The 576,716-nt window shown below is 34.6% G+C and overlaps 8 protein-coding genes, 1 long non-coding RNA gene and 3 pseudogenes across 14 annotated transcripts in view; 5 read left to right on the top strand and 7 right to left on the bottom strand.

Moving 5' to 3' along the window:
- LOC125829213 (ATP synthase subunit d, mitochondrial) overlaps window positions 1-3,692 on the top strand; it is a 7,267-nt gene extending 3,575 nt beyond the window's left edge. The window contains exons 2-5 of the mRNA XM_049508457.1: window positions 41-122; window positions 2,488-2,552; window positions 3,091-3,177; window positions 3,269-3,692. Coding sequence (XP_049364414.1) covers window positions 41-122; window positions 2,488-2,552; window positions 3,091-3,177; window positions 3,269-3,370 — 336 coding nt within the window. The 3' untranslated portion in view covers window positions 3,371-3,692. The remainder of the gene's footprint in view (window positions 1-40; window positions 123-2,487; window positions 2,553-3,090; window positions 3,178-3,268) is intronic.
- An 84-nt stretch (window positions 3,693-3,776) lies between these two features.
- LOC125829228 (uncharacterized) lies at window positions 3,777-5,002 on the bottom strand (annotated as a pseudogene).
- Window positions 5,003-59,032: 54,030 nt separating this feature from the next.
- LOC125829227 (uncharacterized) lies at window positions 59,033-60,061 on the bottom strand (annotated as a pseudogene).
- Window positions 60,062-62,671: 2,610 nt separating this feature from the next.
- On the bottom strand, window positions 62,672-63,716 carry LOC125829223 (proline-rich protein 4-like). Its single transcript, XM_049508471.1, has 2 exons — window positions 63,484-63,716; window positions 62,672-63,222 (listed from the first exon to the last, which is right to left on the bottom strand). Exons 1-2 carry the CDS (start codon window positions 63,644-63,646, stop codon window positions 62,699-62,701), a joined length of 687 nt encoding a protein of 228 aa, XP_049364428.1. The 5' UTR covers window positions 63,647-63,716; the 3' UTR covers window positions 62,672-62,698.
- A 5,954-nt stretch (window positions 63,717-69,670) lies between these two features.
- LOC125829214 (F-box/FBD/LRR-repeat protein At1g13570-like) lies at window positions 69,671-71,124 on the bottom strand. The gene is made up of 3 exons (XM_049508458.1): window positions 70,294-71,124; window positions 70,043-70,198; window positions 69,671-69,961 (listed from the first exon to the last, which is right to left on the bottom strand). The coding sequence occupies exons 1-3, from the start codon at window positions 71,122-71,124 to the stop codon at window positions 69,671-69,673; spliced, it is 1,278 nt and encodes a 425-aa protein (XP_049364415.1).
- Window positions 71,125-96,574: 25,450 nt separating this feature from the next.
- LOC125829211 (E3 ubiquitin-protein ligase RSL1-like) lies at window positions 96,575-103,910 on the bottom strand. Its single transcript, XM_049508456.1, has 3 exons — window positions 103,132-103,910; window positions 99,324-100,075; window positions 96,575-96,876 (listed from the first exon to the last, which is right to left on the bottom strand). Exons 1-3 carry the CDS (start codon window positions 103,843-103,845, stop codon window positions 96,762-96,764), a joined length of 1,581 nt encoding a protein of 526 aa, XP_049364413.1. The 5' UTR covers window positions 103,846-103,910; the 3' UTR covers window positions 96,575-96,761.
- Window positions 103,911-118,189: 14,279 nt separating this feature from the next.
- LOC125829219 (elongation factor 1-alpha) lies at window positions 118,190-487,735 on the top strand. 2 transcript variants are annotated; one of them, XM_049508462.1, is made up of 4 exons: window positions 118,190-118,250; window positions 119,117-119,595; window positions 119,676-120,013; window positions 486,884-487,735. In XM_049508462.1, exons 2-4 carry the CDS (start codon window positions 119,134-119,136, stop codon window positions 487,428-487,430), a joined length of 1,347 nt encoding a protein of 448 aa, XP_049364419.1. In that variant the 5' UTR covers window positions 118,190-118,250; window positions 119,117-119,133; the 3' UTR covers window positions 487,431-487,735. The 2 variants fall into 2 exon arrangements, with proteins under 2 accessions (XP_049364419.1, XP_049364420.1); XM_049508463.1 differs by lacking the exons at window positions 118,190-118,250; window positions 119,676-120,013 and adding an exon at window positions 486,156-486,462 and having other exon boundaries at window positions 119,117-119,288; window positions 486,546-487,735.
- On the bottom strand, window positions 131,385-379,674 carry LOC125829220 (elongation factor 1-alpha). 5 transcript variants are annotated; one of them, XM_049508465.1, is made up of 3 exons: window positions 379,212-379,673; window positions 378,251-379,138; window positions 131,385-131,683 (listed from the first exon to the last, which is right to left on the bottom strand). In XM_049508465.1, exons 1-2 carry the CDS (start codon window positions 379,671-379,673, stop codon window positions 378,254-378,256), a joined length of 1,347 nt encoding a protein of 448 aa, XP_049364422.1. In that variant the 3' UTR covers window positions 131,385-131,683; window positions 378,251-378,253. The 5 variants fall into 5 exon arrangements, with proteins under 5 accessions (XP_049364422.1, XP_049364423.1, XP_049364425.1 ...); XM_049508466.1 differs by lacking the exons at window positions 131,385-131,683; window positions 378,251-379,138 and adding exons at window positions 131,684-132,595; window positions 132,676-133,015 and having other exon boundaries at window positions 379,552-379,674; XM_049508468.1 differs by lacking the exon at window positions 131,385-131,683 and adding an exon at window positions 131,684-131,895 and having other exon boundaries at window positions 378,439-379,138.
- On the bottom strand, window positions 281,276-283,324 carry LOC125829218 (3-ketoacyl-CoA synthase 12-like; annotated as a pseudogene).
- On the top strand, window positions 334,225-334,932 carry LOC125829221 (MADS-box protein AGL24-like). The gene has a single exon (XM_049508470.1). It carries the CDS (start codon window positions 334,225-334,227, stop codon window positions 334,930-334,932), a length of 708 nt encoding a protein of 235 aa, XP_049364427.1.
- Window positions 357,782-358,045, top strand: LOC125829222 (uncharacterized). The gene is made up of 2 exons (XR_007443084.1): window positions 357,782-357,844; window positions 357,935-358,045. It is a non-coding gene; the product is annotated as an uncharacterized LOC125829222 (long non-coding RNA).
- A 9,316-nt stretch (window positions 487,736-497,051) lies between the features above and the next one.
- LOC125829226 (uncharacterized) lies at window positions 497,052-504,665 on the top strand. Its single transcript, XM_049508475.1, has 4 exons — window positions 497,052-499,033; window positions 499,089-499,380; window positions 504,243-504,326; window positions 504,444-504,665. The coding sequence occupies exons 1-4, from the start codon at window positions 497,052-497,054 to the stop codon at window positions 504,663-504,665; spliced, it is 2,580 nt and encodes an 859-aa protein (XP_049364432.1).
- Window positions 504,666-576,716: the final 72,051 nt, after the last annotated feature.

Here is a 576,716-nt window from a genome sequence, read left to right as displayed (position 1 = left end):
GCTCTAACACTAGAGTGTTCTTCGCTTCTATATCAAGCAGGAACCTGAACCTATCAACTGGGAGTATTACAGAAAAGGAATCGGTTCTCGCTTGGTAGACATGTACAAAGAGGCCTATGACAGTATGTGCAGTTTCAGATTTTCTTTTTCTGTTTGGAATATTTTTTTTTTTACTTTATTAGCATGCTCTCGTGGTACCTTTAATGTTATTTATCTTGTAGTACCTTGAATTTTACATCTCTTGGGTCTCAGAATTTGACTTCAAACTCTTGGCCATAAAACTACAAAACTACTAAGCAGAGTAGTGGTCCTTGTAAGATTTCTCAGGTGTAGGATTTCGTGATATAGTTTTCTATGTAGGTGAACTGTGTGATTAAATGTGAAAAGTCTGAAGCTTTCTTCACATTTTTAGTGGCTTATTTCATGAAGTACAGTTACCTTCCTTCAAAAAATGTGTGAGTTTCATTTTGTTAGTGGCTTAATTCATGAGTTCCATGTGCCTGAGTGAGATATTTATCAGTCGATGCATCTACTGTAATATGCACATTGGATGTACAATATGTACCGCCCTAATTCAGTTTAAAATATCTGAAATTTTTGACTTTCATATTTTCTGAATCCTTTCCTTGAGATCACTTTTTGAACAATGTCTCTGTGGCTCTGCCTGAGATTGTTGGACTTTATTGTACTCCTGTCCCATTTATGTCACACACTTCATTTTAGTAAACGAATAACACATTTCTGTATCTAAAAAATAATTTACTTACACTTCCCATTATACCTCTAACAAAATTATTTATACCACAAAAATGTCTGAGGAAATATTTTAGACCACAAGTTCTGTAAGTATGTCTGTCTTTCTTGAACTCTCTGCCTAATCAAATACCATCACATAACATTGGGATAGAGGTAGTAGCAATTACTACATGCATGGTCTTGATTGGGGATGAAATGCTTCTCTATCGAGCTTGTTTTGCATCAAATATGTAGTTTTAGACAAATCATTTATTGTTTGATTGATGAACATTTCAAATGAACCTGGCCTAAGTTTGTGTCTTCAGCCACATTGCAAGAAGTTGTCTTCTACAAGTAGCTATCTATTGAACTTGGAGTCGAGTTTCGAGAAAATTTATCTATCTGTCTCTCTTATTGTCAAGTCTGCAAGATGCTTTATCTAAGGATACAGTGCCAACTTTGTGAGAAATGGATTCTGTCCGTCTTTATACTCTTTGCAAAGATAATAGAAAATTCTGGTTTTATTAGTGCATGAGTTGGTCGTCGGTGGAGTCACTATACTGTATGAGCTTGAGCTGGGCATAATTAAGAACTGAAAAAAATGTATGAAATGGCTCTGGGGATGCCTAATTATACATAAGAGTGACAACTTTCTTAAGGGCAAATCGTCGTTTAGTTGTGAGTGTGTTTGTGTGGTGACTATAAATCATCTCATTAAGAATAAATAAATTCTTTAAAGTTATATGCCACTAAGCTAGCATTTGCAAGAGCTCTTGGATAAGGTTTTAAGCGATTATCTTCAAATATTTGTGATGCCCAAAAAAGTCTGTTGGAGTTAATAATGCTGGTCTCCTTGTTGATGAGAAGTTCCTTCACAAGATAAGCGTGGGACCTTTTTCACTCTGGGAAATTGATTCTTAGGTTCTTTGAAAAATGGTTGAGTTTACAGCTTGCAAAATAACGTAGCAGCACAATCTTCTGTCAAGCTAATGTTTTGCAATGGGAAATTCTTATGTTTGATCTACTTCTCAGAGGGAAATTCTTTCATTATTTCTGGTGTTTGACCAGTTTCACGGAATTTTTAGCTGGAAGAAAGCGTTCATATACTTGTATGTGGAATGAGTCTGTGCGCTGACTCATTAAGTGCCTTAAAGTTACCCCTAGTTTAGACTGGAAGTAGAGAACAGTCAATTGCAATTTGCATTCTCCTCTTCTCCTGCCTCTTAATCAAAATTCTTGCTAGATATCTTTTCTGTTTATGATGTGCTTGATTAGTAACACCTTATTGTGGATAGACAAAGTTTCCTGTTGTCTTGCGGCAACAATTGATGTCAATTCATCATATCTGAAATAATACTCATATCTTACACTAATTTCTTCACTTACCTAGCTTATTATAATTTTAAAAGTAAATATCGACTTAGAATTTGCTGAGTGCAACTTCTAAACATTTTTCAACATAGTCCTCTATTACTCTTGATTTGCTGCTCAAATTCCCGCCATATTTTCACTGAATAAGTAAAAGGTTCAACGGTTGCACTAAGTTTGAATAGAACTACTGGTCTCATAGGTCAGTTGAAATTTCATTTTGAAGTCTGTGCGTCTCGTATTTTAGCTATACAAGGCTCTGCCACTATCGGAGTAACAGAGCTAGCTCACACCATGTATATATTTCAAACGCCAGTGATGTTTGTTGGCTTTTTGCAACTGTTTCAACTGTCTTGTGTAGATTCTTAACAATATTTCTTTCAGGCATTGAGATCCCCAAGTTTGTGGATACGGTGACTCCTCAATATAAACCCAAATTTGACGCCTTGGTAAGTGGAAAAACAATAATCGCCATCCTTACCTTTCTTTGCATGAGTTTTGTTTTTTTTCTACCTACTTGTTATTGGTATAGTCATAGCTATAATAATTAGTTGAAAATTGATATAGGGAATTCTCAATTGCTCAAATCCTACAAACTGTCCTTGTGTTTTAGTGTTGTTGCCACAGAAAGGAATTCACCTTTTGGCATAAAAATAGGTAAAATTTATCGGAGCAAAATGAAAATGATTAAACAAAAAAATACATGAAGTACATATTTCAATTGAATCATTTTATCAAAAATTATTTTCCCTAACAGAAATAAAGTTGAGATACTCTCCTTTGTTGTCAGTGGAATTGTTAGAATACCAGTTACAATATGTACCTGCTTGAACCCAAATTGACATGTCAATGGCGATTCGAAGATAATGCCAAATCATTACCCCCTTTGTGTACCTTCTTTTCAGAAGTTTCGATTAACACAAGAATAGCATGGCCAAATTTGCATATTTTTTGGTTTATTCTTTCTAATTGTTACAATAATTGTAGTTGGTGGAGCTGAAAGAAGCGGAGCAGAAATCTCTGAAGGAATCTGAAAGATTAGAAAAAGAAGTTGTAGACGTGCAAGAGTTGAAGGTCTTCATATCACCTTATTTCTCCATGTATATATATGTATTCTTATCAGTTATCCTTTTATCTAACTGTGTGGGTTTGTTTTTACGAACAGAAAAAACTTAGTACAATGACAGCTGAAGAATACTTTGAGAAGCATCCTGAGCTGAAGAAGAAGTTTGATGATGAAATTCGAAATGATTACTGGGGCTATTAGCAGGTTTTTTGGGTGAAGTTAGGATGGATGATCCAAGTTGATCCATGGTTAGGAATAAAAGAAAAAGTAGTAGTAGTTGGCTTGTTTTCAAATGTTAACTAGAGTGAATCTCATCACTTGGACATCCTAATATGGCCTTGCGTTTGGGAGGCAAAAGAGATGTTTGAGTGGTATAAATTCCATCAATTCTCTTTTTGCAATTTCACTAGGCTTTAAAGATGCAACCCCAATCTTTTTACTAGCTCACTGAAACAAATTTAAAGAAACCATGATCCAGACTGGCTAGTGTTTCTTTCTCAATATAATGGCAATTGGGCAACACGACTTCTACTGCATCAACATTCATCTCTATCTTTTTATCTTCAAATACAAAATCAAAGTTTTACCCAAACATCATCGTCTCTCATCAAACATGTATAAAGACAACTTTTGCTTTACGTGATGCACGCTTAAATTCAACAATTCTACTTAGTATTCGAGATTCTTCCAAGAGAATCTGGAGATTGATTGACATTCTCACCAACTTCGGAGACTTGGCTAACAGAAGCTTGATAATTTGCATCTCCTGCATACTGTCATTAACATCTTTTAGCTTAACTACTGTTAGGTGTTGGAATTCCACATTCTGAAAAGCTTCCACTTCAAGACAATCTAGAACTGGCGTAGTGTGATCAACATTGAGCTTCATCTAAGAAAGACATCAAAACTCAACTACGTAACCTTATTTGATGATTTGAGTATAAAAAGAAGAAAAGAGAAATAAAAAGAGAACCTGAATTTCCAGATATTGTAAAAATGGGAAGCTTCTTATCAAGCAAAGAGCAGACAAAATCCCATTCGTGTCAAGACGAATACACATGCAAACACTTTTCACACACAACATATCAACGGGAAGCTTTATTGGCCTGTAGAAAGGACCTAGGAAAAACAAGCCAAAAATCAGGATGACTCCAAGGCCAAAATGCAATAGAATGAGTTATTAAGCAACATTTACCACGTAATCCAAGACGCTTTTTCCAGTCCTTACGATAATGCTGGAGAGAAAGCTCTGCCAAACGAGGGACACATTTTCAAGCAGATAGTTGCGATATCACCCTTGAATTTCAATGATGTCGCTGAACGTATCTGAGATCATTAGCACCAATTGCTCAAGCGACGGGCAATGAGAGATGAAACTTTCAAGCACAGATCTAGGCTAATTAAACTAACAAATCCTTGGAAGTTTGGTGGAGGAAGTAATAAACAGTTTTGGGGAAACAGATGAGTTAAAGTCAAACATTTGAAAAATGAACAAGGCAAATCGAATTGTTTGGAAAGTCTAAGAACAAGATGTTGAATGGTAGTCTCGAGAGAGGAAATGTAATAATCTGCTAATACAAGGGTAGCTTTCCGAATACTGTATGCAAAGGGTAAACTTTGTAATTGATCCATCATGGCGGGTGATAATTTCTTGGATAGCGGCTCTAAGGATCTGAGGTTTCCACGAATGAAGCGTCAGGTATGGAGTTCTACACCAATGTGTTGTCCATCCCTGGACAAAAAACTTGTGCAGAACGCATCTCGAAAAGTAAGAATCTCATCAATTACATCATCAGGAAGATTGCTGGGTACATCCTTCTCTTGATCCATCATCATTTGTCTGTAAAACATAAACAATGATGAAAACAAAAAACAAGTATCTCCAACAAAATCACATTGTCAAAAAAATGAATAAAATTAGTGTTCCAAGAATTCATGAACCAAAACGACAAGTAAACGAATAATTTACCGGTAAAACATAAAAAGGGACTCAAAAGAAAAATCTCTTCACATGGTCAAATTAGCCACCTAAGCCAAGAATTTATCAGTGGCTGCTCAAGCTAAATAGAAGCCTAAAGTCAAAAATAAATTGGAGGCCTAAATTTTAATTTTTTTTTTATATCTGAAATTCAAGTTATTTATTATTTTTTTAATAAAAAAAGTTTTATTTTTTTATGGCTTAAACTATATATATCAATTTTTTTTTAATCTTGTGATCTTAAACATATCATATAAAAGTTAAATTTAAAAATTGATCCATAAAAAAGAAACATTCTTTAATGTTTCAAACTAAAAAAACGACAAATATAGTATATATTTTTTTTGTTAAAAAAGTCTTATAATAATTTTTTTATTACTAAAAAATTAGGCTTTACGATTTTGGGGCTAAGACATATGCCTCATTTTAAAAGGCCAATAGCCACCCCCGGAATTGATGAACACTTGTTAAAATGAAATTACTCAAAGAAACGAAAGAGAAAACGATGGATTTTAAGCTTTAAGCTTATGAAGCCACAACTATAATCTAATTAAAATCAGTCAGGTAATCGAAGAAAATCCAAGATTCATACAAAAATAAGCTTTAATCACAACATCCAAACTATAAACCCAATTTATTTCAAATCAGTGAAAATGATGAGAGAAAGAAATGATAGAAAATCAAAGCGAAAAACTATGGATAAAACTTACATTTTCAGAGGAAATTATGAAGCCGCAACTATAATCAAATTAAAATCAATCATCTAATCCAAGATTTTCAAGCTTTAATCACAACACCCAAAATTGGCTAACAACTAATTTCAACACCAAAATAAAATTAGTGAAAAACGAAAGGGAATACGATCGACAAACTTACTTTTTCAGAGGAAATTAGCTTCTTCTTCTTCTTTGTTTCTTGATCGTAAGTTTTCGGCTAATTACTCTTCCTTTGAGTTACCCAAGCAGAAGAGATATATTTTGAGAAAATGATCAAAATAATTTTAATATATTGGGGTTGCTTTATTTTGGTCCTTAATACATTTTAGGTGATTGAAATAGTTTTTTATGTATGACAAAATATGTTCAATTTATTCGTTTACCCTAAACTTAACCATTTACCCCAAAAATTGTTAAATATAACGATGGGGCCCACATAACTTATAAAATCCACTATTTTTACCATTTTTATTAGCTCAAAAAAAGAGTTTCATGAATTCTTAAACATCATTTTCTCTAACATCTAACCACATAATTATTGTAATAGTGTGAGCTACACATGTTATGTTATGTATTATCTGTTGGAAGGTGCTGAGAGAAGCTAAGATAGACCCTCCAATCCAGACATTGTACTTCCATTCAGGAGGCGCCACAACCTTGATTTTCATGCTGCTGGGAGCAAGAGCGGTAATTTCCTTGTTCATACGATTAGCAATACCAAGAAACATTGTTGTTCCACCACTGAGGACAATTACAAAATAATTTTGTAATTGTGTGGTTAGATATTAGAGAAAATTGTGTTTTAAAATTCATGAAACTCTTTCTTTGAGCTAAAAAAATTGGTAAAAATGGTGGATTTTGTAAGTTATGGAGGCCCCACCGTTATATCTAACAGTTTTTGGGGGTAAAATGTTAAGTTTAGGGTAAAAGACTAAATTGAACACATTTTGTCATACATGAAAGACTATTTCAATCACCTAAAATATATTAAAGACCAAAATAAAGCAACCCCAATACATCAAGGATCATTTTGATCATTTTCTCGAAATATTTCTCTTAAGTTGCTTTTAATTTAGGCAAAAAGGTCTGGTAGACCCTTGTACTTGTGTCGGATTGTAAACTGGACCCTTCTACTTACAATTTTGTCAAATGAACACTTAAACTCAATAAAACACAATATTTTAAATACCTTTGACCATTGACCAAATTTATGCGGCAATAAAATTATTGAGTTGGAAAAATCCGTGAGATACACACTGATTAAGAGCGTGACTTTTCATTGAAATTACACAAATAATCAGAAAAAAAATTAGAAAAAGGAAAAACCAAAATATCCCCTTCGTCTTCTCTTATTCTGTGGGAAAAAATTAGGTCACAGCCGCCCATAATTTCCACCATTTTTTTTTTGTAATCTCATCCATTTTAAAAGAAAGTACTTATCCTTCAAACATCCCACAACAAACATACAGATTGAAAAGAAAGCTCAAATCATAAATGGATTATTATGAAATAAAAAAGAAACAAATGCTCAAATTCAATTTTTGTTTGAATAGTTCTTTGTGCTGATTTATTTGTTTTCAAATAAAAAACGGGTTACATGATTTGAGCTTTTAATTTGAAGATTTAAATTGAAAACTTCTCTCTAAAATTGAAAGCTCAAATCACAAGACTATACAGACTGAATCGAGAAATTTGATACTCGACTTCAGATCGAGACGACTAAGTCGAATAACTCGATCTCGTAGCTTGAGTTGAATTTTGGAGTGCTCTGGGAAGAAAAAATCATGGATCGCTTTGCAAGCATTGGGTCATACAAAGGAGAATACAGAGCAATTGGGTCAAGAGGAGGAATCTGTCTTTTCTAGAAAATTGCCAAACGGGAACACCCAATTCTCAAGCTATCATAGTTGCTGGTGAATTTTGAATTTTTGTGCTTCAGAAAGTTTCTGGGTAAGAAAGATGGAGACGGCGGCTGGGGGTGACCTAAGAGAGGAAAAGAAATAACTTTTTTTTACTATTATTTATCTTTTAATGTTTGACGTGTCATTAAAAATGACATGGATTTCAGGTGTAATTTGGTTGTATTGCACGCATCTTGCTCAAATGAAAAAAGGGTTTAAAATATTGTATTTTATTGAGTTTAAGTGTTCACTTGACAAAATCGTAAGTAGAAGGGTCCAATTTACAATCTGATACAAGTACAAGGGTTCAACAGGCCATTTAGCCTTTAATTTATACTACTCATTTTTAGTTTATTTTTCCATATTTTCATTTTTAGTCCATACAAAAAAGTTTATTTCTTTACATTTTTAGTAACTAACTCTCTAATTTTAACTTTTCACCCTAAAATTAGATGACATTTTAATATATTTAAGATATTTTTAATTTACGACCACTGAAAATTCAAAAAAATTCTTTATTTGTTTAAATATTATATGAAATTAAAATAAATCAAACAAATTTAAATGAAGAAAATAACATTTTATAACATCTTATCAACACACAACTCTAATTAAATAATTAGTTTAACTTTAGGATAAAATTCCCAAGTTACATTCTCTTAACTTTAGGATAAAAATCTTGAGCTTAAATGTATTGATTAGCATTTTTAATCTTAAAATGGGGAATTATAAAAGTGTTTAATGGAGAATTTTGAAATATAAATGAAAGGGTTCAATTACGTATATCTAGTGAAATGATTTGAAATTATTATGGTAAAAATAATTCAAATTAATTATTTGAATTATTTTCATAATAGAGAGTCTTGGTAATTAATCCTATCGTGCTCATATTTAAATAGAACTCAAAATCAAATTAGGGGAAAGGGAGAAAGTAACATGTGTTTTTCTTGTTCCAAAGGAACACCGTGTGTTTCTTCTCCTTTTTGGGGTGAGAAGAAATCTCTATAAGTATGAGTTCTTCCAACTTAGAAAAATCATAAGCTTTTTATATGATACTTGCCCACACAAGTATATTGAGAGTTCGGGTGTGAACTTTGAATCACTATATAAGATTGCAGAGCTGATGTCTCACTTGCTTCAAGCTTTCTGCTCGCGCTTCGAAAGGTAATTCTTGAATTAAATTTCAACAAGTTTATGTGTTCTATCATAATTATGTGTTCTAACATAAACATATGTGTACATATGTTTCCCAACACCATCATCCACAATCAATTTCTGTCATTGTCACTAATGTTGTTGATATTAGCAGTGCTACAAATCACACCAATCTCATTTTTAAATTTAGTCCAATCTATTCGATGTTTCTCCCACTAAAGGAGGACAAGAAATTTGGATTTGTGAGTAAAATTATTTATGGTGAAACTCAATTTTTTTCCTAATTTTGTTTAACATGTAAATATATTAATGTAATTTAATAATAATAATAATAAAATCACATGTATTAAGCACAATTAACTTCAATTAAATATAAGAAATTCATCGAGAGAAGAAATTAAATTTGATTTTAAAAAAAAATCCAACGAACTCTATTTTTTCTGACAGTAATTCATAGGAATTTATTAATTTTTTTGATAAAATTCTATTCTTACTCCTATATCAGTTGATAATGAGTGAGCAAAGGATCCTTGTATAATTAATAAAAGGAGGAGAGGAAGGCGGTGTGAAGGATAGTTAGGGTGGGGATGCGTTTGTTAACACCTCAAAATCTAGTAGGCTAAGCTAGGGATAAGTGAGAGGGCAAGAGCCAAGGAGGGAAGCTTGGGCAGCCTTCACCAAGCACTGTCCACCTCCTACGACCACCATGACGACTCGTTGTGGGGACCACGACTCATTTTGATGGCTGTGGTGAGCTAGGTAGTGAGCTCCCAAGCTGCCCCAAAATAGGACCCTCCCCACGAGCCACTAGATGGCTCGTGAACGAGCCGTGGTCGGGGTCGGGGTCGTGGTCTTGACTTAATTTTTGAGAGTTGAGGGGTGGCAAGTGAAGCCACTGGTCAAGGGACCATGGGCACCACTACGGGTCGTGTGACCCTTGACGGGCTATGGTGCCTCTCATGGTAGTGAGTCGACAATTATCAGTTCATGGATTTTTGGGTCTTTTCCGATTTTAAGTAAACCAAAGCTATGTCATTTTACCCAAGACTAGGACCCCTATATAAGTGATTTTAACCCAAAACTCACCCATTAAGGTCATTATTTCCAAACCCAAAAGAAAATCAAAGTTCTTCCTCCCTAAAATATTTCTCTCTCTAGAAATTTGAAGAAGAAGAAAGGATTCAAGCTAGGATCAAGGTCAATCCTCAATTCCTCCATTGAATTTAAGCATTGTGCTTTGAGGTATGATAGTTTTCATCCATGGATTCCTTCCATCCATGGAGTTCCCCATTCCTCTATTTCAAAGTTAGAATTTCCCAATTAAGTTAGGATTTTCTTCAATTATCACGGGTTCTCTTCAATGTTGATTTAAATGATTGAATTATGATCTCTTATGCATGAATTGATGAAATACTATGATTTTATGATGATTTCCCCATGAACGCAAGTAACCCCCATGATTTCAAGTTATGAATCATGCGATGTGGGATTGTGATTGTAAAGGAAGAGTTTTATGAAATTAAGCTTGCATTACTAGTTTTACATGAATTTATGATGAAATCCATATCTAATCCATATTTTCTAAGTATTCATGATTGAAAGTGAGTTTTGAACCTCAAGAGGTAAATTATGGACTTATGCATTTTCTTATGAAATCTATGCAAATGTTTTAAGGATGCTTTGAGAGTAAAGTATCAAAGATGATGATCATGATGTGTTATTGAAATGATTTTTCTCATATACACATAAGAGTAAGATGTGAAAGGTTTTTTCACATAATAAGGATTCTTAGGTTGAAAGACTTTCTCACCTAATTGAATCAAATAGTAAGAGCTATCCTAATGAAACTAGCTTGGATTGGTTATCCTAGGGTACCTTTCCATGAATAACAAGGTCAAGTAAGAAATAACTATTCCATGGGATTTAGCTTAGCACCGAGAGGATATTGAGATGGAAGCTCTCCCGAGTAGAGGCTGGGTTTCTAGTAGCAATCTCCTTATCCCTTACCTATGTGCCCCTATAGGATGATTGTCTAAAGTAGACATTAGCTAGTGTATCCACTTAAGCTAGAAGTTCATGGTTCTACCTTGGCAAGTAGGACAACCCTTTTCGGTATGGGAGATACTGGGTCATGTTATAGCTCACATGGTCTCTATGTCGGTTAAGGCTAATTCCCCACATTAATAATGAACTAAGGTTACTTCAAGAATTATCACATATGAGTTCAAAGGTTTTAAAGATGATGTTAGCTTGCGTTGACCTTGGTTTTATGACTTATGTTTTCTAACTCTCTTATATCATGTTTTAGCTTGGTCAATTGCATGTCATGAAATGAAATGTCCTTTTTAGCATGATTTAAATGTTTTATGCATGACTATCATACTTGTACATTGTTTGTACTAACGCATACTCTTGCCTATATTTCCCCAAATATAGGGTCCGACAGTCAGGTTTCTGAGTTTCATGGCTAGTGGTTGAGTTCGAGATTTCTGAGTTTTGGTGAGTCCTCTTGCTTTGAGCATGGACTTCCATTGTTTTAGTTCCTTTTATTGTATTTTCACTTTTGGACATGATGTATGGACTAGTCCTAATATTATTCTATTGTATTAAATGACTATGATGAGACAAGTGCTTTATTGGACTATTGTTTTACTCTTATTGTTCTATTTCTTATGTTATGAGAGAGTGACTTGTATGGGATCCTTGGGGGTTCTATACGCCATGTTACATCTAGGGGGTACCTCTGGTCATGAAAAACCTGGTAATCAGAGCACAAGGTTTAGAATGGTCCTAAGATGTCTCATAAGCCACGTCTAGTAGAGTCTTGTTCATAAGTGTGAATCGCGCCATATTTATGAATGAAAGTCTACAAGATGATTATAAACTCCACTTCTTTCATTACTCTAAAGTCGTGTGATAGAGTTTAACTTTATAAGGTCTCTCTCCTAATCCTTACCCTATATCTTCAGGATATGGCTACCCGAAGAGCTTATGCTAGAAGGAATGTGAGGGAGAATGAGGAACAAGAAGCTCCTCACCAAGCTCCTCAAGTTCTGGTTGATGCTTTGGCTGAGCAAGTGTCCAATGCAGAGTTTAGGGCTGCTTTCCAAGTGTTGTCTCAAACGGTGACGGCCCAAGCAAATAGGGAGGTTGCGGTTCCTGTGAATCCAAATGTGGGTACGACAGCTTCATGAGTGAGGGACTTCACAAGGATGAATCCTTCGGAGTTTCATGGTTCCAAAGTTGAGGAAGATCCTCAAGAATTTATTGATGAGGTCTATAAGGTTTTAATGATCAAGGGAGTTACGCCGGTAGAAAAAGGGGAGTTGGCCGCTTATCAACTAAAGGGAGTGGCTCAAATATGGTATAATCAATGGAAGGAAGGGAGACTAGAAGATACGGGTCCTCTTGATTGGGAGAAGTTCAAAACCACCTTTATTGATAAGTTCTTTCCCCTAGATATGAGGGAAGCCAAGGTGATTGAGTTCACTAACCTCCGGTAAGGGAGTATGCTCTAAAGTTCACTCAATTGTCGAAATATGCTCCAACAATGGTTGCGGATTTAAGGGCTAGAATGAATAAGTTTATTTCAGGGGTGTCCAAAATGGTAGTTAAAGAGTGTCGAACCGCCATGTTCATTCATGACATGGACATCTCTCATCTCATGGAGGATGCACAACAAACTGAGGAGGAAAAACTTAGGGAAAAGTCTAGAGAGGTAAAGAGGGCTAAGACTGGTGATGGTAATCTCATGCAAGGTCAGATGGACAATGTCGTCCTAGATTCCGACAAAAGTTTTCCAGCCGAGATTCTTCTAATTCTCGTCCAAAGTTCAACCAAGATATTGTGTCTGACCCTAAGACTCAAGAAGGTAATGGTAGTGGATCTTCATTGTCTATGTCTACTTGTACTAAGTGTGTAAGGAAGCATTATGGTAAGTGCCTAGCCGGCACAAATGGTTGTTATGGTTGCGGAAAAAGTGGTCACAAAATAAGGGATTTCCCGGTGATTACAGATAAAGGGAAAGAGGGCAAGCAAGCTACTCCTAGTGGTTCGGGTTCACATGCTCCTAAGCAAAACCACTTTTATGCTCTTCAGGCTAGAGGTGAACAAGAGAGTTCTCCGGATGTGGTTACCAGTATGTTGAAAGTTTTCCAATTAGATGTATATGCTTTACTTGATCCCGGTGCTACTTTGTCTTTTGTGACGCCATATGCGTCAATGAGATTTGATGTGCTCGTTAATGTGTTGTTAGAACCTTTTTCTATCTCTACTCCTGTTGGAGATTCTATTATGGCTAAGAGGGTCTATAGAAAGTGTCCAATTTCCTTGTCCCATAGAATTACTCTTGTTGACTTGGTAGAGCTTAATATGTTAGATTTTGTGTTACCTTGGGTATGGATTGGCTGCACTCATGTTATGCTTCTATTGATTGTAGAACTCTTGTAGTCAAGTTTCAGTTTCCAAATGAGCCTGTCCTAGAGCGGAAGGAGAGAAATTCTGTGCTTATGGGTAAGTTTTTTTCTTATCTTAAAGCTAGAAAGATCATTTCTAAAGGTTGCTTTCACCATCTAGTAAGGGTGAGGGATGTAGATTTTGAAACCCCTTATCTTGAGTCGGCTCCCGTTGTAAATGAGTTTTCGGAAGTGTTCCCAAATGACTTACCCAGTATTCCTCCCGAGCGGGAAATAGACTTCGGTATCGACCTTCTCCCAGATATGCAACTTATCTCTATTCCTCCTTATCGTATGGCTTCGACAGAACTTCAGAAGTTGAAAGAACAGTTGAAAGATCTATTAGACAAGGGTTTCATCCGACCGAGTATCTCTCTATGGGGTGCTCCAATTTTGTTCGTTAGAAAGAAGGATGGTTCTCTTCGTATGTGTATTGAGTATCATCAGTTGAACAAGATGACTATTAAGAAAAGTATCCTCTTCCGAGGATAGATGATTGTTTCTCTAAGATTGATCTTCGATTAGGTTATCACCAATTGAGGGTGAGAGAAGATGACATTCCGAAGACGGCTTTTTGAACTCGGTATGATCATTATGAGTTCCTAGTAATGTCGTTTGATTTGACTAATGCTCCGGCAACGTTTATGGACTTGTTGAATAAAATGTTTAGGCAATACCTTGACATATTTATTATTGTGTTCATTGATGATATTTTGATCTACTCAAGGAGTGAGGACAAGCATATTGATTATTTGAGGATCGTGTTGCAGATTCTTAAGGACCAACAACTTTTTGTAAAGTTTAGCAAATGTGAATTTTGGTTAAGGTCCGTAGCTTTCCTCGGTCATATTGTCTCAAGTAAGGGTATTGAGGTAGATCTTAATAAGAAGGATGCGGTCAAGACCTGGACTAGACCTCTAACTCCTTTGGATATTAGAAGTTTCTTGGGTTTGGCCGGTTATTATAGAAGGTTTGTTGAGGGGTTTTCTTGTATCGCCTCTCCTTTGATGACTTTGTCTCAAAAGAAGGCAAAGTTTATATGGATCGAAGGGTGTGAGCAGAAAGGGACGAATGGTTTTGTGTTTTATTGTGATACTTCAAGAATTGGGTTAGGGTGTGTGCTTATGCAAAATGGGAAAATGATTGCCTATGACTCAAGGCAACTTAAAGTTCATGACAAGAATTATCCTGCCTATGACCTTGAATTAGTGGCAGTCGAGAGGACCCAATATACCCTGCCAGAGGTATAGAGACATGACTATCATGATCACTAAAATGTAATGCCCATAGAGGGGACTTATAAACCTACAGGGGCACGTAGTTCTGGGACTATGAGAGTGATTGACCCTAGTCCAACTCGGTATTAAGTCTACTCCTAACTGATTATGTAAATAACACATTATGACTGAATTTATGTAATACTGGATACCTCAAAATACTGACATGCTAACTGAAAATGCAACATTAATGTACTGATAATGAAACATTCATAATTGGAGCATGTATAACTGAATAAACTGACCTAGCATGTGTAATTCATGAACTAAACGAATCTACACAACTAGGGTTCTAAATTTCATGCAAGAACTTAAGCAACAACATGATAATCTAATTTGGATCATTCTAACAGCTAAAACCCAACAATTTCTAACATTCAAGAAACCCTAGGTCTAGATAATATCAAGGGAATCAAGATTCTGACTGAAATCTAGGGACCTAATGGGCGAAAGGAACCCACTAGTGAAATCCCACGTACCTGGTGACTAAATTCACTAAAAAATCTTTCGATTTCGGGGCTGGAACTGATGAAAACCTGCTGCATTTTCTAGAGGGGCTACTCAACTTTTCTCTCTATTTTGCTCTAAGTTTCGCTTGATTTTGGTGAATGATTGATTAGGTTAGGTTCTAATTTAGTTTCTAGGCTAAAACTGACCAATACCAGGTAGTTTAGGTGTCCAACGCATAGGGGAAAAGACCAAAACAACCCTACTTAAAAATCTGACGCAACTGACCACAACCCCTCTGACGGACCGTCAAAGGGACCACAGACCATGGAGCTGGTCGTGGTCCTTGGTCCAGTAGCTGTTGGTTCTGGGGTTACCCTCTATGGTCCACTTCAGAGACCGTGTGAAGGATCATAGACCGTGAAGGTCACCATGTTCCTTCACTTGGGCTAGGGGCCTACTGACATGGCTTCACGGGAGCCACCACGACCTGTCATCAAGACCACTGCCCGTGAAGGGCCCCGTGGTCTGGTGACTAAGTTTGGTGGGGTTCTTCCTGGTGTACACGAGCCTCCCCATGGCTCGTTGGGTGGTCCACGGCCCGTGAAGGGTCCCGTGGTCCACCTCTTTTGGAAGGGCATAAGCCAAATGCAAGTTAACAGACCGTGGTTCATTTCACGGTCCGTGAACCCTGTCGTGGTTCACATATTCTAGTGTTTTTCTGCTGCACTTTCTAAGTTTGGTTTATGAGGTGTTACAATATCTCCCCCTTGGGAACATTTGTCCTCGAATGAAGTCTAAAATATCTGGATAGGGAGGGAAAGAGCTGCAAACCCTACCACTAAGTACTAGAAACTGATTTCTGACTGAACTAATTTCCTGGGACATACAAATACGCTGAAAATGCAAGTACAAACTGAAGGAACAAGATGCTAATACTGAAGGTACGCATGAATGACTAAAAAACTGGAGAGGAACTATTACCTCAAGCTGGAGTGGAATCGACTGGAAAGAGATGAAGATACTTGGCCTTTATGGCTGCTTCTGCTTTCCCAAGTAGCTCCCTCTACGAACTGACTCCTCCACAAAACCTTAACTGAAGTGACTTCCTTGTTTCTCAACCTTCTAATATGACGATCAAGAATCTCAACTGGCACATCCTCATAAGTGAGGCTATCCTTCATAGCCACACTCTCTAAAGGTACTATGGATGCTGGATCACCCACACACTTCTTCAACAACGAAATGTGAAAGGCTGGATGCACTGCTGCTAGTTCTGCTGGTAGCTCTAACTTATAAGCCACTTTACCAATTCTTTTCAAGATCTTGTAAGGGCCTACATATCTAGGATTGAGCTTCCTTTTCTTTCCAAATCTCATCACCCCTTTATAGGTGATACTTTCACGAAAACCCAATCAACAACTTGGAACTCTAAGTCCCTTCTCCTTAGGTATGCATAGGACTTCTGGCTACTCTGGGTTGTCTTAAGTCTATCTCTGATGAGATGCACTTTTTCTATAGCATCATGAACCGAATTTGGACCTATCAAGGCTGCTTCACTTACTTCAAACCAACCAACTGGAGATCTGCATCTACGTACATATAATGCCTCATAAGGGGCCATTTGAATGCTGGAATAGTAACTGTTATTATAGGCGAACTCTATAAGAGGAAGATGATCATCCCAACTACCCTTGAAGTCGATCACACAAGCTCTCAACATGTCCTCTAAGGTCGGAATGGTACGCTCTGCCTGACTATCCGCATGTGGATGAAATGTTGTGCTAAGATTAACCTGAGTACCAAGATCTTTCTTAAATGACTTCCAGAAATGAGAGGTAAACTGAGGACCTATATCTGAGATGATAGACAAAGGAACCCTATGCAACCTGACTATCTCATTAATGTAAAGCTTGGAGTAGTCCTCTGCCGAATATGTAGTCTTGAAAGCCAAAAAGCACGCAGACTTAGTAACTCTGTCAACTATCACCCAAATGGAGTCATGCTGCCTGCGAGTGCAAGGTAAACCTGTAATGAAGTCCATGTTGATCACTTCCCATTTCTATGTAGGAATGTTGATCTCTTGAGTCATACCTCCTGGTTTCTGATGTTCTACCTTCACCTGCTAACAATTGGGGCACTTAGCCATAAAATATGCTATATCCTTTTTTATGCCATTCCACCAAAAAACTTCCCGTAGATCACGGTACATCTTAGTCGCACCTGGATGAATAGAATACCTAGAACTATGGGCTTCTGTAAGGATCTGTTGTCTCAACTCACCCACCTTAGGAACACATAAATGACCCTGATAGCGAAGCACACCATTTCCCCCTTGGGAGAAAACCTCAAATCTCTGCTGATGAACTGCACCATTCAGTTGAAGCAATATAGGATCATTGTCTTGTTTTTCCTTAACCTCCGCTACTAATGAAGATTCTGACCCATTCTGAACTTTTACACCACCATCTGATATGCTCATAAAGCGAACTCCCAAGCAAGCAAACATGTGGACATCCTTTGCTAGTTCCTTTCTTTCTTCCTCAACATGTGCTACACTACTTATATATAGTTTTCTAAGAGCATATGCTACTACATTGGCCTTACTAAGATGGTAATGCTCACTCATATCATAATCCTTGAGGAACTCAAGTCATCTCCTCTGGCGAAGATTCAACTCTTTCTAGGTGAACACATACTCAAAGCTCTTATGGTCTGTGAACACATCTACATGAACACCATACAAGTAATGTCTCCAAATCTTAAGTGCAAATACCACTGCTGCAAGCTCGAGGTCATGAGTTGAATAATTTTTCTCATGCATATTTAGATGTCTAGAAGCATAAGCTATTACCTTACCTCGCTGCATCAACACACAACCTAGGCCGACTCTTGATGTATCACAATAGATCACATAACCGTCTGAACCCTCTGTTAAAGTCAAACCAGGAGTTGTAGTCAACTTAGTTTTCAATTTTTTAAGCTCTTCTCACACTCATCTGACCACTGAAACTTAACTTTTTTCTGAGTCAACTTAGTCAATAGGGAAGTTATGGATGAAAATCCTTCCACGAACCTTCTGTAATAACCAACCAAACCTAAAAAGCTTCTGATATCTGTAGGAGAGGTAGGTCTGGGACATTGTTTCACTGCCTCTATTTTCTGAGAATCCACTCGGATCCCTTCGCTAGACACTATATAGCCAAGGAAAGCAACTGATTGTAACCAAAACTCACATTTGCTAGACTTAGCAAACAACTGGCGATCTTTGAGAGTTTGTAGGGCAACCCTCAAATGAGTCACATGTTCTTCCTCATTCCTAGAGTAAATGAGGATATCATCAATGAAAACGATATCAAACATGTCCAAATACTACTTGAACGCCATGTTCATCAATCCATGAAAGCTGCATGAGCATTGGTTAGTCCAAATGACATAACTACAAATTTATAATGTCCATACTGAGTTCTGAAGGCTGTTTTTGGGATGTCACTATCTCTGACTTTGAGCTGATGATAACCGAATCTGAGGTCTATCTTTGAAAAATGACTAGCACCCTGAAGTTGGTCAAACAAGTCATCAATCCTGGGGATGGGATACTTATTCTTGATTGTGACTTTTTTCAACTGCCGATAGTAAATGCACATCTTGAGAGAACCGTCTTTCTTTTTCACGAACAACACTGGTGCACCATATGGGTAAATACTAGGTCTGATGAAACCCTTATCTAGAAGGTCTTTCAACTGCTCTTTCAATTCCTTAAGCTCAGCTGGAGCAATTATGTAAGGAGGAATAAAAATAGGCTGGGTATCTAGAAAAGATCAATTCCGAAGTCAATTTCCCTTTCGGGAGGAACTCCAAGAAGATCTTCTGGAAACACTTCTGGGAACTCATTAACTACTGGAACTGACTCAAAAGTTGGGGTTTTAGAGCTTGAATCCTTAACCCAAACTAGATGATAGATATACCCCTTGGAAATCATCTTTCTGGCCTTAAGGTAAGAAATGAATCGACCCATAGGCGCTCCATTCTAAGATTGGTTCGTCTGGAAACTGGAAACGAACGATCTTAATTCTACAATCGACTTGGCATAACTGTAATGTAACCAATCCATGCCTAGAATGATATCAAAGTTTACCATTTCTAACTCTACAAGATCTGTTGAGGTGACTTTCTGAGAGACTGTGACAGGGCAGTTTCTGTATACCCGTTTAGCTATAACTGGGTCACCAACTGGGGTAGAGACTGAAAAGGGTTCTGAGAGAGTTTCTGGACTAACATCGAATTTGACTGCTATATAAAAAGTTACAAAGGACAGAGTAGCCCCTGGATCTAACAAGGCTTAAACATCTAAGTTAAAAGACTCGTAACGTACCAGTGACCACATAAGGAGAATCTTCCTGATCCTGGCGAGCCTAAAGAGCATACAACCTGTTCTGGCGTTGACCGCCACCTATACCAGATGAGTTACCCTGCCGAGTCAAGCAACGTGTTGGCACTGCTGAAGTTATAGACTGAGCTCTACCATTATTACCTCATTGACCCTGTTTAGAAAAAGGACAATCCCTCAATTTGTGACCAGACTAACCACACTAAAATCATCCTTGCTTTCCTTCGAGACACTCGCTCGGATGGTTCTTACCACATTTTGGACAAGTTGGTTAGGTTCTAGTACCTTAAACACTCCCCTGAGACTTAGAGCCTGATGCCTTACCTTTCTGATTCTTTCAGAATCTGGAGAATGGAGCACTAGCTGATGAAGGTGCTGGGGCTGAAGACTTTTGCTGAACCTGCGAGCGATTTTCACCACTCAATTTCTGTTGAGAATACTCATAGTTTCCTGTCTTTGCCTTTTTGTTCTCCTTAGCACGTTCCCTAAGCTTATCTCCCTCAACCTACTGAGCATGAGTCATGATCCTAGAGATGTTCATATTTTCTAGCAACATAGCGTTTCTACACTCTGTTTTCACTAACTCGAATACCCCATATAGAAACTTGTTCGTTTGAGCCTTGGAATCAGAAACCAAGTGAGGAGCATACCTGGAGAGTTTGGTGAACTTGAGTTTGTACTCTTGGACTGACATGCTACCTTGCCTCAAATTCATGAACTCCTGAGCTTTTGTCTCCCTCAACTCTCGTGGTAAGAACATGTCCAGAAAAGTCTCATTGAAACACTCCCAAGTGATAGGAGCCACATCCGTACCCCTATTTTCCTTCCATTGAGTAAACCAAATGTGAGCCACATCCTTAAACTGGTAAGATGCCAACTCAACCCTATCATTCCCAGTTACTTGCATCACTCCAAATATCTACTTGACCTTATCTATAAAGTTTTGGGGATCTTCTCCAACTTGCAACCCTAAAAATTCAGGCAGATTCATCCTAACAAAATCATGAACCATGGCTGCCACTGATCCACCACTAGCATTTGCAAGAGATGGAACCTGCTGATTGTTCTAGTTAGTCACACTCTGAGCCAAAAGTTGGATAGCTTTTCAAAACTGTGCATTCGAAACTTCTTGATTTGGGACCAGAGGAGTTGCGTTAGCGTTGCTGACATTCACATTCCTTTGGTAAGCTCTAGGAGGAGGCATGATTTGAAACGCATAACAATGAGTTAGAAGGTAGTTCATACCCACACATGATAAGAATAGCAAGAAAGTGAAGTTTTTCTTAAACACTTCGTAGCCTCTCTCTCATTAGATGTGGTGCACTTCACACCCATGAAATGGACTCTACTTAGTACGACTTTTCTGACATCCTAGGATACTTAAACCTAATGCTCTGATACTAAGTTTGTCATGCCCCGAAGTTACCCCCAGGGCGTAAACACGGGACCTAGGATCATGAGTGACCCCAAGCTAACCCTGAGCTGACATATCACAAGCACACTTAAAAGAAATACTGAGCGGAAGCTAAATCATGAAATAACTGAAATGATGAGGAATACCCAATATTGTCCGTATAAACAGAAAATATGAGTTTTAATAAATAACTAAAGTATCAGACTCGAATCTAAAGTTGAATCTAACTATGTCTGAAATAAGCCTCTAGCTAACTAGAGATGATGAGACATGTTCCCAGCTAACTCTAGCAAAACTGAAACTAAAAGACTGAAAATGGAAAGATAATATGTCAATTGTCCTCGAAAAATGAGGACTCACAACTGATGTTGTTGAGCTGGAGATTGGGCACAGATCTATGCGTGATTTGACTATTGAGGACCTGAACCTACATCACGGGAAGATGTAGCGCAGAGTATGCGTCAGTACTTGAAAGGTACTGAGCATGCAAGATAGAATAAAGCTGAACAATATACATAACTGAACAAAGCATATGACTGAGCAATAATATAAGATGAGCATGATATGATACTGAAAACACTAGACATGAACTAACTGAATGCAATGACCAAATTTATACATGTTGAAACTGAATACTGAACTATATCTGATAACCTGGTCAATGCAATAGAATGTGACTGTGGGAGCTACTAATAACCGACATAAAACCACGTGAGCTAAATATGGAGTCCGATGTATACGCCCCATCGAGAGGACCCAATATACCCTGCAAGAGGTATAGAGGCATGATTGGCGTGATCACTAAAATGCCCACAGAGGGGACTTATCCACCTATGGGGGCACGTAGTTCTGGGACTATGAGGGTGACTGACCTTAGTCCAACTCGATATTAAGTCTACTCCCAACTAATTATGTAAATAACACATTATGACTAAATTTCGGTAATACTGGATACCTCAAAATACTGGCATGCTAACTGGAAATGCAACATTAATGTACTGATAATGAAACATTCGTTATTGGAGCATGTATAATTGAATAAACTGACATAGCATGAGTAATTCATGAACTAAATGAATCTACACAACTAGGGTTCTGAATTTCATTCAAGAACTTAAGCAATAACATGATAATCTGATTTGGATCATTCTAACAGCTAAAACCCAACAATTTTTAACATTCAAGAAACCCTAGGTCTGGATAATATCAAGGAAATCAAGATTCTGACTGAAATCTAGGGACCTAATAGGCGATAGGAACCAACTAATGAAATCCCACATACCTGGTCACTAAGTTTGGTGGGGTTCTGCATGGAATACACGAGCCTCCCCACGGCTCGTGTGGTGGTCCATGGCCCGTGAAGGGTCACGTGATCCACCTCTTTTGGGAGGGCATGAGCCACGGGCAGGTCAATAAACCGTGGTTCCTTGCACGGTCCGTGAACCCTACCGTGGTTCACAGATTCTGGTGATTTTGTACTTCCTTTTCTAAGTTTGGTTTCCGAGGTGTTACAGTCGGCAAAAGTCATATGTCAATGTGAGAAGAAGGGATCTTGAGTTTGATGTTCATGGTTGGACTTACTTGAAAATCTCACACCATGAAGGGTGTAATGAGGTTCGGTTAGAAAGGGAAGCTTAGTCCCTGATATGTAAGACCATATCCTATTTTGAGACGTGTTGGTAAGGTTGCTTATGAGCTAGATTTGCCAAATGAGTTGGCATCAGTGCATTTGGTTTTCCATGTCTCCATGTTGAAGAAATGCATTAGTGATCCGACATCCATAGTTTCCTTAGAAGGGTTTGGAGTTGATGAGAGTCTCTCTTATGAGGAGGTTCCAATTGAGATTTTAGACAGGCAAGTCAAGAAGTTGAGAAACAAAGAAGTCGCTTTCGTGAAAGTTTTGTAGAGGAATCGATTGGTTGAGGGTGCTACTTCGGAGGCCGAGGCAGATATGATGTCTCAATATCCTCTTTTTTTCCCTTTCTACTCCTACTCTAGCTTAAGGTAATGTGTTCCTCTTGGTTTGACCTTTGTTTTGGGAGTTATGTGTTTTTATGTGTTTTCATGATTTCCTTATGTTATGCATGTTCATGAAAAAATGTGTTTTGAAAGAAAATGAGTTTACATGCTTGATTTTCCTCATGTTATTATGCATTGAGTATGAGTTTCCTATAGACTTCATGAGTTGAATTGATGAACATGCTTTAGCTATGCTTTTTTAGAGTGAATTGCTTATGGGATCCATGAGATTGTGTTGAGCATGTTATTAGCTTAGAGAAGGTAGTACCTCTTTGAACATGAGAAATTTTGAATATTCATGCATATTGGGTTGTTAGATGTAGTTCCTACTTTCTTTTGATACATTTGAGTTTGTTTAGCTTGGAGTTGATGTTTCCTCCTTATTTATGTGCATTGCATGCATAATGGGCTGATAGAGTTAGTTTAACCCCTCTTATGATGTTTTGAGAACGTCCTATCCTGGAGTCGATAGTTCCTCTTTGGTTTCATTCATTGCATTGATAGGTTGGGCTGTTGGTTCCACTCCTAAGCTTTTAGAACTAGTTTGAATCTCATTCAATGATGAATGGTCCCAAGGGGGAGATATTGTAACACCCCGTAGTCTCAAGACCTAAATAGCAGCTTTCCAGATGTTGCAGGTGCCAGACCACGCCGACCACCCACAGCCTGTGGATTAGACCATAGACCGTAGGTGTGGTCCGTGGTTGGCATGCCCAAGTAAAATCTTTGGGTCTAGAACCATGTCCTGACCAATGGACCGTTGGTCAGACCATGGTCCGTGGTTCAAAGTCCCAGAAGTCAGGTTGCTGAACCCAAGTAATCTCATGAGATCCTCCATCTCACTATCAATATCCACTCGGTGCTAAGCATAAATTCCCACGGAAGAGTCTTGGGCATGATAGTGAGATGGAGGATCTCATGAGATTACTTGGGTTCAGCAACCTGACTTCTGGGACTTCGAACCACGGACTATGGTCTGACCAACGGTCGCACATAGGCCGGATTTCCAAAGTAATCTCATGAGATGGAAACTCCCCCGTAGTAGAGGCCAGGTTTCTAGAAGCAATATCCTTATCCCATAATTATGTGCCTGATGCATATCGTGACCAACGACACTAACCTACAGTACGAGTGTCTACGATCAACGATAATATAGTAACCCAACCAAGGGTTGGGGTCGTGTCCCAAGGGAGTGGTTTTGAGAATTAGTAAAAAAATAAAATTTAGTTCTAACTAGTCGCAACTTAAGACATTAGCGATTAAAAACATTGTAAATTAAAAGGGGTGACACAAAAATGTCAAATATGAATTGGGGGTTTTGTCACAAGTAGTAAAAACAACAAAAAAATAACAAGAAGATCAAGTATGGGGACAAGTTCTTGGGGTGTGACCGCAATACAAGTTGAGATAAATCGTTGGGTACATGCTTTCGATAGGAAATTTGCAAGATAACAGTGACTAGGCTAAGCTTTAGATGGAAATAAGTTCCCTTTGGGACAACTTACCCCGTATCAAATGTGTTCCTCTTGGACACCCGTTTACCGCATGAAGGCTAGCCTACGCCTTACCCCACTCACTCTCTCGAGCTGAATGTTAGGATATGGGACTAGGGCCCCTCTCGAGCTGAACCTCATGTCGACCCACTCCTTAGGCCATCAGTCTAGCAATCTTGGTTTCGCGACCTCCCTCTCGGGCAAGCGGAAAACACATGGGTGGTTTTGTATTCAACTACAAACCCATTAAATTAAACCACAACCACTAGGTGAAATCACTATTAAAATACATCTATCGTATCAACAAGCAAGACCCAACAACAATATCAACACATATTTGCTAAATCACACCCCAAGAATGGGGGTTTTTAGCCACACATCAAGAAATAACAAAATACACCTAAAATGATACTAAAATCAAATGGGTATAAGGAATTAAACCTTGATTTAAGCAAAGGAAGAAGAATGGAGAAGACCCATTTCCAACTTGGGGAAGATGAAATCCTTCTTTCTTCAAGTCTCCCAAAAACCCTCTCCAAACTTGAAAGAAAATATCCCAAAAAGTACTAATAAGCCATTTTAGAAAATCTATCCACTACCACAAATATATTATCATGTCCTCTTTTAGTCCTAGGAAGTCCCAACACAAAATCCATAGAAATTTCCATCCACTGACCATTAGGAGTAGGAAGAGGAATATACTTACCTTGGGGCCTAGTCGTGAATTTGGCTTGCTTGCATTCTAGACATTGTCCAAAAATCCTCTCCACATCATGCTTCATCTTGGGCCAAAAGAACTGCTCCTTAAGAATATCAAGTGTTTTTGGTACCCCAAAGTGTCCCATCAAACCACCACTATGAGCCTCCTTGACAAATAACTCTCTCCATGAGCTCATGGGCACACATGCTCGGCCATCTTTGAACAAAAAACCATCAACCAATTGGTACCTATCAACTCGCTTCCCTGACTAAGATTATCAACGTATCTTTGAAGTCGGAATCCATAGAATAGAATCCCTTTAAGCTTTCAAACCCCATCATTCTAGAAACCAAGGTATTGACCAATATAAACCTTATTGATAGAGCATCCGCTACCACATTCTATTTGCCTTGCTTGTAGTTGATCAATTATGGAAAGGTTTCAATGAATTCAACCCACTTAGCATGTCGCTGGTTCAACTTGGATTACCCCTTGAGATGCTTCAAGGACTCATGATCGGCCTTTATCACGAACTCTTTGTGCCACAAGTAGTGTTGCCAATGAGCCAACACTCGCACAAGTGCATACAAATTCCTTGTTATAAGTTGAGTACTTGAGCACAACTCCCTTTAACTTTTCACTAAAGAAAGCTAATGGTTTTCCTTTTTGCATCAACACACCACCTATACCAACACCTGAAGCATCACATTCAATTTCAAAGGCCTTATCAAAGTTGGGTAGTTGGAGCAAGGGTGCAGAACTCAACATCAATTTCAAGGCTTGAAAAGACTTCTCCTGCTCCTCACCCCATACTAAAGGTACGTCTTTCTTGATCAGTTCGGTCAAAGGAGCAACAATTGAACTAAATCCCTTCACAAATCGCCGATAAAAACTTGCTAACCCATGAAAACTTCTTACCTTGGTTGCACTGGTTAGGGTCGGCCAAGTCTTGATGGACTCCACCTTCTCTTCATCGACCTCAATCCCATTTGCACTAACCACAAAACCCAAAAACACAACTTTATCAACACAAAATGAACATTTCTTGAAATTAGCAAAGAGACGCTCTCGTAGTAGGACATCAAACACTTGTTTCAAATGGGATACATGTTCTTCCATTGTCTTACTATACACAAGTATATCATCAAAATACACCACAACAAACTTGTTGATGAAAGGTTTGAGAACATGGTTCATCAATCTTATGAAAGTGCTTAGGGCATTTGTCAATCCAAATGGCATCACAAGCCATTCATACAACCCAAACTTTGTCTTAAAGGCCGTCTTCCACTCATCACCCAGTTTCATACGAATTTGATGATACCCACTTCGAAGGTCAATCTTGGAGAAAACAATAGAACCACATAGCTCATCAAGCATATCATCAAGTCGAGGAATGGGATGTCGATACTTCACTGTGATCTTATTTATGGCTCTACAATCAATACACATTCTCCAAATGCCATCCTTCTTGGGAACAAGAATTACCGGTATGGCACAAGGACTTAGGCTTTCTTTGATCAACCCCTTCTCAAGAAGCTCTTCCACTTGTCTTGATAGCTCTTTGGTTTCTGCTGGGTTACTCCTATAAGCTGGACGATTGGGGATTTGTGAACCCGATATAAAATCTATTTGGTGCTCGATTCCCCCTAAGGGTGGTAATCCAGTGGGCATCTCATCTGGAAATAGCTTATCATAGCCCTGCAAAAGAGAATAAATAATTCTAGGCAAAGTGCTAGTAACTTGGTTAGCATGTAACAAAAGGTTGGTGTTGACAAGGCACACTAGAAAGCAGTCCTCATCCACACACTTTAAACACTTCCTTGGCTTTGCTATCATGCACATGTTCTTCTTATTTTTAGCCAAGGAACACCCCTCATTTGGAACGATAGTGGAACTTTCGCCTTCACCTTTTGCCTCCTCGATTTTTATTCTCTCCCGAAGCTCCCTCATAGCCCGATAGTCCTCACTCTCTTGATATAGAGTGAGAGGTGCAAGCACATACTTTTTACCTTCAATCACAAAAGTGTATTTGTTGGATCTCCCTTGGTGCATAACATCTCTATCAAATTGCCAAAGTCTCTCCAACAATAGGTGACATGCCAACATGGGAACCACATCACAAACCAATTCTTTATTGTAATTTCCCACACTAAATTGAATACTTGCTTGTTTGAGGACCTTCATCTCTCCACTCTCATTGAGCCATTGTAGCGTATAAGGATTGGGATGCTTGTTGGTTTGTATTTTCATACGCTCCACCAAGGAACTACTCACCACATTGGTGCAACTTCCGTTATCAATGATTAAAGAACACACTTTATCTTAGATTTTGCACCTAGCATGAAATAGATTCTCCCTTTGGTCAAGTTCTTCTTTTGCAAGGGCACTCATAACTCTTCTCACAACACATGAAAGATTGACATTCATGTTCAAGTCTTCATCATTATCAAGCAACGACTTTCCCTTCTCCATGAAGCAAGAAAAATTCACCCTCTTATCTAACCTTTCTTCTTTATCCCCTGAAGCGCCTTCCTCTCTTTCACCCCTATCTCCCTCTCCTTCATTTTTTTTCTCCACCCTCATCTTCATCTTCAGTCTTATATCCATCACGAAGAGTGAAAATTGTTCTCCTATTTGGACACTCACTAGCAACATGTCCCCTCCCTTGGCATCTAAAGCATTGAATTGTAGAGGGTCGAGGAAAGTTAGGTTTAACAAAGTTACCTCCTTGTGCTTGCTCACTTGCCTTGGATTTGTAATCAAGCTTGACTTGGGCAGCTTGACCTCCACCTTTAGGTTTCTCCCTAGAGGATGTCGTCTTCCAATTATCTATACCTTTGCTCCATGTGGAAGTTAAAGAACTTTTGGCCTTGTATGACTTTTCTTCTTTCAAATCTGCTTCTACCTTTGAGGCATCATGGAAAGCCGCTTCAAGAGTCTCATAGTGCTTAAGCTTCAAGGGCTTCAAGATATCATACCTCAAGTTCGCCACGAATCGTATTACCGTACATTCCATATTCTCTTCAATTTTAGACTTCATCCGCAAGTTCTCAAACTCATCATAATAATCTTCCACACTTTTGGTACCTTGCCTCAACATGTACACCTTCTTGAGCACCTCTTGGTAGTAGTTTGGAGTCAAGTATCTCAACTCCATAAGTGCAATCAACTTTTGCCAAGTTGGTAACTTGTAGCTATGATGGCTCTCCCTTTCCCTCTTCTTAGACTCTCACCAAGTTGATGCGTACCCCTCAAATTGCGTGAGAGCATAGTTCGCCTTTAGAGTTTCTGAGATATTATTTGTGAGAAAGATCCGCTCACTTTGAATCTTCCATTCCAAGAACTCATCGGGGTCACTACTTCCTTTAAACCTTGGAAGTGTGACCTTGATAGTGTTCAAGCCCCTATCTTGATGATCATTCCTCTCCCTAAACCTATTTCCTCTATTTCCAATCCTATCGCCTCTATGTCCCATTCTATCTCCTTTATTCCCATAATCTTGATCTCTCATGCCTCAGTCCCACCCCAAGTTCCGAGGTCGTACTCCTTCCCCTTGTACTTTATTTCCATCCCTACCCCCCATGCTCCCAAGACTCATCATTATTGAACTCCTCATAAATTTCATCATAGAGAGGATTTTGGTATTGGTAGTCTTGGTAGGGCATTTGTGGTGCATTTTGTGGATGTGATGTGTAGGGTTCAAAAAAAGATGCATTTGAATAATTTCGAAATGGTGTTTGGTATTGGACTTGGTAGGCCACAAAATGAAGATTCTCCTATGGCGGGTGATAGGGTTGTAGATTTGGATGTGGCGTAGGCTGTCTTAGGTGGTTTGGAGGGTTGGGAGTTTGGAAAGTGGGGCGTTGGCAGTTTCGGGTTCGGCTTTGTGGAGGAGAACATAGATTATGAGCTTGTCCCGGAGCAAGGGTGGTGGAATGCACCGATGCCCTCCTTATCTCCTCATATTCGAGTTGAATTGCTTTCCTTCTATTCTCATTTTCCACCCGTACCAACCTTTCCTCCATACCTCCCATCCTTCCATTCATTTCCGCTACTTGCTTAGAGATGTTGGCGAGAACCTCCATGATGTTCTCCGAGCCCTCCCCAATTGGACTTGTATTAGACATGATACCTATAAAACTCAACAAACGAGGTTAGTAGAAAAGCCTCACGTCACTCGTATGTAGCTCTCAACTCACTTTTTATGGTGTCGTCTCAAAATTGATAGTGAACTAGCTCCGTTCAATCAACTCAAGATCACCTATCCTTTGTGATGGAGTGGATTCTTGTGACTCTCTGAAAGAAGGACGGCCCAAAAAAAAACTAACGGGCTTGAATCAAGAAGGTTATCAACGAATTAAGAAGAGAAAAGTAGAATAAAAAAGCACCAAAAGATTCGGACTCAAAATAAACCAAGTAACAAAAGTAGAAGAATTACTTGTTGTTACTTAATTTGAAGGATCAAAGAAATGATTTGATGATTAAAAACTAGTTAACAAGTAATCAAAGATGTTAATTAATTGTTAAATAGTCGAAAAATATAAGAAAAATGAGTTTAGACGAAGAAGAAGTGAATTTGAACACTTAGAAAAATGTAAGCCTCAAAGAAGTTCATCACTTGTAAGACTTTGATTGGATGATTTGATGATTAAAACTAGTTAACAAGTAACTAAAGATGTTAATTAATTGTTAAATAGTTGAGGAATTGAAGGGAAAAATGGTTGAAAAAGAATCACGAAGTTTGGACAATTAGAAAAAATTCTAGGCCAAAAAACTTCCATACTTGGAATATTTTTGGGGTCTTAAGAAAAACCTGCAGGTTTTGGTCTCTGAAACTGACGCACACGCACCTCAGGTGCGACTGGGCGTCGCTGGCAGGTTGCCTGCTGATGCAATGTCGTGTGGCAAATGGCATCTGATGTGGCTGCTGATGTGTCGATCCACGTGGATTTTTTTATTATTTTTTTTCAAAATTCCACTAATGGACCCCAAAAAAACACATTTGACCAACTTTGACTTGAAAAGTTGAATCAGATGTACTTTCTTCTTACTTCTTTTTTAGGAACAACTTGAAGACACCAAGAATACATAGAACACCAAAAACACACACTAAACCCAATACACTACTCGAAATTGGCTCAAAATTTAGGATTTTATTCCCTTCAACTAAGAGAACAAATCCCACTAATTATTAACCTCCAATTTCTCCTCAATCAAAAGACCACTTTCAAAATTTGAAAAGTTTGAAAAGCTTGAAACCCTTCAATGATAACTTCACTTCTACAACTCCAAATTGAACAAAATTTGAAACCTAGACTCAAAAAACACTAGGGAACAAGGATCTAGTGTCAAAAACAACAAATCAAAACAAAAAGATTTTTTTTTTGACAATTTTTTTGGACTCTTTTTAAAAAAAAACTAAGACTAGATTTGTAAGAACAAATCTAAACCTAGGCTCTTGATACCAAATGATAAAGATCAAACAAGGAAAGGAGCAAAAAAAATAAAGGATATGTGGATTAATACTCAAGCTATTGAAATTATGGGCAACAAGGGACTAAAACCCTCACCTCCCAATTGACTTCAACAACCAAAATTCAACCCAAGGAAGAATAATCAAATGAAACTAAGAATCACAAAGGGGTAACACTTTGATTAATCAAACCCAAGAAGTTAACTAGCAATCCCAAGAGTTCACCCTAATTACTCACTAAGAAGATACTACAATTTGAGAGTCAATATTCAATATAGTCTAAGTCTTTCAAAATAAAAGAGACTACTATTTATACTAATAAAATAAACAAGACACTTCTTTGACAATTTTACCCTTAATGCGGTAAGGGCCTTGTTTGGTTGTCTTATTTTGTGAATTTTTGAAAATAAAATAAAAACGACACTTATTTGACAATTTTATCCTTAATGAGATAAGGGCCTTGTTTGGTTGCCTTCTTTTGTTAGTTCTTGAATTCATGAAATGGCCATTTGCACACATGGCCTCTTTCCTTCTTCCTCCTCATTTTTGATGTACCTTACACACATTGTATGTCCTTCTTTGATGACCTTCAAGCTCCTCTAATGCTTTCCTTTTCATGAACATTGCTTGTAGGCCATGGAGATCCTTTGCTTGTCTTTGTGTGAATGGTCTTGAGGGGTACATGCCACTCATGTTAGTGTCATCCATGCTGCCCATGTTATCAACAAGAGTCTAGACTTTCGCTTTACTTTTATAAAATGATTTAGACTTGGACTATTGATTTACTCTTATTGTTCTATTTCTTATGTTATGAGGACTAAGTGGCTTGTATGGAGTCCTTCGGGGTTCTATACACCATGTTACATCTAGGGGATAGGATACCCCTGGGTCGTGACACCATCGCACCAAAATGGTAAGACATCAGGTTAAAGTCTGGATGCACATAATGAAAAAAATGTTTGAGGATAAGACGATGGATTCAAGTTCTATCACACCAAGAGGGTAAGACATTAATTTGATTTTTGATGCACCATGATGATAAGGTATTGGGTTCGAGTCACATAGAATTATGGCCTAACACACCTTATATGGGTAAGATATTGAGTTTGAGTCTCAATGTACCATAATGATGATAAAATAATGACTAAGACAAAAATAATATATTTTTGATGAAAAGATTTGAAATTTGTCTCATTGAATTTGCTCCATTATCAGTAACGAATGTGGTAGCAATATATGATAAGTTTGAAATTCGCCTAATTGCTCCATTCTATCATACGAATGTGGTTGCACTAAACAATAAGTCTGAAAGATGACAAGTTATTAAATGTATAAATAAGGGCGTGAAAGAATAGAATTATAATAGTCATTATTGTGGAAATTATGAAAGAAAGAACACTATGGGTTATCCAGCTAGTCCTTAAAAATGCGAAGGTAATTATTATCATCTCAAAATGGTCTTTCAAAGGTTGAAAGTAGTCATTGTGATTTGTTATGAAAGGTCATTTGACACTCAATTTTTGCGGACCTAATCTAGTAAATTTTATAAATCCTCCATCAAAATAAAAGAATATAAAGTGATGGTGCACTTTATCTTTCAAAGTGATGTTGAGGTGGATCATGTAAATATGTCAAATATAAAGGTATGACATGTATAAATGGTTATGGTCAACTCATGAAGAGATTGTGACTTGTAATAAGCATCGTGAATGTTTGCCAATTCTTGAAAGTGAATATGTCAAAATATGAAAAAAAATATATGAATAAGAACATATTCATGTATGGTTGGAAATATGCTACAACTCTCCTCTACGGGAGGTTTGAGAGAAATAAATAAATTTTATTTAGCAGGAATGGTCAAAGGTTGTGTACGCTTATACGTCATAAATATTATGGTATGTTTATTAAAAACTACCGAAAGGACAAAGATAAAGATGTAATTATTGCCTATAATGGATGTGGCCATGACCAAAATAATATTATTGTGTGGCAATATAAATTTGTAATTGATTGTGTACCTATGGTACAACAAAAGTAAAGCAAGAAACCTGTCTTGCTTGTAATAATTTTGACCATGACAATAATGACGTAATTTCCTCCTTGAAGGAGATGCTCACCATACGAATGGTGTCATGGAATATGTGATAGTACACAAAATTAATTGTAAGCTCTAACGAGTTGTGTTATTATCGAAGAATAATGAGGTTGTAGTAAGTCTCAAAAGAAACTCTTTAAGTTTCAGATGAATTGAAAAAAAATATTATATTGAGACAATAAATTATGAAAAGATTTAATATTACTACAACTGGAGCAGGTTATAAATATTTATGTAAAAAATTACCCATTTTTGCCACTTGTTTGTTGCACACAAACATGGGCATGCTAATGGAGTCACATGCAAAGTAAACTATCAGTGTACTGAAATAAAGATCAGTTGGCATGACTGGTTGACCATTCTGGTTTAAATGTGAGCAAAAGTAGTTGAGAAGTGTGGTTATATATTAAAGAAATAAAAGATTCTTCAAGAATTCTCTTGTGCTGCTTATTCTTATGATAAAATGATCATTGTACCAGCTAAGGTTGGGATTGTATCCCCTGAGGTTTTGGAACGTATAACAAATAAAGGTGAATATGGGTTGGTTCTCCTGCCATGTTGACCATCTGCAATTATATGATTTTGATAATTACATTTATGCGATAGTCACATGTGCTTTGATATCAACTTACAAATTGATTTTAAAGGTCGTTTACTCGAATTTTTAGATCAAGAGAACGTTAAATATTGATAATGCTGGTTGGTTTAGAAGAAATTGTATGTCTCAAATTATAGCTAAACCATTAGTTATGAGAACAAATCTCCAAAAAAGAAATTTGGTATGAGATGAATTTATTTAACATGTAGCAACACTTGTACGCATCAAGCCAACAAAAGTCCCCTATCAAAATTGGTTCAAGGTCAGGAACCAAATAATATTCATCTAAAACAGTGTGTGTGCGGTTATGATTTAATTACTCCACCATGCACAAAGATTAATTCCCAAATGATGTTGGGATGAATGTTAGATTTTCTAACATTAGGGGGAGAGATGATTGATAGTGAAGTAACATGGCGAATGCTTACTTGAGGTATACTAGTGGTGGGAACTCATATATTTCTCTTTTTGTGAAGTAACATGGCGGATGTTTACATGTTACATAATTAGGCATTGTGAAATAATATAATCTATTGAAAGTAGCTATTTAACTAAATATTGACCATAATTTAAATATTTTAATAGTATATAACTAAATAATAAACTTTAGCTAATTCTTATATATCACATTCATAGGTTCTTCATTAAATATTAACATCTTCGAAAAAATAGAAGAACTACTATATGGCTAGTGGAATCAAAAACATATTTCTTATAATTGTGGATATAATCTCTATCGTAACTGATATAGGATTATCCGACAAAGAGGAATTTTGGCTAGGAATTCGACTTATCTAAAAATTAGATTTGTTATGTTTACAGACTATTTCTTTTTACATAAATTTCCTTTAGCCAGGTTCAAATATAAGTGAAAAAATTCAGATATTAAAAATGAGTAATGGATGATTGGTTAACCATTCAAATTTTTTTTCCTGAAATGATTTAGTGTGAAAAGAAATTCATACATACATTAAAAATAAGTAATGGAGAGTTATCCATTCAAACTTTTTCCTAAAATGATTTTGTAGACAATGTTTCATCTTTAATCTTTGAATATCGTGTTAATTGATGAGTTTGGAATTTCGACACATTTAGGATTTAATATTCATAGTTTTATTATCCTTATTGTCTATCGTATGCTCTAAAATGATGTTTAAGTACTAAATTGCAGTTGTGAAGGCATAAGAGCAAGACAAGGACATTACCGGGTGAAAAGGAGCAGAAAAGCTGACGATCACAAACAACTCGATGATGAAAATGGCATTTCGGTGAACCGCCGAATGGATCGAAGACAAGGATCATGATCACCTAAAGTTACAGAAGTTGAATGGTTAAGAGGCAAGTAAGCAAGGTAATGAAGAAAGATACTTGGCACATCGCCGACCTGCTTGTCGATGCTCGACTAATTCCGCCAATTGGTCCAAAAGCTGAAAATCTGGAAGAGTATAAATGCAATTTTTTAAAATGATGAAACGGAGTTTTGAAATTTTGAGCGAATGTTCTGAGTGTTTGAGAGTTCTTACTTTGAGTTTTTTTTATCCCAAACACTGTTTTTAGAGTTTTTTAGCAGAATTTTAAATTGGGTTTTGATTGTCAGTTAATTTCAAACATTGTGAAGACTCAAATTTTGTTACCCAGCTGATAGAGAACATAGTTGGTAATATTTTCTGCTTTTCATAATATGTGGCTAACCCCCATTCTTGGGGGTGTGATTATATGAATAATTGTCTCAATCAGTTTGTGGGTATTAATAATTACTGATTTAATTAATGTTTTGAAGTGGGTTTGATTGATAACCGAGTTTTAATTCATGAATTGTAGTTTCAAATACAGTTCTAGCCTAGTGTTCTATGCTTGCTTGAGAAAGAGGTTTTGGAATTGAAGTTATCAATTGATGATTATGGTGATTGGGTTGTTGTCGATTCAGCTTGAGAAAGTGAGTCTTAATTCGATCCTACCAATCTAGATCTAGAGAGTAGATTAATTGAGGTTTTGAGTTGTTCATAATTGTTATGCTTGTCAAGGTTAGAGAGAACTCGCCTGAATCGTGATAGTTGATCGAGAGATAACTATTACATCTAGAGTCTAGCCTACCCACTAAGATTCAACGGTTTTCAGTAATAGTAATCACCCATATAGAAAAATTGGCAATTAATTGATCGAATCCCTAAGGATCAGTCTCTACTTGATTACTCCTATGTTTTCATAGTTGATAATTGACAAATCTAATCCCCTCATTTGACAATAGTTGTTAACCCCTGCAACTTATGTTCCTTGTTTCGATAAATTCTATTCCTACAACCAATTAGAACACATTTTTCACTTCGTAATTGAATTCTCTACCGTATCTCTCCCTGTGGGATCGACCTCAACTCTTCGTTGGGTTTATACTAGATTGCGATCGCCTACACTTAGAATTGGATGAAGTGTAGTTGAGCGTTATAAAAAATGGTGCCTCTGCCAGGAGTGGTGTCTAGAATTCTTTTAGTGAAGTTTAGATGTGATATAATCATGCTTGTAGTTGCATCGACTTACTTTGTTTGTGTGTTTTGTTGTCTTCTTATCAACAGATGACGAGATGAGTGTGAACGGAAGCAACGCTAGCCAACTTGGACATCAAGATGACATCGATAACTTGAATGATATCAATGAATCTCAATTGGGTCATGTAGGTGCTATTTGTTTCCCTCTGGTCGTGGGAAATATGTATTCCATATGACTAGCACGATGTTACAGCAATTGCAAATGAAGGGTTTATTCGGAGGGCTGGCTCATGAGGATCCCAAGACCATATTCGGAATTTTGTGGATGTGTGTGGTCCATTTTCATTCAAGAACATCTCACAAGAGTCAATCCGGCTTTGGTTGTTTCCTTTTTCTTTGATGAGGGAAGAAAAAAAGTGGCTAGTTGACCTACCAAGGGATTCAATTACGTCTTGGGAAGAGCTTACCGAGGTGTTCTACGTAAGATTTTATCCTCCTTCGAAGATGATGGCATTGAGAGATAATATTCAGGGCTTCAAACGTTTGGATGGTGAACCAATCCATGAGACATAGCTGAGGTTTCAGAAGCAGTTACTCCAATGAACAACTCATGGATTCCCGAACAACATGTTGTTACAACATTTCTATCGGAGTCTAGATTCAATCAACAAGGGTATGGTTGACCAGCTTGTCCAAGAGGAATTATGCAGCAACCTTTCGACATGGCATCGAATCTTCTTGATGGGATGACGAAGATAAACCGTGTTTGGTATACTAGGGAAGATCTAGTGTCTCTTATGACCTTCAGGATGAAAAAGACCAAGAGCGGGATGAAAACATGGCTAAAATGATAACCCAAATGGATCTTTTGTCAAAACATGTCATGGGTAGTGGCTTTAAGGCTGTGAACGCATTTGGAGTTAGCAGAGTAAATCCCGATGATGCACACTTTGAAGCCTTGTACAATAAAGAAGTACACTTTCTAGCAAATCAAGGAGGAGGTTTCCACCAAAATTATCCAAGGCTAGGCGGGAACCAAGGTTGGAATAGAGAACGCGATAAAGGTTGGAAGGACCGTGATAGGGAGTGGTGTGACCGTGGTACAAACTGGAGGGAGCAAGACGGTGACAAAGAGAGATATGTACCTCCCCATGAACGTCAAAAGCCAAAAGAGCAGGGCTGACCTAGAAAATTTCCGCACTGAAGATATGTTTGTACGCATTCTCAATAAACTGGAAGGGTCGGACAAAGTGCTCAAGGAAATGAAAAGGACGTCTTAACTCTGAACCAGATGGTTACTTCTCACTCGGTGTCTATTAAACAATTGGAAACACAAATGGGTCAAATCTTGACTCATGTGAACCCAAGGCCAAAAGGAGGATTATCGAGTGATACCATGGCTAACCCAAAGAATAAATCGTGAAAGCGTATCCACGTCGTGCCACAACATTAAGTAAGGCGCTTCTTAGTAGGCAACCCAAGTTTCTTAGATTTTATTATTAATTTTTGAATAACGGGTGTTAGATGTGCAGGTTGAAAATTTGATATTTTGGGAAGAGGAGCATTTAGGCGAGCCTAGGTACCAGATCGATGACTCACCGAAGAGGTCGGTGAGCCCAATTCGGATTGCCATTCGAAAATACTAATTAGCTGGAGGTTCTGTAAAACTTGATGGACAAAAGAGCCATTTGGTGCATCGTTGAATGGTCGGCGACATAAGTATGTGTCGCCAAATGGCACGCAAACTGAAGGGTCAAAAGTCCTAAACTGTTTTTACATTCAAAAACTCCCTTCATTTCCTATTTTCCAACTTTTGCACTTTCACAACCATAATTTAGATTTTTATTCTTGTTCTTATGTGTGAGATCAATTGCTCGGGGGGAGATTTGGTGCATTTTGCTTCAATTCTTTAGCCTAGCATTCACCTGCTCAATTTTGAGGTTGGTTATCCGAACCCAGTCTTTAACTTTCTAGTAGTTTCCAAATGCATGATCATTTCCCTTTTGATTTATATGCGTAATAATTATTATTTGATTGTTTATTGTTAGTATGTGGGCTTGTCATATTTTGTTTATGCGAATTTTGGCCCATAACTGTAGTATCCCGCCTATGTGAACGATAACATTATGGGTTTGTGTTGATTAAATATTGGGTCTGGTATGGGTGTAGCGAGTAACCCCAATTTCTCTAATTGACTGATTTTTCCCAATAATAGAGCGGGTGACGTCATTCTTAAGGGCAAAGACGTCGATTGGGAAATTTTAGATAAATCGGAGGAAGTCTGAGTACCCCAAAGTCATTAATTCTATGGGTTTGGGTTTAATTTCATAGAATAGGTGTTTAATTTTAGTATCGTGGGCTGGGGTTAGAAATTGAAGGTCGGAGTCAAAATTTGGCACGAAGAACCTTTCGTCAAGCTTAGTCGAGCTCGCCGAATGGTTTGGCGGTTTGCCCAACAACCCCTCGATCACTTTTTTATCCTTCAAAATTGTTGAAAGGATTCTGTAACATTCGGTGATACTCTCTCGATGACTCACCAAATGTCTGTTAGACCATCTTTCTGCGCCCCAAATTTTAGAAATTATTCTATAACTTTCAGCGAGCTACTTCTAGTTCACCGAATAGTGTCGGTGATTCACTGAAAAGCCCTGGACATCGCCGACCTGTGTTGAACTCTGAGAATTTTTGTTTTGGAACATTTGGCGAGCCTGATCTGGTTAGCCGAATGGGTTCGACGAGTCGCCGAATAAGTCGACGAGCTTTCCTGCATTTTTTTAGTTGCTGATTTTTCATATTGTTTCTAACATATTAGTCTATTTGATGTTGTTTTGCAGGTATAGCTAGACCTAAAGTTGCGGGTAGAAATCAACCACCTCGAAAGCGTGCACAGGGTATAGTGATCAACGAGGGTGCTGCACCTTCCCATAGTACACAGCCTAAACCTCATCTAACAAGGGAAAGGCAAGGGTAAGGGGCATGTGCAACTAAGTCTAGCTGAGAAGAGCTCTGACAACATGGGTATCTGTGCCACCCACCTCACCACATCAAAGTCCGATAGTGATGGAAATTTGGAGGGGATAGATCAACGATCTCTATGTCTAAGTTGGAGGATAAGCATACTCTCTATACTAGGAGAGCAGAGCTACGCTTCAAATCATTGCATGATCCACCCAGGATCCCAGTGCCTTCTACGCCTCCTCCGCCTCCAGCCTAGATTGTCGAGCAAGTAGCTCCGATGCCATCAGTTCAGGCACCTCCACCCCGGTCGTTGAACAGACTGAAGGCCGAGGGTTTTAGGACCATTCTTGAGGAAAAGAGATTGTCTACAGATAGAGTAGTTGATAGGTATCTAGAAGTTTGGAACACTATCAGGTTCCACAAATTTGAGATCTTCACCAAGCCTCGAGGCTCCTACATTCCTTCCTGGGTCCGAGAATTCTATGTGGAGTGTGGCAAGCTAGTGCCTAAGGGGTAGAAGAAGGCCATCTCGTTCAATCCGGTCGATCATGTGGTGGTGTGGGGTAGGAAAGTTAAATACAGTGGCACAGATATCAATAAGATGCTTGGATGCACAATCAATGTAATCCACTTCTTGGTGGATCAGATAAAGAAGAAGACCCTCGATAGTTTGAAGGGTTGGTTAGCATCTTTGATTTCCGACATCACACCGTTGTGGATTGAGGTAGGTCTCCCTATAGAGAAAAAGGATCTAAATGTGGCTGCCAGATATTAGTTCGGGTTCATCATCAACACCTTGATGCCATTACAAAATGAGTCTATTCTCAGGCATCCAAAGGCTGCATTGTTGGGATGTATCATGGACCAGGAGAGACTTAATCTCGATCTGATTATTGAGCAGGAGATGGCCATGAGGGCCAAGTAGAGTCAAACTTATCTCCCATTTCCGGTGTTGATCACGAAGTTGTGTAGATGTGCTCGGGTGCCTTTGATTGAGAAGACGGATGTGGAAGTGACTCCCACTTCCTCTACTGACATATGGAGGATAGAGGACAACTACACGAGAGATGAGGTTGAGAAGAAGAGAGTTGCACCGGTGGATGCTTCCCCGGTGGTTGATTTGGAGATGTTTTCGACATAGGCAGTCCTTCCTACTTAGGCCAAAAGCCTAAGTTGGGGGTGTGGTGGAAAAAAGGGAAAGTCAAGATGTTTGAGAAATTTTCCCTTGAAGGATCATGTTGAAAAAGATAGAACCCCTCCATGTTGGTTGGAAAATACGAGAAAGCGTACAGGTAGAATCATGCATGTGTTTATCTTTGAGAGTGTGAGAGTTGATTTTGATTCCGAAATTCTAGAAATTTGATGAGTTTTGTGTGAGCAATGGAATCATCGTTGGTGTGAGGGCATTTAAATGTCTTTGTTGAGCTTGAACTTGCATTTGAAACAAGCATTGTGATCTTGAGTTCTATTTGATGATGACTAGTCAGTTTGAAACTTAAAGTGCACACTTGGCCATTGCATGGGTAGTTTGAACCTCTTATGTGCATTCATGTTGAGTTTTGAGAAGCACTATTTGTAGACATCCTTGTTGAATTTATTGATATTGTGTTTTACTTGAGGACAAGCAAAAGTTTAAGTTTGGGGTATTGATAAGTTTGGGATTTCGACTCATTTAGGACTTAATATTCATAGTTTTATTCTCCTCATTACCTATATTATGCTCTAAATTGATGTTTAAGTGTTAATTTGCAGCTATGCAGTCATAAGAGCAAGGCAAGGACATTACCGGCCGAAAATGAGCGGAAAAGCTGAAGATAAGAAAATTCGACGATCGCCGAGTGGTTTTTCAACTCGCCAAAAGTTACAGTATGCTAGCCCGGGGGAAAATCCAACTCAGTGATGGAAATGGCATTTCGGTGAATCACCGAATATACCGGCGACAAGGATCCTAATCGCCTAAAGATACAGAAGTTGAATGGCGAAGAGTCAAGTCAGCAAGGCAATGAAGAGAGACACTGAGAACATCGCCGACCTGCTCTACTAATTCCGTCGATTGGCCCAAAAGCTGGAAATCTAGAAGAGTATAAATGTAATTTTTTAAATGATAAAAAGGAGTTACGAAATTTTGAGCGAATGTTGTGAGTGTTTGAGAGTTCTGACTTTGAGTTTTTTATCCCAAACACTGTTTTTAGAGTTTTTGAGTAGACTTTTAAGTTGGGTTTTGATTGTAATTTAATTTCAAGCATTGCGAAGACTCGAATTTTGTTACCCAGCTAATGGAGAACATAGTTGGTAATATTTTCCCGTTTTTCATAATGTGTGGCTAAAACCCCCATTCTTGGGGGTGTAATTACGCGATTAATTGTCTCAATTAGTTTATGGGTGTTAGTAATTACCAATTTAACTGTTGTTTTGAAGTTGGATTGATTGATAACTGAGTTTTAATTCATGAATTGTAGTTGCAAATACAGTTCTAGCCTAGTGTTCTGTGCTTGCTTGAGAAAAAGGTTTTAGAATTAAAGTTATCAATTGATGATTGTAGTGATTGGGTTGTTGGGGATTCAACTTGAGAAAGTGAGTCTTAATTTGATCCTACCAATCTAGCTCGAAAGAGTAGACTAATTGAGGTTTTGGGTTGTTCATAATTGTTATGCTTGTCGAGGTTCGAGAGAGCTCGCCTGAATCGTGATAGTTGATCGAGAGATAACTATTACATCTAGAGTCTAGCCTACCAACTAAGATTCAACAGTTTTCAATAATTAGTAATCACCCGTATAGAAAAATATGGCAATTAATCGAACACATCCCCAAGGATCACTCTCTACTTGATTACTCCCCTGTTTTCATAGTTGTTAATTGACAAATCTAATCCCCCCCATTTGACACTAGTTGTAAATGCCAGCAACTTATCTTCCTTGTTTCGATAAATTATATTCCTACAACCGATTAGAACACATCTTTCACTTCATAATTGAATTCTCTACCGTATCACTCCCTGTAGGATAGACCCCAACTTTTCGTTGGGTTTATTAAACTTAGAATTGGATTAAGTGTAGTTGAGCGTTATCATTAATTACATGAAGCTAAAAGTAGTATTATGAAATAAAGAATTAAAAAAAGTAAAAATATAAATAAAATCTTTTTTCTATTTTCAAAGTGTATTTTAATACTCCCTCTGTTTCAAAAAGAGTGGCCTAGACTTGGCATGGAGTTTAAGAAAATAAAGAAGACTTTTGAATCTTCTGGTCCTAAATTAAAGTTATGTCAAATGTACAAAATTGCCCTTTAATCTTGTGGCCTTAACATGTCATGTGGAAAGATGAAATTAAAATGTTACAAAAAAAAAACAAGAGGTCATTCTTTTTTAAACAAACTAAAAAGGAAAGGGGGTCATTCTTTTTTAAACGGAGGAAGTATATGTATAATGAGTTAATAATTTGTTAGTCAGTCAACTATCGCCAAATTTGTTAACTTTAGTCTACCACTTGGCAACTTGTGAAGCTTCTACCCTTACTTAATATACAAAACTTGCAGTTTTAATAAATTCCTCATTTTTCTTGGGCGGATCTTTCTTTAAAATACAGTTTCTTTTCTCTCCTTAAATTCATTGGATTTGTAGAAAGTGGGTACTATTTTTCCTTCTCTTTCGATTTTAGTATAAATTCATTTTCTCTCTCGGTGTAGTAACATGGAAGATGCTTACTTGAGGTACACCAACGGTGGGCAACAGGCAGTGGCGCCGTCGGCTCTTACTCCTCTCGTCGCGAAACGCCAATGAATATGGTATCTAAATCAACTTTCTATGTGTATAAATAATTTAAGATTTATTTATATATTTTTTTCTCAATTGGATGGAATTGGAGAAATTAGGGTTTATTCATTTATTTCTTCAATTAAAAACTTAATTTTTATGACTTGTAGAAACTAGGGCGTTTACTCATATACTTTTTCCGTTGTTCTTATTTTAGATGTATGAAATGTAATTATTTTTTAATTGTTCTTATTTTATATTATAAAATTTGGATTCCGAGTTCAGAGAAGCTCATCTTTACGCCAGTTGGGAAACATTATCATGCATTTTAATATTTGCATTTGCTAGATTTTTTTAGATATTATGATAAATGCAACTTGACTCTTCAAGAGTAAACAAGTCATCCACATGTTTATGAGTCTTAGCTATTGCTATGGCTCACATGTTAGTTACATGTTTCCTTAGAGAGGTGTGTTTCTTCATAAGAAGAAATAAGCTAAAATAAAAAAATATGAGCTAAGAATTGATTGTTATGTAAACATTTTATTGATCTTGACTGGGAACATGAGATATATACAAAAAGAGAGTTGAGAATAATGCTTCTTAAGTCCACTTAACAGGATTAAAATTGGAAACACCAATTATAGCGCCAAGAATTGTAGCAAGCACAACTCCACCTGCAGAAATGCTGAGCAAAAAGTTCCTAAGGGATGCTGATATTTGGTTATCTCAAGTTGATGCTGATATTCGGTGCACGTAAATTAGCTTAATTTTACTATTCTTTTCTTGTTTGTTTTTGCTCACTAAATCATATTTGTTTGTGCTCATTTTCCCAATTTTAGAAGCTCCAAGTGCTCCTGTCTATTATGAAAGGGGAATGATGAGGTCATTGCCAAAAAGTGTTATTGATCCCTAGGTCTTAATTAATGGGTGTGATTATGTCGAGGTCTTTGTCGGCGAGTGTAATTATGTTGAGGTCTTTGCCGGCAAATGTGAATATGTCGAGGTCTTTGTTGGTGGGTGTGATTGATGTTGAGGTCTTTGCTGACAAGTGTGATTAAAGTTGAGGTCTTTATCGGTGAGTCTTATTGATGTCTAGGTCATTGCGAAAAGTATTGTGTTGATGTCGAGTTCGTTGTCGATGAGTATTGTGTTGATGTCGAGTTCGTTGTCGGTGAGTATTGTGTTGATGTCGAGGTTGTTGCCATTAAGTATTGTGTTGATGCCGAGGTCGTTGCCGAAGATTATTGTGTTGATGTCAGGTATTTGTCGATGAGTACTTGGACTATGGGTGTTCCCCATGAGTCTCGATTGATATTTGTGCATGATAATCTTGATATTCTTGTTTGGTATACTTGATTGTTGTGCTTGATGATCTTGATTCGTGTGATTGATGATTTGCTATTTGTAATTGATGAACTGTAATTGTTGGACTTTGATTATGGAAACTTGTGAACTGTGCTACTAAATTGTTGGGTTGGGTTGATTTCTATGCAGGTTGTAGTTGAGGTGTTTCGGTTAGGATGAAAAGAGTACTCGTATACTATCTTAGTTTTACTTATTTTAGAAGGTTGCTTGCTGAGTACCGTGTTGTTTGGTATTCACTGCTTGCTTCTACACTTGTGTAGGTTGTAAGTTTGGACCCTTGTGATCTTCTTCTTCATCTATTTCCGAGGCTTTCAAAGGACTTTGAGAGGTAGTTGCTTGTCATCGCGGTGAAACCTCTTGTTTATTACTTTATGTTTTGTTCTATTCAAGAAACAGAGACATTGAAACTTGTAATTATATTTCAATTTTGTATTTTATACATTAGTGGTTTGTATACACGACAATCAGGTTTTGGGGTTTTGCTAGAATGACTAATGTAACACCTCTGATTCGAGAAGATGGAAAAATAAATCTTTCCAGGATCTGGTGTCAAAACCAACGGAAGCCACCAATGAACCTTGTGTTAGACCACGGACCGTAAGTGGGGTCCCTTGGTTCAATCCCAGACTTAGGGAAAATTTAGGATCTAAAAATGATACTTACGGCCGTGGTCCACGGTCCATTGATGGACTCACGGGTCGTAAGTTGGTTCCGTCATTGGTGTCCAAAGTTCGATGGTCTTTGACCCCACCCACGGTCGACTAGTACAGTCTATGGTTGGACCTACACACTGTAGGTCAGGCCATAGGTGAAGGTCAACAGCTATTTAGAGGAAAATAGTTGTTGGATCAACTTCAAACGGTCATATCTTTTAGCACAAAATGAATATGGTAGCTCACGATCTATCAAATTAAAGATAATTGAATCCTCTTTCCAACGTCACCAAGTTTGCTAAAACCCAAACTCGGAGTAAAAATTTATGCTCGTTTTAGTGAAGCCCTGTTAGGCAGACCATGAACCACGACCCCAGTTAACGGCCGGTAGTTCAAATGACGGTCCGCCAGTCCCACTGTGGATGGCCTTCGTCAGCTTTTAAGTCAGGGTCATTTTGGTATTTTTCCTATGCATTGGGGCCCTTAAACTACGTCGTTTAATGATTAAACTACGTCGTTTTATCAGTCTAAGCCTAATAAACTAGTTAGACATACCCAGAACCCTCATTCTCCAAATATCATCCAACTTAGAGCGAAAAAAGGAGAAACAGGCGACGCATTCTTTAAAGAACAGGCACTAGCATTCTTCGAAGTTCAGCTCCAAAATCCAAAGGAGTTCTCCGTAGATTTCGTCACCAGGCATGTGGAATTTCACTAGTGGATTCCTTTCATCCACTAGGTCCCTAGAATTCAGTCAATTTCTTGATTATACATAGCTTCTTTAGACCAAGGGTTTGTAAAATCTTGAGAATTTATTGTGATTTCAGCTGCTATAGAATCCATAGTCTAAATAACATGTTTTCTTGGAAACATTGCTTAATTCCTTGTATAAAACTCATAACCCTAGTTTGTGTAAATTCTCTTAGTTCATAAATTATACTTACTAGGTCAGTTAAACAGAAAATCATGCCCCATATTTCGAATGTCACATTCTCAGTATATAAATATTGCATTCTCAGTTAGCATGTCAGTATTTTGAACTATGCAGTATTTTTGCATTTTAGCTTCATATGTATGCAGTTGGGAGTAGACTTAGCACCGAGTTGGACTAGGGTTCAGTGTACCCTCATAGTCCCAGAACTACAGGCCCGCGTAGGATTATAAGTCTCATCTGTTGGGTATCAATATTAGTGATCACGCCAAAGTCATGCCTTTATACCCCTGGCAAGGTATATTCGGCCCTCTCATTGGGGCGTATACATTGGACTCCATGTTTAGCTCACGTAGTTTATGTCGGTTAATAGTAGCTTCCACAGTCAGACTCTTAGTGCATTGACCAGGTTTTCAACAGTTACTTCAGTATACAACTCAGCATGTTATCTTCATGATTAGTACTTGGTTATTGCATCCAGTTCAGTTTTCAGTTATACTTTAGTACATATCTATATCCTTGTTCAGATTATATCATTGCATAGTTATGCATTGTTCAGCTTATATACTTTGTTCACCTTAGCATATCTATATCTTGCATGCTAATACATTCCAAGTATTGACGCATACTTTGCGCTACATCCTTTCATGATGTAGGTTCAGGTACTCAGCATCCAGATCACACTTAGATCGATTCTCGGTCCGCATTCAACAGCTTCAGTGGTGAGTCCTCATATTCCAAGGACAATAGACATGTTTTCATTTTAGTCTTTACTTTTAGTTTTCAGCTTTTGTTAGAGTTAGCTAGGGGCATGTCCCATCAACTCAATTCAATTAGGGGATTTTTAGACATAGTAGTATATCCAACTTGAGTTGTTAAGTGGTTGTTTCAGTTATCACTAAACTCTTATGGTTTCATAGTTACACTCAGAGTATTTGGGTTTTGTCCCCACACCACATATTTATTGATTTAGCTTCTACATAGTTCATGTTTTACTTAGTTATTTTTAGTATGCTTGTGATATACCAGAATCAAGGTTAGCTTGGGGTCACTCATGATCCTAGGTCATGTGTTACGCCAAGGGGATAGCCTTGGGGCGTGACAACTAAGTTTTTCCGTTTTATTGTTTATACCATTTTTCTTCCGCTCTTTTTGATAACGCTCAAATTATTCTAAAAAAATTTAGAGAGTAAGCGCTCGTTAAAAATAAAATACCCAACAAGAGAGTCAGGGTCGAATCCCACAAGAATTGATATAATGTGATGAATTTAATTAGGAAATTAAGAATGCAAACCGATTCATTGTAGCAATTAGAGATGGTGTGCAGATGATTCCTCTAAATTTACGTAAAGAGTTTTGGTATCAATTATCACAATTAAATTTAAAATAGGGATTCAAATGAGTAAGATACGAAAAGAGTTTTGGTATCAATTATCACACTTAGGGGGGGTGATAGGACTCCCGTTAATTTAAAAGTATGTGGTTGAAAATCCGAATATAGATTGGGAGGGGGGAGATTTTGGCCATTTTCTCCCACACAATCTATATCAATCAATTTTTCACAATCACTCATCGAAACCAACAATTCTCACATCAATTATATAGAGAAATGAATCAATCAACTTGAAACTCAATTTCAAAATGGAGGTTTGAATCCAGAAAATAATACTTGAAAATGATGTTTAAGGCTTTAGTAACTCGTTAGTAATAACCATTTCGGAAAAAGGATCAAAACCACTTCAAAATCACCATTTTAGATCAAAACTCAAGTTTTTGCAAAACCTTGTCATTTTTCAAATCAAATCCCAATATGTTAGAATCTATAAATAATCAAAGGGAAATAAAGTTTTAGGATCATAAAAGCTTACTTAAATGATTTTGCACAAGAAATCCTTTTGAAAATCGGCATAAAAAAATTTCCAAACTCAAGAATGAAAAATGAGACTTAAGTCCTGAAATTTCCAGACCAAAAACCCTCTATGATGTCGCTTAAGCGAACATAGGCGTACTATTTTTTTTATAATTCGATATTTAGAAGTAATTTTGGATTGAGGTTAACACAGTCTCCCATATATAAATAAGTTCTCATTTTTAGTGAATTATTCATTTAGCTGCGCCAATAAGAGAAGATGGAGAGTTTTCTAATCTCTCCTTAGATTCATCGGACTTATAGAAAGTGAAGTAACATGGTGAATGCTTATTGGAGGTATACCAGTGGTTGGCACTCATATATTTCTCTCTTTGTGATGTAACATGGAAGATGTTTACATGTTACATAATTAGCATTGTGAAATAACATAATCTCTTGAAAGTTTCTATTTAACCAACTCTTAACCCATAATTTCAATATTTTAATAGTATATAACAAATGAATAATAAACTTAAACTCATTTTTATATATCTCATTCATAGATTCTTTATAAGAAAATTATCATCTTCGGAAAATAGAAGAACTACTATAAAACTAGTGTAATCAAAAACATTTTTCTTTTAATAATTGTGGATATAATCTCTATCGTAGCAAATATAGGAATAACCAGTAAAAGATGAGTTTTTGCTACGAATATAACTTATTTAAAAAATAGATTGTCACGTTTCTATTTCTTTTTACATAAATTTCCTTTAGCCAGATTCAAATTAATAAAAATAGTTAAAAATAGTTCAGATATTAGAATGAGTAATGGATGGTTGGTTAACCATTCAAATTTTTTCCTGAAATGATTTAGTGTGAAAAAAATTCATACAAACATTAAAACTAAGTAATGAAGAGTTATTCATTCAAACGTTTACCTAAAATGATTTTGTGGACAATATTTTATCTTTAATCTTTGAATATCGTGTTAATAACAAGAATCTAAAAGTACTAATATGAAATAAAAAATAAATTTAAAAAGTAAAAATATAAAGAAAATCTTTTGTCTATTTTTAAAGTGTATTTTAATATGTACAATTAGTTAATAATTTGTTAATGAGTCAACTATTGCCAATTTTGTTAATTTTAGGCTGCCACCTGGCAACTTGTGATGCTTCTACCCTTACTTAATAGAGAAGACATTCATTTTTAAAAAAATTCTTCGTTTTGTTTGGGAAGATCCTAAATTCATTGGATTTGTAGAAAGTGGGTTATACTTTTCCTTCTCTTTCAAATTTAGCAAAAAATCATTTTCTCTCTCAGTGAAGTAATATGATGGATGCTTACTGGAGGTACTCTAGTGGTGGACAACAGGCAGCAGTGCCGCCGACTCTTACTCCTCTCGTCGCGAAACGTCCCCGCAATAAATATGGTATCTTAATCAACTCTTTATGTGTTTAACTAATTTAAGGTTTCAGCATATCTTTTGATCAATTGGATGGATTTGTAGAAATTAGAGTTTATTCATCTATTTTTTCAGTTAAAAACTTAATTTTTATGACTTGTTAAAACTAGGGTTTATTAATATACTTTTACAGTGAAAAACTTAATTGTTATGGCTTTTAGATACTAGGGTTTATTCATTCAGTCAAAAATTTAATTTTATGGCTTGTTGAAACTAGGGTTTATTCATTTACTTTTTCAATTAAAAATTTAATTTTTATGTTTTTTTTTTTGTGGTTGTGATATTGTTATGGTAGGAATTGAGAATACTCACAAAGAATGTCTTGTATACTCATCAAGAATGTCTTTGGTATTACAGAAGAAAGTGGAGAAAATAAAAAAAGTTGTAGTATATGTTTGTAGTCCCCCTAAATAGGGCAATGTGATTTTTTTTTGGCTTAATACTTAAGTTATTTTTGTGGTCTTTATACATTAAATGAACTTTTTTTTTGTAAGGGCTTATTTACTAGTAGTGAACCTATAATATACCATTGAGGTTGACAGTTAGTGTAAAACTAGCTAAAAGGGGGATATGATTCCATCACAATGTCACCTGGATGTGAGCAAGGGTTCCTGCATCATAAAAAATTGACACCGTTTCCCGATGTGGTGCAAGATAGGAAATGATTTCGACCATCATGGACAGATGATGATAAAAGGTGATAATCCAAGAGAGTTTGAATTTGGGATAGGTAGTTTGAACTAGTATTCAAGGGAGCAAGAAGCGGAAAAAATAACAAGGTCGTGCTTCACTTTGAGTGAAGCGAAGTGCTTGCTTCACCAAAGTGAAGCACATTTTTTAAAGAAAGAAAGACTAGCACACTTTTAAATACCAACCAAATACTAACGACAATATATATAAGCAAATGTTCAATTTAAATACTAACGTACGTATCAAAAAATTCTTCACAATAGAAGAAAAAATCAATATTAAAATATAAACTTTAGCAATTCTTCTTTGACAAGCAGTTATTCTTCCTTCCTGATAATATACAACTCTCTCATTCTAACACTTCAGTTTTATTACTTGTTGCATCACGGGAAAAGCAGAAGTTCTCTATTGCAAAATGAAAAATTATGTTACAACCAAGGGTGGATCTAGGAGGTTGCCAGGGTATTCACCCGAACCCCCACGATAAAAAACTGCACTATACATTTAAGGTATTTTTTATGGATTTATATAGATTTTGAATCACCTAAACACAATATTGAAGGCTGCCTCAATGGTTTAGGGGTTCAAAATCTATCTTGAGCTTCCAAGTTCAAATTTCCTGCACTATATTTTTATTTTTCAAACTCCTTTAGTAAAAATTTTGTATCCGACACTAATTACAATTCATGTATTTTCATGAGAATGATACTTGCAGTAGGTTAACAACTTTAACTTTATTGCACTAAATTTCAAGCAAAATAATTCAATTATTATATAATATAATTTTAGTATAAAATTTATGTCAACTATTACCATCACTTATGAGTACAACCCAAGTTTTACAAAGTTAACTATCTACCTAAGTTAGATACTAAAAAAATCTATTTTTTTGCAGCATTACAGTAATTATGAAAAAAGTAATTAAAAATATGCAAAAAAAATTCAAAAAGAAAGAGATAAAGTCAAAATCAAGAAAAGTACTAAAATGATTACTAAGTTCACAATTATATATATAGGAATTCTTTTAATACATATAAAAAACCTTTTCCAAAATTCTGTCCAATGATGTATGTGCAGTTATCTTTTCTAATAAGTTTTTTGTCCAATTTATTTGATTGAGTGAGAAAATTAGATAAGATAAGGATAAGAAGTTGTGTAATCTAACAAATATTGTGGCATTTCAGTACATTTAACATATCTTCAACTTAACATCATAAGATTCAAAAGTCATGTTTAGTCATGAGACAATCAAATTGAAATGGAGCGATCGGGAGTAACTAATTAACAATACGTAGCCGATGTTTTAAAACAGAACTAAATGAATTAGCGAGTAGCCACCCCTAATGAACAATAGTGATGCATACCTAATTAACTTGTTTAGGATTGATGTGTAGTACGTAGTTGATGTATGTATGAGTATATGAATAAATGATTTGAAGTTGCAACTCTGCATGACTACAAGTTTCTTTAAAAAAGTTTATTTAGGGTAAAGATTGTTTCAAGTTTCAGGTTTGGTTGATGCTGATATTTGTTGCACTTTTTCTTTTGTTTGTTTGTTTGTGCTCATGACTAAATCATAGTATTTGTTTGTGCTGATTTTCCCCTTTTTAGTAGCTCCAAGTGGTCCTGGCTATTATGAAAGGGGAATGATGAGAGACAAAGATTCTATGGAAGCATCTTATGAGTGCTACCTCCGTAATGGGGTACTTTAATTTTATTTGCTTTTGAGGTTGGTTCCGTAATAGTAGTGTATAGGTCTAATATAGTGGTAAATTAAAATTTGCAGCAAATTTCGTCCATGCATAGTGAAATTATGGGGATCCAACCCGGACCCGTTAGCCTTTAGAAGCATGAATATTGTTGGAATGGTAGGTGGCAAACCAGAAGCTACCCTTCCTCCGGATGCTAGCAGTACATTGTTTGTAGAGGGTTTGCCTGCAGATTGTACAAGAAGAGATATAGGTGTCACGTATCCTTTTCTTGTGTGGAAATTAGCTTATTGTTTTATGGTCCATTCTAGTTTTTCCCTTTACTTAGTTTTTTCAGATATATTCCGCATCTTTTGGAGGTTACAAAGAAGTTAAGCTGGTACCAAAAGGATCAAGACATGTCAGTTTCACATCGTCTACAATTCAGCATTATTTTGGATTCACTGTTAATTATGCAGGCCGGAGCCAATCCCTTGAATATTCTTTGCTTTGTTGATTTCACGAGTCTGCGCGCTTCATGCAGCTGCTGCAATGGTTGTCTTACAAGGTGAGCTTGACACTCTCTTTTTTCTACCTCATTATTGAGTGCTGGTTTTGGAGAATCCTCTTAGTTACTATGTGGAGAATACCCATTCATTTCATCTTATTTAGTGGTATGTTTAAATTTTGGCCTTCTGGCAATTAAACTTTTATACAAGTTGAAGGACATCTGGAAGGTGCTCTCTTGCGCAGCTCGCCTCTATATGTATGTGCCTTTGATGTGTGAATGGGAGGCTTTTTGATTGTCTGATTGCTGTCGTTTAGGTCTGGAGACCTTTTTAAAGGTTGATGGGACCAATCCTTGCTAGAATTTGTTGATGAGGGCGCGGCCCCTGCCAATTCTAATTTAGTCTTTTCTTTCTCTGTCCCCCCCCCCCCCCCCCATTTATGTAAGGTATAATATAAGATTAAATAGTTTTTTTGTAAAAAGAGATATCATTTTATAGTTAGATTGAAACAAAAGATCTATCTCATAAAATGATAGAGGAAGTATAAATGCCAATTCAAACTAGAATTTATCTATAAATTTCGATAATAAAAATAGAGGGCAACATAAATACTTAATAGAAAAAAATACGTAACTAATGATGACTTTAAAAGGATCTCTATATTATATTTATGCTTTGAGTGAGTTCATAACTCATAATTTAAGAAACATCAAGTAATGTGATGATAAATATGAAGTTCCTTCATCCTTAATAAAAGGTCTTGAATTTTAAAAATTATGAATAAAGAAATTTTTAGTAAAAATTAGTTTCTCTTTTAAGGATCACTGTGTTTCTAATACTAAGACAATAAAAAATTACTCATCTGTTGGGGATTAATAAGGTAAAGCATAATATAGACATGTACTTAAAATGTGAGGAGAAATGTCTATAGCTCAAAGTTGAAAAGAGAGCTTTATAAATGAATTTCACATCTAAATTAATGGCAAAACAAGGTTAAGGGATAGAGTTATCTAAGTCAATCGTCTTAGTAAAAAAGTTATATTCCATAGTTAAAATAAAAGTGAATTATTTTAATGTTATATACAAGTTGAATTCACAATTTTTAAACAATCTTATTTAGTACTCCTATAATGGGTCTCGCTTTCGCGACCAGGGTTTCGCTTCTGCGATCCTCGCGATCGTGAAGCACACCAGGTCTGGAGACCTTTTTAAAGGTTGATGGAACAATCCTTACTAGAATTTGCTGATGATGGGCCTGCATTTGCGCGGCCCCTGCCAATTCTAGTTTAATCTTATCTTTGGGCTCAACTGGCTGCTGATTCAAATGATACCTCTCTGGCCCAACGTAATTGAACACATATTCTAATCTGCTATATGATTGCTAAGACGCTTTAACTGAACCATCACTCTGATACTTGGGTGCAAAGCTATAAATGCCTATTGTACCTGTTTAGTCATATTATTGTGAAAATAGGAGGGAAAAAGTAGTTTTTGTTTTCAAAATAAAAAATGATATTTGAAAATTATTGTCAACATTAATGGTGGGCATTGGTATTGTAAATCAATTACCATAGTTTGTTCATCTTCGATTAACATATATTCATATAATAAAGTATTATGATTTGGACGATTCAAAAAAGGTCTCAATTGTATCATACTGAAAATTTTTATTGTGGTTGAGGCATAACCAACAATAGTTGTGTGAGGACACCCTTTCCTTTTGACAAGTGTTTTTGTGGGCCCTTTTCTTGTTGTCACACTCTCTCTCTCTTTCACTTCCATTTTCTCAAAATTTAGTCTTTTCTTTATCTACATTTTTTTTCCTTTGCAAAATCTTTTTTCTATTTTATCTTTGCACCCTTTTTTAATCAATGTTTCTATAGTTTTTTTAAGTCCTACCTCTTCGTGCAAAAAAGTATATTCATACTACTATTATTTTATGCTTTCACAAATTTATTTGGTTGACTCTTTTTTTCAACACACAAGAGAAAAAATAAATCTATAAAAGTTTTGTTTCTGTAATGACCCGGATTGTCATTTTTAGAAATTTACATAAAATTACCGTTTTTACCCCTCTCAATAGTTGACTCGAGTAATTTTTGATTAGTCGGTGAAGTTGATTTGGAAATTTTGAACTATTCGTTTAACTTAAGTTAATTAATCGATAGTTAGTGGGTTAAAGTGGTCATTTATTAAAGACTCTATACCACTTGACCATGGGTTAAAATGAATTAAATTATTTGGGGTTTAATATTTGAGTCATAACTGAAAAAGGAAAAGAAGAAAAGGGCGTAGGGTTTCGGCATCGTGAGTTCGATCTGCCTCAGGTACTGCATCAAGTGCTCTGCATGCTCTTCATTAATTTCTACATATGTATATGTGTGGAAATAATAAAATATTAGGTAGGAAAAGGAGGATTTGCTTCATAAGTTTGTAGATAAGAAACAGTGTTAATATTATTGTTATTATTATTATATTTCTTTTCGTTTGTTGTCAATTTATGGGGATGAAGGGAGTTGAACTGTTAGGAGTATATATATAAAATTATTTTTCATACATGCCATCTCCAGTTTCAAGTAGTAAGTTGAATTCTCACTAAATGAGTTAGATTATTACTCTATATATGTTAAGGCCTAATTGATTTCTTGGGGAAAGAATAATGTCATTGTTGTACACTTGGTGGGTTTTGAAAATTGTGAGGATAAAGTTAAGATTACATATTATAAATTTAGGAACCTGCAGGTGACATATTAATGTCTTTATTTTGTCGATTCCCACCACTGGTTTCATAACCAGTGGTTCCGAAAATTGGTAATTCTTATGTTATTATCACATTGTATATTTAATTTTGATATATTAAAATAGGTCATTAAACATTAGGTATATCGTATTTTTGTGAATGTCATTAGATTTACGATAATTGAAGGAATTGGAAGAATTGACAAGTTAATGGGCATCAAGACTTGAGAACTTAATTATAAATTTGGGTAAACTTTTGGGTTTAGGCTAAACCTATAGTGACATGAGTGTTGTTAGTTTCGGAATCTTATTGTGACTATGTACTTGAATAGATTGCATTGATTTGGAAGCTCAACGAAAAGGGAAGGCTCAAGTTCCAGAGTGATTGTTCGATTATTTGAGGCAAGTGGATTTCTAAACCCTTGTTAAGCGTATGGAATTCGTGTATTTCCTTGTGGTGTATGTTTGGGAGTAATGTGATCAATTGTTTGTGTAATGTGTTGAGAATTGTTTGAAAGACTTGTTGCATCATCGTTGAAGTTGTGATTTGTGCAATGTTATGAAAATGGTCATCTCCTTATTATTTGTGTGAACATGTCATTTGCATTGTTCTGAGACGTGGTTGTGACAAGTGTTATGTGCATTAAGAAAGAATAAGAAATTAAGGAGGATGTACCATTTCGAGGGACGTATCGCGCGCCGCGATGGATACTATATTTCGAGGGACGTGTCGCGCGCCGCGACTGATATTATATTTCGAGGGACGTATCGCGCGCCGCGATGGATGCATGGACAGATATGTCCCCCATGGGTCCCGGACTGAGAGACAGCGGGTGTGTATCATTAGGTCAGACATGCATCACTATACTTGACATTGTATTTCATTGCATTGCACCTTTTTATTATTGATGAACTTGATCTTGTGTGTTACTGATCTTGTGAGTGCCTTTCTGTGAAATTTGTTATTGAGAATATATGATCTGTTAGAGTGCTGTTGTTGAGCTGTATGCTTTGTAAACTGTGAATTGTTAGGTTGGGTTGGTTTTATGCAGGTTGTAGTTATGGAGGTTAGGATGGGGTGTAAGGAGTACCCGTATTCTGTACCCTTAGCTTGTGTTTAGAGGTTTGCTTGTTGAGTACCGTGTGGTTTGGTACTCACCCCTTGCTTCTACAATCTTTTGTAGGTTACGAGCCCGGATCTTCGTGATACCTTCCATTCTCTTCGTTTCCGAGGCTTTCTGTGGAGATCTGAGAGGTAGCTATTGTCATCTCAGCGAGCCTCCTTACTCCTGTTTATGATTTTGTTTTTACTTGAAAGACAACATCATTTGAGACTTGCGTATTTTATTTCAATTCTAGTAGTTACATTAGAGGCTTGTGCACGTGACAACCAGGTTTTGGGGATTGAATTAAGTTGACTTGTTTTCGTAATAGTAATTGTTATTGAACTTTGCTTTATTTCCGCACTTTATAGAAATGATTGGGTTTTAGGCTGACTTGTCTTGGTGGGATACGACGAGTGCCATCACATCCATTTTTGGGTCGTGACAGTTTCACATTTTAAAACGCTTAACATAAAGAAAATTTAAAAAGAAAATCTTGAACAAGAAACACAAAAAATTAATATTAGCAATAATTATTGGATACATGCCACGGAAGTAGAGAATTTAACAACTATGAAAAAGAAAAGATAATTGAGTGCTTGATATCATTAATACATTATCATTAATATAAAGCATTCAAATACATTAAGTGGTTATAGAATAAACAAAAATAAAACATATTTGATAATTAAGAATTGTGTGGTTAAAACAGAAAATCTCAAAAAATAAATTAATGACTAAAATTTAAATAATTAAAATTAAATTATGGATTTAAATGTAATAAATAATACCGATTGAATTTTAGTATCTCAATTGATTGATTATATGAATTTTTACTTTTTTGTGAGAGTTCAATTTATTTATTTTAGTTTCACTATCTTCAATCTCTTCGAATTTATTTTTAAAAAATTAATTTAATTTCATCTGACATATTACTTTAATTTTCCACCAAATAAATGATATATATATATATATTTATCCGTGGGTGAGTTCCAAAGTTTCTTTCTATTAAAATAAAATTACACTAAGAGTTGACAAGCAAAAAAAGAAAATGCAAGTAAGAAAGAAAAAAGTAAAAGAAAAAATTAAAATTGAAAGAGAAAAAGTAAGAAAATGAAACAAGTACAATATGGCCCCACAATATACAAATGGCAGCCCAAAAAGGTCAACACAACTGACACTATGTGCGCCTCACACAGAATAAAAATTTTCGTATCATACTAACACATTAGAAATATATATTTAAAAGAAAGTACAAACAACTCTTTTTATTACTCGATTACATTTAAAATACATTTCAATTAAAAATAGAGTCGTCAAAGTTTTAACTTCTAAACATTTAGTTTCTACTAATATTAGGTTTGTATATTTGTTAGTATTTCAATAATATATAACTTATTTAAGAAACATCAAGGAATGTGGCAATACATATGAAGTTCCTTCATCCTTAATAAAAGATCTTAAATTTTAAAAATTATGAAATAAAGAAATTTTTAGTTAACACAATTTCTCTCTTAAGGATCACTGAGTTTCTAATACTAAAACAATAAAAAATTACGTATGTGATGGGGATTAATAAGGTAAAGCATAATATATACATTACTTAAAATGTGAGAGGAGAAATACCTATAACTCAAAGTTGAAAAGAGAGCTTTATAAATGATTTTCACATTTAAATTAATCGATCAATGAGCCTACCCAATGGCAAAACTAGGTTAAGAGATAGAGTTATCAAGTGAATCCTCTTAGTACAAAAGAGATTGCATAGTTAGAATAAAAGTGAATTATTTTAATGTTATATACAAGTTGAATTCACAATTATAAATAATCTTTTTTCAGTACTCATATAATGGGTCTCGCTTTCGCGATCAGGGTCTTGCTTCTACGATCTTCGCGATCGCGAAGCACCTTTTGCTAAAGCGAAGCACACCAGAATCAAAAAAATCAGCAAGCTCTTAAAACATTGAAAGGACCTCGGGATTCGTTCGAAATTTCGTAAACACAAACCACATATGTAAATCAATTATACTCGATGTTTTGGACTCAATGGAACCGTCAAAACACGAATCTGAGGTCTGCTTGATCTGACATTTTTGAAAACCACAAAAAATTAACTCAACGTCTAAAAAGGTTAAAACAAGCTTGGGACCTCTCAATAATCAACCAAGATCTCACCTAGGCCTAAAATCATCCCCCGAGTCCAATGGAGCTCTCAAAATTCCGTTCCGAATAGCCGAACCCTGAATGTTGACCAAAGTCAACCCAAAGGCTAAAATTTTTACAATTTCACAACTTAGGACCTCAAATCCTCAAAAAGACACCGAATCTGAAATGGACAACTCCCACAAATCAAATTCCACATTCCAGAATTATTGGAATCGACGGAATTTCATTTCAACACTCGAAATCTCAAAAGATACCAAAAACCAATTTTAAGTTACTTAAGCCTTTCAAACTCAAAATTTACCAAATTCTCAACTCTTTACTCAAAGCTTGGAAACCAACTTTCAAAACTCAATCATAGAAGACTCAGGGTTAATATCGAAAGGACAAAGTGGTAAATTATATGGAAAAATAAAAAATGACCAACCAAGTCATTACATTACTAAGTACAAGGTTTAGTTAAGTTGTCTATGAAACAAAATCTAATTTCTCAATACAAATATAATTATTGATAGACAAATTATAATAACAACACTTGGATTACAAGTAGAAGACAAGTAACTACGGATTAAGATAAGAATGGGGCAGAGAAGTTTAGACTCTAGAAAGAAGATGGGAGAAAGAGATAATTTCTTCACAATACGCATAATCCTCCAAAACCGTAGATGACAACCATTAAACTCTACTCAGCCTGGATCCCAAGCCAATCTAGTATTGGGCCGTCTAGTTCTTGGGCCTCTTTGCGGTTTAGCTCCAGGCCCAACAGTTCGGCCAACCTCTGGGCCATCCTTGTTCACAATAATACTCCACGCCTCAAAAAGAACCTTGTCCTCGAGGTTCGAGTAAAGCATAAATTGTAGTAGAAACTGCTCAATATTGTTAATAGCAAAGTAATTCATATCAATTTCTTCACAAATTTTTTCAGTCATAATAATATAGCTATGAGAATCATCATCTTCCACCATTAAGAGCAATATGGATATATGTGAATTTGCACCCATAATAATTTGCACCAAACTTGATCAACCAAGCCTATCTACAATGATCACATAGTATGCATTTTCATCTTCAAGCTTAGACTCTTCTATTAAGCTGATATACTGCATCCCATATTCAAACTTTAAGAGATTTGCTTCCACCCTTTTTCTTCCATCCTTCTTTGTTGATAGTAAATGAAGCCAAAACATTACTATGTTGATGCCACTTTATTATGGCTGAATTAAGAATTCCCACCCAAAAACAAAGCATCATTAGATTATTGTATTCCTTGTACATGTAGTAAGTCAACTCATCTTCATAAAAACTGGTGCCCATCAACCAACACATCACAGTAATTAGATAAGCATATCCAAGGTAGCACCATGTCATTCCACACCCAAAGGATCTCAATTGAGGAATCATCTAATTTCTTCAAACAATGCACTTGTCTCTACGTTCTTATTAGAACTTGTTAGAATTTTGAACTCGGAACTGATTCTGGGATCCCATACATAGAGATTTGATGCAATTATCTGAACATGAACAATGAAGGTAGTCGCACCAAGATTTAACAATAGATTACCTTCATCATGTTCTTCTCCCCCATAAGAAAGATTTGATGCAATTCCCTGAACATGAACAATGAAGGTAGTCGCACCAAGGTTTAAAAATAGATTACCTTCATCAGGTTCTTCTCCACCATAAGATTTGCCAAACTACGCATCAGGTATCATTTCATCATTGGAAATTGCACCTTTCAAGGTCTCAATTTCATGAGTGTGTTGTTCATTAGATCCACTATCAAGATAAAATTGCATTAACATACCTCTCTGACAGTTTTCTCAACGGATATTCATTGAACAATACTGCAATACTTTTAGCTTTTTCACTAGCTATTTCATTTAGAGTGTCTGATTGCGTCTCAGCAAATACAATAAGGCAGTAGCCAGATAACTTTTCATCAAACACCTTAAGCACATCCATTTTTCTTTTTCATTCAGATTTCTCCTCATAGTTTTGAAGCATAGATGAATTGGTTATATTTCTCCACTAGTGAAGATTGGACAAGCTATCTTCTGGCAATTCGAGATGACATTTATGAAAATGAATTAGCACTTTCTCGGTAAAATATTTCCAATCTGCCAATTGTTTGTTCTGAAAGGACATTGATACCACTGTAAAGATATCCCATCGAGATAGTACGACGCGAGATCTAACTTGTGGTATTCTGTAATCTCATAGAACTTAAAGTAGCGTTCGGCCTGAGAAATCAATGACTTTGGATTCTCGCCACAAAATCGTTGAAATTCCACTGTTTCAGGTTTACTCGTAGAAAGGTTTCCAACCAACTCGCATATTATTGAACGAATTTCGGTGAGATCCTTCGACCAAGTATCCTTCACGACCTTAATTGAATCTTCGATTGTTCGATATATTTGGTCCTCCATTGAAGACCTCTGGATGAAAGCACCAATGAAACAATCCCGATTTCTCAATACAAATACTCAAACATTATATAATTATTGATAGACAAATTATAATAACAACACTTGAATTACAAGTAGAATCAAGTAACTACGGATTGTGATAAAAATGGGGATGAGACGTTTAGACTCTAGAAAGAAGATGAGAGAAAGAGACGGTTTCTTCACAATGCGCATAATCCTCCAAAACCGTAGATGACAACCATATAAACTCTACTCAGTCTGGATCCCAAGCCAATCTAGTATTGGGTTGTCTAGCTCTTAGGCCTCTTTGTGGTAGCCCCAGGCCCAACAGTTCGGCCAGCCTCTGGGCCATCCATGTTCACAACAGTCTAAGGGAAAAATAATCAAAATATATCACTTTTATCTTTTTACATGCAAACTTAATCTTTTTACTAGCACATTAAAAGGAAAAAATTTACAATGTGGGAGGCACAATCAATAATAATTGTGTGAGGCTCCATTCTTCTTTTGACACTTATATAATGGGGTTAATTTTCTTACGGTACATCTCATTCACCACTCCCCTCTTGCACCAACCCCTTTGTTTCTTTCATTTCTTACTAGTAAACTTAGTCGCACTTCACGCAATTACAAAAAAATCCTATTAGATCTACTAACTAATGTTTTCACTATATTTGAAAACTAAAAATATTTTTAAATATTGTTTTTTAAATCTCAATTTCATTTTGATTTTAAGTTTTATTACTTCATTTTATTGCTAACACTATGTTTTATATAAAAAAATTCTCTAACATTTCATCTCCTAATAAGGCTTGCCCTTACTTCCATAAAATAGAATGTAATATCAATTCTAATATTGCAAATCCTAAAAAAAAATTAAAAAGTAAATAAATAGTGTGTGTTTCCATTAGACCATTATTATGTTTTTCCCTACTCCATAATATAATATATAAAGGGAAAATCCTTTTGTGCAGAAAATTTGGCCAGAATTTGGCCATAATGGTATTTTATCTATGTTACTTTATCTTTTTGAACATTTTAACCCTTTTAACTTTAATACCTTTTAATTAAAAAATAAAAAAAAAGATAAGTTTATTTTAAAATAAAAAAGATATTATAAATTATTTAAATTTCTGGTCAAATTCTGGCAAACTTTTCTGGCCATTTAGCATTATCCATATTTAAAATAGAAAATTTTTAGATAATGTTATAAATCCATTGAACTAAGTGGATTGTCCATTGATTTTATTCATTAATTACTTGAATTCATGTATGTATATTTCCAAGGTGATATGAATCTTTAAGGATAACTATGTACCTACTTGTTTGGGCATTTAACATGATGACCTTTGGGGTGATATCTCAACCCTATAAATAGAGATATCATTCACCATTTGTATGACACTTGAATAAGAAGAAAAGTTCTCTTTTCTATATTTCTTGCCTTCTTCTCTTTATAATTTTATTATTCTAAGCTTGATTTTATAACACGTTATTAGCACGAATATGCTCTAATAATTGTAGTACTTCGCAAAAGAGTTGTACCTGAAACACTTGTGAGCAGGAACAAATTCTATTTATTTTTTCTTGTTACACATTTATATTTTCAAAAGTTCCTCTTATACTAATAATTTATTTTCGTAAATATGTGTTATTTGAAGAGGTAGAACATATTGCTTTGTTCTACTCTAACAATTTTATACATTGGTTAATGATTATACTAACAATTCTTTGTTTCAGAAAAGAATTGAAGAATAAAGAAGTAAATCTTCATGTTGATTTTCTAAGTGATAATTATGAGGAACTTATTAATATTTACAATTACTAGAGGTGAGGAAACTCTCAAAGTCTTATTTGACTAAATTTGCTTCTATAATTCTTTGATTTATTTTAAAGGCTCATGGTTGAGTTCTAATTGTTTTGACTTATATGATATTGATTGAAGAGTAAGACCATAAATTCACGTCCAATTGCACCAAAATGGTAAGACATTAGGTTAAAGTTCGGATGCACATAATGAAAAAATGTTTGAGGATAAGACGATGGATTCAAGTTCTATCACACCAAGAGGGTAAGACATCAATTTGAGTTTTGATGCACCATGATGATAAGGTATTGGTTCGAGTCACATAGAATTATCGCCTAACACGCCTTATATGGATAAGATATTGAGTTTGAGTCTCAATGTACCATAATGATGATAAAATAAAGACTAAAACAAAAATAATATATTTTTGATGAAAAGCCTTGAAATTTATCCCATTGAATTTGCTCCATTCTTTGTAACGATTGTGGTAGCAATATATGATAAGTTTGAAATCCGCCTAATTGCTCAATTCTATCATACGAATGTGGTTGCAGTGAATAATAAGTCTAAAAGATGACAAGTAATCAAGGGCGTGAAAGAATAGAATTATAATAGTTATCATTGTGGCAATTATGAAAGGAAGAACACTATGGGTTCTCCAAATAGTCCTTAAAATGTGAAGGTAATTATTATCATCTCAAAATGGTCTTTTTCAAAGGTTGAAAGTAATTATTGTGATTTGGTATGAAAGGTCACATTAAAAGGCACAACAACTAACTTCGAATCTTGAATCCACCTATATGTCTGTGCATTATTCTTTTAAAGCCCTCCTATGGGTGAGTAAGATAAGGTGGGAACAATGTTTTTTTGAAGATTGGAATCTCAGGGAATGGTTTTTTCAAGAGTGGAGGAATTGGAGGTAGAGGTGGCATAGTGTAGGTTGGAATTGGAGGTAGAGGTGGCTTTTTGATGGTTGGAATTGGAGGTAGAAATGGTTGTTTGTATAAGGGAAAAGGTGGGAATTTTGGAAATGGTGGAAACTTGAAGAATGGCCAGAGGAAAGCAGAGGTGCATAAGGTTGTTGAGAATTTTAGATTTTCAACTGGTTTCAATGTCTGTTGTTCATTGTTTTCTGAATTGGTGAATACAATCTTGGAGGCTTCTATGCCATTGTGTGTTGGACATGGTGCAGCTGATGCACTATGGAGTTGTGCAAAACAATCTTCCTTCAATTTCCCATCTTTCACCATCTCTTTAGGAAGTAACACCTCGAATTTTCCGTCTTTATCAAGTTTTCCCTCTCTTGTTTTGATTGCTCCATTTCCATTCCTGCAGTTGATGGTAACACGAAGCCCTGAAAGAAAGAATCGTTATAGTCAGAGGCAGATTCAGGATTTTAAACGAAGAATATAGGATCAATAGGGTTTTACGAGCCTCAAACTAGTGGTACCACTACACTTGGTTATAACCATTAAATAAAGACAGTCAGGTGCACAAAGCTTCCACTATGCACAGAGTTCAAGAAAGGTCTAGACCACATTGGGTCTATTGTACGCAACTTCTTTTCTTTTACATTTCTGCAATAGGTTGTTTTTTGGTTTTAACAATTACGTACCTTGAAAAGCATGAATGGTCTTTATGTTACTCTCTTTGCAATCAGCACATTCCCCAAATCCAATAACCTGAACTGTCTTGTCATCAGCATAGCAGAAGCTCACTGCAAATAATAACAAAGAAACAGAGAAGACTCTGCCAAAAAGGGACTCACGAAGCCCCATTGGGATCACTATGCTAAGGCAAATGAGCTCTTTTGCCAAAAATGTGAAGATAAGAAAAAATTGATGTGTTGAGTATGTTTGATTGAGATGCTAAAGGGTATATATAGTACAAAAAATGGTAACATTTTTTATTAGTTACACTTGCAACCAACACATAGTAAAGCACATTCACATGAACTTCTGACTTATGGAATGTTTAAAAGAGGTTTGTAGCTAGCAAAAGTTAAGAAAAAAAACTAATATGGGTGAGTTGTTAGATCAAAAATTATTAATTTCATTCAATGAAGTATCATCCAACTACAAACCTCATCTGTTTTCTATTTCTAAACCTACTTAGCGGTTCTCATTTATGTAAATTTTGCTAAAATTCAGAGTAATAAGTAATTACATGTGAACTTTTGACTACTTTTAGTTGAATTGCCATTTGGAGTGTTCAACAAACACTGTTAAATCAATTGTATTTGTAATTTGACATAGTTGGTTTGGTTTGATCTTTTCTCAAATAAAAACTGATCCAAACCAAACAAAATTGGCATTCTTTCTACTACTGTGCCTGATTTGCTTTTTGTGTGTGTGGAAGTAAATCCTTTGTCTCAATTTAACTATCTTACTTTTCTTTTTTAGTTTGTTTCAAAACCAGTATCTCTTTTTATATTTAATAAGTTTATCAATTCCAGCATTTTACATAGCTAGTTTAAAATCATAAAATCTAAAGTACTACATACATTTTTAATATAAGATAACAAGATTTAAAAGTCTCTCTTTATTTCTTAAAATGCGTGTTCAATCAAACTAAGACACTTAAATTGAAACGGATGGAGTATATAGTAAAGAGAAAAAGGCAGATATACCATTAAGAGCAATATCGATATATGTGAATTTGCACCCAGAATAATTTGCACCAGACTTGATCGACCAAGCTTATATACAATGATCACATAGTATGCATTTTCATCTTCAAACTTAGACTCTTCTATTAAGTTGATATACTGCATCCCATGTTCAAGCTTTAAGAGATTTGCTTCCACCCTTTTTCTTCCATCCTTCTTTATTAATAGTAGATGAAGCCAAAACATTACTATGTTGATGACACTTTATTATGGCAGAATTAAGAATTCACACCTAGAAACAAAGCATCATTAGATAATTGTATTCCTTGTACATGTAGTAAGTCAACTCATCTTCGTAATAACTTGTGCCCATCAACCAACACATCACGGTAATTAGATAAGCATATCCAAGGTAGCACCATGTCATCCCACACCCAAAGGATCTCAATTGAGAAATCATGTATTGTTCTTCAAGGAGAGTATGAAGGCCGTAAAGAGAAAACTTCAATATAAGATTCCACAATAGCCTGTAAGTCGCACGAGGAGTTATCATATTACCCCTGCTCGTAACATTCATTTTAACGCTGCTTAGATACTCCCAATCATACAATTTCACAAGTAAACAAAAAAAAATTCTAATTTCTTCAAACAATGCACTTGCCTCTACGTTCTTATTAGAACTTGTTAGAATTTGGAACTCGGAACTGATTCCGGGATCCCATACATAGAGATTTGATGCAATTATCTGAACATGAACAATGAAGGTAGTCGTTACAAGATTTAACAATAGATTACCTTCATCATGTTCTTCTCCCCCATAAGAGAGATTTGATGCAATTACCTGAACATGAACAACGAAGGTAGTCGCACCAAGGTTTAACAATAGATTACTTTCATCATGTTCTTCTCCCCCATGAGATTTGCCACACTCCGCATCAGGTATCATTTCGTCATCAGAAATTGCACCTTTCAAGGGCTCAATTTCATGAGTGTGTTGAGGTACTTCAAAAGCTTATGCAGTAGGAAGTTATGAAATGTTGGAGAAGGCTTTGAAATTTGTCTATAGTGTGGTGCTAAGGATGTATGGTATATGCACAAGTATTTACTTGATCTTAATTTGTTATTTTAGCATCTATATATAATGTATCATGCGTTCTTTCTCCTTCCTAGCTTTTATTATTATGATGCAAATTGCATTGTTCTAATGTCCTATGTGGCACAAATACGGGTTCCATGCTGGTACCGAATACCAAATGAGATACCCAAAAACTTTCTTTCAATATACCAAACATTCTTATTATATTTATCTTTTTAAAACAAAGTATTGTTCTATAAATCACTATGATAATATGATATTAGAAAATATAATTGGCACCATATTAATAAAATACGATTCAAATTTATAAAGAAGTGTCCATACATGTCTGTTAGAAAATGCCAGTGTCCCAAGGAGTCCAACTTTAAAGGCACAATCACCATAGAGATCATCAATAACATTTTTTTAGAACATATTGTCATTTACTGCGGATGCAAGAAACAACCAAATTGCTCAAAAGTGCAGTCCATATGGTTGATGCCATGAACTTAGCATTCCAACTCTCGATTCCTGAAGTCGGACAGTAGGCACCATGCAGGGAAGTATGACATGTCCAAGTTAGCTGGGCCGTCTTAATAAGATTGTGGGCCTCAAACGAAACTTAAGAGAGGAGCCCTAATATTTTATTTTTGTATAACTTACATAAATCTCATAGTGTAAGAAGTAAATTATATTTTATTCCTACTTTTTTTCTAATTATAATAATCCCTTAATTTTTACACAATCTGGATACATTAATGTTGATACATTATGTATCAAGCTGTTACGCTGAAAAAGGAAAAAAAATCAGAAAATCCAATTAAAATCCCATATATTACGATTACACGTTTTTTCTTATTGTGAATCAGTCATACACAAATCTTAACAGAACCAACAAATTCGAAAAAAAAATCAAATTTCTTCTCACTATTCATCTTTCTCCATGTTCATCAAAGAACCATTCAAATTAAATTCAAATTTGCCAAAAATTTGATAAGTTACATAATGAATAGTTGTTGGACAAACAATTTCTTTTGTGAGTCTCAAATTTAGAATTGCAGGAGATCATGAGATGAGAAAAACTTGAAAATTTGATATATAGTAGAAAAAAATCACGGGAAAGTGTTATTGACAATGGGATTCAGGCAAATTGTAACAGGCTAGCACAATTCAAAATTCAAAATTGTTCTTCCCATTCTTCCAAAAACTCTCAATTATTGAATCAAAATTGTCGATAAAAAATCGAGATACATTACATATTAAGACAACATTCTTCTTCCTATTCTTCCAAAAAAACTCTCAATTATCGACAACATTCTTCTTTCCATTCTTTCAAAAAACTCTCAATTTTTGAATCAAAATTTCGAGATACATTGGAGATCTGATACATCGTTGAAGTGAAGAAACAAAAGTCTGAATTTTCAATGTATCCGCTATGGATTAATACAACATACAAAAAAGCTGAAGAGATACATAGCTTCCATGGATCATCAATCCCTTTTATAATGTTGTGTGATTGTTTATTGAATTGTGTTTTCGAGATGTATAGATTTGTCAATACATTACTATTTATGTATCTTGTTTAAACTGATAAGTGTTGTATTTCTACTAGATACATTAGATAAGTAATTGTTGGCCATAACATGTTAGGTTTGAGATCGATACATTATTGTTTGGTAATTGCTATGTATCAGATACATTTAGTATAAATTTGAATTTACGTATCATACCTAACAAATTAGTGCATGATACATTATTATTTATGTATTTTATTTTGTTTGAGAAATACTATATTTTAAAATTTTAAAAAATACATTATACATGTAATTGTTCCAAAACATCTTCTTTTTTTGTGTCTCTGATACATAACACAAAATTTATGTATCAAATACATTTATATTGAACATGATAAACACTAATTGAAGATTCAACAACATTAGAGTTATGTATCAATAACTTAAATATGAACATGATACATTGCATAAAACAAAGGCTATGATCAGTGATAACACTAACAAAGATTAATTTAAGAATCATAAGAAACGAGATACATTAAAAATATGTATCTTTGGTAGTGATGACCGTGCAATGGTAGTTCCAACTTTTTTGGGCGTTTTTCAACAATAGATACATTAGAAGAAAATAAATATTTTTCAAGAAAAATTTTCAACTACGATATGCTTAACTAAAATTGCAAAGGTTTATTAAGATTTCAATGGGGCAGGGGGGGAGGTAATTTAAAAAAATTTAAGATGAAAAACTAAAAGAAATCGAAAACTGAAATGATAGAAAGAAATCTTCTCTTGAATAACTTGACATCATTAATTGGAAAGAGAAAAGATTTGAAATTCAAAAATGGATTAATGGATGTAATTATAGAGAGATTTATGGCATGAAAAAAGGAAGGAAAATCATGGGAATGAGATTTTAAATTAATGTATCCAGAAAAGGGGATGATGGGAGCAAAAGAAGGGATTTTTGATATTTTTAAAAATGGTAGGGAAAATAAGAAAATATATAATAAAGGGTGCGTAGTTAAGTAATTTTTCCTTTATTTTTTCATTATTTACTATTTTATAATTGATTTGTTTTAATAAGAGAAACAAGTCTGAAAAATACTCCAACTTTATGGAGGACCTTTTACCCCCTACACTATTTAATAGTGTATTTTAAAGGTATATATTTGCTCACGTAGACACATTACTATTTATAATGATGCAATATTTATGATGTCCACGTGGACACATATATACCTTTAAAATACACTATTAAATACTGCAAGGGGTAAAAGGTCATTTACAAATTTCGGTATTGTTACAACAATTTTAGTCAAAGTTTGGATATATTTCAAACCTTTTACCCTTTTAATAATTATTTTTCAATTGATAATACATATAGCTAATTCATTCAATCTCTCTTGAGACATTGTTGATCTTAAATAAGATTTAATCAATTTTAGTTTTGAAAAACTTCTTTCGGCTAAGGCAACTGTTACAGGAACATTACTTTATAAGCAATATGTGTATTTGAAAAAGAATCAAGTCTTTTTATTTGATTGAGTATTTTCATTAAATCATTATCTTCTACTTGTGTTGTTTCTCTTAACACTTTTAATTCAAAAAATAAATCTAAATAATTAATATCAGAATAACTATTACTTATGTGTTAAAAAAAGTTTAAGGTTAAGATAATGTTTTTAAAAAATCTCAGCATCTAGTGATCTCAATTTACCACTAAATAAGAAACCAAAAATACTTTCATATGCTTCAATTGGTTCAATTCTATTTTGAACTGAAAAAATAGATTGGTCTACTATTTTCATCAAACTGTTTCTTACAACATCCTGGTTCTATATTCATGTTATATGCAATTTCCTTACTATAAATCATAGCACTCATAGTACATTATTTTTTTTAAAAAAAATAACATTTATAAGTATTTTTTTTTAAAATGGGGCCCCTAAAAATATGCGGCCTGACTTTAGTGGCCTAGAGGTTGAAACCCCTTGCAAGTTAGCATACATGAACTAGGATCAAAGGGAAAGTCTAATCCAACTAAGAACAGCTCAAGCGAGTTTCAGGTTGGGAAGGCGGGCAGAAAAGGCAAACAATTCTGAGATGGTGAGCTGCGAAAGGCAAGAATCATGTTGAGGGACATAAGTTGAGAGCTTGCGGAAAGACAGAGGATTGGGAAGAGCAAGAGAGTTTAAGAGAAGAGTGCCACTTGTAGGCGAAGTTTCAGCTGCTAAAATGTCGAGCAATGAGGATTTTCGCGCACCAACAATGGCAAGAATCTTACAAGGATAAGCAGTGTCTTTCAAGAGATTAATTAATCGGTGGAGTTTGAGGAGAAGACATGAGTGATTTAATGTCTTTCAGGTCAGGACATTGTTTGCCCTTTTCCAAAAGAGAAATATAGAAAATGACTTTAACCAGGGAAATACATTTTGGCATTGTAAACAGGATAGATTTTCAAACATAAAAAAGTGAATAATGTAAGAGAAACTGTCCATAGGGATGATGTCTCAATATAATGGCAACTAAGCAAAACACAAGTTTTATACTGCATCAACATTCAGTTTGTTCTATCTCTTAATCTCAACATCCAACATGATGGTATTTATACTTGTTTAAGGAAAATTTCTGCTTTAGGTGATGCACACTCAAATTCTGCTAGCTTAGCAAGTGTTTTGACTATTGCAGATTTTCCCAAAAACCTATGGGGACTGATTACCATCCTCACTAGCGCCGGAGACATGGCTAACAAAAGCTTGATAAGTTGCATCTCCCGTATACTGACATTAGCTTCTCTTAGCTTGACTTCCCTTAGGTGTTTGAATATCACATATGGAAAAGCTTCCAATTCAAGACATTCTAGAGCCGGCATATTCTTCTTAAAATTGTGCTCCATCTAAGAAAGACATATCAAAACTCAACTACATAAGCTTATTGATGATTTGAGTAGGAAAAAAAGAAAAAAAAAAGAGAGAACCTGAATTTCCAGATATTGTAAAAATGGGAAGCTTCTTATCAAGGAAAGAGGACACAGAATCTCATCCCTGTCAAGATAAATACACATGCAAAGATGTTTGACACACATCAGATCAAACGGAAGCTTTTTCGGTATTTCTTGGCCTTTAGCAATGACCTAGGAAGAACAAGCAAAAAATAAGGATAACTCAAAGGGCAAATAATGTGTAACTACAGAAAATGAAATAGAATGAGTTATGAAGCAACATTTACCCCGTAATCCAAGTGAAGATACTCGAGATCGGAACAAGACTCAAAAAAATTTGATGTTAGAAAATTTGCAACATCAAACTCCTTCCAGTCCTTACGATAATACCTGAGAGAAAGTTTTGCCAAACGAGGGACACATTTAAAGCAGATAGTTTCCATATCGCCGGTGAAGTCACAAGATCTCAGCATTGGAGCATTAATTTCAATGATGTCGCTTAACGTATCTGAGATCTTTAGCACCAATTGCTCAAGCAACAAGCAATTAGAAATTAAACTTTCAAGCAACTTGGAAGAAATGGTAACCTCATGTAGTTCTAAGCTAATTAACCTATCAAATCCTTTGAAGTCTGGTGGTGGAAGTAACAAACAGTTTTGGAGAAACAGATGCCTCAAATTCAAACATGTGAAAAATGAAGGCGGCAATTTGAATTGTCTCGGAAGTCTAAGAACAAGATGCTGGATTCTGTTTCGAGAGAGGAAATATAATAAGTTGTCAATAGGAGGGTAGCTTTCCCAATACTGAATGCAAAGGGTAAACTTTGTAACTGGTCCGGAATGACGGGTGATAATGTTGTGGATAGTCGTTGTAAAGTTACTCGTAAGGTCCTTAGTAGCTCTTTTATCACCTGTGAGGTATTGTATATCCTTTTTAGGTTTCCAAAGGTCGGAATCAAGCGTCAGTTGTGGAAGTCTACACCAATGTTTTCTCCATTCCTTTGACAAAATGCTTGTGCAGACAGCATCTCGAAAAGGCAAACGCATAAGAATCTCATCAATTACATTATTAGGGACTTTGCTGAGAACATCAGGACAAGATTGCTTTGGATCCATCATAGAGCAAGATTTGTCTGTAAAACAAAAACAAGTATGAAAAGACAAAAGAGAAATCTCCAAGAAAATCAGTGTTCACACTATCTGATCCAACAATTCAAAAGTAAAACTCAGTGTTCACATTGTCAAATTATGAAGCCCCAACTGTAATCTAATCCAAGATTTTTACAAAAAAAAATAAAGCTTTAATCAGAACACCCAAAATTGGCTAACAACTAAAAATAAAGAGAAATGTACCTTAACACCAAAATGAAATTAGTGAATAAACCTAAAATTTCTTGACTGAATGCATTTCAACACCAAACAGAACACCCAAAATTAGCAAGCCTCACGAATTGATGAATAGAATCCAACAAGTAGTGAGATTTTTATAAAAATAAGCTTTAATCAGAAAACCCAAATTACTCACTTGAGAGAAAGAAATGATAGAACGAAAGAGAAAACCCAAATTACTGTTCACATTGTCATGAAGAATTGGCATGAAAACATCAAACGAAAGAGAAAACGATCGAACAAGGATGAAAAAAAATGAAGAATATGTTCACATTGTCATCTAATCCTAGAATTGGTGAACAGAAACAAGATGAAAATTCATGATTTATACAAAAAAAGAGCTTTAATCACAACACCCAAACTAGAAACTGAATGTATTTCAACATGAGAGAAAGAAATGATAGAAAAACGAAGGATTAGCTTACTTTTTCAGAGGAAATTAGCTTCTTCTTCTTTGTTTCTTGATTGTGCCTCAAGTCTTCAGCGGGATTACTCTTCAATTTAATTTTTTGTTCATTTAGTTCAAACCAAATTATTTATATACATTCATAATAATAATAATAATAATAATAATAATAATAATAATAATAAGAGTAAATTATTTAACAGAGGCGTATCCAGGATTTTGAGATGATGAGTGCACTATTACAAAAAGGTGGATCTAAGATATAAATTTGATTGATTTAACATTTAGGTTTTTATCACTAAAGATAATTAAAATTTTAAAATTATAGGTCCAAAGTTATTTTTACCTATCCAAACCACTTAGAGAGACATTACCCAATTTTAAAAAGGAAAATAAAACAAGATAACTAAAAGATTCAAATTTCTAACCTCACTTAGAGAGGTGCACCCAACATAATCGCACGGTATAATACTTTAAGTGTGGGTTCACATATCTATATTTAAATATTTTTAAAAAATATAATACTACTATATATGATTTCAGGAGGGGAGCATGGGTTCACGTGAACCCGGTGACCCCCTCCTGGATACGCCTCTGAGTAAATACATCAACCTCGCTCCAAACTTTGCAGTAAAATTTATTTTAACATTTTAACTTTAAATATATATTTTTTTACCCCTAATCTCATTTGAAGTGAATTTAATTCACCCTAAGATTATAATATCAGTCTCATAGTGAAAAGTGCATTTCACAGGCGTCATGTCGTGCCACATTAAAAATTATTCAAATTTTGAATTTTATTTTTTTTTATTTTTTTATTTCATTTTATTTATTCACAATTTTAGAAAGAAAAAAAAATAGGAAAAAGATTGTGGATTAATCTAAGATTTTAAAAAATATATAAAATCAAATTATATATATAGTCGATTCTCAAAATAATTCTCACAAAAAAATGCATTCAATCTTTAGATGGTGTAAAAAAAACCAAAAATATATAATTTGAGATGAAGAAATTGAAGATTTTTCATTAAAAAAATTATATTAAAAAGACTTCTTTAGCTATAGACATAGCCATGGAAATGAAGAGAAAGAAGAAGAAAGGAAGATCATCTTTAGTAGATCTCAACAAAGGAAAAATAATTAATAATAATAAGCCTTTTTTTGTTCATCGTTCTTCTCGCTGAAACTGTAATTTTGAGTCGAATTCTCCGTCACCGGAGTTTGAGGAAGAAGACGAAGATGAGGATGGGAGGAAACAAAAGAAAGTCAAACTCGTAGTTCATTTACCTCGGGAATCGAATTAGAACCAATATTTGGAGAATTTATCTTCTAATGTTGATTCAGAATTTGAATTGGGCGTTAATTACGAGGTGTCTGTTGAAACAAGGAAAATCAGCTTCGTTGATCATAGATCTGACGATGCCATTTTTCATCAGGGAGGTTTCGAAGAAACGCCATTTTTCAATGTATCGAACTTAAAATATGGTACAAAATTCTTAATTAATGAATATATACACAATTATTTAAAAGTATAGAAAATTAGTATAATGGTATGAATGTATTTCTAATAAGATAGTTTTTCAAAAAGAAAAAAATAGTACTAATATTATAAGGTATTAAAATTATAAAAGAATAAATAAAGCAATTAAAATTTAGTAAAAATTATATTGGACGAATTGAGTTATAATCTGCATTTTGAATCATTTCAGCCGAACTAAACTTCTAAGGAAACAACACAAATCACGCTACTTTAGGTCGTAATTACATCTAGTCACTAAAGTATAACAAATTACCTCCCGTACTTTTGTTTGTCAAATACATGTATCTGACGGGCTCAAATATATGTATCTGATGGGATCAAATACATGTATCTCGAATACATATGGTGGTCAAATTAGGTGTAATTTGTTCTAGATACTTTGTATCCAAACGTGATTTGCATGTGTAAGAGATACACTAACTCTATCTCTCACCTTTCTCCTATCTCTCACTTCTCTCTTATATCGTTCACCTCTCTCCCTATGTATTTGTATTTCAGTATGTATTTGAGTTTTACAAATTTTATATATATGTGTATCTAATATCAATTTTTGGTATTTGTGAATCCAAAAACAACTTCATCTAGTATATTTGATATCAATTCATCAGTAAATCTAATGTCAAATATTTAGTGTATTAGTGCATAGATACATGCATCTAGTATCAAAAATGTACTAATACATTAATCAATGTGTCCATGCATACACAAAGAGCCAGGGTCAGAGAGCGGAAAGAGAGAAGAAATAGGGGGAGAGAGAAGAAACGGGGGAGAAAGTGAGAGAAAAAAGGAGAGAGGTAGGAGGAGAGGGAGATAGGAAGATGATGAGAAATGAGTGATTATGTAATTAGTTTAGAGTATATGTAATTATTTTAAAATATAGGGAGATTTAGTAGATATGGTCGGAATGTTTGTATAATTAAGTAGGTTTCCCTAAAGTTTTTAACTCAACTAAATTCAGCTCAACTCTTCCATTGTCATCTATAAAAAATATGATGACACTAGCCAAACATAAATAGATATTTAAAAAACTACAATTTTCAAGAGAAAAAAATAATTTTAAAAACAAGCAATAGGTTATATCATGCCTATTGATATGAATTCATTTGTTTTGAATGAATGCATGTCCATAGCAAGTTTTGGATGATTTTATATTGATAATAATAAGGTTTGTTCTCATAAGAAGTTTTTGTAATTTTTTGTAGTAAGTATTTATTCTTGTAAATAAGAGTTTTCATGACCCACTTAATACACTTGAAAAAGAAGAAATATCTCTCTACAAGTTTCTTGTCTAGTTCTCTTCCTTTGCTTTATTTTATGGTAATTTTTTACATGTTATTAACCCGAGGCTCTAATTAAATACTTATATTTGCTAAGCTAAGTCATGTTAATGTATGTTCTTGTCACGATTTAAAAAATATACGGGATAGCACTCGTTTGCGGAAAGTAAGACAATAATAACATAACATCGGAAACCTTAGTCATTTTAATATGACCCAAAGCCTAATTTTCACGTGTATAAACCACTAGTATAATATACAAATTTGAAAGATAATACAAGTCTTAATGTCTTTGTTTCTCGAATAGAACAAAACATAAGGTAAGGAACAAGAGGACCCACCAGGATGACAAGCAACTACCTCTCAATGTATCCTCAGAAAGCCTAAGAAATAGATGAAAGGAAAAGGTCACACGGGACTGGTGAAACGACCCCAAAAATGCCCGAAAATGTGCTTCGGAAACACCTATAATTGTAATTTCCATATATCTCAAAATACGTGCATGATTTCGGAAATTTGACTTCATATTCTTATTCAGGGGGTCAAATTGAGTGGGAAATGGGTCTAACCCGAATTTTAGAGCAACCGTATCAAAATTCGAAAATCGCAAAAAATGTGATTTGGAGGGTCAACTTTAAAGGGGCATATCTATTAGCACACAAGGAACTGGAAGGGCCACAACCTATTAAATTAAAGATCTTTTAGTTAGCTTTCCAACGCACTTGGTTTCACCTCATTCCGAGTTAGGATGAGGGAGTTATGACCATTTTCGTAAAACCTATCTGTGCAGATTTGCAATTTCCAGTGAGCTTTTTTTTCTAGACGGGTTGGGGACGTTTTTAATAAATGTCCCATACTTAGTAAAAAATTTTAACTTCAAAAACACTCTCTAAGCCCTCTCCAAAATTCCACCAAGATCTTCAACCAAATTCAAACATCTCAAGCTCTAATTCCGGATTCAAGACTCAATCTCAAGCTTCAATTCTCCATTCCAATCTTCATCAAGGATTCTCCAAAGTTGAGGTATGTGGGTTTGATTGTGGAAACCTTCCTTTCCACAAGTCCAACCATTTATCCTCTATTTTTACTTCAAGTTTATGGGTCCTTATGGTTATTTATGAACTTTTGAAGTATGGAATTACTACTACACACCCTATTATGGTCTATTTTGCATATTATCATGAAATTGAATTATTATGTGATGTTTATGGTTTTCATGCTTCCATGATCAAATTATGAAGGTTGATTTATATATATGTATGTTGTTGGTGGGCTGATTTATATGGATTTTGGAATTGGTTGGACTTAGTACTCTTGAAATACATGATTTTATTTACATGAACAATAGCCCACCATGTGTTTGATAAAATGCCTACTTATAGAATTCTTAGGAAATGGAAGGTCCAATGTACGTCCTATGAGTCGGATGGTCATATAATCATTGAAATAATGATGAAATGGATACATGTATATGATTTTCTCTATATAAGTGTTGTGAGTTGACCAAGCCTAGCTCGGGGGTTGTAGGCCCGGGTAACCGTATCGAGGGGTTGGTACCTTGGTTGCCTAGTACGGGGGGTAGTAGGCCCGTATAACCACATCGAGGGCCCGTATAACCATACTTTTGCTATGTATAAGACTTTCCCTTTTTAGTTATGTTTTGACTATGAGGGTGAGCCCGGTAGTTTGTCTTGGCCCCCGCTAAGTACCCATGTTTAGAGGTGGTGTTGGACAAGTTGTGTATTATGCTTGAGCTTGACTCATCTATGGTATTTATGTATCATTCCTTTTTTTTCTCTTGCTCCCTTAGTCTCGATTTCCCCCTTGATTATGCTTATCGCTTATGGTCACTTTAATTACTTCCGCGACCAAGGATGTGTAATGATATGCTATGAGGCTTGTTTGGGGTTCCTTTGGGTTCCCCATTCGCCTGTCACGTCTAGGCTCTAGGCTTGGGTCGTGACAACTAGTCTCGAAACCTACACAAGTATAGAAATAAGGGGTGAGTACCAAATAACATGGTACTCAGCAAGCAACCTACTAAACAAGGCAAAACTAAGCTAGAATACGAGTATTCCTTTCATCCTAGCCGAACCACATCAACTACAACTGAAGAAGGAAATCAAACAGGTAGTTTAATGGATTAAATTGAATAAAATAATATATAATATATACGAAGTGCACTTGAGGAAATTAAGAATTTAATTGGGCGTAGAAGTGTGCCATGTGGCAATATTTGAAGAATTCCAATTTTGTGCGGCGGTTGGCGAAGCAATTTCATGCAGGAACCTAATTCTTTTTGGTTTTGAGTTCCTAATTTATTTTGGACTAGATTATTTTATTCAGGATTTCTACATCTATAAATAGTCCGCAAGAATAATTATTAAGGAGGGAGGATACAATGTAGAAAATAAATTTGGATTCAGGGTTTAATTATTCTGAATGTAAAGATACTAAGAGTTTAGTGATAACTAAAACAACCACTTAACAACTCAAGTTGAATCTTCTACTATGTCTGAAAAGCCTCTAACTGAGTTGACTTACTGGGACATGCCCCCAGCTAACTCGAACAAAATTGAAAACTGAAAGCAAAGACTAAAATGAAAGCATGTTTGTTGTCCTCGGAATATGAGGACTCAACACTGAAGTTGATGAATGCGGACTGAGAATCGATCTAAGTGTGATCTAGATGCTGAGTACCTGAACCTACATCATGAAAGGATGTAGCGTAGAGTATGTGTCAGTACTTGGAGTGTACTGAGCATGTAGGATATAGATATACTAAGTTGAACAAAATATATAAAAATATAACTGAAAAGCTAAGCTAAATGCAATGACCAAGTACTAATCATGAAGATGACATGTTAAACTGTATGCTGATATAAATGCTGAAAATCTGGTCAATGCACTAAGAGTCTGACTGTGGGAGCTATTATTAACCGACATAAACCACGTGAACTAAACGTGGAGTCCGATGTATACGCCCCATCGAGAGGACCCAATATACCTTGTCAGGGGTATAAAGGCATGATTGTGTCGTGATCACTAAATCTGATGCTCAATAGAGGGGACTTATAATCCTACGGGGGCACGTAGTTCTGGGCCTATGAGGGTACGATGAACCCCAGTCCAACTTGGTGCTAAGTCTACTCCTAACTGAATATGTATATGACTGAACTGTAACTGAAATACTCAATAGCTCAAAATACTAACATGCTTACTCTGTTGATTTCCCAATTATTTAGTGCCCTCTCAAGATGTATAAGTCTGGAAAATTAGTCTTCAGATCCTCTTCCCCAATCCATAGTTCATTCCAAAAACTTGCCTTTTCCCCATTACCAATTTTGTACTTCGGGTTGTTATTGAAAAAGTCCCACAATCTTCTAATTGTTTTTCACACTGAGCATCCAAAAGTACCAATGACCTCCTCAGTAATCCAGCTAGTCTGAAGCCTATATTTCTGTGAGATGAATCTCCTCCATAGTGTCATATCTTCACAACAAAATCTCCATAACCATTTCTTCAGTAAGTTTTAATTGGGTGGACCTAACTTCTTTATTCCCATTCCACGTTGTTATTTGCTATAGGTCACCGTATCCCATTTGACAAGATTGTACCCCTTCTTTTCCTTATTGCCTTGTCATAGGAAAAATCTTTTTGCCTTCTCTATGCTCCTTGGTAGGTGGTATAGACTCATCATATATGTAGGTTGTCCATCCGATTTTATAAGAGCCCATCTACCACCCAAAGACAAATATTGACTTTTCCATCTAGCTAGTTTCCTCTCACTTTTTTCATGAACCTCACCCTACACTTCTAGTTCCTTGTGTTTTGATCCAAGAGGCATTCCTAGATATTTAGTAAGAAGGTATTCCAGTTGAGACCCTAAATTCTCAGCTAGAAGCTGCATATTGTGCACATACTTACCTGGGTAAAGGAACTTTTTATGCAAGTTAACATAAAGTCCTGAAATTCCCTCAAAGATGGTTAGGATAGCTCTCAAATGCCTTATCTTTGTGACTTCTGCTTCACCAAATACTAGGGAATCGTCTGCATACAAGAGATGAGATATCTCCAAAGCATTGCCCATGTTTCTCTGTTGCTTTCCTAATCATGTAGTTTAGTCCCTCCATTTCTAAGATGAATAGAAATGGTGACATAGGATCACCTTGTCTCAACCCTCTCTATTATTGAAAGAAACCATTTGGATTGCCATTGATTATGAGTGAAAATTTCACAGTGGATATACAAAATTTGATCCAGTTAATCCATTTGTCTCCAAATCCCATATCTTTCAATACTTTGAGGAGGAAAGCCCAATTTACATGGTTGTAGGCCTTCTCTATGTCAAGATTGCATAACACTCCTGATATATTATGTTTCACCCTCGAATCCACCAACTCATTTGCTAGAAGAGTTGCATCCATTATCTATCTGCCCTTCAAGAAAGCCATTTGGTGTTCATCAACTAGGGTCCCCATAACTATCTTCAGTTTTTTAGTGACCACCTTAGCTATGATTTTATAAACTCCACTAATCAGACTTATTAGTCTGAAGTCTTTTAGCTCTTCAGCCACATGTTTCTTAGGGATAAGTGCTACAAAAGTAGTGTTGAAAGATTTCTCAAAAAACTCATTCTAGTGGAAATTGGTCGTCTTTTAAGGTTCCCAACATACCTTGAAGAAGTGCATTGTAAAGCTATCTAGGCCAAGGGCTTTGTCACCTTCGTATTGTTTGATAATACCCAATACCTCAGGTTCAGTAAATGGACTTTTCAACCACTCTTGGTCTTCCGGAGATATTCTGGGGCAATCAGCAATATCAAAAGTTGGCCTCCAACTTTCTAATTTAGAGTATAAATTCTTGTAGAACTCAATTATACTTACTTTGATTTGTTCTGGCTCTTTGATTTCCTCCTTTCTTACTAACAATTTATCACTAGCATTATATCTTTTGTGTGTTGTTGCCATCCTTTGAAAAAATAATTGTGTTATTATCTCCCTTTTAAGCCATAGAACTCTATATTTTTGTCTCCACCTAACTTCCTCATTTTTTGCTAACTTTTCCAGCTCAACCAAAACTATTGTTATAATCATAATTCATCTTCATTTAGAGTTCTTTTGTTCTGAGCCAAATCAATGTCAGCCAATTCAGCTAGTAAGTTGTTCTTTTTGGTGCTCAATTCTCCACAAACTAGATTACTCCATTCTCTGACTTTTTTTAGCAGTTTTAGCTTCTTGCTTAGTATAAAATCAGGGCATCCCTTCACTTCAAATTCACTACATCGCATCTGGACTTGTTCATGGAAACCATCTACTTCAAGCCACCAATTTTCAAAATAGGACAATGGTCAGAAGTCACTCTTGGCATAACCATTTGTTTAATGTTCTTAAAAGACTCTTCCCATTGTACTAAGTAGAATAATCAATCTAATCTAGAAGCATTGTGATGATTTGGTCCTCTAAACCAAGTGAAATCCCCTCCCCCCCACATATTTGAGGATCATGTAGTTCCATCTCATCTATCCACTTGGAAAAGTCACTCATTGCGTTAGTGATTCTATTACAGTGTCTCATTTCTGCCATAGTTTTGACAATGTTGAAGTCTCCACAAGTCACCCAAGGACCTTCACATAATACTCTCACTGCTTCCACTTCTTCCTAACATTACAGCGTCTCGCTTAATGTGAGGATCATACACAGCAGTGAGAAACCAACTTAAGGAATGTTCCACTGCTTCAAATTTATATGTGATAGAAAATTGTCTTATCTCAACTGGGTTGCCTTTCCACACCCTGTTATCCCACATAAATAAGACCTCTCCCCTCCCCACCCCTGCTTTAGTTCTGTCGGCTTCCATGTACCCATAACTCATCCACCTACTTGACCATAGTTATTTGGCAAAGCTATCCATTTTCCTGAAAGGAGTAAACACCTGCCTTCCACTTGAGCATAGCACTTTTAGCAATCATATATGCAACACTCAATTCTAGGATATATGCATTGACCAATTGTGCTGCCTCACTCTCTTCGCCTTATCGAGTTTCGAGCATATTTGTAGACACTAGTTCAACATCATAAATTTTTTGAATTCGCATACTATGTTTAGCATCCACAATTTTCAGTAGCTTTGAACTTTCCCCAGTTTCTTGAAATGGCTTATCCAGGCTATTGGCCATTCTATTTTGAGTTAATGGCTCATGTTGCATGTCGAACTCTTCTCTCAAATTGAGATTTGATGGTGGCTCAACCTTTTTCTCCATTGTCATCGCTTTCCAAGAGCTAAAGGCTTCGAGGAACTGCATGGCCAAAGTCTTAATATTGGTCATGTCATGCCCCGAGCCTACACCTGGGCGTGGCTGGCACTCGAAAACCATTGTTGGCCCCAAACGAACCCTTGCCATGGCTTACTTAACTCAGCGAAAGACTCTAAGCATGATTACAATGATCAAAAGAACTTTCTCAAATAGCTTAATAATATAACTTAGAATGTTAAAAGAATTAAATATTCAACTTGGCCAAAATGGCAACCCAAGTCTTAACATAAGATAAAATGAGAAGACTAAAGAACTAATAATTGACTGTCTATGAAGCCTCTAAACAACTGAGATGGATGTTGGGACAATCCCCACAACATCCTAATGAACTAAACTAGAAAGTAAATAAAGGAGTCCTCTGAATGCAAGGAGGCTCACCATAGACTCTGAGTGCTCAAGCTGGATCAACGAGGTGCTGGATGCTGATCCTGGTTACCTGCATCTGCATCATAAGAAGATGCAAGCCAACTGGCATCAGTACATTGAATGTACGAGTATTCGATTTGGAATGCTAAAATAAGATATATGCTTGAAAGGAATCTGAAGAAAACACTTACCTTGGCTCTTCTCAACTCATGAATAAACTTAACTCAGAATAAAGCAATGAAACACATGCATTATATGAAAAGCTTTATAAAACAGTAAAAGCAACTTAGTTCATTAAAGAAAATGCAATAACAAACTCAACTTTACTCATATACAAAGTAATATAGTTTAGGTGGGAGTTTCTCTAACCGACTACCACCATTATGAGCCTAAGTGGTAATACAACGTCTTTTGACACGCTGCCAGAACGGTCCTATACTTTGCCGTCATATAGAACCTACTTAAATTAGTGGATCCTCTAGCTTAACTTATGTGATCATCTAAAGAGTATGACCCATTAATACACATAATGGCTACATGGTTTATGGAGACTTGATATAATATGATCTCGCATCCCCATATCAGTGCTCAATACTACTCCCAAAAATATACTTAGCTCATATGTTTAAAAACATAACTCTTTCTTTAATTTGAGATAATTACTCAAAGCTTAGCCCAAAGGCTCTCTTGGAATTGATGTTCCCTTTTCTTGCTCAAATGTGAAAACATTTATAAATTTTTTGGGAATACTTAGTTCCCTAATAGCTTTTGAGAACTGAACTCAACTCTTTACTCTTTGCTTAACTTGAAAGCTTGAGTCTTAAAATGAATTTAAAACATTAATAAAGACTCTTGAAAACTTTAAGAAACTTTGCTTTGACTTACTTCTCAACTTCTAGACTTGACTCTTACCTTCTTTGACTTTGATCTTAACTTTCCTTAAATTGAATTATGGATTAAAGGTTTATGATCTCATATTTATGGATGATTTCATGATGTTTAGATGTACCTTAGAGTGTTAGAATCAACTAGGAAACATAGGTACATCACTTAGAAACTAGTACGAAAAGATAGGGGAAGAATGGGGTGAACTGGAGTCCTTGGCGCTCTGAGAGGCGTGGGAAGCCAGAGCACAAAATTCAGAGCTGAAGTTGTGGCGCTCTGGCTGGTGTGTCGCCCCAGAGCCCAAACTTCAAACTCTGATGTGGGGCGCTTTGAAAGGCGGGGCGCCCCAAGCCCTTACCCAGAAAACTCTGACTTTTCTCCTTCGTTTTTCATCTCTAAACCCTCTAAACTTCCATGGTTCTTTCACCAAACACTTAGGATCATTAGTACCCTCAATACCCAATAGATTTAACTCGAAAAACAACCATGATACACGAATCAAATCAACACTAGGCATTCAACAATCAACCAACAAGAATTCAACAATGTTCTTCAAGAACTTCACTTTCTTAACATACAAACAACTCCAATTTTGCTGAATTGAAACAAGTTTGGCGTGTGAGTGAACTAACCCAACACTATGTGATCTCACATACCTTGTAGGGATCGCCCCCGACGAATTCCACTCGCAAAGCTTGAACGTTCTTGGCAATTTCTTAATTTCTCTCCTCTTTTCCCTTCTTTCTTCTTCTCTTCAAGCCCTAGCGTAAATTCTAATTTTCTAAACTGATTAAAGTCTTGTTTTACCCCAAATAAAACCCTAAAAATGAAATAGGCAAATTAGGTAAGGAAAAGACTAAATTGCCCTTCAAAAATCCGGGTTAGACATTTTCTTATTCCAACGGCCCAAATTCCAAAGGATATAACTTACTCATACAAACTCGGAATTGTGCAAACTCAAAAGCGTTGGAAATATAATCCCAAGAGCTTTCCAACCATATCTGGAACTACACTTAAATCATCTTGAGCTAGGAATTATGGTCGTTTGAAGTTGACCTAAAACTCACTTTAACTTACTTAAAATTTTCTAGATTTCCTTATACTTTCCAAAAATGACTATTTCTAGATTTTAAACTTCTTTCTAGTTTTTTTCTAGTTGCGAGATATTACAGGTCAAGCCTTATGTTGCCCTTTCATTTAAATTAATGTGCCCCTCACGTGCTTTCCCCTTTGTTTGGGTTAATTTATTAAGCCCACTTTTATAATTGAGGCCCAAGTTAGTTGCTAGTCTTGGCCCACAATTATATTTGAAGACTTGAAACCCTCTGCACACATTTCTGCATTAGCACGTGACTGGCCAGCGTTAACTGACTTATCACTACTCAAAGTATTGTACACCTCATAACCCTTTGCATAATCATTGTTCCACTGGATAATATCCACCTGCATAGAGGTATTTTGGCTCTGTTCTTTTCCGGCAAACACCCTTGCCGGACTTTCAGTCCAACTTTGTAGAATATTGGAGATTTCGTCGTCGATCGTGACCTCTTTAGGTATTTTGGTGTCGTCTCCTTCAACCTTGATTCTTGCCCATTGGAGGTGGTTCTATAGCTGTGTTTTCTCCTCTATTTCGATCCAACCTCCACAAAAATCTCTGATGTCCTTGAAAATTCTTTGGGACCAAAACTGGAGGGTTAAACCTACGATCATGATCGATGTTGTGCTAGTTCTATTTGTCTCTTACAATGTGCAAATTGTCGGCCTCCACCATTAAAATAGCACTAGAGAGTTCTTCCAAATCCATTCGCCTTCAACTACTTGTTCGATCGTGATTGTGGAAGAGAACTAGAATAGGAAGTAGTCGTTTCGCATCTCGTAAATATTGAAGCCATGAATCTGCTTCCAAAGTTTATTTGCCCACCTTCTGATGCCCACTAGGATTGGGGCTTCACCTTTTCTGATCACGGATTTTCCCACTAGGATCTTCTTCTAAACATCACTGTAGGACTTAAATCCAACCGCAAAGTATATATTATTTTTCATCGAGTGTTAGCTATGGGGAGATGAGGAGAGAGAAATGAGAAGGAATAAGGATGGAAGGTAGATTCCAGTGATCAGAAGGATCACCGAAGGGAAGTAGAGAGAAGTATTGAGTTAGACCATCACCTCGATATTAGTGCCTAAGAGAAAAAAGCATTTTACCATAAAGGAAAGAAAACCCTACAAACTGAGAAGTTTCTACATCAAGATTTTTTTTATTTCTGTTCACAAAAGGCAAAGACCTATATAACAAGTAAATTTGTAAAACTATGTCATATAATGGCTAAGATGTACAACAAGTGAAACGAATATATCCATTATTAACCCACCGGAAGATGCCTAAAAGTTGGCATATCTTTTTACTTTGATACTTTAACTAAGGGTGTGTTTGGTACGAAGGAAAATATTTTTCCTAGAAAATATTTTTCTGGAAAACAAGTTGATTTTTGACTTATTTTCTCATGTTTGGTTGGTGAGTAGAAATAAAAGATTTTTAGTGTTTGATTGATGAATGAAAAATATTTTTGAGAAATATCTTTTATTTTTACTAGAGTAGAAAATAATTTTTGAAATTGAAAATATTTTTTAAAAACAAACTTAAATTTTTGTGAGGGGGGGGGGGGGGGGGGGTCAAGGGTTGGGGTGAAAAATTGAAATTTTGAAGTTGAAAATATTTTTTAAAAACAAACTTAAATTATTTTTTTTGGAGGGGAGGGGGGATCGAGGGTTGGGGTGAAAAAATAAAATTTTGAAGTTGAAAATATTTTTTAAAAACAAACTTAAAATTATTTTTTGGGGGTGGTGGGAGGGGTGGGGGTGGGGGCAAGGTAGGGGTGAAAAAATGAAATTTTGAAATTGAAAATATTTTTTAAAAACAAACTTAAATTTTTTTTTTGGGGGAGGGGGGTCGAGGGTAGGGGTGAAAAAATGAATTTTTGAAATTGAAAACATTTTTTAAAAACAAACTTAATTTTTTTAGGGGGTGGTGGGGGGCTGAGTAGGAGGTGGGTGGGTGGGGGTCAAGGGTAGTGTGAAAAAATGAAATTTTAAAGTTGAAAATGGGAGGGGGGGGAGGGGGGGAGGGGGGGGAGGTGGGGGGGTCGAGGGTAGGGTGAAAAAATGAAATTTTGAAGTTGAAAATATTTTCTAAAAACAAACTTAAAAAAAAAAATTGCGGTAGGGGTGGCGAGTAGGGGGTGGGTGGGTTAGGGGGGTGGCCGGGGAGGAGGGGGGTGATCGAGGATCAGGATGAAAAAATAAAAATTTGAAATTGAAAATATTTTTTAGAAACAAACTTAATTTTTTTTCTTTTTGAAGGGGGTTGGGGGGTTGATAGGCGGGCTAATTGGGGGGGGAGGGTAGTGGATGGAGGTAAAAAAATAAAAAAATTGAAATTAGAAATATCTTTTAAAAATAATTTTTAATAATTTTTTTGGGAGGGGGTGGGGTAGGGGTGAGGGTGGGGTAAAAAAATTGAATTTAAAAACAAGCTTTAAAATTATTATTTGGGGGGGGGGGGGGTGGTTGGGGGGCTGGTTTGAGGATAAGGACAAAATAAATTGATTTTTTCAACAAAAAAATAATTGTAATTTGAAGTTGGAAGAGAGTTTTGGAAAATGTTTTCCTTAAGTTTTGAAGGGAAGCCATTTTCCTTAAATTTGAGGAAAATGGATTGATTTGAAAAACATTTAATCCAACCAAACATGAGAAAATTGAAAAATATTTTTCGAAAAATATTTTCCTTCGTACCAAACACACCCTAAGTCTTGTACCAACTAAACAGCCTTTGTACCTACTAAACAACCCTTGTACCTACTGAACACTTACACAACTCAAATTTTGTGTTATTAGACACTTTTTGTTAATATGGCATGTTGAGTGTAATTCACTCGAAATCAGCGTGTGATCATTATTTCCTCCACCACATACCATCAACATGTCATCTTTATCACCATCACGTTGATGTTATTACAACTTTAATTTGAAAAAATCGTATATGATACTCACCATCACTATCACTTCTCCTCCTGCTACTTTAAATCCAACAATTGCAACTATTATTACATTTTCACCGAAAAACCACACTCACATTTTTCTCTATTTCCGCTTCAAGATAGAAATATATAAATTTATAATTACAAAACAATTGAATTTGAAGAAAAAATTAAGAGAAAAATGAAGAATTGAACGAACAATGACAACAACGATGATGGTTGACGTCTCGAGAAAGTTATTTATAAAAGGATCTACGATTTAAAACTAAAAGGTACTCAAATCTCCAGCCCAAAAAAAAAACAGAGTTTAATCTAATAAAAATAAAAAAAATAAAGGAAGAAGAAAGTGGGGTTTAAGGAACTTTACAATGGGTTCATTTTCTTATTTTACATGTCATTCTTCACTCCCCTCTTCCATCCACACCTCAGTTTTTTTCACATATAACTTATTGGAAGTGTGAAAAATACATCTAAACAAACAATTACTCATAGTTTGAGAAACGCATCTCAAGTAATATGTGATGATGTGTGTATTATACTTTCTCTTTTTAAAATTTAAAAAGAAAATTGTCATGTGAATTGCCACATAATTATATAATTAACATATGTACTTTATGCAAGAATTATTGTTATGACCTGTATCAAGAAGTTGTTTCCAAGTATAATTCTTCATGACAGGTTTTCTTCTACTCCATGGCTTTGCAATCTTCATCTTCAGACTATTTTTTTTTTTTGCTGCTCTTTGAAAGAGTACTTGTTTGCAATTATCAGAGATATTTACTATCTCCGTCCACTTTTAATTGTTATAATTTCCTTTTTTAGAGTCAAACGATAATAATATTGACTAACATGTTATGATATATTTTTTCATCATATTGATATGCAAAAAATTGGAATTTATAGTACTTTTCGTATAGTTTTTTAATATCTTAATTTTTGTTTAAAATATCAAAGTAATGTAATCTAATTTAACTTTGAAAATTAGTCAAATTGATTTTAGAAAAGCGCAACATGACAATCAAAAGTGGACAGAGAGAGTAAAACATTTGATGAGGGGACAATAGCTTGGGATTTGCAACGAAATGTGGATGAATAAAAATGAAGAACAAATTAAATTAGCTTATAAAAGAAGAAATTGAAGAATAAAATGGAGAGGGATGTTAATAGGAGGAGGGGGTTGAAAAAAATATGCAATAGAGGTGAAGAGATGAAGAAGAAGGCAGGAGTTTAGGGTTTGAAAAATATAAAAATTAAATAAAAAAATAATCATGTGGACGAAAATATCATAGATCAAACGCACCTAAGTGTGTATACGCACATTTGGTCCTATCAGCATTGAGTTATGTTTCTCAAACTAATGAGTGATAATTTAAATGTATTTTTCACACTCTCAATAGTTTAGATATAAAACTCAAAATAAATGAATAGTTTAGACGTGTTTTTGACATTTAACTATTTCATTATTCTTCTTACTCCACCAATATCTAACACCCAAATACACAATTAAACACTTATAGTTGATAAAAAAAACACTGACAAATACATTTTCTATAAAATTAAAATAAGGAAAACATGCTTAGAACAGTTAACAATAACAATAAAAATAAGCCTATCATTTAACATTTTTAATAGTTTCAAATTAACTCAAAAAAAAATTGATCTTCTCAATTACTAGCTTTTTTGAATAGTATCTGTAATGAACTCAAATTCAATGGTGACAGTAACTAGATTTTCAACTATATATATAAGGCTAAAGTTCAATTACAATTCTAGAAAGTAAATGGAATATATCAAAAGGCAAAAAGTCCAAATGGGAATGTAGAAAATTGAAAGTAAGAAGTTGGATTGACTGAAAAAGGAGACGAGGATAATAGACTCATAGAAACTGCTACGAGAGATATAGACTTTGCGTAAGCATGATCAAAATACGCATGACCCTTTCATTCCAATACTTAAAGCCTGGTTAGATTGGTTTTTGACATGTTTTTGTTATTTTGGCTTTTAAACAAGTACTTATAAGCACTTTTTAATTTTACCCAAATACTATAAAATTGACTAAAAGCTAGTTTAGCTTAAAAGCACCTAAAATAAGCCAAAACAAATAGGCTCTTAGTCCTATTTAAGTTGTTGCTATAGTTGCGCCAGGATCTTTTGGTCCTATTCCTACTTCTTGGCTCAATAGTTTCTATTGTGGCATCCCCAATAAGAACCTTGTCCTTGAGGTTCAAGAAAGGAACTAAAGAAGTGTCCAACGCAAGCTAGCAATTGGATCAACATTTGTTAGAAAATGCACTTGATGAATAATCATTTTTTCTCTGTGATTGCAAGGTTAGGAGAAGCTCCACCATCTGTTTCACAGCTAAACAAAACAGTATGTGCCAAGGGTGGCTCAATGCCTTCAAAAATGAGGCATTAGTCTTAGGCCCCAAAATCAAAGGGCCTAATTTTTTAGGAGTTAATATCTTAAAAGGTCACTCAACTTTGAGAATTTATCTAATAAAGTCATTAAACTTTATTTTATATCAATAAAATCACTCAACTTTAACATTTGTATCAATAAAATCATTTAACTAAATTTAGCCTTAATTATTAATTTAATAGGCTTAACACACTAAACCAATATTTTACCCGTGATATATCCCACTCAGGAGCCCTTATTTGTTGGTTATAATTTAAAGTCTTAAACCTAACCTAGCAGTGAATATTGAGAAGTTTGATAAACAAATTAGTTAGCGCTTTACACAGGAATTTTTTTTCCTTTTCGTAGTTATTTTTTATGCTATGTATACATTTATTAATGAAGTTTAATTACAAAATTTCCACTGCAAATGAGACGTGAAGCCATAATTATTAATGTATTCGCTTAATTTAATAGGATTACCACACTAAATCAACACTTTACCCGTGATATATATCCAACCCAGGAGACCTTTATTTGTTGCTTAATTAAATGCATAATAATTAAACTCCATTAATGTATACTTGGCATAAAAAAAACTATTTTGTGATATCAAAAAAAAAATCAATGATAAATTTAGTTAAGTGATTTTATTTATACAAAAGTTTAAGTTGAATGATTTTTTTGATAAAAAAGTGTAAGTTGAGTGATTTTATTGATACAAAACAAAGTTCAATGACTTTGCTAGATAAATTCTCAAAATTGAGTGACCTTTTGAGATATTAACTCAATTTTTTAGTAATAATAAAATTATTATAAGCATTTTTTAACAAAAAAAATGTACTATATTTTTTAACTTATTTGTCATTTTTTTAGTTTGTTTTGAAACATTAAATAATGCTTCTTTTTTATGGATCAATTTTTAAATTTAACTTTCACCTGATATGTTTAAGACCACAAGATTAAAAAATATTTTGGTATATATATATCTTTGATTTAAGACCATAAAAAAATTTTAAAAAAATTACTAAAAAGAAAGAAATAAGTTAAATCTCAGATATAAAAAAAATAATTAAAATTTAGGCCTTCAATTTATTTCTGACTTTAGGCCACTAATTAGCTTGAGTCGCCATTGTGTGTGCCAACAAGTACTATATTCATCCCTGCCAAGATAAATACACATGTGAAGATGTTTGATACACAGCCATATACAGGGAAGCTTTGTTGGTATTTCTTGGCCTGTAGTCAAAACAAGCCAAAAATCAGGATGACTAGCTCGGAGGCCAAATGAAGTACATGTAACTGCAGAAAATGCAATAAAATGAGTTATTAAGCAACATTTACCAAGTGAAGATGCTCCAGATCAGAACAAGACTCAAGAAAATTAAAAATTTACAACATCAGTCCTTACCATATATAATGCATGATCAGAGAAACAACTTTTGTTAAACTTTTAAGCAGATAGTTGCCATATCACCCTTCATCTCAGTATGGGAGCATTAATTTCAATGTTGACATCATTAGCACCGATGTGTTGTTGTAGAGAAATATGTATCTTCTTACTTTTAAATTTATACTTCCTTAATGAACAAGTTCCTTTTTTTTTTTAAAAAATGGTTATTTCTCATTTTGGCAACTTACGTACCACAACATTAAAATATATCTTTAACTTAAAATTATTAATTTTTATTTTTTAAATTTTTGTGTCAAGTTAAAATATCTCAACCAAATTAAAATGGAGGAAATGACATTTTATATCAACAACCAACGGGTCAAAATCGTTTACAACTCTAAACGTTGGTTTAAAAATCAAATTCATGAAAAATAATCAGTTTTCCTTCTTTATCATATGCAAAATCTATTTCCCTTGTCATTTTTAATCCTCTTTCATATAACAATATTTTTTTCATACTATATATATAACTATTATTCTTAATCTTTGTATTTATAGATTTTTATTTAAGTTAATTAATATTATAAGTAGATAATCTTTTTATAAGTTTGTTATAAAATCTAATGTTATTTTTTATGGTTATTATTTTAATATTATATACATTTAGGGGTCATTTGGTAGCTGGTTAGAATTATGCGGGTATTAGTAATATAAGGATTAGTTATGAGCAAATCTATGTATTATTTTATACAGGTATTAGTTATGTGTGGATGAGTTATTCATGTACGAGTTATTCCACCTTCTATCCCACGTAAAATAATGCATAGATGTCTCATGACTAATACATGTATTAGTTATACGAATTTTTAAATTGTCACCCAAACATTATATTAATTTTATAAATGAATAATTTATTTCCTATCTACTTATCAAACATCGTAAGTTATATAGAAAATAATAATGGAGAACTTGGATCTTATCCAGCTACCAAACGACCCCTAAGTTCATATGTATGAATGTATTATGTGCATACATGTTTAAGTTTCTCTTGTTTCTTAGGAGTAATACATTAACGTGCATTTAACTTGACCTCAGTTGGTATCTCTACTCTCCAAGTTATGGGTGTGCACACAAGTAGGCATTTAAACTTGTTTAAAGTTAAAAATTAGACACATGCATCCTACACATAACATAATGTGTCCTACAGGGCATAATACAAATCAGTTCGAGTGTATACTCTATCTAGAAGATGATTTATTTATTTATTTGTTGTAAATAGAGATAGTCCTAGATCAAAATATTAGAAATCAAAGCAAGGAAAGTAGCATTGATGGAACGGGGGATCGCACCTTCAGCTCACGCGTATTGTCATGTAGAACACGTGTGTCTATTGTTCAACTTTATATAAGTTTAAGTGTCTACTGTGCACACCCAAAATTGGAGAGGGTAGAAAAATGTTGAAGCCAAGAGAAAATTGCACGTTTACGTAATTATGCCTAATTCTTATTCTCTATTATCTATATAGATAAATGAATTTGGATGGTTATTAATAAAAATATATATAATTATAATTTAAAATTTATTTATAATATAAATAGATAATATTTTAAGAAATTGTTATGAAATATATTTTTTTTTATTAATTACATCAAAATATGTCTATGTTGTCACATTATGAATTTCTGTTAAAATTAATATCATTATCTTTTTATTTTGTGCATTTGTTTCATTATAGAACAATATTAAATTATATACTCGATCAATATTTTTTTTTCTTTTTTTTGGACGAAATTAATATTGTTTATATAGAAAATTTGTTAAATAGATTAAAAATTAAAAATATTATGATTTTAAAAGAAGTGTATAAAAAGAAGGGATAATGCATAAGTACCCCTTAAACTATGACTAGGGGTGTACATAGCCGGGTTTGTTCGGGTTTTTCAAATATAAAAGCAAACCATTTGTGTTGGATATTTAAGTTTATAACTCAAACCAAACTAATAAAACTCAATTTTTTTAACCTCGAATTTTTTTGGATTTTTTGAATTTTTTTTGGGGTTTTTTGGTAAAGTATTCATACAAACATATAATCAACTTGTGCTCCAAATATTTCATTAGTCCTAACAAAATACAACTACTAAGGTGTTTTTTAAGAAAATAACACAAAATATGAGATGAGTGATGACACCAAAATATGCAATAAAAAATGATAATCAAATCACATTAAATTAATATTGCAAATTAATAAAGTCATAATGAAAATGATCATAATTTGAATTTGAAGGAAAAATTACCTAAATACACAACTTATTTTACCATATTCTCTAAAATTACCTACCATTTGAAAATATTACAAAAATTCATATTCTCTCCTATTCTCGGATACATCACGTTACGCGATGTATTGATCGGATACATCACTTTACGTGATGTATTAGGATGTATGCGATATCGGGACATTAAGTGATGTATTCGAAACTGAGACGTGATGTATCGATATGTTGAGGGATGTATCCAAAATCGAGATGCGATGTATCGGGACATTTTGGGATGTATCCAAATTCTACCAAATTTAAGGGATTTTTGTAATTTAAAATATAGTGGGGATATGATGTAATTAGCTCTTAACACTATGTGATTTATGTAAAATTCTCTAATTTAAAAGTACTAAATGATACTAAAATAAGTCTAATAAGTATAAAAATACATGATTAAACATTAAAGAAAAATTAAAATTAGGTTATGGATTTTAAATGTCTAAATCAATGTAAAACTAAAGAACAAATATTCAACATTATTGTCATTCTGTGTTGAATTACTTTTTTTTAGCGTTACTATTGATTTGATTTTTATTTGAGCTTTCTTAGAGTTGTTTGGTTTTTTTTTCAATACCAAATCAATCAAGTCAAACCAACCGATTAGTCGGGGATTTTTTTGATTTGACTCAGTTTGCATTTCGGTTCGATTTTGTACACCTTTAACTATGACCAAAATTTGCGACACACCAAAACTTGACTAGGATCTTATTAACCCCCCCCCCCCCCCCCCAAAACTATTTTAAAATAGAATAAACACACACCCAAAAGGTGGCGTGGCATAGAGAGATGCACACTCTCTTGAAGGCAAGTGGAGACCGAAAAATTGGATACATATTTATTTTAATTGGTCTATTTACAATTAGTTAGTACACATAGTTATTGACATTAAAATTATATATATAATTATTTTCGTCTCTTCTTTATAGAATATTTATTTTAATTTCTTCCTCACTTTAATTTTTTTATTTTTTCTCTTGCATAAGTTTCTTATATTTTCACTTTTAGTTATTCTTAAAAAATTATGCATATTTTTTAAAATAAAATTAAAAAGTATCCTTTAATTTTTAATACTTTAATTTTTTTTTATGTTATATTCGATTTTTTGCACTTATTTTTATATCCGTTCAAAGACATTTGAATTAAATTTGAAATCAAATCAAAAGAAAAGAAAAAGCAAATAAAGAGAACAAATAAAATCAATATAAAAAGAGAGAGAAAAATAATGAATGAAGGTAAAAAAAAAAATGAAGAAAAAAAGTTTTAAAACATCGCAAAAGAAATTATGTGTATTAACTTAATTTAAATACAAGATAAAGAAAATAAGAAGATTTTAAAAAGAATTTTAAAAAAAAAGTGAAAAAAATAAAAAATACTTACACACGTGGCGGGCACGTGTTGTACAAACACAACCCACTTACCTGGTTGAAGGCGCCACGTTAGCACAAAAGGTGCATGAAAATAGAAAAAAAATGAATTTGGGGTAATAGGACCCTAATTTTTAATGTGTGTCGCTGAAATTTCGATCATAATTTAGAGGGTACTTATGCATTATCCAAAGTTGATAATGTAAGAATAAAATGGACATTTAAAAAAAGTCTATTAGGAAAAAGGAAAAGTATGATTATTTCTCAAAGTTGATAGGTAAATTTGATTTGTAAAGTAAAGTTCGAGGGGGTAAATGATTTTCACTTGGGGGTGATATAGAAGAGTCAATTGGCATGCTCTTAGACATCCTTTAATAGAAACCTATTGAATACCCTTTTTACTGAAAATTTGGACAAAAATCTTCATCAATTCAAGCGGTTTTAATATATTGTCACTATGGTACTGGAATTTACAAAACAACCTACGATTATAGATTTTTGGGAGAAGGTACAAGTACCCCCTAGACTATGACCAAAATTCCAGAGACACGTCTTAATTAAACTAAGGTCATATAACCCATCCACCCCCCGCAAACTCATTTTATATATAATATTGTACACCTTTTGGCTTATGTGGCACACTCTGTGACTCCACGCAGTTGAGGCGCGTGGAATATATTTGAATGTCACGTAAGTCAAAAATGTGTATAAAATTACAAAAAAAATTGAGTTTAGAGGGTAATAGGACTTTAGTTTAGTTAAGGTGTGTATCTGAGATTTGGGTCATAATGGGAGGTACTTCTACCTTTTCCCTAAGATTTTTTTTGTCAAAGTTGAATTTTTTGAATTTTCAATTAATTTAAATGCATATGTTCCTTGGATTTTAATTCTTTGTTGGTACGGTATAACTTGTTGTGAATTAATATATTAGTCTTTTTAATTTTTAATTAGCAAAATATATGCATTAATTGAGATGTTAAGTGCTTTGTTTTGGTTTATAGCATAAAATGTATAAAAAATAATAATTTTGTACAAACATCAAATATCAATATACATATATAAATAACATCTCACTAAAACAAGTATGAAACTTTTAGAAAAACATTGTATTTTTTATCACTATAAAAAGGAAGGTTTGATTGTATATCCGAATTTTACATCTTGTATATTTTGGACACCTTGCTCTTAGTGTTGGGTTATGAGGGGTGATTAGGGCGTCATGCGGAAGCTTACAATTACAAATAATATGGTTGATAAATCAGATAACAAAAAATTTATACTAAAAATCAAAATATTATTATATCAAAACTAATATAAAGAAAAACATTAAAACTTTAGAAAGAATAAATCTCCCCATAAACAAGACTCTTAAACAACTACATTGTGAATGTTACTGTTATTGTGTTAGAAGAAACAAACACACATATATATAAAGTCCTAAAACCTTTCCTACTAGAAAAGAACTAGCTACTCCAAAACTTTTTCCTAAAAGGAAAGAATAAACCAAATATGAAAGAATATTATATTTTCCTTTCAGGAAAAGTAAAAACATTTATGGTAATGTTTTGTCTTTTCTTTAAGGAAAAATAAATCTTAAATTATGGTAAGAAAATCAGGGCAAAACCCTAACAAATCTCCCCTTTTGGCTGAATTTTCTTGACAAAACTTGATCCGCCTTCTTCATATGCTTGATAATCTTGTTCTTCACAAAATCTTCATGTATCACTGCAGGTTACCATGATTTAAAAATTGATATGGGTTAAAAATTGGAGCCCTGTGTTAAAAGTTATAAGCAGGGTTGAAAGTGGAACTCATGCGTTAAAAGTGAGATACATGAGTTAAAAGTGGAGCCCAACATTAAAAATTGCAGGGGTTGAAAGTTGGAGCCCATGTATTAAAGCAAAGATGGGTTGAAAATTGATTTTGTTTTTAAGGATGAAGCAGTAGGATATTGTTGGAAATATATTTGAAATTTTTTTCTCCACATGTAGTAGCAAAAAAAAAATCTTCATTATCATCAAATTTGTTGCAAATTGATTTGAAACCACTTGAATCTTTCTTCAATCTTGTTGAACCATTGGATCATTGAGGGGTGATTAGGGCGTCATGCATTACAATTGCAAATAATATGGTTGATAAATCAGATATCAAAAAATTTATACTAAAAATCAAAATATTATTATATCAAAACTAACATAAAGAAAAACATTGAAACTTTAGAAAAAATAAATCTCTCCATAAACAAGATTCTTAAACGACTACATTGTGAATGTTATTGTTATAGTGTTAGAAGAAACAAACATAAATTTATAGAGTCCTAGAACCTTTCTTACTAGAAAAGAACTAGCTACTCCAAAACCTTTTCCTAAAAGGAAAGAATAAACCAAATATGAAAAAATATTATATTTCCTTTCAGGAAAAGTAAAAACATTTATGATAATGTTTTGTCTTTTCTTTAAGGAAAAATAAATTTTAAATTATGATAAGAAAATCAGAACAAAACCCTAACACTTAGATGCCTCATTTTTTGTGTTGTTAGTTGGTATTGGTTAATATTGTTAATTATATGATGTATTCCTCCTATTACTGTGATTGTGGAACCTTTACCTCTCAATGTACTTACCAACCTTGCTGAATGCTGATAATATAATTGATGATATTCCAGTGTATCTTATCAAAGAAATGAAAATATAACTAGTGCAAACTTCCACTTTTCACATGTTTGCAGTAGAGCCATTTAAATCTTGAAAATTGTTCAATACAATTTTCAAGGATTTGATATATAGGTTAATAAACCTGGAATTGCGAGCGAGGCGTAAAGTTGGTTGAGCCTGTTTAATCTCTCATAGGAAAAGGAGAAGTAGGGAGTTAAGGATTTGAGCTACAACTCAATACAAGCAAGTGTCATTTCATTTAGGACTAAAATTCAAACCATGGATGGACTAACACAGAATCCTCAAAACTATCACGAAACCAAATTTATATCTCCTATCTCCTACTATTAGCATGTATTAACAACAGCACTCACTACAGAGAGCCACCATCAAACAAATCTCCTCTGCAAAATCAATCACCCTCTCCTTGCTTGATGAATGATATTTCTCTCCGCCCATATTGGGCAACAGCATGTCGCTTTCTTGTTCTTCCACTCAGCTCCGCACGTGTAACAAAACTCGTGACCACATCTGGGGAAAAAAAAAAAAGCATTTGAGCTATTCACTCTTAAACTTTAGCTCTTACAACACAAATGAACGGTAAGTAAATGAAGTTCAGACACAAATTTACATGAAAAATGGTACCAGCTTATTTAACATAATTTCAGGCCATGAAACACCCCATATATACCCAACTCACTGCCCAAATAAAGAAAAGATAAAGGCAAGAGCATAGCTATCCAGATGTGATTTGTTTATAAAACAATTCTAATTCCCTTAGACTCGGTTAGAGATACATAGATCCTTTCATTTCACGAAATAAAAATACAAAGTTTCAAGAAATTTCAAACAACCCAAGGAGAAAAAGATCACCAAATTACCTCAGTATTTAACATCTTTTAGTTTCTGGTCCATCGGTGGGAATCAGTCCTAAAACCTTCCCCTCCTAGTTTTGACCTCATTTAGCAATTATATTCATAATTCATAATTACATGGTTTCTGGGACTTGGGAGGGACTAAATGTCTGGATCACCAACTGATATTTCCTATTTATACTTTTCTCTGTACAAGTTTGTTTGCTTACTGCTCGATTCTTCACAATTAAGAAGTAGAGCACAAGTCCTCAACATTGGAAGACAGAGACCGCATCACATACACTTTAAGCAAAGATCAAAGGCTGTGGAAGTACTAAAGCAGAGAGAACAGATGCTCCATCATCTAAAGGGACATAGCATTCAGGTCCTTTCTGTCACCTTTTCGGTCTTTAATGAGGTTCATAAGCCTTCATTTGATACCTTCCAGATCTTTTTTAAACATGAGTGGTGTTTGGATCAACTTGCGCAAGAAACGACTAATTCCCTGAGCACCTAGTGTCTCTCACCAACACACAGATGGGGAAGAATCCATCTACAGATTTTTGCATGTGACAGGATTTAAACTCCAATCTCCTATGGTCCATTCCAACTTCATTGACTGCTAGGGCACACCCTTAGGTGCAATGATGCTTTCCACATACCTTTAGATCAATAAGTATTTAAGGCCTTCCTAAAATGCAACAAAACAAAGATTATACAGATGAAAGATGCTAGTCATGCCAGTTTGAGTGACTGTTAAGTTTTCCGCTCTCTTCTCCTTTTAGTAGTTGATAAAATTATTCCAACACACACCACCCTTACCAGCATCATATTCTTACTCCGATATCATTCCTATACCTTGATGACAATATATTTACTTTCCCAGACTCCCTCAAGACACTTGAAGTTGAAGGTTGCCACTTTAAAAAGCTTTACCTTCCAGTAGATCCAGCCAAAAATAGAAGTGCTCATACCAAATCACTATAGCTCTCTTCTACAAAATGGGCTGAGTCTACAACGGTCCAATCCGAAAATGAAACTACAGAAATTGCCTTAGCAAGCTGGTCACTGACAACAAACAGCGCCACCAACATAATTGAGGCAGTCCATCTTTCATAGCAGAGGATACAAGAAGGATTTTGGCAAAAGAAACGGTTTCTTTGTCAAAATAAAACCGATATGCAGCATGACACGCTAATTGTACTGTCAACTTAAAAAACTATCCCTATTTAGCGCACCTCCTTAAAACAGATGTTTTTTCCATTCTCAATTGGCAATGGTTAAAATCACCAAATACAAAAATGAGAAGAACTTGCAAAATATTTAAAAGTTCTGTCATGAAAAGCAGAGCCCTGTTTTTTCATAACATCAAAACGATCTTGTATCTGACTTGTAACTCCCGCCATTTCAACACGACAACTTCACCCAAAATTATGACCAAGTCAGAATGGAGTAATAGAGCAAAAACTTCCAATGAAAGAATTGGCGACATTTTTCCGTTTTTTTTTATTCTTTGTAAACATATATATCCTCCTTTTACTGTCAAACAATAAATTTCATGATTTTCACTAGGAATTTCATCAACATCTTCAATATATGACGTTTTGATTCGACTAAGCAACTTGATAGGAAATACAAGCCACACGTTTTGCATGGCTTATGACAACCTGGTGCTAATTTAAGCTACAAAGAACAACATTCTTATCATCAGCTTATAGTTTATTGGCTTAAAGCAGCACTAGTTAGTCAGGTAGGAAATTCTTAAAATGTTGTCAGATGATTACCAATTAAGTCAGACAAGCTTAATCAGAAAGGTGCACTTACGACACAAAAATATGTATCTTCTGAGTAGGTTCCTACCAATCATTAACAGTATCTCAACCTAAATATACAAGGAAAACAACAGCAGTGCATGCTACAAATTACCTTCTTTAGATAATTACTTATATTTTTCCTTTCAAAAGAGAACACTAGAGAATGAACTATTAGCCATGCTTGTAGGTTGCAACATCTAAAGTTCTTGTAAACCATTCCAAAAAGTCATCACTTCCCTATAACCTAATGGAGTTGATGTAACTCCAACATGCACAACAGGGACGTAAGAAGGAAGGAGAAGTAAAGGACCTGCAGTTAATATGATAGCAGCCTTCCGCAAGGGACACCATATGGTTGCACTTAGCACACTGACGCCAACAACACTGTGTAGCAAGAGACTTGAGCTTTGCGTCGTCTACGCAATTGTAAGGGTTTAGTCTTCTATAGTCAAAGCAGGTCATGTTTTCATGCCAAGGAACTTTGCAATTGATACAGAATATGTGGCAACATTTCATGCATGTTCTGGCCCCAGTTTGGGAAGAAATTTGGACCTCGGCTTTTGACATTAACGTGGAACACTGCGGATTGGGGCAGTAAATCTTTTCTGTGATAGGAATTGTAGTTTCTTTTACACGTTCACTCATCAAATCATATATTTTGGGTGTCAAGAACTTTTTGCAGTCATCTATTTTCAACTCTGATTTGCATCCATCATGAGGACATTTCGGCAGCATTCCTTGAAGGAGCTTAACTTCCACATGTTTATTCATGCAGGAAAAGCAATAATAATGCAGGCAACCATTAATTAGAAACATATGATCCATATCAGTGTCCTGCAGACAAATAGCACAACTCTCGGTGATGCTCTTTCTCTTTCGAGTAGAATCTGATGGTTGCTTGACCTGAGAGGCTATCGCATCAGTAGCAAGTTTAATTGCAAAATTGACAGTGTTTGGTGCCACAACAAATGTTATAGAATCTGCAAATTTTCTTAAACCAGCAGTTGCCTGTTCAACAAGTGCAGCAATATTTTCCTTCCTAGGATGCACCTTGCCCCTAACCTGCAAAAACATAGATCAATCATAGTGATAAACCTAAGATGGGATTTATACAATATAAATAAACACTACAGGTTCAAAGTGACAAAATAGTATTTGCCTCGACATGCACCAAGTGTTCTTCGGTAAGTACAGGGATAGAAGAATATACACTCTAATATATGCTATCCTCCAATATAAAATTTGACAGACACTAGAATATATTATCAATTATTAAAACAATGCACTTGTGGGTCAAAGAAGTTATTATGAATGAGCTAAATTGTTCTTCCCTAGTCCCTTTTTCTAATTCGAAGGGCTAATATTCTCTAAAAAAAGAAATTTAAAAACAAAGAACTTTTTTTCCTTCTTTTTTTTGCCCCCAAGGCCTAGCTCGAGTGGCAAAAAGGTGGAGGATTTGTGGCTTAGGTCGCAGGTTCATGCCCCACACCATGCAAAGCGAAGTCCGGTATTTAAGTGGAGAAGGGTAGAGGGACGGGCCCATTATCCACCGAGTTTAGAAGGTTGTGATTGGTCCAAAGGATGGGTCACAAATGAATTTCTCGTTTATCAAAAATAAAAAGAACCTTTTTTCTTTTCTTTTTTTTTCGGAACAAATTCACTCACACAAACCTATTTGCATCTACTTGTACCCTAATTATAAATTCTTATGACAATATAGGAAACATCTAAAAACTGTTCTAGCTTTAGTGTTTGGACTTTTATATGGTATTGGAAAATACTCTTCTCGTGAGCCAGCTTTTGGAGTCATTAAACATGGCATCATAAGTCAGACATATCATATTGAATTGTCCACTCTCCAAATGTAGCCTAGGCATTAAATGAGATGAGGAGAATTTGGTCTTTTAATACTCCCATTGTCCATCTTTACTTGTCCACTATACTATTGGGATGTCCAACAATACTTGTCCAGTTTATAAAATCAATGAATAATTTACCATGTTGCGTCTATTTTACACTAGCTACTAAATATTATATCAATTTTTCAATGTTTAGATGACTTATATTTAATATGAGTGATTTGGTAAAATTACTCTATTATTTACTGCTCCTTGTAACAATTCAATAGTGGACAAATATTATTGGACAGAGAAACTATGATCTTGGGCAATTAATGTGCTCCTTGTAACAATTCAATAGTGGACAAGTATTATTGGACAGAGAAACTAGGATCTTGGGCAATTAATGAGCTAGCTTTTGGGATTGGGCAGCATCGGAATATCTAATTAGTCTGTTAGAATAGGAATATGTTTATACAATCCTATTAGAATATGAATAGGTTTATACAATCCTATTAGAATATGAATAGGTTTATACAATCCTATTAGAATAAAAATAGGTTTATACAATCCTATTAGAATAAAAATAGGTTTATACAATCCTATTAGAATAGGAATAGGAATAGAAATAGAAATAGGAATACTAACTAGTATCCTACTTGGTAAAGGATTGTATTCTAGGATCTATAAATAAGGTCTCAATGTAATAATGTAAACAACAACAATTCAATAATATTCTTTTCTTATATTTCTCACATGGTATCGGAGCTTCTACGATCTTGGTAAACAATCAAAGTGCTTCCCCTGCCCGCGGGCGGCTATTACTCATATATGCTGCCCGTCTGGCCAACAATTATGTTAGCAAAAGTTGGGTCACCGTGTATCTTTCCGGTGATTATTTTCTCATATTTGATTTATGTAAGCACCGTGCCATCATTCCGGTGACTACTTTCTTATATCTAACTTGTAGCACCGTGCCATCTTTTCGGTGACTACTTTTTCATATTTAATTTGTGTAGCACTGTGACATCATTCCAGTGACTACTTTTTCATATATAATTTTTGTAGCACCGTTCCATCCTTCCGGTGACTACCTTTTTTTTGCATATTTGATTTGCGTAGCACCGTGCATCTTTTCGGACTACTTTTCATATTTAATTTGTGTAGTATCGTGGATTTTTCCGAACTATTTTCTCATATCTGAGTCGCATAGCATTATGTGTCTTTTTAGTGACTCCTCAGATTTGATTTGCATAGTTCCATTCGTCTTTTCGGTGACTCCTCAAATCTGATTTGCGTAGGGTTGTGCCATCATTCCAACCCTACCCGTATAATTTTTCTTTTTCAGTAGGGTCGTGTCATCATTCCGACCCTACCTATATTATTTCTCTTTTTCAATGGGGTCGTTCCATCAATTCGAACTATCCTATATAATTTCTATCTTCTAGTGACATCATTCCAACCTACCCATATAATTTTATTTCTTAGATTGTAACCACTTTTAGCCATCAAATCTAATACTCCGGCATATGAGCATGTTTAGGCCAATTTTTCGGTGACTTTCTTGTTTAATATTGACTCGTCTATTGATTCCAACATGATCCATACACTTTATACTAGATTTTGAGCACTTCCGGCGACCGTTGCATTGTGATGAAGTCTATATGGAGCAACCACCTAATTTTGTTGCTCAGGGGGAGTTTAGTAGCCTTGTATTTGATTACGTAAGTCACTCTATGGTCTGAAACAGTCTTTACAAGCTTGGTTTGGGAAGTTCAACACTGTAATTTTATTACTCTGTGTTTTATCAGCATTATGCATCAAATTCAATATTTCTAGAGATGACCAAGCACAATGAGATTGATTGTCAATTTTGTAAAGTCGTGTGATCAACTTGCAGATATCTCACCAATCCCCTCATCGGTCCTTGTGTTAACTACATTTGTAACAAGTTAGGTACATGAATTGTATGCATTAGCTTGAGGGGGAGTGTTAGAATAGGAATATGTTTATACAATCCTATTAGAATATGAATAGGTTTATACAATCCTATTAGAATAAAAATAGGTTTATACAATCCTATTAGAATAGGAATAGGAATAGAATTAGATATAGGAATACTAACTAGTATCCTACTTGGTAAAGGATTGTATTCTAGGGTCTATAAATAGGGTCTCAATGTAATAATGTAAACAACAACAATTCAATAATATTTTTTTCCTATATTTCTCACATAGTCAAAGAAGACAAACAACATTGTAGTAGTTCAAGGAGTCTCACATATTGGAAGATTGTTTGACTATCCAAGAAGAAATTAACCCTTTTCAAACCCAGCATTGTAGCAACATCAAGTCCTTCAATCAGTGCTTTCAGCTCTACAATTTCATCAGTCAAGACGACTTCAGCACTTGCAATCAAACCCTTACTCACTTCAAACACCAATATACCACTCGGGTCACAAACAGCAACTCCAATCCCAGCGACTTGTTTTTCCCCAACTCCATCCGTCTCTTCAACATCTTCACCCATCAAACCCTTAACATAAACCCTAAAACACTCCCCATTTTGCATCGCCACCCCTCCCTTGGACGAACCTTCACCATAAGGCCTCTGTAAATGATCCCCAGTCTTCTTCCACTGATACTCCGGAACCCTCTGTATCTCGCGTGCAAATGCCTGATCGTGAATTCGACGGTTGAGGTCGTCTTCAATTTTCTTCATCTCCGACTCAGCCTTTTTACAATCATGGACTTGCTGTTCGTACTTTAACAATTCCTCAGCGAAAAGATGTGAAACAGTGTTGTTGGGGATGACGTCTTCATCGTAAAAAATGAGTCTGGAACTGGAAGCGGCATTTTTTGGGAGAGAGTTGATCATAGCCTCTTCCATTTGGAGTTGAAAGGCAAAGAGGAGATCGTCTTCAGCGGCTTGAGCAGCAGCAATTTCACGGCGTTGTTCATCCAGTAGGGCGGGGAGATCGTCGTTAACTTCCATAACTTTTTGGGCGTTCAGAGCTTTTGGGAACTGAGATAAATGGCAATCGGTTCTTCACCTTCTGCTTTGTTCTTCACTATTGAATTTATTGGGGAATGAGGAAAAAAGAGAGGATGAAACTTGAAAGGAGTCTTGGGAGTGTCCTTTTCTCACTATAGTTTGTTCGGAAAAGGCCAAAAATATCCTTCAATTGTTTGAAGTAGCCTATTATTTTTTTTATTGGATTAAAAATATTTATTTGTCCATGTTTTATCCTTAAAATTTATAGCTTTTTATTATATTTGTTATGTTGTTAAATGTGGATTGTCCATTTGATTTCTTCAAGAATTAATTGAATTCATAATTTCAAGGTGATATGAACCTTGGTGGATAACTATGTATAATTTCAAGGTGACCTTTGGTTATGATATCTCAACACTATAAATAGAGATATCATTCACCATTTGGATGACACACTTGAATAAAAAAAAAAATCATCTTCTTCATCTCCATATCTTGTCTTCTTTTCTTTATATTATATCATTATGAGCTTATATTTTAAATCACGTTATCAGCACGAATGTTTTACCACAGAGAAATAACCTTAAGGTAATTTGGTCAAGAGATTGGTTATGAAATCCTCCAATCCTCACGATTAACTTTGGAACTTGGGTCAATGAAATGAACCGGAGTGTTTGAGTATTTATATGCACTTTGTTATCTGATATGTTTTCTTTAAATACCCATTTTATTGTTGGTTGGTTGGTGTGTCTCAGAATTTCATATAAATATTAGGGCCCGTTTGGCCATGCAAACATGATATGATATCATAATATGAAATTATGAGATATAATTGAAATTTTGTTTGGACATGCGATATAAAATTTTGATGTTGTATATTCTCATAAATATAAGAATCTCATAAGTTGTAAAACTATTAAAATAGCCCTAATTGTTTATTCAATCTTACCAAGTAAACAAAAATTTATAAAATCGCATAATATATATTTCATTGTTATTTGTTCTCCACTTAAGTAATTGTTTCATCTAACTTTAATTCATCAAACTTTAATTCAATAAAAAAAATTGAACATAAATTGTAGTGTACTAGTGTTTAGTGTTACTCAACAATCGGTTGGTGTGAGTTAAAGTAACTATATGTTGGTGAGAATAATAAATTTTAAAAAATAATGATGTCATTATAAATTTTATTTACATATAAAATAAATGGTTAGTAGATATAAATGTGGGGTTGTTTTAACAAAATATAAACTTGTTGATCAAATTTTATATTAAAAATATCTCAAATCATGATACGAAATTCTCATATCATGGTTTTTTGAGAATATGAAATCACATCTCATGATATGGAATCATGAGATGGAATCAGCGTTAAATCGCATGTCCAAACGCTGATTCCATCTCACGATACCATATCGTAATATGGTATCGCATGGTCAAACGCCTACTTAGGGCCCATTTGGCCACATGATAAGAAATCATGAGATGAAATTGAAGTTTTGTTTGGACATGCGATATGGAATTTTGTGTTGTATATTTTCTTATAAACATAAAAATTTCATAAGTTGTAAAACTATTAAAATAGCCCAAATTGTTTATTCAATCTTATCAAATAAATAAAAAAATTATAAAATCACATAATAAATTATTACAAAGTTATTTGTTCTCCACTTAAGTAATTGTTTCATCTAACTTTAATTTAATTAAAAAAAATTGAACATAAATTGTAGTGTACTAGTCTTTAATACAATCTGCTCACATAGTACGGACAATTTTCTCACGTTAAACTTGCATTTCTCGATCATGTGACCGAGAAGACGAACCAACGTTGTTACTTTGAGCCATTTATTGGTCAATATCATCTGCAACTATATTTTCATGTTCATAGACCATAAATATTTCATCAGTGCTTTGGTATTCTCGCAAATAATTATGTAACACTGCACAAGCTAGGACACAATTGTGTATCAATATAATAATGGTTCATGTCTTGTTTCATTACTCCTATTTTTTCAAGCTCGAAAAGTTCGTTCAATCACATTGCACAGAGATGAATACCTATATTTAAACAGTTTTTTGGCATTTTGAGGCTCTCTTTCACTTCCTCGGTAATCTTGCAAATGATAGCATAGTCCTTTGTATGGAGCTAAAAATTCTTTTGTGTTTCGGAAACCAGCATCAACAACATAGTATTTATCTACCAACAAACATTTTATAAAGAATTACTAAAAGCATATGTGACGTAAATGAGACAACTTTGTGTAAATAAATAATATTTATTCTAAGGATGTAATTTAAAGTTACCATGTGTCGAAAATGGAAATTGTGACGTTGGTTCAACAAGTGCATTCTCAAGTACTTTACTATGTGCAGTACCTTCCCAACCAGCAACAACAAAGGTAAATCACATATCAAAATCACAAGCACATAAGACTATATGTTGGTGAGAATAATAAATTTTATGTCGGTGAGAATAATAAATTTTAAAAAGTAATGATGTGATTATAAATTTTATTTACATATGAAATAAATGGTTAGTAGATATAAATGTGAGGTTGTTTTAACAAAATATAAACTCGTGAAATAATTTTTGTATTAAAATATCTCAAATCATGATATGAAATTTCCATATAATTCCATATCAAGGTTTTTGGAGAATTTGGAATCACATTTCATGATATGGAATCAACGTAAAATCGCATGTCTAAACGTTAATTCCATCTCACCGATATCATATCGTGATATGGTGTTGTGAGATGGAATCAGCGTTTGGACATGCAATTTTATGCTGATTCCATATCATTAGAGGTGATACCATATTCTCCAAAACCCATGATATGGAATTATATGGTGATTCCATATCATGATTTGAGATATTTTAATACAATAATTGATCCATGAGCTTATATTTTGTTAAAACAACCCCACATTTATATCTACTAACCATTTGTTTCATATGTAAATAAAATTTATAATCACATCATTACTTTTTAAAATTTATTATTCTCACCAATATAAAATTTATTATTACTTTAAATTTGGTGAATATAATGATAAAGTAAAAATTCATTTGGTGAATATAAATAAGAACGAAGGGAGTAATACTTTTTGATTTTTCATAATTAAAAAAACGTCTTAATCTTATGACTAAGCATAATATTGATAAAAGACAATTTTCATTGGCGGTGCCGCACTTTCTTAATCTTAGTATTTGCAAAATGTTCGTTCACATGACTGAAGAATATCAAGTCCAATGGATTGAGGACTTGGGAAAAATTTGATCAATTAGTTATTAATATTTAGTCAAGTGGACTAGTTATAATTTTTTTGATTAAATTTTATTAGAAGTGTTTTTGACTCAAACTTGTGATAACTTTTTTAAAATTTCGTTATTCTATAATATTTAACTATTGATTTTTCTTGTAAATAGTTAGAAGTCAGTGATGTTTGTTAATTTTTATGTTACTTCTAAGTTAATATTTACTCACTAATGTATGTTTTTTTTCTACTTTATAGGTTATTTGTAAGGGCCCGTTTCGCCATAGATTTCCCAAATAATATTTGGCGAAAAAATTGGCAAATAATGTTTGTCCATACAATTTGCCATTATTTTGCAATTTTTTTTGGCAAATATCCCAAATTTCCAAATACTAGTTTTTTTTAGTATTTGGGTCAAATCTCATTATTTGGGATCTTTTGAAAATTGAAATGTTACCCCAAACTTTTAGCTTTTACAAAAACACCTTCTATAGTAGTTGTTTGTGTTGTATTACATAATTTTTCACGTGAACACCAAAGTAGTGATGAAATATTCAGTGAATATAAATGATGATATGGTTGTTGATGAAAATGATGAACAATCGGCTCAGGGTAACAAAGTCATGTGATTTGTCTACTTCACGATGTATGACACTCACTCCAAACTACCACATTGCTCTAGTGTCATGGACACTATTTGCTATTATTGCAACGAAGATTCAATTGACTTGTAATACAAATATGGTTAGTTTTGATAATTTTTAAAACTTATGGGTATAAATCATATTTTTCTAATAAAGTGAAATATATTTCCCAAATACTATAGTCAAACACATGGTGAAATTTCACCCAAAATTTCACCCAAATAATATTTGCCAAGAATATTTAGAAATCTATGGTCAAACGCTAGCTAAGAGTAGTTGAGAGATATGAGCATATCAAGTACAATTTATGTTCAATTTTTTTAATTAAATTAAAGTTAGATGAAACAATTACTTAAGTGGAGAACAAATAACTTTGTAATAATTTATTATGCGATTGTATAATTTTGTTTATTTGATAAGATTGAATAAACAATTGGGGCTGTTTTAATAGTTTTACAACTTATGAAATTTTTATGTTTATGAGAAAATATACAACACAAAAATTTCATATCGCATGTCCAAACAAACCTTCAATTTCATCTCATGATTCCATATCATGATACCATATCATGATTCCATATCATGATATCATATCGCATGGCCAAACGGGCCCTTAGTATATAGTGTTTTATTTATTATAAATTATTTAAAGCAATTATTCTTTGTCACTACTATTTTATTATGATTATCAATACATAAAATTTACCGTGCAATAATTCTTTAAGTGGAATATCTTATATTAGAACATATAGTTTACAAATTATATTTTGTATATATCTTCTTCATATATGTATTTTAAGGACTTGGGGGTGAGTCTTAATGTAATTTGGCTTATTATGCTATTAGTTGAGGATGAGACGGTGAATTCAAGTCTCATTGCACCAAAGAGTAAGACATATTATTATTACTTGTATGTGTTTGTATTGTGGATCCTTCTACTTAACTCCTTACCAATTAAACCCTTAAACTTAATCAAAAGATGATTTTTAAACCCTTTCTATCATGTGTGTAGCCCACTCTCCCTTAAATAAATGACATGCCAAATTCATGTCACATAAATTAATAACACGGCATAGTTATCTTCATTAATTATTTTTAAAAATTATTAATCGAAATATGAAATAAAAGGTAAAATAATTCTTTAAAGTAAATTCTTATTTCTCTCACCTTTCTCCAACTTCCGTCCACCTCTCCCGACCAACAACCACCATCACCACCACCACTTACACCCTCATAGTCTCTTTTTCTTCCATTTAAACTTGTCTTCATACAAAAAAAGAGAGGATTTCTTTCATTTAAACCGCTCTTCATACAGAAAAGAGGGACATTAAAAATGAAAGTCTTGAAAAGAAAGTCTTAAATCTTAAAATAGATCTAAATTAATCTTCCTTTGTTTCCTTTTCTTTTCCTTCCTTTGTAAGCCTTTTGTATTTGAAAATTTTACTCTTTAATGATGGTATTTGATGAAACTATAATGGAAATTTAAAAAATGAAAAAAAAGAATTGGGTCTACTAATGAGGTAGGGGTGACTGAAAAAGGGAGTTGAGGCAAAGATGGAGTGGGGGATAGTTGAAGCCTGAAAGAGGGGGTTGGGGATGACTGGAAAATGGGGTTAGGGCAGATATGGGAGGTGAGGGATGGCTGAAAAGGGGGATTGGGGTGGCGGGTGGGCTGAAAAGGAAGGTTGGAGCGGGGATAGGGGTGGGGGATGACTGAAGAAGAAAAGGTGAGGGGAAGAAGAAGACTTTTTTAAAAAAAAAATAGTATTTTATATTTTTAAAATTTAAATATGTTCTTCACTTGCCTTTACATGCGTGTGTTACACTCTCTCGTCAACTCATTCATTTTAATGCCACATAAGCATGATCAATATTCAGAAGGGTTTGATATATTGTGTTTAATGAGTTTAAGCGCTCAATTGATAAATGGTTAAATAGAAAGGTCCAAAATACAAACGCATACAAGTATAGGGATCCATCAAATCATTTAGCCTTATTATTATTATCAGTATAATATTCTTACTATTATTATTATTATTATTATTATTATTATTATTATTATAATAAAAATAATAATAATAAGAATAATAATAATAATAATAATAATAATTTACTAGTATACGCACCAACGCGTTTCACAACTATTATTAATTATAATTGTTATTTTTAATTATTTTTGATTGTGATATCTTGTTCGAACATGTTAATTTATATATCTTACCAAAGTTCAACTATCATATTGTTCTTCAATGAAATGTACTCCTCTCCATACTCCTGTACCCATAACTAATTCTATATGAACGATGACAACGAATCATCTGATTATCAAATAACTTTTGTGTTTTATATTTTTTTAATTATTTTATTCACTATATATAATATTTATTTAATTCTTTTAATTTTTTTAAGTTTTCTGCTATAATCTTCTTTGTTTCAAAACTAATTGAAAAATTTAAGTTAAATAATTCAGATGTTTGCAAATTTAATTGCTACTTCTCTTGAAATAGAATAGATAAAAGAATGTAATGTAGTGATATTGTACAAAGATGAAAGTTGATACTACACAAAGTCATCTTTCTTCTTAATAGAAAGTCAACAAATGGTAGAATATGTAATGACTATGAAGAGAACACCTTAAATAATTTTTAAAAAATCTAAACAAAGGGTATTGGGTTACCATTTGCTCAAGTTTCTTATCTTCATCTAAAATTCTTGAAATGTCGAATTAAATAAATAGATCTTAGTAAAAAAATACATAAAATAATATAAACACTTATTTTAATAAAATAATAATATAAAAATTCTAACAAAATTTAACCTTTTAGAAAGGTAAATTGCTCGACTAAACTTCTCAACAAAAGATATTTTTTATTTTTTATTTCCATGATAAAAAAAATATTTATTTTTATTAAAAAAAACAATGAACAAAATGAAAAATATTGCTTACCTCAATTCAAATCAGTATGTAATAGCAATAAAACCAATTATGTAAATTACTATAAAGAGAACACCTCAAATAAGAAAATTTTCCATCTAAACAAAAGCTATTGGGTTATTTGTTGTTCAATCTTCTTATCTTCTTCTCAATAAAAGGATAAAAGAAATCATCTACGTAATTGAATGTGTATTATTTAAAAAAAAACAACGAACAAAATCAGAATAAAAAATAATACTTACTTCAATTTAAATTTGTATATAGTATCAAAAAAATTAGCCTCTACCACAATCGTCATTAATTTCATATAATAAGTGAAAATATTAAAACAAAAGGAGTTTCTAGAAAATAAAGAATATGAAGAATGCAGTAAATAAATTTATTAATAAAAAAGAAAATAGAAGTAAGCTTAACAGTATATATCATTGAAAGATTGTGTATGAAAGAGGTTAAGAAACTCGAACTCTATTCCCACTCAAATTTCATTTAACTTCAAATTCAAATATTGCATTTTTTTAGAAAAATTTATATTATTTTTTATTATCCTTGATTTTAAATACAATGCTTATTTTTCTCATAGGATATATATCTAAATTGAAAGAAATATTTAGAATTAATGAGATTTATTTTATAATATCTGAAAATGATAAATTTATAAAATAGTAAAAATTCATTTAGAACTCTCTTGTACCTACAAATTTCTATTTTTAAGCTAATGAAAATAAGATATCCCCCTTTTTCCTTCTTTACTTTAACCTTTTGTTTATTTGTTATTATTATTTTTAATTATTATTATTAATAAAAAATGAAAATTACACCCCCCACTCCCCCCAAAAAAAAAAAAAACCCCACCACAACCACCACTCCTTTTTTCTCATTATTTATCTTCTTTCCTTTTCCTTCTTTTTTGGTTTGTTTGTTATTTTTTTTTGTATTTTTATTCTAATTATTATTATTATTATTATTATTATTACTATTTTTTTAAATTATTGCTACTATTATTGTTATTACTATTACTATTGTTATTATTCTTACTACTATTATTATTGCTATTAATTTATTATTATTATTACTAGTAAAAGTGGTTTTATATTTGTATATTTTAATTTAATATTTAAATTAAATACATTTACATTTGTTTTACAATATCTGTAAATGATTAGTTTGTCAAATAATAGAGTTCATTTAAAATTCTTCAGCCATATGTTTCTATTTTTAAGCTTATCGGAATTTTTTGTTTTGTTTGAAAGACTAATATTTTAAAAAATTTAACAATTGCCAAGTGATTTTTAATTAGCTTGTTGGCTTAACCACATTGTAAACCACTCTCATTTATTATATATACTAGATATGAGACCCCGTGCCAGCACGGGGCCCAATATATGTTACTGTTTCTGTTTTAATTTATGTGGTACATATGAAATTTGAAATTAATCAATTTTTTAGTATGTTTTTATATATTTTAAGTTGCTAATTATTTGTATTTAGAGTATGTTTTACGTAAATATATTAGAAATCACAATAATTAACAAGTTAATATAAAAAAAAAACTTATAAAAAATTCATTGACTTTTGAAATTTCATTTGTATCACATAAATCAGGACCGAGTAATATATATGAAAATTACATAAAACGTACTATAACTCACAATAATTAGCAACTTAAAATATCTATATATCTATATTTCTCCCAATTTATGCGGTATAGATGAAATTTTGAAAGTTAACAAAAACTTTTTATATGTTTTGAAATATTTTAAGCTATTAATTATTATGATTTATAATACTTTTTACATAAAAAAATTATTTATATAAAGTATAAAAGAAAAAATTTGGAAAAAGGAAACATAAATGTCAGCAGGAGTCCAATCTATGTTAATTTCTATGTTTTAATTATTGTAATACCGATTGAATTTGGAGAGCCAACTAAAAATTTTGAAAGGATTTTTTTTATAAATTTTAAGTTGTTAATTATTATAATTTATAATATTTTTATTAATTTTAAACCAATATATGTTTTTCTCTGTCTCAATTACATGAGACATATGGAATTTGGAGAGTAAACAAAAATTTTAAAATATGTTAAGTTGTTAATTATTATATCTTATAGTACTATTACGTGATTTTCAAATAAAATATGTATTTTTTAATTTCAATTTATATGTCATTGATATAATTACATATATTAAGTAATGAAGAATGAATGTGTAAATTATGTGACACCTATGAATTTTGGAGTGTAAATCAAATTAGTTATATGATTTTAAAAAAAAAAGCGGTTAATTATTACAATTCATAATACTTTTTATATATTTTTTAAATGATATATATATATATATATCTTTATGATATTGATATTAGTATTATAATAAATTAAATTTTATTATTTTAAATTTATGATCTGAATTGTTAGCCTATGGCACATTATAAAATGTTCCAAAGTAGATATCAGATTTACAAAAATGTCGATGCCAGCTAAAGTAATAAAATAACATCTAAGGGCATGAACCTATATAAGTATATATAAAGTTGAATATTGACAATTTGATGTGGCATCTCTCTATGACCAGTATTTGTATTCATATTTTTTTCCTTTTTTTGACATTTTATCTTTGTTTTGTATTTTTTATTTGTATTTAAAAAAAAAGTATTTATGTCATACCCGATTAATTATGCCCTTTATAACATCCATTACACGAATATAGATTTAAGTAAATGAAAATGGACGATGAAAAGATAAAAACTATTCATTTTTTATAACTGTTTATAATTATTTAGCCTATAAAATAAAAACAAAATAGTTGAGCATTTGTAACAAATAAGAACAAATTTCTTCACTTTGGTTCTTCTTCTTCTGACGATAATGATCAATATATGGTATCAACTTTTGTCGCTAAGATGTCCATCAAATTTCTAGGTCATGTGATTTTTTTAACAAAAGAGAAAGAGAGAATATCTCATTATTCTTGTGAAGACATTGATGTAAAGAAAGAGATTATGTAACAAAAAATTCTTTTCAAAATAAAAGACATTTTGAAAAAATGTTTATTCCTCCTACAAGGAGAGAAAATTCATTGTGATTGAGAAATTTATAAGAAGTCTGATTAGTGTTTCAAAGGGTAAGAAAAATTATTTGGAGAAAAAATCATTCTATTTATGGAATTCGTATCAAATTAGGAGGAGAACAAGCAAAAATTTATTTTGTGACTTGAAAAGAGAGAAAATTAGATATTATTTCTTTCAACCTCATTATTCTTCTAATTTCTTTCTTCTTTTATTTTGTCTTGATTTTTTGTATCTTTAATTAAAGTTTTTTTTTCTTATTTATCTTTAATTAAAGTTTATATATATTTTCTTAAAAAAGAATTTAAAAAGATGATCATATTTAGTTCCTTTCCTCATCAATGCTATTAATCTCATAATTAGTGTTATTTATATTATTTTCTTAATTTTTTTTTTCTTTCATTTAATTATTTATTTGAAGAAATTAGTTATTATAACTTTATAAGAATTACACATGTATTTTTACATAATTGATTTGTTATTTTTAAAATTTTTGGATCATTCTTCATCTTAAAGTTTCTATCTATATGTAATAATAAAGCTAAAATAGAAAATGTGGGGTGACACCTTCTTAGCAATAGATACTTATTTATTCTGATCAATGTTTCTGACATTTTTTGTTATTTTTTCCTTAAAATAATTGTTGCCTCGATTTTTAGTTTTATTTTTGTAGCATTTTCTAATTTTAAAAGACTGAAAAATTTATATTGAAAATTTACAAAATATAAAAAATAATTTATTTAACTCCTATCATCATCAATATTATTATTAATTTGTTTTACTTCTTTTCTTAATCTTCATTTCATCATTAATGTAATTTATATCATTTTCTTAGATATATATATATATATATATATATATATATATATATTTATATATATATTTGTGACATTTCTTAGAAGTTAGGATTACTATTTCTATAATTTTAAAATTTTTTGAATTCTTTTGTCATACTAAATACAACATGTTTTATTATAATTACATTTAATATATTAATCAATATGTTGTACGAATGAAAAGAAAATTATCATTTCACAAAAACAAAGGTTAAAATATAATTTATTATGATTAAGGAAAGATAAAATTATTATTCCAATATCCATAAGCATATATAATACATTAAAAATTAATTGAAAAGCTGTAAATGGAAAAGGAATCACCATTTAAGGAATCATTATTTTTAATTTTTTGGATCATTTCTTCATGTAAAAGTTTCTATCCATACGTAACAATAAAGTTAAAATAGAAAATGTAGTGACACCATTCTTACTAATAGATAGTTACTTATTTTTATTTTTTATTTTTGACAATTTTGGTTATATTTTCTTTAAAATAATTATTGCGTCGATATTTTTTTTAAGCTTTATTTTTAATTTTAAAAGATTGGAAATTTTATGTTAAAAATTTTAATAATAGAAAAAATGATTTATTTAACTTTTATCATCATCAATACTACTAATTTTTTTGACGTTTTTTCTTAATCTTCATCTTATCATTAATGTTATTTATATAATTTTGTTTAATCACTTATTTTTTCTTTTTTAACTCTTTTATATATATAAAGTTGGATAGGTAAATGATGATGTGACATTTCTTAGAAGTTAAGATTACTATTTATCTAATTTCTCCAATTTTTGAGTTCTTTTGTCATACTAAATACAATATGTTTTATTATAATTACATTCAATATAGTAAACAACATGTTCTAGGAATTAAAACAAAATTATCATTTCAGAAAAATAAATGTTAAATTATAATTTTATTATGATTAAGGGAAAATAAAGATATTATTTCAATATCCCATAAGCACATTCAATACATTAGAAATTAATTGGATATAACTGTAAATGGAAAATGAATCATGATTTAAGGAAAATAAATGTTTGCAATACCATAATAATTAAGGAGAGAGTAAGATATTATTTTAATATCCTAATTCGGAACTTTTAATCTACTACTCAATTAAAAATAGAATGCATTTAATAACATCAAAAAGTTATTAGTTTAATATTTTTTCTCATTGTACTAATTCAATTGAATCAAACTTAATTTTAAAGATAAAATAACAGCTTCATTTTAATTGTTGTCAATATATTTGAAAAAATTATTGTGAAAAGGCTTTTCTTGCACCTTATTTTAATTTTCATATACTATTATTATTTTTTCTGTCATTTTTCAATGAATTTTATTTCAATTTAAAATTTAATGTTTATTCTTAAAACTCTGACGGTACAAATGAAGGTGGAGTAAAATATAATAAATGATGATTCTTTTACTAAATAAGAAGATATAACGAAATTGAAAGGGTGACCTTTTTTTTTTTTTTTGTAAATGGATAGGAAATTCTATTAAGGTATTTTTATGTCATTATTCAATATATTTTTAATATAAATTTCATTTGTTGATGCATTTGTTTAGTACTCCCTCTGTCCCTAATTACTTGTTTACATTTCCTTTTATAGTTGTCTCTAATTACTTGTTCATTTTGACAAATCAAGAAAGAATATTTTTTTACCTATTATACCCTCAATTAAATGACCAATTACTTTGAAAATTGCAGAACTTTTCATCTACTTCATAATTAATAGGGGTAAAATGATAAACTGACTATGTCATTAATTGATTTCTTAATAAATGCGTAAATTTAAAAGTGGAGAAGTAATTAGGGACAGAGAGAGTATTACAGTCTTATTTGACATTATGAGATATTTCTTAGACATTTAAGGAGAATGGTAGACCGAAATATATATTATATATTAAAGGATGAACTTCATGCAATGGAAGAATTTGTTATTAGCAAATATATTTTAACTTATTTGATAAAAAATATATTCTTCCTCATTTAATAGATGTAAAATTTGTGAAGCTTTATTTTTTTTCACAATCTTCATATTATTAAGACAAATAATAATATTATGATTAAACAACAAAGTAAATATAAATTTTAAAAAAAATATTTAATTTAAATGATCGCGCGAAGTGCGGCCAAGTTCTCTAATTTAAAACAAAAAAGTAAAATTTAAATGGGTCTACTATAGAATTCCTAGAAATCCAACTTGAAAAATTATGCTAAAAATGGAAAATAAAAAGTGAAATAAATTTAATTGAGAGTTATCCTTCGTCTGTCCCATTTTATGTGAGACTTTTTATTTTTCGAGAATCAAATAGTTTAAGTTTAACCATAAATTTGCGTATGATATCTTCATTTTTTTTTAAAAAATTTGGACAAATTAGATAAATAGTAATGTTAGCTTCTAAGAAATGTGACATCATCATTTACATATCCAACTTTTATATATATAAAAAAGGAGTTAAAAAAGAAAAAATAAGTGACTTAAGAAAATTATATAAATAACATTAATGATGAGATGAAGATTAAGAAAAAACGTCAAATAAATTAGTTGTATTGATGATGATAAAAGTTAAATAAATCATTTTTTATATTATTTAAATTTTTAACATAAAATTTCCAATGTTTTAAAATTAAAAATAAATGTTAAAAATTTAAAAAAAAAATGGAGGCAATAATTATTTTATTAAAGAAAAATATGTGTAGAAAAAGTAGAAGTAGATGAAGCCAAATGAGTAATAATAATAATTCTAATAAGGACTAATGAGTAATAATAATAATTCTAATAAGGACTAATGAGTAATAACAATAATTGCAATGTTAGTCCTTTGTGTTAGTCCTTCTATTAATGTACAATTGTTTTTGCACATTGAACAACTAATTAATGCAGTGAAAAGTTAATGTACAAAATTGTATGCATGTTGTACAAGAGTATTAATTCAATGTTGGTCCTTTCCAACTCTCACTTCTAAATAAGAGTAATATAATATATATATATATATTACTACTTCTGTTGTTATTATTATTATTAGTATTTATTTTTTTATATTTTTATCTTTTAATTTAATAGATAAATTAAATATTTTTAAATTTAGTTTATATCATTTTAAAAGGATAAGTAATGAAATAGTAAGAATTCATTTAGAATTCTTTTGCATGTGGGTTTCTATTTGTAAACTATTTTTTTAACGGAAAATCTAATGTATTTTCGAATTTAAATATATATATTTTTCTCTAGGTATGTCTCTCCTTTCTTTTTCGGTTATCCTTTTTTTAAAATCTTTATTATTACTATTGTAATAATTATTATAATTATTATTACTATAGTTATATCTTTATATTCTAAATTAACATTAAATCAAAGGTATTTAAATATATTTTATAACATCAAAAAAGATAATTTTATAAAATAGTAAAAATTAATTTAGAGTTCTACTGTCTGCAAATTTCTATTTTAAAAAATGATTTAATTTTTAAAGAGAAAAAATGTAAGGGGCATTTACGTAAAGAGACTTAAGAGCAGCACTGAGTGAACCCTAATTCTCATCGCTGAGACTATAAAATACCCATTATCCCAACTTCGCAAACCCTTCATCACTTTTGCTGTGATTCCTCTTCAGCTGTGCCGCATATCGCCTAATTTCTCTTCTCTAAGGTTACATCTCTACCAATTTCTCTAATCTCGATTCATTTTTGTTATGCTTGATCTGTTCTTGTTCTGTCACTTCATCTGTGAATCAATTGTTATACATGTTTTCCTAATTGGCTTGATGATTTTTAGTGTCTTCCTGTTAGATCATACATTTATCGAAAACGTTTTGGTATTAACTAGATTGACTTTTTTTGTATTGCGAATATCTGTTATTGTTTGATTTGTGTACAGTATTTACTCAGCCGATTTGTGTTTGAACTTGGATATAACCATTTCTGTGTATGTAAATACAGATCTGTAAATGTTTGTAATGAATTTTTCATATGAACATAACATATGTTTAAAAACTGTTAGATATTTTTTTCTCTCCCGTCCTAAATGTTGAAATGATTCAGTTTTTGTACAACTTTTAAATTAGTCCTTAAATGTATTTTTTTTGGTATTTTCAACATTGCAGTTGCTACTTTTTGTGCTAACTTGAAAGATTTATATAATATGGATAGAGTTTTTGAGTTCCTACCCTCTGAAGGAGCTGTAGCTGTAGTTGTTTACCAGCTTCAATCTTTTTGTAACCCTGAGTCATGTACACATGCAGAGGTTACTAAAAATTAATTCAATTAATAATCCTTTTTGCTATTTAGGTTTTCAACAAGTACTTTGATATTGCTTTATTGAACTAAAAATATAGTCCTGAATTAGTGGCTAGTGTGAAAGGCATAGTTCATTGTTTTAGTTGCAAGTCTTCACAAATTAATTGGTTAAGCTATGATGGGTTTTACTTTTCAGGTTTAAATGTTGAATGTGCTGAATTTACGAATATTTTTCATGGTTTTTGAAATAGTTTTTTATCTATGTTGTGTATAATGCAGTTTCTTAGTCTCTCAAGATGGGTAAAGAGAAGATTCACATCAGCATTGTGGTCATTGGCCACGTCGACTCTGGAAAGTCGACTACCACTGGTCACTTGATCTACAAGCTTGGTGGAATTGACAAGCGTGTTATTGAGAGGTTCGAGAAGGAAGCTGCTGAGATGAACAAGAGGTCATTCAAGTATGCCTGGGTGCTTGACAAACTTAAGGCCGAACGTGAGCGTGGTATCACCATTGATATTGCTTTGTGGAAGTTTGAGACCACTAAGTACTACTGCACTGTGATTGATGCCCCCGGACACAGAGACTTTATCAAGAACATGATCACTGGTACCTCCCAGGCTGACTGTGCTGTTCTCATTATTGACTCCACCACTGGTGGTTTTGAAGCTGGTATCTCTAAAGATGGTCAGACACGTGAACATGCATTGCTTGCTTTCACCCTTGGTGTCAAGCAAATGATCTGCTGCTGTAACAAGGTTTGCTTTTATTCATAGATGGAATTAATTGTTAATTTAAGCTGTATATGTCATGCTAATTCTGTTATTATTTTTTATAGATGGATGCTACCACCCCCAAGTACTCCAAGGCTAGGTATGATGAAATTGTGAAGGAAGTTTCTTCCTACCTCAAGAAGGTCGGTTACAACCCTGACAAAATCCCCTTTGTCCCTATCTCTGGTTTTGAAGGAGATAACATGATTGAGAGGTCTACCAACCTCGACTGGTACAAGGGACCAACCCTCCTTGACGCTCTTGACCAGATTAATGAGCCCAAGAGGCCATCAGACAAACCCCTCCGTCTTCCACTTCAGGATGTTTACAAGATTGGTGGTATTGGAACTGTACCTGTTGGTCGTGTTGAGACTGGTGTGATCAAGCCTGGTATGGTTGTGACCTTTGGCCCTACTGGTTTGACAACTGAAGTCAAGTCTGTAGAGATGCACCATGAAGCTCTCCAGGAGGCACTCCCCGGTGACAATGTTGGGTTCAATGTTAAGAATGTTGCTGTTAAGGATCTCAAGCGTGGTTTTGTTGCATCAAACTCCAAGGATGACCCAGCCAAGGGGGCAGCCAGCTTCACTGCCCAGGTCATCATCATGAACCATCCTGGCCAGATTGGAAACGGATATGCTCCAGTGCTCGACTGTCACACTTCCCACATTGCTGTCAAGTTTGCTGAGATCTTGACCAAGATTGACAGGCGTTCAGGTAAGGAACTTGAGAAGGAGCCTAAGTTCTTGAAGAACGGTGATGCTGGTATGGTTAAGATGATTCCCACCAAGCCCATGGTTGTTGAGACCTTTGCTGAATATCCACCATTGGGTCGTTTTGCTGTGAGGGACATGAGGCAAACTGTTGCTGTCGGTGTTGTCAAGAATGTTGACAAGAAGGACCCAACTGGTGCCAAAGTGACCAAGGCTGCCCAGAAGAAGGGAAAGTGAACAGTGCAGTGTGATGCTAGTGTTTCCAATGCTATTTATTTTCATCGAGTGTGCTATCTAGACTCTGTTTTATTTAGTTCTGCTTTAGTTTGGTCTTTGATTTGCTTATTAGGTTCTAGTTCTCTGCCTTGTATGTCAAGTACTCATTCTCAGAACTGGGTACTTGATAGGCGGTGGCGAGCATGATTTTGAGTCTGTTTTCTTTTGCTTTTGTTGAGGTGCCATGGTTTGTTTTCCATGGTGGCTCAGGATTTTTGTTGTTGGTGTTTGCCTAAATTTGAGATCCAAGTTTTCTACTCATTGCTTTTTTTGCATCATTTTATAATTTTCTTTTGCCGAAGGTGGTGATTTGATTTTAATAGTGCAGTTGTATAAAGGTGGGATCAAATTCAGCCTTTAGGATTTGTAGAGGTGAATGATTTTGTACATGGTAATTCGAAATGGTGAATTGAGGTGAGGTAGAGTAGATTGAACTTGCACCAATAGCGGCACTTTGGCGCTGTAGATTGATTGAGATGGCAGCCAGTTTAATATGTATCATCATTAGAATGTATTGATTGTGTATGATGTGTTTTCATTCTTAATTCAATTTAACCATGTTTTTCAGAGAACTTGCTATGAGCATTTGCTACTTGTAACCTGTAGAGTCAACTTAACTTGGAAATTTATACTCTGACGATACTTATATGTAAATTGAGTCTCTCCGTTTGATCAGTCAGACGATGAAACAAAGTATAGCTCAGTTACCTATTTTCTTTCACTTAATTTTTCTCAGAGTTGATATGTTTTGAATATCAACTTACATTACAGCCTAATTTCTTGATGAATATTTGTTAGTTATTAAAAAGCATTCTGGGAAATTTGTGTATTTTGTCATATTTAAAAACGTCACATGAGGTGCATTCTTTGTGGTGGTGGCAAGAAAGGAGAGTCTTGACACTTATTTATTTAAAATATAATAAAAAGCATAAATCTATAGAAAAAAAAAACGGATATCAGCATCTGAATTTAGCATATTCCTAAGAAATACTAGAAGCAAAGAAAGGTGGGAGCGATGATCTAATTGGATCTTTTCCTCACTTCTGTGTTTTGTAAAGTGTTATTATATTGATAAATAAAAGAATGTAATACCATATTTTCTCTTATTATATAAGAGACGGTTAGTGCTGAAGTTGACGTGCCTGCTTCAGCGTCTTTTTGAAAAAAAAATATTAAAAATTATTTATTTTATTCTACTTTAATTTAATACGGTTTAAAAATTTATTTCTTTTATTCTATTTTAATTTAATCAATGTATATTTTTTCCCCAAAAAATAAAAAAATATTTCTTTTGTTCTACTTTTCAAAAAAATTAAAAATTTATTTCTTTTGTTCTACTTTAATTTAATTAGTGTATAATTTTTTCGAAATTATGGAATCCGTTTTAACTATGACTTTTAGTTTTAAATTCAAGACTTCACGCTGAAGCAGACACGTAAATTTAAAAAAAAAATAGTATTCCTTTTGTTCTACTTTAATATAATTAGTGTATAATTTTTTCGAATGTATGGAATCCGTTTTAGCTATGACTTTTAGTTTTAAATTCATATTCTATAGTTATTGCTTTATTATTTTGAATATCGGTAATATTTATTTATATCTTGTAACTACTTTGAGTAAAAAATTAACGGTCAACGACGAAAAATACTTTAATTATAAACATCTTAATGAACCTCTTCACAATAAATTTGCGCAAACAAAAAGTAAGTAATCAAGCATATTAAATTTATTCAACTTTCTAAATTCTACATATATACATAAATTAAAATAAAAAGATACGATGATGTTGGACCCGTGCTAGCACGGGCACCTATATCTAGTGGTAATATAACATCTGGTTAGTTATACTGCCTGAGTTTTTTCATAATTAGACATATTTCACTATTATATATAGACTATTATTATTTATATTTTAAAAATATTTCATATTTTACCATTTATTAAGATTTTTTTTAATCATATATCTATATCTATATCTATAGCTATAGCTATAGCTATATCTATATCTATATCTATATCTATACTACCTTAAAAACATGAACTCCCTAACTTGAATGTTAAATTACAATAATGCCTCTAACTTAAAAACACATCTCCAACATATAAATTTTTAAAAGGTTGTGACTTTTCGATAAATTGAGACATTTTTACATGGCTGTGACTTTTCTGATAAGTTGTGACATTTCCAAAAGGTTGTGATTTTTCTAAAAGGTTGTGACTTTCAGATGAGCTGTGACTTTTCCAAGGAGTTGTGACTTATTCGATAAGTTTTAATTTTTCCAAAGGATTGTCGCTTTTCCAAAGGGTCATGACTTGCACAATAATCACCTAACCATACTACCATCTGTTGACTATAAATAGAGGGATTTCCTCTCATTTTCAACCACCAAAGTTTTCTGATCTTATAATCTTCTTCTTGTTTTTGCAATTTAATATTTTTCGTGTGATTTATTATCGTCGAGTAAGTTTGAAGATCAATGGAATTTGAGGTACAACTATTTTGATGAAGTAAATCATTCTATCCTAAAAAGGTATATTTTAGAACCTTGAGTACTTGAGGTAAATAATTTTTGGTGCTACAATATATATATATATTTTTTTTTGCATAATGTATATAGTAGTATGTAATGTTCCGATATAAGAAGCTAATGTAGAGGTAGTCTAAATTTATTTGTTTTTGTTAACAATTTGTCTTGCAATGCAAATATATGCTTCTGAATATATTTTTTTAAAATTATTGAACTTCTCACGAGTCAGAAATTTTTCACAAGTCATTTTGTTGTGCTCAAGACATAAGAATGATTTTATTTACAATGCTATTTATGTGGTTGAAATTGTCAAAAGTTTTCTTCAAAATAGTTACTACTATATAAACATTTCCCTTTCATTTTATTTATTTACTTTTTCTTTTTTTAAATATTTATGTATTTAAATTGAAGAAAAATTCATATGATTTATAATGACGCCGGGTTGAAGGGTGTATTAGTTTATTTTTTATTTAGTTGCTAATTTTTATGCGATAAATATTTTATTAGATGCCAATCTTTATATATAGGTATATATTTGGGTATGTATTTGTAATTAAATTATAGTATTATATATGTCACGAAAGTATCATCAAGTTAATATGGAATTAACGTGCAACGCACGAGAACCTTAAAAACATGAACTCTCTAACTTGAATGTTAAATTACAATAATGCCCCTAACTTAAAACAAACATTTATATCTATTTGAATATCATATATTTTTTTGAACTTTTTCTCAAGGTCCGATAAGTAGTGCACTATAGGGAAGGGAGAAGAAAGTATATTTAAGAGGTGTAACTAGTAACTAAGTGATTTTAAGAATGTTTTTTTTTTTTTTTTTTTTTTTTTACATATTACAATTAATTTTAAAATGAGAAAAAATTCAAAAAGAGAAGGGAAAATATAAATTTAATTGGAGGTCATAGAGAAATGTCAGATCACCTTATTTAGATCTAACTTTATATTATAAATAGTTATATGTGTTTCATATGTTGATTTGACAACTTTCAGTAGTAATCAAAAGAAAGTTTACATCCACTATACAAAAGAACTTATACTTTATTATTCCATTTACAATTATTTATTTTTAATTTTTTAATTTAATCATATTGACATTATTTTTAAAAATAGTGTAGTACATGGTTTGATATTCGTGTGCAACGCACATGTATCAAAACTAGTTGAGAAAAATACATCTAGATACACGTGTTTTGGCTACCAGCTACAGTAAAATAGGGAATGATGCAAGCGAGATTTGTTATGTATCCGAAATACCTGCAAATCACACTAGATATATGTATCTATATGTATATAGTGTGAGTCGCAAGTATCTAGGATACTAGAGTCCAGATACATAGGAGAGTCGCGAGTAAGATGACAGGGAGGTGAGCAAAATTTGTTATGTATCCTAAATACATGCGAATCCACTTGAATATAAGTAAGTAAAACAAATTATACTTAATTTTGACCTCATGTATCTAGACGTATCTGGACACACTAAAATTTGGTTAGATTCCTAATATTACAAACCAAAATATGTCTAAGTAATTAGCTCCTAAACTAGTGGAATTTAGGTAAGTTTCCTTTTTTAACCGATTCAAAGTACAAGGTAAAGTTTTGGGCCATTTTAATTCAATTTCAATTCACAATTATTTGGCCCAAGATTTTCCCCCAAAATCCAGACAAAAATGGCCCCAGTTTCGGCCAAAATTGCTCCAAATCCAATCCCAAATCAGCCACAACTAATCCAATTCGTCAATCCATGTGATACAGTTGTAAATGAGAAGGAATATGTGAAATTTTCTCTGTGTATTTTATTGATCACTGTTCAATTCAATTTATACTAGTAGGAGAAAGGAAATGCAGCTATATTCTATACAGGTGCCACTATAGTATAGGCTAAATTCTAACAAACTTGTAGAAAGCAGAATATTCCTATATTTGTACACGTATTCCTTTGACACATATTGTTTGGGTAAATCACATAAATATGCTATATTAAAAAAATATTTACCATCTATGACAATATAATTTTTCTAACTAAATATAACAATTTTTTGGAATTAAGAAATGTACTCACTTGCCTCTTTCTCGGCCGTTTTTCCTCTTCCTCTTTTTTTTTTTTTTTTGTTCTTCTTCTCCATCTTTCTTTCTCAATCATTATTATCTTCCTTCTCTTCTTTCTTTTTTTTCTTTTTTTTTAAAGATTCTTCTTCTTTCAAATTTTCATTTAAATAACAAATCAATTTTTCATATTTCATTATTTTTACCCAAAAAATACGACGAAAAAAGAAATGGAAAGATGAAAATTTGTACAAAATCATGTTTTCAAGCAGGAATTTCAAATCTCTAAAATTACAACAACAAGAGTTCACCATTGATGGTCATTATAAAGTTCAAATTTTGAATTCATTATTTGTATTTTATGAATTTGTGATTAGTTTGGATAGGTTGTTCCTACAAATTATTGAAAATGTCGTTTGGAATTTATATTTCAATTTTAAGAGGTTTTGGTTAAGTTTATAATTGTTTTTAGGAGAAATATTATATTGAAACTCGAAAAAGGTAAAGTTTATGAAACTGTATCGCAATTGTATTAAAGTTGTATTAGATATGTTTCATAATTGTATTAAAATTGTATTAAAATCATGAACAATACATTTATAATACATATTACAAACTTCACTCTTTTTTAGTGATATCAACCAAAATAATTTAAGCAACACACTTTTAATACATTTATAATATAGAACAATACATTTGTAATACATATTGCAAACGTCGCTCTTTTTCATAGTGATACAAATCAAAATAATTTATAAGATATATATAATACATGTTTTATTCATGAGTAGTACATTTATAATACATAGTGCACACTTCACTCCTTTCTTAGTGATACCAACAAGAATAATTTAGGTAACACATTAATAATACCTTTATAAGACTTCCACATTATATTTTAATACATATTGCAACCGTCACTACTCATTTTCTTAGTGATAAATAAAAATTATTTATAATACACATATAATATAAATTTTATTCATGAGCAATCCATTTATAATACATATTGCATACATCATTCATTTTCTTAGTGATACAAATCAAATAATTTCTAAGACACGTATAATATAAGGTTTATTCATGAACAATACATTTCTAATACATATTGCAAACTTTACTCTCTTCTTAGTGATACCAACCAAATGATTAATACATGCACACTACATTTTTAATACATATTGCTAACATCACTCATGTTCTTAGTGATACAAACCAAAATAATTTATAAGACACATATAATACATGTTTTATTTATGAATAATACAAGCTTAATTCAGTCTATAGATTATTGTCTTGTCTTTCGTTAGTTACGTTTTTTATTTATTATTAATTTTCTCTTCTAATTCAACCTTAATATTGTGTAATACACTTTTAATGCAAATTTAATTCATTTTGTAGTTTATTATTTGTTGCTATTAGATTACTTGTTTAATTCATTATTGATATAAGTTTAATTCACTCTATAGGTCATTGTTTGGTGTTTCATTGGTTACATTTTTTATCCATGCTTAATTCTCTCTTTTAATTCAACTTTAATATTTGTGTAATACACTTTTAATACAAGTTAATTCATTTTACAGCTTATTGGTTGATTTGTTATGATTAAATTACTTGTTTAATTCATTATTGATACAAGTTTTATTCAGTTTACAAATCACAGAATGCTCTTTCGTTTGCTACATTTTGCATGCGTGTTTAATTCACTTCTAATTCAACTTTAATATGTGTAATACATTTTTAATTCAAGTTTAATTCATTTGGCAGTTTATTATGTTTCTTCATTTGTTACGATTAGATTACTTGTCTGCTCTTTAGTTTGGATAGGTTGTTCCTACAAATAATTGAAAATATCATTTGGAGTTTATATCTCAATTTTAAGAGGGTTTGGTTAAGTTTAAAATTGATTTTAGGAGAAATATTAGATTGAAGCTCGAAAAGGATGAAGTTTACGGAACTATATTGCGTTTGTATTAAAGTTATATTAGATATGTTTCATAATTGTATTAAAATTGTATTAAAATCATGAATAATAATCCTACATTTATAATACATATTGCAAACTTCACTCCCTTTTTAATGATATGAACTAAAGTAATTTAGGTAACACACTTATAATACATGCACATTACATTTTTAATACATATTGCAACATCACTCACGTTCTTAGTGATACAAATCAAAAATAATTTATAAGACATATATAATACATGTTTTATTCATGAATAATATAAGTTTAATTCAGTTTATAGATCGTTGTCTTGTCTTTCGTTAGTTACGTTTTTCATTCATTCTTAATTCTCTCTTCTAATTCAACTTTAATATTATGCAATACAATTTTAAAGCAAATTTAATTTATTTACTTATTTAATATTAGTGTAATACACTTTTAAATACAATTTTAATTGATTTTGCAATTTATTGGTTGATTTTTTACGTTTAATTACTTGTGAAATTCATTGTTGATACAATTTCATTCAGTTTATAGATCATATAATGCTCTTTCGTTTGCTACATTTTGCATTCATATTAATTCTCTTCTAATTCAACTTTAATATGTGTGGAACACATTTTTAATTCAAGTTTAATTCATTTTGCAATTTATTATGTCTCTTCATTTGTTACGATTAGATTACTTATTTAATTAATTAATTATTAATACAAATTTATTTAGTCTATGAATCATTGACTACACTATGAAAGAAAATAGAGAGAGAGAAAGAGAAAAAAAAAACAAGAGAAAGAGAGGGAGAAAGTGCAACAAAAAGGAAAAAAGAAAGAAAAAGCAATAGAAAGAAACCAAGAGAGAAAAAGCAGCAGCACAAAAGAAAACAAAGGAAAAAGAACAATATAAAGAAAAAAAGGGAGAAAGAGCGAGAAAAAGAGATAAAAACTAAAAAGACGAGAGAGAAAAAGGAGAAAGAGGCAAAAGAGTAAGACAAATCTAATAAAATATATATTATTGTTATATATTGCTATAAATGGTAATAATTAAAGAGTATACTTAAAATAAGTAATTATTTTTTAAAAAGGATCCACTCAAGTAATTAATTCATCAACTGGACCCAATCAACTGGACCCAATTAGTTGCATTTTTCAATTGAGCCCAAACGTTCTTTGTCCATTTCATAATTTGAATTAATTGAGCGTGATATCCCAACACCCCCCTCAAGTAGGAGGGTGGTGAAGCAATCCCCAACTTGTCTAGAAAGGATCGATGAACTGGCCCAGAAAGGGATTTGTGAACACATCAGCTGATTGAGCAAATGAGGGGACAAAATTTAAAGAATGAGCCTGAAAAGGTATTGTTGCCGCACAAAATGACAATCCAGACCCACATGTTTGGTGCGTTCTTGGAACACCGGATTTTTGGCGATGTGTATGGCTGCCTTGCTATCTGAGTGAAGAGGAATAGGGAGAGGAGAAGGAACACCAAGATCATCAAGCAAGCGAACTGTAACACCTCGCTATTTGAAAGAAATAGAAAGAGTTAGAATTAGAAAGAGTCATTTTTGGAAAGAATGAAAAATCTGGAAAATTGATTAAGTTATGTTAAGTTTGAGTTTTGTCTCAACTTCAAACGACCATAATTCCTATCTCAGGATGAGTTAGGTGTGCTACAAGATACCGTAGGAAATATCTTTGAATTATCTTTCCAACGCCGCCGAGTTTGCTCAATTCTGAGTTCGTATGAGTGAGATATGTCCATTTGAAGTTGAGTTGTCTAGTTAAGGAAAGTTTAATCTGGATTTTTGAAAGGGTAGTTTGGTGTTTTCCTTACCCAATTAAATAATTTCGTTTTTGGTAATTACTTAGGGGTCTAAACTGAAGTTGGTCAGTTTACGCTTTTGAAATTTGAGTTAGGGTTTTGAGAGAAGAGAAAAGAAGAGGAGAAATGAGAAGAGAAGGCAAGAATCGTCAAATTCTCGAAGCTAAGATCGTGAATTTCGTCAAGGGGTGATACTACGAGGTATGTGAGATCACATAGCGTTGGGTTAGTTCACCCACAGGCCAATCATGATTCAATTCAGCGAAGTTGTGTAGTTTTGAAAGCAAATATTACGAGTTCTTGATGATAATTCGTTTGAAATCTGTGGCTTGTTGTTGTTGAAGTTTCTTGAGTTTGATTCATGCAATTAGGTGTGATTTCGAGTAGAATCTTACATATATTGAAGATATAGTCGATTCTAAGTGTTTGGGGAAAGAACCAAGTGAATTTAGAGATTTAGAGTTGAAAAACGAAGAAGAAAGTTCGGAGTTTTTTGGGCAGGGTCCTGAGGCGTCGCTCCAGCCAGAGCGCCCCAACCCAGTCCTTGAAATTCATCCTCTGGCGCCTCGCGTCACTCAGAGCGCCAGGGACGCCAGTTCTTCCACCTTTTCCCACTTCTTTCCGTACTAATTCCTTAGCAACGTACCTAAGTTTTCTAGTTGATTTCTCCACTCTAAGGTACGTCTAAACATCATGAAATCATCATTAACATGAGATCATGAGCCTTGAATCCATACTTCAATTCAAGGAAAGTTAAGAGTTAAGTCAAGAGAAGTTCATAGAGTTTTCCAAAAGTCTTTTACAAATGTTTTAACTTTGTTTTAAGGCATGAGTTTTGAGTTGAGTAAAGAGTAAGAGTAAAGTTCCATTTCTTCAAAAGATTATACGAAAACTAAGTATTCCCAAGAGTTGAAATGTTTTCACATTTAAACTAGAAAGGAAACACCGCTTTCCAAGAGAGCCTTTGAGCTAGTTTTTGAGTAATTATCTCAAACCATAGAAAGAGTTTTTGTTATTAAAACATATGAGCTGGGTATATTTTGGGAGTAGTATTGTGCACCGATATGGAGACGCGAATTCATAATAACTCAAGTCTCCATAAACCATATAGCCATCATGGGTAGAAAGGATCATACTTTTTAGATGATTCCTTAGTGCTTTTTAGCATAAACTAGTGGATCCACTTAGTTGAGGCGTTCTATATCACGGCAAAATATATGACAGTTCTGGCAGTGTGGGCGAGACGCTGTATCATCACTTAGGCTCATAGTGGTGGTTGTCAGTTAGAGAAACTCCCATAGTATTATATTACTTTATATGTAACTGAGTTGCTATTGTAGTTCTTTAATACATTGAGTTGTCACCTATTGTTTTAAATGCTTTGTATAAACTGCACTATTATTGTTGTTTTTACCCTGCATTTGAGTTGAGTTATTCATGAGTTGAGTAAAGCCAAGGTAATTGTTTTTTTCAGATTCCTTTCAAGCTTATGTCATGTTTAGTTTTTTCCTTGCATACTCATACATTCAATGTACTGATGCCATTTGGCCTACATCGTTTTAAAATGCAGACACAGGTAACTAGGATCAACATCCAGAGCCTCGTTGATCCAGTTGAGCACTCAGAGTCAGTTGGTTATTTTTCAAGATATTAGATTTTGCTTTTATGTTTTAACTCTAGGATGCCTTTTTATACTTCAAAGCACGATCCCTGATTTTTGTACGAAACTCTCGTGCGGAGTGTTACTTGTCTTTTGATTTGTTATGACTCTGTCACTCGCACTAATATTTCTTCCAGATGCATCCATGTCTTACCCTCACTATTCTTTAAATATTGTTCAGGTGCTAGATATACAGGTGTAAGTAATAGTTATTACTCCAAATAAAAATGTTCTCTCACTAGCTCGTCTCATTCAATAATAACACATTTTCAATTATTCCATTACTTTTCCCTCTATCTCTCAATATTCGTAGTTTAACCTCTCTTTTTATTTTTATATCTATTATCACTTTTCCTTTACTTGGTATAAATTTAATGAGATCTTACATTTTGGTCTATCAACTGATCCCAATAAGGGTACCTCAATATATATACATTTTTGACATGAATTGCAGGATTTACTAGTTGCACAACGATTTCAAAAATATTAGATCACAAAAACAGGCACTTTAAAAATATCATTAGATCAAGGTGCTAATACTTTAGAACAATTCTCTAGTGGAGAAGATAAATGTGAAACTATGGATATTCGGGGTTAGAGAGAAGGTGGTGGCATTGCTCATTTCTTTCAAATTTTGATTCACTTAGTCGATTTTTCTTCAGTGTGCATAGGTTTGATTCTCAGAGATTGTTCAAAAAGAGAAGGCTATTGAAGCAATTTAACGAGTCACTCACTGCATGGCAAACAAGGAGACTAATATTGCAAAGAAAATATTCTCAAATTTCACAGTAAATTAAATAAGTTTAGTAGTGACTGATTAAAAGCTCATCATAAAATAAAACCAGGTAAAGAAATAACCACCAGAGAGCTATTGTCATTGCCCATCAAGCAACTTGGACAGGACCAAATTGCTCAATTACTCCACTGTCCACATAAGAGGCTAGAGAACCATGACAAAAGCTTCTGTAGCCATACCCAAAACTGGTAAAATGTTGTCCAAAACAAAATTGTAAAAAACTTGTGCAAATAAACAAAACTAGTTCATCCATGCTCATCAAATGCACCTCCTCACCAGCATCAAACTGCAGTGTTCACTTTCCCTTCTTCTGGGCAGCCTTGGTGACCTTGGCACCAGTTGGGTCCTTCTTGTCAACGTTCTTGACAACACCGACAGCAACAGTTTGCCTCATGTCTCTCACAGCAAAACGACCCAATGGTGGGTACTCAGCAAAGGTCTCAACAACCATAGGCTTGGTGGGAATCATCTTAACCATACCTGCATCACCATTCTTCAAGAACTTAGGCTCCTTTTCAAGTTCCTTACCTGAGCGCCTGTCAATCTTGGTCAAGATCTCAGCAAACTTGACAGCAATGTGGGAAGTGTGGCAGTCGAGCACTGGTGCATATCCGTTTCCAATCTGGCCAGGATGGTTCATGATGATGACCTGGGCAGTGAAGCTGGCTGCCCCCTTAGCTGGGTCATCCTTGGAGTTTGAGGCAACAAAACCACGTTTTAGATCCTTAACAGCAACATTCTTAACGTTGAACCCAACATTGTCACCAGGGAGTGCCTCCTGGAGAGCTTCGTGGTGCATCTCTACAGACTTGACTTCAGTTGTCAAACCAGTAGGGCCAAAGGTCACAACCATACCAGGCTTGATCACACCAGTCTCTACACGACCAACAGGGACAGTTCCAATACCACCAATCTTGTAAACATCCTGAAGTGGAAGACGGAGGGGTTTGTCTGATGGCCTCTTGGGTTCATTAATCTGGTCAAGAGCATCAAGGAGGGTTGGGCCCTTGTACCAGTCGAGATTGGTAGACCTCTCAATCATGTTATCTCCTTCAAAACCAGAGATGGGGACGAATGGGATTTTGTCAGGGTTGTAACCGACCTTCTTGAGGTAGGAAGAAACTTCCTTCACGATTTCATCATACCTAGCCTTGGAGTACTTGGGGGTGGTAGCATCCATCTATAAAAAATAATAACAGAATTAGCATGACATGTACAGCTTAAATTAACAATTAATTCCATCTATGAATAAAAGCAAACCTTGTTACAGCAGCAAATCATTTGCTTGACACCAAGGGTAAAAGCAAGCAATGCATGTTCACGTGTCTGACCATCTTTAGAGATACCAGCTTCAAAACCACCAGTGGTGGAGTCAATAATGAGGACAGCACAGTCAGCCTGGGAGGTACCAGTGATCATGTTCTTGATAAAGTCCCTGTGTCCAGGGGCATCAATCACAGTGCAGTAGTACTTAGTGGTCTCAAACTTCCACAAAGCAATATCAATGGTGATACCACGCTCACGTTCGGCCTTAAGTTTGTCAAGCACCCAGGCATACTTGAATGACCTCTTGTTCATCTCAGCAGCTTCCTTCTCAAACCTCTCAATAACACGCTTGTCAATACCACCAAGCTTGTAGATCAAGTGACCCGTGGTAGTCGACTTTCCAGAGTCGACGTGGCCAATGACCACAATACTGATGTGAATCTTTTCCTTACCCATGATGCTTTAGAATCTAAAGATCAGCAGACAACAGAAAACCAAGAATTAATTTTATGACACCAAAAATAATTTCTAAAAACTCTGGGCAAATTGTTCTACTTGAAACTTAGATCTGACATAGAAGATCCAGTAATATGTACTTAATTCTTTCATTTATGAATAGAATTGCCGAATGATGTATCATGGAAAATCAATCAAAAAATCGTATTTTAAAAAATTCTGAGCATGTATTGTTGATATCGAAATGATATGAAGCAACATTAAGAAAAGATTTTTGATAGTCCAGTCCATAACAAGTAATATTAAGCAAATTAGTTCGTTGACAAGCTAAAAGCAGATTTCTCCATCACAGCAAACACACTAACATCTATCTATAGAGAATTCATTCACCAAAACATGCAAATAGTTGTGGATTTACTATATCACGAAGATCTGAACTAAAAACCAAATCGACCAAGAAAAAACAAGCATATCTAATAAACTGAAACCAAATTTACATTCAAAAACTATTACAAGATAAATAAATAAATAAATTTAGATCGAACCTTTTGAAGATGAAGAAAAGAGGGAGCTTCGCTAATCCAGTGGCTGCGCAAAACAAATAAGCGAAGCGTTTAGGGTTTTACAAATGCAGAGACTGATACTTATAGCCGAGGAAGCAAATGCTCCATTAAGGCTTTTTGGGAATCCACTGCATGCATTTACTTAAATCTCCTTACTCTTTCTCCAATTATAACCACGTTTAGGTTTGTTCAAGGGCTATAGTTGTAAATCCCTAAATTAGGAAAATATAAAACAAAAATTATTTCTTTTCTAGACAGTTTCAACATGTTAATTTATGGGTATTAAATAAAAAGTTTTAGGGATCGTTTGGTAGAGTGTATTAGAAAATATAATGCATGCATTTGGTGTGTGTATTAGTAGTATCTTGTTTGATATATTTTTTCATGCCATGTATAACTAATGTTTGCATTAGTTATACACTCTATTGTGTATTACTAATATCAAGTAATTCTAAGTATTAGTAATACATAACATTTTAACACTTGCATTAGATTAAATAATTACAAAACTATCCTCAAAGCTCTTTTAAAACATTTCATAGCATTTTCTCACAACTCTAGAATCTTTTCATATATTTTTATTTTTATATTTATTTGTTTTTCAGTGTTTTAAAATTTGTTGGTGTCTTAATAGGTTTTTTTTTGGAGGATTTGATTTCATTTTATTTAATAAAAGGGTCTGCCCCACTATTCATCCAAAAAAAAAACTACTGCTTTTGTAAGGTTCCAAGAACTATTGCGTCACCTGAGATTCCTTTTGAGCTTGTAGAAGTTTTTAATGGTTGATAAGTTCCATTTTAATAGGCTACCTCTTAAGTATCTTTTTTTAAAATCTAATTTCAATATGGTTTAATCAATTTTTTTTACTATTGTGGCGATAAATTTGATAAAAAAAATTATTTGTCAATTTTTCACAAAAATATTTTGACGCAATAGTATAACTATGTAATATTATTTTTGAAAAAAAAGAAGAAGAAGAGTTAATAATGTTTTAGCAAAGAAATTTTATTTTGATGTTTTAGCAAAGAACTTTTTACAAAGGAAGTGTAAAAATAAATAAAGTGTGAAGGGTATTTTTGTAAACATATATTTTAAAATGTAAATTATGCAAGATTTGTTATTTCTAATACATCAAACCAAACAATGTATAAGAAATAATGCTTGCATAACTAATACAAGCATTACTAATGCAAGCATTACTAATGCATCCTATTTTGGATTATTCTTATACACTTTGTCAAACGACCCCTTAAGGTTATTACAGTCTTTAAAAAGTTTGTAAAATAAAGTTGCTTAACAAAGTTGTCCTTTATGCTCTGTTAATTGAACTCCATCAAGAGCTCTAAAAAAACCCATCCTTTACTATTTAATTACACAACATACCCCTATACTTTTATTGAAGTTGAAGATATGATGGGTACTATATTCTCTAAAATTTCCTACCATTTGAAAAAATTATAAAAATTCCTCTATTTTAAAATCAAATTCCTCTATTTTTCTAAGAAATCTCAGAAATCATTCAAAAGATTTTCAACCTTTGTCGAAGTGAATTCAACTAATTTGCGATTGTTTCCATTAAGGAAGAAAATTCTGAAATAATCGATTGGGATTTCGAAGTGAATTTGATTGATTTTGTTGAACTTCGAGATTATCGGTGAAATACAAAAACAGTCAGGTATTCATTAATTGCTGATTCTTTAATTTATTTGGAAGTGATTCGAAAATGGCTAGTGAAAAGTGATTAAAAAATGGATCTGGATCGTATTTTTTATGTTGGATCTTCACTTGAATATCTTCATAAGTTACTATCCGAATATTAGATTTAAAGGTTAGACGGTCACTGAGGTGTTCAATTTGGGAGTTTCGGGTCAATACCTCATCCAAGACACTTTGTTGGACGGCATCAATAATTGTAGTCATCTCTTCAATACATTTTTTAATTGTAATCTGTTTGGGATACAAACAGTGAATGATTAAATTGTTTTGATTTTTTTTATGTTGAATGTTTGGAATACAAAATAATTTGGAATCCTATTTAGTAGATGTTCTACAAATTAGACATTGAATATAATATATTTTTGGAATGCATAACAGATAAGAAAATACATTTTTTGTCATGAAATACAATTCTTTTTTGAAATACAATTTTTGATTGTTACTATGATTGTAAATTTGTATGTTTTGATGATTGGAATACAAATATTGTGGAATTTTAAGAAAGAATATACGTTTTGAAAAATATACAAACCAATGTTGTAACTTTTCTAAATGAACACAAGTTTATATTAGTATATGGATACAAATATGCTTCTTAAATAATTGCAAATCCATTTGGTATACCTATTCGAATGAATACAAACTAATAAAGAAAATACAAATGCCATTATAAAAACCCAAACATGAAAACCATAATGAATACAAATGCACATATCATACATATTGGAATTGTAACACCTCAGTCTTAGAAAGAGCCAAATTTAGAAAGAGCTATATTAGAAAGAGCTAAATTGAGATTGATACAAGTTACGCTTCAATTATTAGTTTTGGGTCAACTTCAAATGACCATAACTTTCAACACAAGATGAGTTAGGTGGCCCATTAAGCATAAAATCCAAGGTCGTTGAGTCATCTTTCCAATGCCACGGAATTTGCTAAATTTCGAGTTCAGATGAAGGAGATATGCCCGTTTGAGTGCAATCTGTCTAGTTAAGGCAATACATCCGTTTTAAGGAGTTTGGTCTTTTCCTTACCCCACTAGGCCTACACATTTTTTTCACTCTTTTAGGGGTCTATACTGATTGGAATCAGTTTTAGTCATTCCAAAAGAGCTTAGAGTTTGTTTAGAGAGAAGTTCAAGGGGAGAAAAGAAAAACGTCCAAGATTCTTGCAAGCTTTGAGGATTTTTGCCAAGAACTTGATTCTTTCAAGGAATGTATGTTTTCATAGTGATGGGTTTGTTCACCCTCACGCCAATCATGAGTTTCTTTTATGAATTCGTCCATGAGATTGAGTATATTGAGAATCTTGTTGAGTTCTTGAGGTTTTGTGTTTCATTCTTTAATAATGGAGTTTTGTTGAGTCCTTCATGTGAGGGTCTTGCGAATGAGTGTTGCTCTTGGTGGGTTTTGAGTGGATTTCGTTGTAATTATGTTGGGTTTAAGAATCCAAATGAGTTTGGGAGGAAATCGTTCGATTCTAGATGAGTTAGGCCTTGAATTGAGTAAGAAAAATTCGTCGGATTTTTCTAGGCAAAAGGTGAGCGGCACGCCACTGAGGCGCAAGATAGCTAGCGCCCTGCGCCTGCAATGCACCAGAAGTAGGCTTCAGAAGTGTAGGGGTTGGCACCCTGCGCTAGAAATATACCAGGGTGGTCTGCCTTCATCTCTTTTCCGTCTTTCATTTTGTCTAAGTTCTTTCAAATCGTGTCTTCGCTCTCTTCTTAAGTATCACTATCTAAAACTTCATTAATTATTAAGAGATCCTATATATCTTAATCATAACTCTTGAATTCACATTTCTAATTTCAAGGTAGAGTTAAGAGTAAAGTTCGAGAGAGTCCTTTGGGTCTGTCACGCCCTGAGCCTACACCCTGGGTGGGACTGGCACTCGAGAACCATTGCTGGCCCTAACCGAACCCTTGACCTGACTACTTATTGAGCGGAATACTTACTCATTAAGAAAAATACTTTTAAAAGTAAACTAAACTGCTCAATAAACACTTAGAATGTATCAAGATAACATTCACTGGTCAAAATGACAACTCAAGTCTCAACCATTAAAATAGGAAATAGAAACTCAAGAACAAACATCTGACTGTCTATGAAGACTCTAAACTACTGAGATGGATATCAGGACAAGACCCACGATATCCTAATGAACTATCTAATACTGAAAGCAATAAAAAGGGATCCTCCGGAAGCAAGGAGGCTCACCACAAGACTCTGAGTGCTCAACTGGATCAACGATACGCTGGATGATGATCCTGGTTACCTGTGTCTGCATCATAAGAAGATGCAGGCCAAATAACATCAGTACATTGAATGTACGAGTATACGAGGGGAATTCTAAAACAAGACATAAGCTTGAAAGGAACTGAAGAACTCACCTGACTCAACTCAACTCAACTTAAATGAACTCATTTTAATATAAGGCAGTTTAAAACAGGTGCAATATAAAGAAAAGCTGTTTAAAACATGGATGCCAACTTTGTGTATTTTGGAAATACAATAATACTATGTATGTATGCAAAGATACAAATATAACTCTGAAATGTATGTAAAAAATACAATTAAACTGTGTATATAAGAATACAATTATTTCTGTGGGAGATATTCTAACCGACCACCATTACTTAAGAGCTATTGTGATGATACAACGTTTTGCCTCACGCTACCAGGGCCGTCCCATACCTTGCCGAGGGTATAGAACTTGAACTACTTAATCTTAGTACAACCTTTCACCCTCAGACAGATGGTCAGGCTGAGCGCACAATTTTGACGCTCGATGATATGTGACGGGGGTGCGTGCTAGACTTCAAGGGAAGTTGGGATGAACACTTGCCTCTTATTGAGTTCGCATACAATAATAGTTCCAGCACCGGGATGACACCTTATGAGGCTTTTTATGGGTGAAAATGTAGATCCCCCATTAGATGGTTCGAGGTCAGTGAGTCAGGGTTCAGGGTTGATTCGACCCGATTTAGTACAACAGACAGTGGAGCAGATCAAGCTCATACGGGAGAGGTTGCTAACAGCTTAAAGCCGACAAAAGTCATACTCAGATGTGCGACGAAGGGACTTAGAGTTTTGTGTTGATGACTGGGTATTCTGAAAAGTCTCGCCTATGAAGGGGGCTATGAGATTTGGCAAAAAAGGCAAGCTTAGTCCAAGATTCATTGGGCCATACCAGATCTTTCGGAGGGTATGACGAGTGTCTTATGAGTTAGAATTGCCTTCGGGGCTAGAATCTGTTCATCCAGTTTCCATGTATCTATGCTACGGAAGTGCGTAGGAGACCCTTATCGGGTTGTCCTAGTTGAGGATGTTCAGATCACAGTGGAGTTGTCCTACGAGAAAACTCCAGTTGCCATATTAGATCGACAAGTCCGTAAATCTAGGACCAAAGAGGTGGCTTCAGTTAAAGTATTGTGGAGAAACAAGAATAGAGAAGAGGTGACTTGGGAAGCTGAGGATGGCATGAGGTCTAAATATCCTCATTTGTTTCATACCCTAGAGTGATGACATATCAATTTATATTGGTGCAGTGAGGTAAGATACCTATTTGATTTTTTTTTATATTGTTGCTTATTATTATTATTGTTGTTGTCGTTGTATATTTGCTCGCACTGTTATTGCGGAGCTATAATGGTAAGCAATTTATGTCATCATGCTTAGCAAAGTATTGTGGGTTAGACTTTTTGCATTTTAGGTTCCTGGATAGTAACTATGCCAAATGATACTCTGCCTAAATTTTGGAAACACCTAAGGACTTAACCGCGTGACTTAGATTTGTTTTTCATTCGAGGACAATGTTTCTAAGGAAGGAAGGATGTAATACCTTGACTTTTCAAAATGTCTAAATTAACTCGTATCTTCATGGAAAGATAAGGAGGGTGAGTAATAAATTAAGAATGATGTCGTATTTCATATTTTAAGTGTTCAAGGGTTGTATCTCAAGTTTTGAAGTTTGGTAAGTGGCAAAATAAAAGTTGGCGAAAGTTATCGTAAGTTCCTTTTTAAAGATGTCTCTAAAACTTGGGTCAAATGTCTTAGATGTTTTCTCCCAATATTTAAAGAGTTAGAAGGCCTATCACCCATTAAATCGAAGTCCTATGAGTCTAGTTTGCAACGCATAAAACCCCGTATCCAACCGACATCAGAGTAAAAGGTTATGAGGGTTTTACTACGGACCGCTGGGGCAGAATCTGGGTCGGGTAGAAGATGTGGTATGTCGGCTTACTCAACATTTTAATCAATGAAAACATTTCTTTTCACTTCCAAACTAGTAAAAGAAGCTTAAGAGATGGTTCCTATGGTGTTCTTGCATGATGAAGGTTGGTTTTTGACGATTTCTACCATTAAAGGTTGCCCCTGTGCCTAGAAACACGATCTCTGCACGTGGCAATCATTTTTCCCTCCTATTAGCTGCGTTTGGAGCTAGTTTTTGAAGATATAAATTTGTAGTTATTGGTGTTTCTTCAAGGTTTACACTTGGTTAACTAAGGTAATCATCTCGGGATCCTTTTATGGTTGTTTTTATGAATTTCTACGGACGTTTTGACAAGTTGGAGCAATATGGAAAATCTGCCGATTTAAGATTAATTATGAACTGATTATAGGTGCATTTCAGCTGTGTATATATAGTGATTGTGAAGCTTAGGACATAAGGAACAACTTTCGTGAAGGAACTATGGTCTTTCAAGCGTTCATTGGAAAGGTATGTTAAGGCTATTCCCTACTTACGACATGCTTCCTTAAAGCTTAGGAGCAATGTAATTGGGTTGTTATCCTTGTTACACTTGTAGCCATTATTGTTGATTGTTGGCTACTCGAGTTGATATAATCATCCCTTGTCGGGATTCTTATTCAGTTAGTAGTGTCCCTATGTTGGACACGATTTAGATGTTATTTGTATAGGTTGCTTATAACTAAATTACTCACTTTTAGCGATTGGATTGTTATTGTTACCCTTGGGGCTATTGTGGTTAGATGCAAGAATGTGATCTATGCCTTGAAGGGCTATGTTCTGCCTACAGAGCTATATGGATGCCTAAAAGGGCTATGAGTTGCCTACAGGGCTATATTGATGCCTAGAAGGGCTATGCGTTGCCTATAGGGCTATATTGACGCCTAAGATGGCTATGTGCTTCCTACAGGGTTATGTTGTTGCCTAAGAGGGCAATGAGTTATCTATAAGCTATGTTGATGCCTAAGAAAGCTATGTGCTGCCTACGGGGCTATATTAATGCCTAAGAGGGCTATGTGGCTGCCTACGGGGCTAGGGGACTAGGGGTATATAGGCTGATTGGCACCTTCCGGGCTTATGGGGGCCTGAGTAGGTGGTCTTGTGTGTTGTTTGTACCTGCCGAGCTTTGGGGGCTTGGTTAGGTTGTTGTTTTATTATTTTTGATAAGTTTAGATTTAGGAGCAGTTCAGTACACTTATCTTATCCTTGATTTATTTATCAGATTATTCCAGTAGATCAAGATACCTCCTCATAGTCTATTGCCTTTCATACTCTGTACATTATTTCCTACTGACTCCCCATTGCCTGGGGGCGCTATATTCATGCATACAGGTCCTGACATATGATCGAGTAGACCTCCTCAACATCAGGATTGACTTTTTTCCGGTTGGCTGCCCATTTCCTTCGGAGCTGCCAGAGTTGGGAGGTTTGTTACCTTTTGTTGTATATATCTTTATGGGTAGGCTGTCGCCCTGTCTCGCTAATCTTTACTACTCTTAGAGGCTTGCAGACTAATGTGTGGGTGTATAACTACGTTATGGCCATACGGTCCTAGGTTGTTGGTTTGCTGAAGCTTGTCAGCTGTTTGATGTATTGTATTGATATATACCTGTTTTTAGTTTTGGTATAGATATTATGGTGTCCTCGATAGCCCAATCATGACTTCTGTGCTAGTTGGCTATTTATTTATATGATCTCCTGGGAGTAGCTATTTTTTTTATAGATAAGTTGACAGTGGCCTTGCCGGCTGAGGGCTTTGTTTTAAGCCGAGATATACTTATTTGTTTTCTTGATTGCATGTGGCTGCCATGCACTTGTAGAAAATGGTTCAGCAGGGTCGGATCGGGCCTGAGTTTTAGCATTAGGAGCCAGTTGCTCCCCTCGAGTTTGGGGCGTGACATTAGGTGTGCTGCAGACATATATAATTTGATTGTTAGAGATGGTATATCAATGTATAATGATGTTTGCATAAAAGTTGAAACTAGATGTCATTTTATTTTTAAATGTCAAGTTAAGTCTAGACGTAGAGATTTTGAAAATCGTTGTCGTGAATTTAATCTTCCACCTAGAAAAATTCCAAAATTAGTGTGTACTAGATGGAATTCTTTATATGAAATGCTTGAAGTCGCTTATGAATATAGGAAACCTTTAGAAATGGTTTGGAATGCTCATAATTTAAATATGACATATAGACTTGATGATAATGATTGGGATGACATAAAAGAACTTATAGAATTCTTAAATGTTTTTTATTTAACTACAAAAAAATATCTGCACTTTATTATCCAACTATTTGCTCTATTTTACCTAATATTTGTGTTATTTCTAGTATATTTTATAAATTCAAAAATAAACCAAGATTTGAATAATCTGTTCAGAAAATGATTGAAAAATTAAAAAAATATTTTATTCCTATTCCTCAAATTTATTTAACTGCTTGTTTGTTAAACCCACATTACAAAGATGAAGGTGCATTACGAATGGTTGATAAAATATATTTTAATTTGGGTATTGATAGTGAAGATGATGAAACAACTAGTTGTCACGATGTTAAAGATAGTATAAAAATTGAAGCTAGAAAATTGTATGACTTGTATAATTCTAATAGAATGAATGTAGTACGTAATGAAGAGCTTCAAAGTTCTAGGAGTAGATATAATGAAGATGATCTTGATGATATGATAGATTGTTATCTTGAACTTTCTCATAATGATAAAAATGATTTTGATGCATATATTAATCAAAATACCGAACCTACTAGTACTGATTTTCTAGAATTGTGGAGCAATCGCGGCCAGGGATTTCCAAAACTTCAACCGGTTGCTCGAGATGTGTTAGCTATTCAAGCATCTTCAGTAGCTTCGGAAGGCGCTTTTAGTGCGACAAGATTTCAAATTGGAGAGCATAGATATTCATTAGCAGCAGATAGCTTGGAGATATCGATACTATTTAGAGATTGGATTAATGGCGAGAGAAGGAGTTATGGTCGTCCACCTTTACCGACCAAATTTGAAAATGACGTTGATGAAATAATGCTAGATTTTAGTGACGACGTCATTGATGCAATGGAGGAACTATCTAATCAACCAATTCCGGAGCATGTTACTAGAGAAATGTTAAATGATTTAAAAAAAGATTTCCTTGGTAGCATGAATTATTAAATTCAAATGTCTATTAGTATGAGTATAATAATTTGAGGTCTAATTCAAACAGAACCCTTCCTAGAAGGTGGCTGTGTATATTAGATTTTTTAATACTCTACTAATATTTTGTAACTCAACTTGTACTATTTAATTAATATTAATAAAAGTATAGGCTATTCTCCTTAATTTTTTTTATTATTGTCTTAAATTTAAATTTTCAAACTTTTAAAGTGTGAAATTTTAACTTTTATATAGTTTTAAAGTTTGAATTTAAAATTTTAAACTTATATAGTTTTATAGTTTTAAAGTTTAAATTTAAATTTTCAAACTTTTAAAGGGTGAAATTTAAACTTTTATAGTTTTATAGTTTTAAAGTTTGAATTTAAATTTTCAAACTTTTAAAGGGTGAAATTTAAACTTTTATAGTTTTAAAGTTTGAATTTAAATTTTTACACTTTTAAAGTGTGAAATTTAAACTTTTATAGTTTTATAGTTTTAAAGTTTGAATTTAAATTCTCAAACTTTTAAAGTGTGAAATTAAATTTTTTATACTTTTAAAGTTTGTATTTAAAACTTTAAAAGTTTAAAAGTATAAATTTTTAACTTTAAAATTATAAAAGTTTTAATATTATTTGAGTAATGTTCCTAATTTTTTTAATTTTAATAATTAATATTTTTTAATTATAGCCATTGGTACCCGGTTTTCGGTCCGGTCCGTTACCGTTCCGGGATGGGTATACATATTTTTTTCGGAATTACCGATTCCGGTTTGGGTCCGTCCCGTGGTGCCCAGTTCGTTTCGGTTCCGATCCATCCCGATCCGAAAGTCCCGGTTCTGGTCCCATTGCCACGCTTTCCAAGATAACCTTCACTAGCCAAAAATGGCAATTGAAGTCTCAAGCATTAAAACAGGAAATAAAAACTCAAGAACAAACATCTGACTGTCTATGAAGCCTCTAAACAATTGAGATGGATGTGATAGGTTTGTTCACCCTTACGCCAATCATGAGTTTCTTTTATGAATCTGTCCATGAGATTGAGTATATTGAGAATCTTGTTGAGTTCTTGAGGTTTTGTGTTTCATTCTTTAATAATGGAGTTTTGTTGAGTCCTTTATATGAGGGTCTTGCAAATGAGTGTTGTTCTTGGTGGGTTTTGAGTGGATTTCTTTGTAATTATGTTGGGTTTAAGAATCCAAATGAGTTTGGGAGGAAATTGTTCGATTCCAAATGAGTTAGGCCTTGGATTGAGTAAGAAAAATTCGTCAAATTTTTCTAGGCAAAGAGTTTGCAGCACGCCACTGAGGGGCCAAGATGGCTAGCGCCCCGTGCCTACAATGCGCCAGAAATAGGTTTCAAAAGTGTAGGGGTTGGCACCCTGCGCCAGAAATGCACCAAGGTCGCCTGCCTCCATCTCTCTTCCGTCTTTCATTCTGTCTAAGTTCTTTCAAATTGTGTCTTCGGTCTCTTTTTAAGTATCACTATCTAAAACTTCATTAATTATTGAAAGATCCTATATATCTTAATCATAATTCTTGAATTCACATTTCCAATTGCAAAGTAGATTTAAGAGTAAAGTTTGAGAGTGTCCTTTGGGTCTGTCACGTACCGAGCCTATAGCCTGGGCAGGACTGGAACTCGAGAACCATTGCTGGCCCCAAGCGAACCCTTGGCCTGACTACTTACTCAGGGAAAGACTTACTCATTAAGAAAAATACCTTTAAAAGTAAACTGAACTGCTCAATAAATACTTAGAATGTATCAAGATAACATTCACTGAGCAAAATTTGCAACTCAAGTCTCAACCATTAAAACAAGAAATAAAAACTCAAGAACAAACATCTGACTGTCTATGAAGCCTCTAACTACTGAGATGGATGTCGAGACAAGACCTACGACATCCTAATGAACTATCTAATACTGAAAGCAATAAAAAGGGATCCTCCAGAAAGAAAAGAGGCTCACCACAAGACTTTGAGTTCTCAACTGGATCAACGATGCATTGGATGCTGATCCTGGTTACCTGTGTCTGCATCATAAGAAGATACAAGCCAAATAGCATTAGTATTTTGAATGTACGAGTATGCGAAAGGAATTCTAAAACAAGACATAAGCTTGAAAGGAACTGAAGAACTTACCTGGCTAAACTCAACTCAACTTAAATGAATTCATTTCAATATAAGGTAGTTTAAAACATGTGTAATATAAAGAAAACCTGTTTAAAACATGGATGTCAAATCTGTGTATTTTGGAAATACAATAATACTCTGTATGTATGCAAAGCTACAAATATAACTCTAAAATGTATGTAAAAAATATAATTAAATTGTGTATATAAGAATACAATTACTTCTATGGGAGTTTCTCTAACCGACAACCATCATTTAAGAGCTATTGTGATGATACAACATTTTGCCTCGCGCTGCCAGGGCCGTCCCATACCTTGCCGAGGGTATAGAACCTAAACTACTAAGTGGATCCACTAGTTTATGCTAAAATCACTAAATGAATCATCGAAAAAGTATGACCCTTTTCTACCCATGATGGATACATGGTTTATGGAGGCTGTGAATTGTTTTAACTCTCCCCCATATCGGTGCTCAATACTCCTCCCAAAATGTGATACTAGCTCTTATGTTTAAAAACATACTTCTTTCTGTGATTTGAGATAATTGCTCAAAAACTTAGCTCAAAGGCTGTCTTGGAAATCAAAGTTTCCTCTCTTGCTTATTTGTGAAAGCGTTTACTCTTTTCTGAAAAAGCTCAAAGTTTGGAAATCAAGGTTTCCTTTTCTTGTTTAAATGTGAAAATATTTTAAACTCTTTGGGAATACATAGTCCCCATATACTTTTGAAGAAATGAACTTCAATATTTACTCCTTACTCTTTACCCAACTTGAACTTTAAGTCTTAAAACAAAGTTAAAAGCATTTGCAAAAGACTTCTTGAAAGGACTCGAAGAACTTCCTAGACTTGGCTCTTAACTTTCCTTGAATTTGAATTTATGGGTTCAAGTTTACGATTCATGTTTTTGGATGATTTCTAGATGTTTAGAAGTCATTCAGAGTAGTTAGAATCAATAGGAAGCGTTAGTATACTTTAGAAGGACTTAAATGGGCTAAACGATGAAAAAACGGGTGGGACAGACGACCTGGGCGTGTCCCTGGCACGCCGCGCCAGCCCCTTAGTTACTTGGGCTCGTTTCAAGATCCCTGCAGGCGTGCCGCCCCAGCCTCTCTGGCACAGATGGGGCGCGTCGCGCCAGACCCTCTCCAGGTGAATCTGACGAATTTTTCTTCTCGATTTCATACCATAATTTGATTAAACCCAATTTCTTTTCTCAATATCTTCTTAGATTCAGATACCCATAACAAGTACATTAGAATCTAACTCGAAACAACTCTTAACATTGCTAAAACATCTCAAGAAAACCCATCAGTCTCATATAAGTTCAAGAATGAAAACAATTCAAGAACACAACCCAAGAACATCAAATTCTCAATCTTTTTGGACGACAAACACACTGAATTAAACATGTTTGGCGCGTGGGTGAACTAACCCAATGCTATGTGATCTCACATACCTCGTAGGATTGAATCCTTGGCGAAATCCACAATCAAACTTGAACATTCTTGACGAATCTTGCCTTTTCTCCTTCTTTCTCCTCTTTTATCCTTTTTCCATGCCCTAGCGTAGATTTCCAATTTTCTAAACTGACCAAATTCTGATTTGACCCCAATTAAACTCCTAAAAATGGATTAAAATAATTGGGTAAGGAAAAGACTAAAATACCCTTCCAAAATCCGGTTTTAGACTTTCCTTATTTGAACAACCCAACTTCAAATGGTCATATCTCACTCATACAAACTCGGAATCGCGCAAACTCGGTGGCGTTGGAAAGATTATTCCAAGATATTTCCTAAGAAATCTGGAAACACACCAAAATCATGATGAGCTATAAGTTATGTTCATTTGAATTTTGCCAAAAATCCAACTTAACATACTTAACTAATTGTCCAGATTTTTATATTCTTTCCAAATAAAACACAAGCTATTTGTAATAAATGTAAAAATAAAATGAGTCATAAAACTGTAGGAAAACAGGGTGGGACGGGACATTTAAGTAATCATTTCATGTCATGTTGTAAAAATGAAATTTTGCATGCTGAAGCGGTAGCCAAAGCTAAAAAGAATGGTACCACCCTTCCTGAAAATGTAGGAGTAGGGGGCTCTAATATGGTCCAAACACAATTAAATTTTTCTAATGTTTTTGGCTCTAGTATAAAACGGTCATTTAGTAGAGAAAAATATCTTGAAAAATTAGCTAAAATGATTGTTGTTATGGGTTTGCCATTTAGTTTTGCTGAAAATTCCAATTTTATTCATTTTATTCAAATTGTGTATAATCCACAGAAATACAATTAAAAAGGCTATCTTTGATTATCAAGCTCAACATTTTCAATATCTTTGTTGTTTATTTTATTATAATAATTGTAAAATAGCTATTACTTCTGATATGGGCCGTAGTGTAAATGGTAATGATTATTTCACTATGACTGCACATTGGATTGATGAAAATTGGACTTTGCAAAAAGAATTTCAGGTTATAAATGTTGTGAAATGCATAAAACCGACAGTTATATAGCTCAAACAATTATAGATGTTTTTTCAAAACTATGGAATTTGTGATAAAATAAGTAGTGTCCCCTTAGATAATGCTTGTAATAATAGATCTGCTGTTGAAATACTAAAACCGTCTCTTTGCCCTATTTATATTGATGGTTTTCATATTAGGGGTAACACCCCAACTTTTTAAAACGTCTAAATTAACTCGTATCTTTGCGGAAAGACAAGGAGGGTGAGTTATAAATTAAGAATGATGTCGTATGTCATATTTTAAGTGTTCAAGGGTTGTATCTCAAGTTTTGAAGTTAGGTAAGTGGCAAAATAAAAGTTGGCGAAAGTTATTGTAAGTTCCTTTTTAAAGATTTCTCTAAAATTTGTGTCAAATGTCTTAGATGTTTTCTTCCAATATATAAAGAGGTAGAAGGCCTATCACTCATTAAATCGAAGGCCTATGAGTCTAGTTTGCAACGAACAAAACCCCATATCCAACCGACATCGTAGTAAAAAGTTATGAGGGTTTTACTACGGACTGACGGAGCAGAATCCGGGTCGGCTAAAAAATGTGGTATGTCGGCTTACTCAACGTTTTAAGCCATTAAACCATTTATTTTCACTTCCAAACCAGAAAGAAAGCTTAAGAGATGGTTCCTATGGAGTTTTTGCATGATGAAGGTTGGTTTTTGACGATTTCTACCATTAAAGGTTTCCCCCGTGCCTAGAAACGCGATCTCTACAGGTGGCAATCATTTTTTCCTCCTATTAGATGCTTTTTGAGCTAGTCTTTGAAGATATAAATTTGTAGTTATTGGTGTTCTTCAAGGTTTACACTTGGTTAACTAAGGTAATCATATCGTGACCCTTTTATGGTTGTTTTTATGAATTTCTACGGACGTTTCGATAAGTTGGGGCCGATTTAAGATTAATTCTGAACTGTTTATAGATGCATTTTAGCTGTGTATATATAGTGATTGTGAAGCTTAGGACATAAGGAACAACTTTCGTGAAGGAACTACGGTCTTTTGAGTGTTCATTGGAAAGGTATGTTAAGGCTATTCCTTACTTACGACATGTTTCCTTAAAGATTAGGAGCAATGTAATTGGGTTGTTATCCTCGTTACACTTGTAGCCATTATTGTTGATTGTTGGCTGCTCGAGTTGATATAATCCTCCCTTGTCGGGATTCTTATTCAGTTAGTAGTGTCCCTATGTTGGACACGACTTAGAGGCTCTTTGTATAGGTTTCTTATAACTAAATTACTCGCTTTTAGCGATTGTATTGTTATTGTTACCCTTGGAGCTATTGTGGTTAGCTGCAGGAATGTGATCTATGCCTAGAAGGGCCATGTTCTGCCTACAAGGCTATATGGATGCCTAAAAGGGATATTTGTTGCCTACGGGGCTATACTGATGCCTAGAAGGGCTATGAGTTGCCTATAGGGCTATATTGACGCCTAAGAATGCTATGTGCTTCCTACAGGGCCATGTTGTTGCCTAAGAGGGCTATGAGTTATCTATAAGCTATGTTGATGCCTAAAAAAGCTATGTGCTTCCTACGAGGCTATATTAATGCCTAAAAGGGCTATGTGGCTTCCTACAGGGCTATGGGACTACCGATAGGGGTATATAGGTTGATTGGCACCTTCCGGGCTTATGGGGGCCTGAGTAGGTGGTCTTGTGTGTTGTTTCTACCTGCCGAGCTTATGGGGGCTTGGTTTTAAGTTTAGATTTAGGAGCAAGTCAGTACACTTATCTTATCCTTGATTTATTTATCTGATTATTCCAGTATATTAGGATACCTCTTTATAGTCTATTGCCTTTCATACTCTGCACATTATTTCCTACTGACGCCCCATTGCCTGGGGCACTGCATTCATGCATGCAGGTCCTGACAGACGACCGAGTAGACCTCCTCAGCAGCATGATTGGCTTTTATCCGGTTGGCTGCCCCTTTCCTCCGGAGCTGCCAGAGTTGGGAGGTTTGTTACTTTTTGTTGTATATATCTTTATGGGTAGGCTGGGGCCCTGTCCCGCTAATCTTTACTACTCTTAGAGTCTTGCAGACTAGTGTATGGGGTGTATAGTTATGTTATGACCATACTTACCTAGGTTGTTGGTTTGCTGATGCTTGTGAGCTGTTTGATGTATTGTATTGATATATACATGCTTTTAGTTTTGGTATAGATATCATGGTGTCCTCGACGGCCCAATCAGGACTTCTGTGCTAGTTGATTGTTTATTTTTATGATCTCCTGGGAGTAGTTGTTTTTTTATAGATCAGTTGACTGGGGCCTTGCTGGCCGAGGGCTTAGTTTTAAACCGAGATATACTTGATTATTTTCTTGATTGCGTGTGGTTGCCATGCACTTGTAGCAAATGGTTCAGCAGGGTCGGCTCGGGCCTGAGTTTTGGCATTATGAGCCAGTTTTGCCCCTCGAGTTTGGGGCGTGACAAGCTTCATATCAGAGCAACGTCGTATCCTAGGGAGTCTACAATTCGTGTCTAGTAGAGTCTTGTTTATAAATGTGTTGTGCACCAAATTCGATAAGCAAGAAGCTACCGGGTATGTTAGAATGACTATCCTTCTTTTACTCACCTCGTGCTATAGATATGTGTCTTAAGGGTTGAGGTTTCTGGCTTATAATTGATCCTTGTATGCAGATAGATGACTGACACCAGACAGACCACAACTGGCCAGGGGCTAGATACAACTGCATGCGAGGGTAACAACAAGGTACCACAAGTGGAGGTATCCCATTGTGAGACCTAGGGGGAGACATCTTCTTAGCCCACTATAGCTTCTCCACGGCTTCATAAGCCTTCGAGGGCTACATGACTTCCGGCTCCACCAACAGTTCTACCTCTAGTTCCTCCTATTCCATCTGATCAGGATTTCAAGAGTGTAGTATGTATGTTAGCACAGTTAGTAGCTGCACAGTGCCAACCAGTTGCGCTAGATGTTGCCGGACCTTCTAAAGGACCCGTAAGTTCAAGAGTTTGTGAATTTCTTGCCTTGAATCCTCCACAGTTTACAGGGACATATCACAGAAAAGACCCTCAACACTTTATTGATCAGCTTCATTGGATCTTTAGAGTCATGCATGCCTTAGCGGCCGAGTCAGTTGAGTTAGCAGCATTTCGATTGCGTGATGTTGTAGTATTGTGGTACGAGAGTTGGGAGAGATCTAGGGGAAAAGATGCATCCCTACCCACTTGGGATAGCTTTACAGAAGCTTTCATAGATCACTATTTGCCTTGAGAGATTAGGGATGGCCGGGTGGACCAGTTTCTGAACCTCTGACAGGGTAGCATGAGTGTTCGAGAGTACGGGCAGAGATTTGATTCATTGGCTATATATGTACCAACATTTGTTGATACGATGCATGATAGGGTGCGTAGATTTGTGGAAGTGCTCGACTCAGAGTATATCGACACTTGTTCTACTACTGCACTAAATGATAATATGGATATCTCGCGAATTTTGGCCTTTGCACAAGGCATAGAGGATCGCTGACATTTACAGTATATGAGTGAAAGGGTCGAGAGAGAGAGACAGAAGAGGGCTAGGCCCGCTGGTTCGTAGGGAGAGTTTCAGGGTGGTCCCAGACCCCGATATTCTATTAGGCCACCTAGACCACCACCACAACAGTTCTAGGGTAGTAGATTTGATCTTCAGGGATAGTCAGGCCCAGGTGAGGGTTCACAAACATCAAGCTCTCAACAACAGAGGGGTTCAGGCTAGGCTAGGATAGCCCTGCCGCGTTATGCTACCTGCGGTAGGATGCATTTCGAGAGGTGCAGACAGGGTTCCATAGGTTGTTATTCTTGTGGACAGGAGGGGCATGGGTGGAGAAATTGCCCGACCATAGGTCAGGGTGGTATAGGTCAGTCGGCCAGGTCAGTAGTAGGTTCCTCCTCATCATCACAGTCTACGGGGCGTGTACCCCAAACTTCAGCATGTAGAGGTAGAGGCGGAGGCATAGAGGGAGCATCTAGTTCTGGTAGTGGACAGAACCGTACATATTCAATAGTCGCCCGACAGGACTTAGAGTCATCACCAGATGTTGTGATAGGTACATTGATTGTTTGCTCCCATTGTGCTTATGCTTTGATAGATCCTGGATCTACTCTGTCTTATGTTACTCCATTTATTGCGGGGAGGTTATGTATAGTATCAGAGTCATTAGATTGACCCTTTATTGTATCTACACCAGTTGGTGAGTCTATTGTTACCAGGAGAGTCTATCTAGGTTGCACGGTAGAAATTATTGATCGTCAGACCTCTGTAGATCTCGTAGAGTTAGAGATGGTCAATTTCGACGTCATTATGGGTATGGACTGGTTAGCATCTTGTTATGCTAATATTGAGTGCCAGACAAATATTGTTAGATTTCACTTTTCAGGAGAGGTAGTTCGGGAATGGACAGGCGATACAACAACACCAAACGGTATATTTATTTCCTATCTTAAGGCGAAGAGGATGATTACTAAAGGTTGTATTTATCATCTTGTTCACGTTCATGATATAGATGCAGAACCACCGACTCTTCAGTCTATTCCGTTAGTTAATGAGTTTCTAGATGTATTTCCAGAAGAGCTCCCTGGTATCCCTCCAGAACGGGAAATTGATTTTGCTATCGATATGCTACCAAGTACACAACCCATATCTATCTCTCCTTATAGAATGGCTCCTGCTGAGCTAATGGAGTTGAAGGATCAGCTGAAAGACTTGTTGGATAAAAGCTTTATTAGTCCTAGTGCTTCACCATGGGGTGCGCCAGTGTTGTTCGTAAGGAAGAAAGATGGCTCACTAAGAATGTGTATCGATTACCGAGAGCTGAATAAGGCAACTATAAAGAATAAGTATCCCCTTCCGAGGATAGATGACTTGTTTGATCAGTTATTCGGGAGAAAGACATTCCAAAGGCAGATTTTAGAACCAGATATGGACCCTTTGAGTTCTTGGTAATGTCTTTTGGATTAACTAATGCCTCAACATTATTCATTGACCTGATGAATAGTATATTCAGGCCGTATCTAGACTTGTTTGTGATTGTATTTATTGATGATATTTTGGTGTATTCACGTTCAAAAGATGAGCATGCAAATCATCTGCGAGCAGTCCTTCAGGTTCTTCGAGACCGAGAACTTTATGCAAATTTTTCTAAGTGTGAGTTTTGGTTGGACCTTGTAGCTTTCTTAGGCCATATTTTATCAGATGCAGACATTGCAGTTGATACATAAAATATTGAGGTCGTAAAGACTTGGCCTAGACCCATGACTCCGATTGAGGTTCGTAGTTTCTTAGGGTTAGCTGGGTACTACAAAAGGTTTGTAGAGGGGTTTTCTTCAATTTCAGCCCCATTAACGAAGTTGACTCAAAAAGCAGCTAAGTTCCAGTGGACTGAGGCTTGGGAGCGTAGTTTCCAGGAGCTGAAGGACATGTTGACATCAGCACCAGTTCCTGCATTGCCAGAGGGCTCAGAAGCTATACGGTGTATTGTGATGCTTCTGGTGTTGTGTTGGGATGTGTTCTAATACAACATGGTAAGGTTATTGCATATGCTTCAAGGCAGCTGAGAAAACATGAGAAGAACTATCCGACCCATGATTTAGAGTTGGCTGCAGTTGTGCATGCATTAAGGATCTGAAGACACTATTTGTATGGCATTCATGTTGACATCTTCACAGATCATAAAAGCCTTCAATATATCTTTAGACAGAAGGAGTTAAATCTGTGACAACGTCGATGGCTTGAGTTAATAAAAAGACTCGACGTGGACATTTTATATCATCCAGGAAAGGCGAATGTGGTAGCTGATGCCCTCAGTCGATGATCTATGGGTAGTTTAGCATATTTAAGTGTTGAGAAGCATGAGTTAGCTCGAGAGCTTCATCAGTTAGCTAGCTTGGGAGTCAGTTTGTTAGAGGCAAAATATAGTGGGGCAACAATTCAGGACACAGCCGTATCATCTCTAGTTGTAGAAGTAAAATCACGGCAATAAGATGATCCTAGCTTAGAGCAGCTCAGGGCCAAGGCTCAGAATCAATAGACTTTAGCATTTGATATAGCAGGAGATGGAGTCCTTAGATACAATAGTCGATTGTGTGTTCCGAATGTTGCAGGGCTTCCACATCGAATTATGGAAGAGGCACATCATTCCTGTTATTCTATTCACCCTGATTCAACGTAGATGTACCATGATATTAAGAAGATCTATTGGTGGCACAAAATGAAGAAAGATGTTGCTGAGTTTGTGGCACACTGTCCTAATTGCCAACAAGTGAAGGTTGAGCACCAAAACCCGCTGGGCTAGTTTAGGAGATAGCCATTCCTTTGTGGAAGTGGGAAATAATTAATATGAATTTTATTACAGGGTTACCTGGATCGCGTCGCAAGTTTGACTCTATTTGGGTAATTGTTGATAGACTAACAAAATCAGCCTACTTCTTACATGTTAGGGCTACTTTTACGGCCGAAGACTATGCATGGCTCTATATTAGGGAGATTATTAGGCTACACAGTGTCCCAATATCTATTATCTCTGATAGAGGAGCATAATTCGCCGCCAACTTCTGGAAGTCCTTCCAGAAAGGACTGGGGACACAAGTTAATCTTAGTACAACCTTTCACCCTCAGACAGATGGTCAGGCTGAGCGCACAATTTTGACGCTCGATGATATGTGACGGGGGTGCGTGCTAGACTTCAAGGGAAGTTGGGATGAACACTTGCCTCTTATTGAGTTCGCATACAATAATAGTTCCAGCACCGGGATGACACCTTATGAGGCTTTTTATGGGTGAAAATGTAGATCCCCCATTAGATGGTTCGAGGTCAGTGAGTCAGGGTTCAGGGTTGATTCGACCCGATTTAGTACAACAGACAGTGGAGCAGATCAAGCTCATACGGGAGAGGTTGCTAACAGCTTAAAGCCGACAAAAGTCATACTCAGATGTGCGACGAAGGGACTTAGAGTTTTGTGTTGATGACTGGGTATTCTGAAAAGTCTCGCCTATGAAGGGGGCTATGAGATTTGGCAAAAAAGGCAAGCTTAGTCCAAGATTCATTGGGCCATACCAGATCTTTCGGAGGGTATGACGAGTGTCTTATGAGTTAGAATTGCCTTCGGGGCTAGAATCTGTTCATCCAGTTTCCATGTATCTATGCTACGGAAGTGCGTAGGAGACCCTTATCGGGTTGTCCTAGTTGAGGATGTTCAGATCACAGTGGAGTTGTCCTACGAGAAAACTCCAGTTGCCATATTAGATCGACAAGTCCGTAAATCTAGGATCAAAGAGGTGGCTTCAGTTAAAGTATTGTGGAGAAACAAGAATAGAGAAGAGGTGACTTGGGAAGCTGAGGATGGCATGAGGTCTAAATATCCTCATTTGTTTCATACCCTAGAGTGATGACATATCAATTTATATTGGTGCAGTGAGGTAAGATACCTATTTGATTTTTTTTTATATTGTTGCTTATTATTATTATTGTTGTTGTCGTTGTATATTTGCTCGCACTGTTATTGCGGAGCTATAATGGTAAGCAATTTATGTCATCATGCTTAGCAAAGTATTGTGGGTTAGACTTTTTGCATTTTAGGTTCCTGGATAGTAACTATGCCAAAGGATACTCTGCCTAAATTTTGGAAACACCTAAGGACTTAACCGCGTGACTTAGATTTGTTTTTCATTCGAGGACAATGTTTCTAAGGAAGGAAGGATGTAATACCTTGACTTTTCAAAATGTCTAAATTAACTCGTATCTTCATGGAAAGATAAGGAGGGTGAGTAATAAATTAAGAATGATGTCGTATTTCATATTTTAAGTGTTCAAGGGTTGTATCTCAAGTTTTGAAGTTTGGTAAGTGGCAAAATAAAAGTTGGCGAAAGTTATCGTAAGTTCCTTTTTAAAGATGTCTCTAAAACTTGGGTCAAATGTCTTAGATGTTTTCTCCCAATATTTAAAGAGTTAGAAGGCCTATCACCCATTAAATCGAAGTCCTATGAGTCTAGTTTGCAACGCATAAAACCCCGTATCCAACCGACATCAGAGTAAAAGGTTATGAGGGTTTTACTACGGACCGCTGGGGCAGAATCTGGGTCGGGTAGAAGATGTGGTATGTCGGCTTACTCAACATTTTAATCAATGAAAACATTTCTTTTCACTTCCAAACTAGTAAAAGAAGCTTAAGAGATGGTTCCTATGGTGTTCTTGCATGATGAAGGTTGGTTTTTGACGATTTCTACCATTAAAGGTTGCCCCTGTGCCTAGAAACACGATCTCTGCACGTGGCAATCATTTTTCCCTCCTATTAGCTGCGTTTGGAGCTAGTTTTTGAAGATATAAATTTGTAGTTATTGGTGTTTCTTCAAGGTTTACACTTGGTTAACTAAGGTAATCATCTCGGGATCCTTTTATGGTTGTTTTTATGAATTTCTACGGACGTTTTGACAAGTTGGAGCAATATGGAAAATCTGCCGATATAAGATTAATTATGAACTGATTATAGGTGCATTTCAGCTGTGTATATATAGTGATTGTGAAGCTTAGGACATAAGGAACAACTTTCGTGAAGGAACTATGGTCTTTCAAGCGTTCATTGGAAAGGTATGTTAAGGCTATTCCCTACTTACGACATGCTTCCTTAAAGCTTAGGAGCAATGTAATTGGGTTGTTATCCTTGTTACACTTGTAGCCATTATTGTTGATTGTTGGCTACTCGAGTTGATATAATCATCCCTTGTCGGGATTCTTATTCAGTTAGTAGTGTCCCTATGTTGGACACGATTTAGATGTTATTTGTATAGGTTGCTTATAACTAAATTACTCACTTTTAGCGATTGGATTGTTATTGTTACCCTTGGGGCTATTGTGGTTAGATGCAAGAATGTGATCTATGCCTTGAAGGGCTATGTTCTGCCTACAGAGCTATATGGATGCCTAAAAGGGCTATGAGTTGCCTACAGGGCTATATTGATGCCTAGAAGGGCTATGCGTTGCCTATAGGGCTATATTGACGCCTAAGATGGCTATGTGCTTCCTACAGGGTTATGTTGTTGCCTAAGAGGGCAATGAGTTATCTATAAGCTATGTTGATGCCTAAGAAAGCTATGTGCTGCCTACGGGGCTATATTAATGCCTAAGAGGGCTATGTGGCTGCCTACGGGGCTAGGGGACTAGGGGTATATAGGCTGATTGGCACCTTCCGGGCTTATGGGGGCCTGAGTAGGTGGTCTTGTGTGTTGTTTGTACCTGCCGAGCTTTGGGGGCTTGGTTAGGTTGTTGTTTTATTATTTTTGATAAGTTTAGATTTAGGAGCAGTTCAGTACACTTATCTTATCCTTGATTTATTTATCAGATTATTCCAGTAGATCAAGATACCTCCTCATAGTCTATTGCCTTTCATACTCTGTACATTATTTCCTACTGACTCCCCATTGCCTGGGGGCGCTATATTCATGCATACAGGTCCTGACATATGATCGAGTAGACCTCCTCAACATCAGGATTGACTTTTTTCCGGTTGGCTGCCCATTTCCTTCGGAGCTGCCAGAGTTGGGAGGTTTGTTACCTTTTGTTGTATATATCTTTATGGGTAGGCTGTCGCCCTGTCTCGCTAATCTTTACTACTCTTAGAGGCTTGCAGACTAATGTGTGGGTGTATAACTACGTTATGGCCATACGGTCCTAGGTTGTTGGTTTGCTGAAGCTTGTCAGCTGTTTGATGTATTGTATTGATATATACCTGTTTTTAGTTTTGGTATAGATATTATGGTGTCCTCGATAGCCCAATCATGACTTCTGTGCTAGTTGGCTATTTATTTATATGATCTCCTGGGAGTAGCTATTTTTTTTATAGATAAGTTGACAGTGGCCTTGCCGGCTGAGGGCTTTGTTTTAAGCCGAGATATACTTATTTGTTTTCTTGATTGCATGTGGCTGCCATGCACTTGTAGAAAATGGTTCAGCAGGGTCGGATCGGGCCTGAGTTTTGGCATTAGGAGCCAGTTGCTCCCCTCGAGTTTGGGGCGTGACATTAGGTGTGCTGCAGACATATATAATTTGATTGTTAGAGATGGTATATCAATGTATAATGATGTTTGCATAAAAGTTGAAACTAGATGTCATTTTATTTTTAAATGTCAAGTTAAGTCTAGACGTAGAGATTTTGAAAATCGTTGTCGTGAATTTAATCTTCCACCTAGAAAAATTCCAAAATTAGTGTGTACTAGATGGAATTCTTTATATGAAATGCTTGAAGTCGCTTATGAATATAGGAAACCTTTAGAAATGGTTTGGAATGCTCATAATTTAAATATGACATATAGACTTGATGATAATGATTGGAATGACATAAAAGAACTTATAGAATTCTTAAATGTTTTTTATTTAACTACAAAAAAAATATCTGCACTTTATTATCCAACTATTTGCTCTATTTTACCTAATATTTGTGTTATTTCTAGTATATTTTATAAATTCAAAAATAAACCAAGATTTGAATAATCTGTTCAGAAAATGATTGAAAAATTAAAAAAATATTTTATTCCTATTCCTCAAATTTATTTAACTGCTTGTTTGTTAAACCCACATTACAAAGATGAAGGTGCATTACGAATGGTTGATAAAATATATTTTAATTTGGGTATTGATAGTGAAGATGATGAAACAACTAGTTGTCACGATGTTAAAGATAGTATAAAAATTGAAGCTAGAAAATTGTATGACTTGTATAATTCTAATAGAATGAATGTAGTACGTAATGAAGAGCTTCAAAGTTCTAGGAGTAGATATAATGAAGATGATCTTGATGATATGATAGATTGTTATCTTGAACTTTCTCATAATGATAAAAATGATTTTGATGCATATATTAATCAAAATACCGAACCTACTAGTACTGATTTTCTAGAATTGTGGAGCAATCGCGGCCAGGGATTTCCAAAACTTCAACCGGTTGCTCGAGATGTGTTAGCTATTCAAGCATCTTCAGTAGCTTCGGAAGGCGCTTTTAGTGCGACAAGATTTCAAATTGGAGAGCATAGATATTCATTAGCAGCAGATAGCTTGGAGATATCGATACTATTTAGAGATTGGATTAATGGCGAGAGAAGGAGTTATGGTCGTCCACCTTTACCGACCAAATTTGAAAATGACGTTGATGAAATAATGCTAGATTTTAGTGACGACGTCATTGATGCAATGGAGGAACTATCTAATCAACCAATTCCGGAGCATGTTACTAGAGAAATGTTAAATGATTTAAAAAAAGATTTCCTTGGTAGCATGAATTATTAAATTCAAATGTCTATTAGTATGAGTATAATAATTTGAGGTCTAATTCAAACAGAACCCTTCCTAGAAGGTGGCTGTGTATATTAGATTTTTTAATACTCTACTAATATTTTGTAACTCAACTTGTACTATTTAATTAATATTAATAAAAGTATAGGCTATTCTCCTTAATTTTTTTTATTATTGTCTTAAATTTAAATTTTCAAACTTTTAAAGTGTGAAATTTTAACTTTTATATAGTTTTAAAGTTTGGATTTAAAATTTTAAACTTATATAGTTTTATAGTTTTAAAGTTTAAATTTAAATTTTCAAACTTTTAAAGGGTGAAATTTAAACTTTTATAGTTTTATAGTTTTAAAGTTTGAATTTAAATTTTCAAACTTTTAAAGGGTGAAATTTAAACTTTTATAGTTTTAAAGTTTGAATTTAAATTTTTACACTTTTAAAGTGTGAAATTTAAACTTTTATAGTTTTATAGTTTTAAAGTTTGAATTTAAATTCTCAAACTTTTAAAGTGTGAAATTAAATTTTTTATACTTTTAAAGTTTGTATTTAAAACTTTAAAAGTTTAAAAGTATAAATTTTTAACTTTAAAATTATAAAAGTTTTAATATTATTTGAGTAATGTTCCTAATTTTTTTAATTTTAATAATTAATATTTTTTAATTATAGCCATTGGTACCCGGTTTTCGGTCCGGTCCGTTACCGTTCCGGGATGGGTATACATATTTTTTTCGGAATTACCGATTCCGGTTTGGGTCCGTCCCGTGGTGCCCAGTTCGTTTCGGTTCCGATCCATCCCGATCCGAAAGTCCCGGTTCTGGTCCCATTGCCACGCTTTCCAAGATAACCTTCACTAGCCAAAAATGGCAATTGAAGTCTCAAGCATTAAAACAGGAAATAAAAACTCAAGAACAAACATCTGACTGTCTATGAAGCCTCTAAACAATTGAGATGGATGTGATAGGTTTGTTCACCCTTACGCCAATCATGAGTTTCTTTTATGAATCTGTCCATGAGATTGAGTATATTGAGAATCTTGTTGAGTTCTTGAGGTTTTGTGTTTCATTCTTTAATAATGGAGTTTTGTTGAGTCCTTTATATGAGGGTCTTGCAAATGAGTGTTGTTCTTGGTGGGTTTTGAGTGGATTTCTTTGTAATTATGTTGGGTTTAAGAATCCAAATGAGTTTGGGAGGAAATTGTTCGATTCCAAATGAGTTAGGCCTTGGATTGAGTAAGAAAAATTCGTCAAATTTTTCTAGGCAAAGAGTTTGCAGCACGCCACTGAGGGGCCAAGATGGCTAGCGCCCCGTGCCTACAATGCGCCAGAAATAGGTTTCAAAAGTGTAGGGGTTGGCACCCTGCGCCAGAAATGCACCAAGGTCGCCTGCCTCCATCTCTCTTCCGTCTTTCATTCTGTCTAAGTTCTTTCAAATTGTGTCTTCGGTCTCTTTTTAAGTATCACTATCTAAAACTTCATTAATTATTGAAAGATCCTATATATCTTAATCATAATTCTTGAATTCACATTTCCAATTGCAAAGTAGATTTAAGAGTAAAGTTTGAGAGTGTCCTTTGGGTCTGTCACGTACCGAGCCTATAGCCTGGGCAGGACTGGAACTCGAGAACCATTGCTGGCCCCAAGCGAACCCTTGGCCTGACTACTTACTCAGGGAAAGACTTACTCATTAAGAAAAATACCTTTAAAAGTAAACTGAACTGCTCAATAAATACTTAGAATGTATCAAGATAACATTCACTGAGCAAAATTGGCAACTCAAGTCTCAACCATTAAAACAAGAAATAAAAACTCAAGAACAAACATCTGACTGTCTATGAAGCCTCTAACTACTGAGATGGATGTCGAGACAAGACCTACGACATCCTAATGAACTATCTAATACTGAAAGCAATAAAAAGGGATCCTCCAGAAAGAAAAGAGGCTCACCACAAGACTTTGAGTTCTCAACTGGATCAACGATGCATTGGATGCTGATCCTGGTTACCTGTGTCTGCATCATAAGAAGATACAAGCCAAATAGCATTAGTATATTGAATGTACGAGTATGCGAAAGGAATTCTAAAACAAGACATAAGCTTGAAAGGAACTGAAGAACTTACCTGGCTAAACTCAACTCAACTTAAATGAATTCATTTCAATATAAGGTAGTTTAAAACATGTGTAATATAAAGAAAACCTGTTTAAAACATGGATGTCAAATCTGTGTATTTTGGAAATACAATAATACTCTGTATGTATGCAAAGCTACAAATATAACTCTAAAATGTATGTAAAAAATATAATTAAATTGTGTATATAAGAATACAATTACTTCTATGGGAGTTTCTCTAACCGACAACCATCATTTAAGAGCTATTGTGATGATACAACATTTTGCCTCGCGCTGCCAGGGCCGTCCCATACCTTGCCGAGGGTATAGAACCTAAACTACTAAGTGGATCCACTAGTTTATGCTAAAAAGCACTAAAGGAACCATCTAAAAAGTATGACCCTTTTCTACCCATGATGGCTACATGGTTTATGGGGGCTGTGAGTTGTCTGAACTTTCCCCCATATCGGTGCTCAATACTACTCCCTAAATGTGCTACTAGATCTTTTGTTTAATAACATACTTCTTTCTGTGATTTGAGATAATTGCTCAAAAACTTAGCTTAAAGGCTATCTTGGAAATCAAAGTTTCCTCTCTTGCTTATTTGTGAAAGCGTTTTACTATTTTCTGAAAACTAGCTCAAAGGCTCTTAGGAAATCAAGGTTTCCTTTTCTTGTTTAAATGTGAAAACATTTTAAACTCGTTGGGAATACATAGTCCCCATATACTTTTGAAGAAATGAACTTCAATATTTACTCATTACTCTTTACTTAACTTGAACTTTAAGTCTTAAAACAAAGTTAAAAGCATTTGCAAAAGACTTCTTGAAAGGACTCTTAGAACTTCCTAGACTTGGCTCTTAACTTTCTTTGAATTTGATTTATGAATTCAAGGTTATGATTCATGTTTCTGGATGATTTCTAGATGTTTAGAAATCATTTAGAGTAGTTAGAATCAATAGGTAGTGTTAGTACACTTTAGAAGGACTTAAACGGGCTAAACGATGAAAGAACGGGTGGACAAGACGACCCGGGCACGTCCCTGGCTCGCTGCGCATGCCCTTAAACTACTGGGGCTCATTTCTGGAGCACTACAGGCACACCGCCCCAGCCTCTTTGGTGTAGATGGGGCGCCCTGCGTTAGACTCTCTCCAAGTGAATCTGACGAATTTTTCTTCTCGATTTCAGACCTTAATTCAATTAAACCCAATTCCTTTTCTCAATATCTTCTTAGATTCAAATACCCATAATATCTACATTAGAATCTAACTTGAAACAACTCTTAACATTGCTAAAACATCTCAAGAAAACCCATCAATCTCATATAAGTTCAAGAATGAAAACAATTCAAGAACAGAACTCAAGAACATCAAATTCTCAATCTTTTTGGACAAAAAACACGTTGAATTAAACATGTTTGGCGCGTGGGTGAACTAACCCAACGCTATGTGATCTCACATACCTCGTAAGATTGAATCCTTGACGAAATCCACAATCAAATTTGAACGTTCTTGACGAATCTTGCCTTTTCTCCTTTCTCCAAGCCATTTCGTAGATTTCCAATTTTCTAAACTGACCAAATTCTGATTTGACCCCAATTAAACTCCTAAAAATGGATTAAAATAATTGGGTAAGGAAAAAACTAAAATACCCTTCCACAATTTGGTTTTAGACTGTTCTTATTTGAACATCCCAAATTCAAATGGTCATATATCACTCATACAAACTCGGAATCGTGCAAACTTGGTGGCGTTAGAAAGATTATTCCAAGATCTTTCCTACGATATTTGGAAAAACACCTAACTCATCTTGAGCTAGAAGTTATGGTCATTTTAAGTTGGCTAAAAATCCAACTTAACAAATTTTCCAGATTTTTATATTCTTTCCAAAAATGACTATTTCCACTTTTTAACTTATTTCTAGTTATGTCTAGTCACGGGGTGTTATAGGGTCATTTTGAGTAGTCTGCTACAATTGTTTATAACTTGTTTTAAGACTTGAGTAAATAAGTGTGAGAATGAGGAGAGTTTGAGTTCATATTTCAAAATGAGTAGTAGGGGACTAAGTATTCTCAACTATGCATATGAGCACGAGTTATATATCATATTGGGAGTAGTATTGAGCACCGATATGGGGATGAGTTCAGACAATTCAAAATCCTCATAAACCATGTATGCCAACATGGGTAATTGTTCATACTTTTTAGATGATTCCTTATTGATTTTAATCATATCTTAGTCGATTCACTTAGTTGAGGATGCCTTATAATCCGGCAAGGTATATGATAGTTCTTGCAACGTGGACGAGACGTTATATTATCACGTCGCTCATAGTGATTGTTGTTGGTTAGAGAATCTCCCAAATAAGAGTAAATAGTTTATTGATATATATTTATGTACATTTGAGTTATTATATACTGTTCTTAAAGCTTTTCATATATATATATATATATATATATATATATGAGTCGAGGTGAGCATGTTCTCCTTTTTATCAGTTCAGCTGTGTATCTCCATGTTTAGTGTTCCCCTTACATGCTCGTACATTCAATGTACTGACGTCATTTGGCATGCAGATACATGTATTCAAGATCATCAACCGGCGGTCATCTTTTTGGTTGCATTCATATTGAGTTGAGTTGAGATGAGTTGAGATGGGTATGTTCTCTTTTTTATCAGTTCAACTGTGTATCTCCATGTCCAGTGTTCCCCTTACATGCTCATACATTCAATGTACTGATGTAGATATATGTATTCAGGATCATCAATTGGTGCTCCATTGATCCATTCGCATTCTAGCTAGCTTTGGTGAGCCTCCTTGCTTTGCGGAGGGCTTCACATTTAGATTTTAGTTTTTTTTTTGTTAGGATGTCCTAGGTCTTGTCCCGACTTCCATCATAGTAATTTAGAGGCTTCATAGATAGTAGTATTTTGAGGAGTCTTTTTTCCATTTTCTTGTTGGTGTTTAAAGACTTTGAGTTGAGCACTTATGTTCATTTGAGTATTTTGCACCATTTGAGTCAAACTACTTTACTTATGTGGTTTTATGAGTTAATATTCGCTATTGAGTTCCTATGTCGTTGAGTAAGTGTTTTGCAGAGTATTGAGCTAGGCCAAGGGTTTGCTTGGGGACCAACAATGGTTCTAGAGTGCAGGCCACGTCTAGGATGTAGGCTCAGAGCGTGCCAAACTTGGTATCAGAGCACTTAGATCAAGAGTCCTAGGGTGTCTATGAAACCGTGTCTGTTGAGTCCTATTTAGCGATGTGAAGTGCACCACATCTATAATTAGGAGGCTATAACATTTAGGAAACAATTCATTCCTTCTTACTTTTTTCGTGCTATAGAGTTCAACTCTATAAAAGTTTCTTTCGAATTTGTGCCTGCATGTATCTTTTCAGATAATGCCTCCACGAAGAGCTGTTCGAGGATGTCCTCCTAGGAGAGATGTTGATCCTCAGGATCAAGGGGTACCCAATGCACCTAAAGTGCAACCCCCTCAAGGAGATGTTACCAGTGCTCAGTTTTGGGATGCTACTCGGATGTTGAGTCAAGTCGTGGCCAATCAAGTTGGTCAACAAAGAGTGGTTTGACAGGATATGGCTGATACAACCAGAATCCGTTAGTTCTTGAGAATGAATCCTCCAGGATTCAAAGGGTCAAATGTCATTAAGGATCTGGAGAACTTTGTGGAAGAGCTGCAGAAGGTGTTTGAGGTTATGCACATTGCTGATGCTGAGTGTGTGGAGTTAGCTACATACCAACTGAAGGGTGTTTCTAGAATTTGGTATGACCAATGGAAGAAGAGCAGGGATAAAAGGGCACCAATTATGAGTTGGACTGTGTTTGAAAGTGTCTTCATGAGACGTTTCTTTCCCCGTGAGCTGAGAGAGGCAAATATAACAAAATTTCTCACTCTTAAGCAGGAGTCCATGACTATGCATGAGTACACCCTCAAGTTCACTCAACTGCCCCGTTATGCTCCAGAGATGGTTGCTGATATGAGGAGCATGATGAGCCTATTTGTGTCTGGACTGTCCTGCTTGTCAAGAAAAAAGGGTAAGGCTGCTATGTTGTTAGGGGACATGGACATAACAAGGATTATGATCAATGTGAAGCAGGTTGAGGAAGACAAGTTGAGAGATATGAAGAATTCTGTAGCAAGAAGACTAAGACAACATGTAATGAGTCCGGACAACAGAAGATTGGAAACGTGAACCGGTCTTCTTTTCAACAAAGGCCAACTGGACCTGCACCATCATCTGCTAGTGCACATGCACCAAAGAACGTAGGTGAGTTCAGGAATCCAAATTCGCAGAACTTCAGAACTAGACCTGTGCAATCTCATAGTAGTGTGGCACAACGGGACAACTGGACTCCTACATGTGCTAAGTGTGGTAGGAACCACCCAAAAGCGTGTCATGATGGATCCACTGGTTGCTTCAAGTGTGGTTAGACATGTCACTTCATGAGAGAGTTCCCTAAGAATAGGCAGGGTGATGGTAATATGGGAAATAGAGCCCAATTTTGTTCAGCGGCTCCGCCTGACAGAACTGCACCTAAATGAGCTACTTTAGGGACAGACAGAGAAGAAAACCATCTGTATGCTATCACCAGTCGCCAAGAGCAGGATAATTCACCAGATGTTGTCACTGGTATGATCAAGGTCTTTACTTTCGATGTGTATGCATTACTTGATCCAAGTCTATCTTTTGTGACTTCGTATATTGCTAGGAGGTTTGATATTCTTCTTAAGCGACTTCTTGAGCCCTTTAGTGTTTCCACACATATTGGTGAGTCTATTCTAGCCAAGAATGTTTATCGTGATTGTTTCATCTCTATCAATCACAAAGACACCATGGCTGACTTAGTCGAGTTAGACATGGTGGATTTTAATGTTATTCTACTGGCTTCATTCTTGTTATGCCTCAGTTGATTGTAGAACTTGAGTAGTTAAGTTCCAGTTTCCTAATGAGTCTATTTTAGAGTGGATGAGTAGTTTAACAGTGCCTAAATGTCATTTCATTTCGTACCTTAAGGCCATAAAGTTAATTTCCAAGGGGTGCATCTATTACTTAGTCCGAGTTAATGACTCTATTGTTGAGACATTGCCTATCTAGTCAGTTCCAGATGTGAGTTAGTTTCCAAAGGTCTTTCCAGATGATCTTCCCGGAGTCCCTCCTGAGAGGGAAATAGACTTTGGTATAGATATTCTTCCTGATACTCGACCTCTCTCTATTTCGCCATATAGAATGGCTCCAACTGAGTTGAAAGAGATAAAAGAGCAGTTGAAAGATATTCTAAATAAAGGTTTTATTTGACCCAGTGTCTCACCTTGGGGTGCTCTGATCTTATTTGTGAGAAAGAAATATGGTTCTCTTAGGTTGTGTATTGATTACCGCCGGTTGAACAAAGTCACCATAAATAATAAGTATCCCCTTCTGAGACTTGATGATCTTTTTGATCAATTTCAGGGTGCCACTTGTTTTTCTATGATAGACCTCAGATCTGGCTATCATTATGTTAGAGTGAGAGAAAGTGACATTCCAAAGACAACATTCAGGACCCATTATGGTCATTATGAGGTTCTTGTTATGTCTTTTGGCGTGACTAATTCTCCTGTATCGTTCATGGATCTTATGAATAGAGTATTTAAACCATATCTTAACATGTTTGTTATAGTGTTTATTGATGAAATTCTGATTTATTCGAGTAATGAGGAGGATCATGCTAGTTATTTCAAAATAGTTCTCCAAATTCTCAAATATAGAGAATTGTATGCTAAATTTTCCAAGTGTGAGTTTTGGATCGAGTCTGTGGCGTTTTTAGGCCACATTGTTTCTGGTTAAGGGATTCGAGTTGACACTCAAAAGATTGAAGGAATGCAGAACTAGCGTAGACCCACATCTCCAATTGATATAAGAAGTTTCTTGGGATTGGCTTGTTATTATAAAAGGTTTGTCGATGGTTTTTCGTCTATTTCGTCCCCGTTGACTAAGTTGACTCAGAAAATAGTAAAGTTTCAATGGTTTGAAGCTTCTGAGTAAAGCTTCCAAGAATTGAAAACCCGATTACCTACTACCAGTGTTAACCCTACCGAAGGGTACCTGATGCTTTATTGTGTATTGTGATGCATTTAGAGTTGGACTTTGCTGTGTATTGATGCAAAATGAAAAAAAGTTATAGCTAAGCCTGCAGACATCTTAAGATTCATGAGAAGAATTACCCGACTCATGATCTCGAGATGGTAGGACTAGTATTTGCCTTCAAAATATGGCGTCACTACCTCCATGGTGTTCATGTAGATGTGTTCACCAAACACAAGAGTCTTCAGTATGTTTTCAGTCTGAAAGAGCTTAATCTAAGACAGAGGAGGTAGTTGGAGTTTCTCAAGGATTATGACATGCATATTTTTTATCACCCAGGTAAGGCTAATGTTGTTGCTGATGCTTTGTGCGGGTTATCTATGGTAGCACTGCCCATGTTGAGAAGGCAAGAAATAATTAGCTAGAGATGTGCACAAACTTGCACGTTTGAGAGTCCATTTGTTAAATTCCAATGAAGGTAGAGTGGTGGTGATGAATGGAGCAGAATCGTCATTAGTGTCTGAGGTGAAGGAGAAACAAGACCAAGACCCCATTTTGCTTTAATTAAAGGTGAATGTTCATAAGCAGAAAGTGATGGCTTTTGAACAAGGGGAGATGGTGTATTGAGGTATTAAGGTAGATTGTGTATACCAAAGGTGGATGAGCTCCAAGAGAGGATCATGGAGAAAGCTTATAGCTCTTGTTATTCGATCCATCCTGATTCCACAAAGATGTACCGTGACTTGAGAGAAGCCTATTGGTGGAGTAGTATGAAGATGTGTATTGCAGAGTTCGTTGCTAAGTGCCCGAATTGCCAACAAGTCAAGGTAGAACACCAAAGGCCCGGTGGTATGGCTCAAAATATAGATATTCTAGAATGGAAGTGGAAGATGATCTATATGGATTTCATTACTGGTTTGCCACGATCTCGTCGGCAGCATGATTCGATTTGGGTGATTGTAGATCGGATGACTAAATCAACCCATTTCATGCCGGTAAAGACTACCTATTCAACAAAAGATTATGCCAGATTATATTCAAGAGATAGTCAGAGTTTATGTGTCTATCTTTTCAGATAGAGGTGCACAATTCACCACACAATTTTGGAAGTCTTTCGAGGAAGGTTTGGGTTCAAAGGTGAACCTTAGTACCACTTTCCATCCTCAGACTGATGGTCAAGCAGAGCGTACTATTCAGACTTTAGAGGATATGTTGAGTGCTTGTGTGATCGATTTCAAAGATAGTTGGGATGATCACTTACCTCTCATAGAGCTTGCTTACAACAACCATTATCACTATAACATCCAAATGGCTCCTTATAAATCTATTTATGAGAGAAGATGTAGGTCTCCTATTGGATGGTTTGAGGTTGGTGAAGCTGGGTTGGTAGGACCATTCAAGAAAGGTTGAAAACAACGCAAAGTCGTCAGAAATCCTATACAAATGTTAGGAGAAGAGACTTGGAGTTTGAGGTGGATGATTGGGTTTACTTGAAGGTTTCACCCATGAAGGGTGTTATGAGATTTGGTAAGAATGAGAATATTAATCTCTGGTATATTGGTCCTTACAGGATATCCAAGAGAATTGACAATGTAGCTTATGAGTTGGAGCTACCGTCAGAGTTAGTAGCAGTCCATCTGATGCTTCACATTTCTATGTTGAAGAAGTTTATAGACGATTCTTCACTTATTATACCTACTGAGAATATCGGTATCAAGAACAACCTATCTTATGAGGAGGTACCCATTAAGATTCTTGATTGTCAGGTTCGCAAGTTTAGAACCAATGAGGTTGCATCAATTAAGGTCTTGTGGAGGAATCAGTTTGTTAAGGAAGATACTTGGGAGGCTGAGAATGATATGAAGAATAGATACCCACATCTATTTTCTTCTGGAGATATTCCAAACTAAGGTACTAATTCTTTTCTCGGTACTCTTTTAATTGAAAGGCTAAGTGGTGTTAAATTGCATGTTGAGTGTTTGAGTTGGGTGTTGATGTTTCCACCCTTATTTCTATTTAGAGTTTCTCATTCGAGGATGAATGTTTCCAAGGGGGAGATATTGTAACACCTCGGTCTTAGAAAGAGCCAAATTTAGAAAGAGCAAAATTAGAAAGAGCTAAATTGAGATTGGTACAAGTTACTCTTCAATTATTAGTTTTGGTTCAAATTCAAACAACCATAACTTTCGACACATGATGCGTTAGGTGGCCCATTAGGTATTAAATCAAAGGTCGTTGAGTCCTCTTTCCAACGCCACCGAGTTTGCTAAATTCTGAGTTCAGATGAAGGAGATATGCCCGCTTGAGTGCAACCTATCTAGTTAAAACAATTCATCCATTTTAAGGAGGGGTATTTTGGCCTTTCCTTACCCCACTAAGCCCAAACAATCCTTCACTCTTTTAGGGGTCTAAACTGATTGGAATCAGTTTTAGTCATTCCAAAAGATCTTAGGGTTTGTTTAGAGAGAAGTTCAAGAGGAGAAAAAGAAGATTCTTGCAAGCTTTGAGGATTTTTGCCTAGAACTTGATTCTTTCGAGGTATGTAGGTTTTCATAGTGATGGGTTTGTTCACCCTCACGCCAATCATGAGTTTCTTTTATGAATTTGTCCATGAGATTGAGTATATTGAGATTCTTGTTGAGCTCTTGCAGTTTTGTGCTTTATTATTTAATAATGGAGTTTTAAATGAGTGTTGTTCTTGGTTGGTTTTGAGTGGAGTTCATTGTAATTATGTTAGGTTTAAGAATCCAAATGAGTTTGGGAGGAAATCGTTTGATTCTAGATTAGTTAGGCCTTGAATTGAGAAAGAAAAAATTGTTGGATTTTTCTGGGCAAAGGGTGAGGCAGTGCACCACCGAGGCACCAAGCGAGTAGGTGCCCTGTGTCTGCAATGTGCCACAAAAAGGCTTGAGAAGTTTAGGGGCTGGCGCCCTGCGCCACAAATGCGCCAGGGTCGCCTACCTCCGTCTCTCTTCCGTCTTTCATTCCGTCTAAGTTCTTTTTAATCGTGTCTTTGCTCTCTTCTTAAGTATCACTATCTAAAACTTCATTAACCATTGAGAGATCCTATATATCCTAATCATAACTCTTGCATTCACATTTCCAATTTCAAGGAAGAGTTAAGAGTAAAGTTCAAGGTAGTCCTTTGGATCATTTTGAGAAGTCATCTACAATTGTTTATAACTTATTTTAAGACTTAGTAAATGAGAATGAGGAGAGTTTGAGTTTATATTTCAAAATGAGTATGAGGGGACTAAGTATTCCCAAGTATGCAACACTTTTACATTTAAAACGAGAAGAAACCTTGATTTTTAAACAAGTTCAGGAGGAGTTTGAGAATTTTCTCTTTTAAGAGTACCTTTTGAGTAATAATCTTAAGTTGAGGATGAGTTATGTTTTTAAACATATGAGCATGCGTTATTTTAATTGTAGGAATCAGTATTGAGCACCAATATGGGGATGAGTTCAAACAACTCAAAATCCTCATAAACCATGTATGCCAACATGGTAAAGAGTCATACTTTTTAGATGATTTCTTATTGCTTTTAAGCATATATTGGTGGATCCACTTAGTTGAGGATGTCTTATACTCCGACGAGGTATATAATAGTTTTGGCAGTGTGGACGAGATGATGTATCATCATGTAGCTCATAGTGATGGTTGTCAGTTAGATATTCTCCCAAATAAGAGTAAAATTTTTATTGATGTATTTTTATGTACATTTGAGTTATTATCTACTATTCTAAAATCTTTGTATATATATATATATATTGCATCTTTATTGTTGCGTTATTATTGAGTTAAGTTGAGATGAGTCGAGGTGAGTATGTTCTCCTTTTTATCAGTTCAGTTGTGTATCTCCTTGTTTAGTATTCCGCTTACATGCTCGTACATTCAATGTACTGACGCCATTTGGCCTTCATGATGTAGATACAAGTATTCAGTATCATCAACTGACGCTCCATTGATCCAGTCGCATTCTAGCTAACTTTGGTGAGCCTCCTTGCTTTTCGGAGGGCTTCACATTAGATTTCAGTTTTGTTTTGTTTTGTTAGGATGTCGTGGGTCTTGTCCAGACTTCCATCATAGTATTTTAGAGGCTTCATAGACAATAGTATTTTGAGGAGTCTTTTTTCCAGTTTCTTGTTGATGTTTATAGACTTTGAGTTGAACAATTATGTTCATTTGAGTAGTTCACACCATTTGAGTCAAACTACTTTATTTATGAGGTTTTATGAGTTAATATTCGCTATTGAATTCCTATGTCATTGAGTAAGTCTTGCGTTGAGTATTGAGCCCGACCAAGGGTTCGCTTGGGACCCATAATGATTCTCGAGTGCCGGTCACGTCCAGGGTGTAGGCTCGGGGCGTGACATGAATGAATAGAATCAATTACTTTTGAAATTGTAACTGATGAAAACTTTAAGCGATATGTTTCTTTTTTAAAAATATTCTCTCCCATGATTTTCTCCTTTCTGCTATTAAATAATTGCATTCTTTCAAATCAAATAAATAAAAAATACATAAATCAGAAGAATAACAAACTAAAATATTGACATTTTTAATAGATATTGAAAATATTGATAAGAGGTTTCATTAAATGTTAAAATATTGGCATTTTGAAAAAAATTCCCTTTTAAATTTGATTGGTGAATACAAGTACTTCGTATTTTATATCGAGAAAATTTTAGAAATAGAAAAGATAATAGACATTATAAGTCTCTATAACTATAATTTTGGTAATTGTGTCCTATAACTATAGTTTTGTTTGCTATGAAAGCTGCGGTTTGTATATTTTGCTTGCCCATTTGTATATTTCGTTTGCAAATATACAAACATGGCAAGTGTATATAAATGGAGGTTGCGGTTTGTATATTTTGTTTGTCTGTTTGTGTATTTCGCTTTCAAATATACAAATAAGGTAAGTATATACAAATTATGTATTTATACATTTAGGAATTTTTCAGAACTTCGTTTGTATACTTTGCTTGCCAATATACAAACAATGTAATTTATTATGATTTTATCATAAATAGTATACAAATAGCTAGAGTAAGAATATGCAAATGCTGGAGTTATACAACTGATATCTAATTATACAAATTCTGAATTTAAACAATCAGGAACCAAATTTCGCAAATTTGTAGATACAGATTAAGAATAATCGAAACTATAGCTATATTATATAATATACTCTAGATGTTTGCCATTTTGTGTAATTTTTCCATTTATTTATTGGGCATAGTTACATATTATTTAGTCGGTTAATTTTTACTTGTTCATTTTTCTAAAAATAGATTTTTATTTTACTTGTTATTATTAAAATGTCAAGTGAGGACAATTTTTTTATGTTTTATTTTTAATATTAAATACTTATTCTCCAAATTATTTTTCAAGACTTAATATTAAATATTAATTAATAGGAGTAATGTGATAAAATAGTCATTTCAATCATTATTTTCTTAATGGATAAATGTGACAAGTAAAATTGAACGAGGGATATATAGTTTAAAGTTATACTGAGAAATAATTTGTGGAAAGAAATAAATAATGAGAAGAACAAATAATAGAATGAACGAAAATGTGATCCTCCAATTTGTTGGGATTTTCTGTGAAAACAATTCACATCAATTAGTTATAATTAATAACATAAACAAATGTTTTTTTTTAATTTAAATCTTTTATTAAAAAATTCTCTTTCACTTGTTCATTTTAGCAAATTAAGAAAATAATATTATTTTCGTATAATATTATTTTTTATGGAGATTTTGGTTTTACAAATGAACGGCAAGAATAAAATAGAAAATTATGTGGTATAACAAATATGTGTTATGTATTTATTATGTATAACTATATTCTTAAAAAGTTACATAATATAATTATACTTCACTTTTTCTAGCATCTTTCTCAATCTTGCTCGCTTCTCTCCTCCCACTCTCTCCCTCCTTCCCTCTTTTTAAGCTTATTTTTAAATATATATTTTGTTTTGTGTGTTTGTATCAGTTGTATATATGTTCTTTTTCTTTTTATAACTTTATTTCTTATATTTATTTTGTGTATTTGTATCAATTGTATTTGCTCTCTCGCTCTCCATCTATCATTTTATTTATTGTATTTTATTTTGTGTGTTTATATCAATGGTATATTTGATCTCTCTCTCCATCTATAACTTTATCTCTTGCATTTTATTTTGTGTGTTTGTATTAACTGTATAAATTCTCTCCCTCTCCATTTCCCTCGCTCTTTGTTTCTCTCTCTCCACATCTATTACATTTTACTTGTATTTTATTTTGTGCGTTTGTTTTAACTATGTATATTTTTTTTCATCTCAATGTCTCTCTCTCCTTTTTAGCATGTTTTCGTATATTTTGTATCAATTGTATATTTGTTCTTTCTCTCCCCCTCTCTCTCTCTCACACACACTCACTGCCTCACTCCCTTTAAAAAAAATTGTATTTTATTTTGTGTTTGTATTAATTGTATATTTTGTGTGTGTATCTCCCTTTATAGCCTTTTTTCTTGTATTTTTTTTATGTGTTTGTATCAATTATATTTTTTTTTGTCTCATTCTCCCTATATAGCCTTTTATCTTGTGTTTTTGCTTCGTGCGTTTACTTCAATAATATATATATTTTTCTCTTTCTCACGCTCTCTCCCTTTATAATATTTTTATTTTCTTTGTGTAGTTATGTCAATTGTATATTTGTGATATTCTTTCCCCTCCCTTTATAACTTTTTTCCTAATGTGTTCTTTGTATTTGTATCAATTGTATAATATTTTTTTACTCTCTCATTGGCTCTCTTCCCTTTTAGTATTTTTTTCTTGTATTTTGTTTTGTGTATTTATATCAATTTTATATTTGCTTTCTTCCTCTCTTCCTATCCTCTATAACGTTTTTCTTATATTTTGCTTTGTGTGTTTGTATCATTTATATATTTTCTCTTCCTCATCCTCTTGCCGCCTCTCTTCTATTTAGCATTATATATATATATATATATATATATATTTGGATTTTTTTATTTGTATCAATTTTATAATCTCCTCTTCTTTCTCTCCCACTATAGCCTTTTATCTTGTATTTTTGCTTTGTGCTTTACTTCAATTGTATATTTTCTCTCTTTCTTATTGCGTATAAATTTTTTGTTGTAATTTGCATTGTATATTTGTGTCAACTGTACATTCACGATATCTCTTTTCTACTCCCCTTATAACCTTTTGTATTTTTCTTTGTGTATTTGTATCAATTGTATATTTGCTCTCTCCATCTACTCTATAACTTCTTTCTTATATTTTTCTTTGTGTATTTCTGTCAATTATATATTTTCTCTCCCTCTTCCTCTCACGGCCTCTCTTCTTTTTAGCCCCTTTTTTTTGTTTGTTGTTTTGTTTGTTTGTATCAATTATATAACTTTCCCCTTTTTGTCTCCCTCTATAGCATTTTATCTAGTATTTTTGTTTTGTGTATTTAGTTCAATGGTATACTTTCTCTCTTTTTCACTGGCTTTCTCCCTTCATAAGTTTTTTCTTGTAATTTGCTTTGTGTATTTGTGTCAATTGTATATTTGTGATATCACTTTCCCTCTCCATGTGTAACCTTTTTTCTTATGTTTTTGTTTATGTGTTTTGTGTATTTGTATTAATTGTATATTTTCTCTGTTCCTCTCCTCTATAATCTTTTTCTTATATTTTTCTTTGTGTGTATGTAACAATTATATATTTTATCTCCCTCTTCCACTCGCTGCCTCTTTTCTTTTTAGCCTTTCTTCTTTCTAGTTTGCTTTGTTTGTTTGTATCAATTGTATAACCTTCCCCTCTTTCTCTCCCTGTATATAATTTTATCTAGTATTTTTGTTTTGTGAGTTACTTCAATTAATACTTTCTCATTTGAATATACACCCTACCAAACGACCTTTAAAGAATTATCAAAAAATCATATGTTACTGTGAAATTTGTATTTCAAAATATGTATTAGTTGTCAAAATATATAGATCCCTTAAACAATCGATGCATCTCTATGTGTGTGGTGTGTGTATGACCAATGAGATTTACACTCTGACATTAGTAAGGTATATTTGGGTTTATGTCTATGTTAAAGCATTGTCGATACTGCACCTACTAGAATATGACACGTATATATAGACCAAACCTAGTAGAATTTAAAAAAAGACAATAATTAATTAATAATAAGTTATGTTTTTGAAATTTATCCAATTAAATAAGTTTAAACAAGTCATATGATCATGTAAGAGTCCACATAATTTGGGTGTGGTGATTAGAGATGTATGAGGAAGACTTGTGGTTATAAAATCAACATCCTTATAACAATGTTTGAGAAAACATAAGTATGTTGTAAGGATGTCACTTGTTATGCGTGGTTATACAATCAACATCCTTAGAATAAGCATGTGATCATGTATGAATCTACATAAATTGGGGGTGACAATCAACAATTTGTGGTTGAACAACATGTGGTCATCCTCACAACATACTTACACTTTCTCAAACATTGTTCTAAGGATGTTGGTTGTATAACCACCAGTCTTCATCATACATCTCTAATCACCATACCCAGTTTATGTGTACTCTTACATGATCATATGACTTGTTTAAACTTATTTAATTGGATAAATTTCAAAAACATAATTATTATTACTTAATTATTGTCTTTTTTAAATTCTACTAGTTTTGGTCTATATATAAGTGTCATTTCTAGTAGGTGCAGTATCGACAATGCTTTAACATAGATATAAACCCGAATATACCTTACTAATGTCAGAGTGTAAATCTCATTAGTCATACACACACCACACACATAGAGATGCATCACTTGTTTAAGGGGTCTATATATTTTGACAACCAATACATATTTTGATATACAAATTTCACAGTAATGGGAATAAAAGTTCAAATGCTACTTTTCAACGGTAACATTTGATTATTTTTTTGTATAAAAGGAAGGAAATCCCTCATAAACAACTCAAACCCTCATAAACAACTCAAACACCTCCATTTTTACAATGTCTCAAGCATCTCAAACATCCAATGCAAAAAAGTCTTACAATTGTCATTTTAGTAATCCAACTACGTTGAGGACGTCACACACCGATACAAATCCAGGTTTACAATTCTTTAATTGTGCAGTTAGCATATGCTCTCTTTTTAGGTGGCTTGAAAATGAATCATCAACGAGTAGCCCATCAAATTTTCAAGGCGTTGCCAAATTTGAAATATTAAAAAAACTACGGGAATTCGAAGAAAATAGGGATCTGCTAATGACTTTCTTAAAAGAAGCCGAAGAGCAAAGGAATCACTTGAAAGTGTTGCTAAAAGATGCTGAAATAGATAGAGATCAACTAAAAGAGAGGTTGATTTTGGCAGAAGAAAAAGAAAAACTCCTAAAAGCTATATTGTGTGGTTTATTTTTGGTGTTTGCTTTTTGGAAATGTGTAACATGAATGTAGTGCTGAATAAATAAAGTATTTCTCTCTATTTATTGCACTCTTATATCTTTTATTTTTGATCAATAATGTTATAGATCAACAATGATAACAATCTATAGTATCAGACATACAAGTTTATTGTCAATAATTGACTACTAAATAGATCAACAATGATAGCCAAAATCACATACTATTAAGACATAGATTAATAAGAAATCTAAAAACCCTTCGTAATAAAATATGTTAAACTGTCAGATGTACATTTTTGTTGTCAAAAATAGAAAAACAACAAACCACTTTAACCATGTTCTTAAAAATCAACTATTTCAAAAACTAATTGTCTAAAAAAACCATCTCAAAAAACCAATTGTCTTCAAACCAGGGAAAACCCAACTATCACAAAAACCAATTGTCATCAAACACCAACTATTTCAAAAATTGTCTTAAAACACCAGGTTTTACCCATCACAAAAACCACAAATGCCCTTACTCATCACCACCAACCTCACCATTAAGCTCCATCACAATATCCATCACGTCTGTTTCTTTTTCCAGTTCTGCCACATCAGTGGCCAAGCCTTCTTCTTCCAACTTTTCCTCTTCTTCATTCTCCGTTATCTTCTCCTCTGGTTGTTATTTCTCGTCTTCTCCACTTGCTTCATTTTATTCATCTTTCTTCTCTTCTAGATTCTCCTCTTCATTTTCTTGTTCTTTCTTTTCTTCTAGCTTTTCCTCTTCTTTTTCTTCATCGTTTTCTTCTAGGTTTTTTTTTTTTTCCTGTAATCTTCTCCTCATCTTATTCTTTCTCTTCTTCTTTCACCTCCTCTTCCTTCATCTCTTCATCAATTTCTTAAGCAAAGTATTCATCTACTGCAGCAAGATCATCATCGACTATAGCTAATAGAAGGATCTCGTCATCAACTGTTGGTGCTGAAAAGTTGTCTCTACTGCAAGATCAGTGGCTAAGAATTAATACAAATAAATTATTTTACAGAAATAATAAATAAATTTATCTAACTTTCTTTTTCTTGTTCTTTTCATTTCTTCTCAATTTCTCCTCTCGTACATAAGCAACAATTTCCATCATTGATTGCTCGAGGGATGCAACACGCTTACATAGACTTTTATATTAGAAGTACTTGGTACAGATTCTCACAAGGTTGATTAGGATTGTGATCACTTAAATACTCATCCTTCACATTCTCTACTGATGAAGTAAGGACAGCCACACCTTTCAAATTTGCCTTTAAGGCATTGAGGACTGTATCCTTCACTTCGTCCACATATCGCTTTAATGTTGCCAAGTAATTCTTTTTTGTCTCACGGATAGTAGGTGTGATGTATGGGTGCACAACCTACAAAACAATATATACAAATATTATATGGTATTCACCAATTTATAAATATTGCTAAATAATGATAAATAAACTTTGTACCTTTGTACTTAAATGGATCACCTTCGATAATATTATCATTTTTTACGATGTGCCATCAAAGTAAACGGGGAATGGGTAAAGGAGAATCCAAGGACTTTTTGGTATACTTTCCAAGATGAGGAAAAGCCTCATATATCGAAATATGAAATTAATAGAAGAACAAATAAATAAATAGAGGCTATAAAATACTACACAAATATATATGAATTTATCATAAATCAACTACATAATTTATAAGAAGTACCAGAAATGCCCAGGAAAAGCCATACAGAGCATACAATGCATTTCCTCTTTCATTAAACAGTTCACTCTGCTTCTTCAAATTGATTTTATTCTTCAGATATGTCAATGTTAAATTAAAACTATCCTTCCCCCACATATAACTATTAAAGAAATCTAAATCATCCACCATCTTAATGTGGCTTGGATCCATAATTTTAGATCAATCATGGGCAAGCAACATCGTGTGGACGAACAAAACCAACGAGCACTTCAACTTCTGCTCCTTACTAAACTTGGAACCCTTGATCAAATGCATCAACTTTATAGCACTAATAGACTTATTCTTAGTCACCTTGTAGTAAAATTTCTCTCCCTTTTCAAGAACTTTTTTTCAATTTTGCATCACGGGGGTATGCTGAGCAATTCAACCCTGTAATCAATGCAAATTCTCTTAAGCCAAAACAAGCAGACTTATCATTCACACAAAACTAAATTTCATGTGATTTTTTTTTATCACTTTTCACACGTTGCAACAACATATAATGGACCATCTGTCCATTAAAATTGAAATGTTCTGGAATATGCCTCAAGTGTGCAAAACAAGTACCTTTAAAATCATCATAAATATTTTCTTGAACTAGAAGATTTATTAAATCACAATAAATAGTCATCCTTGCTCTAACATAAATTTTTGCTGGAAATGATACTACTTCATCTATCCATGTCTTTAAATCATACGACTTACTAGAAATATCTTTTACACAAATTGGCAAAAACAAGGGATCTTCATCCTCGTCACCAGTTTGGGTATCTCTTCTATTCTCATCTTCACTGTCACTTTTATCAGTACTAGATTCAACATCATCACTAGACTGGGCACTACTGTCCTGGTAGTTGTTAATCTCGGCCATTGTATCAGAATCAGAGTTTGACTCATGTTCTTCCACAATAGTTTTTTTCTTTTTTGAAGCTTTGGAAACTTCTTCAGCCTTCCTTTTCTTATTTTTAGAAGCATTAGGACCAGATCGTTTAATGATGCCGTCTCTAGTTTTAGCCATACTATACTATATACAAGTAAAAATAATTTTTTCATATCAAAATATCAACCACTAGTCTATTAGCACAATCAAAACTTACATTCAAAACACATGCAAAAGAACTAGCAGTTCAAGCAGAAATCGACAGTAAAATCGCAAACATAAAACATAAAAATTGATCAAAATATAGTAAAAGTTTTCAAATCGCTAACATAAGACTTTGAAAATTTTTCTATGCATTATCCAAATCAAAACGTCATTAACAATGCCGAATTAGAAACATAAACTAAAAAAGTCAGATTTTCAAAAGTTAGTTTCAAGAGTTTAAGCAAAAATCTAAACTTCACTACACTACCACAATTAAAAAATAAATCAAATAGGATTAAAAGTTACTGAAAATATGATGACGAAACTTACCTGAGAGGAAGAAGATTGAACAAGATTTAACTGAACTTGGGGAAGAAGATTGAACAAAATAGACCTGATTCACTTAGTTTGAAATCTTCAGGAACTATTATGAGATCTTACGTTTGCTTATGGTTTCAAGAATAGAAGATTGGAAAGGTTGGTTCTTGGAGAATGGTGTTTTATGGAGGTTTACGAAATCGATAAAGCTGGTATATGGAAGATCAAAAGCCACATTGAAGAACAAAGTTCTGAAGTTTCATCGGAAAAAGGGTTTTCTGATAACCCAATATATTAATTTTATTTTTATATTGGGATTGTACTTTATTTTTGGAGGGATTAAATTTATTTAATACTTGAAGGGTTGGGAAGAAAATGATTTTTCAAAACTTGTATTTTACCCCCAAGTTTTTAAAGTGTTTAAAAGACCCCTGACCCCATAAGCCAAGCCCAGTTTTTGACTTTTCTTAAAGTAAACCTACAAAATAAATCAAAAAGAAATGGGATGGCTATTGACTAAATTAAGTTATATTTGTGGGCACAACACCAAATCTTCTCGAGTAATATTCTCTCTCTCTCTTTCATTACTCTCTGTCCTTTAAGCATTTTTTTGTATTTGTATGAATTGTATATTTTCTCTCTCCCTCTCCTCTATAATCTTTTTCTTATCTTTTGCTTTTTGTGTTTATATCAATAATATATTTTCTCTTCCTCTTCTCTCTTTTTTTTAGTCATTTTTAAAAATATATTTTTCTTTGTTTGTTTGTACCAATTGTAAAACCTCTCCCTCTTTCTCTCCCTCTATAACATTTGATCTAGAATTTTTATTTTGTGCATTTACTTAAATTCTATACTTTCTCTCTTTCTCATTGCATCTCTCCCAGTGGAGAATCCAAGATTTTCATTCTGGGTGTTCGAAAAATAAAACTATAAACATGTGAATAAGTCAATAAAATACAATTCAAAGGAAGGACTAGTATATAATTTATAAGTACGAAAAGTTAGTTCTGTTAGCAGAGACCTTTTAGCACGTTTGGATTTTTTGGGTTTAAATGTACTCTTTTATTTAAAAAAAAACGTGAAAGATTGGTCCTGAAACTAAATGAAGGAAGGTAAAAAATTAAAATGACCACAATGGGATTTGAACCTTGGATGTGAGGGCCAATCTAAAAGGAGATCTACCACTATGCTACATCTTACTTCTTATTCATAAGGGGGTTTAAAATTATTATATCAACATAAATTCAGAAAATTTAACTTATATATACAGTGTAATTTTTTGCCGAAGGGGTTCGACTTCATCCAATTCTAAGTGTAGGCGGTCACTAACAAGTATAAACCCAAATAAGAGTTAGGGTCGATCCCACAGGGAGTGATACATTAAAGAATTCAATCAATAAGTGAAATCGTGTTCTAATCATTTGTAGAAGTAGGAGTTTCGTAACACTAAAGTAAATCACAAAATTTGAATGATTAATATCAAATGGGGATAATTTGGGTATCCAATATACGATTACTAAAAACGGAAGTAAGCAAGTATAGAGAGTTTCTTGGGAATGTGATAAGTTGAATGTTAATTTTTGTGTAATGGGTGATTACGAGTTACTTAAAGTTGTTGAATATCAATTGGTAGGCTAGGTTTTTAGTGTAATAGCCATTTCTCAGTCAACTATAGCGATTCAAGTGAGTTTTTTCGAACCTCACAAGCGAAACACAATCGACAATCCACAACCTTAATCAATCCATTCCTTCGAGCTAGATTTGCAAGATTGCAAACAAATCCACTTTCTCAAGCTAGATTCAAAATAATGCAATCAAAGCAGTCATCAACTAATAATTCGACACTAACACTTCTTTCTCAAGCAAGTATCGAGTTCTAAGCTAGAGTTACATTTGCAACTACAATTCATCAATTAAATTATGAACAATTAATTAAAACCACATCAAATGAACAAAAAAATCAGTAACCCAAAACACCCATTAGCTAATTAACAAATTCAACTACATAATCACAACCCCAAGAATGAAGGTTTTAGCCAAACATAATAAAGAACAAGAAATCATTACCAACTAAGTTTTCCATTAGCTTTGGTAACGATCCACAAGTCTCCAAATGCACAAATTAAAGCAAAAAGTCTCACAATCTCTAAATCCTTGCTCAAATGTGTAAAAAGATAAAAAACCCAGCAATGAACAATGGGGGAAATGTTTTAGAATTGTTCAGATCTCTTCTCTTCTTTTGAAAAATAACATTTATACTTTCCTAGAATTTCAGCGTCGGAGTCACTCGGCGAAGTAAGTCGGGCTTGCCGACCTGACCGGTGATGCGCCGAGTGCTCCCTTTCTCGCCTTTTTGGCGTGTCTTCTCACCAACTTGTTCTGTAACTTTCGGTGATTGAGATCAGCATTGCCGATCAGCTCGGCGCGTTGCCGATCATCTCGGCGCGTTGCCGAACTCCTCATCTGCTCGCTAAGTTGGTCTTGTCCATGGGCTTGCATGCTGGAGCATTGGGTGAGCTGAAGGTCTGCTCGGTGACTCACCGAATGGCTTTGGCAAGGCCCAACTTTGCTTTCCTTCAACTTCTTTTGCTTTTTCGTTCCTTTATGCCTCGTAGTGTCCTTGCCTTGCTCTTTTGCCTTTATTGCTGCATATTGACATTTTAACATCAGTTATGAGCATAAAATAGGCATTGAGGACACTAATTTCCTGAATATCAAGCCCTAAATGAGTCAAAATCCCTGACTCATAAGTGAACCCCTGGAGACCACGTGGATCCACCCCTGATCTCTCTTATCATAAGTTTTTTTTCTTGTGATTAAGTTGGACTCCTATCAATTATTATGAGATTTAATATAAGTTAGGGATTGATGTAAACATAAAGTCGAGGGATTGTTACAATTTTTGGATAATAGTTTACCTGGATAACATTTTTCAAAACCAACAATTTTACACATTATATTGACTGATGCAATTTAACATGTAATTCTTTCATATCAACACCTAAAAAATAACAAAAATAAAATTTCAAATTCTCAGGCAACAACAGAGTATGGGTGATTTGTACAATTCATGCAATTCATAGTGTTACATCTAATAATTAAGTAGGCGTTTGGCCATGTGGTACCATATCACGATATGGTATCGTGAGATGTAATCAGCGTTTGGACATGCTATTTTACACTGATTCCATATTCTCCAAAAACCATGATATGGAGTTATATGAGAACTCCATATCATGATTTGAGATATTTTAATATAAAAATTGATCCACGAGTTTATATTTTGTTAAAACAACCTCATATTTATATCTACTAACCATTTATTTCATATGTAAATAAAATATATAATCACATCATTACATTTTAAAATTTATTATTCTCACCGACATAAAATTTATTATTCTCACCCATTGTCACGACGCAGACCATCGTGAGTGGCACCCACTCTAACCCTCCGGTGGGAGAACCAAAACTACATCCCAACTAATCAACTTAACCAAAGTAATACACATTTAAAGCTACGGAAGCAGGTTTAAATAACAACAAAAATGAAGTTCCCATAAACTCCAAATGTTTAAACAATTAACTAACCAAACTAATGCGGAAGAACAACCCCTAGAACCTGAAAGTCAATGTGCCAAAACTCTACTAATGACAAATCTAAGAACAAGGGGTACAACCCCGAAACTAAACAATACGTTAAACAAAAGTCTGAGTCCGAAAAGGGTGAACTTAAAACAAGGAAGATCCATGGCAGCCTGAAAGAACTGACTCACCCTTGAATTCGGTCACGCTCATTAGTCACCTAGCTGATGTCTATCAATAGCCACCTGAAGATGCCCTGTACGCAACAAAGAAAGAGCAAGTGCAGTATCAGTACACAACCACAGTGTACTGGTAGGATCACACGACTATCCCAATAAGTGAAACACATGTAAGTAACCACAACATTATAAAACAGATATATACCGAACATATATACACCTGAACATATATATATATATATATATATATATATATATATATATATATATATACAATATTAGTCATCTTTTCAGAATCAATGTAGCATCCCACATTCTCAATAATACACATTGATTATCAATTTAGAGCAACATCCAGTCTTCCAATATCAATCATCATTAGATATGAACGTAATCATCACAAATAGATACACAACACAATTCAATGGTCCTCTTACGGAACCCAATTCAATTGTCCTCTCATGGAAGCCACACCCAAACTGTTAACATACCGGTACGTGGTATCCGATCTAATGTTTATGTTGAAACGTGGCAACTGACCCAATGTTTATGCCGGAGCGTGGCAGCCAATCCTATATTTATGCTGGAACGTGGCAACCGATCCCAGTTAGTGTGCCGTAACATGGCAGCCGATCCCATTCAACAAATCACAATCACAATCACAATGTATATTCTCATAATCATACAACAAAAGGTGATTCATGATATACAATTATTCAATTATCCTCATTTACGATTAGGGTGATCAATAATGCAACATTCACATCCATACATGCATTATAATGAGCAATTACAAACATATATCACACCAACATGAAGTCACAACCATCACCTACCTCGAACAAAGCTTGAATCCCCTAAGAAAGTTGATTCTTCCCTTTTCGGATTCATTCCGCTTGTTCTTGGTCTACAAACAACAATTATAATACGGGAATCAATAAACAATCACTAATTACCCGAATTACTAACTATTCTATGAACCCTAGATCAAACCCATGATCCTAACTATCCAAATTAGGGTTGTTTCCACCATAGAATCTATAACAAAACCCTCTCCAATCAATATTCAGCCATTCTATTACGTTCTATGGATCAAAAAATGGATTTGGGGAGTGAAAAGCTTACCTTTAGCCTCAAGAATGGTGAAAAACGAGTAGGAGTCGCCTGGGGTTTGTTCCTTAGCTCTAAAAATTGAAAAGTGCCAAATAAGGTCGTTTAGGGGTTTATTTACGACTTTAAGTCGCGTCTAGCACGCTACAACGGACCCATCCCGCTACTGCGGCCCCGCTCTGGCGACACCAATCTCGCTCTGGCAGCCTACACGGAGACAGAATGTTACCCGTTCACGCTAAGATCATCTTTGGGAGTTCTACTCGCCCAAATTCGATTCCGTAAAGTCGTACGGGTTCCTTAACGTCTTAGCTATCTACTCATGTGGTCCAAATCATAATTATATCTCTAATTAATTACTTGATTTTCCTACACCTTAATGAGTCTGATTTCGTCCAAATCTGGACTAGGTTGGGAAATTCCAAGTTACTACGAAAAAGTTTTCTGGCCCCAATTCTTTCTTCATTTGCTTTTTCCTAACTATGAAATCAGGTCGTTACACCAACATATAGTCACTTTAACTCACACCAACCGATTGTTGAGTGGTATATTTGTTCTGTTCATTGCTCCTACACTTAATTTATTACTTCTACCATTTTGTATTTATTACAACTATAGTTATATCTATTTGAACATTGAGTGAAATGTCTTCTCTTCATTTACTCTAACAAATTGATATGAAAGTTAGGTTGGATAGGCTTAAATGCATAATTATTTATACCCAACCATAAAGACTAGTACACTACAATTTATGTTCAATTTTTTTTATTAAATTAAAGTTAGATGAAATAGTTACTTAAGTGGAGAAAAAATAGCTTTGTAATAATTTATTATGCGATTTTATAATTTTTTGTTTATTTGATAAGATTGAATAAACAATGGGGGATATTTTAATAGTTTTACAACTTACATGATTTTTATGTTTATGAGAAAATATACAACACAAAAATTCCATATCACATGTCCAAACAAAACTTCAATTTCATCTCATAATTCCATACCATGATACCATATCATGATTCCATATTGCATGGCCAAACGGGCCCTAAGAGTCTACCTCCTTCTATTTGACTTCAAATTATGAATTACATACCTTTCTTTAACTTACGAATTGAACTACATATCCAGATAATACCATTCAATTTAAATATAAACATGAAAAGAAATATAAAAGAGAAAAATCAGATGAAGTATTCAGAGTTGTTATATTTACTGATGACAATGATATTATTGAAAAATACAGGCCTCCTACACATGCAGAGAGATTCAAAGTATTATATTATATTCAAACATTTATCAGGTTTGATTTTTTATGATTTAACTAAATTATTTTTTGTACACATTTTTCAGGATCAAGACTTAAATGATAACCAAATTAGTCTTGACGATCATAAATTCATAGTTATTTTACAACATATTATTAATATTCTTACATTGTCCATTCGTTTAATGAATATAAACACAATGGTCCTTCAAAACTAAGTTTAAAAATCTCTACTTTTTATATATATAGGATTTCACTGAAGGTACATTGATCACTATTGCATAGACACCTAACACGATAAAGAAAATTGATGTCTCAATAGTTGATGAAGAAGATCTTACCTCACAGTTGTCAGGAAATAATTTCAAGAGTGTTTAAGAAGAAAAAGACAACCTAAAGAATTGCAAGAAGGAACAATAGTTGAGAACTCAAGAACTTTATAATTAGTTATTGTTGTATATAGATTAGTTATGAACATCATGTGTGCTATCTTTCATGGTTTATCATGTTATTAACGTATCACAATTATTTATTTTGATATTTTCTAATTAATGGACAAAATGTTAGAATCTTTTTAACATTTCGTATGATTTAAGAAAACATATATTATTGTTTTTTAAGAAAATGAAAAAGGGGATTGTAATATCTCAGAAGTTTGAAAGTAAAAAAGAACTGAAAAATACAAAATTTTGCTTGCGGGAAACTACGAGTCCAATCTATGGATCATTGGAAGTCCTATGAGTCGTAGAAAGGATTTCAAGTTTCTAAAGTTTGACCTACAGACAAACAGGATGAACCGTAAGAAGGTTCACGAGTCGTAGATGAATTTCTTAGGAATGATCCAGAGATTTGATTTAGGACCTCAAGTCTACAGAAGGTTTTGATGGGTTGTAGTTGGTTCTACGGACCATAGGAAGGTTCCATAGATCTGTTCCAGAATAAGTAATATTTTGGAGTAAAACTTGTGTTCTACGAATGAGGTCTATGGGCCGTAGATAGCTCGATGGACCATAGAAAGGTCTCGTGGAAAATGATTGAATATTTGAATTTCTAAAGTTGGGTCTACGGTTGATCATGATGAGCCGTTTAAAGACCTACGGACTGCAGGTCACAACCGTAGGGTTGTTCGGTAGTTATTTTAAAGGGTATCTAGGTCTTTTTGTATGCACCTTATGCCTATACTACGTCATTTTACCCCTAATTCAAAGCACTATAAGTACTCTTTACACTTTTAAAGTTCTCCAAGTCTCTCGTTCAATCAAATTCCCAAATCCTCTCTAAGATTTTCTTCAAAAATCTTCTCTATATTAAGGAAGAATAAGCTAGGGTTCTTCAAGTTCAAGTTTCCCTTCTTTATCAACTGCTTAGGGTTTCAAGATCAATGTATGTAGGGAGTTCATCAATAGGTTTCATTCATCCATTGAGTCCCAAAATATTCTCCAATTCAATTTCCCTAAATTGGTTAGGTTTTCATTCAAATCCTCATGGGTTCTATTTATATGGATTTTAAGTTGTTGATTTTGATCATATTATGATTATTTAGGTTCATCATATGCTTTCCAATAAATTCCATGTGAACCCATGCATTGATCATGATTTTTGACTATGAACCCTAATTTGCATAAATTTAAAGAATAGTTATGAATCAATGAATGATATTTTCATGAACTTATGCATGATTTATGAAAAAGAACTGTCTATGATCTAGATAGCTTTAAGATAAGCATCGATTAATTGTGAAAGGATTTTCTCACCTATGTATGAATTATGAAAGAATTTCTCACATTAAGGGATCATGGTTTGGTGAAAGGTTTTCTTGCTCATGCATGATTCAAGACTTAAAGATATATTCTAGGATGTCTTGACTTGGATTAGTAAATTAATTGTGCTTTTCCATGGATGATGATATGATTATGTTTATGACTATTCTATTGAAATTTTTACTTAGCACTGTTGAACAATGGCTGGAGTGCATGTAGAGAGTATTTAAGCAGTTGGAGTGTTCAAATGTTGCCAAATTTAAGTATGCTATCTCACTATTACAAAAGGATGCTTATGATTGGTGGGTAAGTGTTCCAAATTCCAAGGTAAAACCTCATGTTCTTACTTGGGATGACTTTCTTAAGGAATTTCGTATGAAGTATGTCCCACCTACTTATTGTGATGCAAAGAAAATGAGTTTTTGAATTTAAGGCAACGAGGCATGTCTATTGCTGAGTATCAACATAAGTTTCCAGGAATCTCTTGTTATGCTGGAGGTATTATTAAAGAGGAAAAAAAACAAGTGCAGGAGATTTGAAGATGGTTTGAATGATTCCATCAGAAAGAATGTGGCAATCCTGCAACATGAGAACTTTTGTAAATTAGTGTCTGCTGCTTTTACTTGGGAAGGACCTGATAAGGAAGAAACTAGTAGAAATGAAAGCAAATTCTGAAAGCCTAGATCAGATTTTGGAGGTCCATCCAACAGGGGAAGGTTTGATGATTCTAAGGCTGGTAGTGTTAAATGGTCAGCTCAACATAAGCAAAACAAATCAGATTTTTCTATAGCTAGCACTCTAAATTATGGCCAAGGCAAGCCTCACGTTCCCACTTGTCCACAATGTGGAAAGAATCATTATGGTTCTTGCAGGAGAGCTTCTGGTGCATGTTTCAATTATGGTAGCTTCGATCATAAAGTAAAGGATTGTCCTAATCCTAATCATGTTCTTTCCTTGCGCACTGAAGGCTCAGTTCATAATCCTTCTACTGATCCTCCTCAAACCAATAGAGGCGCAAGAGCTAAAATGTCAGAACCCGAGTCTACACCCTGGACGTGGCCGACACTCGAGAACCATTGTTGGTCCCCAAGCAAACCCTCATCCTGGCTGACTACAAGCGAAAGACTAACTCAAGCATACAAAAGCTTAAAAACTGAGTTAAATTCAATAAACTCAACTTTAAAGTAATCTGAACAATACTCAATAGACAACTCAGAGTTTGTAAAAATAACTCAAGGAAGATACATACTGAAAACTACTCAAATTTGTCTATCTATAAAGCCTCTACTATTACAGAAGGATATGGGGACTAGACCCATGACATCTCAAAACTACTAACTTTAAGATAAAGATGAAGTACTCCGAAATATAAGAAGGCTCACCAAAGTTTTCTAGAACGACAAGTGGTATCAACGAAGCTTCTATTGATGACCTTGAATACCTGTAAAATGTCGTCAGTACATGGAATGCATGAGCATGTAAAGGTAATTCTAAAGCATAAACATAAACTTGAGCTGATGGAAAGGAAACATACTTACCTCTTCTCAACACACTCAACTCAAAGAAACATAGTTCAACTCAACTCAGAGAAAATAGGGCTCAACTTAAGGGGAACACTGAACATGGCGATACAAAGATAAACTGATAAAAAAGAGAACATACTCACCTTGACACATCTCAACTCAACACAATATGAATGCAACAATAAAGATGCAATATATATATATATATATATATTGTTTTAAAACAGTAGATAATAACTCAAATTTACATAAAAATACATCAATAAACTAGTTACTCTTATATGAGTGATTCTTTAACAGACAACCATCACTATGAGCTACGTGATGATACAACGTCTCGCCCACACTGCCAGAACTGTCCTATACCTTGTCGGAGTATAAGACATCCTCAACTAAGTGGATCCACTAAGCTATGCTTAAAAGAAATAAGGAACTATGTAAAAAGTATGACCCTTTACCCATGTCGGCATACATGGTTTATGCAGATTTTGAGTTGTCTGAACTCATTCCATATCGATGCTCAATACTAATCCCAATAATATATATAAATCATGCTCATATTATTAAAAACATAACTCATCTTCAACTTGAGATTATTACTCAAAAGGTTCTCTTAAAAGAGATAATGCTTAAAAACTCCTCATGAACTCATTTTGAAATCAAGGTTTCCTCTTATTTTAAATGTAAAAGTGTTACATACTTGGGAATACTTAGTCCTTTCATACTAATTTTGAAATATGAACTCAACTCTCGTCATTCTCATACTCATTTACTCAAGTCATAAAATAAGTTATAAACAATTGTAGAAGACTTCTCAAAATGACTTAAAAAGACTCCCTCGAACGTAATCTTAACTCTACCTTGAATTTAAAATGTGAATTCAAGAATTATGATTAGAATATATAGGATCTATCGATGATTTATGAAGTCTTAGATAGTTATAATTAAGAAGAGAGCGAAGACACGATTTAAAGGAACTCAAATGGAATAAAAGACAGAAGAGAAACGGGGGCAGGTGACTCTGGAGAACTGCAGGCACGGGGCACCAACCCCTTTGGCGCCTCACTGGCGCGCCGTCCCACCCTGTGCCCTGGAAGTCCGACAAATTTTTCTTGTTCAATTCAAGGCCTAACTCATCTAGAATCAAACGATTTCCTCCCAAACTCAGTTGGATTCTTAAACCCAACATAATTACAATGAAATCAAATCAAAACCCACCAAGAACAACACTCACTCGCAAGACCCTCACCTCAAGAACTCAATGAAACTCCATTATTAAAGAATGAAGAGCAAAACCTCAAGAACTCAACAAGAACCTCAATATACTCAATCTCATGAACGAATTCATAAAGGAAACTCATGATTGGCATAAGGGTGAACAAACCCACACTATGAAAACTTACATACCTGGTAAGAATAAAGTTCTTAGTGAATATCCTCAAAGCTTGCAATAATCTTGAACGTTCTTTTTTTTTCTCCTCTTGAACCTCTCTCTAAACAAACGCTAATATCTTTTTGAATGACTAAAACTGATTGCAATCAGTTTACACCCCTAAAAGAGTGAAAAAACGTTTGGACTTAGTGGGGTAAGAAAAATACCAAAATACCCCTCCATAAAACGGATGAGTTGCCTTAACTAGAAAGGCTGCACTCAAACAATCATATCTCATTCATCTAAACTCAGAATTTAGCAAACTCGGTGGAGTTGGAAAGAGGACTCAATGACCTTCATTTTTATACCTCATGAGTCACCTAACTCAGTGATGAAAGTTATGGTCATTTGAAGTTGACCCAAAACTCACAATTGAAGAGTAACTTGTACCAATCTCAATTTAGCTCTTTCTAAATTTGGCTCTTTCAAAGACTGAGGTGTTACAATATCTCCCCCTTGGGAATATTCATCTTCGAATGAGATCACTCTAAATATAAATGAGGGTGGAAACATCAACACCCAACTCAAACATCCAACATGGAATTTAACACAATTTAGACTTTAAAAAGAGTACCAAGAAAAAAATTAGTACCTTATTTTGGTATCTCTGCAGAAGCAAAGAGATGTGTGTAAATCTTTTTCATATCCTCCTCAGCCTCCCAAGTAGATTCCTCAGCAAATTGATTCCTCTATTAGACCTTGACTGATGCAACCTCCTTGGTTCTCAACTTGCGAACCTGACGATAATAAATCTGAACTAGTATCTCCTTATAAGATAGGTTGTCCTTAATACGAATATTCTTAATAGGTATAATAAGTGGCAGATCGCCCATATACTTCTTCAACATATAAATGTGAAACACTGGATGGACTGGTGCTAAGTCTGACGGTAGCTCCAACTTATAAGCTACATTGCCGATTCTCTTGGATATCTTGTAAGGACCAATATACAGGGGACTGAGCTTCCCCTTTTTACCAAATCTCATAACACCCTTCATGGGTGAAACCTTCAAGTAAACCCAGTCATCCACTTCAAACTCCAAGTCTCTTATCCTAAATCTATATAGGATTTATGACGACTTTGCGCATTTTTCAACCTTGCTTGAATGGTCTTCACTCTCTTCATAGTTTGATGAACCAAATCTGATCCTATCAAACACACTTCACCAACCTAAAACCATCCTATAAGAGACCTACATATTCTTCCATAAAGGGCCTCATAAGGAGCCATCTAGATGCTGGAGTGATAACTGTTGTTGTAAGCAACCTCTATGAGAGGTAAGTGATCATCCCAATTACCTTTGAAATCGATCACACAAGCCCTCAACATATCCTCTAAAGTCTGAATAGTGCGTTCTTCTTGACCATCAGTATAAGGATGTAAAGTGGAGGTTCACCTTTGAACCCAAACCTTTCTGGAAATACTTCCAAAATTATGTGGTAAATTGTGCACCTCTATCTGAAATGATAGACACATGAACTCCATGAAGTTTGACTATCTCTTGAATATATAATCTTGCATAATCTTCTACTGAATAAGTAGTCTTTACCAGCAAGAAATCGACTGATTTAGTCATCAGATCTACAATCACCCAAATCGAATCATGCTGCCTACGAGACCGTGGCAAACCAGTAATGAGATTTACATTGATCATTTCTAACTTCTATTATGAAATATCTATATTCTGAGCCATACTACCGAGAATTTGGTGCTCAACCTTGACTTGTTGGCAATTTGAACACTTAGCCACGAAATCTGCAATACAGCTCTTTATGCTACTCCACCAATAGACTTCTCTCAAGTAATGATACATCTTTGTGGAACCAGGATGGATTGAATATTTAGAACTATGAGATTCCTCCATGATCCTCTCTAGGAGCTCATCCACCTTTGGCACACACAATCTACCTTGATACCTAAACACACCATCTTCCCCTTATTCAAAAGTCATCACTTTCTGCTTATGAACATTTTCCTTTAATTCAAGAAAAATGGGGTCTTGGTCGTGTTTCTCTTTCACTTCGGACACTCGTGATGATTCAACCCCATTCATCACCACCACTCCACCTTCATTGAAATCCAACAACCGGACTCCTAATCGTGCAAGTCTGTGCACATCTTTGGCCAATTCTTTCTTGAATTCCTCAACATGGGCAGTACTACCCATAGATAACCTAATCAAGGCATTAAAAACAACATTAGCCTTACCTGGGTGATAGAGGATACTCATGTCGTAATCCTTGAGTAACTCTAACCACATCCTCTGTCTAAGATTAAGCTCTTTGGACTAAAAACATACTGAAGACTCTTGTGATCGGTGAACACATTTACATGAACACCATAGAGGTATTGACGCCATATTTTCAAGGCAAATACTACTGCTGCCAACTCGAGATCACGAGTCGGGTAATTCTTCTCGTGAATCTTAAGTTGTCCGGAGGCATAAACTATAACTTTTCTATTCTGCATCAATACACAACCAAGTCCAACTCTGGACGTATTACAATACACAACAAAGCCTTATGTACCCTCCGGTAGGGTCAATACTGGGCAGTAGTTAACCGAGTTTTCAATTCCTGGAAGCTTTTCTCACAAGCTTCAGACCATTGAAACTTTACTTTTTTATGAGTCAACTTAGTCAATGGGGATGAAATAGATGAAAACCCCTAGACAAACCTTCTATAATAACCAACCAATCCTAAGAAACTTCTTATATCTGTTGGAGATGTGGGTCTAGGTCAGTTCTGCACAACTTCAATATTTTGAGTGTCAACTCGGATCCCTTTTTCAGAAACATTGTGGCCTAAGAACGCCACAGACTCAAGCCAAAACTCACACTTGGAAAATTTAACATACAACTCTCTATCTTTGAGAGTTTGGAGAACTATTCTGGGATGACTAGCATGATCCTCCTCATTCCTTGAATAGATCAGAATTTCATCAATAAACACGATAACAAACATGTCAAGATGTGGCTTAAATATTCTATTCATAAGATCCATGAACGCTGCAAGAGCATTAGTTAAGCCAAAAGATATATAAAGAAACTCATAATGACCATAACAGGTCCTAAATATTGTCTTTGGGATACGACTCTCTCTTACTCTCAACTGATGATAGCCAGATCAGAGGTCTATCTTAGAAAAGAAAGTGGCACCCTGAAGTTTATCAAATAGATCATTGATTCTCGAAAGGGGATACTTATTCTTTATTGTGACTTTGTTTAACTGTCGATAATCAATACACATCTTGAGTGAACAATTGTTCTTCCTCACAAATAAGATCGGAGCACCCCAAGGTGAGGCAATGGGTCGAATAAAACCTTTATCAAGAATATTTTTCAACTGCTCTTTTAACTATTTCAACTCAGCTGGAGCCATTTTATATGGAGGAATAGAGATAGGTCGATTATTAGGAAGAATATCTATGCCAAAGTCTATTTATCTCTTAGGAAGGACTCCGAGAAGATTATCTTGAAAGACCTCTGGAAACTCACTCACAACTGGAACTGACTGAATAGATGGTGTCTCAACATTAGAGTCATTAACTCGGACTAAGTGATAGATGCACCCCGTATAAACTATCTTTCTGGCCTGAAGGTACGAAATGAAACGACCCTTAAGCACTACTAAACTACTCCTCCACTCTAAAACAGGCTTATTAGGAAACATGAACTTAACTAAACGAGTTCTACAATCAACTGAGGCATAACAAACATGAAGCCAGTCCATACCTAGAATAACATCAAAGTCCACCATGTATAACTCGACTAAGTCATCCATGGTGTCCTTGTGATTGACAGAGATGACATAATCACGATAAGCTCTCTCAACTAGAATAGACTCACCAACATGTGTGGAAAATTGAAGGGCTTAAGAAGTCGCTCGAGAAGAATATCAAACCTCCTAGCAATATACGGAGTCATAAAAGATAGATTCTCACCTAGATCAAGTAATGCATACACATCAAAAGTAAAGACTTTGGTCAACCCAGTGACAACACTTGGCGAATCTCCTGCTCTTGGTGATTGGTGATAACATATAGACGGTTTGCTCCTCCGCCTTTCCATGAAGTAGCTCCTCTAGGTGTAGCCTTGTCTGGTAAAGCTGCTGAAGAGGATTAGGCTCTATTTCCCCCCATTACCATTACCCTGCCCTTTGGGCACTCTCTCATGAAGTGACCTGTCTGACCATACTTGAAACAACCCGTGGAGCCATTACGAAATGCTCTTGGGTGGTTCTTACCACACTTAGCACATATATGAGTCCAGTTTGCCCCTTGTGCAATGTTACCCTGAGATTGAATAGGTCGAGCTCTGAGGTTCTACAAATTCTAATTCCTATACTCACCTTTTTACTTTGGTGCATGTGCACTAGCAGATGATGGAGCAGGTCCAATTGGACTTTGTTTGAAAGATGACCGATTCACATTTCCAGCCTTCTGCTGTGCGGACTCATTACCTGTTGTCTTAGCCTTCTTGCTATGGAACTCTTCCCTATCTATCAACTTGTCTTCCTTAACCTGTTGCACATGGATCATAAGCCTTGCTATACATCAATGTCCGCTATCAACATAGCAACCTTACCCTCTTTGCTTGACAAGCGGGACAATCTAGACACAAATAGGCTCATCGTGCTTCTCATATCAGCAACCATCTCCGGAGCATAATGAGACAGTTGAGTAATGAATATGAGATTTGGACTCATTTGGGGATTTGTTTATATAGATTTAGTTTCCTCAAATGCTTAATTTGTGCCATAAACTAATGTTAAATCCTTGGTTTTCAGGTATATGGATTGAGGAACAAAGCAAGGACACTAACAGGCAAAAAAGAACAAAACAAACTGAAGAAATGAAGAAAGGCAAGCCTGGTGAGCCAAGGGCACTTGGTTAATCACTGAGTGGCTATCTGACCGCCTAAAGTTCCAATGTACCAAGCCCTGAAAGGAAAGAACCAAGTCGGTGAGGAAAATAAGCAGTCGGTGGATCGCTAAATAGTTTCGCAAAGCCAAGATAGATCGCCCAAAGTTATAGATCTTGAGGATGCTGAATGCCAAGGCGAAACGACGATGGAAAAAGGTCAAAGGGCGGCTCACCGAGTGGTTCACCGAATGGCCCTTCGTGGCTTATTTTTTGTGACTATAAGTTAGATTTTGAACATTTAGTTGAGTATCTATCTTTTATTTGGAACATTCAGAACAATTTTCTCTGGAGTTTTTCTTAATTTTTTTAAAGAACTTTAGAGATTCAATTTGGGGATTTTGGAAGTGGGTTTCGAATATTCTGTAAATTGAGCATTGTAAAGACTAAATCACTCTTACCAAGTTGATGGATAATCGATTTGGTAACAGTTTTTACCTTTTTATGATGTTTGGCTAAAACTCCAATTCTTGGGGTGTGATCATGTGATTATGGGTCGAATTAGTTTATGGGTATTACTAATTACTAGTTTAAATGCTATTTTTATGTGAGTTTAGTCATTAATGGTGGTTTAATTTAAGAATTGTAGTTTCAAATGTAGTTCTATATTTGTGTTCTTGGCTTGCTCAAAAGAGAGGTTTTCGAACTGAGATTATTGATTGATGGTTTGTGGGTATTGGGTTGATTTGGGTTTAGCTCGAGAGAGTGAATCTGAAACCCAATCCCACACATTTAGCTTGAAGAGTGAATGATTAAGGTGTGGGTTGTTCTTCATTGTCATGCTTGCGATGTTCGAAAGATATCACCTGATTTGGGGTAGTTGTTTGAGAGAAAACTATCTCCCTTATAGTCTAGCCTATTCACTGATATTTAGCTATTTACTAGTTGTTGCAATTACCCATATGCCTATATTTGCCTATAATCAATCACATCCCGAGAATCCATCTCCCTATTGTTATTTTGAAGTTTTGTTACTCTTTGTAGTTGATAATTACAACCAAAACCCCCATTTGACATTCGTGTCACCCCTTTTATTTAATTAATGTCTTTTTGCGATAAATTCTCTTCCTATGGCTGATTAGACCATGTTTGCACTTCCTATTTGAATTTAAAACACGTATCGCTCCTTGTGGGATTTTATCCCAACTTATTTAGTTGGGTTTTATACTGATTTACGATCATTGACACCTAGAATTGGATGAGGTGTGCTTGAAACGTTTAAATCAAAATGGCCGCTGCCGATGAGTGGTGTTGTTTAAAATTGCTTTATTGTAGCTGAATTGTTTTCTTTTTAGCTGTAGTTGAATCTATTTACTTTTATTTTTGGTTTTGTGTTGCTTGTTAAAATAATGGAGGAAATGAGCATTAATGGAAGTAATGGTAGCCAAGTAGGCCACCAAGATGATGTCGGAAACCTCAACGATGTCAATGACCCAGACATCAATGAACCAGCCCAAATGGGCGGTGTTGGGGTCATTCATTTGCCTCCAACTGAAGGAAACACTATGTTTCACATCACAAGCACCATGCTTTAGCTCCTTCAACTGAAGGGTTTGCTTGGAGGGCTAGCTCATTAGGATCCCCATGAGCATATAAGAAATTTTGTTGATTTCTGTGGACCGTTCTCATTTAAGAACATATCGCAAGAACCTGTCCGGTTGAAGTTGTTCCCATTTTCTCTAATGGGTGAGGCAAGCAAGTGGTTAGCTGAGTTTCCAAGATATTCTATCACTTCGTGGGAACAGCTTAGTACTGCATTTCAAGTGCGATTCTTTCCCTCTTCGAAGATGATGACTTTTTGGGATAGTATCCAAAGCTTTAAGCACTTTGAGGGTGAGCTAATCCATGAGACGTGGCTAAGGTTTAAGAAGTTGGTGCTGCAGTGCCCAACTCATGGACTTATAGATAAGATGCTGCTGGAATGTTTCTATAGAGGTCTTGATTCGGTAAACAGAAGAGTGACTGACCAACTTTCTCCGGGTGGTATAATGCGACAGCCCTACGCACTAGTGTCCCAACTCCTCGATTGCACAACTAAGATAAACAAGGTATGATATACTCGTGAAGACCAAGTCTCTCATCTCACTTGTAAAATGACAAAATAACAAATTACAAAAGATCAAGAGAGAGACCGAAACTTGGCCAAAATAATGACCCAGTTGGATACCTTGGCCAAAAATGTCGTGGAATTTGAAGCGCTGTACAATAAGGAAGTAAACTTCTTAGCCAATCAAGGAGGAAGTCATCGTGCAAATGACCCAAGGCAGGGTGGTAACCAAGGATAAAGTAGAGATGGGGAGAAGGATATGTATGTTCCTCCCCATGAGCATTAAAAGCCCAAGGACTCTGAGAGTGACTGGATAGAAAATATGCTCTCACGTATTCTCAACAAAGTCAAAGAGTCTGACAAAGTGTTGAAAAAGATAGAAGAGGATGTCTCGACTCTGAATTAGATGGTGACCTCTCATTCCATCTCAATTAAGCAGTTAGAGACCCAAATGGGTCAAATTTCATCTCATCTGAACCCAAGACAACAAGGGGGCTTGCCTAGTGATACTATGGAAAACCCCAAGAATGAAGTTTGAATGGGTACTTGCGTCATGCCACGATGTTAACTAAGGCGCTTCTTGGGAGGCAACCCAAGTTTTTAATGCTCTGTGGTTGTTTTTGAATAACGGGTGCTGATTGTGTAGGTTGAAAAGTGGAATGTCTTGGAGAATGTGCAGTTTGGCGAGCCACAAGTCCAGTCGACAACTCACCTAAGAGGTCAGCGAGCCCGATTTTGTCCGCCGTTTGGACCCCTAATTGACTGGAGGTCCTATAAAACCTAGGTGAGGTAAGTTGCCACTCGGTGCATCATCGAGTGGTTTGGCGTGGTCGACTAATACCGCCGAAATGGCCGCGAATTGAAAGGTTTTAAAAGGCCAAACAGTTTAAATTTTCAAAATCTTTCATATTCCCTCATTTATAACTTCGTACACTCTCACCCACACTTTAGATCTTAAATACTTTCCATTTCATTTTTTGTTCTTGATCTCGTGCTCGGATTTGGATTCCATTGCCGCCTAGCATATTAAATTCTAAATTTGGTAATCAGGTTGGTTTTCCGAACCCCAAACTCTAGAATAGTAGTTGCACTCGAATGCCTTTGATAATTTTGTAATGATGTGTGCTGGGCCTGTGTTGAATCATATTTGATGTGTTGGATTGCCTATTTTGTATTTCAAAATTGTGCCTAATTAATTAAAATGATGAGTCCCCTGTTTAATACGTTAAAATCGACTTTAACTATTGGGTTGCGGTGATTTTATGTTGGGTCTAGTTGGGTGAAGTCTGAGTAACCCTAATTGAGCCAAATGATGTAATTTTCCCAATGATAGAGCGGTTGACGTCATTCTTAAGGGCAAAAGTCATCAAATTGCCAATTTTGGCCAAATCGGGGGAAGTTTGAGTACCCCGGAGGCATGGGTCTTGTGTATATTGCATTGTGTGTGAGTTTGATTTTGATTTCGGGGGTTGCAGGCTTGATTTTGGGAAACGTGGTTGAAATTTGGCACGTTGGATAGTTTGGCGATCAAACAGTTCAGCGGTTCGCCAGCATCCCCCTTGATAGCCCTTAATTTCTCAATTTGGCTTAGTTAGAGTCTGTAACTTTCGGCCGGAAGCCTGAGCTAGTCGAGTTCACTCGGCGACTCGCCGAAAGGTTCCTTAGATCGCCCTTTCTGTTCCCCTAACCCCTAAAATACATTGGATTATTCGGCGGGCTAGTTTAGGCTAGCTGAAAGGCCCTGAACATTGCCGACCTGCTATTTTTTTGGAAATTTTTCAGGCCAGTCCTTTCGGCGAGCCCGATCTAGTTCGCCAAAATGACTCAGCGACTCATGATTGGTTCGACGAGTCTTTCTGCAACTTGAAATTCTGCAAGTTTTCTTAAAATTTTTCTAACTCTATTAGATGTGTTTTGAAGATATGGCTAGACCCAAGGTACCCAGACGAGACATGCTGCCCTACAAACGGGTAAAGGGAATCGTCATCAATGAGGATGCAGTGGCATCCAAAACAAAGGCGTCTAAACTCTCTATCACTGGTGGGAAAGGCAAAGACAAGGGCAAGGCGCCCGCTGCTGCATCACCAGAGGTCAGCTTCGACAGTGAGGGAGTCTACGCGACTCACCTCACCACTTCTGAAAGTGAGGGGGGGCACCAGGATCCTCAGGCTTCCATCTCTGAGCCTGAGGATTATCAGTTGTTATTAGACCGGAGAGCTGAAATGCACTCCAAGAGGATGGATGATCCGTCTAGGATTTGGGTTCCTCAAACCAGTCCTCCTTCTCCTTATGTTCCATATCAGGCTATGGTCCCAGAATCACCTGCATAGGGTATTCCTCCCGGTCTCTCAACAGACTAAAGGCCAAGGGACTGAGGACTATCATCGAGGAGAAGAGACTATCCACAGATGGTGTGGTGGACATATATTCGGAGATCTGGAGCACCTTGAAATCCCATAAATTCCATATATTTACTAAAACTCATGGCCCTTACATTCCTAATTGGGTCCGGGAGTTTTACATTGCCTATGGAGCTCTGGTCCCACAAGGAAAAATGAAGGCTTCTACCTTCAAGCCAGTATATTATGTGGTTGTCAGGGGTAAGAAAGTGAAGTGTGATAGTGACGATATCAATGCAGTATTGGAGTGCACTAAGAATATTGCAGATGACTACCAGAGCATGATTAAGAGAACTTCATTGGAGGACATGAAAAACTAGTTGGCCCCTCTTTTGTCTGACAACACCCCTAGGTGGATAAAGGGTTAAGTGCTAATCGAGAAGAAAGACCTCAATGTGGCAGTGAGGTACCGGTTCGACTTCATAAGTAGCACAATCATGCCATCCCAAAATGAGTTTATCCTCTGCCACACGAAGGCAGCCTATCTTGGCTCTATCATTGCTAGGAAGAGCCTTAATTTAGGTATGATCATTGGACAAGAGATGGCCATGAGGGCCAAGCAGCGTCATACATATGTCCCATTCCCAGTGTTGCTCACTGAATTGTACAGACGAGCCTGGGTGCCACATGATGAGAAGAAGAACGTAGAAGTGATTCCCACCTCCTCCACCAACATTCGGTTCATTGAGGATGAGTATTTGAAGGATGAGGCTGAGAAGAAGAGGGCATCCCAAGTGGATGCATCCCCGGTTGTTGACATTGAGACACTGCCTGCACGGGAAATATTGCCTACTCCGGCCTCTAGGCCTTTAGGTATTTCTAGCTCAGCCCCTTCTATGACTCCGAGTTCTTCTACTGCTGCCCTGCCTCCTAGGTCTGCAGTTAGTTTTGCTTCATCCCGACCTCTACTCACCTAGGCCATGCTATTACGAATGGGGTATCTATCCTATTCTACTGATCTGCATGACTCCAAGCTAGAGGCTACAGCCCCTCGGATGATTAAGAGAGCTCCCATTGCTGCTGTGACACCCCTTAGAGAGTCTATTGATGCCCTCATAGCAAGGATAGAGGTGTGTGAGAGAGGTCAGTAAGCCACTCATGAGGTGACGACCTTAAATGCTACAATTGCAGAGTTGAGAAAAGATGTGTACCAGTTGAAGTCCACACATATGTCGATGATTTTTGGGACCGTGGAGATCCTTGATGACTTGGACACAAATATGCCAGCTTATGCTAATATGCCTCCGGCTACCACCAGAGATGAGGTTAGAGTTGATGATGTGGCTGCAGAGTCTGAGGCTGAAACTGATGAGGCACAACTCGGTGTTCAAGAGGAGACTAAATATGAGGGTCTAACTGAGGTTGAAGAGGCTATGGTGCATTCAGCCATTTAGACATCATTGAGAGAGACTTCCGTGACAGGCTCTAGTGGATCCAGTGTTGATGTTACCCCGGGCACTGATGCCCAAGACCAGAATGTGACCTCAAGCACTGATGCCCCAACAGATGGAGCGACCGAGTAGATAGGATGATAACTTTACCTCCCTTTCTGTTGTTCTTATTGATTTTTGTGTTGCTAGTTACATTTAAGGACAACTGCTTTTATTTTGTGGGTGTGGTGAGGTATTTCCATGCCTTCATCTTGTGGTTTGCTTTCGTTTGTGCATATTGGGTTTTGTTATCTAAAATTGTGTTTTGATAGTTTTGATCTTATCTTGTGGATATTTGAGCTTGTGGCTCCTTGTTTTGAATGAAAATGGTTTTTGACTGATTTTAAAAATTTGTGCCACCTTTTTTGTGTGTGATTGTGGCAATTCTTGTGCGAATTTGAGTATTAGTTATAATCAATACCGGTGACTTAAATAGTTCTCTTAATTGAACGAAATGAATGTGCGGCTACGATGAGGCCAAATGAAGTTGCATAGACAATGTGTGGACTTTTTGCATCTCATTGTGACTAGCCAGTTATCGAATGAGTCTCTTGTGATAAACATTGCACACTAGCTAGAAAGTGTGGAGTCTCATTTGATATTGGTGCCAATGCCTTGTGTGATGAGCTTACCTTGAATATTGTGTGTGATGACACCTAGAATTTACCATGTTGGTTCGGTTGACTAAGTGATGCAAACACTTGAAATGATCTTAGGAAATAATTTTGAAGAGTTAATCAATTTGACAATATACCTCTTTTGTGGCCAATCTTGTGAGATGTGTGAACCTTGTTTGAACCTCCTTGAGCCTTATCCCTTTCTTGGAAGAAACTTGAAAAAATGTGACCCTTCTTGATCCATTCACCCATAACTCTCATAAAGTGTGGTTTGTTTGAATACCCAACTTAGGACAAAAGCCTAAGTTGGGGTGTGGTGAAAAAAGAAGGTAAATCAAGAAGTGTGAAAAATTCCCCTTTGAGCAATGATTTTGAAAAAGATGGAACCCCTTCATATAAAAAAAAGAGACGAAAAGAAAAAGAAAAAGAATGAAAAAAGTTGTAAAGTTAAGTAGTGAAATGTTGATTGGAAAATAAGGGCAAACCTATGGGTGAAGTTATGTATGTGTTCATCTTTGTGAGTGTGAGAATTGTATGTGATTCTGGAACTATAAATTGTTGAAGAACTTTGTGTGAATAGGGAATCATCTTTGTTGTGAGGGCATTTGAGTATCTTTGTTGAGCTTGAACTTGCATTTGAAGCAAGTATTGTGAACTTGAGTATCTTTGATAATGGTGAGTCACAATTTTAATCTTCGAGTGCACAATTGATCATTGCATGAGTAAGTTGGGTCTTGTTGTGTGCATTCATGTTGAGTCTTATGCAGCACTATGTGACACATCCTTTTTGAACTGTTGAACTTGAGTTTTACTTGAGGACAAGCAAAAGTTTAAGTTGGGGGTGTTGATGAGTCCGAGATTTGGACTCATTAGGGGCTTTGTTTATGTAGATTTAGTGTCCTCAAATGCTTAATTTGTGCAATAAAATGATGTTAAATCCTTGGTTTTCAGGTATATGGATTGAGGAACAAAGCAAGGACACTAACAGGCAAAAAGGAACAAAACAAACTGAAGAAATAAAGAAAGGCAACCCTGGTGATCCCCTAGGGCAGTTGGCGAATCGCCGAGTGGCTATCTGACCGCCTAAAGTTCTAATGTGCCAAGCCTTGAAGGAAAGAACCAAGCCAGTGATGAAAAGAAGTAGTCGGCGGATCGCCGAGTAGTTCCACGAAGCCATGATAGATCGCCCAAAGTTACAAATCTTGAGGATGCTGAATGCCAAGGCGAAAAGGCGATGAAAGAGGTCAAAGGGTGGCTCGTCGAGTGAGTTGGCAAGCCCGACTTACTTTGCCGAATGGCCCTTTGTGGCTTATTTTTGGCGACTATAAATTAGATTTTGAACATTTAGTTGAGCATCTATCTTTTATTTGGAACATTCAGAACAATTTTCTCTGCAGTTTCTCTTAGTTTTTTTGCAGAACCTTTGAGATTCAATTTGGAGATTTTGGAAGTGGGTTTCAAATATTCTGCAAATTGAGCATTGTAAAGACTAAATCACTCTTACCCAGTTGATGGATAATCGATTTGGTAACAGTTTTTACCTTTTTATGATGTTTGGCTAAAACCCCAATTCTTGGGATGTGATCATCTGATTATGGACTGAATTAGTTTATGGGTATTGTTAATTACTAGTTTAAATGCTATTTTGAAGTGAGTTTAATCATTAATTGTGGTTTAATTTAAGAAATGCAGTTGCAAATGCAGTTCTATATTTGCGTTCCTGGCTTGCTCGAAAGAGAGGTTTTCGAACTAAGATTGTTGATTGATGGTTTGTGGGTATTGGGTTGATTTGGGTTTAGCTCGAGAGAGTGAATCCTAAACCCAATCCCACACATTTAGCTTGAAAGAGTGAATGAATTAAGGTGTGGATTGTTCTTCATTGTCATGCTTGTGATGTTCAAAATAAATCACCTGATTCGGGGTAGTTGTTCTAGAGAAAACTATCTCCCTTTTAGTCTAGCCTACTCACTGATATTTAGCTATTTACTAGTAGTTGCAATTACCTATATGCCTATATTTGCATATAATCGATCACATCCCGAGAATCCATCTCCCTATTGTTATTTCGAAGTTTTGTGATTGTTTGTAGTTGATAATTACAACCAAAACCCCCCATCTGACATTCGTGTCACCCTTTTTATTTAATTAATGTCTTTTTGCGATAAATTCTATTCCTAAGGCTGATTAGACCACATTTGCACTTCCTATTTGAATTTAAAACACGTACTGCTCCCTATGGGATTCGACCCCAACTCATTTAGTTGGTTTTTATACTGATTTACGATCATTGACACCTAGAATTAGATGAGGTGTGCTTGAAACGTTTAAATCAAGAACTTGAGGTTGTACTCATGCACACTCATGGACTCCTGGTTAAGAGTGAGATATTTTTTTACCTTTGCTTCTCTCAGCTCACGGGGAAAGAAACGCCCTATGAAGGCACTTTCAAACACAGCCCAACTCACAATTGGTGCGCCTTCATCCATGCTCTTTTTCCATTGGTCGTACCAAATTCTAGCAACACCCTTCAGTTGGTATGCAACTAACTCCACACGCTCAACATCATCAACGTGCATAACCCCAAACACCTTCTGCAACTCTTCCACAAAGTTCACCGGATCCTTATTGACATTTGAACCATTGAATTCTTGAGGATTAATTCTCAAGAAATCACGGATCCTGGATGTATCAGCCACATTCTGTCGAACCACTCTTTGTTGACCAACTTGATCGGCCACAACTTCATTCAACATCTGAATATCATCCCGAAACTCAGCATTGGTGACCTCTCCTTGAGGGGGTTGCACTCTAGGTTCATTGGGTACCCCTTGATCTTGAGGATCCACATTTCTCCTATGCAGAACGACCTCGAACAACTCTTCGTAGAGGCATGATCTGAAAAGATACACGTAAGCATGAATTCGAAAGAAACTTTTATAGATTTGAACTCTATCGCACGAAATGAGTAAGAAGGAAGGGAATTGTTTCCTAAATGTTGTAGCCTTCTGATTATAGATGTGGCGCGCTTCACATCGATAACAAGGACTCTACATACATGGTTTCATAGACACCCTAGGACTCTTGAACTCTGTGCTTTAATACCAAGTTTGTCACCCCTCGAGTCTACACCCTGGACGTGGCCAGCACTCGAGAGCCATTGCTGGACCCTAAGCGAACCCTTGGCTTGGATTATTACTCAACGGAAGACTTACTCAAGTGAAATAGGAACCTCAAGTGCAAACTCAACTCAAAAAGTCTCATTAATAATTTAGTTTAACTCAAAATACTCTGAAATACTCAATAACATACTATTCAACTCAAGTCTTTAAAACATCACAAATGAGATGAAAAAAAAAGATGTCCCAACTACTACTATCTATTAAGCCTCTAAACACAATGATGGAAGTCAGGACAAGACCCATGACATCCTACCAAAACAAAACTAAAATCAAAATGTGTAGCCCTTCGAAAAGTAAAGAGGCTCACCAAAGCTAGCTGGAATGCGACTAGATCAACAGAGTGCCGATTGATGATCATGAATATCTGTATTTGCATCATGAAATGATGCAGGCCAAATGGAGTCCGTACATTGAATGTACGAGCATGTAAGGGGAATACTGGACATGGAGATATATAGTTGAACTGATAAAAAGGAGAACATACTCACCTCGATTCATCTCAACTCAACTCAATATGAATGCAACAATAAAGAGGCAATATATATGAATAGGTTTTAAAATAGTATATAATAACTCAAATGTAGATAAAACTACATAAATTCTTTACTCTTATTTGAGAGATTCTCTAACCGACAACCATGACTATGAGCTACGTGATGATACATCATCTCGCCCACACTGCCAGAACTATCATATACCTTGCCGGAGCACAAGGAATCCTCAACTAAGTGGATCCACTAAGCTATGCTTAAAAGCAATAAGGAATAATCTAGAAAGTATAACCCTTTACCCATGTTGGCATACATGGTTTTTGAGGAATTTGAGTTGTCTGAACTCATCCCCATATCGGTTCTCAATACTAATCCCAATAATATATGTAATTCATGCTCATATGATTAAAAACATAACTCATCCTCGACTTGATATTATTACTCAAAAGGGTCTCTTAAAAGGGATAATGCTTAAAAACCATTCATGAGCTCATTTAGAAATCAAGGTTTTCTCTTGTTTTAAATGTAAAAGTATTACATACTTGGGAATACTTAGTCCCGTCATACACATTTTGAAATATAAACTCAACTCTCTTCATTCTCATACTCATTTACTCAAGTCTTAAAACAAGTTATAAACAATTGTCGAAGACTTGTCAAAATGACTCCCTCAAACTTAATCTTAACTCTACCTTGAATTTGAAATGTGAATTCAAGAATTATGATTAGGATATATAGGATCTATCATTGATTTATGATGTTTTAGATAGTTATTATTAAGAAGAAGCGAACACATGATTTGTCACGACCCGAGCCTACACCCTGGACGTAGCCGGCACTCGAGAACCATTGCTGGTACCCAAGAGAACCCTCATCCTGACTGACTACAAGCGAAAGACTAACTCAAGCATACAAAGCTTAAAAAATGAATTAAATTAAAATACTCAACTTTAAAATAGTCTGAACAATACTGAATAGATAACTATGAATGAAAATAATATATTCAACTCGCCATAAAATAGACAACTTAAGTCTTTAAAACATTTAACAAAATAAATTAACAGACTTCTAAAACTCTATTGTCTATCTATGAAGCCTTTAACTGACAAAGATGGATGTCCGAAAGCAAGAAGGCTCACCATAGCAAACTCGAACTGCATATGGTATCAACGAAGCTCCTATTGATGATCCTGAATACCTGTATTTGTATCATGAAATGATGCCGGCCAAAAGGCTTAGAACATGGAATGTACGAGCATGTAAGGGAAATTCTAAAACATGAACATAAGCTTGAATTGGTGGAATAACAACATACTTACCTCTTCTCAACTCACTCAACTCAACTCAACTCAAAGAAACATAGTTTAACTCAACTTAGTAAAAATAGGCTCAACTCAATGATAAGATATTCAACTTATTGAAATAAGGCTCAACTCAATGATAATATATTCAACTTAGTGAAATAAGGCTCAACTCAATTATCAGATACTCGATTCTAGGTACTCAAATCTGTATACTCAACTCTAGATACTCAACTCAATATAAAGCAACAATAAGAGAAACAATATATGGAAAGCTTTTAAAACAGTAAAAAACAACTCAATGTATTTAAAAATACAATATATTCAGTTTGTATGCAAGGATACAATATAAACTCTATTTGTATATGAAAATACAAAATAAACTCTGTGTATATAAGAATATAAAATATCTCTGTGGGAGTTTTTCAAACCGACAACCATCACTATGAGCTTTGTAATGATACCTCATTTTTGTTCACGATGTCAGGGCTGTCCTATACCTAGCCAGGGGTATAGAACCTAACTACTAAGTGGATCCACTAGTCTATGCTAAAAAGCACTACGAAATCATCTAAAAAGTATGACCCTTTTCTACCCACATTGTCTACATGGTTTATGGGGGCTGCAAGTTGTCTGAACTCTCCCCTATATAGGTGCGCAATATTACTCCCAAAATATAACTAGCTCATATGTTTTAAAAACATAACTCTTTCTGTGGTTTGAGATAATTACTCAAAAACTAGCCCAAAGGCTCTCTAGGAAATCAGTGTTTCCTCTCTTGCTTAAATATGAAAGAATTTACTCTTTACTGGATAAACTAGCTCAAAGGCTCTATTGGAAATCGGTGTTTACTTTCTTGTTTAAATGTGAAAACATTTACTCTTTGGGAATACATAGTCCCCATATACTCTTTTGAAGAAAATAATTTCACTCTTTACTTTTTCTCAACTCAAAACTCAAGTCTTAAAACAAGTTTAAAATATTTGCAAAAGACTTTTTAAAATAAAGTTCATGCCGAGTTATGGACGTGAACGACTCACTTCCAGGTTTTCAATAACCATAGATAGAAATCAATACTTGGAACTCAAGAACTTCAATTATACTACTCATTTCAAGAATGCTCAACCCAGAGGGTTCATGCGGAATTATGAGCATGAACTACTCAACTCAAGGACTCAAAGATACTTCTCATCTCAACACTGCTCGACTTATAAGGTTCATGTGGATTTATGGGCATGAACTACTCAACTCAAGGACCATCATGGGTAACATGTAGTAGCCCCATGATTAGGAGTATAATCCCAAAATGATTAGGAACACAATACTCAAGACTTAGAACTTGAAGATACTACTCCTCTCAATGATACTCAACTGACATAATTTATGGGCATGAACTACTCGACTCAAGGGTCTAAATAATAATATGGAACTCATGTATACCACTCTTTTCATTCTCATACTTACTTCCTCAAAACTAAGTTTAAAATTCAAGTGTTGGCTTTGAAAAACTTTTCAAGATTTACAACTCAAAATAGGGTTCATGCTGAATTATAGATGTGAACAAGTCAACTCAAGGATCTCAACAAAAATATAGAAACTCAATACTTAGGAATAACATTTTAAAAAGAATTGGGAATTCAAGAACTCAAAATCAACTTAGCTCAAGAATACTAAAATCTAGGGGTAGAATCCTAGATTTCTCTTGTACTAATTTGAAAGTAGATGTAGGTCGTGAGGACGATCTAGTCCAACACTATGATAGCCTTACATACTTGAAAAAAACAAGGTTTTTGAACAATCTTGAAGAAGAACTTGATTAGAACCTCTAAACCCTTTTTTTAATCATACTTGGGCATAACCCATTTATTACTTAAAATTAAAAAAACGTTTCTGACCCAGGCCCAAAAGTGATCTGGATCCATAAACAAACAACAAAAAAATCTAAAAAAGGAAAGTAATATACAACAGAGGTCTAAGAACACTTCTCTGTCCAGATTTGTCGTTGGTGTTCCTCCGAACTGGCCCCAAATTCGTCAACTTGTTTTTGAACCAATATTGTTGAGCTTGAGTGAGTTCAATCTCTACGCTTACCCTCTCACAAGTGCCAGGTAATCGACCTCCTTGAAGACTTCTTTAGGTCAAAATGGGTTCAAACAGCAGATCTAGGAGCTTGTAGCCATGACCCAGTAATCTTCATCTAGAATCATCGGAGGTGATAAATACTCTTGAGTCTTTCCCTTTACGCAGAATGAGCTCCGAAGAACTGATACCACTGCGAAGAGATCCATAAATGTGTGAATCATATTCCGTTGTTACTTTAACTCTTATAGCTGCATCTACTTTCAATTTCCGCCGACTTGCCACTTTTATCCTTAATTCCTTATTTGTGTGTTGAATCCCTTGTTTTGCATCTTTTTAATCCGTATATTTGGGATTTTTCTTTGTTCCGTTACAAATATTTTCCTTGCTAGTTGTGGTAGTTCCTGTATGTTATTAAATTGATTGACGTTGGTACCTGTAAAATGAACAATGTGATTAGCTAAATAATCGGCCAATCGGTTTTCTTCCCTAAATGTGTGAACCACCTCCACCTCCTCTTGCTCCATCCATAACTTTATGCATTGTATGTCGACTGAGATTGATCATGGAACGTTCCATATTCCATCCAGTACCTTTTTAATAATCAATGAATCAGTTTCCATGATTATAAGTAGCAAATCATTCTCTATACAATACTTCAATCCTGCCTTGAATGCCTTCACTTCTGCAACTATAGCATAACATGCTTCGATAGTACTAGCTTCTGCAAAGATTAAGTTGCCATCCCCATTTTGAATACAAAAGGCTGTAGAGCTAGGCCCAAGATTCCCTTTACTAGTGCCATCAGTGTTGCATTTATATCTTCCCAGGGGAGAAATCACCCAATACACCACTCTACAACATACTAGTGGTGAGTATTCTTCCAGTAATTTGACTATCATAGGCCATGTATTTGGGAGGTTTTTCAGCCATAGATTTCTATTTTTGGAAAATAGATACAAATTGTTGTTAACCTCCCTAATCATGTTATGAATAGACATACATCCTCCATGCTTAACAATATTCCTTCTTTTCCATAATTGCCAAATAATGAAAATGGGAACCACATGTAACATAGGTTTCAACTTGCTTCCACACTCAGCTTCCCACCATAATCTTAGCACCTGTCTTAGTTGAACCATTGGGCCTTGAATACCTGCAGCCTCTGCAAAGTGTTTCCATAAACAGTATGTTGTGGGGCATTGAATAAAATGATGATCACATGTCTCCTCTGTATTGTTGTTGCAGCTACAACACTTTACAGAGTTGACAATTCTCATTCTCACCAGCACCTCTCCTATTGGAATCCTTATATGCCACAGTCTCCATAATAAAAAAAGATTTTAAAAGGCAAACCTTTCTCCCATATATACATGATATTATCAACCTTATCAGTTTTCCTTCTCATTAACTCCCACGCACTACCAACAAAGAATTTACCTATACCTGTAGGCATCCACCATGGCTTGTCTCTTTCATAAGATCTTTGCATTCTGCCAAGATTTGAAGTAATGTGATTACTCACTTCTTCTGATAAGTTCTCATGTAGCAAAGTGTTATTCCATCCCTCCACAAGCATTAGTTGTTGCAACTCCTCTAATTGACCATGATCATGGTTAATAGGCAAGTAGTAGTGTAGAGAACTGTGTCAAATTATCAAACTAAACACTACACTGACCATTTCTGGGTTCACACCAAATCTCCTGGTCTATGAAATCTCTAGCCTGTAGCATAAGTTTCCATACCTAGCTTGAAGGTAAACAATCAAGAAAACCTTTCTTGAGATTCTTGAAATCTCTATGGCCAAGATTTATTATTTTCATTAGTGATTCATAATTGTATGGAGGAACTTGAGTTAGAAAGAATGGAGTTCTTGGAGAAAACTTACCTTGAAGAAGAATCTTGAAAAAGATTTTAAAAAATCTTGAATGGAGTCTTCTACAAAAAAAATACAAGTCTCAATGTCTTTATTTCTCGAATAGAACAAAGCATAAAATTAGAAACAAGAGGGCTCGCTAGGATGACAAGAAACTACCTCTTAATGTATCCTTAAAAAGCTTTGAAGATAGCTGAAGAAGAATGATCACACAGGTCCGGGCTTGGAACCTACACAAGTATATAAGCAAGGAGTGAGTACGAAACAACACAGTACGCAAGAAGCAACAACCAATAATAAACAAGGTAACTAACACAGAACACTAGTATCAGAGCTATGGATGAAAAGAAACGTAAGGAGAAACATATTAGTAGAAAGTTAAGAAAAATAAGAAGAAAATTAAACAAATTATATCCAGAATATAAACAACTCAATATCACAATAACTGATAACGACAAATTAGATCAATTAATAGATAATATATCTAAAATAAAATATAAATATATTCAATATTTAAAGATACAATGAATAACGAGAATAACGAATATAGACAAAACTTACTGAAATAATTATAGCAAAAAGACAAGAATTAAGACATAGGCAAAATAGACTTAACAGTAATATATTTGCAGGGATTTGTAAAAAATCTATAGTAGCACAAAGAAAAACTATTTTATATCTACAAATACAAATAGAAAACTTAGAATATAAACTACAACATAATTTATAAATGAATAAAGAAGAATACACAATAGATGAAAAAACATATGAAAACTATGACAGACTAAAAATAAAGATAATATTTTCTAATCTAGGAAGAAGATATAAGAAAATAGGTGACAATCTAAGTTTAATATTAGAAAAAGAAACAGTAAAATTAGAAGATAGTTTGACTGCTATGATAAGAATAACAAAAGAAAATGAAGAAATAGATAGAAAAACGGAAATTGAAAAAATAAAACAACAAGCAAAAAAGGAAGTACAACAATTAGAAGAACTAAAAAATACTAAGATAATAGAACTAGAAAAAGAGCTGGCAATATTGAAAGAAATGTATGAAATTAAACAAAAAGAAAAAGAACAAAAAACAAAATTAGCAAATGAGATAAATAAATTTAAAGAAAAATTACAATTAGAAGAACTAGAAGAAAAAGAAGAAAACCAAGATAATCTACCTGAAATAGGAATTGATGAAATAAATAATGATGATCTAGAAGAACAACATTCAGAAACAAGAGAAACATATACGGAACTTTTAGCAAACATAGATACAAAGAATTTAGAAGTAAATACAGGAGACGTAGACATGGATGAAAAACCAAGTACATCAGGAGTGAAAAATCCAAAAAATCCAAGATACTATAATACAAACTATGAACAATATGATAGAGAAAAAACTATGTGGGATAAAAGATTGAATAAAAAATGGACACCTAAACCAATAACTGAACAACATAATTTTTTATATTTAGATTGTGTAGTAGATATAAATAAAACAATCCAATTATGGATGGGATATATATCAAAACAATTAATAGATAACAAAATAGGGATGACAGAAACACCAGGATATATATAGAAAGAACACTTATAGGAACAGTAAAATTATGACTACAAAATTTATCAGATGAAAGTTTAAAAACTTTAAGAAGTAATAAAAATTTTGATGGTGAAATAGCTACTACAACTATGGAAATATTATATAAATACGAAATAGCTATAAGAAACGAATTTAGTAGTATGACAACAGAAGTAGAAGAACAAAATAAAGAAAAAATCATAAACCAGAATCTAATGACAAAATTAGCAATATGTAACATCTGTTATATAGATGAATATACATGTGCATTTAGAGAATACTATTATAAAGGAATATATAGCATAGAAGAAAGTAAAGAAATAAGAAAATTATATTTTACAAAATTACCAGAACCTTTTAATTCAAAAGTAATAAAAAGTTGGAATGAAGTAGGATTAACAGATACCTTAGGAACTAAAATGAAATTCTTACAACGATGGTTTATAGAACTATGTGAAAAACATAAAGAAAAAATAAAAATGGAAAAAATATTGGTAAAAAACTTAGCATGTTGCAAAAATAAAACAGCACCCCAATTCGGTTGTACAGACAGATACTATAAAAAGAAATATAATAAAAAATACAGATCAAAATATAAATATAAAAAACCAAGAAGAAGATACTATGTAAAAAACTATAAAACTAAAAGACCATATAGACCAAAGAAAAAATTAACAGAATGTACTTGTTACAATTGTGGAAAATTAGGACATATAGCTAAAAATTGTACATTACCTAAAAATCCAAAGAAAAAACAAATATCAGAAATACTGGTAGACAATGAAAAATATACACAAATAGAGTATGTAGATTATGAATTAGAAAGTGAAGGTAGTGTATATGAATTATCAGAAAACGAAACAGACGAAATGGAAAATAATTCAGTAATAGAATCAGATAATGATATAAATGACTGAAACAGATATACAAATACTAACTAAAGAAAAATATCAAGATGAAGAATCGGCAGATTAAAAAATAATATTTGATAATAATATATTTGAACAAATAAAAGGAAAAGAATTAGACCTAAGCGTAGAAAAAATATTCGAAATACCAACAATAAGAAATTGGTTTAAACAACAAAAAGAAGAATATTATGTAGTAAGTCAAAGAGAACATATCATAGATTGCAAATACACCAAAGAAAAGGCTAAAATACCAATAATAAACAAACGAATAATAAATAAAGAGATACAAGATATTAAGACTAAAAATCCAATTAAATATGTACATTTAGGAGGAACAAAAATACTAATAAAAGCATGCTTTAGAGAAGGAATAGATACACCCATAGAAATATACTTAGCGGATGATAGAATTATACAACCCATAGAAAAAAGTATAATAAGTGCAGTAAAAGGTAACCTCATATACCAAAAATTTAAATTTATAATAAGTGCTAACTACTCAGTAGCAATAAATGACAGAAACATAGATAAATCACTAGTATTATATTGGAAAATGTCAGGGATAGAACTAGCCCCAGGAAGTAAAATATTTACAGCTAAATGTAAAAACTTATATGTTTTAACAACAAAAATATAAAATAACAGCAAAAAATAAAATAAAATAAATAAAAATAGAAAATCCTTTTGAAAGGATAGTTACAGTCATAGATAATAATGATTATAGTTATAATGAGATTGATATAAAAGAAGATTTAGAAATAGTAAAAGAAAGATTAAGCACATCAAAAAGAATAAACTATGAAATACCCCAAATATCATAAAAAATGAGTACCTCAAGAAGAATGGATAAAACTCCACAAAAATCAATAGAAGAAGAAATAAAACCATATCATTACTACATAACGGAAGTAATGGAACAATGAAAACATCTAATATTGATAAATACAGGACAAGAAGAAAACTATATTACAAGAAAATTAGTAACAGAAGATGAAATAATTACTACTGAACAATAATGTCCTGAACTACCAAAGGCATTAATATATACCGAAGAACTACAGAAAAGGAAATAATCATTGGAGGAGTACCAATAGTAATAAAGTTTAAAGTATATCAAGGAGATAAGAATATCACTTTAGGAATAAAATTGTTAGAACAAGTAAAACCATATAATTTAGAAGATAAATAGTTAACAATAAATTATAATAATAAGAAGATAATAATAAAAAGAACTTTCTTATGATAAAAACATGAAAATATATATACTTGCAAAAATAATAATAGAAGGATATTACAACAGATATTATACACCAATGATAGACACAGGAGCAGAAGCTAACATATGTAAATACAATTGCTTACCAGAAGATAAATGGGAAAAATTAAAAACACCGATAGTAGTAACATGATTTAATAATGAAGGAAGCATGATCACATATAAGGCAAAAAATATAAAAATACAAATATGGGATAAGATATTAACTATAGAAGAAATATATAACTTCGAATTGACCACAAAAGATATTGTGTTAGGAATGCCATTTTTAGAAAAATTATACCCACATATAATAACAAAAACATACAGGTGGTTCACAACACCATGTAAACAAAAAATAGGAGCAAAAAGAGTGAATAACAAAAGACGAAAAACAACAGAGTGGATAAAAGGAAGTGAAAAAATTACACAAAAATTAGAAAATATAAAAGAAGAAGACCCTAAAATAGAATTAATTATATTCTCTATAGATAAAGTAAAAATAATCCAAGATAAGTTAGAATTATTATATAGTAAAGATCCTTTTCAAGGATGGGAAAAACATAAAACAAAAGTAAAAATTGAGCTAATTGATAATAATAGTATAATAACCCAAAAACCATTAAAGTATAATTTTAATGATTTAATAGAATTTAAGATACATATAAGTGAATTATTAGAAAAATGATATATACAAGAAAGCAATAGTAAACATACAAGCCCAACATTTATAGTAAATAAACATAGTAAACAAAAAAGAGGAAAAAGTAGAATGGTTATTGATTATAGAAATTTAAATGCAAAAACTAAAACTTATAATTACCTAATACCAAATAAAATATTAAAGATAAGACAAATACAAGGATATAATTATTTTAGTAAATTTGACTGCAAATCAGGATTTTACCACTTAAAGTTAGAAGAAGAATCTAAAAAACTTACAACATTTACAGTACCATAAGGATTTTATGAATGGAACATATTACCATTTGGATATAAAAATACCCGAGGTAGATATCAACACTTTATGGATAACTACTTTAAACAACTAGAAAATTATGTAGTATATATTGATGATATATTACTATATTCTAAAACCCAAGATGAACACATAAGATTATTAGAAAAATTCATACATATTATAGAATATTCAGGCATAAGCCTATGTAAAAAGAAGGCAGACATAATGAAAATCCAAATAGAATTCCTAGGAATACAGATAGATAAAAATGGAATCAAAATGCAAACACATATAATACAAAAAATAATTAACTCAAATGAACAACTAGACACAAAAAAGAAATTACAATCATTCTTAGGACTAGTAAATCAAGTAAGAGATTACATACCAAAATTAGCAGAGAATTTAAAACCATTACAACAAAAATTAAAGAAAGACGTAGAATACCAGTTTGATAAAAAAGACCAAACACAAATACAAAAAGTAAAACTATTATGTAAGAACCTACGTAAACTATATTTTCCGGATGAAAACTAAAAATTTACTTATATAGTAGAATCAGACGCCAGTGAAAAAAGTTATGGAGAAGTCTTAAAATACAGGTTTGATAAAGAAAAAATAGAACATCATTGTAGATATTATTTAGGAACATTTACTAATGTAGAAATAAGATGAGAAATAAATAGAAAAGAATTATATTCAGTGTATAAATGTTTACTATCATTTGAACCAGATATTGTGTATAACAAATTTATTATAAGGACAGATAACACACAAGTAAAATGGTGGCTAACAAGAAAAATATAGGATTCAGTAACTACAAAAGAAATGAGAAGATTGGTATTAAATATATTAAATTTTACATTTACTATTGAAGTAATAAAAACTAACAAAAATGTTATTGCAGATTACTTATCAAGACAAAGTTACTCAAACTGAGAAAGAAAATACAATTGAAGAAATACTCAAAGCCATTACTACACTTTGTATCAAAGTGGACAGTATGGACAATCATATACAAAAGCTAAAGACTAATGAAGATAATCTGAAGTCTAAAGCTAGTACAAGTCAGCAGCATGACTATAAAAATGTAGAGCTAAGTCGATCGGAAAACTTTAAAAATCCAGAGCTAAGAGGTGACGTTGGGAAACACCTTAAAATCCATAATGATTGTCTAAATATAGCTGCAAGTACAAGAAGACCAGTTATTGAAAAACAACGAAATGCAAATCTAAATAAGTTATTTGAAAAACCATTTACACAAAAAACAAAAAACCCATTAACCATAGAACCACAAACTTCAACGTATGCAGATAGCCTACAACATGAGAAAAAGGTGTATAACCACATCACAAGGACATACCTCGAAAATATATACAAAATACAGAGTTACCTAAACCTCAATCCCAGATCTACTACTACAAAAGATCCAAAGCAAGACTATATAACCCAGAAATTACAAGGATACAATAAACTAATTGCAGAGCTGAAAATCAATGCTAACCTAGTTAAAACACGTTATAATTATGGATTAATAAGTACTGCATATACTTATAACGGAGAAGAAATAAGTGGCATACCCGAATTATACAAAGCATTTATTAAATACAAAAGAGTGACCAAAGAAAATTTATTTTATGTGAAATTCTATATGGCAACAACAGAGATATTACATGAGGAGATAAAGCCTCCTATTCAAGTTGTAAAGATAGGCCTGACCAAAAAGATGATAATACCGAAAGATATTGGAGAACAACCAGAAATACCAAAAATTGAGATACCTAATTTCTATGCCAATAAAAGAATAATTGGTATATCAACTATAATACAAGAACTAGCCAACAATTATTTGAATGGAAATGCTATATGGAGTTACTATTCCAGAGATCAATTAATGATTTATGCCAACTCAAGAGAACTAAGGAAATCAGATATGGATGAAGTTCAGAAATGAATTTTATCATTATTAAAACCAGAAGAAAGACCTACAACAAGAGCATTAAAGGCAGGATTTATTTCTTCAGAACTATTAACCAGATATTGTAAGCTAATTGGACACAAATATCTTGACCATATATGTTCAAAATGTAATGGAGAAGACAATGTGATTCCCGATGTCCAGCTAGAATAAAGTCAAAGAGATATGAAGACAAAGAAGGTAAAGACAACTAAAGAGATAAGGCAAAGAAGACATATTTGGCCAAAAAAGCCAAAAGCAAATAGTATAAAGTGAATAGTACTATGTAAAGGAGCATTATTGTAAATTATTAGGTACATTATTTGTCGTTTTATTGTAAGAAAGTTAGTAGAGTAGGAATAAATTATGTAAATTAGTCAACAAGTGTAGGGTAGTATGCATTATTAAAGTAGGTGCTTATTAAAGTGGTAGGTAAGAGTGGTGTGCATTATGAATGGACAAGTGTAAAGTGATAGGTGTGCATTATTAAAGTAGTGTGCAGATAAATATAAGTGCAGTAGCTATAGGATATGATTTCCTTTCTATATAAAGGAATGTACATGTAACATAAGGGACAAGCCTTCAATAAATGAAGCAAGCTTCCATAAAAACACTCTCTCAAATATTTAAAATATTCATACTTAAAAGATAATGGATCAACCCTCAGATACCATAGACAAGCAAGAGGCAAAGGTATATTGTTCAATAAATATGCAGAACTAATTTCATATATTCCTGAATATCATATATATGATTGAATAAATTTATGTTAGTTATTATGTATTAGAATTATTTGAATCATGATTTCTAGTTTATTAGCACACTAGAAACAGGGAGAAAACTTCTATACTATGCCATCCTAATGTTGAAACCGGTAGGCAAAGAAAGCCGTTTAGGGGAGTAAACAAAGTTGAGGAGTTGATAAGAAGGAAGTATCCGCTAAAGTACGATGCTAGTAGTGACAGGAGAACATGATAAACATATAATCTAGTTCATAATGATCTAATATGAATTTAATTATGGATATGATAGGAAGGAATAATTGAAAATAAAAAACCTACATAACAACGAACATGACTACGTACATGCATGATGAAATAATAAAAAACTATGAAACTTTAATCCTATATATACTTAGAGGTATAGAGATAATTCAATTAAGAAGAATCATATGGGAAAAATATTTAATGATAACGAATCAGAAGATATATTACACCAACAATGGTATGAAATAGACCTACATGACTTAGACCTCGAAAGAATAGAATGGTATGATTTAGAAATAAATTCAGATTAAAATGAACTACGAATATTTACAATATTGGACAGAAGCTATGAAAGACATAAAACTATTAGAAGAATTAATGGAAAATAATTTACATATGTACCTAAGAACCCAAGATATGTTGTATCTAGAATACATCACAAATAATATTAAAGAAATAGTCAGATTAAGACAACTATCAGAAGAATATTACAATAAGTATTATTACATTTTACCATGAATTTCGCACTGGCAAAAAATGGTATTGTTTTGAGACTTTTCTTAGTCAAGAAATTTGTGTAGGGTTTTCTTGGAGGTGGAAAAACAAAAACAACACTTTTTAATGTTTTCCCGTCGGCTAATTCATAACAGCACTGTATAGGTTACTAAAATAGTCATAACTTTTTAATTAAAAATTGGATTGACGCGAAATTGGTGGCATTGGAAACTAGATTCAAATACCTTTAATTTCATATGTTATGTCTCACGTAACTCCTTATATTATAAGAGATATGGTCTTTTGAAGTTGACCCAAGTAGAATCTTACATCAAATCGTAATCGATAAGGAAACTTCAAGAACACTTACTAAGAACTCATCAAGAAATTAAATTGCTCAATATTTATGTATAGATTCACAAAAGAAACTCATGATTGATACGTGGGTGAACAAACCCAACACTATGGAAGCTTATATACCTCTTAAGGATCAAACCCATGGTGAAAATCTGCAACAAAACTCAAGAACCTCGACGAACGCCTTGATCCTTTCCTCTTTTCTCCTTTTTTCTCTTCTTTTCTCTTCTTGAACTCTCAACTAAAACCCTAGGTGTATATCAAAATTATAAGACTGAACCTAAAAGGATTAGACCCTTAAAATCTTACTAAAATGAATTAAATCTGATTGGGTAAGGAAAAGACCAAAATACCTCTTACTATTTTTGGGTAACTTTCCTTAACGGAATAGTCTGAATCAAAAGGGAATATCTCACACATCCGAACTCAAAAATTAGCAAACTTGGTGGAGTTGGAAAGACAATTCAAAGACCTTTCATTTTCCATCTCATGGCACACCTAACTCATTCTGTACTGAGATTTATGGTCGTTTGAAGTTGACTGAAAACTTAAAGGAACTTAGGAATGACTTGAATGATTTTCTCTTTAGTTCTTTTTGGAACTCAAGGTGCTATATCTAGTGACCTTAACACTCAAGAAATATTAAATTCCTCGTTAAAATCCTACTTAGAACGAAGGATGGTTGAAGTCTTAGCTCAAAAAATTTCTGGGGTGTTACAATATTTCCCCTATGGGATCATCCGTCCTCGAATGATGGCTTGACTGGGTATGGAACGGGTTACTCTTACTAAGGTCTGAGTCTAATGGTATGCTCTTACTGTATTCAAGCTTAACCCAAATCCTTCGATTCAGGTTCTATACCTCTCTATAGGGAATCTCATCCCAAAACTATTACTCTTTACAGTCACATTGGGCTCATAACAAGAACCACCTAATGTTTAACAAGAACACATTCAAGCTTAGTACTTTAACAACTCCATGGACTCCTACTAACTTGCTCCTTAAGAAATTCTCAACACTTGACTTGATTTTTCATGTTATCATCTCCCCCTTAGGTCTAAAACTAGCACTTGAAAGCTATAGACCTATTCCACATTGACAACTCAATTATTCTATCTAGGCACACATGGAAAATTATAACTTAATTAGAACCTCATCTGGTAACATACCATCTCGGCACACCTCTTAATGCTCTTGTTACTCTTGTGACTTAGACACACTTCACTTCCCTTATCTTAAGGTTAGGGTCTCTCACTTGTACCACTCATATTTATTGCAGCTAATCACCTCAATTCCTCACCTACTCCATGCTAAGCCTACCAGATAAAATCTCCAGACTAACATAATCACCCTCATGTTGCCATTCTTTTGATCACGACACTCATCTCAAATTCAAGCTTAATGTTTACTACTAAATCCGAATATCAATATGATTTATCGCCTACTATACTAACTTGCAACTACTAGATACAATTTTAATAGTCGCTCTCCCACTAAAATTTCATGACAAGTAGTCAATTCTTACCTCTTTGTATTCATACTTACAAAATACTATCACATTTCCCTTCACAACTTGAGTACTATTCACTCATTAACTATACATCAATTCCTAATTAGTTCTATAACACTCTGAATATTATAGGCTCTCCCTCATAATGATAAGCCTAGCTTAGATCTATCACCTCATTAATACTCTTGCTCTTCTATTCAACACTTACACTTGGTCATTACCTACACAATGACACTTCATCACAAACTCCTTTCTATCTACAACACACTCTACCTCCTATGATGGAATCTTCACAACTCATATCTTCTTAGTCTACCCATAAGGGAAAACTCTTCATTAGTAATTTACTGGGTGCATGACTATAATAACCTAGCTTGCCTCATCACTATATCCCTTTCTAGGATTACTAAACCTCTGCATACTTTCCTCTAACTCTGGGCTCATTCACTACTACTACTCATGTTCTCGTAACTCATGCTACCTTTTCGGTTGAAAATCTTACCCAAGCTCTAAATATACCTCCTTATAAGTATCTATGCTGAAACAAGGTTTAAGGAAAAGAGTACGACTCGCTTTTAACACAAACACACGATTCATATGAATATGGGTACATTTCTCTGAAACTGGACACTTACTTACTCACGGGCTTCTCTCAAGCCCCTCCGGAGTCTCAGAACTTGCTCAAGAATAACTCATCCATAAGGATCTTAGGCTTTACTTTTCAACCACCTTTAGTATGAGAGGTAGTCGAATGAATCTGAGAAACGGATGAGTATGAATAAATCTCTATGACATAGCTCTATTGCACGATTAAGAGTATGAAAGAAGAGAAACTTTCCTCAAATATCTAGTCCCTCATTTATAGAAGTGGGGCCCTGATGAGTCCGAGATTTGGACTCATTTAGGGCATTATTTGTATAGATTTAGTGTCTTGAAATGCTTATTTTGTTAGGTGTGGTAGAACCCACCCAGGAAAGTGTCGTTAGGGCCAGACATGTTGTTTCAACTGTGGACAAGAGGGTCACTTCATGCGAGAGTGTCCAAAGAACATGCAAGGAAATGGTACTGGCGGAGGAACAAACCATGTATATGCTATCAACAATTGCCAAGAGCAAGAGGATTCGCCAGATGTTGTCACTGGTATGATTCAAGTTTTTGAATTTACTGTTTATGCTTTGCTAGACCCAGGAGCGAGTTTATCGTTTGTAACTCTATATGTTGCTATGAATTTTGATGTTATTCCTGAGCAACTTAGTGAACCATTCAGTGTTTCTACATATGTTGGTGAGTCTATTCTAGCCAAGTGAGTCTATCGTGATTGTCCCACTTTCGTCAATCACAAGAGTTCCATGGCTGGTTTAATTGAGTTAGACATGGTAGATTTTGATGTCATTCTTGGTATGGACGGACTTCATGCCTGTTATGCCTCAGTTGATTGTAGAACTCGAGGAGTCAGGTTTCAGTTTCCAAATGAGCCAGTTTTAGAGTGGAAAAGAAGTTCAGCAGTGCAAGGGTCATTTCATTTCGTACCTTAAGGCAAGAAAGTTAGTTTCTAAGGGGCGTGTCTATCACTTAGTCCGAGTTAATGATTCAAGTGTTGAGATCCCTCATATTCAGTCAGTTTCGGTAGTAAAAGAGTTTCCAGAAGTCTTTCATGTTGACCTACCCGGAGTCCCTCCTGAGAGAGAAATAGACTTCGGCATAGACATCATTCCAGATACGCGTTCTATATCTTTTCTGACATACAGAATGGCACCAGTTGAGTTGAAAGAGCTTAAGGAGCAATTGAAAGTTCATGAGAAGAATTACCCAACCCATGACTTAGAGTTGGTTGCTGTAATTTTTGCTTTGAAATATGACGCCATTATCTTTATGGTGTTCATGTGGAAGTGTTCACCGATCACAAGATTTTCAGTATGTATATGGTCAGAAAAAGCTTAATCTCAGACAGAGAGAGTGGTTAGGGTTACTCAAATATTATGACATGAGTATTCTTTATCACCCAGGTAAGAATAGTGTTGTTGCGGATGCCTTGAGAAGGTTGTCTATAGGTAGTACCACCATTTTGAGGAAGGTAAGAAAGAGTTAGCAAAAAGATGTGCATAGACTTGCACGATTAGGAGTTCAATTAATGGATTCCACAGAAGGAGGAATAATGGTGACGAATGGGTCTGAATCATCATTAGTGTCAGAAGTAAAAGGAGAGCAAGACTAAGACCCTATCTTGCTTGAATAAAAAGGTGGATTGTGCTTATTGGGTGTTTAAACTGTATGTTTGATGTGACACCCTTAGCTTAGTAAGAGTAATATCATTCGAGGACGAATGTTTCCAAGGGGGAGATATTGTAACATCACGCAATTTGAAATAACTAGGAAGAAGCTTATAATTGGAAATAGTAATTTTTGGAAAGAATTGAAATCTGGAAATTTGATTAAGTTAGGAAAAATTGAGTTTTTGGTCAAATTAAAACGACCATAAATTCTACATCAAGATGAGTTAGGTGTAATTCCAGTTATGATTGGAAAGATCTTGGAATTATCTTTCCAACGCCACTGAATTTGTGCAAATACGAGTTCGTATGAGTGAGTTATGCTCTTTGGAAGTTGGATTGTTGGAATAAAGAAAGTCCAATCTGGATTTTTAAAGGGTAGTTTGGTCTTTTCCTTACCCTTTTATTTTTATTCGTTTCTTGTAAGTAATTAGGGGCCTAAGCGGAATTAGATCAGTTTACGCTTTTGGAAAAGAGTTAGGGTTTTAGAGAAGAGGAAAGAAGAGTGGAAAAGAGAAGGAGAAGTAAGGAAATCGTCAAGTTCGTCAAGTTTAACTTGTGGATTTCATCGGGGTTGATCCCTACAAGGTATGTGAGTCTCTCATAGCATTGGGTTCGTTCACCCATGCGCCAAACATGTTTAGTTCAGTGAAATTCGTCCTAAAAGAGTTTGAAAGTTGATGTTCTTGACATGAATTCTTGAATTTGAATGTTGTTCTTGAATTGGAATGAATTGAGAAGTTTCTGAGTTCGTTACGTCGCATTATAGAGTCGTTTCAAGTTAGGTTCTTAAGTACTTTTGCTGGGTATTTGTATCTAAAAGTAATTTGATAAAAAGAACCGAGTTTGGGTGAATTGGGGCTAGAAAATGAAGAAGAAATTTCGTCGGACAAAATCAGAGGGTGGCCGCGCGTCGCGCGCCTAGTGCCCAGATTTGAAATTTTAGCTTCGCGTCGCGGAGCTGACACGAGGTGTTCTGCCTCAAAAGACATTTTTGGAACCAAAATTTAATTATGCCTCTGCGTCGCAGACCCACCTTCAAATATTGATTTTTCAGTCTTTTCTCATGTTTAGCTATCTAACATCATTCCTAAACATCATGAGATCCTTCCAATCACAAATCTTAATCCTTGAATCCGTAATTCAATTCAAGGATCAGTTAAGAGTCAAGTCAAGAGAAGTTAAGATCAAAGTCAAGAGAAGTCAATAGTTAAGTCAAGATAAGTTCTTAAAGTTTTTCAAAAGTCTTTCACAAATGTTTTTAACATCGTTTTAAGACTGAAAGTTTCAAGTTAAGCAAAGAGTAAAAAGTTGAGTTCATTTCTCAAAAGCTATTAGGGAACTAAGTATTCCCAAAGTTTTTAAATGTTTTCACATTTAAATAAGAACAGAAACTGAGATTTTCAAAGAGACTTAGAGCTAGTTTTTCAGAAAAGAGAAATAGCTTTCTAAATGAAGTGAGCAGGGAAACTGAGATTTCCAAGATAGCCTTTGAGCTAAGTTTTTAAGCACTAATCTCAAATCACAGAAGAAGTATATTTTTAAACATAAGAGCTAATATTATATTTTTGGGAGTAGTGTTGAGCACCGATATGGGGATGCGAGTTCACATTAACTCAAGTCTCCATAAACCATGTAGCCATCATGGGTAGAAAAGGGTCATACTTTTTAGATGAATCATTTTTCGCATAGACTAGTGGATCGACTTAGTGAGTTAGCTTCTTATATCACAACAAGGTATATGATGGGCCTCGACAGCATGAGGTAAAACATTGTATCATCACTATAGTTGTTAAGTGATGATTGTCGGTTAGAGAAAATCCCACAGCAGTAGTTGCATGGTTCTTCAAGGGGTTCTGCTTAGTGTGAATGGAGGTATGGGACTTCATTCATGCATTGCACAAGTAGACTTTGAGAGGGAGCATGGTTTATCTTTTTATGATATTATGATTATGAATTGACAACATTTTATCAACAATTTTTCTTTATATTGCACTTGTTTTAAACTGCTTTATAATAAAATGAGTTTAGTTAAGTATTCATGAGTTGAGAAAAGCCAAGGCAAATGTTTCTTTCAGATTCCCTTTCAAGCCTATGTTGTTTTAGCATTCCAACTCGCATACTCGTACATTCAATGTACTGATGCCAGTTGGCCTGCATCGTCTTATGATATAGACATAGGTAACTAGGATCGGCATTCCGATGCATCGTTGATCCAATGAGTAGTTCAGAGTCCATTGGTGAGCCTCCTTGCTTTTCGGAGGATCCATTTCATTGCTTTCTAGTTTAGTTTATTAGGATGTTGTGGGGTCTATCCCAACATCCATCTCAGTTGTTATTAGAGGCTTCATAGACAGTCAAATGTTAGTCCTTTGAGTCTTTTCATTATCATTTCTTATTTTCAAGACTTGGGTTGCAACTTTTGGCCAAGTTGAATGTTTAACCTTTAAACATTTTCAGTTATTTCATTATGCAGTTCAGTTAAGTTCATTGATCATTATAGATATGAATATTGTCTTCCGATGAGTTAAGTAAGCTAGGTCAAGGGTTCGCTTGGGGCCAACAATGGTCTTCGAGTGCCAGTTCCCACCCAGGGTGTAGGCTCGGGGCATGACATATGGTCTTTTGAAGTTGATTCAAGTAGAATCTTACATCAAAACTTAATCGATAAGAAAAATTCAAAAACTTTTATCAAGAACTCATCAAAAAATTAAACTGCTCAATATTTATGGATAGATTCACAAAAGAAACTCATGATTGGCGTGTCGGTGAACAAACCCAATAATATGGAAGCTTACATAGCTCTTAGGGATTAAACCCATGGCGAAAATCCGCAACAAAACTCAAGACCCTCGACGAACGCCTTGATCCTTTCCTCTTTCTCTTCTTTTCTCTTCTTGAACTCTCAACTAAAACTCTAGGTGTATATTAGGATTATAAAATTGAACCTAAAAGGATTAGATCATTAAAAACTTAGTAAAATGAATTAAATCTGATTGGGTAAGGAAAAGACCAAAATACCCCTTACTATTTTCGGGTAATTTTCCTTAATTGGACAACCTGACTTCAAAAGGGCATATCTCACTCATACAAACTCGAAACTTAGAAAACTCGGTGGCGTTGGAAAGATAATTCAAAGACCTTTAAGTTTCCATTTCATGGCACCTAACTCATCATGTACTAAGATTTATGGTCGTTTGAAGTTGACTCAAAATTTAAAGGAACTTAGAAATGACTTGAATGATTTTCTCTTTAGTTCTTTTTGGAACTAAAAATGCTATATCTAGTGACCTTAACACTCAAGAAATATTAATTTCTCAGTAAAATTCTACTTAGAATGAAGGGTGGTTCAAGTCTTAGCTCAAATTTTTTTGGGGTGTTACACAATTTAAAGAAACTCAAATGGAATGAAAGACGAAAGAGAGACGGGGGCAGGAGTCCCTAGCGTATTCCTGGCGTAGGGCGCCAGTCCCTAAACTTCAGAATCCCATTTCTGGCGCACTACAGGCGCGAGGTGCGTTAGCACCTCAGTGGCGTGCCTCCCCACTCTGTGCCTAGAAAGTCTGACAAATTTTTCTTGTTCAGTTCAAGGCCTAACTCATCTGGAATCGGACAATTTCCTACCAAACTCATTTGGATTCTTAAACCCAACATCACTCAAAACCCACCAATAACAACACACATTTGCAAGACCCTTACCTCAAGAACTCAACAAAACTCCATTATTAAAGAATGAAGCACAAAACCTCAAGAACCTCAATATACTCAATCTCATGAACGAATTCATAAAGGAAACTCATGATTGGAGTGAGGGTGAACAAACCCATCACTAAGAAAACTTACATACCTCGAAAGAATTACGTTTTTGGCAAAAATCCTCAAAGCTTGCAAGAATCTTGAACGTTCTTCTTTTTCTCCTCTTGAACTTCTCTCTAAACAAACCCTAAGCTCTTTAGGAATGACTAAAACTAATTCCAATCAGTTTAGACCCCTAAAAGAGTGAAAAAAACGTTTGGGCTTAGTGGTGTAAGAAAAAGACCAAAATACCCCTCCTTAAAATAGATGAATTACCTTTACTAGATAGGGTGCACTCAAATGGGCATATATCCTCATTTGAATATGAAATTTAGCAAACTCGGTGGCATTGAAAAGAAGACTCAACGACCTTCGATTTGATACCTCATGGGCCACCTAACTTATCTTGTGCTGAAAGTTATTGTAGTTTGAAGTTGACCCAAAACTCACGATTGAAGAGTAACTTGTACCAATCTCAATTTAGCTCTTTCTAAATTTGGATCTTCCTATGACCGAGGTTTCACAATTAGGATACAAATAGAAAGATATTCGTGGTCGAAATGATTGGGAAGGGATGTTTGATACTATTGATCCCCTGTTACGAGAAGAGCTAATGCGTTATGGTGATATGTCACAAAAATGTTACAATGCATTCGATAAGGAAATAAGAATAACAATAACATGACATGTCTTGGGTGCTTTAGCCATTATAAATGCTTATAACATTTTTCAATAAATATAAGCTCATATATTTCCATAATTTGGAGGTTCACTTGCATTTACTTGATGGGTTAGTATAACTTTCATCTTGTTTTTAAGTTCTAATAAGTTTGTCAATTAGTCTTTGATATTTATGAACTACTTTTTATATCAATAGAAGTTTTTCAAAACTTTCTTTTCTTTATTTTATAACTAAAAAATCCCTTAGGGCCAACTGACACACCATTCGAAGCTCGATGTGATATGGGACCGCCCCTCTCCATTTTATACTTGAATACTACCATGCATTTTGTCTATAACAAGTTTGAACACGTGACGACGTTTGTTTGATTCACACATCACACATGGTGTATCACTAGACCTAAACCTTGGGGCTCAATTGTAACGGCATAGGTCCAATTGTTAAGGTATTGTCCATTTTGGGCCTAGGTCTACACTGATTTTCCCCTTGAGTTTTAACTCAAACAACACCTCAACAATTGTTTTGTACTCATTCTTACAAGGTCCCTAACTTTCTTCTCTCATTCTGACGTGGATTCTCCTAAGGTGAAATTTGTACCCCTTATTCAGAGGCTTGCCTTCCGTCAAGGGCGTCACATACACCCCATAGAGATTAATTGAGCGTCCTACCCGAGGTTTGTTTTGCCATTTTACTAAGGGAGAGTCCTTCTTTGATACAATCTTTAACGACCCTAGTCCAACTGTTAAGTTATTTTCCATTTTGGGCCTAGACTTGCATAATTTTATAACTAAATGTTCATTATATGTGAGATGCAGGTTTCATGGAAAAGGAAGAAGATTCTAGAAAATCATAACAGTGAATAAAACAGAAAAATATTGTTGTCTAAGCTAGTTACTCCTTTAGTTTCAATTTGTTTATCTGCTTTTGACTTGACATGGAATTTAAGACACTACGAAAGACTTGAATGTCTTAAATTAAAATATGTTGAATGTACTAAAATGTCATTTATCTTGTGGTTTTAAATATGTCATATGAAAAACTGAAATTTAAAAGTTGCTAAAAAAAAGTCATTCTTTATTCCAATGTACCATTGCAAATGTACAATTAATTAAATCACACCAAACCCAAATCTTCTTTATTCCAATGTAATATTTTCAAAATCGAATCTCTAACCACTTTCAACATTATCGACTGCTAATATATAGAAGTAGGTCCTCCTAATAGTTGTTGATAATTTGTAATTACCTACCCTTTAAAAAAAATTATTCAATTAAAAACACTAATGTGCTCAATTGATTATTGTTACTTTAGTCTAACTGGCATCATAATCATTTCTAAAGTAGCTAGACCATTACTCTAGTAAACAAGAATATATAATCATCATATTCTAGTTGTTTTGCGTAGATTAGACACACGTCACATGTCCCAACACTATCACAGAGTATTAAGGTAGAGAAAAGTAGAGGAGCATGTCTATTAATCATCATATTTTAGTTGTTAAAGCATAACTTTGTTATGTGTAGGTTAGACGCATGACACAGGTTCCAACACTATCATAGAGTATTCAAGTAGAGTAAAACAAAGTGGCATGTCTATTATCCATTGAATTTCGAATTGTGGCCTTTAGAGTAAGAGACTCTGTCTAAGCCAAAGTGCAATTTCTTCTTATTCTGATCTCTAATACAATGATCATCTCTTATTCTAGAATAATCTTCTTCTCAAAGAAACAAAACCCAAACAAAAATTCCATTCCATATAGTACTAAATTTTTTTCCCTGGCCAAAGAAATAGAGAAAATACTACTAAAAACTCTTTCAAATTTGAGGTTTTCTCCAAAAAAGACAGCTCGTATCCAATTTCAAAGCTAGAGAGGAAAGGAAACGAATTTCATGATGATCCAGAGGAAAAATTAGCATATATATGGAAAGATATTCATGGTTGAAATGATTAGGAAGGGATGTTTGATCCTATTGATCCCCTGTTACAAGCAGATCTAATATGTTACAGAGATATGTTACAAGCATGTCACAATGAATATGATTTGGATCGTAGTTGTAAGATCGATCCTAGTTTCTTTTTCAAAATCACTAGTGGCGAAAAACATGGCTACGATGTCTCAAGCTACATTTACTCCAAGTGCCTCACTCATTCAATTTGGACTGCTGATTGGAGTCACCAAGCAAATTGGATTGGCTATGTTCCAGTATCAAATGATGAATACTCAACACACTTAGGATGCCATCACATAACAATTATTTGGCATAAAACAATGAAGCATGTTGAGGATATTATGGATATAATGGACTTCCAAAGACCAACTAGAGATTACAACATGTCTAATCGCGATCCATCAATCAAAATTGAAGTTGGATTGTTAATCATCTACACGAGGAAACACGATCAATGTAACATGTGCAAGGTACCAACAAGGGAACAAGTTCTTAATAAAGTTAAGAGACTGATAAATTGATATTCAAATGAGGATTTAAGTATAACAATAATAGGACATAGCTTGGGAGGTGGTTTAGCTATGATAAATGCTTATGACATTGCAGAAATTGGACTAGATTTACGTGAAGACGAATGTGTTATTCCCCTTTGCGTATTTTCATTCTTAGGGACAAGAGTTAGAAATATTAGATTCAAACAAAGGCTTGAAAGATTAGGAGTGGAAGATTTGGAAGTAGTAAACAAACATGATTTCGAGGTTCAAACAAGACTGATTCAAAAACTTGGAGATTATTTTGGAGTTATTGTCATGTTGTGAAGAGATAATTTTGGATCATAAGATATCCCCTTCCTTAAAGGAAATGCATAATCTCACATACATCAATGATTTGGAGGTTCACTTGGATTTACTCAAATGGTTAGTACAATTTTCTTTTTAATTTCTATAGATTAAGGGTGACAAAATAAAATTCAATTTGTCCAACCCGTTTAAGTTTGGGGTCAGCTAATTTCAACTCATTAAAAATCAGATTGATCTGTAGTCCAAATTGAACCCTCCTACTCAGTTGAGCTGGGAAAAAAGGGCTTAAAATGTTGTGTTCTCACTGGTTTAAGGGTTTAGTTGACAAAGTGATGAGTAAGAGGGTTCAACTAACAAACGGAGCCAAGTACAGGGGTCTCACAGGTCATTCGGCCAATTTAATATGTTATATGTAGCATAGAAAAGATTCTTTTTTATTAGGTAATAAAATCTTTTTAAAAAATAATTAAAACTTAGTAAAAATTGGATGGGTTGGGTTATGACTCATTACTTTACCCGTTTTGACCCAAACAAATTTGGGTTGGGTTGAATCTTGACCCATTTTGACCACCCTTCCAAATATGACCCAACCCGTCCAATTGCCACCTCTATAGTATAGATGCAGGGGCGGAGCCATCCCTGAACTTACTGGTTCGACAGAAAAAAAGTAGTTTTTGTCCAAACTTTGTATTTGTATAAGTAATATATTCATAACACAATAGCCAAGAAAAAAAATGTGATCCATAACACTCATAAACTAAGACGTTTGACCATGTTTCATTGTGAAGATCGAAAAAAAGTATAATTTTTGTTTTCAAAGTGAAAAATGATATTTGGAAATTCTGATTTCATCTATGTATAGAAGTTTATCAAAATATTTCTTCTCACAACCAAGTTTTCACAAATTTAACTACAATATGTTCATATGAGCAGGTTTCAGGGAAAGGAAAAGGATTTTCGATTTGAAATCAAGGCGATATAAATTTGGAGAGAAAAGTAAATGATCTCATGATCAAGACGTATATTAAGATAATCAATGGGGACATAAAATTCATAAAGTTTGATAGTAACTTGAAAAAACAGTATGCGAAACAACTTCGTCTCAAGAATCAATCCCCTGCATAAGATTAACACCAATCATGGTCATACATGTGGAGAAAGCCCTCTCTTATTGGTGTCTGAACCAACTTATGAGCATTTCAACCCTTTAACCATGATGTCAGTATTATTTTTTATATGCATAAAATAAGTTATCAATAATAATGAGTGTTCATATGACCACCCTTGGGTCGATCTATGTAGCTATGCCACCGATTCCAGTAAATGATGATTCGTCCCTAACTCTGACGGTCAATTTCTAAAAAGAATGCAACCTAACAATTCTTAAGATAAAATGAAAAAAAATGGCACAATTTATAATAAACAATTGATAGCTAGCGTGCAAAATAAGTAACTCAAAAACGTCTGATCGAGTTTATAAAAAAACACACACAAATATAATTAAAGGTGTTTAACAACATGCAACAAGAACTTTTCCCATTGCAAAATTTGAATGTTTAAGTAAAGGAGAAGCTAAAATATTGTACATTTTTAACACACTAATTCAATTTTGTGTGTGATCGAGAATATTTCAAAACCATGACAAATTCTTTGGAAAAAGCTCCAACTTTTGCTGAACTTTTTCCAGAGTGAGGTGCTACACGTAACCACAATATTTCTAGATGTTTGATAGACAAATTAGGACGAATCAACATTCCTAACATGTAAAGCTCCACCTACATTTCAAATTATTAGGATCAGAAATTCATAAATAATAATCAAGTGTAATACAGAAGGTACTAGAGCAAATTTTGAATGATAATATAAGTATTTAATTACCTCGTCTTCGCTCTGGAGACTCAATTTGTGTGCAAGGTACTTCATTATGTAGGAAGACGGTTTGTTCACATCCCTATTTAACCAGAAAAGATGTATAACATATTAATTGAAGTTAAGAGAGGTATTTTGGAAAGTAAAAAGATGTATAATTTCACAAAAAAAAGGTGGAAAGGGAAGGGGAAGCACTTCCATTATGATCTTGCTATACAAGGTCCAAGAAAGGGCTAGACCATTAGGGTTCATTATACGCAGTCTTATCCTGTAATTATGTAAGAGGTTGTTTCCACAACTCGAACTTGTGATCTCCTAGTCACATGCAACAACTTTACCAGTAACGTCAAGGCTTTCCTTCCCTTGAGAGAGAAGTCATACAAAAAGAAAACCAAATTACCTCAACCAAACTAATTTACGCATGCCACAATGGCTACTACAAGAATATCTAGAACTTCAAGAATATATATAGGCAGGTCATAATATTTTTGTAAATATATATTCAAATGTAATTAAAGACTTACTGTATCTTTATGTAGCGAGTAGAAATCGGTGGTAAGGGTGAAGGACCTTCCCTGAAACAATCATATATAGTCAAACATTGTCACATAAATTGAAATAATATACAAAAGAGTAATGCATAAAATTGAAAGGCATAGAATTAAACTCACTGCTTTTCACATGCAACCAAAGTGAACCAAATAGGATGGACTCTTTCATTGACTACTCTTGTACTACCGTTGCTTGAACCTCCTGCTGTCTCAGTAGTGTCTTGAACTTGTGCCACATTAGTATTTGTTCCACCACTACCACCATCCCCACCACCACTAACAAGAGGAGGAGGAGGAGGAATATTTGTTTCTTTTTTCTTTCTTCCACGTCGTCCCTTTTTCCTTTTTTCTTTATCAATATTATTATTATTACTTCTTGATGGCTCTTCTATAGCTTGAATAACATCCAATCTTTTATCATTCCATTTGCGAACTTTGTGTTCCTTAACTTTTGGCGAAGGCACATACTCTTCGTCGTCCTCAACTTCATAATCATCAAGATTGATTAGTTGAGTACGATTGATGAACTTTGGAACTTGCTCTCTGGCCTTGGATAAATCATTCATAGCATCTAATGGTTCAATACTTTTGTTTTTCTTTGAGATGCTATCATTCTTTGATGACTCAGCATCATAAGCAATACTCTCAACCTTCAACAAGTCATCAAAAGAGTTAGTACACATGTATATACATAGTTTCAGTTGAACTCACAGAATCCAACAAAGATCTAGTTCGGATTCCAACCATGTCAAATTACTTTCTCCTTGAGAAATTATTAGCAAATGCCTTTAATTAGAAGAGTATGTGCATTGACCAAAAGGTGCACTTCTCAGTGTCACATGATGTTGAACATTAACAGTTGAAGGAATAAACAAGAACTAATTACCTAATACTAGCATATGACTTATGCTACTCAGACTCTTTAAAAATGTCAATTGGAGAATATGATACTGTACAACATCAAAAGTGAAAAATCCGTACAAATTAGCATATGACTACTTAAAACATAATGTGGATTTTAATTAATTAAGTACATGTTGCTTAAGTTAAGTAGCTTTGCCCGAAAAAAGAGGAGCACTTGACCTTCCTGGCTGATCTCCCTTTATATGATTATATGAAATATAATTGCATTTTTCACTATAGTTCTGAAAAAAAATCCATAGAACAACTACTAGTACACGCGCCTCAGTCCCAAATAAGTTAGGATCGTGAGTAAAACATAAAGTAGATTTGAATTGTACTTGTTGGTTATGTTGAGTAGCTTTGACCGAAAGAAGAGGACTGGTTAAACTTCCTGGATGCGTATCTCCCTTATTCAGATCAACAACATCGTTAAACCTGGATGGATCTTGAAAACGATCAACATTAGCATTATTTTCTGAACTTCCTCTTCCTCTTCCTCTTCCTCTTCCTCTACCTCTACCTCTACCTCTTCCCCTTACAATACTATTATTAGAGATGTTCTGTTGATTTGACACTTGATCATCATCAACAAGTGGTGTAGCATTTACGATGGAAGAGATTATTTTCTCCTTTCTCCTTGAACTTGTAGCAACAACAACAGGAGTAGGAGCAGGAGCGGGCGATGGGGGAGTATCAATGAGCATGTCAGGAATTTTATTCAGATCAATATCTTCACGAGCTAACTTTTTCGGTTCGCCTTTTTTCAATTTTTCGATCAGTCCACGCTCAATAAGTTCTCTTCTTTTACTTGACACCATGTCTCTGATCCCTTGCACTTGGTGATCAGGCCTAAAAATTAAGAATTATATAAGGTTATATCAACTTACTTTTCACACACATATATACCAGGAACATAATTACGACTCTGTCAACTTATTCGACATAAACCTAGATTCAAAGTTTTGTACTTGCATTTGAAAATTTACTTATAATATATACTCCTTTTATCTCAAATTATATGAAAGGGTACGGAGTACAAAGATTAAAATATCTTTAAAATTGTTGACTCCTCAAATTAATAGTTACACTTTAACATATAATAGGATGGGGAGAGTATAAATAATGTATTCAGGATCCCTAAATTCAAAATAGTAGCTCCACCACCACAATGACAAATTGATGAGAGGGAGTTGCTGGATAGTAACCACCACTCACTTCCAACCTGAAGGTTGTGAGTTCGAGTCACCAAGGGAGAAAAACGGGTGGGAGCACCTAGGGGGGAGGGTAAAATAATAATAATAAAAAAAATAGAATGGTCCTTTTTGCATTTTGAAAAAGAATGGTGTCTAGGTCAATTTCAATACAACCTTAATTTGTTTTATCAAGTACATGTTATTTTTCATCAACACATATATAAAGAGGACTCTAATCACCATAGACATATAGAAGAATAATCTAGGGTTGCATTAGAAGTGTATTGTTGTTCTTATAGTTAACATGTGACAGTAAAAATACTTAATTTCATTATTGATTCGGGTACAAATTCTTCAAAACTTTTTAAAAAAAATTACATATTTGAAAAATATTGTAAGTCAACAACATAAAGAATTTTTCAAAATAATTTTAAAAAAATTTGTGAAAACTATAGTAAAAAAAAATGTTTTGACTCTCTAAACAGTAACACCTTCACATAAAATAGGATGGAGGGACTACTCTTTGTTCCACGTTATGTAATATGATTTCATGCCTTTTCAAATAAAATTTACTTATTAGAAGAAAAAAACAAGATATGAATCACAATAATTAATAATTTAAAATACTTAAAAGATGTATAAGAAATTGAAATTGGAGAATATAACTGATTTTCTGCAAGGGGACAACACCTAAATCTGTATTGCATTCTGGACAAACTTTCAATTTCTCTTCTTTTACCTTCCTCATTATGCAATTCTTGCAAACTGTTAAAACATATTAAACATAAATTAAAAAAATTCCATTAAAAATAAAAAAAAAATGATAAGAAAGAAAAAGGAAAAATGTTGACCATATTGCAACAAATTGATCATACAAGAAAGTTAGTAAATAAATAAATAAAGAAATAAACATTGAAAATGACATAAATTCAATTCAATTCACAAGAAAAATGATTTATCAAAATCACTAAAATAAAAAAGAAACCCTCAAAATAAAAAAATCAACATTTATATTATTTGTAAAAAAAATAACAACAACAATGAAAAGAACTAAAAAATTTTAAAAATTCAAGATCATGAAATCACAAGTACAAATGATTTATTAACATCAATCAAATAAAAAATGGACCCCCAAAAAATTACATTTAAATGAATCTTTTAAAAAACATTAAAAAAACGAAAAAAAATCAAAAATTCAAGATCATGAAATGACAAGAACAAATTATTTATCAAAATCACTAATTTTTTATTTATTGAAAAAAGGAAACCCAAGAAATTACAACAACCACCACCACAGTAGTCTCACAAAGTAGGTTTGAAGATATCGACAACAGACGAACAATAAACGACAGAGATTGAAAGATTGTTTCAATAACTTCGCCTTGATGAGCGATAAAAGAACATCGAAAAGAACGTAACAAAGAACATCTAAACTTCAAGATCGTGAAATCACAAGAACAAATAATTTATCAACATCACTCAAATAAAAAAATGAACCCCCAAAAAATTAAATTAATTAAAAATATTAAAATTTTCTCACATCTGTGACAACATTCTTCAATAATTGTGACATCTTTGCATAACTTTTTGCAAATTCCACATGTCAAAACACTCTTCATACTAGCTTGTCATTTATCAAAATTATCCATTTTCCTGCAAAGGAAAAAATATTATAAAAAGGAAACCAAATCAAATATTTTTTTCCTTAATTATAAACATGTACATTCCATTCATTGCATGTAAATCATATATTAAAAAATCATACAAATAGAAAAAATAACACAAAAAGTACCTTGTTTTCTTGATTCTTGATTCTTGATTTAGTGTGTATATAAAGGAACCAAGAAAGAAAGTATAAAAAAATTAAAGAAGTTTGAAGTTTTTGGATTATTATTTGAATAATTAATATATGGAAAAAATTGGTTTTATGTAGATTACAATAATAGTGAAACTGAACTGTTTTTAATTCCATAACTTTTAATACCATGAGTGATACAAGAAAACTTCACCCTTTCAAATTAAGAGAAGATCCTATGTCTACTATATGATATATACTATGGACTTTTCCTTTTTCTGGTTTGTTTTACTTTATTCCTTTTGTTGGGTTGTGTTCGGGTTAACTTGCCTATGACTTAATTTTTTTCGTTGAATATATGCTACTTCTTATCAACACGTGTATCATGTAATCCTAGATTGCGACGGATCTATGATTTCAAGTTTATGGATTTCTATAATGATCTCAAAATTGTGATAAGCGAGTCATGAGATGATTATTTTTAAAATTACCTTTGATAATAAGGTGAAATAAAAATACAAATAAAAGAATTTTTGCATATATCTACCAATCACAGGTTTCTATCTCAATACTATTTTGTGTCTTACCTGTAGTAGTTGGCTTAAATAATGAAAATTGAAAAATATCCCTAAAGTATATATACAACTTAAATTATACCATTGGATGAATAAATAATAAACATCACAAATACTTTTAAAAGTGAACTACTCTCATACTGATCGGTCACGTGACTTGCACGTGTAATTTTTTTCTTCTAAATATCATTTTCTTTTAAGTCAACAAAAAGTTATTAAATTTTGTATTAATACATCCAAAAATATTTGATATAATTGAATATGCTGTAATGTGGCAACTATAGATCATCCAAAAGATTTCAAATTTAGAAGAGATGGAATTACTAGATTGCTGTATTCATGTTGGGAATTTGATTATGACAAAATTGAATTTGTTGTACCAAATGCTGATAAAGTAGTACCAAATAAATATATGCTTAATGTATATCAGATGAATTTGATGAAGTAATCTAGGGGATAATTTTTTTTTAAAAAAAGTGGGTTAGGATGGATCGGGTCTAATATATGATAATGTGATGTCTAATGTTGTTTACCTCTTTTATATTGTTATATTATAACTTCATTTAAGACGGGGATTTATGCATAGAACTGCTTTAATCTAAGGTAACAAATTACATTATCCTTATTCTTAACAATTTATAAAATATCCTTTTAAATACTTCAATTTTTTAAATTTTCTTTATACTACATCGAAATAGTTAAAACCTCGTCTCTCATACGTCAATTAACAATTGTAAACTTGTAATATAACGATTAAATGCTAGTTTTGAGACTTACAATAGTTCTCCTTAGTATAGGTGGATCGTCTGCAACAATCACGACTTGATTCACTAGTTATCAGGAATCCTCACTTGATTGGATAAATTTCCTAGTTTCACTGCTAAAAAATCATTGAAAGTTGCAGAGATAACTCTTGCTGTTCTCTGGAGGATTTAGAGTTGGTTTTTCAACTCCCGTAATGGCGTGTATATAGATAGAGTTAGGGTTTAGTATTATGTTAACTAATGGGTCAACTCATTTAGCTAACACCCTTTATGAATGTATTAGGCCCAAAAGATATTTTTCCTAGGGGAAACTACATAAATGAGCCAAAACGTTTAAGCCCAAAATGGACAATATAACTAGTTGGTTGGGCCATTACAAATGGTATCAGAGCTACTCATTTTTTAGCCTTGTCAATGTGAGCCAGAGTTCAACTAAGTTTAGGCAAATTCTAGTAAGGTGGGGAAAAGCACAGTGTTGAGCCTAGAAAAATCCTATGTGGTGGGGCAAACCTCAGCGAAGAGGCAGATTCCATAGAGGAGGTGTATGTGACACCTATCTAAAGATAAAAAGTCCCACAACAGTAAAACATAGGAAATATATTGGATATATAAGTAAGTAGGCCTTACCAGCTAGTGATGTGTTTTAGTGTCGTGCGGATCTAGGCCTAAAGTGGAGAATATCACTAGCGGTCTGTGCCGTTACATATTCAACATCTTCTATGGTAAATATCCCACAAAAGAACTATGTTTTCTTCAAAGGTTTTTATGAGTTCCTCATAGACTATGATTTAAGCTTATGTTATTATTTTAAAAATATTTCTTTGACCTTACATTTAGTTATTTCAGTTTCATATTCAGTTAACGTCATAAATTCATCCTGTCCAGCTTTACAAATTATCATACGTATATCTCATACTCAGTATATTCAAAGTACCGATTCACATACCTCTTGTGCCTACATTTTTCATGTGATGTAGATTTAGGTTCTTACTATCATGATTCTAGTACATCGGTTTGCAGCTTCCAACCAGCAAGTGATGAATTCTCTTATTTTGAGCACTGAAGTCAGTTTGTAGTTTTAGTATGCTATTTCTATTAGCACGTATTGATTAAAGGGAGACATGGTTATGTCTTGACTTATTATAATTTGTATTAGTAGAGGCTTCATAATAGTCAATTAGAGTTGTTGTATTCAGTCTATTCTATTCTAAATTCTTTTTACATTACAATTGTTGTATACAAAACTTTGTTCAAAAATATATTGAACAAGTATTCCATAATTATTCTTCCGCTCAGTTATATTCATTCTTTTACATGTTTATATTTAGTTTATCATGATTATGCAAGTAGAATGGGTTAGCTTGGGGTCACTCATGACTCTAAGCACCGTGTTACGCCTAAGGGTTGTCAAATATTCGTGCCAAAATATGGTAAGATTATGCGTACTGCTTCTCCAACTCTCCACGAGGGTTTCATAAAGGTTCGCAAAAAAATCATCTAGAGTCATATCACAAAAATATTCATGGGCTAACACACACGAAAAATAAAGAAAACCACCTAATTCCTATAAATTGATCCATAAATGCCCAAAAATCACTCTAAAAATGGTAAGACCGTACATATTGCTCCCCAACTCCCTATAGAGAGTTCCGGAAAAGTTTCACAAAGAAATCATCTAGAATCCATATAAAAAGCAAAAATATTCATGGGCCAACACACACAAAAAATTAAGAAAATCGCCTAATTTATGTAAATTATCCCCTAAATGACTAAAACTCACTTTAAAAATGATGAGACGGTACGTACTACTCTCCCTACTGAGGGCTCCATAGGGTTTCACAAAAAAGTCACGCAAAATTCATATCACCAAAATATTCATAAAAAACAAACGAAATATTGAAAAAATCACCTAATTCTTGTTTGCCCCTAAATTCCCAAAAATCACTCTATAAATGGTAAGACTATATGTACTGCTCCCCCAACTTCCTATGGAGAATTTCATTAAGGTTTCGCAAAAAAATTATTTGAAAGTCATATCACCAAAATATTGATGTAACACCTCGCTATTTGAAAAAACTAGAATTAGAAAGAAACCTTATTTGGAAATAATCAAATTTGGAAAGTTTGACAAAGTTAAGCTAAGTTTGAGTTTTGGGTCAAGTTCAAACAACCATAACTCCTAGAACATGAGGAGTTAGGTCGTCTACAAGATACCGTAGGAATGATATTTGAATTATCTTTCCAACGCCACCGAGTTTGCTCAATTTTGAGTTCGTACGAGGGAGATATGCATTTGAAGTCGGGTTGTCTAGATTAGGAAAATCAAAACCGAATTTTTGAAGGGTATTATGGTCTTTTCACTACCCAATTAATTCAATTCATTTTTGGTAATTAATTTGGGGTCTAAATTGATTGGATTCAGTTTACGCTTCATAAATATAAGTTAGGGTTTTGAGAGAAGAGAAAAGAAGAGGAGAAAAGAGGAGGAGAAGCTTAGAATCGTCGCGTTTTTGAAGATTTTGCTTGTGGATTTCGCCAAGGTTTGATCCCTACGAGGTATGTGAGATCACATAGCATTGGGTTCGTTCACCCACGTGCCAATCATGATTTAATTCAGCGAAATTGTGTTCTTGAAAGTATAGAAATTGAGTTCTTGATGGATTTTGTTGAAGTTTCTATTGAGTTCTTGATTGTTGAAGTTCTTGAGTCAAATTAATGAAATTTGATGTTGTTTTAAGTAGATTCTTACATATTTTGATTATGTATTCGAATCTATGTATTTGGGGAAAGAACCAACCAAATCTAGAGGGTTTAGAGTTGAAAAATGACCAACAAAATTCGTCAAAAGCTAAGGAAAAGGGGTGGGGCGCCACGCCACTCAGAGCTGCCCACATCAGTCTCTGAAGGATCGGCTCTGGGGCTCCGCGCCACTCAGAGTGCCCCAACCCAAGCTCTGAAGTTTTGGGTCTGGCGCCCCGCGCCACTCAAAGCGCCAGGTCTTCTACCCTTACCCACTTCTTTCCGTTTGAGTTCCCTTGAAACGTACCTATGTTTTCTAGTTGATTTCTACACTCTAAGGTTCATCTAAACAACATGAAATCATCCATAACATGAGATCATGATCCTTGAATCCATAATTAAATTCAAGGAAAGTTAAAGAGTCAAGTCAAGAGAAGTTCTTAGAGTCTTCCAAAAGTCTTTTACAAATGTTTTAACTTTATTTTAAGACTTTGAGTTTTGAGTTAAGTAAAGAGTAAAGATTGAAGTTCATTTCTTCAAAAGAGTATATCGGGACTATGTATTCCCAAAGGGCAAATGTTTTCACACTTAAACAAGAAAGGAAACACCAATTTCCAACAGAGCCTTTGAACTAGTTTTCAGTAAAGAGTAAATGCTTTCACAATTAAGCAAGAGAGGAAACTTTGTTTTCCAAGAGAGCCTTTGAGTTAATTTTTGAGCAATAATCTCAAACCACAGAAAGAAGTTATGTTTTTAAACATATGAGCTAGTAATATTTTGGGAGTAGTATTGAGCACTGATATGGGGGAGAGTTCAGACAACTCACATCCCCTATAAACCATGTAGCCATCATGGGTAGAAAAGGTTCATACTTTTTAGATGATTCCTTAGTGCTTTTTAGCATAGACTAGTGGATCCACTTAGTAGTTAGGTTTTATACCCCCAACAAGGTATATGATGGCCCTGGCAGCGTGAGGCAAAATGTTGTATCATCACATAGCTCTTAAGTGATGGTTGTCAGTTAGAGAAACTCCCACAGAAGTATTTTGTGTTCTTATATACATAGAGTTATTCGTATTTTTGCATACAAATAGAGTTTATATTGTATCTTTGCATACAAACTGAGTTACTATTGTATTTCTCAATACACAAAGTTGTTATCCATGTTTTAAAAGCTTTTCTTTGTATTGCATTCATATTATTGCTTTATATTGAAATGAGTTCAGTTCAGTTAAGTTGAGCCCAGGTATGTTCTTTAAGTTCCTTTCAAGCTTATGTCTTGTTTAGAGTTCCCTTCGCATGCTCGTACATTCAATGTACTGATTCCAGTTGGCCTGCATCTATTTATGATGCGGATATAGGTAACCAGGATCAACATCCAGCGCATCGTTGATTCTCGTTGAGCTTGAGAGTTGTTGGTGAGCCTCCTTGCTTCCGGAGGATCCCATTTTATTGCTTTCAGTATTTTAGTTCATTAGGATGTCATGGGTCTTGTCCCGAAATCAATCTCAATTTTTAAAGGCTTCATAGACAGTTAGTTGATGTTAGTTCATGAGTCTTTACATTTCCTTTCCAGTTATGTTGAGACTTGATTTGCCATTTTGGCCAGTTGAATGTTGATCTTTAAATACATTCTAAGTTATTCATTGAGACAGTTTTAGTATGATTGTATTTTAATACTCTCTTTTAGCATGAGTTAAGTCTTCCGCTAAGATTTAAGCCAGGCCAAGGGTTCGGTTGGGGCCATCAATGGTTCTCGAGTGTCAATCTCGCCTAGGGTGTAGGCTCAGGGCGTGACAATTGATGGGGCTAACACACGAGAAATTGAGAAAATTGTCTAATTCAAGTTTTTTTAAAAAATAAAATTTGTGCTCGAGATCTTTTATTATATCATCTAAAATAGTGGGCTCAAATAAGTCCACTACCAAAGCAACAAAACATCCTGATCGGCTCAAAAGTGACAAAAATAGGTTATAATACAAGATCCCTCAAAATAGGGTTATCAGTATCATCAGCTTCCGATTTCCCTTAATCCATCCACCCTTTGAAAATGTTTTACCTTGTGACCCCCAACAGTGGAATTCTCCTTTTCCTACTCTGGGTGATTAATATCCTCTTTTGACATGCTTCCTCTTATGCTGTTAAGATTAGCTCTCAAAGGTTCTTGTTTAATTCATGTGGAGTGACCCTTAAATACTAAAAAATGGTTTGGATCATCATGAGGTTATAGGAGTTATTCCTCAGGTCCTCGTGGATGGTTTTGTAAATGTTTTGAAAAAAAGTCTTTATAAGCCATATTGCAAAAAATTTCGGAACATAATTCCTGACAAAACTGAGAAAGCCACCTAATTCATGTTGAGTGAAATCTAAATGTTAAAAAAAGTTGATTAAATCATGGTGATTCTTTAGGAATTTTTCATCATTTCCTTATAGATGGTTCTGTAAAGATTTTGGAAAATAGTGCTCCAAAACTATATAACCCAAAAATCTATGGGCTAACACACACAAAAAACTAAGAAAATCGTGGCCCCTAAATGCTAAAAAAATGGATTGAATCATGGTGAGGCTATAAGAATTTTTCCCCAGGTCCTTACAAATAGTTCTGTAAAGGTTTTGGAAAAAAATACCCAGAAGCTATATCTCTGAAAATTCATGGGCTAACAAACACAAAAAAATTGAGAATATCGCCTAATTCTTGTTCAGTGACCCCTAAATACGAAAAAAGTAGTGTGGATCATGCTGAGGATATATGAATTGTTTGCCAAGTTCTTACGAGTGGTGCTGTGAAGGTTGTGGAAAAAAGGTACCCGAAAGACATCACCAAAAGTTTCATGGGTTAATACACACCTAAAATTAAGAAAATTGCCTAATTCATGTTAAGTGACCCATTAATGCTAAAAATAAGTGACGTGCATCATGGTGAGACTATAGAAATTGTTCTCCGATTCCTTACAGATAGATCTGTAAAAGTTCTGAAAAAAAGTATTCGGAAGTCATATCACCAAAAATATCCATGGATTAACACATATGAAAAACTGAAAAAAAATCGCCTAATTTCTGTTGAGTGGCCTATGTATGCTAAAAAGGTGGTGTGGATCATGGTTAAGCCATATTAATTATTTCCCAAGTCCTTACAAATGGTTCTTGAAGAAAGTGTCCGAAAATCATATCATAAAAAAATACATGTGCTAACAGACACGAATAATTGAGATAATTTCTTAATGCCTGTTGAGTGGCCCCTAAATGCTAAAAACAAAGTTGTGTGGATCATGGTGAGGCTATAAGAATTGTTTCCCATGTCCTTATGGATGGTTCTATAAAGGTTCTGGAAAAAGTTCCCGGAAGCCTTATCACCAAAAAATGCATGGGTTAACACACACGAAAAGTTGAGAAAATTGGCTAATTCATATTGAGTGGACCCTTCATGCTAAAAAATGTGGGGTGGATCATGAAGAGGCTAAAAGAATTGTTCTCCAAGTCCTTATGGATGGTTCTGTAAAGGTTTTGGAAAAAAAGTTATCAGAAGCCATTTCACCGAAAAATCCACGGGCTTAATACACTTGAAAAACTAAGAGAAATGCCTAATTCCTATTGAGTGACCCCTAAATGCTAAAAAAAAGTGGTGTGGATTATGGTAAGGCTATAGAAAATGTTTCCCGGGTCCTTACAGATGGTTCTGTTAAAAAAGTGACCGGAAGTTATATAACCAAAAAATTTATGGGCTAATAGATGTAAAACTAAGAAAATTGTTTAATTCCTTTTGAGTGAACCCTGAATGCTAAAAAAGTGTCATGGATCATGGTGAGGCTATAGGATTTGTTCCCAGGGCCCTTACGGATGGTTCCGTAAAGGTTTAGAAAAAAGTGTTTGAAACACATATTACAAAAAAATCATAGGCTAACACATACGAAAAATTGAGAAAATCATTTAATTCCTACATACTATGTGGCCCTTAAATGTTAAAAAAAAGAGAAGGTGTACATCATGGTAAGACTATAGGAATTGTTCATCAGGTTCTTACTTATGGTTCTGTAAAGGTTTTGAAAAAAAGCGTCTGAAAGTCATATTACCAAAAAATTCATGGGCTAACAGACACGAGAAATTGAGAAAATTGTCTACTACTTGTTAAGTGACCCCTAAATGCTAACAAAATGGTGTGGATTATGGTGAGTCTATAGGAATTATTCCTGAGGTGCTTATTGATGGTTCTATGAAGATTTTAAATTTTTTTTGTCCGGAAGCCATATCACTAAGAAATCTATGGGCTAACACATACGAAAAATTGAGAAAATTTTCATATTCATGTTGAGTGGCCTAAGCGAAAAAAATGGTGTGGATCATGGTGAGTCTATTGGAATTGTTTACGAGGTCCTTACGGATGGTTTTGTAAAGGCTAAGAAAAAAAATATTTGGAAGCCATATCACCAATAAATTCATAGGCTAACACATGAAAAACTGAGAAAATTACCTAATTCTTGTTGAGTGATTTCTAAATGCTAAAAAAAGCGGTGTGAATCATGGTGAGACTATAGAAATTGTTCCTCGGGTCCTTACAGATTGTTTTGTAAATGTTTTGGAATGAAGTTCGAAACTCATATTATCAATTTCTGGAAAATGAAATGTTTTTCAATTTTCACACGTTTGGTTGACTTAAATGTTTGGAAAATGTTTTTCAAATCAACTCATTTTCCTCAAATTTAAGGAAAATGACTTCCCTTCCAAAACTAAGAAAAACATTTTCCAAAACTCTACTTAATCCTTTAATTTATTTTTTCTTACCCCTATCCTTTTCATTAAAATAAAATAAAATATTTAAATTTTCTTATTTTTTAAATTTCAAGTGTATTTTAATCTCCACCACCAAACAAGCTTCATCCCTCAAACAAAAGAATAAAAATTTAAAAATTATATTAGAAAAATGTTTCAAATTTTAAGATTTTTTTACATTACCCAACCCCTACCACCCCTACTCCCTACCCCCCCCCCTCCCCCAAAAAAATGCTTTTGAAAAATATTTCAATTTTTTTTTTACGCCAACAACGCCAGCCCCACCAGGCCACCCCCACCCCCGCCACCCCCTCCATCATTATTTAAAAAATAAATAATTTTGAAAATATTTCAAATTTTAAAAATTATGCCACCCTTACCTCCCCCCCCCCCCCCAAGGCCATTCCCATCAAAAAGAATTTTAAGAAAAAATGGTTTGGGAAATATTTCAAATATTTTTTTAAAAATATATTTTTACGCCAACTACCCCTACACCCCCCCCAATCCGCCACACCCTTTCTGCGATTCCGTCAATTTATTTTTTAAAAAATAATTCCTTGGTCAAAAGTCCGGATCAGGTCCTGGGTCAAATCTCAGGATCAGATTTTGAAATGGTCATTGGGGTCTTGTTCGAGTTTGGGTGTCAGGGTCGGGTCGTAGATCAATTATTGGGGTTGATTTTCGGATAAAAAATTATTTTTCTAAAGAGTATTTTTTTAGTCTCAAGCTAAAAATAAAAGATATTTCTGAAAATATTTTTCATTCACCAACCAAACATTAAAAAAAATCCATAAAATATTTTCTACTCACTAACCAAACATGAGAAAATAAGTTAGAAATCCACTTGTTTTCCAAGAAAACACTTTCTAGGAAAACATTTTCCTCGAAAACACTTTCTAGGAAACACATTTTCCTCCATACCAAACACACTCAATGTGTCAATTTCTTAACAAATAGGCATAATATATTTTAAAACAGTTATAATACATATATATTTCATACATAACTCACTTTTAATACATATTGCAGATTTATCGTAGTATTTTTATAAACGTTAATAAAAAAATTATCTCTAAAATAAGTAATTATTTATTAAAAGGTACCCATCAAGTAATTTTTCCTTAAAAAAAATAATATAACCTTTGTTTATTAAGCATAATGTTCGCAAAAACAGGGTTCGGATGAAGCTCATTGTTTTTGTAATAAATCAAATGAACCTTCATGTACAAATGAACCATCCAAAATATGTCAATTTCTACTGGCTACAGCTAAAGAGAATTTATCAACATTTGTATACTAAGTTTTGACTACATTCGTCAAACCAAATATCTTTAGCAGTCGCAAAAGAAGTGACGGGGCTCAAAGGAAGTAAACAAGTCATCCTTTGAAGCTAAGCACTTTTCATCTTTTGTAGGAAAATCCCCTTTTCGCCGTAGACTGAAAATGATGGGAATCCTATCGACATCTCTTTATTTATATTTTTTCTAAGGGACTTAATTATATATAAAAAAAAAACACACACACACACACACAATAAACAACCGATAGCTAAGGTGCAAAACAAGTAACTCAAAAACGTCCCATCGAGTTTACAAAAAACATACAAATAAAAGGTAATTAACAACATGTGTTAGGGTTTTGCCATTATTTTATTATCTTATTTGAAGTTTATTTTTTCCTAAAAGAAAAGACAAAACATTACCATAAATATTTTTACTTTTCATGAAAGGAAAATATATTTTTCTTCAATATCTGGGTTATTCTTTCTTTAGAGAAAAAGTTTGGAGATCTATAAATTTAAGATCCCTATTCTCATAGCATAAAACAATAACATTCACAATGTAGGCATTAAAAAAGTTATGTTTATGAGGAGATTTTCTCCTAAACATATTTATGTTTTTCAATATTAGTTTTATAATATGCAGGTCGTTGGACCAAACTATATTAATAATATATCTTTAGTATACTTTTATTTGTCATCTGATTTGTTAACCATATGGTTTGCAACTGTAAGCTTCCACATGACGCTCTAATCACCTTCCTAACCTAACAAGTGGTATCAGAGCACATGATTCAAAGATCCGATGGTTCAATGATCTAATGCTTGAATGAGGTTGAAGATAGGGTCAAGTGGTTTCAATTCAATTTGTAACTAATTTGATGATAACGAAGATTTTTGTCCAGCTACATGTGGAGAAAAGATTAAAACCATATTTTCAACATTCCTGTTGCTGCATATTTGAAAATAAAAATAAAATATTTTAAAACTATTTTTAACCCATATATTTTAAACTTTATTTTTAACCATGACAAGCAGCAGTGATGAAGACTATGTGAAGAATGAAGATACCATGCATGTGAAGAAGACAGATCATATTTTGTCAAGAAAATCCAGCCAAAAGGGGAGATTTGTTAGGGGTTTTCCATGATTTTATTACCTTATTTGAAGTTAATTTTTTTCCTAAAAGAAAATACAAAATATTATCATAAATATTTTTACTTTTCATGAAAGGAAAATATATATTTTTTAATAACTTGGTTATTCTTTCCTTAGAGGAAAAGTTTGGAGATCTATAAATTGAAGATCCCTATTCTCATAGCATAAAACAATAGAATTCACAATGTAGTTGTTTAGAGACTTTTATTTATGAAGAGATTTATTCTCTCAATAGTTTTAATATTTTTCATTTATATTAGTTTCATATAATAATATTATGTTTTTAGTATAAGTTTTCTGTCATCTAATTTATCAATCTAATGTTTTTCAATTATAAGCTTCTGCTAACGCCCTAATCCCTTTCGAACCCAACAACATGCTCCAAGAAATTGTCCTTGCAAAATTTGAATATTTAAGCAAAAGGAGAAAATGAAATATTTTACATATTTCATACACTAATTCAATTATGGGTGTGATCGAGAATAGTTCAAACTTTTGCTAATTCTTGGGCAAAAGCTCCAACTTTTGCTAAATATTTTCCAGAGTTAGATGCTACACGTAGCCATAATTCTGCTAGATGTTTGAGAGGAAAAGTAGGATGAATTGGCCTTCCTAACATGTGAATCTCCACCTACAAGTCCAATTATTATGATTGAAATTAATAATCAGATGTCAAGCAAAAGGTATGATGATAAGTATTTAATTACCTCGTCTTCACTCTGGAGACTCAATTTGTGTGCAAGGTACTTCTTTATGTAGGAAGATGACTTGTTCACATCCCTATTTAACCAGAAAAGATGTATAACATGTTTATTGAAGTTAAGAGGTATTTTGGAAAGTAAAAAGATGTATATTATAAAACAAAATATAAAATTGGAGGAGGGGGGGGGGGGGGTACACTTCCATTAAGCTCTTGCTATACGAGGTCCAGGGAAGGGCCATACCATTAGGGTTCATTATGTGCAGTCTTATCCTGCATTTCTATAAGAGATTGTTTTCACAGCTCAAATTTCTGATATCTTAGTCACATTGCAACAACTTTACCAGTTATGTCAAAATTTTCGTCTTTAAATAAACTATAAGCAATGTAAGTTACATGGACTATGTTATATGCTTGCGAGAGATAATCATTAAGTATTTGATAATATAGTTAGAGTGCACGAGAATAGAATGAGATGTTATCACTTTTTTTTTAAAAAAAAATTACAATTAAAGAAATCCAAAAATGGTGAAGATAAAAAGATATATAATCTTAAGTGTCATTCATATAGATTTAATTAATTTATTTATTTCACATTCTTAGCAATGTAATTTGAAAAATGAATACCACAATCAAGTTTTTATTGATATATAAACAATGCATATGCTCCACATTTTTGTTAAATGACTTGATTGTAATGAACAAAAGAGGAAAACTGCATCATACGTATAATTTTTTTGGCAAGCAAGTTTATTAATCATAGTTGATGTGTCAATTCTTGATCATGAACCAATCAAGAATTGACACGTCAAGTCGTCAACTATGATTAATTAACTTGCTTACCAAAATAAAATTATACGTATGATGCATTTTTCCTCTTTATTCGTTACAATCGAGTCATTTAACAAAAATGTGGAGCATATGCTTGTTTATATATCAATAAAAACTTTATTGTGATATTTATTTTTCAAATCACATGGCTAAGAACGTGAAATAAATTAATTAATAAAATCTATAAGAATGACACATAAGATTATATATATTTTTCACCATTTGGATATCTTTAATTGTAATTTTTTTTTTTTTTTTTAAATGGTAACATCTCATTCTGTTCTCCTGCACTCTGATTGTATTATCAGATACTTATTGATTATCTCTCGCAAACACATAACGCAGCCCATGTAACTTACATTGCTTATAGTTTTATTTAAAGACGAAGATTTGAGAAAACAACCTGCACTTTAAGGCGTGAAAAGGAATATGTTAATCGTCGTTATAATTTAACGCCATATGTTAAAAATCATGCGACTTGCGTGAAATTTTAATGTGTCCCCCTAAACGTTATTTCTCTTCCAATGTAGTAGTGTTTTGCCACCCCTCAAGCCACCACCAATGAAACAAACTATATTTTGGTGGCACAACCTCACTACTACCAAATGGGTCAAATGTGATTCCTTTTGAAAAAAAATGAATTTCATTCAACGTTGGAGACAGAAATTTCACCAAAGAAGTTCAACATCTACCATATATATTTACTTAAGAAATAATTTAACCTTTGTTATATGTAGCATAAACAAGTTTTCACAAATTTAACTACAATATGTTCATATGAGCAGGTTTGAAGGGAAAGGAAAAGGATTTTTGATACGAAATCGAAGTGATATAAATTTGGAGAGAAAAGTTTTGATATCATGATCAAGACGTATATTGAGATAATCAATGGGGACATGAAATATATAAAGTTTGATAGTAACTTAAAAAAACAGTATGTTGAAAAACTTCGCCTCAAGAATCGATGCCCTGCAGAAGATGAACACCAATCATGGTCATACATGTGGACAAAGCCCTCTCTTATTGGTGTCTGAACCACCTTACGAGCATTTCAACCCGTTAACTATGATGTCAATATTATTTTCTATATGCATAAAATAAATTATCAATAATAATGAGTGTTCAAATGAGCACCCTTGGGTCGATCTATGTAGTTATGCCACTGATTCCAGTGCATGATGATTCGTCCCATGTAGATTAGTCCCTGGCTCTAGCGGTCAATATCTAAAAAAAGAAATAAAACCTAACAAATCTTAAGATAAAATGACATAAAAAACACAATTCATAATAGGCAGCTGATAGCTAGAGTGCAAACCAAGTAACTCAAAAACGTCTGATCGAGTTTATAAAAAAATACACAAAAATATAATTAAAGGTGTTTAACAACATGCAACAAGAAGTTTTCTCCTTGCAAAATTTGAATGTCTAAGCAAAGGAGAAGCTAAATACTGTACATTTTTAACACACTAATTCAATTTTGGGTGTGATCGAGAATATTTCAAAACCAGGACAAATTCTTCGGCAGAAGCTCCAACCTTTAATGAACTTTATCCAGAGTGAGGTGCTACACGTAACCACAATTTTTCTAGATGTTTGAGAGGCAAATCAGGACGAATCGGCATTCCTAGCATGTGAAGCTCCACCTACATTTCAAATTGTTAGGATCAGAAATTTAGAATTAATAATCAGGTGTCATGCAGAAGGTATCAGAGCAAATATTGAATAGTGATATAAGTATTTAATTACCTCGTCTTCGCTCTGGAGACTCAATTTTTGTGCAAGGTACTTCTTTATGTAGGAAGATGGCTTGTTCACCTCCCTATTTAACCAGAAAAGAAGTATTACATAATAATTGAAGTTAAGAAGTATTTGGGAAAGTAAAAATATGTGTATAGTATAAAAGAAAATACAAAATTGCAATTACACAAAAAGGGAGGAGGGAGCAGGGAGGGGGGAACATTTCCATTAAGCTTTCACTATACGATGACAAGGAAAGGGCTTGATCTTTATGTAGCCGGAAGGAATATGTGGTAAGGGTGAAGAACCTTCCCTGAAATAATCATATCTAGTCAAACACTATCACATAAATAGAAATAATATAGAGAAAAGTAATACATAAAATTGAAAGGCATAGAATTAAACTCACTGTTTATCACATGCAACCAAAGTGAACCAAATAGGATGAACTCTTTCATTCACTACTCTTGTACTACCACTTCTTCTACCTCATGCTGCCTCAACAATAACTTGAACTTGTGCCACATTAAGATTTGTTCCACCACCATCACAACCACTACTATCAACGGGAGGAGGAGGAGGAATATTTGTTTCTTTTTTCTTTCTTCCATGCTGTCCATTTTCTCTTTTCCTTTGTTAATTATTGTTATTATTATTATTATTATTATTATTATTATTATTATTATTATTATTATTACCACTTGATGGGGGCTTATATAGCTTGAACAACATCTAATATTTTGACAACATTTTGTTTGTGAACTTTGTGTTTCTTAATAAACTTTTGGCGAAGGCACATACTTCTTGTCTTCGTCTTCATCTTCATCATAATCATCATCATCATCGGCCTCAACTCATAATCATCAAGATTGATTAGTGGAGTACGATCGATGAACTTTGGAACTCACTCTCTGGTCTTGGATAATTTGTTGGAATTGTCTAAAGTGACACCTTTTGTAACCAATAAATCATTCATCCCATCCAATGGTTCAATACTATTGTTTATCTCTGAGATTCTATCATTCTTTGAGGACTCATCAGCATAAACAATACTCTCAACCTACAACAAGTAATCACAAAAATTAAAACGAACAAGTCAAGAAATTCAACATATAGTATATAAAACCACTAATCTATCTACATACTGTAATTTTTCACTAAGAGTTGTCAATTGACTCCCTTTGAACAAGTAAGGATTTATCCCATGGATCTAGGGGTCCAACAATCAACAAAATATTTAGGAACGTTTAGTGTCTACCTGCCAAGTTCTAGTTTGCAAAAAATTGAGGATGAGTGTGATATATATATATATATATATATATATATATATATATAGCTCGAGTTAAAAATAATGGTTTCATTACTCACGGAATCCAACCTAAATTTGGCTTGGATACCAACCATGTCAAATTACTTTATCCTTGAGATATTATTAACAATTGCCTTGAATTAAAAGAGTATTTTCACTCCCAGAGCCTACACCCTGGGCGGGACTGGCACTCGAGAACCATTGATGTCCCCAAATGAACCCTTGTCCTGGCTTACTTAGTCAGTGGAAGACTTTAACATAGGATATAGTCTCAAAATATAACTCATGCAATAACTTAAAGAGATATAAATATTAGCCAAAATGGCAACTCAAGTCTTAACATAAGAAACAACAATGTAAAGACAACTAAACTACTAACTCTCTATAAAGCCTCTAAAACAAGGAGGGATGTCAGGACAAGACCCCCGATCATCCTAACAACTAACGTACTAAAACAAATGATAAAAGGGGTCCTCCGGATAGCAAGTAGGCTCACCAACTGACTTTGAAGACTCAACTGGATCAACGAGGCGTTGGATGCTGATCTTGGTTACCTGTGTCTACATCATAAAATGATGCAGGTCAAATATCATTAGTACATTGAATGTACGAGTATGCGAGGAAAATACTAAACAAGACATAAGTTTGAAAAGAATCTGAAAGGAACGCTTACCTTGGATTTACTCAACCCATAAATAACTCAACTCAAATGCGAAGTAAAACAACAATATTGGTGCAATTTATACAAAGCGTTGAAATCAGTAGGTAGAAACTCAATTTGTTAAAGAAATGCAATAACAACTCATTTTACATATAAAGTAATATAGTACTGTGGGAGTTTCTCTAACCAACAACCACCACTATGAGCCTCAGTGATGATACAACGTCTTGCCCACGGTTCCATAAGTGTCCTATATTTTTCCGTCATATAGAACGCCTTAACTAAGTGGATCCACTAGTCTATGCTAAAACGCACTAAGGATTCATCTAAAAAGTATGATCCTTTCTACCCATGATGGAAACATAGTTTATGAAGACTTGAGTTATTATGAACTCGCATCCCCATATCGATGCTCAATACTATACCCAAAATATACTCAGCTCATATGTTTTAAAATAAAACTCTTTCTGTGATTTGAGATAATTACTCAAAGGCTCTCTTGGAAATTTATGTTTCCTTTCTTGCTAAAATGTGAAACATTTTGACTCTTGGGAATACTTAGTTCCCGTATAATATTTAAAGAAATGAACTTTGCTCTTAATCTTTACTCAACTCAAAGCTCAAGTCTTAAAACAAATTTAAACGTTTTACAAGGCATTTGGAAAACTATATGAACTTCTCTTGACTTAACTCTTAACTTCTTGACTTGACTCTTAACTTTCCTTGAATTGAATTATCGATTCAAGGTTCATGATATCATGTTTATGGAAGATTTATGATGATTAGACTTACCTTAGAGTATAGAAATCGACTAGAAAACATAGGTACGTTGCTAAGGAATTAGTACGAAAAGAAGGGGGAATAGGTGGGAGAACTGGCGTCCTAGGTGCGGGGCGCCAACCCTTGAATTTCAGCGACTGGGTTGGGGAACTCTGGATGGCGCGGCGCCCCAGAGCCCAAATTTCAAATCCCCATTTGGGGCACTTTGGCTGGGGCGGCGCCCCAACCCCTGCCCAGAAACCTCCGACTTTTCTTCTTCGTTTTTCAACTCTAAAACCCTCTAATTCATTGGTTCTTTCCCCCAAACACTTAGAATAAACTATATCATCAATATATGTAAGATTCTACTCGAAAACACACCTAAAATCATGAATCAAACTCAAGAAACTTCAACATCAAGAACCCACAAGATTTCAAACGAATTATCATCAAGAACTCATAAGATATGCTTTCAAAACAATTAAATTTCGTTGGATTGAATCATGATTGGCGTGTGGGTGAACTTAACCAATGCTATGTGATATCACATTCCTCGTAGGATTGAATCCTTGGCGAAATCCACAACCAAACTCGCACAATCTTGACGAATCTTGACTTTTCTTCTCCTTTCTCCCTTTTTCTCTTTTCTCCAAGCCCTAGCGTGAATTTCCAATTGTCTAAACTGATCTAATTCAGATTAGACCTCAATTAAAATCCTAAAAACGAAATAAAATAATTGGGTAAGGAAACGAAAATCCGGATTAGACTTTCCTTATTTAAACAGCCCAACTTCAAATGGGCATATCTCACTCGTACGAACTCGGAATCCCACAAACTTGGCGGCGTTGGAAAGATAATTCCAAGATATTTCCTAAGGTGTCTAGAATCACACCTAACTCATTCTGAGCTAGGAGTTGTGGTCGTTTGAAGTTGACCCAAAACTCAAACTTAACATAACTTAACCAATTTTCCAGATTTTTCATTCTTTCCTAAAATGACTATTTCCAATTTTAACTCTTTCTAGTTCTTTCAAATAGAAAGGTGTTACAATATCTCCCCCTTGGGAAAATTCGTCTTTGAATAAGATTACTCTTACTAGGCTAAGGGTGTAACATCTAACATTAAGCTCAAACACCTAACAAGTAAATCTAACACATCAAGTATATAAATTAGAGAGTACTAAGAAGAGAATTAGTACCTTGGTTTGGAATTTCTCCGAGCTCAAAGAGATGTGGATATCTCTTCTTCATATCCTCTTCAGCATCCCAAGTAGCTTCTTTAACAAACTGATTTCTCCAAACGACTTTGACTAATGCTACTTCCTTAGTCCTCAACTTGCGAACTTGCCGATCTAGAATTTGAGTAGGAATATCCACATAAGCTAAGCTATCCTTGATACCAATATCTTCAGCAGATATGATGATGGAAGGATATCCCATGCACTTCTTCGACATGGAGATGTGAAATACCAAATGAACCGCTTCTAACTCTTGTGGTAGCTCCAACTCATAAGCTACTTTGCTAATCCTCTTGGATATTCTGTAAGGGCCAATATACCGGGGACTAAGCTTAACCCTCTTATCAAATCTCATAAAACCCTTCATGGGTGAAAGTTTCAATTATACACAATCATCTACTTCAAACTCTAACTCCCTTCTCATAACATTAGTGTAGGATTTCTGACGACTCTGTGCCGTTTTCAACCTTTGTTGAATGAATTTCACTTTATCCATAGCTTGATGAACTAAGTATGGTCCTATCAACCCTGCTTCACCAAATTTAAACCATCCAATAGGAGATCTGCATCTTCTCCCATAAAGAGCTTCATAAGGATCCATTTGGATGTTAGAGTGGTAACTATTATTGTAAGCGACTCAATGAGAGGTAGGTGATCATGCCAATTCCTCTTGAAATCAATCACACAACCCCTTAAAATATCATCTAAGGTCTAAATAGTGCGCTCTGCTTGCCATCTGTTTGAGGATGAAAGTCAGTACTTAAGTTTACTTTTGAACCTAAGCCTTTCTGAAAAGATTTCCAGAACTGTATAGTAAATTGTGCACCTCTATCTTAGATAATCGAAATTGGTACCCCATGAAGTCTAACTACCTCTTGAAGATACAACTTGGCATAGTCCTCTGTTGTATGGGTAGTCTTTACCGGTAGAAAGTGGGTTGATTTGGTCAATCGATCCAGAATCACCCAAAAAGAATTATGCTGCTTGTGAGACCTTGGTAAACCTGTGATGAAGTCCATATTGATAATCTCCCACTTCCATTCCGGAAGTTTTATATTCTGAGTCATACCACCGGGCCTTTGATGCTCTACTTTAACTTGTTGGCAATTCGGACACTTAGCAACAAACTCTGCAATGCCCTTCTTCATACTACTCCACCAATAAACTTCTCTTAAATCACGATACAATTTTGTGGAACCCGGATGGATAGAATATCTGGAGCTATGAGCTTCCTCCATTATCCTCTCTCAGATTTCATCCACCCTTGGTACGCACAATCTACCTTGATACCTCAATACTCCATCTCCCCCTTGTTCAAAAGCCAATACTTTTTTCTTATGAACATTTGCCTTCAATTCAAGCAAAATAGGGTCTTGATCTTGTTTTTTTTTTACTTCCGACACTAAGGATGATTCATCCCCATTCATCACCATTACTCCTCCCTCTGTGGAATCCATTAGTCAGACTCACAAGCGTGCAAGTCTGTGCACATCTTTTTCTAGCTCTTTCTTATCTTCCTCAAAATGGGTGGTACTACCCATAGATAACCTGCTCAAGGCATCAGCAACAATATTAGCCTTACCTGGGTGGTAAAGAATAATAATGTCATAATCCTTGAGTAATTCTAACCACCTTCGTTGTTTGAGATTAAGCTCTTTTTGAGTAAACACATACTGAAGACTCTTGTGATCGGTGAACACATCCACATGAACACCATAAAGATAATGGCATCATATTTTAAAAGCAAATACTATGACAGCTAACTCTAGATCATGGGTTGGGTAGTTCTTCTCATGAACTTTCAACTGTCTGGAGGCATAAGCTATAAGCTTGCCGTTCTGCATCAACACACAACCCAAATCAACTCTAGATGCATCACAATAAACAACAAAGCCTTGCGAGCCTTCTAGTAAGGTCAATACTGGGGCAATAGTCAACCTCTTTTTCAATTCCTGAAAGCTTTTCTCACAAGCTTCAAACCATTGAAACTTCACCATTTTCTGAGTTTACTTGGTCAAAGGGGATGAAATAAATGAGAAACCCTCTACGAACCTTTTATAATAGCCAGCCAAACCCAAGAAAATCCTAATATCAGTTGGAGATGTAGGTCTAGGCCAATTTTACACTGCCTCTATTTTCTGGGTATCAACTTTATTTCCCTCTCTAGACACAATGTGGCCTAAGAATGCCACAGACTCAAGCCAAAACTCACACTTAGAGAACTTGAAATACAATTCTCTATCCTTTAGAGTTTGGAGTACTATTATGAGATGACTAGCATGATCTTTTTCACTCCTCGAATAGATTAGTATGTCATCAATGAATACGATAGCAAACATATCTAAATAAGGCTTGAATACTCTATTCATAAGGTCCATGAATGTTGCAGGCGCATTGGTCAAACCAAATGACATAACTAGGAAATCATAATTACCATAACGGGTCCTGAACGTTGTCTTTGGAATGTCAAATTCCCTTACATTCAACTGATGGTAGCCTGATATGAGGTCTATCTTAGAGAAACAAGTAGCACCCTGAAGTTGATCGAAGAGATCATCAATTCTCGGAAGAGGGTACTTATTCTTGATGGTAACCTTGTTCAACTGATGGTAATCTATACACATCCTAAGAGAACCATCCTTCTTCCTCACAACAAGATCGGAGCGCCCTAAGGTGAGACACCTGGTCGAATAAAACCCTTATCTAGGAGATCTTTCAACTTTTTTAACTGTGTTGGTGCCATTTTATATGGCAGGAATAGATATAGGATGAGTATCTGGAATAATATCTATACCAAAGTCTATCTCTCTCTTAGGAGGGACTCCGGGTAGATCATCAGGAAAGACTTCTGGAAACTCTTTTACCACAGAAACTGACTGAATAAGAGGTATCTCAACACTAGAGTCATTACCTCAGAATAATTGATAGACACATACCTTGGAAACTAACTTTCTTTCCTTAAGGTACGAAATGAAACGAACCTTAGGCACTGCTGAACTGCTACTCCACTCTATAATTGGCTCATTAGGAATTTGGAACCTAACAACTCGAGTTCTATAATCAATGGAGGCATAACAGGCATGAAGTCAGTCCATACCTAGAATGACATCAAAATCTACCATGTCTAACTCGACTAAATCAGCCATGGTGTTCTTGTGATTGATGGAAATGACACAATCACGATACACTCACTCAACTAGGATAGACTCCCCAACCGGTGTAGAAACACAAAAGGGTTCACAAAGTTTCTCAGGGAGGATATCAAATTTCATTGCAACATAAGGAGTCACAAAAGATAAACTTACTCCTGGGTCTAGAAAATCATAAACATTAAGAGTAAAGACTTTGATCATACCAATGAAAACATCTGGAGATTCTCTTACTCTTGACGACTAGTGATCGCATAAAGGTGGTTTTCTCCTCCGCCAGTACCGGAAGTAGCTCCTTTAGGTACAGCTTTGTATGGTGGAGCAACTGATGAAGATTGGGCTTTATTTCCCTGATTTCCATTACATAGTCGGTTCTTAGGGCACTCTTTCATGAAGTGACCCTCTTGTCCACACTTGAAACAACCTGTGGAGCCATTGCGACATTTACCTGGGTGGGTCCTACCACACTTAGCACATGCAGGAGCCCAGTTACCTCTGTGTGCTAACTACCCTGAGACTGTACATATCTAGTTCTGAAGTGCTGTGAATTCTAACTATTGTACTCACATTTGTTTCTGGGTGCATGTGCACAAGCAGATGATGGAGCAGGTCCCTTTTGCTTCTGATGGAAAGAAGAACGGTTCACATTATTCTTTTGATGCCCGGGCTCATTCCCTGTCTTCACTTTCTTGTTTCTGAACTCCTCCTTATCCCTTAACTTCTCTTCATCAACCTTGATATATCCATGTCTCCAATTAGCATGACTGCCTTGCCCTCTTTGTTTGATGGACGGGACAACCCAGCAACAAAAAGGACTCATCCTGCTTCTCATATCCGCAACTATCTCCGGAGCATATCGGGAAAGTTGGGTGAACTTCAAGCCGTACTCATGAACACTTAGTGAATCCTGCTTAAGAGTGAGAAACTCTCGTACCTTGGCCTCTCTCAGCTCTCGGGGAAAGAAATGCCCCAAGAAGGCCTCCTCAAAACAAGCCCAACTCGCAGGTGGTGCTCCCTCAGCTCTACCCTTCTTCCATTGGTCAAACCAAGTTCTAGAAACATTCTTCAGTTGATATGCAGCTAGTTCTAATTGCTTAGCATTGGCTACATGCATAACCTCAAATACCTTTTGCAGTTCCTCAACAATGTTTTTCGGATCCTCAGTAGTGCTTGAACCAGTGAAGCTTGGAGGATTCATCCTCAAGAACTCTCGGATTAGTCACAACTTGTCTTAACATTCGAATCGCTTCCCTGAATTCAACATTCGTGATTTCTCCTTGGGTTTGCACTTCAGTTGCATTAGGTACCCCCTGCTCCTCAACGTTCCTCATAGCAGGACGACCTCAGACAGCTATTCGTGGAGGCATGATTAACTGAAAGACACGCACAAGCACGAATCAGAAGAAACTTTTTAGAGATCAAACTCTAACGCACGAAATGAGTGTGAAATAAGTGAGGTAATTTCCTAAGTGTTGCAGCCTTCTAATTATAGATGTGGCGCGCTTCACACCGATAACTAGGACTCTATAGATACGACTTCATAGACTCCCTAGGACTCTTGAACTCTGTGCTTTGATACTAAGTTTGTCATTCCCCGAGCCTACACCCTGGGTAGGACTAGCACTCAAGAACCATTGTTGGCCCCAAGCGAACCCTTGGCCTGGCTTACTTACTCAGCGGAAGACTTTAACATAGGAAATAGTCTCAAAATATAACTCAGGCAATAACTTAAAGAGATATAGAGCTTAGCCAAAATGGCAACTCAAGTCTTAACATAAGAAACAACAATGTAAAGACAATTGAACTACTAATTGTCTATGAAGCCTCTAAAATAAGAAAGGATGTTGGGACAATACACCCGATCATCCTAACAACTAAAGTACTAAAACAAATGATAAAAGGGGTCCTGCGGATAGCAAGGAGGGTCACCAAGTTACTCTGAGTGCTCAACTGGATCAACAAGCCGGTGGATGCTGATCCTGGTTACCTGTGTCTGCATCATAAAATGATGTAGGCCAAATGGCATCAGTAAATTGAATGTACGAGTATGCGAGGAAAATACTAAACAAGACATAAGCTTGAAAAGAATTTGAAAGGAACACTTACCTTGGCTTTACTCAACCCATGAATAACTCAACTCAAATGTGAAGTAAAACAACAATGATGGTGCAGTTTATACAAAGTGTCGAAATCAGTAGGTAGCTGTCACGCCCCAAGCCTACACCCTGGGTGGGACCGGCACTCGAAGACCATTGCTAGCCCCAAGTGAACCATTGGCCTGGCTTACTTAACTCAGTGGAAAAATTAACTCAACAAAATAACTCCATACAATGAAAGGTCATAAAACCACCTAACTGATGAAAACTGGCCAAAAAGGCAATTCCTGTCGCAAAATAGAATATTTATATATATACATAGATGAGAGACTCAATACTAACTGACTGACTGGCTGTTTATGAAGCCTTTATAACACTAAGATGGATGTTGGGACAGACCCCGCAACATCCTAATAGAGCAAAATTAGGAACACGAAATAACAGAGTCCTCTAGAAGGCAAGGAGGCTCACCACTGACTCTGGAGTGCTCAGCTGGATCAACGGCGTGCTGGATGCTGATCCTGGGTATTTGCGTCTGCATCATCATAAGATGCAGGCCAACTGGCATCAGTACATTGAATGTACGAGTATGCGAGTTGGAATGCTAAACAACAACTTAAGCTTGAAAGGAGTACAAAGGAACTCTTACCTTGGCTCTGTTCGACTCATGAATAACCGAACTCAATATAAAGCAATAAGACACATGCAATATATATAAAGCTTGTAAAACAGTGTAAACGACTTAGTTCGTTACGGATAAAACAATAACAAACTCAACTTTACTTATATAAAAGTAATATAACTTTAGTGGGAGATTCTTTAACCGACAACCACCACTATGAGCCCTAGTGATGTTACAACGTTTTACCTCACGTTGCCCAAGGACCATCCTATACCTTGCCATGATATAGGACCTTACTTAACTTAGTGGATCTACTAGCTTAACTTACGTGATCATCTAAAAAGTATGACCCGTCAAATCCCATGTTTGGCTACATGGTTCTTATGGAGAGTTGAGTTAATATGAACTCGTATCCCCAATTCGGTGCTCAATACTACTCCCAAAAATATACTTTAGCTCATAAGTGTTTTAAACACATCTTTCTTTAGTTTGAGATAATTGCTCAAAGCTTAGCCCAAAGGCTATCTTGGAAACGCATAGTTCCTTCTTACTCAAATGTAAAAACATTTATAAACTTCTTTGAGAATACTTAGTTCCCTAATAACTTTTGAGAAATGAACTAAACTCTATACTCTTGGCTTAACTTGAAACTTGAGCCTTAAAATGAAGTTAAAACGTTCAATAAAGACTCTTGAAAAACTTTAAAGACTTGCTTTGACTTGCTTCTTAACTTCAAGACTTGACTCTAACTTCACTTGACTTTGATCCTAACTTTCCTCGAATTGGATTACGGATTCAATGGTAATGATCTCATGTTTATGGATGAGTTCGTGATGTTTAGATGTACTTTAGGGTGTTGAAAACAACTAGATAACATAGGTACATTACCAAGGAACATGTATGAAAAAGTGGGGAAGGAATGAGGAGAACTGGCGTCCTTGGCGCTCTGAGAGGCGCGGGGCGCCAGCCCTCAAGTTTCAGAGGGGGTGCTGGGGCGCTCTGCATGGCGCGCCGCCCCAAGGGGGGACTTCAAAACCCTTATTGGGGCGCGCTGGCTGGCTCGACGCCCCACCCTTTTTCCCCAAAAATTTGACTTTCTTCCTTAGTTTCTCCAACTCTAAACCCTCTCAACAACAAAGGTTCTTTCCCCAAACACTTAGAATCATTGAAACCCCTAATATACAATAGCTTCAACTCGAAATCACACCCGTCAACACGTACCAAACCAACAAGAAACTTCAACAACACAACCACAAGAATTCAACAACCACAACCAATATTTTCTCAGAATTAAAACAAGTATGGCGTGTGGGGGGATGAACCAACCCAACACTATGATCTGACATACCTTATTAGGGATCACCCCCGACGAAAACCACGACGATCTTGACGAACTTTGCTTGTTCTTCTCTTTCTCCTCTTCTTTCTCTCTTCACTCACAACCCTAACTCTCACTTTTAAAAGAGAAAAAACTGAATTAAAATCAGTCTAGACCCTTAATATAACCAAAATAAATGGTTCGTGAAAAGACCAAAATATCCTTACAAATTCGGATTAAACTGCCCAATGCCAACAACCAAACTTCCAAAGGGCATAACTCACTCATACGAACTCGAAATCGAGCAAACTCGGCGGCGTTGGAAAGATCATTCCAAGGGCTTTCCAAAATTAACTGGAAATACACCTAACTCATCTTGAGCTAGGAGTTATAATCATGTGAAGTTGACCAAAAACTCATTTTTTTCCATAACTAAATTTCCAGATTTTGAATTCTTTCCAAAAATGACTATTTCCAATTACAAGCTTCTTCATAGCTATTTCAAATTGCACGATGTTACAGTAACAAATCAATTTGTTAAATAAATGCAATAACAACTTAGTTTACATATAAAGGAATATAGAACTGTTGGAGTTTCTTTAACCGACAACCACCACTATGAGCCTAAGTGATGATACAACATCTTTCCCACACTGCCAGAACTGTCCTATACTTTGCCGTCATATAGAACGCCTTAACTAAGTGGATCCACTAGTCTATGCTAAAAAGCACTAAGGATTCAGCTAAAAAGTATGATCATTTCTACCCATGATGGCTACATGGTTTATGAAGACTTGAGTTATAATGAACTCGCGTCCCCATATCAGGGCTCAATACAAGTCCCAAAATATACTCAGGTCATATGTTTTAAAACAAAACTCTTTCTGTGATTTGAGATAATTACTCAAAATCTAGCTCAAAGGCTCTCTTGGAAATTGATGTTTTCTTTCTTGCTCAAATGTGAAATTTTTTTAAATCTTGGGAATACTTAGTTCCCATATAATCTTTGAACAAATAAACTTTACTCTTACTCTTTACTTAACTGAAAGCTTAAGTCTTAAAACAAAGTTAAACGTTGTAAAAGATTTTTGGAAAACTATATGAACTTCTCTTGACTTAACCCTTTACCTCTTGACTAGGCTCTTAACTTTCCTTGAATTGAATTATGGATTCAAGGTTCATGATCTCATATTTATGGATGATTTTATGATGTTTAGACGTACCTTAGAGTATAGAAATTGACTAGAAAACATAGGTATGTTGCTAAGGAACTAGTACGGAAAGAAGAGGGAAAAGGTTGGAGCACTGGCGTTCCTGGCGCTCTGGAGGCGCGGGGCGCCAGCCCTTGAATTTCAGAGACTGGGTTGAGGCACTTTGGCTAGCACGACGCCCTAGAGCCCAAATTTCAGAGCCCCATTTGGGGCGCTCTAGCTGGTGCAGCCCCCCTGTCCCCTGCCCAGAAACCTTTGACTTTTCCTCTTCGTTTTTCAACTCTAAAACCCTCTAATTCAATTGGCTCTTTACCCAAACACTTAAAATCAACTATATCATCAATCTATGTAAGATTCTACTCGAAAACACACCTAAAATAATGAATCAAACTCAAGAACCTTCAACATCAAGAACCCACAAGATTTCAAACGAATTGTCATCAAGAACTCATAAAATTTTCTTTCAAAACAATACAGCTTCGCTGAATTGAATCATCATTGGCGCGTGGGTGAACTAACCCAACTCTCTGTAATCTCACACACCTCGTAGGATTGAATCCTTGGCGAAATCCACAACCAAACTCTCACGATTTTGATGAATCTGGACTTTTCTTCTCCTTTCTCCCTTTTTCTCTTTTCTCCAAGCTCTAGTGTGAATTTCCAATTGTCTAAACTGATATAATTCAGATTAGACCCCAATTAAACTCCTAAAAACGAAATAAAATAATTGGGTAAGGAAAATACCAAATTACCCTTCCAAAAATCCGAATTAAACTTTTCTTATTTGCACAACCCAACTTCAAATGGGAATATATCACTTGTACGAACTCGGAATCGCACAAACTCAGTGGCGTTGGAAATATAATTCCAAGATCTTTCCTACAGTATCTTGAAGCACACCTAAAGAATCTTGAGCTAGGAGTTATGGTCGTTTGAAGTTGACCCAAAACTCAAACTTACCATAACTTAACCAATTTTCCAGATTTTTCATTCTTTCCTAAAATGACTATTTCCAATTCTAACTCTTTCTAGTTCTTTCAAATAACGAGGTGTTACAAGTATAAATGCATGGACCAAAAGGTGTACTTCTTAGTGCCTAATTACCTAATACTAGCCTATGACTTATGTTGTTGATACTCTTTAAAAATGCCAATTGGAGAATACGACACATGTGCTTTATCAAAGGTGAAAAATCCGTACTACTTAGCATGTGACTACCTAAATCATAAAATGGATTTCAATTAATCAAGTACCTATTGTTTAAGTTGAGTAGACTTTCCTGAAAGAAGAGGATCACTTGAACCTCCTGGGTGCTCTCCCTTTATCTGATTATATCGATTATAAATGCATTTTTCATTATAAGTTTGTCTCAAAAAAATCCATAGGACAACTACTAGTACAAACGCCTCAGTTCCAAATAAGTTAGGATCGTGACTAAAAAATAAAGTAGATTTCAATTGTACATGTTGGTTATGTTGAGTTAAACTTCCCGGATGCGTATCTCCCTTATTCATATCAACAACATAGTTAAATCTGGATGGATCGTGAAAACGATCAACATTAGCATTATTTTGCGAACTTCCTCTTCTACCTCTTCCTCTTTCTCTACCTCTACCTCCACCTCTACCTCTTCCCCTTCCAGTACTACTACTCGAGATGTTGGCATTTACGATGGAAGAAATCGATTTCTCCTTTCTCCTTGAGCTTGTAGCAACAACAATAGGAGGAGGAGGAGGCGATGGTGGAGTATGAATAGCATTTTTATTGAGATCAATATCGTCACAAGCTAACATTTTGGATTCGCCTTTTTTGGATTTTTCTATTAGTCCACGCTCAATAAATTCTCTTCTTTTACTTGAAACTATGTCTCTGATCCCTTGCACTTGGTGATCAGGCCTGAAAATTAAGCATTATATAAGGCTATATCAATACTTAGTTTTCACACACACACATATAAATAAGGAATGAAATTACAGTACTGCTTACTTGTTCGACATAACCTAGAGTCAAAATCTTATATAATGAAACATCACTAAATTAATACTCGATTAATTAATAACATGTCTAAGATAATACTTTTTTCCGGTCTGACTTGGGCAAATGTAAAAAAATCACTTATTTCGATAAGATAATAAGATAATATATTTTCTGAAGACCCCTATATAAATATATGGTCCCATTAATATTATAAATTAATAATTAGTTAAAAGTAAAAATACAGCTAAGACAGTTTAGTGAGACATGATTCTATTGTGTTCTATTTTTTATGTTAAAATTTAAATCTGGTTGAAGCTCATCTCTAACTTTTCTTATTGCATTCAAAACTTCCGGTGTTGTCTTGTTGAACTGCACCATAAAATTGTGAAGAGTTCTAAATGTAATAAGCGTTTCTTTACCATAACTTGTTCCAAAGGTATTGTATCATCTTCTACTTTATAATCAACACTAGATAATTAAACCTAATCTTTCTAAGCTTTTGAACAGCCTTTCCAATAATCGACTGTTATAAGAAAAAAAAAGAGTAAATTTTACTATGTTTTAAGAACATTTCAACAAAAATTAAATGATTTGACATTATCACATATCTCAAGAATTTTAAACATATAATGAATGATTAAAAATATCTTGATATCTAATCATTTTTATCTTTTACATAATTTATCATAATATATGTTTGATGATATAATTGTCTTGTTAAAACTGAGTGATGTTTTTATGTAGCGATTAAACATATTTTTTCTATTTTTCTATACATGAAAAATATAGAACTGATAATTTTATGGTCAGAATAACTCCTTGTTAAAAACAAATTATATAAAGTTTTCGATAATTTTATGGTTAGAATAATTTTTTTAGAGACGATTCTACTTGTCTGAGGTCAAACGTTCACCACATTTCGTTATTGTTACTTTGTTACTCTAACAAAATTTATAGAAGAAGAAAAATAAATTTGGAACAAAAAAATAATATTGTTGACCCTTTTAGAAATTCAATCTTCATTAAACTGCCGGTCTGAAGGCCCTTTTAGATGCTTCATCAATGCAACTTTACGACTTTTTCAGAAATATGTATGAATAGTTGTTGCATTATGAAAGTACAAGTAGATAAAAATGTTACATTCTAGACTCATGTTAAATAAATATTCTCGAACATTAAAAAATAAAAAATAAGTCTAACCTGGATAACTCAAATGCTCAGCAATGACTTGGGACATAAAGGACAACAAATCTATGATAATAGACATATCTTTTGTAGCTTAAGATATTACTTTTACTTAGAGCAAGTTTTGTTTCATATTCTTCAAATTAAGCTTGCTGAAAATAGTCATAATTCACACCAAAAATATTTAGTGGAGCTAAAATGAGAAGGGAAAAAAAAATTAAAAGGACGAAAGCTTTATCCAAGTGAGATCATAAACATACCAAACAAAAAATAATCAATACAATTTTAAGGAGACAATAAAATAGCAAAAAGAACATACATTAAAGGGAGTAAACTATGAGATATCCAATGATGATAACAAATCATTCTAACCAGAAAAGTTCTCATGTTTTAAAATAACATACCTCAAAAAATTGACTAACACTTCAATCAACTTTCAATCCTTAAAGTACTCATAATATCCAGTGATAAAATTTAGTAAAAATAAATAACAACAACATAAAAACAAAAAAATATGGGCATGCAAAGTTATTAACTCTCAGAGGATTTTCTAAACAACACAAAATCTCATCCTTGTATGTGAAGAAATGACGTTGTTGATGAACTAATTCGAGATTTGTAAGGGTTTTTTTATTGTACCTTCAACAATTCCAGTAGAGAAAACTTGCTTGAATACTCAATTAACGTTTGTTATTTAATATGTACTAACAAATACTTATAACAATAATATTGCAGAAACATAAACAACAAAATTTAAAACATGTACTCAAAAATAACAATTAATAATAGAAGCACAAATTAATGACTATAAAAACATATCAAGATCTGTAACAATAAAATGGAACATAATAGAAAAATCGAGCCCACTGAATGCATAGTGTCCCCTTAAGGAAACTATTCTCCCCTATACATGAGATTTAAAGGAATACGTCCTCTTAGGAAAGAACGATTATATTCACCAGTGTAATGATACAAAAAAATGGTGTCAGTGAATCATTCAACATGAGCAAAGTACACAATTATTTAATTGTCCAGAAGAAGAAGAATTTCCAAATTTTCGTTGTTTTAAAATGAGAGGAAATTTCTCTATACATAGACAACAAAAGGTAGTGTGAACAAATGCTTATTGTGTCTTATCGAAAAGGTCACAACCTTTCATAAAAGTCTCAACTTTTCATAAAAGTCGCAACTCTTCATAAAAGTTCCAACTTTTCATGAAAGGGGAAGGATAGTTTTTGAAATAAAATTAATTAAAAGGGAATCCTAGTTTGTGGTGGCGCCACGTAGGCTGGTCTAGGGTTCTCTTTTATATATATATATATAATATATATGATATGATTATATTTTTCAATTGTATCCACAATTTCTTCTAAGCTCTGGACCTATGAACATGTATCATTTTCACCCATCCAACTGATTATTAACGTCCATTTTATTGCAGTAATCGAGATCATTAATCATGATCTCAAGTTCATGAATGATGTTTTCACAAGTGGATTCATTTAAATTATCTGAGATTTCATCCCCAAAAGAATCTTACGGTGTCGAAAAACTCTTTAAATTAATAAATATTAATTTATTGACTAAATAATATCTTTATAAAATAACAATATTTCATGGTCCCACCTATATTAATTTAGTAAGGTTTTTACTGTATTTTGTTTTGTGTATTTGTATTAATTGTATATTTTTTCTCTTCATCTCTCCCTCTCTTCTATAATCTTTTTCTTGTATTTTTCTTGTGTGTTTATATCAATTATATATTTTCTCTCCCTCTTCCATTCGCTGCATCTTTTGTTTTTAGCCTTTTCTTCTTTCAAGTTTGCTTTGTTTGTTTGTATCAATTGTATAACCTTCCCCTCTTTCTCTCCCTGTATAGCATTTTATCTAGTATTTTTATTTTGTGAGTTTACTTCAATTATACACCTTCTCTCATCTCACTGCCTCTCCCACTTCATAATTGTTTTATTGTAATTTGCTTTGTGTATTTATGTCAATTGTATATTTGCAATATCTCTTTCCCTATCGATGTATAACCTTTTTTCTTATGTGTTTGTATCAATTGTATACTCCCTCCCGTCCACTTTTATTTATCATGATTTTCTTTTTACGAGTCAAACTATAAGAAATTTGACTAACATTTTACGATGTATGTCTTCATCATATTGATGTTCAAAGAATTGCAATTTGTAGTACTTTTCCTATGAAATTGGGATGCCATGTAGTCGCACAATCTGACTGATACAAAGCTCACCTAACTTCTCTGGTGTATACTTCACCCGAATTAAAATGAAGTGGGAAGACCTGGTTAGCCTATCAACAACAATGCAAATAGAATCATAACCACCCACGGTGGTATTTAGACCCACAACAAAGACCATAATGATTCGTTCCCACTTTCAAGTAGGAGTAGGCATCCTCTGAGATAAACCCCCGGGCCGGTGGTGCTCATACTTGACCTGTGGGCAAGTCAAACACCTAGAAACAACGTCTGCAATATCCTTCTTCATGCCACACCACCAATAGTGTTGGCTTAGATCACGGTACATCTTCGCCACTCCCGAATGGAGAAAATATTGTGAACAATTTGCATCCTCAAGAATCAATCTAGTCAACTCTTCCGTCTTGGGCACACAAATCCTACCTAAGATCCTCAAAACACCATCATAATCAAGGGAAAACCTCCTTGGCTTCCCCTCTCAACACTCTGTCTCGAATCAGACACAATTTCTCATCATCAAACTGTTGCTCAGAGATCTGCTCAACTAAGGAAGAATAGGCTTGAAAGCAATCAAACCATTGGTCTCCTAAAAAATCTGTAACCAGACGAGACTATTGGTTAAGCTATGGAAATCTCTAGCATGTGGTCTCTCATTAACACCGATAGTGGCAATAATCCCTATACTAGAAGTCTTCTTACTCGAAGCATCGGACACCATATTGGCCTTTCCCGGGTGATACAAGATGGTGATATCATAATCCTTCACTAACTCAAGTCATCTACATTACCTCAAGTTCAGATGTCTCTGACTGAAGATGTACTGAAGACTCTAATGATCAGAGAAGACCTCACAATGTACTCCATACAGATAATGTTGTCATAGCTTAAGCAAAAGCACTCTGTCTACCAACTCTAGATCATGAGTAGGGTATTTCTTCACATGGGTCTTTAGCTGTTTAGAAGCATAGGCAGTCACCTTTCTTTTCTACATCAGGACACCACCTAACCCGAGTCTAGAAACATCACAATAAATGGTGAAGTCCTCACCTTCCTTGGGTAAAGTCAAAATAAGAGTTGAAGTCAACAAGGTCTTGAGCTTTTGAAAGCTCTCCTCACACTCATCAAACAACTAGAAGCTCACACTTTGTCGAGTCAATCTGGTCAAAGGAGATTCAATAATGGAGAAGCTTTGAACAAATCACCTGTAATAGCCTACGATTTCCACAAAACTAAGTATCTAAATAACTTAAGTAGGCCTAGTCCAACCTCTATATACCTTAATCTTGGCTGGATCCATCCGAATACCCTCTTTGGACACTACGTATCCCAAAAATGAAACACAATCAAGTCAAAACTCACACTTCGAGAACTTTGAATATAGCTTCTCTTCGGTCAATCTCTAGAGCACAATCCTCAAATGTTGATCATGATCCTCATCGGTCTTGGAGTACACCAACATTACATCTATGAACACTATCATAAAAGAATCCAAATAAGGTCGAAACACCCCGTTCATCAACTCCATGAACGTTGTAGGGGGTTAGTTAAACCAAAAAGCATTACAAGAAACTCCTAATGTCCATATCGGGTCCTAAAAGCTATCTTAGGGATAAATAATGCCCTAATCTTCAACTAATTATAGTCGGACCTCAAATTAATCTTCGAAAATAGAGATGCACCCTGAAACTAATCAAACAAGTCATCAATCCAGGGAAGAGGAATTGTTCAATATTATTACCTTATTCAACTGTCGATAATCAATACATATCCTCAAGGTTCCATCCTTCTTCATCACAAACGGAATAGGAGTACCCCATGGAGATACACTAGGACGAATAAAACCCTTACTCAATAAGTCATCTAACTGATCCTTCAATTCCTTCAACTGAGTTGAAGTCTATGATAAGGAGGAATAGAGATAGGTTTGGTGTCCGACTCCAAGTAAATAGAAAAATTAATGTCCCTATTCAGAGGAACACCTGGAAGATCAGTAGGAAACAGATCTACAAGCTCTCGAACTACGGGCACCGAATTAATGGAAGGTGGCTCAACACTAGTATCCTGAATGAAAGCTAGAAAAGATAAACTCCCTTTATAAACCAATATCTCAGCTCAAATGAAGGAGATGACCTTTCTAGGGTAGGACCCACTAGCACCCATCAACTCAACTATTGTGACACCCAGCATCGCTAAGGTCGTGGTCTTAGCATAAAAATCGATGATAGCATGATGCGGGGAAAGACAATCCATCCCCAAAATGCTATCAAAGGTCTACCATCCCCAGAATGATCAATTCTATCCAAGTATCATACCCGACCAAAGAAATAAGACAGGATTGATACGTTCGACCCACCAATAAGGACTCACCCACTGGTGTATAAATATGAAGATGCACATGCATGCTAACAAACATCATATCAAACCCATCAAAAAAATAGGTAGACACAAATAAGAAAGTAAACCCGGATCAAACAATACAGATGCAGGTCGATGGAAAACTGGGACGATATCTGTGATAACAACATTAGAAGTCTCAGCCTCAGGTCTCCCTGGAAAAGCATAACACTGGCCCTCTCAGTCACCAGTAGCCTGATTAGTACCTCGATCTCCACTCTATGAAGTTGTAAAACCCCTACCAGAAGTCATGTCGCCTCTACGAGACTGATCTCTGCATCGACCTCTGGCAGAAGGGCTGAATCTCTAGTTGGAGCATTTAAATAAGAACATTGGGTTCCTGAGTGAGTCTAGAAAGGACACTGTCGAATCAAATGACCTGGATCCCCACACCCATAACAAGACCTTGGCACAAATAATTGTTGTTGTGAACCATATGAGCTACCATTGTAATACCCCAGAAACTAGTAGACCAAACTAGAGCTAACATAGACACTACCCCACATACCACGATCATCACCACATCTCATGGTGAGGACCACGGCTCGTGGTGGGCTAGGCAGTAACCTCTCCAAAACTGCCCAAAACAACCCCCTCTTCACGAGCTACTTCACGGCTCGTAATGAAGACCACGGCTCGTGGGAAGGCTCGTGGATGTGCCTTAGAATTTTGGGGTTAAGGGGAACACTTGCCTAGATACTGGTCCATCACCACAGAGGGAACCACGGCTCATGGTGAGGACCACGACTCCTGGTACCTCTCGTGAAGGTGGACAGTGCACTGGCAAGTGAGGGTTAATTTGGGTAATTTTGGTTTTAATTAAACTAAAGCCAAGTCATTTTGCCTTAGCCTAGGATCCCTATATTAGACATTTTAACTCTAAAACTAACCCATTCAAGTTATTATTCTCAAAACCCAAAATAAATCCCCAAAAGCTCTCCTCTTAAATATTTCTCTCTCTAGAAACTAGAAGAAGAACAAGAAAAAGGAAGCTCAAGCTAGGATCAAGGTCAAGGCTCAATTCCTCTATTTAAGATTAGAATTGGGCTTTGATAGTAAGGTATGGTAGCTTTCATCCATGGAGTTCCTTCAAAATCTCCAATTTCAAAATAGAAACCCCCAATTGTTTGGGTTTGATTCAAAAGTCATGGGTTCCTTCCAAACTTGATTCTAATGATTGAATTATGTTATACTAAGCATGAATTGATGATTTCCTATGGTTTTTGTGATGTGTCCCCAAGAACCCATGTAATTACCATATTTCTCAATTGTGATCTTATGATGTGGGTCTTTGTTGATGAAAGAGGAATTTTATGAATTGATGCATGAGGTGATAAATTCACATAAAATTATGATAAAATCCCTATCTAATGTTTGAATTCTAGAAGTGGTGATTGAAAGTAGGTTTTGAACCTTGAAAGAGCAAAGTATGAGATTATGCATGTTTTTATGAAATCTAAGTAAATGCATTAAGGACACTTTGAGAGTGAAGTGTCAATGATTATGATATTGTTGTTGTGTTGATTGAAAGGACATTCTCATGAACACATATGAACTTTATTGTTAAAGTTTTTCTCACATAGTAAGGATTCTAAGGTTGAAAGGCTTTTCTCACCCAATTGAATCTAAGAGTAAAAGTGATCATTGATGGTGATAAGTTGCTCATTCATGATCTAAAGAGCTATCCTAAAACACTAACTTGGATTGGTTTTCAAGGACATCCTTCCATGAGACATGAGTTAAGTCAAGACTTAATAAGTAATATGTTGGATTTATGCTTAGCACCGAGTGGATATTGAAATGAGATAGAGGCTCACACGTAGTTGAGTCCGGGCTTCCAAGATGGGAACTCTCACATAGTAGAGTCCGGGTTTCACAAAGTATATCTCATGAGATGGAAGGCTTCACGAAGTTGAATCCGGGTTTCTAGTAGCAATCTCCGTATTCCATAAACTACGTGCCCCCGTAGGTTATTTAGCTAGTGGATCCACTTACGCTAAGAGTTACTGGTTCTACCTTAGGTAAGCAGACCAACCCTTTTCTGTGTGGGAGACACCGGGTGATCGTGTTATAGCTCACATGGTCTCAATGTCGGTTAAGGCTTATTCCCACAACAAGACTAATAGTGAACTAAGACATTCTTAAAGAAGCATATCGTAGTGTTCAAAGTAATGATGAACTAAGACATGCTTAAAGAAGTATCTCGTAATGTTCAAAGGTTTTAAATATGATGCTAGCTTGCATTCAATATGATGATTATGACTTATGTTTTCCAACTATCTCTATGATTATGTTTTAACTTGGTAAATTGCATTCTTTGAAATGAAATGGCCATTTTAGCATTTTTAAAATATTTTCTTGCATAGTTATCATACTTAGTGCATTTTTGTACTAACGCATACTCTTGCCTAAATTTTTCCCAAATGTAGGGTCTGATGGACATGGTTGTCAATATTGTGGCTAGAGCTTGGATTCAAGTGTTCCCGAGCTTGGTGAGTCCTCATGCTTCGAGGACGGAGTTTTATTGTTTTACTTTCTTTCCATGTATTTCTCTTTTTGAACATGATGTATGGGCTAGGCCGAATTTCATTCTATTCTATTAGATGGCTATGATGAGACATGAGTCTAGACTTTCACTTTTCTATAAATTTGTTTTTGGACTTGGACTTTTGTTTTACTCTAATTGTTTTATCTCTTATGTTATGAGAGCTAAGTGTCTTGTATGGAGTCCTTCGGGTATCTATACACCATGTTGCATCTAGGGGGTATACCTGGGTCGTGACAACCATGTCCACCCCAGCAAGAACCATAAGATCCTTCGGTTGTCTGCCCACTCTCAACTACTAGCATAGATGCATGAACCGCCCCCGGCGCTGAAATGAGTGACTACCTCTGTGTGAACCCTTGCCTCCAGCTGAGGCACCAGAAAATTGACTAGAAGAACGGGCCCTCTTGGCATCCCCAAACTCTTCTAAGACTATAAACTACGCCTCATTGACGTTGCTCACAATGGTCTGGAAGGAAACCCCTTTTTTAGCTACTCTAAACAAGTCAGACGTGGTAGAGAAAGTCAACCCTCTCAAGAACCTACGAACTCTCTCCGCCTCATTGAGAAAAATAGTCATGGCATGCTTGGAAATCTCACAGAAACGAGCATCATACTTAGTAACCATCAAACTATCCTCTCTCAAGTCCTCAAACCTTAGTTGACTTTCCTCCCTCACGCTCCAAGGAATGAAGCGAACTTAGAAAGCACTAGAAAACACATGCCACTCTGCCAGAGGAGATTCAACTGGTCTAGACCTCACAAAAGTCCTCCAACACTCTCTCACGGGTTATGGAGCTGAAGTGAAACAAAATGAACTCCACGAGCATTCACCAATACCTACAGTCTCAAGCATCTCATGGCACAAAGTCAAAAATTCATAAGCGTCCTCACTCTTACCACCCTGATATTGGGGTGGCTTCATCTTTTGAAACCTCTTGGAACACTGCTGATCAGTTGTCGTCAGATTGACCTCAGACGCAATCTGAGCACCCACAGTCGATGTCGAAACTGTTGATGGCTGACCCATGTGATCAAGAATAATCAGATCCTAATGTTGTTGGTCTGGGGTCTGCGACCCCACCCTAGTCTGAGAACCCTATGGTTTACCTCTTGCACCACCCTGAGAGAAGTTCTCCAATATACCCAGCATCCTCAACAAAGTATCCTGGAACAACGGAGCGGTAAACTCACGAGGAACCTGGTCCTCAACAACTTCAACTTGTGGCTTAGGAGAAATCACTCTAGCTCTGCCTCTAGCTGGTGCCGCTCCACGGGCACCATCTGTAACCGGTACTACTCTATGAGCACAACCTCTAGCTCAGGCTCTACCTCTACTCCTACACATTGCTGCGATCTCAGCAACAACCTCGGGGATCGTCTGCTCTCTACCACTAAAACAGAAGCTCTGGTCCTTGGCATCTTCCAAAACAACATGTGGTAATTCAGCACTAATTAAGGTAAACACACACTGTAAAAGAGAATGAACAAAGGAATTTTCCTAACAGTCTTCATAGTCTCTAGAAGATAAGTACATACGTCTTTATACTGATCCTCAAGACTCTACTTAGACTAGGCTTGTACACAAGTGAGTCTTATGATCCTACAGCTCTGATACCATCTGTCACCACCCAAAAATAAACGTAATGGATCTTGTCTATTCCCACCAAGAAAATTCAACCTCAGCCCAATGAAATGAAATAAATGCGGAACGATAAATCAAGAACAAGATAAAAGCAAAAAACCTATTCATTCTGTTAACACCCCAAAACCTGATTGTCACGTGTACAAGCCTTAAATACATAAAGTGTGGAATTGAAATAATTAAACAATCTCAATGTTTTTGTTTCTCAAATAGAATAAAGCATAACATAAAGGAAAAGAGGGTCCACCGGAATGACAAGCAGCTACCTCTCAATAGTCTTTTGAAAAGCCTCGGAACCTAGGAGAAGAAGGAAGATCACACAATACTAGGATTGGAACCTACATAAGTGTAGAAGTAAGGAGTGAGTACCAACAACACGGTACTTAGAAAGCAACCTAATAAACAAGGCAACCTAGCTAGAAATTGAATACTCCTTTCATCCCAACCAAACCTCCTCAAACTACAACTTGCATAGAAATCAGCCAACCTAGCCGTTCTACAATACACAACTCACAAAGCCCAATATTTACAGTCCAATAGTCACAATTCAACAACCAACTCCTATCAAGAAGTCAATCTAAAGTATCAAGTAGTTCAATCACAAGTATCAAGTACATCAATCACAAATATCAAGTCCATCAATCACAATAAACAAGTAGGTCAATCATAAGCATCAAAATTCATCAACCCATAATAATCAACTCTCACCGAAACGATTTCCCATCGGATTTAGGTCATATCACTAGCATGAACCATTTTCTATTGGCTTTACATCATATAATTAGCCGGAACCATTTCACATCAACTTTATATCACTAGACGAAACCATTTTCCTTCGACTTAATATCATATCACTAGCCAGAAACATTTCACATCAGCTTTATATCACATGTCTCATCACAATTTTCAACAATTAAATGAACATAAGCAATTTCACACCACAAGGAAGAGACAAAAATTAAAGCAATTCAAATCCATTTTCAAGCCGCAAGGCATTTCATCAATCAATCACATAAGGGCAACAACAAGGCAATTGACAAATCATCATTTTAATCACATTGCCTTTTCATTCGCCTAATCTCTCATTACTCCCCAACACACATACAATGAAGAGAAAATAGACAATTCTATTAGATTACAAAACTTAAGAGATCACTTGCCGTAATGCAATCAATTAATCAATCCAAAGCTTGCATTTTCCCCTTCCAAACCACGTCCAAAGCCACACAATCTATACCAATAAAGTATTCAGAATAAATTTTTGGAAACAACTATGCCCACATAAAATACTTTGAAAAATGGGTCAATCAACTCAAAATCCAATTTCAAAAGGAAGGTTTGAATTTTAAATTTAAAGCTTGAAAATAATATTCAAGGCTTTAGGAACTCATGGGTGAAAACCATTTCGTAAAAGGGACAAAATCAGTTCACAATATCCATTTTAGTTTAGAACTTAAGTTTTTGAAAAACCAAGTCATTTGCCAATCAAAATCCTCAATTTTGATGTTAGAATCCATAAATAATCAAAAAGAAATGAAGTATTAGGGTCATAAAAACTTACCCAAAAGATTTAGCACGAGAAATCTCTTAAAAAATTGCCTCCAAAGGTTTCCCAAGCACAAAAATGAAAAATGGGCTTAAACCCCAAAATTTTTCAAACATAAACCCCTCTCTGATGTCGCTTAAGAGAACCCCGTAAAAACTGGGGAATCTCGCAGGCTTTGCTTAGGCCACCATCATTAAAGCGAGTCCTGATTTGCTAAAGCAAACTCGACGAAAGATCGGTCTTCGCTTTAGCAATCAGTTCTTCGCTTAAGCGAAGGTCGCGTAAGTGTAAGGACCCATCGCAAAAGCGGAGGTCACAAAACTCAAGCACCAGAAAATCAAGCAATACTCACGACATCGAAAGGACCCTCGGAATTTGTTCGTAACCCCGTAAAGACAAACCATATAAACAAATTGATTATACTTAACGTTCGGACTCAACAGAACCGTCAAAACATGAATCAGAGGTCTCCTTGACCTGACCTCCGTGAATACCACAAGAAATCAATATAATGCCTGAAAAGGCTAACTCAAGCTCGAGACCTAGGCCTAATATTATCCTCCAAATCTAACGGAACTTCGATGAGAGCATCTGAACCCCAAATGTTGACCAAAGTCAACTCAAAGGCTAAAATCTCAACAATTTCCAACTTAAGACCTCAAATCCTTAAAAGGACTTCTAATTTGAAACCGACAACTTTACAAGATTAGATTCCACATTCTGGGATTGATGGAATCAACGAAATTTTATTTCGACACTTGAAACTTGAAAAGACTCCAAAAATCACTTTAAAACAACTTTAGCCTTTCCAAAACCAAAAACTTACAAAATTCTCAATTTTTACTCCAAGCTTAGAAACCAACATTCAAAACTCCTCTATGGTAGAATCAATCAGGGGACCTGAGAGGCGGCAGATGTCAGCGATTCGAGTCCGGGGTCGATATCGGGAGAGTAAAATGATAATTTAATAGTGATTTCTAAAAATAATCAACCGGATCATTACAATTTCAATAATGCATTTCTTCAAAAAGATTTATATGATGATATATAATAAGACTACACATTGATGAAGCATTCAATGTGTATGGGAGTATGCTCCGATCTTGAAAATTCTTGATGATCATGTCAACAAGAAATAAATAAATTAATCTGTCCTACTTCTTTAATTTGATAATGACTATTGAGCTTCAATTATCTATGCAAAACTTTAATCAAATAAAATAAATAATAATAATAATAGCATTTCATTCGCTTATTTTTTTCTAGATCAGATCCATTAATGTAATTATTTCACATTAGACGAGAGTTTGGTCAACATAATTATATATGATTTATCTGTTTATCTTATTATATTTCGCAGTTACTTTATAAATAATGATTGATATGATAATTATATCATAACATCCATGTTAACTGATAATTTGAAATAATTTGAATATTAAGACAAAAACTAAATTTTTTAAAAATCATTTTTTAAAATAAATAAGATTAAAGACTATTTTTTTTAAATAGTGAAGAAATTATAGTGAACGTAGACAATATAATTTCAATCTAATTTTATAAAGATTTTAGGTGAAAGTAGAGATCATTCCTTCATCTTTAATAATAGGTCCCAAGTTCGAGTCTTTCTAAGTATGAACTCGTCTTTGTTAAGGTTGCTCCTCAATGTAAGACTTTTTCAACACAAATCTAAATTTAATCAGAGTCCAATGCACATATCATATATCAAGTGGGAAAAAAAACTTTAAGGGTGGAGCATTAATTTGTGCAAAAAATTGTTGGTTACAAAGCATCTCAAGTCAGTTTTATGTACTCATAACCAGACACACACAACATCACCTCTACTGACACAACGGGACTTGCGTACCAACTCGTAAACTAAACACAAAATAAATTAAACCTCACAAATACTGTATAGTTCATTTTGGACTTTGCATATTTTTAAAAAATAATAATTAATATAAATATTTTATCATAATACTTATAATTTAATTGATAAATAGTCGTAAGGCTTAAAAAAAAATTTAAAAAAAATAAGTAATTAATGTTAAGGATAAAACATAAAAAATTATTTTTGTTGTCCCAATATATGATACACTTTCTTATTTAATTGGTTACCAAAGAAAGGACACATTTTTATGTTTAGTAATAATTTAATTTTAGAAAATCAATTTCTATCTAAATGAGATGATACTCTCACACAAACTCATCACTTAATTTAGATCATGAATTTTTTAAGTCTTTCTATATATTTTAAATTTCGTGTCCAATCAAAATATATTATATAAATTAAAAAGGAGGGGGGGGGGGGGGAGGGGGTATGTTTTCTCTCTTCCTGGGCGAAAAATAGTAAATAAAAAAGAAAACATATTTTTTAATATAAACAAGTAAAAGTGAATCAGAAAAATAACAATTGAAAGTGAGGAGAAAGGGTTGACTAGGAAAAACTTATCCACATTGAGTATTAATTTATACATCAAGTTAATAAATATAAAAAATTTATTTCATTCAATTAAACAACTTTTATTATTACATAAATACCATTAAATGATGCATATAATTACTTCAATATATTTTTAAGTAATTTTATTTAACATAAATATTGAGCGACAGGTAATTTTTAACTAGCTAGTGCATGTTATTAATTATTTCTTTCCTATAAAAAATATAAACAAGCAAGTAGTATGATCGACCTTCCTCCTATCTAGTGAATAAGTTATGGGTTTATTATATGGATTCAGTAGTTTTGACTTATATTCTATTAAGTTTGTTAAAAGTCCCACTAAGTAAATACAAATAATAATAATAGATTTCGAAATTTTTTCTTTTTAATCTTAATTTATGTGACATTATTTGTTGATTTGATATAAACTTTTTAAAAAATCTTTAAAATTTATGATCTAAAATAATTAATCAAAGTGAATGGGGACATTGACGATATCACACATTGTATTGAGGTGTGAATAAAGTGGAGACTCACCTCTGAATTCTTGTATGATAAAAATGTATCACCAAAACTCAAAAGTAAGTTTTATAGAGTAATCATTAAACTTACTTTGTTGTATGAAGCGGTGTACTGCTGGCCAGTCAAAATTCCATGTCAAGGAGGTGCATGTTGTGGTAATAAGATTTGAAATGAGAATATTCGTAATAAGGCGAGAGTGACCTCCGTGATGGACAAGATGAGTGAAGTGAGATTGAAATGATTTGGACATGTGAAGAGGAGATGCGTAGACGCACCAGTGAAGAGGTGTGAGAGGTTGGTTATACAAGGTACAAGGAGCGGATGTATGTTGAAAAAGTATTGGGGAGAGGTGATAAGAAAAAGAAATGACAACACATTAGGTTTCTAAGGATGAGCTTAGAAAGAAGGGTGTAGAAGACACGTTAGGATAGAAGATTAGTAGATAATGTAGTGTAGTGTTGCCTTGCTTAGGGTGATTGGTGTTTGTCGTTGTCATTGTACTTGTTGTATTATTGTAGATCATATTTTTTTTGGTATTTCTCAGTGTTTATTATTGTTTACAATAAAATATCCTAGTATGTTACTTAATGTGTTTATTTTTTGTTACATGCTATATTATCTTCATTGTCTCCTTCTTCTTTATATTTGAATTTGTTGCACTTGAGCCGAGAGTCAGTCTTTGTACCTCCACGAGGTAGTGACAATATTTGCGTACATTTTATCATTTCAAACCATACTTGTGAAATTTCACTTGGTATGTTATTATTGTTATTATGGTGGTAATAAATTATAGATATTTATGTTGGTTACAAACAATTACACTAATGATAAAAAGGAGAATTTTCAAATTTATTTCCTTCTAATTATAGAAAGATACCATTCATTTTTAGATGGACTAAGAATAAAAGTGTGCCACATATATTAAAACAGATTAAATAATAATTAGATAAGATGAGGTAAATTCTGAAATCCAAACTTATAAAATCAAAATTATGAATTAGCTTTTACCAAAAATAAAATAAAGAGGAACATTTATTAAAAGAGTGAAAAAGTGAAAAATGATAACATACTTTACAATTTCATGAGAGATGGATCCTTATTGAGCAAATAATCCACCAATGGACTAATATATATATATATATATAATATGAACCTTTTCACTTTACATACATAAAAATTTATTAAACAAAAAAAATTTATATATGTAATAAATTGAACTCCAATCCTTTCATCATTATTTCTATTGCAAATGAAAGGGCCCGCTGATAGAGCTGGGGGAGGAGACGTTACTTGTTATTAGGTCAGAGAAAGGTCCAATCACATCAGAATGAATAGTACAAAGTCCTTAATTTTTGCAGGACTTTCAGCTGTTAAAAAGACACAAAGCTATATGAAAATCGAAAGTCTATAGATCAAGGGATGACATAGTCATCTGGTACATAAAATGTGCTTGGATCTTCATTTTGAAGCCAACCAAATTTTTCCAAGAAAGGATTTTCTAGTGTTTTTGGTGGATAATTATGAATGCAATCTTCCCAAACATTTCCATCACCCAAATCTCTAACAACTTCCCATAAACAACTATTACACTTAAATCCAGCACCAAAACTAATCATAAAAACTTTATCACCTTTTTCTAGTCTCTTTTTAGCCTCCATGTAACCAAGAACATACCAAAGGCTACTAGCAGAAGTGTTGCCAATCTATGTAATGTCATTCTTGCTGGCTCCAAATCATATTCACTTAGGTTCAAATTTGTACCTATTCCATCAATCACTGCTTTTCCTCCTGTATGAAGGCAAAAGTGATCTACACCTGTAGGGGTGACAAAATTAGCTCGTAAAAATTATGATCCACTTAGATTTGAACAACCAATAAGAAACTTTATCTGAGTAGGTGTTTGGTCATAGTTTCCAAATATTTTTCACTTTATTCTGAATTTATGGAGTTGAAATTGAAGATTTTAGACTTTTTACAAAAAAAGTATTTGAGAGAAACTTGTTCTTAAAAATGACATTAATAGTGAAAAATGAATTGGAAAACATGTTATACAATCTGCTTTTTAAATTTGAAATACAAATTAAAGTTGAATTTAAAATTTCATAACCAAACACTGATTTTCAAATAAAATGACTTTTTTCCCAAAGAGTTCTAAACCATTTTTGGAAAGGCATTTCTTAATCTTATATGTTATATATAGTCACAAAATGTTTAATGGCCGAAAGGGTCCTAAAATATTTTCAAAAATATAGTCATTAATTGTTGTCCAAACTGCAAATATACTTTAAGCTGTACATATTCTCACTTTAATTATGAAATATACTAGTAGTTACTAAAAAATATATAAAGCAATAATAAGGGGGGGGGGGGGGGGGGGAGGGAGCTAATTTATTAGGTATTTTAAGGAATTGAGCTATAACTCGGCTCATTTGACCCGTCCATATTTAACCCCCCTACGCACCTGTCTTGAAATTGATCATGGGGCGACAAGATCTGAGTTTTCTTGAATTATGGCTCAATATTCTCCAAGCAGTAGAGACAATCGCGAATCGAACAAGCTCTCGAATTGGAAGCATTTTTGGAGCAATTTCTTTCAGATTATCAACAAATGCCCTTGTAGCAGCCTTGGGAAGATTTTTATCAAGATGGAACCCTACCCTGCCTTGACCATCCTCGTTTTGTATGCAACAATTATATGACTCATTTTTTGCACCATGGTGTGTCCTAACTAGACATTTCAACTTGAACATAGCTTTATTTTTCAAATCCAATTTATTTGTCAAAATTATTGCACAACCACCTGATCTAAACAAACAATTAGCAAGAATCATAGATCTATCGTTTCCAGAATACCAATTTGGACTTAAAGACTCTGATGTCACAACTAATGCTAATTTATTCTTTTGAATCTTGAAAATATTTTGTACGATATTTATCGAAATAACGCTAGCACTACACCCCATCCCAGTAAGATTATATACCTTAATGTCTTCCCTCAACTTGTAGTGATTGATAATTCTTGAAGATAATGAAGGCATAGTTGCAAGCATTGATATATTCACAACAAGTACATCAATTTGTGAAGGGGGGATTTTTGTTTTCTTGAAAAGTTTGTCAATACTATCATGAAAAAACTCATCTATTTCTGAAATACCATCATTATAAGTTGGACATTCTTCACGACCATAAAAGACCATTCTTGGTGCATATGCTTGTTCACCTATGCCAGAGCTTACTATGGCTTTGAGAAGAAATTTGTACTCATTTAACCCAAGATTCTTGTTTCTTCTAATCACTTCACCACAAAATCTTGTGCTAAGCATTCGATCATCGGTTGGTTTGTAGCATTGGTAGTCTAAAATGTAACAAGTTTGGTGCCTTTTTTGATCTATCATCTTCCATATTATGAAGAGTAGACAAAATATTGGGAGGCTATATAAGAAGATGGAAATGGAATCCATGAGAAAGAGAAGGGAGGGGAAGTAGGAGTGTTTAAAAGTTGGCCAGTTGAGTTCTATTGTGAGGAATTTATATCTAACTTTTATGTATAAAAAAGACTAGGTATAATACTTAGTAAATACTCAAACTTTTGGGACTGAAAAGAAAATATTTCAGCTTTAAGTATGTATATCTAGATATCTCAACTAATTTTTTACTGTGTCAGTTGAACACTTCAATTTGAAAAAATGATTATCTAGAAACATGTCCAAAATTTATATATGTCACGTCAGTGTCGGATCTCCACAAGACAAAGTAAGGACGACTTGGCGTGTATAGTTATTAGTTGAGATCAAGTGGAGGTGTCTAGATATATATTCTCAAAGTTGGAGTACTGTTCACTTGCCCATTGAGGCCAAATTTAAGTGTCTGTTTATGTACGATATTCATTCAATTTTCAATAATTAATTGAGGAACGGACCCACCCTATGCAAACACTGCTTTGTTGAAATATTTTAGTATTTTGTGCATATATGTATATAAATGAAAAAATAAAAATATTTCTACAAATAATATTGATGACATTGCTTGAACAACTGAGCCTCTTGGCTCGTTGGTTTGCAGCTCGATTTGCATTTTCATTCTTATTAGTGCGGCTGAGTACGAGCCTCAGATTCAAACCTCTAACCTCCTATTCATAGTTAAATTAGGCTAAAATTAACCAGTTGCACTAGAATATTTAGTACTATTATTGAGGAGAATTATATTAGTTTACTTGATTCATGTTTTATTAATACATTTTAAATAGTTTTTATTAATATAATGTTGTTATATCAATTATTTATTGTTTATTAATTTTTAGCTATCAACACCACTTACAAAAAATCCTACATAGGTCACTGAAGTCAGAATTTGAAGTTTATTAGTTCAGATTTCTATCCATTTAAATAATCGAATTTTAATAATTTATGCATGTTAAATAAATAAAAATTAAATACGAAGTTTGGACTACCAAATTACTAAATTTGGTATGTATCTTGATCTCTAACCCCTTGCCCCTATTGATACAAGCTTACAACCAACAATTGTATCACTTTATGTATGGAAGAGGAAATATTTTTGTCAACGTTCTTAATTAGCTATCCACAATTTGATTTAGGGATGACAATGAAACAATGCATATGCAGAGAAGGACGTGTTAAAGTTTTTATTGGGGGTGGGGTGGTTGGGTTGGATTCAAATATTTTTTTTAATAAATTATACTGAGAAAGCTGGTTTATAGAGTGAAAACTTAATTCTTATAATCTTAAATTAAAATTTAAAATCTTGAAAAATTGTACGCTAATCAATATTATTATTTTTTCGCTGACAATACCCGATCATAAATATAGTTCCAAAGGAATTCGATTTATAATTAAAATGCTACCCCTCCATAAATTTATAATTGGAAGAATGATTTATTATTGTTGAAAGTAATAACAGTATTGACGTTACCATTTAATCAAGAAGTCAATATATGTTTCAAAGAATAGATTTGGACAGTGCTATCATTGCTAGGATTTTATAGAAATAAACAGTTTGTTTAATTTGAAAAAAAATCTAATTAGAAAACAAATAATTATCTTTTTAAAAAGTTAGGTACATTTTCTAGAATTTGTTTTTGGTAAATTATGCGTCCGGATTCAAATAGAGTGGGTTGAAGATAGTAAAATTATGTTTTGTGAGGTAGGGTGGAATAGGCTAAAGTCTCGACAGGTTCACACGATTTGTCCCACAATAGCTCCCGTCTAGTCCTATTTGCTATCCCTAAAATTGATAGACAAAATCTGCGGTGGAATAAATTAGTTTAGTATTAACATTTAAAGATTGACATAGTTTATCATTAAATATATTATAAAGATTTGAGATTAAAGTTCAGGTGTCATTGTTTGTCGCTGAGGAATCCACGATTTGTCCATTTTAGCATTTTTGCTGACTTTTTCGACTCTCAATTCTATAAATATTTATATTATATTATTGTTGTTAAATAATTATAAAAAATTCTTCATTAATTGTAGTGTAATGATATAAGTTGAACTTAAATGCTAATATATGATCATTGAAAATTTATATATTCTTTTCGTTTTATATTAGTTGATCACTTTTCATATTGCACGGTGTTTAAGAAATTATAAATAAGAAGATAATTTTTACTAGTTTACCCTTTAAAAAACTTCTTGAAAATTTTACAAACAAATGTGAACACTTTCAAAAAAGAAGTAATTGCAAGGATAATATAGAAAATATTTGATCCATGCTTTCTTGATTTAGTAAGGTGTACAACTATTATAGGATAATTATTTTTAGTATAATGATAACTAATATGGAACAAATATAATAACTGATCAATTTGTTTGAGCTAAGACATATTTGTAACTTTTCTTTTCCACAAATCAAAAGACCATGAGCTACTATTGGTTCTTCATTAGTTACGGTGTAAAATAATGTATTATCAAGATTTGGAGAAAAGAATGAGGTTGGTGAAAGGAGCAACAATGAACAACAAGAATTGTCGTGGAGTGGTAAGTATTTATTTATTTTTAATCAGAGATTTTGAGTTCAAGTCTTCTTGGATATGGAGTTGCCTTTGTTAAGAAACATTTTAAATGAGACTTTTCGGCGCGAATCTAGATTTAGAGCCCATTTGGCTTACCTTAAAAAGAGTAATTTCCTAAAAGTAATTTTTAAAAAGTCAAACTTTAGTAATTTTTAAGTTAAAAAATGAAAAAGTAGGGTAGTAGTTTGTACTTTTAACTTTTTTAAAGTCATTTTAAACTTATTTTAAGTTATTTTTTACTTTGCCAAATATTTTTTAAAACTAAAAGTGACTTGAAAGTAGGTTTGATCAACTTTTATGTCAATCGAAACATGTTCTTAGTGAGGCCGTAATGTGGATAATACCAGATGAAAAACCAAAAAAATAAAAAAAATAAATAGAAAGGAGCATGACTAGTAAATATTCATTTATTCTTAATAAGAAAACATTGAGTCTGAATCCTACCAAATATAAAGTCATCTTTATTTTGAGAATTTTATTTCTCCCATGTAAAATTTTCTGTTGTGAACCCAAATTAATCAAACATTAATAAATATATAAATTAAAAGAAAAAAGTAAAGAGAAAGAACAACTCATTAATACATATCACCAAACTCAATAAAGAAACGCAACCAAAAACCATTTATTGCCCACAAAATAAGCTCAACTTCTAAATTGACAAAAATTGTCACCATCAGCATTCATTCCTAGGTGGTCTTACTCTGTCCTTTTTGGTGAGAGTGAATTATTATTTTTTAATAAGAAAATATACGTTTTCTGTTTTAATTTATATAATGTAATATGATTAAATACGAAACTTAAAAAAGAAATATAAATATTAGAAATTTATAATTTAAAATATATCATAAATATTTATATGACTACAAATTATCTCATTAAATACAATATTCAGTTCTCTGGAAATATCATTTAAATTTTGCAATAAATTTGATTAGAATTTAGAAGCAACATTCATTTTCATGTTAAATTTTTGGTTCTTTCTAAAATCTACAGAAATTTAATACGTGTGGACAGAAATGGGACCATAGATGGTTTGTCCTCAAGTGTATTTACCTTTTCTCCGTTTATTTTTATTTATTATTTTTCAAATATAAAATAAAAACATAATTTCATATCTTTTCCGCAATATTAATTATTTATTTTTCAAATAACTTTTTAAGACCTTAAATTAAATATTAATTAATACAAATATTATGATAAAATACTCATATTAATTATTATTTATTAATTAATTTACAAGTCCAAACTAAACAAATAAAAGTGAACTGGGTGAATAGTTAATGGCAATTGGAACAATATCACCATATTAAGAAAATATTAAAATCACGCTTTTTCATTAAATATTTATTTTTATTGAGACATTAATATAGACTTTAAAAATAATTATTAATTAAGAAAAAATAAAAAAAATTAATTAATTTTATTTTTCATTCTAAGTTGATAAATAATTTGAGAGGACAGAGACATTTCAATAATCTTTAAATATTTCCTTATTTAATGTTTGTTGGTTACATTAATTTCTCATACATTCAAGAAACTTCTAGCTGTACCATAAATAAAGATCGGGAAATAATATTTTTATGGATTAAATGGGTGGATAAAACAGTTTACTTAGGAAGAAATTTTAAGTGGAATAAATATATATTTATGTAGGCGCCGCGTAAAATAATAAAAATGGGGGAAAATAACTTTTCTATTCTTTTTTTGGTTATATCATGGATTGCATAAATACGATTAAACAGAGTTTAAACATAATTTAGTACATTACTGGATGGGGGCATTCCCCGTAGTCGAATGTTGTGTCAAGGTATGACTTTGAGAATCAGTGTTACAAACATGAATGATCATAGTAAAAAAAGTGCCATCGATGTTTGCTTGCAAAGCTTCCTTAGCAAACACCAGCGGACATTCCATAAACCAAGATCTCCACGGCTTCACGTCCTCGTGCCTTCTTTAGCTAGCGAATCCATTACTTTGTTCTGCTCCTTGTACACGTGTTGGGATTGAGATAATTCCTAGCTGGTCCATCAACAAACTGCATTCAAAGAGGATGTTAGTTTAGAATAAATGTCCATTAAGGAGTATTGAGATAATAGTCATGGAGTCAATATTTAATTCCAATAGTGTTATCCCTTTTTGTCTGGCCAGTTTTAGGCCATGGAGAAGTGCCATGAGTTAAGCTTGGGTGGGCTTGTTTTTTGCTGAAGCCCATAGCCACTATCCAGTGTGGTTTCAGATTACACCTCACATGCTGTCACGATCCGAATTTGCCGACACTCGAGAACCATTGTTGGTCCACAAGCGAACCCTCATCATGGCTGACTACAAGCGGAAGACTAACTCAAGCGTACATAAGCTTAAAACTGAATTAAATTCATTGAACTCAAATACTCAACTGTAAGCAAAAGAAAGTAAATACAGAAAAACTCCTCAACTCTGTTTATCTATGAAGCCTCTACTATCACAAAAGGATATCGGGACAAAACCCACGACATTTCTAAACTACTAATTGTAAGGTAAAGGTGAAGTCCTCCAGAATATAAGAAGGCTCACCAAAGCTAACTGGAATATCACATGACCTCAACGAAATGCTTGTTGACGATCCGAAATACATGTATCTACATCATGAAACGATGCAGGCGAAATGACGTCAGTACATTGAATGTACGAGCATGTAAGGGTAATTCTAAAGAACAAACATAAGCTTGAACTCATAAAAAGGAAACATACTTACCTCGTCTCATCTCACTCAACTCGACTCAACTCAAGAATACTGAACTCAAAGATACTCAACTTAACTCAAGGATAGTCAACTCAACTGAAGGATACTCAGCTCAACACAAGGATACTCAACTCAACTCAAGGATGAAACAATAATAGAAGATGCAATATATGGAAAACTTTTTAAAAACAATAGATAATTACTCAATTGTAAGTAAAAATACAATAATAACTCATTTGTATGTAAGAATACAATAATAACTCAATTGTTTTTAAGAATACAATATACCTCTTATTTGGGAGATTCTCTAACCTACAAACATCACTATGAGCTATGTGATGATACATCGTCTCACCCACGCTGCCAGAACTGTCCTATACCTTGCCGGAGTATAAGACATCCTCAACTAACTGGATCCACTAAGCTATGCTTAAAAAGTAATAAGGAATCATCTAAAAAGTATGACCCTTTACCCATGTTGGCATACATGGTTTATGAGGACTTTGAGTTGTCTGAACTCATCCCCATATCGGTGTTCAATACTACTCCAATAATATATAATCATGCTCATATGTTTAGAAACATAACTCTTCATCTAGTTTGAGATAATTGTTCAAACTACCCTCTTAAAAGAGGTAGTTGCTCTTGAAATACCTTTTAAACTCATAACTCATTTAGAAATCTCAGTTTCTCTTTTATCAATGTGAAAATTGATACCTCTAGGAATACTATGTCATGCCCCGAGCCTACACCCTGGACGTGGCCGGCACACGAGAACCATTGCTGGCCCCAAGCGAACCTTTGGCCTGGCTTAACTCTTAGTGGAAGACTTAATCAACAATAAGAGAACTTTAAAATTAAGGCTTTAACTCAAGATAGCAAACTCAGAATATTTAAAGAAATATTCACTGGCCAAAACGACAACTCAAGTCTATAACATAACATCTGAATGAACAACACTCATGAACTAATGTTGTCTAACTATCTATGAAGCCTCTACTAATTGAGATGGACGTCAAGACAAGACCCACGACATCCAAATAACAAAACAAAATGATTGAAAGTAAATAAGGGATCCTCCAGAAGCAAGGAGACTCACCAATAACTCTGGAACCCAACTGGATCAATGAAGCGTTGGATGTTGATCCTGGTTACTTGTATCTGCATCATAAAAGACGCAGGCCAAATGGTATCAGTATATGAAATGTACAAGCATGTGAGGGGAAATCTAAAATAAGACATAAGCTTGAACTGGGACTGAAAAAACGCTTACCTCATCTCAACTCAACTCATTTCAATATAAAGCAATAGAAATAATGCAGTATAGAGAAAAACTTTCAAACATGTAGATAACAACTAAATGTATTAAAAAATACAATATAAATTCTGTTTGTATGCAAAATTACAAAGTAAAATCTGTTTGGGAGATTCTCTAACCGACAACCATCACTATGAGTTATGTGATGATACAACGTCTAGTACACGCTGCCAGAACTGTCATATACTTTGCCGGGGTATAAAACTCCTTAACTAAGTGGATCCACTAGCCTATGCTATAAACCAATAAAGAAATCATCTAAAAAGTATGACCCATTTCTATCCACGTTGGCTACATAGTTTATGGGGGATGTGAGTTGTTAGAACTCTCCCCCATAACGGTGCTCAATACTACTCCCAAAGTATACTTAGCTCATTATTTTTTAAAGAAAAAATTTCCTCTTCCTTAACTTTGAGATTATTACTCCAAAGTTTTTCTCTAAAAAGAGATAGTACTCATGAACTCTTTTTGAAAATTGGTGTTTCCTCATTTCTTAAATGTAAAAATATTTCTCGAGGGAATACTTAGTTCCCATATACCATTTTAAAGAAAATGAACTCAACTCTACTCTTCCTAAAACTCAAATGCTCAAGTCATAAAACAAGATTAAAAGGTTTGTAAAAGACTCTTAAAATGACTCGAAGAACTCTCAAGACTTGATTCTTAGCTCTACCTCAATTTGAATTATGAATTCAAGGTTATGATTCACGTTGTGAATAATTCTAGATGTTTAGAAGTAGTTTAGAGTAGTTAGAATCAATAGGGAGTTAAGGTAGACTTTAGGAGAACTTAGACGGGTAAAACGATGGAAAAAGGGTAGGGGCAGGCGACCCTAGCGCACTGCTGGCGCCCCTAAGCTTCAGAGACTCCATTTTGGCGCACTGCTGGAGCGCCATGCCAGATCTGTTGGCGCATCTGGGGTGTGCCGCATCACCCCTCCCCCAGTCAATTCTGACAATTTTTTCTACTCGTTTTCTGATCTAATTCGACTAGAAACAATTTCTTTTCTCAAATTCTCCTTAGATTCAATTACCCAATACAAGTATATGAGAATCTTCTCAAAAACAACCTCAAATCGCTAACTCTTATCTCAGGAACTCATCAAAACCTTAACAATCAAGATTAAGAATGAACTTCATGAAAACTTATCAAAAGCTCAAATCCTTCAACTTTCAAGAATGAAATTACGCTGAAATAACATGATTGACGTGTGGGTGAACAAAATCAACACTATGAGAACTCACATACCTCTTAGGGATCACACCCTTGGTGAAATCCGCAACAAAACTCAAGAATCTTGACAAACACCTTGAACTTTTCTCCTTTTTCTCCTCTTCTTGAACTCCTCTCAAAACCGTAAGCGTAGTTTGATTTGGGAAAACTGAACCAAATCAGTTTATACCCCTAATTATTTACTAAAAATGCTTAAATCTGAAAGGGTAAGGAAAAGACCAAAATACCCCTCATATTTTAAAGTAACTTTCCTTAAATGGACAGCTTGACTTCAAACAGGCATATGTCCCTCACACGAGCTCAAAAATTAGCAAACTCAGTGAGATTGGAAAGAGAATTAAAAGACATTTCATTTGGTAATTTATGGGCTACCTAACTCATCATGTACGGAAAGTTATGATTAGTTGAAGTTGACCCAAAACTCCTAACTCATGCATAACTTGCAAAATTTCAGATTTTGCTATTTCCAATTTAGTTCTTTCTATTTTTAGCTCTTTCAAATGCCGAGGTGTTACAACATAGTCCCCTTATAGTCTTACTCAATTCATACTTGAAAACTCTTTCTCAAAAACATATCAAAATCATATCTTAATATGATCATTGATGACTCGGGAAGGCATACTGCATAAACATTGATGGTATATCTATATACCATACTGCTCATACATTGATGGCATACTCGATTGTCATACTAATCATGTTTTAGAATCTCTTTTCTCAAAACTCATCTTTACTTTCTCAAAACTCAGTTTAAGAACTCAAGTGTTGGCTTTAAAAAAGTTTTTCAAAATTTATAACTCAAATCATAGGATTCATGTGGAATTATGGACATGAATGACTCAAGTCATGGATATCAATAGCAATAAGGAAACTCAGAACTCAAGACTCAAGAACTCAAGGAATCAAGAATTCGAAACTCATAACTCAACGATATTTCTCCTCCCAGGGATACTCAATTTATGGAGTTCATGCGGAATTATGGGCATGAACGACTCGACTCAAAGATCTTAATTACAATATAGGCTCGTGAATACAACTCTTGTCATCCTCATACTCATTTACTTAAGTCTTGAAACAAGTTATAAATAATTGTAGAAGACTTCTCGAAAAGACTCAAAGGAATTTCTCGAACTTTACTCTTAACTCTACCTTGAATTTGAATTACGAATTCAAGAACTATGATTAGGATATATAGGATCTCTTAATGATTAATGTAGTGTTAGATAGTTATAATCAGGAAGAGAGCGAATAAATGGTTTAAAATAACTTAGATGAAAGAAAAAATAGAAGAGGAATGGAGGCAGGTGACCCTGGCGCATTCCTGGCGCTAGCGCCAATCACCTGCAACCCCTTTCTGGCGCACTGCAGGCTCATTATCCCAACCCCCTGACGTTATAGGGGCGCATCACCCCAGCCCCTCTGGCGCTATGGGGGCACTTCACCCCTGCCCAAACCCAGAAAATTTAGATGAATTTTTCATCTCGATTTTTGAACCTAATTCCCTTTGAATCAATTGATTTCTTCCATACTCTCTTAGATTTGTATATCCAACATAAGTAAACAAAGATCTACTCAAATCTCCTCAAGAATGACCCTCAAACACAAAACCCTTGACTCAAGAACTCATCAAACTCTAATAATAAAGATTGAAGAACAAAACTTCAAGAAAACTCATCAAGAACTTCAATACACAGATTTCATGGACGAATTTGATAAAGAAACTCATGGTAAGCATGAGGGTGAACTAACCCATCACTATGAAAGTTTACATACCTCGAAAAAGTCCAATTCTTGGTGAAAATTCTCAAGCTCGCAAGAATCTTAAACGTTCTCCTCTTCTCCTCTTGAACTCCTCTCAAAAACCCTAAGCGTGTTTAGGAATGACTAAAATTGATTCCAATCATTTTATACCCCTAAAATATTAACAAAAATGACCTGGGCTAGGGGGGTAAGGAAAGGACCAAAATACCCCTTCTTAAAATGGATGAATTGCCTTAACTAGTCACGCTACACTCAAACAGACATATCTCCCTCATCCGACCTCGAAATTTAGCAAACTCAGCGGCGTTGGAAAGAGGACTCAACGACCTTAGATTTGATATCTTATAGGCTACCTACCTCATTTTGAGCTGAAAGTTATGATCCTTTGAAGTTGACCCAAAACATAAAAAAACTTATGGATGACTTGAACGAATTTCTTTTTAGTTCTTTTTGGAACTCGATGTGCTACATCTAGTGACCTTAACACCTAAGAAAATTTAAAATTTCTCAGTAAAATCTTATTCACAAATGAAGAATGGTTCGAGTCTTAGCTCAAAAAAATTTAGGGTGTTATAATATCTTTCCCTTGGGATCATTCGTCCTTGAATGACAACATGAATGGGAATGGAACGAGGTTACTCTTATCATCTCATCTTACTCATGAACTCGTCTACTAACACAGGCTGAACTAATTCATACCAAGAGTTGGGACTTTCAAGAACGATGTTGTTTTGAACATAGTCACGCTCTCTCTGAAGTTATCTTATTTGAAACAAAGGAAGTATGGCCATGAAGTAAGAATATGAATAATATGCCTTGGGTAATGTGGCTGCTAGTTATTAAGCTTAGCAACACTTCTCGACTATGCTCTTCTTTCCTTAGTACCATACCTCATTGGGTGCAACTCATAGCTCTCACAAGGGTATATGACCTCTCTTGCCAAGTTCTAAGTCTAATGGTATGCTCTTACTATATTCAAGTTTAACCCAAAATCCTAAGGTTTTGGTTCTATTCCTCTATTTTAAATCTCATCCTAATAATTTTACTCCTTACACCACTTTCAACCAACCTTGGGCACATATCAAGAACCACTAAATGTTTAATAACACCATATTCAAGCTTAGTACTCTAATAACTCAATGAACTCCTACTAACCAACTTCTTAAGAAGTTCTCATTTTATCATCATCTCTACCATACCAACTAGAATTTCCTGCATTACTACTCAGAACCAACTAAGGGCTCTCATTTAACTAGTACTCATAGTAAAACCTCATCCTCTTCTTCCTCCATATTTATAACCTTATATGGAATTATCACACCATCACTATCACGATAAGAACATTAACCTTCTCCTTCTAGCATCACTCAACTACTAAAAAGAATCAGTGAAAATATTTAGGCTAAAAGATCAATGAGCTAAAGACTTTACCCCTTATTCTGGGAATTGCGTATAGATGTGAATCTCTCTAAAGTTCATCAGTATAGGTCATGAAAACAATCCTTATCACTCTCCGAGGCTACCCCATTGACGTAACATGGGACCTAGGATCACGAGTGACCCCAAGCTAACCATGAAGCTAACATATCATAAGGATAACGAAAGATATCTAAATTAAAACATAAACTAATGTGGAAGCTAAATCAATTGATAACTGAAAGTGGGCAATACCCAACTAGTCTGAAGTATAAAAACATACTAAGAATTTAACATACTGAAAGATAAACTTAACAAGTCAAGCTGATTCTAGTACTATGTCTAAAAAGCCTCTAACTGACTAGAGTTGCTGGGACATGCTTCCCATCTAACTCTTATAAACCTGAAACTGAAATGTAAAGACTAAAATGAAAGCATGTCTATTGTCCTCGAAATAAGAGGACTCACCACAGAAGCTGCTGAACGCTAACCGAGAATCGATCTAAGCATGGTATGAATGCTGAGTAACTAAACCTACATCATGAAAGGATGTAGCGCATAGTATGTGTCAATTCTTGGAATGTACTGAGCATGCAGGATACAAATAATAGCTGAAAAAAATATAGTTGATCAATAATATAATCTGAATAGAAGATAAATGCTGAATACAACTGAAAACTAAGCTAAATGCAATGACCAAGTACTAATAATGAACATAACATGCTGAAATTGAATACTGAAGTATAAACTGGAAACCTCGTCAAATGCACTAGAGTCTGATTGTGGGAGCTACTATTAACCGATATAAAACCACGTGAGCTAAATGTGAAGTCCGATGTATACGCCCTATCAAGAGGACCCCATATACCTTTCCAGGGGTATAAAGACATGACTGGCGTGATCACTAAATCTGATGCCCAACAGAGGGGACTTATACTTTTATAGGCACGTAGTTCTGGGACCATAAGGGTATACTGAACCCTAGTACAACTCGGTGCTAAGCCTACTCCCAACTGGATATGTATATGACACAAAATGACTGAAATACTGGATAGCTCAATGTTCTGACATGCAATATTTAAGAAATGACAATGTAAGATTCAAAAACTGGAGCATGTTTTATCTGTTTAACTGACCTAGCAAGTGTAATTCATGGACTAAGAGAACCTACACAACTAGGTTTCTGAGTTTCATGCAAAGAACTAAGCAAACTTTCCAAGAAAACATGATAATTCGAATACGAATACTACAACAACTAAGTCACAACAATTATCCAAGGTTTTAGAAACCCTAGGTCAAAATAAGATATAGAGAATCAAGAATCTGACTTAATTATAGTGACCTAGTGGACGAAAGGAACCCACTAGTGAAATCTCACATACCTGGTGACAAAATCTAGGAGAAATCCTTCGATTTCGGGGTTGGAGCTTGAAGTAAACCTGCTGCGTGTTCATGAGAGGGCTATCGACTTTTCTCTCCTTTTTGGCTCTAATTTCGATGAATTTTGGTGAATAGCGATTTTGTTATGTTTTGACTAGGTTATTAGGCTTAAACTGAGTAAAACAACGTAGTTTAAGTGTAAAACAACGTAGTTTAAATTCCCAATGCATAGGGAAAAAGACCAAAATGACCCTAACTTAAAAGCTGACGAGGCCATCGACAGACTTGACTAATGGACCGTGGGCTAACCGATGGTCCATCCTGGTAGGGTGTTGTTTGACGTCTGGGACTTGGTTCTGAGGGTCATGATCCACGGACCCTGGACCACGAACCGTGGTCCCACCTACGGTCCATAGGTCCGGCCGTGGGTAGTGATTTTTCTAGGAATTCTAGGTGGCCAACCCACAGACTCTACCAACGGTCTGTGGTCCAAGCCACGAGAAATCCTGATATTAGAAACATCAACAATATTTTGTAATGACTGGACTTTGGGAAAATACACTAGAGTATGAATGGGTTGCTATGCCACATTTACTTTACCTAAACACATTACTATCTGATTCTCAACACTTGACTTGGTTTCTCATCCTATCATCTCCTTCTTAGGTCTAAATATGACACTTGAAAGCAATGGACCTATTCCATCATCTCTAAACATGTCCACATTCATTTTACTCTAATACTCAAGAAAGGCTTATCTCATGGATACTGAACTCTACATAAGCAGGTACTAAGACCTCTTCCTAAGATGTTTCTCTTAACCTCTTCTCATTGGATTTTAATGATGCTTCATCTAAATCTTTTAGGAAAAATTACACTTGCACCAGACTATCCCATATTGGCAGCTTAATTATACTATCTAGGGACACATGAAAAATCATAACTGAAAATGGGACCTCGTATGGCCACATAAAAACTCGTGTGCACCTCTTACTACTCTTGCTAATCTAATAACTTGGCCACCTTCATTCCTCTCCCCTTTGGATCATAATACCACATTTTCATTGCAAAGTAACACTTTAATTCCTCACTTATTTTAGGTCAAACCTACTAGATCAAATCTCAAAACTAACACCATCACCCTCATGTTGCCATCTTTTGATCACGCCACTTATCTCGAATTCAAGCTTAGTATCTATTTACAACCATGGCTATCAAAATAATTTCTCATATCTTATACTACTTGTGACTACCAAAAGAGTCAAAAAACACTAACCCACTAAGATCTCATGATGAGTAGTCAATCATGACGCGTCGCTCCAGCCCAAACCTAGAAAATTTTGATGAAATTTTATTCTCAATTTTTTGCCCTAATTCATCTAGAATAGATTGATATCTTCCAAACTCTCTTGGATTCGTAAACCCAATATTAGAAAACAAAAATCTACTCAAATTTCCTCAAGAACGGCCATCAAACTCAAAACCCTCGCCTCAAGAACTCATTAAACTCCAATAATAAAGATTAAAGAGCGAAACTTCAAGAAAAATCATCAAGAACTTCAATACACATATTTCATGGACGAATTTGATTAAAAAAAAACTCATGATTGACGTGAGGGTGAACAAACCCATCACTATGAAAGTTTACATACCTCGAAAAAGTCCAATTCTTGGCGAAAATCCTCAAGCACGCAAGAATCTTGAATGTTCTCCTCTTCTCTTCTTGAACTCCTCTCAAAAACCCTAAGCGTGTTTAGGAATGACTAAAATTGATTCAAATCAGTTTAGACCCCTAAAATATTAACAAGAATGAGCTAGTCTAGTGAGGTTAAGGAAAAGACCAAAATACCCCTCCTTAAAATAGATGAATTGCCTAAACTAGTCAGGCTGCACTCAAACAGGCATATCTCCCTCATCCGTGTTTGGAATTAAGCAAACTCAGCGGCATTGGAAATAGGACTCAACGACCTTTGATATGATATCTTATGGGCCAGCTAACTCATCCTGAGCTGAAAGTTATGGTTATTTAAAGTTGATCCAAAACATAAAAGAACTTATGGATAACTTGAACGAATTTTATTTTAGTTCCTTTTGGAACTAAAGGTCCTACATCTAGTGACCTTAACATCTAAGAAAATTTAAAATTTCTCAGTAAATTTTTTTTTACAAATGAAAAATGGTTCGAGTCTTAGCTCAAAAAATTTTAGGGTGTTACAATGCCCCTAGGCCACAGCTGTTGATTGCTACTCTATCTATGTTAAGTTTATATGAGTCATGCTTTGGTTGGTTCTATCTTAGTTGGTGGCGACAAGTGACATAACAATTTAAGGCTAAACATGTGCCTAAACTTGGATGACAAGGACAAATATATTAAAAAAATATGACCAAAGATAAATATTGTTGAAGATAAAGAAAGCTAAAGATATGGAACATGTTGAACAACGTGGTACAATCTACATGCACAACTGTTAACTGTTAAAGAGAGTTGAGTCACACTAGGACTGAGTTACTACGTTAGCGAAAGTCAACGATGCTACTATGTTTTGTGTTAGCTGTAGTCGACTAGGATAAGTTATATTTGTAGTAGTAGTAGTCAACTTTTACTCTTGTAAATAATGTATTTGTACTGTAGTAGAACTCTAAGTGTAGCAAGCCTAGGACTCTATAATTCATTCCTATATATGAAACATGTAATCAACAATTTTTATTCATTTATACAATCTTCGATTTCTCTTATTCTTTACGTTAGAATTCTACATGGTATTAGAGCACATGAGATCTTCCATTCTCTAAGTATTGAATCTAAAAACAAAAATAACCACACGTTCAACTGTAATGTCCCCCTCTACCAATACTCTGTCCACCTCTCTAAAGTGATAAATCAAACTTACCTCATCACAGAGAATGAACCAACAAAATGTAGTTGTTTCACTGGAAAAATTGCTGAGAGAGATGTAGTTATTGAGAAGAATACAAAAGATAGAGGCAACATTGATGACTGAGAGGAGAAAAATGTATTACTAAGGAGTTGAATCTTCATCACCTTGCCAGAAGAAATTATGTAGCTGATTAAGGGCTACTCAACCGACAAGTATATGTGAGAGTGCTTGGAACAAGTCTATCTTCAAACAACAAAAGATAAGGAGTTTCAGCTCAAATAACATATGCAAAGTGTTAGGCTAGGATCCAAGATGATTGATGATTACATTAAGGAATTGAAAGACATGTGTGATGACCTTGCGGTGAATCACAAACTCGTGGATGAAGATAGCAAAGTAATATTTTTTTCTAGAGGCTTAGGTCTCAAGTACAAGACCTTCCAGAGTGTCATGCTTGGTAAGACAACATATTTAACCCTTAATTAATTTGTTAATGCTCTTATGAGTTTTAAACGAGGGAGGATGAAGAAGAGTTTCCACAACAGAACCATAATATAGCATTTTCTGCTCAAAGGGGAAGGGAAAGATGAAACTACTCTCAAAGAAACGGAAACAATAGATTGAACTCCAGAGGTAGAAGCTTCAATCCTGCTGGAGAAGGAACAGATTGTTAGAACAACCAATATGGAACATGTTCTCAAAATAATCAAACTTTTCCAAGCGAAAACAAGGAAAATAACAATATTGAATCACGTCAAATCTGTAGTAAGAATAATCATATTGATCTTAAGTGATTTTACAAGTGGGATACTCTTATTAATCTGCAGATGAACTACCACAATTATTGATTGGTGTCAATCTATAGAGTACATATGCTACTGATGACACTTTGTATGTGGACTTAAGAGCAAGTAGTCACATGACACATAACTTAGGTATTCTATCAGAACTTAAACACTATTATAGATCAGATAAAATCATTATTAGGAATGGATCACAATTAGACATAACACATGTTGGGAATATAACTAGATCAGACCTAAAATTACAAGAAGTCCTTGTAGTTCCTAAGATTACTAAGAATCTACTCTCAGTTAGAAAACTTGCAACTCATAATTATTGCACTCTTGAATTTGATGAAAATAATTTTATTGTAAAGGGCAAGAAGACAAGGAAACTACTAGTGAATGGATCCAAAAGGAGTGGACTCTATGCTTAAGAATATAACAATCTATATTCCTTGACTGTTGCACACAATTGGAACACATCAAACAACATGTGGCATACTAGATTAGGAGATCCTAGTTTGAAGTTATTAAAAGTTTTGAGTAATAATATTTTCATCAATTTTACCAGTTGGAAAAAGTGCCTACTACCTATTCTAGTTGTCAGTTGGGAAAAACTTGTAAACTTCTATTTGGCTTGAAAATAAAATTGATAAGGAACATTTATTGAAAATTCATTGTAATTTGTGGGTCCTGCTCCTTTTGAATTCTCCCAACATATGAGATATTATGTAGTGTTTGTAAATGAACACATAATGTATACTTGGCTCTATCCATTGAAAAAGAAGTCTAAAGTTTTTGATTTGTAAATTTCAGAAAATGGTGGGAAAATAGTTTTCTAAAGAGATTTAGTAGGTGCATGGTCAAGTGATTTCATATCATGTTATGAAATTATGAGATGAAGTCAACATTTGGACATGTGATTTCTCGCTGATTTCGTCTCATGATATGAAATCCCATATTCTCCAAAGATATGATTTGAAAATTTCAAATCATGATATGTGATTTTTTAAATTCAAAAATTGACCCATAAGTTTATTTTTTATAAAAGAATAATTCATTTCATTACTTTTTAAACCGTTTGTATCTCATATAATGATTATTCTCGGTAATATAAAAAATACTTTTACTTCAAATCAATTCTCAATTTATCATTTATATTCACCAAACTCATTATTTTTTTTATCAAATTTATTACTACTCCATTCAAATCAATGTTTAATAATAATAAAAAATCCATCATTATATTAAGTGGACAAGACTTACCACTTTGACATTAATTGAAAAAAAAATAATTTTCTTAGCTACTAACAACTTGAATACTACAACCTATGTTCAACTTTATTTTTATTGAATTAAGGTTTGATAAATAAATGTTGTATTTTTTAGAATAGTTTTGTGACAATGTATTATGCGATTTAATAATTTTTTATTTATTTGGTAAGATTGTATAAACAATTGGGATAATTTTGGTAGTTTTACAACTTATGAGGTTTTTATGTTTATGAGAAAACATAAACCATAAAAGGTACAAATTACATGGCCAAACAAAACTTCACCTTCATCTCTTGATTTCATATCGCATGGTCAAACGGGCCCTTAGATACTCCAGTGTGATGGAGGTGGTGAGTTCATCAAAATAGGCTTCATTAAACATCTGGAAAACTGTGGTATTTTTAGACATATTTCATGTCCTAACACGCTTGAATAAAATAAAGTTTCAGAAAGAAAACATAGACATATTGTTGAGACTGGATTAACTCTCCTAGTCCATGCTAACCCTCCTTTGTTTCTATGGGTTGTGGCATTTCTCACTACAGTTTTTCTCATAAATAGAATACCATCTTGAGTCTTAAAGATGAAGACTCCATTTGTTAAGTTATATGGTGAACAATATGATTACAATAGCCAAAAGGTGTTTGGTTGTAGGTGTTTTCCATATCAAGGGTAGTAACAAGTTCAGTCTAAAGACCTACCCACATAATGTTTTTTCATATTTTCTAGTTAAGTTTGTTACTTTATAAAAATAAATTCATTTTTCATTAAGTTATATTAATTAAATAGGATAGTTACTTTAAATTTTAATTTTTAGAGGTTAATTGTGAAACATGTAAGAAATTGAATTATTTTTTATCGAACCATTTCATTTAGTATCTTGAATATTTTAGTAACTTTGAAGAGATTATCTTAATACATAATACTCTATCACTCTTATAACATGTAAAAATTTTAAATTACATTTAAACACACATAAAATCACATACACCCGCAACCCGCCCCACCCCGCCTCACATTAGTTTTAAGAAAACCCACTTTAACCTGCCACACATTCCACCCACCCCACAAAACCTTAAACCCACCCCGCATAGCCTTAAACCCACCCCACCCCGCATCTTTCCCTCCCCATTGCCATCCCTATGCCCAAATCATGGCTTTATTGAAAGGCACTTATAACATGCATTTTATAGGTCATTGAATTTTGTGAACAAACCAGTGGTGGATGCAGTGTGCATTCGATCCTTTATGAGGAAACCTTTTTATGAAGTTATGGTTGTCATGGATGAGGTTGCGAAGAAAAAAAAATCTTGGCACACGAAGATGTAGAGGTCGGAGACATTGGGTTCACATTTGACCGTTCAACTGAACAGAGAAAAAGAGAAGAAGAACGGGACAAAGACATGGCTTACATGAAAACCCAGATGGACATTGTAGCGACCCTTTCAAAAGGATACTACCACTTAAAGAAGAAAACTAATTTAATACACGTGACATTTAAAAGAGATTAACTAAGGGCATGTTGATTATAATCTAGTACAGGAATTAGGTTCATAAAAAAATAGTTAAGGATGTGAAGACTGCCCATTTACACATTAATTTGATGTCAAATTGATATTGCGCAGAATTTATCTTGTGGCAGAAGATCCCTTCCAAAATAATCTAAGCAAATAACTTACGAGATTTTCATGCATACTTTATCCTTACACTTAAAAATGATATAAAAAGAATATTATCAACTTCCGAGTACCAAGATTATCCGGTTCATGCTTCATACAAACATTCAAACAAATAGTAAATTTAGTATATTACAAGACTTGGGTTTACATACCCCAAAAAGAACAAAACATATAGCCAGACTTATATTACAACCCATGGTGACATGATCAAATTATCCTTCAAAGTTTCATGTAAATGTACAACTCATACATCATGTACAAGTCCCAAGTATACCAAATATAGATGCCTATATGCAAATGTGATCTTCCTTAAGGCTCTCAAAATCTCCATCTCCAATGGCCAACTTCATGCATCCTCTTGAACATTCCTTACGATAGAAACAACTATTGCTAAGCATATAGCTTAGTGGTGTAAAAACTATAGGTTCGGAGCCCTCAGATTCACTAAGATACCTTTCTCAAGTCATGAGTAACACAATTGAAACATAATAAATAAATCAAGTAAACAATATATAAAGAGTATCAAGTTCGATATTTAAAGATCCAAATATCAAGAACGCTCATAGCACCATTTTCCAAGAGATTCAATAACAAGGCTCGCCCAATATATACATCATGTCGTCACACCAAGCATAAACATGTATCAAGAAGGATCGACGCTCTACATCAAGAAGGGTCAAAGACCAATAATCAAGAGAACCAAGAACCATATTTAAAATGGCCTTCTAGTTCATACTTAAAATGGACAACTTTCATACTTAAGACGAACTAAAAATCCAGAGTAAAGATGGAAAATGATCTGAATCAAGAGGCATGCCAATAGTGACAAAGTCATAACCACAAGAAGGACAAGGTCTCAACAAGAATGCCAGGTGATCAAACAATCCGTACAAATGGGCGAGTTACACAAGTGTCTTTAAGGTCTTAAAGGATACCAACACAACAATGCAAAGTGACAAGAGGTAACCAAGGTACCAAGATAAACTTTCAGATATACCAGCAGGTAAAAAGAGTACAAGTACAAGTTTATACACAAACCTCAGTGCTTTAGCATAGAAACAATCCAACACAACTTCAAGAGTTCAAACCGTAGACCAACCAACGTATCAAGGTCCTCAACTTGTTCACTAGTATATACAACCTTAAAAATAAAATTAAATAACTTTTTTAATTCCTAGTAGCTCAAATATGTTGACGTAAAATAGGATTATCATCACAAGCAAGCTTAGCCTGTACAAATAAGACTATGCTCCCAAAACAGTAATTTTGGCCAGCCTAATGCCTCATGTCGCAACTTAGATTTAAAAAGGAAGATGGAAAAACTAGAATTTATATCCTTCATGAAAGATGTAGGTACATCTCTTAAGGTTGAAAATAATAAAGAATCACCACAAAATACATTTTGTACAAAAAAATATAATCAAAACACTAACAGTTGATTATACAGGATTTCAAATTCCGAAATCTGGACAGAACTTGTCGTATGTTGCGTCCCATATTTTGAATCGATAACATCCAAATAATAGTTTTCCATAAACAAAATAGTTGTAGGTATAAGAATTAGATTTCCAAATCATATTTATTCACCGAAAAAGGAGTTCTATAGAATGAGATATTCCAAAAGTATTAACACTACTCAGCTAAAAAATAGATTTCGACTACTCACCAAAAGGTAGGATGTGTCTTGACTTCCAGCTAAAAGGACCAGGGGTTTCTTGTGATGTTGTAAGTAATATGGTTAGAGGAAGTTCTCCAAGTTTCTTAGAGTTAAGGAACACGAAATTCACTAGAGGAGGTGTGAAAATATAGTCACCACAAGTGATGTTTATCACTTTACAGCTATCCTTAAAAGGTGATGCCCAAACAAAAAGTGTGCTGCCCAAAATGCATACATATATACCTATATGTATATCCCTCACCCCTTTGAAGTTATAGGTAATTATAATTAGAATATTATGCAAATACTCCAATACAATCCCTTAAATTACGATCATAATTATGTTAAGCAAGTTTGTAAATATCACAAAATTTCAAGTTCCCAAAATGAGAATAAAACATATTGTAGTAATTAAGCAATGGTGTATCGACATGCGACTCTTGGTTAGTATTTAGGGGTGTTACAGACATCCTCACAATGAATCTCTGAACTAGTCCAAAAAGGTAAAATGCAGTGGGCGCTGCAAGCAGGTATGAAGACCGGGATGTTGACTATTACGTAAAGGCCAAGTATTTGAACAACTAGGGGGGTTTAAGGAATTATAACTCGAGCAACCAAGGCCATAATTCTTGAAATCAAGGTAGGAACTATCAATGAGATGGTCAATTTGATAGACTTGGAAATAGAGATCAAGGAAATTGGAAAGAAAAATATGGGTTCAAGAATGAGCGAAGTGGTGTGTATGTACCTCCAAGTAATAGAGATAGAACATGTAGTGGATCAAGCGGGTCCAGGATGGAAGACATGCTAAGAAAGGTGTTACAGAGAGTCGAATCTACAGATATGGGAGTAAAAGAGTTGAAGAATGATTTCTCCAACATGAGTCAGCTTGTGGACTCACACACAACTTCCATCAAGCAGTTAGAACAACAGCTGGGACAACTCTCTGTCTCATTTAACTAGAGGAAAAATGGGATGCTGCCTAGTGATAATATACAAAACCCAAAAAATGATGGGCACGACATGGCTATCACCACTAGGAGTGGTAAATCACTGTGAGAACCTACACATGTAAGTATTGAGAAGAAAGAAAACGTGGAGTTAGATGTTGAAAAAGATGCAAGTTGGGAAGGTTTAGAAGAGTTAAAGGCAACTACAAGAGAAGAGAGATGGTCAAGAGCTGATGAAAAGATAAGCCAGGCTAAAGAGTCTACAATAAAGGTATCACATCCTTTTACCACAAGTTCCCAAAACTCCTCCTTTATTCCCTCATAGGCTCAAGAAGAAAGCTGGAGATGGAAAGTTCTTGAAATTTATATCAATACTTAATAAGCTATTAGTCAACATCCCATTGGTGGAAGCTTTGTAACACATGCTAGGCTATGCTAAGTTCATGAAGGACTTAGTGACTATGAAGAGGGCAACAAGTCTTAAACCAGCATATAATGTTCACCATTGTAGTGCTACTGCTACAAGGTCATTGGTACAAAAAAGGGATCCTGGCGCATTTATCATACCATGCACAATTGGTGCATTCGAGTTCGCCAAAGCTCTGTCTGACTTGGGAGGCGGTATCATTCTCATGGCAATAGCGATATACAAACAACTGGGTTTAGGAACTCCAAATTCTACTGCTGTGAGATTGATGATGGAAGAGAGGCTAGTAAAGAGGCCGTAGGCATTCTGTGATGTATTGGTTAAAGTGGAGAGTTTCATCCTTTCGGCTAACTTTGTAAGTTTTTATCGTGATGTGGATTTTGAAGTTCCAATAATTTTGGGAAGGCCATTTTGGCCATTGGTAGTGCATTGGTTGATATGGAGAGTCGGGAGCTAAAGTTTATGTTGAATAATGAAGAAGTTAAATTCAAAGTGTGTAAGTCGATGAAACAACCTCAAGGTATAAGTATGGTGTCCTTTATTGATATAGCTGAAGAAGGGGTCATTGAAGCATTTGTAGAGAAGAGGTTCACCGTAGAGACGTTAGATGCAGTAATTATAAACTTCGATGAGGTTTTCTGAGAAGATTATGTAGAGACCTTGAATGCACTAGCATGTGATCATATTCATATTCACATAAAAAGTTATACTTGGATTTGAAGAACATGCCAAGCCCTCATGCAAAGCCATCTATTGATGAACCACATCTGCTTTAATTGAAGAACCTGACTGGCAGAATAAATGTAGTTGCAAATGCAAAGAATGAGTTGATCCCACAAAATCCTATCACAGATTGGCGAGTTTGTATGGACTACAGGAAATTGAACAAATGGACCTTAGACTATTTCCCAATGCCTTTCATGGACTAGATATTGGATAGGCTGGCAGGAAAAGGCTGGTATTGTTTCTTGGATGGGTACTCTGGTTGCAACCAGATTTCAATTGCATCTAAATATTAGGAGAAAACCACTTTCACATGTCCATATGGTACCTTTGCCTTCAAGCAAATGCTATTTGGATTATGTAATGCATCTGCGACTTTCCAGCAATGTATGATGTCCATTTTTTTGGACATGGTTGAAGAAACTATTGAGGTATTCATGGAGGAGTTCTCTGTGGTAGGAGATACTTTTGACGATTGTTTGTTCAATCTTACCAGGGCATTACAGAGGTGTGAGGAGGAAAACCTAGTGTAAGACCAGGAAAAGGGCCATTTCATGGTAAAAGAAGGCATAATATTAGGTCATAAAGTGTCTGAGAAAGGCTTGGAGGTGGATAGAGCTAAGATCGAGGTTATTGAAAAACTACACCCGCCTATTTCTGTAAAGGGAATCCGGAGTTTACTGGGACATGCAAGGTTTTATCGGTAACTTCTCAAAAAATTTACATCCTTTTGTGTAATTTGTTGGAGAAGGAGATAAAGTTCACTTTTGATAAGGCATTTACCAAAGCATTTGAATGTCTCAAGGAAAAGTTAATTTCAGCTACCGTGATCATTACTCCAGGTTAGTTGGAACCATTCGAGGTAATGTGTGATGCAAGTGGTGCGGTCTTGGGGGTTGTGCTAGGTCAGAAGAGCAACAAGATCTTTAACCCTATATACTATGCAAACAAGGCTATTAATGGAGCTCAAAATAACTACACCGTCACTAAGAAAAACTTGCTCACATTGGTGTATGCATTTGAGAAATTCACAGCATACCTACTAGATACAAAAGTAATAGAGCACACCGACCATATAGCCTTGTGATATTTGATAGCAAAGAAAGATGTTAAGCCGAGTTTGATCAGATGGGTGCTATTGTTACAGGAATTTGAATTTGAGGTCAAAGACATAAGAGGTTATTAAAACCAAGTAGCAGATCACTTGTCCAGGTTGGAAGCACAAAAGAAGGGGGAAGTTGAGCTTGACATTGATGATTCATTCCCAGATGAACAGGTATTAGCCGCTACTCTTGATATTATCCCTTGGTTTGCTGATTTTTCAAACTATCTTGTTAGTGATTTGATGCTTGAGGACTTGACCTTTCAACAAAGGAAGAAATTCTTGCATTATTTGGCTAAATACTTTTGGGATGAATCGTACTCGTATAGGGTGTGTGCTGATAACATAATCAGGTGATGTGCACCTGAAGTTGAAATGCTAAGTATTCTTGAAGTTTGTCACTCCTCTCTAGTTGGTGGAAACTATGGAAAATCCAGCACGACCCAAAAAGTGTTTCAAAGTTATTGCTACTGGCCCACAATTCATCAAGATGCATTTGATCTGGTAAAAAGTTGTGATATGTGTCAAAGGCAAGGAGCCATATCTCATCATCATGAGTTGCTTATGACCCCTATCCTAGATGTTAAATTATTTGATGTCTGGACATTGAATTCATGAGACCATTTGTGAGCTCGTATGGGCAGAAGTACATATTGGTGATAGTTGACTATGTCTCCAAATGGGTAGAAGTTGTTGCATTGGCAAAAAATGATGCCAAGAGTGTTGTTGGATTCTTAAATAGAAATACTTCTCTAGGTTTGGCACACCTAGAGTGATTATTAGTGATGGGGGTTCAAACTTCTGTAATAAAGTGTTTAGTACTCTACTTGCTAAATATGGGGTGAAGCAGCATAAAGTAGAAACTCCATAACATCCACAAACAATTGGACAAGTTGAAGTTTCTAATCGGGATATAAATTCCATATTGGAAACGTTTGGGAATGCCAACAAGACTAATTGGGAAAGGAAGTTAGATGATGCATTATGGGCATACCAGATATCTTTCAAAAACCCATTAGTATGTGATTGTATCAATTATTATTAGAAAGACATGTCATTTGCCTATGGAGTTAAAGCACAAAGCATTGTGGGCGCTAAAGAAACTAAACTTGAGTTGGAATGAAGTAGAAAATATGAGACTAGAGTAGATAAATGAGATGGATGAGTTTTTGATTGATGGACTATGAAAGATTTGCATTGTACAAAGAAAGGATGAAATTGTATCACAACATACATATTGAGAAAAGGACTTTAAGTCTTGGGACTTGGTGTTATTGTTTAACTCGAGGCTGAAACTGTTTTCGGGAAAGTTGACGTCCCAATGGTCGAGACCTGTAACATCTCGAAACCTAGTAGACTAAACTAGGGCTAAGTGAGAGGGCTAGATCCAAGGAAGAGGGCAAGAGCCAGGGAAGAGGGCTAGGGCATCCTACTCTTCCCTAGACACTTCACACCTTCCCACGACCACCACCACAACTCATGGTGAGGACCACAGCTCGTAGAGTGGCTCGTGGTAGGCTAGGCAGTAGCTACCCCAAGGCTGCCCAAAATGGCCTCCTCCACATGAGAGCCTTTGCGGCTCATGAAGGCTTCCACTGGCTGTGGGAGTACTCGTGAGGATGACTTAGTTTTTAGGGGTTAAAGGGAGGGTTTCCTAGCTACTAGATCATGGCCACAAGAGGCACCACGGCTCGTGGTAGGCATAAAGGCTAGTGGGGCCTCACGTGAAGTGGAGGCAGATCACTAATGGGTGAGGGTTAAAGGGTCTTTTCTGGTTTTAATTAGATTAATACTATGCCATTTTTCCTAAGACTAGGACCCCCTATATAAGTCATTTTAACCACAAAACTCAGCCATTCAAGTTATTATTTCCAAAACCCAAGAGAAAATCAATGTTCTTCCTCCCCAAAATATTTCTCTCTCTAGAAACTTGAAGAAGAAGAAGAAAGGATCCAAGATAGGATCAAAGTCAATGCTCAAATCCTCCATTGAAGTTAAGCTTTGGGCTTTGAGGCATGATAGTTTTCATCCATGGAGTTCCCAAATTCCTCAACTTCAAAGACTAGAATTCCCCAATTAAGCTAAGGTTTTCTTCAATTATCATGGGTTCTCTAAATTGTTGATTTAAATGGTTGAATTATGATTTCTTATGCATGAATTGATGAATTACAATGATTTTATGATGATTACCCCCATGAATCCATGTAATTCCCATGTTTTCAAGTTATGAATCATACAATGTGAGATTTTGATCTTCAAGGAAGAATTTTATGAAATTGAGCATGTATTGAAATCTTTACATGTATTTGTGATGAAATCCATATTTAACCCATGTTTTCTAAGTATTGATGATTGGAAGTGGGTTTTGACCTCAAGAGCTAAATTATGGACATGCATTTTCTTATGAAATTTATGCAAATGTTTTAAGGGTGCTTTGAGAGTAAAGTACCAATGATGATGTTGTGTTGTGAAAGGATATTCTCATAAACACATAATAGCATGATGTGAATTGTTTTCTCACATAGAAAGGATTCTTAGGTTGAAAGGCTTTCTCACTTAATTGAATCAAAGACAATGAGCTATCTTAATGAAACTAGCTTGGATTGGTTATCCAAGGGCACCTTTCCATGATTAATGAAGTCAAGTAAGAAATGGCTATTTTGTGGGAATTTATGCTTAGCACCGAGTGGAAATTGATAGTGAGATGCAAGCTCTCTCGTAGTAGAAGTTGGCTTTCCAAAGAAACCTCATGAGATGGAAGCTCTCCCATAGAAGAGGCTGGGCTATGTTCCCCCATAGGTTGATTAGATAGTGGATCCACTTATCTAGAAGTTCTTAGTTATACCTTGGAAAGTAGGACAACTCTTTTCGGTGTGGGAGACATTGGGGGATCATATTATAGCTCACATGGTCTCTATGTCGGTTAAGGTTATTCCCCACATTAATAATGAACTAAGGTTACTTCAAGAAGTATTGTATATGAGTTTAAAGGTTTTAAAAATGACGTTGACTTGCATTGATCATGGTTTTATGACTTATGGTCTCTAAATCTCAAAATACATATTTTAGCTCGATCAATGCGTACTTATGAAAATGTCCCTTTTAAGCATTGTTTAAATGTTTTATGCATGTATATCATACTTGGTACATTGTTTTGTACTAACGTATACTCTTGCCTATATTTCCCCAAATGTAGGGTATGATAGTCAGGGTCATCAGTTTCGTGGCTAGAGGTTGCTTTGAGATCTTTCCGAGCTTTTGTGAGTCCTCATGCTTCGAGGATGGAATTTCATTGTTTTAGTTTCTTTCATGTATTTATCTTTGGACATGATGTATGGGCTAGGCCCAATTTTATTCAAATATATTAGATGGCTATGATGAGACAATTATATTATACTTTTGCTTTGCTTTTATAAAAAAAATTTGGACGTGGACTATTGTTTTACTTTTATTGTTCTATTTCTTATGTTATGAAAGCTAAATGGCTTGTATGGAGTCATTTGGGGTTCTATACGCCATGTTACATCTAGGGGGTACCCCTAGGTTGTGACAAACTTGGTAATCAGAGCACAAGATATAGAATGGTCCTAGGATGTCTCATAAGCCACGTCTAGTAGACTCTTGTTCATGACTGTGAAACGTACCACATTTATGAATGAGAGGCTAAAATATTAATAGGAAACTCCACTTATTTCAGTACTCTAAAGTCATGAGATAGAGTTTAACTCTATAGGGTATCTCTTGTAATCCCAATCCTATGTTCTTTAGGATATGGCTTCTCAAAGAGCTTTCTCTATAGGGAATGAGGGAGACAATGTTGATAAAGAAGCTCCTCTCCAAGCCCTTCAAATTCTGGTCGATCATTTGGCCGAGCAAGTGTCTAATGCGGAGTTTAGGGTTGCTTTTTTAGTGTTGGCTCAAGCTGTGATGGCCCAGGCCAATAAGGAAGTTGTGTTCCTCGTGAACCTAAATGTGACTACGACGACACATGGAGCGAGGAACTTTACTAGGAGGAATCCTCCGGAATAAAGGTCTAGAAAACTAAAAAGGGCAAGAACCGAGGCTCCTCAAAGGTTTAACAATGAGAGGGTGTCTAACCCTAAGCCTCAATGAGGAAATACTAGAGGGTCTCTACTGCCGGATTATGTTAGGTATGGAAGATAACATGACGGCAAATGCCTAGCGGGTTCCAAGGCTTGTTATAGTTATAGAAAGATGGACCATAAGATAAGGCATTGTCCTTTGATTACTACGAATTAGGGAGATAATTGTCAAAGGGCTCAACCATATCCTTCATTTGGTCCAAGTGGTTCGGGTACTAGTGCTCCTAAGCAAGATAGGTTTTATACTCTTCAGACTCATGGTGAGCAAGAGGGTTCTCTCGCTTTGGTTACCGGTATGTTGAAAGTTTTCCAACTTGATGTTTATGCTTTACTTGATCCCGGTTCTAGTTTGTCTTTTGTAATGCCATATGTGGCTATGAGGTTCGATGTGCTCCCTGATGTGTTGTTAGAACCTTTTTCTGTCTCTACTCCTATCGGTGCTTCTATTTTGTCAAAGAGGGTCTATAGAAAGTGTCATGTTTCCTTGTCCCATAGAGTTACTCTTGTTGACTTGGTAGAGCTTGATATGTTAGACTTCGATGTGATTCTTGGTATGGATTGGTTGCACTCATGTTATGCTTCTATTGATTGTAGAACCAATGTAGTCAAGTTTCAGTTCCTGAATGAGCCTATCCTAGAGTTAAAGGGGGGAAATTCTATGCCTAAGGGCCATTTTGTTTCTTATCTCAAAGTTAGAAAGATGATTTCTAAGGGTTGATTTCGCCTTCTAGTTAGGGTGAGGGATATAGATTCTAAAACCCCTTCTCTTGAGTCGGTCCCCATTGTAAATGAGTTTCTTCAAGTGTTCCCAGATGACTTGCCGGTATTCCTCCCGAGCGGGAAATAGACTTCGATATTGACCCTTTCCCAGATATGCAACCTATTTCTATCCCTCATTACCATGTAGCTCTGGTAGAACTTAAGGATTTGAAAGAACAATTGAAGGATTTGTTGGATAAGGGTTTCATCCGACCGAGTATCTCTTCATGGGGTGCTCCAGTTTTGTTTGTTAGAAAGAAAGATTATTCTCTTCGTATGTGTATTGATTATCGACAATTGAACAAGATGACCATTAAGAACAAGTATCTTCTCCTAAGAATATATGATTTATTTGACCTACTTCAAGGAGCAAGTTATTTCTCTAAGATTGATCTCCGATCGAGATATCACCAATTGAGGGTGAAAAATGATGACATTCCGAAGATGTCTTTTCAAACTTGGTATGGTCACTATGAGTTTCTAGTAATATTATTTGGGTTGCCTAATGCTCCGGTGGAGTTTATGGACCTGATGAATAGGGTGTTTAGATAATACCTTGACATATTTGTGATTGTGTTCAGCGATGATATTTTGATCTATTCAAGGAGTGAGAATGAGCATGTTGACTATTTGAGGATCATATTGCATGTTCTTAAGGACCAACAACTTTTTGCAAAGTTTAGCAAGTATGAATTTTGGTTAAGGTTCGTAGCTTTTCTTGGTCATATCGTTTTGATCAAGGGTATAGAGGTAGATCCTAAGAAGATGGATGTGGTCAAGGGTTGGCCTAGATCTCTACCTCCCTCGGATATTAGAAGCTTCTTGGCTTTGGTTCGTTACTATTGAAGGTTTGTTGAGGGTTTCTCATCAATTGCCTCTCCTTTGACGACTTTGACACAAAATAAGGCTAAGTTTGTGGTCCGAAGAGTTGAAAGATAGACTAACTTCCGCTTCACTGTTGACCTTACCGGAAGGAACGAATGGTTTTGTGGTGTATTGTGATGCCTCGAGAATTGGGCTAGGGTGTATGCTTATGCAAAATGGGAAAGTTATTACCTATGCCTCAAGTCAACTTAAAATCCACGAGAAGATTATCCTACACACGACCTTGAGTTAGCGGCGGTCGTTTTTGCCTTAAAGATTTGGAGACACTATTTGTATGGAGTACATGTATATGTGTTTACCGACCATAATATTTTGCAATATTTGTTTAATCAAAAGGATTTGAATGTTCGCCAAAGAAGGTGGCTTGAATTATTAAAGGATTATGACATAAGTGTTCTTTATCACCCCGGTAAAGCTAACGTAGTAATGGTTGCTCTTAGTCGATTATCTATAGGTAGTGTTGCTCATATTGAATAAGAAAAGAAAGAGTTGGTTCGAGATGTTCATAGATTGGCTCGATTAGGTATTTAACTAGTGGAGTCAACCAAAGGTGGTGTTATGGTTCATAATGGTTCTGAATCATCTTTTGTGGCGGATGTGAAAGCCAAGCAAGGTCTTGATCCAATTTTGGTAGAATTGAAAGAGGCGGTGCTTAAGAAATCTGTTCAGGCTTTCTCCCAAGGGGGAGATGGTGTGCTTAGATACCAAGGTTGATTGTGTGTTCCGAATGTGGATGACTTGAGGGAACATATTTTGACAGAAGCCCATAGTTTGCGGTATTCGATTCACCAGGGAGCCACCAAGATGTATTGTGATCTACGGGAGGTCTATTGGTGGAATGGGATGAAGAAAGATATTGTGAGAGTTGTGGCTAAGTGTCCAAATTGCCAACAAGTAAAGGCTCAACATCAGAAACCGAGAGGTTTGTCCCAAGATATTAGCATTCCAACTTGGAAGCAGGAAGATTTGAACATGGACTTTATAGTTAGTTTGCCTCGCACCCGGCGACAACATGATTTGATTTGGGTGATAGTAGATCGGATGACGAAATCGGGCTCACTTCCTTCCCGTAAAAGTTTCTTATTCGGCGGAGGACTATGCCAAGATGTACTGAAGAGAAATAGTAAAGTTGCATGGAGTGCCTTTGTCCATTATTTCTGATCGTGGTACCCAATTCACCTCACAGTTTTGGAAGTCATTCTAAAAGGGTCTTGGCATTAAGGTTAAGCTTAGCACGACTTTTCATCCCCAAACCGATGGGAAAGCGGAGTGTACTATCAAAACATTGGAAGATATGGTAAGGGATTCTGTGATTGATGTTAAGGGCAATTAGGATGACCATTTTCCATTGATTGAGTTTTCTTACAATAATAGCTATCACTTGAGTATCGATATTGCTCCATTTGAGGCCCTATATGGTAGGAGGTATAGATCACCCATAGGTTGGTTTGATATGGGTGAAGTTGCTCCCATAGGTCCCAAATTGGTACAAGAGGCCATGGAAAAAGTTTGGCGTATACGGGAAAAGTTGAAAATGGCTCAAGGTCGACAAAAGTCGTATGCTAATGTGAGGAAAAGGGATATCGAGTTTGATGTTAATGATTCGGTGTAATGAGGTGTAATGAGGTTTGGTAATAAAGGGAAGCTTAGTCCCCGGTATGTAGGCCCATATCGAATTTTGAGACGTGTTGGTAAGGTTGCTTATGAGTTAGATTTGCCAAATGAGTTGGCATCGGTGCATCCGATTTTCCATGTCTCTATGCTTAAGAAGTGTGTTAAAGATCCGACATCCATATTTTCACTAGAAGGGTTGGGAGTTGATGAAAGTATTTCTTATGAGGAAGTTCCGGTAGAGATTCTAGACCGGCAAGTCAAGAAGTTGAGAAAGAAGGAAATAGCTTCCGTAAAATTATTATGGAGGAATCAATTAGTTGAGGGTGCTACTTAGGAGGCCGAGGCCGATATGAAGCCTCGATATCCTCACCTTTTTCCTTCTACTCCTATTCTAGCTTGAGGTAATGAGTTTCCTCTTGGTTTGTCCTTTGTTTTGGGAGTCATGTGTTTTATGTGTTTCCATGATTTCCTTATGTGATGCATGTTCATGAAAACTTGTGTTTTGGAAGAAAATGAGTTTATATGAATAATCTTTCTCATGTTGTTGTGCATTGAGTATGAGTTGCCTATACACTTCATGACATGAATGTATGAACATACTTTAGCTATTCTTTTTGGGAGTGAAGTGCATATAGGCTCCATGAGGTTGTGTCGAGCATCATTTTAGCTTGGAGAAGGTAGTACCTCCTTGAACATGAGAAATGTTGAAATTTCATGCATAATGAGTTGTTAGATGTAGTTCCTACTTCTTTGTGATGCATTGAGTATGTTTAGCTTGGAGTTGATATTTCTTCCTTGGTTTTGTGCATGTTGATGAGTTGCATGCATGATGGCCGCTAGTATTGAGTCTTTACTTCCAAAAGGTGTCTAGAAATGTCATTCGAGGACGAATGTTCCCAAGGAGTAGATAATGTAACACCTCGGAATCTAGTAGACTAAACTAGGGCTAAGTGAGAGGGCTAGAGCCAAGGAAGAGGGCAAGAGCCAAGGAAGAGGGCAAGAGCCAGGGAAGAGTTCTAGGGCAGCCCACTCTTCCCTAGACACTGCCCACCTTCCCACGACAACCACCACGATTCATGGTGAGGACCATGACTCGTGGTAGGCTAGGCAGTAGCTACCCCTAAGGCTGCCCAAAACAGCTTCCTCCATACGAGAGCCTTGACGGCTCCTGAAGGCTCCCACTGGCCGTGGGAGTGCTTGTGAGGATGACTTAGTTTATAGGGGTTAAGGGGAGGGTTAAATAGCTATTGGATCATGGCCACGAGGGGCACCACGGCTCGTGGGGCCTTACGTGAAGGGGAGGCAGATCACTGAAGGGTAAAGACTAAAGGGTTTTTTCCAGTTTTAATTAGATTAATACTATGTCAGTTTTCCTAAGCCTAGGACCCCTATATAAGTCATTTTAACCCCAAAACTAATCCATTCAAGTCATTATTTCAAAAACCCAAAAGAAAATCAAAGTTATTCCTCCCCAAAATATTTCTCTCTCTAGAAAGAAGAAGAAGAAGAAGAAGAAAGGATTCAAGCTAGGATCAAGGTTAAGCCTCAATTATTCAATTGAAATTAAACTTTGGGCTTTGAGGTATGATAGTTTTCATCCATGGATTCCTTTAATCCATGGAGTTCCCAATTCCTCAATTTCAAAGACTAGAATTCCCCAATTAAGTTTGGGTTCTTCAATTATCATGGGTTCTCTAAATAGTTGGTTTAAATGATTGAATTATGATATGTTATACATGAATTGATGAATTACAATGATTTTAGGATGATTACCCGCATGAACCCATGTAATCCCCTTGTTTTCAAGTTATGAATCATATGATGTGAGATTTTGATCTTCAAGGAAGAATTTTATGAAATTGAGCATGTATTGCAAGCTTTACATGTATTTATGTTGAGATCCATATTTAACCTATGTTTTCTAAGTATTGATGATTGGAAGTGGGTTTTGACCTCAAGAGGTGAATTATGGACTTATATATTCATTTTCCTATGAAATTTATGCAAATGTTTTAAGGGTGCTTTGAGAGTAAAGTACCAATGATGATGCTGTGTTGTGAAAGGTATTATCATAAACACATAATAGCATGATGTGAAATGTTTTCTCACATAGAAAGGATTCTTAGGTTGAAAGGCTTTCTCACCTAATTGAATCAAAGACAAGGAGCTATCTTAATGAAACTAGCTTGGATTGGTTGTCCAAGGGCACCTTTCCATGATTAATGAAGTCAAGTAAGAAATGAATATTCTGTGGGAATTTATGATTAGCACCAAGTGGATATTGATAGTGAAATGGAAGCTCTCCCGTAGTAGAGGTTGGGTTTCCAAAGAAATCTCATGAGATGAAAGATCTCCCGTAGAAGCGGCCGGGTTTCTAGTAGCAATCTCCTTATCCCTTAACTATGTGCCCATAGGTTGATCAACTAGTGGATCCACTTAATCTAAAACTTCTTAGTTCTACCTTGGCAAGTAGGACAATCTTTTTTGGTGTGGGAGACATCGAGGGATCATGTTATAGCTCACATGGTCTCTATGTCGGTTAAGGCTAATTCCCCACATTAATAATGAACTAAGGTTACTTCAAGAAGTATTTTATATGATTTTAAATGTTTTGAAGATTATATTCACTTGCATTGATCATGGTTTTATGACTTATGGTTTCTAACTCTCAAAGAACAAAACTCACCAAAGTGTAAGTCCACGAGAGGCTTCACAGTTCGTCTACTTCTTTACGGGCCATAAAAACCCTCATGAACAACACTTAGGTGGTGATCACTATTGCATTTCTTTTACGATGGCTTATATGGGAAGTGGAACCTTTCACGGACCGTATAGCCACCCATATAAAATAAATTTTAGTAAGCAAAAAAAGATTTTCTTTTATTATTTAATTCTTTGTTTATTGAGTGGCCTTTCCCAATAATGGATTGAGTAACAACATTCTTAAGGGAAAGTGTAACTTTGTATGATTACACAAGGGAAGTCTGAGTCATTAGTATAGTCATTTTGCTTACTTGAATACTAACTTTTTTCTCACAGGTACGATGGCTAAAGCAAGGCGAAAACAGCACAACTACACATCACACCCCCTACTTCTCTAGAACCAAGTTCAAGCAGTAAGCATCCAGTTGCTCGGGAGTCCAAGTGGACACTACAATTGAACAACACTCACCCCTAGCAACTCGATCTTGGACAGCCAGGGCAGTAGAACAACATGATACTACTCATTTCCAATTTGACGAGGAACGAGATGGTTTTAAGAGTCAGCAGGGGTGTGATGATCAACTCGGGCTTCAACAAATAACCCACCTGCACTTGAGGCTGAGGAAGAAGAAAGGGATAGCCAAAAGGACATCGACGCCAGTGATAGTGGTGGCACTGTTACGAAGTTTGTTCGGGAGAGGGAATCTAATCCAGTGGTCCAACAACAGCTCATCGAGGTTATCCACAATACATGGGCAATTCCTGGGTCACGAACTATTTTTGAATCTGGCGTACTGTCCAAGTTTGCTAGAATAGGCCGGAGGCCCATTATACCTGGAAAAAAGATTGTTCAGGCTAATTTGCAAGCTTTCCCGGAGATTTATGACATGTTCAAGAGGCATCACTTTGAGTGGATAACCAAAAATGTAACACCCTAAAAACTTCTAAGTTAAGACTCGAATCATTCTTCATTTACTTGAAGGGTCATATCGGGTGATTCATAAATTACCCATATGTGTAAAGGTAAATTCATTAGTGTGGGAATGATTTAGATATCAATTAAGATCACTAGAATTCCCTAGGACAAAGTAGAGTTGAGAGTTTCCTTATCGATTATGTTTTAATGAAAGATTCTACTTTGGTCTATTTCAAACGACCATATATCTTAGAATATAAAGAGTTACGTGGACTATAACCTATAAAATTAAATGTATTTAAATATACTTTCCAATACCACCAATTTCATGTCAATCCAATTTCTGAGAAAAAAGCTATGACCATTTTAGTAACTAATACAGTGTAGTGATGAATTAGCCGACGTGAAAACATTAAAAGGGGTCTTTTTGTCTTTTTACCTCCAAGAAAACCCTAAACAAATTTCTTGACTAATAAAAGGCTCAAAACAATCAGATTTTCATCTTTTGATCCATCATTCTCTTTTCTCTCAAACCCTAGGGCAAAACCCTAGGGAAAAATCAAAGTAGAAGACTCTATTCAAGATTCTTCTTCCAGGTAAGTCCTTCTCCAAGAATTTCATTCTTTCCAACTCAAATTCCTCCATAGAATTATGAATCAATAATGAAAATCATAATTTTTAGTCAAAGAGATTTCAAAAAACTAATTCAAGAATCTTAATAAATGTTTGCTTGATTGTTTTCCTTCAAGCTAAGGTTTCAAGGCTTCTAACCAAGTTCTTTTATAAGATTCTTCAAGGTATAGGATGGGCCGTTGCAACATGTGGTGGGACATTGTATCATGCTAGGCTCATAGTAATAGTTGTCAGTTAGAGAAACTCCCCAGGAGTTAAAGTATATAATTTTCATATTGCTTCTATTACATATCTTATTGTAAAGTTTAAATGGTTTTCACTTCATGTTCATGTATTTATTCAGTTGAGTTTCTTTCGGACATACAGTTCAATTATTTTTTAACTCAACCATATTACATACTCGTACATTCCATGTACTGATGTCATTCGACATGCATCCTTTTATGATGCAGATATAGGTGTTCATATTATCTACAAACGCTTCGAAAAGATCACTCTACACTCCAGTTAGCATTAGTGAGCTTCATTGTATTTAAGAGGACTTCATAGTTACTTTCCAGTTAGTAGTTTTGAGGTGTCTTGGGTCTTGTCCCGACATCCTTCCTTAATAGTAGAGGCTTTATATATAGATAGTTTTGGAGAGTATTTCAGTTTCAGATATTTTATTTAAAATTAATCTTTCATACTAAATATATTCAGTCAAGTTTTGAGATTTAGTAAGTTGTTTTTAAATGTTTCTTTCAATTTGACGCTTATGTATGCTTGAGTTAGTCTTCCACTTATAGTCAGCCAGGATGAGGGTTCACTTGGGGACCAACAATGGTTCTCGAATGCCGGCCATGTCTAGGGTGTAGGCTCAGGGCGTGACAAACTTAGTATCAAAGCACAGAGTTCAAGTTTCCTAGGGTGTCTATGAAGCCATGTCAAGTAGGATCTTATTTATGGTTGTGAGGGCCCCACTTCTATAAATGAGGGACTATAAACACTTAGGAAAATTTTCCTTTCTTTCATACTCTTAATCGTGTAGTAGAGCTGTGTCATAAGGAATTTATTCTAACTCGTGCATTCTCATATCTATTCTACTACCCCTCATACTAAAGGTGGTTGAAAAGTTAATCCCAAGATCCTTATGGATGAGTTATTCTAAGCATAAAAATCTTGAGAAAGTCATGAGACTGCAGAGGGGAATAATAGAAGCCCGTGAGTGAGCTTAAGTGTTCTGATTCAAAAGAATGCACTCTTATTCATGTGAATCGTGCATTCAAGCTAAAAGAGAGATGTACCCCCAAACTCTCTTCTCTAAACCTTGTTCGGTTAAGACCCTTATAAGGAAGTATGTTTTAGAGCTTGGGGTGGTATTTTCACCCAAAAAGATAGTATGAGTTACGTGATTACGAGCAATAGTAGTAGAAGTGCCGAGAGATAGAGAAAAGTATGCGGATGTATAGTAATCTAAGAAGGGAGAGGGTGATGAGGAAAATTAAGATGTTGTAGTCATGCACCGAGAAAGTTATATATTAATAAGGATTTTCCACTTATAGGTAGAGTATGAAGTGATGAGTTTGTGTAGATTTCATAATAGAAGGTAGAGTAAGATTTACTAGTATAGATGCCTTAGACTATACTTTAACCAGAAGGGAATTTACACAATGTTAGTGAAGGCCAAGTATAGGTGTTGAATAAAAGAGTAGAGTATTCATGAGTTGATAAAGAACCCATAATATTCATAGTGTTATAGAACTAATTAAGCAACGATGTATATTGAATGAGTAAATAGTACTTAAGTTGTGAAAGGAAATGTGGTGGTAAATTGTAAGTATGAAGACTAAGAGGTAAATATTGACTACTTTTCATGAGGTCTTAGTAGGCGTATGTTTCTTATTTTTTATCTAGTAGTTGTAAGCTAGTATAGTAAGCGAGCAATCGTGTTGATATCCGGGATTAGTAATAAACATTAAGCTTGAATTTGAGATGAGAGTTGTGGTAAACAAGAATGGCAACATGAGAGTGATGCTATTAGTTTTGATATCTGATTTGGTAGACTTGACATAGAGTAGGAAAGGAGTTAAGAGGTTAGTTACAATGAAGGTGAGTGATACAAGTGTGGGATTCTAACTTTGAGGTAAGAGTAGTGAAGTGTGGCTAATTCATTAGAGTAACAAGAACATTAAGAGGTGTACCCGAGGTTTTATGTAACTAGATTAGGTTCTAATTAAGTTTATTGTTTTCCATATATAGCCTAGATAGTATATTTGAGTCGTCAATGTGGAATAGGCTGAGGTAAGCATTATTTTTTTTTCTTCTTTAAGAGTTAAATGAAGCTACCTTATAAGCCAATGAGAAGAGGTTAATAGAAGAATATTAGAAAGAGGTCTTAGAAGGAGTCTTCGTACCTACTTATGAAGTGTTCTGTAGCCATAAGATCAGCTTTTCTGAGTATTAAAGGGAATGTCGACTAATTTAGAGATGATGGAATAGATATTTAGCTTTAAAAACGTCAACCTTAGACATAAGGGGGAGATGATGAGATGAGAAACCAATTCAAGTGTTGAGGATGAGAGAGTGATGTTTTCGAATGAGTTTAAGAGATTCATCAATCCATTCATACTCTAGCGTATTTCTCAAAGTTTAGTTATTACAACATCTTGTTGATATTCCTAATATCAGAATTGTATCTATGACCTATTCTCATACCCTTCAGAGAGATTCACATCTATTTTAGTTTCAAGAATGAGGGGCAAGGAATTTAGCCCATTGATCTCAATCTTATCCATAAAGTCATGGATATCAGCCTCATGATATTAACCTATTCATATAAGCATTCATGTCTCATAGTACGCTTGGTCTAAAAAATTCATGATTTACTCTCAATGGCTAGCAACATAATGTTATGCCATGCATATTCTTATATCAAATATCTCGAATGAATCGTACTTATGATCTTTTTCCCTAAAGTCCTTTCAGTAATCCTTTTTAGTTTTGGTGAGTGGTGTTGTTGATAGTAATTGTATGATGATAAAGGAGAGGAGTGCTATTTCTTATTATGATAGTGATGGGTGTGTTTATTCCATCTAAGGTTATGAATATGGAGGAAGAAGGAGATAAGGTTTTACAATGAGTACTAAGTCAGCTTCCTGGTGGTAATGCATGAAAGTTCAGTTGGTAGAGAGGATGAGAAGTTCTTAGAAAGTGGGTTAGTATGAGTCTATAGAGTGGATAACGTTCTAAGCTTGAATCTGGTGTTGTTAACATGTGGACAATACGTGATACATTAGGTGTTTCATGTTATGAGCTCAATGTTAGTTGAATATAGCGGTAAGGAGTAGTGTTCTTGGGATGAGATTTCATATAGAGGTACAAATCTTGTGATTTAGATCAGAATAATCACCCTATGTTAAGTACTTTGTGATTCCGAGTTAGACTTGAATAAATTAAGAGTAACCCCTTTCCATTCTTAGACCAGCCGTCATTCGAGGATGAATGATCCCAAGGGGGAGATATTGTAACACATGAGAATTTCTAAGTTAAGACTCGAGCCATTCTTCATTTACATGTAGGGTCATATCGGGTGATTCATAAATTACCCATGTGTATAAAGGTAAATACTTTAGTGTGGGAATTATTTGGATATGAATTAAGATCAATAGAATCCCCTAGCACAAAGTAGAGTTGAAAGTTTCCTTATCGATTAAGATTTGATGTAAGATTCTACTTGGGTCAACTTCAAACGGCTATATCTTTTAGAATATAAAGAGTTATGTGGCCCATAACAAATCGAATTAAAGGTATTTGAATCTACTTTCCAACGCCACCAATTTCGCATCAATCCAATTTCTGAGTAAAAATGTATGACCATTTTAGTAACTGATATTATGCAGTGATGAATTAGCCAACAAGAAAACATTAAAAGGGGTCTTTTTGTCCTTTTACCTCCAAGAAAACCCTAAACGAATTTTTGACTTATAAAAGGCCAAAAACAATCAGATTTTCATCTTATAATCCATCATTTTCTTCTCTCTCAAACCGTAGGGCAAAAACCTAAGGAAAAATCAAAGTACAAGACTCTATTCAAGATTCATTTAATCTTTTTCAAGATTCTTTCAATCTTTTTCAAGATTCTTCTTAAATGTAAGTCCTTCTCCAAAAATTTCATTCTTTCCAACTCAAATTCCTCCATATAATTATGACTCACTAATGAAAATCATAATTCTTGATCATAGAGATTTCAAGAAACTAATTCAAGAATCTCAAGAAAGGTTTTCTTGATTGTTTTCCTTCAAGCTAAGGTTTCAAGGCTTCTAACCAAGTTCTTTTATAAGATTCTTCAAGAACCTTGTTCTTCCAGGTATGTAAGGTTATCATAGTGTTGGAGTATTTTGTCCTCACGCCCTACATGCACTTTCAAATCATTAAAAGAGTAATCTAATATTCTACCCCTATATTTGAGTATTATTGAGATGAGTTAATTTTGAGTTCTCGAGTTCCTATTTTTTATTAAATTCTACTCCTAATTATTGAGTTGTTATATGTTATGCAATAAAATTTTTGAGTTGAGTCATTCATGTCCATAATTTTGCATGAACCATATTAATTGAGTTATAAATTTTGAGAATCTTTTTAAAGCCAACACTTGAGTTTTAAAATGAATTTTTTGAGGAAGTAAAGATGAGTTTTGAGAAAGAGTTGTATTCATGAGTTTCTATATGGGTATTGAGGTCCTCAAGTTGAGTCGTTCATGTCCATAATTCCGCATGAACCCTACAAATTGAGTTATAAGTCTTGAAAGTCTTTGAAAACCAATCATTGTATTTCAAACTAAGTTTTGAGAAAAAGTTTAAAGGTTTTATTTCATAAAGACTTAAGAGTTTCTAATTTTATTTTATTCAAATATATATTCATATACATATGTACCTATATTAATTGTGGGACTTGAAAGATAAGTTCATAAGTGCATGTTTCCAAGAAGGTAAACGTGTCTTATGTTTTGAAAAGTACGTCAAGTAATGTAAGAAGTTCATTCTTTGGAATGGATAAATTGAGCACAAAGTTATGTTAATTATTTTTTGAGTAGTATCGAGCACCGACTTGAGTTTGAGTCTTTTAAGATTCGGAAGTTCCACGCCAGCGTAGGATATGATAGCATTGATTCTTCATGCGACTCTTCACTACCTCTGAGAACTCCAATTAGATGGATCCATAGTCACGGTATCATCTCATACCCCAGGCAAGGTATAGGATGGGCCCTTGCAACATGCGGTAAGACGTTGTATCATTGTTAGGCTCATAGTAATGGTTGTCAGTCAGAGAAACTCCCCACAAGTTAAAGTATGTTATTTTCATATTGCTTTTATTGCATATCTTATTGTAAAGCTTAAATGGTTTTCACTACATGTTCATGTATTGATTTGGTTGAGTTTCTTTCGGTCATTATGTTCAGTTGTTTGTTTACTCAACCATATTATGTATTGATGTCATTCGACCTACATCCTTTTATGATGCAGATATATGTGTTCATGATTATCAACAAGTATTTGGTTGATATCACTCTACACTCCAATTAGCTTTGGTGAGCCTCCTTGTATTCCAGAGGACTACACAGTTACTTTCCATTTAGTATTTTTAAGGTGTCTTGGGTGTTGTCCCAACTTCCTTCCTTAATAGTAGAGGCTTCATAGTTACACAGTTTTCATGAGTCTTTCAGTTTAAGATATTTTATTTAAAATTAATCTTTCATACTCAATATATCCAGTGAAGTTTTAAGATCTAGTAAGTTTTTTTAAATGTTTCTTTCAATTTGAAGCTTTTGTATGCTTGAGTTAGTCTTCCGCTTGTAGTTAGCCAGAATGAGGGTTTGCTTGGGGACCATCAATGGTTCTCTACTGCCGGCCATGTCCAGGGTATAGGCTCGGGGAGTGAAAAACTTGGTATCAGAGCACATAGTTCAAGTGTTCTAGGGTGTCTATGAAGTCATGTTAAGTAGGATCTTATTTATGGTTGTGAGGGCCCCACTTCTATAAATGAGAGACTACAGGCACTTAGGAAAATCTTCTTTCTTTCATACTCTAAATCGTGTAAGAACTGTGTCATAAGAAATTTATTCTAACTTGTGTGTTCTCATATCCATTCTACTACCCGTCATACTAAAGGTGTTTGAAAAGTAAATACCAAGATCCTTATGGATGAGTTATTCTAAGCAAAACAATCTTGAGAAAGCCATGATACTGCAGAGAGCTTTAGTGTTTTGATTACCCATATGTGTATGGGTAAATTCTTTAGTGTGTAAATGATTTGGATATGAATTAAAGTCACTAGAATCCCTTATCACAAAGCAGAGTTGAAAGTTTCCTTATCTATTACGTTTTGATGTAAGATTCTACTTGGGTCAACTTCAAACGATCATATCTCTTTGTATATAAAAGGTTATGTGGCCCATAGCCTATCAAATTAAAGACATTTGATTCTACTTTCCAATGCCACCAAATTTTCGTCAATCCAATTTCTAAGTAAAATGTTATGATCATTTTAGTAACTGATACAATGCAGTGACGAATTAGCCGATGGGAAAACATTAGAGGGGTCTTTTTGTCTTTTTACCTCCAAGAAAACTCTAAACGAGTTTCTTGACTAATAAAAGGCTCAAAACAATCAAATTTTCATAGTTGAATTCATCATTCTCTTCTCTCTCAAACCCTAGGTAAAAACCCTAAGGAAAAATCAAAGTAGAAGACTCTATTAAAGATTCTTTTAATCTTTTTCAAGATTCTTTCAATCTTTTTCAAGATTTTCTTCAAGGTAAGTCCTTCTCCAAGAATATCAATCTTTTCAACTCCAATTCCTCCATACAATTTTGAATCACTAAGGAAAATCATAATTCTTGGTCATAGAGATTTCAAGAATCTCAAGAGAGATTTTCTTGATTGTTCTCCTTCAAGCTAGGGTTTCAAGGATTCAAACCAAGTTCTTTTTCAAGATTCTTCAAGAACCTTGTTCTTACAGGTATGTAAGGTTATCATAGTGTTTGAATAGTTCATCCTCACGCCCTACATCTACTTTCAAATCAGTAAAAAAGTAATCTAATATTCTACCCCGAGATTTGAGTATTCTTGAGATTTGTTAATTTTGAGTTTTTGGGTTCCTATTTCTTTTTGAAATTCTACTTTTAATTATTTAATTGCTATGTGTTATGCATTAACATTCTTGAGTTGAGTCATTCATGTCCATATTTTTGCATGAACCCTATAAATTGAGTTATAAATTTTGAAAAGCTTTTTAAAGCTAATACTTGAGTTTTAAACTGAGTTTTTTAAGGAAGTAAAGATGAGTTTTGAGAAAGAGTTGTATTCATGAGTTTCTATATGGTTATTGAGGTCATCAAGTTGACTCGTTCATGTTCATAATCAGGCAAGAACCCTACGAATTGAGTTTTAAATCTTGAGAGTTTTTGAAAGCCAATCATTGTGTTTCAAACTGAGTTTTGAGAAAAAATATAAAGGTTCTATTTCATAAAGACTTAAGAGTTTCTAATGTTACTTTTATTCATATATGTATTCATATACATTGTACCTATGTTAATTACTGGACTTGAAAGATATGTTCATAAGTGCATGTTTTCAAGAAGGTAAACACGTCTCATGTTTTGAAAAGTATTTCAAGTAATATAAGAAGTCCATTCTTTGTAATGGGTAAATTGAGCACAAAGTTATGTTAATTATTTTGGGAGTAGTATCGAGCACCGAGTTGGGTTCGAGTCTTTTATGATTTGGAAGTCCCACAAAACTACGTAGCCATCGTATGATAGTATAGCATTGATTCTTCATATGACTCCTCACTGCCTCTGAGAAGGCCAATTTGATGGATCCATAGTCACGATATCATCTTATACCCCAGGAAAGGTATAGGATAGACACCTTTGCAAAGTGAGGCGGGACGTTACATCATGGCTATGCTCATAGTAATGGTTGTCAGTTAGAGAAACTCCCCACAAGTTAAAGTATATTATCTTCATATTGTTTTTATTGCATATCTTATTATAAATCTTAAATGATTTTCACTTCATGTTTATGTATTGATTCAGTTGAGTTTCTTTCAGTCATTCAATTCAGTTATTTGTTTACTCAGCCATATAACATACTCGTACATTCCATTTACTGATGTCATTCAACCTGCATCCTTTTATGATGTAGATATAGGTGTTCATATTATCAACAGGCGCTTCGTTGAGATCACTCTACACTCCAGTTAGTTTTGGTGAGCCTCTTTATATTCCAGAGGACTTGACAGTTCCTTCAAGTTAGTAGTTTTGAGGTGTCATGGGTTTTGTCCCGATATCCTTCCTTAATAGTACTGGCTTCATAGATAGACAGTTTTGGAGAGTCTTTTCAGTTTCAGATATGTTATTTAAAATTTATCTTTCATACTCAATATATTCTATGAAGTTTTGAGATTTAGTAAGTTGTTTTTAAACGTTTCTTTCAATTTGATGCTTATGTATGCTTGAGTTAGTCTTCCGGTTGTAGTCAGCCAGGATGAGGGTTTGCTTGGGGACCACCAATGGTTCTCGAGTGCCAGCAACGTCCAGGGTATAGGCTTGGGGCATGAAAAAAAAGTCGTGGCATTTTGAGAGGCATTTCAACAGAGAGTTCTACTCCTTATATGATGCTTCTCAACTTAACTTTGAAACTGCCAAAACATCAACAACAAAAAAAGAGGGGAAGAAAGAAGCAACACTGTAGTTAGCACTACTACATGAAGTGTATTTTTGTGGAGCCAAGGTAGATATTTCAAAGACAAAAATTAATAGATTTCTGCATGGATCAAAATGCATTGCACCTATTGTAGTAAGTTGATATGAGGTTCTTCATCATTCGGTGACAAGTGAGTTGGAGATGAGTGACTCGGTGCCTCGAGAGGGCCTTACAACATGGATTGATGGGTTGATCAGGATTGATGATGAGGCAACATCATGGGTAGCTAACCCAAAGCTTCACATCACCAAGGTATTTTTGTCATTTCCGGCTAAAGTTCGGTGGGCGATAGTTCATGCACAGTTGCGGCCAACAAGAAATGATAAAACTCTCTCACCTTCCCAAGCTTCATTAATAGCTTGTATCATTGTGGGTTATGCATTGAATGTGGGTCGGTAAATTTCTAGAGAAATGAGGGATTGTGCCCTCAATGAAAGAGCAAGTCTTCTTTTCCCTTGTATGTTCAGGAGATTTTGCCAACATGCCCAAATACCTCCTAACAATTAGGTGTATAGATACATTGAAGAAACTAAGTTCACTTCGGTTACTAAGATTAAATATGTGGCCAACCCACTGTATGACAGACGAGAAGGTCCTGCAGCACCAATAGTCATGTTGCCACATGTACTAATTGTGCCTGCACAAGGTGAGGGTATTGCTAGTGAGTTTGCCATGATATCAACGCAAGTAGCCCTGAGAGCCCAGTCTTTCACAGCACCACCTTCATCGGCCGCAGGTACATTTTTCTCTCTGCCTGTAGCATTCTTTGACAGACTTGTGGCAGAACAATGGTAGACCACAGATATACTTGTCATGACCCAGGGGTACCCCCAAGATGTAATACGGCGTACTTGAACCTGAAGGGGTCTCATACAACCCCTTTGCATATCATGACATAAGAACATAGGGAAAAATAGTGCAGAATTTAAAACTTTTCTTTACAATAGAAGTCTTTTATAAAATAAGAGAGAGTTTATAACACTATGTCTCAAACCATCTATAACATTTGAATTGAAACTCTTGAATACAATCTTAGGGACACGGCCCTTACAAAAAGTCTAAAACATAAAAGAAAGACATAAAGGACATCTGGTCAAGCCCTCGATTACTATGAGGACTCACCAATCTTCTTCTTCTTGATCTACTATAGTCCTAGCCATGAGGGTAGCATCCGATATCACCAAACCCTACACTTATAGAAAATGTAGAAATATGGGTTAGTATAAAAATGTACTATGTATGGAAGCCATGCATAAAAATCCTTAAAACATGCATAAAAGGGACATTTTATTTGAAACCATGCTATATGCCACTTTTGAACATCATTTTTGAAATAGTTGGAGAATATAGCTCGTAAGACAAACCAGACACAATTCATCATAAGATAAAGGATATCATCATAATCACAAGCATAGTCTCCAACACAACATAATGCATACTCCACTCGTCACAAGACATAGTTCACATGCATAATTACATACCAAGATCATATCATCATAATAGAACTATCACATAAGCAACTCTAAGATATACTTGTGCAATGCATAGATAGGATCCCATAATCTTATCTACACTAAGTATCACTTCTAGGTCACCATGATCATGCATAACATAAGTTCATATATCTTCATAGCATAAGGAACCCACACTATAACCCCTTTATAAGTCTACTTGTGCAATGTATAAGTGAAGTCACATACCCACACTCACACTAAGTAAAGCTCATTAAGAAGTCATAAGTATAGTCCATGTTCATAATTTATACAAAGCATACATTTAACTCATAATCATCATATCATAAGAGAGACATACCATGCCCACTCTCAAAGTTCACTTGTGCAATGTATAAGTGAAGTCCAATACCCCCACTCATACTAAGTAGAACCTCTTGAGGAAACATAATACATAAATCATGTTCTTATCATAATTTATATTCTAATCATAGAGAGAAATAGCCTTAACTGACATAGACCATGTTGAGCTACATGGAATCCGGTGTTCTACCTCCACACCGAAAAGAGGTGTCCTACTTGCCTAAGGTAGAACGTTCATTTTAGCGTTTAGGTGGATCCACTAGATAAAGACCTATGTGGGCACATAGTTATGGGATATGGAGATTGCTACTAGAAACACAGACTACTAGCGTAAAAGGTTCCTATCTCATGAGATAACTTACATTGGGAAGCCGGACGTTCTAACGTAAAAGCTTCCATCTCATTTTCATATCCACTTAGTCCTAAGCATAATTCCCTTTAAAATTCATACTAAGTCTTTACTTAAGTTTATGTTCATGAAAGAATGCACTAGGCACTCAAACCAACATAGTAGCATAATAGCTCATTGATTCATTAGGTGAGAATGTCCTTTCAACCTTAGAATCATCAACATGTGAGTAAACCTTTCACATCATATTCATAGTGTGTTCATGAGAATAGTCTTTCAATCAACACAACAAGCTTATCATAAATATACATCTTCATGCATAGTCATGTGTGAGGGTGCATATGAGAATTAGACTTTCAACAATACCTTAGACACATCATAGTCATGTTCATGCATGGGGTGTGTGTGTGTGATTGTCCTTTCAATGACACAACAACAACATTATCATCATATACACTCAACGCTCTAAGTGTTCATAAAACATGCGCATAACATCATAATCATGCATACTCCTCATATCTTGCATTTAAGGATCATGTTACACATCTAGCATTCACCATATGAGACATAGATACAGTCATAACTCAATTACAACAATCATTCCATGTATACACTTATATTATATATCATGTGGATGAAGTCCTTTCAAAATAATTCCATCTACAATTCAACATACATAATAGCTTCCTTCTCTAAGCTTTGACATCCTTAACTTATTCATATTAGCTTTTACTATTAAAGCCCTTAAGATTCATCTTCATACTACAATCATTACTCTCAAGTAATACCTCACATGGTCATCATGTAAACCTAACTCTCAAGGTAAACATAGCCACATGCTTCATTCTTACTCAATTATAGCCATATAGCATCAAGTAAAATAAATCTCAATACCACTTCAACCATGATTCATCATGTAAGCCCTAATCAAGTTAGTTCATATCTACAAGCTTTAATTATAAGCAATCCATGTCTAGCTGATCTAATCTAAGGCAATTTACCATGAAGTTCATCAATCTTAGACGGTCACATTTGAACCCTCAATTTGCCACTTTCATTACATAACCCTAGGCCACATCAATTTCACCCCAGAATCTTAGGTTAGTCAAGTATACATGTAGAATCATATCAAAATCATGCAATCACATCATAATCTACTCACACCCAATCAATTTGGATCAACTTGCAACAACATTCATAATGTAAAGAAGAACCATAGCTAGGATTGGGGAACTCATGGATTCTTGAGGAATTCGAGTTAAAATCATATAAAATCAGTAATACATTCATAAACAAATATAATTCAACCTTTAAAAGAAACCTTGAAAGGAATTCATGGGTTAAGTTGAAACCCTAGCTATTTGGAGAATTATAGATTTGACATAAAAGCTTTTGAAGGGACACCTTGGGTGATAGCTATCCAAGAATGAAAACTTACATACCTTATGAAGATTTCCACACTAAATTGAAGAATAAAGGCTGCTTCTTGAAACCCTAGCTTGATTTTGTTCTTGCTCTTCAATGGAGTCTTAGAGAGAGAATTTTTTGGGAGGAGAGTATTTGGGATTTGATTTGGGGTCTTGGGTTATAATGAATTAAGGGGGTGTTTAATGAATTAAAATACTTTATATATATATATATATAGTATATTAAACAACCCTTACTTAAAACAACTTAAAAATGAATTACCTAAGTTAACCCATCTGTTGGCCGAGATTTGACAGAATTGCAGACTTGACTCACGCCCACCACTCACAGATCATGAGTGGACCTACGGGTCGTGCTGCTGGTCCGTAGGTCAGGGATGAGGCTTATTTTTTAGGGCCTGACCCACGACCCCTACCTACGGGGCGTGGGTCCACCTACTGGTCTTAGGTGCCATCCGTAGGTGGCCCTCTTTTGGACAGTTTTTGAGTTCTTTGGGGTCTTGGGTTAGGCTTTAGGGTCCTCCTCAAGGACCCTTGGTTGGTCCTTGGGGGGTCGTATCTTGACGTTTAACCCCTAAACACCTCAACCTAAGCTCAAAAAGTCGTTTTACACTTCTATACCCCACATCCAACTTGACAACACACTCGTAAGGCTCTAGTTCCACCTACTAGTTTTTGGGTCGTTACAATACTTGATCAGGTAGTTGAGAAGCTACCAGAAGTGGTCCACAAGTATGTATTTTGTTCCACTTTTGGGACTTGTATTCTTTTTAGTAGCTCTGTACTTGTGTCCACCATGTCCTTGGATTGGATCTTTTGTTGATTTGTATATATTTTTATTGTTCCCTTTTTCAGTTGTTTTCCTTTGAATTGCTTTGTTTATCTTTAATTGTTTGTTATTTCTACTCGACACGCCTGTTACTTATTATTCTGAGATACATATTGGCTTACTTACTAATGGGGTACGGTAGGTGTCATCATGACTCGAGGTTTCGGATCGTGACAAACGATGTCCACCATGTTTTGGGATGGATCTTTCGTATCTTTTGTCCTCGCTCGATACATGTATATATGTTGGTTTATGTGATTCTATGTTGTTACCTCTTTTGTTGCCTTGTTTCTTGTTTTTGTTGGTGCTTCTACTTTCTAGGCTTGTTACCTCCATTCTAAACTTAAGCTTGGCTAACCAATTAGTGGGATTTAGCAGATGTCATCATGACTTGAGGTACATCAACTTTTTTGGGGCTTGACAAATAATTAATTTTTCCTTACATGAAGAATAGAATAACTATTCTAGAAAACTCATAATTATATGATTATAAATGGTAAAATATTAAAAGCATATATTATTTGTATGATTAATAATGGCAACAGTATTGAAATATTATCTAACTTACTAGCTATTGTTTAAGAGTCTAAATGGTAATGTCATTATCAATTGATTGTTTTAACCTTAGGTGGTTACTACAAATGCCTAAATAAGAAAATTATTGAGGATAATAACACTTTACTCTCTAAATAATTGATATTTTTTGTAATGTAGGAAAGTCATACTTATATAATTATGAATGGAAAAATATTAAAAGCATATGAAGTTTGAATAATTTAAAAGGTAAAAGTATTAAAATATTACCCATTGGACTACATAATGTTTAGGAGTCTAAAATGGTAATGTCATTACCAATTGATCATTTTAGTCTTAGAAGATTATTTCAAATGTCTAAAATGGAAAATTATTTGTGATAATAACGTATTTCCCTCTCTAACTATAAATAAATATTTATTTTTATTCTTGTAATATAGAAAATTCATAGTTATATGATTATGCATTGTAAAATATTAAAATCATATCATGTTTGTATGATTAAAATAGGTAAAAATATTAAAATAATATCTTATTTGATAAGATACTATTTAGGAGTCTAAAATGGTAATGTCATTAATATTGGACCATTAGTCTTAGACAATTACTTAAAATACCTAAATAAGAAAATTATTGGGAAAAATTAAACTGTAATATCTCAATTATTAATAAATTTTAATCTTAGTCATTTTATTGTATAATAGGCATATTTAAGCTTTGATTAATTCAAATGTGTGTCTTTAATCCTCTTAAATAGAAAATGTGTTATATTTGGGCTCTTCTAAAAAAAATTACCTTGAAATATGTAGTATCATTATAAGCTTAACATCACACATGATTAATTAAATGATGGAGTGATCAATAATTGATGAGTTAAAAAAGAACATTTGAAATAATTGAAGGTTTAATTTGTTTAGTCAAATAACACAATAAATCCATCGATAATTAATAATGGAAGTACTCTTGACTTCACACTACCATTAAATTTGAGATATCCCCTGACAATACCAAAAACTTTAGTGCACCAGCTATATGTAACTTATAATATACTAGAGGTCGATGTATTTGAACATTTTGGACAATATTTTTAGAAAACCCCTCTCTTTTTTTGTATTCGATCAGCTTAATTTTGAAATATTTATTTCCAAAAAATAATAAATAATTTCCATGAAATCACTTATTTTTGAAGAATGAATTACTTCTGTTTTCTGAGTTCTCGACTCATATATCATGACTTATTTCAATCAGTAGAATAGTCTTAACCTTTAATTAAAAAAATTATCATCAATCTATAAATTTCATACTTTTTTCATATGGATTGGAAAACTAAAACATATTTAAAAATCCGTTTGAAATATGATCCAAAAATATTTTCTAAGAATATACTAACATATTTTTCATAGAGAAAGTTTTCAACAAAATATTACTGTGCCATAAGTTAATTATTTGCACTTTTTAACTCCAAAAATAATTATGTAAAATGAATTTTCATAATATAAAACTTTTAAGGAAAAAATATAATATTTTTCTTGGAATCAGATTACGATAATTAGTTAATTATTAATTTAACAAAAATGTCTCAATAAACTTAATATTTCTTGATAGTCACTAGTAGCAATTCATGATAGACATCTATAAAAGTTGCATACCTTTTCACATTTTATGTATTCTACTCCCAAAGAGAGTGATTTTTATATTTGGGTATCAAATATGGATAGAAAGAGGCTTAGGAATACTAGGAACGATAGTGAAAATGTAAGAAGCTCCCTTCTAGACAAAAGAACAACAAGTTTATTTAAGAAAGCAGAAGAGTTTTCTATTTTATGTGATATCGATATTGCTATAATTATTTTTAGCCCGGGAGAAATCCAACCTATTGTTTGGAAATCTACAGATCTTGCTAAGGAGGTATTAGTGAGGTATTCAAAGTTTACTAAGGAAGAAAGGATTATAAAATTAATGATACATGAAAGGTATCTTTCAAAGAAAGTGGATGAGAAAGAAGAAAAAATTGAGAAAATAGAAAAAATGAATGAGGAGAAGGAAATGGAAATCCTCTTCAATCAACTTGTGGAGGGAAAGAATATCGCTGAACTTACTGCTAGAGAAATCCAAGGTTTATTAAAGTTGTCTAATACTAAGATAGCTAAACTTTATGAGAGAAAGGAAAAAATCAATCAACAACATCAGTCTTCTCAACCTCAAAATTCTCCCTCAAACATCAAGTTCCCAAATGAAAATGCTACCCTATTACCAAATTCAATGGATGATTTGATCAATGACATGTGGTTTTTTGAGACTATGTCTACTAATCACCATTACTTTGACTTAGGGGATGGAAACAATATCGATTCTTCCCCAATTGAAGGTGATGACATCAGTGCCGGAGATAATGGACATTCCAAGGACCTTGATTGATAATGTAATGCTTGTGTTGTTCTATTATTATATTTTTTTGTTGGTATTTAATAGTTTCTATTGATTTATTTCATTTTCAAATTTATTTTGTGATTTTGTATTTTTATTTCAATTATTTATGAAGGTTATTATTCTGTTGGAAAAGTGAACATATTCGTTTAGAAATTTGTTTATATTTGATACATATTGTATTCCATGTGCATGCTCAAGTATTTAATTGTATATGGATCACCATTTTAAAAAACTTAAGTATTTATAAACTATCCAAAACAATTAGTCATATCTAAAATATCACAATTTTCACCTATAACTCTTTCTGTTTTTTCGCTCCTATATATGTTCTTCTTATTCTTTAATCATTTTTTTTATTATCCCCCATTTTTTCTTCTCTAAACTTTCTCTATTCTTATTTTTCATCCCCTTCATATCCTCTATCACTCCATATCTTTGAAATGATTTTGGATTTTAAGTTATTGATAAGGGATGTCAAATTTGAATTGCTATAACAGAGTTTTATTCAAGATGATGAAATTTTGGTAGAGATAATGGATTTAAGTTGTTTGAATGAGTTTTAATGATTACTCATGAAAGAAAATTTTATGTGGGTGAATTTGACGGGATAGATGGTGTTCCAAAGAAACTATAAAGTTGTTAGTAGCCTCACGATGAAGACTTGATGATTATTCTAGTCTTTAAGCAATACTAAGCAATTGTTAGTTACTTGCTAAATTTGATATTTTCAATTGTGGAAAATAGATTTTATCACTAGTGTTTAATTCATAATAATGAATAGTTGATATAATATTAGTGCATCTTTAATGTATAATATTTATACGTACTTATAATATATTCGATTATAGTTTGAACATAAGTTCTGAATTCATTGTATAATCAATGTATTCATAATCCACTCTTTTTTCAAATTATTTTCATTTTTAGTTGTTGGTAGATATGTATAGATTAGATTCGAGGATGTCTTTATGATAAAGGACTAATCTTGGTAGAAAAAGATGATTGACAGTAACAAGAGCCGAAGAAACAAGGGCGCTCTTACTGGATTTCACTAAATTTGATTGTTTTTTAATATTGAAATTTGACAGATATAGTGGATAAGAGGTCTAGAGAATTATTTGGGAGGGGGCCAGATAAAGAATTATCTTTAGGCTAATGTTGTTTTATAACTATACTATTATAACACCAATGTGTTAACCACAAAAAATAAGGTAAAATCTAATTATGTGGATCAACGAAGAAACTCATCCCAATAACTCCAATTGATAGCATTAATGCTCAAATATTCCTTTCCAAGCGTGAGTACTGAGAATAGAATTTGCAAATGGAAGGTGAAAAAAGAATAGAGTAAGTAATGGAAACACTTGTACTCATCCATATGATCATAATAGAGTGAGTAAGGGAAACACATGTACTCATCAGTACTATCGATCTATCCTAAACTAAAATTGTGTCCCAACCCGCCATAAATCCACACTAGGAAAGCCAAACCAAAACTACAAATGATAATTAAAATAACTTAAAGTAAGACAACACAGAAGAAAAATAGACAAAGAGTAGGGCCCATAGCAAATATATGTATATAGCAACAGAAAATATATTGAAAGGGCCCAAAAATGATAAAGAAAGACAAAAATGTACATAAGAACCAAGCCCTTGACCTTATGTCACAGGTACAAATGCATCTAACTACATAAATAATGATACACAATAGTTCTGCCTAATCAAAATATAAAATACATAGATAGTATAATAGAGGAAAGAAAGTATATCCGCAGACACCACAAGCTCATCGCGATCCAACAACGATGGCCTTGGAAGATTTGGAATCAGCGGGGGTGGCTCATTCTAGGAGCTGCATCAGAAAAAAAAATGTTTAAGTGAAGTATGAGTACCAAAATATGGGGTACTCGGTAGGCATCATAGACCAACTAAGATCAAATAGAAACTGTATAAATAAAAAAGACATGATAATGCTAACACTACAATTCAGACGCTAACTAGAAACATTTCATCCACTATTGACAGTGAAGATAATAAAATAATAAGCATTCGATATCCAAAATAAGTAAATCACAATTAGACACATAATGCAAGATGATGCAATGCACATGTGGGAATTGCATAAAAGTAGTCCCACAAAATCCATCTTGCCACCCAGAATGATCTCTCGGACTTGACAACTGGTGAAATACACGAAATATAACTCGGAAAAGTTCCTCGAACTACAGAGAATGCTTTCGTAAGATGATCAGTAAAAGGGGTAAACTCAGAATAGTTCTTTGGGCCGCCCAGAATACTTCCTCGAGTTGATCATTATAATAGTAAAACAACCCATCCTTTAATCAAAAACCATAGAATTTCTTTTGCTTAACATAAAATACCCATGTAGTGCAAAACTCTTATAAAACTTGCATTTTTCCTCGAAATATTGAAATATCCTAGGTAAAACAATTAATTTTAAAGTAAATATCTCTTTAGGACGAAAACCCTAGCAAATAGTGTAAATCCTTTCAAAATTTCCACTCTCCTAGAGTAAAACAAGTAATATTCTCCCTTGGAGCCCAAAACAAGTAAAAATGGTGACAAGCCCGTTAAAAGGTCTAAAATATAAGCTTCTTCCATTTCTAACTCAAACCATGCCAAATACATATGGCGTGAATGTGAGTGCATACCAAACACAGTCAGTTTACTCACATATAGTCACACCACACAATTAACAAGGTAAACTCCTGTCACAGTACTGTCCTACTAACTTAGAACTGCACATTGTAGTATTTTTTTATTTTTTGTTTTATTATAGTGGTTTGATGGTTTAGCTCATCTTGTCTCTCCATTTTCATTTTCCCCATGAGTTTTACAAATCTTTTAAATGCTTGAGTTTCATTGGCAATCATTCGAGGATCGATTGTGTTCAATATTAATATCTTGGATAATAATCATGATGAGCATTGTGTTTAGTGTTGGTAACACAAGAATAATTCGACGTGGCTGCACTTTAGAATTATCTTTATGAATCTTATGCTGACTAACAGCGTTTTGATGTGAGTCTTGCAATGAGCATCGCACATAAGCTTTTGAATTGTCAGGCTATGCTCAATAAATGTGTTTGAAGTGTCGTGTGTGGTAAGGTTTTACTTGAAAGCATGCTTGTTGAATCCTAGAATTGTCTCTGTTACTCTAATCATCTAGGTTTGGTGAATGCAAGGAATGATCTGGGCAAAACTTTTTAGAGGAACCCAAATGTTCATACCCTTTTCATGACTACCATGTGAGGGTGTGCAACCATTTTTGCACCATTTAAACCTAAATCGTTTGTTGACAACCGTATTGAAACCTCTTGAGCCAAATTACCCCTAACTTTTCACCCATAAATCCTTTTCAAAGCATTCATTTGTTTGAATAGTAAACTTAGGTGTCACGACCCAAAGTATACCCAAGGCGTAACATGGTGTCTAGAACCCCGAGAGGCCCTACACAAGCCACTTAACAAACATTATACAAGATAATAGAAATAAAGATTTCAAAAGAAACAGTCTTATATCATAAAAGAGTTTGACAAAGCGGAAGTCTAACATAGTCTCAACAAGTCATCTATTACATAAAAAAAATTGGTTAGGACATAACCCATAAACCATATACAAATTTCTAAAAATTGAAGTAAAGTAAAGCATGTAAAAGTCTCTCGGTCTTCGAAACATAAGGACTCACCAATCTTCGTATGCCAAGAGATCAACTATCCACGAGTATGAGAAGTAGGAGCATCAGACCCTACATTAGTGAAATATTGTAGTCACAAGTATGCATTAGTACATGGAATGTACTAAGTATGATAGAAATGCATAAGAGTTATGAAATCATCCTAAAAGGACTTTACATGACATGCAATGACCAAGCTACATCAAAAGATAAAAAGGTTCGAAAATATAAGTCTTAATCATGATCAATGAAAGCTTAACATAATTAAAAAAAAACTTGTGAGATACTATGAAAGTAACCTTATCTCATTATTGTGGGATTTTTACAATTGATGTACCACATATTTACTGTAACATCCCGCCTCAGAAAGAGCTAAAAATAGAAAGAATTGATTTGGAAAGAAGCTAATTTGAAATTTTACAAGTTATGCTTAAGTTGTGAGTTTTGGATTAACTTTAAATGACCATAACTTTCAGTACCTGATGAGTTAGGTGACCCACAAGATATTAAATGAAGGTTCTTGGAATCCTCTTTCCAACGCCACCGAGTTTGCTAATCTTCGAGCTCTTATGAGGGAGATATGCCCATTTGAAGTTGGGCAGTCCAGTTAAGGAAAGTTGCCCGAATATATGAGGGGTATTTTGGTCTTTTCCTTACCCTATCAGATTTAATTCATTTTTAGTAGTTAATTAGGGGTCTAAACTGATTTAGTTCAGCTTACACAATCCTAATTTATGCTAGGGTTTTAAAAAAGAATTCAAGAAGAGAAAAGAGGAGAAAAGTCAAGGAGTTCATCAAGTTCTTGCAAAATCGAAGGTCGTTTAGCCAAGGGTTTGATCCCTAAGAGGTATGTGAGTTCTCATAGTGTTGGCTTCATTCATCCACATTTCAATCATGTTATTTTAAGAGAAGTTTCGTTCTTCAAGTTGAAGAATTTGATTGAATTATGATGGGTTTGATGAGTTCTTGAGATAAAATTTAGTGAATTGAGGATAGTTTGGAGTAGATTATCATGTACATCAGTTGAGTATTCGAATCGAAGTGATTGGGAAAGAAAGCATTTGATTCTAGGTGAATTAGGGTCGATAAACGAGTAAGAAAAGATCAGACAGAAAATAAGGTACCAGATCCGTGTCGCGGACCAATTCCCCCAGAGTAAAATTTCCCTCTCCACTACGCGGAGAGAATGTAGACTCCAATGTTTCAAAATTATTTCGCAACCAAATATTATAACTTATCTCCGCGTCACATACTTACTCCCCAGACAATGTTTTTCAATTGTTTTTCATGATTAACTATCTGAAACTCATTTAATCATCACGACATCCTCCCTACCATAAATCTTAACCTGGAATTCATAATACTAATTCAAGGTAGAGTTAAGAGTTAAATATAGAGAACGTTGTTCGAGTCCTTTCAAAAAGTCTTTTACAATCGTTTTAAACTTGTATTAAGACTTAAGCATTGAGCTTGAGGAAGAGTAGAGCTAAGTTCACTTTATTTAAAATGATATATGGGAACTAGGTATTCCAAAGAGTAAATGTTTTCACATTTAAGATGAGAGGAAACCCTGATTTCCAATTTCATGACCATTTTTAGTACCATATATTTTAAGAGAAAGATATTTGAGTAATAATCTCAAACCACAGAAAGAGTTATGTTGTTAAACATATGAGCTAGTTACATTTTGGGAGTAGTATTGGGCACCGATATGGGGACGAGTTTAGATAACTCAAAGTCTCCATAAACCATGCATCAAACGTGGGCAGAAAGGGTCATACTTTTTAGATGATTCATTAATGCTTTTTAGCATAGACTAGTGGATCCACTTAGTAGTAGATCTATACCCCTGGCAAATTATAGGACAGTTCTGGCAGCGTGGGCTAGACAATGTATCATCACATAGCTCACAGTGATGGTTGTCGGTTAGAGAATCTCTCATAGAGTTACTTGTATTTTTATATACAAAACTGAGTTATTATTGTATTTTTTTCAATACATTGAGTTGCTATCTATTATTTAAAAGATTTTCTTTATATTGCATCTTTATCACTATTTTATATTGAAATGAGTTGAGTTGAGACGAGGTAAGTGTTTCTTCACATTCATTTCAAGCTTATGTCGTTTTTTAGAATTCCCCTCACATGCTCGTACATTCAATATACTGACGGCATCTGGCATGCATTTTCTATGATGCAGATACAGGTAACCAGGATCATCATCTAGTTCTTCGTTGATCCAATTGAGTTCCAGAGTTGTTGGTGAGCCTCTTTGCTTCCAAACGATTCCTTATTTACTTTCAGTATTTCAGTTGTTAGGATGATCGAGGGTCTTGTCCCGACATCCCTCATAGTATTAGAGGCTTCATAGATAGATAGACCATAGTTTATGAGTCTTTTCTATTTTCGTTTTAAATGTTTAAAGACTTGAGTTGCCTTTTTGGCCGGTTGAATGTTCCTTTACAACATTCTGAGTTCATTACATGAGTTTATCTTTTGAGTTCTTTTAAATGTTAAGTAGGTCTTCCACTAAGATTTAAGCCAGGCCAATAATTTTCTTGGGGCCAGAAATAGTTCTCGAGTGCAGGCCATGTCCACGGTGTAGGCTCAGGGCGTGACAAACTAGGTATCAGAGCACAAAGTTCAAGAGTCCTAGGGTGACTATGAAGCCGTGTTTGTAGAGTCTTAGTTATTGGTATGAAGCGCGCCACATCTATAATTAGGAGGCTACACCATTTAGGAACTATCTCACTTCTTTCCTACTCCGTTCGTGCGATAGAGTTTAAATCTATAAAGTTTATTTCTAACTCATGCTTGTGCTATCTTTCATATGATGCCTCCACAAAGAGTTGTTTAAGGTCGTCCTGCTAGAAGGAATTTGAGAATCAAGGGGTATCCAATGCACCAGAAGTGCAACCCCAAGGAGAGGTCACTATGCTGAGTTTTGGAAAGCTATTCGGATGTTAAGTCAAGTGGTGACCAACCAAGCTGGACAAGAAAAAGAGAACCGACAAAAAGTGGCTAATACTTCCAGGATTCGTGAGTTCTTACAGATGAATCCTCTAAGCTTCAGTGGTTCAAGTGTCACAGAGGATCCAGAAAACTTTATGGAAGAGTTACAGAAGGTTTTTGAGGTTATGCATGTTGTTGATGTTGAGTGAGTGGAACTAGTTGCATATCAATGAAAGATGTTGTCAGGATCTGGTTTGACCAATGAAAGAAGAATAGAGTTGAGGGTGCACCAATTATGAGTTGGGTTGTGTTTGAGGAAATCTTCATGGGGTGTTTCTTTCGTCGTGAGCTAAAAGAGGTAAAGGTAAGAGAATTCCTCACTCATAAGGAGAAATCTATGAGTGTGCATGAGTATAGCCTTAAGTTCACCCAATTGTCCTATTTGTTTCTGGTTTGTCTTATATGTCAAGTAAGGAGGGCAAGACAGCTATGCTAATAGGGTATACAGACATAACAAGGTTGATGATCCATGTGCAACATGTTGAGGAAGATAGGCTAAGAGATTCTGAAACAAAAAGGCTAAGACAGGAAATGAGTCTGAACAGCGTAAGAGTAATGCAAACTGATCATCCTTCCAACAGAAGCAAAAGCGACGTGTTCCATCATCTGATAGTGCACATGCACAAATGAACAGAGGTGAGTTCAATAATCAAAATTCACAAAACATCAAAGCTAGACCTGCACAGTCAAAAGGTAGTATGGCACTAGGAGGAAATGGGGCTTACACATGTGTTAAGTATGGTAGGACCCACTCAAAGGTGTGTGGTGATGGCTCTACTATTTATTACAAGTGTGGTCAAGATGGTCACTTCATGAAAGAGTACCCTAAGAACAGGCAGGGCGGTGGAAATAGGGGTAATAGAGCCCAATCTTCTTTAGTTGCAGAGCTACACCTAGAGGAGCTACTTCAGGGGAAGGCGGAGGAGAAAACCGTCTATATGCTATCAAGATCCAGGAGCGAGTCTTTCTTTTTTGACTCTTTATATTTCCATGAATTTTGATATTCTTCCTGAGCAACTTCTTGAGTCCTTAAATGTTTTTACACCTATTGGTGAGTCTAATCTAGTTGAGAGTGTTTATCGTGATTGTACCATCTTCGTCAATCACAAGAACACCATGGCTGACTTAGTCAAGTTAGACATGGTACATTTTGATGTTATTCTAGGTATGGATTGGCTTCATGCATGTTATACCTCAGTTGATTGTAGAACTCAAGTTGTTAAGTTCCAGTTTCCTAATGAGCTAGTTATAGAGTGGAAGAGTAGTTCAGCAGTGCCTAAGGGTCATTTTATTTCGTACCTTAAGGCCAGAAAGTTAGTTTCCAAGGGGTGCATCTATCTCTTAGTCTGAGTTAATGACTCTAGTGTTGAGACACCGCCTATTCAGTCAGTTCCAGTTAAAGTGAGTTCCCAGAGGTCTTTCCAGATTATCTTCCCGTAGTCCTTTCTAAGAGAGAAATAGACTTCGGTATAGATATTTTCCCGTACTCGTCATATCTCTATTCTGCCATATAGAATGGCTCCATCCAAGTTAAAAGAGTTAAAAGACCAGTTGAAAGATCTTCTTGAGAAAGGGTTCATTCAACCAAGTGTCTCAACTTGGGGAGTTCCAGTCTTATTTGTGAGGAAAAAAGATGGTTCTCTTAGAATGTGAATATATTATCGTTAATTGAACAAGATTACTATCAAGAATAAGTATCCTCTTCCGAGAATTGATGATCTCTTCGATCAACTTCAGAGTGCTACATGTTTTTCTAGGATAGACCTTAGACCTGGCTATCATCAGTTGAGAGTAAAAGAAAGTGGCATTCCTAAGACAGCTTTCAGGACCCACTATGGTCATTATGAGTTTTAGTCATGTCATTTGGTTTGACTAATGCCTCTGCAGCTTTCATGGACCTTATGAACATAGTATTTAAGCCTTATCTGGATATGTTTGTTATCGTATGCATTGATAACATTTTAATCTATTCGAGGAATGAGGAAGATCATGCTAGTCATCTCAGTGTAGTTCTCCAAACTCTCAAGGATAAAGAGTTGTATGCTAAATTCTCTAAGTGTGAATTTTGTCTGGAGTCTGTGGCATTCTTAGGTCAGATTGTTTCCGGTGATGGGATTCAAATTGACACTCAAAAGATAGAGGTAGTGCAGCACTGGCCTAGACATACGTCTCCAAATGATGTTAGGAGTTTCTTTGGATTGGCTGGCTATTATAGAAGGTTCGTCAAGGGGTTTTCATCTATTTCATCCCCATCGACCAAGTTGACTCAGAAAATAGTTAAGTTTCAATGGTCTGAAGCTTGTGAGAAAAGCTTTCAGGAATTGAAAAAGTGATTCACTACTGCCCCAGTATTGACCTTACCAGAATGTATGCAAGGCTTTTTGGTATATTGTGATGCGTCTAGAGTTGGATTGGGTTGTTTATTGATGCAAAATGGCAAAGTTATAGCTTATGCCTCCAGATAGCTTAAGATTCACAAGAGGTATTACCCAACCCATGATCTAGAGTTGGTTGTTGTAGTGTTTGCTTTGAAGATATGGCGTCACTATCTTTATGTGTTCATATAGATGTGCTCAATGATCACAAGAGTCTTCAGTATGTGTTTAGCCAGAAAGAGTTTAATCTCAGACAGAGGAGGTGGTTGGAGTTACTCAAGGATTATGATATTAGTATTCTCTATTACCCAGGTAAGGCTAATGTGGTTGTTGATTCCTTGAGCAGGTTGTCTATGGGTAGTACTTCCCATGTTGAGGATGGCAAGAAAGAGTTCACAAAAGATGTGCATAGACTTGTATGATTAGGAGTCCGACTAATGGATTCCAACAAAGGAAGAGTAGTGGTGATGAATGGGGTTGAATCATCATTAGTGTCTGAAGTAAAAGAAAACAAGATCAAGATCCTATTTGCTTGAATTGAAGGCAAATGTTCATAAGCAAAAACTGATGACTTTTGAACAAGGGGGAGATGGAGTGTTGAGGTATCAAGGTAGATTATATGTACCAAAGGTGGATGAAATCCGAGAGAGAATCATGGAGGAAGCTCATAGCTCCAGATATTCTATCTATCCGAGTTCCACAAAGATGTATCGCGTCTTGAGAGAAGTCTATTGGCGGAGTAGTATGAAGAGGGGAATTGCAGAGTTCATTGCTAAGTGTACGAACTACCAACAAGTCAAGGTAGAGCACCAGAGGCCTGGTAGTATGGCTCAGAATATAAATATTCAGAATGGAAGTGGGAGATGATCAATATGGATTTCATTACAGGTTTACCACGGTCTCGCAGACAGCATGATTCGATTTGGATGATTGTAGATCGAATGACTAAATCATCCCATTTCTTGCCAGTAAAGACTATTTTTTCAGCACAGGACTATGCTAAGTTATATATTCAAGATATAGTTAGTCAGACTTCATGGAGTTCTGGTATCCATAACTTCATTTCAGATAGAGGTGCGCAATTTACTTCACAATTTTGGAAGTCCTTCCAGAAGGATTTGGGTTCGAAGGTGAACCTTAGTACTACTTTTCATCCTCAGACTGATGGTCAAGCAGAGCTCACAATTCAGACTTTAAAAGATATGTTGAGGGCGTGTGTGATCGATTTCAAAGGTAATTGGGATGATCATTTGCCTCTCATAGAGTTTGCTTATAACAATAGTTATCACTCTAGCATCTAGATGGCTCTGTATGAGGCTCTTTATGAGAGAAGATGTAGAACTCCTATTGGGTGATTTGCGGTTGGTGAGGCTGAATTGATAGGACCAGACTTGGTTCATCAAGCTATGGAGAAGTGAAGACTATTCAAGAAAGGTTGAAACTAGCGCAGAGTCATAAGAAATGCAAAACTGATGTTAGGAGAAGAGACTTAGAGGTTGAGGTAGGCGATTGGGTTAACTTGAAGGTTTCACCCATGAAGGGTGTCATGAGATTTGGTAAGAAGGGGAAACTAGTCCCCGGTATATTGGTCCTTACAAGATATCCAAGAGGATTGTAGCTTATGAGTTGGAGCTACCATCAAAGTTAGCAGCAGTCCATCCGGTATTTCACATTTCAATGTTGAAAAAGTGTATGGACGATCCTTCACTTATTATACCGACTGAAAATATTGGTATTAAGGATGGCTTATCTTATGAGGAGATTCCCGTTCATATTCTAGATCGTCAAGTTCGCAAGTTGAGAACCAAGGAGGTAGCATGGGTCAAGGTCTTATGAAGGAATCAATTTATTGAGGAAGCTACTTGGGAAGCTGAAGAGGATATGAAGAAAAGATACCCACATCTCTTTGAGTCTGGAGAAATTCCAAATTAAGGTACTAATCCTTTTCTTGGCATTTATTTTAGTTGAAATGTTGTATTATTTTGCATATTGAGTGTTTGAGCTGGGTTTTAGATGTTATCACCCTTAGTTTACTTAAGAGTAATCTCATTCGAGGACGAATGTTCCCAAAGGAGAGATATTGTAGCATCCCGTCTTAGAAAGAGCTAAAAATAGAAATAACTAATTTGAAAATAAGCTAATTTGAAATTTTACAAGTTATGCTTAAGTTGTGAGTTTTGGGTCAACTTCAAACTGTCATAACTTTCAGTACCGGCTGAGTTAGGTGACCCACAAGATATTAAATGAAGGTTCTTGGAATCCTCTTTCCAACGCCACCGAGTGTGCTAATCTTCGAGCTCATTTGAGGGAGAAATGCCCATTTGAAGTTGGGTTGTCCAGTTAAGGAAAGTTACCCGAAAATATGAGGGGTATTTTGGTCTTTTCCTTACCCTATCAGATTTTATTCATTCTTAGTAGTTAATTAGGGGTCTAAACTGATTTTTTTAGCTTACACAATCCTAATTTACGCTAGGTTTTAGAAAAGAATTCAAGAAGATAAAAGAGGTGAAAAGAGGAGAAAAGTCAAGGCGTTCATCAAGTTCTTGCGAAATCGAAGGTCTTTTCGCCAAGGATTTGATCCCTAAGAGGTATTTGAGTTCTCATAGTGTTTGGTTCGTTCACCGACATGTCAATCATGTTATTTTCATTGAAAAGTTTCTTTCTTGAGGTTGAAGAATTTGAGTTCTTGATTTGTTTCTTTAAAGTATTGTTTCCATTCTTGAATTAGGATGGGTTTGATGAGTTTTTGAGATAAACGTTAGTGAATTGAGGGTTTTTTTGGAGAAGATTATTGTGTACATAAGTTGAGTATTTGAATCTAAGTGATTGGGAAAGAAACCATTTGATTCTAGGCGAATTAGGATCGAAAAATGAGTAAGAAAAGATCGGGCAGAAAATAAGGTACGCGGACCTGTTCCCCAGAGTGAAATTTCCCTCTCTGCATCGCAGAGAGAACATGAACTCTGCAGTTTCAAAAATTATTTCGCGACCAAATATTATAATTCATCTCCGCGTCATGGACTTGCTCCCCAGACAGTGTTTTTCATGATTAACTATTTGAAACTCAATTAATCATCACGAAATACTTCCTACGACAAATCTTAACCTTGAATTCATAATTCTAATTCAAGGTAGAGTTAAGAGTTAAATCTAGAGAGTTCTTCGAGTCTTTTCAAAAAGTCTTTTACAATCGTTTTAAACTTGTTTTAAGACTTAAGCATTGAGTTTGAGGAAGAGTAGAGTTGAGTTCATTTTCTTTAAAATGATATATGGGAACTAAGTATTCCCAAGAGTAAATGTTTTCACATTTAAGATGAGAGGAAACCCCGATTTCCAAAAGAGTTTTCATGACCATTTTTAGTACCATATATTTTAAGAGAAAGAATTTTGAGTATTAATCTCAAACCACAGAAAAGTTATGTTTTTAAACATATGAGCTAGTTACATTTTTGGAGTAGTATTGAGCACCGATATGGGGATGAGTTCATATAACTCAAAGTCTCCATAAACCATGTAGCCAACGTGGGTAGAAAGGGTCATACTTTTTAGATGATTCCTTAATGCTTTTCAGCATAGACTAGTGGATCCACTTAGTAGTAGATCTATACCCCGGCAAATTATAGGACAGTTCTAGCAGCGTGGGCTAGACGATGTATCATCACATAGCTCATAGTGATGGTTGTTGGTTAGATAATCTCCCATAGAGTTACTTGTATTTTTATATACTAAAGTGAGTTATTATAGTGTTTTTCAATACATTGAGTTGCTATCTATTATTTTAAAAGCTTTTCTTTATATTGCATCTTTATCAGTACTTTATATTTAAATGAGTTGAGTTGAGACGAGGTAAGTGTTTCTTCAGTTCCATTTCAAGATTATGTATTCTTTTAGAATTCCCCTCACATGCTCGTACATTCAATGTACTGATGACATTTGGCCTGCATCTTTTATTATGCAGATACAGTTAACCAGGATCAGCACCCAGTGCTTCGTTGATCCAATTGAGTTCCAAAGTTATTGGTAAGCCTCCTTGCTTCCGGAGGATCCCTTATTTACTTTCAATATTTCAGTTGTTAGGATGATCGGGGGTCTTTTCCTGACATCCCTCATAGTATTAGAGGATTCATAGATAGATAGACAGTAGCTCATGAGTCTTTTCCAATTTCAGTTTTATATGTTTAAAGACTTGAATTGCCTCTTTGGCCAATTGAATGTTCCTTTACAACATTTTGAGTTTATGACATGAGTTTTTATTTTGATTTCTTTTAAATGTTGAGTAAGTCTTCTGCTAAGAGTTAAGTCATGCCAAGGGTTCGCTTGGGGCCAACAATGGTTTTGGAGTGCCGGCCATATCCAGGGTGTAGGCTCGGGGTTTGACATTTACGGTACTTTTGATGCAACTTGGAGTTTTGTATGCAGCTTAAGCATTTGCTAGTAGATGTGATGGTGTTTTGCTTGTATTTTTGCAGGAAATAGGTTTTGGAGCAGCTTGTACTAAAATGTTGCAGCAGCAACAATTTTCAGTGATTGATGACTTTGCCTACGAGCCGTTGTTACTTATAAAAGCCATAGGTAGGAGTCGTGGTTTGAAATGTAAATTTCTGGAGCTAAGTGTAAAACAAAGAAAGCTCGTCAAGGAAGCTAATGATGAGCTGTAGTTACTACTATGAGTCGTACATATCAGTTTGTAGAAAAATTCAGAGAAGTTGAGCTCTAGTATATGAATAACGGTTTATCAGGACGGGCTGTAGAAAGCACTACGAGTCGTAGATCATGCCAGTAGAAATTGCTCTCCAGAAATGACTGCCCAAGTCGAATTTCCTTTGATTCCTTTTCCTACATTATTTAGGATTTTATTTTCCATAAATATTAGTTGTATTTTTTGTTTTTGGGTTGTTAGACGATTTGAGACCTTTTGTTTTGGCTTTGAGAATTATTTTGCAAACATTTTGAGCATTTAATTCTTAAAGTGTTGGTTTATAAAAATTTGTTTTGTTCAATAATTCAAGATTCCAAATTTCATCTACCCTAATTGTAAGTTCCTGATTTATTCTATTAACTATATTATTAATTGTGATTTAGCTAAATCCACAACTAGGGTTGTGGTAACTAATATCAAAGTAGACCTAATAATTAAGTAATTCTTGAATAGTGTTTATGCATGTATTGTTGATCTCTTCGTTTTGAATGCTTTTTAATGGTGCGCAACATTAGAACTCGCCTTATTCCCACTTGCCCGACCAAAGAAGTAATGAATGGGAAAAAAGATTAAACAACGGAGATTTAGCGTTGATAATCCGCTATCTAATAACCTAATCCAAATATGTGAGGGCTAATCATGGATCAAGGGTTAGGGTTAGTAAAGCATACACCTGTAGACCGACCAAGTTGTGTGGTGAAATTCCCTACTTGTTTGACCAATCATTTAGGATATACCTAAGTTACCGACTTTGTATGTCAAACACTAGGAAAGAGTTAGTATTATAAAGGTTTATTGCATTAAGAACTTGTGGGGAACACATATACCCTAGTTTCATCTCATATAGATCTTACAAACTATGAATCTTGTTACTTGGGTACTTGTTACTAAACATCAATAAATCATTATTTTGTGTTACCAAACCCCCTTTTTTTACGGAAATAATCTGACAAAAAGTAAAATCAATAGTAAATTGGCCCAAGTTTAGACCATATTCCTCGTGGGATCGACCCTTACCTCTGTTAGGTTCTTTATTTGACAATGACCATTTATAATTCTTTAGGGAAGTGTAATTTGGGCATATCAAATTTTGATGCCTCTGTCAGGGAATAAGGCTTTTAGTATAGACTAATTTTTATTGGATTTAGTCAATTATTTTCTTATTTATATTTTATCTTATTTTTGTTTTCTACAGGTCTTATTTCTAGTGTATGTCAAGTAAAAGGAATCAAGTCATTCCCCTGACCCTTTACGATCCTGAATTAAGAAGAACTTTGCGAAGAATGGCCGGAAGAGGTCATACTCTTGGACAAAATAATGATCCAAATGGAGATGATCGGGTGGGGATGCATAGAGTTCAACGTCTTGGAGTAGTGGAAGTACCTAGAAACATGCACTATAATCCTCTATTTGACAATGTGGCAAGAGTCCACAACTAGCAAGCACCCGATGTGCGTGATAATTTCAGGGTTGATCATAATGATGTGGGATCAATGGATGCTATAGTTGTTCCCCCATTACCACATGGACTTACGTTTATGGTTGCAAACAGTCTATTACAAATGCTTACATCTATAGGGTTATTTCATGGTTTTCCATCTGAAGACCCATATGCTCATATGAGTAAAATCATCAGTATGTGTAAATAGTAGTGTGGTGATGCCATACTTAGACATGGATGCGATCGATTTGCATGTGTTTCCCTTTATCATTGATGGGTGATTCTATTGTGTCACTATCTGATTAGCTCCCATATAACTCGATTTCCACGTGGCCAGAGTTACATAAAGTGTTCTTAGAAAAATACTTCCCGTGTCAAAGAAGATAAAGCTCAAAAATAAACGTAACAACTTCATAGATCTACATGGGGAGTCAGCCAGTGACTCTTGGGACACAGGTTTCATGAGAAGCATGTCGAACCACAGTATTGATGATGAACTGCTCAAGGATTGCTTTTATAGGGGGATGGATGACAATGGGAAAGCTATGCTATATACTATTGCTAGAGGATCTTATGGGGAAAACACGTTTCAGGAGATTGCTAAGAAAATTGAGAAGATCTCAAAGAATAATAAACCATGGAGCACTAGAACATCTGCAACTACAAAGAGCACTTACTCGATACAAGCTACACAGAATAAGTTCAATGATGACATTTGAGAAGAGATGGTGTAGTTGAGAACAGAGGTTGGCTTAGTATTGAAACATTTGAGTAGAAGTGCTGAGAAAGTAAATCCAATGAATTATCATACTAGAGCATCTTTGGCTAATGAGTGTGTTTATGAGGAGGATGCAAACCTTGTGAATGATCATACGGGGGTTTCCATACCAACACCCAAGCATCTAATCAGGTTAATTGGCACCAAGGTCAAGGAAATCAAGGTCAGAACTACAGTAACTATAATTGAGAAGGGAACTATAATCGTGATGGAAATTATAATAGTGCCAACAACTACAACATTAATATGTATAACAATAGAAACAATAAGAGTGACCCTTATGTTCCACCAAGGAATCAAGATGGAGGATTGAGTTTGAATTGCATTAAGGATATGATGGCTAAGATGATGAAATTTTTTTAACTCAACTGATGACAATGTGAAAGAAATGCGTACTAATTTATTGTGTATTGGCAGAAGGTAGAGTCAATGTTGTATCGATAAGACAAATTAAGCAGCAGCTGAGGCAATTATGTTCAAGTACAGATCCTCGCTAACAAGGAACACTTTCCAGCAATACTATTCGAAATCCGAAGAATGATGAACATTGCATGGCAGTCACTACTATGGGTGGAAAACATACCATTGACCATCATATGCCTATAGGGGTGGAAAGTATGAAAGAGTCGGAGGGGATGAGTTGAGGTAGTGGAACAACAAAAGGATCAGAATGAGAACGAAGTTGAAGTTACTCAAAAGATCATTCCAATGTCGAGACATATGCCTCCCTTCTCACAAAGGTTGGTCAAGAAGACTGAAGAAGGAAAGTATCACAAGTTCATATCCGATCAATTTTCCTTTGATTGAAGTGCTAGAACATATGCCAAGCTATAGTAAGTTCATGAAAGACCTTGTGACCAAAAACATGGCTATCAATTTTGAAGGTGATGATAAGTTGCAGCATTGTAGTGCTATTGCTACTAGATTGCTAGTGCAAAAGAAGGAAGATCCGGGAGCTTTTACTATCATTTGTACCATTGGTATGTTACACTTTGCTAAGACCCTATGTGACTTTGGTGCTAGCATAAATCTAATGTCGTTGTTTGTGTTCAAGAAATTAGGCTTAGGAGCCCCCAAACCGATTGCAATGTGGATACTTATGGTTGATCGGACAATGAAGAAACCAATTCGGGTACTCCAAGATGTTCTTGTTAAAGTTGAGGCATTCATATTTTCGGTGGATTGTGATATTAGACAGTGAGGTTGATTTTGAAGTATCATCCTAGGGAGACCATTCCTTGCTATTGGGCCTGCTTTAGTTGATATGAAAAAAGGGCAAATGAAGTTTCGATTGAACAATGAAGAGGTGACATTTAATATCTGCAAATCAATAAAACATCAAAGTAACCTTAAATTGGTATCAGTTATGAATTACATTGTTGAGGAGAACCCAAATGCATCTATTGAAGAGAGATTAAGTGTTGAAACATTAGTTGTTATGATTATGAATTTTTATGGAGAGGGCATTCAAGAGTATGATGAGTTAGTTTATGCGCTTGATAGGGTGCATTTCCGTTGTCCCCCACCAAAGAAGTTGAATTTGGATCTCAAGAATCAAGAAACTCCGCTCGCAAAACAATCTATTGATGAGCCTCAAAAATCTAAAGGCTCTCCCATCTCATTTTTTATATGTGTTCTTGGGCGAAGATAGAACTTTACCGGCCATTATTGATGATGATTTGAACGAAGGGCAATTAGATGCACTGATATTGGTGTTAAAGCGGTTCAAAAGGGTAATAAGATAGACGATTGCTAACATTATTGGTATTCCACCAGGTAATGTTCTCACAAGATTCAACTCATGCCTAATAGTAAACCAAGTATTGAGCACAAAAGAAGATTGAATCTACCACTGCAAGAAGTTTTGAAGAAGGAGATTATCAACTGGTTAGATGTTGGGGTAGTGTATTCGATCGCCAATAGTAATTGGGTGTTTTCGTTTCAATGTGTGCCAAAGAAGGGAGGAATCATTGTGGTTCCCAACACAAGGAATGATCTTGTCCCAATGAGGTTTGTCAGTGATTGGAGGTTCTGCATGGATTACTATAAATTAAATCCATGGATACAGAAATATCACTTCCCAAGACCGTTCATGGACCAAATGTTAAATCGACTAGCTGGAAAGGGTTGGTACTGTTTTCTTGATGGGTATTCGGGCTACAATCAGATCTCTATAGCTCTATAAGACCAAGAGAATACTACTTTCACTTGTCCTTATGGGATGTTTACTTTCAAAAGGATGCCATTCGGGTTGTGTAATGCATCGACGACTTTTCAACAATGCATGATGTCTATATTTTCTGATATAGTGGAAGACACTATCGAGCTATTTATGGATGGCTTCTCGTGGTTTGTGACTTGTCTAATGATTTCTTGGTACACTTGGGTGATTTTCTACAATGTTATTAAGAATGAAATCTAGTGTTAAACTAGGAGAAGTGTCACCTTATGGTAAAAGAGGGCATAGTTCTAAGCCATCATATTTCTCAAAAGGCATCGAGGTTGTTAGAGCAAATGTCGAAGTGATTGAAAAGTTACCACCATCTATATCCATGAAGTTTTTAGAAGTTTTCTTGGTTATGCTGGGTTTTATAGGAGATTTATCAAATATTTCTCAAAAATGGCTCACCCATAGTGGAATTTGCTCGAAAAGGAAACAAAATTTGACTTTGATGATGCTTGTCTAAAAGCATTTGAGGGGCTGAAAGAGAAGTTGACTTCTGCACCAATTATTATTTCAGCAGATTGGGGACAACCGTTTGATTGATATATGATGAGAGTAGGGTGACACTTGTTGAGTATTGGGGTAAAGGCGAGAGAAGATTCTTCATCCCTTATATTGTGCGAGCAAAGCCCTAAATGTTGCTCAAAAGAATTAAACTATCACTGAACAAAAAATGCTTACTATAGTCTTCGCGTTTGAAAAGTTTAAATCCTATTTTCTTGGCACTAAAGTCATTGTGCACATTCATTATTCGGCATTGAGTTATCTTATGACAAAGAAAGATGCAAAACTAAGACTGATTCGATGGGTGCTATTGTTGTGAGAATTCAATTTTGAGGTAAAATATAGAAAGGGAATGGAAAATCAAGTTGTTGATCACTTGTCTGGTTTAGAGGAAGAGGCAATGCTGAAATTAATTGATGGATTTGAAATAGATATACGTTCCCAAACGAATAGGTTTTGGCTGCTTCTTTTGATCTTATCTCGTTGTTCGCTGATTTTGCTAATTACTTGGCAAGTCATGTGGTGCCTTTGGATTTGTCATTCCACTAAAGAAGGAAATTCATGTCTGATGTGAAAAGTTTTTCCGGCATTGTGTTCCTGAGGTTGAGATGATGAGTATATTTAAAGCTTACCATTCATCTCATATTGGTGACCATCATAGTGATATTCGAAATGCTCATAAGATCTTGTAGTGTGGGTATTATTAGCTTACTATACTCTAAGATGCTCATGATTTCGCCAAGTCTTGTGATCATTGTCAAAGAGAATGAGGTATTTCAAGGGAAAAAAAACTCACATTGACTCATATTATGGTGATTGAACTGTTTGATGTTTAGGGCCTTGACTTCATGGTTCTATTTGTGAGTTCGAATGGGATGAAGTACACACTTGTAGCGGTTGACTATGTATCTAAATGGGTGGAAGCTATTGCACTTTCAAACAATGAAGGAAAGAGTGTCACCACATTCCTGAAAATAGAATATCTTCTCCAGATTTGGTACACCAAGGACAATTATCAGGGATGGAGGTTCTCACTTTTGTAATAAATGATTCAAGGTGTTGATTCAGAAGTATGGTGTTCGTCACAGCATAGCAACTCCTTATCATCTGCAGTCTAGTGGGCAAGTCGAAATATCAAATAGAGAAATTAAGCAAATCCTTAGATTGTGAATGCGAACAAAATTGATTGGTCAAGAAAGCTTTATTGTGCTCCATGGTCCTATCACACTGCATTCAAGACTCTCATAGGTATGTCTCCCTACCAACTTGTGATTGGGAAGTTGTCGCTTGCCTGTAGAGTTAGAGAATAAAGCGATATAGGCACTCAAAAAGTTGAGTCTTGATTGGCATGTTGCATCAAGTAAAATGTTGAATGAGTTGAATAAGCTTGATGAGTTTCTCCTAAAAGTATATGAAAGTCAAAACTTATATAAGGAAAAGATGAAGAAGTACCATGATCAAAAGATCAAAAAACATGAATTTATTCCCAATGATTTGATACTTCTATTCAATTCAAGGTTGTGCTTGTTTCCTGGCAAGCTCAATTCTAAGTGGACAGAGCCATTCAGAGTTTTCGAAGTGTTCTCACACAGAGCAGTTGAACTCGAGAATGAGAAAGAATCAAGATTCAAGGTAAATGGTCAACCGATCAAAATTTACTTTAAGTCAATCAAAGAAGGTAAAAGAGGTAATAGAAGAATGGGATCTTAATGAAGCCTGAGTAGTCAAGGAGTCTGTGTCGTGACGCGACGTCAAATCAAGAACTACTTGGGAGGCAACCTAAGATGTAATCAGCTAGTTTAACAGTATTCTAGTGATTTTTATGTTTGAAAGTTTTCTAGTGATTATTATGTTTTTAAGTTTGATTTTTGGCTAGATTATGTTACTCTAGGGGTTGTGTCCAAAAAGAGTCAAGAAAATGTAAAAGAAAGTCCTAATGTTTGCTACTTGTGCAGGAAAGAAATAAAAACTCTGGGAAATTTTGAGGTGCAGAAGGTTCTACGGTTTGGACCTACGGGTCGTAGGGCAACCTATAGACCATAGGTCTGATCCGTAGAATCTTGGTGTAAGGTAAGTCTTCCAGGACTGGTTCTACAGTTCCCATTTACGAGTCGCCGTTCATTCAATGAACTAAAAATAACATCTGTAGAGTTCAATGTCCAAATACAGCTGCAACTTTAAGTCTATGGGTGCACAGTACAAACCGTACAAACTTTGACAGTCTGTAGTCTGCACTTATAAACCCCAGGTATGTTTCCTAAATTTTGCTAAGTGTTGGGAAGAACGACGGAAGGCGTCTACGGCTCGTAGGAATAACTACAGACCGTAGACGGGGTTTTGTAGAACATTTCTGTTTAATTTTAATGACCCGACATGCGACACATTCTAAATAAAACTCCCCAAATTCAAAGTAATCCCCCATTTCCTCCAGTCCAACCGTTACAAACCGCTGCACCCCTCCATTTTCTCACCCTTTCACATCCAAATCACATCCCTTACGATTCCTATTCTCATCACTCAATTCCTTCCTCCCATATTCTCCGTTTCATCTTCTTTTCTTCCATTTCTCACAAATTTTCACTCCTCCAAAAGCAAGGTTGTGGTGTTTGGTAAATTGTCTAATTAGTTATCTCATTCTAGGCGTCTAGGGAATGAAGAGCTCCACCAAATTCTAGGATTGCTATTGAGTTATTGTGTGAACGGGCTTTTAATTATTTTCTAAACATTGACCGAAATTGATGTAAGAATCTCAATCTTTGAGCAAGACCTATTATCCTGTACTATTTAATACTGTATTTTAAAGATATGTAGGTGCCCACGTGAATATCATAAATATTGCATCATTATAAATAGTAACTTGTCTAACTTGACACTTATATATCTTTAAATATTAAATAGTGCAGGGGTAATAGGCCCTGTCCAAAGTTTGAGATTGTTACAACAATTTCGGTTAAAGTTCGGATATATTTCAGACTTTTTTTTTTCATGATCTTTTCTTAGAAACTATTGAGTTATTTATTCAGTTTTAATTTTTTTTAATATTGAGTTATTTTGTAAACTGATAACCTAGTAACACTATAATAAATATCAGCGAATTTAATTTTTACTTGTAAATGAATTTTTAATATTGAGCTACAAAGAGTAACGGCTAAGCGGTCGAAAAAACAGAAGTATAAAAGGAGGCGGAATTCGATATTTTGGAATTCTAAGAACATATTTGGGAAACTGCTCATTGCCTTTGAATTCTTGGTGTTTAATCGATTTTGAGTTTTGCTTTGATATCTCTTTCGCATAAATTTTCAATTTTACAAGCTGCCTATGGCCTACGACAACACCGGTGAGTTTTTGATTTTCATTTCTTCTTTCCATTTTCATGTCTCAAATAGGGTTTTACAGAATCATCGTCTGCACTGTTCTGTTCTTCGCCTGAATTTTTAATTAATTTTGAAGGAACTTTGTGTGGTGTTAATATGTCTTCAATTTTCTGATTAATTTTGAAGGAACTTTGTGTGGTGTTAATATGTCTTCAATTTTCTTGCTTTTAACAACTAATCTGTTTGCAATGAAAACAGCTACTTTGTCATAATGGAGAAGTAGTTGCTTCTTGAATTATATTTGCTTCTTTAAGATTCATTTCTACTTATTATTCGGCCTCAAGATTTTTTGTTTTAGGCAGAATTACAAAGAAAAGAAAAGAAATCTCGAGGTAGAATTAAGAGTTTTAAAGACTATGCATCTCGGGTTTCTAATCCTGTGGAGGAATTCAAATCTTAGTTTGGAATCTGTTGTAGGGGTGCACTTGCACCTGCACCTGCTGCAGTTTAAAATATTAGTTTCGGAGGTCTTTCGTTTGACAGAAACTGATCATTGTTGTTCTAGGCACAATGAGGTTCGTGAGTTTTCTTTTGTACATATGTATGGCATTATAACTATTGCTACTGTATGTATTTTAATCTGTATACCTGCCAACTATTGCAGGAACCGATGAGGATCTTCCTCTGTCAGATCGGACTAGGATACCAAGAGGTGGTGGCTTTGGTACTGGAAATGACAGAGCTGCTATGATGTATGATGAAACTGACATGGAGGTGGAAATTCAACAACTTGAGCAAGAAGCATACAGTTCAGTTCTAAGAGCCTTTAAAGCTCAGGCTGATGCCATTACTTGGGTACTGTTTTTTAGAATATGTTACTGAATCTAATATTTGATTTTGTTTGATCAGCCTTACATGGTTGCTAAATGAATGTGTTTTCTTCAGGAGAAGGAAAGTCTCATATCTGAATTAAGAAAAGAGTTAAGATTGTCCAGTGAACACCATCGAGAATTTCTTGGTAGAGTCAATGAAGATGATGTTGTCCGAAGAATAAGGTTAGCTTTGTAGCTAACTCTTGTACCTCTTGGATTTTTCTGTGGTTTGTTCTGCAGTCAAGAGTAACTTTGACTACTGTTTTTAGGGAGTGGAGGATATCTGGTATGCGTGGTACTGGTCAAGCTGTTCATGATCAAATACCCAGTTCTTCTGTCTCAGCTTCATGTAGGAATCAAATCATAGCCCCATATTTACCTTCTCACTCCTTTTCTGGACCATCTCCTACTTTTCGTCCACCAGCTGCGACTGCGGAAAACCATCCATCTACATCCACTGCCAATAGAGATCCCAAGGTAAAAAAAACATAAATCTGTAAGTCAGATATTGCTAAAAGATATGCAAGATTACCAGACACTTCTTGAATGATTCTCTGATTTTGAGTATTTTTCTTTAAACTTCACAGGACCAGACTATGCCTGGTGTGTCTTCAACAGAAATGCAGTATCCTTCCTTGGGTCCATCTGGAAGAGGCCAATCCAGCAACCAGGTTTCTGAACCTGCCGAGCCAGTATCATTTGATCCACTGATTGGAAGGAAAGTGAGAACTAGACGGCCTGATGACAATAATTTTTATGAAGCAGTCATAGCTGATTGTAATGCAGCTGAGGTGTGCATGGTTTCTTGATTGTAGATTACTAATTATATATAATTTCCTGTGGTTGGTTTCTGAAGTCTCTAGATGCACATTGGCAGGGTAAACATGTTCTTGTTTATGATAGGGGCAGTGCAAATGAGACGTCGGAATGGGTCAACCTTAAAGAGGTAAGTTGATGCTATTTTCTCCATGCTCCAAAACAGTTTTCTTTACTTTTTCGCATTCATAGTTGTTTCTAAAATGAAAAAAAAACACAGAGAAAGCTGCAAAGCCAGTCAAGATGAATCATACATTTTATGCGAAATGCCAAAAATACAATTTCTGTTTTACCAATATCAAATTGTGATTAAAATGACTGGTTTCAACATCTAGTATTTGCTATTGATGATATCTTTTCCACCTCAGGGGCGGCTCTATGTTTTGTAAAACAAGGCTTATGCCTTAGGCCCCCAAATTTTTATCCAGTGTTAAAAATTTTATAGAAAAAATTGATTATTTATGATTAAAAGTATAATATTCTAAAAATATATTATTTTACCCACTTCAACATCTTTTGTACTTTGTTAAAAATAAGAATTAATAATGAAAAGTGTTGAAAAAATGAATTACAAATTTTTTTTTATTTGTTTTAAAATTTTAGCTTCAAGCATTACAACAAGCATATTAAAATGGGGTATAACAAGTCATCAACTTCATGAGATTCTATGGTTCTAACTCTTATCTTTATTCAATATTTGTCAAACTTATTACTTATAAAAATAAAATTTTAATAAATGTGTATACGAAGTTTGTTTATATTTTAGGCCTCGAATTGAAATTTCGCTTTAGGCCCCAACTACGTTGAGCCGCCCCTGCTCCACCTACAGGATGAACCAACAACATATTTTATTAGTAGGAATACTTTCAATAAGTTTGTGTTTCTCATATTAACAGTGTTTCTTAGTGTTAAACTGTTAATAAGTTCTTGATTTTACAATGATAATGGTATTTTCATGTTATGTTAAAGCTTGTTATTTTCGACATAACAAATGAAACAGCCTGATATAATTTTTTTTTTAATCTTTCTTGAAAAAAAAAAAAATTACAAAACACAAATGCACCGAGGGGTGTGGCCCAGTAGTCAAGGAAGTGGTTAAGAACCCTGAGGTCTAGTATCAAAACTCAGCGGACACAAAAAACACTAGGTGATTCTTTCCATCTGGAATTAGTCGTCTTGGTGGACAGAGTTTGCTAGTACCTATTGCTAGTGGGAGGAGGTAGGTATCCCGTGGAATAAGTCCGAGGTGCACAAAATCTGGCCCGGACAACCACAGTTATCAAAAAAAAGTATGTTGAGTTGGATCATTGCTGCACCTGTGTCAAATCCTCCAAAAACGCAGTGACACACACCCATCAACATTTTTAATGAGTCCTAGCAAATAAAGAAAGAAAGCATATGTAAAGAATCCTAGTACACAAATAGCAAATGGTCTCTTTTTCATCTTTTTCTCGTCTTCCCATCATTAATCATATCAAAATAAGTCATTGATGCTCGCCAGATCACCTCGTTTCATTTACTTCACCCCATTAAGCAATAAAATTTATCAGAATTGAATAACCCTGGCATGTTTATTGGCAAATCCATTTCCTATTTGTTTATTAGGTGTAGTGTGAAGAAACATTGCCATTTGATCTTTCAAGTTAGTTCATGCTATGTATCATTGGCTTGTAATGTGACTGCTGTTAGCATGATGTTCATCTGGAGGTCTTGGACAGTCACTGATAGGTTTCTGAAACATGCCTCATGCTCCAAATTATTGCTTAAAATCTAGGAATCGCCTGATAGTCAACTCTGTATTAGCTCCTATTTATCATTTATTTATTGTTCTTAATTCTGGCATGTGTAGTCAGTTTTGTCTTCCATCATGCTTTAGTTTATTTTGAAGAGCTTCTTTAAGGTTTTAACTTATTTGAATTCTTTGATAGATCCCTCCAGAGGATATCCGGTGGGAGGGTGAAGATCCTGGAATTTCTCATCATGGAAATAACGGTCAGTCAGGGCGTGGACGTGATAGTGATCCAGTTGCAGTTAGAGGCCTAGGTTTGACTATGCCTCAGTCTAAAACAGATTTTCCATCATCACATTATGGCATAGGAAAGAAGGGAGATGATGTTATTGTGTTACTTCACACTGATATGTTGATTAACGAGGTAACAATAGTTTCATGCTATACACAAAGATATTACCTTTCTGCAACTGTTCATTGACTCGTGAGTGTGGTTAGGTGGAGAAGAGGATCTTTGGTGCCTCTCATCCAGACCCTGTGGAGGTTGAGAAGGCAAAGGAAGTGCTGAAGGTTAGTGGCACCAATCTTTGTGGTGATTGTGTCCTGCTCACTCATTAATATCACAAGAAAGTTTTAACTGTTTTACATTATTCAGGATCATGAACAAGCACTTGTGGCAGCTATTTCACGGCTTGATAAGATGATATCTGATGGAGATAACAGTATGAACTGTGCTAAGTGATTTTCTATTTGTTTTTCATTTTAGGCTTCATCATATTTGGATTGGAGTGAGGATTAAATCTGTTGATACTACTAAATCTGAATGCACATTGTAACCTTGGTTTTGTCAAGGATTTGAAAAATGGGTCTCAATGTGGATTGCGAGTCATCTGAAACTACTACCATGTAACTCATGGTTACTTCAAGTCCTGCTTAAGACTTGACTTTTATGAATTTTGACTGTGCAGTTCTGACCTTTTATCAGTTATTCCTCAAGTAACACATTTTCATCAAAATTAAACCATAAGTAATTTTTCACTTTCTTACCAGTTAATGTCTCATGTGAAAATCTTCTAACAGGAATCAACTAAAAGTCCTTGGTGGTGTTTGTTAAGACTGAATGCTAATGAAGTTTTCTTCCCCTCTCGCAAAACCTTAATTATGAGGAACTTTCAGTAGTGAGTCCAAGTGTGTAGATTGTATGCATTTTGTTGAACGAGGACTGTTCATTGGTTGTGTAGCGTATACTGTTGTCACTTTTTCTTTTTGCAACTAAAATATATTCCTTTGATCCCAAAATCATGCATCCTCTGCCTTATAGCCTATAACGTGCTGAATATTATTCCATTTGATATGTGCTTAACGGTATATGACGCTATTCAACTTAACTAACCGTAATCATGAGGAACTTTCAGTAGTGAGTCCAAGTGTGTAGGTTGTGTGCATACAAGGATTGTTCATTGGTTGTGTTGCTTATATTGTTGTCACTTTTTATTTTGCAAGTAAAATCTGTTGCCTTGATCCCAAAATCATGCGTCCTCTGCCTTATAGCCTGTAACTTGCTGAATATTATCCCATTCGACATGTGCTTAATGGTATATTCCGATATTCAACTTAACTAACCGTAAACAACCAGCAGCACTTCCTCCCATCATATATAAGCTTCCTGCAAGTTGCACTCTTCATAATTCGTAAGGACCATAAAAACCCTAAAGCTAGACCAAAAACTGTTGATACTAATATACTATACCTGAATGCCATTGTACTGCAATCCATTACCCTTGCTTTTAGTCAAGGACCTGGAAATTGGGTCTTAACTAACTATCAGTGAGTGTCTCATGTGAAAATTCCTTCCCATGGAGATCAACTAATAGATTTTGGCATTCACTGAGACTTAATTCTAATGAAGTTCTTTTCCCTTCACGCGAGACCTTTCATGAGAAACCTTCAGTAGTGATTCCAAGTATGAGATTGTATGGATTGTGTTGAACAGTGGTTCATATATCCCAAAGGTTTCAATGGTTGTGGTGCTTATACTGTCATACTGAAAGGAATCATGAATGGGATAGAATCACCCCAACAAGTATGAGATTGTATGGATTTTGTTGAACTTTCACTGCTTCTGGTGCTTAGAGTGTTACTTTTTTTTTTCTTTGCCTCCCACAATCTTTAGGTTGTGAAGTTGCTATTTTGCCTGTTTTGGGGCAAAAAGAGTGTAGGACTAGTGACGCATAGCTGGTTAGCTAGAAGCAACAGATAATAGGGTCCATATTGAGTTTTCCTCAATTGTTTGATGTGGGGCATTGTTTTCCAATGGGTTAATGTTCAACCCTTTTTTTTATGACCATGGTGTCCAGGCTAGCTTTCGCACACCTCGACTAATTCCATAGGATACTTGCTACCTCCCACTTGCAGCAGTTACGAGGTAACTCTGTCCACTGATGCTAGGACACATGGGAAGAATCACCTAGTGTTTTCGCTCACCTCGACTAATTCCATAGGATACTTGCTACCCACTTGCAACAGTTACTAGGTAACTCTGTCCACTGATGCTAGGACATATGGGAAGAATCACCTAGTGTTTTCTTCACCGCTAGAATTTGAACCTAAGACCTCATGACTCTCAACCACTTCATTGAGGACTAGGCCCACACCCTTGGGTGTAATGCTCAACCTTTTTCCAGACTTCAATTCCTTGATCTTTTGAAGTAAATTGACATATTTAGAAGTTATATAGGAGTACTCTAGATCACTATTTTCTTTAGTTGAATATATTTGTAAACTGTTTTAAAATATTAGTTTAAAAATTGTTGATTCCTTAAATAGTAGTAGTACCATTGTCTTTGGGGGTTGAGGAAGCAGTATTTTTCAAGATATATTCCAAGCATTGCCTGGAAGTGTCATAACAGTGAAGCTGTTGTCTTCTACTCTTCCAATGCCCATATGCATTTCAAGGCTTTCATTTCTTCTTCTATTCATATTCATGATTCACCTACAACTGCTGAGGCAAAGCTAGGGTTAGGAGTTTGGGGGTTCTAAATTTTAAAACAGAAAAGAAAAATATTGCAAAGAATGCTTCTTTTAAAAAGGAAAAGAGAACTTTTTATTGATATTGATAGTGGCGTTTGAACCTACCTAGTGCGCAAAGCATTTTCACCTTGGCTATACTATGCAATTAACCACATTGGGGTTTGAAATTCATTTCAAACATTGAGAATACTTGTTTCAAACATTCTCAATATCAGACTAAATATCAAAATGTATCATGGTTCATGACATGAAAAGTACCATTATTCACAATCAAACTCTATATGATAATGCATCAACATGATGGATGTTGGAAAAATGATTTTCGCATCTCAAAAAAAGTATTCATATTATTATCTATATTTATTCTAGGGAAAAAAGTTTGAAATATATTCGAATTTTGACAGGAATTGATGTAACAATACTGATCTTTGGAAAGGACATTTTACCCCTGCACTATTTAATAATGTATTTTAAAGGTATATATGTGCCCACGTGGAAATCATAAATATTGCATCTTTATAAATAGTAATGTGTCCACGTGGACACATATATACCTTTAAAATACACTATTAAATAGTGCAGGGATCCTTCATAAAGTTTGGTATCGTAATAGCAATTTTGACCAAAGTTAGACTATTTTTCAGACCATTTTCCTTTTATTCTATTAACTCAATCTTAATATCTTTTTAATTATTTCAAAAATCAACATTTATTTTGGTCAAATTTAAAACTGTTGGCAACATTTCTTTTTCTTCTTTTTTTTTTTTTTTATGAAAAATTGCATTTATGATAATGATTAGCATTTACAAGTACTTCAATACTTCAACGGCCTTTACACTTTTCTGTATGTGCCAGATGACTCTGTTGTGCTAAGTAAACTTGGCCTTATGAATTAATGAAGTTTTTATTTTTACTTCAAAAAAGTTCTTAAAAGAAAATTCAAAATATTTTCTTCTTCTTTTCATCATTTAGAAATGTTCCACTTCACTTAATAGTGTAATTGATTTTAGGACTGAATTTTTTATTTTATTTTAGGTGAAACGTTTTTTAAGAAATTATAATTTTGTATACATGCCCATATACATAGAAAATATATTTTTATGCATGATTCTCTTGTTATAATTTGATCATTTAAATAAGTTAAAATTTAAAGTCTTAAATTGCCTTAATTTAAGAATCAAAGAAATTTGTTTTGTGTCTCCTCTAAATTACTGTCGGGTTCTATGACTGATGCTATGGAGTGAATAATAGATCCCTCATCTTTGATTCATGATATAATCAACTTTGATTTGGCCAATAATTAATGAATATGTCTGTTTTTTTTAAAAAATACTTGTTATCTTCTCATATTTTATTTTTGGCATAATTACCACTTTCACACCTTCTTCAATTTCACCCTTAAAGTTAATTTGTTTAAGTACAGTATAAGGTGAGTCCCAAATTCTTTGAGTAACAGAATTTTGTATAAATTTCCAGGTTCAAACCTTGTTTTTGGAAATGTCTTTTTTGGGTCAATTTGTGTCACGACCAAAAATATACTGTGACATGGAATATAAGACTCGAAAGGCCCTACACAAATTACTTAACATGCATACAACACAATCTAATAGAATGTACAAGAAATAAAGTAGATTTCACCCTTAAAGTTAATTTGTTTAAGTACAGTATAAGGTGAGTCTCAAATTCTTTGAGTAACAGAATTTTGTATAAATTTCCAGGTTCAAACCTTGTTTTTGAAAATGTCTTTTTTGGGTCAATTTGTGTCACGACGTAAAATATACCGTGACATGGAATATAAGACTCGAAAGGCCCTACACAAATCACTTGACATGCATACAACACAATATAATAGAATGTACAAGAAATAAAGTAGAAAGCTTCATAGCAAAGAGTTTAACTTAAAAGCTCAAGTCTAATCATAGTCTTGACAAGCCAATCTAATGCATCAAAAGAGTGCTTGGGACGTAACCCACACACCACATACAAGGTATAAAAGTAAAGACATAAGAAATAAAATCTTTGTGGTCTTGCCGTTGAAGTATGAGGACTCACCAAATCCAGTAGCTAAGAAATGGTTTTATGATGTTTTCCCATTGTGTGGTGACATTTAGAGTTTGCCCCGTTTGTCTGGTTTACTAAGTGATGCAAGCATTTGAAATGATCTTAGGCAACAATTTTGAAAAGTGAAATAATTTGACAATATACCTCTTTTATTGCCAACCTTGTGAGATGTGTGAACCTTGCTTGAACCCCTTGAGCCTTATCCCTTTTCTTGGAAGAAACTTGAACAATTGTGACCCCTCTTTATCCATTCACCTATAACTCTCATGAATTGTGGTGTGTTTGAATAGCCAACTTAGGCAAAAAAGCCTAAGTTGGGGTGTGGTGAAAAGAGAAGAAAAATCAAGAAATGAGAGAAATCCCCCTTTGAGTATGGTTTTGAAAAAGATGGAACCCCTCCATGTAAAAAAAAAAAAAAAGAGAAAAGAAGCAAAGAAAAAGAATGAAAAAGTGCTGAAATAAGTGATGAAAATTGCAAAAGAAATGCGCTGTCTGGTAATTAATAAGAAGTTGAATAATGGGGTGGATTATGAGCATGTTTGAAATGTTAAAGAAAAGGAGGAATGTGATGTTCAAGCCACACTTCATGAGGGTAGCAGCCATTGAGCCTAAATGACCATACCTTTACACTCAGCCCCGTTACAAGCCTTGAAAAGACCTTTGTGATTTTGAGTAAGCTGAAACAAATGTTGATTAGAAAATAAGGCAAACATATGGGTGAAGTCATGCATGTGTTCATCTTTGTGAGTGTGAGAGTTGTATGTTATTCCGGAACTATAAATTGTTGAAGAATTGTGTGTGAATTTGGAATCATCTTTGTTGTGAGGAAATTTGAGTACCTTTGTTGAGCTTGAACTTACATTTGAAGCAAGTATTGTGAACTTGAGCATCTTTGATAATGGTGAGTCACAATTTGAATCTTTGAGTGCACAATAGATCATTGTATGAGTAAGTTGAGTCTTGTTGTGTGCATTCATGTTGAGTCTTATGCAGCACTGTCTGAGACATCCTTTTTGAACTGCTGAACTTGAGTTTTACTTGAGGACAAGCAAAAGTTTAAGTTGGGGTGTTGATAAGTCCTGGATTTGGACTCATTTAGGGCTTTGTTTTTATAGATTTAGTGTCTTCAAATGCTTAATTTGTGCCATAAACTGATGATAAATCCTAGGTTTTCAGGTAGATGGATTGAGGAACAAAGCAAGGACACTAACATACAAAAAGGAACAAAACAAACTAAAGAAATGAAGAAAGGCAAGCCTGGTGATCGCCAAGGGCATTTGGTGAATCGCCAAGTGGCTATCTGACCGCCTAAAGTTCCAGTGTGCTAAGCCCTTAAGGAAAGAACCAAGTCGGCGATGAAAAGGAGCAGTCGGTGAATCACCGAATAGTTTCGTGAAGCCAAAATAGATCGCCCAAAGTTATAGACCTTGAGGATGCTGAATGTCAAGGTGAAAAGGCGCTGGAGGAGATCAAAGGGTAGCTCACCGAGTGGTTCGGCAAGTCCGACTTACTTCGCTGAAGAGACCTGCGTGGCTTATTTTTGGTGCCTATAAATTACATTTTTAACTTTAATTTAGGGTCAAATTTTCAATCCATTTTAGTCTAAAACAGTTTTCTCTGAAGTTTCCAAGTAGACTTGAAGGTTTTGAGACTACACTTTTGGAGATTTTGCAAGTGGGTTTCGAATTTTCTTCGAATTGGAGCATTGTAAAGCTTGAATTCCTCTTACCCAGTTGATGGCTAATCAATTTGGTAACGGTTTTTATCCTTTTATGATGTTCGGCTAAAACCCCAATTTTGGGGTGTGATCATGTGATTATGGGCTGAATTAGTTTATGGGTATTGCTAATTACTAGTTTAAATGCTATTTAAAAGTGAGTTTCATCATTAATCGTTGTTTAATTTAAGAATTGTAGTTGCAAATGCAGTTCTATATTGGTGTTCTTGGCTTGCTCGAGAGAGAGGCTTTAGAACTAAGATTATTGATTCATGATTTGTGGGTATTGGGTTGTTCTGGGTTTAGCTCGAGAGAATGAATCCTAAATCCAATCTCACACATTTAGCTCGAGAGAATGAATGAATTAAGGTGTGGGCTGGTCTTCATTGTTGTGCTTGTTGATGTTCGAAAGAAATCACATGATTCGGGGTAGTTGTTCGAGAGAAAACTATCCCCCTTATAGTCTAGCCTACTCACTGATATTTAGTTATTTACTAGTAGTTGCAATTACCCATATGTCTATATTTGCCTATAATCGATCACATCCCGAGAATTATCTCCATATTGTTATCTAAAATCGTTTGTGACTGTTTGTAGTTGATAATTACAACCAAATCCCCCATTTGACATTCGTGTCACCCTTTTAATTTGATATGTCTTTTTTCGATAATGTTTATTCCTATTGCTGATTAGACCGCATTCATACTTCTTAATTAAATTCTAAGCACGTGTCGCTCCCTGTGAGATAAGACCCCAACTCATTTAGTTGGGTTTAATACTGATTTACGATCGTTGACAGTTAGAATTAGAAGAAGTGTCTTTGAAACGTTATATAATCAATGTCCCACCATTATATGATATAGGTATTCGCCTCCACATCATTACATGAGGATCATAGGTTTCGCCTCCATGATCAACATAAAGGCTCATGGGTATTCACCTATTACCTTATTATAGAAGTCATATTTTAAGGGTAGTCACCACACACTTCTCATATCATGTCATGGGTAATACCCTCATGATTATCTATTTAGGGATAAGGGAAGTCACCTCACATCCCTCTCATACAAAGGTCTTTGGGGGAATCACCATAAGCCTCATCGCATCTCATGGTCCTTGGATTTAGATTCATTTTAGGTGAGCAAGTCTTTCAACCTAGAATCATTCTATGTGAGGGAACCTTTCATATCACATCATATTCATGCATAAGTGTGTGTGAGAGAGAGAATGGCCTTTCACAACACAACAACATATCATAATCATAGACATTTCACTCTCAAAGTGTTCATAAGGCATGTGCATAGCTTTCATTAAACATACATAATATCATGTCTTGCCCTTTCAAGGGTCAAGGCTCATATCAAATCAACACATCTAGAATTACTACATTAGACATGGATACTATCATAACTCAAGGGATTCTATCACTTCATACAATCTAGCATTCATAAGGTAGGTTAGGTAAGTAAAGGCCTTCCGCCATAATTCTATCTATTAATCTTCTATTCTCATATAGACTTTACTCTCAAAGCCTTAACAGACATAATTCACCTTATTAGTTTTACCTTCAAAACTCTAGAAGTCAACATTCATGATTACAAGCCCTACTCTCAAAGCTTCTACTTCTTACAATCATCATACATATCTAGATTTCAAGGCATTCTAATCATATGCTTCATTATTAAGTGATTCTAGTCATAAATCATCATAAAGGTTCAAATTCAAGTTTTACTAGTCATGATCCATCATATATACTATAATATAATTCAATTCACGCTACATGTTTCTATTCTTGAACAATTACTACTCATATCATCAATTCTAGAAGACCATCTATCATCCTTAATTTCCCTTCACAAGGCATAAACCCACGTTACTTCAATTTCATCAATTAAACTAGGGTTATCCATGGAAAACATATAATATAATCATAATAGCATGATTAAATACTAATTCAATCATAAACAAGCAATATCCACTCAATTGGATTCATACTCAACTTAACCCACAGTGTTGGAAGGAACCCTAACTTGAATTGGGGATTCATCTTCACAATTTGGGGAAATCTAGGGGGCTCCAAAGATGGAAGAATCCATGGATGAATAAGCTATCATACCTTGGATAAAAATCCCTCACAAAGCTTGGAAGATTGGAGGAATTTGACCTAGCTTGACCCTCTCTTCTTTTTCTTCTAATTCTGCTTCTTCTTGAGTTTTCTAGAGAGAGAATTTTTTGAGAGGAAGAACTTTGGGATCTTTTGGGGTTTTAGAATTAATGACTTAATTGAGGTAGTTAAAGGCTTAAAATAGTTTATATAGGTGTACTAAGACCATACAAAATGACCCTACTTAATACTAACTTAAAAAGGAATTTCCCATCTTACCCTTACTTAGGCAACATGGTACCAGGCACCACGACAGGGCTCACGAGTCGTGGTCCACACCACTGGCCGTGGTCCTACTTGTGGTCCATGGTCCAGTAGCTTGGCCATGAGGCATTTGCCTCCACAAGTTGAAGGCACTTTCACGAGCATTCTCATGAGTCCTGGTCTTCACCACTGGCCGTGAAGTGGCTCATGAAGGTGAGCCACTTTGAGGAAGCTTCAAGGGAGCTACTGCATTGGCCTTCATGGACCACACTACGAGTTGTGGTCCTCACCACTGGCCATGGTGGTGGTCGTGGAGTTGAGGCAGTGCATCCCAAGCTTGGGGTAACCTTGGCCTTTGGCTTGGGCCTTGCCCCTTGACTTGGATCTTGCCCCTCACACTTAGCCATAGACGGCCTACTAAACTACAGGGTGTTACATAAGTGTAGTCAAGTCACAAGACTCTTCAATAGCTGAGATTTTTTTATTCAAACTTGTTTAGAAAGTTGACCAAGATCTTCTCTACAACTTTTGGATCTGCAAAGGTTTCACCAAGTATTATTATTTGGTTCACAATCTTCATCAGCTTGGAAGAGTATTCTTTCACACTGTCTGAGTCATTCATCTTCGAAAGCTCAAACTCTCTCTTCAAAGCTAAGAGTCTAACAAATTGTACTATATTATTGCCTTCAAACTCTTCCTTTAACTTATCCCAAGCCTCTTTGGATGTTTCATGAGTCATAACCCTTGTAAATATCATGTCCATAAGACTTGAATATATGCAGGTGAGAGCTCTTAGAGATCTAGTCAACAACTCATCATACTTCTTAATTTCATTTAGAGTTGCATTAACTCTCAATGGTTGGACTGCAGATTCTGAAATCTCAATAACTTCCTATAAGTTGAGAGACTTTAGATAAGCCTTCATTTAGTTGACCCAAATGTGATAATTCTCTCCGGTAAATATCGGAGGACCTGTCATTAGTTGATTTTCAGGTGCCATGAATTTTTTCAGCAAGTAAATTCAAGTTAAAACAGAAAGTAGATGAGCCAAATAAACAAAATTTGATTCGGATCCTTTAGGAAATAAGCTCTGATACCATGTTATAAATAAAAAGAAGAAGAACTTCAAGTCTACAAGGTGTAAACAATAGGCAATCGCAGTTGTAAATTGCTACAAAAATCTGAAAGTGAAGAAGAGGGCTGAAGTTTTCTTGAGTTCTATATATTTATCTAGATGTTTCATTGCATAAGATCTATTTATAAATAAATTGTGAGAGTTACAACCACATAATAAGCAAAATCTCTCACACCAAACTATGTACAGTGAAGCTCACTAATCACCACTCATTTTAAATCAAAAAACTTATCTATTACAAAATATCTACAATCTAGAAGTTTCTAAAGAAATCTTAATTTCCTATCAATTGGCCCTCCAAAATTCCAAAATCTTCAAGTGGTTCATTGCCCCCAGAGTCCTGAGTTAAGCTACTTCAAGTTAATTCTACTTGAGTTTCACCATCTACAAAAGTAAACATCATGTTTAACACAATTTCTCACAAGAAAAAAAGAAATGATTTAAATCTATGAGTATAGCTAATACTTCCTCAATTTAAGTAGATGTAAAGGACAAGAGGAAAATACCAAGAAATTGAAGGAAAAAAAGGGAATGGTGGTTTAATTCTTGATTTTTCTTGACTCTCCAAGTCTATTAGTACAGCTAATACTTCCTCAATTTATTTCCTACCATAACTAAATCTATTCCTTTAAATGGAAAAGATTTCTCAAGATTACCAATTACTTGCAGTATGTGATTGGTAGTGTACTCTGAATCTGTGTAAAGGCTACCATCCTTATGATCACCATGTCATTGAAGCAAGTGTCTGGGATCCTCTTGTTGTGATTGATAGAAGTAATCCCATCTGTTAAAACGAGAGAGTGTTGTATAATTTTTCCTTCCACAAATATGACATGGGTTAGATTTAGGACTCTCTTTTTTCTTATAACCTCCATTTTGAGTTTTATTATTTTGTTTCTGATTGTATTATCGTCCTCCTCTACCTTTTTTTTCCTTGTCCACGGTAATGATTGACACACCCTCGTCCCTGTGAATTTTGGGTCACGAAGGTCATGGAAGGATAAGTCAAAGTTGGTGCATCTTGCTTGTCTCCATTTCTCTCATTTCAAGTCCCTAAGAGCATTAACAAATTGATTAAATGTGGAATAATTATTACTTAACATAACAATTTGAATGGTCTTATATTTTCTTCCAAGACCTCTAGAAAAATTAAAATATTTGCTATCTTTGTCTAAAGGTTTGTGTATAGCCATGAGGTTATCACAAATTCCTCTATATATTCACTTATAGTTTTTTTTTTCCCAACTTCACTTTCTGAAGTTGTTTCTTCAATTGAAACTCCTTATCCTTGCTTGCTTGTAGATAAGTATCTTCAAGATAAGATCATATTTGTTTTGTTGTAGTACATCATATGATGAGGAACATTGATTCTTCTGTCATTGTTCCAGAAAGCCAACTCCAAACAAGAACGTCATGTTCTTCCCAAGCAGTGAACTTGTGGTTGGAAATTTGTTCAACTTTCTTGTCTAATATGTTCGCGGATGGGGGGTGGGGGGGGCAAATTTTGGGTCACCGAAACCCGTGGTCATCCGACTAAACTCGATATATTACTTCTATAATTATTAAAGAATATATTAAATTAAAACTTGTGGAACCTGTTCTCAAAATGGTTGGATGGTTCACTGGTACAACTGCAAGATTTCAACACAAAGGTCGCAGGTTCGATCCCAGGCAGCCCCAATTCGCTTCAATTTTATTTAATGAACTAAAAACACGTTTTTCATTTATTTTTTTTAAAAAAAGCTAAATTCTGAAAATATATGCTTTGTCCTTTTTCCCTTCTTTTTATAAAGTCTACTTTTTAAATTTCTTGAGATCTAAAATTGTATATTTTTTTATAATTGGATTCTTTAATAATTAATTTTCAATCAATAATTCATTTAACCAATGCATTTAATCTTTCTTGCGACGTAGTACTCTAGATTTATCAAATTTCTTCTAATAACTTTTTCTCTTAATAATTTTTTTTTTTGCAAATGATATTTAATATTTTTCTTATGAAAAAGTTATATCTATTAGTGCTAAGATAATTGAGGTCCTTCAAATTTGGAAGCCTAAAGTAGTTGCCTTTTTTTTAAAAGGGGTAAAGCCGTCCCTGACAATGGTGTACCCGTCTTCTTGAAATCCTAGATTCGCCTTTGGGGGTTCTCCTTTGATGATCAATCTTCAAGGTTTGCATTAATTGGGGGATTTGTGTCTTCCAAACTATGTAATTCGATGACTTTAACTTAAAAGAACAAATTTCTATTTATTGATTGCATGGTGTGAAGATGGTGAAAGGTCTAAGACAGTATTTGAGGATGAGGCCATGTCTAGAGTATAGGGAGAAATAGCTTGAGGATCATGTTAATCGAGCCTAAGTTACTGATGCCATAAAGAAAATAATACTACAAGAACTGCAAAATTATTTTAAGTATTGCTTGAATGTTCATATGCTACAACGACATGGATAATATACACACAATTATAAGAAGAGTCCTTCGTGAGCTTTGTCTTTATCGATACAAGTATAGGAGTATAATAATTCTTTCAATAAGTTATTGTGTTGGCTAAGAATTCACGACCAAGGATAGTAAACAGTTATGAACAGTTGGGCCAACATTCAACTCCTGCATAGTTGTGAACCAAATTCAGAATTTCTTCAAACAATAATTTGTTTAATACTGATTTCCCTCTTGCTCAAAATGTTGAAATGTCACTGCTACAATCTGCTCTCATTCCTCGAGGGCCTCCAATTAATATGTGATGATTGCAGCCGCACAAAACTCTTCAAAATCTAATTTTATTCATAATTGTAGTAGTGAGATATGGTATGTGGGTTACTTGTCTAGCTTTGACGGTATCAAACATTCTTTCACTCACACAACAAGTTCTCATTTCCACCGGTATCAGTGGCGGTGCTGGTGCTGGTGCTGGTTCTGGTGCAAGTGTCAATACATTTTTGCAGTACCCACCTGTAGTGTTGGTTCAGAAGGGTCAATTACTCATTTATAGTATGGCAATAAATTTAAAACCGTTTTCCATCACTTCTTATCCAATCTCTGAGAAGGGAATGAACAGTTGGGCCAACATTCAACTCCTGCATAGTTGTGAACCAAATTCAGAATTTCTTCAAACAATAATTTGTTTAATACTGATTTCCCTCTTGCTCAAAATGTTGAAATGTCACTGCTACAATCTGCTCTCATTCCTCGAGGGCCTCCAATTAATATGTTATGATTGCAGCCGCACAAAACTCTTCAAAATCTAATTTTATTCATAATTGTAGTAGTGAGATATGGTATGTGGGTTACTTGTCTAGCTTTGACGGTATCAAACATTCTTTCACTCACACAACAAGTTCTCATTTCCACCGGTATCAGTGGCGGTGCTGGTGCTGGTGCTGGTTCTGGTGCAAGTGTCAATACATTTTTGCAGTACCCACCTGTAGTGTTGGTTCAGAAGGGTCAATTACTCATTTATAGTATGGCAATAAATTTAAAACCGTTTTCGATAACTTGATAAATTTTAATCCAAATCAAGAACCAAATGAGAATAATTTTGACTTGAATTTTGTCAAACATATAACACTTCATTTTATTTAGATTCTCGAATCGTAAAGTAGCTTGTTTCTATAAGTTCACACACTATAATCATTTACGTAGATGAGAAAATGCTATGGAAAATTGAATTGGAATGTACCTTCATCCATAGTTGTTCAAGAGTCGTAGAAATCACATTTGATCTTAGCAGGAATCACGGTTTGATCTAGCGCCGACTTATAACTCAGAATAGTAAAAGCCCTAGAGTTACCTCGCATATCCTATCATCGAAAGATGCCGGACTGATGAAGTAACAAGCATATTTATAGGTAGGCGAGACTCTTACACAAAAATTTAAGATATCTTTCGGTATTCCTTCATTTCTATCTACATAAATTCAACTTTTTTTATTTCATGAAACTCCTATCAAGATTATCATTTTTATTCTATAACTAAAGTAGATGAAGAAGACTCTTGAATTTTTATTCTTAACTTTGTATTTATTATTGGAAAAATTACAAGAATATACTATTTAAGATATTAATTAACAATATATGTATATACTCCTTTTTGTTTACAAAACTAGGTTTATAATTACAAATATGACAGAATATTTAATTTTTGATTTTTTTTAATATAAATTTTAGTATCTGGTTTATTTCCTTTTTTTTTTGTGGGGGGGAGGGGGGGGATTATGTGCTAAATTTATGGAATTAATAATTATTGTTTACTTTTTGACTTTTCAACCATAATTATACTTTTTATATTATTTTTTCCCATATATTGAATTTTCAATTTTTATTTTTTATATATTTTAATATCCGTTTTATTTACTATTTTGGAGGGTTATGTGCTAAATTTATGGGATCGCTAATTACTGTTTACTTTTTGGCTTTCCAACCATAATTATACTTTTTTATAATATTTTTCTGTCCATATTATTGATTTTCTCTCTCTTAAGTTTTTATTCAATCAAAATTTAATTATTAATTATAGCCTTTTCTCACATCTTTAGCATTGTTTTCATACAAATATTGGTATAAAATTCAAAATCCCTAATATCATTCAATCTAATTCTGAAAAAGAAAACATGTAATAAAAATAAAAAAATTAACTTAACAATGTTAATCCTTTGTATTGTATTTTTCACCAAGTCAAAAGCAATGTAATATAAAAATATGCAAACACCAATGATATGACAATAGTTATACCAATATTTATGAATTAGACAATACCTTTGAATATACCCATATGATTCCACCATACAAATAGTGATATATCAAAAAAAATGAAAAATCAACTTTAAGACATTGGAAAACTTAACGTTAAAACACTAAAACAGAACTGTAAAAAGTGCAATCAACATTACCAAATTCAATTGAAAGTCAGCAAAATCATAAAAGATTCAACAGCAAAAAAAATTAACGAAAAAAGAAAAAATAACTGCCATGTTAATTCTTGGGTGGAAATTTGGGGCAAGTTTTCTTGTTATGTTCGGGTGTATCATATTTATTACAACTAACTTTTCACCTCTTGAATATTTCTTCGTTGAATTCCTTCTTACTATCGTTATTTGGTGGTCTCCCTAGTTACTTTCTTGCATCTGATGATAACACTATCTCTACCAAAGTATGTGATGATATCTCCCATGTGCTTTCGCAGAATCGCACTTTTTTTTAATAAATAAACTTGAACACCCATATCATTATGAATCTTCGGTGTAGAAGGACCAGACACGACATATTGGAGTACCAACTCAAAGATGGTTGTGCCCACTCCTAATTGAGAAGTAATTGTAGTAATTAAGCCTTCGTATTTGATGTTTGCATCATATATCGCTCCTTCAATCTTGAAATCCACATTCTTTCTTGCGTTACGTTACAACTTATTGTTAATCAAAATCCAAAACTATTATTGAGATTATTAAAATAAGTAGTACAAATAATTCCTATACATAACACAATTTGAACTTGTATAAGTAATTAAACAATATATATATAACAAAATGGTGTTTCAATTTAATTCAGAATATAAGTTTGGTTTGAATATTGATATACCATATGATTTATTTTCATATCAAATTTCTAATCATATAGGTATACAAAATGATTTTACCTCATTAACTAGCATGTTAGTATGGTTGATTTTTTGGTTAAAAATCATATCGAAATATTATGCATCAATACAAACAAAAGTTGTTATTTTGGTATGAAATACACCAAAACACATTAATCAATAATAAATCAATTTGATGTGTTTAACAACAACGACAAACATATACACATACACCAATCAAATTTGGCGTATATAAATTATCATACTATATCAAATACACTAACATATCTATCAAAAAAATAAAGAAGTTAAATATCTAAAATAAATTCACAACACCACCACATTCACCATATATATATAACATAATGATGTTTCAATTTAATTCAACAATAAGTTTGGTTTGAATATTGGTATATAGTTTGATTCGTTTATATCAAATTCTTAATCAAGTTGGTATACAAGATGGTTTTAGCTATTAAGTTAGTACAGTGTTATGATTGTTATTTTAGCATGAAAAAATTAAACACCAACACACATTAATCATTAATTTATCCAATTTATCGTAAACTTTCAAGGTATATATCTTAAACCAACCAAAAACTACATTCATCACATATACCAAGTAATCAACGACATCTGAACATAAAACGAAAATACTATATATAGACACAATGGTATTTTCAATTGGTATACAGTATGCTTTACACAAATTAAGCAGTAATTTGACAAACTTTCCGTCTATACTTTACACTTTCAAGGTATATACCTTAATCCAATCAAAAATCAAATTCACCACAAAATATCAAGTTATTTTGAAACAACGATATAGACAAACAAACACATATACATACACAAATCAAATTTTCAAAAACGAAAGACGGTAAACATCTAAAATATATTCACTACACTATCACTTACAACAATAATCTTGTGAGATCTCAAAATTACAATCTAGAAAAAAACCCACCAAATAATTTAGATCTATACAGTAAATCAATCACCAATTCCCTTGATATCTATCAACACAAACATTTTGCGCCGCATCTTTCATAGTGCTGAATTAAAATTGACACACTATTCATACCGTTAATTGAACAAACTATTAGACTAGAGGAAGGTAGAAAGTTTTATTTTGGTTAAAATACCTAATTTTTTATGGGAGAGAATGTAACCTTTTTTTGAGTTAATCATGGAAGGAAATAATAAAATGGGAGATAATTATAGTATTGGAGAAAATCGTGCGGTAGCATGTTTCTTCCATATACGCTCGCTTTTTCATTAATATTAATTTTAATGCTTTTGTATAAACTATTGCTATGTGAAAAATAAAACTATTGTTATATAAATATAGAATTAATTGAGGTTGCATAGGATGAATAGTGGAGTGCACGTATATTCAATAAACAGGGATGGATATGTTGAGAATATGTAGGAGGGCGGCAGGTTTTTGGCACCACCTTAATTCAAAAATCAAAATCACCATGTCATCTATCGACTCCCTCAGACAACAAAAACACCAATCAACAAGGTTAAGAAAAGAACATTTGAATTCTTAGATAACCTATCAAGTATGATAAAGAGGAACAACCACAACTAATTCTAAAGCTGAACTGATTCCCCCAGCAGCATTATAACTCCAAATCTTCAACAAACAGGAACAAGTAGAGAAATTTAAAAGCTCATATAAAATATAACTTAGGCAACACCAAAAGCAAAAATCCTGAGGCACCATGGAAAACCAAGGCACCTCAACAGAATGAAAACAGACTCCGAATCATGCTTGCCACCGCCTGTCAAGTACCCAGTTCTGAGAATGGTTACATGACATACAAGGCAGAAAACAAGAGCCTAAAAAGCAAATCAAAGACAAAACTATTGCAGAAGTAAACAAAACAGAGTCTAGATAGCACACTTGATGAAAATAAATAGCATTGGAAACACTAGCATCACACTGCACTGTTCACTTTCCCTTCTTCTGGGCAGCCTTGGTGACCTTGGCACCAGTTGGGTCCTTCTTGTCAACATTCTTGACAACACCAACAGCAACAGTTTGCCTCATGTCTCGAACAGCAAAACGACCCAATGGTGGGTATTCGGCAAAGGTCTCAACAACCATGGGCTTAGTGGGAATCATCTTAACCATACCAGCATCACCATTCTTCAAGAACTTAGGCTCCTTCTCAAGTTCCTTACCTGAACGCCTGTCAATCTTGGTCAAGATCTCAGCAAACTTGACAGCAATGTGGGAAGTGTGGCAGTCGAGCACTGGTGCATATCCATTTCCAATCTGGCCAGGATGGTTCATGATGATGACCTGGGCAGTGAAACTGGCTGCACCCTTAGCTGGGTCATCCTTGGAGTTTGAGGCAACAAAACCACGCTTCAGATCCTTAACAGCAACATTCTTAACATTGAACCCAACATTGTCACCAGGGAGCGCCTCCTGAAGAGCTTCGTGGTGCATCTCAACAGACTTGACTTCAGTTGTCAAACCAGTAGGGCCAAAGGTCACAACCATACCAGGCTTGATCACACCAGTCTCTACACGACCAACTGGGACAGTTCCAATACCACCAATCTTGTAAACATCCTGAAGTGGGAGACGGAGTGGCTTGTCTGATGGCCTCTTGGGCTCATTAATCTGGTCGAGAGCATCAAGGAGGGTTGGTCCCTTGTACCAGTCGAGGTTGGTAGACCTCTCAATCATATTATCTCCTTCAAAACCAGAGATGGGGACAAATGGGATTTTGTCAGGGTTGTAACCAACCTTCTTGAGGTACGAAGAAACTTCCTTCACAATTTCATCGTACCTAGCCTTGGAGTACTTGGGGGTGGTAGCATCCATCTGTGAGACAGTAACAAAATTAGTATGGCATATCTTTCTTGAAATGACAAATATTCTATGAATAAAAGCAAACCTTGTTGCAGCAGCAAATCATTTGCTTGACACCAAGGGTGAAAGCAAGCAATGCATGTTCACGGGTCTGACCATCTTTAGAGATACCAGCTTCAAAACCACCAGTGGTGGAGTCAATAATGAGGACAGCACAGTCGGCCTGGGAGGTACCAGTGATCATGTTCTTGATAAAGTCCCTGTGTCCGGGGGCATCAATCACAGTGCAGTAGTACTTAGTGGTCTCAAACTTCCACAAAGCAATATCAATAGTGATACCACGCTCACGTTCAGCCTTAAGTTTGTCAAGCACCCAGGCATACTTGAATGACCTCTTGTTCATCTCAGCAGCTTCCTTCTCAAACCTCTCAATAACACGCTTGTCAATACCACCAAGCTTGTAGATCAAGTGACCAGTTGTGGTTGACTTACCAGAGTCGACATGACCAATGACCACAATACTGATGTGAATCTTCTCTTTACCCATCTTGAGTTGCTTAAAGACTGCAATTAATACAAAACAGATAAAGCATATTTAAAAGGCAAGTAATTTTTTTCAAAATTCAGCACATTCAATATTTAGAACTGAAAAGCTAAACCTGGCATGGGCTTAACCAGTTGATTCTACAATGAAAACAATGAAATGTGTCTTTCTTGTGACTCATTATGTGTAAGGCAATACTAAAGTACTTATTGACATCTTAAAATATTTTTAGATAACTAATTGAATTATTTTGAGTAGCAGCTGTATGTGAACATGACTTGAGGTTAAAAAAAGATTGCAAATAAAGTAAAACAGCTACAGCTCTTGCAGTGAGGGAATAAACTCAAAAAGTCTATCTACATTAAGTAAATCCTTTAAATTAGCCCAAAAAGTAGCAACTACAGAGTTACAAATGAAAAAAAATACTATTTAGAACTAAATTACAGTATAGTGAAATAATTTAATATCTGGAACGATCTGAAAGTTGTATTAAAACCGAATCATAAGAACAGTTAGAACAAGAGGCTGTCACACGAGTAAAAAAAATATCTACAGTTTTTAAACTTATGTTAAATACATATGGAAAATTCATTAGAAACATTTACAGATCTGGCTCAAACACAGATCGGCGGTAGAAACACTAGCCGATTATACCAAAACGCTTTCAGTAAGTATGACCTTACGAGAAGACACTGAAATCATCTACACGATTAAGAAAACATGTATACAATTGATTTACAGATCTAATCACAGTACAAGAACAGATCATGAATTAAAAAAATAGAATAGAGATAAAGATGTAACCTTAGAGAAGAGAAATTAGGAGATTGCGGCACAGCAGACAGAAGGGAATCACAGCAAAAGTGATGAAGGGTTTGTGTTGTAGGGATAATGAGCATTTTATAGTCTCAACGATGACGATTAGGGTTGCCACTCTTAAGTCTTTTTACGTAAATGCCCCTTACATTTTCTTTCTTTTTTTTCCCAAAAATGAATTGTATTTTTTATCTCTAGGGGTATGCATTCCCTTCGGTATTTCAGTTTGATTTTGTATTATTTAGTTCTGACTTTTCTTTTTTTTTCATTTAAGCTATTCGGTCATGTCAGTAATTAATAGGCATAATATATAAACATACTCTTTAACTTGATTTTAATTGATATCTTTCAGCTGACATTTATGCCTCTAACTTTGAATATGTATAGGTAAAAATCTAAATTTGTATAAAATTGAATTAATACACACATATGTTTTATACTTCATATTTATTTAAATATTTAAAAACAAACACTCTTAATCATTCATTTGTTCAAATCCATATATAGGATCTTAATAACTCATATATCATTCTGATTCAGACATCTTAATCTTAATGAAACAAGTGAGGCCTAAGACTCTCCTAAATATCTGATTCGTTAAAATCTATTCAAATTCAATTAAAAAAATTAAAAGAAAAAAAATAAATAGACTTAATGGGCTGAAACTGAATGATTAAAATTCAGACTTAAAACTCAAACACACTTACTAAGTTGAATTTGAATGATTAAAATTCAAACCTCCATTAAATTCAAACAAATGAGACCTTAGAGTTTCACTCTGTAATAACCTAGCTAAACTGGGTAATCAAAGAGTCTTGTACTCTAATGTTTTTAACCCATAGTGGGGTCTTGACTGGAAATGAAGCAAACCATAACCAACATGTAATGCTACTAGTAATGAGCTCTTTGTTGTAGAAGTTGCCATCAATGACATTGTAACGGTCTTTTATATATGTTTTGATAAATAATACTATCTTGTTTGACCTTTTTTTTTAGATAATTTTCTGCTCCATAATATTTCTATTCATGGCAAGAAAGAATATCTTACTTATAAATAATGGTGATTTTACTTTGTTTTGAGAACAAGATAATTTAGAGTACATAAAAGTTAGTAAAAAAAAGAGTTTTATTTAGTTGAGGAATGTGTTTTTTGGTGGAGTTTTGGACTCAACTCTTGTCTAAAGTTGTTTTGAGTTGTAATTTGTGATTAGATTGTTATATTCGGGAGGGGACAAGTCAAGAGTACTATTGAATCGGTGAAAAGTTTTGCTACAGTGAACTTAGATCTTCTTAAACAGAGCGAGATATTTGCGCCTGAACCTGAAGATATTTTGTTTTCTTCATTTTATTTTCAATTATAATTTGTAATTTCACCAACACTCTCCTTTTTCCCTAACCTTACTAGATGGTGGGTGCCCATGCACGCACGCAGGGCCAAACCTACGTGGAGCTCAAGGGTTCACCCGAACCCCCTAGATCGAAAAAATTACATTGTATATATAAGGGAAAAGGGTCTGAAAAATACTCAAACTTTGGCCAAAATTATTGTTACGATATCAAACTTTATGGAGGACTTTTTACCCTCTGCACTATTTAATAGTGCATTTTAAAGGTATATATGTGCCCACATGGACACATTACTATTTATAATGATGCAATATTTATGATATCCACGTGGGCATATATATACCTTTAAAATACACTATTAAATAGTAGAGGGGGTAAAAAGTCCTTTCCAAAGTTCGGTATTTTTACAGCAATTTCGGTCAAAGTTCGAATATATTTCAGACATATTTCCCTATATATAAGGTAAACTTCTGATTTTATAAGTATATATGTTAAAATAAACCTTCTCGGCATAGATGATAAGCGTAGCTCATTGGCTAAGGGGTTCATTGTTAGCCGAAATAGTTCAAGTTTGATTCCCACATGTAACATTTTTCAACTTTTTTTTGCTTTAAAAAGCCTGAAATGGGCTCAGACTTTGGGCTTAGAATACAGTAAAAGGCATGCATTGTTTTTGGGTTCAATCTAAAGTTGTATTACTTTTTTTATTATTATTATTTTTCTCTTTATGTTATTTCATTTTCGTAATTTGACTTTATTTAAAATTATTAGCTACATTTTTTTAAATATTTTTTTTCTTTTATTCTTCTTATTTATATTGTTCATTTTGTTTCTACATAATTCTCTTCTCATGTACTAACTCAAGGAAACTCTTTTAAAAAATGATGAATTATTATTAAATTTGAATTACAAAAATATTATATAAAATAAAGTAAATTAAGATTAATTGAATGGAAAATTTTTAAAGTCGTGAACATCCTTTTAACAAAATATATTTAATTGAATTTTTTTTCTTAATTTCATAGTATCTCTTTCTTATTTCTTTTTCAATTTGATTCTAAAGATATGAAAACTAAACTAAACTTATTTGATTTATTCATCATTTGTCTTTTTTTATAAAAGATTAACCTAGAAAATTGAATTAAATAAACTAAAAAATCAACGATGTCATTTATTTATCTTTTGAATATGCACTATAATATTAGTAACTCAATCTTTCCACCTTTTTAAAGAAACTTGGTGGTTTTTAAAGTAACATATGATTGAATGAGGACTAATTCAAAATTTAGAAAAAGTTCAAAGAAAAAGTAGAGCACTGCAACAAAAAAAAACTAGAAATTTTTAAAAACTTGATAGATTAGAGTAAAAGTAGGAAGAACCTAAACGTGACATGAAAAGATAAGTTAAATTTAGCGGGTTAAGATCAATATTTCACTCCCACCATGCTCCATTTTTCATCTTGTAATTTTCACGTGTTTACTTCTTTATGCTTCAAACTTCCTGCACAGAAATCTTGGCTCCGCCACTGCACACAGGCCCAATATTTTTCTATTTGTATTTTGTATAAAATTATGTTAGAATGAAATTTGAAGAAAAAGTATAACTTTCTGCGCAAATGATTTTCTCTCTCGACGCAGGGTAACTGACTTGCGCCTACCATGGGAAGGAGAGCTCGAATTCCATCATAGAAAGAACTAATGGCTCAGGAGATGATGGTGAAGGACACTATTAAGTTAAGTAAAGGTACGAAACAACAAGAAGAGAATGAGAGCAAAGGAGAAAAGGTGATGTAAACTAGGGCTACGATGAACGAGAAGGAAAATCATAGTACGAAATCGAAATATAAGAACCAACAAAATGTGATAATAAAAAAGTCGGACGGAAGTGAAATAAGCAATGAACAAGAAATAAAAGTCAGATCTGAGAAAGGAGAGCAAGCAATCAATGTAATAGTGACACTAGCGAAAGGGAGGAACTCAAGCAATGGAAAAGTGATAGCAGGGACATCAATAAGTCCTTGCAGATGCAACACTAGCCCTAGGCTTAGTTGCGCAAATGAGATTGAAGCTCTGGCGGAAGATGCAGATAAAGCCTTCATCTGGGATAATTTCGATGTAAGGAAATTGGCCACTGCAGGATTCAAGCTTGAATATGTGTCTCTATTAATACAGAGTGATTCAGTTGTATGTGAAATTGAAGATGAAGACATACGCACTGAAATATCTTGAAGAAAGGCAGTAGTATGCCTTGTATTAAGGGCATCCTCCATTCTCTGTAACGAGTGGGCACATCCAAAGTCATTGGGCGAAACCTGGGATCAACAAAATACCAATGCTAAAAAATGGAATAGTGTTGGTTCGATTTGATTCAGAAGCGGGGAAGAGTGTTGTAATCCAAGAGGGAATCTATCACTTCGACAATAAGCCATTTATTGTTAAAGCGTCGAGCCCAAACATAGAGTTCTCAAGAGATGAATTGTACACAATGCTGATATGGATGAAATTTCTAGGATTAGAATTCAAATATTGGAGTCCCAAAAGACTTAGTAAGATTGGGAGCTTGGTAGGGAAGCCTTTCATGGTGGACCAACACACTTGCCGAATTATTAATTGAGGTCGAGATGGATTCTGAGCTACTAGACAATGTATGGTTCAGGAATGAAAAAGAAGTTCTCGTAGAGGCAGAAAGTACTATATGATTGGAGGCCATCCTTGTGTAAACATTTTAAAAAGTATAGGCATACGGAGACAAAATGCAGGAAGAAGAATGCAACAAAAAAAACATTAGAGACACTGGTGGAAGTAGAAGAAAGCAAGCAACAAGGGAGAAATGAAAAGTCTCATCTAATAGCTCAGCTCAACAGAATGTGGAGATAACATATCCTCCAACACAATTGAGGAACAATACACAAGTGAAGATGAGCTCACAAGGAACCTGCTCATAGGAGGAACAATCCTCAACAATTGGGAACACAAGTGAACAGTACCAACACGCTCCATGCCCTACAGAAACAAAACCAAATGAGGTAGTGAAGGATAGGGGTACAAGAAAAGAGGGAGGCACCACCATTCCAAGTCTATGGAATGGATAACATAGTGTGTTGGAACGTAAGGGGCTAAATGGCCACAATAAGCAGAAGGAGGTCAAACTCCTATGAGATAATCAATCAACATGGTTGATTGGCTTGCTAGAAACAAAGGTGAAGGTGAATAAAATTGGGTAGGTGTGTCAGCAGGGCCGTCTTAACCCCTAGGCCACTAAAGCCATCACTTGGGGCCCCATATATTTTGGGGCCCCCATTTAAAAATAATAATTACTTATATATTTTATTTTAGAAAAAAATTATATGTACTATTGAGTGTTATGATTTCTACTAAGAAAATTGCATATGAGATGAAAATAAACCTGAATTTCGTAAGAAACACTTTGATGAAAATATGGATAGCGAAATCACAAAGTCCCTTGAAGAATCTTTTAGAGTTAATTGCTTTATATATGTAGAGTAGATCAAACTATTTTTTCACTTCAAAATATATTTGAACCAACTGAAGCATATGGAAATATTTTTGATTTCTTATTTAGTGGAAAAATATTGAGATCACTAGATGATAAGAATTTTTTTTTAAAAATATTGTCTTAACCTTGAACTTTCTTTAACACGTAATAGTTATTCTGATATTGATGGTTTAGATTTATTTTTTAAATTAAAAGTGTTAAGGGAAATAATACAAGTAGAAGATAATGATCTAATGAAAATATCCTATCAAACAAAAAGACTTGATTCTTTTCCAAATTCATATATTGCTTATAGAATAATGTTAACAGTTCCTGTAACTGTTGCCCCAGCCGAAAGAAGTTTTTTCGAAATTAAAATTGATTAAATCTTCTTTAAGATCAACAATGTCTCATGAGAGATTGAATGAATTAACTATATTATCATTTGAAAAGGAATTATTAAAACAAATTGATTATAAAACAGTACCTAATGGCTTCGCATCTAAAATAGCTAGAAAAGTAGATTTTAAATAAAAGTATATATAATGGAAAAAATTAAATATTAGGGCTCCTCTCTTAAGTTTGGCTTTAGGCCTCCAATGTTGTTGAGTCGGCCCTGGGTGTGTGCAACCTGCTCTTTTGAATAGTAGGACACTTGATATCCAAATGGGGTCCTTCACAATATTGACAGGGATGGCCATCACACAACCACCATTAATCTCAATCATCCATATCAATAAGAGTACCCAAATATTCAAGGGAAAAAAAATATTTGCACAAAAAGATAAAAATAAAATAAAAACGTAAATAGATAGAAAGAAAGAGTATAACCTAGAAAAATATTTAATTCTTAAGTCCCCGGAAGCAGTGCTAAAAACTTGTTGCGTTCAAATGCATACGTAAGTGTACGTGGTCGTGCAAGTAATAAAGTGGTTCTTTTTTAGAAACTGGATGTCGAACTCACATGGACTTATAGATTAACTATTTACTAAATTATACTAATTCTAATTATTATTTTTAAAGGGATATTTCAAAGATAAATATAATTAGCTAAACTAAAAATAAAGATAAAATAACAAATGAACAATTAACCAAGGAAAGAGAAAACTTTTACACAATCAATCAATGAATCCATCTAGGATTATGGTTTAGCTAACAATCATGTTTAGCATCAATTTTATCAACTTATTTGATTATTTAGTTGTTGATCAACGGGGTTGATAATATGGCCATGATCTCCCGACCTCTAATCGTCTACCACAATTGACAATTCAACTACATCGTTAAGCGGGGATATGTTATATCAGCTATGGAGCATTATGTTGTTTTCCCGTATTTGAACCAAGCGCGGCACCCATGTATATCCTTATCCTAAACACAAATAAATTCAAGGTATTATTACAAGAAAATATCATTCTCCTATATTCCATGTTCTATCCTTATATTCCTCTCCTGAGTTCTAGAAAAAACAATAAATTTATTCTAATGGTGATCAAGCATCAAAATAGTAATCACAAGAATATAAGAACAACTAATAAATATGATAAACAAATATGCCGAATCAAGAATCACTAAACAACCATTTTGTAAGTTAATATAATTCTAGAACGAGAAGCTTAACTCTACATAGACATAAACCAATTACAACATATCGTCCAAAGAAAAGATATAAAATAAATAAAAGAGAAGAAAAAATAAAATCCTAGGTCAAAGTTATTTTCTATATTGTGTCTTCCTCCCCTCAAGAATTATTTGTATGAACTATTTATAAATATAAAAAAATCTTAAATAAAATAATTGAGTCCAAAACAAATTGAAAACCCAAAACCTAAAGGAATTGAGTTCCGTCAGAAAAGCATGTTTGGTGTCTTCTATTGTTGTTGCCTTCATAATTTGACACGCGGCGCAGCTCAATTTGCTCTTTGCATTTTGCGATTCGCAATATGCACTTCTTATATATTATATATTATTATATTAAATTTAATTTATTAAGTTGTCTGTTTGATTTCATTCAATAATTTTCATATTTCATTCGTTTTAGCTCCAAATTTCTTTATCTTCACACCAATTTAGTCCTATAAATAAAATACACTATTAAGCACAATCCATAAAATCCATGCTAAAAAGGAACAAATAAAAAAATAAGCAAAGAATGATTAAAAATATGTATTTTTAGTCCACTATCCAATCAAATTCAAAATTAAAAGGAATCATTATAGTCGTGCAATATTGTATAAATGATAGTCTTACAGATTTGATTGTCTAGTCACCATAATTAGTTAGTACTCTTCATTTATTTATATCATTGTAATCTTTGAGCAATACACAAGTTCAGAGTTATTCTCTTCTAAAACTCTCTAGTATTCACTATTATTTAGGTAATTAAAAAAGGCAAAGTTAGTGAAAGTAATTAATAAATAACAAAAAGAACTAAAAAATTGAATGATATGTTAGGAAACCATTTGTTATAATTCAGTGTGTCAAACTTCAACTTTTCCAAAAACAGTATTAATTTATTTTTACACAGCTCATAAACTTACATTTAAATTTTTATCATATATGTTAGGTATTGGATTTGGTTGTGCTCAAGAAGGCCTAGATACCCCTAGTTTAGAAAAGATTAAAGAAGATGAAGTGTAGATAAATTTTAAATATAATGTTTAGTGCGATTGAGTGATCTTGAATTTAATTTTTGACCCCGCTTTTAATAAGTTTTGATCCATGAACAACACTTTTGACTTTTAACCATGCATAAGGGTTGCACACGAAGCAAGTGTGCTCAAAAGTTCAAGATCGCTAATTTTCAAGGTTATTCAATATAGTTTCTTGCTAGGTGGTACTGTTTTCTTTTGATTTTTCATCCAATGTCCACATTGAAGTCCAACTCGATTGACTTTTGACACCATTAGTGTTTAAGTTCATTTTGTAAGTGATCCACATTAGCAAACTTAAGGGAGGTACTGCAAGTTTTGGTTCAAGATTCTCATTTTTTGCTGTGTATTTCTGTTTATTCTTTTGTCATTGTGCTGAAATATGAAATGGGTTAATGTTATTTTGTTATGCTTCCAAGAACTCATTAAGTTGGTTGGATTTAATGCCCACATCATTCTTTAGTATCAAAGAATGAAAATAGACACAAATAGATCAAAATGGATACCCAGGATTCATATAGCTAACTTCAAATTAGAATCTTACGAAATTGCAATGGCAAAACGAGCACCACTTTTTGTCCAATTTCTAAGTACTTAAATGTATTTTTATTTTCTCAATGCTTCATATATGTCTTACTTATAGTTGCAAGTTTTTTGGTTCATGCTTTGATTTTTCACATGGACGATAAATGTGTCATTTGTGTAGATATTTGTCATGGTGCTGAAATATGAAATGAGTTTGTTGTAGTGTGTGATACTTCCAAGTTCCAAGCTAGGCTGCTCGGACTCTTCAAAAATGATGCCGCCCGCACCCGTGTCTCCAAAATCAAGTTTGGTGGCAAGATTGGGATCTGTAGACTGTACAAATAGCTTTTTGGTGCAATTTGTGTCACCACTCACCTTCAATATTTATACTGATGGAAAGAAGAGTGAAGACCATAGCTGATGCTTCTGGTTGAAGAGGATGAGATAAACATAGCTGGTGAGAGATGCATATAAGGACACTGTTTTTGTGCTCTACTGAGGATTATTCCTGTTGACCATGTGCACCCTTGTGCTTTTAGAACAAGAAGAACACTATGTTAACTTTCAAAAAACACCAACGGCATTAGTGTAAAGAGTTACATGACACCTGTTACTGGCAAATATCCCGTGGAATTAGTCAAGGTGCTCTATGGTTATCAAAAAGAACACAAGTTCCTTTTTAGTTTTGCACCAAGTCTCCCCTTAACAATGCAGATAATGTACAAAGAAATAAAAGTTAACCAAAGAGGGTTAAAGTCACAATTTTGGAAGGTCCCCTTCCAAACATATTTAAAAAAACCTAACTAACAAGATGAAACTGTCATATTAAACAACTTTCAAAGAGCAATAGAATGCTCTTGAAAATGTATCATCATTAGTTCTATAAAACAAGATGAAACTGTCATATTAAATAACTTACAAATCAAACAACTGTCAGTTATAAATAACACTATAACAGGAAAAGTAGTACAGTAGACCCAAGCATATTTCTTGCCACCATCATCATCTAATAACGTCCTTGAACGTAGGCTTTAAACGGTTCAGCTCATCCAGTCATCCCAATGCACACTTACCACAAGCAGACAACATATGAGTGGTCAACGACTGAATGTGCTTAATGCGGTTATCTGTTAAGCTACACATTATGCAGAAAATTAGAAAAGAAAGATTTGAAGCATAAAATTTCCTTGAAAAATATTGCATGTATAGCATTTAGGGGGATACAAATAAGTTTATTCAAGAGGAAACAAAGCCAAAACATGTACTGCCAGTGGATGAGTTTTTTGAAAATAAAAATAAAAATTGATTGTCTGGACCAACTTGCGCGCACCTCCACTAATCCCATAGGGTAACTGTCACCTTCCACTGCCAACAGTTGGTACTAGGACAAATGAAAAGAAATCACCTACTGGGAATTGAACTTGAGACCTTTATGATTCTTTTCAACCCACTTCATTGACCATTATACCATACCCTTGATAAGTCATATTTAGGAAGATGCAATTTTTTGAAAAGGCAGAGAAGGCGTAATTATAGACACAATATCAACATACTTAGTGAAATCACACAAGTGGGGTTTGGGGAGGATAGAGGGTACACAGACCTTACCACTACCTCGTGAAGGTAGAGAGCATGTTTCCGAAAGACCGTCGGCTCGAGTGCAACAAATCCAAGAACAAAGAAGAAGAGAACAATATAGAAAACACAACAACTAACACGGTGAACCAACAAAATAGTGTAATAATCAAAACACAGTAAACAACTGACATCAAAGGTAAAAACTACAATAATACCAGGTGATATCAGGTACCAAATATCAAATACTATATGAATAGTCTAATACGACTACTGACACGATGCTCTGTACTACTACTAAGCCAAATACATGACTCTTAACTACTTACTAACCTTCTACCCTTATTTGCGACCAACATACATTCTTATCTAAGGATATGTCTTTGATAAGTTAAAAATGCGCCATATTATGTCTAATCACCTCTCCCGATACTTTTTCGACCTACATCTACCTCTCCTCGACCCCACTATATCCAACCTCTCACACCTCCTCACTGGGACATCCGCACATGGCACATCACCTCTTCACATGCCCGAACCATCTCAATCTCCCCTCCCTCATCTTGTCCATACCATAGAGGTCAATCATACTTTGTCCTGAATATCCACATTTCTATTCTTATCACTCCTAATATGCCTGCACATCCATCTCAACATCCTCATTTCCGCTATTTGCATCTTCTGGACATAAGAGTTCTTGATTGGTGAACACTCCGCCCCATACAACAAAGTCAATCTAACCACCATTCGATAAAACATACCTTTTAGTTTTGGTGGTACATTCTTGTCACATAGAACGCCAGATGCATGTTACGTTCCGAGTCTACACCCCGACACTTGAGAACCATTGTTGGTCCCCAAGTGAACCCCTCATCCTGGCTGACTACAAGTGGAAGGCTAACTCAAGCATACACAAGCATCAAAACTAAAGAATATTTAAAAACAACTTATTAAATCTTAAAATTTATCCGAAAATACTAAGTATTAAACATAATTTTTAAAATAAAATATCTGAAACTAAATAATGCAAGACTGACCAAGACTATCTATCTATGAAGCCTTTACTGTATAAAAATAGGTGTCGGGAAAAGACCCACAACACCTCAAAGCGTTACTACTATCAAATCATAAAATTAGAGTCCTCCGAAAGCAAGGAGACTTCACCAAAAGTTGGCGAGCGGATGATGTGATCTCAATAAAACTCCTGTTGATGATCCTAAGGACCCGTTTGGCCATAGATTTCCCAAGTAAAATTTGGGAAAAAGTTTGGCAAACAGTGTTTGCCCATACAATTTGTTATTATTTGGCAAATACTTTTGGCAAATAACCCAAATTCTCAAATGCTAAAAAAAACTAGTATTTGGGTCAAATCTCATTATTGAGCTTTTAAAAATTCAAATTCTACACCAATTTTTTATCTTTTACAAATACATCCTCTATAGTAGTTGTTTGCATTGTATTACATAATTTTTATGAAATTTTCAGTGAATATGAAAGTGATGATATGGTTGTTGATGAAAACGATGAACAATCCGTTCAGGGTAACAAGGTTATGTGCTTCGTCTACTTCATGGTATATGGAATGATGCTTGTTGCACTCACTTCGAAATTCCACATTGCTCCAGTGTCATGGACACTACTTGTTATTTGTTGCGACAAAGATCCAATAGATTTGTTGTGGAAGAAATGATAGTTTGTAAAACTTATGGATAAAAATCATATTTCTTAAAAAAGTGAAATATGATTCCCAAATACTATGACCAAACAAATGGTGAAATTTCATCCAAATTTTCACCCAAATAATATTTGCCAAAAATATTTGGGAATCTATGGCCAAATGCTAGCTAAGTACCAGAATCTGTACCATGAAATGATGCAGGTTGAATGACATCAGTGCATTGAATGTACGAGTATGTAATAGGGTTGAATAACACAAATAACTGAACTGAAAGGCTGAAAGTAACTCAACTGAAATACAGTATAAATCATGATGAAAATCATTTAAGCTCTTACTATAGGAATGCAATAATAGAAAATACTGAATTGAAATGCATACATAAAAATATACTTTAATTTACTTTACTGGGGTGTTTCTCTAACCGACAACCATCACTATGAGCCTCGTGATGATACAACGTCTTTATCCATATTGCCAGAGCCGCCCTATACCTTGTCGGAGTATAGAACGCAACTGAACTGATGGATCCACTAAAAGCCTTCTTGAGGCAAGTGAGGAGTCGCCCACCTTGCGGTATGATCCTATCTACTGTGGCTACGTAGTTTATGGGGGCTGTGAGTTGTCTGAACTCTCCCCCATCTCGATGCTCAATACTAATCCCAAAATAAATAACTGTATGCTCATGTAAAATACTCACTGGGTTGAGATAATTACTCAAAAGGGCCTCTTTAAGAGGTAATTGAAATGTACTCTTATCTTTCTGAAAACTCTTTATACTTTTCTGAAAATAGTACTCACTTTTGAGTATGAAAAATAATACCTTCTTTAAGGGGAAACTGAACTTCTCTTTATCTAACTGGAGTGCTTTAGGCAACTATTTATGTTATTCTTAAAAATTAAATAGTAGTTCTTTTCTGGATATGAAAATAATACTTTTGGAACCATTTGTGTTCCCTTAAATTCTTCTCAAAATATACCTTAAAAATTCTCTTGAACTCACTTTAAAATTCCAAAACCAATGCATGAAAATAAATTCACAAAGGATTTCAATAAAAAAATCTCATCAACTAAGGTTCATGTGAAATATAAGCATAAACAACTCAAGGATATCAATGCACATAATACTACAATGTCATAATATAAGAATTTAGAATTCATAACAAGGACATAACTTATATCAAGAATTTCATAAAACTGAGGGTTCTACTCTATATTCATCTTGCTACTGACTGAATTGAGATGTAGGGTGTGAGGCCGAACTAGTCCAACACTATGAATGGCCTTACCTACCTTATACACTCAAAATTCTTGAGAAAGGTGAGACCTTTAGATGAAAAGATGGCAAGAATTTGTTTCTTGAACCTTAGAGATGAGTTCTTTAGGAGCTTTCTTGAAAATCTATGAATTTCATTAGTAGGAGATATAAATTCGTGTTAAGATGAAGGAATTATGAAGTTTTATGGTAAAATCTTACCTTTGATGATGGATGAACCTCGGAGGAAGTTAGGTTCTTGAAAACTTCTCTTTCTAGGGTAAATTTATGATCTAAGGAGGTGAACTACGTATTTGGGGGTTTTTAAAAGACTCAGACACCCCACGCCCGCGCGGGAAATGCCTCAGGCACGCAGCCAACCTGCAGGAAGGCAGTAGCTGCTGCCACGCCGCGCTCCCGCGGGGAAAATGCCTCGGTTGCGCGGCCGGCGCGTATCAAGATAGTGTCCAGTAAAATATGCATAACTTTTTACTCCAAACTTCAATTGATGCAAACTTGGTGGCATTGGAAAGAAGGCTCACATACCTTTAATTTGATAGATTATGGGCAACGTAACTCTTTATATTCTAAGATATATGGTCGTTTGAAGTTTGACCCAAGTAGAATCTTATATTAAAACTTAATCGGTATGGAAGCTTTCAACTCAACTTTGTGCTAGGGAATTCTTGTGACCTTAATTTATCTCCAAATTTATTCTCACACTAATGAATTAACCTTAAAACCTAAGCACAACTTAAAAGTCACCCGATATGACCTTATATGCAAATGAAGAATCGTCCAGATCTTAGCTTAGAGATTTTTCGGGGTGTAACAATGCAAGCCTCCCCTTCATCCATGTCGTACCAATACAATGTGTGACATCATCATTTATCTCCTCATTTTCATGGTTCGTGACCCCACATACTTAAATATTTCAATCATGAGGACAACTTGTGTATCAAGTCTCACTTTCACACCTGCCTCATGTGTCACATCACTGAATTTACACTCCAAATACTCAGTCTTAGTCCTACTCGACCTGAACCCTTTAGACTCCAAAGTCTGTTTGCGCACCTCCAACCTATCATTAACTCCCCCGCGAATCTCTTAGATCAAAACATTATCGTCTGCAAATAACATACATCATGACACCTCACCCTAAATATGTCACATCAATTTATCCTAATACCAAGGCAAATAAAAAAGGACTAAGCATAGATTCTAGGTGCAACCCCATCTTGACTCAAAAGTGTTTTGAGTCTCCTCCCACTATTCTTACCCAAGTATTGTCTCCCTCGTACATGTCTTTTATTACCCTAATGTAAGCCACCAGTACACCTTTAGGCCTCATTGATTTTCATTAAGATTAAGACGTCTAAATCTGAATGCATATGTTATTTTTACATCTGAACACTGAACAATTAAATTGGTTGTTTCTCAACATCTGAATAGATATAATAATCTTCTTCTTTTTAATTATTACATATACAATTTAAATAAATGAATTATTAAATATTTAATCAACAAATTATTTCATAAAATATTAATATAATAACTAGATCAAACTTTATAAAATATGAAAATATAATGTATAAATGGACAAAATATTATAGTATTGAAAGTACCAATACTACAAGTATATGAGATATATTTAATTGAAAAGCTCCACCAAATACTAAATCTTTGGAGTTTCTCTCCATCTCCACCTTTCTTCTTCCCCATGGCCCTCTTACTTGATGGATTCACACAGACCCATCAAAATTTCAACAAAGGAAGATGGTTTTCCATCTAATTTTGTCATGAAATAAGAGAACAATTTTTTTTAAAAAAAATTAAGAGATCCGAAATCGTTGAAGGTTAAGAACCATATTTTGTTATGTTTTATCGCAATCCTTTGATGTTAGAAACAAAGTGGGTGTTCATGGTATTTTTCACTTTTAATGGTAAATCCATAAAAACAACACTCCTCTATAGAAGAAGAGATGGAAGACATTGAAACTTTCTAGTTCGGCAAAATCAATGAAAATTAATATAGTGTTTATCCTACAAATAAGAGCAGTATGCAGCAGATTTGCCAAACAAATATGTTTAATTTTTTTTAAAAATTAAAATAACAATTTGATGAAGAAAAGTTCATAATTAGAAGTTTGTGTCTGAATGGCTATAAAACACCACTGTAGATCTGAGCGAATCAGAGATGTTCAGACTCCATAAGTGATAAAATATAAAAAAGAATGCACTTAATGAGTTTAGATCTGAATGATTCAGATTCAGACCCCTATTAAGCGCAAACAAATGAGGCCTTAGACTCCAAGCATCACCGAAGGACTTCTCTCAGGACTTAATCGTAGGCCTTTTCAAGGTCAATGAACACCATATACAAATCCTTTTTTCTCTCCCAATATTTCTCCATCAGTCTCCTCACAAGATGAATGACTTTAGTAGTTGAACGACCAAGCATGAAACCAAACCGGTTCTCGAAATGACACATTCCTCCTCACCCTCATCTCCACTACCCTCCCCAAACTTTCATGGTGTGATTAAGCACCTTAATACCTTTGTAATTGTTACAATTCTAGACATCACACTTGTTTTTGTACAGAGGAATCATTGTACTCCATATTTATTTGCCAGGCATTATAGTTATCTTAAAAATGACATTAATCAACCTAGTCATTCACTCTAAGCCTGCCATGTTAGTGTTGTTCCAAAAATCAATCGTCCTCATATTTGATGCACTTCACTTGATCCACGTCACGAACCTTCCTCCCGCTCACCTTGGCAAGTTTGTACAACTTTTTATCCTCGTCGGTGTCCCCTAGTTCGGTATACAAGCGCTCGAAAGGTATCATTTTTGTTGTCGTAAGTCGTAACTGCTAATTTTGCATCATTTTGTATTGCCTTATACCTTACCATGTTCGTCCTCCTTTCCTCATCGTTTTGCTCTACACCAACATAGCATAAGCAACCTTCTTTGCTTCCACTTTGTCTTGAACTTCTCCGTTCCACCACCAATCCCCTCGATGGCCACCAAAATTGCCCGTCGAAACCCCTAACAACTCTCTAGCTGCTTTCCTGATGCAATTGGTTGTTTTTTCCCACATGTTGTTTCCATCTCCACTACTCCCCCAAACCCATTAATTTCTCCCTATCTCACAGGCTCAGTCAGGGGTCAAACCCCCCCCCCCCCCCCCCCCCCCCCCACACACACACACACCAATTTGATCATCAGACAATGATACAAAGTCTTCTTCTTCTTCCCCTCCATCTTAATCTCCAAGTCCATTGCTAGGAGTTTATGCTGGTAGAATGATTCTCACTCAAAATAACCTTGCAATTCTTATAAAGGCATTCATCACTCTTCCGAGAGAGCAAGTAATCTATTTGTGTTTTGGTCACCGGGCTACTAAATGTAACCAAGTGATCCCTTTCTCGGGGAAGTATGAATTGTCTATCAACAACTCAAAAGTAAAATTTAAAAGCAACACTCCTCTATTTTTCACTCCAAAACCAAAAAACCGATGCACACCATCAAAACCGCAAGTGGTTGATTTGATGTGACCATTGAAATCTCCGTCAATGAATAGCTTCTTGGAATGTGGAGTGACCCTCACCACCTCGTCCAAATTCTCCTAGAAGCGCTTCTTGACCTCCTTATCAAAGCCCACTTGTGGTGCGTAAGCACTAATAATGTTCAAAGTAAGCACTCTAATGACTAGCTTAACCATCATAACCCTGTCACTAATCTTCCCAACTTCCACCAGTTGCTCCCTAAGCTCCTTATCTACTAAAATGTCTACTCCATTTCTATCTCTTGAGCCTTTTGAGTACCACAACTTAAGCCCGTCCTTATCCCAATCCTTGGTACCTACCCACTTGGCCTCTTGGATGCATGTTATGTTAATCTTCCTCCTCTTAAAAATCTTCACTGACTCTATGGACTTACTCGTCAAAGTCCCAAGAACCTATTCATAGCCTAGAGGACCCCTTAATCCACTTCCCACTCTTACCTCTCATGCCCTGCCTCGACCGAAGGCATGACCCTTGTCCCACATCGTACACCAGAGTCACTAAAGAATATGCAAAATTAAACAGGGAACAACTAAACTATGGACCAACTCAAACGTGTAAATATATCAATTAATCCAAATGGAACAAAGCTCTCTAGGAAGAGCATGAGGAGTTTAGAGGCTACCTGGGGTTGGACCCCCCTCCCGACCTCGAAAACTTTCGTTCGAAAGATCAAGTCTTAGATTTCAATAAAACAAATCCAAGAAAAAAAAGATTTGTCGCAAAATTCATCCTACAACTCCAGGAATTTGGAAAACACAATCACTATCATTGTTCTCATGAGCAATCTGCCAACAGTGGGAAATTATTTCCTAGTCAAATTCGAGTTTGATTTTTAGAAAACCCCTTGTTGGAGATGATAGATCACCTATAGATCTACAACATAGTGAAAAATTCAAATGATTCTACCAATTCAAAGAAATCAATCAGCAAATATCTATGAAATTTTGGCAAAATCGCAGCCAAGTTGCCATCAAATTCATCAAGGTTCCGACCAATGTTTTCAAGATTTGACCACTGGGGTTTGTTCCCCACCTTAAGATCTATCTCCAGAAAAAATTTCACATTGATTGGACGGGCAAAACTCCGGCGAGCTTCCTCTAACCACCGATGAAGCTCCACCGCCGACCCCACAAGACCATGGCCATAGCCAAGTTGAACCCTCTCCAAGGCGCACATAACCCACCATGAATCGCTTCATTCACCAAGCACAACTCCATGAATCTCCATTCTAGTGATTCAAGCATCTAGGCGATTTTCAACGATAACAAAGGCCAATCTCCAAATTCCTTTGAGGGATGTGTGTGACATACTATACCAATCTCAAAAAATCAAAAACCCTCGATTCCAAATGAAATGAATTTGGAAATTAGAGTTTCCCCCAACCTGCCGGCGGATGGCATCGCTCCGGCAGACCTGGTTTTGCAAATTTTTCATTAGCAGTTTTTGTCAGAACCTAGACAAATTTGGCGGCGACCTAAGGCGATTTCGCCAGAATTTCACAGATTTTTTGTCAAGCCCCGAGCCTACACCCTGGACCTGGCTGGCACTCGAAGACCATTACTGGCCCCCAAGCGAACCCTTGGCCTGACCTTCTTAACTCAACGGAAAACTCAATGCAATGCAAGGTTTTAAAACAACCTGACTGAAATAAAATCTGGCCAAAAGGCAACTCGAGTCTCAAAATAGAATATTTACATATATACATAGATGGGAGACTCCAAACCAACTGATTGACTTTCTATGAATCCTCTAAAATACTGAGATAGATGTTGAGACAGACCCCACGACATCCTAATAAAACAAAACTTAAGGGAACAAAATAACTGAGTCCTTCGGAATGCAAAGAGGCTCACCACTAACTCTGAAGTACTCAACTGGATCAACGGCGAACCGGATGCTGGCCCTGGGTACCTGTGTCTGCATCATGATAAGATACAGGCCAACTGGCATCAGTACATTGAATGTACGAGTATGCGAGCTGGAAAGCTAAACCGCAACTTAAACTTGGAAAGAGTACAAAGGAACTCTTACCTTGGCTCTGTTCAACTCATGAATAACTGAACTCAATATATAAAGCAATACGACACATGCAATATAAAAAGCTTGCAAAATAGTGTAAATAACTTAGCTTGTGAGGGAATCTTTTCTCGAAATTAAACGAGCTTGGCGTGTGAGGGAAAGAACCAACCCAACACTATGAACTCACATACCTAAAAAGGATCACCCCCGACGATATCCACGACGATCTTTTGACGAAATCTTGCTTCTTCTTCTCCTTTCTCTCCTTTCTCTCCTTTCTCTCAAGAACCCTAAACCTTACTCTTTTTTAAAGGAAAAAAATGATCACAATTAAGTCTTACACCTTAATATATATCCAAAGACAAGGCTAGGGAAAAGACCAAAATACCCTTACAAATTTCTGGACAGATTTCCTGCCAACCACCCAACTTTCAAAGGGCATAACTCGCTCATACGAACTCGGAAACGAGCAAACTTTATGGCGTTGGAAAGACCAATCCATGAACTTTGCAATCATAATTGGAACCACACCTAGATCATCCTGAACTAGGAGTTATAACTATTCAAAGTTGGCCAAATATTCATTATTTTCCATACTTAGCCAAATTTTCCAGATTTTTAAATTCTTTCCAAATATGAAAATTTCCAATTCTAAGCCTCTTCATAGTTATTTAAAATTGTCGGATGTTACAATATCTCCCCCTTGGGAACATTCGTCCTCGAATGAGATTACTCTAACAAGGCTAATGGTGTAACATCAAACTCAAACACCCAACAAGCAATTCATGTAAACAACAACAAGCTACGACATGCTCACTAAAATTTAAAGAGAACTAAGAAGGAAATTAGTACCTTGGTCTACATTTCCTCCGGATTCAAAGAGAAATGGGTATCTCTTCTTCATGTCCTCTTCGGCTTCCCAAGTGGCTTCCTCAACAAATTGGTTCCTCCAAAGGACCTTAACTGAGGCTACATCCTTCGTTCTTAACCTACAAACTTGACGGTCTAGAATTTCCACAGGAATCTCCTCATAAGATAAGTTATCCTTGATCCTAACACTTTCAGTTGGCAGGATCAATGAAGGATCACCTATGCACTTCTTCAACATGGAGATATGAAATACCGGATGAACCGCGGCTAGTTCCTGCGGCAACTCTAACTCATATGCAACATTGCCAATTCTCTTGGCTATGCGGTAAGGTCCAATATACCGGGGACTAAGTTTCCCCTTCTTGCCAAACCTCATAACCCCTTTCATAGGTGAAACTTTCAAATATACCCACTCATCTATTTCAAACTCTAATGCCCTTCTCCTAACATCAGTGTAGGATTTCTGGCGACTCTGTGCCATTTTCAATCTCTCTTGAATCACTTTCACCTTCTCTATAGCCTGGTGAACTAAATCTGGTCCTATCTACCCTGCTTCACCAACTTCAAACCATACAATAGGAGATCTACATCGTCTCCCATAAAGAGCTTCGTATGGAGCCATTTGGATGCTGGAGTGATAACTGTTATTGTAGGCAAACTCAATGAGAGGTAGGTGATCATCCCAATTACCGTTGAAGTTGATCACACAAGCCCTAAACATATCTTCTAAAGTCTGAATAGTACGCTCTGCTTGCCCATCAGTCTGAGGATGAAAGGCAGTACTCAAGTTCACCTTGGAACCCAAGCCTTTCTGAAAAGATTTCCAGAACTGTGCAGTGAACTATGCACCTCTATCTGAAATAATGGAGACTGGGATTCCATGAAGTCTCACCACCTCTTGAATATATAACTTGGCATAATCTTTTGCTGAATTGGTAGTCTTTACCGGTAGAAAATGGGCTGATTTTGTCATTCTGTCGACAATCACCCAAATAGAATCATGCTGTCTGCGAGACCTTGGCAATCCTGTGATGAAATCCATATTGATCATCTCCCACTTCCATTCCGGAAGTTCTATCCTCTGAGCTAAACCAACAGGCCTTTGGTGCTCAACCTTCACTTGTTGGCAATTTGGACATTTAGCAACAAACTCTGCAATGCCTTTCTTCATGTCATCCCACCAATAAACTTCTCTCAAGTCACGATACATCTTCGTGGAACCTGGATGATTGGAATATCTGGAGCTGTGAGCTTCATCCATCACTCTCTCTTGGAGTCCATCTACCATAGGTACACACAATCTACCTTGAAATCTCAAAGCACCATATCCCCTTGTTCAAAAGCTAATACTCTTTTCTTTTGAACATTTGCCTTTAACTCAAGCAAAATGGGATCTTGGTCTTGTTTCTCTTTCACTTCTAACACTAGTGATGACTCGGCCCTACTCGTCACTTTTATTCCCCCTTTAGCGGAGTCTATAAGGCTGACTCCCAGGCGTGCCAGTCTGTGCACATCTTTTGCTAACTCTCTCTTCTCTTCTTTAATATGGGCGATGCTACCCATAGACAACCTGCTTAAAGAATCAACAACTACATTAGCCTTACCTGGGTGATAAAATATACTCAGATCATAGTCCTTAAGTAATTCTAACCACCTCCTCTGTCTGAGATTCAACTCTTTCTGAGTAAGCACATATTGAAGGCTCTTATGATCAATGAATATGTCAACATGCACACCATACAAGTAATGACGCCATATCTTCAAAGCGAACACTACAACAGCCAACTCTAAGTCATGGGTTGGGTAGTTTTTCTCATGAACCTTCAACTGTCTGGAGGCATAAGCTATAGCCTTGCTATTTTGCATTAAGACACAACCCAAACCAACTCTAGATGCATCACAATACACCACAAAACCTTGAGTACCTTCTGGTAACGTTAAAACTGGAGTTATAATCAACCTGTTTTTCAATTCCTGAAAGCTTTTCTCACAAGCTTCAGACCATTGAAACTTCACTGTCTTCTGAGTCAACTTTGTCAAAGGAGATGCAATAGACGAGAACCCTTCAACTAACCTTCTATAATAGCCAGCTAATCCCAAGAAACTCCTAATTTTTGTAGGAGATGTGGGTTTAAGCCAATTCTGCACTGCTTCAATTTTCCGAGTATCAACTTTAATACCATCACCGGACACAATGTGGCCTAGGAACGCCACAGACTTAAGCCAAAACTCGCATTTAGAGAACTTAGCATACACTCCTTATCTTTCAAAGTCTGAAGGACTAGTCTGAGATGACTAGCATGATCTTCTTCATTCCTTGAATAGATTAGTATGTCATAAATGAAAACGATAACAAACACATCTAAATAAGGTTTGAAGACTCTATTCACAAGGTCCATGAAAGCTGCCGGTGCATTGGTCAAACCAAAAGACATGACCAAAAACTCAAAATGACCATATATAGTTCTGAATGCTGTCTTTGGAATATCACATTCCCTTACTCTTAACTGGTGTAGCCTGACCTGAGGTCAATCTTTGAAAAACAAGTGGCACCCTGTAGCTGATTGAAAAGATCATCTATCCTCGGAAGAGAGTACTTATTCTTAATGGTTACCCTGTTCAATTAGCGGTAATCTATACACATCCTAAGGGAACCATATTTCTTTCTCACAAACAAGACTGGAGCACCCCAAGGTGAGACACTCGGTCGAATGAAACCCTTTTCTAGGAGATCTTTTAACTGCTCATTCAACTCTTTCAACTTTGCTGGTGCCATTCTATATGGCGGAATAGAGATAGGACGAGTATCTGGAATGAGATCTATGCCGAACTCTATCTCTCTCTCAGGAGGAATTCCGAGTAGATCATCAGGAAACACCTCTGGAAACTCTCCTACTATAGGAACTGACTGCAAATGAGGTATCTCAACACTAGAGTCAATAACTCGAACTAAGTGATAGATACAACCCTTTGAGACTAACTCTCTCACCTTAAGGTACGAAATAAAACGACCCTTAGGCACTGCTGAACTGCTACTCCATTCTATGACTGACTTATTCGAAAACTGAAACTTGACTGCTCGAGTTCTACAATCTATCGATGCTTAAAAAACATGAAGCCAATCCATGCCTAGAATGACATCGAAATCTACCATGTCTAACTCAACCAAATCAGCCATGGTGCTCTTGTGATTGATGGAAACAGGACAATCAAGATAAACTCTTTCTGCTAGAATAGACTCCCCAACAGGTGTAGAAACACAAAAGGGTTCACAAAGTCTTTCAGGAAGAACATTAAACTTATTTGCAACATAAGAAGTTACAAAAGATAAACTTGCTCCTGGGTCTAGCAAAGCATATACATCAAAAGCAAAACTTTGATCATACCATTGACAACATTCGGAGAGTTCTCTTGCTTGTGGCGACTAGTAATTGCATAGAGGCGATTTGCTCCTCCACCGGTACTAGAAGGAACTCCTCTAGGTGCCGTCCTGTCTGGTGGGACAACTAAAAAGGATTGGGCCCTACTGCCCAGATTTCCACTAACTTGCTTGTTCTTTGGGCACTCCTTCATGAAGTGACCCTCTTGTCCACACTTAAAGCAACTCGTCTGGCCTTGACGACACTTCCCTGGATGGACTCTACCACACCTAGCACATGCAAGAACCTGGTTACTTTCTTGTGCCATACTAATCTGAGACTGTGCAGGTCCAGCTCTGAAGCTCTGCGAATTCTGTCCAGTATACTCACTTTTATTTCTGGGTACAGGTGCACTAGCAGAAGATGGAACCGGTCCCCTTTGCCTTTGGTGAAAGGACGGTTCACATTACCTTTCTACTGCCCGGACTCATTACCGGTCTTAGCTCTCTTATTTCTGAACTCTTCTCTGTCCCTCAACTTTTCTTCTTCAACTTGCTGCACATAGACCATCAACCTTGATATGTCCATGTCCCCGATAAGCATTGCAGCCCTACCTTCTTTACTCGACAATCTAGACAATCCCGCAATGAACAAACTCATTCTACTCCTCATGTCCGCAACCATCTCCGGAGCATAACGAGAGAGTTGTGTGAACTTCAGACTGTACTCATTAACACTCAAACACTCCTGCTTAAGTGTGAGGAGCTCACGTACCTTGGCCTCTTTCAATTCTTGAGGAAAGAAACGCCCCAAGAAAGCTTCCTTAAAACAGGCTCAACTCGCAGGTGGTGCATTCTCAACTCTGCCCCATTTCCATTGGTCGAACCAAGTTCTAGCAACATCTTTCAATTGATACGCAGCTAGTTCAACCCGCTCAGTATCTGTCGCATGCATCACATCAAAAATCTTCCTCAACTCCTCAATAAAATTATCTGGATCCTCAGTAGTGCTTGAACCCATGAAACTCAGAGGATTCATCCCCAAGAACTCACGAATCCTAGAAATGTCAGCTCCTTCCTGTCGAACTCCCCTTTGCTGACCAATCTGAGTAATTACAGCTTGACTCAGAATTCGAATTGCCTCTCTGAACTCGGCATTAGAAACTTCCCCTTGCGGTTGCACTCCCGGGGAATGAGGTAACTCTTGCTCATCAACATAACGTCTAGGAAGACGCCCTCTGCCAACTCTTCGTGGAGGCATGACTATCTGAAACACGCGCAAGCATGAATTAGAAAGAAACTCTTTAGATATCAACTCTAACGCACGAGATGAGTGTGAAAGAAATTAGAAATGTTCCTAAATGTTGCAGTCTCCCAATTATAGATGTGGCGCGCTTCACATCGATAACTAGGACTCTACAGACACGGCTTCATAGACTCTCTAGGACTCTTGAACTTGCTCTGATACCAAGTTTGTCACGCCCCGAGCCTACACCCTGGACGTGGCTGGCACTCAAAAACCATTACTAGCCCCCAAACGAACACTTGGCCTGGCTTCCTTAACTCAGCGGAAAACTCAATGCAATGCAAGGTTTTAAAACAACCTGACTGAAATAAAATCTGGCCAAAAGGCAACTCGAGTCTCAAAATAGAATATTTACATATATACATAGATGAGAGACTCCAAACCAACTGACTGACTGTATATGAAGCCTCTAAAATACTGAGATAGATGTTGGGACAGATCCCACGATATCCTAATAAAACAAAACTTGAGGGAACAAAATAACCGAGTCCTCCAGAATGCAAAGAGGCTCAACACTGACTCTGAAGTACTCAACTGGATCAACGGCGAACCGGATGCTAGCCCTGGGTACCTGTGTCTGCATCATGATAAGATGCAGGCCAACTGGCATCAGTACATTGAATGTACGAGTATGCGAGTTGGAAAGCTAAACCGCAACTTAAACTTGGAAGGAGTACAAAGGAACTCTTACCTTGACTCTGTTCAACTAATGAATAACTGAACTCAATATATAAAGCAATACGACACATGCAATATAAAAAGCTTGCAAAATAGTGTAAACAACTTAGCTTGTTAAAGATAAAACAATAACATCTCAACTTTACTTATATAAAAGTAATATAACTTTAGTGGGAGACTCCTTCAATCGACAATCATCACTATGAGCGCTAGTGGTGATACAATGTTTTACCTCACGTTGCCCAAGGACCATCTTATACCTTGCCGTGATATAGGAAGCTAACTTTACCAAGTGGATCCACTAGCTTAACTTTACGGATTCATCTAAAAAGTATGACCCGTTAACTCCCATGTTGGCGCATGGTTCTTATGGAGAATTGAGTTTATATGAACTCGTGTCCCCAATTCGGTGCTCAAGACTACTCCCAAAAATACTTAGCTCATAAGTGTTTTAAACACATCTTTCTTTATTTGAGATAATTATTCAAAACCTTGCCCGAAGGCTCACTTGGAAACAATGTTCCTTTTTCTTGAAAACTAGCCCAAAGGCTCTTTTGGAATCATAGTTCCTTTCTTACTCAAATGTAAAAACATTTGGAAACTTCTTCGGGAATACATAGTTCCCTAATAACTTTTGAGAAATGAACTCAACTTTAAACTCTTGACCTAACTTGAAACTTGACTTAACTTGAAACTTGAGCCTTAAAATGAAGTTAAAACATTCAACAAAGACTCTTGGAAAGCTCTAAAGACTTGCATTGACTCCCTTCTTGAACTTCTAGACTCAACTCTTAACTTCTCTTGACTTGGAAACTTACTCTCCTTGAATTGGAATCATGGATTCAAGGTGTTTGATCACGTGTTATGGACGAGTTCTTGACGTTTAAACGTACCTTGGAGTGTTGGAAACAACTTGGGAACATAGGTACAAGACCTAGGAACATGCATGAGAAAGTGGGGAAAGAATGGGAAGACTTGGCGCTCTAAGAGGCGCGGAGCGCTAGACCTCAAACTTCAGAGAGGTCTGGTTGGGGCTCTGGTAGGGGCGGTGCCCCTAGGGCTGGACCTCAGAGTCCCTCTTGGGGCGCGCTGGCCGGCGTGACGCCCCAACCCTTTTCCCCGAAAACTTGACTTTTCTCCTCCTTTTCTCCAACTCTAAACCTTCCAATATTCAAAGCTTCAACCCCCAAGCACTTAGGATCATCAAAACCCTTAACATACACTAGTTTCAACTCAAAAACACCCCCGGAAACATACACCAAACCAACAAGAACTACAACACAACACAACTACAACTTCAATAATTCCAACCAACAACTTCAATCAAACATAAACAATCTTTTCTCGAAATTAAACGAGCTTGGCGTGTGGGGGGAAGAACCAACCCAACACTATGAACTCACATACCTAAAAGGAATCACCCCCGACGATATCCACGACGATCTTTTGACGAAATCTTGCTTCTTCTTCTCCTTTCTCTCCTTTCTCTCAAGAACCCTAAACCTTACTCTTTTTAAAAAGGGAAAAACTGATCACAATTAAGTCTTACACCTTAATATATATCCAAAGACAAGGCTAGGGAAAAGACCAAAATACCCTTACAAATTTCCGGACAGATTTCCTGCCAACTGCCCAACTTTCAAAGGCCATAACTCGCTCATATGAACTCGGAAACGAGCAAACTTTATGGCGTTGGAAAGACCAATCCACGAAATTTGCAACCATAATTGGAACCACACCTAGATCATCTTGAGTTAGGAGTTATAACTGTTAAAAGTTGGCTGAAAATTCATTATTTTCCATACTTAGCCAAATTTTCCAGATTTTTAAATTCTTTCCAAATATGAAAATTTCCAATTCTAAGCCTCTTCATAGTTATTTCAAATTGTCGGATGTTACATTTTTGCTGGTTGATTTCTTCGAAATGGTAAGGGAGAATCATCTGAAATTTTTAGCATGTTGTAGATCTGTACGTGATCTATCGTGTCCAACAAGTGGTTTTTCAAAAATCAAACTACAATTTGATAGGGAAATAGTTTCCCCAGCATTAGCAGATTGCTCATGGGAACTGTGAACAGTGATTGCGGCTGTCTTTTCCAAATTCCCGGAGTTGTAGGATGAATTTTGAGACGAATCTTTTTTTGTTGGATTCGTCTCATTGAAATTTTAGACATGGTCTTTCAAACGAAATTTTCTGAGGTTCGGAGAGGGTCCATCCCCCATAGCAGTCCCTAAGCTCCTTATGCTCTTCCTAGAGAGTTTTTCCTTAGAGATGTTGAAGGATATTCAGAAAATGTGTCTTATTTCATGAACATGCATGTATCTCAGTCGGTTAAAACTCAAAACTTAAAGTTAAGTTCTAAAACATGTTACAGAAACGAATAAATAATTCCAAAATGAAAATAGCCTTTTAATTGAATGTGAGATCAGGCCCATCCAGCATCAATTTTGCAATAAACCAGTACAAACTGCTCTAACATGATGCAAAGTATTCAAGATCATAGCAATAAAAAGTTTTAGGATTACCTCTTTTGTCATAAAATCCTTTGACTTTTGTTGATTTGGATGATCTTCTACTACGATTTTCCTGAGATAATTTGGTTCAACAGAGTTAATGAAACAAAGGTGAGAAGAAGGGAGAAAAAGAAAGAGAAGAACAAAAATCATTTGGCAGTAATCAAATTTGCATCTAACTGTGATCTTGCAAATACTACAAAGTAGAAAATGAATATTCAAAACCTTTCAGCATGGAAATTGTCTGTGTGTTCCTTTCCCTAGCAAGCCTTATTTGTTAATGATGCCCTTCACATGGCTGAGACAAGGCAAGCCAACGCAACAAGAAAGGATCAGCACGACATTTATAAAGATCAAGTGCACTCTATTACGTTAATGAAGAAGAAACAAAAGATCACAACTGACATTCAAATGATTTTAAAGACAAAATTAAATTTGTAACAGATTATCATGTCACGTTGATAAATTAAACTTAGAAGGAAATAGATATATGTTACTCCTATCTTAAATTGTCCACAAGATTCAATATTCCATAGACAACTAAATACGTTTGAAGATAACTACACATATCTGATAGTCAGAGATCAGAGACACCCAGTACCTGTGTTGCTGGCAGGTAGAGGGTACTTGTTGAATAGTCGAAGGTACACACAGGTGAGCCCGAACATCACCGTCATTAAAAAAAATAAATTAAAGACAACTATGATGAAGCCAACACGGAGATATCATGGAACAATTTCAACATTACATCTGTGTCCATGCAACCAAAGTTCTCATTACAGAAGCAACATTACACCCCTAGACTAATAAGGGGGTGTTTGGATTGACTTTTTTAAAGTGGCTTATAAGCTAAAAGCCATAAGTTAGGGACACTCAACTTTTGGCTTTTAGCTTTTTTTTACTTTTTTCGCCTAGGAGAAAAGCACTTTTTGTGTTTGTCAAACACTGCCAAAACTAAAAAAAGAGCTTAAAAGCCAAAATCCATTTAAAATAAGCCAATCCAAAGACCCGCTAAGTCTATTAGAAACATTAATTACCATATCTAGAGAATTGGTAAGTGTGCATTTAAGTACAACGTCAAAAACAACAACTAAGTTGTTGGGTTTTTAAAAGGTGTGAATGGAAAATGAAGAGTTGCGATTTTTATGAAGAGTTGTGACTTTAATGAAGAGTTGCGTCTTTTATGAAGAATTGTGACTTTGATGAAAAGTTGCGACTTTTATGAAGAGTTGTGACTTTTATGAAAAGTTGCGACTTTTATGAAAAGTTGTGACTTTTATGAAAGGTGGTGACCTTTCTGAAAGATTGTGACTTTTCCAAAGGTTTGTGACATTTCCGGTAAGGCACATTAAGAACATTTTCACACTACCCTTTGTTTTCTATAAATTGAGAGATTTCCTCTCATTTTAAGAACGAATTTCTGAACTTCTTCTTCTACTACTAAATCTAGTATTCTAAGTGTACTTTACTGCTGTTAAGTGGTTCGCTGACACCAGCGTTTTGGGTATCAATACACTGGTGATTGAGATCATTCTATCCTGGGAGGACATATTCCAAATCAAACCTCGGATACTAGAGGGGAATAATTTCCTTAAGGGGACACTGTGCATTCAGTGGGCTTGATATTCTTTCTGTTTTTCCAGATTCTGGTATGTATTACAGATTTTAGATTTGTGAATTAATTTATGTTCTTCTGTTCTTCACTGGTTCATTAAACTTTGGCAACTTCGTGTTTCTGCAAAGTTTGTTGGAATCAGTAAGATTCTTTAAACACAGATTGACAACAATTCTTCTTTAAGAAAAAATATTTCATATATTTTTCCTAATTTGTTTCTGATTCTAGTTTCTCTACTAGTTTTAATTTTCTAGTTGTGAAAATGTTCTTAAACTTTATTGTGTCTTACTAAGTTCTTCATAGTTTTGTTCTAAGTATCTTAGGAATACAAGATGAACAACATAAGTCTCAATCCCAAATCTGCTAAATGAATTCTCGCTAACAATATCACTCAATTAACTTTCATTTTGGATTTAATATTATACAAAATAAAAGAAGTTCTCTGCAATTTTTACTGACGTGTAAATCTCTAAAACATAGAACGTAAAGTAACCATACTAACATGATTAAAACATAATCCCAATTATTTTAATGGGGAAAAAAATTATTATCGATTATATAGATTGTTTTCTCCATTGTGTCCTATTTTTCTCTGGTTCTACAGTGGATTCTAAGAGATTGCCAGTCCTTCAAAACAACTTCCTTCCATGTGATTTTAAGTCTACCTCATCCCTTTTACAACAATTTCACTCACCATGATTCACTCTCGCCATACCTTATTATTCTTGCTTCTCTTGTCATTGAAACATCTATCATTTATCTCCATTCAAATAGACTAGAAAACACGGGAGTGAATAGCAGTCCCTTGATGAAAGACTGCTTGTACCAGCTGCTGCAAATTTAATGCAGCATTGAGCCATTAGACACCAAAAATGACAAGAAACATTGTCCAGATCTGTCTAGTGAAGGTGCAGTTAAGCCTATGTTGCTCGGACTCTACAAAAATGTTGCCGCATCCGTGACGGATCCACTGAAAATACACTATTTTTGGAGTATCCGACACGCACCCATCAATATTTTTGAAGAATCCGAGAAACATAGAGTGAAGCAGTAGATAATTTACTGATTCATTGGCATGTTTACACAGGAAGCATCTGTTGCACAAAACATGACTTCTTTTTTCGCAATATGGGTTAAATGTGCTTTGCGAAACAGGTGGCTCTCAGGGCTGCAATTATCTCCCAAATTGCATGGCCAGTCCTTTTGGATCATATATAAACTGTTCTTAGACAATGTTACGTTTCGATGAAATTGTCAATTCCCAATAAGCATAAAGTACTCTTGGATCATGTATAAACTTCAAAGTATATTCTTAAATAAATAGAATATGATGTTAACCATTCATCTACGGTACCGTATATCCTATCAGATTCGAACTTCTTTTATTTGAATATATGGGAAAAAATCAAAATAATTCATACTATATGGTTTAGAACAGAAGGATGGGGTTGACTTGACAGCTCTGGAATTCTATTTATCAAAATGATGTAACTACAGCTTCAGAAACCATCAAGAAGATTGTTCTGGTAGCATTTTGTGAGTTAAAAGCAGTTGTTATTGATTCTAAGAAAAAAAAAGAAAATGATATTACCTGAAGACAACAATAATAAAAATAATTGAAGATAACTAAATAAGCACTACAAATGATATTACTAGACTTATAATGTATACGCATAAGGAAACTCACCATCATTCCTTTTTTTTAGCAAAAAAAAGAAAAGGAAAAGGGTATAGTAACCATCTTTTCACATATTAAGAGTGAGATATCATCTGATTTCGTACCTCCTCAATAGGCCTTACTAGAAAGCTCAAGCAACATTCTAATTGCCATCAGCTTGTGCAATTGCATTGGATGCCATTTCTTTTGCAGGTATCACAGTGATAACATAGCCGTATAAACCAAGAGAAAGAAATATTCACTTCTTATTTTCCAAGTAAGCTCAGGTATCATGTCAAGGACGGAAGGATTATCTCTTACAATGTCAACCAAAAACGTAGTTGCAGCTGCATCTAAAGAGAAGCCCCTTCCAGCCATTTCCTTCATGAAAGTTGTCATTTCACTAATTTTGTTGCACCTGAGAAATCCTTGTAGAACAAGGTTGTAAGTGACATTGTCTGGCAAACAACCGTTATCCTCCATTTGTCTAATCATATCTTTAGCTTTATCTAACAACCCTTCTAGACAAAATCCATTTTTCATAGTATTGTATGTTCTCGCATTCGGAAGCAATCCCATTGAAGAAAGCTTCTCGAAGATAGCATGAGTTTCGTCGAGTTTACTATTTTTGCACAATCCATTAATGACAACATTGTAAATTGCAACATTAGTATCTTCTCTCTTTCTTTCCAACTTATTGAAGCGTGACATAGCTTCTTCAACAAATCCGTGCTTAAAATAACCATTGAGCAAGGTGCCATGACTGTATAAATCAGGAATCTGCCCCGTAGACAGCATTTCAGCATAGATTTCTCTAGCAGATCCAATTCTACCAAACTCAAATAGACCTTGCAAGTTAGTATTGTAGGTAACAGTACTAGGTTTTGATCCCTTATGAGAAATTTCACAAAACAATTGCAGGGCCTTGGCCAATTCCTTTTTCTTACAGTATCCATTTATTAGTATGTTATAGCTAATAATGCTAGGTTCAATGCCCTTGTCTATCAAGCTATCAAAAATTCTCCTCACTCTATCTAGTTGACCACACAAACAATATCCATCAATTATCGCATTGTAGGTGATTATATTAGGCTCTACACCCTTTTCAACCATGTGTTTCATTACTTCCTTGGCATCGTCAACTTTCCCTTCTTTGCATAGTCCATCTATTAGTATATTGAATATTTGCACATTTGGATAAATATTAAGGCTCACCATCTCAGAGAACAAAGTTTTAACTTTTTCCCACTGACCAAGCTTACACAAACCATCAATTATTGAGCTTGTGTCTATGTTTGGAGGAATGTCTTTCTGCTTCATCTCGTTCAGAACACTTATAGCAGCATCTAAGTTTCTATCTTTGCAAAGGGCATCAACAACAATGCTGTAGATGAATATGTCAGGCTTAGTGTTCCCTTGTTCCATTAACCGGAGCAAACTTAAAGTCTTCTGAGTATGACCCCTTTTGCTGAGCCCATTCATGACGGTAGCCAGGGCAGTCTTAACCCCTAGGCCACTAAAGCCATCCCTTGGGGCCCCCATTTTTTAAAAATAATTACTTATATATTTTATTTTAGAAAAAAATTATATGTACTATGAGTGTTATGATTTCTACTAAGAAAATTGCATATGAGATGAAAATAAACCTGAATTTCGTAAGAAACACTTTGATGAAAATATGGATAGCGAAATCACAAAGTCCCTTGAAGAATCTTTTAGAGTTAATTGCTTTATATATGTAGAGTAGATCAAACTATTTTTTCACTTCAAAATATATTTGAACCAACTGAAGCATATGGAAATATTTTTGATTTTCTTATTTAGTGGTAAAATATTGAGATCACTAGATGATGAGAATTTTTTTAAAAAATATTGTCTTAACCCTGAACTTTCTTTAACACGTAATAGTTATTCTGATATTGATGGTTTAGATTTATTTTTTAAATTAAAAGTGTTAAGGGAAATAATACAAGTAGAAGATAATGATCTAATGAAAATATCCTATCAAACAAAAAGACTTGATTCTTTTCCAAATTCACATATTGCTTATAGAATAATGTTCACAATTCCTGTAACTGTTGCCCCAGCCGAAAGAAGTTTTTTCGAATTAAAATTGATTAAATCTTCTTTAAGATCAACAATGTCTCATTAGAGATTGAATGAATTAGCTATATTATCATTTGAAAAGGAATTATTAAAACAAATTGATTATAAAACAGTACCTAATGACTTCGCATCTAAAATAGCTAGAAAAGTAGATTTTAAATAAAAGTATATATAATGGAAAAAATTAAATATTAGAGCCCCTCTCTTAAGTTTGGCTTTAGGCCTCCAATGTTGTTGAATCGGCCCTGACGGTAGCATACATGACATTGTCAGGCTCACAAATATTCTGTCTCACCAACTTTTTGAACAATTCAACTGCATCTTTAACCTTATTTTCATGGAAGAATCCCCTTATTAAATTGGTAAACATGACAACATCAAATGGAATGCCATTTTTCAGGAAAATGGGTAAGACTGAAAATGCACAATTAGCACGATGCATGAGGTAATAACTGTTAATGACGCTACCCAAGATAACTCCATCAATTGGGATACACAATTTACGTATTTCTCCAAAAAGAGAAAGAACTGATGAGTAGTGATTCATCTTTATCATAGTCTGATACCACAATGAAGGTATCAAGGGAGTGAAATGCAGATAAGAAGAAGAAAGAAGAAGAATTAAGAGAAGGATGAAGAACAAGGGAAGAAATTGAGAGAGAATGAGAGAGGAAATGAAAATTATATTGAGCTATCACATTCAAATTATGCCTTACAAGTACTATTCACTCCTATTAATACTACTTAATCAGAATTAAAGGAACATACAAAGAAAAATACAATGAATACTAGAAATGAGCATAGGAACTGATTCTAACTACTTTTCCCGCCAAAATAGTAGTCATGCTAATGGTGTGTGACCTTCTAGCTCAGCAATGACGTGGTATCTGCCATGTGACTGAAGTATTACGTGGCTGTTGAACCCAAATTGGTATCAATACCCCCCTGTGAAACAACACCCTTGTCCACAAGGGTGATAGAAGGAAACTGAATCTGTAATGTAGAAGCCAATTCCCAAGTAGCATAAGATTGATGAAGGCCAGACCACTGAATAAACTGAGCAACCGCCTTATTACCACGCTTCACCATTCGGCGCTCCAAGATATATTCAGGCTCAGGGCAATGAGGACTAGATAAGTCAATGATGGGAGGGTGTACTATAGTACGGGGAAGTTCATGACAAAATTTAAGCTGAGAAATATGAAAAGTAGGATGGATTTGCACTTCAAGAGGGAGGAGAAGTTTGTATGCCACAACACCTATCTTGTCCACAATGGGATATGGATCGAAAAATTGAGAAGTGAGCTTGTGATATGGAAAAATAGACAAGGAAGATTGTCTATAAGGTTGAAGTTTAACATAAACCCAATCGCCAACCTGGAAATGCCTATCAGACCTATGAGTATTGGCTTGTGCACACATCCTTTGTTGGGCTCGATGTAAATGAAACTTAGCCAACTCGAGTTTAATCTGTCTGTTTAGCATAAAATCCTCAACAACATCAGAATCAGAGTCACCAGGCAAGTATGGAAGATGTAAAGGAGGAGGATAGCCATATAACAATTCAAAAGGAGAAGAGTGAATAACATAATGTGGGTTAGAGTTGTACCACCACTCAGCTAAGGCGAGATAAGAAACCCAATCAGCAGGAGCATCAGTAATACAAAAACATCTGAGATAGGTTTCAAGACACCTATTCAGAACCTCAGTTTGGCCATCAGTCTGAGGATGGTAAGCTGTAGAAGTCTGCAAGGACACCCCCTGAGCATTTAAAAATGATTTCCAAAAGTTGCTAATGAATATAGGATCCCTGTCACTAGTTATAGTTGCAAGGAAACCATGCAACTTGAAAATGCTATCCAAGAAGATAGGAACAAGAGATTGTGCACTATAGGGATGTGATAAGGCAATGAAATGACCAGTTTTGGTTAATCTATCAACGATTACCCAAATAACAATATTGCCTTTAGATCGAGGGAGTCCTTCAATAAAGTCCATACATATATCCGTCCATGGCAAAGCAGGTATAGGCAAGGGTTGGAGTAGACCAAGATAAGCTGATGTATCATACTTGTTCCTCTAGCACACAACACACTTGTGTACAAAATTAGCTATATCTGATCGAATACCCTTCCAATAGAAATAGGCCATGACCTTTCTAGTAGTGGCATCAATGCCTGAATGCCCACCAGTAGGAGTAGAGTGCCATAGTGATAAGATTTTGGTTCTAAGGGAAGCATCATCACCAACAACTAATTTCCCTTTTCGTCTCAGCTGTGCATTAAGCCAAGTGAAATGCTTACGAGGTTGCACCTGCAAGGATTGAATAAGGACTTGTAATGCAGGATCCATAGTCCAACTAGCTTTGATCTCATCCCATAAATAAACTTGGACTGAAGATATCATCATGGACATAAGTTCTGCACCTTGGATCCTAGATAAAGCATCTGCAACCAGGTTTTCCTTACCTTTTTATACTGAATTTCAAAGTCAAAAGGCAACAGTTTAGCCAACCACCTAATATGAGAATTTGTATGTAGCTTTTGCTCCAATAGATACTTCAAGGCTTTGTGATCAGTTTTAACAATGAAGTGTTGACCAAGTAAGTAGTGGGCCCACTTGGTGACAGCAAACACCAAGGCCAATAATTCCTTTTCATACACAGATAGAGCATCATGGCATGCAGATAAACCCTTGCTAATGAAAGCAATTGTAACATCCGACAATTTAAAATGAATATGAAGAAGCTTGAAATTGGAAGTAGTCATTTTTGGAAAAAAATTCAGAATCTGGAAATTCGGCCAAGTGTGGAAATCAGTGAGTTTTTGGCCAACTTTGAGCAGTCATAACTCCTAACTCAGGATGATCCAGGAGTAGTTCCAGTTATTTTTGGAAAGCCCTTGGAACGATCTTTCCAACGCCATCGAGTTTGCTCGATTCCGAGTTCGTATGAGCGAGTTATGCCCTTTGAAAGTTGGGCAGTTGGCAGGGAGTCCGTCCGGAAATTTAAGGGCATTTTGGTCTTTTCACAAATCATTTCTTTTGAGGTTATAGTTTTGTGTTAGGCTGATTGTGGATCATTTTTGTTTCATTTTTAAAAGAGTAAGAGTTAGGGTTCTTGAGTGAAGAAGAGAAGAAGAGAGAAAGAAGAGAAGAAGAAGAAGAAGTGGGAGCTAGGGTTGTGGATGCAAGACGTTTTCTTCATCAAATTTCTTGGGGAATCTTATTAAAGGTATGGGAGTTCTTTATCTAGGGCAAGCTATCACCCTAGAGCCAATTTCAAATGGTTTTCAACTTTTCCAAAGTTTGTGAAAAAGCCTAATTTCTACTCAAACTCATGGGTTCTTGCATGAAACGATTTCAAATGATAAGTTATGATATTATTGATGTTTATTTGATGTTTTAATATGAAAAAATCCATGAATCCTTGTATTCTACAAAACCCCAAAATGTGTTTATGAAATGGGTCTATTTCTATAAATTCAAAGTTGATGGAATTATGTGTAAAGTGAATTGTATTGATATCTCTTGTGTTGTTTAATGTTTATTCATGATTAATTGTTGATAATGGGTGAATTAAGGGTGGTAAGCCTTATGAGTGAAGTATTGGTGATTGCTTGGATTTTTGGTGATTTTGGCTATGGCTTTGAATTATGGTAAGAAAGCTTGAACTCTCTTTATTGAATTAATTGTTGTTGGTAGGTTGAATCCACCTTTGGTGGAAGTGTTATATCTTGTTCTTGTGTGGTATTATTGTGAATTGTAGCCATGAAGGCATTGGGGAAGTTGTTGCATAATGTTGGAATATTGTATTATTGTGAATTGAGGCCATGAATGGCATTATATGAGTGTTATTGTATTGTTATATTATTATATATGAATGAGGCTATATGTAAAGTCCTATATGAAGCTATATGTGAAGGTATGATGTGAATGAGTTTTATGTGATCTTGTGATGATCCTATGTAAAGTGGATAGCATTGTGAGTTAAAGTATGATTTCTCATGATGTATATATGAAATGATGTTGGATTATGAAGTATCCTTAAATGAAAATGTTGTGACTTGGTTGGTAGACTAAAGTGTCCCTCCTTGTTACTTAAAGTCTTGAATGCATGAAAGTGTGAAGTGGGCTAGAACTAAGAAATGGTGCCCTTTCTATAAATGCTAAAAGAGGAATTATAGGCCAAGACTTGAATTGGCAAAACTAAGAAATGGTGCCCTTTCATAAGTCTAGCTTTCCTAAGTAAATGTAAAACCATGAAATCGGTAGACCTAATGGTGGTAGCCCTTCTCATGTGTGAAATGATGAACCTTGGACCGGTAGGCTTAAGGCACCCTTAATGAAAAATTGGTAGGCCTAAGGCACCCTTTCAGGGGGATTTAATGAGCTATCCTTAATGAACCTTGATCGGTAGATCCTTGTGGTGCCCTTCTTAGTAGATGTGCCATGGGTCGGTAGACCTAATGATGGTGCCCTCTCTAGTACATACATGTGAATGAAATTACTTTATGGGAACTAAGGCTAAGCACCGAGTGGATATAGTTAAGATGGTAGCTCTCCCGAGTATGAGGCAAGAGTACAATGAACATCTTTGGATATCCCCTAAACCATGTGCCTACATGGGATGTGTCCTAGTTCTACCCTTGGCAAGTAGAACACCTTCCACGGTGTAGGGTTTTATGACACCGGATTCCATGTCTAGCTCGCATGGTCTATGTCGGTTAATGCCTATTCCCATCATGTGGGATGTGCACTCTAGTTATTGGATAGGTTCTACAACGTGTAGGTAGTAGTATGGGATTCTATCTACACATGGCACGAGTAGGCTTTGAAGATACTAAAGTGAGTTCCCTAAGTCTAACGACTATTATGTGAAAGTCCCCTTATGTGCTTGAATGTCTCCAAAATGGTTTCTTAAAGAATGTTGGTCTATTGATGTTATGTTGTAAAGGAAATGTCCTTATCTAAGGTAATCTTGAGGAACACTTAAGTGTGATTGAAGAGGTTGTATGAGCGGTCACTTCTTGTCTTACTCAAGTGTGTCTTAAGGTTATATTAGGTAGAGGTCCTATGGTAATGAAATGGCATGTGTTCCTTTAAAGTTAAGCATGGGTTGTATATGAATATATGTTGAGTATGTATACGGTTGGCTATGGTTTTATATGTGAACATTGACTTAGTATGTTATATTGTAATGGTAAATTTCCTTATCTTTGGTAACCCTTAGGAACACTTAGGTGTATATGAAGAGATTGTATGGGCGGTCACTTCATGTTTCACTTAAGTGTGGCTTTGGGTAACTTCAGATAGAGGTCAAGAAATGATGAAAAGGTTTACTTGTCAATTATGTTCATGTGTTGTACATTGGTACTAGTTGTGCATGATGGCTTGTGATATGAAGCATGATAAGTGGTAAGTTCACATTTGGTGGCCTTAGGATGATGCTTTAGTGTGGATGGTGGTATGGGACGCTATCCATACATTGCACAAAGTGTTGTCCAAGGGTTACTTGAGGTGGATGGTTTAAGGTGAAGGAATGGGTTATGTGTGGAGTATGTGCTAAAGTGGTTAATGACTTGTATGTTGGTTATGGTTGGATATTGTGACTCTTATACTTGTATTTTTTTCATGAAGTTTTACCAAATGGCATAAAAGCATGTTTCTCCAATAAACGTCCCTTTTAGCATGTTTTTGCATGGCTTCCATACTTAGTACTTAATTGTGCTAACCCCTTTCTTTCCCTTTTTGGACTAAAGTGTAGGGATTTGGAGATGATGACATGTCATGGCTATTTGATAGGTTTCTAAGTGTTGAAGATGAAGACTTGGTGAGTCCTCATATATTCGAGGACAATACCCCATATGTTCTTTTATGTCTTTTTAGTATTGTTTAAGTTGTGTATGGGATTAGTTCCGAATTTTGTACTCTAAAGTATTAGATGGTTTTGAGACATCATGTATAAAGTCTAGAAAGTCTTCCGCTTGCTATTGTTTTTTTTTTATGAAATGTTTTCTTGGTAAAGAAAGTTTTAAATTCCTTATGGTTTTTTTTGTGTCTATGGGATGAATGAATGCTAAGAGGCTTGTATTAGACCTCTTCGAGGTCGAGTACGCCGGTTACGACTAGGGGGTGCTCCCGGGTCGTGACAGCAATATGGTGGTCATTTTGCATAAGGACAGCACCAATGCCATTACCACTCGCATCTGTTTCAACAACAAATGGAATAGAGTAATCAGGTAGAGCAAGAACAGGCGCAATAACCAATGCTGATTTCAACTCCATAAAAGCTTGAAAAGCACTGTCAGACCATATGAAATTGTCCTTTTTCAGCAACTCAGTGAGAGGTCTACTAATGATTCCATATCCCTGAATAAACTTTCTGTAATAACCTGCCAGACCTAAAAAAACCCTTAATTGTTTGAGGGTACTAGGAACAGGCCAACTCTGAACAACCTGGATCTTTCTTTGATCAGTGGAAACCCCTTTATAGGAAATAAAATGCCCCAAGTATTCGACCTTTGAAACCCCAAACACACACTTTGATTGCTTCGCCAACAACTGATGGTGGATCATAAGGTCAAAAACTGACTTCAAATGGTTAACATGATCCTGTAATGACCTGCTATAAATCTAAATGTCATCAAAAAACACTAATACAAATTTCCTTAAATGCTGCTGGAAAATGTGATTCATTAAACATTGGAATGTAGAAGGTGCATTAGTTAAGCCAAAAGGCATAACGAGGAACTCATAATGACCAAGATGAGTTTTGAAAGCAGTTTTAGGGACGTCATTAACTACTATCCTAATCTGGTGATAACCAAATCTCAGATCCACCTTGGAAAATACTCTTGCTCCTGTCAGCTCATCCAAAAGATCATCAATAATAGGTATAGGGAACTTGTCCTTTATAGTGCACTGATTAAGCTCTTTATAGTCTACACACAATCTCCATGTGCCATCCTTTTTTGCCCACAACCACCACTGGAGAAGAGAAGGGGCTGTTACTATATTGAATAACACCCTATTGGAGCATATCATTGACCAACTTCTCTATAATATCCTTCTTCATAGCTGAGTATCTGTAAGGTCTGATATTGACAGGTTTGGCTCCATTTTGTAGAGGGATCTTATGATCGAATGGACCTCTTGGAGGAGGAAAGATTGTAGGTTCAGAAAATATCTTATGATATTGATCAAGTAAAACACCAATTTCAGATGCTATGGTTTCCTCCTTCAATAACTGTAGGGCAAAGTTCTGTCCCACAACGATTTCCCCATTCATAACTGGCAACATTTGTAACAAGAATAATTCAACCTCATCTCCTGATAACTTGTTCACAACTTTGGAACTGGCCAGCTTACAATCTTCATGCACCCCCTTAAGTACATGTTTCTTTCCTTGGTGATTGAAGGACATAGTAAGTTCTGTAAAGTCCATGGTCACTTGACCCAATGTCTTCATCCACAATGCTCCCAGAACAATATCATATCGACCAATAGGGAACACTATTAAATCCGACTGATAAGTAATGCCCTGCACCATCCACCCAAAGTCCTTAACTACTCCAGTTGTGGTCTCCTTAGCATTGTTGCCAAGACTCACATAGCTCGTGAGAGTAGGAACAACAGTGCATCCTAACCTTTTCACACAATCTTTATCAATAAAATTGTATGTACTACCTCCATCAAATAATATCTGAACTGGTCTCTTACCACTATATCCCTTCACATGAATAGTTTGAGCACCCTGAATTCCAGCAAGGGCACATAATGAAATCAAAGGATTAGCACCATCGACTATGGTTTCACCTTCCCCATACGTGTTATCATTAACTGGAGATTCCAGTTCAGGTTCTAGATCTTCTAACTCGATACTGCCCATCTCTAAAATAAATAATTGTTTAGGAAGATTACATTTATGACCAATGTTGTACTTCTCATCACAAAAATAACACAACCCCTGAGCCCTTTTTGCCTGCATTTCAGCTGGAGAGATAGCTCTCCTAGGTCTACCTCCAGTAGAAGATGGCAAAGTCAATCGAGTCCCCTGATTATAATTGATAGGTTGTGACCTTGTAACAAGTGTCTCCTGATGTTGCTTCTTAACAACTCCTCCTTGTAGTCCCGATGCTCTATTTTGAGATCTAGCATTAGCTAGCTAAGTAGCTTTCGTTAATCTAGCCAACCTAAACACCTTAGACAAGGTTAGTGGTTCATGCATCATTATAGTCCCGACCAACTCATCCTTCAATCCACCTAAGAAACAAGAAATGGCTTGGGCAGTAGTGAGATTACACTGTGTTAAAAGCCTACTAAATGCAAATTGGAATTCCCTTACTGTTCCCGTTTGTCTTAGTTGCTTAAGTTCAAGCATAGGATCAGTAAAATCATCCCCAAAAGTTTTAGTTATTGCCCTCAAGTACTCATCCCACCCAATTACATTAGGTGGATCTTTACACCGCAAGTAAGCTTGATGCCAAGCTAAAGCCTCATTTTCCAAGTTCATGGCTACCAACATTAATCTATGATTTACTGGAGTTTCATCTACAACAAAATACTGATCTATCCGATACAACCATGTTTTCAGATTTTCTCCATTGAAACGAGGAAAAAGTAAATTGTGATTACGATGGTTACCAGCATGAAACAGATTAGGGCCCAAAATTCCATGACCAACAGTTGGTGGTGGTTCACTTGAACTCGAAGCCGCACCTCTCTCCTTGGCTTGCTGGTGCAGTCGCATCCCATCAACAGAGTCCTTTAGTGATTGGACTAATCGCATCAGCTCTACTTGTCTACGATCCATGTCCAACCTCAATTCCTGATGTCGCTCATCCATAACAGAACGTAGGTCCAATTTTTGAGCTGCCAAATCCTCAAATTGCTCCTGCACATTGTATTCAGCTGCTTCAGGAATGGTTTCAGTATTTTTTCGTGGTCCCATAGCTTAAGATTAACCTGGCTTCGATATCAATTGATACCAAAATGAAGGTATCAAGGGAGTGAAATTCAGATAAGAAGAAGAAAGAAGAAGAATTAAGAGAAGGATGAAGAACAGGGGAGAGATTGAGAGAGAATGAGAGAGGAAATGAAAATTATATTGAGTTATCACATTCAAATTATGCCTTACAAGTACTATCCACTCCTATTAATACTACTTAATCAGAATTAAAGGAACATACAAAGAAAAATACAATGAATACTAGAAATGAGCATAGGAACTGATTCTAACTACTCTTCCCGCCAAAATAGTAGTCATGCTAATGGTGTGTGACTTTCCAGCTCAGCAATGACGTGGTATCTGCCATTGTGACTGAAGTATTACGTGGCTGTTGAACCCAAATTGGTATCATAGTCTTAAATAATTTACTAAAGGAGAAAACAAAAGGAAGAGGGTGCATTCTTATCATTTGATGGGAAAGAGTTACAGCATCATCTAAACACTTGACTTTTTCAAAATTGATTGTATTTGTATAATCTCTTACTGTAATTGCCGAACCAGAACTGGAAGTAGCAAAGGAAGAGAGAAAGGGAATACCATTGCCATTGCGCAGAGAAATTCCCTTCATCTTCGATGGCGGACAAGTGTTGTTCTATCTCTGTGTGCCCTAATTTTGCTTTGTCACTCATGAGTCATGACTATTAACACCTCGTTTGAATGGTTCTTACCATTGTTTGATTGTATCGTTAGATTAAATACATGTTTGTTTGGATTATTATTTTTATTACTTTCTTTTTTTTAGTTTAAATAGGTAGGCCATTTTGTTAAAATGAAATCTATTTAAAGTTTTGATTATTACTTAAATTTTATTGTATCCATTAAGTTCATGAGAAGTCTCATTTTATGTAATGTCAACTTGGTGTGATCACGAGTTACCTAAATATTTTTCTTCTCACTTTGTCTTTACTTAATTTTTAAGTATAAATTTTAGGAATCACATAGTTTTAATATGAAATTACAATTTATCCCTATTTAGTTTGTAATTACATTAATCCCTGAAAAAGTAAAACAAATCAGATACATTAAAAACTAGCTCGAATACATTATAAAATAAATCAGATACATAATATGTAGCTCGGATACATTAAAAACTAGCTCGAATACATTATAAAATAATTTAGAATTAGGAGAGAAATAAGAGATTTTAGAGGTTTTTAGAAATAGAAGGGAATATTAGAAATAAGAGAAACATAAGACGTGTATTTCAGTAATTTTTCCAATTTTTAATAATCATATTTTATCCTTTTACCCAACATTTTGATAATAGCTCTATCATGTACTCTACTTTTTTTTGTAGATTTGTCATTTAAATTGTGGATGTATAAGATTATGTAATAAAAAAGAACGATACATAAGATCCAAATTTTATATTCACTATAACAATAAATACAATGCACCATATATAATATGATACGTTATGAAACAATAGGTAATAACTATCCAAACAGTGTGTACCTTTACCACAAATAATATTATTATCCGGTGCAAATCATGCAAGTGGATTTTGCATACAAGGGATAGAAATGGGTTGTTCGAATCCCTTTTAAATAACGGATGATTATATTATTTATATATAATTAAACTTATTTTGGAATAATTTCAGATACACATAGTTAATTTATATCATAAAAAAATGGCCCAAGATTTATAATATAATTTTCTAGTCTAAAGTAGAGTTGGTCCATCAATGATAACAAACATTTGTTATTTGGGAAAAGAGTTCCCATTATAGTTTTTTCACGTCACTAACAACTTCGATTTTTCTACTTCAAAAACTTTATATTCAAGCTGAATTGGATTCACTGAAGCTCGAAATCTTCATATACATCAGTATTTGGTGAAAGAAAACCAACACTATTTCGAGTTGATTCTGCAATTTTCAGGTTTTATTTTAAGATTTTAATTATTATTTTTTCTTGTTGCAGTTCAAGTTCTTCGATGAAGGTTTATCCTATTCTTTGTAGTGGTGAATGGAAAATGATAATAATTTTGTCATTTTTGTTGTTGATTGTATTGTTATTGGATCTACGTTCAACTTTGAAAAATTAATCAAAGTAATTTCAAATCAGATAAGAGTTGATCCTCAATCGAATGTGTAAGAAATTAAGTTTCTTCACAACAAACATCCTTTTTTTTTGTCATCTGATTCGATATACAATTAGCCATTTTATACATTTTGATATAAAATGTATAAAATGCATTTGTGTTTGTATAAAGCGAGAGAAAAGTGTATATACAAATACATATATTTTCGTCTTATACACTTATAATTATGCAAATACAAATCTTATTATACAAATTACAATGTATAAATGAATTTATACAAAACTGAACAATTTGTATAAAATTGAATGTATCTACCGAATTATACAAATCAAAAGCTCCATAGCAAATATAAAATTTACTATGAAGTGCAATTATGCAAACTATAGCTATAACATACAAATATGATTTTTATCTTTGCTATATGTGAAAGTTGTTATATTTAATAACAAGGGTAAAATAGACACAAAAGGTAAATTATCTCTTGATTTTCTAAATTGGACAAGTATTGTTGGACAACTATATTTTTGTATGATGGACAATTATTATTGGACGGATATAATATGTTACAGTGAAAGAAATTGATGATTTTGCATTTCCATAAACTCCGGCTATAATAATAAAGGCAAAGTTATACAAGAGGAAACTATAAAAGAGATTGATACAATAGATATAACTAACTTTGAAGATGATAGTGAATCTATTGGGGAAAAAATAACAAAAACTGTAACACCTCGAAAAAATCCTAAGTTCAGTTCAAACCTGAAATAGTTGAATTTTTTTTGAGTTTGCAGGAAGTTGGTTTTTATGGACATCATCTATGGGTCGTAAAAGAATCTATGGATCATAGAAATCATAGAAGGACTCATAGATCAAACTTCGGAGACTTTGATTTAATTTTGAATTTTACGGACAATTCTATGGTGTGTGAAAGGATCTACGAACCATAGAATGTCTCATGAAACAAAGTCCTGAAAACCGTCAAATCTAATTTTACGAAATCTTTTACGACTTGTATAAGGTTCTACGGACTGTAGATGTGAACGTAAAGGGGTTTACGGTCCATAAAAGGGTCTGTAAACCAAAACTTCAGATGCCCAGAAATCTACACTTCTACGACCCGTAAAAGGAAATACGGATCGTAGTAGACCTTGTAGAAGGCCCTATCAGATTTTTTAAGAAGAGCTATTTTAGTCTTTTCCCACTTTTTCTAAGCCTAATTTCCGATATTTTTAGACTCAATTAAGGTCTTTTTCAGTATTATGGGTCCAATTTATTCTCATAATCCTTACCAAGACTTAGAGCAAGAATCAGGAGGTAAACCTATGAATTGAAGCATCTCCATCATATTTCTTCAAGAACTCTTGTTCTCCCAGGTATATAAGGCTATCAAGTGAAGGACTAAGTGTTGAAACCCAATTTTGACCGACATATTACCTTTTCCGAATTGCTATTTGATTAAATATGTATTGCAAAACTTTTTTCGCTTATTTTACGGGTTCAAAATTATAAGTAATTTTATGTAAATAATAATATTTTAATATTCATAATTAACAAAATTTATCGTAATTATTGCTCTGATCAAATTATTATTTTATTTATTATATCTATCAGTTGTCAAATATTGAAATAATTATTTTACTTATCGGTTTAAGGTCTAAAGTATTTACATGTGCTTATTTTATATAAACATGATTTATTATGTGTAGTACATAATTAATTAAATATCAATTCACTTAGGGTCTGTTTGGAAAGCCACCTGGTAATTGGAATTGATGTAATTACTATGGTAGTAATTACCAGCCTAGTACTTACACAGTCTAGTAATTACATTGACTTGTTTGGTTGCCACAGTGTAATTACAGTGTAATTCCCTTTGTCCTGTTTGGTTGGACGAATGTAATTACACAGTTAAATTTTAAAATAGATCAGATTTTGAATAAATAATATTACGACTTAATTAATTAATGAATACAAAGTTTTCTTCTAGCCACAATGACAAACAAAATAATGAAACTTATCATGCCAGCTTTGTATAACCATGATTCCGTATAACCAAAACACTTTATTTCATCAGACTCGAGCATTGGAATCTTATCAAATTGATATTAATAGTTATCTAATTATTTGACAAAATCATCATGAATATAAATGCATAATCATGATTCCGTAGAAAATAATCCGTCCAGCGACTAGGATAATTGACAAGAGGCAACTTGTTGGCAACTGGTATTGCACATGATTAACATCCTTGATCTATATGGCATATACATAGTTAGAAGTATATTTTTTTGCTACAACAACCCTTCTTATCCAGTCAAGTCACAACAAAACTAAGAGAGTCATTCGGTATATAATATTCACCTAATTGCTCTAGCATTACACATTTGTTGAGCTATTTCATCTCTCAGATTGCACATATATTGTTTATCAACATCAGTCGACCCTCGTCCAAGGTCTTCTTCATCAGAATCAGAGTCAATATCATTCAAACCGTGAGAATCTTCTATTTCCTCTTCCATGTGTTCTTCAAAATATGAATCCTGCCAATTCCATTTATGGATGAAATTATGAAGTATGCAACATGAGAGTACAATCCAACCTTGTTTTTTGATGGAATATGGAGGAGGAGTCGTTAATATAGGAAATCTTTTTTTCAAAACAGCAAATGTCCTCTCTACGACATCGGAGTTTTGAATATCTCAAATTACAGAACTCACAAGCATTTTGTGGTGCTTGTGTTTGGCTCCATTCTCTCAAATGATAACATGCACCACGATAAGGTGCTAGAAAGCCCTTTGTATTTGCATAGCCTGCATCAACAATGTAATATTTTCCTACAAAATTACAAGTATCAACTTGAACTCTTTAGAAAAATAAACAATATCAATATCTAAATTATTAGTAAATTACCATTCGGAATTTTCAATCTATTTTCTGATCTTTCCCAAACAACATTTCTTAACACTCTAGAATTCGATGCAGAGCCTTCCTAACGACTAAGCACGTATTGCAAGTTCATATCAAAATCTACAACAACAAGGACATTCTGAGAAAGAACTCTTTTTCGATTTCTATATCTCGGTTGTTCTTCCATAGGTATTAGTGCAGGAATATGAGTTCCATCTATAGATCCAATGCAATCCTTCAAAAAGCTTACAATAAATTTTGAGATATGACACAAAACAATTACAAAGTTTTAACTAGTAAAAGTTAAATGTAATGCTAAAAATTAACCTTGAACCAAGGATAAAAAAATGGATTAGAGGATATTTCTTGTGAGATATCTTTTTCTGCCTGCTTCACATAGTGTTTCCCTAATCGAAGACAAGCTTTCAAGCACTTGTTAAAATAACGACTAATTGTTTCTCCTGAATGTTGAAAACAATTTTGCACAACTTTATTTCTTTCATTATGAGCTAATGTAATAAAAATATAGCCAGTCGGCCTTCAACTCTAACCATTCTTGAATCAGTTAATAGACCTCTTGTTTTCATCTCATCTGCAAGTTGCAATTTCATATCATATACAATTTCAACAAAACATAAGATAAGTCTTCGGATTAATTCTAGAATAGATAATCTAGAAGTAAATAAGATACTAGCTCAAAACATCATTCGAACAACAAAATATGCTTTTAAACGACATCATTCAATATAAACCAAGTTTGCGCATAACCCGTTTCTTTCTAAGCTCTGGAGCCATAGCAGCAAAAAATTCAGCATTTCTCTTATTTACAAGGAGGTCAACGATTTGCATAGTCCATTCATCATCGAAGTCCAATTTCAATATCAAAGGCATTAATTTTTCAGTAGAAGTGTTTTTTGGTTCATGTTGTAGCCTTATTTGTTCTTCAGCTATTGCTGTCCATCTATCAACAGATTTGGCCAAGCTGTTTCCAATAGAATTCTTAATTCTCTTGGGACGTGATGCCAAAGTTGGTTGCTCATCTAAATGCCTTTTTCCTGCTCTCTTTACTTGATTAGATGATTGAGTTATTTCAGGACTAGTAAAGTTCTTGTTCTGAACAAAATATCCATCATCCTGGTCAACAAATTGTGTATCTTTAGGAGCAGGTGTGGTAACTTTTTTAGCAACTATATCATCATCGGTGAATTCACTTTGAAAATCTTCGACATCATTAATTTCACACCCATTCCTACCATCAGTGACAGTATCTCCAAAAATTAAAGCCAAAATATTATAGTTTGGCAATGTCTTCGTCCTATACTTAGATCTTTTGGGTGTGCCTATTATTATCAATAGTCTTAAATCAGAAAAATAAATAACATAAATTTAAACTATATCGGGAAAATAAAAACAATATATATAACTCACTGCAAGGTATTGCTCCTAGAGATCATCTTCAACATCAACTTTTCAAGTTTCTTCATTCCACCCAAATCCACTATGTTGTGACATTCTCTTCATAGTTGCATATATCTTCTTCAAAGTCCTCATCCTATTTTTCATTTTAGTCTTATCTAATTTGTCCTCATATAGCTTGTTCATTTCTTTTCTACACTATCCCATCCTTCGGTGGTTAAGCCTCCTGGTTGCGTTCTTCCCAACTTGACTTGTTCAGCAATAAAATAAATGAAAGTGTTCATCTTGAACTTCACTCCATTTGGTGTATGGTTTTCCAACCTTAGGTGTTTGATTAGTTGTCATCCTACATAAATGAAAATATAAAAAAATTCAAGGCAAAAAAATACTTCACTAAAGCAGGCTATGATGTTAATTTGACAAGGTGAACTTGATTGTTCTTAGAGTAACACAAGGAGTAATGCACTTCAAGCTCACATTTACCGGATGACTATGACTAATCACCTTTATCAAGTATGGCAAGAGAGGAATCAAAGATTAATTTGGTTCGACGCATCATCTAAGAAGTGATGTACAAGGCCAGTTTCAAGCCCAAGCGAGCAACGAGGATAGCTAACCTGAACTATTAACCCATTTAAAGTTTGTTTGGTAGGCTAGCTAGGAGTTGCTATTTTGTTTTGCTACTTACTGTTGCTACCAGTGATATTATTTATGCATTGTAACAATCAACTAGACAATTTCAAATACAAAGAATGTAAATGGGAAGAAAGCAAGAGCAGAGGTATATCGACTGAGGCGAACTTCACAAAGTCATAAGCTAGTAAGACAAGGAAGAGAAATAAGCAAGCCAACATGCTTAAAGCCATGATTTATTAAAACCATACAGATCCTGAAATTACATAACCAGATGATTGTCATTGTAGGAAATATGTATAACTGATTGTTAGAATCGATTTTCTAATTTATTATTATTATTATTATAAAAAATTAAAGAAAAAAAATTAATTCTCATATTTATTTTAATCTCAAGAACTAACAGGAGAAAATACAAAGATCAAATTCATACATAATCTACCTGGACATCAAAATATGAAAGTAAAATGAATCAAGAAAGAAATCTTACTTGAAAGAAGAAGTACATGGTTTGTTGTTGTGGCGTTCTTAGAACTGAAAATGTCCAGACAAAAAAAGAAGAAGTGTCTTGGTATTCCAAACAAAAATATAATATTAAAAAATTCATGTAATTACATGGTGTAATTACACTCAATTCCTTACCCTCCCTTGGGAATTGAGGAGTGTAATTACTCCCCTTCAATTACACCCAATTCCCCTCTTACCAAGTAATACTTGGTCTACCAAACGAGACAAGGAGAGTAATTACAACAATTCCCAATTCCATTTTGGCCTTCCAAACATGCCCTTAATCTTCCCTTATTCCATTTAAATCATAGCCTCTTTTGTTCAATTTATTTAATTCATAGTCCTTTTTCTATTCAATTTTATTTTCAATTCTAGCCATTTCTATTCATTCCAATTCTAGCCAAATTCCACACAAAGCATGTCAATTTTAACCTTTTAATCCAATTCAAGACTTCCAATGCTCAATTAATCTCAACCGTCCATCATTTAAGTTAAATCCGAGATCAAATCCTACGCGTTCAAGTTCTTTAATCCAACGGTTAGGATCTACTAATACATGCTTTCCTATTTTAATCGAAAAGATCCAAACCTTAGACCATCTCCAACCCAACACCAAATTTTACACCAAATCCTATATTTGGTGGTTTGAGCTCCAACCCACACCAATTTTTACACCAAATTTGATGTGTATTTTAATATTATTTCACTTTTTGAATATTTTAATATTATTTCATTATACAAACTTTTAATTAAACATTATATAAATTGTATGTTTTAATTAAATCTCTTGTATATTTAAAATTATTTTTTATGTAATATTTTTATACTATTAATTTTAGATATAAAATTTAGTTTTTTTTATAAATTATTTTTTCTATATTTGACTTTTAAAAAAAATTAAATTTATGTTAATTCTACTATAAATTACATATAATCATGAAAATATAATCATGTCGAAAAGATGTTGAACGTGCATTTGGAGTTTTGCAATCTCGTTTTGTAATTATCGCAGGAACGCCACATTTTTGGAGAAAAAAAGTGCTACATGATATATTAACTTCATGTATTATAATGCACAACATGATAATTGAGGATGAGCGTGATCTTAATGCACCAATTCAAGATGCGTCAGAAGGTCCAACTCCGACCGTAGAAATGGCAATAGATGAAAATTATCAATTTCAACAATTTCTAGCTCGATATAAAAAAAATAAAGGATAAAGAAGCTCATTTTGAACTACATAATGCATTAATAGAGCATTTATGGGAGCACAGTAGTGATCTTGAAAGTTGACTATTTATGTAGAATTTAAAATAATTTTTTCAATTATGTGATGTTTATTTAATTGTATTTCATTAATGATTTCACTTTTATTTGTATGATCCATTATTATGTATAATATATTATATTTGCTAGCAATTTATATTTGTTAAAAAATTATGGTACAAAATAATTTTATATTAAACAATTATAAAAGGAAATAATATGAATTATATATGGTGAATGTTTTTGAAAGAATTTATTTTATGAAATAAGAAAATATAAATGAAATAAGAAATAATTAGATAATAATAAAGAGAGAGAAAAATATTCTTTTATGGTGTAAAATTTGGTGCAGTGGTTGGAGTTGATTACACCAAAAATAGTGTTGACACCAAATTTGGTGTTTGGGTTGGAGATGCCCTTAGGCTCTCTATTCATTCTCCATCTCCTCTCAACACCGTCGCAGACCCTTTGGGTCCCCTTCGTTTTCCGGCGAAAAATCGTCATGATCGGCGAGGCCAACAGCCATTGGTCGCCTCCGTCGACCCTCACTCCTCCTCTTTATCCCCTTTCACTATTTTCACTCTCCTCGCGAACCTTCTCTCCCACCCAAAACCTTGTTGCCTCTCTCGATCTCCTATCCCCACATTTCTCTCCCTCGTGACCCCCAACCAATCACGAAACCAAGATCAGCCACTAGCGAACCCATGCAGGCACCGGTAGGCCAGTAACGCCACCCAACCCCCGCTTTCTTCTCCCCTTCTGTCTGGCAAAGCGAGCAAGATTAAAGCTCCGGTGAGGCACGCTCCAGCCAGAGGCGTATCCAAGATTTTGAGATGATGGGTGTACTTTACAAAAAGGTTGATCTAAACCGTAAAAGTTTTATGCAGTTGAAGTAAAAAGAATTTTTACTGATTTGGCTCCCCTTGTATTTAAGGAAAACATTATTATAATTGCTCCCAAAATTATTTATTTTCATTTATTATGTGTCCTCTTATTTACTAGAGTATATAAAATGACCTTCATTCTCATCCTCGACACACTTTAACAAATTACAATATACTTTGAAAAGTAATAGCTCTCTTGGCTTTAATACTTTGGAGTTTCTTTGGTGTTCCGCGCTACTTGTGAAATTAAACTTTCTTGCTGATTAATTAATTTGTTTAACTCTAACCGGTTAGTGTTCTTCATTCACTTGAATTTTTTTTATCTCTCATCAATATGTTATTTAATATCGCATTACTTCATAATACTCAAGTAAATAAAGGAAGCGACCATGTCAGTTCTCATCTCCTCTCTCTTATTCATGTGATTATTTATTATCTATTTTTTCACTACTTGCTTTGTGGATTTGCCTCCTAACAATTCTCACATGTTGAGATTCTCTGCCTAACACCTTATTCAATTTGTTTTGTTCGATTGCATATATATGTGTGTCTCGTATAGTGTTGTTTCCTGTTACTCTTTAGCAGGTTGTGGACATTATAAGTTCAAATGTTTTGAAGAGTTCGCTTGGCTTGGGGAAACATTCAGATGGAGGTTTATTTCATTTTAATTATGATGTTATTCTTTACTAAATGAGATTATTTTATTAAACTCTAACTATCAATATATTAAATAAATTTTGGGATTGCCTAAGGGGAGGGGGACTTATGTGCTACTTGTTATTTTATCACAACCTATTTATTGTTAGAAAACATGCCTATCTGCTATTTATATTTAGCGATTTCTTACTACAAATCCGTTTTAAAATAAAAATGATGTATTGTTTACAATAATTAATCGACTAAGCTCTTCTTATGTTTAATCACTTGCAAAAACAAGTTAACTAATTCGCTTAATAAACTTATTGGCATATAGTAATTTACATCTTTTCATGTATATGTTGCGTAACCTATTAATTTTAAATCATTGACCTCTATTATATTTAAAAAGTGAATATAAAAGTAATAGTGTTTAATAGTCAGTTTTGCATAAGATTATTTACTTGCTTAGAAATCATGCATGTAAGTGGTTAACAAGTTTTCAACAATCAGTTTTTTATAAATCAGGTTTGTAAATTCTAATTATAACATGTTTACGCTTAGAATCCATGCTCATAGGTACTCTAATTTATTTCAGTATGTGTTAGTTAGAAATCATGCCTATAAGATTTTTAATAACATTAGCATGTTAATTAATTAGCCAATTTTTAATATATTTCCGTATATCAATAACTTCAGAATGTCTGCTTGAATAGAAATCATGCTTGTAAGTCGAAATTCTTAATCTGCATTATTCGGCATTAATATTTATGTGATAATATGTATGTTTTGTCATTTAGAAAATTATGCCTATAGGATTTAATTAAAATTTCAACATGTCTATCACAATTTTTTTTTGTCTAGATCTTTAATTAAATATTTTTTAGCATGTTCAATAAACTCGAAAGATAAAATCTGCTAAGGTGTTTCTCTGCCTCCTTAAATAAACATATTTATCTAATAAGTAACAGATTCTTAAACAATTATAAATTGCTCCATTTTTACTAAGATTGATCTGTTTCTGATTATTTTATGTTAGTAACTGACCAGTTCCTGCCTTATAAATAACCTTCTCGCCTCCTTAATTAATTCATTGTTATAATGTCCATTTATATGCATGTTTGTTCACACATTTTGCATGATCATTTCACTATTTACGTGTGTTTGCTAGCATGTTAATAATCTAGAGGTCAATTTGAGATTTTACATGCTAAATGTGTCTTATTTGTTTTTCTTGATGTTTATGGGCCTAATTAGGTAACCTTTATTTTAGGCCAAACACATATGCAGATCCCTAAACTTGTCCCTAAATTTTATTTTGGCACTCCAACTCAACCTTGTTCCATTTTAATCCTTCAACTCCAATTTTTATGTTTCATTTTGACACTTTTTTCAAAGAAACAACAAAGTGGGATGTGTGTACTTCACATGCCATTATTGTGTGAAAAAATAATGGATGAACATCATTTTTAAAAAAAATATTTTTTTAGAGTTTCTGTACATTATTGTGTGAAAAATAATCGACGAAAGTGTGTTGGTTTTCTTTTTAAAATAATTAATTAAATTAAATAACACCACATTTTTTTTCATATCTAGTCTATTTGGACTAACTCAAATATCAGCTTTCTAATTTTTCATTCAACTAAATACGAGTAAAAAAAATTCATGTTCATTGCTAATTAATAACACTACAAAAAAATGTTGAAACTCGATTGACTTCGTTGGGTTGACATTGATTTTCTTAAGAAAGAAAATTGACGCACTTTCGTCGGTTATTTTTCACACAAAGATATAGGAAACTCTTAAAAAGAAATTGTTACTTTATTTTATTAAAATAAATCAATGATCATCCATTAATTTTAATTTTTTACAATAACTAACGGATGAACGCCGATTTTTAAAATGCAAAATTGTAGTTGAATAACATATATAGAAATTAAAAAAATCATAAAATTAGTATTTTGTGTTAAATGTTACATAAAAGAAATAGAGTTGAAGGGTAATCTTTTATTATTTTTTAAAAATATACTTTTTTTGTCTTTCACTCTCTTAGAGAAAGTGTGATGCACACACTCTGCCACATCACTTAAAAGTGCCAAAATGAAACATAAAAACTGGAGGGTTAAAATGGAACAAAGTTGAATTGGAGTGCCAAAATGAAATTTAGGGACAAGTTTAAGGGTCTGCATATATGTTTGGCCTTTATTTTATTTAAGTCTAAAATCAGCTATCTAGTTAGTCCAATGCCTCTTGGACATTAATTTGGGACGCAAGACACCTTTTAAGACGTTGGTCATGCATATGGAAAGGTGTTTGGCCTTATTGAAAATAATGTAAGTTGACTCAAGTAGAAAAATGAAAAATCTTGATTTGTCTTAACACACCGAATAAGCCGAGCGTTGATCAAGAAGGAATAATTTAATTTATGTTCTTCTTTTTCTTTATTTTCCTTTTATTATTTGCATTTATTTTGGGGTAGTTAATTAATTAAAAAATGTTTTTCTCCTATTTAATTGTCCTATCTGTCTTCTTGCTTATCTCTCTTTAATTGTTTCATGTTAATTATTTATATTAAATGTCTTAATGTTTATGTACTTTATTTAGTTTGATTTAGCTAATAAATGAATAAATAAAGAATTTATTAGTTGCATAACTCCCGCAAAATATATGAGATACGGTCGGAACCCACATTTATGGATCTCGAGGGGTGCTTAACACTTTCCCCTTGAGGTAACTTGAACTCTTACCCGAATCACTGATTTCGTTGACCTTAATTAGATTAAATTAGTTAGGTTAAAATGGTGCCCTAACACGTCTTTAATTCGTTAGGTAACAACTCATCTTTTAAAATAAAATCCTAAAAGAATGGTCAAGTCATTGCACAAAACCTGTTTTGCAAAAAAATGGGGCGCGACTAAATGACGACTCCGCTGGGAATATACCTAGGTTCTTACCATTACGTGTTTCATGCTCTATGTGGGTTCATTTATTTTTTCGTCTTATTTGTTTATTTCCTTGTTTGCTTTGTCAATACCATGCCCAATTCTTATTTGATTTCCTTATTTTTTTACATGTTTATTTGTTTTTCTTTTATATTTTGTTTTATTCCATGTTTAATCCTCTCCCCTTTTTTTCTTCTTCATTTATTTCCATGTTTAATCCTCTTTCATTTTCCTTATTTGTTTATTTTCATGATCAATCTCTTTCGCCCTTCCTTATTTAATGCATTTCTTTCCTTACAATCACATGTTTTGACAATTTTGCTTACTTCCTTTTTAATTGTCTTACATGTTAAATTCTTCCCCTATCCTTTATGTGTTTATTTTTTGTCTTTTGCATTCTGTATTTATTTATTTACTACTTTCCTAAACTGTTTATGTGTTACCTCTTTTCATCTGCATGCTAAATGTTACTGCTTTGATAAATTGACATTTCGTTCATATTTCCCCCCAATTAGGAACCTCTTTTTTTCTAGTGATGTGCCTTTGCACTTCTCACAAAATCCTCTTCAAATACCCTATATTAGAGATTCATCATATGCGTGGCAGAAGTGTATAGTCTTACTACCGTGGAACCACGAGCCTTCTTGCATAGAATACCTTTAGTCTGTGTCTATCCAATTCTTAGAAGCTTAAGATAGAGCTATTCACCCTTGATTAAGTCATACATGCATAAAACCTAGGTGGTTTGACCCTTGGTGTCAATTCACATTATTAGTAGCCACCCTATTGTCTAAAGGGTTCCAACGCCCTTTAGACAAAATGCATATTATATGTCAATGTGATCACAATAATTAATTTAAGCCAAAGTATGTTAAATGAAGTTTAGAATTTATTTATTGTTTTGTTTGCAGAATTATGGCCTCTCATAGCTTTGCGAACACACAAATGAGTGTAAAAGTAAGTCATCTTCTAGAAAAATTGGTTGAAGAGTATTAAGAAGGACCGTGAATTGAAAGTTCTCTAACTATTGGGTGGGCAACATTCCTCCTATTTAGTGCTCTCAATCGGTACTTGATCATGACGTTGCTAAAATTTGGGACACTACAAGATTGGTCTTCAAATTTAGAGATTTTGAACTAACACCAACAATTGAAGAAGTTGGTGGGTTCCTTGACCTTCCCTATCGAGATTGTCATATGATTGTACCTCACAAGTAATCATTGATGAGGTTCTTAAAAAGTTTGAGATTGAAATACAATCTAGAATTAACTTTCTTTAAATTCTAGATGGATTTCGATAGAATTTCTACATTTACGTTTTTGAGATGAGGACGACCATCAAAATTTCACTAAAGAATTTGCTTGCTCCGCTAGAAAATAGGAAAAACATCGTTTGAATGCTTTCGCCACTGCACCACTAGGTTAATTAGCTTTTCCTATGAAGGAAGGAAAAATCAGCACTACCTTGAGTTATGTTGTCTGCATGTTAGCTCGAGAAAGGTTAAATCCTACAAAGACTATAGTTGTAATGCCCTGAGGCTACCCCTTAGAGGTAACACAGGACCTAGGATCACAAGTGACCCCAAGCTAACACTGAATCTGGCATATCACAAGCATACTGAATATATAACTAAGATAAGCGGAAGCATAACTAATAAATGAGTCAAAACTAAAGGACTCCAAATAAAATATATCTGAATATCTGGGGGAAACAACCCCCAAACACTTAACATGGATTCTATGTCTGAAAACCTTTACTATTGATGAGCTGCTGGGACAAGTCTCCAGCTAACTCAAAAAAAAAACTGAAAAACTAAAAGTAAGTTAACTAAACCAAGCATAAAGAAACACCCTCAAACTCTAAGGAATCACCACTAAAGTTACTGAGTATGGGCTAGAAATTGTACTAAGCGTGATTTGGATGTTGAGCGCCTGAACCTACATCATAAAATGATGTAGCGCAAAGTACGCATTAGTACTTTGAATGTACTGAGCATGTAGGATATAGATACTAAAGTGAACGACATAAACAGAACAATATAATACTGATAATATAAACTGAGCATGTAAATAGGTCATACTGAAGTATAACTGAAGGTCTGATGAAGCCCTAATGAAGAAGGTCTTTTAATTCCTTAAGCTCGGATGGAGCCATTATGTAAGGAGGAATCGAAATAGGTTGGGTATCTGATGAGTCCGAGATTTGGACTAATTTAAGGCTTTGTTTATATAGATTTAGTGTCCTCTAATGTTTATTTTGTGCCAATAACTGATGTAAAATCCTTGATTTTCAGGTATATGAATTAAGGACACTAACAGGAAAAAGGAACAAAACAGGCTGAAGAAATGAAGATGGGTGAGCCTGAGGATTGCCAAGAGCACTCGACGTGTCGCCGAGTGGCTCATCAGACCACCTAAATGGAAGAACAAAGTTGGCGATGAAAAGGAGAAGTCAGCAGATCCCCGAGTGATTCCGTGAAGCCAAGATAGATCACTCAAAGTTACAGACCTTGAGAATGCTGAATGCCAAGGCAGAAGGGCGATGAAAGAGACCAAAGGGCAGCTCGTCGAGTGGTTCAGCGAGCCCGACTTACTTCACTGAATGAGCTTTTGTAGCTTATTTTTGGTGACTATAAATAAATTTTTGAACATTTTGTTTAGTATAAAACAATCAAATACTCTGGAGAACAATCTATTGTTAAGTTTTGAGCATCTGGAGACAGTTTTTCTCTAGTTTTTCTTTATTTTTGAAGGATTGAAGAAATTCATTTTCGAGAAATTGGAAGTGGGTCTTTGAGTTCATCAAATTGAAGCATTGTAAGGATGAAATCACTTTTACCCAGTTGATAGATAATCAATCTGGTAACGGTTTTTACCTTTTTATAACGTCTAGCTAAAATTCGAATTATTGGGGTGTGATCATGTGATTATGGGTTGATTTAGCTTATGGGTATTGCTAATTGTTAGTTGAAATGCTATTTAAAAGTGAGTTTAATCATTAATTGTGGTTTAATTTAAGAATTGTAGTTGCAAATGCAGTTTTATCTTTGTTTTCTTGGCTTGCTCGATAGAGAGGTTTTAGAACTAAGGTTTTTGGTTAATGGTTTGTGGGTATTGGGTTGACATGTGTTCGGCTCGAGAGAGTGAATCATAAACCCTTTCCCACACATGTAAGCTCGAAAGAGTAAATGGATTAAGGTGTGGGCTGGTCTTATTTCACATGCTTGTTGATGTTTGAGAGAAATCACTTGATTCGGGGTAAATTGTTCGAGAGAAAATTACCTCCCTTATAGCATAGCCTACTCACTAATATCTAGCTATTTACTAATAGTTGCAATTACCCACATGTCTATATTTGCCTATAATCGATCACATCCCAATAATCCATCTCATATTATTGTTAATTCTTATTGTTTGTGACTGTTTGTAGTTGTTAATCAAAACCAAAACACCCCATTTGACATTCGTGTCACCCCTTAATTTAAATGATGTCTTTATTCGATAATTTCTATTTCTATGACTGATTTGACCACATTTATACTTTCCAATTGAATCTTAAACACATACCGCTCCCTGTGGGAATCGACCCCAACTAATTTAGTTCGGTTTTATACTGATATACGATCGTTGAACACCTAAAATTGGATGAGGTGTGGTTGAAACGTTAAAATCAAAATGGCGCCGTTGCCGGGGAGTGGTGTTGTTTGAAATTCTTTTGGTGAAGTTGAATTGTGTTCTTTTTAGTTATAGTTGAATTTATTTATTTTTAGTTTTGGTTTTTGTGCTACTTGTTGAACAGAGGAAATGAGCGTAGATGGTAGCAACAGTAACCAAGTGGACCACCCTCCTTCAAAGATGATGATTCTTAGGGATAACATCCTAAATTTCAAACACTTGGAGGGTGAGACAATCCATGAGTTGTGGCTGAGATTTAAGACACTATTGTTGCAGTGCCCAACTCATGGAATCTCAGATAAGATGCTACTAGACTTTTTCTATAGAGGTCTTGGTCCTGAGATTAGAGGAGTGGCTGATCAACTTTCTCCGGGTGGTCTAATACGACAACCCTATGCAATAGTATCCCAACTCCTCGATCGCATGACCAAGACCAACAAGGAGCAAGAGAGGGACCAGAATTTGGCCAAAATATTAACTCAGCTGGATCTCTTGGTCAACAAGATCATGGAATTTGAAGCATTGTACAAAAAGAAAGATAGGTACATTCCTTCTCATGAGCGTAGAAAGCCCAAGGATTATGAGGATGGATAGATAGAAAAGATACTCTCACGCATTCTCCACAAAGTCGAAGAACACGACAGAGTGTTGAAAGAGATAAAAGAGAATGTCTCAATGCTAAATCAGATGATTGCTTCTCATTCCATATCTATTAAGCTACTGGAGACGAATGTCTCAATGCTAAATCAGATGATTGCTTCTCACTCTATATCTATAAGCTACTGGAGACCCAAATGGGCCATATTTCGTCTCATTTCAACCCAAGGCAAAAAAGGGGATTGCCTAGTGATACTATGGCAAATCCCAAAAATAAAGCTTGAGTGGGTACTTGCGTCGTGCCATGACGTTAACTAAGGCACTTCTTGGGAGGCAACCCGACTTTTTATTGCTTTATGTTTTTTTTTGGAATAATGGGTTTTGATTGTGCAGGTGAAAAATGAAATGTGTTTGAAAAATGCAGGTTGGCGAGCTAAGTGTCCAGTCGGTGACTCACTGAAGAGGCTGGCGAGCCCGAATTGGACCGCCATTGGACTCAAGAAAATATCAGGTGGGAGTCTGTAAAACTTGGCGGGTCCATGGATAAGTCGACGACTCACCAAACAGGTTGGCGAGCCCGACTTTGTCCGCCATTTGGACCCCCAAATTAACTGGAGGTCCTGTAAAACTCAGCGAGATGAGTAACCACTCGGCATGTCGTCGGGTGGTTCGGCGAAGTCGACTAATAGCGTCAAAGGGTCGTGAACTGAACGGGTTTAAAAGGCCAAAGGTTTAAACTTTCAAACTCTTTCTTATTCCCTCATTTTTCCCTCATATAATCACACCCACACTTTAGATTTTCGATATTCTTGCATTTTTATAGCTTCTTGCTCATTGATCTCGTGTTCAGAGTGGAATACATTGTCGCCTAGCTTTACATACTCGTATTTCGGCATTAAAGATTGGTTTTCCTAACCCCAAACTCTTGATTAGCGGTTGAACTCAATTGCAATTGTGTAAATCTTGTTGATGTGTGTTGGGCCTCTCTGAAATTGTAATTTTGTTCTAGTATCGTAGTTTCGTAATTGTGATAAATTGCCTAAGTTGTTGATTTCTCAAGTTTTGTGCCTTAAAATTGATTAAAATGTGTTGGGTTGCGGTAAAATATTGTTGGGTCTAATCGGGTGAAGTTTGAGTAACCCCAATTGTGGTAAATGACGTACTTTTCCCATTGATGGAGCATTTGACGTCATTCTTAAGGGCAAAAGTCGTCAAATGGCCAATTTTGGCAAAATTGGGGGAAGTCTGAGTACCCCGGTGACATGGGTCGTATGGGTCTAAGCTTAATTGCATGAATGTGTGGTTTGATTTTATTTTCGGGGGTTGTGGGCTTGATTTTTGGAAACGGGGTTGAAAATTGGCACGCTGGGCAGTTTGGCGAGCTGGTCAAGCTCGCCGAACCACTCGGCGGTTCGCCAAAGTCCCCCTGCAATCTATATTCTATAGTTTTCTTGAACTGTTTCTAACTATTTCCGATGTGTTTTGCAGATATGGCTAGACCAAAAGCAGCAGTACGAGACATACCGCCCTGCAAGAGGGCAAATGGAATCACTATCAATGAGGATGCAACTGCATCCAACGCAAATGCCACAACTTCCTACCATAGGTGGGAATGGTAAAGGAAAATGAAAGGCACCTACTCCTGAGTCACCGGAGGTCATCTCCGATAGTGATGGAGTGTACTCCACTCACATCACCACTTCTGAGAGTGAGGGTGAGCACCAGGACCCTCAGGCTATCATCTCTAAGCCTAAGGACGATCAATTGTTATTGGTCCGGAGAGATGAAATACGCTCCAAAAGGATGCATGATTCTTCTAGGATTCGGGTACCATAGGCCACTACTCATCATCTTGTCCCGGACCAGGCTATGGTCCTAGCACCACCTGCACAGGGTCCTCCTCCTCGGTCTATGAATATACTAAGGGCGGAGGGATTGAAGACCATTATAGAGGAGAAAAGGTTGTCTACAGATAGAGTGATAGACAGATATCCAGATATCTGGCGTACCTTGAAGTCCCACAAGTTCCAGATTTTCACCAGACCCTGTGGCCCTTATATTCCTAATTGGGTCTGGGAGTTTTACACTACCTATAGAGCTCTATTACCACAAGGGAAACGGAAGGCTTCTACATTCAAGTCGGTAGATTATGTGGTCATCAGGGGCAAGAAAGTGAAGTGTGATAATGATGATATTAATGCAGTTCTGGAGTGTACAGAGAATGTTTCAGATGACTATCAATACATGATCAAGACAAAATCATTGGAGGCTGTGAAAAAATGTTTGGCCCATCTATTATCTAACGGTACTCCTAGGTGGATCGAGGTTGGAGCACCCATAGAAAAAGAAAGACCTCAATGTAGTAGCGAGGTACTGGTTTGGCTTCATCAGCAACACCATTATGCCATCACAGAATGAGTTTATCCGCCACCACAAAAAGACGGCTTGCCTTGGATCGATCATTGCAAGAAAGCGCATAAATTTAGGCATGATCATTGCATAATAGATGGCCATGAAGGCCAAGCGCCAAACCTCTCTTCATTTTCCGGTGTTGATCACCGAGTTGTATAGATGAGCTCGGGTGCCTCCCAAAAAAAAGTAGGACGTGGAAGTGATTCCCGCCTCCTGTACCGACATCCGACGGATTGAAGCTGAGAAGAAGAAGGCAGCCCGGTGGATTCTTCCCCGGCTGTGGACATTGAGACTTTACCTACAGAGGCAGTATTGCCTACTCTGGCCCCTGGGCCTTCAGGTATATCTAGTACTGCCCCTTCCATGACTCCAAGTTCTTCTACTGCTCCCCTGCCTCCTAGGTCTGTTTCTAGTGCTGCTGCCTCTCGACCTCCACTCACTCAAGCTGCGATACTACGGATATGGCATCTAGCCCATTCTACTGATAGATGTGCCTCCGGGCTTGAGGCTACAGTCCCTGAGATGATTGAGAGGGCTCTTACTGCTGTTCTGACACCTTTTGGTGTGTCTATTGATGCCCTTGCGGCAAGGATAGCGATGTGTGAGCGAGGCCAGGGGGCCACTGATGAGGTGACGACCCTAAAGGCCGCAATTGCTGAGTTGAGGAAGGACGTAGACCAGCTGAAGTCCACAGATATGTCTATGATTTTTGGGACTGTGGAGATCCCCGATATGCCAGCTGACTCAGATATGCCTCCGGCTACAACCAGAGATGTGGTTTGAGTTGATGAGGTGGCTGCTGCCGAATCCTAGGCGGAGACTGATGAGGAGCAACTTGGTGTTGATGTGGAGACTACATGTGAGGGCCTCACAAAGGTTGAGGAGGCCATAGTGCATTCAGCCGTGCAGATTTCATTAGCAGATATATCCATGGCGGGCTCTAGTGGAGCTAGTGTTGCTGTTACACCGGACACTGATGCCCAGGATCAGAGTGTTGCATCGGGCATTGATGCCCCGATAGATGGAGCGACTGTGTAGACATGACTCTTCTACCTCCCTTTCTGTCATTTTTATTGACTTTTGATTGTGTTTGTTGCATTTGAGGACAACTTCTTTTTATTTGTGGTGGGGTGAAGTATTTCTATACCTACATCTCGTGTATATATTGGGTTTTGTGATTTAAACTGTGTTTTGATCTTATCATGTTTGAGCTTATGGCTCCTGGTTTTGAACATAAATGGTTTTTGACCCATCTAAAAATTTTGGCATCTCTTGTTGTGTGTGAATGTGGTTGTTCTTGTCTAAATTTGAGTATCGATTATGATCAATACCGATGACTTGAATAGTGCTTTTAATCGAACAAAAATGAATGCGCGACTACGATGAGGCCAAATGAAGTTGCATAGACAATATGTGGACTTTTTGCATCTCGTTGTGACTAGCCGGTTATCGAATGAAGTCTCTTGTGATGAAAAATGTCTTGTGTGATGAGCTTACTTTGAACCTTGTGTGATGACACCTAGAATTTGCCCCGTTGGTTCGGTTGACTAAGTGATGCAAGTTCTTGAAATTATCTTACGCAACAATTATGAAGAGTGAAACAATTTGACAATATACCTCTTTTGTGGCCAACCTTGTGAGATATGTGATGCTTATCGTGACCAACGACACTATCCTACGGTATAAGTGTCTACGATCGTCAATAATATATTAACCCAACCAAGGGTTGGGGTCGTGTCCCAAGGGAGCGGTTTTGAGAATTGATAGAAAAATAGAATTTACATTCTAACTAGTCATAACTAAAGACATTTGCCATAAAAGACATTGTAAATTAAAGGGGACGACACAAAAATGTCAAATATCAAAGGGGGTTTTGTAACAAGTACTAAAACAACAAAATAAACAAGAAAATCAAGTATGGGGAAAGGTTCTTGGGATGTGACCGCACTATAAGTTGAGATAAATTGTTGGGTACGTGCTTTCAATAGGAAATTTGCAAGACAATAGTGATTAGACTAAGCTTTAAATGGAAATAAGTTCCTTCTCGGGCAGCTTACCCCATTTCAAATGCGTTCCTCTCGGACACCCATTTGCCACATGAAGACTAGCCTACGCCTTACCCCACTCACTCTCTCGAGCTGAGTGTTAGGATATGGGACTTGGTCTCACCCTCTCGGGCTGAACCTCATGTCGACCCATTCCTAATGCCATCAGTCTAGTGATTTTGGTTTCGCGACCTCCCTCTCGGGCAAGCTGAATACACATGGGTGGCTTTGTATTTGCAACTACAAACCCTTTAGATTAAACCACAACCACTAGGTGAAATCACCATTAAAATACATCTAACCTATCAACAAGCAAGACCCAACAAGAATATCAACCCATATTTGCTAAATCATACCCTAAGAATGGGGTTTTTAGCCACACATCAAGAAATAAGAAATTATACCTAACATTATAATGAAATCAACTGGGTATAAGAAATTAAATCTTAAATTTAGCAAAGGAAAATGAATAGAGAAGACCCACTTCCAACTTGGGGAAGAAGAACTCCTTTCTTCAAGTCTCCACAAAACCCTCTCCTAACTTGAGAGAAAAATATCAGCTAAAATCTATTCTAAAGTGAAACTAATAATAATAATTGTTCCTCCACTAAGACTACAATTCTAACTAGTATTTATAGTTTTCACAGATTGTGTTGCGGAGGATTGTTCGGCGACATTATTAGAGATCGCCAATGAACTCGGCGATCCGCCCTTTAATCAGCTCATCGCCTTCATTGTCTTGCCTTCAGCATCCTCATACTCTGGATCATTGGGCGGTAGAGTATTGCTTCGCAAAACTGATCGGCGACTTGCCGATTGCTCCTTTCCTCGCCTTTTGATCCACTTCCTTCAAGGCTTCGGATACTGGAACGAAGGGCGGTTCATGTCGTTTCGGTGACTCGCCAAGTTGAACTCGGTGATCCGCATGATTCCATTTCTTGTTCTTTTCAGCCCTATTTGCTCCGTTTTGCGCCTAAGTGTCCATGCTTCCACTAAAACTTCAAATACCTGAAACTTTAGCATTTTAATCAGGTATTGAGATAAAAACAAGCATTCAAGGACACTATTTCTATTAAAATAAAGCCCTAAATGAGTCGAATTTGTGGACTCATCAACACCCCCAACTTAAACTTTTGCTTGTCCTTAAGCAAACTCAAGTTTAGCTGTTCAAAAAGGGTGCCTCAAACAGTGCTACACAAGATTAAATCATGAATGCACACAACAAGACTTAATTAACTTATGCAAGGATCAATTGTGTACTCAAAGATTCAAATTGTGACACATCATCACCAAAGATTCTCATGCTCGCACTACTTGCTACTTGTGCAAGTTCAAGCTTAACAAAAATATCTAAATGCCCTCACACAAACAATGATTCCATGTTCACACACAGATATGAGTCAATTTATGATCGGGAATCAGATACAACGCTCACACTCAAAAAAAGGAACACAATGCATGTTTTCAGCCATAGGTTTTCCCTTTTTTTCCAATTGAGTTTCGATCCAGCTTACTCAAGATCAAAAAGGTCTTTCTAAGGCTTGTAACGGGGCTGAGTGCAAAGGTATGGTCATTTAGGCTTAGTGACTTTTTCTACGTGAGATGTGGTATTCTCAAAGCATTCCCTTTTTTTCCTTTATCACTTCTTTTTCTAGTGCTTCTAAGTCATCATTTTATTCACTCCCCATGAATTGCTTGGAACCCTAATATCCTTTGTACTTTATTCCACAAATTTCTTTTCCAATCCTTTTTTTTAGGGCTCCATTGTTCTGCAACATGGGTAAAAGGGGACTTCTTATAGCACTTCTTGACTTCTCATTTTCCTTTTCACCACACCCCCAACTTAGGCTTTTTATCCTAAGTTGGCTATTCACTAAACCACAAATCAAGAGGATTATAGGTAGCGAATTAAGTAAGATCTAGGGTTTATCAAGGTTCTTCCAAAGAAAGGTAAGGCTCAAAGGTGTTCAAAAGAGTTTCACACGCTCACAGGTAGGTCACAAAAAGAGGTATATGTCAAATTGGCTCACACTCTTTAAAATTGCCTAAGATCATCTCAAGAATACACCTTTCTAAATCAATCAGACTAACACGGCAAATTTTAGGTTTATTCATGCAAGGTTCAAAGTAAGCTAAACACACAAGGCATCGATACTTCAGTCAAGCAAGACTACACACGTTTGCTATTGTGCAACAGTCATCACAAGAGAATCAATTTGATAAATGGCTAGTCACAACGAGATGCAAAAAGTGCACATATTGTCTATGTAACTTCATTTGGGCTCGTCGTAGCCATGCATTCATGTTTGTTCAAATGAGAGCACTATTCAAGTCATCGATATTGATCAAAACTGAGATTTAAATCTTTGCAAAAGAACAACCACTTTCAACACAAGAGGTGGTGAAATTTTTTCGAAAGGATCAAAATTATTTTGCTAGTAAAACGACAGGAGCCATGAGCTCAAACAACCACAGAAAAGCAGTATTTAAGCACAAATTAAAATAGACAACCCAAATATCCAAATAACACACAAAAGTGGGCCTCACCCCAGCACAAATAAAGAGTGTTTGTCCTCAAATGCAAGTAAACAAGAAAATATATCGACAAGTAAGATAGAAAAAGACAATGCGAGAGAGGTAAGAAAAGGTCCTGTCTATGCATTTGCTTCATCTGTCAGAGCATTGTTGCCTGTTGCATTAGTCTGAAATTCAACAATGGCCCCTGGGTTGTCATTTTGGGTTTCATTGTGTTTCTTTGTTCTAGCTTCTGCATCAACCTTAGCTTCAACCATTCTATCCACGTCATGGGCCGCCAAAAAGGAATTTGCGGTTGTGTATAATCTGCATCTCCATGAAGGAATGGTGGGATCAATGGGAATCCTCTCACTGGCACTGGCTTTCTTACTCTCCTTTCTTTCTTTGGTCAATTCTGGTATCTTTTCGTCTCTTTTTAAATCTCTTGCTCTTACATGTCGGGGTGGCATGTCTCTTCCTGCAACTTTTGGTTTTCCCATTTCTTCTGCACTAGTTGGTGACGTGCTTACTCACTTAGGTTAGTTATTGAAATCCGTGCATAAAGGAACTATGAGTGCAGGCATGAAGGGTGAATTAAATGGCCTCTTGGCGCGTCACCGAAAATTTTCAGCGATGGCAGGTTTATCGCCGATTCTTACAGATTAAATAACCCAAATTTGTTGGTAATGAAAGGCGACAAGTTCAATTAGGCGAATCTCTGAGTGATTTAGCGAGCTAGGTCCGGCTCACCAACTAACTCAACGCGCCTATGTTCTATGCGATTTCCAGCCTCAACCTCGCAACCTTGGTCAAAGAAACTCAAGTCCATATAACACAAACTCACAATAAAACTCATAATAGTATCACACCCCCGCAGTAAATTAATTCAAATTAGAGCACAATTGATTTGGATTCTATCAATTACGCAAAGATTACTGGATGGTATTCAATGATGTATGAAATGCCATCAACACGGAGATTCAGCCAAAACTTGACAATATCAGCACTATGCAAATTAGTATAATTTTACTAAATTAAACGCGGGGTTAGAATCACCAACCTTAAGTGATGAATCAGATTCTAATGAAGTGCGGAGCAGCAATGAGATCCAACTCCGCGCACAATTTGACACTTACAATAATTTAGGCTTGCAAGAAATATAAAACTAACGTGCAGGTGTGGGTTTGGTAGGATGAAGACATTGGAGAAAGTGGATGAACCAGAATATTTAAACATGTGGCTTGCAGAAATCGTCCAGTTTCTGCCCATTCAGCGATGTACATTGGGTACGCTCATTCACTCGGCGAAGCGCCAAGTGTCTAGTCTCTTCGCCAAATGTAACAGGACTCACAGCTCATGTGAGGATCCCAATGGTGGTCTATATTGCAATCGCCGACCGGGTTGGCGATTTGCCATTAATTTTCTACTGAACATCGAGTTTTTACAAAATCCCAGCTGACATTACCTTGAGTCAGCCGGCGGAAAGAATCATGTTCGTCAATGTCATTGGCAATCCGCCAACTGGACCCTCTGTTTGCTTCCATATATTATTTCATTCGCCTCTCTTGCTCCAACCTGTACAAACTACACACCATTATTTTCTCAAAGTAAAACAAAGCAATAAAGGGTTTTGGGTTGCCTCCCAAACAGCGCCTTAGTTAACGTCGTGGCACGACGCTAGTACACCTTCAACTTTCACTCTTGGGGTTAGCCATAGTGTCACTAGGCAAGCCCCCTTGCTGTCTCGAATTTAGGTGAGATGAGATATGACCCATTTGGGTCTCCAACTGCTTAATTGAAACTGAATAAGAGGTAACAGTCTGGTTGAGGGTGGAAACATCCTCTTTCATGCCTTTCAACATTTTGTCTGAGCCTTCAACTTTGTTGAGGATGCGCGAGAGCATATCCTCAGACCTACTACCCTCCGAGTCCTTTGGCTTTTGGCGTTCGTGGGGAGGCACGTATATGTCTTTCTCCCCATCTTTCCAATTAAGATTTCGGTCTCTCCATTCTCGATCCTTCCATCCTTCATCTCTAACCCAACCTTGATTTCCACCTTGCCTTAGGTAGTTTGATCGATAACCACCACCTTGGTTGCTAGGAAGTTTACCTCTTCATTATACAAGGTGTCGAAATTTGCCTTCTCAGGATTTGCGCACCCGACCCCCACAACATTGACACAACGGGTACCAGTCCCCTTGATATTTTTGGATAGAATATCAAGTTGTGTCATGATCTTGGCCATATTTTGATCTCTCTCATTGTCTTTTTCAACCTGCTCCTTAGATAGTTGAAATATAACCGGTGAGACTTGATCTTCACGGGTGTACCATGCCCTGTTGATGGTTATCATACCATCAAGGAGTTGGACTACCACGACGTATGGTTGCTGCATTAAGCCTCCGGGTGAGAGTTGGTCAGCTACACCCTTGTTTACCGAGTCTAGACTCCGGTAGAAGTATTGAAGGAGCACATTGTAAGGAAGACCATGTGTTGGGCATTGTTGCACCCGTTTTTTAAATCTGAGCCAGGTTTCGTGCAGAGGTTCGCCATTCAATCGAAGTGATTCCTGAGAAATGTTTTTGAATGAGAATGGTCCACACACGTTTATTAAGTTTCGAAGATGCTCGTGTGGGTCCTCATGAGCTAATCCACTGAAAAGTCCCTTTAGTTGCAGAAGTTGCAACATGGTGCTTGATATGTGGAATACTTTGTTTCATTCTGCTGGGGCAGACGAATAGCTCCAACACCTCCCATGAGATGTGGATCATTGAGATTGGGTTCTTGGACATCATGGAGATTTTCGATGTCATCTTGATGGCCCACCTGGCTCCTGTTACTACCGTTGACACACATGCTTTCTGCAATATTTCCACAATCACTAAAACACAACTAAAAGTTAAGTTAGTAAACTATAACTAGTAGGAATAGAAATTCTAGTAAACTAAAAATTCTCAAATAACACCACTCCCCGGCAGCGGCGCCATTTTGATGCTTATTGTGACCAACGACACTATCCTACGGTATGAGTGTCTACGATCATCGATAATATAGTAATCCAACCAAGGGTTGGGGTCGTGTCCCAAGGGAGCGGTTTTGAGAATTGATAGAAAAATAAAATTTACATTCTAACTAGTCGTAGCTAAAGACATTTGCCATAAAAGACATTGTAAATTAAAGGGGACGACACAAAAATGTCAAATATCAAAGGGGGTTTTGTAACAAGTACTAAAACAACAAAATAAACAAGAAAATCAAGTATGGGGAAAGTTTTTGGGATGTGACCGCAATATAAGTTGAGATAAATTGTTGGGTACGTGCTTTCAATAGGAAATTTGCAAGACAATAGTGACTAGGCTAAGTTTTAAATGGAAATAAGTTCCTTCTCGGGCATCTTACCCCATTTCAAATGCATTCCTCTCGGACACCCATTTGCCGCATGAAGACTAGCCTACGCCTTACCCCACTCACTCTCTCGAGCTGAGTGTTAGGATATGGGACTAGGGCTCACCCTTTAGGGCTGAACCTCGTGTCGACCCACTCCTTAGGCCATCAGTCTAGTGGTTTTGGTTTCGCGACCTCCCTCTCGGGCAAGCCGAATACACATGGGTGGCTTTGTATTTGCAACTACAAACCCTTTAGATTAAACCATAACCACTAAGTGAAATCACCATTAAAATACATTTAACCTATCAACAAGCAAGACCCAACAAGAATATCAACCCATATTTGCTAAATCACACCCCAAGAATGGGGGGTTTTAGCCACACATCAAGAAATAAGAAATTATACCTAACATTATCATGAAATCAGCTGGGTATAAGAAATTAAACCTTAAATTTAGCAAAGGAAAATGAATAGAGAAGACCCACTTCCAACTTAGGGAAGAAGAACTCCTTTTCTTCAAGTCTCCACAAAACCCTCTCCAAACTTGAGAGAAAAATATCAGCTAAAATCTGTTCTAAAGTGAAAATAACAATAATAATTGTTCCTCCACTAAGACTACAATTCTAACTAGTATTTATAGTTTTCACAGATTGTGCTGCGGAGGATTGTTCGGTGACATTATTGGAAATCGCCAAAGAACTCGGTGATCCGCCCTTTAATCAGCTCATCGCCTTCATTGTCTTGCCTTCAGCATCCTCATATTCTGGATCATTGGGCGGTATAGTACTGCTTCGCGAAACTGATCGGCGATTCGCTGACTGCTTCTTTCCTCGCCTTTTGATCCTTCCTTCAAGGCTTCGCGTACTGGAACGAAGGGCGGTTCATGTCATTTTGGCGACTTGCCAAGTTGAACTTGGCAATCCGTAGGATTCCATTTCTTGTTCTTTTCAGCCCTATTTGCTCCGTTTTGCGCCTAAGTGTCCATGCTTCCACTAAAACTTCAAATACCTAAAACTTTAACATCTTAATCAGGTATTGAGATAAAACAAGCATTCAAGGACACTATTTCTATTAAAATAAAGCCCTAAATGAGTCCATTTTGTGGACTCATCAATGTGTGAACTTTGCTTGAACCCTTTTTGAGCCTTATCCTTTTCTTGGAAGAAACTTGAGCAATTGAGACCCCTCTTTTTCTATTCACCCATAATCTTCATGAAGTGTGGTTTGTGTCAATAATCAACTTAGGCCAAAAGCCTAAGTTGGGGGTGTGGTGAAAAGAAAAGGTAAATCAACAATGTGAAAGTTCCCCCTTCTAGCAATAGTCTTGAAAAAGATGGAACCTCTCCATATAAAAAAAGAAAGAAAAGAAGAAAGCAAAAGAAGAAGATTGAAAAAGTTGTGAAAGTTGCAAAAGAAATAGGGTGTCCGGTATTCCATTGGAAGTTGAATAATGGGGTGAATTATTCGAATGTTGAAGGAAAGGAAGAAAGTGATGTTCATACCACGTTTCATGAGGATAGCAGCAACTGAACCTAAATGACCATACCTTTACACTCAACCCCGTTACAAGCCTTGAGAAGACATTTTTGATCTTGAGTAAGCTGAAACGATTGTTGATTGGAAAATAAGGGCAAACCTATGGGTGAAGTCATGCATGTGTTCATCTTTGTGAGTGTGATAGTTGTATTTGATTCTGGAACGATAAATTGTTGAAAGATTGTGTGTAAATATGGAATCACTTTTGTTGTTAGGGCATTTGAGCACCTTTGTTAAGCGTGAACTTGCATTTAAAGCAAGTATTGTGAGCTTGAGTATCTTTGATAATGGTGAGTCACAACTTGAATCTTTGAGTGCACAATTGATCCTTGCATGAGTAAGTTGAGTCTTGTTGTGTGCATTCATGATTGAGTCTTTTGTAGCACTATTTGAGACATCCTTTTTTAACTCCTGAACTTGAGTTTTATTTGAGGACAAGCAAAATTTTAAGTTGGGAGTGTTGATGAGTCCGAGATTTGGACTCATTTAGGGCTTCGTTTATATAGATTTAGTGTCCTCAAATGCTTATTTTGTGCCAATAACTGATATAGAATCCTTGATTTGCAGGTATATGGATTGAGGAACAAAGTAAAGACACTAACAGGCAAAAAGGAACAAAACAGGTTGAAGAAAATGAAGATGGGGGAGCATGAGGATCGCCAAGAGCACTCGGCGTGTTGCCGAGTGGCTTATCAGACCGCCTAAAGTTCCAGTGTGCCAAACCCTAAAGGGAAGAAACAAGTTGGCGATGAAAAGGAGCAGTCGGTGGATCATCGAGTGATTCCTCGAAGCCAAGATAGATCGCCCAAAGTTACAGACCTTGAGGATACTGAATGCCAAGGAAGAAGGGCGATGAAAGAGACCAAAGGGCGGCTCACTGAGTGGTTCGGCGAGCCTGACCTACTTCACTGAATGAGCTTCGTAGCTTATTTTTGGTGACTATAAATACATTTTTGAACATTTAGTTTAGTATAAAACAATCAAATACTCTGGAGAACAATCTATTGTTATGTTTTGAGCATTTGGAGACAATTTTTCTCTAATTTTTCTTTAGCTTTGAAAGATTGAATAAATTCATTTTTGAGAAATTGTAAGTGGGTCTTTGAGTTCATCAAATTAAAGCGTTGTAAGGATGAAATCACTCTTACCAGTTGATGGATAATCAATTTGGTAATGATTTTTACCTTTTTATAATGTCTAGCTAAATCCCCAATTCCTGGGCATGATCATGTGATTATAGGCTGATTTAGCTTATGGGTATTGCTAATTGTTAGTTTTATAAGTGAGTTTAATCATTAATTGTGGTTTAATTTAAGAATTGTAGTTGCAAATGCAGTTCTATCTTTGTTTTCTTGGCTTGCTCGAGAGAGAGGTTTTAGAACTAAGGTTTTTGGTTAATGGTTAATGGTTTGTGGATATTGGGTTGACCTGGGTTCAGCTCTAAAGAGTGAATCCTAAACCCTTTCCCACACATTTAGCTCGACAGAGTAAATGGATTAAGGTGTGGGCTGGTCTTATTTTGCATGCTTGTTGATATTCGAGAGAAATCACTTTATTCAGGGTAAATTGTTTGAGAGAAAATTACCTCCCTTATAGCCTAGCCTACTCACTAATATCTAGTTATTTACTAATAGTTGCAATTACCCACATATCTATATTTGCCTATAATCGATCACATCCCAAGAATCTGTCTCATATTATTGTTAATTCTAATTGTTTGTGACTGTTTGTAGTTGTTAATCAAAACCAAAACCCCCATTTGACATTCGTGTCACCCCTTAATTTGAATGATGTCTTTATTCGATAATTTTTGCTCCTATGACTGATATGACCACATTTATACTTCCCAATTGAATGTTAAACACATACCGCTCCCTGTGGGATTCGACCCGAACTAGTTTAGTTCGGTTTTATACTGATATACGATTGTTGAACACCTAGAATTGGATGATGTTTGCTTGAAACATTTAAATCAGTATCTAGAAGGAGATCTATTCTAAAGTTGATTTCCTTTTTGGTAGGAATTCCGGGGAGTTTTCTATGAATACTTCTGAAAACTAATGTTCCACTGGTACTGACTCAAGTGTTTGGGTTTTGGAATTTGAATCCTTAACCCGAACAGGATGATAGATATACCCTTTAGAAATCATTTTCCTGGCCTTAAGGTAAGAGATGAATCGACCTACGGGCACTGATTTATTACCCTTCCACTCTAAGACTAGCTTGCTTGGAAACTGAAACCGAACGATCCTAGTTCTACAATCGACAGAGGCATAATAGAAATGTATCCAATCCATGCCTAGAATGATATCAGAATCTACTATTTCTAACTCTACCAGGTCTGCTTTGGTGACTTTCTGAGAAACTGTGACATGGTAATTTTTGTATTCCTGTTGAGCTATAACTGGGTCACCAGCTAGGGTAGAGATTGAGAAAGGTTTTGAGATAGTTTCTGGACTGACACCGAAGTTTACTTCTATACAGGGAGTTACAAATGAAAGAGTAGCCCCTGGATCTAACAATACATAAATATCTAAATGGAAAACTTATAACATACCAGTGACCAGATCAGGAGAATCTTCTTCGTCCTGGCGAGCTTGAAGAGCATACAACCTATTCTGGCGCTGACCACCACCTATACTAGACGAGGCACCCTGCTGAGTGGAGTGACCTGCTGGCGCTGCTAAAGTTGTAGACTGAGCCATGTTACCTCTTTGTCCTTTCCTAGCAAAAGGGCAATCCTTTAATCTGTGACCAAGCTTACCACACCCAAAACATCACTCTCTGTTTGCAAAACACTCACCCAGATGGTTTTTACCACACTTTGGACAAGATGGATAAGTCTTGTTACCTGAAGCACTTTCCTGAGACTTAGAGCCTGATGTCCTACCATTCTGATCTTGTCAAAACTTGAGGGATGGAGAGCTAGTTGATGAAGGTGCTGGGGTTGGACCTCTGTTGAAATTGTGAGTGATTTCCACCACTTGACCTATGCTGAGAGTATTCATAGTGTCCTGGTCTAGCCTTTTTGTTATCCTTAGCCATTTCCTTGAGTTTATCTCCCTTAACCTGCTAAGCATAGATCATTAGTCTAGAGATATCCATATCCCTTAATAGCGTAGCATTCCTGCACTCGGTCTTCACCAGATAGGATACTCCAAATAAGAACTTGATCATGTGTGCTCTCGGATCGGCAATCATATGTGGAGCATACCTGGAGAGATAGGTGGACTTTACCCCGTATTCTTGGACTGACATTGAACCCTGCCTCAACTGTCTTGGGAAGAACCTGTCCAGAAAAACTCTAGTAAAATAATCCCATGTCACAGGAGCTGAATCCGCACCCCTGTTTCCACTACGTGAACCAGATATGAGCCACAACCTTGAGTTGATAGGACGCTAGCTCAACACTATCAGTACCAATAACTTGCATTACCTTAAGAATCTTCTTGACCTCATCAATGAAGTTATGTGGGTCATCACCAAGCTTCAACCCTAGAAACTCTAGCGGATTTATACGAACAAAGTCTTGAACCCTGGCTGCAGCTGATTCACCATTGGGGTTTGCATGAACTGGGGCTGCTGATTATTCTAGTTGGCTGCGATTTGAGCCAAAAGCTTGATCGCATTACGAAACTCTGCATTCGTAACCTCATAGTTCAGGACTGGAGGAACTGCGTGAGCATTGCGTGCGTTAGCATTTTGTGGGTTAGCTCCGTGAGGAGGCATGATCTAAAACGCATAACTATAGATTAAAAAGGAGAAGTTGACTTATACTTCACGCATGTAAGAATAACAAAATAAGTGAAATTTTCTTAGAACACCTAGTAGCCTCCCCCTCATAGGTATGGCGTGCTTCACACTCATGAAAGACTTTACTTAGTGTGGCTTTCAGACACCCTAGGAATCTTGAACCTAATGCTCTGGTATCAAGTTTTTCACTTCTGAGGCTACCCCGTAGACGTAACACGGGACCTAAGATCACAAGTAACACCAAGCTAACCCTGAGTCTGGCATATCACGAGCATATTGAATATATAACTAAGATAAGCGTAAGCATAACTAATAAATGAGTCAAAACTAAAGGACTCCAAATGAAAATATATCAGAATATCTAGGAAAACAACTCCAAAATGCTTAACACTAACTCTATGCATGAAAGCATCTACTACTGATGAGTTGCTGAGACAAGTCCCCAGCTAACCCAAAAAACCTTGAAAGACTGAAAGTAAGCTAACTAAGCCAAGCATAAAGAAACTCCCTCGAACTATGAGGACTCACTACTGAAGTTGTTGAGTATGGACTGGAAACTGTACTAAGAGCGATCAGGAGGCTAAGCGCCTGAACCTACATCATAAAACGATGTAGCGAAAAGTATGCGTTAGTACTTTGAATGTACTGAACATGCAAGATATAGATACTAAGTTGAATGATATAAATAGAACTATATAATAGTGACAATATAGATTGAGCATGGCAATAGGCTTGTGAGACCCCGTGGTTCTTTCACATAATATGTGTATCATTGCATGAGTGTATGAGGCTTATATGACTTGGTGTATCACTTCAAAAGAATAAGGTTGCAAAGGGGAGGTAAACAAATTCAAAGAATTAGACTAACATTATGGGTCAAGGATGCCCTTAAACAAGTTCGAGTTAAAGAATGTCTCTTCTAACACCCTGTATGTTCGGAAAGTTCAAGTTATCCAGTACTTTTGGGGTAAGATAAAGAGTGTCTTATATGCTAAGAAGGATGTTTTATAAGGTGATATAGTCGTCCAATGATCGTAAGTTAAGTATTGAAGTCAAGCAAGTTGGGAAATAAAAAGTCGGCAAAAGTTAGAGTAAGTTTCTTTGATAAATTTTTTGAAATTTGGGTTAAATGTATCGGAGCTTTTATCCCAATCTATAAAGCTTTGGGGCAACCCCAATATACTAGATCGAAGGTCTACGAGTTTACTTTCCAATGCACTAAACCATTTGTCCGTACAACTTTAGAATTGAGAAATATTCATATATTAGTGAGACTGCACAAGCAGGCACGTGAAGGTGGGCCCCTAGCTCTTATGTCGGTTTAGCTTTATAAGATTTGATCTCTCCTTCATTTTATCTCATCTTTTTCAACCAAAATAAGAATTAAACTGTCCTAAATCCTCTCTAAAGGTTACCATATCATCCAAGCAAAGATCTGTAAGATTTCAACGTGGTTTCGCCATCGGAATGTTCATAGAGATTGTGTTACTTCTTTCCTCCTTGTTGGTTGTGATTTGAAGAATTCTTCATGGTGAAGGAGTCTCATTTTTTAGGTGGTATTGTTGTTGCTTGGAGGTAATAATTCTCATCCTTCATTTTATTGAGTGAGTCAAAGTTATAGATACGCTATATAAGCAAGAACACGAATAGACGGCTGGAAAAATCGTACTTGGATAGTTACGTGATGTTAGGCTGTTTTGAAGTATTTTCTGATGTTGTTGTTGCTGGAATTTTTGTAAATGCTTTGTATGTGTGTGGTTCTTGTTTACAAAAGTCTAGAAGAGAAGAAGAAGTATAGATGGGTATTTAATTGTAAGATAAATTAGTGTAACGTTGGTTCTATTATTGCATTGGAATTTTCAAATTGTTTCTTCTTAGTTCAACATCTTGTGTTTAAGGAGACTGTTTGTTATTGACAAGACATGCTAAAATACTATAAGCTCCATCAAGTTTGAGTTAAGTTTTTGTCCTTTTAACCTCTTATCGCTTATGAAGAGAAAGATATGATTCCAAATGTAACTACTGGACGAACTCACAAGATGGTGATCGGAAGTGGTGAGTTCGAGTTATTATGGTTATATTGAACAATTATAGGACTGTATACATATATTTTTTCTGGCTTTAATCATTTGAAGACTTGTGGTTGGGATTTGGTTGAGGTTATTTTGGGGTTGGAAAAGAGAGGTGTGGAGATACTCTAAGTTTTTATTGTTGTGCAGGCATGCTCTATTTGGTTGTTGTTGACTATTGCGTAGGCCTCCACTTGTTAATAGCTGTTGAAAAATTGTATGTTATGTCATTAATTTGGGGTTGTAATTTGGAGAAGAAAATGTAGTGAAACATATATTTAAAAAGGGTCCGATGAGCTAATCACTGTGCTATTAATCTCTAAATTGCTATTTTGACCCTGACGTGTTAATATTCTATCTATAATGCTTGTGTGACATGATTTCATATAGATTACATACTAAGGAAGGGGTATAGTCCACATTAATACCACAAGACCCATAATTAAGATATGTTAAGGCTAAGTGTTACTTCCTTTGAGCATGAATTTTAGAATCCTAAATCGTCAAAGGTTGTTTTACTATTCTATTGTTAGAAAGACCTTATGTGAAAGGCATTGGGATTGCAGCTAACGTATTTTTGTGACTCCATTATGTTGATATTCCACTCGTTCGATTATATAGGTTACTCGGCGTCTATGTGTCATTTTGTCGATTCCCTTAACTGTAGGTTCGTGTGTATATATCATTATTCTTCTTTAGGTGTTGTAACTTAGGAATATTAGGGAGGAACATTAAGAGTTTGAAATCAGTCCTGATTCCTCACTACTTTCTTCTTTTTTGAAAAACTTAAAAATAATATGTCAATTTCCGAAACTCTTAAATGTAACTCGTATGTTTAAACTACTAAAGGACATGTTTTTTTGGAAATGCTTTCTTTTACAAATTACTAAGGAAAGATATATAAAAACTAGGTGAAGCACTTTAAGATCTTTACTAAGTTACCTTTCGTAATTTGATTTAAGTGTTCTAGTTTAATCTACAATCATATGGTTATACGAGATATTTACATGTGATACAAAAGTGATTACGAGATTATGAGAACCAGAGTATCAATGGTCCAAGATTGGCAACATGATTTAGGTAACACAAATGCATTACGAATCCATGACATTACATGTTATGCATTCTACTTTCGAGCTATAATCTGAAGGTATGTGGCCTATTGCCTATATTATAGGTATGAGACACAGATGGCCATTACATATTATGCATTCTACTTTCGAGCTATAATCTGAAGGTATGTGGCCTATTGCCTATATTATACGTATGAGACACAGATGGCCACAAGTTCGTGAATATGATATTGGTTCGCTACTGGAAGGCACCACCATTGCTAGCACTTGGTTGGGTATGACATGCATTTGCATCTATATATATGTATTCACGACATACGATTATGCGAGCATACCATGCATATTTAATTTATATAAGATAGATGTCAAACATGGAGGCTATTAGAGTTTCTGTTTAAGGTGGTATCTTTTTTACCCTTTTTGTAGCAGCTATTTATGATTCTATTTTCCGCATTACATACCAGTACATTTTTATCCGCACTGACGTCCCATTACCTAGGGATGCTGCATTTTTGTTTCATGCGTGCAGGTCTAGGTAGGGATTCTAATTGACCCCTCCACTAGGATTCAGGGTTCAATTGTGAGTTGGTAAGCTCCACCTCTTCCTGGAGCTTTCATAGGATGTTTACTTTTATTGTACAGTTTGGGTATAGTCGGGGCCTTGTCTCGACCAATGCTTATGACACTCATAGCGGCTATTGTGGACACAATATTCTGGGTTTCTTTCTGCAGCTACCAGTTTCCAGCCACATAGGCTTGGTATGTATAGATATGTATGTATGTGTGTATGTCCTCAATTTTAGCCTCGTCGGCTAGCTAGTAGTTTATCATTTTTGGCTTGTCTACCTTTGTCTATATGATTTGTTATTCAGGTTATGACCTTAATGGTCCAGGATTAATATTTTAGATGCTATGTTGCCCGACCTTTTAGGCCCTCAGTTGAGTCAGTTATTATGTTTCAGTGGCTAACTCGATTGCATAAAGTGTCGAGTGCCAGTCACGCCTCCTCTAGTTTGGGGCATGACAAGGTTGTACTAAAGTATAATTGAAAACTGAGTTTGATAAAATGACCAAGTACTAATAATGAAGATAATATATTGAACTGAATACTGAAGTAAATGTTGATAACATGGTCATTGCAATAAGAGTATGACTGTGTGAGCTACTATTAACCGACATAAACCACGTGAGCTAAACATGGAGTCCGATGTATACGCCCCAACGAAGGGACCCAATATAACTTTCCAGGGGTATAGATGCATGATTGTGGTGTGATCACTAAAATTGATGCCCAATAGAGGGGACTTATGAACCTATGTTGGCACGTAGTTATGGGACTGTTAGGATACGCTCCTTAGTCCAACTCAGTGCTAAGTCTACTCCCAACTGAATATGTATATAGCTAAAATGCAACTGAAATACTGAGTAGCTCAAAATACTGGCATGCTATCTGAAAAATGCAATATAAATATACTGAAAGATATGATATTCGATTTTTGAAGCATGATTTTTTTACTGATCTGCCTAGGAATTATAATTCATGAGTACTGATAATTAATACAAGCTAGGGTTCTAAATTCTATACATTCAACTATGCAATTTTTTCCAAGAAACATGTTATTTAGAATCGTGGAACTATAGCAGCTAAAGTCACAATAAATCTCCAAGATTTTGGAAACCCTAGGTCTAGACAATTTATGAGAATTTGAAGAACTGACTGAATTTTAAGAACCTAATTGGTGAAAGGAACCCACTAGTAAAATCCCACATACATGGTGAGGAAAACCACGGAGAAATCCTTTGTATTTCGGGGTTGAACTTGAAGAAGACTTATGATTGTTCTTGGGAGAACTATTGCCTTTTTTCTTTCATTTCGGTCTAAATTGATGATTTTAGGAGAATGAGGGTTCTAGATAGTTTCTGACTAGATTATTAGGCTTAGACTAAGTAAAATGATGTAGTTTAAGCACCAAACGGTGTAGTTTAAGTGCCAAACAAATAGGGGAAAACAAAACGCCCCTGACTTTAGCTGACGAAGTGTCTTCACGAGGGGCCTAACGGGTACCTAAGGCATGACTGCCCATCAAATAGGTCTTCATGTTGCCCTGCCCGATAGGTCTTCACTAAAATGAGCGTAACGTTTTACTCCGAGCTTGGAATTAGACAAACTCAGTGGCATTGGAAAGAAGATTCCAAGATCTTTAATTTGATAAGTCATAGGCCACCTAATTCATTTTGTGCTGAAAGACATGATCATTTAAAGTTGACCCAAATCTCAATGTCAGACATGCCGCTTCCACGAGCCACTTCACGGTTCGTGTGAAGCTCCATGGGCCATTTAGGCGACCGTGGTTCTTTACAGAGGCTTGGGAATTCTGAGCCTATTTCATTGGCCATTCCACGACCCGTGTGAATTTCCAAGATCGTCAAGGGGTAAGTGTTCTTTCACAGTGCCTTGGGTAGTCATGCGTCTCTTTCACGAGCTACTTAACGACTCGTGTGGAGCTTATCAGACAGTTTAGTGGTCTGTTATTTCCCCCTTTCTGTTGGGTGCCCAACCACGAGCAGGGCAACGGGTCGTGGTCTTTTTCACGGCCCGTGGACCCTTCCGTGGTTTGCTACTTTCCCTTATTAAATCTTAGTTCTGATTTTTGAGGTGTTACAATACTGCTCATGATACCAACATAGATGATAAGGACATTATTTGCATGCGTCATTTTGAAGGGTGCTATCTTTTGTTGCAACTATGGGTCATCGAACACTTTTACAAAAGGGAAAACTTGGTAAAATATGAGTGTGAAGGAGTATGCCTTGATGTTCATGCAATGGTCTAGATATGCTCTTACTATGGTTACCGATCCTAGGGCAAAAATGAGCAAGTTTTTTCCAGATGTGTCTGAAATGGTGGTTAAGGAATGTTGTACCGCCATGCTCATTAAGAAAATGGACATTTCTCGTCTAATTATTCATTCTCAACAAATTGAAGAGGATAAACCTAAGGAAAGTTCTAGGGAGGCAAAGAGGGCTAAGACCTATGATGGTGACTTTTCACATTTAAGGTCCAATGGACATGATCGTTCTAGGTTTCGATAAAGGTTTTATGGTCAAGGTTCCTCCAATGCTCCGACTTCTAAGTTCAACAAAGATAAGGTGTCTAATCTAAAGCCTAAAAGAGGAAATGGTGGTGGAAATGGATTTTCGATTCCCACATGCCAAAAATGTGGCAAGGTCATCCGAGAAAATGTTTGATAGGTACGGATAATTGCTATGGTTGTGGTAAAAGTGGTCACTGCTTGAGAGATTTTCCGTTTGATCAGGGAACGAATGGTAGACAATCTCCACCTAGTGATTTGGGCTCAAGTGCTCCAAAGCAAAACGGATTCTATGCACTTCAAACTCGTCATGATCAAGAGGGTTCTCCCGATGTTGTTACCGATATGTTGAAAGTCTTTTATCTCGATGTTTACGCTTTGCTTGATCTCGGTGCTACTTTGTCTTTTGTGATATCATATGTGGCTATGAGGTTTGATGTTCTTCTGGATGTGTTATTAGACCCTTTTTCTGTCTCTCTATACTTATTGGTGAATCTATTGTGGCTAAGAGAGTCTATTGAAGTTTTCCCATCTCCTTATCCCATAGAGCCACTTATGTTGATCATGTAGAGCTTGATATGTTAGCTTTCGATGTTATTCTTGGTATGGATTGACTCTTTCTAGCTAAGCTTCTATTGATTGTAAAATCCGAGTGATCAAAATTCAATTTCCTAATGAGCCCGTCCTAGAGTGGAAGGGGGAAATTCTATGCCTAAGGGTCAGTTTGTTTCTTGTGTTAAAGCTAGAAAAATGATTTCTAAAGATTGCATATATCATCTTGTTTAGATTAGGAATATATATTCTGAAACCCCTATTTTTGAGTCAGTCCCTATTGTAAATGAGTTTCCAAAAGTGTTTCTTGATGATCTACCCAGTGTTCCACAAGAAAGGGAAATAGACTCCAGTATTGACCTTCTCCCAGATACGCTACTTATCTCTATTCCTCCTTACTGTATGCCTCTGGCAAAACTTAAGGAATTGAAAGAGCAATTAAAGGATTTGTTGGATAAGGGTTTCATCTGACCAAGTGTCTCTCCATGGGGTGCTCTAGTTTTGTTTGTTCGAAAGAAAGATGGTTCACTTCGCATGTGTATTGACTACCAACAATTGAACAAGGTTACCATTAAGAATAAGTATCTTCTTCCAAGGATAGACGATTTGTTTGATCAACTCAAATGTGCAAGTTACTTCTATAAGATTGACCTCCGATCGAGTTATCACCAATTGAGGGTGAAGGAAGATGGCATTTCAAAGACGACTTTTCAAACTCGGTATGGTCACTATGAGTTTTTGGTAATGTCGTTTGGTTTGATTAATGCTACAACCGCATTTATAGATTTGATGAATAGAGTGTTCCAACAATATCTTGACATGTTTGTGATTGTGTTTGTCTATGACATCTTGATTTATTCGAGGAGTAAGGATGAGCACACCAATCATTTGAGGATTGTGTTGCAAGTCCTCAAGGACCAATAACTCTTTGCAAAGTTTAGTAAATGCCAGTTTTGATAGAGATTCGTGGCTTTTCTTGGTCACATTATTTTCGGTAACGGTATTGAGATGGATCTTAAAAAGACGGATGCGGTTAAGAGTTGGACTAGACCTCAATCCCCTTTGGATATTCAAAGTGTCTTGGGTTTGGATGGTTATTATAAAAGGTTTGTGAAAGTTTTTTCTTCTATTGCCTCTCCATTGAAGGCATTGATCCAAAAGAAGGTTAATTTCTTATGGTCGGAAGCGTGTGAGAAGAGTTTCCAAGAATTGAAAGATACACTTACCTCCGCTTCGGTGTTGACCTTACCGGAAGGGTCCGGTTGGTTTGTTGTTTATTATGATGCTTCGAGGATTGGATTAGGGTTTGTTGTTATGCAAAACATGAAGGTTATTGCTTATGCTTCACAACAACTTATAATTCATGAAAAGAACTATCCTACATATGATTTGAAGCTAGGTCAGTTGTGTTTACCTTAAATATTTGGAGGCATTACTTATATGGTGTTCATGTTGATGTCTTTACCGACCACAAGAGTTTACAATATGTGTTCAAGCAAAATGATCTAAATCTTTGCCAAAGGAGGTGGTTTGAGTTGCTTAAGGACTATGACATGAGTGTTCTCCACCACCCCGATAAGGCGAATGTGGTGGCAGATTCTTTTAGTCGACTATAAATAGGTAGTTTTACTCATGTTGAAGATGATAAAAAATAGTTGTTTCATGATGTTCATAGATTGACCCGATTGGGTGTTTGGTTGGTTGATTTTAATGAAGGTAGTATTATGGTTCATAATGGTTCAGAATCGTCATTTATGTCGGATGTGAAATCCAAGAAAGTTCTTGATCCGATTTTGGTTGAGTTGAAGGAAGTGGTGCTTAAAATGTCCGTTGAGGCTTTGTCCCAAGGTGGAGATGGTGTTCTTCGATATCAAGGTGGTTGTGTGTTCCTAAACTCGATAACTTGACAGAGCAAATCTTATTAGAAGCCCATAGTTCTCGATATTCAATTTACCCTGAACCACCAAGATGTATCGTGACTTGAGGTAGGTCTATTGGTGCAATGGTATGAAGAATGATATTGCAGAATTTTTGGCTAAGTGTCTTAATTATCAACAAGTGAAAGTTGAGCATCAAGATTCGGGAGGCTTGTCCCGAGATATTAACATTCCTACTTGGAAGTGGGAAGATTAGAATATAGACTTTATTGTTAGTTTACTTTGCACCCGGTGACAACATGACTCAATTTGGGTTATTATAGATCGTATAAGGAAGTTGGCTCATTTCATTCCCGTCAAGGTTTCTTTTTCGATAGAGGACTATGCTAAGTTGTATTTGAGGGAAATTGATAGGTTGCATGGAGTGCCCCTATCCATTATCTCCGATCGTGGTACCCAATTAACTTCTCAATTTTTGAAGTCTTTCCAAAAAGGTCTTGGTACTCGTTTTAAGCTTAGTACGACCTTTCATCCTCAAACTGATGGGCAAGTGGAGCGTACTATCCGAACTTTGAAGATATGTTGAGAGTTTGTATGATTGACTTCAGGGGTAATTGGGATGATCATTTGCCTTTGTTTGAGTTTGCTTACAATAATAGCTACAATTCAAGTATTGGTATGACTCCATCTCAGGCTCTTTATGGTAGGAGGTGTAGATCTCCCATAGCTTGGTTTGAAGTAGGTTAGGTTGCTTTGATAGGTCCTGAATTGGTACATGAGGCTATAGAGAAAGTTTGGCTTATTAGAGAAAGATTTAAAGCGACTCAAAGTCGACAAAAGTCCTATGCCGATGTTAGAAGGAGAGATTTTGAATTTGATATAAATGATTGGGTCTACTTAAAATTTCACCCATGAAAGATGTGATGAGATTTGGGAAGAAAGGGAAGCTTAGTCCCTGTTTTGTGGGCCCATATTAGAATTTGAGGTGTATTAGTAAGGTTGCGTATGAACTTGATTTGCCTAATGACTTAGCATCGGTGCATCCAGTTTTCCATGTCTCCTTATTGAAAAAATGTGTTGCTGATCCGACATCTATTGTACCATTGCAAAGTCTTGGTATAAAGGAGAGTCTTTCTTATGAAGAAGTCTCAGTTGAGATTTTGGACCGATAAGTTATGAAATTGAGAAATAAGGAAGTTGCATCCGTATAGGTCTTATAGAGGAATCAAAGGGTTGAGGGTGATACTTGGGAGGCCGAGGCTGATATGAAGTCCTGTTATCCCCATTTTTTTCCCTCCGATCCTATTATAGCTAGAGGTATTTAGATCCTCATGGTCCATCGTTTTGGTTTCATGTGTCTTAGTTATTCTCATGTTTCCTCATGCATGCATACTCATGAAAACTTAATGTTTGAGAAAATGAGTTAACTTGATTGATCTTTTCATGATTATGTGTATTTGAGTGTGATTTGCATGTTTGCCTTATGAAATGATGTTTTGAATATGTTATATCTTGAAGTTGATGTTCCTCTTTGGTTATGCGTTATTGATGAAGTTGCATTCTTGTTGGGCTTTTAAATCTCTTCCCCTACATTCTTTGTATTGCCTTGAGTCCCATTCGAGGACGAATATTTCCAAGAGGGAGATATTGTAACACCTAAGAATTTGGAAAAAAAAATAAGTTTTTGGGTTGCAGGTTGCGTCTACGTGTCGCATATACGGGTCGTAGAAGCTTCTACGGGCTGTAGATGGTAACCGTATGAAGGGGGAAAATATATTTTTTTAAATCAAGTCTTAGTACCCTTTTGTACGGTTCACCAGGACGGCCCGTCATTCTTTGTCCAATTTGTAGATATGTCTCGTTAGTGAGTCCTAGACTTGGTGAAATTTTGCCGGTTAAAGTTGGTTTCTACATTTGGTATCTACGGACCGTCGGAAGACCTACGAGCCGTAGAAGTGTTCCGTCAAAAGATAGGTGATTTCATAATCCCAGTACTTGATCTATAGTGACCAGTACGAACCGTTGGAGGTCGGAACAGTAGGTCGAGCCCGACAGTTATTGTTAAAGGGATTTTAGGTCTATTCCTAATTGTTTTAATCCAATATTATGTCGTTTTGCTTTCTACCTAAGCCCTATATAAAGCTTTTAAGCCCCAAATTACCATTTTTTATTCATTCTCCTAAATTCCCCCAAAGTCACTCCCCAAATTCTCTCTAGACTAAGGAAGAAGAAGAAGAGCTAGGGTTTATCCAAGTCTCCAATCCTCCACTCATTTTGGACTTTTAGCATCAAAGTATGTGGGTATTCGCCCATGAAATTCATTCTTCCATGGGGTCCCCAAATTTTAAAATTTCTAATGCTCTAATTCAATTACTTAAGTTAGGGTTTCAATTCAATCTTTAAGGGTTTCATTCAATTGTAATTGATTATTGTTAATTAAGTCTTACAATGCATGATTCAATATTAATACATGGTATTTAGTTGGAATTATGTTGATCCATGACTAAATTATAATTTTCAACTATGTACCTATAATGAACTCATGAACCTATTAATTATGAATTTATGAAGATATGCATGTTTTTATGAAATTGTTGTAAATGATTTGGGGATGCTTTGAAACAAAAGTATTAATGTTATTGTGAAAGGTTTTCTCACATCTTATTATGATCATGATTATGAAAGTCATTTCTCACATATGAATTCACATTGGTGGAAGGTTTTCTCATCTATGTTGAGTTATGTTTAAGGAGCTATTCTATGTTTTGATCTTGAAAGATTTGGATTGGTATTGATCATTGCCTTTCCTATGTTATAACGATATTTGTCTTTTATCTATTCCATTGGAATTTAGACTTAGCACCGAGAGGGCTTTTGAGGTGGAGGCTCAAATAGAATAGTCTCTAGTAGCAACTTCTAGTCCCAAACTACGTGCCCCCGCAGGATTGTCTTAAATGACCTAACGAGTGGATCTACTTTAGCAAATGATGATATGTACGGATTCTACCTTGGCAAGTAGATTCCCCTTCTTTCATTATGAGGGATATACCGGATTTCATGATATAACTCTCATGGTCTTATTGTCGGTCAAAACTAATATCCTACAACACGATTATGTTTTCTTCAATGCTTTTCTTAAGTTTTTTATGTTAATTTATTTGACCATGTTTCATGATTCTCATGTCATTTCTTCTTTAAAGCTTTTAAATGTCTCAATATGATCACGTCTACATGTTTTAAGTCATTCATGCTATCATGCCTATTTTTATGCATATTGCCTCATACTTAGTACATTCCATGTACTAACGCATACTTATGCCTACATTATTTCACTAATATAGGGTCCGTCGCTCCTACCTCCCATACTCGTGGCAAGTTGGTTTCACACACTTTGAAGATTGGTGAGTCCTCATGTTTCGAGGACCGAAATACCTTTATTGCTTTATATCATTTTTGTTTTCAGACTTTGTATGTGGTGTATGAGTTACGTCTCAATCACTTTCCTTATGATTTATTAGATGACTTATTGAGACTTCTGTTAGATTTTCGCTTTTTCAAACTCTTTTGAGATATGAAATGCTTTCTTTGAATTCTTCAAATTCTATAATCTTGTATGATGTATGCTAAGTGGCTTGTGTAGGGCATCTCGGGGTCCTATACGCCATGTTACACCTAGGGTATACTTTGAGTCGTGACAATAACACTCTCTATACATAATAAATTTAATATTTTAAAAAATGTATTGACAAATAACTATAATTAACAATAAGAGTGAATTAGGAATTAAGTGATAAATTATCTCTTGATTTTCTAAATTACAAAAGTAAAAATGAAAAATTATTTATAATATAATAAATAAATAAATAAAAATGGACGGAGGGAATAGTTTCTAGAAAAAAAATTCCATAAAATGATACGATACTCTTGAATTTTTATGAGTATGTGAAAATTGTTCTCGAACGTCATTTCTTTTCTTTTTTCCTTTTTCATCACTTTTACTTGTTTTTAATGTTCACTTTGCACATTCTTTTCTTAAGAACTTAAAGAATGAATGATTTTAAAAATAGAATAAATCATTAATGTTAATCGTAATAATAGAAAATAATTTGTCTCGTAATAATAGAAAAACAGTGTGTCTTTCTCTTGATATGCTAAAGTGAACACAAATGAGTTTAGAATTAAATTTTAATACTAGAAGTAAGATTCCCTTTTATCACATGTCACTTATTATTTAATATATAAAATAAATAAATAAATAAAAGTAAATATATTAAAAGTAAAAGGAGTTAAAAATATGACATGACATTTTTAACAATAAATTCCCTTTTTAACAATATAAAAATGTAAAAAAAAAAATTGGATACAAAATATGAGAGGCTTAAAAGAGTTAAAAAAATTATTATTAAAAAGGGGTATAATGTGACATGTCATCCGATCAAGAGAGAGAAAGATATTTTTATTGTGTCAAGTATATTTTGAGAAAAAATATGAATAGTTGGATGATATTGTAGTTCTAAAAGAACTAAAAATGATATTTCTAGACAATTTTTCAAACATGGGTGACTGTTTAAGAAATTTACTCATTAATTTTATGGGCTTAAATATATCACATGAAAAACTGAAACTAAAGTATTGGGAAAGAGTTCATTCCTTTTTAACCAGACTAAAAAGAAAAATGTGTCGTCTTTTTTCATTTTATTTTTTTTAAAATGAAGGTAGTAATTGCTATGTATCAAATTTTAAAGGCAAAATTAGCTAACTAGTCAAAATCCCTAACATAATCATTAAACACATCAACACTTTAAGATATTATTAAAAATGTCAACATGTCAATATTTTAGCAAATAAAGTGTATCCTATGTTAGTTCCTAATTTATCTCACATTAAACCCACATTTAAGTCATCATGTTCTCTCTCATATTTTTTTCAAATTTTTTTTCTCTCTCATCTAATTCCCTCTTCCAATTGTTCTTCAATATTTAATCTCCCGCTTCTCTCTCATCAATAGGTGTCGGTTTTTTCTTCAAAAATTGGAAAAAATACCCAAAAAAATTATTCACAACGATCTCATTAATTGATTCAGGTATGTATTTTTTTGCGATTTTTAAGTATTTTATCGATTTCGTATTTGTTTAAATCTTTTAAAATATTTGTTTGTTTAGTTTCTTAGTAAATTCTCAAATTTTGGTTAGGGTTTTAGATATGGAAACCCTCAAAGATTCCTCTCTAATGGCGGACTCAAGGAGGATTACAAGTGGTATCTCATTTAATAATCAATTTTCTAGCTATTTCCCATCTTTGATCTATGTATTACTCAAGGACTAATCGATAATGTAGGCTCGCTGGCTAAAATAGCGGAAAAGAGAAGATCTAAACATATACATGCCCCTATCCGCATGCAAAACCTCCTCAAGTACAAAATATTTCGAAAAACTTATTGTAGACCCAGTTGAAGAAGAACAATTTCCTATTACTTTGTTTTGTATTTATAGTTTTTTCAGAATTTTGTATCCTTTCTCAATTTGTATTCATTCCAGCATGTATGCTATTAATATTTGTATTCATTCAAAATCTCATGTTGCATATTTTATGAATCTTATATTTGTTCCCAATTTGTATTCATTCTAAATGTATGCTAACTAGTTATGTATTTTATTTATAGGAATAACAACTTCCTATTAGTTTGTTTTGTTTTTATAAAAAAATTTCTTCAGAATTTTGTATCCTTTCTCAATTTGTACTCAAACTAGTATGTATGTTATCAATATTTGTATTCATTCAAAATCTCATGTTGCATAGTTTATGAATCTTGTATTTGTTCCTAATTTATATTCATTCCAAAGGTATGTTAATTAGTTATGTATTTTATTTAAGAATGATTGCTGCAAGTATTCATTTATTCCTTTTCAGTTTTATATTTCATTCTCACTTTTTCAGTATATTGTTTTTGTATTTTATATATCATTATACAAAATATAACATGAAAAATCGAATGAATACGAATACAAATAATATATATATATATATATATATATATATATATTGGAATGAATACGACTTAAGAAAGGATACAAGATTCTAAAGAAACAAATAAATACACAGTGGAAAAAATACATGAATACAAATATGTTTCTTAAATAACTACAAATTCATTTGGCATACATATTAGAACTAGTTTTTTGACACGTGTGTTGCACGTGATTACCAATTCAGAAAATATATGTTATAGTAAATAGTATTGCTTATTTTAGTGAAGATTTGAATAATAAGTTTAGCACAAAATAATATTGCAGATTCTTTTGTGAATATTCAATGTGGATCGTCATATATATATCTTATTCACACAGGACCTATGAAGATGGTCAATGAAAATTTTTATTAGTTAAATGCAACAATGTATATATTTATTTCAATTTGATGAGGTTCAATTATGTAATTTGTCGTATCTCATGAATATTACCTTATAAATGATATTTGTTGTGTATTTTTCTTGTCATCTAACTAGACGTGCTTTGCACGTGTATTCCACGTTAAGCTATTTAAATGTCATATGAACATGTGAAGAGAACAATTACGATAACTGAGAAAAGTTTCCCTTTTTTTACCGAAAAAATAAAAATAAAAATTAAAAGAATATATTGTATATGTGAAATCATATATATAATCAATTGTTCATCTTACACCCAACAAAGATAAGTTCATATACTTGTAAATGATTTTCAATTTATTCAACCAAACATAATTCGTCAAAGGAAAAATAGTAAATAAGTAAACAGAAGGTCTAATGTTCATATAGTAATAACTATTTTGAAGCAAACTTCCTGACAATCTAAATCACATAAGTAACATTGATAAATAAAGTCATTCTTTTATCTTGAGCATAAAAAAACAAATCATGACAATTCTCTAAATTTTGGAAAAAGATATTCAGAAGCATATATCTACATCACAAGAAAAATTCAAAAATAAATGAATTTAGACTACATCATGTTAAGTTCATATATTAGAGCATTACATACTAATTAATATATTAAGCAAAAACAATATTATATCATCAAAATTACTTTCCTCAAGTACTAGAGGTTATGCAATATACCCTCTTAGGATAGACGATTTACTTCGTCAGAATAGTGGTACGTCATATTCCGCTAAACTTCGAACTCACTCAACCATAACAAATCACAAAGAAAAAAAAATGCAAGAATAAGAAGAGTAGAAGATTAAAAAAAATTGTGGTTGAAAAATGAGAGGAAGCCCATCTATTTATAGTCAAGGGTAGTATGAACATGTATTTTTTTATGTGTCTTATCTGAAAAGTCATGACCTTTCTGAGAAGTCACAACCTTTTGAAAAACTCACAACTTATTGAAAAATTCACAACCCATTGCAAAAGTCACAACTCAATGAAAAATCACAATCATTTGAAAAAGTCACAACTTATCGGAAAAGTCACAATTGATCGAAAAAGTTACAACTTATTGAAAAAGTCACAACTCTTTGGAATAGTCACAACTCATCGAAAAATCACAACCCTTTGAAAAAAGTCACAACTTATCGAAAAAGTCACAACCTAAGTTAGGGATATTATAGTAATTTAGCATTCAAGTTAGGAGTTCATGCTTTTAAGGTAATATAGATAGATAGATAGATAGATAGATAGATAGATAGATAGATAGAGATGAATACAAACTAATAAAGAAATACAAGTTTTATTATACAAAATACAACATGAAAACTAGAATGAATACAAATACAAATATTATACATATTGAAATGAATACGATTTAAGAAAGGAGACAAAATTCTAGAGAAAACAAATACATTATAAGAAAGGTATGTCAAATAACAGATAAAATTATAGGTGTTCAAATTTGTATTTTTTTTCTTTTTAAATTTAACAGATAAAACTATAAGGGGTCGTTTGGTAGAGTGTATTAGAAAATATAATGTATGCATTAGGTGTGTATTAATAGTATCTTGTTTGGTACACTTTTTCATGCCATGTATAACTAATTCAAACATTAGTTATACATTCTATTGTGTATTAAGTTGTGTATTACTAATACGAAGGAATTCTAGGTATTAATAATACATAGCATTTTAACACTTGCATTAGATTAGACAATTACAAAACTACCCTTAAAGCCTTTTCATTTTCTTTGTTGTCATAAGTTTTTGTTTTTATTTTGATTTGCTTTTTAGTGTCTTTTAAATTTTTGGCGTCTTAGTAGGCTTTATGGCCTATTAATTTTTATTTTTTAAAAAATAATAATAATAATAATCTAATTTCAATATAATTTAATCAAAATTTTTACTATTGTGATAATAAATTTGATTAAAACAATTATTTGCCAACTTTTCACAAACAAATTTTGACGCAATAGTACAACTATTTAATATTATTTTTGAAAGAAGAAGAAGAAGAAGAATGGTTAATGATGTTTTAGCAAAGAAATCTTTTTTTTATGTTCTAGCAAAGAACTTTGTTGCAAAGGAAGTGTACAAATAAATAAAGTGTGAAGGGTATTTTTGTAAACATATATTATTTAGTAGAAAATATGCAAGATTTGTTATTTCTAATACATCAAATCAAACAATGTATAAGAAATAATGCTTGCATAACTAATGCAGACATTATTAATGCAAGCACTACTAATGCAAGCATTACTAATTCACCTTATTTTACATTATTCTTATAACTCTACCAAACGACTCCTAAGGTATTATCATAGAGTTTCATAACAATATTTAGTTTTGAAAGACAAGGCCAAATAATGATGCACGAGAGACGTTTTTTTTTTACTAAAAATAAAACAATCACAATTTGGACGAGGAAGAGAATTTGGTGTGAAATTTGGAGTTATATGAAGAAGGAAGAGAATCACCTATTTTGGGTCTCATAATCTTTTGTAACGGAAGTAATGAAGATTTTCAGCAACTTTACCTAGTTTGAAATATTCTCTCCCTTGATTTCTCTAATTTGTTATTTCTTGGTTATATTATATTAAGTTAAATAAAGAAAAATACATAAATCAACCTCATAGATGTCACGCCCCGAGCCTACACCCTGGACATGGTTGGCACTCGAAGACCATTGTTGGCCCCAAGCGAACCCTTGACATGACTTACTTAACTCGGCGGAAGACAATAGTCATATCAACTTAAAGAAATAATATCTTAGCCAAAATGGCAACTCAAGTCTTAAACGATACAAATGAAATGAATAAGACTAAAGAACTAACATCTGACTATCTATGAAGCCTCTAATAACAACTGAGATGGATGTTGGGACAGACTCCATAACATCCTAATAAACTAAACTAGAAAGCAATGAAATGGATTCTCCGGAATGCAAGGAGGCTCACCAACAGACTCTGAACTGCTCACTGAATCAACGATGCGCCGGAATGCTGATCCTAATTACCTATGTCTGCATCATAAGACGATGTAGGCTAACTGGTATCAGTACATTGAATATACGAGTATGCGAGTTGGAATGCTAAAACAACATAGGCTAGAAAGAATCTGAGAGAAACTGAAGAACTTACCCGGCTCAACTCAACTCAACATGATTGAACTCATTTTAATATAAAGTAGTTTAAAAACAAGTGTAATATAAAGAAAAGTTGTTTAAAAACATTATATTAACTCTGTGTGTATGCAAAGATACAAATAACTCTGAGATATATGTAAAAATACAAATAACTGATGTATATAAAAATACAATACTTCTGTGGGAGTTTCTCTAACCGACAACCATCACATAAGAGCTATAGTGATGATACATCGATCTACCTCACGCTGCCAGCGCATCCTATACCCGGGCAAAGGTATAGGACCTGAACTGCCTAATGGATCCACTAGTCTATTTCAAAAAGGATTCATCAAAAAAGTATGACCATTTTCTACCTATGGTGACTACATGGTTTTATGGTGACATAAGTTATCTGAACTCATGCTCGTCCCCAATTCGGTGCTCAATACTACTCCCAAAATATACTAACTCTTATGTTATAAAAAAACATATTTTTTCTCTGATTTGAGATTAGTGCTCAAAACCTTAGCTCAAAGGCTATCTTGGAAATCTCAGTTTCCCTTCTTGCTTCATTTAGACAATTATTACTCCTTTCTAAAAACTAACCCGAAGGCTATCTAGAAATCTCAGTTTCCGTTCTTATTTAAATGTGAAAAACATTTTAAATCTCTTGGGGAAATACTTAGTCCCCATATGCTTCTTTGAAGAAAAGAACTTCAACTTTACTCTTTACTGAACTCAAAACTTAGGTCTTAAAACAAAGTTAAAACATTTGTGAAAGACTTTTTGAAAACTTTAAGAACTTATCTTAACTTGACTCTTGACTGTTCTTGACTTTGATCTTAACTGGCCTTGACTTGACTCTTAACTGATCCTTAAATTGAATTATGGATTCAAGGATTATGATTTGTGTTTGGAAAGACCTCATTGTCACGCCCCAAACTCGAGGGGCGCAACTGGCTCCTAATACCAAAACTCATGCTCGAGCCCACCCTGCTGAACCATTTGCTACTAGCGCATGGCAGCCACACGCAATGAATAAAACAAACAAGTATATCTAGGCTTAAAACTAAGCCCTCGGCCGGCAAGGCTCTGTCAACTGATCTATAAAAGAAACAATTACTCCCAGGAGATCATATAAATAAATAGCCAACTAGCACATAAGTTCTGATTGGGCCGTCGAGGCCACCATGATATCTATACCAAAACTAAAAGCAGGTATATATCAATACAATACATCAAACAGCTCACAAGCTTCAGCAAACCAACAACTTAGGGCAGTATGGCCATAACGTAGCTATACACCCCACACACTAGTCTACAAGCCTCTAAGAGTAGTAAAGATTAGCGGGACAAGGCCCCAACCTACCCATAAAGATATATACAACAAAAGGTAACAAACCTCTCAACTCTGGCAGCTCCGGAGGAAGGGACTAGCCAATCGTATAAAAGTCAATCATGCTGCTGAAGAGGTCTACTCGGTCGTCTGTCAGGACCTGCATGCATGAATGCAGCGCCCCCAAGGCAATGGGGCATCAGAACAAAATAATGTATAGAGTATGAAAGGTAATAGACTATGAGGAGGTATCCTGATGTACTGGAATAATCTGATAAATAAATCAAGGATAAGATAAGTGTACTGACCTGCTCCTAAATCTAAACTTATCAAAATAATAAAACAACAACCTAACCAAGCCCCCATAAGCTCGGCAGGTACAAAACAACACACAAGACCACCTACTCAGGCCCCCAAATGCCCGAAAGGTGCCAATCAGCCTATATACCCCTATCGGTAGTCCCCTAGCCCCATAGGCAGTCACATAGCCCTCTTAGGCATTAATATAGCCCCGTAGGCAACACATAGCTCTCTTAGGCATCAACATAGCTTATAGACAACTCATAGCCCTCTTAGGCAACAACATGGCCTTGTAGGAAGCGCATAGCCTTCTTAGGCGTTAATAAAGCCATGTAGGCAACTCATAGCCCTTCTAGGCATCAATATAGCTCTGTAGGCAACTCATAGCCCTTTTAGGCATCCATATGGCCCTGTAGGCAGAACATAGCCCTTCTAGGCATAGATCACATTCCTGCAACTAACCACAATAGCCCCAAGGGCAACAATAACAATTCAATCGCTAAAAGCGAACAATTTAGTTATAAGCAACCTATACAAATAGCCTCTAAGTCGTGTCCAACATAGGGACGCTACTAACTGAATAAGAATCCTGACAAGGGAGGATTATATCAACTCGAGCAGCCAACAATCAACAATTATGGCTACAAGTGTAACAAGGATAACAACCCAATTACATTACTCCTAAGCTTTAAGAAAACATGTCGTAAGTAGGGAATAGCCTTAACATACCTTTTTCGCTGAATTCACGTGGCCTAACGACTTTTACTCATAACTCCCTCGATACTACAATAAGGTAGGACCATAATCAACACACAAAAATAAAAGATACCATGACAATATGATAAAAGATATGTATTTCCGTCGCAAATTGCTATTTGTTGCTTATAAAAGCTAGAGTCGATGAAATAAGGGTATTACCTCGATCTTAAGGTCGTAATACGCCTCAAAACCTTCAAATATATCCAAACCCTTGATGTCCCAACACTAAAGTGTGATATGCTACGAAATCGATAAAATAAATTATACCACGATAATGAGCCCAACGCATAGAACAACTTTCGTCAAGGACTTAAGTCGAGAAAATTTATACTTTAGTTGATCCTAGAAATAGGTTTCTCTATTGTTTTCTGGTTCTTAGCTAAAAATGAAGAAAAGGTTCAAAGAAGAAGATATATGTAAAGTTCCACCGACCTAGGGCCCCACCTCACTGCCTGCTTGCGCAGTCTTACGAAAATGCAAATATCTCTATTCTGAAGTCGTATGAACAAATGGTTTAATGTGTTGGAAACTAGACTCGTAGACCTTCGATTCGATAGGTCGTGGGCCCCATAACTCTTTATAGATTGGTAGAAAACCTCCGAGACATTTGACCCAAATTTCAGAGAAATCTTAAAAAAAGAACTTACGATAACTTCCGCCAACTTTTATTTTGCCACTTACTTAACTTCAAAACTTGAGATACAACCCTTGAACAATTAAAATATGGCATACCACATCATTTTTAATTTATTACTCACCCTCCTTGTCTTTCCACGAAGATACGAGTTAATTTAGACGTTTTGAAAAGTCGGGGTGTTACACTCATGATGTTTAGGAATGATTTCGAATAGCTAAACTTGAGAAAAGTTACAATATCACCGTCTTGGAACAAGTTCGCGACGCGGAGATGTTTCTAAATAAATACTCGCGAAATTAAATTTTGAGACAGAGAAGTCCGCGTCCTGTTTGCGACGTGGAGTCAATTTTTGTTCACTGGGGGAACAAGTCCGCGATGCAGACTTGTTTTGACGAAGTCTGCTCGACTTTTTCCTTCTTTGTTTTCCAGCCCCAATTCGCCTAAACTCAAATATTTTCCTCAAATTCATTTTAGATCTCGATACGCAGCGTATGTACTCAAGATCCTAACTCAAGGTAACTCTAAAACACAACGTAAAGATCTCAGAAACTCCACAATTCAACCCAATTCAAGAACAACATTCAAATTGAAGAATTCATGTCAAAAACATCAACATTCAAACTCTTTTAGGACAAACTGCGCTGAACTAAATGTGTTTGGCGTGTCGGTGAATGAACTCAACGCTATTAGAGACTCACATACCTTGTAGGATCAATTCATTGGGAATCCACCACCAAAATCGATCGTTCTTGGTGAATCTTGCTTTTCTTCTTCTCCTTTCTCTTGCGTTCTTTCTCCAAAAAACCCTAACTCTAATTTTCAAAAGCGACCACCAAAATCGATCGTTCTTGGCGAATCTTGCTTTTCTTCTTCTCCTTTCTCTTGCGTTCTTTCTCCAAAAACCCTAACTCTAACTTTCAAAAGTGTAAATTGAACTAACTCAGTCTTGACCCCAATTATTTTACTGACAATGGATTTAATTAATTAGGTAAGGAAAAGACCAAACTACCCTTTAAAAATCCGGATTGGGCATTTCTTTATTTGAACTGCCCAACTTCCAAAAGACGTAATTCACTCATCTGAACTCGGAATCGCGTAAACTCGGCGGCGTTGGAAAGATAATTCCAAGAGCTTTCCAACCATAGCTGAAACTACACCTAACTCATCCTGAGCTATGAGTTATGGTCGATTGAAGTTGACCAAAATCTCAACTCTAACTCACTTAAAATTTCCAGATTTCCTTATACTTTCCTAAAATGATTATTTCAAGTTCTTAGTTTCATTCTAGCTATTTCAAGTTGCGAGATGTTACAATAGCATACTAAAATATTGATATTTTTTAATAAATATTAAAAGTGTGGCTAAGGGGTCATATTAAATACTAAAATATTGTTTTGAAATTTCTCAATTTTAAATTGGGAGAAACAAATTCCACAAATATGACCTTTTTTTTTGTTTTCAAAAGAGATAACTGTCAAAAGCACCTAAACTATCCTTTTTTTGAGTTTCATACCTAAACCATTGAGAGTGTGAGTTTCATACATAAACTATCATTTATTAGTTTGAGAAACACACTAAGTTAGGGGTGTGCAAAATTCGAACCGAAAAAAATGTTATCGGTTTATTGTTATTGAATTATTGGCTTAACGATTTTTAATGGTTTTATAAAAAAAAATTATTGGGGTATCAGTTCGGTATTGATTTTTAATATTGGGTTATAGGCTAAACCAATAACCCATTAATACTATAGTAATTTACTACTTTTACCTGTACATAAATATTAAATATTAATATCAATATCTTACTAGTTATGACTTTGTCATTTAGTCTTCAATTCATACTTTACTATGACTTCGAGTTCAGAACTTCACATTATTCAAACCATCAAAACCTAAAGTAAGAATCTTATTCTTCTTAATTTCTGTGTTACATATGTATAGTTCTTTTTCATGTTTGTTATTATTGTTTCTATTTTATGAGCATTTGCTTAGTTACATTATTATTTTGTCGCGTCAAATTTCTTAGAGAAGTCATATATTTGTTAGATAAGCATTTCTTATTGGTTAAATCGAAAACTGAACTATTAAGGACCAAAATCGATACAAAATATCTTATTGGTTTGGTTATTGGTTTATCGTATTTAAAAACCGAAAACCAATAAACCGAACCAATAATACATAAAACGAACCGAACCGACCGATGCACAACCCTAACCTCAGTGGTGTGTGTAATGCACTCTCTCTTTTATTTGAAAAAACCTTGACACATGACATTCCATATAGATAAAATATTTCACCTTGACAAAAATTAAAGTATTAGTATCCCCATCTTTTTTTAAAACTAAAATTTAAATTATTTTTCTTACCCCACTCCACCACCTCCTCCCCGTACCCTCCTCCTCCACCCCTCAAACCACCCACTCATTCCCCCAAAAAAATTGATATTGTTTTATTTTAAAAAAATAAAAATTCTATCCCATCATATTTAACCCTCTGCTCTTAATTAATTAATTTATTTATTTATTTATACATTTTTTTCGTTTTGTATTAGATATGTACATATATTTTTAGGTTATTGGTTTATCGTATTTAAAAATCGAAAATCAATAAATCGAACCAATAATACATAAAACGAACCGAACCGACAGATGCACACCCCTAACCTCAGTGGTGTGTGTAATGCACTCTCTCTTTTATTTGAAAAAACCTTGACACATGACATTCCACATGAATAAAATATTTCACCTTGACAAAAATTAAATAATAAACTATTAATATTAATTAAAAATTAAAGTATTAGTATCCCCATTTTTTAAAAAAACTAAAATTAAATTATTTTTCTTACCCCACTCCACCACCTCCTCCCCACCGTACCCTCCTCCTCCACCCATCAAACCACCTACTCATTCCCCCAAAAAAATTGATATTGTTTTATTTTAAAAAAATAAAAATTCTATCCCATCATATTTAACCCTCTGCTCTTAATTAATTTATTTATTTATTTATTTTTACATTTTTCTCGTTTTGTATTAGATATGTACATATATTTTTAGAAATTTTTTTCGTGTACCGAATATAACATAAATAAAATTTATTTTAAAAAAAGTCTAGCAGCGGCAAGTAAAACATATTTTTGATATGCATATATATCTAACACAAAAACGAGAAAATAATTGGAAGAGGAGAATTAGGTAGAGTGGGTAGAAGCTTTTTTAAAAAAAAATAAATATCTAAATTAGTATTTTAAGGGAGGGTGGCACAGTGAGAGAAGTGATAGAGTGGGGTAAGAAAAATATTTTACATTTAATTTTATAAAAAAATATTATTTTCTTGGGATAGTAATTTTTTAATCGTTAATTTTAACTAATACTTAATTTATTTATTTTTTGTCAAGATGAAATGTTTTGTCCATGTGGAGTATGATGTGACAAATTTTTTAAATAAAAGAGAGAGTGCATTACATACATCAGGACAAGAGTGTTATAAAATAGAGATGTGTGTTTCTCAAACTAATAAGTAATAGTTTAGATATGAAACTTACACTCTCAATAGTTTAGGTATGAAACTAAAAAAATATATTTTGACACTTATCTCTTTTATATCTATATATATATATACTAGATATGGGACCCCGTGCCAGCACAGGGCCCAATATATGTTACTATTTCTGTTTTAATTTATGTGATACATATGAACTTTGAAGTTAATTAATTTTTTAGTATGTTTTTATATATTTTAAGTTGCTAATTATTTTTATTTAGAGTATGTTTTACGTAAATATATTATAAATCACAATAAATAACAAGTTAATTTAAAAAAAAAAACTTATAAAAAATTCATTGACTTTTGAAATTTCATTTGCATCACATAAATCAGGACAAAGCGTGTAAAATATATATGAAAATGACATAAAACGTACTATAACTCACAATCATTAGCAACTTAAAATATCTATATATTTATATATCTATATTTCTCCCAATTTATGTGGTATAGATGAAATTTTGAAAGTTAACAAAAACTTTTTATATGTTTTCAAATATTTTAAGCTATTAATTATTATGATTTATACTACTTTTACATAAAAAATTTATTTATATAAAGTATAAAAGAAAAAAAAATTAAAAAGGAAACATAAATGTTAGCAGGAGTCCAATCTATGTTAATTTCTATGTTTTAATTATTGTAATACCGATTGAATTTGGAGAGCCAACTAAATTTTTTTAAAGGATTTTTTTATAAATTTTAAGTTGTTAATTATTATAATTTATAATATTTTTATTAATTTTAAACCAATATATGTTTTTCTCTGTCTCAATTACATGAGACATATGGAATTTGGAGAGTCAACTAAAATTTTAAAATATGTTAAGTTGTTAATTATTATACCTTATAGTACTATTACATGATTTTCAAATAAAATATGTAATTTTTTTTATTTCAATTTATATGTCATTGATATAATTACATATATTAAGTAATGAAGAATTAATGTCTAAATTATGTGACACCTATGAATTTTGGAGTGTAAATCAAATTAGTTATATGATTTTACAAAAATAAAGCGGTTAATTATTACAATTTATAATACTTTATATATATATATATATATATATATATATATATCTTTATGATATTGATATTAGTATTATAATAAATTAAATTTTATTATTTTTAAATTTATGATCTCAATTGTCAGCCTATGCCACATTATAAAATGTTTCAAAGTAGATATCAGATTTACAAAAATGTCGATGCCGGCTAAAGTAATAAAATAACATCTAAGGGCATGAACCTATATATGTATATATAAAGCTTAATATAGACAATCTAATGTGGCATCTCTCTATGACCAGTATTTCTATTCATCTTTTTTCTCTTTTTTTTGTCATTTTATCTTTGTTTTGTATTTCATATTTGTATTTTTTTTAAAAAAGTATTTATATCATACCCGATTAATTATGCCCTTTATAACATCCAATACACTAATATAGATTTAAGTAAATGAAAATGGAAGATGAAAAGATAAAAACTATTCATTTTTCATAACTGTTTATAATTATTTAGCCTATAAAAAAAATAAAAATAGTTGACCATTTGTAACAAATAAGAACAAATTTCTTCACTTTGGCTCTTCTTCTTCTGACGATGATGATCAATATATGGTATCAACTTCTGTCGCTAAGATGTTCATCAAATTTCTAGGTCATGTGACTTTTTTAACAAAAGAGAAAGAGAGAATATCTCATGATTCTTGTGAAGACATTGATGTAAAGAAAGAGATTATGTAACAAAAAGTTCTTTTCAAAATAAAAGACTTTTTGAAAAAATGTTTATTCCTCCCACAAGGAGAGAAAATTCATTGTGGTTGACAAATTTATAAAAAGGCAGATTAGTGTTTCAAAGGGTAAGAAAAATTATTTGGAGAAAAAATCATTCTATTTATGGAATTCGTATCAAATTAGGAGGAGAACAAACAAAAATTTATTTTGTGATTTGAAAAGAGAGAAAATTAGATATTATTTCTTTCAACCTTATTATTCTTCTAATTTCTTTCATCTTTTATTTTGTCTTGATTTTTTGTATCTTTAAAGTTTTTTTTTCTTATTTATCTTTAATTAAAGTTTATATATATTTTCTTAAAAAAGAATTTAAAAAGATGATCATATTTAGTTCCTTTCCTCATCAATGCTATTAATCTCATAATTAGTGTTATTTATATTATTTTCTTAATTACTTTTTTTTCTTTCATTTAATTATTCATTTGAAGAGATTAGTTATTATAACTTTATAAGAATTACACATGTATTTTTACATAATTGATTTGTTATTTTAAATTTTTTTGGATCATTCTTCATCTTAAAGTTTCTATCTATATGTAATAATAAAGCTAGAATAGAAAATGTGGGGTGACACCTTCTTAGCAATAATACTTATTTATTCTTATCAATGTTTCTGACATTTTTTGTTATTTTTTCCTTAAAATAATTGTTGCCTCGATTTTTAGTTTTAGTTTTATTTTTTTTAGCATTTTCTAATTTTAAAAGACTGAAAAATTTATATTGAAAATTTACAAAAAATAAAAAATGATTTATTTAACTCCTATCATCATCAATATTATTATTAATTCATTTTCTTAGATATATATATATATATATATATATATATATATATATATATATATATATATATATATTTGTGACATTTCTTAGAAGTTAGGATTATTATTTATTTAATTTTTTAAAATTTTGAATTCTTTTGTCATACTAAATACAACATGTTTTATTATAATTACATTTAATATATTAATGAATATGCTGTACGAATGAAAAGAAAATTATCATTTCACAAAAACAAAGGTTAAAATATAATTTATTATGATTAAGGAAAGATAAAATTATTATTCCAATATCCATAACCATATATAATACATTAAAAATTAATTGAAAAGTTGTAAATGGAAAAGGAATCACCATTTAAGGAATCATTATTTTTAAATTTTTGAATCGTTTCTTCTTCTAAAAGTTTCTATCCATATGTAACAATAAAGTTAAAATAGAAAATGTAGTGACACCATTCTTAGTAATAGATACTTATTTATTTTTATCAATTTTTTCTGACAATTTTGGTTATATTTTTCTTTAAAATAATTATTGCCTCAATTTTATTTTATTTTTAATTTTAAAAGATTGGAAATTTTATGTTAAAAATTTAAATAATAGAAAAAATGATTTATTTAACTTTTATCATCATCAATACTACTAATTTATTTGACGTTTTTTCTTAATCTTCATCTGATCACTAATGTTATTTATATAATTTTCTTAAATCACTTATTTTTTCTTTTTTAACTCTTTTATATATATAAAGTTGGATATGTAAATGATGATGTGACATTTCTTAGAAGCTAAGATTACTATTTATCTAATTTCTCCAATTTTGAGTTCTTTTGTCCTACTAAATACAATATGTTTTATTATAATTACGTTCAATATAGTAAACAATATGTTCTAGGAATTAAAGCAAAATTATCATTTCAGAAAAATAAATGTTAAATTATAATTTTATTATGATTAAGGAAAGATAAATATATTATTTCAATATCCCATAACCACATTCAATACATTAGAAATTAATTGGATATAACTGTAAATGAAAAATGAATCACCATTTAAGGAAAATAAATGTTTGCAATACCATAATAATTAATGAGAGAGTAAGATATTATTTTAATATCCTAATTCAGAACTTTTAATCTACTACTCAATTAAAAAGAAAATGCATTTAATAACATTAAAAAGTTATTAGTTTAATATTTTTTCTCATTGTACTAATTCAATTCAATCAAACTTAATTTTAAAGATAAAATATCAGCTTCATTTTAATTGTTATCAATATATTTTAAGAAATTATCGTGAAAAGGCTTTTCTTGCACCTTATTTTAATTTTCATATACTATTATTATTTTTTCTGTCATTTTTCAATGATTTTTTATTTTGATTTAAAATTTAATGTTTATTCTTAAAACTCTGATGGTACAATTAAGGTGGAGTAAAATATAATAAATGATGATTCTTCTACTAAATAAGAAGATATAACGAAATTGAAAGGGTGAATTTTTATTTATTTTTAAATGGATAGGAAATTCTATTAAGGTATCATTACGTCATCATTCAATATATTTTTAATATAAATTTCATTTGCTGATGCATTTGTTTAGTACTCCCTCTGTCCCTAATTACTTGTTCACTTTTCCTTTTATAGTTGTCTCTAATTACTTGTCCATTTTAACAAATCAAGAAAGAACATTTTTTTTACCTATTATACCCCGAATTAAATGAGTACTTTGAAAATTGCAGAACTTTTCATCTACTTCATAATTAATAGGGGTAAAATGATAAACTCACTATGTCATTAATTGATTTCTTAATAAATGTGTTAATTTAAAAGTGGACACGTAATTAGGGACAGAGGGAGTATTACAGTGTTATTTGACATTATGAGATATTTCTTACACATTTAAGGAGAATGGTACACCGAAAAATATATTATATATTAAAGGATCAACTTCATGCAATGAAAGAATTTGTTATTAGCAAATATATTTTAACTTATTTGATAAAAAATATATTCTTCCTCATTTGATAGATGTAAAATTTGTGAAGCTTTATTTTTTTCACAATCTTCATATTATTAAAACAAATAATAATATTACGATTAAACAACAGAGTAAATATAAAATTAATCAAAAATATTTAATTTTAATGATCGTGCGAAGTGCGGCCAAGTTCTCTAATTTAAAACAAAAAAGTCAAATTTAAATGAGTCTACTATAGAATTCCTAGAAATCCAACTTAAAAAATTATGTTAAAAATGAAAACTAAAAAGTGAAATAAATTTGATTGAGAGTTATCCTTCGTCTGTCCCATTTTATGTGACACTTTTTATTTCTCAAGAATCAAATAGTTTAAGTTTGACCATAAATTTGCGTATGATATCTTCAATTTTTTAAAAATGAAATTTATATATTTGTAAACTACGTAAAAATCAAAACATTATAATTCATAATAATTAATAATTCAAAATATTTTAAAGATCTATGAAAAATTAAGATGAAAGATAAACTAAAGAGAGTAAAAGGGGAGAATGAAAAGTAGAAAAAAAGAATAGTTAATCTTTTTGGTGGGCCTCAATGTACAATTTCTATAGCTTTTTAGTCCAACTCTTTAGTGCAATGTTGGTCCTCCAAACTCCCATTACTAAATAAGAGTAATATATATATATAAATAGAAAACCAAAAGTTGCATTTTCTAAGATAATTTCGGGATTTACAATTATTGCCCTTGTAGAAACCTAAATGTCGTTATAATTGGAGAAAAAGTAAGGACATTTGAGTAAATGTATATTGTGAATTCCAAAAAAGCCCTCGCCTCGGCTATAAAATACCACAGACTGCATTTCCCAAACCCTAACGCTTCGCTTATTTGTTTTGCGCAGCCAAGGTTTAGCGAAGCTCTCTCTCTCTTCCACTTCCAAAGGTTCGATCTATCCACTTGTTTTCTGCGTACTATTTATGTATCCAATAATATAATTGTGTTTTCTCTATGATCTTATCCTTCAATTATTAGTATTCGTTGCTTTTTATTTGAATTTGTATTGATAATTATGCTCGTCGATATGATTTTTACTGCGTACAGGTTCAGATCCGTTGATGTTGGACCGATTTTACATAACCACTTGGAAATCAATTGAATAATAAATCTACGAATATTTGCATGTTTTGAATAACTTTTCGTGAATTCTTGTTTGTTGTGATGGAGAAATGTTTTGAAAACTGCTTTTCTTAGTAGCTGTGTTGTGTGTTTGTCAAGAAAATATTTTGCTTAAACTTTGTTGTTATGGACTGTCAATAATATTCTCTTCAAGTAAAACTATACAACTGTTGTTCCATATCATTTCTATATCAACAATACATGCTCAGAATTTTCCGAAACACTATTTTTTTTTCCCTTGATGACAAGGGAAACCCGCCGTCGCTATCCTTTGGGTGCGCCCTCTCCTATGCAATAGCTCGCAAACCACATAGGAGAGGTAATCCGTACTAGGCAAGCCTGGTGCGCCTTGCTTTTGCTGGCAAGGGATTTCGAACTTGGGTCACCCCGAAGGGTTCCGAAACACTATTTTTAGAATGCAAAAAATTGATCATTCTTGTACCCTAGAATTTACATATTACAGGTCTAGTATATTTATCTTTTATGTCAGATCTAAGTTTCGCATAATTCAATATCAAGGAGAACCATTAGCCTAGAGTTTCTTTTAGAAATTATTTTTGGTATCCATGGTTGTCAAGAAAACTAATTCTTGGTTTTCTGTTTTTTGATGATCTTCAGAATCTAAGGCATTATGGGTAAGGAAAAGATTCACATCAGTATTGTGGTCATTGGCCATGTCGACTCTGGAAAGTCCACTACCACTGGTCACTTGATCTACAAGCTTGGGGGTATTGACAAGCGTGTTATTGAGAGGTTTGAGAAGGAAGCTGCTGAGATGAACAAGAGGTCATTCAAGTATGCCTGGGTGCTTGACAAACTTAAGGCTGAACGTGAGCGTGGTATCACCATTGATATTGCTTTGTGGAAGTTTGAGACCACTAAGTACTACTGCACTGTGATTGATGCCCCCGGACACAGAGACTTTATCAAGAACATGATCACTGGTACCTCCCAGGCTGACTGTGCTGTCCTCATTATTGACTCCACCACTGGTGGTTTTGAAGCTGGTATCTCTAAAGATGGTCAGACACGTGAACATGCATTGCTTGCTTTTACCCTTGGTGTCAAGCAAATGATTTGCTGCTGTAACAAGGTTTGCTTTTATTGATGGGTGGAATTAATTGTTATTTTAAGCAGGATATGTCATGCTAATTCTGTGTTTTTTTTTTTTCACAGATGGATGCTACCACCCCCAAGTACTCCAAGGCTAGGTATGATGAAATTGTGAAGGAAGTTTCTTCCTACCTCAAGAAGGTCGGTTACAACCCTGACAAGATCCCATTTGTCCCCATCTCCGGTTTTGAAGGAGATAACATGATTGAGAGGTCTACCAACCTTGACTGGTACAAGGGCCCAACCCTCCTTGACGCTCTTGACCAGATTAATGAGCCCAAGAGGCCATCAGACAAACCCCTCCGTCTTCCACTTCAGGATGTTTACAAGATTGGTGGTATTGGAACTGTCCCTGTTGGTCGTGTAGAGACTGGTGTGATCAAGCCTGGTATGGTTGTGACCTTTGGTCCTACTGGTTTGACAACTGAAGTCAAGTCTGTAGAGATGCACCACGAAGCTCTCCAGGAGGCACTCCCTGGTGACAATGTTGGGTTCAACGTTAAGAATGTTGCTGTTAAGGATCTAAAACGTGGTTTTGTTGCATCAAACTCCAAGGATGACCCAGCTAAGGGGGCAGCCAGCTTCACTGCCCAGGTCATCATCATGAACCATCCTGGCCAGATTGGAAATGGATATGCACCAGTGCTCGACTGCCACACTTCCCACATTGCTGTCAAGTTTGCTGAGATCTTGACCAAGATTGACAGGCGTTCAGGTAAGGAACTTGAGAAGGAGCCTAAGTTCTTGAAGAATGGTGATGCAGGTATGGTTAAGATGATTCCCACCAAGCCTATGGTTGTTGAGACCTTTGCTGAGTACCCACCATTGGGTCGTTTTGCTGTGAGGGACATGAGGCAAACTGTTGCTGTTGGTGTTGTCAAGAATGTCGACAAGAAGGACCCAACTGGTGCCAAGGTCACCAAGGCTGCTCAGAAGAAGGGAAAGTGAAGAGTACATTTGATGAGCACGGATGAAGTAGTTTTGTTTATTTGCGTCAGTTTTTTCCAATTTTGTTTTGGACAACATTTTACCAGTTTTGGATATGGCTACAGAAGGTATTGTCATGGGTCTCTAGCCTCTTTTCGAGGATAGTGGAGTAATTGAGTAATTTGGTCCCCGACCAAATTACTTGATGGGCAATGACATATAGCTCTCTGGTGGTTGTTTCTTTACCTGGTTTTATATCACTTTATAGTTTTGATCACTGCTTAACTTATTTAACTTTATGAAATTTCGAGTATATTTCCTTCTCAGATCTTTTTCCATTTTCATGGTATTTAAATGTTTCAACATCCATTTTTGCTCTGTATATTTTGTGAAGAGCAAAGTAGCTGTTCCGTAAGCTATATTTGATTTTTTTTCTTTTGCTTGTTCAACCATTTGATTAGTTACAGGTAAATATTGATTCCTCTGTCATTTGTCTTGATAGTATGATGTTTTTATGAATTATTTAACATTTCCTTTCGTAATAAAACTAAAATATTGGAATAGTGCATAAACTGAAATTATCATTCCTCCGAATTAACGTCTAATATACTTGGAGCTTTCTGAGTTGTTTCAGCGAAGGAAAACGCTTCCTTACATTTTTTTTACTTATTCATTTTGGCAAATAAAGATAATTTTATTATTTTGTTCTAATCCTTTTCTTGTTATTATTGAATACCTAAATAAAGTATGTAGTTGATTAAATATAGGTTTTCAAAGCATAGTTAATAAGATAAATATTCATTCATCTCACATTACTAGAAATTATTTGTTGTAAACTACTTTTTAAGGGAGTGACAAGTTAATATGGATGATGAAGCTATTAGCCACCAACAGATCCTGAGCCTCCTTGAGTGCTGTGAGATGTTTGCAGGCAGAATTCAACAGTCCCATTGTATGTACACCAACTTAATTCTATGGTTCCAACGTCAGCTACAAGACCTCCATTCTCCAACTACGAAATCCCTTATTTACACAAGACAACCAAGTAGTATAAGAAGAACTTTTTAGCCTAGCTTTCATATAATTTTCTCCAAGTATTTTCCTTCTTTCTTGCAAGTGTAGTTTGGCACAAACTGAAGGAAGTTAGAAAAAATTGGTCTCAAAATGCTAAACACAATTGAATACAGATTAGTTCATGACCTTGAGAACAACTTAGCATTATTCAGGTCCAGATGAGGGACCATCACCAGTATCCCACTAGGTCTGAACAAGAAATGAGACTAAGAAGCAACTGGAGATGTGGAAGAATGTTAATGCAAATCGAGATCATCAAGGACTTTGGAGCATTCTTCCAACTATTATGAGTTTGGAGGACTTAAAAGGAAGCATGGAAGGAAGACTTCGAAGCCACTAATATGCTTAACTGCATATTTTAATCATTCTTGTAATTTTGTTATTTTTGCTATACAAGTATAAATAGTCTTTTAGTCTTCATATTAGAATGAACTAAGTTTGAAGATAGAAAAATATCTTCAATGACCTCTCTTGGTTACTCTAAGTAAGAATTTTCACGTAGTAAGTTCATTTCTATTCCCCTTGGATTGAAATCTAGTGATTAGTGCATTTTAATTGTTAGATTATCCCTTCTTCCTTCTTTTCTTCTTAAAGTCTATTCTCCCTCATTTTTATTTCTTCATCACATCCTTGTTATCTTATCTTACTTTTAAAAAAAAAAATTAAATTAAATTAAATATATTGTTATTGCATCTAGATTCACATCAAATTGTCATCAGAACTTGAAAAAAAGAATTGTAATCATTAGCTTTCTTCTATTAAAGAAAAAGAAAAGAATCAGATCTGAAATCGAAACATTATTCGAATAGGTGTTGTAGGAATTTGTTGGAAATGATCTTTAAGGGATTGAATAGGAAATTTGGAAGCATTTGAAGTTGGTTTATATAAGGGGTGTCATGGGCGGATTGGGTTGAAATAGAAATCGAGTCCAAATTTACTTTGGGCTCATATGGGTAGCCGGTAGGGCTCAAAAGGGTTAAAAATCCAGTTGGATTATGATCCGTTCAATTTGATCCGCTTAATCTCAATAATTTTAATATACTTTTATTCATCTTTTAAAATCAGAATTTGAATTTCAACTCAAGAAAATTAAAAAAAGAAGTTACAATTGGATAAATAAATCTTAGAAGATATAAAATAGCTAGTATTTCATACCTTCAATATGAGAACATACATTACATGAAGGGAAAAAGGACGAATTTACCCCAAACTTTGATAAATGGTACGTCTATGCCCTCTGTTATACTTTGGGTCCATCTTAGCCCCTGCCGTCCAATTATCGGTACACACATGCCCCTCTCACTAACGGCCCCCTCATCATGTACACATGTCTTAATCCTAATCAACTACCCGTTTGACCATTATTTTTAACACATAAACTAACAACCCGCCCCATAAACCCATACCCATCCGATTCCCTCTAAAATATCCTAAGTCAATTAAAAGACCAAAATCATCCAGATCTCGTTCCTATCTCACAATTCCTCGTTCTGTAATTTGTTTAGTCCATGGAGGAATTCTCTTCACTTCATCATCACCATCTCTCATTTCTTCCGTTACTTCTTTTTCAATCTCCATTATTTCTACACCAACTCTACTCATTTCTCCCAATCAATTTTCAATTCAAGCACTACAAAATCAAAAACACAAAAAATAAAACATGATGGGTTTTAATAGACAGAAAAAGGTACCTAAAAATGTAAGAAAAATCATTTTTGATGATTCTTGAAAAAAGTGCCGAAATAGATTTGTCAGTTGTTCTTGGTGGTGAGTTATTGCGATCTCATCCACCACGAGAAATGGTGAAATTGGACAAGATTTACAGAGAAATTCAAATTGAAGATAAATATTTTACCCATAGAATGTGGAGGTTGTTGGAATTTGAAGAATATGAAGAGGAGAAGGGAATTGATGTACTGCATGAGTAGTACAAAAACCCAAAAATATGTTTTTGCAGTACAAAATAATCAAAATCCCAACAATAGAGGTCTGAAATAAATGTTGTGTTTCTTATGTAACAAGTGGCCGGCTTAGATGAGAATGCTACTCAATTCTCATTTTTCAACTCTATTGTGAGATAGGAATGAGATCTGGAAGATTTGGGTCTTTTAATTGACTTAAGATATTTTAGAAGGAATCGGGTGGGTATGGGTTTATGGGTTAAAAACAATGGTCAAACGGGTAGTTGATTAGGATTAAAACACGTGTACAGGATGAGGGGACCATTAGTGAGAGGGGCATGTGTGTACCGATAATTGGACGGCAGGGGCTGAGATGGACCCAAAGTATAACGGAGGGCATAGACGTACCATTTATCAAAGTTCGGGGGTAAATTCGTCCTTTTTCCCTTACATGGATGCAAATAAAGAGTCGTAAAATGGGTTGAAATTGAAGATTAAATTGAGCTCAATTGATGATTCTTTTAAGGGAAAACTACACAACTTTGATTAGGGAAAAGAGTAAAAAATACTCTTCAAGTTTGATTTATTAGTTGTCCTTACCCTTACCGTTAAAAGAAAATTGTTCATACCCTCGCCGTTTGCAAACTTGTTACTCGTACCCTCCAAATTAACGATTACCCCCAAATCTGTAACACCCCAGAAATTTTTTAAACTAAGACTCGAACCATCCTTCTAGTGAGTAGAATTTTACCGAGGAATTTAAAATTGCTTAAGTGTTAAGGTCACTAGATGTAGCACCTTGAGTTCCAAAAAAACCTAAAGAGAGTTCATTCAAGTCATTTCTAGGTTCCTTTAAGTTTTGGGTCAAATTCAAACGACCATAACTTTCAGTACAAGATGAGTAAGGAGACCCACAAGATATCAAATGAAATATTTCTGAGTCCTTTTTCCAACACCACCAAGTTTGCTAATTTTTGAGTTTGTATGAGGGAGATATGCCCTTTTGAAGTCAGGCTGTCCATTTAAGGAAAGTTACCCAAAAATAGGAGGGGTATTTTAGTCTTTTCCTTACCCCCCCACTTATTCTAAACGTGAATTACACCCAATTAAGGGTCTAAAATGATTAGAATCAGTTTCATTCATCCCAAAAAGCGTTTAGGATTTTAGAGAGAAGATTCAAGAGGAGAAAAAGTTCAAAGTTTCAAGTGTTCGTTCAAGAAATTCAAGATTTTGCCAAGAACCTAGTTATTTGAGGTATGTAAGTTTCCATAGTGTTGGGTTCGTTCACCCACACGCCAAACATGTTATTTTCAGCATAATTTCATTCTCAAAAGTTGAAGGATTGAGTTCTTGATAAGTGTTCTTGAAGTTCATTCTAAATCTTGTTTTGTTGGGGTTTTGATGAATTCTTGAGATGAAAGTTAGTGATTTGAGTGTTGTTTTGAGTAGATTAGTGTGTACTTAGGTTGGGTAATTAAATCTAAGGAAAACTTGAGAAAAGAAATCGACTAAAAGTGATTTAGGATTAGAAAATGAGAGACGAAATTCGTCAGATTGTTCTGGGGAAAGGCAGGGGCAGCGCACCCCAGCAGTGCGCCAGGTTGCTGCCTCTAAAGTTAGGGGATGACGCCCCATGCCAGCAGCGCGCCAGGGTCGCCTGCCCCCACTCTTTTTTCGTCGGTTGTCCTGTTTGAGTCCCTTTTAAGTGTACCTTCACTCCCTTTGATTCTAACTACTCTAAACTACTTCTAAACACCTAGAAATCATTCATAACATGAATCATAACATTGAATTCATAATTCAAATTCAAGGTAGAGTTAAGAATTAAGTCTTGAGAGTTCATTCGAACATTTCAAGAAAGTCCCTTTGAGTCTTTTTGAAGAGTCTTCTACAATTTCTAACAACTTGTTTCAAGACTCGAACAAATGAGTATGAGAATGAGGAGAATGTATTCATGGGTTTACTTTATCATCACGAGATCGTTCATAGCATGAACCATAACTCTTGAATTCAAAATTCACATTCAAAAGAAAGTTAGGAGTAGAGTTCAAGAAAGCTTTTGAGTTCAATTGTGAATCCTTTGAGATCAACTATCGATTTGAACTAAGTTTTGAGAAAGTAAGTATAAGAATGAGAAGAGTCGTCTACAGGAGTTCCATATTGTTGTGGAGACCCTCGAGTCGAGTCGTTCATGCCCATAAATTCCACAAGAACTCCATAATTTTAGTATCTTTGAGATGAGTAGTATCTTTAAGTTCTAAGTCTTGAGTATTGAGTTCATAATCCTTTTGAGATTATATTGCTAATCATGGGACCATTACATGTCACCCATGAAGTCCTTGAGTTGAGTAGTTCATACCCATAACTCTACATGAACCCTATAAGTCGAGCAATCTTGAGATGAGAAGCATCTTTGAGTCCTTGAGTTGAGTAGTTCATGCTCATAATTCTGCATGAACCCTCTGAGTCGAGCATTCTTGAAATGAGTACTATCATTGAAGTTCTTGAGTTCCGAGTATTGAGTTTTATCTATGGTTATTGAAAACCTTGAATTGAGTCATTCACATCCATAATTAGACATAAACCCTATTTTAAGAAGTTTTTTTACAAATTGTTTTAAAGACTTGAGCACTGAGTTGAGTAAGAGTAAAAGTGAAGTTCATTTTCTTTAAAAGAGTATATGGGAACTAAGTGTTCCTAAAGACTAAATGTTTTCACATTTAAGCAAGAGAGGAAACACCAATTTTCAAGAGAACCTTTGAGCTAGTTTTTGAGTAATTATCTCAAACCACATAAAGAGTTATGTTTTAAACATATGAGCTAGTTACATTTTGGGAGTAGTATTAAGCACCGATTTAGGGACGAGTTTGAGTTAAGATAATTCAAGGTCTCCATAAACCGTGTAGCCAGCATGGGTAGAAAATGGTCATACTTTTTAGATGATTCCTTAATTCTTTTAGCATAGACTAGTGGATCCACTTAGTAGTTAGGTTCTATACCCCCAACAAGGTATAGGACGGCCCTGGCAGCGTGAGGCAAAATTGTGTATCATCACATAACTCATAGTGATAGTTGTCGATTAGAGAAACTTCCACGGAGATATTTTGTATTCTTATATACAGATAGTTATATTGTATTTTTATATACAAAATGAGTTGTTATTGTATTTTTCAATACATTGAGTTGCTTTCTACTGTTTTAAAAGCTTTCCATCTATTGCATTTGTATTTTTGTTTTATATTGAGTTGAGTATCCAGAGTTGAGTATCCAGAAGTTGAGTATCCAGAGTTGAGTACCCAGAGTTGAGTATCTTATAAATGAGTTGAGCCTTATTTCACTGAGTTGAATACCTTATAATTGAGTTGACCTTTATTTCACTGAGTTGAATACCTTATAATTGAGTTGAGCCTTATTTCACTGAGTTGAATATCTTATCATTGAGTTGAGCCCTATTTTCTCTGAGTTGAGTTGAACTATGTTTATTTGAGTTAAGTTGAGTGAGTTGAGAAGAGGTAAGTATGTTTCTATTCCACCAGTTCAAGCTGATGTTATGCTTTAGAATTCCCTTTACATGCTCGTACATTCCATGTACTAAGCCATTTGTCCTGCATCATTTCATTATGCATATACAGGTACTCAGGATCATCAACAGACGTTTCGTTGATACCACATGCAGTTTGAGTTAGCTATGGTGAGCATTCTTACTTCCAGAGGGTTCCACTTGTACTTTCAGTTATATCAGTTGTTAGGATGTCGTGGGTCTTGTCCCGACTTCCATCTTTGTCAGTTAGAGGCTTCATAGATAGACAGTAGAGTTTTAGAAGTTTGTTAATTTATTTTGTTAAATGTTTTAAAGACTTAATTTGCTTATTTTATGGCAAATTGAATATATTATTTTTATTCAGAGTTATTCATTTGAGTTAAACATTTGAAATTGAGTTCAATGAATTTTATTAAGTTTCAAGCTTTGTATGCTTGAATTAGTCTTCCGCTTGAAGTCAGCAATGATGAGGGTTCGCTTGGGGACCAACAATGGTTCTCCAGTGTCGGCCACGTCCAGGGTGTAGGCTCGAGTCGTGACAAAATCGACCTCAAATCCATAATTTCAATTTAAATTACCCATTAAAAATTGATTCCCTCTTTTAATTTGGACCTGATCCACTAAATTAAATAACGTTGGTGAAGCTTCAAACTTTCTCCTCCCATTGTTGTCAAAAACAGAGATTTTGCACACTGATGTACAACTCAATGTACATAAACCAACAAAAATGAAAAAAACACCATTAGAGGGAAATGGGAAGCTACTGCCATGGTTCCATAAATTGTTTTTTGCATAGATAATGATGAAATCAATGAGAAAACACCATTAGAGTATTTGGTGGCGTTTCCTTGTACTCTGGAAACTCCTTGAGCGCTCCCAAATTGCCAGTGGTTTATTCTGGTGACAAATACTATTATCTTGGAAAGCTAGATCCTAAAAAATCATCAGTAAAATTGTTTTGTACATAAAGGGAGGAAACACTAGAGTTGAGAAAAGGAGTGCAGTGAAGCAAGCGAGTGGGGTCAGGATAATTTGATAGACTTCGACGAAGAACTTATTGTAGCACATCGTCTCCCGACAATGATGGTCGATCAAAAAGCAGGAGGCCAAAACCCTTCAGCCTTTCACTGTTCCACCCCATCTCCTTCTACTCTTTATTTTCTCCCATATTCTCTGCTTTCAGTCTCTCAATTTTTTCGCCATTTATTTGATCTAAGAAACCCCTGTTGACACCCAATTTTGTCCCACCTCTTCTCTAATTTATTTCTTTGCGCGTCCTAGTCATTAATAATCTACTTTTAGATGTTGTTATATTTTTACTATATTATTACTTTTACAAATATTTTATCGTCGTATTTTTAGTGTGTTAATATATGTATTGGTCAAATTATTAAGATAAGGAAGCCCAAAGAAATCATTTTGAGAAGGGAATTTGCCAAAAAAAAATAAGGCCCAAACAAGACCAAATTTTAGCCCCTTTCTTATGTGAAAATCTGATCAAACTACAGATTTTCAGCCCCATTTTAATGTCAAATTTGCCTAAAATAGAAGGAAAAATTATAGAAATCCCACATTTTAGTTTACTTATTACCATTATCCCCTATAAGTTTTACAAATCTACAAAATCTCTCATTTTTGCGCATCAAATTAGTGTATCAACGCTTATATTATTGTATCTCGCACATCAGATTAATGTATAGCGCTTATATTATTGTATCTCGCGCATCAAATTAATGTATCAGAGCTATATAAGTGCTGATACATGCGCGAGATACAATAATATAAGCGCTGATACATTAATCTGATGCACGAGATACAATAATATAAGCGCTGATACATTAATCTGATGCGCGAGATACAATAATATAAGCGTTGATACACTAATCTGATGTGCGAAAATGAGGGATTTCTGTAATTATAAACTTTTAAAGGATAAATTGTAATATTACCTTAAAAGTTTGTGATTTCTGTAATTTGCCCAAAATAGAACCCATTGTAATGACCCATTATGCTACAATACATCAGCCCACAACCCTTTCACTCAAATAAACCTAATACTAGGTTATCTCTATGTGTAGCCAGGGGCGAATTTATGTACTAATTTTGGGTCACCCGAACCCGTGGTCATCCGACTAAACTCGATATATTACTTCTATAATTATTAAAGAATATATTAAATTTAAACTTGTTGAACCCGTTCTCAAAATGGTTGGATGGTTCACTGGTACCACTGCAAAATTTCAACTCACAGGTCGCAGGTTCGATCCCAGGCAGCCCCAATTCGCTGCAATTTATTTTTATTAACTAAAAACACATTTTTCATTAAAAAAAAAAAAAAAAAAGTTCCTTTCCACACACTTTTCAAGTTCCAAATTCCAACAATATTTTTCTTCTCTCTTCAAATTTGTTTTCTATTTTCCACACAAAGAAGAACTTCAAGTCTCCAACTTCAAGTCAAGAATTTAGAGAAATCATCATTGTCAAAGTTTAAGGTAATTTTAGTTTATGATTTCTCTTTTTAATATACAAACTAACAAGATCAAAAAAAATATATGTATGTATATATCACTTTAATTTTAGGGTTTTCATATAAAAAAATATTGTCATTACTTATAATAGGAAATCATCAATAGCTAAAGAATTGATTATCTCAAACTTACATATTTTGCGGATGTAACTTGTAAGAAATGTGTTTCATATTATATTATCAATTTTGAAGGGTGTGATTCTTTCTTTTTTAATGTGAAAGGGGTGTGATTCCCTTATTTTTTTAATGTGAAATGGGTGTGATTCCCTTATTTTTTTAAATGTGAAAGGGGTGTGATTCCTCTTCTTTCTATGAATATGTGATTTCGAATGCAAAAGAGGCATAAGTCCTCTTTTTATTATGAATGTGTGATTTTCTTATTGTTAAATGTGAAAGGGGTGTGATTCCTCTATTTTAGTTACATTTGCAAGGATTGTGATTCCTCTATTTTATTTGAACTTGCAAGGGTGTGATTCCCTTATTTTTTATTGTGAAAGATATGCGATTCTCTTATTTTATTTTAAATTTGCTAGTTAAAATTTGTGACTAAGTTGAATAGTTATTTGAATTTGTAGGAACATTTATCCTTGAATATCTAAATGGATAAATTTTTGATTAAGAAACCACGTTCTAGTAGCGATCTATCTGTTAGTTCACATGTAGCTCCAAAAGCTCAAAGAGAGACAATTACATCTTCTTCTTCAAATGTTGATTGTATTCTTGGGGTTGGATCTCTCAAACGGGATCCCGGAGAAAGAAAATCCATCTTTGAATATGATTCTAATATTCGAGATGTTGTGAGGAGACATTATATTTTGATGGGGCCTTATCAACCAAAACTTCGTGTATATCCTAAAACAACATTTGGGACTAGTAATCAGCAATTTAATCCTGAGTGGTTTAATGCTCCAAATTCTGCTTGGTTGGAATATAGCATAGATGATGATGCTATATTTTGTTTGTGTTGTTATCTCTTCAAGAATGAATTTGAAAGTCGTGGTAATGCGGGAAAATCATTTACACAAGATGGTTTTAAGAATTGGAACCATGGTCCGGAAAGGATTCGATTGCATGTTGGTGAGGTGAATAGTATTCATAACAAATGTTTGAATAAGATGCTTGATTTTGCGAATCAACGTCAATCAATTCAATCTTCTCTTCACAAGCAAAGTGAAAAAACAAAAAGTGATTATCAAATTCGTTTAAATGCCTCAATCAATGTGGTAAGGTTTCTCCTAAGAAATGGATTGCCATTTCGTGGTCATGATGAGAGTGAAGATTCCGATTACAAAGGTCTTTTTCTTGAACTTTTGAAATTTCATGGGGTTAATCGTCCGGATGTGGAAAAGGTGATATTACAACATGCTCCAAAAAATGATATGATGATTTGTTCAACAATTCAAAAAGAGATTGTGGATGCTTGTACTAAAGAAACAATTAAAGCTATCATTAAAGACTTGAATGGTGATTATTTTGGAATGCTAGTTGATGAGTCAAAGGGCATTTCACATAAAGAGCAAATGGCACTAGTTTTACGATATGTTAACAAAAACGGAGAGTTGATAGAAAGCTTTTTGGGTATTGTTCATGTGGGTGATACATCCGCAAGATCATTGCAAAAAGCAATTTACTCTTTACTTTTGGATCACTCGTTATGCCTATCAAGACTCCGTGGACAAGGTTATGATGGAGCTAGTAATATGCAAGGAGAAAAAAATGGTCTAAAGTCTTTGATTTTGCAAGATGCTTCGTCTGCATATCATATTCATTGTTTTGCTCACCAATTGCAATTGACACTTGTAGCTCTTTCTAAAAAACATCCGGATGTGAAAAATTTCTTTTATGTTGTCACTAATGTTTTGAATACTATTGGGACATCTTTTAAACGCAGGGACTTACTTCGACAACACCAAGTTGAGAAGTTGGAAGAATTGCTTAAATCTGGAGAAATTCTTACCGGACAAGGATTAAATCAAGAACGTGGCCTCCAACGACCGGATGATACTCGTTGGGGATCCCATTTCAAAACCTTGGAAAATTTCATGATTATATTTTCTTCAATTGCTAATGTGCTTAAAGATATGAAAGAAAATTCTCCACATGATCTTGATAAACTTGCGGCAGGTAACCTTTTAGATAAAATTCAAGAATTTGAATTTATCTTTGTGTTGCATTTGATGTTCAAGATGTTGCTTCTTACAAATGAATTGAACAAAGCTTTACAAAAGAAAGATCAAGATATTGTCAATGCTATGGGATTGCTTAATCTTTCAAAGAGAAGATTACAAACAATGAGAGAGAGTGGTTTGGAGTCTTTGATGGATGAGGTTTCTTCATTTTGTGGTAAACATGATATTTTGGTTCCCGAAATGACTAAAGACTATCCAAGATCGAAGCGTAAGAAGTCCGAAATTTCATATTTACATCACTTTCGTGTGGAAGTGTTTTATGCAGTTATTGATTTGCAACTTCAGGAGCTCAATAATCGTTTTGATGTTGTGACTAGTGACTTACTCCTTGGCATGGCTAGTTTGAATCCGGTTGATTCATTTGCTAATTTTAGTAAGAGAAGAATAATGAAGTTGGCCCGAATATTATAAAAGTGAGTTTGGTGATAATGAACTTCGAGATCTCAGTTATCAACTTGATAGTTTCATTGTCTATGCTCGAGAGTGTGATAGCAAGTTTCTCAACTTGAAGGGGATTAAAGATCTTGCTACGATGATGGCACAAACAAAATTGGATCAAATTTGGTCTCTTGTTTATTTGCTTGTAAAGTTAGCTTTGATTTTGCCTGTTGCTACGGCAAGTGTGGAAAGAGCATTCTCCTCAATGAAGCTCATCAAAAATGATCTACGTAATAGCATTGGTGAAGAATTTTTGAATGGATGTTTAGTTTGTAAGATAGAGCGGAAGATATTTGAAAATGTAAGTAATGATGCTATTATAGATCGTTTTCAAAATATGAAGTCTCATCGAGTACAATTGTAAACTGATGATATTTTTTGTGGTAATGTAATTTTTATGTATTGCTCGCTTAGTTATTGTTATTATAAATTTTTTTTTATCTTATCTTTAAAGCAATGGTGCACCCGTCTTCTTAAAATCCTGGATTCGCCTCTGTGTGTAGCGCCGCTCCTCTCTCTCCATTTCAAGCAAATCTATTGACTTCTTTCACCATTTGATAGTAGTTGTCGCCATTTTTCGTGCAAACTTGGAAAATGTCAGACGTGTCTCCATCTTCTCTTCCTCATTTCATGCTTCAAGATTGTCCAAACCGAAAGTACAGGCAAATCTTCCCCTTTTTCAAGTATAATCTGAAGTAAGTCACGCTTTCTCTGTCTCAACCACGTGAAGATTGATTCGATCCCATTCTCAAACGTTCAAGTTTGAATGGAGAGTCTTGAATGGAGTTTAAAGCTTGAAATATTGAATTCCCGCTCAAATCAGATTTTTTCATCTATAAATGCCCCTTCTATTCTTCAATAAAGGGCCAAGTCTTGAACCTCAAAAATCCCCATCTGCTCTTCTCCTTCTATTTCAGTTTATACAAGCTTTAAATCTCATGGAATCGAAACCTCAAAGCCCTCAGTCACTGCCCCGTGGAAGATAAAAAAAAAAATTGACTCTTGCCCTATTTGTTTATGTTGCTCGAATCTGTAATTTTAAGCTTTTAAAGTTTTCGAATTACAGAATGTTGCTCATCCTCAGGTTCATTTTAACGTGTTGAATCTTGAATAGCATATTGTTTATTATACATATTTTATTTTTGTTGTCGTAAGAATGTGTTGTAGAGTTATTTCGTCGTCATGCCTATGAGTCGTTATATTTTCTAAATTCGGCATGTTTTTATGATGAAATCACTACCATGGATTGGTCTAATATAGAATTTGTTTCCAGGTGTTGAGTTTGTTTATTATCATTTAGCTTTTCTCATTGCAACCAATCTTAATAATATTAGGACTTTTAAGATCTTAAATCTTAAGTTAAGAGTTGACTACTGTTTTATTGTCAAGTAGATATTCGTAAAATCGTAAATAGCCTTTTCCTAGTTATTTCGATAACTATGTTTGTCCCAAGATTTCTATGAAGTTAGTTTGAAGGTTTGTTAAGCTTTAAGTATTTGCAGGAATCACTTTTGTTCAAATTCATGGCTTTTCTTTTAGTTTTCAAGTAGTAGTAAGAAGTGAACTTCCTATTTTCTAACTCCTTTTCCTTGGCATTTTATTTACTATTATAATTTCCTTACAAATTTTCCAGTACTTGGAATGGTGTTGTTGTGCGTAGTTAAGTTCCGTTTGAGTTTTGCTGTAAATTTCCTCCATATTCAAACTCAAGTCTCCTTCTTGCTTATCCTCTGTAATTTTCTGATATAAGGGGTGTATCAAGTTATATATTTGATCACTTGATATTCCCCTCTACTTTGAAAATGTTGAAACCTTCTTTTCTTTAACTAATTGAAATATGGTTTAAATTTTTATTTTTTTTCAAGTTAAGTATTAATTTAAAGAAGTAGGAATAATCTACTTTGTTTGTGTTTGTGGAGTCATTCTGTAAAGATTCTAAGAAAAATACTAATCAAATGTGCTCTTTTACTGTTCCCCGAAAACTCTTAATATTAGAAACATAACTTAATTAAGCCTATTATGTCTTGAATCATTTCCTCTATTAATGTATCTAGTTGTGTGATTCTTTTTAAATTTAAGCATCTTAGTCATGAATGTTTGAGAATTGTATTTTCTATCCATTACTCATGTTTTCTCTTTTCTTGTCTTTGCATGGATACTTTGGAGCAATACGTGGAGTCTTGATGCAAGACTCTCCATACCCGCATAATATCCTTCATTTAAATCTTCTTTAAACGTGTCTGACAACAAGAAAAACAAGCAAGAATTGCTTGGGAAATGCCTATGACGATGTCTTACTTTATTATTATTATTATTACTTTTCCTTTTGTCATTCACTCGTATTTAACTCTTTGTGACTAATTGTTTATGTATGCGTTTTGGGGATTTACTTATTCTTGGCTTTAGATACTTAGAAACACATTTAGTAAATCCCTTTGTTTTAAGTTTTAACGAAGTTATCGTGTTACTTCCCAAATTTCTTTTGAATCAAAAACCGACTAATCTGAACTTGTGGAATCTATTTTTCCAAACAAAAAAATATTTTTAAAGAGGGACATCTTTTCTAATGCAAAGACGTTTTGAAACAGTCCCTTTGTGCCCTCTTATTAAATGTCTTTCTATCTTTAAAAAATCACCTATTGTTTTCCCTAAATGTCAAGTTTTCTACAATTCTATATTATTTTTATATTATTATATAATATCTACTTTAAAGTTTTTCTCATTTTATTTATAAAATATTAATTTTTTCTTTTACCACCTTTAAGACCTTAATTATTTAACTTAAGTCCGGCCAGTTAACCATTTTTATACGGATCTTAAAGGATGCCTTACCCCTTCCCTTTAGGATTAATTGAACCCTTATCTTAGAATCTCTAATTGGTTAGAAGACCTTAAAATGAAGTCAATTTGAAAATTTAGGTGTCCTAACTCACCCTTGTAATAGTTAGGTAGCAACTTCTTAAGTTAATTAATTTAGAAACCACCAATTTGTTGTACACTGATTTGACCTTGGTTAAAATGGGGTATAACAACCCCAATATTAAAATAGTACCAAGTTTTAAGATGTTGTTTCAATTCTTCGATCTCAAAAAATCATGTTGGTAATCGACGACGCTCATTCTCATGAACCCCCACATAAACCACCAATAACCGAAAGATGCACGACAACAATTGCTACAGGGGTTCAAATTAATTTGCTCCATTTCACCAAAATTGGAGGAAGAGTAAGAAAGAATAAAACGAGGACGAAGGAGGTGTCCTTCCATCGCTTGACGACTTGTTTAAGGAAGATGATTTTGATTATCATGTGAACTTTTTTGATGGAGCAAGAAGAAGCCATTGTTGCTGCTCTAAACTTTTTATTGGGATGTGTGCACAAGTTGTTGAGAGAAAAATATAAGAGAGGGGTTTGTTGTTAATTGTTATTTAGAACCCATTTTGATTAACTTAAAAAAGTAGCTTTAAGGGTAAAAAACACACCTAAAATATTTATTTTTTTAGTTTCATACCTAAACTATTGAGAGTGTGACTTTTATACCTAAACTATCACTTATTAGTTTGAGAAACAAACCTCTCTTTTATTACACTCTCATCGTTGTATGTGTAATACACTGTAACACGTCAGACTTTGATCACTTTTTAAGTTTTGGGTCAACTTAAAACGACTATATCTTTTAGCACATAAAGAATTAGGTGGTCCATGAGTTATCAAATCAAAGGTCTTTGAGTCCTCTTTCTAATGCCACCAAATTTGCTAAATTCTGAGCTCCAAGTAATTAAAAAATATGGCCATTTCGGTGAAGCCTCTCTAGATAAGGCTATTCATCCGTTTAAGGGAAGGGGTATTTTGGTATTTTCCTTACCCCACTAAGCCTAAAACATTTTTCACACCGAAGTTAAGGCTCTAATCCGAATTAGACCACTTTTCCATATTCCAAAAAGCTTAGGGATTTTTAGAGCAAAATTTAAGAGGAGAAAAAAGAAAGGTTTCAAACGTTCCTTCAAGAACTGAGGATTTCACCCAGAACTAGTGTTATTTTGAGGTATGTAAGCTTTTAAGGCCAAAAAGTTGTGAGTGAGTTAATTACTCTAGTGTTGAGACACCGCCTATTCAATCAGTTCCAGTTGTGAGTGAGTTTCCAAAAGTCTTTCTAGATGATCTTCCTGGAGTCCCTACTGAGAGAGGAATCATCTTCGGGATAGACATCCTTCCAGATACCCAACCTATTTCTATTCTGCCATATAGAATGACTCCAGCTGAGTTAAAAGAGGTAAAAGAAAAGTTGAAGGATCTTCTTGATTAGAGTTTTATTCGACCTAGTATCTCACCTTGGGGAGCTCTGGTCTTCTTTGTGAGGAAGAAAGATGGTTATCTTAGAATGTGTATATATTATCGTTAATTGAACAAGATCACTATATAGAATAAGTATCCCCTTCTGAGAATTGATGATCTTTTCGACCAACTTCAGGGTTCCACTTGCTTCTCTATGATAGAACTCATATTGGCTATCATCAGTTAAGAGTAGGGAAAGTGACATCCCGAAAACAACATTGAAGACCCAATATGGTCATTACGAGTTTCTTGTTATGTATTTTGGCTTGACCAATGCTCCTACAACGTTCATGGATCTTATGAGCATAGTGTTTAAGCCATATCTTGACATGTTTTTTTATCGTATTCACTGATGATATACTGATTTATTCGAAGAATGAGGAGGATCATGCTAGTCATCTCAGAATAGACTTCCAAACTCTCAAAGGTAGAGAGTTGTATGCTAAATTTTCTAAGTGTGAGTTTTGGCTTAAGTACGTGGCGTTCTTAGGCCACATTGTATCTGGTGAAGGGATTCGAGTTGACACTCAGAATATTGAAGCAGTGCAGAACTAACCCAGACCCACATCTCCAACTGATATAAGAAGTTTCTTGGGATTGGTTGGTTACTATAGAAAGTTCGTCAATGAGTTTTCATCTATTTCAGCCCCATTGACGAAGTTGACTCAGAAAATAGTTAAGTTTCAATGGTCTGAAGCTTGTGAGAAAAGCTTTCATGAATTGAAAACCCAGTTAACTACTGCCCAGTGCTGACCCTACCAGAGGGTACCAAAGGCTTTGTTGTTTATTGTGATGTGTCCAAAGTTGGACTTGGTTGTGTATTGATGCAGAATGATAAGGTTATAGCCTATGCCTCGAGACAACTCAAGATTCACGAGAAGAATTGTTCGACTCATGATCTCGAGTTAGCAACAGTAGTGTTTGCTCTAAAAATATGGTGTCACTATCTCTATGGTATTCATGTAGATGTGTTCACCGATCACAAGAATTTCCAATATGTATTCAGTCAGAAAAAGCTTAATCTCTGATAGATGAGGTGGTTAGAGTTGCTTAAGAACTACGACATGAGTATCCTCTATCACTTGGGTAAGGCTAATGTTGTTGTTGATGCTTTGAATAGGTTCTCTATGGGAAGTACTGCTCATGTTGAGAAATGTAAGAAAGAATTGGCTAAAGAAGTGCACAGACTTTCACATTTGGGAGTCCATTTGCTAGAGTCCAATGAAGGTGGATTTGTGGTGAAATGGGGCTGAATCATCACTAGTGTCTAAAGTGAAGGAGAAATAATACCAAGACCCTATTTTACTTGAATTAAAGGCGAATGTTCATAAGCAAAAAATGGTGGCTTTTGAACAAGGGGGAGATGGTGTATTGAGATACCAAAGTAGATTGTGTGTACCAAAGGTGGATGGGCTCCAAGAGAGAATCATGGAAGAAGCTCATAGTTCTAGGTATTTAATCCATCTCGGTTCCAAAAAAATGTACCACGATTTAAGAGAAGTCTATTGGTGGAGTAGTATGAAGTGGTGCATTGCAGAGTTCATTGCCAAGTGCCCAAATTGCCAATAGGTAAAGGTAGAGAACCAAAGGCCCGGTGGTGTGGCCCAGAATATAGATCTTCTGGAATGGAAGTGGGAAATGATTAATATGAATTTCATTACCGTCTTGCCCCGGTCTTGATGGCAACATGATTCGATTTGGGTGATTGTAGATCAGATAGTCTGACTTCATGGAGTTCCTGTGTCTATCATTTCATATAGAGGTGCACAATTCACTACTCAGTTTTGGAAGTCTTTCAAGAAAGGTTTGGGTTCGAAGATAAACCTGAGTACTACTATTCATCCTCATACTAATGGTCAAGCTGAGCTCATAATCCAGACCTTAGAAGATATGTTGAGGGCATGTGTCATAGACTTCAAAGGTAATTGGGATGATCACTTGCCTTTCATAGAGTTCACATACATAATAACTATCACTCCAGTATCCAAATGGCTTCGTATGAGGCTCTTTATGGGCGAAGATGTAGATCGCCTATTGGTTGGTTTGAGGTTGGTGAAGCTGAGTTGATAGGGCCAGATTTGGTTCATCAAGCCATGAAGAAGGTGAAGATTATTCAAAAAAGGCTAAAAACAGCGCAAAGTCATTAGAAATCCTATATTGATGTTAGGATAAGAGACTTAGAATTTGAAGTTCGTGATTGGATCTACTTGAAGGTTTCACCTATCAAGGGTGTTGTGAGATTTGGTAACAAGGCAAAACTCAGTCCTCGGTATATTAGTCCTTACTGGATATCCAAGTTGATTGGCAATGTAGCTTATGAGTTGGAGCTACCTTCAGAATTAGCAACATTTCATCCGGTGTTCCATGTATCCATGCTAAAGAAGTGTTTGAGCGATTCTTCACTTATTGTACCTACAGAGAATATTGGTATCAAGGACAACCTATCTTATGCGGAAGTTCCCATTCAGATTCTGATCATTAGGTTCACAAGTTGAGAACTAAGGAAGTTGCATCAGTCAAGGTCTTATGGAGGAATCAAGTTGTTGTGGAAGCCACTTGGGAGGCTGAGGAGGTTATGAAGAAGAGATACCTTCATATTTTTCCTTCCGAAAAAATTCCAAACCGAGGTACTAACTCCTTGTAAAGTACTCTTTAAGTTGATATGCTGAATTATGTTAATTGCATGTTGTGTGTTGGGTTGGGGTTGTTAAATGCTTCCCACCCATGTTCTTCTTTATGTGATCTCATTCCATGACGAATTTTCCCAATGGTGAGATATTAAACACCTCAGATGATCAATTTTTAAGTTTTGGGTCATCTTCAGACGACCATATCTTTTAGCACATAAAAAATTATGTGGCCCATGATGAATCAAATCAAAGCTGTTTGAGTCCTCTTTCCAACGCCACCAATTTTGCTATATTTCGAGCTCTGAGTAAAATGTTATAGCCATTAGAGTGAAGTCTCTCTAGAAAAGGTTATTCATTCGTTTAAGGGAAAAGGTAGTTTGATCTTTTACTTATCCCATTAAGCCTAAAACTTTTTTTCACACCCAAGTTAAAGGTCTAATCATAATTACACCACTTTTCCATATTCCAAAATTCTTAGGGATTTTTAGAGCAAAATTCAAGAGGAGAAAAGAGAAGGGTTTCCAACATTCCTTCAAAAACTGAGGATTTCACCAAGAATTAGTGTTCTTTCGAGGTATGTAAGCTTCTCACAGTGTTGGGTTTGTTACCTCAGGCCAATCATGTAACTTTATTCATGAATTCGTTCTCGAAATTGATTGTATTAAGATTCTTGAGATGTTCTTGAGTTTTAGCTCCATTCTTTAACAATTGAGGTTTTGAGTTCTTCAGGTGAGGTCTTGTGAATGAGTGATGTCTCTTGATAGATTTTGTGTGGGATTTCATTGAATTTGTGTTGGGTTTATGGTTCAAAGAGAGTTTGGGCGAAATCACTTGATTCTAGATGAGTTAGGACCTAAAAAATTGAAGGAAAATTCGTTAGATTTCTCGGCATGGGTGTGGGGCGGCGCACCACCACTGCGCCAGGACTACTTCCCAATAATTCCGGGTCTGTAGCGGTGGGCCAATCAGTGCATCCTGAACACTATTCAATAGTTTTAGGGCTGGCGTCCTGTGCCACCTAGTGCGCCAGGGTGTCCAGGTCCCTTACTCTTCCGTCCTTCTTTCCATGTGTGTTTCGTCGAATTGTACCTGCATTCTCTTCTTATTATTAACTCTTAAAGTCTTAATTAATTGTTGAGAGATAATGCATATACTAATCACATCTCTTAATTTACATTTTTAAATTAAAGTAAAGTTAAGAGGAAAGTTCAAGAGGACATTTTGAGTCAATGTTGAGAACCCTTTATGCAATTAACTAAAGATTTGAACTAAGTCTTGAGTAAATGAGTATGAGGATGAGGGGAGTTGAGTTTCATGTTTCAAAATGAGTATAAGGAAACTAAGTAATTCCAACTATATAATCCTTTTACATTTAAAAGAGTGAAACATCAATTTCTAAATGAGTTTACAAGTTTAGGGGAGTTCAGAGTATTATCTCTTTTAAGAGGATCTTTTGAGTAATTACTCAAATTGAGAAAGAGTTATGTTTTAAACATTTGAGCATGAGTTATATATTATTGGGAGTAGTATTGAGCACCGATATGAGGATGAGTTCAGACAACTCAAAATCCTCACAAACCATGTATGCCAACATGGCTAAAAGGTCATACCTTTTAGATGATTCCTTCTTACTTTAAAGCATAGCTTAGTGGATCAACTTAGTTGAGGTGTTCTATACCCCGACAAGGTATAGGACAGTTCTGGTAGCGTAGGAAAGACGCTGTATCATCACGTAGCTCATAGTGATGGTTGTCGGTTAGAGAATCTCCCATATAAGAGTATGTTATTGTATTTTTATATACATCATTGAGTTTTATCTCATGTTTTATAATGTGTTAAATATTGCATTTATCACTGTTGCTTCGTATTGAGTGGAGTTGAAGTGAGTATTTCTTCCAGCCTTGTCAGTTTCGTTAACTATTACTTTCAGTTTTACCCTTACATGCTCGTATATTCAATATATTGACGTCATTCAACTTGGATCTTTTTATGAAGCATATACGGGTGTTCAGGGTCATCAACATGCATTACGTTGATACCATTTGCATTCCAGTTAGCTTTGGTAATCCTCATTGTTTCTATATGGTTCCACATTTATATTTTTGTTTTGTTAAGATGTCGTGGGTCTTGTCCCGACATCTGTCGTAGTATTTAGAGGTTTCATAGATAGTAGTTGTTGAGGAATCTTTCATCATTTACCTTGTGATGTTTACTTAGAGTCAATCGTTTATGTTTAATTAGGCATTTCCAGGCATGTCTGAATTTATGTATTGTTGAGATTTTTGAATTGATCATTCCAATTGAAGTTCTTGTTTTGTTGAGTAAGTCTTCCTCTGAGTAATGATGCTTATCGTAACCAACGACACTAATCTACGGTACGAGTGTCTACGATTGTCGATAATATAGTAACCCAATCAAGGGTTGGGGTCGTGTCCCAAGGGAGTGGTTTTGACAATTAATAGAAAAATAAAATTAGTTCTAACTAGTCTTAGCTAAAGACATTAACGATTAAAAACATTGTAAATTAAAGGGGGTGACACAAAGGTGTCAAATATCAAATGGGGGTTTTGTCACAAGTGCAACAAAAATAGTAAAAACAACAAAGTAATTTATAAGTGAGAGGGGATTCTTAGGGTGTGACCGCAATATGTATTGATTTAAATCGTTGGGTACATGCTTTCGATAGGAAATTTGCAAGATAGTAGTGACTAGGCTAAGCTTTAGATGGAAATAAGTTCCCTCTCGAGCAACTTACCTCGTTTCAAATGGATTCCACTCAGACACCCATTTGCCGCATGAAGGCCAGCCTACGCCTTACCGCACTCACTCTCTCGAGCTGAGTGCTAGGATATGGGACTAGGGCTCACCCTCTCGGGCTGAACCTCATGTCGACCCACTCCTTAGGCCATCAATCTAGCGGTCTTGGTTTCGCGACCTCTCTCTCTCGTAAGCCGAAAACATATGGGTGGTTTTGTATTTGCAACTACAAACCTATTAAATTAAACCACAACCACTAGGTGAAATCACCATTAAAATACATCTAACCTATCAGCAAGCAAGACCCAACAATAATATCAACACATATTTGCTAAATCACACCCCAAGAATGAGGGTTTTAGCTAGACGAACAAAAGATAGAAATTTATACCTAAATGAGTTTGCATTCAAATGGGTATGAAGATTTAAGTCTTGTTACATGCCAAGAATGAAGAATCCAAGAGATCCAACTCCAAATCTTGAAGATGAAAACCCTCTTCTCCTTCAAATCTCCAAAACTCTCTCAAGCTTAGAGCAAAATATCAAAAAAGTACCATTCTATTGTGAAAATTATAATAATGGTCCCACTCCTAAAAATAAATAAAGAGTTTAGTATTTATAGACTTCAGAAAATAGTGTTGGCGGATCACTCGGCGAGGTTAGTCGGAATCGCCGATTAACTCGGTGATTCGCCCTTTGGTGTAGTTCGTCGCTGTCTTGCACTAGACTTCAGCATCGTCGTGCTCTGTGTCATTGGGCGACATAGTACTGCTTCACAGAACTAATAGGTGAAACGTCAACTGCTTCTTTTATCGTCATTTTGATCCTGCTCCTTCAGGGCTTCGCGTACTGGAACAAAATGTAGAGTGCGTCCCTTTGGCGAATAGCCAAGCACGTTTGGCGATGCTCAGACTTCAGCTTCTTCGTTCTTTTTGCTCCTTTTTGCGCCTAAGTGTCCATGATTCCTCTAAAACTTCAAATACCTGAAACTTAAGTGTTTTCATCAGATATTTAGAATAAATAAGCATTTGAGGACACTATTTCTATTAAAATAACTTGGACTCATCAAGTAGTGAGCCAGACCAAGGGTTCGCTTGGGAACCAACGATGGTTCTCGAGCGCCGGCCACGATCAGGGTGTAGGCTCGGGGTGTGACATACATATTCTCTCTTTTACTTAAAACTAAATTGTGACATCACACTCCAAATGAAGAAAACATCCCACCTTGACAAAATTAAATAAATTATTAGTATTAGTGAAAGTTAAAGATAAAAGTATCACTATTCCCCCAAAAAAATTATAAAATAAAATGTAAAATATTTTTATTACCCCACTTTACTCCCGCCAATCCCAAATTATTAGTTTTTTCTTAAAATTCTTTTATAAAAGTTTTTTTTTTAAATCGTACTTTATCCCCCCCCCCCGCCCCCCCACAATCCATTCAAATAATAATTTAGATATTATTTTGACCTTTTCTTAAAATAAAATTCTAACCCACCCCATATAACCCTCCGCTTTCAATATTTTTCTGATTTTATTATATATATAATATTTATTTTACTTGCCGCAAGACTTTAAAGAAATAAAAAGTAAAAAATAAAATAAAATAGGACAAAAGGCTTGGGCTAGGTGAATTTGGTTAAACTAAAAAGGGAAGACACTCAATAATTTTGGGCTGAAGGAACATTGAGTTATTTAAGGATGTGTTATGAGATGGTGTTCCCTCTATCCCAATTTATGTGACACATTTCATTTTTTGAGAGTCAAACAATTTCAGTTTGATCGAGAATTTTCTCATGAAATCTTCAAAATTTTAATAATGAAATTTATATATTTTTGAACTACATAAAATGTATTATAAGTCAGAATAATTGAAAATTCAAAATATTTAAAAGATATATGAAAAATTTACGATAAAAAATAGACTTGTTTGAATCTTGAAATTCAAAATGTGTCACATAAATTGAGACAAAGAGAGTAATTATTGGGAAAAGGGTCAAAAATACGCCTCAACTTTTATTTATTAGTTGACCTTACGTTTACGTTTAAAATGAAGTTATTTATACCCTTATCGTTAAGAAACTTATTATCCGTACCCCTACTTAATTAGACAGAAATCCCAAAATCAATCAAAATTAACCCGATTTCGATTGAATTATCCAATTATCTATTTTAACCCAAACTCAACCCACCATACTAAGAGTCCGTTTGGATTGACGTAAAAAAGTAGCTTTTAAGTCAAATATAAAAAGTTAAACTTAAATGACTTTTAAGTCAAAAAATAAAAAGTAGGGGGAAACCTACTTTTGGTTTTTAACTTAATTTAAGTTATTTTTATATTTGTCAAACATTTCTAGAAGTCAAAAACTGACTTAAAAGTAGGTTTGATCAAATTTTAACACCCTCGTATTTAGATTTGCTTAAAAGTTGGTCAAACCTACTTTTAAGTCAGTTTTTGACTTCTGAAAGTGTTTGACAAATATAAAAATGACTTAAAATAAATTAGGAAGTGTTTGGCAAGGTTAAAAATAACTTAAAATAAGTTAAACTAAAAGTAGGCCTCCATCTACGTTTTATTTTTTTGACTTAAAAGTCATGTAAATTTAACTTTTCATTTTGAGATAAGTGTAAAAAACATACCTAAACTATTTTTTTTTAATTACCATACCTAAACTATTGAAAGTGTGAGTTTCATACCTAAACTATCACTTATTAGTTTGAGAAACACACATCAGTGGTGTATGCGATATACTCTCTCTTTTATTTGCAAAAATCTTGTCACATGGCATTTCATATTAATAAAATATTCTACATTGACAAAAATTAAATAATCTATTAATATTAGTTAAAATCTAAAGATTAAAGTATTACTATTAAAAAAATTTATTTTTTTAAAAATAAAATTTAAAATAATTTTTTCAATCCACTCCACCATCTCCCCCCACCCCCACCCCCCGACAATCCCCTTAAAATTCTTTTATAATTTTGTTTTAAAATTCAGACCTCACCCTCTCCCCAACTCCTTCATAAAAAAATTGATATAATTTTTTAAAATACAATAAACTAAAATTCTACCTCACCCCGTGTAACTCTCCGCTTCTATTTATTATTATTATTATTATTATTATTTACATTTTTATTATTTTGTGTTAGATGAGTATATATATTTTTAGGAAAATATTTTTTTCTACTTGCGTACCGAATATAACAAAAATATAATTACTTTTGTTCTTTTTCTCATTTATTATTTTTATGTCTTTTTTTCTCTCTTTATTTTATCCTTTATTAGAGATACCATTTAATAACATTTTTATTATTTGTTTCTTTCTTTCTTCTTTTCTTTTCTTTCCTTTTTTTTTGTCCCCACCTCCCCCCCCCCCCCCCCCCTTTTGTTAGTTTTTCTTCTCTTTTAATTTTTGTCACTATTTCTATATTTTTACCTTTTTAAGAAAATAAAATAATAATAAAAAAATTAAATGAAGATTTTTTTTCTTTTTCTTGCTTTCTAACAATTAAGAATATTTTCATTTTGTTCATTTGTCTCCTGTTGATTATTTTTTTATTTTTTTACTTTCTTTCTAACAATTAAGAATATTTTCTTTTTTTTAATTCTTCTCCTATTGACTATTTTTCTTTTTTATTATTCTCTTTGTTAGTTCCTTTTTTGGTATGTTTTATTTCAACTTTTAAATATTTTTTGTTAGATTATTTTGTATTTTTTATCCATTGCAATAAAAAAAATTGTAACTCTTTTAAAATATTAAAGAATATATTAACTAACTATTTTTATTAATAAAAATTAAAATTAAATAAAAAACACTACAATTAGAAAAATATTAAAAATCATGAGTTTATTCATTAAAATTTAAAATAAAGAAAAATATATATATATATATTTTTGCTTTAGAAAATGAAAATAAAATTTATATTTAAAATATGACTCAATTTTTTGTCATTATTTCTACAAAATATAACTTGCTAAAATATGACAATTTATTGAGTTTTTCTTTTGTTATTTTTCCATTTATTATTTTTATCCATTTTTTCATTTTACCCTTTATTAGAGATACCATTTGGTAATATTATTTTTTTTATTATTGTCTATTTTTTGTATATTTTTCCTCCTTCTTTTTTGGTTAGCTTATCTTCTTTTTATTTTTTTTCTCTTTATATATTTTTTTAAAAGAAAATTAAATAAATACAAAATTAAAATACCAACTAACTACTTTCAGATTAATGAAAATAAAATAACTGAATAACTAGACTACAATAATAAATAAATAAATAAATAAATAAATAAATAATCTAGAATTATATGATTTTGGGTCTGCATAAACTTCATTTGAAAATTAATGTGGTTTTTGAAAAATACAGAATTATATGACCTTCACCGCTAAACTTTTCTTTATGCAGTATTCGATATCCGATTCTTTTACTTTTGTCCTTACTGATATCATGTCAGTATATGATACGTTGTGATGGTATCATCAAAAAGTTAGTCGGTTGTACATGAATGGTTGTAGGAAATCTTAATGATACCATAACATTATATGAATATATGAAAACAATCGTTAATGATACCATGTCAGTACATGATATTTTGTGATGATATCATTGAGAAATGAATTGGTTATATATGAATGGTCGTAGGAAACCTTAATGATACCATATAAGTATTTGAACATATTCTTATAAGTAGTTTTTTAAATGAATAAATGCATGGAATTTTAGTGCTATCACAACAGTATATTCATATATTGTGATGGTATCAGACATGATCTGAGGTGTGGTACCAATATATGAAATAGTCCTTAATGATACCATGTCAGTATATGATATGTTCTAATGGTATCATTGAGAAATTATGAGTTCCTTTGTTGAAGGACTCTCATTAGTCAATGATATCATGCTCCTATATATATAATGTGTTGCTATCATTGAGGAATCAGTTGGTTGTACATAAATGAATGTAGGAAACCTTAATGATACTATAAAAATATATGTATATACTTTTATGGTATCATTAATGAATTAGTAATATTGTAAATGGATAAAGGAATTAAACATTAGTGCTACCACAACAACATATTCACATACTATGATGATATCATACATGATCTGAGAAGTGTTACTGATTATATGAAACAATTAATGATACTATGCAGTATATGATATATTGTGGCAATATTATTGAGAAATTATGATCCCCCTTGAAGGATTGGTTATTAATCAATGATACCATATATATATATATATATATAATGTGATGATATCATTGATGAATGAGTAGTTTGTGAATAAAGGGTGAAAGAAAAACTTAGTGCTACCATAAAAATATATTCATAAATTGTGATGATATCATACATGATATGAGGATTGATACTGATTATATGAAACAATTCTTAATGATACCATGTCACTATATGATATGTTGTGATGATATCATTGAGAAATTATGATTTTTTCCTTGAAGGATTGATTATTAGTTAACGATATCGTGCTATTATATATATAATGTGATGGTATAATTGAAGGACCGCAGAATTAAAGTAAACATCAATAATACCATAACAAATACATTAAATAATGTGATGGTACACCATTACAGACTGAAGCAAACCCTAAAGGTTTAATGTGACATACCGTGAGTTTATGGTATTTTTGATGCATTTCACTTAGAGTTTGTGTGTACCTTGGGCAATTTTGTTATTAGGAATAATGTTTTATGTATAATTCTTGTAGGAAATAGGCTTGGATACGGTTGATGAAGATGCGAGCTGAAAAATGCAGAAATAGCCACCAACGGAGCCACCCACGGACCGTAGGTCCAATGATGGGTCGTGGATGGGCAGTCGTAGGTCTTGGCCTGTAAGTTAAGTTTTAGTAACTCAAACCAAGGAGTGCCAGGATGGACCGTAGTACAGTCAACGGACCGTAGTCCAGTCAACGGACCGTAGTCCAGTTAACGGACCGTAGGTGATGCATCATAGGTGGAAGATCAGGGAAGTCTGACAAGTGTGGAACCACGGAGCAGAAGACGAACCGTAGGTCGACCCACGGTCCGTCCTGCACAACCGTCGATGGTGATTTGAGAGTTGAAGGTTCCAGTACTTTGTCTGAGTGTTGAGCCACGGAAGGGACATATGGATCGTAGGTTGACCTACGGTCCATAGGTCAAAGTGTCGATTGAAATCGCTTCCTGGCAGTTTATTTCCTTATTTTGTTTCCTATTTAAGTTAGGATTTGTTTTCAATAAATATGAGCTTTAATCCTCGTTTTTGGGGGTTAGACATTATTGTAAGGTTTTACTTTGGTCTTTTGGGAATTATTTGCAAACACTTAACAATTTAATTTCTGAAATTCGGTTTATGCAAATTATACTTTGAATTTCAATTCAAGATTTGGTTCATAAATTCTTTTAACCTAATTATGAATTGTGAACTCTCAAGTATGAGTAGCTAAATCTACAACTAGGATTGTTGGAACCATGAGCAATTAACAAAGTATGCATAATAATTAAGTAATTCTTAAATAGTGTTTATGCATGTATTGTTAATCCTTTCATTTATAAGTCTTTCTAGCAGTTGCAAACGTTAGAACTCGCCTCGTTCCTACTTGCCAAACCAAAGAGGTAATGAATGAGAAAAGGATTAAACAACAAAGATTTTGTGGATGCTATCTAATAGTCTAGTATCAATTGGAGTGAGGGTGAAAACTAAGTCATACATTGATATGATGACTAATCTGAGGTAAAAGGTAAGGGTTAGTACAGTATATACCCGTAGTCAGACCAAGGTGCGTGGTGAAATTCCCTATTTGGAGGACCAATCACTTAAGGATATCCAACTTACCAACTTTGCATGTTAAACACTAGGAAAGGATTACTATAATTAGGATTACTGCGTTAAGAGCTTGTGGGGAACACATATGCCCTAGTTTCTCTCTCTTATTGATAACTCAAAGTTTGAATCTTGTCTATTTGTTACTTAAGCCTTCAAATATGTTACTTACTTACAAACCCCCCCCCCCTTTGTTTACTTTTCTCAGAAATAGTTTGACTAAACGGATATAATAGCGAGTTAAGTTTAAGTCTGAACCATATTCCTCGTGGGATCGACCCCAACCTATAGGTTGAGTTCTTTATTTGACAACGATCGCTTATACTTCTTTAATAGAGGTGTAATTTGAGCGTATAACCATGTCAATATGCATATGTACTACGATAATATCATGAAGGTCTCACTAAAATAATGAAGCATACATCAATGCTATCATGTCAGTATATAGATATATTGTGGTGGTATCATTACAGAGTGAATCAATCTACTAATTAATGAGATAGATTAAATAAATTTTGCCTAAGAAATTATCAATCAATTACATCATTTGTCAACGCTAAAGTCAAAGCCAAAGATGAAGCCGAACGAGCGACAATAACGATGGGGCGAGTGGACACCCTTTACTTTACTCTTTAAGAGCTAAAGAAAGTAGAAGACGAGCAAGCGATAACGACGACGGTGCGAGGGGACACCTTTTACTTTACCCTTTAAGAGCTAAAGAAAGTATTTCCTAGTATAAGGACAAAAAGTTTCCTTTCTTTAACCAATATAGGAGAAATGACTTTTCATTTTCCCTCCACTTGGTTCCCCCACATTTCCTAATTTCTCATTCTCATTTTCCATTCACACCTTGCTTACATCCAAAAATACCCTACATGAAAGGAGAATGTCTATTGTTATAACATATGCATGGAAAACTTGTGTGACTCGTCAATAAGGATTAATCACATCTGGATAAGTAGGTTTTTTTTAACTTTTTGTAGTGAACGTATATTGGATATACTCGGTCAATCGGTAGATTTGATATTTTTGAACTGTCGAGATTTGGTGTATACTTAGACAATATAAGTCACACAATCAACTCTTGATCTGTTTTTGGTTCTTATTGTTTTGTTCATTTAAGCCATTGGCACATCTTGGTTTATAAGTGCATAGAGAAATGGCTTTACCAGATTCTCCTTAAAGCGACTTATACTTCACACTTACATAAGTGATTTCTAATCGAGCTATTCCATAGATATACTATTTGATATATCATGTATCAAACTTAGAAACCATTAAAAAGTCATAATGCCTTTGTCCTTGTTACTGAACGTTGTCTCATCATGAGAATGGGCAATAAAATAATTTTGACAATATTGAACAATTATCTATGATTTTGTTTGATCTCCTTGAACCTAGATCTTGGGATCTTCAGTCTTCTCGATAGAGTTACCTCCATGATGAATTTTCCCCGGCCATAGTTCCATTCCCATCGATGACCTCTCAACTCTCTCTCTAGTTAGACCTTTTGTAAGTGGATTCGACACATTATCCTTTGACTTTACATAGTCAATTGTGATAATTCCACTAAAGAGTAGTTGTCTAACAAAGTTTTGTCTTCGTCGTATTCTACGAGACTTGTCGTTATACATAACACTTCTGTTTGTTGCTATTGCAACTCGACTATCACAATGTATGTATATTATCATAGCCCAGACCGTCGTGATTGGCACCCACACTAACCCTCCGATGGGAGAACCATCACTACAAACCAAACTAAACAACTTAACGAAAAACTAGGCATTTAAAGCTACAGAAGCAGGTTTAAATGATACTCCCTCCGTCCCATTTTATGTGGCACTATTTCCTTTTTGGTCAGTCCCAAAAAGAATGTCACATTTCCTTATATGGTAAGTTTATAAAGGTACAATTCCTCTTTTATCCTTGGTGGTCCCACTTAATCTTAAAATAATACTCCAATACATTTATGAGGAGAGAGAAAAAAGAGACTACTTTTTAAAGGGCAATTTAGTAAACATTTCAAAGTCTTCATTTATTTCTTAAACTTCGTGCCCGGTCAAATGTTGCCACATAAAATGGGACGGAGGGAGTAATAAAAATAGAGTCCCCATAAACTCCAAGGGTTCAACTAGAACAATGAACCATAACTAATGCAGAAATTCAACCCCTAGAACCTGAAAGTCATTGTACCAAAACTCTGATTAACTAACAAGTCTAAGAAAAGGGGGTGCAACCCCTTAAACTAAACAAAACACCCTAAACAAATAGTTTGACTCTGAAAAGAGGGGACTTAAACAAGAGAGATCCATGGCAGCTTGAATCTAATCACGCTCAATAGTCACCTAACTGAGGTTTGTCAGTAGCCGCCTGAAGATGCCTTGTACTCAACAAAGAAAGAGCAATTACAGTATAAGTACACAACCACAGTGTACTGGTAGGATCACGCGGCTATCCCAGTAAGCACAACATATATCAGAATCACAACAAGGTAAACATGACATGTACGAAATATAACACAATTATCATTTCAATAGCAATGCACAAATCCACATTCTCATTAATAAGTAAATATGAAAATTCAATGGTCCTCTCATGGTACCCATACCCAAACTGTTAGTGTAACGGAACATGGTACCCGATCCCAATTAGTGTGCCGGATGTTACACTTGATCCTATATATGCTCTGGAACCATCACACTCATATGTACATTCTCATAATCATACAATCAAGTGTTAAATCATGGCATACATTTATTCATTGACACTCGTATCATTAGGTTTGATCAACAATGCTTCATTCACATACATACATGTATTACAATGAAGCAATTACAAACATGTATTACTCAAACAAGAAATCAAACCATCACCTACCTCGAACCCAAGCTTAAATCCTCCTAAGAAACTTAATTCTTCTCTTTCCGAATTTTTCCGCTTGTTCTAGGTCTACAAACAATTAATACAATGCAAAGATCAATAATTAAGGTCTAATTTATCCGGATTATAACCAACCCAATAACCCAAGACCCAAATCATGATCCGAAGGTGCAACTAGGGCTTTTTCCCACTATCAACTTTAGGCCCAAACCCCCCCAACGATAAATACCCATAAATTTACGTTCTACGAATCAAAAAATGGATTAGGGGAGTAAAATCCTTACCTTTTGCACCAAAAGTAGTGAAAAATTGCCAAGAAATCACCTACGGTCGTCTCCAAACTCATAAGAACGAAGTTTGAAGAATAATGACATTTTTGGGGTTTATTTCTGACTTAAGTCGCGACTGTCCCACCACAGCGGCTTACACAGAGACAGAGAGTTGGAATTAGAGTTTTAAATCCCCATTTCATAATACACCTTCATGACGTTCTAAAGTTACCCGTTCAATCTAAGACCAGTTTCGAGAGTTCTACTCGCCTGTATTTGATTCCGCAAAGTCGTACGGGTTCCTTAACGTCTTAGCTATCTACTCATGCAATCAATTTCATTATTACACTTCTAATTCACTAATAGATTTCTCTAGACTCGCCTGACTCCAATTTCATCCAAATCTGGACTAGGCTTGGAAATTTCAAGTTACTACCAAAAAGTTTTTTGGCCCAAATTTTTTCCCCGTTGGCTTTTCCATAATGATGGAAACATGTCGTTACACATATAGGGTCCATTGATTTGGGCCAAAATGAATCATCTTCTAAGAAATTCCGAATCCATTCTACTTCTTCACATGTCTTGTCTAAGACTATGAATTCAGACTCCATTGTAGAGAGAGCTATACATGTTTGTTTGGACGATTTCCAAGATATTGCTCTTCTACCAATAGTGAAAATATATCCACTCATGGTTTTAGTTTCAGTTGACCTAATAATCCAATTTGCATCACTATATCCTTCAACAACTACTAGATATTTGTTGTAATGTAAACATATTTTTGAGTGTCATCTAAGTACCTCAAAACTCTTTTCATTGCTATTGAATGATTTTGATTGGGATTAATTGTGTATCGACTTAGTTTACTTATAGCTCATGTTATGTCTAATCATGTACAGTTCATAACGTACATCAAACTTTCCAATACTTAGGCATAATCCAATTAAGACTGACTGTCACCTTTATTCTTAGCGAGATTAATGTTCACATCAATTTGTATTTTTTCACTTTTGAAGTTCAAGTACTTGAAATTTTCAAGTACCTTTCGAATATAATGAGATTGAGGCAATGCTAGACCGTGAAGAGTTTCATAAATCTTAATTCCCAATATCAAATTGGCAACTCCTAGATCTTTCATATCAAACTTACTAGCGAGCATATGTTTAGTAGCTTTTATGTTAGCAAAGTCGTTACTCATTATATGCATGTCATCTACATATAAGCATGCAATGGCCTCTCGATTTGGAGTGTCTTTAATGTAAACACATTTATCACATTCATTGATCTTAAATCCATTTGTCAAAAATTGTTTGATCAAACTTTGCATGCCATTATTTAAGTGCTTGTTTTAGTTCATAGAGTGACTTAATAAATTTGCACACTTTCTTTTATTTATCAGGAACTACGAAGATCTCAGACTATTCCATGTAAATTTCTTCCTCCAATTATCCATTTAAGAAGGCGGTTTTTACATCCATTTGATGGATTTCAAGACCGTATTGGGCAGCTAGGGCAATTAGCATCCGAATTAATGTAATCCTAGTCACTGGCGAGTATATGTCAAAATAATCAAGGCTTTTTTTCCTGTCTAAAGCGTTTAACAACAAGTCTTACTTTGTATTTATCAATAGTTCCATCAGCTTTTATTTTCCTTTTGAAAATCTTGAACCCAAAGGTTTATTTTCGGGAGGAAAATCAACCAACCCAAGTATGATTGCTTAAGATTGAATCAATCTCACTATTGAGAACCTCTTTCCAAAATGTTGAGTCCGTAGACAACATAATTTTTTTGAATGTTTGAGGCTCATTTTCAAAAAGGAATATTACAAAATCATTTCCAATGAAAGTAGATGTCCTTTGAGTTTTACTATGCCTTAGACTATCTTCATTAGGTACATTCTCCTTTGGTTCTTCTCAAGGTCGCTTAGACTCTTCACTAGACAACTCGAGTCTAGTTTTATACGAATTGACGTGTTCAGATAATTCAACATTGTTTGATGCAAATACCATATTGTTATAAATATCCGAATGTTTGGACTTAAGAGACAAAAATCGACATGCACTATTTGTGGCATAACCAATATAAACATAGTCCATAGTATTAGGTCCTATTTTGACCCTTTTAGGTATAGGAACTTGGAATTTTGCTAGACATCTCACACTTTGAAATATTTAAAGTTAGGTTTTCTTTCTTTTAATTTTTCATATGGAATAGCCTGTGTCTTGCTATGGCGCACTCTATTGAGTATTTTATTTGTTGTAAGGATAACTTCCACCCACAAGTTATGTGGTAAACCTGAACTTATAAGTAAGACATTCATCATTTCTTTTAAAGTTTAATTTTTTCTTTCTGCAATTTCATTAGATTGAGGAGAGTATGGAGCAGTAGTTTGATGGAATATTCTATTTTCAAAACATATTTATGTAAAAGAAAATTAATATTCTCCACCTTTATCACTTCTAATTATATTTATATTTTTACCCAATTAGTTTTCAACTTCAGTTTTATATCACCTAAACGTTAAATTCTATTGCTTCATCCTTACCATTTAGCGAATAGACATAACAATACACTAAAACAAATCTGATGTTTAGCCACGGAAGGTTAAGCTACAATAAAAAAATTGTCACCAAATATACATTTTTTGTGACAAAAAGTACATTTTGTCATCAAACGCATGGTTCACATATTTTTAGTGAGGAAAAATAATGTTAGTCATCAAACGCATGGTTCACATATTTTCTAGTGCAATCATCAATAAAAGTTATGAAATACTTTTTGCCCCACAAAATGGTGGACTTCATGTCATAAATGTCAATGTGAAGTAATTCTAAGGGGTAAAACTTCCTTTCAATAGATTTATAAGGATGCTTAGTATACTTTAATTCAACATATACTTGACATTTTGATTTATTGCACTTAAAGTTAGGCAAAATATTTAAGTTGATTAGATTTCGTAAGATTTTGTAATTGATATGTACGAAACGTTCATGTCATAATTAGTTTGATTCAAGCAAGTAAGAAGAAGAACAATTTGTATTCATATCAACTGCAATTACATTGAGTTTGAAAAGACCCCCAATAAGGCACCGTTTTTCTACATACATTTCATTTTTACTCACCACACCTTTATCATAAATAAATACACATTTGAATTCATTCTTGATCAAAATTGGAAGAAATTAAATTCTTTCGCAATTCTGGAGCATACACGACTTTGTTAAAAGTCACCACCTTTTCATAGGTCATCTTGAAGTAAATCTTGCAAGTTCCTTCAACCTTTGCATCAATGGAGTTAGCCATGAACTGTTGGGTTTAGGATTTTTTTTTCCCTTCCTATTTGAATATATAAAAGTCTTATTTGAACCATAACACTTTAGCCCATAAGCCCAATATTATGTGACATGTATAAAACTTATTTAGGTCTTATTTTCAGACGCATGAAATAAAATCAAGAGAGAGTCGTTTTAGAGATTAAGGAAAAAAAAACTATGTTTTGTTTCAGGAATTTTTCAGCTTAGGCAGTCTACTTTAAACAAAGTTTGTTGCTTCGTTAACCATTTGATCGAGTTCAAATTTGAATCGGGGGTTTTCTTGCAATTCAACGATGGCGATTAGATTTGGTTGTGTGTAGCATCTTATTTTAGGTCGTGAATAGTAGCTCATTTTTGGGTGAATTCTCTCATTTAATTCTCTAATTTTTGTGCAATATTATTTCGTTGTTGCTCGTTGTTTGGCACTTATTGTGTAGTCAATTTTGGAGAACAATTTTACAACTCTTTGTGTTTATAGTGGAGCTTTTGGTCCCATGATGTTTTACTCTTCACATCGAAGGGTTTTTCACGTGAATCTTTGTGTCTTATGTGATTAGTTTATTATTGTCTTGTTGTTTTTGTTTGGTTGAGATACTTGTTGACTTTCTTCATATTGCTTGATTTAGTTTGTATCATCTTGGTTCAGATTGAAAGGGAAAGTTTAGACTTGGGTAATATTTTGTTGTTATCTTCAGAGGCGGATCTAGAATTTGGAGGTTCTGGGTGCCACATTGTTTAAGTAAGATAAGCGGATCGGTTACTTTAATTTTGAGTTACAATTGAGTTATTTATCTTTTTTCGATTCTTATAAAAAAATCGATCAAACATGTTAGTAATATTTTCTTTTAGATATTACGACGAAGCTTTGCGACTATGCCATTCTTGGCGACGGTGATCACCGACGAGAAGGTGACGGCCACTTAGCATAATATATAGTTTTGAGATTAGAGATAACTAAATGATTCAATTTTTATTTCTTTTTAGGAAATAGTGTCTTATTCGCTAAAACTTTGAGGAAAAGAAGAGATTTTTCACATTAAAATTTGAGCTTGTATAAACTATCTAATAGTGTTAACTTAATATATTCATATTTCATTGACTTTATGTGTTGTTGCAAATACATAACAAAGAGAATAAAAATTTTACTTTCAATCTAGTCATCTTACTTAGCAAAAACGTTGGTGAAGATCGAGAGAACCTTTAAATTAGAAGAACTCTAATAATAATAATCACGTTTTTTAAAACTTATATTTTTCTAAAACAAGTATTTAAATATATTTTTAATAATATTTATGTCACGTTCATAATTCAGTACTCATTAATTGATAAAGAATAAACACGTGGCACTCATATCAAGAGATAAATAATTAGTGAAAGAGCAAGTAAAGAAACTTACGAATTAATTATGGTGAATATGAGTCAATTTGAATTGATAAATAATAATAGTAAATAAATAAGAATGAATGAAAGGGGAAAAACAAGAAGCCTTCACACATTAATAAAAAAGACAAAAAAAAAAGAAAAGAAAGAAAAAGCTTCCAAAAACTAATGTTGTCCACAAGGTTCGAACCCACTCTGCCCGTGTGGCGAATCACCTGCTTTGCTAATTGAATTGTTCATCATTTTGTTTAGTGGATGGTAAAGAATATATTAATTTCTTATACATATATATACAAAGTTTTTTCCGAGATCACTGGATGTCGTGGCACCCCACGGGTACCCATAGATCTGCCCTTGGTTATCTTGTCGGACATTCTTTGTTAGTGTCTTGCATTTCCCAACAAAGTGGTATCAGAGCATTGGTTATTGCTAATTATTGATTTGAATGATTGAGGCAAATATGAGCAAGATGATTTTTTTGAATGGTAGTAACTATCATACTTGGAGAGGCAAGATGAAAGATATTTTATTTGTCAAGAAGATGCATTTACCTATGTTTACTTCTAATAAACTCAGTTCATGACGGATGATAAATGAGAATTTGAGTACTTGAAGGTTTGTGGTTATATTAGACAATGGGTTGAAGATAATGCTAGAAATCATACTGTTAATGAGACATATGCCAGAAGTTTTTGGGACAAGCTCGAGACACTTTATGTTTCGAAGACTGACAACAATAAGTTGTTTCTGTTGAACAATTGATGAATATCATGTATAAAGAGGGCACTCCTATTTCTGATCATATTAATGATTTTCAGGGTGTTCTTGACGAGTTATCCAAAAAGAATGTAAAGTTTGATGAAGAGATATAGGGACTTTGTCTTCTTAAACTCTGCCACACTCTTGGGAAACTCTTCGAGTTTCTTTGACTAATTCTCCTCCTAGTGGTGTTGTAACTATGAAATATGTTAAGAGTTATGTCTTGAATGAAGAGATAAGAAAAAGATATCAGGCCTCATCTCCTTCAACTTCACACTCTGCTGTTTTGATTACTGAAGACATGGGGAGAAGCAAGTTCAGAGGTGAGAATGATAGAGATAAAACTAGAGGTAAGTCAAAGTCTAAATACAAGAATGTTACATGTGACTATTGCCACAAGAATGAGCATATCAAGAAATATTGCTTTAGGTAGAATAGAGATATGAGACAACAAAAGAAAGAAGGTGATAATGAAAATCATGTTGTTGTTGTTGCTAATGATGTTCTTATTGTTTTTGTGATGAAAATGTCGTCAATCTTGTTCGCGATGAGTCTAGTTTGTTTGTGGATTCAGGTGCTACTTTACATGTCAACTCATAAAGGAATTATTTTCTTCTTATACCCTAGGTAATTTTGGGATGTTGAAAATGGGCAATAATCATGAGGTTGCAGTTCTTCGCATTGGAACAGTTTGTTTGGAAAGTAACAATGGTTCCAACCTAGTTCTCAATAATGTCAAGCATGCTTTAGATGTTCACTTGAACTTAATTTCTATAGGATACCTTGATGTTGAGGGTTATGTTAATACCCTTGGTGCTGGCCAGTGGAAGCTTAGTAGATGTTCTATGATTGTGGCCCGAGATGACAAGTTGTCTAATTTGTACATTTTTAAGGGTTTTATTTTTGGAGGCTTATTAAATTTGATGGAGAATGATACACTATCAAAGTTATAGCATAGAAGGATGAGTCATATGAGTAAGAAGGGGATGGGCAATCTGGCTAAGAAGAATTTATTTTCTGGTGTGAAACAAGAAAAGTTGAACAAATGTGTTCATTGCTTAGCCGACAAACATAAAATAGTTTCTTTTCAGAATCATCTGCCTTCAAAAAATCTTGATTTGATGGAGTTGGTACATTATAATTTGTGTTTTCCTTTTAAGGTAAAGTCTCATGATGATGCACTTTACTTTGTGACTTTTATTGATGATCATCCTCGCAAACTCTGGGTATTCTCTTTGAAATCCAAAAATCTAGTCCTTGTTGTGCTCAAGAGCTTTCAGGCGTTGGTTAAGAGACAAACAAGGAATAAATTGAAATGCATTCATTCTGATAATGGTGGTAAATATATTGGTCCTGTTGATAGATATTGCATAGAACATGATATTCAGCATTAGTAAACTCCTCCTAGTACTCCTCAGCTAAATGGTTTAGCGGAGAGTATGAATCGAACTCTAGTTGAGAGAGTTAGATGTATGATTTCAGATGCTAAACTGCCGTATTCCTTTTGGGTAGAATCACTTAATATTGTTGCCTATATTATCAATTTTATCTCTTACTGTTGCTTTGAGAGGTTATGTCCCTAACAAAGTTTGGACTGGTAAGAATGTCTTTTATAATCATCTTAAAGTTTTTGGGTGTAAAACCTTTGTGCATGTTCCTAAAGATGAGAGCTCAAAGTTGGATGTTAAAACTAGGAAATGTATCTTTGTTGATTATGGTCAAGATGAATTTGGTTATCGTTTCTTTGATCCAATTGAGAAAAAACTTGTAGGAAGCCGTGATGTTGTGTTCTTTGAAGACCGAACAATTGAAGATCTTGACAAAGCTGAAAACGTTGATTCTCAGAGTAGTGAGAGCCTAGTTGATGTTGATCCAGTTCTTTAACTATTGCACTTGGTGAAAATCTTCAAAATGATGAAAATCAAGTTGATATTGAAGATGGTAATCATATTCAGAATGACCAGTATGTCGTTGATGTTTCAGTGCAAGACGATGTGGTTGGTCAGCAACCAACTATTACTGATGCTTCAAAGAGTTCTCTCAGAAGATCTACTAGAGAGAAAATACCTTCATCTCGTTATTCTCCCAATGAGTATGTTCTCTTGACTGACGGGGGAGAACCTAAGAGTCTTGATGAGGCCATGGAAAATGAAGAGAAAGAAAGGTGGTTTGATGCTATAGAAGATGAAATGAAATTTCTACATGATAATCATACATTTGATTTGGTTATGTTATCTAAAGATATAAAAGCTTTGAAAAATATGTGGGTTCTTAGGGTGAAACATGGAGATGGTAACCCAGTTCCACGGTACAAAGAGTTGATCTGGATTAAGAGATTATTGAAGGAACTTGATTGTGTCAAGAGAGGTATGTGCTTTATTCTGACAATCAAAGTGCTATACATCTTGACAAGAATTCTACATTTTATGATCGATCTAAACACATTGATGTGATGTATCATTGGATTTGAGATGTGTTGGATTCTAAATTGCTTGAACTTGAAAATATTAATAAGATGACAATGGTTCAGATATGATGACTAAAATTTTTCTAAGAGGGAAGTTTGAAGATTGTTGCATGATCGTCGAGATGACGATCTCCTCCACATAGTTGTGAGGGGGAGAATTTTTGGGTTTTGGATCTTTTTTCTCTTCCTATGTGGATAAGTAAAAGTCTTATTTGGACCAGCTCACTTTAGCCCATAATTTCAATATTATGTGACATATATAAGGCTTATTTATGTTTTATTTTCAGACACATAAGATAAAAAAAAATCAAGAGAGAGTCGTTTCAGAAATTGAGAAAGAGAGAAAAATCCCCTTTTTGCTTCAGTAAATTTTCTACACAGGTAGTTTACTTTAAACAGAGTATACCGCTTCGTTAACCGTTGAATCGTGCTCAAATTTGATCTGGGCATTTTCAGAATCTGGTTCATGCAATTCAACGGTGGAGATCAGATTTTCTTATCTGTAGCTTTTGATATTAGAGCGTGAACAGTAGCTCATTTTTGGGTGAATTCTCTCCTTTAATTCTCTAGTTTTGGTGCAGTCTTGTTTCGTTGTTGCTCGTTGTTTGACACTTATTTTGTGGACAATTTTGGAGAAAAATATTATAACTCTTGGTGTTTATAGTGGATCTTTTGGTCCAGTGATTTTTTACTCTTCACATCAAAGGGTTCTCCACGTAAATATTTGTGTCCTATGTGATTAGTTTATTCTTGTCTTGTTGCTTTTGTTTGATTGATATACTTGCTGCCCATTCTTCGTATTGCTTGATTTGATTTGTCTTCTCTTGGCTCAAATTGAAAGAGAAAGTTTAGACTTGAGTATTAATCCGTTGTTATCTTGTCGGGCATTTTTTGTTAGTGCCTTGCTTTTCCAACATGAACAACTTCTCGTCCGCTGGAGTTGGAGCATATGATGCAAATAGTTCTTTTGTTGGCATGAACATGGTGGGAGGCACCATAATCTATCCACCATTCTCTTCAATTGCCAATAAAGTTGCATTCTGAAATCATTGCATAGAGATCGTCCATCTCTTCTTTGAATTCAGCCAAATTTGCTTGATCCTTCTTCTTGTCCTTCTTAGAAGCCCGACATTCAGTAATCTTGTGACCACGTTTCCACAATAGAAATAGTTTTCTGTGAACTTCTTAGGAGGGATTGCTCTTCGGTTCAAATGTGTTCTTTCCTTTCTTTGACTTTGTGGAATTTTCTTTAATAATATTTGTTCCAGATATTGCTGAGTTCCCATGTAACCTCTTTTCTGCAGCCTTGTTATTCTCTTCGACTCTTAGTCTTACCATGAAATCTTCAACAATCATCTCTTTGCATTTATGTTTCAAGTAGTTTTTGAAGTCCTTCCACAACAGGGGTAACTTCTTAATTATGACGGCTACTTGAGATGCATAATTCACAACCAATTCTACATTAAAGATTGTGTGAGTATTAAGAGCTAACTTAATCTATTGAATAAAGGTATTATATAAAATTATACTTTTGGCAAGGAGATCATGGATTATAACTTGCAACTCCTAAACTTAGATGACAACAGTCTTACTATATATCATCTTATAGTCCAAAAACATTGCCCAATAAACTTCTTCATTCTCGCATCCTCTATTTTGTACTTCTTTTCCAAAGCATCCCAGAGTTCTTTTGAGGTCTTCATACTACTGTACATATCATTTTGTAGGCCACTGAGAATGTAGTTTTTGAACAGAAAATATGAGTGCTTCCAAGCTTCTATTACTAAGAATCGTTCTTCATCCAAGGTTTCATCCGACAAGATAGGAGCATTCTCACTAATAAACCTTTGCAGACTCAAGGTAGTCAGATAGAAGAACATATTTTGTTACAATATCTTGAAATCAACACCAAAAAATTTTGCAGGTTTTTTCAGCCAATGCAAGAGCAGCATTTGAATGATTAGTAGATGCAACACATGTTGTTGCAACACTCATTGTTCCAACACTGACTTAATTTGAATTAATCATTTCTCTGTCACAAATGCCAGACAATTTAGTATATGAATTACTAACAATAAAGATTTAATCTTTACACAACTGGTTTATGATTTAACGATGAAGTTATTATATTCTTCTAATCGTTTACTAAATGAATCTTAGATTCAGGAAGAGTAGAAAACCATAAAGGTTATAATCTTCACAAACCTCTAATACAAGAAACAAATATAAATTAAATTCCTTAAGCTTGTTACTCCTGTATTCAGATTAGCAAATCAGAAACAATAATAGATTAAAAGAAATGGAAAAGAAGTATCCGAATCCACCAAATCCACTGTGTGTCCTTAAGAAATTTAATTCCCTCAAATTACCCGACGTTACAGATTATTTCCTCTCAAGATAAAACGGATAAACTATTAAGGAATTAGTGGTATCTCAAACTTTGATAATCTCAAATACAAAAATCAACAATGAGTTCACACACATAGACTCAAACAATCAATTTTATTTGTAAGAAATGTACGGAGAAAAAGAGAAAATTTCAATATCAAAAAATGAGAGAAAACCTCTCTATTTATAGCAAACTATAGGTGTGAACATACCCTTAGGGTGTGTTTGGTATGAAGGAAAATGTTTTTCATGGAAAGTGTTTTTCTAGAAAATGTTTTCTTGGAAAACAAGTGAATTTCTAACTCATTTTTTCATGTTTGGTTGGTAAGTAGAAAATATTTTTTAATGTTTGATTGGTGAATGAAAAATATTTTTCAAAAAATATCTTTTATTTTTGGTTTGAGACTAAAAAATATCCTTTAGGAAAATAATTTCAGATCCGAAAATCAACCCCGATAATTGATTTAAGATCCGACCCAAACCCCGTTGACCGTTCCAAAATCTGACTCTGAAATTTGACCTAGGAAATTTTTTTCAAAAACAATTTTTTTTTAAAAGAAAAATTGACGGGTTAGCCGGGGGAGGGGAGGGGGGGATAGCGGTGGAAGTATAAAAATTTGAAATATTTTTCAAAAACAAATTTTAATTTTTTTTTTTATGGGGGTGGCCAAGGGTAGGGGTGGGATTAGCGTAAAAAATGATTTTTTTAAAAAAAAATTGAAATATTTCCCAAAAACAATTTTTTAAAATTTTTTTTTTGACAGGAATGGCCTGGGTGGGGGTGGTATCAAAATGAAAAAAAAAATTAAATTTAAAATATTTTCTAAAAAATAATTTAATTTTTTTTTTACAGGGATGGAGGCTAGGGTGTTGGGTAGGGGTGAGGGTGGCATAAAAAATGAATTTTTAAAAGTTGAAATATTTTTCAAAAATTGACGGAAATGGCATGGGTAGGGGTGGAGGTAGGGGTGGGTGTGGCGGAGGGAGTGACGTAAAAAATTTAAAAAATTGTAATATTTTTCAAAAGCATTTGGAGGGGGGGGGGTAAGGGAGTAGGGGTGATACGGGTTGGGTAAGGTAAAAAAATATATTAAAATTTGACATATTTTTCAAAAATAATTTTTAATTTTTTGATATTTTTGTTGGGGGGGGGGGGGAGGGTGGTGGTTTGGGGCAGGGATAAAAATATATTTGAAATTTAATACATAAAAAAATTTTAAAAATTTAATTTTTTTGAATGAGGAGGGTCGGGTACGGGGTATGAGTAGGGTAAGGAAAAAAATAAGGGATGAAGTAGAATTTAGGAAAATGTTTTTCTTAATTTTGGAAGGAAAATCATTTTCTTTAAATTTGAGCAAAATGAGTTGATTTGAAAAATATTTTTCAAACATTTAAGCTAACCAAACATGAAAAAATTAGAAAACATTTTCGTCCATACCAAACACACCCTTAGTTTATATCAAAGCTTGTCCATTTTTCTTATCCATTTTTGCAGCTGAAGATTCAGCACTGTGTAGAGTATAAAACTTTTTTTCGGCCCCATCTTTTGGATTCACGTTATTTTTATTATGCGTTAACTAATTCAAGTTTCAATTTTGAAATCTAAAATGAATTTAGGGTCAGTTTTGGGCTCCAAAATTGAGCGATGTTTGCTTGTGCTTTGGAGTTTGAGTTGATTTCTTACATCAACAGTTAGTGGGTGATGCCTAGAATTGCTTCTTAGTGATTGGGTAAACTTGGTTTGAATTAGATATTGATAAATTAGATCAATTGTGGTAACATTTAATGACTTTGGGTGTGTTTGATACGAAGGAAAATGTTTTTCTGGAAAATGTTTTCTAGGAAAACAAGCGGATTTTGATTTATTTTTTTATGTTTGATTTGTGAGTAGAAAAAATATTTTTATTTTTTTTAGTGGTTGTTTCGTGAATAATTTTTATTTCTAAAAAATATCTTTTATTTTTTACCAGAGAGTAGGAAATACTTTTAGGAAAATAATATCTGATCCGGAAAGCAACCTCGATAATCGATCTAGGACATCCCCGACACGCGAACAAGGACACAACCCTGACGACCGATCCGAAATCCGACATGAGATCTGACCCAGGAGACCATGACTTTTGCCCCGAGCCCGGCATTTGAATTGTGATCGGATATATGACCCAGGACCTGACCCTGACACCCGAACTTGAACACAATCGATCAATCCAAGTTTCAGCTTCAACACTCGAATCGAGACCCGATTTTCAAATAATGATCCTACCCGAACAATCAACAATTGATGTGAGACCCAATTCGACTTTCAAATTGGGATTCGACCTCAGCTTCCGAACCGGGATCCAATCACACTCGGGACATAACTTTCAAATTGAAATTTATTGTATTTTTGTAAAAAAAATAAAAAAAAAATCAATTTAGTTGGTGTGACACTTCACCTAACAGGAAAAAAAAAACATAAACAAACCTCCACTTCATATTCAGGAAGTAATGACGAAGGAGTATTGACATCACCATATCTAGAAGATGAGGCTTATAACAAAAATGAAATTCAAGCCACTCAAATGGAACTCAAACAAGTTGTATAGAAAACATTAAACAAGTTGTCTAGAAAACATTAAATGCCACCTTTTAAGATTGTTTTTTCCCCTCAATTTTGTGAATTTTTCTCTTTGTCCTATTTTGTTTTATTGAAGATGATTATTGGTCCTTATAATAGTGACTTAATATGGTTCGGAACGATACACCAAATAATGTGGACTCTTGTTTTAATCTACACGAAGAAAAAATTAGGAAAAAGTTAATATGAGAAGATTTTTAGAACGTGAAGCATCCAAGAATGAGTTGTCAATAAAATAGGTGAAAATTGTAAATTAAAAAAAAAATCCAAAATTATTGTAGAGATGTGGTTTGCAAGCTATTACTCAGTAGGGTACAAAGTGTTCATCATAGAGTGCCCATCGAAGGGCAGAGACTATTACTAGTGGCGAAGTAAGAATTTTCGTTAAGGGTGTCCAGTGGCGGATCCAGGATTTAGAGTCTATGGGTGCCAAATAGGCTTATCGATTAAATTAATTTTATATTTGATTAAATTATTCGTCTTTCGATATTTATCATAAATCAATCAATAAAATATAAATAATAAGATATTACACTTTTATTGAGTATTTAATCAAATAAAAGAAAAGTCAAAGGAGTAATAATGTAATTAATTTAATTTCAGCCAATAACAATTATAAATATAAAAATAAAAAATGTGCTAGCTGTTTTTCCTTAAAAAAACGTGCGTGGAGCCTTTTTTTTCCTTAAAAAACGCCTGCAGCAAATTTCTCAAAAAATAGGTACAAATAGGATTCGAACCCGCAACATCAGCCTTCTAAAGTTGCCCTCCTACCGTGGCACCACAAGCCATATATATATAGAGAGAGAGTTTCCGTCGAAGTTCGGGGGTGGCGTGGCACCCCACACCTCTTCATAGATCCACCCCTGAGGGTGTCCCCTATTCAAGATTTAATATATATGTATACAAAATATTTTTTAACCTAGCTATATACTTTGTACAATTTTTTTTATATAGATATTGTATAATTTTTGGATGAAATGTATCCAACTGACTACCTTGAGCAATATATGACTACACCACTGCCTCTGACAGAAGTTATAGTAGTTGCAGATTATCCTCAGGTTTCCAAAAAAAAACAAAAAAAAATAATAATGTGATTTCTTCCAGTCTGCAGAGGTGGATTCATGATTAGTGTTAGGTATATTTTTATAGTTATGGAATCATAGCTACTATTTATTGCAATTTAAATAAAACTTTATAATATAATCTATACTCCGTGTAAAAAAATACTGAATTCACATAAACTGAAAAACATAAAGTTGTCAATGCACCTACCTATCTACTTAAGGTTCAACAAATTGAGTTATCCGATATGTGTGTTAGTAAGAGGTAGCAAGTACCTCGTGAAAAGCACAAACTAGTTCAAATGCAATAACAAAAAAAATATACTCACCGTAATTTTATAAAGTGAGGTCTTGGTAGGGTAGAGTGTAACACACCTTACTTCTATCTTGGAGGTAGAGAGATTGTTTTCGATATACTCTTGACTCAATGAAAAAAAAGTTCAAAGTAGTACGGAAAAGAAAATAACAAAAGTGAAGAAGCTATATATGACAAGCAACAATAGAAATCATGACAAGTCATTCTGAACAATAATTATAACAAAATAATACGATAATTGAAGTATAAAGAGGACGCACGCCAAAGTGTTCACCTAAAACCCCCTCGGTCAAAATCTCCTCAATACAAGACTAAAATATAACTCGGTGATTTAAGAGGTTCGGAATTGAGCTTGAGATTCCAAATTTAAATAAAGGAGTAATATAACAAGTATACTAGTATGAAAGAATAAGCGGGACAAACATGTAATTTCCTCTCCTATCTATCCTAGCACTACCCGTCCCTACTACAAACTGATTCAAACGCCACAAAAGACAATAGATACAAGATGACAAAAAGGATAAATAGTTCCAACATTGACAATTTGTACATTCCAATATTTCTTGATTAATAATTATAAGAAAGAAGAAATATAGAGAGAGTTGAGTTTATATTGAGGAATGAACAAAATAGGAAAAGTATCAAAAGGCTTGCTACGCAGGAGAGATGATGCTGGACGATAGAGATATGAGATTATTAAAGGGGCTTTAATTTATTGGCCAGCATCATACTCCTGCATATTAAGCCTAAAAATGATGCTATTATAAATTACCATGATGGTTATACATACTTCACATATTTCAGCTAACAGTCCTACTTGTTTTTTTGACAGGTTTAGAAGGAGGCAGATGACAGACTTGAATCGTCGCTTCGGGAGATATGGGTATTGAAAAATCTTAACTACTTGGGGCCGTGAGGGGACCCATCAACTATCTGACTTATTTAGAATAACGGTGAACCAAGTTTCAGATCTTGACTCCACCTCCACGGACCAGAGCAAAGCTTGGCAGAGGGTTGCAAATAGAGGGTGAGGTTCAGCCTTAGAGATTCTAAAATGAAAATGTTTCAACACATAAGAGACATCACAATTCACAAGCCAGTTATATGTTTTTTTTGGTTTGCCATCTGATGTTTGGTGTCCGCATTGAAGCTATGACTAAATCTGAATTGTGCAGCAAGGCACATTCTGAGAGTAGCGCTCCCAGAATAATTTGTTTCATACTTAGAGCTCGAATCCAAGACCACTGATTAAGAGGTAAATAATCTCATCACTACACCACAATCCATATTGGTACAACTATAAAATAAGTAGGCAAGAAGGATAAGGAGCAAAAAAAGGAACCCATCATACCCATCCGCAGCTGCAGAATTTGTTATTTTCCTTTTGCAAGTGTAGTTGATCATTATCTTTTCTTTCTTTATGGATATCCTCATTAAATACATGAGCTTGTCTAACGGATGATGAACCATATGATGCCAAATAAATTTGCAAACAAATCAGAGCAGATGAAAAGTTAAATATATTCAGGAGTCAAAAAGTAGTTGATGCATCTATCATCACATTCAACTATAAATCCAAAATCTTCTACAAGTTGTGTATTCTGTTTAATATTTCCAAACTCCCTTTTCTATGTTGACTGTTTTCAGCTACATCTAGGAATAGAAATAAAGCTGTAGACTTTGAAGATCAAAATTTAGCTTCTTCTGCTTCTAATCGACTGGAGTAACAAAAATCTTGCTCATTATTTTCACATTCACACCAACACTAACAGCAAAACGTAAACTTTGATTCGTAGTAACTTGTACGGGATAAACTTTGTTGTGTTCTATGTATCATGTTCAAATCTTACTGTTGATACATAACCCCCATTATTTGAAACATAAATCAGTATGAATCATGCTCATCAATTATAGCTGCTAACAATGTAAAAAATGTTGCAGTTCTGATTGAGTACTAAATTCGAATCTCTCTACAACATAGACCTTAACTTTTAATTTGGATACAACCTAAACTTTATTTTATCTCTATTAGTAAAAAATTGTAGGCATGTTCCATTTTCAATTTTAGTTTAGGTGAACCAAAAACCAAACTAAATTAATACAATTTTTTCCTTTGTTTTTACAAGTTTATCGATTTGGGCCTGTTATTGAGCTTATTTCTACTGGACCTTCAAAGTTAGCTTTGCTTAATTGGACATTTTTCATATTTGTGTCATCCCTGGTCAACAATCACTGTGGACACTCCTTTGAAACATTGCCAGCTAACACATCAATTTTTTTTAGTATAAAGTACATAAACCACAATAATTTGAGTGCTAAGTATATCGTATCTCAAAAGTTTATTAAAATACTATAATCTTAGATTTTTCAAAATTCGCGGAGACATTGCTCCTTCGTCTGATACATAACAAAAGATAGATAAGTTATGTATCAAATACATAATTATAAATAGATTCATACTGATTTAAGTTTGAAATAATTGGAGTTATGTATCAATAATAACATTTGTACCAGATACATTAAACACAAACAAAGTAATTGTAATATATCTAAAAGAGGTAGAGTGATGTATCCAAGTGTTAAGAGAAAGAAGAAAAAAAGGATTTTTGTAATTAATTCAAATGATAGGGATATTTAGAGATTATGTTATCTTAAGTCATATAATTACGTAATTTTTCTATTTTTATGGATAAAAAGAGCAATGCTTTTTGGAGTATGACAAGCCTCTTCAGTAGAGTAAAGCTCGTGCTGAAAAATGTCATCCATCTCTATCTCATTACAAAGAATCCTGAATCATAGTATCGATTCAAAATTCACTTGAGGAGCCGTTTGGTATAAAGAATTGTTATATCCTATACTCAGAATAGTAAATCAGAAATATTATAAATATGAAAAGAAAGAAAATATTTGAGACCATATAATTCACTGTATTTAGAATTTAATCTCTTTACTGTAATGAAGGTTGTGGATTAATTCCTCCCAGAATAAAATGGATAAACCTATTAAAAAAGTAGTGATATTTCAGACATCAATAACTTCAGCGAACTCAAAGGTCAGCAACAAAATCACACAAAGACTCTACTTTGTTTGTAAGAAAATATATGCTATAGAAGGAGAAATTTCGATGCAAAAAACTGAGAGGAAGTATCTCTATTTATAGCCAATTATAGGTGCGAACTCACCTATATATTCAGAACAAACTCATCTGTTTAGAACAGGCATGCCGTCTTTGGGGAGAAGAAATGTTTGTTAGGAAGGAACATGTCTTTCTAAAACATTTCCGCAAATTTCAAATAAATTTCGTTTTGCAAATTAATTAGTTAATTGTGTTCCATAAATTAATTAATTCAACTTAAGTCCACAAATCAATTAATTCATAATTCATAAATAAATAAATTAATTAATTAATAATTCGATGAATTAATATTAAAAAAAGAAAATAATTAATAATAAATAAATTTTGTCTAAACAATTATCAGTCAGTCACATCAAAGTCGAAGTCGAGGCCGAGCCGAGCGAGCGACGACGGCGCGAGGGGGCATCCTATACTTAATCCTTTAAGATTAAAAGAAAGTGTTACCTAATATAAGGACAAAACTTTTGAGAAATGACTTCTCATTTTTCCTTCACTTGGTTCCCCCCATATTTCTCCATTCTCATTTCCCAATTCACACTACACTACCCGCACATGAATGGGAAATAACTATTGTTAAAACACATGCATGAAAAACTATGTGATTCACAAGTAAGGATTGATTGCATCTGAATATGAAGGTTTTCCTTTGAAATTTCCATAGTGAACACATATCGGATATACTCGGTCAATCAATAGATTTGATATCTTTAAGCTGTCAAGCTTTAGAGTATACTTAGAAAACACAAATCACAAAATTAACACTTTGACTGTTTTTTTGTTCTCATTATTTTGTTTGTTTCAACCATGAACACTTTCTGGTTCATAAGTGCATTATAACATCTCGGAAGTTGAAAAGGAAAGAAAAATACAGAAATTTCTCTAAAGCAGTGGTCTACGAGTCCAACCTATAGACTGTAGGAATTCCATCGGACCGTAGAAAGTGAACCATAGAATCCAAAGTTGAGTTTTGAAATTTTAAGTTTATGATGTTGAGCCTACAGCTTGACAAGACGAGGCGCATGATTTTTGACGGGTCGTAGGATTGATCCATAAGGATGATTCAGAGATTTAATTTAAGACCTTAGTTCTACTGAAGGAAATGACGGGTCATAGTTGGTTTTATGAGTCATATGATGGTCTCATAGAAAGAGTTCAGACTTGATGAAATTTTGGACAAAAAGTAGAGTCCTACGGATGAGGTCTACGGACTGTAAGAATTTAGATGGACCGTACAAAGGTCTCGTGGGAAGTAAGGTGGAATTTGGATTTCAAAAGTTGGTTCTACGGTTGATCAGTATGGGCCGTAGAAAGTTCTACAGACCATAGGTTCAAACCGTAGGATTGTCCGACAATTATTTTAAAAAGGTATTTGAGTCTTTTTCTATGAATCTAATACCTATACTACATCGTTTTTACCCCTATTTCTAAAACCTATAACTACCTTTTTATTTCTAAAACTAATCCAAGTTCATTCCCTCCAATTCTCTCCCTAGGTCAAGAAGAAGAAGCTAGGGTTCCAAGTCAAGTTTCTTTGTTCACCATTACTTTTGGGCTTTGATCCTCAAGGTATGTAGGTTTTCATCAATAGGTTTCATTCACCCATTGAACCCCAAGGTTTCTCGAATTCTCCAATTCAATTTCCTTAAATTGATTAGGTTTCCATTCTACTCTTCGTGGGTTCTAATTGTGTCTGTTCAATCGCTTAAATTTGATCTTGTTTTTATTGCTTTAGTTCAATTACATACTTTCCAAGTGAAATAACATGAACCATGCATTGATCATGATTTTGGCTATGAATCCTAAAGACGAGAACTTATGAAGAAACTATGAATCTAAGAATGATGTTTTCATGAACTATGCATGAATTATGAAAAGAAAGGTTTTATGATCTAGGTTAATTTAAAATAATCATCAATGAAATTTTGAAAGGTTTTCTCACATATGCATGAATTGTGAAAGGTTTTCTCACATACTTAAGAAATCATGAATGGTGAAAGGTTTTCTCACACGTGGTTTAAGGAGCTAGTCTATGATATTTTTTTTGCTTGGATTAGTAATTTAATTGTATTTTTTCATGGATTATGATATTATTATGTTTGTGACTAATTTTTTTGGGATTGTACTTAGCACCGAGAAGATATTGAGATGAAGGCTCTTTCGTTAGTAGATGTCGGGTCTCTAGTAGCAATGTATTTGTCCCTAACTGCGTGCCCCCATAGGTTGTCTTAAGTGGCATAGCTCGTGGATCCATCTAAGCTAGAAGTTTAAGGTGTTTGCCTTGGAAAGCAAATGACATCTATTTTCAATGTGGGAGTGACACCATATTCCATGTTATAACTCACATGGTCTATGTTGGTTAATAGTAAATATCCCACAAAATGAACAAAGTTGTTCCTAAAGGTTTTATGAAGCTTTACTCATGATTTTAAGATGCATTGACCATGTTCATGATTTATGCTTCTTCCTTAAATGATTTTACTATGTTTAGCTTGGTCATGCATTTAATGATTTGGATTATGTTCCCTTATGATCATGTTTTCATATTTTATGCATATTCCTCATACTTAGTACATTCCATGTACTAATACATACTTGTGCCTACATTGTTTCACTAATGTAGGGGCATGACGTTTCATCTTCATCTTCTTGTGGCTAGTTGGTGATCATTGGAGTTCGTAGAGTTGGTGAGTCCTTATGTTCCGAGGATAAAGGCATCTTTACCTGATTTCCTTATGTTTTAGTTTTCAAACTTTATACGTGATGTACGAGTTACATCTCAACTACTTCTTTTTATGTACTAGATGGCTTGTCAAGATATGATAGACTTCCGCTTTAAATGTCAAACTCTTTTGTTACATGAGATTTTCTACTTTTCTCTATTATGTTATGTATATGTATGTCAAGTAGCTTGTGTAGGAACTTTCGTGGTCTTATACATCGTGTCAAGTCTAGGGTGTACTTTGGGTCATGACATGCGTAAAGAATGGACCTTATCAGATTCTCCTTGAAGCGACTTACACTTCATACTTACATATGTGATTTCTAAATGTGTTATCCCTTAGATACACTAGTAAGTAATGACATTTATGTTAGCAATACACTTAGTAACATTTATGTTAGCAATGACATTACTTATTATTAGCATATTATCCACACACAAACAAACAATGACAACTCGATTTGGAGTATCTTTAATATAAACGCATTTATCACATTCATTGATCTTAAATTCTTTTATCAATATGGTTTGATAAAACTTAGTATGGCATTGTTTGGTGCTTGTTTTAGTCAATAAAGTGACTTGAGAAGTTTGCACACTTTATTTTTTTTACCAGGAACCACAAAGCTTTCGGGTTGTTCATCCAATTCTCTATATAAAAAAGCTATGTTAACATTAATTTGATAGATTTCAAGGTCATATACCGCAACTAGTGAAATTAATGTAATCCTAATTACTAGCGAGTATGTGTCAAAATAATCAAGATCTTCTTTCTATCTAAAGACTTTGACGACAAGTCTTGCCTTGTATTAGTCAATAGTTTCATCAACTTTCATTTTCCTTTTGAAGATCCATTTTGAATCTAAAGGTTTATTTCGTGGAGGAAGATCAACCAACTCCCAAGTATGGTTATTCGAGATTGAATCAATCTCAATATTGACAACTTCTTTCCAAAAGAATGAATTCCTAGAGGATATAACTTCTTTTAATGTTTGAGGCTCATTTTCATGGAGAAACGCTAAAAAATCATATCCATAGGAAGTAGATGTTCTTTGACGTTTACTACACCTTGAAATCTCTTTATTAGGTACATTCTCCTTTGGTTCTTCTCGAGGTCTTTTAGATCCTTCACTAGACAACTAAAGTCTAATTTTATACAAATATATATGTTTAAAGAACTTAGTGTTATCTGATTCAATTATCGTATTGTCATAAATATCCTGTAGTTTGGACTTATGAACCAAAAATAAACATGTTTTACTGTTTGTAGCATATCCAATGAAAATAAAGTGCTCAGTCTTATGTCCTATTTTGACCCTTTTAGGTATATAAACTTGGACTTTGGCTAGAAATTCCACACTTTGAAATATTTCAAGTTAGATTTTCTTCCTTTCTATTTCTCATATGAAATAGATTGTGTTTTGTTGTGGAGCACTCTATTGACTATTCGATTTATTGTAAGGATAGTTTCCCCCACAAATTTCGTGATAAACCTGAACTTATAAGTAAGGCATTAATAATTTCCTTCAAAGTACGATTTTTCCTTTGCACATTTTCATTAGATTGAGGTGAGTATGGGGCAGTAGTTTGATGGATGACTCCATTTTCCAGACGTATTTCTGCAAAAAAAAAAAGATTCATACTCTCCACCTCTATCACTTCTTATCATTTTTATCTTTTTACCCAATTGATATTTAACTCCACCTTTGTATTGCCTAAATGTTTTTATTGGATCATCCTTACCATTCAACAAATACACATAACATTATCTAGTGAAATCATCAACAAAAGTTATGAAATACTTTTTCCCACCACGAGATTATGGTGACTTCATATCACAGATGTCAGTGTGAATCAACTCTAAGAAATTAAAATTCCTTTCAACAGATTTATAAGGTTGCTTATCATATTTAAATTCAACATAAACTTGACATTTTAATTTATTGCATTCAAAATTAGGTATAACATTTAAGTTGATCAGTTTTCACAAGATTTTATAATTAAATTTCCCTAACATTCATGTCATAAATTGACTCAAGCAAGTAAGAAGAAGCTAATATTTTTATTCATATCAATAAAAATTACATTAAGTTTGAAAAGACTCTCAGTGAGGTAACATTTTCCTACATACATATCATTTTTTCTAAGTACAATCTTATTAGAAACAAAAACATATTTGAATCTGTTTTTGACAAGAAGTGCTCCAAGACCAAATTCTTTTGCATTTCAGGAACATGAAGAACCTTGTATAAAGTCACTATCTTACCCGAAGTCATCGTCAAGCCAATCTTGCATATTCCTTCATTATTTGTTGTAGTAGCATTTGCCATAAAAATTATCTCATCAGATCCAAATATAACATAAGAAGTAAATAGTTTCCTATTAACACACACATGTTGGGTAGCACCAGAGTCTATCCATCAGCCCCTTGGGTTTTCAATCAAGTTGCATTGTGAAAGCATGCCACATAAGTTGTCCACTTCTTTTGTTGTTTCTACTATATTTGCTTGACCCTTCTTCTTGTCTTTTCTTGGAGCACCACAATCATCAGACATATGTCCATTCTTGCCACAATTATAACAATTTCTCTGAAACTTTTTCTTAGTTGGGAGATTTTTCATCCTAGAAGCCTTCATTCTTTTCTTTGAATTTGTTGGAGCAATTTCAACAATATTAGCTTCCATAATTATCGATTTACTATCTATCTTTTTTATTTTTCTGCGGATATATTGTACTCTTCAATTTCGAGACAGACAATAAGATATTCTAGTGTCATCTCTTTTCATTTGTGTTCCAAACAGTTCTTGAAGTCCGTCTACTGTTGAGGCATCTTTTTAATGAAGGTTGCCACTTGAAAAGTTTCATTAGTGACCACTCCTTCAATAATAATAAAATTATTATCAATACCAATATTTAGCTAGCTACTACCATCAATTCGTCAAGGGATTCTCTTTCATTGCTCCCCATCTGACCAATTTGACCAAGCAGAATGTTCCATTTGTATGGTCGGATGAGTGTGAAGAGAGTTTTCTGAAACTCAAGACCTTGTTGACTACTGCGCCGATTCTTGCCTTGCTTGTGGAAGGTAAGAATTTCATTGTTTATTGTGATGCATCATATTTTGGTTTAGGTGCAGTGTTAATGCTAGAAAGGAATGTAATTGCCTATGCTTCAAGGCAATTGAAAGTGCATGAACGTAACTATCCGACTCATGATTTGAAGTTGGTTGCAGTTGTATTTGCATTGAAGCAGTGGAGGCATTATCTATATGGGGTCAAGTGTGAAGTGTATATAGATCATCGCAGTTTACAATATGTGTTCACTCAGAAGGACTTGAATGTGAGGTAGAGGGATGGATGGAGTTATTGAAAGACTATGATATTACATTCTATATCACCCGAAAAAAGCTAATGTTGTGGTTGATGCCCTAAGTAGAAAAGCAGGGAGCATGGGGAGTTTAGCCCACTTACAGGTTTCTAGACGCCCATTGGCTAGAGAGGTTCAAACTCTGGCTAATGACTTTATGAGGCTGTAAGTAATTGAGAAAAAAAGGATTTTTTTCCAGTGCGAAGGCAAGATCTTATTTTCTTGACAAGGTTAAGGGAAGGCAGTTTGATGATGAGAATCTGAGCTGAATACGAGATACGGTATTGCGAGAAGAAGCTAAAGAGGTTGTGATTGATGAGGAAGACGTCTTGAGAATTAAGGTGCGGGTATGTGTGCCCCGTGTTGATGCTTTGACTCATATTATTCTTGTAGAGGCTCATCGTTCGAGGTATTCTATACATCCTAGTACAACCAAGATGTATCATGATTTGAGACAATATTATTGGTGGAGTAGAATGAAACGTGACATTGTTGATTTTGTTTCCCAATGCCCAAATTGTCAGCGGGTAAAGTATGAACATCAAAGGCTTGAAGGGACACTTAAGAGAATGCCCATTCCTGAATGGAAGTGGGAAAGAATTACAATGGATTTTGTGATTGGTCTTCCAAAGACATTAGATATGTTTGATTCTATATGGGTAATTATTGACAGATTAACTAAGTCTGCTCACTTCTTTCTGGTCAAAATTACTTATAATGCATAGAAGTTAGCCAAACTTTATATCAGCGAGATTGTTCGATTGCATAGAGTTCTAATCTCCATCATATTGGATAGAGGGAAATTACTTCTAACTTTTGGAGGACCTTACAGGCTGAGTTAGGTACTAGATTGGATCTTAGTACCGCATTTCACCCTCAGACCGATAGGAAGCCTGAGCGAACAATTCAAGTGATGGAGGATATGCTTCGTGCGTGCATGATAGATTTTGGTGGTCATGGGATCAGTTCTTACCCTTGGCAGAGTTTTCGTACAATAATAGTTATCACTCGAGTATTGATATGGCCCCATTTGAGGCATTGTATGGGAGGAGATGTAGGTCTCCCATTGGTTGGTTTGATGCATTTGAGGTGAGACCTTGAGGTATTGATATTTTGAGGGAATCATTAGAGAAAGTGAAATTCATTCCAGAGAAGCTTCTAGCAGTTCAGAGCAGGCAGAAGGATTATGAAGATCGGAAGGTCAGGGACTTGGAGTTTATAGAGGGTGAGCAAGTCTTGCTAAAGGTTTCACCCATGAAGGGTATGATGCGGTCTGGTAAGCAAGGTAAGCTTAGTCTAAGGTACATTGTGCCATTTGAAGTTCTTAAGTGTGTGGGGGAGATGGCCTATGAATTGGCCTTGCCTCCAGGGTTGTCAAGAGTGCACCTGGTATTTCATGTGTCTATGCTGAAAAATTATCATGGTGATTGAAACTACATTATTCGTTAGGATTCGGTCTTGATGAGAATTTGTCTTATGAGGAGAAGCCTATAGCTATTTTAGATAGGAGGTCCGCAAGTTGAGGTCAAAGGAGATTGCATCTATCAAGGTTCAGTGGTAGAATCGGTTGGTTGAAGAGTCCACTTGGGAGAGTGAGGCTGATATGCATGAAAGATATCCACATCTTTTTGTCGATTTAGGTACCCTTTCTTACCCTCGCCTTCTTTTGATCGTCGAGGATGAACAATGGGTAAATTGGTATCTGATGTAACGACCCATTAGGTCGTTTTGAGTACTAGAGATTTTTATTTCATAAAAGACTCTTTCGATAGATTCTAAATGGATATTTTGGACTATTCGTAACTATAATTATATAAGTAAGGGGGGTAATTTAAATAATTAATATAGTTGATGGTTAAAGAAAATAACATTAAGATTAGTAGTGGACCACTTTCACCACTTTTATAAGTAGTCATGCAAAATAATTAGGGTAATAAAATGTCTGTAGAAGAGGTGAAAAATAAAAAGGAGCCACACGATTTTCAAGCAAATTCGAGAAACAACTTCAGGTGATCTTTTACTTTAACCCTTCTTAGTTATATTAAGGGTATGCGTATGCTTTACTGATTAATGTAATGGTGGGTGCTTTTGGAACTTATAAGGTGTGTATCCTCTTCTTTATTACAATTCAATTGGTTCTGTAGAAACTTTTGTGAAGAAAACATATGTATATAATACTCATTAAAGGCTATTGAATTGAGTTTTGGTTGTTGTAGAGGTGTAATTAGTTTAATAATTGGTTGAGGAGTTAAAGTATTATTATAATGTAAATTAATTAAAAATAAAGAGGCAGATTACTTTTTCGTTAGTTTAATAGCTACTGTAGCAGTAAGTAAAGTCAATGTTTTAAGCATGATATATAGGTTCTAGTTTGATTGGTTTTGTTGGTGGGTGCAAATACTTAATGTTATTCACTGCATGAATTTATGTGCTGATTTTTATTTATGTTAATAATGAAATTAGCTTTCCATGTTCTTGTGCTTTCAAGTAGGTTGCCTTAGTTATCATCACACTATGTACATGCATCGTTAGTAACATTATGTTTCTTATTTTGTATATTTCTTATCTCTTTAAAATGCTTTGTGAAATCAGTTTTTTTTTTTTGGGTTTAAAACATACCTTGATAATTCGTGAATGGAATATGTGTCCTTTTGGAGTAGCACCATGGGCTAAAATAAGAAAGAATTAAATAACATGTGGGCTGATGTTGTGCTAATAAGATGGAACATGCTTTTCCTTCTTGGTACGTTTAATTATGCTCTTTGTCAAAGACAAAATCTGCACTTTAATATCAACTTTCATTGAACTATGCATACTTGCTATATTGGAAAAGGTTCGGAGGCATTGAGAAAAGGAAAAGTATTGGAGAATACTTCGGTTCTTCGGTGAAGGTAGATTATGTGTGATAGATATACTCTTAATATTGATTGACAGTCATTGAGTGATATTGTGAATTTCTCTATGTACATGGTTGTGTGGTTTGGATAATCAATGTGTTGTTTGTGAATGGTCTGTAATCCCAAGACCGCGAAATTCACAATTATGAACTTGTTCTATTAAAATGATGTGTCAAATAAAGAAGACTTATTGAAATATTGTTAGGGAAGTGGAAAGAGATGATAAAGAATGACACATGAATTAACTATATGGTTGGATATCGGGTGCCACGAGCTGGCACGATATATTTGGATTGGGTTTCACGAGCCGGCATGATATTATTGGATCGGGTGTCACGTTCCAACATGATATTATTGGATTGCGTGTCATGTTCCGGCATGGTAATATTAAAGGAAAACATATTGAATTAACTTAATGTACTCAATCTCAAAGAACTCAATTCTCAAAAGAGCTTGGTGTGGAGGCATGAATCCTCATGTGTGTTCTTGATATTATTGACTGATTATGTACTTACATAGTGTGGTTGTCACTGGTTCATGTTGTTTGTTGTTTTCCACCTACTAAGTGCCATAGTTGATTTTATACTATTACTCATTGCATATTAGTTTCTATTTGGAGTTGGTCGATGATATCTACTCAGTACATGTTGCCTTGTACTGACTCCTACTTGTGTTTTCTTCGTTTTCTTTTGCGGAGTGCAGCAAGTGTACCATTGACTTCGACTTGCCCTCAGCTCTAGCCAGTCTCCAGCACATGTCAGATTTTAGGGTGAGCTATTCCTTCTAGCTCGTGTTGGATTCTCTCAATCATGGCATGATGTCCTTAAATTCCGAACATAGACTATCTTACTTATTCATTTTGGTATCTTTAATACTCTTAGACTTGATATTTGAGAATAGATATTTTTGATGTGATGACTTTCAGGTTATGGGAATAATATGTAATAGACTCTAGAGGTTTCTTTTATTGGGTACTTTAATAAGTTTTGAGCTTCCACATTATTGTTGTTTTCCATAAGTTGGACCATTGATATAAGTTGTGATTGAATTTGTTGGCTCGGCCACCTAGAAGGTTAAGTGTGGGTACCACTCATAACTCATTTTGGATCGTGACACTATTATTATTATTTATTTGTGACAATTTATTAAATTTCATTATTTTAATAAAATAATAATTACTGTATAATATTGTTTCTTATAACACGTACCTTAAAACTATAAATATATGAAATCATACACTGGAAATTCTCTTCTTATAATATTCATTAATTCATTTGTCTAGTAACTTGCAATAGTTAATTTATACCATTTTTAATAACCTTTTCTTCAATTGGGGTGATAGTAATTTGAATCTTCTTTCCATGAGATCTGATTATTTCAATAGGACTAAGATTGGACAGTTTTCCTGCTAGTATTTGTATCGATTTTTTCTTTAACAGTGGTATTTGTTTGTCCACTTTTTCACATTTCTACATACCTATCAAAAAAATAAAAATGTAGTAATACATTATTAGTGAATATGAGAGTCAGGTTTATGATTTGGTCTTGTTTAATTTTATTTTGTTTTTGGGATTTATATTTTTACGACATAAAAAAAAAATTATTTATCAAGTTAGATATTTTTTATACAAATTTAATTAAGTAATTTTATAAGAAAAAAAGTCCTAAATTGAGTGACTTTGTTGTTATATAATTTCTCAGACCTTTCGGGCTAATTACTCTTATTTGTGTTATAGAAGATGAATCTTTACATACATCCAATATGATTTCTCATTAAAGTGTTGCACGAATTATTTTATACTAATAATATCATTTTGAAGAACCCATTTGACAAAGAAGTACTAATTTTTAAGCCTCGCACACATTCCAAATCATACTGAAGCAAGGAACAGAAAAGTAGAGTATACTATTCAGATATTGAAAAACAAATTGTCTTAATCCTGGAAGGATTAAGATTTATTGATAATATCAATCACTCAGATGTGCATTTAGATTCAGACGTCCTAATCTTAATGTAAACAAATAAGGCCTTAAAGTTCTCAACATACTCTGATGAAAATAGTTTTTTTGGAAAAGGATGGAAAATAGGCTGCAAACGTGGGAGGAAGTTTTAATTCTTCTAAAATAAAATGACAGCTTTAGTGTGGTGATGATGTTAAGTTCTTTTTTTTTATGTATTTCAAAAAATTTAAATTTTTAAAATTCAAAATAGTAAGGAAGTTTCAATTCTTTTAAATTGACAGTTTTATTTTACTATGAAGTTTCAGTTTGATTTTTTTTTAAAAAAATTAAATTGTATTTCAAAGATAGGGAAAATTCAAAAATAGTAACTAATTATTAACGTGCTGAATAATTTGTCCTAAAGTTGTCCAGAATTTGTGTGTGGTAATGATACTCATTTAATTTTAAAATAAAAATTTTAAAAAATAGTTTTCTATTTAAAATAAATATCATTTTTGTAGTTCTAATACATGAAATTTGTCTGCTTCTCATATTAAGATAAAGAAATTTTTACTATTTATTTTGAAAAAGTATTTCTATATATAATTTACAGTTAAATTACGTTGATTTTAAAAAAATTATATCTCATTTAATTGTAAAAACTGATTTAAAATCATTTTAAAAAGTAAAATAGTAATTTATTGTTTAAACTAATTAAACATCGTTAATTTTAATTATTTAAAAATCTATTTGTTTGTGGTGCTGACACGTGGCACTTTTGCTTCTCATATTATATATAGATAGATTATTACTATTACTATTACTATTAGGCAAAAGTACTCATTACCCCTTTGAACTTGAAGTTTTTCATACGGTGTACACCTAAACTAAATTCCGTTTTAATTACCCCTCAAACTTGTTTATTCTTCCGTCGCGTACACCTTTTTCGTCCACCTGGCGTAGAAATTGACAACACACTCTACTAGGTGCGTGAGGAAGTGATTTTTTTGCCACATCACAAGGCTACAACGGTAAACAACGTAAAATCTCCATTTTTCTTTAATATTTGGCATATTTTAAACGAAAAATAGGGCAAAATGTAAATGAAAAGTAAAGGAAACAAAGATTAACACTTACTTGGTAAGAATTTCCGACAAATTTGAAATTCAAGGAGTTCCGCGAAATTAGCCCTTATTCAAAAATAACTTTTAAACGATGAATTTTAATATTTAGCATATTTTAAACAAAAAATAGGGTAAAATGTAAATGAAAAGTAAAGGAAACAAAGATTAGCACTTACTTGGTAAGAATTTCAGACAAATTTGAAATTTAATCGACCAACTTTACGTCTAGAAAAACCCAAATCCAGAAGGAGTTCCGCGAAATCAGCTCTTATTCAAAAATAACTTTTAAACAATGAATTTTAAATTTAAGAAATTTATTTTTTGCAATATTAATTTATCTAGGTGGCTATTATTTATCCAGGTGGAAATCCACATCACCATATTTGCCAGTTGTCGCGCGCGTGTAGTCACAATAGGAGCAGGTGGACGAAAAAGGTGTACGCGACGGAAGAATAAACAAGTTCGGAGATAATTAAAACGGAATTTAGTTTAGGTGTACACCGTATAAAAAGCTTCAAGTTCAGGAAGGTAATGAGTACTTTTGTCTTACTATTATGAAAATTCTTAAAACATGATAGTGCAATTGACCAAGTAAACATGACATAAAACTCAGGATCTAATTCTGAAAACATAGTACATGGTCAATGAAAATTAATTGAAAATCATAAAAATAACATATGAGGAAATCATAACCTTTTGTGGGATATACCATTAACTGACATAAGGCATCTATTGCTATAAAATTTGTTCTAGCTAAATATGAATTTTTTTGTAGCTAAACACTTTAGCTATTTATTTTTTTCCGTAGCATTCGTAGCAAGATGTAGCGTGGCTAATAGTTAGCTACATACTTTACATGGTCTGTGGCTAAGAATTTATACTTACTACTACAAAATAAATTGTGTTGTAGCTACAATAGTAAAAAGTTTCTACCACCAAATATATACTTATAACAAATAATTTTATTCTTGTGCCATGACAAATAACATTTGTAGCTATATTCATATAGTAGCCACAGTGTGTTGTATTGTAGCAAGAAAATTATTTTATTTGCCACGCAAATTCAAATTTTATGGCTATTTGTTTAATTTTTTCTCGTGGCAATATTACTCACATCTAGTATCAAATTAAAAAATTCATAGCGATGAATTAAAGTATTTGCCACAAATGTTTTCATACTATAGCTAAGAATCCATAATCAGCGACGAAATATACAGTACTATAGCTAAAAAAAATTCTACATTTGCTACAAAAATGAATTGTTTTTAGCCATGTTCTTGATACATAGCAATTATAAGAGTATATGTTGAGCAACAAATTCTGAATTTCATGGCTAAAATTACATATTTTTTGTCACAAGATATAAATTGTAGCAAACATTTTCTTCATTTGCTATGGAAATGAAAATGTTATTATTTGTGTGGCAATTACTTACTAATTGAAAATGTTGCCACAAACATTTTTGGCCACAATAATTCATATAATTAGCTGAGAATTCATTTTTGACATGCAATGCAAAGGCAATTGGTAGAATATCTTAAATTGTGCCATAAATGCAATATATTAGAGAAAAAATTTAATAAAGGTTTAACAATATCATTCAAAATAGTGAAACATCATTTTATTCAACTTTATCAATGTACACAAGAGAAAAAAAAATAATTCATGTCCCCATCAATTTTGATTTCGTCACTCCTTCATATGCTACAATAACATAAAAAAACAAATAAGAAAATGATACAATAAGTATTCATTTAAAAAACTAAATTATTTGTTAATATAAAAAATTCAATACAAGGAGGAGCTTTTCAATCTTTTTTCCTCATGATAGAAAAAAGATACCTAGTGAAATCCCACTAAGTGGGGTCTGGAGAGAGTAAAGTATATGCGGACTTTACCACTACCTCATGAAGGTAAAAAGTTTATTTCCAAAAGATGCTCGACTTAAGTGCATCAATCCAAGTAAAATAAGGGTGCAAAGAAAGCATAGCCAAGAAAGAAGATGGGAGTGAAAGAAAAAATTGGATGTATTCATTATGTGGCAATGGGAAAATTTTGGAGACAAAATTGAGTGACAAGGTGTTCAAGAAACACTGAACACAATGGCTAGCCTTTGAAATATGCATAAGTATCTTTCAAAGATTGATGACAGATCAAAGCATCATGTCTGACCAGTTCATTTTGGTTCAGTCAATCCCACAGAAAACTCTCAAATTTGTGGCTGATCTATGTCTATATCATGTCAAGAGGGAATGGCCCCAACTAGGGGTGTGCATCGGTCGGTTCGGTTTGGTTTTATGTACAATCGGTTCGGTTTATCGGTTTTTAGTTTTAAGTACGCTAAACCAATAAGATAATTTTTATCGGTTTTCGATTTATCGGTTTTGTTCCTTAATGGTTCGGTTTTCGGTTTAACCAATAAAAAATGCTTATAAAACAAATATATGACTTCTCTAATAAATTTGACATGACAAAATAATAATGTAACTTTACTAAATCTCATAAAATAGAAATAATAATAACAAACATGAAAAGAACTATATATGTGTAACACAAAGAGAAATTAAGAGGAATATATGGTTCTTACTTTAGGTTTTAACGATTTGTATAATGTAAAGTTGTGAACTCAAAGTCACAGCGAAGTATGAATTGATGGCTAAATGACAAAGACATAACTATTAAGATATTGAGATTAATATTTACTAATATGTATGTATATGTAAAAGTAGTAAATTGCTAGTCTTAACTCTTAATGGGTTATCGGTTTACCCAATAACCCAATATTGAAAACCAATACCGAACTGATAAACCGATAATTTTTTTTATAAAACCATTGAGAAACCGTTAACCCAATAACCTAATAGCAATAAACCAATAACACTTTTTTCGGTTCAGTTTATCGGTCAGTTTGGTTTTTACACACTCCTAGCCCCAATCATAGTCCAAAAAAATTGAAATTCTCTCTGCAGTCCTAGAGCGATGTGTCTATGATGCGGAAGTGCAAAAGAGAGGAATCAGAACCTCATAAACAGAACCTGGTTCGATAACTCTATACTTTGTGACAAAGCCTGAAAATCCCACCTAGTTAGGGAACTCAAAGATACTTAAGTGTATAGCAAGGTGCTCTTATCAACTATCATCAGAATTTCATGTAGAATGACCTAAATATTGTCCTTTCGGTAGGCTGTACCAATTATGTGTCTGCATATCAACTGTACAAAGCTTCCGTTACATCGCAAATTTTCAAAACCTAACGATACCAAAAGTACACTCTGCCAAGGGTAGAATAACTACCAGAATTCTAATTTAGTATGTATAGTTACATATTACAAGTATCTAGACTTGAAATATGCAGTGTAAAAGCTTGCTAGTTTTATGAATAAGAAAATAGTATATATTGCCATCAATGAGTTTGAAGTATAATAACTGATAAGAAAATAAAACACAGCTTTCTTTCACATTGTAACTCTCTTTCAATAAATTTTTAATGTTAAACAATTCTAAGCAACTGACCATCCATAGAAGTAGTTACATAGTGGACGATATTTTTTTTTTGTTTATAAGTAAAGTAAAGATGGGAGACAGAGGAAAGGTTCTGCAGTGATGAACAAAAGAACTTGGCTCTAGACACAAGATGGATATTGAGAAGAATAAACAGGATATTCAGGAAACAAAACAAAAAGAAGAGGTAAGGAATTTGAAATTAAAGAAAGTTTTTGTAAGTAAATTAACACTTGAAAGGGTGATTGAGAGTGTAGAAAGTTATCAACGACATATGGACTAGTTCGTTGTTCCTAGCATCAACACTAATCAGTATCTTGTAATCTAAAATTTCATAACCTTAGAGATTGCAGTTAGCAACAAGGTTTCTCTAATAAACAATTTAGAAACAGTGATCATCATAATTGCAAGCAACTAACTATAAAGTTATAAACAAGAAAAGGGATAGTAGTTCTTACAAATTGGTCAGAACCTCCAATGCCACTTGTTGTGACTATATAGAGATGTCTCTATAATATGTTTACTTGAACTTTAATATATAAGCATAGCAGTGTTTCTGCCCACAGAGACAATATCATTCTTGTAAGACTTCTAAATTCTTTCAACTTTGTTCTAAATTATAATTTCTTGTGTACCATTTGAATTTTGTCATGCATCTTTTAATTAAATAATTTAAGGGCACTCTATGTTGCTCGGAATCTTCAAAAATGTAAATGGTCGTGTGTGCCGGATTCTCCTAAAGTAGTGTATTTTTTAAGAATCCAACATGGGTCCGACATTGAAAGTGAAGAGTCTGCACAACTTAAATGGCACTATCACTTTAGCAAAGTAAATATCACACTATAATTAAACAAGTTCATGAAACACTTATCATTTTAGAGTTTCTCCTTGAAAATCAAGAGTTAATCTACAACATTGTGTTAACTAAACACTCACTTAGTATATAAAACATATGGATGTGAATACTTATGAGCATTCTCTATTCAGGTAGAGCAATTTTTTTATGCATTTATGATGACTCCTTTATTTAAGATCATGCAACTAACTAATGAATAGCTTGTGTTTTTCTTAGGAAATATGTAGGAATTCAAATCCAATGCAAAGGAGGTTTCCAACTCTCAAGTCACAATTTTACAAATACCATATTTCTCAGCCTCGGGGCTAATCTCTTATATAAACTCTAAAGGGTCCTTAAATTCATCCTCAGATTGATAATACACTGGACTTGGTGTTATATTTAGTTACCCACTTAGGGATACACTTGTATTTTGCCCTAACACCCCTTTCTCTACAGGTCTAGGTATTCTTCTCCCCATTAATGTTAACTACTATGGCATCAAAATAATCAATACCTAATAATAAAATTTGTAGGAAAAAGATTCATTCATTCATATATATGTCAAATCGCTATAAAATTAAAGATTCTTGAAATGTAAAGGAACAGAAACTATTAACTGAAATACTTTTCATACCTTTGGGTAATGAAAACATACAAACATAGAAAGAATAAATAATTCAGATCCAAAAAAAAAATTACTTACCCGATATTATTTCAATGTGTAGTAGATGAAGAGAAGGAAAAAGATAGAGTTAAGCGAGAAGAGAACACATCTATACAACTATTACTGAGGGATTTTGGGCGAGAGGGACAATTGGAAAAGGGGGAATAATTTGATTTTGAGAGAGGGGGATAGGGTTGTGCTTTTGGGAAATTTTGGGAGGGAGATTTGGAGGGAAGATTTAAACAAATAATTTTAACCACATTTTTAGTCCTAAATTCATTAGTTATAAGTTACACTGCGCGTTGCGCGAAAAAATTAAATTTAAAATTATATTTATTTCATAAAACATCAAATAGTTCAAATATTCTTACATATTTTTCCTTTATTATTTTTATGATGTATTAATGAATTAACTTTTTCTCCATGTTAACAATTTATCAATTCTAACTTTCCACATGAAATATTAAATATCATAAGATTAAATGACATGTTGATTCATTTTAAATATGTTTTCTTCGAATTCAAAAAGTTCAAAATATTTTTTAAAGTCTTAAATTCATGTAAAATTATAATTAAAAATAATTAAAACTACAGTGGATATTAAATAATTTAATAACAATACAAACACGTAAACACAATTCAACACATAAAATTAATATATATATATAAATTTCTTAATAATCATTAAAAATAATTAAATATAAATAGTGAATTAAATACTTGTTATATTATATTGAAATTATTAATTCAGATTTGTAGTTTTTCATAGAAGAAAATAATAGTTTATATATTTATCAATGATTAGATGTCGAGGAACTTACCAATTTTTTTAGTATTCTAATTTAATAATTAATGGGTAAATTCCTTTTATGACTATTATAAAGTTTATCATTATTTTTAGTACTTATTATTTTGATAAAATGTGTATTCTCTAGTTATTATTTTAATAATTATTTAGTTGGTTACTTTTTTTTTTTTTGGTTAATTTAAGTTACAGATTTAAAAGAATTTTAAATTGATTTTTTTGTTTTAAAATTGTTGAATTTTTGCGGTGCTGACATGTGGCACTTTTTACCTCTATTATTATATATAGATAGATCGTTATAATAATAATAATAAAAATAATAATAAATATTTTCCTTTTATATTTAAATTGTATTTTAAAAGAGGAAATTTTAAAATCCAAATTATAAAACAACAACCAATTTTTAAATTTAGGAAAAAAAGAAACATATACTTATTTAGTCCATTACTCTTTTTTTGTTTAGTTTTAGTTAATTTAAGATTTATATTCAAACAATTTTTGAATTATTTAGAAACATAGAATTATTTAGTAGGTTACTTTTTTTATTTCTTTTTGGTTAATTTAAGTTACGGATTTAAAAGATTTTTAAATTAGTTTTTTAGTTTTATAATATTTGAATTTTTGTGGTGCTGACATGTGATACTTTTTACCTCTCCTATTATATATAGATAGATGCTTATATAATTACTAGTAATATTTATGTTATTTTGCATCTATAAATTTTTTCTAGATTTAAATACTACGAGTGATAAAATAATTTTAAAAAATATATATTTTAATATTAAATGTAAAAGTCAATAATTAGCGAATAATAATATGATAGTTGAAGCAAATGTTATAATATATTTTTAAAAAATTGTATTAAATATCATTGTTTTAACAATATTTATGTCAAATGTCATTTTTATGACACGGTTTGCCGTATGTTGTTGTTTTTATGATATTTATCACAAATGTCACTAGTATCTCTACTTTTTTTTTTGTAATGACAGATTCAGATCAGTGGCTAGTTCTCATTAAATAATTAAGAGATCCAATTATTGGTCATTACAAATACAAAAGATAGAATTTTAAATTTAGAAGAAACGATATGTTCGGATCTAAAATGTCAATTTCAATAAATAATGAAATAAAAAAATAATTTCAAAATATATACACTTAGACTAATCTATGATCTCCATTTGTTATCTGTTAATGAATTGTGTAGGTTTGAATTGACTAAATTTTTAGACTTTATTACTCCATATTTACTTATATTATATTTAAAACTTATATCTACAACTAATATCCCATAAAGTTAAATTGAATCAAATTATATATGAGCATCGATCAATTAAGGTATTATTTTAATAATAGAGATATGAGTCAATTAAATTTAAATAGATACAATCAAATTATAAATTTATAATTTTGATTGTATCCATTTAAATTTAATTGATTCGTATCTCTATTATTAGAATAATACCTTAATTGATCGATGCTCATATATAATTTGTATTTTAAATTTGATATATTTTTTCTTAATCAGATGTTATTATAATAACCATTGTTTATTCAAATTATATTTAAAACTTACAAGTATATCTATAAATTTAAACCAAATCCAATGATAAACACTTTTAATTAATTTCACTAAAATATACATGTATTGTTTCGATAGAATAGGGTCGAGTCAATAATAAGTAATCTCAAAGTACGATCAAGACACAACTAGGTAATCAGTGAAGTTTATTTTATTTAAATTTGATATAATCATTAGTCAAAGTTAATTATATATAACCTCATATTTATTTAAATTATATTTAAAATTTACAACTAAATCCTTATAAACTTTGATTGAATAGAAAAATGAACACACCTCTAATTATACTAACGCAATAAATATATTGTTTGATAAAAGAGACACAATACATAAAGCATATAATAGTTATATGATCTCATATTATGTAATTTTATAACAAAGATTATTTCTTTAATTTACTTTTTACACTTATTTTATGAATTTATCTTCAAATTAAATATTATTTTGATGAGTATTTGATTTTATGATACCATGTAAAAATTATTTATGAAAGCAAGTATATTTATCAAAGTGTATGGAAATCTCTCAAAAACAAATATACATACATAATTCTATAAATATTCATCTTACTACACAAATTTGTTACAACTTATTTACTTTGATTATATTAGTACTAATATTATATAATAACTTTAATTGTCTGGAAAAATATTTAATGTGACTAAAAGGTTATTATTTCTATAAAATATATTAATTCGTGATTAAAAAATGATCAACTATGAATTTTATTTCAACAATAAATCTATGACTATATCATTTCATCATGTCAAATAATTACAGTTATTAGGCAACTATTATAACATTTTTTAATAATTTGAAGTAAAAATATGTATTCAACCATAATATTTTATTTAAAATAATTTATTGTAGCTAAAAAGTTACTATTGCTATAATAAATTTAACTCATGGCATAAATTAGTAATTAGCTACAAAATTTACAATATAATTTTTTGCTGTATAATTTATCAATTGCAATACTTTATAAAAAACTTAAAGCAAATAAATAAATAATATATATATATATATATATATATATATATATATATATATAGTTATAGTTTATTTCAAATAATTTATCATGACTTAAAATTAATAATTAGCTACAAAATCTTTTTATAGCAAAAAATATGTGGCTATATCATTTAATTATTGCCACATTTTTTTATTACTTGAAGCAAAAAAAAATTTATCTACAACATTTTGTTTCAAATAAGTTGTCACGCCCCGAGCTACCCCCAAGATGTGGACACGAGACCTAGGACCACAAGTGATCCCAAGCTAACCCTGCTAGCATGATCATGAGCATACTAAAGAAAATAAACTGATGCGGAAGCTAAATCATAAATCTGAAAAGATGGGGAATACCCATATACTGTAACTGAATATATCAAATCTAAGAGTTTAATACAAAAGAAATATCAAACTCAAGATACTAAGCTGAATCTAACTATGTCTGAAATAAGCCTCTAAACTGACTAGAAATGTTGGGACATGCCCCAACTAGATCTAGCAAAACTGAAACTAAAGACTAAAAGCGATAAAGATAAACATGTCACTAGTCCTCGAAGAATGAGGACTCACCACTGATGCTGCTGAACTAAAGATCGAGAACCGATCTAAGCGTGATCTGGATACTGAGAACCTGAACCTACATCACGAGAAGATGTAGCGCACGTATGCGTCAGTACTTGAAAGGTACTGAGCATGCAGGATAGAGTAAAGCTGAAATAACATATAACTGAACAAAGCAATAAAGCAATGAAATAATCTGAACATGATATAGATACTGAAAATACTGAATACTGAGCTAACTGATGCAATGACCAAATTTATAACATGCTGAGACTGAATACTGACTGTACTGAAATATGGTCAATGCAAAAGAGTCTGACTGAACTGTGGGAGCTACTAATAACCGACATAAAACCACATGACCTAAATGTGGAGTCCGATGTATACGCCCCATCGAGAGGACCCAATATACCCTGCCAGAGGTATAGAGACATGCTGGCATGATCAATAAACTGATGTTGCCCACAGAGGGGACTTACACCTACGTGGCTCGTAGTTCTAGGACTATATGGGTATGCTGAAACCCTAGTCCAACTCGGTATTATGCTACTCCCAATTAATTAAGTGGTTAACTAGTTATGACCGAATTTCTGTAAATACTGGATAGCTCGAAACTGAACATGCAAACTGAGAATGCAACAATTAATCTGATAATGATGCATTCATAAACTGAGGCATGTATAACTGAATTTTGAAATATCTGACCTAGCATGTGTAATTCAAGAACTAAAGAAATACATAGCTAGGGTTCTGAAATTCATGCGATAAACTGAGCAATAACATGATAATCTGATTTGGAACATTTAAATAACTAATTCATGATAATCTGTTCAAATTCTAGAAACCCTAGGTCTGTTCATAATCATGGAATCAAGAATCTGACTGAATTCTAGGGACCTAATGGGCGAAAGGAACCCACTAGTGAAATCCCACATACCTGGTGATGAATTCCACGGAGAAATCTTTCGATTTCGGGTCTGGAACTGAAGAAACCTCGCTGCGTTCTTGAACTAGGGTTCTTGACCTTTTTCTCCTCTCTTGCTTCTAATTTTCTAAGTTTGATTAATGATTCTGACTAAGGTAAGTTCTAGTTATGTTTCTAGGCTTAAACTAATTAAAACCTCATGATTTAGGGTCTAAACGACGTATCTTAGGGGTTAAACGAAATAGGAAAAGACCAAAAGACCCCAGAATTAACTGCTGTCGGAGTGACCTACGGGCCGTAGGTCAATCTACGGTCCGTAGATTGCGTCCGTAAGTCAAGCATGTTCGACAGGCCTTCACTAAAACAAGCATAACTTTTTACTCGGTGGTCGGAATTTAGAAAACTCGGTGGCGTTGGAAAGATAATTCAATTATCTATCTAACCATAGGTTATGGGACACATAATTAATTTTGTGCTAAGAGTTATGACCATCTGAAGTTGACCCATCAGAATTTTCAGCTAACTGGCTGTTAACCTTCGATCTACGGTCAGACCTACGGACCGTGGATCGAATGACGGTCCGTGCTGGTCAACCGTAGTTCGGGACTGAGGCTGGGCTTTTGGGGCATCGATCCACGAACACGAACTACGGTCCGTGACTTAACTTACGGACCGTAAGTCCGGCCGTGGGTCAACACTTAGCCAAATTTTCTGACTGAGTTCTGGGGAAGTTTTCTATCATGAACCACGGACCTGCAGGACGGACCGTGAGTCCATCTACGGTTCGTGGATGGTGTCCGTGAGTGCCACCTGTAACACCAGAAATCTGAAATCTCTATTTTCGGATACGGGGTGTTACATTATCTCCCCCTTGGGACCATTCGTCCTCGAATGAAGACTAATCTAGCTGAAATGTAGGGAAAGGGCTGCAATCCCTACCATTAAACATTGAGAACTGAATTTCTAACTGAACTGAGTTCCATGAACATGCAAATACGCTGAAAATGCAAGTACAAACTGAAGGAACATGATTCTAAGACTGGATTTTCGCATGAATGACTGAAAAACTGATGAGGAACTAGTACCTCAAGCTGCAATGGAATCGGAAGGAAAGAGGTGAGGATACTTGGACTCCATGGCTTCTTCTGCTTCCCAAGTAGCTCCCTCTACTGACTGACTCCTCCACAAAACCTTGACTGAAGCGACTTCTTTATTTCTCAACCTTCTAACCTAACGATCGAGAATCTCAACTGGTACATCCTCATAAGAAAGACTATCTTTCATGGCCACACTCTCTAATGGCACTATGGATGCTGGATCACCCACACACTTCTTCAAAATAGAAATGTGAAAGACTGGATGCACTGTTGCTAAGTCTGCTGGCAACTTTAACTCATAAGCCACTTTACCAATCCTTTTCAAGATCCGGTAAGGGCCTACATATTTGGGACTGAGCTTCCCTTTCTTGCCAAATCTCATCACCCCCTTCATAGGTGACACTTTCAGGAAAACCCAATCATCAACTTGGAACTCGAGTTCCCTTCTTCTCACATCTGCATAAGACTTCTGGCGACTCTGAGCAGTCTTAAGTCTATCTCTAATGAGTTGCACTTTCTCCATAGCATCAAGGACCGAATCTGGCCCTATCAAGGCTGCTTCACCTACTTCAAACCAACCAACTGGAGATCTACATCTACGCCCATACAATGCCTCAACGGGGCCATCTGAATGCTGGAATGGTAACTATTGTTGTAGGCGAACTCAATAAGAGGAAGGTGATCGTCCCAACTACCCTTGAAGTCGATCACACAAGATCTCAACATGTCCTCTAAGGTCTGAATGGTACGCTCTACCTGACCATCCGTTTGTGGATGAAATGTTGTGCTAAGATTAACCTGAGTACCAAGACCTTTCTGAAATGACTTCCAGAAATGAGAGGTAAACTGAGGACCTCTATCTGAGATGATAGACAAAGGAACCCCATGCAACCTCACGATCTCATTAATGTACAACTTGGCGTAATCCTCCGCCGAATCTGTAGTCTTGACTGCCAAAAAGCGAGAAGACTTAGTAACCCTATCAACAATCACCCAAATGGAGTCATGTGTCTGCGAGTACGAGGTAAACCTGTGATGAAGTCCATGTTGATCACTTCCCACTTCCAAGTAGGAATGTCAATCTCTTGAGTCATACCTCCTGGTTTCTGATGTTCTACCTTTACTTGCTGGCAATTGGGGCACTTAGCCACAAAATCTACTATATCTCTTTTCATACCATTCCACCAGTAGACTTCCCGCAGATCACGGTACATCTTAGTGGCTCCTGGATGAATAGAATATCTGGAATTGTGGGCTTCTGCAAGAATATGCTGTCTCAATTCACCCACATCAGGAACACACAATCTACCTTGATAGCGAAGTACACTATCTCCCCCTTGGGAGAAAACCTCCACTCTCTGATTGTGGACTGCACCCTTAAGTTCAAGCAAGATTGGATCACTGTCTTGCTTTTCCTTAACCTCTACTACCAAAGAAGATTCTGCCCCATTCTGAACCGTTACACCACTATCTGATATGCTTATAAGACGAACTCCTAGGCGAGCAAGTCTGTGAACATCCTTTGCTAGCTTTCTCCTTTCCTCCTCAACATGTGCTACACTACCCATGGATAGTCTACTAAGGGAATCTGCTACTACATTTGCCTTACCCGGATGGTAATGCACGCTCATATCATAATCTTTGAGGAACTCAAGCCACCTTCTCTGGCGAAGATTCAACTCTCTCTGGGTGAATACATACTGGAGGCTCTTATGGTCTGTGAACACATCTACATGAACACCATACAAGTAGTGTCTCCAAATCTTAAGTGCAAACACCACTGCTGCTAGCTCGAGGTCATGAGTTGGATAATTCTTCTCATGTACCTTAAGTTGTCTAGAAGCATAAGCTATAACCTTACGTCGCTGCATCAACACACAACCTAGGCCGACTCTGGATGCATCACAATAGATCACATAACCATCTGAACCCTTTGGTAGAGTCAAGACAGGAGTTGTAGTCAACCTAGTTTTCAGTTCTGCAAAGCTTTTCTCACAATCATCTGACCATTGGAACTTAACCTTTTTCTGAGTTAACTTAGTCAATGGAGAGGCTATAGATGAAAATCCTTCCACAAACCGTCTGTAAGAGCCCGCTAGACCCAAGAAACTTCTAATATCTGTAGCAGAGGTAGGTCTGGGCCATTGTTTCACTGCTTCTATCTTCTGGAAATCTACTCGAATTCCTTCACTAGACACAATATGCCCAAGGAAGGCAACTGATTGTAAGCAAAACTCGCACTTGTTAAACTTTGCAAATAACTGGTGATCCTTGAGAGTTTGCAGAACAACTCTCAAATGACTTGCATGTTCTTCCTCATTCCTAGAGTAAATGAGGATATCATCAATAAAAACGATAACGAACAAGTCCAAGTACTGCTTGAACACTCTGTTCATCAAATCCATGAAAGCTGCAAGAGCATTGGTTAGTCCAAATGACATAACTACAAATTCGTAATGACCATACCGAGTTCTGAAGGTTGTCTTCGGAATGTCACTATCTCTAACTCTAAGCTGATGATAACCTGATTTGAGGTCTATCTTTGAGAAATGACTAGCACCCTGAAGTTGGTCAAACAAGTCATCAATCCTGGGGATAGGATACTTATTCTTGATTGTGACTTTGTTCAACTGCCTATAGTCAATACACATTCTGAGAGAACCATCTTTCTTCTTCACGAACAACACTGGTGCACCCCATGGCGAAATACTGGGTCTAATGAAGCCCTTATCTAGAAGGTCTTTCAACTGCTCTTTCAATTCCTTAAGCTCAGTTGGAGCCATTATGTAAGGAGGGATAGAGATAGGCTGGGTATCTGGAAGGAGATCTATTCCAAAGTTGATTTCCCTTTCGGGAGAAACTCCGGAAAGATCTTCTGGGAACACTTCTGGAAACTCACTGACTACAGGAACTGACTCAAGAGTTGGGGTTTCGGAACTAGAATCCTTAACCCGAACTAGATGATAGAGATAAACCTTAGAGATCATCTTTCTGGCCTTAAGGTAAGAAATGAATCGACCCATATGCGCTAAGCTACTACCCTTCCATTCTAAGATTGGTTCGTCTGGAAACTGAAAACGAATAATCCTAGTTCTACAATCAACTGAGGCATAACATGAATGTAACCAATCCATGCCTAGAATGACATCGAAGTCTACCATTTCTAACTCTACAAGATCTGCTGAGGTGACTTTCTGAGAGACTGTGACAGAGCAATTTCTGTATACCCGTCTTGCTATAACTGGGTCACCGACTGGAGTAGAGACTGAGAAGGGTTCTGAAAGAGTTTCTGGACTAACACTGAATTGGACTGCTATGTAAGGAGTTACAAAAGACAAAGTAGCCCCTGGATCTAACAATGCATATATATCAAGATCAAAGACTCGTAACGTACCAGTGACTACATCAGGAGAATCTTCCTGATCTTGACGAGCCTAAATAACATAAAGCCTGCTTTGGCGCTGTCCGCCAACTGTACCAGATGAGTTACCCTGCTGAGTCGGGCGACCTGTTGGTGCTGTTGAAGTTGTAGACTGAGCTCTACCATTATTTCCTCCTTGACCATGTCTAGAAGGACAATCCTTCAATCTATGACCAAACTGACCACACCCAAAACATCCTTCCTTACCTGCAAGGCACTCGCCCGGATGGTTCTTACTATATTTCGGGAAAGTTGGGTAGGTTTTGGTGCCTGAAACACTACCTTGAGACTTAGAGCCTGACGCCCTACCTTTCTGATCATTACGGAACCTGGGGGATGAAACACTAGCTGATGAAGGGGATGAAGTCGAAGACTTCTACTGAAAATGCGAGCGGTTTCCACCACCCGATTTCTGGTGGGAATACTCGTAGTTACCTGTTCTTGCTTTCTTAGTTTCCTTAGCATGTTCCCTAAGCTTATCACCCTCAACCTGCTGAGCATGAGTCATGAGCCTAGAGATGTTCATGTCTCCCAACAACATAGCATTCCTGCACTCTGTTTTCACTAAGTCTGACACTCCATAGAGAAACTTATTCATCTGAGCTCTGGAATCAGCAACCATGTGAGGAGCATACCTGGAGAGTTGGTTAAACTTGAGCCCATACTCTTGGACAGTCATGTTACCCTGCCTTAAGTTCATAAATTCCTGGGCCCTTGCTTCTCTCAACTCTATGGGGAAAAACCTGTCCAGAAAGGTTTCGCTGAAACATTCCCAAGTAATAGGAGCAGCATCTGTACCCCTGTTCTCCTTCCACTGAGTATACCAGATATGAGCTACATCCTTAAGTTGGTAAGATGCTAACTCAACCCGATCATTCCCAGTGACCTGCATCACCTCAAAGATCTTCTTGATCTCATCCAAGAAATTTTGGGGATCTTCACCAGTCTGCGATCCTAAGAACTCTGGAGGATTCATCCTAACAAAGTCACGGACCTTTGCTGCTGCTGATCCACCATTTGCATTCACAGGAGCTTGAACCCGCTGATTGTTCTGGTTAGCGACACTCTGAGCCAACATCTGAATGGCATTCCTGAATTCAGCATTTGAGACTTCCTGATCTGGAACTGGAGGAGTTGCGTTTGCGTTCCTAGCATTCACATTCCTGACATAAGCTCTACGAGGAGGCATGATCACTGAAACGTAGAACGTCTAGTTAGAATGGAATTAGATAATACCTTACGCACGATAAGAGTAACAAGAAAATGAAGATTTTTCCTAAGACACTTTGTAGCCTCCCTCTCATTAGATGTGGTGCGCACTACACACCCATGAAAAGGACTCTACCTAGTGCGGCTTTTTAGACATCCTAGGAAACTTAAACCTAATGCTCTGATACCAAGTTTTTCACGCCCCGAGCTACCCCCGAGACGCGGACACGGGACCTAGGACCACAAGTGATCCCAAGCTAACCCTGCTGGCATGATCATGAGCATAATAAAGAAAATAAACTGATGCGGAAGCTAAATCATAAATCTGAAAAGATGGGGAATACCCATATACTGTAACTGAATATATCAAATCCGAGAGTTTAATACAAAAGAAATATCAAACTCAAGATACTAAGCTGAATCTAACTATGTCTGAAATAAGCCTCTAAACTGACTAGAAATGTTGGGACATGCCCCAACTAGATCTAGCAAAACTGAAACTAAAAGCGATAAAGATAAACATGTCACTAGTCTTCGAAGAATGATGACTCACCACTGATGCTGTTGAACTGAAGATCGAGAACCGATCTTAGCGTGATCTGGATACTGAGAACCTGAACCTACATCACGAGAAGATGTAGCGCACGTATGCGTTAGTACTTGAAAGGTACTGAGCATGCAGGATAGAGTAAAGCTGAAATAACATATAACTGAACAAAGTAATAAAGCAATGAAATAATCTGAACATGATATAAATACTGAAAATACTGAATACTGAGCTAACTGATGCAATGACCAAATTTATAACATGCTGAGACTGAATACTGACTGTACTGAAATATGGTCAATGCAAAAGAGTCTGACTGAACTGTGGGAGCTACTAATAACCGACATAAAACCACATGAGCTAAATGTGGAGTCCGATGTATACGCCCCATCGAGAGGACCCAATATACCCTGCCAGAGGTATAGAAGCATGCTGGTGTGATCACTAAACTGATGTTGCCCACAGAGGGGACTTACACCTACGTGGCTCGTAGTTCTAGGACTATATGGGTATGCTGAAACCCTAGTCCAACTCGGTATTATGCTACTCCCAATTAATTAAGTGGTTAACTAGTTATGACTGAATTTCTGTAAATACTGGATAGCTCGAAACTGAACATGCAAACTGAGAATGCAACAATTAATCTGATAATGATGCATTCATAAATTGAGGCATGTATAACTGAATTCTGAAATATCTGACCTAGCATGTGTAATTCAAGAACTAAAGAAATACATAGCTAGGGTTCTGAAATTCATGCGATAAACTGAGCAATAACATGATAATCTGATTTGGAACATTTAAATAACTAATTCATGATAATCTGTTCAAATTCTAGAAACCCTAGGTCTGTTCATAATCATGGAATCAAGAATCTGACTGAATTCTAGGGACCTAATAGGCGAAAGGAACCCACTAGTGAAATCCCACATACCTGGCGACGAATTCCACAGAGAAATCTTTCAATTTCTGGGCTGGAACTGAAGAAACCTCGCTGCGTTCTTGAACTAGGGTTCTTGACCTTTTTCTCCTCTCTTGCTTCTAATTTTCTAAGTTTGATTAATGATTTTGACTAAGGTAAGTTCTAGTTATGTTTCTAGGCTTAAACTAATTAAAACCTCATGATTTAGGGTCTAAACGACGTATCTTAGGGGTTAAACGAAATAGGAAAAGACCAAAAGACCCCTGAATTAACTGCTATCGGAGTGACCTAAGGATTGGACCTACGGGCCGTAGGTCAATCTACGGTCCGTAGATTGCGTCCGTAAGTCAAGCCTGTTCGACAGGCCTTCACTAAAACAAGCATAACTTTTTACTCGGAGGTCAGAATTTAGTAAACTCGGTGGCGTTGGAAAGATAATTCAATTATCTATCTAACCATAGGTTATGGGACACATAATTCATTTTGTGCTAAGATTTATGACCATCTGAAGTAGACCCATCAGAATTTTCAGCTAACTGGCTGTTAACCTTCGATCTACGGTCAGACCTACAGACCGTGGATCGAATGACGGTCCGTGCTGGTCAACCGTAGTTCAGGACTGAGGCTGGGCTTTTGGGGCATCGATCCATGGACACGAACTACGGTCCGTGACCTGACTTACGGACCGTAAGTCCGGCCGTGGGTCAACACTTAGCCAAATTTTCTGACTGAGTTCTGGGGAAGTTTTCTGTCACGAACCACGGACCTGCAGAACGGACCGTGAGTCCATCTACGGTCCGTGGATGGTTTCCGTGAATGCCACCTGTAACACCAGAAATCTGAAATATCTATTTTCGGATACGGGGTGTTACATAAGTTATCATGGCTTAAAGGTTACTATTGCTATAATAATTTTAACCCGCGACAAAAATTAATAATCAGCTACAAAAATTAACTATAGAACAGATCTATGGTAATATCATTTAACAATTGTCACAATTCTTTATAATTTGAAGCAAAATATTTTATTTTGCTACAATATTTTGTTTCAAATAATTTATTGTGGCTAAAAGGTTACTATTGCTACAATAACTTTTATTGCGTAGCAAAAACATATGATCAACTATAAACTTTTACCGTAGCAATAAAATTGTAGCCATTTAGATAATTATTGCCACAATTATTAACAATTATAGCTAAAATGAAGAATTAGCTTTGTCAATTTGATTTTTATGGCTGAGAAATTTTACGAATTTATAGCTAGCTATGAAATTCAAAATTTTGTGGCTATTACTAAGTAATAGCTATGATTTTTGATTTCATAGCTTAAATTTTGTAGCTATAGATACATTTTGTTGTAGTGGGCCACGTGAGAAATAACATGGAGTTCACTGTACTGATCTACACCCGAAGAGAGTGTCTCACTCGCCTAGGTAAAGACCGTAATCACAAGCTTAGGTTGATCTACTAGCTAGAGTCAATTAATACTAAGTCTTACGAGGGAACATAATTCTGGGATAATGGGATATGTACTAAAGGTCTCATGCCTCTACTAATAGGTGAGCCTTCATCCCAAGTTCCACTTGGTGCTAAGTATGCTTTCAATGGAAAATATGCATAATCATAATCATATTCATAATCTTTGAAACAGTAAGAATCTAGTAATACTGAATGATTCAATGAAAAAATCTCATAGTCATAAGAATAGCTCCTTAAAATCATGATTTCATAACATATTAATAGAGACACTTACATGAAGCATCTTAATCATGATATTCATATAAACATAACGATACTTAGCTTAAAGCATCTTTTTTCATAGAATCCTTTGTTAGATAATTCATGTATATCAATGTAGCTTAATTGGTGATCATAAAATACATGCATAGTGTGGGTTCATGAAAATATCATTCAAAATAATTAAATATGTTCAAATCGTGCATAATAATATCATTCATGGAGAAAACAGTTAAATTCAATTGAACCTATATGAAATCCTTAAAAACCCTAGAATTTGGGCAAGAATCATAATGAGAAATTGAGGTTTCTTTGAAACACAATGGATGGAGAGGAACCCATTGATAACACTCACGTTATCTTTAAAACAAGTAAGAGAATAAGCGGTAGATAGCAATAAAAACTCAACAAGAGTCAGGATCGAATTGCACGGGGAGTGATCTAGTGTAAAGAGTTCAATTAGGAAATTAGAAATGTGACCTATAATTCTGTGTAGCTATTAGAGATATGGGCAGATAACTCCACAAAGTTTAACAAAAATAGTTATAATTTGATTTTCACCGCAAAACTAACAAAACATGAGTATACAATTTAAAAAAACTACCCAAGGGTGTGGGGGGGTTAACATTGATGTCATAAAGGGGTCAAGGTGTTTGCTCAAAAGTTACCCGATAATCATAAATAAGTTAGGTCATCGCACTGCTACAAATCTTCTTTTAATCTCAAAGTATCATGTCAAAATCTCCTTTTGATCTCATTTATACAAATTACCAATCAACCCATTACTTTACAATAATCACTCTTTTGAGATGATTTACAATAAGGACAAGTCTACAAATACTTTCTCAAGCAAAATTATAGAATTTAAATCGACATTGCAAGATCAAACCATCTAACCACTTCTACTAATCCCTTTCTGATATCAATCAAAAATCTGACCTAGGGTTAAGTTGGTCACCTTAAATTTAATCAACTTGAATCCATGATTAAATAGAAATAAAACAGAGAAAAACATGAAACCCACTAAAGTACATCAACTCTCAACCTCATAATTACACCCCTAGACATTGGGGTTTTAGCCACATATAGTAAAAAGGATTGAGATTATATCCAAAGTGAACTCAACCATTAATTTGCAAACAATAAGCAAGAATCTTCAACACTCACTTTGAATTTAAATCTCCAAATGCTGATTATAAAGATATCCAAAACTCCAAAGACTAAGGAGAATGGAGAAAAGCTCAAACCCAGTATCTAAAAGTTGAAATTGATAAAAAAAAAAAAAAAAAAAAAAAACCTTTTCTCTCTCTAATTTATTATTTATAGTTTTCCGAAAAATAAATTCAGAATTCTTTCGTGACTTGTTCGGCGACATTAGTCGGGCCCGCCTAATGCATTCAGTGGATTGTCGTTCGGTCCTTCAACTCACCCTTTCCGGTCTCAATCTTCAAGTGATTGAACTCCTCAGTTGGCGACTCGACTAAGTCCGTTTTCCCCATTGGGCAGTTCGTTGATTACCACCTTGATCGCCTTATCAACCTTGTTTTTAGCTCCAAATTTTTCACATTAGGCGATGAAACTCAGTTCGCTTTTTCTCTTCTGGTGGATCGCCAAACTCTTATTTTTCGCCAACTAGGCTTGACCCCTTTTGATCGAACACTGTCAACTTCGGCGGAGTTAGCCATTTGGCGACTCTCCCTTTTTTGTGAGCTTCAAGTGTGGAGCTTACACTTTTTTTAGTTTTTCTCCATGATACCATCACAAAATATTTATCATCAAAGACCATTTTCATATATTTATATACTGCTATGATATTATTAAGGTTTCATATAATTGCTCATGTACAACCAATTCATTTCTCAATGATACCATCACGACATATTATATACTGACATGGTATCATTAAGGACTATTTTCATATTTTCATATACTTTTATGGTATCATCATGATTTCCTATTGTAGACACGTAATTTTTGACCGAATTTAAGGTATTACACCATTTTTAGTACATAAATATTGCTTTTATATATAGATTAAATATTTTATTTTTCATCGTATTTTAGTAAGTTTATTTTAAAAGATTGAAAAACTACAAAAAATATATGTTTTCTTTTAATTTTAATAAATAAGCTAGTATTTCTTAATTATATTTTTAGACTAGCCATTTGACTTTTGTTAGTTTAAAAATAATTAAATAATATTCTTATTATATTATATTATTTTATAAAATAAAGATAAAAAATAAACCTAAAACTAACCTACACTCCCCATTAACCCCTTATACTACTACCCACTCCACTCACAACCCCACCATCTGCACACAACACACCACACTCCCTCACACGTACATCCACACACCCATTCCCACAACACACCACCCCCTATCCTACATATACGACCCATTCCCAGAAACAAAAAAGAAGATCAGAAAAACAACACACAATACACAACACACACACGAAGAAAGGGAAAAAACAACAACTCATATTTTATTTATATTTTTTCTTTCACTCACAAACAAAAGTTGAGGTCGAGGTTCACTTTCGTGGTTTCGAGTTCGTGGTTCCTTATTAGGATTGCTTCTTTTTTTGTGAATTAAATTTTCGCAAGAGGTACTATTTAATTTTTATTGTATAGTTTGATTTCATGATTATATAATATTTGATTCTAATATGATATGAAGTTGCTCGAATTTTATGTGTGTTTAATTTTTATATTATAATGTTGAAATATAATTATTTAAATCTTACATATCGCTAACAATGAAGATCTTTAGAATGTTGAAATTATTTATTTTCATATTTAAGGAAATATTTTTAATCTAGTATATTGACAACTATTATAAGAATAACTCATTGTATGTTAATTTTTATTATTATTTGTTAGTTCATTGTGACGGCATACTATATCTTTGACGTATGCTTTAATTGTTGTTTTATTTTTGTGTTGAATTTGTTCATTAAAAAATATTACAAATCTAGTTAGGATATTATCATTTACTGATTTAGTGTTTATAGTATATGTACATTTTCTTAAGAATATGCGGATGTCTCTTACATAATAAATGTTCATAGTGTTAATGTTAGGCAAATTTAGACCATAAAAATAGTTTCAATTAAGAATGTGGTTACACATCTTTTTGAAATACTTTAAAGAAATTTAAGGATGTAGTGATACACCTTTACCAAATTATTCTAACAAATATTTTATTTAATTAAAATCAAGATGTGAGACATAACTAATATTTTCTTATAACGTTATATGAGTTTTATGACTCGTTTCAACAGTCTGTTTCGATTAAGAATGTGGTTACACATCTTTCTTGAGACATTAAAAAATATACTCAAGGATGCGATGACGCACCTTGTCCACTAATGTAATTAACTTCATTAATTTAAAGTAGAGACTCAAAGACAACATTATTAAGTGTGATGGGAGGAAGGCAGCTATGCATCTAAATATCAAGACCAAGAATGCGGTTATGCATCTAGGTTGAGACCAAGTACAAGTTCAACAGATAAAAAATGTGAGCAAATCATGGCCTATAAAAATATATCCGAAAGATAGTTAAAATAAGTATAAGTCAATAAAAGCGACCGTGCTAGAACCACGGGACTCGAGGGATGCCTAATACCTTTCCCTCGGTCAACAAAATTCCTTACCCGAATTTCTAGTTCGCAAACCATATAAAGAGTCATTTCCTTTTAATTAGGGATTAAACAAAAAGGTGACTTGGAACACCATAACTCAATTTCAAGTGGCGACTCTGAAAAATAAAATAATCCCTTTTCGAAACGTCACTTTAATTGGAGAAACTCTATTTTTCAAACACTTCGTTTGGGGAAAAATAGGGGTGTGACACCTACAACCGTTCATGTACAACCAACTCATTTCTCAATGATACCATCACAACATATCATATACTGATATGGTATCATTAAGGACGGAATACTGAATATTGTGGGAAGAAAAGTAGAGCGATGAAGATCACGTAATTCTATATTTATTTTCACACTAAATGTCAAATGTAGTTTATGTAGAACCAAGATCACATAATTTATGTATTTTTCTTATTGATTTATTATTATAGTCTAGTTATTTTTTTAATTACTCTGAAAGTAGTTATTTAAAATATTATTATTTTAAATTTTTATCTTTTTTTCTTAAAAATATAAAAATATAAAAGAGATTTTTTTATAAAAAGATGATAAACTAACCAAAAAGGGGGAGATGACAAAAAAATAAAACAAAGAAGAAAAACAAATAAATAATAAAAACATTACCAAATGTTATCTCTAATAAAAGATAAAATTGAAAGGAATAAATAAAAATAAAAAATGAGAAAAGAACAAAAATAATGAACAAAAAGCAAATTTTTATTTATTTATTAAAAAAAGGTAAAAATATTGAAAGAGAGAAAAAGAAAAAGAACATAAGCTAACTAGAAAAATAAAAAATAAAAAATTGTTACACAATGGTATCTCTAATAAAGGATAATATAAAAAGAGAATAAAAATAATAAATGAGAAAAGAATAAAAGAGAAAATAAAAATAATAAATAAGAAAAGAACAAAAGTAATTTATTTTATTTTCCTATAAAGGTAAAAATATAGGAAGAGATAAAAATTAAAAAGAAGACAAACTAACAAAAAAATACAAAAAGAAATAATAAAAATATTACCAAATGACATCACTAATAAAGGATAAAATAAATAAAAATAAAAATAAAAAAATAAAAAAAATAAAAGAGAAAATAAAAATAATAAATAAGAAGAACATATATAATTAATGATAGGATAGAAACAATAAATGAGAAAAAAAACAAAAATAATTAGTAATAGTACAAAGGACTTGGGATTAAGCAAATTAACCTGACTTTAAAAGGGTTAGGGCGAAACTGAGCCTAAATTTAAAAGGAACTGAAAGAATATTTGACTTAAACTAAAGGGGACATGAACTGTAATTTATTTTGAACAAATGAATATTTACTAAATTAGTTTGGATTGGATTATAGAATTGTAATTATTTTGTATTTTGCGGCAATTTATCTAGTTTTCCTATATTTTATTATAGTATAATAAATATTATATTATATTTTTTTTATACTATGGTATAAGACTTAAGAGTCTAGCGCACACATGTCGACGAGGACATGTGTGTTTCTTAGAATTACATCACTATTAAGGGGAGTTTTAGTGATTTAAATACTTTAATTTTTTAAATAATTTATATATTTATAAATTAAGTAAAAAAATATTATAAATTACAGTAATTAATAATATAAAAATATAGAAAAATTATATAGTCAAAGAAAAAATCCGATTGACTTTCAAATTTTATCCGTGCCACATAAATTGAGAAAAAAAAAAACATATATTATTTGAAATGACTAAGAAGTATTGTAAATATCATAATTAACAATTTAAAAGACATAAAAAAAATTGATTGACTCTTGTCTATCAATATCACATAAATTGAGATAAAAAGAGTGGCATATCTTATTTGAAAATAAAATTAAAAGTATTATAAATCACAATCATGGACTATTAAAAACATTTAAATGATATAAAAATAATTTAGTTGAATCTCGAAATTCTATCGGTGCCACATAAATTGAGACAAAAAAGTTACATGTATTATTTGAAAATTATATAAAAATACCATAAATCACAATAATTAATAACTTAAAATATTTATAGATTACAAAAAAAATTTATTTAACTTTCAAAATTTAATTTATACCACATAATTTGAGACAAAGACACATATGGAGCCCGTACTGGCACAGACTCCAATATCTAGTATTCTCTTATTATATAAGAGACAGTATGTGCTGAAGCAGACAAGTCTTCATCGATGTGCCTACTTCAGCGTGTTTCGAAAAAAAATAAAAATTATTTTCTTTTGTTCTACTTTGACCGTTCGCGCTGAAGCAGGCACGTCTCTATCGAGTGCCTACTGCAACGTGTTTCAAAAATAATTTAATTTTTTTATTTCTTTTATTCTACTTTAATTTAATTAGTGTATAATTTTTCCAAAATTATGGAATCCATTTGAACTATGACTTTTACTTTTAAATTCAAGACTTCACGCTGAAGCAAACGTGTCCCCGTCGACGTGCCTCAGCGTGTTTTAGATTTATAAAAAAATTACTTCTTTTGTTCTACTTTTTAATTTAATTAGTGTATAATTTTTTCGAAATTATGGAATCTATTTTAGCTATGACATTTACTTTTAAATTCATATTATTTGGTTATTGCTTTATTATTTTGAATGTTGGTAATATTTGTTTATATCTTGTAACTACTTTGAGAAAAAATCAAGCAGACACATCTCCATCTATGTGCCTGCTTCAGCGTGTTTTGAAAATTTATTTATTTTTTAAAATTACTTCTTTTGTTCTACTTTAATTTAATTAGTGTATAATTTTTTCGAAATTATGGAATTCGTTTTAGCTATGACTTTTAGTTTTAAATTCATATTCTTTAGTTATTGCTTAATTATTTTGAATGTCGGTAATATTTGTTATATCTTATAACTACTTTGACTAAAAAATCAACGATTGATGACGACAAATACATTAATTATGGACATCTTAATGGACATCCTCACAAAAAATTTGCTCAAACAAAAAGTAATTAACAACTTAAATATATAAAAATGATATTAAAATTTAATCAACTTTCTAAATTCTACCTATATCACGTAAATTAAAATAAAAAAAGTACAAAGATATTGGACCTAATTTAGAGCCGTTAATATGGGCTAGGCACGTTGGGCTAACCTGGCCTAACCCGTGATTTGATAAGGTTGGGCTACGATTTTTGAAGCCCATTTAAGAAAAGGGCTTTTTAGCCCGGCCTGAATAAGCTTGCCGATTTGTTGGGCTAGAGAAATATGGATAGGATCGGCCTGTGGGCCAAATACAAATTAATTAAAAATACAAAATAAAATAAAGTATTAAAAATAACAAGAGTCTAAACTCAAAATATGTTTACAGTTTGAAATATTACAATTTAAATACAAATTAAGTTTATAAAATATGTACTACATAAAATAAAAATTCTTTAAAATTTCTAAGGAATCACTACATAGGTCGTATGATATGCTAAGTGACTTGTATGAGGCCTCTCAGGGTCTAGCATATTGAGGTGTTTTTCTTTGGTAGCCTTGAATTGGTAAATTGTAACCATTCATGAGTAATGAATTGTCTTGGACTAGTAAATAAGTACTCTTCCATGAATAGTATGAATATGAGAGACTAATCCCTAATCAAGGTAGCATAGTTATGACGAAACAAGATTACTCCAAAGAAGTATTGTAAGGATGTTTTGATATGAGATTACTTGTATGATGATAGGTTAGCTTGGATTGTTAATTGAGTTACCTTCCTTGACATGTATTGAGTAAGAACAAGAAAAGGTTACTTGAGAAGTGTTCCTCTTTTAGTCTGTTGATTTATGTGCATTGAATATGCTTATGACCTATGTTGTTGTCTCTTATGATTATGGTATATGTCTTATGTTGACTAATACCTATCTTATGCTTATGTTGATGATTTATGCTAGCCATCATATTTAGTACATTTTTGTACTAACGCATACTCTTGCCTACATTCTTATCAAATGTAGGGTCCGACGATATTGACTTCCATCCTCATGGCTAGGATCTTAGTAGAGAAAGTAAGTGAAGATTTGGTGGGTCCTCATAGCATCGAGGATTTGACCACATTTCCTTTATGTCTTTTATTTTATGTTTAGAACTATTGTATGGGCTGTGTCCCTAAGTCTTTCAAGTATTAGATGGTTTGAGACAAGTGTTAAAGACTTCCGCTTCGTTTTATGAAACTTTGATGTTATTTGAAAATGTTTTATTTTCCGCACCATTTTATATTGTCTCATGTTATGATATGCTAAGTGGCTTGTATGAGGTCTCTCGGGGTCTTGTACACCTTGTCACATCTAGGGTACCCCTGAGTCATGACAAACTATGGAATATTGTCATAGTTTTGTATTTTATTATGATCATTGAAAAACAATTAAGTTAATATTTCAGTTTAGCTATTTATGCTTTTACTTGAAATCAAATATAATAAATATTATAAAGATAATTTTATTTGTAGATTTGATTAACAAATAGTAATATTAACACCATGTAATATTATCTTGTCGATATTTATGATAATATTTTAAAATTATAATTTAATATAAAAAATATACTTTTAAGAAAGAACAACTTTCACATATAGCAAACATAAAAATCATATTTGTATGTTATAACTATAGTTTGCATAATTGCGCTCCATAACAAACATAAATATGTATATTTCGCTATACATATACAAAAGAAAGCAGTTGTATAATTTCGCTATACATATACAAAAGAAAGCAGTTGTATAATCTGTTTTGGTATACATATACAAAAGATCAATTGTATAATCTGTGTTTGTATAAAACGAGAAAGAGAGAAAAAAAAAACTTGGCAAGGGAATATCGTATTTGTATAATCATAAGTGTATAGAACGAAAATATATGCATTTGTATTTGTATATACAATTTTCTCTCGCTTTATACAAACACAAACACATTTTATACATTTGCGTTGTTGTATAAAGTGAGAAGGGCGAGTGAGCGAGCGAGATTTGGGAGAGAGTGGCGAGCGAGATCAAGGATTGTCTGATCACCAACCTGCAAGTAAATCAGATCAAGTAATAATCAAACAAAATAATACCATAATAGCACTACTGTTAGATTTAAATAAAAAATTTAGATAAAATAATAAAAGAAAAAGAAGCCTTAAAGGAATAACCTAAGAACTCTGAAATAGAAGAATTAATAACCCAATTAAAAAATATTGAAATCAGTCCATATAGAGAAAGACAGATAACAACTAGAAAACCTCAAAAATGGACTTTCTTTCTGATAGAAGAACAACAGTCGAAGAAAGACCACGAGTAAATTTTTCTGATAATCGAATAGGAAATAATCTTATATCAAGAATATTAACACGAAACAAACAAAACGACAAACAAATCCAGGAGTTAAACCAAGTAATAGATATAGATAAAGACCTAAAAATATTCCAACAAAATCAGTTAAATTTACTTAACCCAAAAATACTATATGCTACAGAATATTTTGCCAGAAATAATCAGCTATATAGACATTATAGAGAAGAACAAATTCCAGCCATAGGGAAAGAAATAACTACTATGAATCTAGTAAATCTAGAATCCCTAAGAGGAATAACACATAATATAATGACATTAATGCACATGGGATTAATAGTAGTAGGATTAAAAGAATTAACTAGAAAGAATCTAGGAACTAAAGTATTAATAATAATATATGATGATAGATGATCGGATGTAAAGAAATCCATTATAGGATTAACAAAAGTAGATATGACAAATAATAGAGGAATATTTTACATTAGTCCAGATTTTATGATTAATCTAGCATAATTTGGAAATCATATAAAAATAGGAATATAAACTAAAGGGTACGAAGAAATGAACAGCGGAAATAATTTACTTATGTGTGTAGGTTTCATTGGAAAAATGGCACTAAGTAGAAATACAAGGTTTAGAATAAAAGTGGAAGATGTAGTGGAAGTA

Source organism: Solanum verrucosum, unplaced genomic scaffold, assembly GCF_900185275.1.
Source record: "Solanum verrucosum unplaced genomic scaffold, falcon-dt-bn FXZP01000043.1, whole genome shotgun sequence".
Taxonomy (NCBI): Eukaryota; Viridiplantae; Streptophyta; class Magnoliopsida; order Solanales; family Solanaceae; genus Solanum; species Solanum verrucosum.
The sequence above is the reverse complement of the archived record's forward strand: the minus strand, read 5'-3'. Positions and strand labels throughout refer to the sequence as shown.

Coding starts and splice junctions, on each gene's coding strand:
- LOC125829220 (XM_049508466.1), bottom strand. CDS start 379,673: ATGGGTAAAGAGAAGATTCACATCAGTATTGTGGTCATTGGTCATGTC. Junction 133,016..379,551: donor GACAAGCGTGTTATTGAGAG/GTTTGAGAAGGA, acceptor TGTTATTGAGAG/GTTTGAGAAGGAAGCTGCTG. Junction 132,596..132,675: donor TGATTTGCTGCTGTAACAAG/GTTTGCTTTTAT, acceptor TATTTTTTATAG/ATGGATGCTACCACCCCCAA.
- LOC125829214 (XM_049508458.1), bottom strand. CDS start 71,124: ATGATGGATCCAAAGCAATCTTGTCCTGATGTTCTCAGCAAAGTCCCT. Junction 70,199..70,293: donor ATCTTCACTTGGATTACGGG/GTAAATGTTGCT, acceptor TGTTCTTCCTAG/GTCATTGCTAAAGGCCAAGA. Junction 69,962..70,042: donor TACAATATCTGGAAATTCAG/GTTCTCTCTTTT, acceptor TGTCTTTCTTAG/ATGGAGCACAATTTTAAGAA.
- LOC125829221 (XM_049508470.1), top strand. CDS start 334,225: ATGGATAGAAAGAGGCTTAGGAATACTAGGAACGATAGTGAAAATGTA.
- LOC125829223 (XM_049508471.1), bottom strand. CDS start 63,646: ATGGGGCTTCGTGAGTCCCTTTTTGGCAGAGTCTTCTCTGTTTCTTTG. Junction 63,223..63,483: donor GACCATTCATGCTTTTCAAG/GTACGTAATTGT, acceptor TCTTTCTTTCAG/GGCTTCGTGTTACCATCAAC.
- LOC125829219 (XM_049508462.1), top strand. CDS start 119,134: ATGGGTAAAGAGAAGATTCACATCAGCATTGTGGTCATTGGCCACGTC. Junction 119,596..119,675: donor TGATCTGCTGCTGTAACAAG/GTTTGCTTTTAT, acceptor TATTTTTTATAG/ATGGATGCTACCACCCCCAA. Junction 120,014..486,883: donor AAGCCTGGTATGGTTGTGAC/CTTTGGCCCTAC, acceptor TATGGTTGTGAC/CTTTGGTCCTACTGGTTTGA.
- LOC125829211 (XM_049508456.1), bottom strand. CDS start 103,845: ATGGAAGTTAACGACGATCTCCCCGCCCTACTGGATGAACAACGCCGT. Junction 100,076..103,131: donor GTCAAACAATCTTCCAATAT/GTGAGACTCCTT, acceptor ATGTTTTTGCAG/GTTAGGGGCAAGGTGCATCC. Junction 96,877..99,323: donor TGCTATCATATTAACTGCAG/GTCCTTTACTTC, acceptor TTTTTTCCCCAG/ATGTGGTCACGAGTTTTGTT.
- LOC125829226 (XM_049508475.1), top strand. CDS start 497,052: ATGGATAAATTTTTGATTAAGAAACCACGTTCTAGTAGCGATCTATCT. Junction 499,034..499,088: donor AGTAAGAGAAGAATAATGAA/GTTGGCCCGAAT, acceptor TCGAGATCTCAG/TTATCAACTTGATAGTTTCA. Junction 499,381..504,242: donor AGCGGAAGATATTTGAAAAT/GTAAGTAATGAT, acceptor GTATTGATGCAG/AATGATAAGGTTATAGCCTA.